Raw genomic sequence first — 483792 nt, 5'->3', positions numbered from 1 at the left:
TATATGTGAGAGAGTGGTGTGTGTGTGTGAATGGTGGGTGTGTATATGTGAGAGAGTGGTGTGTGTGTGTGTGTATATGTGAGAGAGTGGTGTGTGTGTGTGAATGGCGGGTGTGTATATGTGAGAGTGGTGTGTGTGTGTGTGTTTGTGTGTGAATGTGAATGGTGGGTGTGTATATGTGAGAGAGTGGTGTGTGTGTGTGTGTTTGAATGGTGTGTGTGTGTGTGTTTGAATGGTGTGTGTGTGTGTGTGTGTGTGTGAATGGCGGGTGTGTCTATGTGAGAGAGTGGTGTGTGTGTGTGAATGGTGGGTGTGTATATGTGAGAGAGTGGTGTGTGTGTGTGTGTGTTTGAATGGTGTGTGTGTGTGTGTGTGTGTGTGTGTGTGAATGGCGGGTGTGTATATGTGAAAGAGTGGTGTGTGTGTGTGTGTGTGTGTGTGTGTGTGTGTGTGTGTGTGTGTGTGTGTGTGTGTGTGTGTGTGTGTGTGTGTGTGTGTGTGAATGGTGGGTGTGTATATGTGAGAGAATGGTGTGTGTATGTGTGTTTGAATGGTGGGTGTGTATATGTGAGAGAGTGGTGTGTGTGTGTGAATGGTGGGTGTGTATATGTGAGAGAATGGTGTGTGTATGTGTGTTTGAATGGTGGGTGTGTATATGTGAGAGAGTGGTGTGTGTGTGTCAATGGTGGGTGTGTATATGTGAGAGAGTGGTGTGTGTGTGTGTGTTTGAATGGTGGGTGTGTATATGTGAGAGAGTGGTGTGTGTGTGTGTGTTTGAATGGTGGGTGTGTATATGTGAGAGAGTGGTGTGTGTGTGTGAATGGTGGGTGTGTATATGTGAGAGAGCTTTGTGTGTGTGAATGGTGGGTGTGTATATGTGAGAGAGTGGTGTGTGTGTGTATGTGTGTGTTTGAATGGTGGGTGTGTATATGTGAGAGAGTGGTGTGTGTGAGTGAATGGTGGGTGTGTGAATGGTGGGTGTGTATATGCGAGAGAGTGGTGTGTGTGTGTGTGTGAATGGTGGGTGTGTATATGTGAGAGAGTGGTGTGTGTGTGTGTTTGAATGGTGGGTGTGTATATGTGAGAGAGTGGTGTGTGTGTGTGAATGGTGGGTGTGTATATGTGAGAGAGTGGTGTGTGTGTGTGAATGGTGGGTGTGTATATGTGAGAGAGTGGTGTGTGTGTGTGAATGGTGGGTGTGTATATGTGAGAGAGCGTTGTGTGTGTGTGAATGGTGGGTGTGTATATGTGAGAGAGTGGTGTGTGTGTGTGTTTGAATGGTGGGTGTGTATATGTGAGAGAGTGGTGTGTGTGTGTGTGTGTTTGAATGGTGTGTGTGTGTGTGTGAATGGCGGGTGTGTATATGTGAGAGAGTGGTGTGTGTGTGTGAATGGTGGGTGTGTATATGTGAGAGAGTGGTGTGTGTGTGTGTGTGTATATATGTGAGAGAGTGGTGTGTGTGTGTGTGAATGGTGTGTCTGTGTGTGTGTGTGTGTGAATGGTGGGTGTGTATATGTGAGAGAATGGTGTGTGTATGATGTGTTGGAATGGTGGGTATGTATATGTGAGAGAGTGGTGTGTGTGTGTGAATGGTGGGTGTGTATATGTGAGAGAGTGGTGTGTGTGTGTGTTTGAATGGTGGGTGTGTATATGTGAGAGAGTGGTGTGTGTGTATGTGTGTGAATGGTGGGTGTGTATATGTGAGAGAGTGGTGTGTGTGTGTGAATTTTGGGTGTGTATATGTGAGAGAGCGTTGTGTGTGTGAATGGTGGGTGTGTATATGTGAGAGAGCGGTGTGTGTGTGTGAATGGTGGGTGTGTATATGTGTGAGAGTGGTGTGTGTGTGTGAATGGTGGGTGTGTATATGTGAGAGAGCGTTGTGTGTGTGAATGGTGGGTGTGTATATGTGAGAGAGTGGTGTGTGTGTGTGTTTGAATGGTGTGTGTGTGTATGGTGCGTGTGTATATGTGAGAGAGTGGTGTGTGTGTGTGTGTGTGTGTGAATGGTGTGTGTGTGTGTGTGTGTGAATGGTGGGTGTGTATATGTGAGAGAGTGGTGTGTGTGTGTGTGAATGGCGGGTGTGTATATGTGAGAGAGTGGTGTGTGTGTGTATGTAAGAGAGTGGTGTGTGTGTTTGAATGGTGGGTGTGTATATGTGAGAGAGTGATGTGTGTGTGTGTGAATGGTGGGTGTGTATATGTGAGAGAATGGTGTGTGTATGTGTGTTTGAATGGTGGGTGTGTATATGTGAGAGAGTGGTGTGTGTGTGTGAATGGTGGGTGTATATATGTGAGAGAGTGGTGTGTGTGTGTGAATGGTGGGTGTGTATATGTGAGAGAGCGTTGTGCGTGTGTGAATGGTGGGTGTGTATATGTGAGAGAGTGGTGTGTGTGTGTGTTTGTGTGTGAATGGCGGGTGTGTATATGTGAGAGAGTGGTGTGTGTGTGTGTGAATGTGAATGGTGGGTGTGTATATGTGAGAGAGTGATGTATGTGTGTGAATGGTGGGTGTGTATATGTGAGAGAGTGGTGTGTGTGTGTTTGAATGGTGGGTGTGTATATGTGAGAGTGAGGTGTGTGTGTGAATATTGTGTATGTGTGTAAATGTGAGAGCTGTGTGGGGAAGAGTGGTGTGTGTGTGGGGGGGGGGGGTTGTGTGTGTTTTGGGGGGGGGGGGGTGGTTGAGGGTGGGGGTCGGTCGGGGTTGGGGGAAACAGTATTTTCGGAGTGGACTATTTTTAAAAAATGTGCTGTTTGAAAAACAATCTATGACATCACTGAACCATTTGGCAACACACCCCCTCCAGAGAAAACTCAGCTCCCATCCCCTAAATACTATTATTGTCAGATGAATCAGCCTGGACACTATGAAGGAGCAAAACGGAATTGTAAAGATAACTTTAACATGGGATACTTTTTCATCGTTTAAATGTTAATGGGAAACTCTGTGCTGAACAGCACTGTTTACAGTGATTGGTAGAGGACATAGTTCACACTTTTACCAGCGTTCCCATCATGAGATGATATAAAAAGGGGAGGGTACAGGGATTGAAATACAGATTTAAAACACATGGGCAATCAATTGAGGCTGTTTTTGAATATATTTTAGTAAATGCCTGGGGGCAAATTATCTATCTGCCTTCATTATCAGGGAACATTACAACGCTTCGAAGGAATAATAATAACATTGACAATTGAAAGAATACTGAGACACATTTGTAATGAAGTACTTAATTAGGGTTAACTATTTCCTCCTCCTCTAGCTGCCACTGAGGTTTAGCTAAGGCCATTGAATTCTCCACAACAATTCCAATTCTACTTCAGTCAATAGGAAGCACTCTCAAAGCAACAATTAAACTAAGTGTTTAGTTTTTGCTCCAATTAAGGACTCTACTGGGATTCCCAATAGCAGAAGGTGGATTGAAATGACAGCAACAACTTGAATTTCTATAGCACCTTTAACGTAGCAAAATGTCCGCATAGATCTTGGTTGGAAGGCGCAGGGTGGGGTGGGACAGGGTTGTGGGGGTGGGGGGGGGGGTGATGCCCAACATCTTCCTGTTGCCATGCCATTTTGTCAGCGGCGGGAAAGTTGGTAGATCAGCTGCCCGCCAGGAGGACAATTGAGCCACTTAGGTGGTTAATTAAGAGCCACTTCCTGCCTTCCGAGGCATTTTTCCCATGTTGGTGGTGCCTGCTGCCACGTGAGGAGGCTGCCCAGTGAAACCTTTTTGTGCATTCCATGGCCCACGGAAGGGTCTCCCAGCAGCATTGGCTGCCCCTGTGGCAACGGCACCGCCAGTACTTAACAACCCCACCCCTTTTGATTGCCGAGGCCTTCTTGGCCCTGGTATTCCCCAGCCTCGAAGGGGCACCCAACCATTGAGGCAACCTCTCCCTGCAGCTGCAGCTTCAGCAATGGCGACCATTAGCGGTGGTGCTGCTGAGCTGCTGGCCCTCTGATTGGGCCACTGCTCCTGCAGAGGGGCAAGTCGCTGTCCTTAATTGGACGGCAACCCCAGCAGCGGCCACGTAATTGGCTGCCGCCAGCAATATGCTCCTGCAGTTCTTGCCTGCTTTCAGCCCCAGCGATGGGACGTCTGCCGTCCCAGTAAAATACAGCCCAGAGGGTTGAAAAGCTGTGGAATGCACTACCAGAATTAGTAAGTGAAACTGAGACCATGTCAACATTGAAGAATAGAAGTTGTTGGATAGCTGGTCAAATGAAAAGGGAATAATAGGACATGGGAAGAGATTGGGCAATTAGGATTGGGACTATTGCTCCTAACACAGACTGTTTGGCTGAAGGGCCTGTTTCTATGTTGTAATTTCTATGTAATTCAATATGACATTAATTGAAGGGGTTCCATCCATTAATTTAAATATCAGATGGATGGTTGAATTTCTAATTATGTGTTATAGAAAGGATCTAGAGTGTCCAATGTGGACAGTACGCTAATATATTAAACAACGAATGTAGTATTGCCTTGACTCACAAACAAGTTTAGTAAACTCTGGATCATAATATGTACAACACATGCACCAGACGTCTGGGGGTGGGGGGTGATTTTAACCTACCTTGTGTATTGGACCTGCAGTATGTTAATAAAGGCCATGAGTTAAAATAGTCCGGGCCTCATTCCCTCAGCAACACCTCACCCACCAGTCCACACCCAAAAATGACCTGGGGGTTAAAATCATGGCCCTGGAGGCGAAACAATGGGCCCGATTTTAACTCTGTGTAAGTGGGTGGATTTTGAATGAGTTAAAATCTCACTCAATGCTGTTGCATCAGCTTCACCAGTCTCTGTGATGACTTGAAATCAATATCGGGCTCCTAGAGGTTGAAATTGGGAACTGAAAGGATGCCTGGATGTAACTGGCCTCAACAGAAGGCATGGTTGAGAAATGGTTGATGCACTATGAGTGTTATCTTTTGTATGCTTTGTAAATATATAATTGGAGGGGGGTAATACTGCACCATGGTGAATATACAGCAGCAATTTTTCTCATAGCAGTGGCAGTTTGGTGGGATATTGAGCAGACACCAATGAGATATATTCTAAGACGGCTCCTGTGCACAGCTCATTAGAGAATGTTGCATGGATTGGCTGAACTGACTTATTCCTCCCCATTTCTGCCTGGGCAAAAGCCTTGTAGCGTAAGGGAACCAACAGTAGGGGAGAAAATAATTACTCTGTGCAAAAAATGGCCTGAAGCATTGAGGACGGAACATCAATACTTCACTAATCCATCCCGAATGTTATTGGCAGGCTATGTGTCTTGGGAAGCTTAGGCTTTCTGTGGTACCCAATTGACCTGTCAACTCTTCACAGCATATTTGCACAATTGCTCAGATCTAATGTTGATTGGGCGTAAATTGTTACGTTCCGGTTTATTCATTCTCACTACAAAATTCACTGTTACCTCTTTCCAGGGTTAACCCATTGCACACTGAGGAAACAGAGTTCTGCTCATGGAACATAGTAACATTAGGGGCAGGAGCAGGCCATTCAGCCCCTCGTACCTGCTCTGCCTTTCAATTCGATCAGGGCTGATGGGCTCCTCAACCCCATTTACCAGCCTTTGCTCCATACCCTGTGATACCCCTACCTAAGAAAAGTCAATTGATCTCAGTCTTAACAGCTCCAATTAACTCAGCGTCCATAGCCTTCTGGAGGAGGGAGTTCCAGATTTCCATTATTTTTCTGTGGAGAGAGTGCTTCCTGAATTCACTCCTGAATGGCCAAATTCTAATTTTAATATTATGTCCCCTTGTTTTTGATTCCCCTACCAGAGGAAATAGTTTTTTCTGTATCTATCCCAAACACCTTGATCAGATCATCTCCAAACTCTAATCTCACTCAAAAAGGCAACCAAGACAGATATGAGGAAAAGAACCAACTAAGGCACAAAAGTCATCTTGCTCGAGTTGGATGACATTTTTTAGTTGAGATCAGCTGAAGATTATATGGATGAACACCGAGAAATAATCAAATATTGTATGAATTATGATGGTTCCCGGGCTTCTGGGCTCATGGAACTGCCCTGCCAAAACACAACAACTCAATTAATGCCTATAAGCCTGGGTTTCCGATTTGCATTATTTTAACACCTGTAGTAAAACAAAAGGTTCACAGCTGGAGTTTAATTTATGCTTATACTAGAAGACAAAAGGATAGATGGGTATTCCAAACCTTTTCGTGATAACCTGTGAGAGGGAGGATGAAACTTTACTGAACCTATCCTCAGGAGACTAAACAGATGGGATTTATAATGGAGAAGATTTTATTGTTTGTGGAAGAAACAGGCTATTTTCCTTCAATTTTCTCCCTTCTTAAAGATGTTGACACTTGCTGGGGTGCATGTCCATGGGCACCTATAGCTCTCGGCTTCTACAGCCAAGTGGCCATTATTCACATGTGAGTCTAGACACTGAGGGCTAAATTTTCACTTTGGGGGGTGGGAAATGGGAAGTGGGACTGTTTGCAGGTCCTGAAGTTTCCCCCGGGGGAAACAAGTCACTGACCTGGAGTTTTGACTTGGGCGCCCCCTTAATTGGCATGGAGACACGTTCCCTATCTAATTAAGAGCAGTAGGTGGGCTCTCAAAGCTGGAGGACCAATTAGAAGCTTTCCAGCTTCAGAGGAGCAGCCAGCTGCTGTGAAGGGTAAGTAACTGAGAGGGTGCTTCAACATGAAGGTGCCCTCTCACCAACTTTTAAAAAAAATGAAATCAAAAATTGAAAAAGCAGACAGACCACCACTACGGGGGGCATGGGAGTGTGGAGGGGAATCCATCTACAGGGTGGTCTTTGGCTGCGTCCACACCCTGGTAGGCAGGGAGGGCCTGTAAGTCTGCTTGGAGCACTGGTACCCTGGCCTGCTGCTGGGTACAATGCTCCAGGCAATTGAACTGCCTCTATTGCATCGGGAAACTGGAAAATCCCAGCCAGCCTCCTGTCAGTGCCGTTAACAAGGCTCCTAATGAGGGGGCAGCCTTGCCAGGCTCTGAAACCGTCTCCCCCAAAATTGCCGGCACTGGGAATGGTGTTGGGAAACCAAGAGACTTCCGGCGCTGGTATTTTCAGGTCTCATCAGCCTCATTCCTGATTTGAAAATTCTGCCCTGAGGACTTGACAGACTCTTCAACTGTAGCAAGCATCATAGCTGAGAGCCACCTTGACCTTGTTTCATGGACACTCCTATGCATTTTCCAGTAGGGATCGCTGTGAAACAAATGAGAGCAGGAACCCCCTGGCTGACTTTCCTCTCTCTAGCTTGTGGGTGTTGAGGCCAATTATACAGGCCAAGTGCTATATTTCACAAAGATGATTATGACTGTTTTATGCCTGTGTCCCTTGTCAGCGTTTGCTGACAGCAATCAGCGTGGGATTTGAATTTCTGGCAATTCCACTGAAGTTGCCTCAGAATGCTTTTGAAAATATCTTCTGTACCTGCCCAATCAGGTAACTCCTGCGTTGCCTCTTGACCAGGGAGATTATTGTCTGTTTTGAAGCTCTGTCCAGCTTCTTGTTTCCAGACAAGCACAGTCAGTGCTTTATAACCACCACAAATGGCTAGATTTTCTATCAAGTCCCATAATGTCCACAGGGAGAGAGGAGTTTATTTCAAGGACTGCAGTGGTTCAAGAAGGCGGCTCACCACAACCTTCTTGAAGGCAATTAGGGATGGACAATAAATGCTGGCCTTGCCAGCGACACCTACATCCCATGAACAAATAACAAAAAATTTATAGCTCACTCCATCATCAGAGAGAGAGAGAGAGAAGGTGAAATCAGACTTGGGTGGGAGTGGGTCAAATGACATCTCTTTTGCATTCCTGCTTATGTCCAATTTCACCCTGTAATTCTTTCATTCACCTGATTATGGAGTGGATTCTGACCGACTCTCTATCCGTTGCCTCCAAAGGATATCAGATTTTGTTGGAATAATATGAATTGCAGTACACGTTCAAAGTTCAATATGACAATTTAAATTAATTGCCGAGGGGGAAAGAATCCACTTGATGCATCCTGCTCTCTGTTGCGAATTTGAAAGTTTCATCACTGCAGAGATGTGTTCTCTGGAGGTACAGCACCTGGGGCAGATCTCATTCCAGTACCACTGCAGAGGTGATGAAGTCCAAAGAGGCAGTTGCTCTGATGCTGGTATCTGTTTCGCTGTAGCCGCTAAGATTAATTTAAATTGTCAGACATCTGTCAATCAGCCTGAGCAGGGATCCCTGTCGCACACGGGTGTTACACCTCAGCTTATGAGTGTGAGAATTCCTGTATTGCAACAAGCAATCTAAACAGGGTCACTTTAATTACTTTTGTCTGTTATACCCAAAGTGCTGAGGTGATTTCGTCTCCATCACATTGTCCCAAGTCCTAATCCAAATATAAGAAAGTTAGAGTTGTTTATAAGAGAAAAGGAAGTCTAGACTACAGATTAATTCACTCATTTTGCACAGAAGGTAACAAGAGCTCCTTAGGTAAGGGAACTGTCTATTCAGACCAATGGACCAGAAGCATACATGACAACCGTCAGCATTCCACACTGACAGGGCTTTTTAAGCTTGTATAAGTTGTCAGCATTTTAACGGATGGAAAATCATGGGCAACGCGCCTGTGCTTTCCTAATGTGTGGAGGCTGCTGTGTGAGACTTCATGCCGACAGTGTGAACTCAAACACAGCCCTGGTGGATTTAGTGGCAGCTAAACTTACAACAAGGTCACATTGCACTGCACCCTCGGGTGGTCACTTTGACCGTAGGCAATAGCGGAAAATGATGAGATATCTGCTTGCCTGCTCGTTAAAACACATCTGCTGATATCTGTTTCCATGGAAATAAAAATGGGGAGAGGTGCTTAACTGGTAGCTGAGTCAATACCGGCCACTTTTGCTCCATTGTCTAAAGTCAAAATCCGCCTGCCTGCCCCCTCAGTGTGTTCACATCTTCTCATATGTCATATGAAAGCATTTTAGGTTCTGTTTTTATAGAATAACAGGCCACATTATGAAATGCGATCTCCAAAACACTGGAAAGATTTTGCAATCCAGTGTAATAAAAATGGAATTTAACTTATTCAGTCATGGTCTTGGCCATAGAATGATTTGAGAGCTGTTCTTGGCTGCTTTTTGAGTTGCCAGCTTTATTGAAGCTGGCCATGAGCGTGGGTGAGTTTTCTAGATGAACCCATACGAACATCCCTATTACTGTCCCTGCCATGGTTAGTTAGTACAGCAGAGACAATTAACCCTTGAGTCTTCTGGTCTGGATGGCTCAGTTACAAATCACCTTTACTAACTGAGCCAATGAGGTGGGGTAGGAGCAGGAGTAGGCCATTCAGCCCCTCAAGCCTTCTCCGTCTCCAGCTCAACTCCACTTTCTTGCCCTAACCCCTAATCCCTTGATTCCCTTATGCCAGCAAGTGGGGTTATTGACCTCTGATCCTATATTGTCTGGTGTGAGAAACAGAAACATCACATTGGTGCGGTAGGATTGCTTTTCTGAAGCACACAGCAAAGCCAGAGTAGAGGGAGCAGTGTTTGTCGATTGATTTTATTTTCCTCTCTGGAGAGTCTGATTGTTATTGGCTACGGAGACCACCAGTCCCCCGTAAACTCACCAAAATAACCATTCTTCACGTGCAATCCAAAACAGTCAGTGTCAGACTGTGGGGAGGATTTTCCCGCAGGCTTTGGGACCCCTGACACCGGGACCAAATGGGGGTCCCAAGCCCGCACTTGCCGGGAACCAGACCAGCGGAGCTATTTTCCTGGAGGCGGCCTCCTAATTGGTCACTCCTGTGCTTGCTGTCCAATTAAGGACAGCAAACGAACTCCTGAATCTGGAGGGCCAATAGGAGGCCGAGCATTGAAAGCTCGGCAGTCCCACCGTCAGAGGTGGGCACTGCTGAAATACATAGAGAAGCCGAAGACACCTCCATTCCCGGTCACAGGCCACAAATGGGGGATATAAGAAGGGCCTAAATGGTTAGGGCAATCAGACAGGAAGGGAAAAGCCCCCCCACAGTAACGGGCACTGCTGCGGATGCAGCCGTTTATTAGCATGGCACCTTCTCCATTGAATGGAGCCTCCAGCTCCAATGATCCCTGGACTGCCTCCATTCAGCTGGCAGCCTCTGCATGAGGCAAGTGGGGGGGGGGGGGCGGTGCGAGGCTGCTCTGCCACCAGCAAAATGTCAGCAATCCCTTTAAATCGCCCCCAATTGGTGCCTTAAATATGCAAATTGGCTGCCTGTCTCCATGGTGTGAGCAGCTGATCCATTTCCCAGATGGCAAGCTGTTCCAACTTGGCTCCCTGCTGTTTTTATGGCCCCCTGCCAAGCCCACCAATCAGGGACCAGGAAAATTCAGCTCTGTGTCTCAGATCAGGCCGGTGCTGCTCTCTCTCAACAGCCCACACATTTGATCACTTTCCAGCATGTGTCATTAGATAGGAAGCTGGATGCTTGGGTGACATTTTCACCTCTTAGTTCAGTGGCACTGAGGGCAATTGTAACGCCCCAACTGTTACCTACGATCCGCTGGCTCGACTCAATCAGACCTGCACTCGGTGTCGCCTGTACCCACTCTGCCATGGGGGGAGCTGACAATGCAATCTTTTTGCTTTATTCATTGTGGTCCCTTTGAGCAATTAACCCCGTTCTTTATTAACACCCATTCCTGCCTTAGAAAGATAGAACCAACATGTCCATGTGACGGTACTGCTTCTCGGCCTGGCTGCACCTTTTTTGTTACTCGTTCTCGGGGCTGAATCAGCCACCTGTGGCTCAGTGGGTTGTACTCATGCATCAGAGTCAGAGGGTTGGGTGTTCAGAGTCCCCCCCCTGGAGTCCTGATCAAGCTCGACACTCTGGGCTGGATCTTACGAAGACCCCCACATGGGGCACCATGGTGGGGACGGGGGAAATGGGGTCAAATAAACATAATGGGTGTAGGGGATGGTGGAAAGGGGTAAACTTTAAACATGTGAAGTCTGGTGGGGGGGGGGGGGGGTCAGATTTAAAAGGTAAGTGTTTTGTGGGGGGAAGAGTAAATAGTTAATGTAATTGTTATTGGGGTGGGGGGTGGGAAAGAGGCGTTAGAAAATTAATGAGTAAATTTTGAGGGGGTACTGCTTTAAAAATTCAAATTGATCAGCAGGGCTGGCTGCCCTTTAAAAATGGCGCTAGTGCCTGCCTACAGGCAGCTGACCCCATTGTGGGGATGGTGATTGGTGATTGGTGTGGGGGGCGGGCCAGGCTGCCCCGGCTATTTAAATGAGCTGCCTGATGGGAGATTGCGGCGGCACTTTGGCATACAGGCCGCCATTTTTGAGCTCGCCGCCGAGATCGGTGGTGGGCTCTTAAAATCCAGCCCTCTGTGTGGTACTGAAGGAGTGCTGCACTGTCGGAGGTGCTGCCTTATGGATGAGATGTTAAACCAAGGCCACCCGTGCGCCCTCTGAGGTGGATATAAGATATCCCATGGCACTATTTCGAAGAAGATCCGGGGAGTTATCCCCCGTGTGCTTGTCAATATTTAGTCCTCAACCAACAACCCTAAAAAATAATTATCCAGTGGTTATTACATTGCTGTTTGCAGGAGCTTGCTGTGTGCAAATTGGCTGCTGTGTTTTTCCACACCACACTTCAAAAATACTTCATTTGCTGTAAATGCTTTGGAGTCTGAGGTTGTGAAAGGCGCTATAGAAATGTAAGTCTTTCTTTCCTTTTTAGACTGGGCTGGATTGGATCATCTCAACTGAATCAGTAGTCATAGCACCATCATTGGTCCAGGTAGCGACAGCGCAAGTGGCCACTCTTCATGTGTGAGTTTCCACGTTGAATGTCAGTCGGCTTATGAATCGTGGAGAGCATCAAAGACAATCAGCCGGCGTCCTCAAAATATTTGTGGTGGACAGCAGTCAGGAATAGGAGCCTCAGTCAATTTGTCTTCTCTCTGAGTCAGTGAGGCTGATGTCAGTTCCACAAACAGCCCAGTTGAGATGAACTGACCAGCATCTAACTTGGTAGGAATGGCTCACGACCACACTGGGCCAGCAGAGTTACCTACTGGGCCGTGTTGGGAGCCCATGTGCATTTGTCCCTTCAAACGTTGAGTTTGTTATCAAAAAAAGCAGCTTTTCTTTCGTTGATAGCGTGCCTGTGAAGCACCTTAGGACATTTTACTACACTAAAGGCACCATATAAATGCAGGTTGTTTTCGTGCATTTGCAAAGACATTTCCACAGCAACAAATGCTCTTTCGGTAAATGAGAAAAATCCACTTTGAAATGTGCTTTCTCCCCCCCCGCTCTATATGTGACATGATAAAGATGGATTGTGCCGGGAGTTTGATATCAGAGAAGGGCTTTGTGTTCAATTCTTTAGAATTTAGAGTGTCTCTTTAAATAGTTCCTATTCATATTCCGCAAAGTAATCCGCAGCTTTTCATTCATTTCAGGAAAGCAAAGTTTTATAGCCACATGGAATTTCCAATTTATTCAGGGTTGGAAAGGAAGTTCACAGATATTTCTATCAGTGGAAATTTCACTTATTCCCCAGGACCAGATCCTACACATTCCATTCCACTACAGACAGTCTTGCCATGAGGATCCTAACTTGAAGCCTTGGTTTGTTTTTAGAGAATTTGCCCTGGATTTGCTTTTTTAAAAAACTCTTGAACATTTTAAAATCTTTGATAATGTGATCCATTGTCCAATTGGTTAGTGTGATGGCTTGTGATCAGTATATGTGGGTACTGTCTCTTCATGAATGATGACTCATTATAGTGTCTGTCCAACTTGTAATCTGAAAGAAACTGTGGGGCCGAGACGAGATCAGTCGACGGTTTATGAACAAACTGCAATGAACGAAACATACGCACTGTGCTTCAGGTTCGTGTCTGGGATTAGGGTTGCAATCTCTTTGGCATTCCCCAATAATCTCCAGGAATTAAGGAAATCTTGCAGACATTGCTGTGAGCAACCCAAGGAAAAAAATCATAGGGGGATTTAAAAGTGTTTTCTTTCGACACTTCAGTTTATTATTATTACAATATTGGATGTGGGGAAAAAATTGGTTTGACTGAGAGTCCAAGATCTTCCAATCATGCATTCCAATTGAGTTGGGAAGGCAGTGCCTTGTGAGGATGTGTTGGGCAGGTAGCTGGAGGCAAGAGATCAGGTCCTGAAACCTCCAGGAATACGTCCAACCAGATTTGGCAACTCTGCTTGGGCGGGAGCCAGTAACAGAAAAGCGTTGGCAGAGGCCTGGGAGGAGGCCAACTGTTTTACTCCTTGCACATTCCTTTAAAAGGAGTCTTGCCCTGGGAAAAAATTAAACAAAGTATCAGAAATATTTTATAAGCTGGAAAGGTTCTGCTCAGCCAATCAGTCAATGCAGATGATGTGATGTAGGGAGGTGCTGGGGAGGAAGCTAAGATGTGGCTGTTTGCCATTGAGAAGGCGTTGGCTTTCGACTTTGATCTAAATATAGAGTCGTAGCAGGGAAAAAGTATCCAATAGACCATTGGAAAGAGCACACGACCAACTCTCAGTCCAGCACACCACACCTCCAGCCTTAACCAGACCAAAACAATTCTTGTCCTTTCCTTTGTTTTAAGAATGATACACGGTGCAAGAAAATAACCAGACCCGGGTTTGTCTGCATGGTTTACTTCGTGCCACACACTTTCAAACTCAGGGAAGTGCTGACTAAGAGCAGAAACGCTATCTCACCAAGAGGAGAGTGACAGGATCACCCGGGACTCAAGAGTGTAGCAGAGACGTAGAGCTGGGAGCAGAGCAAAGTAATTACACTGGGCACTGTTTATCTGAACAGTTTGGGGGAAAAGTCCGCCCTGGATAAATGAACAATAATTCAGATAACGGATTGATAATTCATTTTATTGTTGTACAATGGTAAATGATATTGATCGTGAGGGAACCTGTTATATACTAAGATGAAATAATACTGCCAGGTATTGTACTGAATTGTATATTCAGGGCTGCGATAGACATATTTTTGAACTATAGGGGAGTCAAGGGTTATGGGAAACAGGCAGGAAAATGGAGTTGAGGCCAAGATCAGATCAGCCATGATCTTATTGAATGATGGGGCAGGTTTGAGGGGCCCTCTGACCTACTCCTGCTCCCATTTCTTATGCTGTTATGTACCACACAAACATAGAGATCCCAAGTTCAATCACCCACTGTGTGTCAGTTGTAGCTTAATGGGTAGGACACTTGCCTCTGAGTCAAATGGCTGTGGGTTCAGAGTCCCACTCTAGGCTGATACTCCTGTGCAGTACTGACAGAGTGCTACACTGTCAGAGGTGCTGTCTTTCAAATGAGGCGTTAAGCTGAGACTCTATCTACTTCTCAGGTGGACGTAAATGATCTCATGGCACTATTTTGAAGAAGAGCAGGGGAGTTCTCCCTGGTGTCCTGGTCAATATTTATCCCTCAATCACAAAAACAGATGATCTGGTCATTATCACACAGATTGGCCACCTGGGTGAGGTATAGGAGGTTGACGCAATGGGAAACAACTCTTAATTCTGAAAGTTGTGGGTTCAAACCCTTTGCATAACCTCGGCTGACATTGCATGCAGTACTGATGGAGGGCTACACTGTTCGAGGTGCCGTCTTTTAAATAAGACATTAAACCAAGGCCCCATCTGCCCTCTCAGGTGGACAGCGCAATTTCGAAGAAGAGCAGGGGAGCTTTCCCTGGTGTCCTGGCCAATATTTATCGCTCAGCCAACACCTAAAAACAAAAAGTCTGGTCTTTATCGTGTTGTTGTTTGTGGGATCTTGCCATGCGCAAATTGGCTGCTGCGTTACCTACATAACAACAGTGACAATACTTCACAAGTATCCCATTGGCTATAAAGCATTTTGGGACATCTTGAGGTGGTGACGGGTGCTACATAAATGCAAATTCATTTTGGCCGTCAGCAGCGCAAAAATTCCACATCTTCAGGAAAAATAATCACATGCACATGATGGGAGATTCAGACAGCCTGGTTTTACGGAGCTGCGTTACACTCTGCATCTTTGGGTTAAAAAGGGGGTTTTGTGTTGGCTGTAAGGTGAAAAGTAGCCAAGAATGTTCTTTCAAATTTGCAAATGAAAACCATGATGGCAGCCATCACCATGGTGACGATGGGGGTGGGGGGGAAACTAAATGTTCTCGTCATTGCATTCCACCATACTGTAAATAGGCTGGCAAAGATGTAGTCTACTTGGTGCTTCTCAAAAAGAACCTTTCTACCATGTCTCTACGGGTAGCCATCAGAATAATTCTTCCCATCTCTCAGTAGCCTCCTCTACACTGGAACCCAGAACCACAAAACAGAAATGGGAAGGTTTACCACTGACCGATATTGTTACAGGCTTTCAGCAATATCACGGAACCACACAAAAGGCTGGTGATGATCTGTGAGAAAGTTAGTTCTGTCACCATGTCTTGGCAGTCATTCCTCAACGTCCATTGTTATGATTATCTTGGAGCTTTGGGTAGGGCTCGGTTGAGTTCAGCAAAAAGGGACGAAAAGAGGAAGACAGAGAGCGTGAACTACTCATAATGGGGAAAAAAAATAATTGCAATATCGTTTTAAATCAGTTTGTATTCCCTTATATGTGAGGTCTCAATGAGCCATGTGCAGCAACATGTTTGGATCCCCCAGTGGATAAAAGAAAGAAAGACTGGCATTTATATAGCGCCTTTCATGATCACAGGATGTACAAAAGTGCTTTACAGCCAATGAAGTACTTTTTGAAGGTAGTCACTCTTGTAACATAGGAAACGCAGCAGCAAATTTGCATATGGCAAGATCCCACAAACAGCAATGTTATCAAAGAACAAAGAACAGTACAGCACAGGAACAGGCCATTCGGCCCTCCAAGCCTGCGCCGATCTTGATGCCTGCCTAAACTAAAACCTTCTGCACTTCCGGGCACCGTATCCCTCTATTCCCATCCTATTCATGTATTTGTCAAGATGCCTCTTAAACGTCGCTATCGTACCTGCTTCCACCACCTCCCGCGGCAGCAAGTTCCAGGCACTCACCACCCTCTGTGTAAAGAACTTGCCTCGCACATCCCCTCTAAACTTTGCCCCTCGCACCTTAAACCTATGTCCCCTAGTAACTGACTCTTCCACCCTGGGAAAAAACTTCTGACTATCCACTCTGTCCATGCCGCTCATAACTTTGTAAACCTCTATCATGTTGCCCCTCCACCTCCGTCGTTCCAGTGAAAACAATCCGAGTTTATCCAACCTCTCCTCATAGCTAATGCCCTCCAGACCAGGCAACATCCTGGTAAACCTCTTCTGTACCCTCTCCAAAGCCTCCACGTCCTTCTGGTAGCGTGGCGACCAGAATTGCACGCAATATTCTAAGTGTGGCCTAACTAAAGTTCTGTACAGCTGCAGCATGACTTGCCAATTTCTATACTCTATGCCCCGACCGATGAAGGCAAGCATGCCGTATGCCTTCTTGACTACCTTATGCACCTGCGTTGCCACTTTCAGTGACTTGTGGACCTGTACGCCCAGATCTCTCTGCCTGTCAATACTCCTAAGGGTTCTGCCATTTACTGTATACTTCCCACCTGCATTAGACCTTCCAAAATGCATTACCTCACATTTGTCTGGATTAAACTCCATCTGCCATTTCTCCGCCCAAGTCTCCAACCGATCTATATCCTGCTGTATCCTCTGACAATCCTCATCATGACCTTATCGTGACCAGATAATCCATTTTGTGATGTTGATTGAGGGATTAATATTGGTCAGGACACTGGGGAGAACTCCCCTGCTCTTCTTTGATCTTGCCATGGGATTTTTTATGTCCACCTGAAAGGGCAGATGGGGCCTCAGTCTGAAAGATGGCACCTCTGACACTGCAGATAAGTGCACCACCCAGTGTACTGCTGAACCAGGCAAATTAAAAGTTCCCACATTTTTGCCTCATTCTCCGCTGCTACCTTGTACCATTTTGGCCGTCAGTGCAGATGACAATCCAGCCCCGAAATGTCCCTTGCAATCAGTCCACCTTGGAGATGGACCCAGTTGCCGGCGTTCATTCTGCAACCCAATCGCTGGAAGCTGGCGAGGCTCCCATGGAAACCCATTACGAGGGAATGTTGCTGAATAAAGACAGGACCATGGTGAGCTCTCCTGATGACTCAGGTGCCATGCGCACTGTTTGATTCTAGAATCAAACTATACAGGCCGGGAACATACCGGATTCAATGACTGATCTCAGTCAGGGCAGCAGCAGCAGGGACATTACAGATGGACTCAGTATCCCTGTGTTGGGGAGGGGGTGGAACAGTCGGTAAGACAGGTTCCTGATTACTGACAGTGTAGGTGTCAGCTGTGGCTCAGTGGGTAGCACTCTGTTTTGCTTCTGGGTCAGAGGTTGCGGCAATTGGAACACAAAATGTGGGTTGACATCTTTGGTATCCTATCTGCTCCCTCAGGTGGATGTAAAAGATCCCATAGCATTATTTTGCAGGGAAGTTATCCCTGGTGTTCTGGCTAACGTTTATCTCTCAGCCACGACAATGGTGATAAACAGAGACCTGACCCTGGAAGTGAAAATTGAAGTAAATGGACAAGTCCTGGGAACAAGTGAAAAGGTTTACATACCTTGGGCAGATTATCACAGACGATGGGAAATGTGATTGGGAAATCCGAAGGAGAATTGAGATAGCCAAGACCAGCTTCGTCAGAATGAAGGACTTGTTAACATCAAAGAAACTGACCCTGAATCTTAGGAATAGAATGCTGAGGTGCTACATTTTGTCATCTATGTTATATTCCTCAAAGACATGGACAACAAACAAAGAGACCATTGATAAGCTGAATGCATTCAAGGTGTGCACATATAGCGGGATGGTCCGCATATCCTACACAGACAGAAATAAGGAAGTGCTGGAAATGGCTGGAGAAAAGAGGAAATTAATGCATAATGTCAAAGAGAGAAAGATACAACATTTCAGTTACATCATTAGAGCAGAAAGTAGAGAGAGGCAATTATTGGAAGGAAAGATTGACGCAAAACATAGGATAGGGAAGCAGAGAAGAAAATGGATGATGGGTACAATGGACTGGATGCAGTTGACCTGTGCGGAATGTGTGAGGGCAGTCCAGGACAGACAGAGGTGGAGGTCCATGGCAGTCAACCTTCTGTGAAGAAGATGACACCAATGAACAAATTAACGTCACTAAAACAGATCATCTACCCATTATCAGATTGCTGTTTGTGGGAGCTTCCTGTGCACAAATTGGCTGCTCCGTTTCCTGCATTACAACAGTGACTACACTTCAAAAATACTTTAGGATGTCCTGAACACTATATAAAGGCAAGTGTTTCATTTATTAATTGCCCCTTACTAATAGTCAGCAGCTTCAGGAGAGAATTGGTGGGTGAAGGTAACAGTTTCAGTTCTAAATTTACATTTATATATTCAAAAAACAGTTGCATGCAACGGAAATGTGAAAAACAGACTTTGAGCACGAAATGTGTTTGGCGTTGATGGGTGAAGCACAGTTTCCTGTCAGAGATACAAATAGCCTTCCTCTAAAGGGCTGAATTATAAGCCGCAAAACACAGGCCAATATCTGAGGGTGAGGAGAGAGAGAGAGTGAGGATGGTGTTATTCGAAGATAAGGGCCTCAGATGCTAGCTCTTGTGTTGGAAATGAATTGATAGCATCTCTCTCAGTGATGTGTCTCTACATGCATGCATCAAAACAAGGCACAGCAGCCTTCAACCAACCACTGCAAAGCCTCTATGTGTTAGTGTTCAAGCCCTCATGCATATATTTAGTGCAGAGCATTCATGGCCTTCGCAACATTTAATCACCGCCCCCTCCCCGTATCATTTCACCAAAACTTCTGTGAAGATCAAATTTCTCGTCAGATTAATGCAGACTTCAAATGGCACAGGAATTCTTGTTAAAGTGACCATGTCCCATTTTATTTGGCTAACCGGAATTGTTGTGAATGTACAACATGGGCCCGTAGTACAGGATGTGGTATTGGCCCATCAGGAAGAGGCTGATGTGGTTCACAGGAAGCAGCAGCTCTTCAACACGTTTTTTTTAAGAAGCAGAATTGGTTCATGTTAAATAAATTCTGTCGCATTACAGAGTTAACGGGGAGATCACGCCCACTGCATTGCCCCAACATCTACAGTGTTACAAAGAGAGACACTCATATACCTAACTCGCTGCTAGTCTATTTCACTCTTTGTAATGATGAGGTTGTCTGGGAGCAACTGTTTGTGGGAAACTGTCCCTCATATGAAACATTATAAATGAATAGCGCTCACTATCCATGTCCCCGATCCATAATATTTCAGATTACGGGGAAAATAAATCCCAATCTAGGGCAGAACAATGATAGCATCCAGGCTTGGGCTGACCAGTGGCACCTAACACATGCACCATATCAATGCTGGGAAATGACCATCTCGTACTAGATAAACCCAGCCATATCCCCCTATCATTCAGTGGCACTGCCATCACTGAGATCCCTCAACAGCAATATCTTCAGGGTCACCAGTGAGCAGAATAATAACCGAAGCAGACGTATCAACACCAAGGCTACAACAGCAGGACAGAGGCCTGGGCATTCTGCCAGCAATGCCCCTCCTCCTGACCCTTCCAAGCCTGTCCACCATCTACAAGGCTCAAGTCAGGAGTGTGATGGAACACTCACCACTCCCCTGGATGGGAGCTGCTGAAACAACACTCGAGAAGCTCTGAGGCACCAAGAACATGAGCATTCACTTGTTCAGTGCTCCTGCCACTAGAGTTACAATCCACTTGCTCTGTCACCGGAGAATCGTGGCTGCCTGTGCATCATCTAAAGGAGACTACAACAAATCACTAAGATATTTCAGCAGCATCTCCCTCCCCTGCAATATTTGCCAATGAAAGGGACAGCAGAAGCAAGGACATGGGAACACCATCCCCGATGAATTCTCCATCACGTCACACACCATCCTGACTTGGACATATATTGCAGTCCCTTCATGGTCGTGAGGTCAAAACTCTAGAATTACCCAGCTAACAACAATGTGGGAGCATCTTCACCACCAGGACTGCAGTGGTCCAAGGAGAAGGCCCACCACCAAGAAAGAAAGACTTACATTTATATAGCACCTTTCATGACCTCAGGATGACCCAAAGTGCTTTACAGCCAAAGAAGTACATTTTTTTTTTGAAGTGTAGTCACTGTTGACATGGAGGAAATGTGACAGCCAATTTGCAGACAGCAAGCTCCCACAAGCAGCAATGTGATAATGAACAGATGACCTCTTTGTAATGTTGATTGAGGGAAAATTATTGGCCTTGATGCTGGGGATAACTTTCCTGCTCTGCTACGAAATAGTGCTGTGTGATTTTTTTTTTGTCCACCTGAGAGGGCAGACGGGACCTCGATTTGACTCTCATCTGAAAGACCAACACCTTCTCAGGGCAACTTACACCCACGTCCTGAGAAAATAAAAAAGGAAAGCACATCTTGGGAGCTGGTTGCAATGGGCAATGGTTCACTGTACCAAATGCCCATCCCTCCCTTATGCTCTTGACCTGGGAAAGTGTGTGCAATGCCTGTCCCAGAATCAGTGCACCTTTGCAGGGTTAATAATGTTTATAATAATTTTAATAATGCACGTTTCTCTCAGCTGTAGCAGGAGGGTGAGGCTGTTGGGAGGAAGGAACGGGATGGGGAAACCATGAAGGACAATATTCAAAAAGGGAACTGGGGCCACTTGCTTATTTTTAAATCACAGATGGCATTCCGGAGGAAAAGATAAACAGAAAGGTGCTAAAAAGGAACCTCAATACAGTAGACTTGGAATTTTGTATGCAAATAAATCAGTTATTAAATTCAAAACTGGTAAAATACATGTACGAAAGTGCTCTTATGTGTGTAATAGTTCCATAATTTGCAAATGCACATTGTTGAGATCCCAATTTAAAAATTTAAAAAAATCAAAACTATAGAGTGTGAATAACAGAGAAAGAAAAACAGAGACAGATCATGGGAAAGGTAGACAGAGACAGGAAAATTAAAACAGAGGTATTAGAGAGGGAAAAACAGACAGAAATATGGACAGAAAGAGAGTGAGAGCGAAGGAGAGGGAGAGATAGGCAGAGGAGGACTAACAGACAGAGAATAACAGAAAAAGAAAAAGAGTTAGCAAGAGATTGAGACTGAGATTGTGATGGAGAGCGTAACAGAGCACCGAGACATTACTAAGATTAAAATCTGTTTACTCCAGTCCACACTGTGGCACTTTACTTCTGTTTTCGACTGGTCTCTCAGTTCAATATTTATCTTTAATGTAAAGTAGCATTTTCCAATAAGTACCAAGCTGAGATGTAAACCTTCTCTTACTGTCCAGTCACATCCCTTTCGATTGTCACTCATGCATGAAATTGGCCATTCAGACCCTGTGGGAGACCAGCGCCACCCATTAACTCAGTGGGTAAATGCACTGCTCAGTGTCAAACAGTGTCAACAAGGTCAAAATCTGTCTCGAGTAATCAGAAATTTGCTTTTCGCTCCGCCTGCTTTTGTTTTTCTATTGACTTCAATTCACTATCACCCATTTTGTGCTATAACTTAACGCCCCAATCGGTTAACAGTTGGGGTGGCAGTTGTTGGCATCCGTCCATCTATGAAAGATGATGGACATGCAGCAAACAATCCATTTAGGTGGGGTGTCTACTCTTGGTGCACCTTTGCTGATGGCTGTAAAGGCCAATCCTTGAGAGGCAGGTTCTGCCACAAGTGCTGAACGTGAAGCTGCCGTGTGACGCTATGAGTTGCTGTTTCGCTGTTGACGCCTGTTGCCAAGCTGTTGTAGCCACTGGTTGCATGGTAGTGCACGCCAGTCCACAGGATGTGTTGCCATTTCCCTCTTTCGCCAGCTAGTGACTCCCAGGTACGATAGTCGCCATTTATGGCCTTCATTTCAAGCTTGCAAACATCCTTGAAGCAGAGCTTTAGGTGTTCCACTGGTCGTCTGGCCCCAGCTACCTCAGCATACAGAAAGTCCTTAGGTATGTAATCATCTTCCGTCCTGCGGATGTGTTCGATCCCCCAAAGCCGCCTCTGTTTGAATAGTGCCCAACGCACTTGGGAGCTCTGCCTGGGGTGGCAGGAGGACTGAGAAAGATTATCCGCTATGGTTCCACCTCCTATCCAGTGACACCAACTGAGGCCAGTCGTTACTGGGTGAGATCAGCTTGCTGAACACAGACAGGGATCAGACTTGGCACCTTCATCCATGTTAGCAAAAAGATTTTAATTTAAATGTTGGAAGCCGATTTTTTAAAAAAACGAGGGAATTTTCATTTATATAGCGCCTCTCATGACCACAGGATGCCCTGGAGCACTTTACAGCCAATAGTGTTTTTTGAAGCGTTTGTTGTTGTAGGAAATGGTGCAGCCAATGTGCACAGAGCAAGATTCCGCAAACAGCAATGTGATAATGACCAGATAATCTGTTTTATTGACATTGCTTGAGGGATAAATATTGGCCAGGACACCAGGGACAGCTCCCCCGCTCTTCTTCAAAATAGCGCCATAGGATCTTTTACATCCACCTTAGAGGGCAGACGGGTGGCCTCAGTTTATCGACTCATCCGAAAGACAGCACCTCTGACACTGCAGCACTCCCTCAGTGATAACATGACAACATCATTGGAGTGCATAGCTTGAAATAGTTTCCAGGTCTGACAAACCCTTTAAACCTTTGACCTACCAGGGGTTGTATTTCATAATGCTGAGCGTTCGTTGAGTGTGAGGTAACACACTGTTTTGTAAACGTGGTGAAGTATGCTGCTGGAATGTATTTGCAGCTGTTTTGCAAGCCAGGAAATGTATTTCTGGTGATTATCCTGCTGAGGACAGCTGGTGCCCAGGGAATGAAGAAAAGAGAGGGAATGATCAGCTAGATGGCGCTGGCCCCATGGGGTTTCTCAGCTCTCTGAGCTCAGCATCCAATATTTGCAATCAAATTCCACTTCACTTACATTTCAGTGATTCAGATAGCAAGAAAGCGAGGAACACTTCGCAAGCACATTCTCGAACTGCAGTTGGCTGTGTTTCAGATAGAGGTTTAGAACACAAAATTAATTTCAAACCTTTTCTTTATAGGCCAAAGGCTCACTTTTAACATAATATGTGTACAATCATTACACTCAGTTACATACAGCGTGCTATCAAAGAAAGAAAAACTTACAGTTATATAGTGCTTTTATGATCACTGGACGTCTCAAGGTGCTTGACAGCCAATGAAGTATTTTTGAAGTGTAGTCACGGTTGTAATGCAAGAAACACAATATATGCTGGAATGTTATACTCAATAATGCATGTGTGCTATATAATAAACTACGACTGTTATATACCCAGTAACATACAATGTAATATCCAATATATACAGGAGTGTTATATACCCCTCAGCAGCAACGTTTATTATATAATAATGTACAGGAGTGTTACATACTTAGTATCACACTATTATATACTAACAGTAAACTCTTCTTAATTCATTGTTTCATAAATTGAAATTATTGGTTAATTCACCTTTTTAGCAGTAAACCAGTAAATTCCCACATCAGTTTGCTCGTTTTGTTGCTTCATTCAAACAGATGAATAAAAAGAAAAAAAAGACTTGCATTTATATGGTGCCTTTCTCATCCATAGGATGTCCCAAAGCGCTTCACAGCTGAGGATGTACTTTTGAAGTGTAGTCATTGTTGCAACGTCAGAAACGCAGTTGCCAATTTGCACACAGCAAGCTCCCACTAACAGCAATGTGATAATAACCACATAATCTGTTTTTTTAGTGATGTTGATCGAGGGATAAATATTGGCCAGAACTCCCCTGCTCTTCCTTGAAATAGAGTGCCACGGAATCTTTCAAGTCCACCCAAGAGGGCAGACCGGGCCTCAGTTTAACATCTCATCCAAAAGATGACACCTCCAGCAGGCCAGCATTCCCTCAATACCATGCTGGAGTTTCAGGGTAGATTTTTGTGGCTAAGTCCTTCTACCTGTGTTACCAACTGAGCCACAGTTAACAGCACAATTTACTGATTTATGATTCAATACTAAAGCCAGCCACACACCTACCACCCATCCAATTTACTCAGTACACAAAAAAAAAATCAATCCCAGTATGATACACATATTCCACCCAAAGTGTGCTTTTGTGATTTATATGCAGAACTGTAATATGTCACAAACAGACAAGGGCAGTTCATTTGAGTGCAGGTTTGTTTTATAATAATTCCAAAAGTGTTACACTGGGGCTGATGGTGCGTTGCTTGGTGCCAATGATGCGATGCTCCGCCCCCATCAACCCGTTCAGCTCCTGCCCATTTTCCGCCTGACAGTAAAGGTGAAAGTTCACCACTGAATATTATTGTGGAATGCTGGCTAACCTCCTGTGACATAGATGACGGATAAGATTCCTTTTTTTTTTAAAGATTTTTGAGGAATTGAGCAAGCCTCAGTCGCTCCTCTGGGTTTGTTCATTAACTGACTATATAGCTTATCCAGGTGTCCATGGTTTTGATCTAGCTCCAATCTGAGACTGACTTAAACTCTCAGTTATGTCTCTTAAATAGCTTTTGCTTATTTAAAGATTGAATTTTTTTGGTGTGAAAGTGTGATGTGGAAAACAATTCTTGACTCTGGTTGCTTGAATAATATTGCATGGCTAGCACATACCAATCAGAAAGTAGCATGGAACATTATATTCATGTAACATATAGAAACAAGAGATTTTATTATATAGATATATAGAGCTCTTATAATCAGTAATGCACAGAGAATTACTGCCAAGTATATACAGAAGCATTATAATGTATCACATGTTGGATTATTTCTCTGGAAAGTCCTCTCTTTCCCTGGTTTACAATGAACTGTTTGGTTGAATTTAAGGTTAGTGTGATATTTTCTGGCTGCAACCACTATTTAATGCACTCAGTGGGTAGAAATCACCCCTCTGAGTCAGAAAGTCCCACTCTTGCAATGTGGATACGTTATCTAGGCTGACATTTCAGTGCAGGACTGAGGGAGTGCTAGAGGAGTTGTCTTTCAGTTGAGATGTTGAACCTCACAATGGACCACATGATTATACAGCACTATTCAAAGAAGAGCTGGGGAGTTATCCTGACCAACAATTATCCCTTAAACAGATTATTGAGTCATTTATCTCATCAATCTTCTCTAAAGGTTGAGAGATTTGATTGAGGTGTTCAAAATCATGACAAGAATAGATAGGGAGAGACGATTCCCTTTGATGGAAGGGTCGAGAGGACACTGATTTAAGCTGATTGGCAAAAGAACCAACGGCAACATGAGGAAAAACTTTGATATTTTATATATTTTTTTATCTTTAGACCGCACCTGGAGTACTGCGTGCAGTTTTTGTCCCCTTACCTTAGGAAGGATGTTATTGCCATAGAGGGCGTGTAACGAAGGTTCACCAGACTTGTTCCCAGGATGGTGGGACTGTCCTATGGAGAGAGATTGGGGAAACTGGGCCTGTATTCTCTAGAGTTTCGAAGAATGAGAGGTGATCTCATTGAAACCTACAAAATACTTAAAGGGATAGACAGGGTAGATGCAGCTAAGATGTTTCCCCTGGTTGGGGAGTCCAGAACCAGGGGACACAATTTCAAAATAAGGGGGAAGCCACTTAGGGCAGAGATGAGGAGAAATTTCTTCACTCAGAGGGTTGTGAAGAGAAACAATTTGCAGGGCTATGGGGAAAGGGCAGGGAGTGGGACTAGCCGAGTTGCTTTTGCAGAGAGCCGACACTGACACGACAGGCCGAATGGCCTCCGACTGTGCTGCAACCATTCTATGATTCTATGCTGTTTGTTGCAAGCTTGCTGTGTGCAGATTAGTTGCCATGTTTCCTATATTAAAGTGACTACACTTCAAAGGTACTTAATTGGCTGTAAAGGGCTTTGGGATATCCCGTGGGCATGAAGGTTGCAATATAAATGCAAGTCTTTTTATCTTTCTATCCTGTCACACGGAGATATGCAACAACATCCAGGAGCAATTTGCCATCAATTCTTTCTTCTTTTAGTGGGAGAAACATTCACTTCCCCTTGTGTCTACAGACATTTGACCGCTGATGATGAGGGACCTGTCAGGGTTAATGAGAACTAGCTGGGAAAACTCTAACCTTGACACTGAATCCTGTCCAAAAAATGTACATTTCCAAGCAGCCTTACAGCTTTAATCTCAAAGCCACTGAGAAGTCCATGATTAGATGCAAACATAACATCATTCCCAAACTACATCATTTCCATTACACCGGGCTCCCATAGACTGATTGTTATTTTAAGATGTCATTAAGTCATTGGATAGGCCACTAAACCACACCAGGCATCCCATAATCAACCACATATGCTCGTTCGGAATGCGATCCAGAAATAGCTGAGAGCGTTTAAATTCTCCTGTCTCCCATACCACTGATCTGAACCCTGGGAACTTCTCAACTTTCCCTTCTCCCTCTTAACCATAGATAGTCCTCACTAGCTAATTTGTAGATCCCCTGACCTCTACCCTGGACTGGAGTGTCACAATTTAAAATACACAGAGGATATCAGTTTCCAATAGGGAGCAAATGTTTCCTTTACAAGTGAAAAGACCCATTGAAAATTTCATGAGTGAAAGAAATTTAAAGTGATTTTTGTAGGGGGGGGGGGGGGGGGGTGGCGTGGAGGGTAACTGTAATTGAACTTTGTGGTCCCTGAGCTAGGAGGGGCAAAACCCAGCCCCCAGGGTCTCTACTGCTGACGGTTATCCAGTGACTCCCTGCTGGAAAGTTCACATGTGGATGTCGGGAGGGAACAGAAGTGCCTTCCACAGTTGAACAGCTGGCTGACACCCACCGTCCAGCTTCACAGGTGCAGATTGATGGCCTGGGGAGAGGCGCTGGAAGTCAGCGAGAGCCCGCAGGAGCGCTATCACAGCACACGTTGCTGTCTTTTAATTTGCGTTCTCAAGCATCGGTTAGGGGCCGTGCTGGGGAATCCGCCTCGCAATGTGAACAGACTGAATTATGCAGCACTGGCGCCCCAGGACATGACAGAACCACCTCCATTTGAAGAGGCTACATAACATGAAAGGGCCATTTATAACGAGGTCCCTTCAGTTTGGGCTTCTGCTTCTTCTGACATTAAAATTAGGCGAAAAATATGTAAAATTACAAGACATACCCTCCTCTCCTCCGGCCTTTACGTCATTCCAGATTGATGTTTCTGCACTTTGAGCTCTTCTCTTACTGGATGAAATGGTGATTGCCTGAGTTCGATATTATTTTAAAATTCTATTTATTTATGGTTCAGAGGGGTCTAGACCCACTGGGGACGGACTGTTACAGATCCTGTGAGGGCCTCATTGGGGGTCAAAGCACATTCCACAGGCAGCTTAACAGGCACAGTATTAAAGGGACAGCCCTGCCCGCAGTAAGTCTTGTTAAAGAGACAGCAACTCATTCATTCAAAATACTCCCCAATTTTTCTTTAAAATCAACTTTCTTTGAAATAGAAGTTCTTTCATCTGATTAAATATTGGGCCAGATTTTGCAGGGGATATGGGAGGGCGGGGGTGGGGTGCAGGGCTGGGGGTTTGACGACAAATGGTCAGTGTTTGCTGTCATTATCCCTCTGAAATTGTCCACATCTTCAGGATGTCAGGCAAGCTTAGTGCAGAAATCCTGAAGTTGCAGTCTGTCACTCAGGGCTCCGACACAGGCTGCGCTGTGAATCCACCCAGCCTGCAATCACTGAAATCAGCAGAAATTTCAACTATTCCCCCGTCCCCCCCACATCGCCATTAGAGACCCCCTTCAAAAGTTACACCTTGTCCAATCAGGTGTAACTGTTTTTTTATTGATGTGATTAATAAAATTTGATAAACAACAAAACTCGCCCTGAAAAAGTAATTTTATAATTGTGCAGCAAAATGATCAATCAGTAGATTTTTAAGCTAAATTATGTTAATTAAAGAAAAAATGTTTTTCAGAATATTTTATCTTCTACTTTCATCCCACTTGTATGTCCCAGTCTTTAATTTGCTCTATGTAAAAATTTTTAGAAGTGATTTTATTTAGTTTCCTGTTTGGGAGGGGTCTGTGAAAATCCTTTAATGTGATTGGCTTCTTGGACAGCCCGATGCCATCACTCCAGCGCCATGCTCGGAATGCCCAGTGAAGGAAGCTGCCATCAGGTGTAATACCACTGCACAGCAGTAGCAGTGAAATTCTCACCAGAGAGATCAGCGAAACTTACTTCGTGGTCAGTGGTGAGCGCCCTTGTTTCATTGCTGACCGCAAACTCCCGGCCATTATCACTTTGAGCGGCAGTGTAATAGGGATAGTATTGTATCAGCCGTTTATTGTACCATTTTCAGTTTCTTTGGCTTCAATGGGAAAGTATAACAAGGGACTGTATGCACCAGAGAATATTTTTGGTGTGCAATGCAAATGTACATTGTAAATATAACCTGGAATGGCAAGAGTAGTGAGGCAACTCATATTCTGCATTGAAAGAAACTAATCTTTATTGCACTTTATGAAATGTCCAATTTGAATTGTTTTGTCATGTATATTGACAAACTTTTATGAATAAAGAAAATAAAGAATGTAAATCGGGAGAGATGTGTAACATGCAGATGATCTGATATTGCCTGTTTAACACTAACACCCAATGTCAAAATGAACCACGCCCCACTGCCCCAATATCTTTCCGGTAAAGGTCACAGACAGCAATAAGTAGTGAGACTCTGTATGGTTTAATTGCCTCCCTAGTATTGACGTGCTATAGTCAATTGTAGCACCTTCATCACCACCCTGGTTGAGATTAGCGACCAAAGCTGGGATATTACAATCAGAAGGGCACAGCTCCTCACCACTTGTAGCAACTGAGCTGTCGAGGGTGCTCAAAACCATTAAAAAAAATGCAACCAGTAGATTTTCTGTATAAGAGGCTATACCTTGGATAAAAATCCCATTTCTCTTTCAATTATTACAGAACTGAAAATACAGATCTTTTAAAGATAGCACTGTCTTGTTTTCTAGGTCCTGCTGCTCCCAGCAGTACACGGTTTGAAGGTTTCTGCTCCAGATGGTTAGCTCAGGTTTCCCTCTCACCTATAAGTTCCCAAGAGACAGGGCAGGTAAGTGAGCAGGTGTGGTTGGTGATAGGGCAGGAAACGATGCCGTTGCCATTCTCAGACCAGCCACAAGGAAGTGCCGGAGAGTCAATAAATGTATAACAATAAAGCATTTTCAAGATACACAGCAGATGTTTCAGCGTCTGGAAAGAGATTAAATTGGCATTTCAGGGAGACCTTTCACCTGTAACTTAAATGTGAACCCACTTTTCCCTCTTTTGTCTACTTACAGACCTTTACCACACTTCTCAGTATTTAACAATAAGATATTGTTAGAAGATTAACAGGAGATTTCTTGCAAGTAATTTTGTTCCTGTGCTTAGTTTTATGGTTGGAGTATTCTGCTGCTGTGGAATTCTTGCCTGCTGACATAGGTTTTGTTTCTATATTCTGCACCCTCCCCTCCCCGTCCCCCTCCAATGGCAATTCTTCTTGGGATGGAACTGTGAGTTGGGGAAAGAGTTGAACCTCAGTCACCCAATTATACTGAACTAAATCACCACCATCCCAGACAATGCACAGATCAAATCTGATCCCAGACACTCACAGAAGTAACGGACAAGCTCCTTCCAAAGTTCTATATTCTATTACTACATATTTTTTAAAATTTATTCTTGGGATGTGAGCAGCACTGGCAAGGCAGCATTTATCACCCAGTCCTGGGCACCCTGAGGATATGAGTCAACCACATTGCGTCAGACTGGAGTCACATGTAGGACAGATCTGCTAGTGGGTGACAGATCCTTTTTTGAAGGATTTCATGGTTATTTTTCTGCTGTTCAACCAGATTTCTATTGAATTCAATTTCATAACTTGTCATGGTGAACTCTCAACTACTGTAGCATTAACACTATGCTACTGTACTCCAAATATGTACAGGATTCCTTGTGATGTGTTTGTTTTCTGTACCCAGTCAGTCTGCTTGTGTTCAGGAATATCTAGTCTGCTTGCTGAAAATTCCTAAAGTCAATAAACCCCTAGGAAGATACTCCAATGTTTACCTTTTACCTCACCATTTTCCCCACTTTGTTCCTATGTTACAACAGTAGCAACACTTCAAATGTGCTTCATTGTCTGTAAAGCACTTTGAGACATTCCTGATGAAGTGAAAAGTGCCATATAAATACAAGTCTTTCTGTGTAAGGGACTGAGGTCATAAACAATAGGAGCTGAAGACTTTCCCCAAATAGCCACAGGGAATCCTGGAGATAAGTCACCAGTGAACATCTTGATGTGCATTGAGCAGTAATTGAGGAAGAGCATTCAAACATTCAGGTCTACCTCATGCTTTAGAGGAGCAGTACCTTCCTGGATAGTTTGGAGAGGGTTTTTCTTGTTTGGGGAGGAGAAATATGACCTAACAATGGCATCCCAGTAAAATACCAACCTCAAGCTAGATCTGCAGATGAAGATACCAACCTTCAACTATCATCCCATTGTCTTGATCTGGTGAACCCATGGCTCTTTGTCCTCAATCCCAATTTAGGTTGAGCACAGAACCAAAGGTTAAAGAGTCAACAACCTCAAATGAGATTAGAGATTGGAAGACATACACAACCCCTCCCTCTCCCACTCATTGAGCAGTGGATGTGGCACAGACTTTTAACTAAAGCATTCGAGATTGAGTTGCTCCTTTAAATGAGGAACTGGTTAGAGATCTTGTTGAGAACAAGTTTAGAAGTTCATAGGAACATGTACAGACTCAGCTGATCAAACTCTTCACGGGACATGATAGTTCTTCTGTCTGCTGGGGTGGGACATTGAGAACACTGGCCGCAGAATGGATGAATATTATAGATGTTTGCTTGACTACCTTTGGAGATTAGCAAGTATTTATATCAGATTGTATTGTATAGAATTTACAGCACAGAAACCTGCCATTCAGCCCATCTGATCTATGCCAGTGTTTATGTTCCACACAAATCTCCTCCCACCCTATCAACATATCCTGTTATTCTTTCCCCCTCATCTACGTACCTAGCTTCCCCTTAAATACAAATATAATGGATGCATCAACTACTCTACATTCTAACCACTCTTTTTTTAAGTCAACTATTCATTACATTAAATATGGGGGGTTGGGAGGGGCATGATTCATGATATAGAAAAGAAAAAGAAAGAACTTGCATTTATATAGCGCCTTTCACAACCTCAGGAAGCCCCACAGTGCTTTACAGCCAATGAAGTACTTTTGAAGTGTAGTCACTATTGTAATGTAGGAAACACAGCAGCCAAATCACACACAGCAAGCTCGCACAAATGGCAATGAAATGAGTGACTGGATTATCTATTTTAGGTGTTGCTTGAATATTGGCCAGGACACCTCCACAGTATGTGGAAGGAGCAGGATTGATGAGGTAAGTGGTCATCTCTTGCTCCATCTTAATTTTTAAATTAAGCATCTTTTATTCGTTTTGTTTCAGAGTTCTTTAAGTTTAAGGGCTTCAGCAGTTTAACAAACATCCCACGCAATCTGTCATTTCGACGATCTTCAAGTAGTTCAATTGAAGACAAGAAGAAACAGTTGGCAGAGAACCACCTGGCCCTCCATGTTCACAATGAGAAGGGACAGGAAACGGTTGACGATTTGGAAACTATACCACGGAGCCCTAGCTATGCCCATTCAAGCGAAATGTACACCTACATAGGTACAATGCCACGTCGGAACTCTAACAGGGCACAGAAACCAGTCAAAACTCCCAGTACTTCAGATGGACTGACCGGAGGGAAGAGTTGTCTGGGGCCTCTACCACCAGTGCCAGACAGCGACCAAAATGAGCCACCAGATAAGGGGCCTACACTGGCTGAGCCAGTCAAGGAAGCCAAACCAGCACAGGGATGTCCGAGTTCCAAATGTTCAAAGCCAATGTGCTCCGACTCTGGGCCACCAATGCCAAACTCCACCAATTCCTCAACCAAATCAACTGCCCTTCAAAATAGGAGTGATCAGACCAAACCAGTTGAACCACAACTCATGGATATCCAGGGAAAATTAAATGATCCAGAAAATGGAGATGCACAGACCAAAGCACTTTATGCTGAAGATGAGGCTGGACATCTTAATCTAATACCATCAGAAATCATTGATGACAAGAGTGAACTGATAGATGACAGGTATGACCATCTATGTTAATTTCTGGCCTTTCTTATATGCTCCATGTTGCTTATTAGTCTCAGATATGACAAGAAGACTGTTCCTTAATCGTTTTAAAATTTCTTTGGCAAAACCCAACCATTAATATGTTGTCCTTTTGTTATGCACCCCATAATAATTTTTAAACAGGGTTTAAACTGGATCAACACCTGTTAAAAGGGAGGCCTACCTGAATCGACTGAGGCCTGTTGTTCTGGAGTAAAGTATCACCTTAAATATGTTTAATTTCTGCCTTTAATTTGACAAATTAGACATCAAATGGTACCTTTTTCACTAGTTAAATATTTTAAATTGTAAATTTTAAGCACCTGGTTTCCGTGTAAGATAAAACATGAGGAAATATAGAGTGAGGAAAGGCCATTCAGTCCATCAAGCCCATTCCTTCCAAAGGCCAGGTCAATCTACCATTCACATATCATATCCTGATACCCAAAAGTTATTAAGCAAGTGTGTAGAATACTCACACATCTCCACCACTACTCACCTGGCCTCTGTACCTGATAAAGTAAAAATAAAGACTTGCATTTATATAGCACCTTGCTATATTGGCCAGGACACCGGGGATAACTCCCCCATTCTTCTTTGAAATAATGCCATGGGAATCTTTAACATATACATGAGAGGGCAGACAAGGACTTGGTTTAACATCTCATCTGAAACAATGGCACCTCTGACAGTGCAGCACTCCCTCAGTGCTGCACTGGAGTGTCAGCCTTGATTGTTGTACATTCTGACTCAGAGGTCAGAGTGCTGCACAATGAGCCACGGCTGATACAACCACACCCCAAGTGGAAAGACCCATTGTGCTTTGTGGAGTATTTGATCACCTCAGTCTGTAGCTGTCCCTACGACGCTCAATCCTCTTCCCACCAGATATTTATCTAGTTCCTTTTTGAAGAAGTTCTGTAAATCACCCTCAGTTGTTCTCACTGGTGAGTCCCATTCATGATCCATCACTCTATGGGGCAGAAAACACAGGATAATTTTGATAGGATCTACTGATTGGTAGCTAAGGACTTTAAGTCTACTTTTCTTAATTGAGCCCCTCTTAGATCCTATCACGTGTTACAGAGAGGCACTGATTCTAACCCCTGTGATTGGTGTATCCTTAACTCCTGATTGGCTCAAAAAGGTTACAGCTGTCCAGGTATTGGAAACTGTCTCATTTACAGTTTGTTTAAGCAATGCTTTTCCTGGTGACATGGGGATCTGTCTGCAAAGTAGAAGGTCTTTGTTGTTGTGTCCATATTCTATTACATTCAGGGAACAGTGCGGCAGAAATGAGCAGCTGAAATCTGCAGCCAGGAACCAAAAGGAACCTTAAGCTCCCACGATGGGTAACAGAATCATGTAGATCCGCTAACTGCCAAGTTTGATCGCTGCCGACTTAGCTGATCAGCTGACGTCACCACATGCATGCATGCCACAGGATAGCATCCTGTCTCTAGCCCCATGGGGCGGAAACCAATTGGAAACCCCACAGCTGACTTGGCAGAGTTCAGGTAACTCACAGAAACGAGCTCAGCTATTTAAAATAGTGATTGGCTGAAACGTATGGACCAAAAAGGTTCCAGCTTCAGTCTGTACAAGGTTAACTGATCTCAACGAGGGTAGTGACTGGGATGCTCCAGTTGATATCAGCGTTCTTGGGTTAGCAAGGAAAAATCAGCTAGAGTTTCTGCTTCTGATCCTCATCCAGTGACCTCTGTTGGAAAGTATGTGGGCATGAACATTGAGTGAGCAGGGGACTGGGCTGGGCTGTAATCTCCCTCCCAGCACCGCCCCACCACCCCCCCCCCACCACACCTGCCCCCTCCCGACACCCCCCCACTACTGACACTCAAGAAGCATGCAACGTAGGAACAGGAGGGTCCGTTCAGCCCCTCGAATCTGTTCCATCATTCAATCAGATCACGGCTGGCCTACGTCTTAACTTCATGTACGCGCTTGGTTCTGTCACTGTTAATACCCCTGCTGAAAATATCTTGTAATTTTGACATTTTCCGTTGACCTCCAGCCTCAGCAGCTTTTTGGGGGGGTGCGTTCCAGATTTCCACTGTCCATGGGCTATTGGGTAAGCTAGCAGTAGCTGCTCAGTCGTGTGGAACTGTGAGGAATTAAGGCCTTCAGGATTACAAGGGTGAGGGTGTGTGGAGAGGGAGGAGCACAACTTGACTGAGAAAATGGTGAGAATAGAAACAAGACGCTGGAATGAGAGCAGGTAACTCACTGACTCTGAGCCGTGTGTGTGTGCTTGGTGCTTGTGTCAGCATAAACCTTAAGGCCTTTTGGAGAAGTGGAATTACTCATTTTTCCTCAAATGAAGTGAAACTGCTGACCCGTGTGGAATTCTTTTGTATAAAAAAAAGGTTTGCCGAGTCTTTTTGGAATGTATCCTTTGTGGTTGGTTGGATGTGTCCAGGCTGGGGAGAAACGGCAGTGTGTTTAAACCTCACTGTGCTCATGTGTTCAACGCCTGAATCCAGCAGTTGCTTAAAGTGAAGAAAAGCTCGGAACAAATTCAAAACTGGCTAGATTAGAGAGAGTGCAGAAAAGATTTACAAGAATGGTTCTTAGAATGAGGGGCTTTGTTTACATGGATAGATCGGAGAAGCTGGGGCTATTCTCCTTGGAGAAGAGAAGATTAAGAGAAGATTTGATAGAGGTTTTCAAAATTATAAGGGGCCTGGACAAAGTAGATTGGGAGAAACTGTTCTCATTGACAGAAGGGTCAAGAACCAGAGGACTCCGATTTAAGGTGAATGGCAAAAGAGGCAAAGGCGACATGAGGAAAAATATTTTCACGCAGCGAGTGGTTAGCATCTGGAATGCACTACCTGAGAGTGTGGTGGAAGCAGATTCAGTTGTGGCTTTCGAAAGGGAATTGGATAATTACCTGAAGGAAAGAAATTTGCAGAGCTACGGGGAAAAGGCAGGGTAGCGGGAATTGCCAAGTTGCTCCTGCAGGAAAGCAGACATGAACACAACAGGCTGAATGGCCTCCTTCTGTGCTGTAATCATTCTATGATTCTATGGTCTACACACAATGGTCTAGGCCAACCCAGGATTGCCCAGATCTACCTGAGATTATTTGGTACAGTCTAAATAAACCCAGGCCTGCCCAGATTGATGCTGGTTTTCCAAGATCTACTCAGGATTGTCCAGATCAACCCATATCTGCCCAGACCTACCCGGGACTTCTCATTTTGATGTAGATCAATTTGATTCTGCACAGCTCTACTCACTGCTCCCCAGATCTACCCAACGTTGGCCCGATCAACCTGGAATTGTCCAAATTTAACTCAATCTGCCCAGCATTGTCCACAACCTGGATTGGCCAGGTCAACTGGGTCTTCCCAGATTTATTCAGGACAGTCTTTTTTTTTTTCCTGGTTCTCCCCTCTCCTGAAGGCTGGGGACTGAATCTATGAGTGCTGGCAGCCATTCAATAGTTTACCTTAAAGGCCATGTATTAGTTGAAGGGGTTGCAATAGGGAATGGCTGAAAATTGTGGTAAGATATACTTTTGGAATGATATATTCTCTTGTCCATCCTCCCTTCCCTTCCATTCCGTTCTGCCCAACATTGGTGGTTATGCCTTCAGCTGTCGAGGCCACACACTCTGGAATTTCCTCCCTAAACCCCTTCTCCTCGTTTGAGACCCTCCTTAACGCCCAACTCTTTGACTGAATCCCTCCAAATATCTCCTTTAACTTGGTGCCCATTTTTTTTCTCCTTATGTCTTGGGCCTTGGGATGTTTTTTCTGCAGAAATGCAAGTTGCTGCTATTGTTGTTAGAAATTGGAACAAAAACAAATTCATTACACCTAATCCAAAGCTGGTGTGAGGGGCAAAGCTTTAGATTTTTTTTCTCCCCAACTACCTCCCCACCTCTCTTGAAGGTGCTGTCGTTGCGGTTAATTGAGTAGACAAAGCCTAAAGGGAGTAGACTAGGCCTATATTCCCTAGAGTTTAGAAGAATGAGAGGTGACTTCATTGAAACATATAAAATTCTTAAGGGGCTTGACAAGGCAGATGCTGGAAGGATGGTTCCCCTGGTTGGGGAGTCTTGAACTAGACTAGAACAGTCTCAGAATAAGAAGTCGGCCATTTAGGACTGAGATGAGCAGACATTTCTTCACTCAAAGTGTTGTGAATCTTTGGAATTCTCTATTCCAGGGGGCTGTGGGTGCTCAGTCTAACGTGTAGCCGAGCTGGATCAGCCATTATATTCTTGAATGGCAGAGCAGACTCAAAGGGCTGAATGGCCCACTCCTACTTTCTTATGTTCTTATGGTTCACACAGGCAATGGCAGGCTGTCTGTCCCTCCCTCCATGGACAGGCTCCATGTGTGTCACCAGGCTATTTGACTGTGGAGGGCGTCATGGTCAAGCCCAGTGCAGCCGTCCCCTGAAACTGCCTAGCTGTGTTTCGCTTTCAGAAATCAAGAGAAGTGAGAAATAAACCATTGAAGAGAAACCATTGATAGTCAATCGAATTGGGGGGCAATGTATTCTGGAAAGTCGGGACACAGAGACGAAGCAAACAAAAGTTCTACTGATTAATATTAATCGTACTTAAAAAAAAAAATCCATTGTAGATCAACAAATGTCCCGCAGACATTAAGCAGGCAGAAAAAAAAAAACACAAGTAGGTTTAATGCACAGTCTTAACCTGGAACAAGGCAGCTTACAGCGTATTGCTCCAGTACAAGTCCAGCAAACAGAAAAAAACGGATAATGTGTGAGAAAGTGGGAGCAGAGAAGGGATTTCTATCAACAAGACAGAGCGTTCATTCACTGTGTGAACAGACTTGAGGTTTTAGTACAATCCTGTAATCCCATTCACAAGTTCAAACTCCCGAATATTATGCCTCTTTAGTAATCTTATCAAATCCACTTAAGGAAACTCTCACTACCCAGGCAAAAATGGGATTAAGTCCCTGCCCTCTCAATTGTCTGGTTTTGGTACATTCCAGAAGTAGTTCTTTCCTCTGTCTAAACCACCCCCCTCCCCAACCCGAGAGGTTTGTTGAGATTGGATCAGTCTCTGTGTGAGGCTGTCACTCAGTCTATTGCAGTGGGAGCTGAGTGCCTTAATAGTTGCTCTGTAAAGCACAAGACAGGAGCCGCTCACTCACTGCTGTCGTGAGAGAGTTGGGTAGCAATTGAGGACAGATGACCGAACTAGCCAGTGGGGGCTGGACCATGGGTCTGAGGTAGGTCTGATGTGCTTTTGTCTTCCCCCCCGACCCACAGTACTTCTTCTTGGTTCAGTGAAGTTAACCTAATCCAGCTGTGGCTTTGAAAGAAATCTGTAGTTTCAGACTGGAGTGGAATGCAGGGTTTACTGTGAGACAGGCTTTCAGCCCTGGGATCCTTCTCTGTCTTCTCTCTTGCTTCTGAACTTGCTGCAGTTAAAGCTTTTAAATCGCTGCTGCCGGGTTTAAGTACCTAAAATGCCAAATTTGTTTGACCTGCTGCGGTGGAGAGTTCCTTTTGCGTGTTGCAGAGATAACTGAAAGATCAAGTCCCCGGTGGACGAGCTGCAGGACACCCAGAAAAAAAGAGAGGGAAAGTCAGGGAAAGGCTGTCGAAAAGTGAGAGTCAGATAGATTGTCAAAGAGACTGAGAAAGAAAGACAAGGTGAGAAAATCAAAGGCTGCCAACAAGTGAGACAATGCACAAGCTACAGAGTGACTGTTAAAGGGACCGACACTCAAGTGGAATAGATAGTAAATCATACAGATGGAGATTAAAAGAGAAGGCAGAAGTAATTCTGAGAGAGTGTGTCATGGAAAACAGTGAGCAAAATAGAGGACAATTGAAGAGAAAAGACAAAAAATAATAGCAGCTCAAAAGGAAGACAGGGAACTGGTGACCAATTTCTCCTTTAGGGGTGTTGTTTGCATTTGGTTATTTAGCAACAATCTGGATTCAGTTATTTGTTACAATCAACTGTTCTAGATGATTCCTGCGCTCTCCCCTCAATGAACTGGTCACGAGACAGCTCCCATTACTAGGCCACCTGATGGTCCCCATTAACAGGCTACCTGACAATTTCTTAACCTCTTGTTTGCACCTTGTGCTCTATGGCACTAAGCCATACAGATGAGAAGATACCAGGTTTGATCCTAGTCTCTGTTCAGTCGACTGGTTTCATTGGAGCACAACAATTGACCTCAGTGCCTTGGCCTGAGGAAGAAACAAATTGGCCAAGGTTCCTGTTTCCTGGTCGATGCTGGACATTGGATGAGGATGCGAGGGGTTCAGGTGAGCTGTACACCGCCCCCCCCCCCCTCCACCATGGTTAAAGAGTGTCGTTATATTGACTGCCTGAGGCCTCCTGAGCAAGGTACTAAAGGGCGTCAGGTCCCTGTGGAACTGTATCCCAGAAAATAGTCAATGCTTTTAGACCAGAGGAAACTGATGGGGGGGAATGGGAAATATTTCTTTAAAAATACAATTCAGGAAATCTTTTCACACCATTGGGCCTGTTTTCAAAAACAATTTCTAATAAAAAGAGGATGATTCTGCAAAAAAATGAATCTTAACTGTGATAAAAATCATCTCTACAATAACAACTTGGATTTCTATAGCATAGTGAAAACACCCTAAGGCACTTATATATTATATACCCTAAGGTACGTCACAGGACTCTTAACAGAGAGAATTTGATACTGAGCCACATAAAGCAATATTAGGACAAGTGACCAAAATCTTGGTCCAAGAAATAGTTGGGGGACGGTACTGTAGTGGTAATGTTACTGGACCAGTAGTCCAGAGGCCCAGACACGCTCTGGCGACATGGGTTCAAATCCCATCATGGCAGCTAGGGGAATTTAAATTCAATTAGTTAATAAATCTGGACAAAAAATGTTATTCTCATGATCGTGAAATGACTGAATTGTTGTTAAAAATCCATCTGGTTCACTAATGTTCTTCAGGGAGGAAATCTGCCACCCTTTCCTGGTCTGGCCTACATGTGACTCCAGATCCACAACAATGTGGTTGACTCTTAACTGCCCTCTGAAATGGCCTAGCAAGCCACCCTGTTGTATCAAACCACTGCGGAAATAGCACTGTGGGTGTTCTATGCCACATGGACTGCGGTAGTTCAAGAAGGCCGCTCACCACCACTTTCTCAAGGGCAATTAGGGATGGGCATTAAGTGCTAACCTTGTCAGTAACGCTCACGTCTCAGGATTGAATTTAAAAAAGTAGGTTTTAAAGAGTGACTTAAAGGAGAGACCGGTTTAGGGAGAGAATTCCAGAGCTTAGAGCCTGGGCAGCTGCAGGCATGGCTGCCAATGGTGGACCAATTCAAATCGGAGATGGTCAAGGCCCCAGAATTGGAGGAGCACAGAGATCTCAGAGTTTAGGAGGGCTGGAGGAGGTTACAAACATAGGGAGGGATGAGGGCATGGAGAGATCTGAACGCAAGAATAATGTTTTAAAATTGAGGCATTGCCAGTTTACTGCAGCACCAATGTTGCCCTGTGGTCAGTATGGCAGCTCTGGAGTCTGGAATCTCCCAGGTTTGGGTAGAGCCTGAAAACTCCTTGAAATGGTAGATAAACGTATGTGGCTTTAGTACAAACGGCACTTTATAAATTGTTGACTTGTATAGAGTGCAGCATAAAGGAAATCAGTCAGATACTTGGAGCTGTCACAAGAGGATTTCCCTTTCACTGTTTGATTTCAGAATTATTTGTGCACTATTTCCCTCAGTAGTTCACCATCTTGAGCACTCATCTGCTTTCCTTTGTCACTTCTAGAATTAGTATTGTAGATTTTAACTTAAAATTTGCATTTCTGAAATGAAATGTTCTCCCTGCGGGAGGTAAATGAGCAGAGTTGAGACGTCAGGTTGGTGCAGGAGATGACCTATCTCTCCAGTAGGGTAGAGAGAACAAAAAATAAAGGTCAGGCAGAGTATGTGCGTGCATATTCTTTCTCTTTCACTCACGCGAGCGGCTGATTTGAGAGGATTGTCGGAACCTGGGAGCAGGGAATGAGTTGCAGATGGACTGTAAAGAACAGGGAGAAATGTAACAGAAAATGTTGGAATACCCAGCAGATCAGGCAATGTCTGTCAGAGAGAAAAATGTACCAAAGAACGTGGAAGAAACACTGAGTTTCTCTGATGCCTCAGTTTCTAACCACACTAGTCAGTGTCGAACTGATCCATAAACAGTAGCAAAGTCCTAGGTTCTATCTTCAATCAGCAATAAGGTAGCCAATCTCGGCCAGGGCAGTGGGCGTGGGTGATCGAGTTGACCTAAATATATGAGCCATTATAATGTGTATCAGGAGTATTTCTGCTGTAAGGTCATCACAACCAAGCTTGACCCTGTCCTCTTTTACTACCCACACAATAGGAGCAGTAGATAGCAACCAGGACCCTTCATCATTACTGATGAAAGGTCATTGACCTGAAATGTTAACTCTGCTTCTCTCTCCACAGATGCTTCCAGACCTGTTGAGCATTTCCAGCACTTTCTGTTTTTATTTAACCAGGGCCCTGGCTGATACTTTCTCCCGCAGGCTATTGTGATCAGTCATCACACTAAAGTCCAGTTATTCATTCTCGGGATGTGGGCATCACTGGAAAGGCCAGCATTCATCACCCATCCCTAATACAACTGCTTGGCTTGCTGGACCACTTTAGAGGCAGTTAGGAGCAAACCACATTTGTGTGGGACTGGAGTACCAACCAGACTGGGTAAAAACAGCAGATTTCCTTCCCTAAAGGACATCAGTGAACCTGTTGGGTTTTGTACAACAATCTGACAGTTTCATAAATACTTTTACTGATAAACTAATGTCCAGTAACATAACCACTACACTAACATACCTAATATCCATAAACACACCCTCTACAGTGGGAGTCACTGACTGAAATCAGAGTGAAGAACCATTGGCTTTTGGTGACCCAAGTACCTCCTTATGCAACTCGGTGTCATTTTGTTTTGTAATGCTGTTGTGAAGCACTTTGGAACATTTTATTATGTAAGTTGTTGTTGGTTATTCTCCTCCCCAGATCAGGAAGGTCAATTGTAGGTCAGCTCATATTTCTATAAGCATCACCCTGACAGAGATATTATAACGCAACCCAGACCAATGGAACCTGAGACTGCTTGGTTTTGTATGACTCGGTATCCCTGAACTCTGAGACACCAGGAGAGCACAATTTCTTTTAAGTGTGTAAGTGTGGTGCTGGCAATTAGCAACATAGCTAATATCGTAAAGCACATCACAAACATTTATAAATCTGGTAAAGCATTCAATAAATTGTACCACACCCAGCAGTCTATTTAACAGCCCTTCCACACCACCCTCCCCAACCTCCCCCCCCCCCCCCCCATTACTTTCTATTTGTTCAGTGGGATGCGGGCGTCGCTGGCAAAGCCAGCATTTATTGCCCATCCCGAACTGGAAAGTGGTGGTGAGCTGCCTTCTTGAACCGCTGCAGTCCATGTGAGGTAGGTACACCCACAGTGCTATTAGGAAGGGAGTTCCAGGATTTTGACCCAGCGACAGTGAAGGAACGGTGATATAGTTCCAAGTCAGGATGGTGTGTGACTTGGAGCGGAACTTTGTCTAAAACCAGATGTTCCAACTAACAATGAAAGGGATGAGCGTGTCAGGAGAGCAGAGTAAATGACACTGCCTCACGGGTTGTCTCCGTAACATTGGGGAAGTTTATCTTGTGATGTTAGAGAGGAGGCGCAGGAATTAAGGAAGGAAAATGGCCTGAGCCTCAGCCAGTCTGTCACTGTGCAGATTAAAGTTTCATTCTTAGTGAAGGAGTTCATTTATAGAAAAAAACACTGCTAGCTTTAAACCTGCTTCATCAACTATCATAGGTTTGGAAGAGCAGTGAGCACAATTGATTATTTTTTTAGTAAGTCCTATTTGACTTCCTCCTCTTCCCCCTTTGCCCCAATACCCCCATCCTCCCACCTGTCGCTAAGAAGGTTCCGACTGACACTGGGATACAATTCCAGAAGTGCTGGAAACCTTCAGGTACTAGACCCAAATGCCCATTCTTCATTAATGAACCCGAGATAGTGAGTGCCAGCCAGCTATCTGATCAAGAAGCCTCTCAATAAGGTCCATTCCTGTTCTCATGCAACATCCATTATGTGTGCACTCTCACAAGGAGTCACTGTTTAACTGTGTGCACTTGATCCCAAAGTTAGCAGTCCTACCTGCAACCTGGCTAAGATCAGTTAACAGAACAGAGATTGAACTATGGTGTAGTAAAGAGTGGATTGTTGGACTGAGGCATTATAATAAGCTTGGATACTGACTCCAAATACACAGCCAACCAATCTACTGGCTCAGAAACTCTGTATCTCTACCTCCACATGTACAGAGACAGTGCCAGCCATTATGAGAGCAGTAAGTGGATCAGCAAAGACTCTTGTAAATTTCTCATTTGCAATAAAGCCTGATTGATATAGAATTGAATGAACCAGAATACTTTACAGTTTGCAGTGTGTACTCCCTCAACTTCTAAAAGGTTTAACGAATGCAATAATTTCATTCTTTGTTTTTCTTTGCACATACCTCTGGATATGTCTGCTTCTTTCTGAGTCTCTGCGGTCGATTTTAATCGGGTTGTTCGCCTGTTTAACACCCGGTCTGGTTTTTAGAACATTGGTCCAGGCCTAAATTGGGTGTTCACCAGCTGACCCATTGCTCACTCATTGGGAACATTTACATTCCCCTCCTCTGTGTCTGGTTGTCGTGCTCTTGTTTCGCACCTTTTTGAGTTGAACTTCCCCCAGGGGTCAGGAACCCAATGTTTGGGTGATTTCTGGGTCCCAACCCTGCCACTGTCTGGCATCCAAATTTTTATTAATTAATTGAATTTATTAATAAATTGAATTTAAATTCCACCAGCTGCCGTGGTGGGATTTGAACCCATGTCCCCGGGGCATTAGCCTGGGCCTCTGGATTACTAGTACAGTGACATTACCACTACACCACCATCTCCACCTGCCTGATAGCTGGCGCAGCAGGGGGGCCCGTGCGCCACTCACAAAAATTCAAGTGTCTAAAAATAGGTGCTAATTGCCCTTATAAGCGCCTTAATTGGTTACCTGCTGTTGCTGCTGGGAGCCTGCCTCCAGGAAACATGCACAGAACGGGGGGGGGGGGGGGGGGGGGGGACATGTGAAGCTGATTCCACCCTCACGCGCATCGTTCTGAATTTCCACTCTGCTCCCACTGCCTCCAAAGCTGCCTCTGAAGGGCTGGGAAAATACAGCCCTTTTTTTTTGGTGCTTATCAAGTTGAAGGGCATTAATGTTGGAGAACAGACAGTTCATTTCAGGCACTCGGTATCAGTAATAATCTCTCCCAATTCTACTCTGCCTGCACTCAACCCAACTTCAGAAAGGCTTCCCCTGTACTACCAGAGTGACATTTTTCCACTCCCAAACCGCATATTGTGGTCTGTCTGGCGGTAATTGGGTATTTTCCTCAATCAGACTACTTTATGCTGTGGTCAACATGCACAAATTTTAAGATAAAATGACCAAACTCATCCTACATTGGACCCTTACAGCCACAAGACTGGGGTAACCCTCGCTCCATCAGTTAGGACTGGATCTGAACCCACTGGGCTGCCCGGTTCCCTTCTCTCACCCTCTCCTTGTCTTCCACACTCGTAGTGACTTATTCACTTCACACCCAAGGGTCATATTCACATGTTTATAATAATCTGGAAAGTTGTTGAAAGGCGCATTTAGTACTGATGTCAGAAAAGATTTCAACACTTGAGTGGTTTGTCAAGTAGGTCATGTGGAGATGAAAACCTTAGACAAAGAGTGAAAGGAAGACCTTGCATTTACATAGCACCTTTCACAGCCTCAAAACATTCCAAAGCCAATGAATTACTTTTGAACTGTTTTAATGTCGGAAACGTGACAGCAATTTGTGCACAGCAAGCTCCCACAAACAGCAATGTGATAATGACCAGATAATCTGTTAAAAAATGATGGTTGAGGGAAAAATACTGATAGGATACCACTCTTCCTCAAATAGTGCCATGGAATCTTTTGCATCCGCCTGAAAGGGCAGACAGGACCTCTGTTTAATGTCTCATCTGAAAGATGGCGCCCCTGACACTGCAGTCCAGTACCGAGGGAGTGCTGCTACAGTGTCAGCCCAGATTATATACTTAAATCTCTGTGACAGCTCAGAGGTGAGAGTGCTACCCACTGAACCACAGCTGACTCCTTAGTCTTTATGTACAGTTAGTAGTTGTGCCGAGAGCAATGGACGGTGGGCTTAGGTGAACTGAATCCTCCCTGTGATTATCTGTAAGGTTGTTTAACATCTTTCTGATGATGAAACATGCCTGCTATGTTTGTGCTTTTTACATATTTGAGAACATTGTGCATTAAGAATCACCCTGAAGTACGGCAATATCCATGGGGATACTCCACCATGTCGTGAGACAGGGCGATAGGGACGCATTTAACCGCTGTGGTGAATTTACAGTTGTACTCTCCTAAGAATGGGATAATGCAATGAGCAGAGTCAGGGCACCGGCACCCCCCCCCCATGCCCCTCCCCCACCCACCTCCAACACGGAGCGGAACCGAGGCAACCGGGGCCGTGGTTCAGGGGTCAGTCTCGCACAGAGATGCCCCTAGGGTCTGGTTTAAGCCCTCAGCGCATGAACTCTGCCTCTCCTGTGTGGTAGAAGGGGTTTGGGGAAAAAAAACAAAAGAGTGAATAAAATAAGTCAACGGGAGGTTATTTAGATTTCATTGTAGTAATCTGTTGTCATGGAAACCATTCCAGAGGAAACACATATCACTGGGTGATTGATGGTGGAACTAATCCAGAGTCAACATGGGGACTATTGGAGAGGGAGTGAGCACCACATCAGCTTGAAGCAGACTGACCCGCGTGTCTACTAACCTCTCTGCAGAAATATCCCACATTAATAGTGAGGGATCATGTACTGTAATTTTTCACATTTAACCTGCATTATTTTGCAGTGGTTGAGTTGTTCAATGCACCATCCAGTGTGGTACCAAGCTATACATCACAGCTCGGCTCGAGGCTCCTGTCCCCCACTGGGCTGAGGTGGCCACTTTAAGCCATGACAGCAGTTGCAATAAAACGCCCCTAGGTTACTTAGGAGAGGATTCAGGCAGGATTCCTGCTCTTGATCCTGCAGGAAGCTTTGTGTGTGTGTGTGTGTGTGTGTGTGTGTGCTTTGCTTAGGAGTTACCTGCAGTTGAACAGCTAACCATTGTGCGAGGTACCACACATGGGTTCCATTGAACCATAACCTGGCTCGATTCAGCACCTTCAGCAGAGGAGGCGAGAAAATTTGCAATAAAGGAATAGTAGCTCTGTAATGTCACCCATTTTTCTCTCAAGATTGTGTTTCAATTTCCTGGCTTGTGTATGGTTTTTAGAGACCTTTGGCTCTGTTGCGTTAATTTCCATATTGCTTCCAGCTGTGGCTTCATTGGTAGCACTCTCACCTCCGAGTCATAAAATCTTAGTTTCAAATCCAACTCCAGAGACTTTGAGCACAAATTCTAGGCTGACACTCCTTTGCACTCCTGAGGGAGCTCTCCGCTGCACTCCTGAGGTAAATACCTGCTCGGGTTTGCAAAACAAAACCCGACCGAGCCCGACAGAACCATGCCCGACCCGGCCTGAGTCCTTCCATTTTTTCCCATGCCCAACCCGACCCGACCATTTTTCTTCCGTTTTTCACTTTGTTGCTGATAGGCACAAGCTTAAAATAACTGTAACAAAACCAACTTTCAAGTCCAAAAACCAAATTAACAGTGGAGCCACTTACTTGTGATAGAGCGTGTCTGACCCGATCCGACCCGAGCCCGAATGCTGGACCCGGAGGTGCAACCCGACCCAAACCTGACACATGTCGTTGGGTCTCGTCGGGTTTGGGTCAGGTAGCAGGCTTTATCCCGAGGGGGCTCTCCGCTGCTCTACCGAGGGGGCTCTCCACTGCACTCCCGAGGGGGCTCTCCACTGCACTCCCGAGGGGGCTCTCCGCTGCACAATCAGGAGTCCTGTCTTTCGGATGAGACGTTAAACTAAGCCCCTCTCAGGTGGATGTAAAAGATACCGTGGCACTATTTTGAAGAAGAGCATGGGCGTTATCCCAGGTTTCCCGGCCAATATTTGACACTTAATCAACATCATTTAAAAAAATAGATTGGTCATTATCACATTGCTACGCGTGGGAACTTGATGTGCACAAATTGGCTGCCGCATCACCTACACTACAACAGTGACTACACTTCAAGAGTGCTTCCTTGGCTGTAAAGTACTTTGAGACATTTTACGGTTGTGAACGGTGCTATACAAATGCAGATCTTTTTGAACTGCATTATCCATTCGAGGAGACGGCAGTTTTAACTAGAGGCAGTGGTGTGCAGAACGCGCGATCCATGTAAAGGCTCGGCTCAGACACTTGCCAAGATGCTCCTGTGAACAGCTGCTTCTGGATCAGTAACTTGAGATGCTCCGTACAACAACGGACTGTGCAACTGACTGCATTCTTGACACTCAGCAGTCCTGTACACTCAGCACTTGTCTAAATATCTTTCAGCAAATTGCCACCCCTGGAGGGCTAATCACTCACTCTTTACATTCTGGCAATCAACAGACCCTCCTTTCAAAATCCCTTCAAAGTTCATGGGCTGAATTTTACGCCACCCCAGCAGGTCGGATGGTGGCATGGGGGTGGCGTAAAATTGAGCGGGAGGCTCCGGGAGGCCTACCCACCCCGCTTCCGCCTCCAGCCAGGTTTAAGGCGTCGGGCGGGGGATGGGAAGCGGCCTGCCCGCCCGAGGCCGATCAAGGGCCTTAAGTGACCACTTAACGGCCACAAGGGCCCTCACCTGCCTCCACGGGTATTTTACCTGTGGCAAGCGGGCAAGCTGGGGACGTGAAAGGCCGCCCAGCGATAGCTTCTGGCCTTTCTGCGCCCCGGTGGGGGGGGGGGGGGGGGGGTGCCATGGCAATCAGGCACAGGGTACCCAACTGAGGGCCGCCCCCGCCTCCCAATCCAGCCCCGGGACCCAAGTGCCCCCCTCCCCCCAAACGACCACTCCAGCCTCACCAGGAAAGAACGATTCCCCTGGTGAGGCAACCTTAACTTACCTTCCCTCCAGGCTCCTTGGCGTCGGCTTGGCTGCAGTCCCTGCAGTGGCCACTGCTCCCAGTGACGATGCTGGGACTAAGAGCTGCCGATCCGCTGATTGGCCAGCAGCTCACTGAGGCAGGACTTCCTCCCTCAAGTGGGTGGAAGTCCAGCCTTGGGCCAATTAAAGCCCGGGGACCCATAAAATACGGGCCAGATCCCCGGGCTAGGCGGAAGCAGGTTCGCCACCGACTTTCATGTCAGCGACGAATTCCCGTCCACCTCAGGTAAAATTCAGCCCCGTGTGTTTAATTTACTATTAATATTTTGTTGCTCAAAATTCATTTGCTTCCCTCATTCTCGAAAGACTCCTGCAGTCTAGTAGATGATATGATAAAGTGACAATCACTATCAGTGAATATCATTCAAGGGCGAAGGAGCAACACAAAACTGTGTGGCTGGGCTCTTCCAATGGTTCACTGGGTGATAAAGCCAAACAGACCCCGATGGTCCCAAGTTCAGTTCTTCTGTTTAGTTGATCCTAAACTGGGCAGCTGTGGAGGCACCAAAATTAACCTCGGAGCCCAGGGTTAAGGAAGGGAAAAAAGTGTTCCTCCTTCTGGCTGTTATCTGGTGATCTCAGTTCAAAGATTTGTGCATGGCGCATGTGTGTCTGAGCATGTACACATTGGGAAGGAATGGTTTTGGGTTTACTTTTCACTTGTGTGCACGTACATTGCCCACATTCACTGTCAAGGTTCACACAGAAAGACTGGCCACACTTGGGGAGGTAGCAAAAAGCAGCCAATACCTTTGAAGGCACAGTGGCGCAGTGGTTAGCACCACAGCCTCACAGCTCCAGGGACCCGGGTTCAATTCTGGGTACTGCCTGTGTGGAGTTTGCAAGTTCTTCCTGTGACCGCGTGGGTTTTCGCTGGGTGCTCCGGTTTCCTCCCACAGCCAAAAGACTTGCAGGTGATAGGTAAATTGGCCATTGTAAATTGCCCCTAGTGTAGGTAGATGGTAGGGAATATGGGATTACTGTAGGGTTAGTATAAATGGGTGGTTCTTGGTTGGCACAGACTTGGTGGGCCGAAGGGCCTGTTTCAGTGCTGTATCTCTAAATAAAAATAAATAAGTCATGATGAGAGTTGGTGCCTTCAGGGTAGCAGGGAGGTGATGCTCCATGTTGTGTATTAAATAAAAGATGACTGAAGGCAAGAACAGCTAACTGCAGTTAATTAATAGCATCATTACACAACCATTCATTGTTGCACAGTTACCATGTTTTATATCGTGTTAATGTCTTGTTAATAGCCACTTTATCTCATGGCAATTGCTTTTAATTGCTTCTTCATATTCTTCCCCCACTTTAAAACAAAACATTACCCACAATGGCCAGTGTAGCAGACTGAAACATTAACTCTTTTCCCGATGCAGCTCACTGCATCAAAGCACTCGTTTTTGGAAAATTATCTTTGTGTTGTTTATTTTTCCTGGTGTACTCCCATGCTTTCCTGAAAGGGCAGCATGCTGGGACATGGTTCACACACGCTCTTGCACTTGGACCCTACAGAGTGACTCTTGTCAAGCATTGCAACCAGATCTACCCTGTCCTCATTGGACTTCACATGTAAACACCATTTGGCAGGAACCTTTGGGTAATGAATTAAGAATGGGAGACCCTGACTAATTTGTCCAATTTCCTAATGCACCCACTCTATCTGAGACCAGCTAACTAAGTACAGACTTAGGATTGAACCTACGGCAATCCTGCTCTAGGAATATAGGAACAGGCGTAGGCAATTCTGTTTGCCTCCATTCTAAAGTGGGCTCTGCATCTCCCATCATGGCCACTGCAACAGCCTCTTTTATGTTTTCACTGCAGTTCATGTTGGTTTTTCCTGCTGAGTTACTTTTGGCTTATCTGTGTTTAGTTGACAGAATGCGACCCACAGGGGTGAATTTTATAATCTGAACCCCCAATAAGAAGAAAGGGTTTGTCTCACAGGGTAATGTCAAAATACAAAGTAGTTCATCTGAAAGCGATATCTGACTTGTGCCAGGTGCTGAATGGGTTAAATCTGTGAGCATTCCCAGACCCACGGTTGATGCAGACTGAAAGGATACACATGTCCAGATCGCTGGTTCCTGAGTTTGAGTGCCTCTGTCAATTTGAGTGTAGCAGAAACAGATGTTCCAGCAAAGCGATCTTGTACATCCTCTTGAGAGTAACTCTTTCTGCCAGCTGAGCACTAACTGGACAACATGGCTGCAGTATTTGGGGAGTAAATGAATAATCTATATAATTGAAAGCACTTGTGTACAGCGCACATCATCAAATCTGTACATCAAACCCAGAACATTACGTATGTACCATTAAAATCACCCATCGTATTTTGCCAAGTGCCTTAAAAAAGGTATCAAAAAGACACCATCCACCAATCATTCAGCAGCTGACAATATTCATAAATTGAACCAATCAAATTGGTTGCCCAGCCTTTGCAAACTCCGTCCTTGTCCAGCTGTGGAAGTAACATTTATTTAACAGCAAAACCTAAAAATTACGCCAATCACTAAAGTTACCCATAAAATTAGACATTTAATGCTAGAATTGCCGACAGAAAGTTTCCCTTGCACCATAACCTAAATCATGTGACAACCATTTGTTATTTATAAATGGCAGCTGTGAGGCACGAGTGCTATCGAAAAAAAATCATTCCTCGGAAATTTTGACCTGTCAAAAAAATCCTTTACCATTTATTTCAGCTGACATGAGTCAGTGCCTTTGAAAGGGACAAAAGGAAAGGTCCTGTGAGTTACAGTGGGTTTTTCCTCCTCCAATTTTCTCATCTCCTCAGATAAAGGCACTCACTCTTGCTGCATTGGGGTTCCATGAGCACTGACCATTCCTGAGTACCTCATTTGAGCAGTTATACTTCACCCTTTGAGCTGTAATCCTGTCCTCACCTGATGACATAGGTAGTTTCCAGTGGGAGACACTGGCTATGATTAGGAGCAGGGAGCCCGGCTACATAACTCTGGGTTGCTGAGGCCAACTGTAGATCATACAACTTCCCAAAGCTGAAGTTAGCAAACTCAGCACAAACCTGGGATCAAGCCTGGGAGCTTCCTTGTCCATATAGTTCAGCTACGCAGTGCATGGGGAGATAGCATGTGGGCCAGGAGGAGTTATGTCAGGCCAACAGTTTTGTGTTTAAGGTCAGCCAAGACTGGATAATATTTCTTCCCCTGGTGAATGACCGTTCCCAGTGCTGGTATGTCTGTGAAGAGACAGGTTTACACAAACTCTGTCACAAGTAAACTATTTGTTCTGATATTTAAAGACCTCTGTAATCTTAATGAAGCACATAAAGGAGCACTTCTGAAAGTTCCATTTGCTATCCACTGTGTTGCCAACTGGGAACAGTTTGCACCCAGGTGGTCATGTGTGTTCCATGTCCCGAATTTCTGAGGCACCATTTTGATCCATATGCACCTCTGTAGTAGATGTGATGGTGTCTCTGTTTCACTTATCCCATCATCACGTATACCTCAGGGCTGGCACTGCGTGGAATTACATTGAGTCTACAGCACAGAAACAGGCCATTCAACTCAACTGGTCTATGCTGTATTTATGCTCCACACAAGTCTCCTCTCACCCGTCTTCATCTAACCCTACCAACATATCCTTTCTCCCTCTTGCTTAGCCAGCTTCCCCTTAAATGCCTCTGTTATTTACCTCAACTACTCCTTGTGGTAGCAAGTTCCACATTCTTACCACTCTCAGGGTAAAGAAGTTGCTCCCAAATTCTCTTTTGGATTTATTAGCGACTGCTTTATATTTATGACCCGTGGTTTTGACTCCCCCACAAGTAGAAGTATCAACTCTATATCTACCCTATCAAACCCCTGCATAATTCTGAAGGCCTCTATTGGGTTCTTAGCATCCTGCAAGATTCCCCACACAATAGCAATGCTCCTTTAAAGGCTGGAATCCCCTTTGCTGAAAGACGCAATGAGTAATCAGGCCAGGAAGCTCAGAAGGAAGCAGTTCTTTCCAAATGTCGGTCCCAGATTCCGTTCCCAGATCAATGTGGAACACAAAGTTTGAATAGCTGGAAGTTTGAGTGTAATCCCAGGTGGATTATTAATAACAAGACCTTCCCTCCCTGAGGGTTTACACGGAGAAGATAAGATTTAGGTCCTTATGCTCCTCTCTCTTGATTCATTGCGGATTTAGTTTGCTATTTGTTTCCAAGAACAATGTATATCATCCTGTTCACCATAAGAGCCAAGCCGAGAACAATTCTCAGCCCCTGCCAAAGTTCAGGAATTAAACTAAATGAATCTTTTTAAAACTGAGAAAGCAAGGTGAAAGGCTAAGGTATGTGACATAATTAACCACCGAAATCAAAAAGAATAAGAATGAGGAAAAGGTCAGTCGAGAAGTAATGGTTGAGTATTGTCACATTTGGGTTTTAAAGCCTGTAGCTGAAGGGATTGTTGAGTGATGTGAGTTCTATGGTTTTTGAGGTTGGGGAAATCATGAGTTGTGGTAGGAGATTCTATGCTGAGTTTTGAATTCACCACAGTGAGAATGCAAGGAGGGGGATGAAGGTGTTGATTACATATTTTAGTGGGAACAAGACAGGAAAAGGTAAGTACAGTGAATTAAACTTTGGTAAGTGTTAAGGGAACTAGTCAAATTCAAGATCATGGAAACATTGGATTCTCTGGGTGGTAAGGAGAGGAGTAATGTTGATAGTATTTACCTTTTAATTTTCTCTCCTCCCCACAATTTTTCCCTCTCCTATGGGCTCCCCAAGCCAAGAGGGCAAGTGGATGATCTATTGACAAGGTCTCTGCCTCCTACTTAGATACTTTTCAAAAGGAAACTAGACATGTCCTTGAGAAAAGGGAATAAAAAGATACACCAAAAGCCTGAGATGAGGTAGATAGAATGGGAGGAGACTTGTGTAAAGTATAAACACCAGCACAGACTAGTTGGGCTAACTGGCCTGTTTCAGTGCTGCATATTTTATGGAGAAGGCTGCAGAGGCTTGGAGCAACTCCCTGCTCCAACTTCCCTCCTGGAGCAGTACCTGGCCCCTTCTCCACCCCTCTGAGAACTGAACCTTGCTTCTCCAATTCACTGAGCCATCTTTCCAATGCCAATGGCATTATTGCCATCTATCTTATCCCCACTGTGCTGAAATCATTTATTTTTCCTTTTTGTTTCTCTCTGCAGTAACCTACAGAACATGGATTCCAAGTCAGAATATGTCAAGGTAAGAGCAGCTTATGCTATCCTGAATTGCTGCAGCATTCACTCTAGCTAACAGCTTGACATCCCATAGAAGTGGCCACTGATTGGTCACTAAAAATTTCAAAACAATCTCCCTGACCCTATTGGCAACATTCTGCTCTGTGGCTGCTTCAACTGGTTAGTCGCTCAAACAAGAAGACCTAGGTTTCGGATTGATGGTAGTACCCCTCCACTGTCTGGGACTGAGCCATCAGATCAGAAGTCCTAGCTTCCCCTCAGTCATGCTGCGTTGCTTCATCTCCCCAGCGGCAACAGCAAGAGTGCTAGAATGAGCCTTAGTGCCATGGGCTGGGGAACAGTAAGAATCAGTCGAGACTCCTGCTCCTGACCATCATCCAATGGCAGTTGTTGGATAGTATCCTATACCCCAGCACAAGTCAGTGCCTTCAGGAGAAAAAAAATGGCAGAAAGCCTTTAAAAAAAAATACTCTGAAGAAACTCCCTGTGAATAAGGTCTGACCCTGACTATTGGATATTATTTAGTGCTGTCTAGCACTGAAAACGTACAGTAATTTTTATTGTATGTTCTGTAATAGCCAGTCAACCCTAATCCTGCCATTCCCATGCGAGGAATGGCTCCTACAGTAACACGAATGTCAGTAATGGCCTTATTTACACTGTGTCGTTAGCCCCAATATCCAGGCAGCACCACTTGTTCTTGTATTGTTAATTTGCTATGGTCGATGGCATAAGGATTATTATATTTAGTGCGGGGGTTATTGTTTATGGACCTCTGTCCCACTCAGAAGAGCATGAGGAAGAGTTAGAATGAGATGGGGGAAGAGAGACTAGATATGGGAGAGACCGAGAGAAAGAAAAGGACAGATGGAAAAAGTGAGAAAGGTGTATGCTACCTACAGACATAGAAGCACACATCCACATTGCATTCTGGCTGAGCAGAAGTAAGTGAGATAAAGAGCTGGAGCTGTGATCATTGATTGTAATTATAGTAAGAGCCATCATTAGTGACTCCCCACTGGAAATCACAATCTGTTCACACCAACAGTCTGGTGCTCACTGTTATTTTAAAGGGGAAGTTGATCCTGTTTATAGAACAGTCAACATCGGTAAATTGCAACAGAGTCCTCTGTCCCATGATTGGAGTTGGCTACAGCCATTCTCTGGATTAATCTGGTTTGTAACGTTGGCAGCAGTTTCACCACAAGGATGTCACCATTGTGTCACCTTTCACCTGCTGATGTCATGATGGGGTCTAGCTACCAGTAACTAGACCTCAGCAAGAGACTGTCTTTCCCAAAGGAAGCTAGCCAGCTAGCCAAATACTGTTCAATTACAAACATATGTATAGCTGAGAGTCTCAACTGTCAATCAATGACACAGAGGCTTCAAACAAGCAACTTAATTAAGAGATTACCAGAATATGCACGCTATTTGATAAATTGGATGAATGGGTGAGATCTAGCAATTCTGCAGCTTTCCCTGTCAGAGTCGTTGAATGATACAGCAGAGGAGAAGGCCTTTCAGCCCACCAGGCCTATGCCACCTCTTTGGTAGATCCATCTAATTAATTCCTTGCCCTATCACCTGTAAATTTTTTCCCTTCAATTATTTTATCCAATTCCCTTTTGAAATCTACTGCTTTATCTGCTTCCCCCACCCTTTCAGGCCATGTATTACATGCTGTACATAAAAAAAAATCCCTTATGTCACCTCTGATTCTTTTTGCCAATCACATTAAATCTGTGTCCTCAGGTTACTCTGTTACTGGAAGCTGTTTCGCTTTTTATTTAATCGATCAAAACCATTTTTGAACACCTCTACCAAATCTTCTCTTAACCTTCTCTGCTGTAAGGAGAACAACCCCAGCTTCTCCAATCTCTCCATGTAACTGAAACCCCTCATCCCTGCTTGATGGCTACCCGACCCGAACCCGACGAGACCCGCCTACATGTGTCGGGTTCGGGTCGGGTCTATATTCCGAGTCCAGCATTCGGGCTCGGGTCTGGCTGGTCAGTGCTGCTTCCACCAAGTCACGGCATCAGGCTTACCCATGATTCCCCACAACTCCAGCTGCGGGAATAGCTTGCTGCCGGAACGGATGAACGATATTCGTGTCGGGTCGGGTCGGGTCGGGCGTGAAAAAAAATGAAAGGACTTGGACCCGGGTCGGGTTCAGGTTGGCTGTGGTCGGGTCGGGCCAGGTCAGGTTTTAATTTTATACCCAAGCCAGGCATTACCTGGTCGCAGTCTTGTAAATCACTTCTGTGTCCTCTCCCAGGCTTTGAAATCCTTCCCAAAGTGTGGTGCCCAGAATTGAACACAACATTCCAGCTGAGGCCTAAACAGTCTCATGATGTGACATAATTTCTTCAAGCAGCTTGTTAACTCAAAAAAAAAACGTCATTGCGTTCAGTTCTGGTCACCACACTTTAGGAAGGATGTGAGGGTCCTTGAGAGGGTGCAGAGAAGATTTACCGGAATGGCTCCGGGGATGGCGGATTATAGTTACAAGATTTGGTTGGAAAAGCTGGGTTTGTTCTCCATAGTTCTAAGGAAATTGAGGGGAAATTTGATACAAATTTACAAGATAATGACAAGCTTAGATAAGTTAGATGAGGAAAAACTGTTCCCATTAACTAATGGTACAAATTCTAGGGGGCACAGGTTAAAGGATCTGGGCAAGAGAGATGCAGGGGGAATGTGAGGAAGAACTTTTTTATGTAGCGGATGGTAATGATCTGGAACTCGCTGCCCACAAGGGTGGTGGAAGTAGAGACAATCAAAGACTACAGAGGAAGTTGGATGTCCACCTGAGAGAAATAGACTTGCAGGGCTACAGGGATCAAGCGGGGCAGTGGGACTGACTGGATTGCTCCGTGGAGAGCCGACATGGACTCGATGGGCCGAATGGCCTCCTTCTGTGCTGCAAATGACTCTATGACTCTAAGTAGGATATGAGGCATTCACAAAAGTGTTTAACACATTCTATTTCCTTTTAAATTTTTGTCAGATATACTGAGTTGGAAATGAGGCCAAGCTCACCAAAACCAATTTGTCCTTATTGAGAGATCCAGGGGAAGGACCAAAGCCCCATAGTCCAAGGTTGAAAAAAGTAGGAGAAAGGATGCAATAAATCAAGAAGGAGAGATTTGGTGACTCGAAGCTTGGCTTTAAAGCCTGTAGATTGTAGGAAGGTGGATGGAGAGAGGTGAGGAGTTCCACAGTTCTGAAGATGTAGTGAATCTTGAGTTTTAATAATGGAGGGGGGAGAGCATTTTGGATGATGTATTTGCTGCTTAGGCGGAACAAGAGAGGAAGGTTGAGAGAAGTCCTGATGACCGTACCATAAATAGATCAGAGAGAGAGAAGAAAGTTTGTGGTGAAGGGAGAGGATTAATGAGACCCACTAATTTGGGAGTTGAATGGGTGTAAGTAGCTGAAGAGGGGCCTGAATCATGGGAGCAAAAAACATTAGGCCAAAACCTTGGTTCTACATCACTCCGAGCTCTAAACAAGAGAGAGCTTTGTGTTCAACATTTTGAAACCACTGGGATTGCTTTGCTGTTCCTTATTTCTCTCCTTAACTCTTAAGAATGAAGCTATCTAGGTTTTTTTCTTCCTTTTTCTTGCAACAGAAAGAATGGCAATGGGAAAGAGAAGAGAGGCTTTTGTGAGAGTTTCCCAGCAAGGGAAACATGAAGGGTTTGAATGAACTCTGCACACAGTCAGTGATTGTTAGCACTCTGTTGCTTTCTAGCTGTCAGCTGTGAGGGAATGTAGCAATCTGATGCCAATGTGAAAGACATTTGCTTAAAAGGGTAGTATCATGGTTAGTCCACACTAAATCCTGGTCAAACAAGGTTTACATTTAGTTTCCAAATGTAAACAAGTTTGACATAAAGCACAGAGGATCTCTGCCCCAGGGTTCGTTGAACAGTCTTTTTTTCTATCAAGGAATTTGAATTGGAATCTTTTTGATGAGGATATAAGGGCTATTTCCAGACTACATCATAACGGACTAAATCAGTCTAGACTAGAGGATATTCAATGCAGCAGAAACCGCTCCAATTTGTGTAGCAATCAAAGGCAGGCCGTAAGGACGACAATGGACCTATAATGGGTAAATAAAGACAAAAAATTAAAACCAGCCAGGAGACCAATTTCCCATCACTAGTCAGCAACCTCTCCGGGAAAGTACATGGATGGATGTTGGCTGAGGAGATGTTGGGTTTTGACATAGCTGTGAAGGCCTGGGTCAAATAGTCAGTCAACAGTTGCTGCATCTATATAGCACCTTTTAAGAATAAAATAACCCAAGGCACTTCACAGGAGCATAATCAGAGAAAAAGCTGACACTGAGCGACATAAGGAGATACTCATCCAGGTGGCCAAAAGCTTTGTCAAAAAGGTACATTTTAGGGAGTCTTAAAAGAGGCGAGAGATGAGAAACAGAGAGGTTTAGGGAGAGAAATCCAGAGCTTAGGGCTTAGACTGCTAAAGACATGGCCACCAATGGTGGGGTGAAAAAAGTGGGGGATGCACACGTCTTGCATGTAAGAAGTTATTCACTTGGCTGAATTACTGGAGGGCAGTCAGTTCCTGTGGGACCCTATCCCAATAAGAGTTTGACACCTTCAGGAGTAAGGGGGAGCAACAAATAGGGAATTTAAAAAAAAGGAAAAGCTAAATGGAATCTTGCTTGTGGTCTCAATGTTGGTCTACTATGTGAGATGAAGGTGGAGAGCTGATCAATGGTTTGTGTAAATGTTTGTCCTGGGTTCCTGCTGTTTCAATGGAGCTGTGTCTATTTGGAGCTTCCTTATCCCAGCCCAATAAACTTTCAGCTGTATAGTGTGGGACTAATAAAGAGTGCAGCATTTGACAGGACCATTATCCCTCTCCCCTCTTCCACTGCCACTTACAGGCTGTTGTTGAATTTTGCACTTTACATGTGAACTTCTGGCTTTGGACAATGAGCACACTGGTAATAACCAGGACTATGTCTGGGGCATGACAAGGGAGAGGGGTGTCACCAGCAACTGTAAGAGAATCCCAAAGGCTCAGACTCTGAGCATCTCCTTCTGCTTTTGCAAATTACAGATATGGTAAAAGGATTTTTACCGTGTCCAATTCATGCATTTGGGGATGATTTTCTCTGGGTATTATGTGGAACAGAATTGTAAAACATCTCCCTACACAGACAGGATGCACAGAAATGTTTCTAATGTTTGGGAAGCAAGAGAAATAGAATTAAAAGACAGGGATACACGTAGAAATACACTGGGTGCAAAGCTGCTGGGATTACTGGCTCCTGCGTCTGATGTATTCAGCAGGATTACAGAGTCTTCAGTAACCCTCGGGTGCTGCTAATGGGTGTAGTAGTTAGAAAGGGTGGGATCCTTCCCTTTATATTCTTGAGCTGGGCTAGTAGTACGCTTGTGGGTGTGACATTGAGGTTACAATCAGATCAGCCATGATCTTGTTGAATGGCGGAGCAAGCTCGAAGGGCCGAGTGGCCTACTCCTGCTCCTAATTCGTATGTTCACGAAGTTCCTTTTCATTAATTGCACAGAGACATAAAGCAAAATAATAGACCAGACTTCTCAGCAAGTGAGCAGAAAGTACCTTCAGGAACGTTGGTGCAATCATTAAAACTTCAGTGAACTGATATTATCTGAGCAATTTATTTTTTTAAAAATTACTTACAGCAGTGTACATTCAAAAAAGTCAATTTTGTTCAATATGATCTCAAACTAAAACATCAGTGTTGCTGCCATTTTGGAATTGGGGTTCCAAACAGTTTGGCTCTCCCAACCAGTCATGCATCAGGTGTGTGCCATAGCAACCTACAACTGCAAAAATGCCATAGGTAAATGTTTCTGCAATTTCTTTAATCAAGAGGGTATAGGCCATAAATGAAAGTATATAGCTTCCTTAAAAGGGAGGTATATTTCAATGAATTGTCCTGAAAATGATCCCTAACATTTTAAAGCAAGAACACTCATTGCTACCTTGCAGTTGCTCCTTTATTTATTGGTTGGAAGGCAGCCGGAGGTGCAATATTTTGTATAGGCCCATCCCAGACCTTACATTGTGAAGTTCCACTCCAGTAATCTCATTAATCAGGAGTGTTCATGGTGTCACATGAAGGGGTAATTCTCCACAATGTAACAGGTCCCAGGCTGCCTGTACTCTCCATCTATAAACACATTGACTTGCTAAATGGCACTTCTTATATTTTGAGTGCTGTGATTGGGCTGTGGGTTCTATGTCAAAGGAGGAACTTGCATTTATATAGCGCTTTCCATGTGCTCAGGATGTCTCAAAGCTCTTTACAGCCAATGAAGTATATCTTAAAGGGTAGTCACTGTTGTGATATCAGAGCTCTGATTGGGAGCAAGATCCTGTTGCACTGTGAGTGGGATGTCCCTTTGGCACCTGCAATGTAAATCACATTAGGATCTTGGGCTGTAACAACAGCCCCTCAGTAGCTCACAACCTGACCCTTTAATGCTTTATCTGTAAAATGAAGCTGGATGGTGGAAAACATCTACCCCTGCCGATCCTCTCCCTCTGCCCACTCGTGACGCATGGTGGAAATCCTGCCTGTTTCTACTAAAGTCTGATCATCATTTAATGATGCTGGACCCGTTTAGGAGGTGATATCATTGTTTCCTGTTTGGCGATTGTACTGGGATTGCCCTAAATCACTTTGCCTGGTGGGAGTGCTATAGTTCATGGTGGTCATGTCCAACTGAGATGGGGATGAAGGGGAAATGACCATGATCATCAGGAACATTGTGTGCAGGGGAGGGAAACACAGGACATTTCAGAGGAAGTCTGCAGACTGACCCTTGCTGTAGCTGGTGACCCCAGCACCCCTCAAGCTCGTTATGTTAACCTGATTTGAATTGTATCACTTTTTTTCCTTATCCTTCTTCATAATTAAGGTCGGTGGATTCTCACATTTTGCAGCCTTGTTCTTTCACTGATGTGTTGATCCTCCTGTTCCCTTTTAACTACCCAGCTGCAAGTGCAGATTGATATCAATTTGTAGCTCTATTAAAGGGGAGGGCAGCTCTGGGAAACTGCAGCTACATGGTTGTGCCAGGCATGGTAATGTTTCCCTTTGGTGACATTGAACCTCACCCGCTGCCACGGGATATCACAACGCACTGTCCACCCGCCAGAGCCCATACAGCCCACTTCTGCGGACAGAGAGGGCCAGATTATTGTATTGGCCAATGAGGAGTCTCCTCTTTCAAAAGGTAAACAGGATGGCAGACCGAATGGCATCATTAAGACTGACCAATGCCTGACCAACCATAATGTTGATGGCTTCCTTGGATGCATCTCAATCAGTGTGCCATGATTTCAGTAGCACTGCAAAAATAGAAGGTCGAGCGAGCATGGTCTGGGCACATCTACCAACATCTAGGACAAAGCAACTTGCTTGATTGACACCCCATCTACCACCTTGGCAACTCACCAGGGCTTCTTTAACAGCACGTCCCACAACCTCTACCACCTAGAAGTTCAAGGGCAGCGGACACATGGGAACAGAGCCACATGCTAGATCCCTTCCAAATGACACTCCATCCTGACATGGAAATATAAGAACATAATAGAAGCAGGAGTAGGCCATTCGGCCCCTCGGGCCTGCTCCGCCATTCAATACTATCATGGCTGATCTTCTGTCTCAATTCTGTTTTCCTGTCATTCCTCATATTCCTTGATTCCCTGATCGATCAAAAATCTGTCTATCTCAGCCTTGAATATATTCAATGGTGGAGCAGCCACAAGCCTCTGGGATAGACTATTCCAAAGATTATTACCGTTAGTTCATTGTCACTCAGTCAAAATCCTGGAACTCCCTCCTGAACAGCTATGGGAGACCTTCACCACATGGATTGCAACGGTTCAGGGAAGTGTCTCACTACCACCTTCTCAAGGGAACCTAGAGATGGGCAATAAATGCTGGATATGCCAGTAACACCCACATCCCAAGAATGAATTTTAAAAAGTTACTAACCATTTCTGCAGACCCTAACTCCCCACCGCACTCCCAACCCCCTCATCCTGTCAATAGCTGTGGGCAACCATCATCTTAGGGTCTGAGTCACAGAGAGTCAGTGCAATGTTGTGCCATCTGCTGCAAGGATGCCTGCAGCCGGTACGTGCACTACATATAATGGTCAGCTGTGGCCTGAAACTATGCTCCATCCCCTTGCAGGTATGGGATGGAGTAGCACAGAAGATCATCACCTTCACAGCCACATCATGCCGAACTGTCTCCCCTTCACCCTCACGGGGTCAGGTGCTGGGCTGTTCCGTCACTTGCCTGCAGGTTCATGGCGCAACATGGGATTCCTTTCACTGGATTTATGCCTCGCCAATTCTTAACCTCTTGCTCTTTCAGCCTTGGCAAAGGTTTGTGATGGTTACGAATAGTTTGTGAGGTTATCCCAAAGGCTTTCGGAAATGTTGTCATCCAAACATGGAACAGCCCCGTGACAAAAATCTGATATTTTGCCTCATTTTAGTTGGTGCCATTTCTTTAAATCCATAATCAATTTAGAAACGAAACTGAATCCTGCACCAAATGTATTTCAATAGACTGTTGCCAGCTATGTCAATTACAGATCGGAATGAGGAATAACTCAACATTAAGTGATTGCAGTCGGTATATGACTGACGAGTTCCTTTTTAAAATTTGCGTGAATAATCAAAGTCCGGGAAGTCCTGGTGACTGTTTTATTTCCTGGGATATAAAAAGAACAGCACTCTTTCAACTGAAACGTCAGTTTGAAACTCCCAAGAGATCACTTGAATGAGACTAGACCACACTATCACAGTGGTAATAAATTTATGAAAAACCACTACACAATGTAAAAGTTATTTACAAATACTTGGTATCAGAGTAGCAGCCCTTTTATTGTTTTTCCATTTAAAGAATTAGGTGGAAGAATTTCTATTAATAACTTATTTGCTTGTTTTTTTGTTTAGTACATTTGCTCAATGATTTTAATTTAAGATGAGTTTTGAAGGTGTGATGTTCTCACTAAAGATCAGAAAAATCTGATGAAGCCATGAGATCAGTCTGATCAAATGCAATTAGCAAACTGAGTTGTCTGTTGTTTTCTCAGCCGTGTTATCTAAAGCTTAATTAGATCTTAGGGTTAGGATGGAGTACAGCTGATCAATTTGGAGTAAGAGGGGTAGAAAAGACCCAAAAGCAGAACTGTCTTTGTCCTTCTTAATTCCACTTACTGCTGTTTTCTGTTCCCACCACTAGTGGTCCCTCTAGACCAGTCCAAAGCTGTGCTTAAAGTTATGCCTACTGGGTTCAAACAGCACACTTCCATTTGGATCTGTCTAAATCCTACCAATTGCCATTCGGGACTAAACCATTGCAACTGAGGAAAATTTAGTCTCATGTCTTCTTTCAGAAATCCCCATTTAGCTTTGTCCAATAGCTTAAGCCAGTGTGGTTCTGAGCAACACAGACCAGGGGCCCCCACTCTGCTTTGATTCTTGTTCTGTGTTGAGTTAGTTGGGGGTCTTAAATTGAGGACAGTATTGAACACAGCTACGATGTTATTGTCTTGGATCATCACTGGACAATGGCCACTGCAGAGATGCTAAGCCCTTTGGAGTAAGGGCAGAAAAATAAAATTATCTTCCTACTTAAATATTGCTAGTTTCTCACAACTCAAACCTGTCACGGCTCCAAAGAGATTCTTCCTCTCTTTATCTCTAAATACCTCCGACTGTGGCCCATTCGCATTCCCACAGTGTTCCAGCTGGCGAGATGGGTTGAATGCTGACTGCACTGGAGCTACTGGAGCTAATGTGTTTGCAACACCATCAATGGAGAGAGCTGAAGGGAGGATTTCCCTCCCACTTTCCTATTCCCTATACTGCTGATGGTGGAAGCATTGGGAAAGTATTCTCCCAAACCCCTGACATTCCTCACGATGATAAACACGCCATCCAGCACTTAGCTCAAGGTGCTACCACCACCTCCCACTCCCCCCCGTCTCGGCAGGGAGTGCCAGGGGACAGAAATGGAGACTGGTCCTGCTTCCCTTAGTACCTGATCGGAACTTCATAAGATGGGGCTGAGCTCCGGAAGGAGGCTCGTGGCAACATCAAGTTGGGGTTGAGGTGGTGGGGGGAGGAAGCAATAGAGAGAGAGAGAATGTGTGAGTGACTCCCAGGTGATCAACAGTAGAGTAGTCTTGGAGCAGGCTGCCAACCTGCCCTCCCAGTGACAGAGCATAAGGCTAAACGGATAAACGGAGAGGGTAAAATGACAAGGAAAACTGGTACGGGGACAAAAAAAGCGCTTCTGCCCCAGCCCCAAAAAAAAATCATTGCAAAATAAAATGAGTGAGGGCTGTTATCAGTCCCAAGATGGTAATGACCTACAATTGAGTGTAGCTTCCAACAAAACAGGTAGCAGCAGACACAATCAGCACGGTCAGTGTAACACCATCACACATAAATGTAACTTCCAAAATGCTGCACCAGGTGACAGGATAGCCCCTTTAATTCAAAAATATATGGATTTTACCCATTAATGGGCAAGGAGTCTGCAAGCTTCTCCAGGCACAGGCTGCAATTTCGACAAGCCCTGCAGACAGAATCACAAATCCATGCCACAGCACGTAGTAATGAAAAAAAAAACCTTTACAAAGCAATTGTGTCAACATTTCCCAGGTCGGGTGGGTCGATAGTGAGAAACGAGTTACTCCAGCAGGTTAATTAATATTACAAACACAATTAGAATGCAGCAAGAAGACAGATTATCCCAGTAAATGAGTCTCGTACAGCACAGATGTGCTGACTCCATCTCTATAACCCTGCCCAAGTGGCAATTCTTGTTGGTGCAGTGGACTAGACATGGGCTGATCACCTCAAGACCTGCATTCAAATCCAGCCCAATAGCAAGGATGCAAGTCTTTCCTAATTGCTGACTATAGTGCACTTGGGTTGATCCCAACCCAGTGCTCGTTGGGCATGGCCACACAGTACAAAGCTGGCATTAATTAGCAGTTTGGCTCAGGCCACAGGGATGCCTGCTGTGGGAAATTGAAAATGCTGCACTAATGCTTTGAGGTGCTGGCCTGATGTTGGCACACTGTTGGAACAGCATAGAGGGAGCTTTGATCTAAATCTGACCTGCACTGTACCTAACCTGGGGAGTACTTGATGTCGCTCTTTTATTTAAAAAAATACAATATGCACCAATTTGTTTAATCGTTTGCCATTATGGGCTTTTCAGATGCCCATCCCTCAGCTTCCACAGGCCATGATAGTGCTTCACAATTATGTTTTATTAATAAATAAATTCATAATTTGAAGCATACTTTACTTCTGCTATTTGTCCCCTCCAGCATACAAGAAGACATTAACAAACTTGCAAATGGGTATTTAATTGCTAATGAGTTTCAATGTAGATCATAAGATCAGAAGTGAGGATGTTCGCTGATGATTGCACAATGTTCAGCACCATTCGTGACTCCTCAGATACTGAAGCAGCCCATGTCCATATGCAGCAAGATCTGGACAACATCCAGGCTAGTAACAAGTAACATTCATGCCACACAAGTGCTAGGTAATGACCTACTCCAACAAGAGAGATTCTAACTATCTCCCCTTGACATTCAATGGCATTACCATCGGTGAATCCCTCACCATCAACATCCTGGGGGCTACCATTGACTAGAAACTGAATTGGACCAGCCGCATAAATACTGTGGCTGCAAGAGCAGATCACAGGCTGGGAATTCTGCAGCGAGTAACTCACCTCCTGTCTCCCCAAAGCCAGTTCACCATCTACAAGGCACAAGTCAGGAGTCTGATGGAATACTCTCTACGTGCAGCTCCAACAACAGTCAAGAAGCTTGACACGATCCATGATAAAGCAGCCCACTTGGTTGGCACCCCATCCACTACCTTCAACATTCACTCCCTCCTCCACCATCTACAAGATGCACTGCAGCAACTCACCAGGGCTCCTTAGACAGCACCTTCCAAACCCACGGCCTCTACCACCTAGAAGGACAAGGGCAGCAGATGCATGGGAACACCACCACCTGCAAGATCCCCTCCAAGCCACACACCCATCCTGACTTGGAACTATATCGCATTCCCTTCACTGTCGCTGGGTCAAACTCCTGGAACTCCCTTCCTAACAGCATTGTAGGTGTACCTACACCCCAAGGACTGCAGAGGTTCAAGAAGGCAGCTCACCACCACCTACTCAAGGGTAATTAGGGATGGGCAATAAATGCTGGCCTGACCAGCGATGCCCACATCCCATGAATGAATAAATTTTAAAAAAGTTGAAGTGTGGGGTGCTGCATTTTGATAGGAAAAATAAGACGTTGGATAGTCAGAGTTTAAATGGGGATCTAGAGGTACACATTCACAAGTCATCAAAAGTAGCAATGTTGGCCCATAAGGCCATTAAAAAAGAAAAATCAACACTGAGGTTCATTTCTAAAGGTATAGAATTGAAAAGAAGAGAAGTTATGTTCAACTTGTATCGAACCTTGGTTGGACCACACTTGGAGTACTGTGAACAATTCTGGTCCCCATAAGTTTTAGTAGAATGGCACCAGAACTAAGAGTTATATCAGGAAAAATTGAACAGGCTGAGGTTCTTCTCTAGAAACAAGAATGCTAAAGGGATGACCTGATAAGAGGTCTTTAAGATAATGAAAGGTTTTAATAGGGTAAGGTAGACGTCGAGAAGATGTGAAGGCGTCCAAACCTAGAGATTGTGAATTTATCTTATTTTCTTATGTCCGCATTTTTTTTTTAAATTGGTGAAACATCCATTGCCAAATTATAACTGTTTCCCACAATAGCACCCAATCTGTTGTAACGGCTCCGGCCAGTTGAAGGGAGGGAGAGGAATCCTTTGGGGGAAAAAAACAATTCTGAGAGGAGGGGAATGGGAATCAAAAAAAAAAATTAGAAAAGAGAGGCGTCTCCCCTCAATGGTGTGATATCTCCATCAGCCCAGGAACGACAGATCTTATTGTAACCCTATTATTTCTATTGTACCTGAAGCCCAAGGCTGTAGCAGTTTAGCTACAGTGCTCTTAAATTGAACATGGCGTCTTGAATAGGGCTCCAATTGGTGTTCAATATGATTTTAATTGCAGAGATTAGGGACTCAACACAACAATGAGTTAGGACTCCAGGGAGAGTGAACACATGGGGGTGGGGGGCACATGACATGCTCCTTTATCCTACTCTGCACATAGCTTGTACTTGAATTCAATTATTTAAATCCCTTTCAACTCTGAACAGTCTGCTCATCTATTTTCTAATGCAGTACTATCAATGAGGACCTCTGTCATCCAATTGAATACAGGGAATTTTTTTTTTTGCCTTAGCTACATCAGGCCTTCTGGTTCTGTGGACAGAACTTGCTGAACAAACCGAATAGAAGAAAAAGATTTTTTTTTTTGCTAACAACGACACATTTGCTGGTGCATGAGTTGCACAGCAATGTCACTGGGAACTGTTAACCCTTTCATCTGTTTCAGCCTGCCACTACACCAGCCTTCTGTCAACCTTAGCTCTGTAGGTAGCACTCTCACCTCGTAGTCAGAAGGTTGTGGGTTCACTCCAAAGATCTGAGCACAAAATCTAGGCTGACACTCCCAGTGCAGTACTGAAGGAGTGTTGCACTGTCCGAGGTGTCGTCTTTCAGACGAGATGTTGAACTAAAGCCCCGTCTGCCCTCTAGGATGGATGTAAGAGATCCCGTGGCACAATTTGAAGAATAAGCAAGTCATTAAAGAAAGCAATAACCAACATCATTTAAAACAGCTTAGCTGGTCATTATCTCAATGCTGTGTGTGGGAGCTTGCAGTGTGCAAATTGGCTGTTGCGTTTCCTGTATTACAGCAGTGGCTACAATTCAAAGGTGCTTCACTAGCTGTAAAGCTCTTTGGGATTTCATTGTTATACTTCTGAAAAACCAGGTGGTGAAGGATAGAACTGGAGCCAATCTTTACACACATGTACAAGCTTTCATTTACAGAGTTACACATGGCAAGCATGCACCTGCTAATCCAACAACCACAGTTTCAATCTGTGTCTATTTATAGGGGCACAAGTGAATCTCCAGTTCATTACCACCACCTGCATACAATTAATATATAATTAACAGTCCTGAGGTGCTATATAAATGCAAGTTTTTTCTTTCTTTACATTTAAAGAATATTTTTCTTCTGACTTATTCTAGGGTGCACTTACATGGGCACAGGCATCTTTCTGGTACTTTATCACTCAGCTGTCCTTCATGGGCAAGTCTAGACAGTAGTTTCACAACTGAACTTGTTTGCCAAAAATCTTCCTCTAATAATGTCTCTTTAAAAGGTCTCAAATTGCTAAACATGTATCCCCTTGTTTACAATGGACTGTTCCACTATTGATGTCATGGGTTGAAACAACCAGCTGTTTCCACTGTCTTCATTTTGACATCATCCAGTGGAACAATCCACATGAAATAAGGGAAGAAATACTATTGTTGGCAATAAGAATTAAGGGACAGTATTCTATTTGACGTACAAGAGACCCATTAGATGTCAGAATTTGGAATGTACGCTATCAGGTTGGTTGCCTTTACTTTAACACAAGCTGTATGGAATAACTTGTGGTTACAATATCATTACTTAATTTAGGGTTTCAAATCATAACAAAACTGCCTTGTTAACATTGGCATTATATAAAACAGGCTTGAACACACCAATAGCAGTCTACTATTATCAATAATTTAAATAGTTATACTCACAGGAATTGCCTTTGGGGACAAATGTGATTGACAGGGTCCTGCCACTGAATTATTTGATCTTAACAGAAGTGCCAACAGATGTAATTTCATGCTATGTTACATGGAAATAGCAAACTCCATATATATTATAGGGACAATAGCAAACTGCGTGAAGCGTATAGAGAAACAACACACTCCTACCCAGTCTGACTTACATGTGGCTCTTGTCCACACTATATGTTTGGCCTTGTGGTAGCCAAGCAAGCAGCCCAGTTGTACAAACTATTACCTCAAGAAGAAGGTCCACCATCTTCTGAGAGCAAGTAAGGAAATGTAATGAATGCAGCTCACATCTCAACAACAAATACAAACAAAAAATGTCATACCATGTCTATCCTACAGAAGAATAACACCACCCTGGCTATTTTATAGAGGAATAAAAAGGACTTATATAGCACCTTTCACATCTGCAGGACATCCTAAACTGTCACAACCAATGAATTACTTTTTGTTATGTAGGTCAACACGGCAGCTAGTTTCTACACAGAGGGTCTCACAAACAGCGTGAGATAAGCTGTCGTTGATAGTGTTGGTTGAGGGATAAATGCTGCCTGCTGTTTTCCCAAACTGCTGTGGGATCCACCTGAGCAGGCAGACAGGGTCTCAGTTTAACATCGCAACTACAAATCAGCATTTTCAACAATGTAGCACTCCTTCAGTACGGTACTGAAATGTCTCGATTATATGCTCAAGTCCTGAAGTGGGGCTTGAACGCACAACTTCCTGACTTTGAGACAGGAGTGCAACTACTGAAACAGATAACATTTCTTTCTTTCTGTAGAGCAATAATGCAATACTGTGCATATTACAGAGGAAGAGACTATCTGTATGTAGCATAAAGAATTATTGCACTCTGTTTGTATATTAAAGGAATAGAGCAACCAGCCTGATTATATAATAGGGGAATAGCACCATCTTGTATACCAATTAAAGAGCAATACAGAACCTGTATGTATGTAATGCTGCCAGAGGAGTAGATTAGCCTGTATATATTACAGAGACATTGAAAAACTGTGCGTCTTATAGAAAAATAGCACTCTTCTGATTTATTTTATTCATTCACAGGCTATGGACATTGCTGGCAAAACCAACATTTATTACCCATCCCTAACTGCCCTTGAGAAGGTGGTGGTGAGCTGCCTTCTTGAGCCGCTGCAGCCCATGTGGTGAAGGTACTCCCACAGTGCTGTTAGGGAGGGAATTCCAAGATTTTAGCCCAGGAACAATGAAGGAATAGTGATATATTTCCAAGTCAGGATTGGGTGTGATTTGGAAGGGAATTTGCAGGTGGTGGTGTTCCCATGCATCTGATGCCCCTGTCCTTCGAGATGGTAGAGATCGTGGGTTTGGACACTAAGGCAGTTTGGTGAGTTGTTGCAGTGCATCTTGTAGATGGTACACACTGTGCACTGGTGGCGGAGGGAGTGAATGTTTAAGGTGGTAGATGGGGTGCCAGTCAAGGGGGCTGCTTTGTCCTGAATGGTATCAAGTTTCTTGAGTGTTGTTGGAGCTGCACAAATGGGGAGTATTCCATCACACTCCACTGGTGCCTTGTAGATGGTGGAAAAGCTTTGGGGAGACAGGAGGTGTCACTTGCTACATAATTCCCAGCCTTTGTAACCACAGTACTTTGTGGCTGGTCCAGTTAGGTTTCTGGTCAATGAGGATCCCTGGAGGATCTAACAATGGTAATGCCATTGAACATCAAGGGGAGATGGTTATATTCTCTCTTGTTGGAGATGGTTATTGCCTGACATTTGGTATGAGAGTTACTTGACAGTTATCAGTCTGGCCTGAAGGTTGTCCAGGTCTTGCTGCATGCAGTCACGGAATGCTTTAGTATTTGAGGAGTTGCAAATGGTACTGAACACTGTGCAATCTTGAGTAAACATCCCAACTTCTGACCTAATGATAGCGGGAAGGTTATTGATGAAGCAGCTGGTTGGGCCTGGGACACTACCCTGAGGAACTCCTGCAGTGATGTCCTGGGGCTGAGATGATAGGCCTCTAACAACCACAACCATCTTCCTTTGTGTTACCTATGATTCTAGCTAGTGGAGAGATTTTTCATGATTCACATTGACTTCAATTGGGCTCCTTGATGCCACACTCTGTCAAATGCTGTCTTGATGTCAAGGGTAGTCACTCTCACCTCACCTCTGGCATTCAGTTCTTTGTCCATAGAATCATAGAAAGTTTAAGGCACAGAAAGAGGTCACTTGGCCCATCGTGTCTGTGCCGGCCGAAAAACAATCCACCTATTCTAATCCCACCTTTCAGCATTTGGTCTGTAGTCCTGCAGATTACGGCACTTGAGGTGCATATTCAGACTCCTTTTGAATGAGTTGAGGGTTTCTGCCTCAACTACCCTTTCAGGCAGTGAGTTCCAGACTACACCACCCTCTGGGTGAAAAAGTTTTTCCACATCTCCCCTCTAATTTTTCTACCAATCACTTTAAATCTATGCCCCCTCATCACTGACCCTTCTGCTAGGGTGAATAGACCCTTCACCTCCACTCTATCCAGGTCCCTCAAAATTTTGTACATTTCACAGATTTTCCCTCAGTCTTCTCTGTTCCAAGGAGAACAACCCAGCCTATCCAATCTTTCCTCATAGCTACATTTTTCCAACGCCAGTAACATCCTCGTAAATCTCCTCTGTACCCGCTCTAGGGCAATTACATCCTTTATGTAATGAGATGACCAGAACTACACACAGTACTCAAGTTGTGGCCTAACCAATGAGTTATACAGCTTCAGCATAACCTACCTGCTCTCATATTCTACACCTCGGCTAATAAAGGAAAGGATTCCATATGCCTTCTTAACCACCTTATCTACCTTCAGGGATCTGTGGACATTCACTCCAAGGTCCCTCACTTCCTCTACACTTCTCAGTATTTTCCCATTAATCGTGTATTCCTTTGCCTTGTTTGATCTTCCCAAATGCATCACCTCATACTTCTCCAGGTTGAATTCCATTTGCCACTTTTCTACCCATCTGATCATTCCCCCTACATTTACGTCCAAATCATTAATATATACCACAAAAAGCAGGGGACCCTGTACTAAGCCCTACGGAATGCCACTGGAAACAGCCATCCAGTCGCTAAAACACATCAATAATTACCCTTTGTTTCCTGCCACTGAGCCAATTTTGTATCCACTTCGCTGCATTTCCCTGGATCCCATGCTTGGACCAAGGCTGTAATGAGGTCTGGAGTCGAGTGGTCCTGGTGGAACCCAAACTGAGTATCAGCAAGCAGGTTATTGGTGAGTAATTGCTGCCTGATAGCATTGTCGATGACACCTTCCATCACTTTGCTGATGATTGAGAATAGACTGACGGGGCGGTAATTGGCCAGATTGGATTTGTCCTACTTTTGTGAACAGGACATACCTGGGCAATTTTCCACTTTGTCGGGTAAATGCCTGATGATACGATAAAGGAATAGTCCACTGTGCATATACCATACCCTGTTTATACTACAGAGAGTAGCACGCTTTTAATGTGTTACAGAGAGTAGCACAACCTGTATATATAAGAGAGTAACACACATGGGATACATTAGAGAGTAGAACACCCTGGATATATAAGAGAGTAACACACACTGGATATATTAGAGTAGAACACCTTGGATATATAGGAGAGTAACACACACTGGATATATTAGAGTGGAACACCCTGGATATATAGGGGAGTAACAGACACTGGATATATAGGAGAGTAATACACACTGGATATATTAGAGTGGAACACCCTGGATATATAGGGGAGTAACACACACTGGATATATAGGAGAGTAGCACACACTGGATATATAGGAGAGTAACACACACTGGATATATAAGAGAGTAGCACACACTGGATATATAAGAGAGTAGCACACACTGGATATATTAGAGTAGAACGCCCTGGATATATAGGGGAGTAACACACACTGGATATATAGGAGAGTAGCACACACTGGATATATAGGAGAGTAACACACACTGGATATATAAGAGAGTAGCACACACTGGATATATAAGAGAGTAGCACACACTGGATATATTAGAGTGAAATACACTGGATATATAGGAGAGTAGCACACACTGGATATATTAGAGTGGAACACCCTGGATATATAGGAGAGTAGCACACACTGGATATATAGGAGAGTAACACACACTGGATATATAAGAGAGTAGCACACACTGGATATATAAGAGAGTAGCACACACTGGATATATTAGAGTGAAATACACTGGATATATAGGAGAGTAGCACACACTGGATATATTAGAGTGGAACACCCTGGATATATAGGGGAGTAACACACACTGGATATATAGGAGAGTAGCACACACTGGATATATAGGAGAGTAACACACACTGGATATATAAGAGAGTAGCACACACTGGATATATAAGAGAGTAGCACACACTGGATATATTAGAGTGAAATACACTGGATATATAGGAGAGTAGCACACACTGGATATATTAGAGTGGAACACCCTGGATATATAGGAGAGTAACACACACTGGATATATAGGAGAGTAACACACACTGGATATATAGGAGAGTAACACACACTGGATATATAGGAGAGTAGCACACACTGGATATATAAGAGAGTAGCACACACTGGATATATTAGAGTGGAACACCCTGGATATATAGGAGAGTAACACACACTGGATATATAGGAGAGTAGCACACACTGGATATATTAGAGTGGAACACCCTGGATATATAAGAGAGTAAGACACACTGGATATATAGGAGAGTAACACACACTGGATATATAGGAGAGTAACACACACTGGATATATAAGAGAGTAACACACACTGGATATATAGGGCAGTAACACACACTGGATATATAAGACAGTAGCACACACTGGATATATTAGAGTAGAACACGCTGGATATATAGGAGAGTAACACACACTGGATATAGAAGAGAGTAGCACACACTGGATATATAAGAGAGTAGCACACACGGGATATATTAGAGTAGAACACCCTGGATATGTAGGAGAGTAACACATCCTGGATATATAGGAGAGTAACACACACTGGATATATAAGAGAGTAACACACACTGGATATATAAGAGAGTAGCACACACGGGATATATTAGAGTAGAACACCCTGGATATATAGGAGAGTAACACACCCTGGATATATAGGAGAGTAACACACCCTGGATATAGAAGAGAGTAGCACACACTGGATATATAAGAGAGTAGCACACACTGGATATATTAGAGTAGAACGCCCTGGATATATAGGAGAGTAACACACACTGGATATATAAGAGAGTAACACACACTGGATATATAAGAGAGTAGCACACACGGGATATATTAGAGTAGAACACCCTGGATATATAGGAGAGTAACACACACTGGATATAGAAGAGAGTAGCACACACTGGATATAGAAGAGAGTAGCATACACTGGATATATTAGAGTAGAACGCCCTGGATATATAGGAGAGTAACACACACTGGATATATAAGAGAGTAACACACACTGGATATATAAGAGAGTAGCACACACGGGATATATTAGAGTGGAACACCCTGGATATATAAGAGAGTAAGACACACTGGATATATAGGAGAGTAACACACACTGGATATATAGGAGAGTAACACACACTGGATATATAAGAGAGTAACACACACTGGATATATAGGGCAGTAACACACACTGGATATATAAGACAGTAGCACACACTGGATATATTAGAGTAGAACACGCTGGATATATAGGAGAGTAACACACACTGGATATATAAGAGAGTAGCACACACGGGATATATTAGAGTAGAACACCCTGGATATGTAGGAGAGTAACACACCCTGGATATATAGGAGAGTAACACACACTGGATATATAAGAGAGTAACACACACTGGATATATAAGAGAGTAGCACACACGGGATATATTAGAGTAGAACACCCTGGATATATAGGAGAGTAACACACACTGGATATAGAAGAGAGTAACACACACTGGATATAGAAGAGAGTAGCACACACTGGATATATAAGAGAGTAGCACACACTGGATATATTAGAGTAGAACGCCCTGGATATATAGGAGAGTAACACACACTGGATATAGAAGAGAGTAGCACACACTGGATATAGAAGAGAGTAGCACACACGGGATATATTAGAGTAGAACACCCTGGATATATAGGAGAGTAACACACACTGGATATAGAAGAGAGTAGCACACACTGGATATAGAAGAGAGTAGCACACACTGGATATATTAGAGTAGAACACCCTGGATATATAGGAGAGTAACACACACTGGATATAGAAGAGAGTAGCACACACTGGATATATTAGAGTAGAACACCCTGGATATATAGGAGAGTAACACACCCTGGATATATAGGAGAGTAACACACCCTGGATATATAGGGCAGTAACACACACTGGATATATAAGAGAGTAGCACACACGGGATATATTAGAGTAGAACACCCTGGATATATAGGAGAGTAGCACACCCTGGATATATAGGAGAGTAACACACCCTGGATATATAGGAGAGTAACACACACTGGATATATAAGAGAGTAGCACACATGGGATATATTAGAGTTGAACGCACTGGATATATAAGAGAGTAAGACACACTGGATATATAGGAGAGTAGCCCACACGGGATATGGGAGAGGGAGAAACTCACCCTGTACCGCTGACCAACTCCACCTCTTCCTTTATTTGCTAGACTGAGAACCTATCTTTGTAAATAATGGTAGTTGGGCTGCTATAATTTGCCTCACTGCTCCAGGGCTAAATATTGGAAAACATCAGCCAGAGTTCCCTCCTCCGGAGTTCTAACCAGTAATCCCGGATGTGTGCGGATGGAGTTGCCAGCCTGCGAAAAGGGAAAGGGCGAATTCCGTTTCAGGCCCCGTGCCAATGGGCGAGGAGCCCGGGGCAGTGGCAGTGTCTCCAAGCGGTGGGGTTTGCGGGGAGGGGGGAATAAACTGGCTTCTTTAGTAAAAGTGTCGTGAGGAAACCAGCAATACAAGGAAGCAGGGATGGTGCCGGCTGTTTGTGCACAGAGTCAGGCTGCTTTCTATCTTTGCAGTAATTAAAAGCCTGTGCGCTCCTCAATCACTGAAGCATTAACCAGGCATCAGTGTTCGGGTCCTGCGGGCACCGCGGGCTGAGGGGTTCTCCGTCCAGAAAGCGGCTGCTTGATTTTTGGTCTTTTCCTTATTTTTGTTGCCCCTCTCTGCACCAAAGTGAGAACCGGTAGCTTCAATGCAGAGAGGGAGAGCTTGACTCTGAGCATTAGCTATTGATTTAGTGTTGGAGAGGAGGTGACCGGGGGCTTTTGATTTGCATTTCTGTGGAAGTGATTCCTTCGTGGGGGGAGCGAGGATTAAAGAGGTCTCACTACTCCCCCCCCCCCCCCCCCCCCCCGCCAAACTCCAACCATTTCTGGTTCCCCATCAATTCCCGCCGGACTTGATTGAATTTTCATGAACTGGGAGGCAGAGCGAGTAGGTAATGACAATCATTGGCGAATCGTGACAAACTGTCAGGAGGAGAGCTGAGCAGCAGGGAGTTACTGATGCTCCTGTGCCCGACACCAGCTCCAGGACTGTTAAAGAGCCTCTAATTATATATAAATGTATATATATATGTATCTCTAAATATATACATTACCGTACCGCGAGGCAGCAGATAGTAATTCAAGGTGAGAGTGTGGGAGGAACCCGCACCAGCTCTTATTAAGACACTGGATTACAGTCATTTATAAAGACATCTTCGGAAGGGAGAAAGATGACTGACAAGTGCAGTTTGTGGAGCGCGATTTCAGCGGCAGCTTGCTGTTTCTACCGAGGCTCCTTCATGCAAGTTCAGGTAAGGAGGACACATTGCATTCAAGAAAAACACGCTGAGCCTCCAGTTCGTGTGTGTGTGTGTGCCGGCCCTACACCGAGGGGATGCCGAACCGCAGCACACGGCGCCCTCACCCTGCATATTGTTACTTTAGTTTATGAATGAGATTTTTCAGGTAGGAATAGTAAACCGCCCAAGCTGTGCAGTTTCTCCCTCGTCTGTCCTACAGGGAAAGGACGGCGGATTCTGAAATTCCACAAGTAATCATTGGCAATGTATCTTTCTACAGGTATAATGTTTCAATCTAGAAATTCCTATATCTATCTATATATACGGATGAATGAATAGTAGTTGAGGGTTTGTTAGTAAAGAATTATACTTGAAGCGCCTGAACAGAGGATTTCAGCTGATGGATTTTGCAATGTGTGGTACAGGGGTGCTAACAGATTCAAACATCTACAAATGGACAGACACAAAGATAAACGCTTAGAGAGAGAGAGAGAGATGACATAATCAGAAAGAAAGGGAGAAAGACACGCAGATATCCATAGAGGCAGAGACACACACAATACTCACCAGAGAGATAGCCACAGGGACACAGATAGAGACAGCCAGGGAAAGGGGAGAGACAGATGCACAGACAGACCCAGAGAAACCCAGACATAATCACACAGAGGGAGGGGTGAGAGCAAACGAAACAGAGAGATGCACATAAACTCAATGATGCAAAAATAGAGGCTGATATGGAAGGAGGGATGCACACAGTTACAGATACCTGGAGACAGAGACCCTCAGAGAAACACAAAGCTACATACCTATAGACAGTCAGACACACACACATATATGTGCTGATTCAATGATACACGCACGCACGGGTTTAATGTGTTCTCTTTCAGTGTGTATTCTTTGTGTTGATGATCCCCATTTCACGAACTCGGTGATGTAATGGGGTTACTCTCTCCCTTCATGTCGTTACTGAGCTGTGCTGGAATTTGAAATATTATCCGTGAATTATGTACATAGTTTGATAACAGTCCGAGGTGTTTAAGGTTCCATTGAGTTTTTTTGCCGCAGGCGATAGCCACTTCGGTACCTGTGTACAGTGATTGATCTGCACTCAGTTATTAAAAACTCAGTTTCTCACATGGGGTTGAGTTGCTGATTCAGTGCACGGTGCCTTCAATAGTGTAGCAAGCGAGTGGGCGGCCAGGCAAGGGTTGCTTTGAATATGTTAAGATGGAGGGACATTGAAGCTGCAAGTTCCCCCCTCCTTTTCCCTTAAGATGGGCGCTGTCAAAATAGAAAAGGCGAAGGGACAGATGCTATCCCTCACTGGAAGGGACATCGTCTCATTGGTACTCTGATATATTGAAGTGACTGATTACCGTGCAGTATCTGCAAGGTTGCAAACACACAGCTGGCGGGGAGGGGAAGGAGGGTGTGGATGTGCAAGGAAAAGGGCAGCAACCTTTAAAAATGGGAAAGTAAGACTTTGGAACGCATCAGATGGTGAGGACCAGGAAGTTGCTCAGTGCAATTCCCCCACAGCCATGTTGGGTTCGGTGATCTCCGCCCAGTAATTTTAGGCTAAGCAGGAGAACATTCAGTCAGCTCCCGATCACTGTCCAATGAGCTGGAGAGGCCACGTATTTGGATATTGCATGAGGACAGAATCAAGTTTATCAGTAACTCCCTCCCATGTCAATAGCCAGCCAACACTCACTTTAGACTCACAAAATGAAGAGTGACCCAATAAAGTAAGGCACCAGTGACCTCCCCCCGAGTAGAGGAAGGAAGTCTTTGAGGAGAATAATAAATAGTATGAAGCAGTGCCAATGATCCCAGACCTTGTGATATCGGGAGTAGATGCTCTGTGAATGAGGGAGCTGTAAAAAGCGCGTGGTGTACTGAGCTAGAGTTTGGCATGTTCTATTGGCGGGTGTGATATAACCATCGTGTGTTAGAGTGAGTGTACTATGTGCCTTCTCTAAGAATGAGACAAAATAACCTATTTAATATGGAGGGGTTATTCAGCCTGACGGTGTGAGGAAGCTGAATTAACAGACACAGTGAAAACATATTGTGCATAAAAAGTGTTGACTTGTGTCCTATCAGCTCCCATACACTGCCGGCTTCAGTAACTCCTTCCCGACTGCTGCATCAACATTCAATATCTAAGCCATCTGAAAGATATTCTTCTCTTTGCTTTTTATTAATGACCCTGATGACTATCGTTCTTTTAATTCCCTCATTTTGTCCAGTTAGGTGTTCATTCGCTAAAATCAGTGTAATCTCCTCAAAATTCTTGTGGCTGATAATCCAGCTGGCAATGCTTGGTAATTGGAAGGAGGGTTTCGCTGCTGCAAAGCTACATTATCAGTTTGAGCAGATGCCCCTGAGCAAGGCCTGAATGAACGGAGACTTGCCTCCTCAATCCATTCCGGAACTCGTTGTGGGGTACGGGGGCACGGTTCGGTTACTGCGGATTTAGAACAAGGCAGTTTGCCCCATCCCTATCTGTTTTGGATTATTTTCCCAATCTCCCTCCCCCCTCTCCCCCCGGAAACCACTGGTGTATCTCCCTGGGCTGCCCTCCGATACCTTGTTCGTTATTATTTGATGACAGTCTTGACTTTGATGCTAACTCACCCAACTTGCACTTTCAGGCAGGGATCAGTGACGATGTGTACTAACACCAGTTCTATCCCTGTTACTCACCCTCCACAGATCAGGTAAATCGACATAGATCAGGAATTGAATTTGGGTTTCTTGTGATGTAAATGATCAGTTTCACACTGACAGTGTATTTACAAACTGAGTGGCGGGGTGGTGGTGGGTGGAATGGAGATATACAACAAAATAATAAACGCACTTTATAATCTTGTTCTTTCTAAACGTGCTATTTATAAATGTCTTCACACATTTGCAACTCAAAGCACACAGAGTATTCTCCAACTTATTGTTCACACCTGGAAATTCAGGTATATGAATCCAATGGAAACTCACTCGCCATTTTAAGGCTCAAGCAGGCACGGTGACTTTTTGCAGAGTCAGTGTGAACAAGGTAGCGAGTCTGCAGCAATAGTTTGCCCCCCGGGTTTAGCCACCCTGACTGTCACCACTCCTGTCCAACAGCCTTGCGGTACACCACCTCCAGCCCCACCTTGGCTGGCGACAGAGTCACATTATTTTTAATAACCTAGTACAAACTTAATGTTTCCAGGAGTTCGGTTATTGAAGATAGACCGACCTTGTTGAATGAACTCAGATTTTATCAGCAAAGCAAAAAGAAAAACATCTGCAGTCTATTGGAATAAAAGCAAAATACTGCGGATGCTGGAAATCTGAAATAAAAGCAAGAAATGCTGGAAATACTCAGCAGGTCTGGCAGCATCTGTGGGGAGAGAAGCAGAGTTAACGTTTCGGGTCAGTGACCCTTCTTTAGTTCTGAAGAACTGACGAACTGATGAAAGGTCACTGACCTGAAACGTTAACTCTGCTTCTTTCTCCACAGATGCTGCCAGACCTGCTGAGTATTTCCAGCATTTCTTGTTTTTATTGCAGTCTATTGGAAGTTGGTTCTTATATAGAATCATTAATCAGGATGATGGACTCAGAAAAGTTACATTTCAAATCCATCTCCAGTGAGGTGGAGACATTACATTTGAAATATTATGGGTGGGTGGGGAAGAGAATGTAGTTTTGTTTTATCCCAGTCATTCCGACATTTGTGGTTTTAATGTATCGCTGCTAATGTTCTTTAAATCAGCTGCCCGAACATTATTCTGCTCCTGAATTTTTGGACCATTTTAAATGTGCTGGAGAATATCTGAAGATGGACTGTTTTGTACCTTTGCAGATGGTGAATAGCAGAGCTAGTGTCCAGTGATTTCATCCCATTTCTATCCTCCTGCTGCACCGTCAGAGGGGAAAGGGTTTCCAAATAATAACAGTAAAGGAACTGTCTCTTTCAAACGTTATATAGTCAAGAAAGTACGGTTCACAATTTCAGTTTAATACATTCATAAAACATCCCTTTGTCTTTTTTCAGAGGCACATCTCCATAAATATAACAGGTTATCACCTCCATTGCAGTGGCGGATGGGGGAATGGCAAATGACACGTTAATCGTTTGCCCCCAAATCAATGACAGTAATTTCTAATGCAATCTAATATCGCTGTAAAATCTTCAACGATTTGGCTGCAGAACATTTAAAAATATCTAAAGTCATAAAAAATATTGGATGATAAATTCTGTCACTTACACGAGTGAAGAGGTTGGATTATTTCGCAGGACTGGTGAATTTTTTTGCCACTCGGTTTAATTATTTCCACGTTAAAGCCACGGGGGGAAAAGGGCACAAGATCAGGTTGATCCAGAGCAAGGGATACATTTTTTAACCCAGCGAGCTGTTGTGATCTGGAATGCGCTGCCTGAAAGGGTGTTGGAAGCAGGTTCAATAGTAACTTTCAAAAGGAAATTGGATAAGTAGTTGATGGCGAGAAAATTGCAGGGCTGTGGGGAAAGTGCAAGGGAGTGGGACTAATTGGATAGCTCTTTCAAAGGGCTGGGACAGACATGACAGGCCGAATGGCCGCCTTTTGTACTGTATGATTCGAGGGTGGGGGTGACTTCCCTTCCATATTTCTCAGCCCTTCTTGTGTGGAACCCCTCTTGATGGCCGCTCAGTGATTCCCCATAGGGCTGAGTGCCAGCTGTTTTGACACACCCTGCATTCGTGTCAAACCCACAATCTGAAAGATCGATGCTTTTTAACATGAAACTGGGTCCAGACAGCGATTCAGAAGATTATTAGCAAGAAGATAGGGTTTTAAATAGTGAATACAATCAGTCTTCAAGCCGCCTGTTTTTTGTACTCTTAATTGTTACCGACATTCTTTATCTGTACAAGCTGTCCGGGAAATTAGAGGGAAGGAAAGCACGTTTGCTGCAAGAATGACATTTAAGCTCTGAGCAAGCAGCTGTGCTGTGCTCTCTTTCGGCCAATGAGAACCTTTCCTTTGTGGTAAACGGTGACATCATTTCTGGCCAATCACAGCGCTACTAGATGACATCCCGAGAAGAAAGGGGCCGCTGACAGAGAGAGAATCCTTAACACTTTCAGACAGGGTTTAATCGTTCCCCTGTCGCCCCTCAGCCTTTTTCTGGGTTCCAGATCCATAGCCTTCCAGTGTCTAGTTCAAGCTGCCCCCTTTTACACGTGTGACATCCGCAGTGAGTGTTGGTTAACTAATCAACTGTGGAGGGCATCACATTTGAACCCAATCCAATTGGCATACAGGCACAGCCGCATGTATAGAGTTATCAGTAAACCTGGTGTGAGTTACAGACTGAGAACTAATCGAATGCTTCAGATGGTTCACAGAGTAGTGGATTCTGTGGTTTACAGCTGTTGTTTGAGCCAACTGATCAGATTACTACCTTGAAGTCATTCCAGGATTTTATTTTTTAACAGTTACATATATTGTGACTTGGTTTTGAGGCTTTTTTTTATGCCAGTCAGAGGCTGTCAGTCCATGGACTCCCACTTACTGAATGGTGACGTCTGTACTGCAGGATTAATTGCTGTTACATCAGGGCTGCAGGTTTATGATGAAATTATGCACAGTTCATTACCAAGAAATTCAGTGTCCCGGATGAGCTGAATTTGGTTAAGCACCCCTGCCAGTTTTTACGACTCTTCCCAGCTGCCAACTCAAGCGATTGTGAGGTTGCAAATTTCCCCAATCCCAGGCATCATGTAATATCATAATGAGTTGGCACCATGGTCTGTGCTGGAGACAGTGCCTTCAGAGCCCTCCACCAGTGAGTGGAACTGGCTGACAGTGGGTGCCAGTTTCCTATTGTGCACTCCCGTGGCCCTGCACAGTTGGCAATGTGGTTTTCACCTCTTTGCTTCCACCAACCTTTCAGGCAGTGCATTCTAGATATACCAGCAAATTCTCCAACCGTGCTTTTTCTTCATTTGTTTTCTTCCTACAAGGTGTCAGCCTTGGCTCGGCCAAAGCACTCTCGCCTCTTAAGTCAGAAAGTTATGGATTTAAGCCCCACTCCAGGGAACTGAATGTATAATCTGGGCTGACACTTCAGTGCAGTACTGAGGGAGTGCAGCACTGTTGGTGTCTTTTGGATAAGATGTTAAGCCGAGGGCCCTCTCAGGTGGATGGAAAAGATCCCATTACAATATTCAAAGAAGAGCAGGGGAGTTCTCAGGTGTAGATCCGATATTTATCCCTCACCAACATCACTTTTAAAAAAGCAGGTTTTCTCATCACTGTCACATTGTTGTTTGTGGGATCTTGCTGTGTGCAAATAAGCTGCCATGTTTCTTGCATCACAACAGTGACTGCATTTCAAAAGTACTTCATTGGTTGTAAAGCACTTTGGGATGTGCTGATATTTGAAAGGTGCTATATAAATCCAAGTCTTTCTTCGATTGAGATGGGACATAAGGGGACAGATGGCCAAAACTTTTCTGAAGCTAGCTATTGGGAGCCAGGTGACGTCTCGCTATCCATGATTTAACTCTGCAGTTTTTTTCTCCCTCCAGATGAAATGGAAAGGTACCTGTTTTCAACTGAGCAAATCTTTCTACCCTCCCTCTGTAAAACTAATGCAATTGGAATGGATTTGGGGGTGGGGTGGGTCCCTGTCATAAAAGGTAACTGGATCCAGTCTCTGACCCCATTAGTTGTCTCATCTCAGGGTGGTCAGGGTCAGAGGCAGCATCTGAAAGGTCACAGCTAGAAAACCAGCTGGCTCCCTGTTGCTGCCTGAGTCAATAATAATCAGCCAAGGTTCCACTCGACCAATCGGTGAGATGTGTAAATGCTGTTTGTATTTGGTTAGAACAGGTCTTAACCTTCATTTCATACAGTGCAGTGACTGAGGAAAGCCAAACAGACTATCTCCTTTTGTAAATGAAAATTGTTTTCCTGAGCAGATTATTTTCGGTTCTGTGAATTTGATGTGGTGTATTGAGCTTTTAGATCTGAGATTTCACATTGTCTATTTCCTACAACTGTCAGGGATCCAAGTCTGAAAATTTCTACCTGTGTTATTGTACAATGTAAGCAAAATAGAGCAATAACTTGAGAGCCTTATTACAAGGAAGGTGAACTGGGCAGTGTTCTAACTGAGAGACTTGCAATAAAAGTGAGAACCTCGATCTATTACATTGTGGGGATATGGGAGCAGTTTTAACAATGCAAATGCAGGAGACTGGCATACAGGTGTCAGTCTTCCACAACCTGAGTTACAGAAGTTAAAGTACCCAAGAGTCTAGCTCCACTGGCTTGGTGAATGAATGCACTCCCTCTGCCTTTCCTAAAAGCACTAACCTTTGCTGGGAGATGGTTCTTTGGGCATTGCTAGTTCTCTGATCCCTTATCCAAGTGGGAAATTTTCGTGTTGGCGTTTAGGCAGTGACTGCCAACAGGCTGGTCCAGTGATGAGATGCATTAAGTCAAATCCAACCTTGGCTTCACCTAAAGTCCAGGAACGTAGGAAGAGGAGGAGGCCATTCAGCCCCTCGAGCCTGTTGCATCATCCAATGAGATCATGGCTGATCTCATAGAATCACAAAATGGTTACAGCACAGAAGGAGGCCATTCAGCCCATCATGTCCATGCCAGGTCTTTACAAGAACAACTCACCTAGGCCCACTCTCCCTCCTTTTCCCTATAGCCCTGCAAATTTTTTCTCTTCAGATAATTATCCAGTTCCCTTTTGAAGGCCTCAATTGAATCTGCCTCCAGCACACTCTCCGGAAGTGCATTCCAGATCCTAACAACTTGCTGCGTTAGAAAAGTTATTCCTCATATCACTGTTGCTTCTTTTGCCAATCACCTTAAATTAGTGTTCTCTGGTTCTGGATCCTTTGGCCAATGGGAAGTTTCTCTCCTACTCTGTCCAGACACCTCATGATTTTGAAAACGTCTATTTAATCTTCTCTTCTCCAAGGAGAACAGCCCCAGCTTCTCCAGCCTATCCATGTAACTGAAGTTCCTCATCCCTGAAACTATTCTCATTAATTTTTTCTGCACCCTCTCTAATGCCTTAACATCCCTCTGAAAGTGTGGTGCCCAGAACTGGACACAAAACTCCAGTTGAGGCTGAACCAGTGTTTTATACAGGTTTATCATAACTTCCTTGTTTTGTACTCTGTGCTCCTATTTATAAAACCCAGGGTCCCATATGCTTTAAACCCCCCCTGCTCCTGCACCCCCTTTAGAATTGTACCCTTTATTTTATTTTGCCTCTCCTCATTCCTCCTACCAAATGAATCATTTCACACTTCTCTACATTAAATTTCATCTGCCACTTGTCTGCCCATTCCACTAACCTGTTTGTCTTCTTGAAGTTTATCACTATCTCCCTCACAGTTCACAATACTTCCAAATTTTGCATCATCCGCATATTTTGAAATTGTTCCCTGTGCACCCAAGTCTAGATCATTAATGTATCAAGAAAAGCAGGGGTCCCAACACTGACCCTGGGGAACCCCAGTGTATACCTTCCTCCAGTCCAAAAAACAACCGTTCACAACTACTCCCTGCGACCTAACTCCAGATACCCACCTTCACCTCACATCCCTTAATAAATCTCACATTAAAAATTAACAATTGACCCAGCATCAATTGCCATATGTTGAAAAGTTCCAAACTTCTACCACTATTTGCGTGTAGAAGTGTTTCCTAACTTCACTCCGGAAAGATCTGGCTCCAATTTTTAGGTTATGTCCCCCAGTCATAGACTCCCCAGCCACACATATTTTCCAGCAACAAGTCACTGGATAGTAATCCGAAGTATGAACCCCTCTCTCCCTTACCTCTGCTCCCCCTCTCTCTTAGACCAGGAAAGTAGTGGCTAACTGAAACACTTTCACTGCCTCCCAGGCTGAGACCAGCACAGACTAGAAACCGAATTCACCATCTTCCTGCACGTCGGGCAGTACATTTCCTCACTAATACATCAGCAGAGAATTCTTTGGCTTCTGTATGTTTCTTTGATTCTACCTCTGAAATTTTCAGAGACTTGCTCAGGTTACTGGTCTGTAGTTTGGAAGTTGCTGAAGGTATATTCATGATTCAATTAAGAGTTGTCAGATCAATTGTTCATTCAATAGAGCAACATAATGTGCCAAAAGTGATGCATTGAATCGCACTATGCAAATCACACTCCAAAACTACTACATATTTTATGCACTGCAGTTGATTGTGAGGTTACTATGGTAACTGCATCCTTCATCACCCTTGGCTCAAAGCCTGGCAATTTCAGATGTAAGGATGTCAGCTTTTGTCTCAAATCATGGGGTCAAATGTGAGTTTATTGCTGAGTATCATCCATATTCTAAAGGGAGGAAGATGCAAAAATCCTGGGGATGAGGAGGGGGCTTGTTTGTGGGAAGACTGATCTACGGACAGACTGAAGGTGGGTACTGAATGAGGAGGTTAGCACTTAACCTGCAAGACTTAAGTTAAAACACAATTTTGAGCCTAACGGGCACATAATGGATTATTGAAAAGGCAGAAAGTAAAGCGGAGAGTTTGGTCATAAATAAAAGAATAGAGTTGCTTACTACTCAGTGAGTGAGTCAGCAATGATGCAACAGAAACAGTTCCTGTAAACTCCCTATACAAGCAGCAGTGCCATGATACATATTTTGTTAACTATTTATTAGTTTTGCACTATTGTTTTAAGTGTGCAATTTCTGGAACAGGAGGGCAAGATGGTGAATTTTATCCATTGGTAAAACAAATTACAAACTTCTTGTGTTCTTGCTGCCTGCCCCTGTGTTCTTACTGACCACCTCTCGTGTTACTGCCCCCCCATCTGCCTGTGTTGCTGCCCACCTTGTGTTCTTGCTGCCTCCCCCTTCAATCTACACCTCCCCACAATCTTGCAACATTGATGAATTCTAAATAGCAGACCTCTAGAAGGCCCAGAGCTCCAACAGAAAAGATAGTTTGCTCAGTCCCAGTGACATCTCTGAACTAACATCTAGATCACAGTTGAAATCTAACAATGCTGAAATCTGGCTATAGATTAGTGAAGGCAAAGCCCCTTCAAATCACAACCTCGTGACAGGTTAAATTTTCTGTGTTTTACAAGAAAATCTCAAATTGTGGCAAGGGAGATTATAATGGTGTGGCCTAAGCAATGGAAAGGGGGACGTTGCAGTGCAGATGAGGGTTGGGGGGGTGCTTTTAGAGTGGATGGGTGAAAGTGGTGGTGGGGGAGTCTTCTACAGTAGATGGAGCCTTGTTGTGATGCACCCCGCCCACCCCAGAGTCAAATATCCTGCTGACAATCACTGTGTGAGGCTCACACATGAAGAAGGGCTGATTTGATGAGGGAGTAGAGGATTGCTGATATATAAAAAAAAAATGTGCATCCTTAGATTTGATTCCAGCCTGCAACATGCTGCTGGCTATCAATTATATGTTGTACACTAAGATATCAGAAACAGTATTATTTTTAACACTGTTCTATAAAGTGAGAATGTAACAGAATTAACTTCTTCCCGAGAAACTGAAAGGATCTTTCGGCGTTCCAGGGATGTTGCCCTTTTATAAAAGGCACTGATTGTGTGGGTTTGGCCTTCTCTGCTCTGTGTGCAGGGCCAGCAGGTGCAATGTAAATGCTGCAAGTCACCAGGGACTGATTGTATTACAGCAACTTCCTGCCGCTGTCGATATTCTCACTCTTGTGTGCATCTCTTTATCACACACACATATACACACGTAACTGTATCCATTTCCACTACCCACAGCAAATTCATCAATTTCCATAATTTAATATTTTTCAAAACAAAAGTCACAACTCGATCCTTCTCCATCTGACCCACTCTGCGCTCTGATGTATTGAAGCAGTGGAGGCATTAACGCATTCTTTTTGCCCTCTATCTAAATGTCGCTTGGCAGTGGCAGGGGGCGGTGGAGGTGAGGTGTGTGGAGGAGAGGGGAGCTGCCTGCTGAAGGCTTGCTGTGAAACGCATTGTGAAGAGGCGCAGCTGAACCAGACATTACCTCATCCTCCTGCAGCCTTCCAGGCACCGAGTGGTGGGGGAGGGGACAGGAGGAGAGAGCCGCATGAACCCAGCCTGCGTCAGGTGCCTGAGTGTTAATAAAAGCTCATCTTATTCATTCAACTTGATTAATATTCAGAGCCGCAACAAACACAAAGAATTTGCTTTTTGAAACATTTGTAGTAGCACTTGGCTCCTTTTTTTCTTAATTTATGCTGAGTGTCTCTTAACATATTCCTCAGACATTGCTGCTGTCAAGATGAAACAGGAGCAAAGTAAAAATAACCCATGCACTGATGGATCACACTTATTGTATTTAAAATGCGCCTTACTTGCTAAATGTCACCGTTTTTAGGTGACTAATGATCCCCATTGCCATCCTGCAGTGTGCCAGGTTATGGTGGGGAGTGGTTTTAGGGGATAAAGGAACTCAATGCCACTGCACCAGAGCAATTATTTGCCACTTTTGCCCACCACTACTCAGTCTCATCTCTAACAGGGATGGACTAGCTTCCCCGAAAAAGACAGCTGGATTCTTGGGTTTCCTAACTCATAAAAGGAGGGGTATTGACAATATTGTGAGTCGAATCACTCATGGAAAGGGAAAGGATGGGCCTCAGAAAATCTCCCAGTATGTGCTCAGTCTATTTCCACTTCTCCCCCTCTTCAAGAGACCCTGCTCAGCCCCCATTATGTTTCCCACTAAGACATTGCTTAGTTCTGTCCCTCCCCTTTGGTTTCATTTGGGCTGACCCCATCCCTCAGGGCCTGCCTATTCTCCAGTCTTTCTCCCTGGCATTCTCCCTGGTGTCCTGGCCAATATTTATCCCTCAATGAACATCACTAAAAAACAGATAATCTGGCCATTATCACAGTGCTATTTGTGGGATCTTGCTGTGCACAAATTGGCCGCTGCATTTCCCTACAACAGTGACTACACTTCATAAGTATTTCATTGGCTGCAAAGCATTTTGGGACATCCTGAGGTGTGAAAGACGCTATATAAATATAAGTTCTTTCAAATACACCAGCTCTGCCATGCTGTGGAAGGGTGTCTGCCAGCATGCTTGCTGTCAGAGATATTTTATGGAAGATGTGGGGCACTAATGAGAGAACAATATTCCTCCATTCTCTTCACTGAGACAAGTGCTGTTCCCACATTCCATATGTTACCAGCGGCTATGAATTAAGACTGTGTTTTATATGGTAATGATTAATGAATAGCTGAACTGAAAGGCTCATCATTAACTGGGACATGTAATTATCAGCCTTGTGTTTAAGGGCATTGCCTATTGTTTTGTCTTCCCCCGATCTTGAAGAGCAGTGGGAGAGCTAACTGATAAACAATTAATTAAAGTTTACAATGAAAAACTCCAGGAATATTAAAAACTGCATTAATGTGCTACTGGGGAGGAGGGGATGGATTTTATAAGCCAGAAATTGTTAACTGCTGATCAGTCCAAACTGCACTATTCCGAAGGGAGGGGAGGGGGTAGGGGTAATCATTTAATTTGCTGGTTGGGGTTCAAAGGTGACCGTTCTGCCCTGTTGTACAGGCTCACAGCATGTGTCACTCATGACGAATCAGCCACCTTAGATCAAACCCCGCGTAACAAATGATACATTCAACAGGCCAAACACAGGTCTGGTGTCCAGCTTTGTAAAATGTGAAAAATGTCTCAGTGAAACTAAGACAATACCCACTTTCCCCACAAAGGTGCTTCATTGAAGTCATGGAACTGCTTCCATTTGCCCAGTTTAAACCCGTACCTGCTTTAGACCAATCTTGAGCATGCTCAGCTGTCTAAAGACTTGATGTCATGGCAGGATGGAGTGTACAGGATGAAATATCAGTGACCCATGCCCACCCCCGCTCCCAGAATATGAGAGCTGAGTCCCAGGTTTCACAAATGACTGCGGCTGTGTCGCTGTCTTTTGTTGTAGCATCCACCCATGGGAGAATGGGTGAAATCCCACAGCACTGGAAATGGCGGGCAATACCAGGCACTGTTATTATTGTTCAAGACCTGGGGTAGTGCCACCAGGTTCCTCCAAGCTAGCCTTACACAGTTGGCAGCTGGGTCAATTAGTTTTTAATGATGTAAAACAGCAATATACATTTACAAAGCACTTTTAACATAGTAAAATGTCTCACACCACTTCACAGGAGTGTAATCAGACAAAAAACTTGACACTGAGCCAAAGAAGGAGATATTAGGACAGGTGACCAAAGGTTAGGTCAAAGAGATAAGTTTTAAGCAGCACCTTAACAGAGGAAAGAGAACTGAAGGCAGAGAGGTTTATGGAGGGAATTCCAGAGCTTATGAAATAGACAGCAGAAGGCATGGCCGCCAATAGTGCGGTGAAGGAAGTGGGGGATGCACAAGAAGCCAGAGTCGCAGGAATGCAGAGTTCTTGGAGAGTTGTAGAGCTAGAAGAGATCACAGAGATAGGGAAGGGGTGAAGCCATGGAGGGATTGGAACATGAGGATGAGAATTTGAAAACTGAGGTGGCTGCTTTGAGAATAATTCAGGGTATCGTATAGTTTACAATGTATACAGTCTAATCTCTGACTGTGGCATAGGAGCAGGTGTCTGCATGCTCTCTGTTGACGTGGTGTGATGAAATTTGTACTGGAGGATTAGTGTTACCAGTCTGATGTATTTTCAATCCATTTCCCCAACCTGCCCCAGGTTTTGCCTATTTTCCCCTCCCCTCCCTTGAAAGCGTCAGGCTGGTAGTACAGCTGTAGTAACTCTGGAAGCAGTGCCTGATGGGACTCTGGAGTGACATGGAGGGACATTGCCTCCTCCCAGGGATTTTACTTAGCCTCACTCCCTGACTACACTACAAATTTAGCATTGATGTGAAGTGAAAGACTTGGGACTGCTGCAAGAGTTGTAGCTTCAACACCTCTGTCTGTCCCTGTCCCACTTCCACTTCCATCCTTCCTTTTTCCCTTCTTCCTCTTTTCCTTCTCCTTCCCTTTGTGTGTTTCTATCTGTTTCTCTCCTCTCTTCAATGAGGTGTCTTGTTCTCTCTCTATCATACAATCTTTCCTTCATTTGTCTATCCTTCTTCCCTCATTCTCTTTCACTGAATCCCTGGCCTGGCTGTTATCTGGATTTTGATGATGAAATCTCACCCATTAGCCCATGGGAATCACAACTAGCAGAACAGCAGAGTAAAAATAAAACATTACATCATTGGCTGACCTGCATCTGCACCATGGGCTGTGTATTTGCAGTCACAGCAGCAGAATACATCACATTTATTCAATAGAATCACAAGCATCTTCATATAGACAAACCTCCAGGGCTAGCTAGTAAATCAGGAGCAAACAGGAGAATGAAATCTGAAAACAGCTAATGCTATCATTACGAGGACTGGGGGAGTTAATTGCAAGGAAATTTTGACTAGTTACATTCATACAAGCTTCCTGATACATCACGCTCCCCTTTATAATACACACCCCTTCATACAACACTGTCTGATATACCACACTCCCCTTTATAATACACACCCCTCTGTACAACACTGTCTGATATACCACACTCCCCTTTATAATACACACCCCTCTGTACAACACTGTCTGATATACCACACTCCCCTTTATAATACACACCCCTCTGTACAACACTGTCTGATATACCACACTCCCCTTTATAATACACACCCCTCTGTACAACACTGTCTGATATACCACACTCCCCTTTATAATACACACCCCTTCATACAACACTGTCTGATATACCACACTCCCCTTTATAATACACACCCCTCTGTACAACACTGTCTGACACACCACACTCCCCTTTATAATACACACCCCTCTGTACAACACTGTCTGATATACCACACTCCCCTTTATAATACACACCCCTTCATACAACACTGTCTGATATACCACACTCCCCTTTATAATACACACCCCTCTGTACAACACTGTCTGATATACCACACTCCCCTTTATAATACACACCCCTTCATACAACACTGTCTGATATACCACACTCCCCTTTATAATACACACCCCTTCATACAACACTGTCTGATATACCACACTCCCCTTTATAATACACACCCCTTCATACAACACTGTCTGATATACCACACTCCCCTTTATAATACACACCCCTTCGTACAACACTGTCTGATATACCACACTCCCCTTTATAATACACACCCCTCTGTACAACACTGTCTGACACACCACACTCCCCTTTATAATACACACCCCTCTGTACAACACTGTCTGATATACCACACTCCCCTTTATAATACACACCCCTTCATACAACACTGTCTGATATACCACACTCCCCTTTATAATACACACCCCTTCATACAACACTGTCTGATATACCACACTCCCCTTTATAATACACACCCCTTCATACAACACTGTCTGATATACCACACTCCCCTTTATAATACACACCCCTTCATACAACACTGTCTGACACACCACACTCCCCTTTATAATACACACCCCTTCATACAACACTGTCTGATATACCACACTCCCCTTTATAATACACACCCCTTCATACAACACTGTCTGACACACCACACTCCCCTTTATAATACACACCCCTTCATACAACACTGTCTGATATACCACACTCCCCTTTATAATACACACCCCTTCATACAACACTGTCTGACACACCACACTCCCCTTTATAATACACACCCCTCTGTACAACACTGTCTGACATACCACACTCCCCTTTATAATACACACCCCTTCGTACAACACTGTCTGATACATCACGCTCCCCTTTATAATACACACCCCTTCATACAACACTGTCTGATACATCACGCTCCCCTTTATAATACACACCCCTTCATACAACACTGTCTGATATACCACACTCCCCTTTATAATACACACCCCTTCATACAACACTGTCTGATACATCACGCTCCCCTTTATAATACACACCCCTTCATACAACACTGTCTGATACACCACACTCCCCTTTATAATACACACCCCTTCGTACAACACTGTCTGACATACCACATTCCCCTTTATAATACACAGCCCTCTGTACAACACTATCTGACATACCACACTCCCCTTTATAATACACACCCCTTCGTACAACACTGTCTGATATACCACATTCCCCTTTAGAATGCACATCCCTCTGTACAACACTGTCTGATACATCACGCTCCCCTTTATAATACACACCCCTTCATACAACACTGTCTGATATACCACATTCCCCTTTAGAATGCACATCCCTCTGTACAACACTGTCTGACATACCACACTCCCCTTTATAATACACACCCCTTTATAATACACACCCCTTCGTACAACACTGTCTGACACACCACACTCCCCTTTATAATACACACCCCTTCGTACAACACTGTCTGACATACCACACTCCCCTTTATAATACACACCCCTTTATAATACACACCCCTTCGTACAACACTGTCTGACACACCACACTCCCCTTTATAATACACACCCCTTCGTACAACACTGTCTGACATACCACACTCCCCTTTATAATACACACCCCTTCGTACAACACTGTCTGACATACCACACTCCCCTTTATAATACACACCCCTTCGTACAACACTGTCTGACACACCACACTCCCCTTTATAATACACACCCCTTTGTACAACACTGTCTGACATACCACACTCCCCTTTATAATACACGCCCCTTCGTACAACACTGTCTGACACACCACACTCCCCTTTATAATACACACCCCTTTGTACAACACTGTCTGACATACCACACTCCCCTTTATAATACACACCCCTTCGTACAACACTGTCTGACACACCCCTCTGTACAACACTGTCTGACACACCACACTCCCCTTTATAATACACACCCCTCTGTGCTACACTGTCTGACACACCACACTCCCCTTTATAATACACACCCCCCTGTACAACACTGTCTGACACACCACACTCCCCCTTTATAATCCACACCCCTTCATACAACACTGTCTGACACACCCCTCTGTACAACACTGTCTGACACACCACACTCCCCTTTATAATACACACCCCCCTGTACAACACAGTCTGACACACCACACTCCCCTTTATAATACACACCCCTCAGTGCTACACTGTCTGACACACCACGCTCCCATTTATAATACACACCCCTCAGTGCTACACTGTCTGACACACCACACTCCCCTTTATAATACACACCCCCCTGTACAACACAGTCTGACACACCACACTCCCCTTTATAATACACACCCCTCAGTGCTACACTGTCTGACACACCACACTCCCCTTTATAATACACACCCCCCTGTACAACACAGTCTGACACACCACACTCCCCTTTATAATACACACCCCTCAGTGCTACACTGTCTGACACACCACACTCCCCTTTATAATACACACCCCTCAGTGCTACACTGTCTGACACACCACACTCCCCTTTATAATACACACCCCCCTGTACAACACAGTCTGACACACCACACTCCCCTTTATAATACACACCCCTCAGTGCTACACTGTCTGACACACCATGCTCCCCATTATAATAAACACCCCTCTGTACAACACTGTCTGACACACCACGCTCCCCTTTATAATGCACACCCCTCCGTACAACACTGTCTGATATACCACACTCCCCTTTATATAACACATCCTGCAGTATATTTAAAAAGCCTTTCCATCACTTGAGACCACTCTTCACAGTACCACGAGCACAGATGTAAATACAGAATGTCTGTGGCTCCTTCAGTTGAGATAATTGGAGAAATTGTCTCTGTGACACACTTCGATGTGACATGCTTTTTCCCACACAGGCTAATTCACAGAGAAGATTCATTGTATTTATTTAATTTCCTAAGAATAGAGGGAAGTAAATCCCGCTGGGAGTTTTTTCTTGGTCGTCTACTTAATTACATTTGATGCTTCAGGTTAAAATAGCTTTAAATTTAAACATAGATTTTAATAGCTAAACTGTGGGCCAGATAGTGGGGAATATTCACCTCCCTGCCTCACTTTGCATCATGGCATGTTTTACAATGTTAAAGGCACTATATAAATGCAAGTTGTTAATATAGATAATCCCCTGAGCACAAACCACTCTCCCCTACCCCGCAGTCTGAGTAACAGGTTTGCTTGAAACATGGCACCTCTCACCTTCTGTAATGTAGCCATTGGAATGGAATCTCTCTGAATTAGTGTCACAGTATTGTAAGAACCAATCAGGTTGCCAGCTCTGGATTGGACATATTCCTGAACATTTTATTACACAAACTCTCACCTCCAGCCATCCCACTGGTCAAATAGCTTTCTTCCTATCCCCAATATCTTTATAACTAATAAATAGGCCTGTTAAAGTAAATTAAAAAAGCATTTGTTTTTACGACCCCTATTCTGTTTCTCCCAACTTTGCTTGCAGCTGTGTCCTGGACATTCATCGTTAATTCTCAGATACTGCAGGACAATCCTGGAGGGTTGACAACCCAATCCATTTTGCAGTCCTGCTGTAGGTGCTTTATACCTGGTTCCATTCTCAGCCTGCACTAAATGATCTGATCTTAGCTGAGGTTGTGGTCCTTTGGGCTCCAATTGGTAAAAATCCTTCCCATTCCTGATCACGAACACTGGCTGGAAAGTGAGTGCGTGGATGTTTAGGGAAAGGTGGGATTGGGCTCAGCGGTGATACCTCTTGGTTGAATAGCTTACTCAAACTCTTCACATATGAGGAACAGTCACTTGGGTGAGGTGGAGGAACCACACAGTGAAAATGTACCTTAGCACAAGGGGAAGGTGGGGAAATGGTGTAACATTGAATCTATTCTCTCTCCTGTTGGATTCATAAGAGATCCCATGACAACATTTTAAGAAAAGCAAGGGAGTCCTTCCTGATGTTCTGGCTAATATTTATCGCTCAAGCAATATCACGAAAAACAGGTAGTATGGTCATTATTTCATTGCTGTTTGTGGGACCTTGCTGTGCACAAACTGGCTGCCACATTTCCATTACAACAATGACTACAATTCAAAAGAACTTCATTGACTGAATCACTTTGGGAAGTTTTGAGGGATGAAAGGCGCTAGTCTTTCCTTTTTATTTATGTTGGACTGTACTGTACGAAGAACAGTAAAACAGCAAAGATTTGAAAGTAACTCTTTGCTTGAAACAGTTCGTCAGCTTGACTCCCATAATTTCAGTAACGTTGGTAATCAGAGATTTGGAAAAATAAGCTTGTTACTCTGGTCAGATGGTGTGCAACTGAAAGATCTGTCAACGGGTATCAAACTATCAACCCACTCAGGAGTCCCTCGACATCTGGGCTACATGGGAGCCCAAGAAGCCAGTGAATGAAGTCTGTCCAATTTAGTGAATTGTTTCCAGTGCAGATGAAGCAGGTGTCTACAAGCTTTGAAAGATTCAAAAACTTTTAAGACTAGTAGGTAGAATCTGGTGAACTCGACAGGTGTTACAGACCAGAAATCGGTGATGGGGATTGAAAACAAAATGCAACAGACAAAACTTAATTCAAAGGTTGCCAATTATTGATTTTACTAACGTTCGGTTTCTCATGTTTTCTGCAGTTTACAAAGGACAAATACATCCTGGATTCTAGCCCTGAGAAGTTGCACAAAGAGTTGGAGGAGGAGCTGAAACTGAGTAGCACAGACCTGCGGAGTCATGCCTGGTACCACGGGCGCATCCCACGAGAGGTAAAGCATCATTGCAGAAATAACATTTCAAATTGGGGCGGCACAGTGGCGCAGTGGTTAGCACCGCAGCCTCACAGCTCCAGCGACCCGGGTTCAATTCTGGGTACTGCCTGTGTGGAGTTTGCAAGTTCTCCCTGTGTCTGCATGGGTTTTCTCCGGGTGCTCCGGTTTCCTCCCACATGCCAAAGACTTGCAGGTTGAGAGGTAAATTGGCCATTAGCAATTGCCCCTAGTATAGGTAGGTGGTAGGGAAATATAGGGACAGGTGGGGATGTGGTAGGTATATGGGATTAGTGTAGGATTAGTATAAATGGGTGGTTGATGGTCGGCACAGACTCGGTGGGCCGAAGGGCCTGTTTCAGTGCTGTATCTCTAAACAAAATTATTTCTCTATTAATGAAGGAGAGAAGGAAGCTGTAAGCCTTGTGTTTTATATTAGAATTCAGGGTATGTTGGACACTATTATATCAAGGAATGTTGCATATGTTGGAGAGTACTGTATCAAGGGCTGTTATGTATGTTGGAAACATGGTTTAACGGACAGAATGTTTTACAAAACTGTAAAAAAAAATCCAGTAGCTCCCGAATATCTTGTTGACCGTTGCATGTTTTAAAGTTGAGTACACTGTGTAGATTTGTTAGCGTATACCTCAGTGTAGAGAAAAAACATCATGCCCATCTGTTTCTCTGAGAGCTGCCAAACACTCGAGAGCTCATATAATAAAAGCAAAATACTGCGGATGCTGGAAATCTGAAACAAAAACAAGAAATGCTGGATTCACTCAGCAGGTCTGGCAGCATCTGTGGAAAGAGAAGCAGAGTTAACGTTTCGGGTCAGTGACCCTTCTTCGGAACTGACAAATATTAGAAAAGTCACAGATTATAAACAAGTGAGGTGGGGGTTGGGCAAGAGATAACAAAGGAGAAGGTGCAGATTGGACCAGGCCACATAGCTGACCAAAAGGTCACGGAGCAAAGGCAAACAATATGTTAATGGTGTGTTGAAAGACAAAGCATTAGTACAGATTAGGTGTGAATATACTGAATATTGAACATCAGCAAGTGCAAACCTGAAGAAAAACAACCTGAAAAAAACAGTGGGTAAGTAAACTGAACAAACTAAGATGAAATGAAATAAATGCAAAAAAAGATTGTAAAAAATGTAAAAAGGAATGCAAAAAAAAGGAAGAAAAAATAACTAAAAATGACTAAAAATGAAAGTAAAGTGGGGGGCTGTCATGCTCTGAAATTATTGAACTCAATGTTCAGTCCGGCAGGCTGTAGTGTGCCTAATCGGTAGATGAGATGCTGTTCCTCGAGCTTGCGTTGATGTTCACTGGAACACTGCAGCAATCCCAGGACAGAGATGTGAGCATGAGAGCAGGGGGGAGTGTTGAAATGGCAAGCAACCGGAAGCTCAGGGTCCTGCTTTCGGACTGAGCGGAGATGTTCCGCAAAGCGGTCACCCAGTCTGCGCTTGGTCTCCCCAATGTAGAGGAGACCACACTGTGAGCAGCGAATACAGTATACTACATTGAAAGAAGTACAAGTAAATCGCTGCTTCACCTGAAAGGAGTGTTTGGGGCCTGGGATAGTGAGGAGAGAGGAGGTAAATGGGCAGGTATTACACCTCCTGCGATTGCAAGGGAAGGTGCCCTGGGACGGGGACGAGGTGGTGGGGGTAATGGAGGAGTGGACCAGGGTGTCGCGGAGGGAACGATCCCTTCGGAATGCTGACAGGGGAAGGGAGGGGAAGATGCGACTGGTAGTGGCATCACGCTGGAGGTGGCGAAAATGGAGGAGGATGATCCTTTGGATATGGAGGCTGGTGGGATGAAAAGTGAGGACAAGGGGAACCCTGTCACGGTTCTGGGAGGGAGGGGAAGGGGTGAGGGTAGAGGTGCGGGGAATGGGTCGGACACGGTTGAGGGCCCTGTCAACCACAGTGGGGGGAAATCCTCAGTTGAGGAAAAAGGAGGTCATATCAGAAGCACCGTCATGGAAGGTAGCATCATCAGAGCAGATGCATCGGAGACGGAGAAACTGGGAGAATGGAATGGAGTCCTTACAGGAGGTAGGGTGTGAAGAAGTGTAGTCGAGGTAGCTGTGGGAGTCAGTGGGCTTATAATGGATATTGGTAGACAACCTATCCCCAGAGATGGAGACAGAGAAGTCGAGGAAGGGAAGGGAAGTGTCAGAGATGGACCATGTAAAGGTGAGAGAAGGGTGGAAATTGGAAGCAAAGTTGATAAAGTTTTCTAGTTCGGGGCGGGAGCAGGAAACGGCACCGATACAGTCATCAATGTACCGGAAAAAGAGTTGGGGGAGGGGGCCTGAGTAGGACTGGAACAAAGAATGCTCGACATATCCCACAAAAAGACAGGCATAACTAGGACCCATGCGGGTACCCATAGCGACACCTTTTACTTGAAGGAAATGCATGGAGTTGAAGGAGAAGTTGTTGAATGTGAGAACAAGTTCAGCCAGGCGGAGGAGGGTGTTGGTGGATGGGGACTGGTTGGGCCTCTGTTCCAGGAAGAAGCGGAGAGCTCTCAAACCATCCTGGTGGGGGATGGAGGTGTAGAGCGATTGGACGTCCATAGTGAAGAGGAGGCGGTTGGGACCAGGAAACTGGAAATTGTCAAAATGACGTAGGGCGTCAGAAGAGTCACGGATGTAGGTGGAAAGAGACTGGACCAGCGGAGAAAAGATAGAGTCTAGATAGGAAGAAATAAGTTCAGTTGGGCAGGAGCAGGCTGACACAATGGGTCTGCCGGGACAGTCCCGTTTGTGGATTTTGGGAAGGAGGTAGAAGCGGGCTGTCCGGGGTTGCGGGACTATGAGGTTGGAAGCTGTAGAGGGAAGATCTCCAGAGGAGATGAGGTCAGTGACAGTCCTTTGGACGGTGGCTTGATGTTCGGTGGTGGGGTCATGGTCCAGAGGGAGGTAGGAAGAGGTGTCTGTGAGTTGGCATTGAGCTTCTGCAAGGTAGAGGTCGGTACGCCATACAACAACAGCACCACCCTTGTCTGCAGGTTTGATGACCATGTCGGGGTTAGACCTGAGAGAACGGAGTGCCTCAAGTTCAGAGAGGGACAGGTTAGAGTGAGTGAGGGGGGCAGAGAAATTGAGACGACCAATGTCTCGCCGACAGTTTTCAATGAAGAGATCAAGAGCGGGTAAGAGGCCAGGGTGAGGGGTCCAGGTAGAGGGAGAATGCTGGAGGCGGGTGAATGGGTCTGCTGGTCGGGGGGAGGACTCCTGGTCGAAGAAGTGAGCCCGGAGGCGGAGGCGACGGAAGAAGAGCTCAACGTCATGCCGAGCGCGAAATTCATTGAGGTGGGGGCGTAAGGGGATAAAACTGAGACCTTTGCTGAGTACAGAACGCTCAGCATCAGAGAGGGGGAGGTCAGAGGGTATAGTGAATACACGGCAAGGGGTCAGATCAGAAGGGGTGGGGTCAGAGGGAAGTGAAGCGGAAGGAAGATCTGGAGGGGCATTAGTCCCCATCAGCTGCTGGAGCTTGCGTTCCTTAACACCTGAAAGCTGAAACTCGAGAGCTCATGCTCCCCCTGTGTGACAGAGGTGGTTGGAAAAGAGTTAAAACACCAAAGATGATGGCAAAAAATAATAGCAGAGCTAGTCGTTTTTGCGGATGTCAGAAAGTAGTTAGATTACAACATTCATTGGCATTTTTTTTTAGAACAATTTGTCTGGAAATTCTTTTGGGCAGCGCTGAAATGCCTGGGTAGTTTTAATGCTATTTGCTTGTGCCTACTGGGATTTCGGTTTACACTAAGGCAGTCACTCACTTGAAATATAAACATTTGAAATCCAACCTGTTTTGTTTTGGTTATTTTTGTGGCCTATGCTGTGTGCTGATCTACTGGAGTCAGCCATTCCCAGACTAACCAGCTTTTTAAATTCTGTCAAAAGACTTTGACTCTTTAACTTTTAAATTCTTCAACACGAGGATTGGAATTGAAGCCGATATTTTATTATCCCCTCCTATTTGCTCACCCCTTCTTCAGGATATCTGTTTGGATTTTCTGCTCAGGCCGGGCCTAGTAACACTCATTGTCCACAATTCCACAAAACGACATTAAGGAGAGATACTGGAGCTGTACTTCAGCATGAAACTTCAGCCAAAGATGCACAGAAATTGGAAGGGGAAGTACCATTAAAAAGAAAAATCAGTAAATCTGCTTCTCTTAATTCTTCCACTGGCTGCAAAGGAAGAAGACATTTTAAACATGTTTGCAAAAGAGATCTGACAAAATTTAAATAGGTTATAATTAATATAGACAAGTATAAAATACTATGCATAGGAGGGAATGACTGGTGTTGAAATAACTAAAGGTGAAATTGAAAGAGAGCTTGGAGTCTGAGTAGGCTTGGCATTCAGGCATGGCCAATCGATGCAGACCAACAATCAACAAAGTTAATAGAATATTGAATTGTATCACTAACACAGTAGGAAACAACTGAGAGAAGTTGTGCCCAAATTTTATAGTGCTCTGGTCAGACTTTATCTTGACTACTTTTGTTGAGTTCTGGTCACTGAGATACAAGGAAGACATTCAAGTGTTGGAGGAATGGTGAAGAGTCACAAGGTTGATCCTGAATGTTGAGGGTCTTTGACCTTTCAATCTTGAAAGGAAGCATTTGAGAGGTGATTTTATAAGAGATAAATGTAAGATTATTCAGGATATGATAAAGGTAAATATAGAAAATTAAACTATATTTGACAATAGGATAAAGCGATACAGCTTCAAACTAGTAAAAGGGAAAACTTGATATCAGACTGATAACGATGTTCTACCTCACACAAAGTGTTTTCAATACATAGTATGGAGTTCCAGATAGACCAGTGCAGGTGCCCTAGAACTACTGGAGAAACAATTGGATGTTGCAATGGGGGACCTTTAGGGTCTTTGAGGATGGGCAAATTAAGATGGACCTAAATGTTATCTTCATCTGTAATTATCTTGTGATATGTAAGAATGCTCAACAGGTTTGTAATGAAATTCTTCTGGCTATTATTTTAAAATAAACCAGTTACTACCTCTTGAAACAGGGATTGGAGAATGTTAGTGAACGTGTCTGATAGTCATACACTGAAATGGTATCGCAGTCACTTCCAGCTTCAGTTCCTGTTCACTAAAGCCCCATGATTCAGTTAGTGTTTTCAAGGTGTTTGGAAAAGCACTTGACAAGAAAAAAGAAAATTCAGTTACCGGAAATGAATCTGATTCAAAAACAAATTGAAATGTCAAAGTGATAGCTCCCCTGAGTATTACTATGAATATGAATTGAGTGGTCGAGAGAGATAGTCACCTAAAAGCCGGGTAAACAACTGCAATAGATCTTCTGCTTTTCCTCTGCAGGAAAATGGTTTGACATTTTTACTGCTGTATGCATTACTGACATAAATATACAGCAGAGAGTGGTGAGGGTGAGGTACAGCTGACAGCCAGAAACACAGTCGACAGCTTCTCAGTGTCTTCAACCCCAACATTTCACTATTGCCTCATAGTTTTTTTTTCGAGAATTTTGTGTTCATCCAGATGGGATGCAGAATGGATGAACACATTCTCTTTTCAGGTACCCAGGGTCAGTGAAAAGCACTGGCAGGTCAGGTACAACATGGCACAGCACCCCCTCCAACAATGTGCCTCAGGCTCAACCATCTCTGGCATCGATTCATTTCCTGTCCACTAAAGTTGCAAATTAGAAGCATGACCACAAATCCGCTTTCTGGCGAGAGGTTGCTGGGCAGTAATTGGGAGCAGAAACACTGGCTGATTTTCCCCACCCATTGGCCATGGATGCTAAGGCTGATGGGACCACAGCATAAACTGCAGGTGGAGCCTGGGACCTTCCTGGTCTGTATGGATGGGGCAACATGGAGTGAACCTATGAGTCCATCAAGGGAGCTGATGCTGAGGCATTGGCTGTTAGAATTTATGAAACATTGAGTGAGGTTCGAAACAAGCATTAGACTGGAACTCTCCAACTCTCTTCTCCACCCTACGTCCCCCCAGAAGCTGTTGAGGTTAATTGAAAATTGCAAAGCTGAGGTTGATAGATTTTTGTTTAGGCAAGGGTATTAAGGGATTTGGAATCACGACAGGTATATGGGTGTTAAGATACAGATCAACCATGATCAAATTGAATGGTATAATAGGCTCGAGAGGATGAATCATGTTCCTATATTCCTAGAGCATTTTTTAAAAAATCAGCTTTTATTTTACAGGTTTCCGAGAACCTGGTGCAGAAGAATGGGGATTTCCTCATTCGCGATTCTCTCACATGCATTGGTGATTATGTGCTGACCTGCCGTTGGAGAAATGAGCCCCTCCACTTCAAAATCAACAAGGTGATGATCAAACCAAATGAGACGTACACCCGCATCCAGTATCTGTTTGAGCGGGAGAGCTTTGACAACATTCCCGCCCTGGTCAGGTTTTACATCGGGAACCACAAACCCATCTCTGAGCAGAGTGGTGCCATCATCTACTCTCCAATCAACCGCACTCTCCCCCTCCGCTACCTGGAGGCCAGCTATGGACTGTCCAATGGGAAGCACGGGCTGACCCATCCTCCAACCAACCAGAAAGGTGGATACATCAAGAGGCGGAGTGTGACCATGACAGACGGTCTGACATCTGATAAGATTATCCGAAGTGACAGCTGTGGTAACAGGTAATGTTTGGGATTTTGGAATCCAAAAATTAGCCTCAGCTCCCCCTCCAGAGAAAAAAAATCAGATCATTTAACAGCAGCCCCTAAATAAAGGTCCGTGTGGATGTACACACACACCTTGGTTGAGGGCAGGATTGGACCCCATGATCAAATTGCCTCATTGTCTAATGGGCACTTGGGTGAGGTTCTGGAGCATGGCAAACATTAATGAAACTGTATCCCACCACAAAACTGTGCCTTCAGGAGACGAAGTGGTGGAGCTTTTAATAAAATGAGCTGTATTTTCAGGCCTCTTGCCTGGTGGAAATGGGTTGGCAGTGCCCTGAAAATGATGGATAATCACCCGCAACTCCCCTGGTACCCGTCACCATGGTTACAGCAGTTTCCCCAGGCCTACATTTTGGCAGTTTCAGCGGCCCTATGTATTGAGGGGTGGGCCCATTTAAAATGCAAATTGAGGGCCTATGATGTGTGTAAGGCCCCGATTACCATTTGTGGTCTGAGTTAGGTGGATAGTGGCACACCAACCTGACCAAAGGTGAGCTCCTCTTCATTTCTGTGGGGCAGAGAGGAGCAAATGTACTCCTCAGGGCTGTATAAAACCAGCCAGGCCTGCTGTCATCCTGGGTTCCCCCACACTCAGAAAGCAGGTCTCCCACCACATTCTTGCGGCCCGGAGGCTGCCTAGATTTAGATTTAGATTTAGAGATACAGCACTGAAACAGGCCCTTCAGCCCACCGAGTCTGTGCCGACCATTAACCACCCATTTATACTAATCGTACACTAATCCCATATTCCTACCACATCCTCACCTGTCCCTATATTCCCCTACCACCTACCTATACTAGGGGCAATTGCTAATGGCCAATTTACCTCTCAACCTGCAAGTCTTTGGCATGTGGGAGGAAACCGGAGCACCCGGAGGAAACCCACGCAGACACAGGGAGAACTTGCAAACTCCACACAGGCAGTACCCAGAATTGAACCCAGGTCGCTGGAGCTGTGAGGCTGCGGTGCTAACCACTGCGCCGCCCACTGTGCTGCCTAGGCTGCCGGATATTATGGTGGTTGGGAGTCGGCTGGCTGCCTCAGAAATGCCTGACTCCATCTGCAGCCTGCTGCCCTGTGCTAATGAGTCCCAGCCCTCAAAATGGAGCAAGCCTCACTCTGGGGCTGCAGAGCGGCAGATTAGTGCAGTCCGCGGCCAGCTGGCCAGAGTCCGCTTGGGGTGGAAAATTCACCCCCGCGTTATGACACTGCAGAGTATTTTGTAGCCTCTTAACAGTTAAATGGTTAATGAGTAAATGAAGGCGTTTCCATTCACCAGTTCTATGTCTTTCTTCAGCATTCCATCACCACATCACAAGGAAACAACACGGAACTTTGCTCTCAGTATGGATCAAATCAAGGATATTCGCCATGGAATGTCTCCAGTGAATGAGATTCCCCTGTCTCCAGAATACAGCACAAGTAAGTGGGATATTGGTAATACTGTACATGGTCTTTGTGGTAAATTCCTACCTTCCATCATAAATAAAACACTTGATAAAATTCTGAACATAATCATCATTTAAAAATCAATAATATTCTGAAGGTTTGTATTTGTAGAATCCTTGCAGGTTTATTTTTAAATCCTGCTTCCTCAGTTGTGGAGAAAACAGCCAAGAGTCCCGCTCCCGATCACTATGCAGTGACCCCTGCTGGGAAGTGCATGTGTTTCAGGACATCAGATCGAGCTCATGCCCAGGCTCAGGCGCTGGCCCATGCCCCAGCTCAATTTCAAGCCCAGGTCCTGGTTCTGGCTCAATTGTAGGCGTAGGCGCAGGCTCAGGCTCAGGCCCAGGCCCCCACAAGGCTGTAATACCTTCCACAGTCAAAAAGCCTCATTGTCTAGCCCTGTGCATGCAGAATGGGCACTAGGGCAAGCTATGGGAAGGGGCCAAGTCTGCATTGAACTGTAGCCCCGCAATGTACCAGCACCACCAGGAAAGGAGATAATTGGAGAAGGACAGAGAGCTGGGCAATACGAATAAGAATATTTGCACCTAACCTTTTGTAACATCTTCTACAGGTTTGAAGCACAAAAGCCAGCTAAGTCGAGTGGCAAGGATGGCACCATCGTCGCCAGTGTTGCGACGGTCTAGTGAGCCTCAGCTTAGCCCACCAATTGGCAATAGATTGTGCCAAGACTCTAACCAAGAAGGGCCCCCAGAGGCCTCAAGTGGACCTCACTGTAACAGCACAAATTCCACTCCATTGCACGGCTCTTTACAGGCGTCCCAGAAAAAGGCCTCGGAGAATTTCAGAGAATCAGAACACACCCATTACTGTGAGTTGCGACCCTCGTCGCCCATCGACTGGGAAAGGCAGCAGTTGGAACTGGCACTCAAGCAAAGTCAGCAGCTGGCAAAGAGCTATGTGGAGCGGTTGAAAGTTGAGGAAAATCCCAACATCTCCAGCTGGCAGTCTGAGACGAACTTCGGGTTCCTGGAGACGGAAACGTACCTCAGTCCGATGCCGACTTGTGCGGAAGAGGAGGAGAGGTTGAAGCGTCACTCGTTCACAGCCCCAGTCATTGAACTGGTGTCTTCCTTCAAGCCGAACCAATACCAGTCGATGCTGATTCCCTTGGAGAACAAGCCTCTCGAGATGACTGTGCTAAAGAAAGTCAAGGAGTTGTTGGCTGAGGAGGATCCAAAAGCTACAGCCAAACATATCACAAAAGTAGACTGCACGGTGAGAAAATCCAAGTGCTTGTGGATTCTCCATAATTGTGTCTTCAATTTTGTGCTGTAGAACTAACAAACTTTAACAAAGCTCAATAGACTAGGACTAAGTTCAGGAAACCAGAATGTAGAAGCGGTTTGGGTAGAGATGAGAAATGATAAAGGCAAGAAGTCACTTGTGGGAGTGGTGTACAGGCCCCCTAATAGTAACCACATGGTAGGATGGGGTATAAAGGAAGAAATAATGGGAGCTTGTCAGAAAGGTACGGCGATGATCATGGGGGATTTTAATATACATATAGACTGGAAAAATCAGATGGGCAAAGGTAATTCAAAGAATGTTTTCGGGATAATTTCTTAGAACAGCATGTTCTGGAGCCAACCAGAGAGCAGGCTATACTAGACCTGGTATTGTGCAATGAGGTAGGATTAATTGATTACCTCATAGTGAAGGTGCCGCTAGGCAGCAGTGATCATAATATGATTGAATTTTACATTCAGTTTGAGAGAGAGAAGAGTGGGTCTAAGACTAGTATTTTAAGCTTAAATACAGGCAATTATGAGGGCGTGAAAACAGCTAGCTAAAGTGAACCTGCAAATTAGGTTAAGGGACAGGTCAATAGAGATGCAGTGCCAGACATTTAAGGGGCTATTTCATAATACAGAGAATAGATACATTCCAACAAGAAAGAAACATTTAAAGGGGAGGACCCACCATCCGTGGTTAACTAAAACAGTTAAAGATAGTATCAAAATTAAAGAAAAAGCATATAATTACGCAAAGATGGGTGGCTGGTTAGAAAATCAGACAGAATATAAAAAACAGCAAAGAATGACTAAAAGATTAATAAGGAGGGAAAAATTAGAGTCCAAGAGAAAGCTGGCTAGAAATACAAAAACAGATAGTATAAGTTTCTATAGATATTTAAAAAAGAAAAAGAGTTAACAAAATGAGCGTTGGTCCCATAGAAAGTGAGTGTGGGGAATTAATAATGGAAAATAAGGAGATGTCAGATTAATTGAACAGGTATTTTGCATCGGTCTTCACTATAGAGGATACAAGTAACATCCCAGTATTAGCTGTAAATCAAGAAATGGAAGGGAGGGAGGAACTCAAGAAAATTACAATCACCAGGAAAGTGGTACTGAGAAAATTGTTGGAGCTGCAGGCTGACAAGTCCCCAGGTCCTGATGGACTTCATCCTAGGGTGTTAAAAGAAGTGGCTAGTGAGATAGTTGGTGCATTGGTTTTAATTTTCCAAAATTCCCTAGATTTGGGAAGGTTCCATTCGATTGGAAAATAGCCAATGTAACTCCATTATTCAAAAAGGGAGGGAGACATAAATCAGGCCAGTTAGCTTAACATCTGTCTTAGGGAAAATGTTAGAAGCTATTATTAAAGACGTTGTAGCAGGGCATTTAGAAAGATTCAAGACAATCAGGCAGAGTCAAGATGGTTTTGTGAAAAGGAAATTTAACCAATTTTTTGGAGATCTTTGAAGAAGTAACATGTGCTGTGGATAAAGGGGAACCGGTGGATGTACTGTACTTAGATTTCCAGAAGGCATTTGATAAGGTGAAACATAAGGCGGAAAATAAAAGCTCATTGTGTAGGAGGTAACATATTGGCATGGATAAAAGATTGGCTAGCTAACAGGAAACACAGAGTAGGCATAAATAGGTCATTTTCTGGTTGGCAAGATGTAACGAGCGGTGTGCCACAGGGATCAGTGCTGGGGCCTCAACTTTTTACAATTTATATAAATGACTTGGATGAAGGGACTGAAGGTATGGTTGCTAAATTTGCTAATGACACAAAGATAGATAGGAAATAAGTTGTGAAGAGGACATAAGGAAGCTACAAAGGGATATAGATAGGTTAAGTGAGTGGGCAAAGATCTGGCAAATGGAGTATATTGTGGGAAAATGTGAAATTGTCCACTTTGGCAGGAAATATAAAAAAAAAGCATATTATATAAATGGTGAGAGATTGCAGAGCTCTGAGTTGCAGAGGGATCTGGGTGTCCTGGTGCATGAATCGTTTATTGCCAGGGGAATTGAATACAAAGGTAGGGAGGTAATGCTTCAGTTATTCAGGGCAAGGATGAGACCACATCTGGAGTACTGTGTACAGTATTGGTCTCCTTATTTAAGCAAGGATGTAAATGCATTGGAAGCAGTTCAGCGAAGGTTTACTAGACTAATACCTGGAATGGGCAGGTTGTCTTATGAGGAAAGGTTGTACAGGCTAGGCTTGTATCTGCTGGAGTTTAGAAGAGTAAGAGGCAACTTGATTGAAACATATAAGATCCTGAGGGGTCTTGACAGGGTGGATGTAGAAAGGATGTTTCCCCTTGTGAGAGAATCTAGAACTAGGGGGTCACTGGGGTGACTAAGGGTTGCCCATTTAAGACAGAGATGAGAAAAAATGTTTTCTCTCAGAGGGTCGTGAGTCTTTGGAACTCTCTTCCTCAAAAGGTGGTGGAAGCAGAGTCTTTGAATATCTTTAAGGAGAAGTAGATAGATTCTTGATAAGCAAGGGGGTGAAAGGTTATCAGGGTTAGGCGGGAAAGTGGAGTCGAGGTTACAATCAGATCAGCCATGATCTTGTTGAATGGCGGAGAAGCCTCAAGGGGCTGAGTAGCCTACTCCTGCTCCTAATTTGTATGTGTGTTCATATGTTTTCTTTTTAACAACACCTTACCCAGAGCTCCAGTACCACAGCTGTCAATTACACTGCTCGGTGCCATAAAATTTTCATGCACATAGTGCCTTTCATGTCCCCCGGACGACCCAAAGCACCTCACGGCCAATGAATAACTTTTTGAAGTGTAGTCACTGTTGTTCTGTAAGCAAATATGGCAGCTGATTTATGCACAGCAAAGTCTCACAAACAGCAATTAAATGAATAACTAATTGGTTATAGTTCTTTTTGGTTGAAGGTTAAATTTTGGCCAGGACACCACCAGAGCACTTCTTTGAATAGTGGGATCTTTTACATCCATTTGAATGGGTAAACAGGGCTTCAGTTTGAGGTCCCACCTAAAATTCAGGGTCTCGAATACAGCACTCTCTCAGTACTCCACTGAAACAGTGAACCTTGACTATCCACCCAAATCATTAGTGGGCCTTGAGCCCACAGCTTCTGGCTCAAAGATAAAAGTGCTACCAGTGAGTCAAACTGGGACTGTAAGGGCCTGGAAGGTCCCAGGGTTAATCCACTGTCTGTGCTCTTAGCCAGTCTCAGCCAGAATTTAGATGTTGATCTTGGTGAACCTGATCTAAGGAGGGGACAAGTCAGTCAGATACCCCGGTTGTGATTGTTAACCCAGCACTCACCCTGCTGGTAACAGCATGTCTGTGTACATATCTGGCAAGGACAGGATCTGGCTCGACTGTGACACTACCAATAGTTGAATAAACTCTTGGCACTCACTATCCAGGCTTCCACATGAAGAGCGGCCATTTGGGTGGTGTGCCAGAGGGTAGCTGAGCCCTTGGCAGTGTACACTAACAAAAATTAGCGAGCTCAAGAGAGGAAATGGAGGGTATTGAATTTGCATTATTTATTATCTTAAAGTAATGTTGTTGGTAATGGTACAGGCTTGTTCCAATATCTCAATTCAAGATGGTCTTTGGGACAATGGTGGCGCTGTTCCTTTAAACTAAACTGAAGTTAAAATCTTCAGAGTATACTTGCAAACTAATGTGGACCCAGGGTATTTATCTTGTCCATTTTGTGAGACAAATGTATGTCCCTAACTATTAATCGAGACACTTGATGTTTCACACATGCCAGAATAACTGCAGAGATGCTGTTTGATAAACAGATCGATATTCAGCGGGTGAATGCGATGCCTGTTACTTGCGGCCTTATTATTGCTGAGAGTGCAAGTTGATTAATCTCCTTTATATCCTGTCCATACAGGTTGCTAGGATACTGGCTGTTTCTAAGGAACTGCAGAAGCAGATGGGAGTGAGCTCAGGGCTGGAGTTACTCACACTTCCCCATGGGCACCAGCTCCGACTCGACTTACTGGAACGGTGAGAGAAGCAGAGAGTCGTGATGCAAACCACGTCCTGTTTTCTTGGCTGTGTCGCAGCTCAGTTACTTTAAAACAGAAGGACTCATGGCAACAGCTTCTTAAAAGTTCTAGCATCAATTCGTAAAATCTCTACTGAATTCAGTGGGACAATGTTGCTATAATTGAGCAGACCTATTTGCTTGTACTCACTCGGACAGTGTATCTACTGCAGCACACATTTACAAACTGAGATTATATTTTATTTCTTTTGTCCTCTACTGAAGTTGCTGACTGCTGCTTTGCTCTGTATCCAAGTGCTCATTCTTCATATTAGAAAAATAGCCAGTGAGGGTAAACGGGCTGTTCCTCAATGAGGGGCATCACAGGATGAAGTGAACAGAAAGCAATTTGGAGCAGGAGCACTTGCTGACTTCCTTTTTCTTCCCTTCCATAGCCCAGGAATGCAAAGAACAATTTTGGCGTTCCGACCAGTACCTTGGTCGAGATCAGCTAACTCAGGCTGGGGATTGCACTTGCACATTCTGGTTCTCTGTGGGTCAGTGCCACACCAGGCAGTGTATTTTCAATTGCAGCTATAGAAGGGAGCTCTATGTTGTTGCCTTCCCCACAGAGTTTCCACTGTTAGAAACACAGGTGGCAGACCTGCTCACACTCAGCTCCACCATTATGTTCTTAATTTCCAAGAACCTCAATATCTGGGTCTATACAGGAAGAATGTGAGGTTCTGGTGAGGGGGGCGATTGTCCCCCACCAGGTCAGTGCCTTCACTTCAGGAGAGTCTGGGGGAAATTGAAGGAAGGAAAAGCACAAGCAGGTCTGTCGGGATGAGAACCTTTGCTCAGTCCTCCCACTTACACAGCTTAGAAAGGAAACCGAGGGTGAATCTTCCCCCACTCCTTCCCCCAGCATATTGACCAGTGAAAGTCTCGAGAATGACACAAACACAGATACAAACACGGAGCAGTGTGCACTCCTCATGTGAGGAATAATACTGTACTGTGTATCAAAACATATCCTGCACAGGCGATGTTGGCACATGAATTAAAACTCCCAATTATGGCAGTGTGAATGTGGTTACTGTATTCTGCACAATGAGTGACCAATCTTGTGCTGTCAGGACATCTGAGAGTTCTAATCTTTCGCTGTCACTTGCTACAAGTAGCTCTGTTATTTTCAATGATTCTGGTACATCCATTCACTGATTTTACCTGCTTGCAATCTAAAGATTAATTTGAAGAAGTTGGGCTCTCCAGGGGCTGCCAGCTCTGTTAAACAGTTTACAGCAGCCCTGGATGGTGTCCTTACCAAACTGGTACTTCTGGCTGCTGAAAATGAACCTTTAGCTTGCTGGCAGGTAAAATCAGTGAATGGTTGTACCTAATTAGTTTAACATAACAGATGATAATATGAGTAACATTCAGAGGTATAACAGAGAGAGTCTGGAACTGAATCAAAGTGACGGAATGAATTTGGCCAATGGGGGAGTCAGAGAGAGAAAGATAGAGGAAAAGGAGTGTGGTGGGTCACTCAAAATCAGGGAGTTTAGAATGGGTGATTCTACAAAACATATTTGGCCAAGTAGTTTCTCCTGTAAAGAATGGTCATCAACTGCTGGAGGAAATTAACGTAGAATTCTGACAGTCTAACCACAGCAGAAACAATAATGCAGAGTATGCTCTTGAAGAACACCTCAGAATAATGTTGTTTACTGAATGAATTAGACTGGGATTCAGGGTAGGGTGCAACTCTCAGGATCTTGAAAAAGCTCTGCTCTTCTCTCCGACAGGCAGTTCTGCGAAAGGTCATTGATCTGTAACGTTAACTGTTTCTCTCCCCTGAGAGACCTGCTTTGTGTTTCCAGCATTTTCTGTTTTTCACTCGGGTTCTTATTGCTCTTTTTTTTTTATAGGTTTAATACCATGTCGATCATGATGGCAGTGGATATTCTGGGCTGCACCGGCAGCACAGAGGAGCGGGCAGCTCTCCTGCACAAAACTATACAGCTGGCTGCTGAACTGAAGAGCAACATGGGGAATATGTTTGGCTTTGCTGCTGTGATGAAGGCATTGGAAATGCCTCAGGTAGGTGCTGGAAACAATGAGAGAATTATTTTCAGAGTTTCTTACCCCTGATTTATTCACTGGTCCCTACTGTCTTCTCCCAGCCCTCTCCCAATCCTACTCTCTCACCAGTTGGTGAGCCATTGTGGTTTGATCAACACTCCAGTCTGATTCTCCCCACCTATTCCTGCACTGTGCAGAGACCTCTGTTCACTGCTTACTCACAGAGGCGGAGGTTAAAAACGCAACAGGTGAGGGTGGGGGCGGGGAGTTCAGCTCTGCTTCTGTCCATTGGCCTCAGTGTTTCAACACCATCCATTACCATTGACAAAGCTTTGGTTTCTTCTGTCCTGCAAATGGGTGTAAGCCACATCCAAAACTACCTCGGCACCTTGAAAACGATAATGATTGTGTCGGTCGTACATGGCACTTTCACACTGGCAAAATGTCAGCCATAGCCCCTAAGTATTTTATGGCTGGTGAGCTATGTATCTTTTAGATGTCTCATTAAATATCTTCACCCATCAGTGCTGATCCTGTATTGATCCGAACACAATTAATGGGAAATATGAAAGCCGTCTAGTAAATGTGTATTGCTACATCCTCTTGTTATTTACAAGATGGCATTGTTCCAAAAATGAAGTAGATTTTACTGTCCATGTTAGCTGATGTCATTGACTTCTTTCTTGCTGGTTGTGATACATACAGGATTAATGTTAAAGTTTAGTTTAAGAAAATAACATAGTTTTTGTTTTGTTACACACCAGACCCAGAGTTAGACAATTGGCTAATTATAGAGATCAGGGGACTTATGTATGGAATTGAACGCTGCATTTACGTGCTGATGCACTGTGGTCAAAGTGTGGTCACTGTTAGACGTCAGTAGGATTGTTCCAAGTGGGACAGGATCATTTGTTCAAGCAATTCAATTCAAATACAAAATATCCCATGGACCTTTTTATAGGACTAGTCAATCTCCCAAGGCATTGCTCACAATGAGTCTGATTCACTATTTTATATAACAATAGCGGTGTTTTGGGAAGTAACATCAAGGCTACTGATTTACAGTGATTGAATAAGTCAAATTCCAACTCCAATAAACGGTATTTTTGGATATTCCTGGTGCTCTGAGGATTAAATTTCACAACTTTTTCAGTTTTCACAGACCAGTGGACAATGAGTAGTCTTTAGATTTATCGAATCATAGAATCTTACGACACTTTGTGCCTGTGCCAGCAATTTAGTCCCACACTCCAGTTTTTTCCTTATAATCCTGCAAATTAGTCCTTTTCAAGTACATGGCCAATTGCCTTTTGAAAGTTACTTTGGAATCTGATTCTGCCACACTTTTAGGTAGTGCAATTCAGATCCTAACAACTCTGGCTCTGAAGAAATTTCTCCTCACATCCCCTCTAGTTGTTTTTCCAATTATTTAACATCAATGATCTTATTTTCAACCCACTTGCCAGAGGAAAACGTTTCGTGCTGCTTGCTCTTTTAAACCCCATATAATTTTGACCATCTCTATTCGGTCTCTCCTTACCTTTCTCTGCTCTAAGGAGAATAATCCCAGCTTCTCCAATTTCTCCACATAACCAAACTCCCTCATCCCATGTATCATCCTGGTAAACCTCTTCTGTATCCTCCCTAAAGTGAGGTGCCTAGAATTGTATACACTACTCTAGCTGAGGCCTAATCAGTGATTTGTAATGGTTTAGCATGACTTCCTATTTTGTATTTAATGCCTCTATTTACAAAGCCAACTATTCCAAACGCTTTCTTAACCATCTTGTCAACTTTCCCTGCCACCTTCAAGGATTTGTGAATATCCACCCACAATTCCTCTGTTCTTGCATCCCTTTCAAAATAGTAACATTTAGATTATAGTGCTTCTCTATATTGTTTCACCCAAAGTGCATCACATTTCGCTTAAACGCATTAAATTGTATCTGCCCTGAGTTAGCCCATTTCATCAGTCTCCCTATGTCATCCTGAAGTTTGCTACTATCCTCTTCATTACATTGCTAAAGTTGTGTGCCATCTGCAAACTCCTAAACTGTACTTACTATGTCCAGGTCCAAGTCATTTAATATATAACAAAAAAAAAATCAATAGTCCTAATACTGGTCCTTGGGGGAACCGCACTACATACTTACCTCCAGTCAAACAAATATCCATTCACCTTTTATCTTGGCCAAATTCATACCCAAGCTACCACCGTCCCTTTAATGCCATGTGCTCTGTTTTCCGAATAAGTCTTATAAGTCTTACTTTTATCAAATGCCTTTTGAAAATCCATATATGCAACACCGACTGCAATACCTCCATCAATCCTCTGTTACTTCATCAAAGAACTCATTTGGGGAAAATAGAAAATAAGCAGCCAGTATTTAATTATTCCCTCTCTGACACAAGAAACTATTGTGAAGATGAATATTGCAGTTTGACTGCAAGTTGCCAACCAGGTGGTGTCATTCATTTTTTAAATCCCTGATTCCTCCCAGTTACAACTTTCATTTACCTTGGGTTTTCTCTGTTTTGTAGATTGCAAGGCTTGAGCAGACGTGGATAACTCTTCGACAGCGACACACGGAGGGAGCAATTCTCTATGAGAAGAAACTGAAGCCCTTCATGAAAAACATGAATGAAGGAAGAGGTAATTGACGCTTTAAGGATCTAAAGGGAGAGCTAAGAAGAGCAAGGAGAGGACACGAGAAGTCATTGGCGGATAGGATCAAGGAAAACCCTTAGGCTTTCTATAGGTATATCAGGAATAAAAGAATGACTAGAGTTACATTTGGGTCAATCAAGGATAGTAGTGGGAAGTTGTGTGTGGAATCAGAGGAGATAGGGGTAGTGTTAAATGAATATTTTTCATCAGTATTTACAGTAGAGAAAGAAAATGTTGTCGAGGAGAATACTGAGATTCATACTACTAGGCTAGATAGGATTGAGGTTCACAAGGAGGAGGTGTTAGCAATTTTGGAAAGTGTGAAAATAGATAAGTCCCCTGGGCCAGATGGGATTTATCCTAGGATTCTCTGGGAAGCCAGGAAGGAGATTGGAGAGCCTTTGTCCTTGATTTTTATGTCATCATTGTCGACAGGAATAGTGCCGGAAGACTGGAGGATAGCAAATGTTGTCCCCTTGTTCAAGAAGGGGAGTAGAGACAGCCCTGGTAATTATAGACCTGTGAGCCTTACTTCGGTTGTGGGTAAAATGTTGGAAAAGGTTATAAGAGACAGGATTTCTAATCATCTTGAAAAGAATAAGTTCATTAGCGATAGTCAGCACGGTTTTGTGAAGGGTAGGTCGTGCCTCACAAACCTTATTGAGTTTTTCGAGAAGGTGACCAAACAGGTGGATGAGGGTAAAGCAGTGGATGTGGTGTATATGGATTTCAGTAAGGCATTTGATAAGGTTCCCCACGGTAGGCTATTGCAGAAAATACGGAAGTATGGGGTTGAAGGTGATTTAGAGCTTTGGATCAGAAATTGGCTAGCTGAAAGAAGACAGAGGGTGGTGGTTGATGGCAAATGTTCATCCTGGAGTTTAGTTACTAGTGGTGTACCGCAAGGATCTGTTTTGGGGCCACTGCTGTTTGTCATTTTTATAAATGACCTGGAAGAGGGTGTAGAAGGGTGGGTTAGTAAATTTGCGGATGACACAAAGGTCGGTGGAGTTGTGGATAGTGCTGAAGGATGTTGTAGGGTACAGAGGGACATAGATAGGCTGCAGAGCTGGGCTGAGAGATGGCAAATGGAGTTTAATGCGGAAAAGTGTGAGGTGATTCACTTTGGAAGGAGTAACAGGAATGCAGAGTACTGGGCTAATGGGAAGATTCTTGGTAGGGTAGATGAACAGAGAGATCTTGGTGTCCAGGTACATAAATCCCTGAAAGTTGCTAACCAGGTTAATAGGGCTGTTAAGAAGGCATATGGTGTGTTAGCTTTTATTAGTAGGGGGATCGAGTTTTGGAGCCACGAGGTCATGCTGCAGCTGTACAAAACTCTGGTGAGACTGCACCTGGAGTATTGCGTGCAGTTCTGGTCACCGCATTATAGGAAGGATGTGGAAGCTTTGGAAAGGGTGCAGAGGAGATTTAGATTAGATTTTTAGATTAGATTACAGATACAGCACTGAAACAGGCCCTTCGGCCCATCGAGTCTGTGCCGAACATCAACCACCCATTTATACTAATCCTACACTAATCCCATATTCCTACCAAACATCCCCACCTGTCCCTATATTTCCCTACCACCTACCTATACTAGTGACAATTTATAATGGCCAATTTACCTATCAACCTGCAAGTCTTTTGGCTTGTGGGAGGAAACCGGAGCACCCGGAGAAAACCCACGCAGACACAGGGAGAACTTGCAAACTCCACACAGGCAGTACCCGGAATCGAACCCGGGTCCCTGGAGCTGTGAGGCTGCGGTGCTAACCACTGCGCCACTGTGCCGCCCTAGGATGTTTACGAGGATGTTGCCTGGTATGGAGGGAAGGTCTTACGAGGAAAGGCTGAGGGACTTGAGGTTGTTTTCGTTGGAGAGAAGGAGGAGGAGAGGTGACTTAATAGAGACATATAAGATAATCAGAGGGTTAGATAGGGTGGATAGTGAGAGTCTTTTTCCTCGGATGGTGATGGCAAACATGAGGGGACATAGCTTTAAGTTGAGGGGTGATAGATATAGGACAGATAGATATAGGACACCCTGCACACAGATTGTTTTTGAACTTATCTTCCCATTCTGGGGGAAGGAAAAGTGAGAAATATCTTGGTTAGAAAACCTGCCTCCAAGTTTTTGTCAAATGCCTTTCTGTGGCGATAGGTTAACCTCTCTCTACTTGTGGGATAAAATGCCCAACTCTGTTTAGTGCCTCACCTGATGACCCTTGGTTGAGGTTCGGAACATGTGTGGACTGGATTGGATAACAGATCCAATACCTTCTGACTCTGAAATTTCATTACTGATAGAATGTACCTTAACATGGAAAGGACAGTATCATAGGAGGAAATGTGGAAAAGATTCCTTCACAAATGAGCCACTTAGACCATCAACTGGGTAAGGACTGGAGGTATAGGGATAGAATGAGAGGATGGGGTGAGAGGATAAAAGGCTCTCCAGGACACCATAGTTCCTCTGCTGCTGAGGAACGTAGGGAGGATGTTTGTGGAGACAGAAGGCCAGGACCGAATAGTGAAAATTAATATTTTGGAGTTTTACTTCAATACTTTTGTCAGTATTTCGGCAGAACATTCCCTCAGAAGTGGGGTAGAAGCCCTGATTGGGCAGAGGGTCTGTGAAAGAAGCAGGATTTTCTCATTCTGTGCTTCACAGTCTTATCTGTTTTACTATTTCAATCTTCTCATTTTATAAACTCTCTACCTTTCAGAGGTATCCCCACTGACCAACACAACTTTTCCTCATGTGGTTCCCCTCATCACTCTGCTCGAACGTAATGTGGTGAGTACTGACAACATCGAGGTCTGGGAGATCAGCGACAGTGGTGTTGAGGTGGTTATGTCACATCTGGAGGCTGCAAGGACGATTGCACATCATGGGGGACTGTACAGAACAAACGCTGAACTGAAACTACAAGGTAAATAGGGAGAACCCTTCTCTCTCTTCCTACTTTTTACCTGATTAAACACTTTTATTTTTCACATCTTTCAATAAGTTTTCTGCACCCCAATTATCTCCTCACCTTTCTGAAGGCAGTGAGTCATGCTAGGGTATAGTTTCATGGGTGCAGGCCTTCCCACCGCCACACCGCCCCCACCCCCGCGCTGAACTCATTTTCCATGTGTGAGTTTAGACAGTAACATCTGACTGTTTGATCACTGCGGCACCCCAGCCTAGCCCAATCTGGTCATTTTCCAGCTAGGGCCACTGACATGAACCTGAGCTGAATTTGGTTTCCCCTCCTTAAACCAGAGATGCTGAAGCCAATTGTAGGCCACCCACTGTCAGCCTGGTTGAAGTCAGCTAACATGGGATGGACCAGGAATTGAAACTGAGACCTCCCTGATCTGTATGAGTGTCCATACTCAGCAACAGTTCAAAGACTTCATTCTATTGGAGTGTACATTGGACTTTCCATTAATAAGCTATTGTTCTAAAGGAAAAATGAAAAGACAGGCAACTGCCGCATGGAATAGGAGAATGTGGATAGTTTCTCCTGAGTATTCCCCAGGTGATGTATTTGTGCACTCAGCTGGTACGGCAGGAGGGGATGTACTGAGCAGATAGCACTTACCTTGTCATAGATAAGGAAGGAAACCTCTTGTCAGCAGGCCACCTGCCCATCCCTGTTATCTGCTTACAAAGCAGAATCGAGAGGCCCACAAATAAGCTGCTTGTCTGCGATCTAGTGCAAGGTGTAGGGTGTCTTAAAGGTAAGAGAATCTGAATGTTATTGTTATTCTGTAAGTGCTATTAGTACATTGTTAGTACCCTGTGCTTTCTCCTCTGGGACTTAGGTTTGGATTAAGTCCAGACAGATGGGTTGAATGCTGATGGTGAAGCTCATTGGTTTTGGTGGATGCAACTCCAGAGAGTGCATGTAATTCAGCATAAAATTGCTGCTATTAACAATCTCGGAAAGGCTACATGGTGGCTGATGCAGGAAATTGAACTATTGCACCGGGGCATCAGGGTGTGTTATATTGAGGTTGGTCCTGAGCCACAGTGCGAACTTTACGCTGCACCTCATAGAATTAAATAATGATATGTGACTATTCCTCCTCCCCTTCCCATTCCCCAAACTCTGCAAATATTTCCACTTCAAGCATTTATTCAATTCCATTTTGAAAGTTTCTATCGAATCAGTGTCCATCGCCCTTTCAGGCAGGGCATTCCAGATTGCAACAACTCGCTGTGTAAAATACCTGCTCCTCATTTCTAACCTCCAGTAACTGAGTTGAGTCCACAGAGCCCAAAAATAGAAACAAAAAGTAGGAGTATCTTATAGTAACCTGGAGGGGGTGGGGGGGGGGGGGGGTGGCGGTGAAGATGTTTGTGGCATTCCTCACTTTGCCAAGCTGAAAACATTTCTTTCAAAGAAAGTTCGCAGATGTGATGCTTTATTCATTTTCTTCCTCAGGATTTCAGGAAAATGAACAAGTCCTTGAAATCTTCAAGACGGAATTTCAGATGCGGTTGCTGTGGGGCAGTCGAGGAGCAGAAGGCAAACAAGTCGAGCGATACGAAAAATTTGACAAAGTCCTAAGCGCACTTTCAAACAAGCTGGAACCTCCAGTTCGTCATAGTGAATTGTAGCTTGGAAGGAAAATAAAATCCACAAAGGTTTTTAAAAAGTAGTACAAGTTTGGGTAAAGGAAACAATCACTGAACAGGAACTTCCTAGTTTTGTATTATTTTTCCTTCTATTTAAATTTAATGTTTAAAAAAACCCAAGTGTTTGATTGACAGAGCACTATCTTGTTACTAATGATTCACATGTGGGTGTGTGCACAGTATCACAAACAGGAAGAGATGGAAGTGGGGAAAGAGGATTCCAAAGAGCAGTTTTTGGCCAATTATAAATACCTCTGACTCATTCTTGAGCTTAAGGAGTTTTAAAAAAAAATACCATGTGCCTGCTGATAAAGTCATCACCCACTTTGTACTGAGCTGTACAGATCAGGAAGAGCCCTGGTTCTATCCCTGATCTGTGTCAAGTGAGCTCACCTCAGCCAAGTGAGCATTGAGGTGCTACTAATGGCAACAGCAATCGTTATTTTGGGCTGGGTGGGGGATGGAAATCAGCTGCAATCATTATATCCACTGACCCTTGCTGGAAAGTAGATCCGCAGACAAGATTGGACTAGGCTATGATGCCCCCAAGAGTCCAATAGCGTACAATGACTATACTTGTACTTAAATGACGGCAATGTAGGCGAGGTCAGCTGGCATCTTTGGAACTGCACTGCAGCAAACGCCTTCAAAAGAGGAGGAAAGAAAATTGAGGGCAGGGATGAAATGAAAACTCCTGTTGGCAGCAATAATGGGAAAACGATTCCTAATTAAAGACTTTCAAAGAATAACCACACCCAGGGTGATTAGCACTTTCTCCAAAAAGAAACTAACCAAAAACTTGACTAATAGACAAGAGCGTGCATTTTACTGTCACCTTCAATGAAGAAAAATGATACATGTAAAAGTCACATGAAATTCCCCAGAAAAATTAGAGAAATCTCAATGCTGAGTTATTGAGCTCTGAAAAGTTATCTCAAAAAATCAAAGAAATCATAAAAAATAATAGATCAATGCTCCTAATGAGTGAGACAAAGGGGGAAATTAGTGAGTTGCTGTTTGGATTGTTACCTTTGCTTGACGATGTCTGACTGTCTCATTGTAAAGTTATTGTACAGTAAAGTTTTATTTCCCAAATCTAAGATAACTTGGGGGTAAAGCAGCATGTTTAGAGAGCCACCTAGTGTAAATACTGTATCGGTGGGAGGAATGATCCCACATTGATCAACATGCCTCATGGCTGGTTGATGAAGAAGTGGCATCAATAATATCATGAGCAGATGCCAATCCAGCTGAGGTGGATAGTGTGTGAGAGGGTCTTACTTTGGAGATAGGGAATACAGTTAGAGAGTACCATTACTGACTGCACAGTGAGGGCAACACAGGATATATATCCAAGATAAGTGGCTGAGTGAGCAATACTGGAGTAACTAGTTAGGAACCAGTAAAAGTTCTGCTCCCAATCACTGTCCAGTGAACTCTTCATGAGGTGAGGCTAGGATTGGATGTAGCTACGATGCTCTCCATGTTCAATAGCCTGCTGACCCTCTCTATCTGGGCTCACTGGGGTGAAGTACCATAGAGTAAGCACAGCCTGTGGAACTGTTGTACCCTAGTTTGAATTGGAAGAGAAAGCTGGGGAAGGGGGAAAATTGAGTGACTGTACTTTGATTAGCTTTCTACCAAGAAACTCATCTTTCATTCAGTTTCTGCAACACTCCTGTACATCAAACTGTCTCTCACTGAAGGAACAGTGAAATCACTCACAGCAAATGTTTTAGTTTGGAATGAACTCATTCTTCTGTAGCCAATTTTCTGCATTAAAAAAGGTGCAGAATGTGGGTTCAAAATATTATAGGTGTACTTGAGTACATTAGCCATGTTAGTGTACACAAGGAAACATGCAGTATATCTTAAAGCTAAAGCTGATGAGATGTGTGTAGTCCCTAAGTACTGGTCTCCATTACAGTGACATTTACCTTATACCCAGGGCTGGGCTTTTGGAGGGGACAGTCCAATTCGAATTCTGAGACAGCTGTTGTCGAAACTACATTTTCCAGTTCACATAAACCAAAATAAAAAGCTGTCTGCCTGGATGGATATCAAGTGGGGTGACACAATATCATGCGGCTGAAAGTACAGATACAAAATTTAATTTAACCATTTAGATACCGATAAATAACAGACCTTCAACACCAATGCTGTAATCCCCAGAGCAGGAGTGTATCCTTTGTACAGTCAAGGTCCTAATGATGCGGTATTCCAGTCTTTCAACTCATTCTATGTTGGACCACAAAACCTTTCAGTGTTCTCTTATTCTGCTTTTCAATTATGGCACAGTGTAAATACAAAGAGATGTATATATGAATTCTACGTTCTCGCATAAAAAACAAAGCCCTGTTTGTTGTAGAGTTATAATCCTGAATGTTGATGAATGTATTAATTTGTATTAATAGATTTGTGTAAGTCGAAACTAGTAATTGTGTGTGATTTCTGGAATTCATTGGTGCAAATGAAATATTTTTTTTTAATGTACATGTGAATTAAAAGTTGAAAAAAGAAACATAAGCACTGAAACATGAGGAGAAAATGATGGTTTACAGATTTGATGTGCAAATAATATATTTTTAAAAAGTGATTAAAGCTCTTGCAATGTTCCAGTGGGTTAACGGCACCACCTAATGCAGTGTGAACTATGATGGATCCAAAGGTCTCCCTTTGGTTTGATCCCTGATCTATATTGAGTTAGTTGATCTCCTATCACTGGATAACCTGGGAACAATACCCATTTAAACTGACATTTAGAATGGTCAGCTGGGCCAGGGTACAAAGAGACCAGAGAGTACCTGTGGAACCCATACCCCAGCATGAGGCACTGCTCACAGAAGAGGAGGAGATTAAAGAACAGGCTCACTAACAGAGACTGACAGTGATAAGAGGATAGGTATCTCTCAATAACATTTAAGATCATGTGACAGTTCATTAGAGCACACGTCCCCTTTAAAGATGTCTGTTGTAACCTTTGATCAATATTACAGCCTTTACTAACCTCCAAGCATAAACTGCCCCATGGAAGCTGTGGAATGATCCTTAATTCATCTCTTTCTTGGGGTTATCTGGCAAATTATCAAACAGTTTGCACGCTGGTCGCTCTGGTTATGGAATTCAGAGGCTATGTCCTCTGACACATAAACCCACTAATCTTTAATCTGTTGACAGTGTTTGAGGAAGGGCGGGTGGGGGTGGCTTCACTTTACTGGCTGTCTGCAGACACTTTTAAACATATCTATTTGTGTTAATCAAAGTGATGGATGTTAGTGCTCCCAGGACAAGTACCGCACAGGTCAGCTGGCGAATGAAATTCCTCTTATTTGGCTCCAACAATATTTTAACAATACATGAACCACCCCGGCCCCCAACCTCACTTTCCTACACAATGTGACATTTTCATTTCCCACACTACCCCCTCCTGTAGCCACTCCGAGCAAGATGGCCAGTTTTTGTGCCAGTTGGAGCAGCCTTGTGCAGCAGGCACATGAGAATGGAGGAAACCAGAGAAGTTTCACACACCGCAATTCAAGTCTTTGATTAAAAAATAAATAAAACTAATCTGCGACAGAGCCTTCAGATAGCTACGGCTCAGGCACCTCATGCAAGTTGTACATCATGCACTCATTACCTTCCAGCCCTTTCAGAAGTTTAACACAGATTATTAAATAGACAGTGTATGAATTATGAGGCATTGTCCAAAACACACAGCAGCCTAGTTTCAAAAACCTGACTGACAGCGATCTGAGGAGGAGTGAACGAGCTGGAATGTGCCACATATGGTTTCAATGTGCTTCCAAACCAGAGACACAGAACTTAAAATACTTCAACACTGGCATCATTGCTGACTGAGTTAAATCAAATAAACAATCAACTCCCCTGAGGGTTGGTGAGAATGTGCTGAAGCAGGATCCAGTGTCATATGTTCAGATGCTGTACAAATCTTGAAACCTATAAATACAAACACTGATTATGGCTTCTCCTCCATACCTTTCATGAAGATAGTGATTAATGCTAGTGATTAATGCATTGGCACCGGCCACCCTTCAGTACCTCACCAAACAGCCATGTCAGAATTGTGGACCCAGTGTTGATAGGCTGGTCAACAGGCTGAGGCATCACAACTGAGCCCAAGCTTGATCCTGCCCTCAGGCAACAGGGGCACATATAGCTTTTCCAATGGTGGTCACTGGATAGTGTGAATCAGTGGAATTCTTCATTGATTTTCCTGCTGTCCCCCAACCCTCCCCCAGCTTAGAGGTATGGGGACCAATGTAACACTCTGGCATGTTTAGGGGTTTTAATGCTCAGAATCACCACCCAGTCCCATACCAAACTTGATTTCATCCCAATATCGAAGTTGATAGGAAGAGCCACAGCAGTGAGCCCTTCCTCTACACTTTGGTGATGGGACTACATCATGGGCCACTAAGTGAACATCTTCTCTTCCTATACTCTTACCACACTAAGACTCAGGCCCTAAACCACAAGTGGTTCTATTCACACAAGGGCACTGAGTGAACAGTAAATTGTATAAAACAGTGAAACATTAATTTCTTTACTCGGTTATATATATAAAATAATGATGCCACTCATATTCTCCCTAAATATTGACTTTAAAACATAAACTCACTTCTTCTGTTAGAGAACATTTCACAACCTCAGAATGGAATTCCATAGGTCAGCAGAAAGCTTATAACACAAGAGTTCTGCTTTGGCTGGCAGCTGTAAACCTGACAATAACTAAACCAGTAAAACTCTCCCATAAAAAACACTCCTAACACTTTGCAGTTATATTGATACAGAAGGCAATAGACAACTGTATCTTTCAAAATTACATTAGAACAAAAAACATCCACAGAATTTCTCATCAATATTTGAATGGTTACCCAATCTTGGAAGTTGATGATTGAATGCTGTGGCTCCAGCAATTTACACCTTGGACAAACCACTCTGGTATCCTTAGAATCACACAAATTGTGAAGTTGCTGCTGTCTGCCTTTCTGGTCTCTGAACTGATGACTTTTCTGAGATGCTGAGAGGCTGTTTCCCCCCGACTGGAGAATTGAGAACTCGGGTTCAAAGTCTCAGGATAAATGGGTCAGCCATTTAGGACTGAGATAAGGAGAAATTTCTTCTCAATCTGTCTGAGCTCTGTTCCTTCAGTTGAACAAAGAACAAAGAACAGTACAGCACAGGAACAGGCCATTCGGCCCTCCAAGCCTGCGCCGATCTTGATGCCTGCCTAAACTAAAACCTTCTGCACTTCAGGGGTCCGTATCCCTCTATTCCCATCCTATTCATGTATTTGTCAAGATGCCTCTTAAACGTCTCTATGGTACCTGCTTCCACCACCTCCCCCGGCAACAAGTTCCAGGCACTCACCACCCTCTGTGTAAAGAACTTGCCTCGCACATCCGCTCTAAACTTTGCCCCTCTCACCTTAAACCTATGTCCCCTAGTAACTGACTCTTCCACCCTGGGAAAAAGCTTCTGACTATCCACTCTGTCCATGCCGCTTATAACTTTGTAAACCTCTATCATGTCGCCCCTCTACCTCCGTCAGAGGGTTGTGAATCTTTGGATACTCTCCCTCAAAGGACTATGGATTTTCAGTCGTTGAGTATAATCATGACTAAGACTGACAGATTCGTGGGCATAAAGGGATATGGAGACATGGAGGGAAAGTGGAGTTGATACAGAAGATCAGCTATGATCTTATTGAATGTAGCAGCAAGCTTGAGAGACCGTATGGCCGACTCCTGCTCTTATTTCGTTAGGTCCTGCATATTGGCGCGATTTTAACCCCTTACATGCTATTTCAAGCCACAGAAAATCCAATGATCTCAATACAGACCAGGGATTCAGTCTGGGATAGATTGATCCTGTTTAGCTTAGTGCACTCACCAACTGAGCCTTTGGAACCACTGGGCACTCATTATTAAGGATTCTTTCAGACTCAGTGTTCTGGGTAACCATTGGAAAATAACATCAACAGAAGCTTAAATGTAAATCCAATTACTGATGCCAAACACTCTAAGATGCAACTGAACAGCAGGAGAAAATCTAACTTACAAGAGAGAAGTGAAGAAATCCTTAAAAGAAATTAAACCAATGGTGGGGGGCGCAAAATCACATTCTTCAATTTAAAATGAACTGTAAAATAATTAGAACTTAGTCTTCACTTTAATTGGCCATCCAGTACTGATTAATGATTTGATTACAAAGACAAGTCATGTTTCTCCATTTCAATTTTTGGCCATTTTGGGATCCACAGAAGCTGTCTGCCCCCCCAGGACTCCACCTCCCGCCCCCCCCCCCCCCCCGCGTCAAAGTAGCTATGTATGTCCCAGCCTGTGAGTTAACAGGCAAGATGGGCTGGGGGCGGGGGGGGGGGGGGGGGGTGGGGGCAGGGGGTGGCCCAGTGGGGCGCGGTGGTTGGTATCACAGTTGATCACACATGCACGCTTTCCAGCAGTCACTCAATGGTAATCAGGAGTGGGAACCCTGGCTGGTTCTTTCCTCTTCCTACCATAGAGTCATAGAGTTATACAGCACAGAAACAGGCCCTTCGGCCCACCGTGTCTGCACCGGCCATCAAGCCTATCTATTCTAATCCCATTTTCCAGCAATTGACCCGTAACCTTGTATGCTATGGCATTTCAAGTGCTCATCTAAATACTTCTTAAATGTTGTGAGGGTTCCTGCCTCTACAGGATGATATAGATGGGCTGGTAAGATGGGCGGAGCAGTGGCCACTGCTCTGCCCATCTTACCAGTCCATCTATATCATCCTGTAATCTAAGGCTTTCCTCCTCACTATCTACGACACCACCAATTTTTGTGTCATCTGTGAACTTACTGATTATACATCCTATATTCACATCTAACTCATTAATGTACGCTATAAACAGCAAGGGTTCCAGCAACGATCCCTGCAGTACACCACGGGTCACAGGCTTGCAATCGCAAAAATGACACTCGACCATCACCCTCTGCCTCCTGCCACTAAGCCAATTTTGGATCCAATTTGCCAAATTGCCCTGGATCCCATGGGCTCTTACCTTCTTAACCAATGTCCCATGTGGGACCTTACCAAAAGCCTTACTGAAGTCCATATAGACTACATCAACTGCTTTACCCTCATCTACACACCTAGTCACATCCTCGAAAAATTCAATCAAATTTGTTAGACATGATCTCCTCCTGACAAAGCCATGCTGGCTATCCTTGATTAATCCCTGCCTCTCCAAGTGGAGATTAATCCTGTCCCTCAGAATTTTTTAAAAATAGTTTCCCTACCATTGATGTTAGACTCACTGGCCTGTAATTATCTGGTCTATCCCTGCTACCCTTCTTGAATAATGGTACCACAGTCACTGTCCTCCAGTCCTCTGGCACCTTTCCTGTGGCCAGAGAGGATTTGAAAATTTGTGTCAGAGCCCCTGCAATCTCCTCTCTTGCCTCACATAGCAGCCTGGGGATTTATCTACTTTTAAGCCCGCTAAAACAGCTAATTTGTTCAAGTATATCACAATCCCCCTCCCTGATCTCTACACTTACATTGTCCTTCTCCATAATGAACACAGGTGAAAAGTAATCATTTAAAACCTCACCTATGTCCTCCATTTCCACACACAGATTGCCACTTTAGTTCTGAATGGACCCTACTCTTTCCTTGGTTATCCTCTTGCCCTTAATATTTTTATAAAATGCCTTGGGATTTTCCTTTATCTTGCCCGCCAGTGTTTTTTTCATGCCCCTTCTTCACTCTCTTAATTAGTTTTTTTTTTTAAGTACCTCCCCTACACTTGCTATACTCCTCTCGGGCCTCTGCTGTTTTCAGTGCTCTGAATCTGCCAGAAGCCTCCTTTTTTTTCCTTATCCAATCCTCTATATCCCTTGACATCCAGGGCTCCCTGGACTTATTGGTCCTACCCTTCACCTTTATGGGAACATGTTAGCCCTGAATTCTCACTATTTCCTCTTTGAATGACTCCCACAGATCTGATGTAGACTTTCCTACAAGTAGCTGCTCCTAGTCCACTTTGGCCAGATCCTGTTTTATCATATTGAAATCGATCGTCCCCCAATTCAGTACCTTTATTTCCGGTCCATCTTTGTCCTTTTCCATAACTACCTTATATCTTACAGAGTTATGGTCACTATCCCCGAAATGCTCCCCCACTGACATTTCTACCACTTGTCTGACTTCATTCCCGAAGATTAGGTCCAGAACTGCCCCTTCTCTTGTAGGACTTTCTACATGCCGGCTCAAAAAGCACTCTTGGATGCACTGTAAGAATTCTGCCCCCTTTAAGCCTTTTGCACTAAGACTATCCCAGTTAATATTGGGGAAGTAGAAATCCCCTCCTATTATTACCCTCAATTCATCTACCTTACTTCTAAGTCTCCTTGCGTTAAAATAGATGCAATCCAGCCTTGCATTATTCGTTTGTGCCTTAACAGGTCTATATTTGCTCTGCCTTCCAGTCTGACTTAGTTTCTCTTCTATATTTGGTTGTGCTTCACCCCCTATGTAACTCCACTCTGTATCCCACCCCCCTGCCAAATTCGTTTAAACCCTTCCCCCCCACCCCACCAACAGCACTAGCAAACCTCCCAGCAAGGATATTGCTTCCATTCTGGTTCAGGTGCAACCCGTCCAACTTGTACAGGACCCACCTTCGCCAGAAACAGACCCCGTGATCCAGGAAACTAAAGACCTCCCTGCTGCACCATCTCTTCAGCCATGCATTCATCTGCTCCATCCTCCTATTCCTATACTTACTAGCACGTGGCACCAGGAGCAATCCAGAGATTACAACCTTTGAGGTCCTGCTTTTTAATCAGCTACCTAGCTCTCTAATTTCCTGTTAAAGGACCTCATCCCTCTTTCGACCTATGTCGTTGGTACCAATGTGGACCATGACCTCTGACTGTTCATCCTCCCCCTTCAGAAAGTCCTGCAGCTGCTCCATGACATCCTTGACCCTAGCACCAGGGAGGCAACATACCATCCTGGAGTCACGTTTGCGGCCACAGAAATGCCTACCTGTACCCCTTGTGATAGAATCCCAGATCACTATAGCTCTTCCACTCTTTCTCCTCCCCTCCTGTGCAGCTGAGCCACCCGTGGTGCCACAGACTTGGCTCTTGCTGCATTCCCCTGAGAAGCTATCTCCCCCAACAGTATTCAAAGCGGAAAATCTGTTACAGTGGGAGATGGACCCAGGAGACTCCTGCACTACCTGCCTAGTTCTTCTACTCTGCCTGGCGGTCACCCATTCCCTTTCTGCCTGAGCACCTCCCTGTATGTGCTATCTACGATGATCTCAGCCTCACGGATGCTCCACAGTGTTCCCAGCCGCTTCTCCAGTTCCGAAACATAGCGGCACCAAGGCCGATTACAACATACTTATCACTATTCTCAGCACAGACCTACGATTGGACTTGGGATCTTCCTGATTTGATTGCCACAGTATCATAAGGTGGATTTATTGGGCCATAGCCACACAAGGGGAGTTTTGGAAATTCCTCACTGTAATTTGTGCACATTGAATTCTAGTTCCTTTGTTATTTATAATATATAATTAACAAAATGGAAAGAATGATTTTGTTCTCTGAGTCAAGCTTTGCACAGTTGAATTACAGATACTCACTGGCATCTGGAACGACATACTTGTAATGAATGCAATTTGGGCCCATATGCTCCCCTGCACTGCACAAGCATTTCTATTTCCATCTAATTTCAGCTCAGCTTTTACTATAGCATTCTATTTTAAATGAAAGTTCACACATTGTACACCTATGATTCCAAATTCCCGTCACCTTCACAGTGCAATTACATTCTCCCAATGATTTACTTTATGGCGCTGAACCGTACAGAACAGGAAGGACCCAGGTACGATTCCTGGTTGAAGTTGCATTAATTAATCTGCAATAAAGTGTCAGTTGAGTGCTACAATTGGCCTCAGTATCCTTGCTCTAGGAAGAGGGAAATCGCCAAATGACGGTCCCTCATGGATGCTGACCCTGCTCGAATGTATTAGTCTTGGAGACAGTTAAAAACACTCCAGCTACATTTTCCTGCTCACTCGGTGTAATCGTGAGCAGTTCTCCTTTGGAGTCAGCGTGAGTAAAAATAATGGCTCTACTTGTCAAGTGACTGAGTGACGGCAGTAACAATGGTCCAAGTTGTGTAGAACATGGATAAGCACTCCAAAACACCGGGCAATGCTGCAGGATTAGAGAATGGAAGTGAGCAAACAAGCAAAACAAACAAAAGGACAATTTAACAACAAAATATCTCATCCACAAAGCAACATAGCCAGCAAACTGGTCAAAAGGGTCCAGCGAAACATCACTTTATGTACAGCTTGTCAGAAATTGGATTCTTTATTAATCTCCCTCCTTTCTCAGTAGATGGAGTCATTCTTCTCTTCCCACTTTCCACAATTCGCACAGTGTTTGCATTCCCTTGAACTCAAACTGGCATTCTACCTCCCCTCTTCCTTGTGCACCCCCCATTCATTCATTGAGCTAGTCCACTCCAACTGGCCCTCACTGCCTCCTACCTGGTTCATTCACTCTGCAAATTAAACCCTACAACAGCTGTGAGCAGGAATTCCTGATTTTATAAACAAAAAGATCAAGAATTCCCACTCAAGGAGTGCAACAGAGTTGAGTGTCCACAGCTGCAGCAGCATCGGGCAAGAGTGATGGTGGGGATGAGTTGAGAAGTGAAGCAAAGAAAGAAAGAACTTGCATTTATATAGCACCTTTCATAACCACCTTTCACAAACTCAAGACGTTCCAAAGTCTTTTACAGCCAATAAAGTGCTTTTGAATTGTAGAAACTATGACAAATCAATTTTCACAAAGCAAGCCTCTACAAACAGTGATTAAATATGATCAGATAATCTGTTTATTAATTTAATCAATGTTGACTGAGAGATAAATAATGACCAGGACACCAGTGACAGCTCGCTTGCTCGTCTTTGATTTGTGTCACAGAACCTTTTACGTCCACCTGAGAGGGAAGGTGGGGCCTCTTTTTAACGTCTCATCCAAAAGGCAGCGTCTCTGACAGTGCAGCACTGCCTCAGTACTGCACTGAAGCAGCCTAGATTATGTGCTTAAGTGGACTTGCACCCACAACCTTCTGACTGTAGAGATGAGAGTACTGCCACTGAGCCACGGCTAACACTTGCAGAGGGGCCATTTCCATAGAATCCACAATAAAAATACAGCTGCAATTTTCCGGTGACCCTTCTTGCATGTGCCAATTGGAGCTAACGTAAGCAGGAATCAACCTAAGGGACATCTTTCACAGTGGGATTGATTTGGAGGTGTCAGATCTGAAGCCCCTCTTTCACTCCTGCCATACCCCTTCTCAGTACAGCACGATGCAACTATACCATGGTTTATGTGTGTCAATCCCCACATGACGAGTTCCCAATATCAGCACAGTGGGGAGCAGAATGCTGAATTATGGCGAACAGCTTTCAGGGGAGATGAGGAAAGTCAGAGAGAGAGAGCAATGTCCACCAACCTGACTGATCTTTATTTTCTTGCTTCAATCTGACTGCAAAGTGGCACTGGGAGAAGCCTGAGAGTTAGGTTGATCTGTCTATCCACAGCGAATGATGGGACACAGCACTGAACGATGACAGAGGGCAAGGGAAGAAAAAGAAAACTGTGGCTTACGGGGAGAAGCTAGGTAGATTATCACAAGATAACTTGTTGTGGCAGGTGCAGTCACTACATCTGTCAGTTCTTCTGGGAGAACTAGTTTGTGGTAAAATCATTAAAGGAAGGCTTGTGTTAAAGGGACAGTGCTGCTAATAAGGATTGCCTGTCAGGCTTGCTTCCAGGCACCAATCTGTCATAAAGTCTGCCCCATAAATTTGAATATGAGATTAAGAGCAAAACTAGAAGCTAGTTGATACATTGGCAATGTTTTCTTCTCTTCAATTTTCTCTCTTTCCTCTTCTCCTGAATGTTCCTGGGCATGGTTCTGTGGGTGTTAACTACCTACTAGTATTTCATCTAAATGGGCAATTAGCCAGCAAAAAAGCCCCTGGAAAGGACAGCATTACCCCTGAAATAATCAACAGGACCAAGCCTTCCATACTGTCAGCACTCCATGACCTGCTTTGCCTGTGCTGGGATGAGGGAGCAGTACCACAGGACATGCGCGATGCCAATATCATCACCCTCTATAAGAACAAGGGTGACCGCAGTGACTGCAACAACTACTGTGGAATCTCCCTGCTCAGCACAGTGGGGAAAGCCTTCACTCGAGTCGTTTTAAACAGACTCCAGAAGCTGGCTGAGTGTGTCTACCCTGAGGCACAGTGCGGCATTCGAGCAGAGATCCACCATTGACATGCTGTTCTCCCTTCGCCAGCTACAGGAGAAATGCCGCGAACAACAGATGCCCCTCTACGTTGCTTTCATTGATCTCACCAAAGCCTTTGACCTCGCAGCAGACGTGGTCTCTTCAGACTACGAGAAAAGATCGGATGTCCACCAAAGCTACTAAGTATCATCACCTCATTCCATGACAATATGAAAGGCACAATTCAGCATAGCGGTGCCTCATCAGACCCCTGTCCTATCCTGAGTGGCGTGAAACAGGGCTGTGTTCTCGCACCTACACTGTTTGGGATCTTCTTCTCACTGCTGCTCTCACAGGCGTTCAAGTCTTAAGAAGGAATTTTCCTCCACACAAGATCAGATGTCAGGTTGTTCAACCTTGCCCGTCTGATAGCGAAGACCAAAGTATGGAAAATCCTCATCAGGGAACTCCTCTTTGCTGACGATGCTGCATTAACATCCCACACGGAAGAGTGTCTGCAGAGATTCATCGACAGGCTTGCAGCTGTCTGCAACGAATTTTGCCTAACCATCAGTCTCAAGAAAACGAACATCATGGGACAGGACGACAGAAATGCTCCATCCATCAATATCGGCGACCACGCTCTGGAAGTGGTTCAAGAGTTCACCTACCAAGGCTCAACTATCACCAGTAACCTGTCTCTAGATGCAGAAATCAACAAGCGTATGGGAAAGGCGTCCGCTTCTCTGTCCAGACTGGCCAAGAGGGTGTGGGAAAATGGCGCACTGACACGGAACACAAAAGTCAGAGTGTATCAAGCCTGTGTCCTCAGTACCTTGCTCTACGGCAGCGAGGCCTGGACAACGTATGTCAGCCAAGAGCAACGTCTCAACGCATTCCATCTTCTCTGTCTCCGGAGAATCCTTGGCATCAGGTGGCAGGACCGTATCTCCAACACAGAAGTCCTAGAGGCAGCCAACATCCCCAGCATATACACCCTACTGAGCCAGCGGCGCTTGAGATGGCTTGGCCATGTGAGCCGCATGGAAGATGGCAGGATCCCCAAGGACGTATTGTACAGCGAGCTCGTCACTGATATCAGACCCACCGGCCGTCCATGTCTCTGCTTTAAAGACGTCGGCAAACGCGACATGAAGTCCTGTGACATTGATCACAAGTCGTGAGATCAGTTACCAGTGATCGCCAGAGCTGGCGGGCAGCCATAAAGGCGGGGCTAAAGTGTGGCGAGTCAAAGAGACTTAGCAGTTGGCAGGAAAAAAGACAGAAGTGTAACGAGAGAGCCAACTGTGTAACAGCCCCAACAACCAACCTCAGCTGCAGCACCTGTGGAACAGTCCATCACTCTAGAATTGGCCTTTATAGCCACTCCAGGCGCTGCTCCACAAACCACTGACCACCTCTAGGCGCTTACCCATTGTCTCTTGAGACAAGAAGGCCAAAAAGGAAAGGATTCACGGCTGGATGTGGCAGGACTGCAGAGCTTAGATCTGATCCGTTGGTTATGGGATCGCTTAGCTCTGTCTATTGCATGCTGCTTATGCAGATTGGCACACAAGTAGTCCTCTGCTGTAGCTTCACCAGGCTGGAGGTATACCTGGTGCTGCTCCTGGCATGCCGTCCTGCATTCTTCATTGAACCAGGGTTGGTCTTCTGACTTGATGGTAATGGTAGAGTGGGGATATGCTGGGCCATGAGGTTATAGATTGTGGATGAGTACAATTCTGCTGCTGCTGATGGCCTACAGTGCCTCATGGATGCCCGATTTTACATTGCTAGATCTGTTCAAAATCTATCCCATTTAGCACGGTGATCGTGCCACACAACACAATGTGAAGGCGGGACTTTGTCTCCACGAGGACTGTAGGCGGTGACTCCAACCAATACTGTCATGGACAGAAGCATCTGCGGCAGGCAGATTGGTGAGGAGGAGGTCAAGTATGTTTATCTCTCTTGTTGGTTCCCTCACCACCTGCCACAGACCCAGTCTAGCAGCTATGTCCTTTAGGACTCAGCCAGTTTGGTCAGTAGTGGTGCTACTGAGCCACTCTTGGTGATGGACATTGAAGTCCCCCAGCCAGAGTACATTCTGCACCCTTGCCACCCTCAGTGTTTCCTCCAAGTGGTGTTCAACATGGAGGAGTACTGACTCATCAGCTGAGGGAGGGCGGTAGGTGGTAATCAGCAGGAGGTTTCCTTGCCCAGGTTTGACCTGATACCATGAGACTTCATGGGGTCCAGAGTCGATGTTGAGGACTCCCAGGGCAACTCCCTCTCTACTGTATACCACTGTGCCGCCACCTCTGCTGGGTCTGTCCTGCTGGTAGGACAGGACATACCCAGGGATGGTGATGGCAGTGTCTGGGACATTGTCTGTAAGGTATGATTCCGTGAGTATGACTATGTCAGGCTTGACTAGTCTGTGGGAAAGCTCCCCCAACTTTGACACAAGCCCCCAGATGTTAGTAAGGAGGACTTTGCAGGGTCGACAGGGCTGGGTTTGCTGTTTGGGGAACCGCAAACATTAATATTTAATATTTTAGTGGAATAATGCAACAAGACTTAGTTAAATTCTATAAAATTCTGATGAAAGGTCATTGACCTGAAATGTTGGGCTGAATTTTATGGGGGACATTGTACCACCACCGGGTGGAAAGTGGGATGTGACACACCTCCCCCACCCTCACCCCCACCCCGGAGAGCGGTGGAACCCTGGGGCACCATTTTGCTGATGGTGGCCCGCCCCCAAGAGCTGATGGGCCAATCCGAGGTCCGGCAGCTCAGCAGCACCATTGTTAGGGGTGGCCAGTGCTAAGGTTGCAGCTCCAGGATGAGGGCGCCTCAAAGGTGTGGTGCCTCAAAGAGACTGTGTTTTTCTGGGGGACGCTGGGGCCAGGAAGGCAGGCCCTGACGATTGGTGGGGGGTTGGGGAGGGGTGGTGCTCGTGATGCACTGACAGCACCATTGCTGCGGGGCGGCCTTTGCTGCCAGAGGGCCCCTCTGCAGGCCACGGAGTGCCCATAAAGGAGGGGCCCCCAGGAACCCGCTGGGAGAGACCACCACTTAAGTGGTCAATTAAGGACCACTTACTGTTCCGCAGGCCCTCCTGCCATGGTCAAAATGCCAGCAGGGACAGTAAAGTGGCTCAATGGGCCACCTGATGGGCAGTTGTTCTGCCAACTTTCCCACCGCTGGCAAAATGGCATGGTGGCAGGAAGGCATCAAACTCCCCTCCCAACCCCTTCCACCACCATATTGCCAGGCCTCCCACCTCCCAGCCTGACCCCAACAGGCCTGGAAAATTCCGTTCATTCACTCTGTTGCTCTCTTCACAGATTCTGCCTGACCTGCTGAGTATTTCCAGCACCTCCTGTCTTTGTTTCAGATTTCTAGTATCTGCAGTGTTTTGATTTTTTGTTTTTACCTGTGAGTTACACCCCACTAAAGAGGTTATTTTGGAAAAAAATACATTTGAAATTGGACTTTTCTTGCACCAACATCAATCCCATGAATTGGAAACAACACAGATTCAATGGTTGGTGCTGGAAACCTATCATTTCACATTTTACTTTTTAAATAACTGTTGTCTTTTAAACTAGGTAATTTCATTATTGAGATTTAGCCAGAGACCTAAGCTGACTGCCCTCAGATTGAAGCTAATTATATCCTTCACTGACACAAGTCTATTTCTAGTTCAGAATAAAATGTACTCCAGACATTAAGCAAAGATAAACGTACAGAAGAATCCTGAAAATTACACATGGTTGGGTGCCAATGGTGCAACTTGCAGCACAAAACAATTGGTGTGCTATCTAGCTCTATCCCTCTTTCTTTACCTCTTTCCATCTCTGCATAAGTTCCACTTCTGTGATAATCCATCTTTTTGCCTTTCTCTCCCTCTCCACAACTCTTCTCTTTTTTCTCTCTCTGCAGTCTTTCACTTTTCTTCTCTCCCTGTATGGTCTCTTTCTTTTCTTTTTGCAGTCTCACTCTTTTCGCCCTCCAGTGTTGCCTGTTTCTCATACTGCCATTTCTATCTCACAGCAACCTTTCCGTAAGTGTTGTTGGACACACTAAACAGTCCAGCTATCCAAATTAAGTTTCATTATTGCTATCAGCACTCATTGACTATTCAAATCACTAGGAACTAGATTAAGGAGCTGATCCCATGTAAGTTAACAGTGTAATAAGAACCCACGGCAGAGTGGGGTAGGACGAGAAGACTTTAATACCAATTTTGCAGTCCATGTCTATACAGCAGTCCACAAAGCAGTTCAGCAGCTGCCCTCTTTTTATTTGTTTAACGTATACAATGACCTGCCTAATCAGCATTGAATGACCCCACCTCAGCAGATGCCTGCCCTGCTGTTAGTCTCATCTGTCACAGAGACAGGTATCAGCATGACAATGATGATGCCCCTCTGTCTGCAGCTGCCGACAGATTCCGAAAGAAAGTCACTATGTGCTGGAATTGCTGGAGATCCCAGTGTGTCCTTACATCAGCTCCACATAAAGGCAATTTATTGCAGTGTGCTACGTGAGTGGGGGAGGTGTGGAAGACATAATTTTGCTTATGCCAGTCTAAGACTGTTACCACCGCAATAGATGGTAGGGTGGTGGGGGGAAGGTTGTGGTGGTAAACAACAAAGAACATTCAAAGCCGCTCTTAGCTCTTACATTGGCACAGTGGGTAGATATGCCATGTGCTGTGATACTACGCAGCAAAAACAAGTGAACACCATCATCTCCGAGTTACACACATTCTTGACTTGGACAAATATAGCCATTCCTTCATTGCCACTGCATCAACGTCCTGAAATGAAGCCGTTCCTCTATTGTTACTGGATCAAAATCCCGAAATCCCCTCCCCAACACCAAAACGGACTGCCATCACCATCAAGGCTGAAGTAAATCAAGGCGAAGACCCATCACCATTTTCTCAAGGTAACAAGCATGGGCAATAAATGTGGCCTTGCCAGCATTGCCCACATCTCAGAAGTAAAATTTTAAAAAGTACAGATCAGGAAGATTTCCAGGTTCAATCCTGGATACGTATTGTTAGCTGATTTCAACTGGGATGGCACTGAGAATGCTGCACTGCTGGCAAATATCCATTTTGAACTAGAGCTGAGAATTCCGCTGATGCAAGTGTTTAAAGAATCTCAATTCTAAGTGTTTTGATATAAGACATCAATTCTGGGATGCACTGTTAAACTCTTACTAGCTGTCACAAATTTGCAGGGGAAAGGTGGGGGAGTGAGACTAGTTGAGTTGGTCTTGCAGAGAGCCGGCACAGACACGATGGGCCAAATGGCCTCCTTCTGTGCTGTAACCATTCTATCAGTAACATCCAAGCTCCAAATACACTTCCTTTTCCCTGTAATTTTACTGTACTCATACTCCAGCTCACATTCCTAGGAGCTCCCAAATGTAGAACTCTTTATCTCCTTCAGTCTCCCCTTCCTCCTACAATATCAAGATTTTTAAAAAACTGAAACTTGGTGGAACGTTTGTTTCTTAAATCAGTCTCATCCTAGCTCCGAATTTTTTTTAACCTCAGTTGTCCAGCACTTTGGACTCTGGCCCTTCATTTAGGTTCCTTAATTTAAAAAAAATGGGGTCTAAATTTATTAATGGCCAAAATCAGCAATCTGTGAGGTGTGCAGCCAAGGTGCATTGGAACCAAGACACCCAAGGACTGTTCTATTGGCCCTCGAGTCTCACCATGATCGCGTAGCTTGCCGGTCTGGGTCCTTTGGAATTTCGAGTGGCACATGTAGGAATGTAGGAACACGAGTAGGTCATTCAGACCATCGAGCCTGCTCTGCCATTCAATTAGTTCATGGCTGATTTTCTATCTCAATGCCATTTTCCTGGGCTATCCCTATATCCCTTGATGTCATAAGTCTCCAGAAATCTATCAATTTGTGTCTTGAACATGCTCAATGATTGAACTTCCAAGGCCCTCTGCAGTAGAGAATTCCAAAAATTCACCACCCCCTGAATGAAGAAATTCCTCTTCATCTCAGTCTTAAATGGCCTACCCCTTATTCTGAGATTATGTCCCCTGGTTCTGGACTCACCAGCCAGGGGAAACATCCTACCTACATCCACCCTGTCCCGTCCTGTAAGAATTTTGTAAGTTTCAATGAGATCAGCTCTCATTCTTCGAAACTCTAGCAAATACAGACCCAGTTTCCTCAATCTTTCCTCATAAGACAATCTCGCCATCCCAAGGATCAGTCTGGTGAACCTCCGTTGCACTCCCTCTATGGCAAGTATATCCTTCCTTAGATAAGGAGACCAAATCTGTACACAATACTCCAGCAGCCGTCTTACCAAGGCTTTATACAATTGCAGCAAGTCATCTTTACTTCTGTACTCAAATCTCCTTGTGATGAAGGTCAACATACCAGTTGCCTTCCTTATTGATAGTTGCATCTGCATGCTAGCTTTTAGTAACTCATGAGTCTGGGAAAAGGAGGTGATCAGAGTGGTGGAGATTGGGGCTGGGGAGGGGTGATTGTGGGCTAGCAGCAGCCGCAGTCTTGACTTGGAGACAGGAAGAGTACTATTGCTTCTCCTGCCTGCGCAGTAAGGTAAATTAAGAAACAAATGCCTCCATTAGTCCCTAAAAGCAGTGACATGAGTTGCAACTACTTCCACCAATTTGTGGAAGGGGTCCAGAAATGGGGGGGAGAAGCCTCATTTCAATGTTGAAAGATGGCCAGTGCCGATTACAGGCAGACAAAATGTCCTGCTGATTCTAGCAATGGGCCAGCTTTTCCAATGCTAGATTTGTCAGCGTTGAGCTCATTTTACTCTTGTAAACCGGGTGTGACGATGAGGCTCCACAGTGCTTTGTTTATCAGGAATAATCTCTTATTGAACTGTTGTACTATTTTCGAAACTTGGAAAAACAAAACACTGCAAAGAACTCTCAATGAGATTAAACATTTCAACGAAGGCAAATGGTAAAAAGGCATTTACCCAATACTTAAGAGCCATTACCCACATCCTACGATTTCACAGCAAGTCATTAGAGTGTTTCTTTGTTTTACTAGCAACCCCGCCCACTATATTTATTCTAATTACAACCATGTAACAACTGTTGTACTAGAAACGAGCATCTCTGGTTGTTGTGAAGAGGTTTAACCAGTGTAGCTCACTGGAGCAACAAATTTCATTCATTTCAGGATCCTATATTGTGGGGAAGGTGAGAGGAAGAGAGAGGGGGTAATTACGTTGAAGGTTTCCTTGAGGGATAATTGACCAGGGATCAAAGATAATCCCCTGTTCCTTAAAAGTCTTTAAAGGGGGTTAACTCACTTTTTATTTCTGATAGATTGCAGTGCTAAATACAGTACTGAATATCACTCAATCTGGGGTTTGAAATTCTATGTAATCCATTCATCTGCACTGTTCTGAAGACAGAATTTCATTGTGAAACCGGTTTAAAAAAGGATGGCTTCTTCGAGTTTTATTATTGCTCCTTGAAGTATTTTCTTTGTTTGTGCTGCTTTGAAAAAATTTTCAATGGAGCCATCCTTATTTAACTCAGGATAAATGCTCAGTTGATGTGGTACAGAGTCATACAAACCAGCAAGGACCCAAGCACTACCATTGGCCTTTCAGCCATTGGGCTAGGAAAGGGAAAAAACATCAGTCACAATTTCTACTTCTGAACGCTATCCAGTGATGCCAGAGAGCGCATGTGTGGATAGTCAACAAGAGCGGAATTGAGCTTGTTTGTGGTGCCCTCCATGGTGGAATAGTATACTGTCAATCACTGTCTAGGTCCAGAAGAAAAATAGCCACTTGGGCAAGGTAAAGGATGGCAACTGGCATCATGGAACTGTATGCCAGCAAGCATCAGTGGCTCCAGGAAAGATAGGGAGTAGAAAAGAACTTACGTCCTTATTTGAGTCATAGCTCCAATGGTTTTCCCTTACATTTAGTGTTTTATTTAAGCACAGGGGCTGTCTTACAATGTCTTTTGCCTTTCGTGTACATGGTACTTTTCTTGAGGCAACAATGAATCGGATGCCAGTATGGTGCAGTGATTCACTGCAATACCATCTGTCCAGTGCAGCTGTGTAACTGCAGTTTGAAGGTCTGAGGTCTGTTGAAGTGTAATGCATCACATCTAACATGTCAGTGGGCCCCTTAGCGAGACGCCCTGTGAGTGCAGTAACAAATGAGTAAAAAGATCTCAAAACAACAGATGGGTTAAGAAGCCCCAGCATGCCGACAGTACCCTACTGGTGATTGCCTATCTTTTGCATACTGCAGCAGAATTCCACACTATATTTATTTTAAAACTCTCACTAACAGAAAATCAATGATGATTCTAGCTTCTCATTTTTTTTCTTGCCAATTTCCTCTCCTTGCTTCTCCAGAGATCGGGTCCTTTCTGAGATTGGGTTCCAGTCAGTCCCTAGTGTATATTCTTGTATGTGAGCCTAAGCAGTGAGTGGTGACAGGTTATTTGACTGCAGGAAAGTATCACAGGAACATAGGAATGGGAGTTGGCTATTCAGCCCCCCAAGTTTGCTCCACCATTCAATTAGATCATGGCTGATTGGCATCTCAACTTAATTTACACACCTTGGCACAAAATCCTTTGACAGCTTTACCGAACAAAAATCTATCTTATCTTGAAAGCTCCAATCGATCCCAGCCTTTTGGGAGAGACAATTTCAGATTTACTCTTTATAAGGGAAATTAGGAAACATGTTTTCACTTTTTCTTCACATTTACAAGATCTTAAGATTATATCCCTTTGTTTTTGATTTCCCCCAACCGAGGAAATAGTTTTGCTGTATCTACCTCATTGAATCCTTTTAACGTTTTAAACACTCCTCAGTCTTTGAAACCCCATCACAGCTGAGCTAGATCCTCACCTGAGCCACAACATTCCCAGGATATCAATCAGGAGAGTGAACTCCAACTGACTTTCATTTTCCTAACCTGGAGACACTAAGATCAACTGTAGCACGTGCTGCTGCCCTGGTGGAAATCAGCTAATTCAACATATTCTCAGTCGTACCTGGAACCTTCCTGGTCGGAATGGCTCAGCCACTCTTGGGTTGAACTCTTGTCCGCAGGTGAGCCGTGTTTCTCTTACCTTTACATGTCACAGCCTTTATTGTGTCAGCTGTTTGCAGTTAGTTCTTTTGCACATTCTTGTTCTAATAAATCAGCATTAGCAAGATACAGAATGTGAAGCTCTAGTTTAGAAATTAAAACAGTTTCTTTCCCCATCTCCTGACAGAAATGGGGCAGGTCTTTCAGGCCCTGCCGGGGACAGGATCGTAGGCAGATGGGACCCAAAACTTCCAGCGCTGGCTGTCATTTTTCTCAACCCTGTTCCCGGTGCAGGCATTTTTGCTGAGGTGGGTTCAAGGCTGGCAAGGCTACCGCAACTCCCCCCACCCCCACCACCAATACGGCAGGTAGTTAATTAAGCTGAAGAGCCTTGTTAAGCCCACTTAAAGGAGGTCCACTGGGATTTTCCAGTCTGCCTCCAGTTGCCCACACCAGCTGGGTCCAGTTTAGGTGACTGGAGGTCGCCGCTAGCACTCCAGAAAGGCCTACAGGCGCTCCCTGCCTGCCTGGGTGTGAGAGCAGCCACATGCCACTCTGTACAGGGGCTCCCCCACCACAGTGTGGTCCGGTTGCAAGAACCATTTTTAAATTAAAGTTTTAAAAATAGTTAGTGACAGGGCACCTCCATGTTGAAGCACCCTCTCAGTTACTTACCTGCCATCACAGCCTGCTGCTGCTCTCAAGCTGAAAGGCCTCTGATTGGCCCTTCAGCTTCGAGAGCTCCCCTGCTGCCCTTAATTGGACAGGGCACCTGTCTCCATGCCAGTTAAGAGGGCACCTCCATGAAAATCCCAATGAGTATTTGCCCCGGGGACTGGTTCAGGACTTGGAGACAGTCCCGACTTCTGTCCCACAGGGAAAATCCAGCCCATGGTCTCTGCTCTGGTGAGGGTGGAGAAGACGATCAGCTTAGGATCTGCTTCTTTCTGGAGGAAGATGTACGCATGTTGGAAGTTGGGTGAGGACATGGCAGGGCTCAACTCTGATGCTTCCCAATACAATTTGAGTTGTTTACCAACATTCACATCAAGAATGGCTTGAGATTGATAAAATTGCTCTCTTTAAAACTGATTTTCATTGATAAATTCCTATATTTTTCTGGGTTGGTGGATCAGTAAAAAACAATCGCTACCATGCTCCACCATCAGAATTATTGCTGCTCCCAATGGATCCTGCAATGAGCACACATCACACTACTCTTGTAGTCACATGTGTCATGTGAGGACCATGCCCAATAGTAACACTGGCCTGATGTGCACCAAAAATGGACTTGACTTTCAAGAGCCAAATTTTGGAAGGGGAAACAGTTTGAGTTAAACTGTTACAGTATCTCCAAGGGTAGTGTAGTGGTTCAGTTACTGGATTAAAAAGCTCAGATTCTGAGTGTTCCGAACCCACAATGGCAGTTTGAGAATTTGAATTCAGTTTAAAAAATCTGGAAATAAAAAGCTGATTATCAGTAAAAGTGACCATGAAGCTGTCAGATTGTTGTAAAAACACAACTGGTTCACTTATGTCCTTTTGTGAAGGAAGCCTGTTCATAGAATCATAGGAGGTCATTCGGCCCATCGTGCCTGTGCCAGCAAACAAGTAGCTATCCAGCCTAATCCCACTTTCCAGCTCTTGGTCCGTAGCCTTGTAGGTTAAGGCCCGTCAAGTGCATATCCAAGTACTTCTTAAATGGCATGAGGATTTCTACTTCTACCACCCTTTCAGGCAATGAGTTCCAGATCTCCACCACCCTCTGAGTGAAAAAGTTTCCCCTTGAATCCCCTCTTAACCTCCTACCTCTTACTCTAAATCTTTGTTCCCTGGTTATGGACCCCTCAGCCAAGGGAAATAGAGTCTTCCTATCCATTCTATCGAGACCCTTCATAATTTAATACACTTCAATTAGGTCTCCACTCAGCCTCCTCTGTTCCAACGAAAGCAACCCTAGCCTATCCAATCTTTCCTCATAACTAAAATTCACCAGTCCAAGCAACATCCTCGTAAATCTCCTCTATATCCTGTCTAGTACAAGCGCATCTTTCCTATAGTGCGGTGATCAGAACTGCACGCAATACTCCAGCTGTGACCTAACTAGTGTTTTATACAGTTCTAGCTTAACCTCCAAATTCTTATAATCGATGCCTCGGTTAATAAAGGCAAGTATCCCATCTACCTTCTTGACCACCTTATTGTCCTGCCACCTTCAGGGATCCCTGGACATGCACTTCAAAGGCCCTCTGTTCCTCTAAAATTCTCAGTATCCTACCATTTATTGTCCTTACTGATCTGGCCTGCATGTGACCCTGGTCCCACACTAACTAGTTGACTCTTAATTGCCCTCTGATATTGTTCACAGGCTGCATAACAACAAAAATAAAAAAATAAAATATTGATCATCTCAATCTCAAGCAACCTGAAAAATACCAGAAATGTCAAAGCAGGAAAGAGTTGACTAAAGTGGATAACACAAGTGAATGCATTGTTTTGCTGCCAATCACTGATCCATGGAACTGCTATGAATTTGCTCCTCAATAAACATGGAATAAAATCTTTTGCTGTATTGCACCCTCATATGTTGGTGAGATTGGAGCTGGATCGTTGGTTTAATGAAATGGAAATCTACATGCTTCAAAAGGCTGAATAAATATGAATGCTTAACTTTATCCCTTTATTTCCTATGTGTTTGGTGACTAGTTAATAATCCATGCTTGCTTTCTTAAGGCTTAATAATGTTCAAAACAAAAACTAATTTTCTCCAATAATACCCTGGTGTTTTGAGCTCAACTTTCCTCTTCCCCATCCCTGATTTTTTTTGGTGGTTAAAGTGATTGGCAAAAGAATCAAAGGTGACATGAGGAAAAACTTTTTTACGCCGTGATTGGTTACAATCTGGAATGCACTGCCTGGAAGGGTAGTGGAGGCAGATTCAATCGTGGCTTTCAAAAGGATGTTGCACAAGCACCTGAAGGGAAAAAAACTGCAGGGCTTCAATGAAAGGACAGGCAAGTGGGACCAGCTAAATTGCACTTGTAGTGAACTGGCATGGCTCACTGGATCAAATGGCCCCCTTCTGTGCTGTAACCATTCTATAATTGTATGATTGCCAAAACAAAACTGAAAATCAACATTAAAGGACTTTAGGAATGGTCACTCGGCTGAGATAACAGAGAATTAATTACCAGCACCCAGGGTTCCATATCCCTTGAAAAAGTCACTACTTATGGAATAAAAACACCTAAATTACAACATTTTATGTTCAGTTGTTCTTCTTGAGTAATTTCCTTTAAAACCTTTTGATGCAATACATGAAATGCATAGGCAGTACTGAGTCTGACAGGACAGGCCAGTGAACGGACAAATATAAGAGGTGATGACAGATCAAGATTGGGAATGTGAATCATTGTTTGTTCGCACCTTGTAATATATATGCAGCCATGTTACATTAAAAAAAAACTATAGACCAACACAAACACAGAAAATAGCCCGGGAATTATACACTACAATTAAACAAAAGCCTTACAACACTTACCATCCTTCTTCTGCTATACCAACATCAGTACTGTTGCAATAGAGGTCCAAACCTCCTCCCTCACTGCTCAATTTCATCATGTCCTTAAAACTAGTGTTTGCTTAACCATAAAAGGTTTCTATAATACAGAAAATAATGAACAAGGTTTTCTAACACATAAGGCTCACAATGCAATCTTGAGATTCAAAGAACTTTGTTTCCTTAACTTACATTACCACTGAGCTACATTGAGAAAAATTGAAAACTACACCTGTTATTCTATAACAGGTCAATACTGCTATCTGCTGGCGATAACAAGTCACACCAACTGACTGCACCGGCCGACCATTCTGGTTATCTGGAAAGTAGTTAGCACGTTAAGTGACCCTTCTCTTTTTTTTTAACAGCACTAAACACAGAAATAAAAATGTTATCTGGATGGGAGTTAACTCTGCTGAGTCTGACATCAGACTTTTGGTACCAAGGCAACACTGATATTGTTATTGTAAAGGAGAATGTGCACTTTCACACACAAGGTATTCATGGAGTTTACACTGATTTGAGAGCATTGTGCTCACTTATTCAATCAGATGATTTGGATCAGATATGTAAGGTCTTGAAAGAGTTGTAATTCATGAGAGGGTGGGGAGAAAGAAGGTATAGTGGCAGCCATGGGAAAGCTAGGAAGTGTTAAACAGATCAGAGCACTTCACTGATAAGCTGAGTTTTACAATCCCTTGCAGCTGTCACTGAGGAGTCCTCCTGCTGATGCTCTGCTGTACAACGTCCTGCCTCCAATACAACCAAGGTCATCACTCCAGGAATCTCTCTGTCCAGACCTCTTCAGGTAGGAAAGTTGTGCAGGTTACAGCAAGATACTATTATTTAGGATACATAATCATATTGCTGAGCTTTAATGCTCTACCACAGCAGTGAAAGTGACTCTTTAAGACCCCAACATTTCTGTGGATGGCTGTTCTGGCAGATGCATGTACCTCCTGGGGGCACTCTTTAGCTGCTGCTGTTGCAACACTTGGTGGTTGGGGGTGGGGGTGGGGCGGGTGGAAAGGAGGGAAAAAGATCAGGAATCATTATCCATGGCAGATGGGGTTATGTCCGGATTCCCACAAGCCATCTGTTGACCTGACTATGAAGTGCTCAAGGATGCCAGAAACCCTGAGGGCAAAGGCAGCATTGCAGCCTCTAGCAAATGTGGTATTGACGTAGAAGGTTCTGTCTATATTGTCACACACAATCTGGACATAGTGCGCAGAATCCTTTTATATTAAGAAAACTGAGTGGGGATTATCTACATCATTTTCATAGACAGAGTAGTGTGTTCGAACAGTTGATCTTAGCCACGGATTTTCATATAGAGGCTGACACAACTCGCCTACGTCCTCTTTGGTCAATTACAATCATCTTACATAGAGCTTCTCACTAAAATTTTCATAAGATCTTCACGGCTTGCAAATTCTTTGGAGGAGGGACATTATCTTGACTTGGAGCTAAATCACCGTTTCTTCATTGTCACTGGGTGAAAATCCTGGAACTCCTTCTCTAACAGCACTGTGGGTGTACCTACACCACATGGACTGCAGCGGTTCAAGAAGGCGGCTTACCACCACCTTCTCAAGGGCAATTAGGGATGGGTAACAAATGCAGGCCTTGCCAGTGACACTCACATCCCATGAAAGAATAAAAAAAATATTGCAGGGAACATTTTTCACAAATGCTGCTTTAGTCTCATTACCTCCATCATATACCGTCATTCCTCCTCCATTATAATGTCAAACTAAGGGATACCCATTGGGAATCTCGCACTTGGTATTCAGAACTTCATTGTGGGTAGGGGCAAAAATCTCTGTGGTCTTTCAAGTTGTCAGAGACAAGTGCAGCTCTGACTGGATAGATAGGAAAAATATAATTGCAAAAAACTTGTTTTTTCTTCTGGCTCCAAAGTAAAATCTCAGTCGTTACTGGCAATGGGTATGCCTCATTTAAATAATTCTGAATAAGCATTGGCACTCAGATGTGAGGTTAGGAAGCATGTCTTCATACGAAGGGTAGTGGAAATCTGGAACTCTGTCACCCAAAAAGCTGCTGCAGCTACGTTGATTTAAAAACTGAGATTGATAGATATTTGTTAGATAAGGGTATAAATATCCATGGAACAGGTCCAAGGGACTGAATTGTTTATGCCTGTTCCTGTATTCCATTGGAGCACTCCGATTTGGCACATTTCTGGGGCGCTATTTCAGAGCTCCTACATTTCTTCCCTTTAAAAGCCACAACCTAATTTGTGATCTCCATCAAGGTCCCCCATAATCCACCCACTGATTCTCTATGTGTTATTTAAATATATTTAAGCAAGGGCTTAAATGTAAAGGGTTACCATTCACAATGTCCAGATTGTGTGTGACATTGTATAAAGAAACCTCTATGTCAATGCCATGCTTGCTGGAGGCTGCCATGATGCCTTTGCCCTCAGGAATTCTGCCCTCCTGGGATTTCAGTACGTCAATGCTACAGGCTCCCATTTAAATGGTTAATTAAAAGTTATGGCACCTTATGCCTGTTTAGACAAAGGGCTTGAAATATCATAAGTGGAGGAATGCTCTTCAAAGAAGTCAGAAAGAATGAATGAATGTGCATTTATAAAGTGTCAGGATGTCCCAAAAGCTTTGCAGTCAATGAAATATTTTTATGAATTATAGTTATGGTTGTAATGTAGGAAACCTGTCAGTCAGTTTGTGAACAGTCACGTCCCACCAACAGTAAGGAGATAAATGACCACGTGATCTGTTTTAGTGGTGTTGGTTGAGGGATAATTGCAGGCCAGAGCACCAGGAGAACCACCCTGCATTTCTTCAAATAATTCAGCCATCACAAAAATACTGGAGAGTGGGAGAATGACTGGACAGAGATGTCACATTTTTGGCTGGTGGATGAGAGGAACATAATGAAGATGGGAGATAATTGTAGAAAGGGATGGTAAACAATGTGAAGTTCACGGTGCTGTGGAGCACAGTGCTGTAACCTTGGACTCTTTTGGAATTTAAACAATAAAAGTTTATACTTCATATCCAGGAGCGAGCCTTTGGCTTACTCACAGCATGGGTCAAAAGGTGCAGGGTTCAAACCTTGCTCCGCAGTCATGGCGTGCGGAGACCAGAGCTCCAACTCTAAAATCTCAGTTAGTAGGATATTTATGTGTGTGGGTCCAGTAGCCCTCCTTCATTGTATGAGTTCTGGGAGTCCATAAGAAAAACAACTACCATATAGGGCTAAAAGTGGCTACAGCCAGGAAGAAGCATTATGACCTGCAACAGCTGGTATAAAGGTGGCTACAGTCAAGAAGAAGCATTATGACCTGCCAGATTGCTAACAGATTGCAAGTAACATTCGCGCCACACAAGTGCTAGGCAATGACCATCTCCAACAAGAGAGAATCTAACAATCTCCCCTTGACATTCAATGGCATTACGATCGCTGAATCCCCCACTATTAACATCCTGGGGGTTACCATTGACCAGAAACTGAACTGGAGTAGCAATATAAATATCGTGGCTATAAGAACAGGTCAGAGGCTAGGAATCCTGCAGCGAGTAACTCACCTCCTGACTCCCCAAAGCCTGTCCACCGTCTACAAGGCACTACAGGAGTGTGATGGAATACTCTCCCTTGCCTGGATGGGTGCAGCTCCAACAACACTCAAGAAGCTCAACACCTTTCAGGACAAAGCAACCTGCTTGATTGGCACCCCATCCACAAACATATACTCCCTCCACCACCAACACAAAGTGGCAGCAGTGTATACCATCTACAAGATGCACTGCAGCAACGCACCAAGGTTCCTTAGACAGCACCTTCCATATCCGCGACCTCTACCACCTAGAAGGACAAGGGCAGCAGTTGCATGGAAACACCACTACCTGCAAGTTCTCCTCCAAGCCACACATTATCCTGACTTGGAACTATATTGCTGTTCCTGAACTGTCGCTGGGTCAAAATCCTGGAACTCCCTTCCTAACAGCACTGTGGGTGTACTTACCCCACAGGGACTGCAGCGGTTCAAAAAGGCAGCTCACCACCACCTTTTCAAGGGCAATTAGGAATGGGCAATAAATGTTGGCTTAGCCAGCGATGCCCACATCCCATGAATGAATAAAAAAAATAGCGAAGTGTCAACTGTGGCCCAGTTGGTAGCACTCTCATCTCTAAAATCAGAATGTTGTGTGTTCAAGTCCCAGTCCAGGACTTGAGCATGAAATTCAAGGCTGGTGGTGCATTGTTGGAGTTGTGGTCTTTTCGATGAGATATTAAATTGAGATCCTGCCTGTCTTCTCAGGGGATATAAAAGATCCCATGGCACTATTTCAAGGAAGAGCAGGAGAGTTATCCCTGGTGGCCTAGCCTATATTTATCCCTCAACCAACATTACAAAAAACAGATTATCTGTACAAATCTGCAAAGATTAGTGGTAGGTCAGAAGAGTGGACAGAGTTTAAGAACCAGCAAAGAATGATGGAAAAAATAATTAACAAGGAGAAAGTAGAGTATGAGAGAAGACTAGCTGTAAATATAAAAACAGAGAGCAAAAGTTTCTACAAGTACTTAACTAGGAAAAGAATAACTAGAACTAGTGTTGGTCCTCTAGTGAATGAGTCTGGGAAAACAAGGAAATGGCGGAGGCGTTGAACATGTATTTTGTGCCTGTCTTCACTGTAAATGACTTAGAAAACTTGCTAAAGATACTTGAAAATCAAGAGGTGAAAGGGACAGGAGAACATAAAAAAAAAATCACTATTACCAGGGAAAAGGTACTGGGAAAACTATTAGACCTAAAGGCTGACAAGTCCCCAGGACCAGACGGCCTGCATCCTATAGTCTTAAAAGAAGTGGCTGCAGAAATAGTAGAGGCTTTGGTTATAATCTTCCAAAATTCCTTATATTCTGGAAGGGTCCCAGCGGATTGGAAAATAGCAAATGTAACACCTTTATTCAAGAAAGGAGGGAGACAGAAAGCTGGAAACTGTAGGTCAGTTAGCCTAGCATCTGTCATAGGGAAATTACTAGAATCCACTATTAAGTAAGTTATAGCAGGATACTTAGAAAATCATAATAGGATCAGAGTCAACATAGTTTTATGAAAGGAAAATCGTGTTTAACTAATTTATTAGAGTTCTTCGAGGAAGTAACAAGCAAAGTGGATAAAGGGAAACCTATAGATGTGGTGTACTTGGATTTCCAAAAGGCACTTGATAAGGTGCCATATCAAAGGTTACAACACAAGATAGGGGCACATGGTGTAGGGGGTAACATATTAGCATGGATAAAGGACTGATTAGTTAACAGGAGGCAGAGAGTAGAGATCTTTTTCAGGTTGGCAAGCTGTAACCAGTGAAATGTCAAAGGAATCAGTGCTGGGACTTCAACTCTTTACAATTTATATCAATGACTTGGATGAAGGGGCCAAATGTATGGTAACTAAATTTGTCAATGCACCAAGATAGGAAGCAAAGTAAGTTGTCAAGAGGAGGTAAAGAGTCTACAAAGGGATAAAGATAGATTAAGTGAGTGGGCAAAAAATTGGCAGATGGAGCATAATGTGGGAAAATGTGAACTTGTCCACTTTGGCAGGAAGAATACAAAAGATGTATACTATTCAAATAGAGGGCGAGTGCAGAACCTGGTGGTACAGAGGGATCTGGGTGTTCTGGTACATGAATCACAAAAGGTTAGTATGTAAGTACACCAAGTGATTAGGAAGGCAAATGTAATATTGGTGTTTATTGCAAGGGGAATTGAGTATAAAAGTGGGGAAGTTTTACTGCAGCTGTACAGGACCTTGGTGAGACCACGTCTGAAGTTTTGCATAATTTTGGTTTCCTTATTTGAAAAAGGATATAATTGCATTAGAAACAGTTCAGAGAAGGTTCACTCGACTAATTCCGGGGATGAAGGGCTTATGTTATGAAGAAAGGTTGAACAGGTTGGGTCTATACCCATTGGAGTTTAGGAGAATGAGAGGTGATCCTATTGAAATATATAAGATCCCGAGGGGACTTGATAGAGTGGATACTGGGAGGATGTTTCCTCTTGTGGGGGAGACTAGAACTGGGGACACAGTTTAAGAGTAAGAGGTCTCTCTTTTAAGACAGAGATAATGAGAATTTTTTTCTCAAAGGGTTGTTTGTCTGTGGAATTCTCTTCCCCAGAAAGCAGTGGAGACTGGGTCATTGAATTTATTCAAGGCTGATTTAGATTGATTTTGATAGACAAGGGAGTCAAGGGTAATGGGGGCAGACAGAAAAGTGGAGTTGAGACCACAACCAGATCAGCCATGATCTTATTGAATGGCGGAGCAGGCTTGAAGGGCCGAATGGTCTACTCCTGCTCCCAAGTCCTATGTTCCTATGATCATTATCACATTGCTGTTTCAGGGAGCTTGCTGTGCACAAATTGGCAGCCACGTTTCTTACAAAAGTGATGACACTTCAAGAAGTACTTCATTGGCTATAGAGCGCTTTCGGATGTCCTGTGGTTGTGAAAGTCACTATATGCACCAAAAGAAGGTTGTGAAGATAGGAAAAACAAAGCAAATGCGCAAGCAGAATGGACAGTGCAAGTGAAATTTCTGTGAGCAATATGTTAATATATTACTAACAGACCTCCTATGGAATTGCTCACATTAGGTCAAATACTGTTTTGTAGTAATAAATGTATCAGCATGATGAATGAGAAATTCTGTTTTTATTGCTTGGCATTCCGTAATTTTTAAACAGTGCGGTGGCAATCCAATTCTGTACCATGTGAATTTTACTGTGGAAACTATGAATGGTTTTGATTATTATTCTATTTTCCTATATCTGTGTGATTTTTAGCCCTTGACATGTGCTTGCTGACCTACATTGGCTTCTGGTCCAGCAATGCCTTGATTTTAAAATTCCCACTCTTGTGTATAGATCTCTTCATGGCCTCGCCCCGGTCCATGTCTGTAAACTCCTATAACCCTCAGATCTCGGTCCCTCTCCAATTCTGGCCTCTTCCCTGATTTGCATCCCTCTACCATTGGAGGAGCCGGGAATGGAATAGCATCGAAGAGGCTAAGTGGCATCATTTGCAGATAAAAGCAGACATCGGAAGTGGAGTGGGGGACCGCCTTTTCCTGACCCCAGGGGGTTTGCGTGTGAGTTTTTTTGCTGAGCGAGTTTATTGCTGAGGTGGAGTTTTACTGAAGGGTTTAGTTATTGAAGGGAGGGTTTTATTGAAGGGGTTTAGAATTGAGGCAGGGTTGCATTCAGGGGGTTAGTTATTGAGGGGGCTTAGTGCTGAGGTGGGGGTTTTATTATGGGAGTTTAGTGCCGAAGCGTGGCGGTTTATTGAGGGGGATTAGTGCTAAATTTCGCAGGGGCTTTGGACATAATTGGGCACTGCAAGATGGTGGCGATGCAGGAGGAGGAATGTCTGTGGCTGATGCTGTGAGTGGCCTGTGCCACGGATCGACCCTACCCCCTCAAAACTCAGGGGGGCTTGCACTTTACTCCATCGACTAGCAGCTAGAGGCCAGTACTCAGACTGTTTCGGCAGACTGGGGGGGGGGGGGGGGTGGGGAGATTTGATGGGTTCAACGACCACTAAGGCGATACAGCAAAGGGGATAGTATTAGTGCAAAAAGCATAAAGGGGCCAGAATTCTTCAAGTGCATTAGGAGAGCTTTTTGAGACAGCACGTAGAGAGTCCTACAACAGGAGGGGCAGTACTGGACCTAATCCTAGGGAATGAAGCCTGACAAGTGGTAGAAGTGGCAATGGGGGAGCATTTCGGGGATAGATTTAAGGTTGTTATGGAAAAGGACATAGAGGGACCGGAAATAATAGTACTGAATTGGGGGAAGGTAGGTTTCAATATGATAAAACAGGATCTGGCCAAAGTGAACTGGGAGCAGCTTCTTGTAGGAAAGTCTACATCAGACCAGTGGGAGTCATTTAGAAGGGAAATTGTGAGGGTTCAGGTGCAGCATGTTCCTGTAAAGGTAAAGAGTAGAACCAACAGATCAAGGGAACCCTGGATGTCAAGGGATATAGAGGATTGGATAAGGAAAAAAAAGGCATATGGCAGATTCAGAATGTTGAAAACAGTGGAGGCCCTAGAGGAGTACAGAAAGTGTAGGGGAGTACTTAAAAAAGTAATTAGGAGAGTGAAGAAGGGACATGAAAAATCACTGGCAGACAAGATAAAGGAAAATTCCAAGGTGTTTTATAAGTATGTTAGGGGCAACAGGATAAGCAGGGAAAAAGTGGGGCCCATTAGGAATCATAGAGGCAATGTGTGTGGGGAGCCGGAGGACATAGGGGAGGTTTTGAACAATTACTTTTCATCTGTGTTCACTATGGAGAGGGACGATGTAGGCGTAGTGATCAGGGAGGGGGATTGTGATATACTTGATCAAATTAGCATTGTAAAGGAGGAAGTATTGGCTGTATTAGCAGGCTTAAAGGTGGATAAATCCCCAGGCCCAGATGAAATGTATCCCAAGCTGCTATGTGAGGCAAGGGAGGAGATAGCGGGGGCTCTGAATGGTGTCAGATTGGTGGCGTCATAAATAGTGAGGAGGAAAGCCTTAGATTACAGGATGATATAGATAGGCTGGTAAGATGGGCAGAGCAGTGGCAAATGGAGTTTAATCCTGAGAATTGTGACGTGATGCACTTCGGGAGGTTTAACAAGGCAATGGAATATACACTGGCTGGTAGGACCTGAGGGAGTACAGAGATTCAGAGGGACCTTGGGGTACTTGTCCATAGATCACTGAAGGCAGCAGCACAGGTAGATAGGTGGTTAGGAAGGCATACGGGATACTTGCCTTTATTAGCTGAGGCATAGAATATGAGCAGGGAGGTTATGATGGAGCTGTATAAAACGCTAGTTAGGCCACAGCTGCAGTACTGCGTACAGTTCTGGTCACCACACTATAGGAAGGATGTGATTGCAATGGAGAGGGTGCAGAGGAGATTCACCAGGATATGCCTGGGCTGGAGCATTTCAGTCATGAAGACAGACTGAAAAGGCTGGGGTTGTTTTCCTTAGAGCGGAGAAGGCTGAAGGGGGGACCTGATTGAGGTATACAAAATTATAAGGGACATTGATAGGATAGATAGGAAGAAACTTTTTCCCTTAGCGGAGAGGTCAATAACCAGGGGCACAGATTTAAGGTAAGGGGCAGAAGAGTTAGAGGGGAGTTGAGGAGAAATGTTTTCATCCAGAGGGTGATTGGAATCTGGAACACACTGCCTGAAGAGGTGGTTGAGGCAGGAACACTCACGACATTCAAGAAGTATTTAGATGAACACTTGAAACACCATGACATACAAGGCTACGGGCCAAGTGCGGGGATTAGTTAGAACGGGTACTCGATGGTCGGCGCAGGTGCGTTGGGCCGAAGGGCCTGTTTCTGTGCTGTAAAACTCTATGACTCTAACTTTCCACATCTCACAAGGGCGTCGGCTCAAGCATAAGGGAACTGATGGCCGGAAACCCAGCTCTGGGCAAATAACCCCTCTACCTTGATGACATGTTCTCAAGTGAAAGGCTAGGAGAAGGACACTCTGACATAACACCTACAGCTTCGCAGTTGCTGCAGCCGTCTCAGCCTGCTCAGCCACTATGGAAAAACCCATAGCCCAAAGAGTGGGAAGTGGGATTAGTCTGCGCGAGCTCATTTCCACTTTAAACAGACTTAGCACAGGTGGGAAGAAAAGTCCTTTTGCAATAGGGGAAGCAGCGAAAATGGCCAGTGCCAGATGGCACTGGTGGCTGCAACTCCAATCTTGCATGTCGGCAGTTCAGTAATATGGATTGTTTGACTGTTGGCCTGATACATCATCATCGTCCAGCAGCACCTGGAGTGACCAAACAGCTTTCTCTAGGGATAGCACTGCTTACTCTGAATGGAGACCGGCCTAGAAAAGGTGGCCCAAATATTGCTTGTCCCAACTCACCTTGTTGGCTTACTACAGCCAATGGATATCTCCTACAGCAGTGCAAAAGAAAGTAGTAATGAAAACAAAGAGACAAACATCTTGAAACTTGCATGCTGGAATGTTTGCACCATGTCTTATTCAGATGCCCTTTCAGACACCCTGAAAGACATTCCGCACTCATAGCCAGAGAGCTCGCCCAGCTGGACATTGACATTGCAGTGCTCAGTGAAGTTCATTTGGCAGAACAGGGGTCATTGACAGTGCATGGAGCAGGTTACATTTTGTTCTGGTCAGGGAAAGGAAAAGGTGAATGATGTCTCTCAAGTGTTGGATTTATGATTAAGAACTCCATTCAAACCCTCCCCATTGGTTTTTCTGATAGACTCATATCCCTTTGACTACCAATCCAGGACAAACATTATCATCATACATGTTCCTACCCTACAAGCCAATTTAGTAACCAAAGGCGGCTTCTATCGTGACCTGCACAACCTTCTACTGAAAGTTGACTCCAAGGATAAGCTCATCATACTTGGAGATTTGAAGGCAACAGTTGGGGTGTGAACAAGAGTATTGGCAAGGTGTCTTGAGCAGACATGGCATTGGCAACTGTAATGGAATTAGTCAACTTCTGCATGGAGCATGAACTAAACTTCATTAATTTGCTATTCCAGCAGAAATCCAGATTTAAGACCGCCTGGAGGCAACCACAGTCAAAGCACTGGCACTTTTTGGATTATATTCTGGGGTGCCAACCTGACGTACTACACACCAAAGTTGTGCCCAGTGCTGACTGTTACACTGACCACAGGCTGGCTCGAGCTAACGTTGCCCTCAGAATCAAACCATCACCCAAAAGGAAAAGCCCACAAACAAGGAAACTGCAAGTCTGTAGACTCTATCTACCAGACGTAAAAGCAGTTTCCAGAGCAGGTTTGAAGACAGGCTCCGCAGTGACCTGACTCCGGGCTGTGATGTTAACCCAGCAGAGCAGTGAGAACAGTTGAAATCTGTCCAAGAAATAACTGCAGAAGTGGTTGGCATCTACGAAGCCTTGAGATCTGTACATGGACATTCCCACCAGGTGCAGGCACCATTAAAATCTTTGGATGGCATAATCCTGCTTATAAAGAGTCCATCCTGCACTGATGGTCGGGACAGTTTGAGAGTCTATATGGTGACCAGCAGATGGTGTAGGAGATGCCTATTGTAAAGATCTCCCAGAAGCTGGACGAACCACCAAACTGTGAAGAGATTAAGACTGCTACAGTCCAACTCCTTCTTCTTCTTCTTTGGCCTCCTTGTCTCGAGAGACAATGGGTAAGCGCCTGGAGGTGGTCAGTGGTTTGTGCAGCAGCGCCTGGAGTGGCTATAAAGGCCAATTCTAGAGTGACAGACTCTTCCACAGGTGCTGCAGATAAAATTGGCTGTCGGGGCTGTTACACAGCCCAACTAAAATCACACTAAGCCCCCGGACTAGATGGGATCCCAGCTGAAGTCTATAACAGGGAGGAGATGTGATCCTTGATAGGCTTATAGATCTGTTTATAGCATGCTGGGACAAAGGGACGGTGCCTCAGGACCTTCGAAATGCAGCGATTGTCTCCCTCTACAAAAATAAGGGAGAGAAGTCTGACTATTCAAACTACAGAGGCATCACCTTACTTCTGCATTGCAAGTAAAATCATGGCCAGAAAGCTTCTAAATAGACTAGTTCCGACAATAGCTGAAGAAAGCCTCCCAGAAAGTCAGTGCGGATTTAGACCCAATAGGGGACTACAGACATGATGTTTGTGCTGTCACTGATCCAGGAGAGATGTAGAAACCAAAACATGGGCCTGTATTCTACTTTCGTAGATCTCACCAAGGCGTTTGATACTATTTAGCTTGGGGTGCCCTCCAAAGTTCATCATTCTCTGCCAACTGCACAGAGGCCAGAAAGGACAGGTCAAACAGAATACAGCCCTCTCAGATAGCTTCCCTATCTCCAATGGTGTTAAACAAGGGTGTGTTCTGGCATGGGCACTTCTCTCTATTTTCTTCAGTATGATGCTTCAAGAAGCAAAAGCAGGCTTGACGGCGGGCACATACATCTGCTTCCAAACAGACGGCAGTCTCTTCAACCTTGTGACGACTACTGGAACATACCAAAACCACAGAAGAGTTTATCATGGAGCTTCTGTTTGCTGACAATTGGGCCCTTCTGGCACACACAGAGGAGACAATGCAGCTCATTGAAAACTGTTTCTCTGAGGCAGCAAATGCTTTTGGCCTTACTATTAGCCTAAAGAAAAGAGCAGTGCTGTACCAACCACAGCTACGAGGAAATTACAATCCACCGCAGGTTAGCATTGACAGAGGTACCTCAATGCAATAGAAATGTTTACCTATCTAGATAGCATTATCTCAAATGATGCCACTGTCAACAAGGACATAGACAATCTCCAAGGCCAACAGCTCCTTTGGCCACCTCTCAAAGCATGTCTGCAAAACCATTCACTACGCATGTTTACCAAAATTTAAGTATGCAGAGTGGTTGTCATCATCACCCTCTGGTATGGGTCTGAATCATGGGTTCTGTACAGAAAACAAATGTGACTGCTGGAGCACTTGCATCAACACTGTCGTTGTCCACCATGAACAACAGATGGCAGGACTACATCGCAAACAATTAAGTCCTCAACACAGCCAATTTGTCCAGCATTGAAAGGATTCTCTTACAACGTCAATTGCGCTGGGCAGGCCATGTATTATGCATGGACGATTCCAGAATGCCAAAAGCAGTGCTTTATGGTGAACTATGCTCCAGCAAGCAAGATGAGCCTTCCCATGATCTTCGCCTCCGGAGAATCTGCCGACATCACCAATGGTGCTGTGCCTTCAGTTGCCTGGGTCCTAAGTTCTGGAAATGCCATCACACCCACCTTACAAACCCAAAACCTTCCCGCTTCTCTCCTATAAGTTGCTCTTGAAAACCCACCTCTCACTGTTCTAATATCTCTTTACATAACACAGTGTGATGTTTTTTGTGATGATAAAGGTGCTAAAAAATGCAAGTAGTTGTTACCTTTTTTTGAAGTCCAGGATGCAGAGGTAGATGGAAGCAACATGCAGAAAATCAAGTTTAGCAGGAACGAGGACTTTGTTGTGGAATGTTTGAACAGCTATAGGGGCTCTTGGGTTTTGATTGTATTGCGGGTGGTTATAGAGCATGGTACAAGGTGAAACTAAAGTTTTGTGGCAGTGGGGCAGGGTGGTGTTTGATTGATAATGATCTTGTAGCAATGTATGGGATCTCAGGGTACAATAGGGTAGGCTGTCAATTGGCTCCTTAAGGGCATACAGACCATGGGAATACTACCACCCATCCCCAACCCCAATATGGGGATTTTACCCTTGGCTGTTCGGACGGCCCAGTTCTGAGAAAAGCCACCTGACAAACGCAGGCCGCTCTCTGATGGCCTGGAGGGTCCCTCCTGGTCAGGCACCCTGTGCCCAACAGGAGGCCGCCCCTGATGCCCCAACCATCCCCTACATTCACGTGCCCCTCACACCCCCACCCCCACTCAACCACCCTTGCCTCGCCGGGACCTGACCGATTACCCCCAGCGAGGCCCCAAAAATTTACCTTTTCCCTGGGCCATCCTTCCTCTTCATCACCAAGCTGGGTTGCAGTCCCAGCAGGGGCCACCACTCCCGGTGGCGCTGCTGGGAGTAAGAGCTGCCGGCCCGCTGATTGTCCGGCAGCTCCATTAGGCGAGACTTCCTGCCTCAATAAGGTGAAAGTCCCGCCTCAGACCTATTAAGGGCCTGGGGACTGTAAAATCTGGACTGGATCCCCAGGCCAGGCGGAGGTGGGATCGCCACTGACCTTTCAGTCGGTGGACGGCTCCCGTCTGATGAGTGTAAAACTCAGTCCAAAGGCATATAAACAAATGCAAGTGTAATTAGCCTACATGACTAAATCCATGCTGTTTCTTCAATGGTAACTTTGTTTCTTTCAGCTTAATATGCTTTAAGTTTAAAAATACCTAGTTAAAAACCTACTTAGGTTAACCACCCAGTGTTTGTTTGAATTAGTTTCAAAAGCACACAATGAAATACTGGCCTACACTAAGACACCTTTGACTTATTCACCAAGAAACAGTGACTAAATCATGGGTAAATCAAATTGGAATCCAAACACAATGGCTGCAAATGTGCGTAATAAGTATGATCTCTATTTCTCTTTCACACACACAAGCTGTCTCCAAAAGAAGGCATATAGACCATGATATTTGATACAAAAACATGCATGCAAACTTTCTGCTGTCTGCTCATTTAAATGGTTGTAGTGTGCAACCAGCACGAAGCATGCTGTTGAATGGCTGCACACTTGAGCAGGGGTGAAAATTGAGAGAGGTTAGAGTTCAAGTTAGGCTGCACAACTTAAAGCCAGCTGCATACCTTAAAGGCGAAGTGCATTTTGGCTGCAGCAGGTGCTGGAAGGCATTCTAAGTCTGAGTTTGACCTGGGAAAGACACAGAAATGGCACTACATAGCAGACAGCGGGCTCCAAGTTTTTCCGACACTGCACTGGAGGCCTTGCTGCAGGAGGTGCAGAGGTGTCATCTATACGCAGGAGTCCAGGAAGCCCTCTAGACAGACTCTCAGAAGGTAGTGGGACCAGACAGCTGTGGCAGTCAATGCCAGGATTCCAGACCCGAGGACCTGAATGTAGTGCCGCAAGAAGTTCAATGACCTCACACGAGAGGTCAAGGTTAGCGAATGTATCTCCAAATGCCATACCCTATCAATTGTACCACTAGCCTCACACATTCCTCAAAGCATCACACCCACATCACTCACCTACCAACAATCTCTATCAATCACAACTCATACCTAACATTCATAGCTTCACTTCACCCTTACATACTAAGCACTGCTTCAAGCCTCACACCCTGCACACACACACTGCCAGCCACATCGCACCACATTCACTGATATACTTCTCTCTCTGTCTTGCAGGACAAGGTGCTGCACAAATGGAGGCGGCAGCACCTAATCGGCAGGGACAGGCACATATTATATATTACAAACCCTTTTTGGATATGAGAAACTTCAGTTACTGAGAAAAAGGTGGATAAATATTCCTCCCACTCCCCCAAAGCGTTTTAAGTAATTCAATTAGTTCCCCAGCATCACAGATGCTAGTCTTCAGCCAATTCGATTCACTTCACGTGATATCAAGAAACGGCTGAAGACACTGGATACAGCAAAGGTCATGGGCCATGACAACATCTCAGCTGTAGTAGCCTTGTGCTCTAGAACTAGCCATGTCCCTCACCAAGCTGTTCCAGTACAATTACAACACTGGCATCTACCTGACAATGTAGAAAATTGCCCAGGAATTTCCTGTCCACAAAAAGCAGGACAAATGCAATCCAGCCAACTACCACACCATCAGTCGACACTCAATCATCAGCAAAGTGATGGAAGGTGTCATCGACAGTTCTATCAAGCAACGCTTGCTCAGCAATAACCTGCTCAGGCCAGGGCCATTTGGCTCCAGACCTCATTACAGCCTTGGTCCAAAAATAGGCTAAAGAGCTGAATTCCAGAGGTGATATCAGAGCAACTGCCCTTGACATCAAGGCAGCATTTGACTGAGTGTGACTTCAAGGAGCCCTAGCAAAATTGAAGTCAAAATCATTGGAAAAACTCTCCACCGTTTGGAGTCATACCTCACACAAAGGGAGATGGCTGTGGTTGTTGGAGGCCAATCATCTCAGCCCCAGGACATCGCTGCTGGAGTTCCTCAGAGTAGTGTCCTGGGTCCAACCATCTTCAGCTGCTTCATCAATGACCTTCTTTCCATCATCAGGTCAGAAGTGGGGATGTTCGCTGATGATTGCACTGCTGTATCATCTGCAACTCCTCAGATACTGAAGCAGTCTGTGCCCGCATGCAGCAAAATCTGAACAACATTCAGGCTTTGGCTGGTAAGCGACAAGTAACATTCACGCCATACAAATGCCAGGCAATGACCACCTCCAACAAGAGAGAATTGAACCATCTTTCTCTGATGTTCAATGGCCTTACCATCGCTGAATCCCCCACTATCAACATCCTATGGGCTACCGTTGACTAGAAGCTTAATTGGACCAGCCATATAAATACTGTGGCTACAAGAGCAGGTCAGAGGCTGGAAATTCTGTAGTGAGCAAATCACTTCCTGACTCCCCAAAGCCAAGGCACAAGTCAGGAGTCTGATGGAACACTCTCCATTTGCATGGATGAGTGCAACTCCAACAACACTCAAGAAGCTCGATAGCATCCAGGACAAAGCAGCCCGCTTGACTGGCACTCCATCCACTACCTTAAATATTCATTCCCTCCACCACCACCGCACAGTAGCTGTGGTGCGTACCACCGACAAGTTGCACTGCAGCAACTCGCCAAGACTCCTTCAGCAGTACCTTCTAAACCTGCTACCTCTACCACCTTGAAAGACAAGGGCAGCAGAAGCATGGGAACACTACCACAGAGTTCCCTTCCAAGTCACACACCATTCTGACTTAGAACTACATCACTCTTCCTTCACTGTTGTTAAGTCAGAATCCTGAAACTTCCTACCCAACACTATGGGTGTACCTACACCACACGGATTGCAGAGGTTCAAGGTGGCTCACCACCACCTTCTCAAGGGCAATTAGGGTTGGGCAATAAATCCAGCCCATGGTGCCTCAACCCATTAACAAATAATAAAAACAGGTCATTCAGGATTATTTGGTTTCATAAATCCTTAGTAATTTTGCATTGCCAGTTTTCTAGCAGTTTTTCTTGCATTTGCTTTCGACCTCTTTAGTTCATTTTACTCTGAGCCAGTCAACTAAAATATGCTATATGTAAGACTTACATGTTTCTACATGTAAAAAAAGTTACTCACAAAAGATTTTAGCATATGTAACAGTTGCATAGGGCTGGCTGCAGGAATACATCTCTGTTCATGTAGTTTTATTGACAGTTTCTAATTCAACAACAGGAAATGAAGGCCACACTTTTAATCTTTACATTTTCAAAGTAGCTGTTTAATTAAGCTTTTAATTTTTCTGTTTCAAGCTAGGATTTGTTCATTTAAACCGTTAGAAATGGAAATTAAAATCAAGTTGCATTTATGACGGTGTTTACTCTTTTCATGTTTGGCAAAACTCATTGAATAATTAAAAAAAATTCCTGTTAAATCACAAGCTGAAGTGCAAGCTTCCTGCTGTCACAGAATGAAATGTGTAAATATTTTGTATTTTTTCCCATGGAGGATTGCTGATTCCTTAATCATAAATTTTGCTTCATTATTCTGGACACCGAAATGCTCTTTGATCTTCCATTGCCACTTTGGTCTCATTCCTTCTGCTTGAGTTGATTGCTGCTAGATAGCGGTGATGCAATTCTTTAATGAAGTATTCAAAGTAAACTGCGTATCTTGTACATTTCATTCATGATACCTGCAGTTACACAAGTTCAGTCCTAATCAATTCCATCAGGTCATGTGCTGTGTCCTACTACAATGCTCCAAAGTGCAGAGAACAGTAGGGTTGCCAACTTTTGGCAAGTCCAAAGCCGGATGGAAAAGGCAACGTGACAATGGCTTTGGCTCTCATGTTTCCTTTGCAGATGATGACAATCATTAACAACCTCAACAACACCTTCCGGTCTTAATCTAACTTGCCAGGTTCAAGTGGAATGCTGATTTTACACCCCGCTCAATGGAAGCAATTTTAATTTCTCTCACCATTCAGGAAACTGACTGGATTGGGTGCAATGTTGGTTTTACCCCTCCCCCAATTTATTCTCCATTGACGCCAACGAGTAATATTAGGTGGAGTGTAAAATCAGAGTTGCACCCAATCCCATGGGTTTCCCACCTGGCGAGTTAGGTTCAAATTGCCCCCTCGCTTCGTAATTGACCTTTAGAAATTTCTAGACAATTTATTTCAAAACCAGACAGGTGACAAAGGCAGTGAGGCAGTGCTTTGTAAAACAGCTAATATTTCAAATACAGTTACTTTTTGTGCAAAAAATATATCTAACTGTTTTGTTAGCATACGTCCCCCACCTGCATAAATGTATTTTTTTCCACATTCTTTATCAACTCTTGCCTCCTTGCTGTCATAAGGGTGAATCTGTGAACAGAGGAGACTGAAAATCTCCCACACGCTGGGAGGTTGACCCAACGTCCATCTGTATCAAAAATCACTGAGATTTGGATTCTCCCTTTAATAGGTCTGGTAAGAATCTGGAGTTCTCTCTGGTGATATTTCTGCATAATGTTTTTGAATCCTTTTCAAAAACATTCACTTTCCACCAAATTGCTTATTTAAAAAATATATGATTTTTTTCTCGCTGCAATTTTAATAAAATACAATTGGAGTTTACATGTGGCCTTATGTATTTGGAATGTTACCATGCTTTACTCACACTGTCACTCTTCACCCCAGGCAGTGAAGTGCAATGACTTCTGGATGAATTGGCCCCTTTAACAGGGACAGTTTGCTCAGCTCACTAATATAAAAATTGGTAGGTTTATTCAATGAGGCAGAAAAAGTGCCCCTGGGCATATTTCTTTTTGGCTTGTATAGACCAATTTCAAATTGGGCATATGTAAAACATGATATGGGTACGTATAAAAGAGATAGGTGGTTCATATTCTATATGATTGTAATCATTGTAAGGAAATAGTAAAATCAAATTAAATGTGATCCCCAATTGCATCCCCTCCCCCACTAGTTCCATGTTTTTCTACAGTTTTGATTAAATATTTGTCTGCCTTTCTTGTTCAGATATAAATCAGCTTTTTTTGTTTTTATTTCAGATTTCCAGTATTTGTGGGTACTGATATCATGTTTTGCATGTGGGATGTATGTATGGGGCAGGGCTTCAACATCATTCCCTAAAACACAAAAACGGCACAGCATTTACAGTTGTATAAACTGGAACATTCATGTTGGCACATTTTACAGGGTAAAATCTTTATAAAAACAAAATTAACTCAGTGCTCGGAAACCAGGCATAACAAAAGTGCACAATTATAATATTATATGATAAAAAATTTTAAAAAGCCATGTTTAAGGCTTCAATTGGCTATTTCTGGAGGTCAAAAGTGGCTAAGAAGAAAGTTACACTATTAAAAAACACAAATAAAAACTTCATGTATAAGCAACAAATAACATCTGTAATCTTCAACCAAAAAAAGGAAATAACTTTTTAAACTAGTTGCTTTTCCATCAAGGTTTTTGTTAAATGATTTGCTCTAAAATATTTACACAATGAAACGAGAGTAAAAGACAGTAAAATATCAATTATAACATTCCTCTTTCTGGCTCATGTTGTGTGGTGCACAACAAGAATCTGCAGGCAAACAGCAAAATGAGTATGAATTCCTTACGTTATCATGACATTGCAGTGAGGAAGAACAAAACAAATGGACTTCTGATGCCAGCTAATGGAAATGTTAAAATAGGATCCTTGAATTTATCAGTAAAACAAGAGCAGTCATTTCTAAAACATTTTAATTGCTACTGCTCCTTAAATACCCCTGCAGTCTATCATATTACAAATATTCACATAAATTTTGGCTGACAACAGTAAACTGTCATCAAGAATTACATTGTGAAATCCAATTCATTTTTATCAGCTATTAATGCAAAACTATAATTTCAAATTTTCTCCAATACAAGGAAAGAAGACTTGATGACTGCTAGTTTTATAGTGCATTCTAAAAATAGCTGATGCTGGAGCAGTTTGTAAAGAGCAGTTTTCTGTAAACTTCAGCTGGCAGCCAATGGACTTGCCATCTCAATACTTGCCATCTTTCCTATGTGTTTTCTTGTTAAGTTTTGTAAAACATTAAAATCTCTGTTCCAGTTGGACACTACTAAAAGTCTGATGATCTGTCAATCATTTTAAAACATGTAGCCTATAACCATCCACACCCGTAATATATTGATAAACAAATGAGTATGAAAGGGTATTGTATTATGACACAATACGAGTGGACCTTTGGTTGTTTCATATTAAGATGGTTGATTCTGGACAAAAGATCAAAAGGGGCCATCTTATCCTAGATTAGAGGGGTTAATTGCTTTCCATTGCAAATTTTTTTCTTGTTAAATGAACAGTTTGATTAAGCCAGGTAATTTGATTTTGCTATGCAGTTAAATTTGTATTATGCTTTGAACAGTATAAATTGTGTCTGGCTTCCTACTTATATATTATTGTTTGTGGTATTTATGTTTCTAAATATAATCTTAAATTCCTCTAGCTAGCTAGCTAGCTAGCACTGCAGTCCTTGTGACTTCTAGTTTGAAATCAAACAGAATGCTTACTTTTAACTCCCTTCTTGGGGCGAGATGTTTTTGACAATGATAGGCCACTTTCATACCAATATTAAGAAAGATATATAAACAAGAGAATTTGTCATTCAAAGACAGATTTTTCAAAGAAACTTTTTTTGTATATACAAATTTGTTCTTAAAACAGGCAACTTATTATAGACATTTCTCAACTGGTTACGTATTGTATTGTACTAATAAATTGCCAGATTTTTGTGTATTAATTGTAAACAAATACATTAGTGGATATAATCTAAAAAATAAAAAACTTCTTGCATATGTTTAACTTATGGAAACCAAAGTGAGTGTAATATAGTTAAATCCAGTATGAAGATTAACACAATTTGTCTTATTTTTAATCCTTGGGTCACCCATCTTTGTAAAGGCAAATTATGGCAAAAAATGCTTCCAGATTCATTGTGACAGTTCATTTATGTGAACTATTATAAAACCAGTGCAAGAAAGAGCACATCAATAAACTGATATAATTAACAGAAGTAAAAAAAAAAATCAAAGCAAAAACACATGATTCGTTTCGATGAAAAGCAAGCTGCAGAAGATTGGGAGACCAAAGAAATTTAGTAAAAACTAACATAGTATGTAGCTTTGTACTGTTGAGAATATCATTGGAAGAAGATCTGAAGTTGCCTCAGCCATTTTTTTTTTTAACATCTTGGAAGCAATCCTTGACATTATAAGAGAGCAGTGGGAAGTGGCATTTCTAACACAGCTTCTACAGTAACTTATGAAATGCAAGTAATTGTCCAAAATACAGCCCGTAACAGCGTGAACTGGCCACAGGCAACCTAAACACCAATTATCTACTGGCTACTTGACATTTTAAAATCCAGTCACTGTCACAAAGGCAAATCAAGGACTGACTCCTTCGTAAAACCATCACCTGTGCCAGAATTAAATTATATTTGGGGGTAGGCGGGAATGTGGAGTTGAGGTTACAATCAGATCAGCCATGATCTTGTTGAATGGCAGAGCAGGCCTACTCGTGCTCCTAATTCGTATGAGGGTATCTTTATACCTATCTCAATGAGTGGAAATTAGTTACAAGAACAAAGTGGCATTTAAAAAAAAAATTCAATCTGCAAGAACCTGTACACTAGATCTCAACAGCAAGGTGCATAATTATAAGTGATCATTAAACAAGTATTTGGGGAAAAAATAATGCAACTAGGTGAATCTAACAGGGAGGTGTAATCACTGCTGGATTAAAACACAGGACTGGATTTATTCTAGGAAAGCTGGCAAGTATAGATCTGTGGGTCCTGGGGCAGGAACAATGTGCAAACAAGTATACAATGCAAAGTGAAAGCTATACATTGCGCCAGTCAGCAAAAACACAACAAAGCAATGTGTTTTTCATCCACTTTAGTTTTGGCTCTCCTGTCCCACAGTGTAATGTGGATCCATTTCCATGATTCAATGGGTGCACAATGGCTTTATTTTGAAGAATGACTGAATTGTTTCTCATGATTTCTGAATCTGTTTTTTGATAAGTAACAACACAACGTGTTTGGAGGAAAACCAATGTTTCACCCCACTCAAGGGCACTGTATGTAAAACTGATGATACCACTGCCAATACAATGCTTCCCTCCACTATTCTCACCTTGAAATAAAGCTCTCAGGCGATTCAGAGAACCTTATGTACACAGTTCCCAATTGCATAGGGGACAATACATGAGCAGGAGAGCTTCAACTCTGCAAACAAATTGGCAGTGGCTTTTGTATCATTTCCAAATGAATTTGAACAATTTATTATTATTTTAAACTGCTGTTAAAAGCAGTGCATTCATGCTTCCACATTTCCACATGATCGGGATAGATGAAAACCAAAAGTGAAAAGCACAAATCACAGCAAACACAAAGATAAGTGCTGAGCTCATCCAGAGACTCAGTTAGTCACAGAAATAATAAAAACATCACCATTTAATTGTAGCTGTTTTTAAAAACAATAGTTACAAATAACAACCTCTATGTCAAGGAAAACATTCCAATAATTATGTCACATTTTTCTCTTCGGCCGTTCATGTGCATTATTTCTTTGAGTTCATTAGGAATTAATGCTGCTCTTTGTGTTTCATTCTATCTGATGTCATTGACGGCTGCATTTGAGTTTCGTTCCTCATTTTGCTGACTGTGCTTTAAAACTACTACTCAATATTTTGCTAGCATTGTTAACTGCATATAGTTCCTTTTTATTTAGCTGCATTTAATACCCAACTGGTACAGATCCATTGTAGATTTGCCACCAGTTTACTGCAGCACCTTTTCCATTGCCCACTGCCAAGGAAAAGCTAGCAAACAGTGAAACAAGTCAAATTTATTGATAACGATTTCAGGGATCCCCACAGAGCAAATCTGATGGCCATTTTCTTCCAGTTAACTTAGTTTTACAGAAGCTTAACTCAGTTTTATTCACTGCTCACCGTCATTCTCCCACTACTAAACACCACTATGCTGAGAATTTCCACTTCATACAGATCTACAACTTCCATAACCTGTACACTTAACCCTATTCCACTCTCGTTTACCTGAATGTACCATTATGACACTCTGTACTGTTGCTATTAAGAGTTAAATACTTAAGTGCCTTTGATAAACAGCACAAAACACACACTTAATATCCTAATCTCAAAACAACAACATATTTGGTTGTAAAAGCTGTTGAATAAAATGTATCCAAGGAGAGAGGCTAAAACATGCTAGACCACAATTCTTTAGGTATATTTAAAGAAAAACTAAAGGCAGATCGGTGGGAGTTGGGGGGTGGGGGAAGTGGGGGGGGGGGGAAGGGGACATTTCCTGGGGTAATGCCAGGCAATTTCATATAAGGCAGGCACCTCCCACTATTCCCAGTCAGCTCACTGTAGATCATGCTCCATTCATTTTTACATTGAATTCCTTATCCCTGCTACACTATTATGAGGTCATGCATCTTTCCCACAGGAATGGGAGGAAAAGATCGGGAAAAAAAAGCACAAGATGCTTTTGCGTAACATCTGTTGGCTCAAGTGATGGTACTGCTGGAGGAAATACGTGAACAGTTTGTCCACTGATCCTTCGCTCACAAGGTAGGTAAGAAGTGACAGGGAGGGGGACTTTGTTTTACGATGCCCACTACAGATTTGCAGTGGCCTTCATTACTTTTAAAAAGGGAATTGGTAATGCTGTAAACAATGATTGTATTGTTTGACACATTTCCCTCTTTACTACATTATATTATACAAAAATCTAAAGATTCTTCCATGGTGCTACACAAGAAAAAGACATACACCCTATATTTTAATTGGGGTCACTGATGCAGTATGATGTTTGTTGAAGTCCAATTAAACAAATTATTAAGGATGCAAGATTCAACCTCAGTTGGTTTAACCTGATATGATGTGACTTCCCCCACTCTTCCTGAACCACTAAACTCAAATGCAAAATGGAGCATGTTAATCTGCACAGGTGATTTCTGAGAAACCCTGTCAAATCTGGTCCAAGTTCAACTTACCAAATTCTTTTTTTTGATGAACAGCAAACCATAATTTTCACATTAAGTTAAGTTGGGGATTTCAAGCTTCAGTTGAGGCCCCTTCTGGATATTCTTTACCCAGTCTTAACTGTCTTATACTCTGAGGTACCAGAGACTCCTGCTCCTCCCCTCCAGCCTGATACCATGGCCCCCTTGTAGCTATCAATCCAAAAAAAAACAATGACATCAAACAGCTGAACTGCAATCAGCACAGATCCATTAAACAAAATAATGGATTTCAGATAGAAACAATAAATCTTGATGATTGCTAATTAGCTAGAGAAAAAACACATTTGGAAGGAGTAAGACAAAAGCTTGTGCACCCAAAGCCAAGCTGTATTTTTGCCTATTAAAGAAATCAATGAGGTATTTTTCTTTTGCAACTGTTGTATTTATAACACTGATACAAACACGGTTTCAGCTGAATTTGAAAAATATACTCTCCACTGTGAAATATGTTTCAGAAATTCTAATTTTTTATTTTTTAGAATAATCAATTTAGAACTACAATTGAGAGCAGCTTTTTGTGTAGCTTAATTAGCTTTGATAACTGAATAAATAATAGAATTATTGATCAAATCATTACCTGTCCAGGAAATTCAGAACCGTCAATTTGCTTGATAAGATCTGCACCTTAAAAGTAGCTTTTTTCTGTACTATTGATCATCAATAGTAGTGATTAGTAGTAGCAAACAGGTCAGACTAAGTCTGACCATCCCATGGCATCTGACTATGGTAAAAAGGTCAACTGCCACTGCCAGGCATTGTACTTTATTTGTCCATTTAACCTATATGACATTCATCATTGGTACCTGCAGGGAAATAATTTGCATAACTTGAGGGTTTTTAAATTTTGTGAATTTAGTATCAATCTCTGGGGGCTGCAAATAGATTGTGCATGAACATGCATTCACACAATCTCCTTCTACACAGCGAGTTTCCAATCTCAGCCAGCCGCTTGGAGGAAGAAGCTGAATGGAAATCAAGCATATCTCTACAGGAGGGGTAAAAGTCTTTTGTGCAGCTTAGTGGTTGGTTACAGAATACAATTGGCAGAGGCCTGAGAGAAGGTTGCCTACCTGATCTTATGTGGAACAGTACAAGATTTAGAGTAATAGGGAACATAATACACCCCACCTCCCCTTAACCCATAGTCCTATAGCTGTGGGATAATGATGGAGCTGGGATTCAGTGCTGTCCCTTCAATGTATGGTGCATTGCTTGAAACTGTAGCCCTTGAAAAAGAACATTAATGGAGAATCTAGAATAGAGGGTAAAATTGTAAAGTGAAAATAAATCCCTGCAGGAAGCCATACTAGATGTTATAATCATTTGGTTCCCAGTATCTCTCATTTCTGGCGATATGTGCAATGTGAATGTAAACTATTTGGTCTCTTGCCTTTGTCTCTTTTCCCTGATGTTTTTAAGTAGAGAAAGTAGTCACAAACAGCTGAAACCCTGTTATTAAATATTTTAGCAGACAGTGGCTCGGAAGCGGCTTTAGGGAGTGCAGTTACGGTTCAGCAGAAACTCCCAACAAATACACAGGTGAACGTGCAAGAAAACAAAATAAAAAAAGAGAAGTGTCACATGACCAGCAATTCTACACCATATAGCCAATAAAATAAAGAAAAATGTGCTGTTGAGTCACAAGCAGCGACCCTCATTAAGGTGGGCACAGGTAGAGCAACAGGGCGAGCACGCAGACCAGAAAAAGTAAACTGAAGTTTGATATTGGGCAGTGCTACAAACAAAATAGCAATAATGATGTGATGGAAATGGAGAAATCTACCACATACTAGATATAAGTACTACATGACCACAAATGCACTTAGCAAGATCCATTCTGTCTAATTTCAATTTCTAAATGTTTTGACAACTGAAAACAACACAAATCACACTAAAATGCCAATCAGCTATGCCTGCAATAAATATGAAAATGTCATATTGTGATACCTAGTTAAATCACCGTAAGTAAATAAATATGGCTCTAACTCTCTGGCATTTTATTTGAATAATTTACTGGGGGCAGCTTAAGGAAGTTATACAACCTTACCAGGCTACCTTTGGCTGGGGATGCATAAAGATCAAGAACAGGTATGAAATTTATTTAAAAAAACCTCAGCAAAGCTGAGAAGAACGGGTGAAAAGTCATTGCTCCTCCCTTAATTGTTAGGTATTGAGTGGATTATTAGCAGCTCCCACACCTTTTATACAATTTTATCTTCTGGGAAGAGGAAAAACATGTTGACTTTCCAACATAAGTTAGGAACAAAAGGTGATGTATGAAAATAACCCTCAAGGCTTCTGATGCCACATATATGAGTTAGAAATTTAAAACATTGAGGACAGCAACATTCAGGTTACATAAATACTGTGAACACAGAACTGCTCTGTGGTGACTCCAGAAGATTCCTTAACTTGTTATATAGTGGAACAAAATAGATTTTAAAGGGTCAACCTATTTAATTTCACTTTATTTCCCCCTCTTCCTGCCATAAGAAATAGCTTTAGCCTAGTTCTAAAGTCAACTTTAGTTACGACACTTACTGCTGTGGTCGTGAAGTACATATATTCTGGTAAGTGGATTTTAAAATTCAATTTGTTTTTGTTTCTTTTATTTCAAAAATGGGAAGCAAATTCAACAATGGCATGCATCAGAAAACTGCTTTTGTTTTTAACATGGAAAAGTAGCCAGGTTAATTAGAGCAATAGATGGCATGCCATAAAATAAACAGCAAGCACTTGCACCTTTTGTTCATAGATTTTTTTCCCTCTTTCCTGCTTTGCTTTTGATCATTAAAAACCAAACCAGGCCAATAATCCAGCTAGTCCTCCATTTTTAAAATTGTTAAGCAGAAGAATGTGTCCTTGCATACCAGCTCGCCCCGTGATTCATGGACCAGCACACCACCTTAGGTACCTAGAGTCCAGAGAGGGGGAGAAAGGGACACGTGTTAGCAACATGATGGACTAAGTTAGGAATATACTAGAAATCTTATAGGTGATACAACTTTTTTAAAAAAATTACAAGATATTTTTCAAAGATCCAAAAATGGTGAACCTGGTCCAGCTGGAGACCTCTGGTTCTTTTTACATGGTTCTCCAATAGTTTAAATAAATTAGAGGCAAAAATTAAAACCCTGAATGCCAGAAATCTGAAGTCAAAATAAAAAAAAAATGCTAGAAATACACAAGAGGTTAGCCAGCAGAGAACTGAAAGGGAAGAAATGTTAACTCTTTAGGTATGACCGATTCTAATGAAAGTTGAAAATATTCAAATGAAAAATATCATGAAGACATTTTGGGTATGCTCCCCTCAAAACAATTAGTATTTACGCTCTTTGCTATTGACCATCTTGGTGGGTGGGGGAGGGGGGGTGATTCTAACCCCAAAAACTGACTGGTCTGGGTTGGGCGAGAGATGTAAGTGTTAAAAATCTGAATTTCGAACCCAACCCGCCCACCTCCACTTTTAATGGAGGTGGGGTGGGACGGGCAGCCAACCTGCTCCCTGGAATTGGGTTTGAACTTTAAATATTATAACAAGGCTGCGTGACTCCTTTGTATGCACTAATTTGAATTGAACTCTGGACAGCCATGTTCTGGCAGCAAGAGGGAGGTGGAAACTGTCGGATTCAGGAGATATGTGCCAACCTTCAGCAACTGGACCCACAACCATTACGACCTCCCAGCGCTCTGCTACCCACCCCCCCCACCCCCGAGCAAGATTGGTAGCACCCTCTCCCATCCCCAGTCGGGACTTGGTCCTGTGGCCTCTTCTTCAGGGTTCCCCGTGTGTTACTGGGCCCCTCCCTCTCCTGGCAGTCAAAAAGTTAAAAATCCCCCAGTCCCAGTGTCAGATCAATACAACGCTAATGTATTTTTGTGGGATTGACAACATGCCCACAAAGAGATCTTTGATTCTTCCATGTCTGACTAGAATTTTAATTGTCCATTAGATGCATAGAAACATTGTTAAATTTAACTCAATTAATACAGATTCATTATAAACCCACATGCTGAATTTAAAGACAAAGTGCAAATACAGATAGGACAGATTAAGGAGATGTTGGTTTCAAATGCAGAGTGAAGATGTATCAAAATGGACAACATCTAGGACCCCTGCCAAAAAAATATTTAAACTCACGCTCCAAAAAAGTTGACAGATGCATTGAAGTCCCCAGTAGTAGTTTGGTTTCTGTTCCCTTGCAAAGGACATGGACCTCATAACTCACTACATATGTTCTGTTGGTTCCGAGATCTAATGTCACCTTGCAGGACTTTTGTTTTAACAGCAAATCACTGTCTAAAGGATATATCCTCTAATATACAGCTTTAAACACAATCCATGGCGCCGCTGCAGAAAATAAGTCATAGTCCCAAAAAGACAGACAAGCTTTAATGATTTTCTTTTTAATGAACATTAGAACATGTTTTGAATCAGAACGGACAATAAAAACAGCTATCACCTTGAGAAGAATGCTGCTGCAAAGTATGATGCTTCCAATTTTGAAAGTTAAACTATATAAACATGCATGATGGAAATGATTTGACAGCAATAATTGCTCCTTTTTGAAATATCTTGGTTTTGTATACCTATGTACAGATTTTCCTAAAATTTCTGATTATTAGAACATAAAAATGTTCGATTTTCAGGAAAAACCTAACAATAGCTATTTTCAAAATAATGGTTAATTATAAATGAACAAATGTCTCTTGACAATTAATGCTGGCAGGTTTTTGTAAACTGTTCCCACTAATTCTGTACTTACTATGATTTAGTACCATGGTTGCTAACACCACAATTTATAGCATTTTACTGAGAACTTTTATTTTCTCAAGTATCTTCCATGAAGGCACAAACACAGTTCAGTTCCCACCCCAAATAAGTAAGCTATTTTAATATATTAATGAAATTCAAATACAGGTGAAGTAGCAATGAGTGATGTGATGCAAGTTCAATCTTTCACCCTGCTGAATTGCCAATCTCAATTGTGCTGCTGTGGAGAAATGTCCTATAAAGGCCCCGGAGCCTCTCAACAGGCAACTGGTCGAGTGGAGAACATTAATAGGTTGCTCTCATACACCTTTTAAGTGGTTAGTTCACAGCAGCACTGGTGAAAGCTTGAAAGCAGGTTTCCTGCATGACCTCCTGACTGCAGGAGATGCATGGTCTGGGAATAAGATAGGTGCAGGTGGAATGAAGCATTACTCTTAAGTACATGAAATCCTATCAAAACCATACTTTGAGAAAAATCAGCAAAAGGGAACGTTTTGCTCACTTTCACTAAAACATAATTCTAAATTGTTATTAATTTGCACTACAACATGATAAGTGCACAAGACTTTCTGTGACCATTCCTTCAAAGGCCTGAGGCACTGACTTGCAATCAGAAACTTTATAAACTTGAGACTTTGAAAATAAACACTAGTCCAAGCAACAAGGCTGTTTGTATATACGTTTCATACACTTTCATCAATCATACATCTTAACTTCTGTATAAAGTAGCGGTATTATTCAACCTTTACATTGCTTGTTACTTCAAAACAAAGAATGCAGCCATTTACCCACCTAACTACCCATTTGTGGAATGAAAACTAAAAAAACTCAAGTTGATAAACTAGATTTTACCCCCCACAAAACATAACATAAGAAATAGGAGCAGAAGTAGGCAATATGGCCCAGTGAACCTGCTTCGCCGCTGAATAAAATCATGGCTGATCTTCTACCTCAACTCCACTTTTGCGTCCTATCCCCATACCCTTGATTCCTTTACTGTCCTGACCTATCAATCTCCATCACCAATATACTCAATGACTAAGCATCCACAGCCCTCTGGCAAACAGAATTCCAAAGATACACAACTCTTTGAGTGAAGACATTTCTCATTTCAGTCCGAAATGCTCAAGTCCTTCTCCTGAATCCATGACCCCTAATTCTAGACTCTGCAACCAGGGGAAACAACCTCTCAGCATCTACCCTTTCAAGCCTCTAAGAATTTCATATGTTGCAAAGAGATCACCTCTCATCCTTCTACAGAGAATATAGACCATTCTACTCAATACTCATATGACATTGCTATCATCCCAGGAATTGATCTAGTGAATCTTAGTTGTAATTAAACAATAAAACAATAATAGTGGGTAGGTAAGGCTGTGGAACCTGCCTGTACTCGAGCCTTTGACTTTCTATGCTCCCAGAACGGTTTAAAAATAACAATCTCAAAATAAATTTTAGCTCTACGTTGTGCACAATTTCTGTATATTTAAAAGGTTCAAGTTTTTGGATATAAATCGTAATCTTCAAGTACCGAATACATCAAGCATTTTTGCTATCAAGCAATGCAGACCCTCAATGCTTGCTCTGCAATGATCAACTTTTGCCTGAGACTGTTGTCTATTACACGGCAAGTTAAACATGCTAGGATAAGAATAAAGGGGGCAGGCAGCTTGCACATGAAGGTATACAAAATTATACATTAATAACAAAAATGCATTATACAGATTTTCTGAAGTCCCCAGAATCAACTCAATCACTTGGATCAGTTAGAAAGTTCTGATGCAAGGTCACAGGTTTGAAACATAACTCTGTTTCTCTCTCCACAGATGCTGCCAGACACAGAGTATTTCCAGCATTTTCTGTTCAAATTAGTGACATCAGACTAGGTAACATATAAAGGACTTGGGGCTGATTTTACCTCAGATTGTTGGGTCAAGCTAGGTGCTCTATTCAACTTATGCAATGATTCTGGCCAATAAATAAGAATATAATGTGGAATAATTTTAAAAAAGGTCATTACTGACATAATTTTGTAAATTATATTTCTTTCTCAGGCATTGAAGACAAATTGTTGCTTTAGTACACATGTTCTGTTGTGGAAAATTCCAACATAGTTATAGGATGCAACTGGTGTGGAGCTGAATAATCGGGTAACATTGAAAAATAGTTGCATTCTGCCTGTTTTGACATCTGTCATAACAATTTAGCTGCAGAGCAGTTTTCCATTAATATATGGAGTTAAGTTTTTGAGCATTTAAAGTTCTTCATTAAAATGAGAACTGATTAGCATTAAATTTATAGCAAAAAGAAGCATTTCTTTGACAGTACTTTTCTTCAAACGCACTTATTATAAAAATTCAAGTAACAAAGCAAAGCATTTCATTAAACATATAGCTCTTGCTTCACATACTCTAACACTGGGTGGGCCTCTAACAGGGGAGACAGTGGTGTAGTGGGAATGTCACTGGATTAGTAATCCAGAGGCCCAGGCTAATCCTCTGGGGATAAGGGTTCAAATCCCAACACGGCAGCTGGTGGAATTTAAATTCAATTAATTAATAAAGAATCTGGAATTGAAAACTAGTTTCAGTAATGGTCCCATGAAACTATCACCGATTGTTGTAAAAACCCATCTGGTTCACTAATGCCCTTTAGGAAGGAAATTTACTGCCCTTGCCTGGTCTGGCCTACATGTGACGCTAGATCCACAGCAATGTGGTTGACTCTTAACTGCCCTCTGAAGTGGCCTAGCATGTCACTTAGTTAAAGGGCAATTAGGGATCGGCAACAAATGCTGTCCTTGCCAGCAATGCCCACATCCCATGGAAGAATAAAAGAAACCTGGTAAATTGATGGGACAGTGAAAAGAGCTTTCAACTTTCATACTATGTGGTCCCATGCTACAGAAATATCTCTGGAAAGTACTTTATGCAGTTAACAAATCTCTGCTAGTATAGTACTCTGACTCGGAAGAATGACAGCTTATACATGTGCGGACTTGGGGCAGGATTCAGTGGAGCCAGCAGAGCTCCTGGCGCCAGGCCGAAAAGGCAGTGGGAACCCCGCTTTGGACATTTGGAGCCCCCCACCCCCCAGCTCTATTTAATGGTGCCAGGATGCCCGTCCCCTTAAGGATGGGGATTCAGCCTCCCAGAGCTTCCGGCCAATCAGAGGGCCAGTGCAGGAGCCAAAGTAAGTCAGGCAGGGGAAGGAGGATTAGTGTTGAGTGCAGGGAGGGGAGGGTTCAGGAAGGAGGGTAGTTTTCCGCCACGGGCCCTCCATGGGCCACAGACTGTCCGCAGAGGAGGCCACCCACCCACAAGCCTGCAGGGAGGTCACCTTGTTTTACTGAGAGAGCTCCCTGCATGATGAACGCACCCTCACCCCACCTGCCCCCAACCTCCATATCTGGCTTAATTCCAGTGGCAGCAGGAAGAGGCCCTTAAGTGGCTGATAATAGGCCTCTTAAGGGCCTCAATTGGACTCTGGGTGAAAAGACCATCTTCGGCCTATTCCACCCCTCGACTAATTTACGGTGCTACAGGAAGGTAACGGGCCCTCTGCCCCCATGCCTCCCATGGCAATTCTATGGCATCCCCACCCCCCGCCTCCTAGTCAGTATCCGAGGGGGCCCATAAAATTCAGCCCTTGGTATGCAAAGTAGCTGCATTCAATACTCTGATCCACATCAATCAACCACTCTGCTTACATTTTCTTAGACACAGAGCAAGTGCATTAACAGCTGAAACAGCAACAGCCAATTAAAAAAAGAAAACTGGTGCAAACAAAGCTGCTGACTGACATATACCTGGTGTGCCAAATGGACAATAATTGTTATTACCCTTGGCTGTTATGAAAACAACATTTAAAAATATATCCTAAGTTTTAAAAAAAAATGGTCAAGTAATAAAGATATCAATATTATAAGACAGTGGAACCAATTGAAATGCACAAGTTATGCAATAAGTGCCATGCTTTAAAGAGGAAACACTACCTTATTTTTAAACGAAGATATGCAATTCAATAGATTATTTACCAACAAAATCCGCGGCCCAAAATTTTATGCTGGATGCAACCTCATTGTGGAGAAATCCAATTTGTAACATTGGCAATTTTTTAATGACATTTGCCTCATGTCAATGACCTGCTTCCCAATTTAAATGGACCCACTGAGGGTCATTCAATGAGAGAAAGAAGGAAAAGAAAAGAGAAAGCGAAAGAGAGAGAGAAAGAATGAGTTTGCATTTGGATCACACCTTTCATTATCATTGGACGTATCAATGCGCTTTACAGCCAATTAAATGCTTTTGAAGTCTAGTCACTATTGTAATATAGGGTGATGTCAGCAAGGAAGCAGAAAAAAGGCAACAATACCTGCCTTGAAAACTATAATACAAATAGGATTTCTCTACAGCGTGGCTACATCCAGCTTGGGAGTGGGTAGAGGATTCTATTGGTGAGTAAAAAATTTAATTTAATTTTAATAAATAAAATTGAGCAGCCATTGAATAATAGAGTAAAATCTGCATACAAATCAGCACATAATGATGAACTTAACTGTTTTGAACATTAGATTTAATTTTGTTTACTGTATCATAAAGTGATTTTAATTTTCAAAGTTAAAAAAAGAGTATTGTATACGTGGTCATGGACAATGGACGTTAAGTTTCACAAAAAACTAACTCCAGTATTGGCATCGATATCAGTATGTGCCAAATGTGATCTCACTTTGCTGACAACAATTAGCATTCTTGCATTCTCCTTCCCCACTCCACAATAGTGTAAAAATGTTTTTTTATATAGTGGCACAATAATGAAGTCACATAACCACACTGTGTATTGCACTTTGTTGCATTCTCTTATCTGTGTGTAAAACAGAATGTGGTCCTCTCGGACAAAACTTTCACTGAGTTTTCTTAAAACTAAATGTAAGTCATTGCACCTTTGGTACTTCTGTCCAAATAGACTTCCACATAGGATGTTGGAACGTATCCTTCCTCGTCCTCATTCCGTCGGACTCTTGTCCAACCGTCTCCTTTATCTTCCTCTATCACACTCAGTGTTTCTCCTTCCACCATTGCTATTGTTCCTTCATTCTGACCTGAATTGAAACAAGTTGCACAAATCAGGTACAATCAAGTCAGATGACAAGAATTTAGGAAAAGCTCCTATCTGCTTTCTTTTTTTCTTCCTTTCACATGCCATCTCTCAAACAGCAATTTGGGACAGGAGTGCAGTTTTCTGGAGGACCTCTAGATTAGTTGATTTTGCCCATTTGGGAGACTTGTGCACTGCTGGTACTTTTTTTCTTAGTGACATCTGGGATGTTCAAATTAAAACAGAAGACTTGAAAAGACTCTTGTCGAAAAGCAATTTGCTAAGCATTCTTCAGTAGCACCCTCCAAACCCACAACCTCTACCACCCAGAAGGCCAAGGGCAGCACCAGCACCTGCAAGTTCCCCTCCAAACTACACATCATCCTGACTTGGAACTATATCGCCTTTCCTTCACTGTCAGTGGGTCAAAATCTTGGAACTCCCTCCCTAACGGCACTGTGGGTGTACCTACACCAGATGGACTGCCATGGTTCAACAAGATGGCTCACCACCACTTTCTCCAGGGTAATTAGGGATGGGAAATAAATGCCGGCCTTGCCAGCGAGGCTTGCATCCAGTGAACGAATAAAAAAAAACTCAGTGTGGATTCCTCTATAATATGTACCATTTCTTGGTTGAAGCTAAAGCCATTTCAGCTTCTCGCAACTGCAAAATTGTTCTGTAACTATTTGTTAGAAGGTACAAAACTGCTTTCTGGTTAACTCTTCTGGTGATGTGCCCTCTGCTGAGTGACCACCTCCACAAACCTAGGTTTGTTTAAGCAAATCTGGATCATTTGCTCAGTGACACTACTATGCTTTATAATCCCTTCTTCCTTTGCTGTCAAACACTAACAGTAAACAATCATTCTGGAAACATCTGGTTTTCCTCTCCATCTCCAAATAACACAGCTCTAATGCAAATATTTACCCTCTCCCTTTCTCTAGATTATCGCACACTTTACCACCACACCTAGCTAAAAGAAAACCATCTCTCAAAGTTCAACTGCATGGAAGTGACGGAGTGGGAGATAGAAGGGAGTGACCTATTTGATTCATTCTACTTTTGGGGCAGCACTTCATCTCCATTTGGGCCCTAGCCTCAGCAGTATGGGACAGGTCAGTGAATTTACTATGTGGAAACTGCAGGAGAAAATCTTGCACTCTAAAGCACGTTTGTTGGATATCCAGGAATGAAACAAATTCCAAGGGGTTTCTAAGCTGTAGCTTGGCTGACTTATTTTCTCTGCAGTATATATACCTTCAAAAGGATACATGGCTTTGCATGTGCCAATTGCTGCCAGTGTTTCTTCATCATCAAATTCATCATCAAATTCGCTCTGTGCTGTGACTTTTAACTGAGGGTCCTGGTTCTGTTCTTCAGTGTAACTACCATCAGGACTGCTCAAAAAAGAAATATGCACAGTAACTATAGAACAGCATTATCCAAAATACACAGCAGCAGATGCACAGGCAATTGCTGCATAAGAGATGGTGCAGTGAAGCAATGCAATGTCATAAAAGGATGCTGGATTCATCATACCATAACCGTAAATATTTTTCTGTGGCACAGCAATTAATGAACAAATAAAATACTTACTCCAAATCACAGTGTATAATTTTATTTCAAAAAAATTATGGCATGTAATCCAGTGCAGCACAACATGCCACAGCAAACCCCACAAGCTTCTACATCTGTGCTGCAACTGTTGGCCGACTGCTGCAATAATGTATAAAGAGTACCGGAGCTTGTGAGAATACAAGCTGTTGAGCTGATCTGAGGAATGACACGTATAATGTAGCCTTCACTGTCACTCAGGTTATGATTTGAAACTATACATATATTTATTACTCTTTAGAGCGGAATGGACAAATTATCCAATCTGGGCTTGACTGGGTTTCCAATGTTACAGACAAGAAAGTGTATCTTGCAGTAGTGATTCCTTTTTTGACACTTCGAAATGCTTCAAAAATTGGTCTGGTTGTGTCTATGAAATAATCATACCAATCATTAGTTTTATTAGATTTAATTGGCAGAGAAAAAAGACAACCTTAGGAGTTGACTCTCACTTGGAGCCATTTTTTTTCAATTTAGGCTGATTCCAAAAATGACAGTAAAAAAGCAGTAAGGGGCTAAAAAACATAAGGAAAAATATTTAAACCTTTCTTTTTAAGGAAGAAAAGTTGACTAGTACTGTTAGAAAGCAAGGAGAGAAGGGAAGGAAGAGAAGACAAAGACTATTAACACATTATTAAACTTATTACTATGACAATTACTACAATCACCACCATAGTTGACTTATTACTGTAATATTAGAGTTTATTCCAGCATCACAGTGCTTGACTTGAAAATATAATTCAAACCAACTGTCCCAAATTCCTTGCCAATGTTTTAAGGCGTTAAAATAGTTGCTCTGGTGCATACTGATCCTACCTCCATTAACATCTGCTGGCGTAATAGACTCTAACTGAGAAACATCGTCAGGGTACAAATGTTTGGAAAAAACTACTATACCATACTTTTAAAATACTAATTTTGATAAGGTAATGAAAGTGCTTTTATTTAAAAATATTGCAAGTATGAGTAGGAAGAAAGGACTACAAGGAAATGATTAATCAAGGAGTTCAGATGATGACATCAACATGGGAGCAGCAATAGTCCATTCAGACCCTCGAGCCTGTTCCAACCTTCAATTAGATCAAGGTTGATCTGTACCGTAACTCTATTTATCTGCCTTTGCTCCATATCCCATAATGCCTTTACTGAACAAAAATCTATTAATTTCAGTTTTAAAATTTTCAATTGACCTAGCCTCAACAGCTTTTTGGAAGAAGAGAGTTTCAAATTTCCTTTAGTGGTTAGCATCAATTTATCACTCTGGGGGTTAGACTATTTCCTTTGAATTCAACTCATCCTCTATTATGATGCATGCTTTGGCACCTGGCAGTGGACACTGTAGTTGCCTTGACGGCAAGATTGCAGCATGGAATTAATGATTCCTAATATACTCATTAAATAGTTATGTTGTGACTAATCACTTTGAAAGCATCAGAATTTAATTTTCAATTACCAATTACTGGCAAATAACATGGGGAACATTAACCAAATCAATAATTTATTCTGGTGAATAGTCATACCTGAAAACTTAACTTGTCCTTTTGGTTTCAGATACTGATCAACTTGCTGTATGTTAATAGCACTGCTGTTTTAGTTCAGATTTCCAGCAATTGCAAATTTTTATTTTTACTTCCACTTCACCGATATATTTAAACTAAAATGGCAGGGGATTGGGAAAAAGGATGTAACATTAGAAAGGAAAAATAAGGTGCACAAAGATGTGGAGAGACAGATAGCATTGGAGTGAGAAATAGTACGGCATTAGTTTGGGCCAGTGTAAGAGGAAATGCAATAAGGTCTAAAATAGATTTACAGTGCATGTATATCAACACACAGAATATGATAAATAAGGTTGGTGAGCTGCAGGTGCAGATAGACACAAAGAAAAATGATGTTGTGGTGATAATGGAGACCTGGCTCAAAAAAGGGCAGGACTGGCATCTAAATGTTACTGGGTAATAGGTGCTCAGGAAAGATAGGGAAAGAAAGCAGGAGGGGTGGCAGTATTGATTAAGGAGACTATCACAGAGAGAGGATGTCCTAAACAGGACAAGGACAGAATCTATTTGGTTACAGCTAAGAAACATTGGAGGTGCCATTATGCTACTAGGTGTATTCTATAGTCCACCAACTAATGGGAAAGATATAGAGGAACAAATTTGCAAGGAAATCACGTGGAGGTGCAAAGATTATTGCGTAGTTACAATGGAGGACTTCAATTATCCTAAAATAGACTGGGATAGTAATAGTGTAAAGGGCAGTGAAGGGGAAGAGTTTCTGAAGTGATCAGGAGAATTTTCTAGATCAGTATGTTTCTGGCCTAATGAGGAAGGAGGCATTTCTGGAGCTGGTTCTGGGAAATGAGGTGAATCAAGTGGCAGTAAGAGAACATTTAGGGGACAGTGATCATAGTATCATAAGGTTTAGGCTAGCTTTGAAAAAGGACAAGGAGAAATCCATAGTAAAAATAATTAATTGGGGGAGGGCCAATTTTCGTGGGGTCAGAATGGATTTGGCCCAGCTAACTGGAATCAAAGATTGGCAGGCAAAACTGTAACGGGACAATGTGCTGTCTTTAAAGAGATTGTTCGCGTACAGTCTTATGATGAGGAGAGGTAAGACAAACAAAGCCAGAGCTCCCTCGATTACGAAAGAGAGAAAGATGAAGCAGAAAAAGGGTGCATATTACTGTTGTTAGGTTGATAATTCAAATGAGAAGCAGGCTGAAAATAAAAAGTTCAGAGGGGAAGTAAGAAAAGTAATAAGCGAAACAAAGAAAGAGTATGAGAAGAGACTGGCAACAAACATAAAAGTCTTCTGTAGGCATATAAATAGTAAAAAGGTAGTAAAAGGAGTGGGGCCGATTAGGAACCAAAAAGGGGATTTCTGCATGGAGGCAGAGGGCATGGCTGGAGTACTTTGTATCTGCCTTTACCAAGAAAGATACTTCCAAAATCATCATGAAAGAGGAGGTAGTTGAAACAATGGATCGGCTAAAAATTGACAAAGAGGAGGTGTTAGAAAGGATGGCTGTGCTTAAAGCTGGTAAGTAATCAGGACTGGATGAGCTGTCACCGAGGATATTGAGGGAACTAAGGGTGGAAATTGCAGAAGCAAAAATCTTCCAATTTCTCTTTAGATATAGGGGTGGTTCCAGTGGACTGCAGAATTGCAAATGTTACACCCTCATTCAAAAAAGGGTGTAAAGGATAATCTCAGCAACTAAAGGCCAGTCAGTTTAACCTTGGTGGTGGGAAAGCTTTTAGAAATGATAACCTGGGACAAAATTAGCAGTCACTTGGACAAATGCGGATTCATCAAGGAAAACCAGCACAGATTTGTTAAAGGCAAATTGTGTTTGCTAACTTGATTGAGTTTTTTGAAGAGGTAACAGAGAGGGTTCATGAGGGTGATGCGGTTGATGTGATGTACATGGACCTCCAAAAGGCATTTGATAAAGTGTCACATAACAGGCTTATCAGCAACGTCAAAGCCCATGGAATAAAAGGGTCAGTGGCAGCATGGATATGAAGCTGGCTGAGTGACAGGAACCAGAGTGTAGTGGTGAATCGTTGCTTCTTGGATTGGAGAAGGTACAATGTGGGATTTCCCAGGGGTCGGGTCAAGGACCACTGCTTTTCTTGATCTATTTTAATGACCTAGATGACACAAAACTTGGAAGCAAACTGTGAGAAGGATAGTGATAGATTTCAAGAGGACATAGGCTTGTGGAATGGGCAGACACGTGCAGCTGGACTTTAATGCAGGGAAGTGTGAAGTGATATATTTTGATCGGAAGAGGAGAGGCAATATAAAATAAAGGATACAGTTCTAAAAGAGGTGCAGGAGTAGAGGGACCTGAGGATGTATGTGCACAAATCGTTGAAGGTGGCAGGTCAGGATGAGAAAGTAATTAATAAAGCATACGGGATTCTGGGCTTGTAAATAGAGGCACAAAAGCAAGGAAGTTATGTTGAACCTTTACAAAACACTGGTTTGTCCTCAACTGGAATATTGTGTCCAGTTCTGGGCACTGCACTTCAGGAAGGATGTGAAGACATTAGATAAGGTGCAGAAAAGGGATGAGGGACTTCAGTTACATGGTAGATTGGAGAGGTCGGGGTTGTTCTCCTTAAAGAAGGGAAGGTTGAGATGAGATTTGATAGAGGTTTTCAAAATCATGAAGGGTCTGGACACAGTAGATCGGGAGAAACTGTTCCCATTGATGGAAGGGTTGAGAACCAGAGGACACTGATTTAAGGTGAATGGCAAAGGAACCAAAGATGACATGAGGAAAAACTTTTTACACAGCAAGTGGTTAGTATCTGGAATGCACTGCCTGAGTGTGTGGTGGAAGTAGATTCAATTGTGGCTTTCATAGAGTCATAGAGAGATACAGCACTGAAACAGGCCCTTCAGCCCACCTAGTCTGTGCCAACCATCAATCACCCATTTATACTAATCCTACATTAATCCCATACTCCCTACCACATCCCCACCTTCCCCCAATTCTCCTACCACCTACCTACACTAAGGGCAATTTACAATGGCCAATTTACCTATCAACCATGTAGGATTAGTATAAATGGGTGGTTGATGTTCGGCACAGACTCGGTGGGCCGAAGGGCGGCACAGTGGCGCAGTGCTTAGCACCGCAGCCTCACAGCTCCAGGGACCAGGGTTCGATTCCGGGTACTGCCTGTGTGGAGTTTGCAAGTTCTCCCTGTGTCTGCGTGGGTTTTCTCCGGGTGCTCCGGTTTCCTCCCACAAGCCAAAAGACTTGCAGGTTGATAGGTAAATTGGCCATTATAAATTGTCACTAGTATAGGTAGGTGGTAGGGAAATATAGGGACAGGTGGGGATGTTTGGTAGGAATATGGGATTAGTGTAGGATTAGTATAAATGGGTGGTTGATGTTCGGCACAGACTCGATGGGCCGAAGGGCCTGTTTCAGTGCTGTATCTCTAATCTAATCTAAAAACCTGCAAGTCTTTGGCTGTGGGAGGGAACCGGAGCACCCAGTGGAAACCCACATGGTCACAGGGAGAACTTGCAAACTCTGCACAGGCAGTACCCAGAACCGAACCTAGGTCGCTGGAGCTGTGAGGCTGCAGTGCCAACCACTGCGCCGCCCCTGTCTTTGCATCTGTCTTTACCAAGGAAGAAGATGCAACCCAGGCAATGTTGAAAGAGGAGGTAAATCAGACACTAAAGGAGTTTAGAACTGATAAAGAGGAAGTATTAAATAGGCTGTGTGTACTTCAAGTGGATAAAGCACCAGGGCCGGATGAGGTGCACCGAAGGGAAGTGAGGGTGGAAATCACAGAGGTACTGGCCATAATTTTTCAGTCTTCCTTAGACTCAGGGGTGGTGCCAGAGGATTGTAGAATTGCCAAAGTTACACCCTTGTTCAAAAAAGGGTGTAAAGGTAAGCCCAGCAACTACAGGCCAGTCAGTTTAACTTATCTGAAGGGAAAAAAAGTTCAGTGCTGTGGGGAGTGGGACGAGCTGAATTGCTCCTGTTGAGAGCCGGTCAAACAGCCTCCTACTGTGCTGTAACCATTCTATGATTCTATATTACCTGTGAAAACTCTGAATAGCTTGATTAGTAAATGGTTAAAAGGGAACATTATGATGGTCACAGGGAGTTAGTTTCCATTATGAACCTACACTTGCTGGGAAGTGTGCACGTATGTGTGAACTTTGAGTGAGGACGTAATCAAATAGCCAGCTGACATTCATTGTCTAGCCTTTCATATGAAGGATTGCCACTTTGACAAGGTAGGAGAGGTCTGGTTTTGTACATAAAACAATAAAATTACAAGTCAGTACTTAGGAGAGACGGAAGAGTGTGAATAAGAGAATTTGTCACTATTAGTCCTGGGGATATATTCAATCTTCCCAACATTTTTGTCATGCTGGCAATTTTTTAGGAGTATTAACAGGAACCTCTATTAGGTCATATTGTTAGTGAATGATTATGTTACACCTCGAAAAACAGCTCTGATAGCAAGTAACTGAAATTAAATTTGCAAAAACAGCAGGGAGACATAAAATCTAATACAATTTAAAATAGTTTTTAACACTTGTATAGGAAACTGTTGACAGTATCTCACATTCTAATAACTGTACGACACATTAGTAGATTAATGCCTCAGGTCATCCTGAGCTCTTATCGAAATAATACATCCAATTTTAAATTCCAACATATACAATATATCAGGGGAGATGGCGGCATGTTGGAAATGTCACTGAACTAGGAATTCAGAGGCCCAGGCTAATGCCCTGGAAACACTGGTTCAAATCCCACGATGGCATGTGGTGGAATTTAAATTCAATTAATTAATAAAAAAATCTGGAATTGAAAGCTAATCTCAGTTTCATGGCACCATTACTATCATCGATTGTCGTAAAAACCCATCTGGTTCACTAATGCCTTTAGGGAAGGAAATCTGCTGTCCTTACCTTGTCTGGTCTACATGTGACTCCAGACCCAGAGCAATGTGGTTGACTCTTAACTGCCCTCTGGAATAGCCTAGCAAGCCACTCAGTTGTCAAGGGAAATTAAGGATGGGCAACAAATGCTAGCTTTGCCAGCGATGCCCACATCCCAAGAAAGAATTTTAAAAAAACTTCAGGTCATTAATGTTCTTTAGGAATAAATGGGGAAGTCATATGAAAATATTTCACACAATGGTTAACAGACCTGTGAATTAATTTACTAGAAAAGGTCATTGAAGCATATAGTTTGAGGCATAACAAGATATGTTTCTGTAAAGAAGTGAAAGAGGAATATGAAGAGAAGGCATATTTAGATCGGTCTAAACGTTAGTTGCATCAACCTTGTCTGTTCCAAAATTTTCAATGTTTCCTATTTATGGACAGGTTCAAACTTCAATCTTCCAGTGCAAAATGCAGTACATCACTCTGGGAAACCTGACCTCTGTTAATTTAATCATTACTTCTTATCCCACCTCTTATTCTAGAAGTGGTTATTGCAATTAGTAACCATACTGTACCTCTCTCGGTCTTGTGCACAATTGTTGACAGCAGTGCTCTGCAACTCGCATATCTCACTCTGTCGTTGTGGCTGATCAGTCTTGGCTGGTAAGCGGCCTTCCACCTCAGCAAGCCATGCCTGAAAATAATTGGAAGCAGGTGAATATCAAAGTACATGAAGAAACAAGAGGGAGGTACCTTCAACATGGAGGACTGAATTACCTACTCTATATTTCTGAAAAGAATAGCAAATATCCTTTCAAAATTTTGTGCATATAAATTACAGATCAATTACAAATCTGGTTACAGATTTCAATGTGCTAAAAATATGTAGAATGTACAAGAAAAATTAGATATAATCAACGTGACTTGATGTGTTTGCAAGTATCACATTAAAAGCTGTTGTATTTTTTGCAGCACTAACTTAGGTGAGTTGATGTGGGGAGGAAGAAATAGAGACTGACACTCTTGTGGCTCAGTTGATAATTGCACCATTGTGTATGAACCAGAGGTTCCATATGTTGAATTCCTGGTCTAGGCTTAGTTAATTGATCTCAGCTAGAATGGTTGTAGGGGAACTACATCTACATTCCAGTACTCCTGACTTTTGAAGGATGAAGGCATTGTGACAATTTCAAGCAGATCTGCATATTCAAGGCTGAACGTCCTTTCTGTTGAGGAAGTTTGACAGGAACGACTGCAGCACCTTGTAAAGCAATGTGGTTACCACCTATTGCACCCTCCGTCTTCAAAAAACCAGTAAAGCTGACAAAGTCAATGAAGTCCACACCACTTTTGTAAAGTGAGCCAGTTACTTGACAAATACATGTCATCACTACATCCTGGCTGATATTACAGAGACTCCTGACATGATCTGTTATCATAAAAGTTGAGTGCAGTCATTACCTTCATAGCTACAGAAAGAGCACTGTGGGCAGATAACTATGGCTGCAGGTCCTCATCCAATAGGTATCTCTTCACTTAGATCCTAATATAACCTGTGGTGCCTGTATCTTCACTGGGAGCAGGAACTATCTGGTTGAATATTTCCGTAAATGCTGCCTCACTCGCCTTTCCTTCATCCTACCTCACAGGGAATGTGATGCCTGTTCCTCAGAAGCCTCACATTCCAACAGGCAGTCAGAAGTAAGTCCAGAGTTGTGTAGGGCGATTTTAAAAAAAGCCAATAGATGGGTCCAACTGCAGTAATTGCTCCTCAAAGCTTTCTGCAATCTCCAGGCACCAAAGCTTCTAATTTCTGCCAGTCTCAGCTGATCCTGGTCTTTGCTGCACCTTAAATTCCTAATTTTAATTGAACTCGACTGTATTGCAAGCATAAAACCAGTGAATTCAGGGCTGCAGTGCCAGGACCCTCATCATATATATTTAAATAAGCAGAATAGAGACCGTGGGAAGATTGCTGGAAAGGTTAAACCGCATTTGGAAATTTGTGGATCAATTAGGGGCAAAAAACCTGCAAAAATAGCTTCTGCCCTAATTTGCTCGACAAACTAATAAACTTCCCCAATTTTAGGTTCAAGACATGCAAACATATTGTGGAATTTTGGGGCCATTGTGTAGGACTTCACATTATGTGACATCATGACGCTGCAGGCCAGTGACTTCATAAATGGAATCTGGGGATAGAACGCGAAATCCTGATAACACTGGACCAGGACATCATAAACATGGACATCCATAAAAAGGAATGAAACCGGACGGACCATCCGGCATCGACCTAGGCACGGAAACGATAAAGGCAAACCCAGCCCCGTCGACCCTGCAAAGTCCTCCTGACTAACATCTGGGGGCTTCTGCCAAAGTTGGGAGAGCTGTCCGACAGAGTAGTCAAGCAACAGTCTGACATAGTCATACTCACGGAATCATACCTGACAGACAATGTCCCAGACACTGCCATCACCATCCCCTGGTATGTCCTGTCCCACCGGCAGGACAGACCCAGCAGAGGTGGTGGCACAGTGGTATACAGTAGAGAGGGAGTTGCCCTGGGAGTCCTCAACATCGACTCTGGACCCCATGAAGTCTCATGGTATCAGATCAAACATGGACAAGGAAACCTCCTGCTGATTACCACCTACCGCCCTCCCTCAGCTGATGAGTCAGTACTCCTCCATGTTGAGCACCACTTGGAGGAAGCACAGAGGGTGGAGAGGGCACAGAACGTACTCTGCGTGGGGGACTTCAATGTCCATCACCAAGAGTGGTTCGGTAGCACCACTACTGACCAAGCTGGCCGAGTCCTAAAGGACATAGCTGTTAGACTGCGTATGCTGCAGGTGGTGAGGGAACCAACAAGAGGGGAAAACATACTTGACCTTCTCCTCACCAATCTGCCTGCTGCAGATGCATCTGCCCACCAGAGTATTGGTCGGAGTGACCACCGCACAGGCCTTGTGGAAAGGAAGTGCCGCCTTTACATTGAGGATACCCTCCATCATGTTGTGTGGCACTACCACCATGCTAAATGGGATAGATTTCGAACAGATCTAGCAATGCAAAACTGGGCATCCATGAGGCGCTGTGGGCCATCAGCAACAGCAGAATTGTACTCAACCACAATCTGTAACCTCATGTCCCCCACTCTATCATTACCATCAAGCCAGGAGACCAACCCTGGTTCAATGAAGAATGCAGGACGGCATGCCAGGAGCAACACCAGGCATACCTCAAAATGAGGTGTTCACCTGGTGAAGCTACAACACAGGACTATCTGCATGCCAAACTGCATAAACAGCATGCGATAGACAGAACTAAGCGATCCCATAACCAACGAGTCAGATCTAAGCTCTGCAGTCCTGCCACATCCAGCTGTGAATGGTGGTGGACAATTAAACAACTAACTGGAGGAGGTGGCTCCACAAATATCCCCATCCTCAATGATGGGGGAGTCCAGCACATCAGTGTGAAAGATAAGACTGAAGCATTTGCAACAATCTTCAGCCAGAAGTGCCAAGTTGATGATCCATCTCGGCCTCATCCTGAAGTCGCCAGCATCACAGATGCCAGACTTCAGCCAATTCAGTTCACTCCGCGTGATACCAAGAAACGACTGAAGGCACTGGATACTGCAAAAGCTATGGGCCCTGACAATATTCTGGCAATAGTACTGAAGACCTGTGCTCCAGAACTTGCCGCACCCCTAGCCAAGCTGTTCCAGTACAGCTACAACACTGGCATCTACCTGGCAATGTGGAAAATTTCCCAGGTATGTGCTGTACACAAAAAGCAGGACAAGTCCAACCCGGCCAATTACAGCCTCATCAGCCTACTCTCAATCATCAGTAAAGTGATGGAAGGTGTCATCAACAGTGCCATCAAGCGGCACTTGCTTAGCAATAACCTGCTCAGTGACACTCAGTTTGGGTTCCGCCAGGGCCACTCAGCTCCTGACCTCATTACAGCGTTGGTTCAAACATGGACAAAAGAGCTGAACTCAAGAGGTGAGGTGAGAGAGACTGCCCTTGACATCAAGGCAGCATTTGACCGAGTATGGCATCAAGGAGCCCTAGCAAAACTGAGATCAATGGGAATCAGGGGAAAACCCTCCACTGTGGAGTCATACCTAGCGCAAAGGAAGATGGTTATGGTTGTTGGAGGTCAATCATCTGAGCTCCAGGACATCACTGCAGGAGTTCCTCAGGGTAGTGTCCTAGGCCCAACCATCTTCAGCTGCTTCATCAATGACCTTCCTTCAATCATAAGGTCAGAAGTGGGGATGTTCGCTGATGATTGCACAATGTTCAGCACCATTCGTGACTCCTCAGATACTGAAGCAGTCCGTGTAGAAATACAGCAAGACCTAGACAATATCCAGGCTTGGGTTGATAAGTGGCAAGTAATATTCGCGCCACACAAGTGCCAGGCAATGACCATCTCCAACAAGAGAGAATCTAACCATCTCCCCCTTGACATTCAATGGCATTACCACCGCTGAATCCCCTACTATCAACATCCTAGGGGCTACCATTGACCAAAAACTGAACTAGAGAAGCCATATAAATACTGTGGCTACAACAGCAGGTCAGAGGTTAGGAATCCCACGGCGAGTAACTCACCTCCTGATTCCCCAGCATCTACAAGGCACTACAGGAGTGTGATGGAGTACTCTCACTTGCCTGGATGGGTGCAGCTCCAACAACACTCAAGAAGCTCGACAACATCCAGGACAAAGCAGCCCACTTGACTGGCACCCCATCTACAAACATTCACTCCCTTCACCACCGACGCACAGTGTGTACCATCTACAAGATGCACTGCAGCAATGCACCAAGGCTCCTTAGACAGCACCTTCCAAACCCATGACCTCTACCAACTAGAAGGTCAAGGGCAGCAAATGCATGGGAACACCACCACCTCCAAGTTCCCCTCCAAGTCACACACCACCCTGACTTGGAACTATATCGCCATTCCTTTACTGACGCTGGGTCAAAATCCTGGAACACCCTTCCTAACAGCACTGTGGGTATACCTACCGCAAATGGACTGTAGCAGTTCAAGAAGGCAGCTCACTACTACCTTCTCAAGGGCAATTAGGGATGGGCAATAAATGCTGGCCTGGCCAGCGATGCCCACATCCCATGAATGAATTTTTTAAAAATGTGATATAAGAGAATTCTATGCAAAAAGGCTTCACATTTTATGATTTGGAACAGTCAAATGGACAAGGGCCAACTGCAAGATGTGCCACTGTGTAGTTACTTCTTTATAAAATTCATAATTATGTATTTGCTTATGTAGAATGTACTTGACCGTTTATGAATGTCATAACGGCATATGGCAATCAGTAAAATCCTCTGCCATAGTTTCACTAAAATTGTGCTTATTTTTATCCCCCTCTCCTGAAGAGATTAGAAGCAGGAACCTTGGATGATTTCCTTCTTCCCGAGCATAAGGCACTGAATCTAACTGTAGCATTTCCAATCCCCACCTTGGATGAAATTAGCAGCTCAGACTGGAGATCAAATTGGTGAAAGGATTTTATAGTTAATTATAAATCAATATAACCTGATAACAGATGCAATTCAATCCATGAAAGAACTGAACATATTACAATGTCTTTTCCACACAGATAATTTGAATCCTTTGCAGCTGGGAATCAGAGACTGTCGATCCAGTTAAGGTTTGGGGGAACCAGGGATGCACTCCTCATGCTTTTGTGCTGGAAGCCAAATTGATTTATTTCACTTCTAAGCACCAAGCTCCAATGCAGTCTTTTAATAAAGCTTGAATTTTTAAATTCTTGGTTGTTTAAAGCATTCTAAATATTTTTCTTGGGGGGCGGGTGGAGAGGGATTATTCTGCTGAGCCAATTTTGTCAAGCAGATTATTTTTTCAACGCAATATGCACGTTTAGCAGTCCTAGCTCAGGTATAGTAATCAACAATGTTCTTTAACCTCCAACATTGGAAGAGCATCACTGCACCAATTTGGCACCTGAGGCCTCTGAGTGAGATTGCAGATGCATTGTCTAAAACCTTTGAGATTCGTCAGTAAACTAAGAACATTCCAAGAGTGGAACTAAGAACAGAAATAAAATTGGTCAACATTTGAAAACAGAAAAATGGGTTAAAGTTTCAGTAGTTACCTTTTGTCTCAATCCAAATATTAACCTTGCTTTATATCTTTTCACACGCTGACTGACCTGCTCTACATTTACAGCATTTTTTGTTTCTTTTTCAGATTTTCTATCTTCTCATTTTTAGCAAAAAAAATCAATGGCCCCCTAAATTCTTTTAATTTATGACCTATCTGATCAGAGTCACTCCACAGCAGGACTGAACTTAATGTGATATTCCCAAGGTGAAAGAGCTGTGGTGTAAATCAGCCATTTGGTCTCCCTACATATCTATAATAATAATAGTTTTGGCTGTCCGGACTGTTTTGATTGGTCAGTTGGTGGGTTTATTTGGAGGCAGTGCCAGACGCACGTGGAGGCACGTGGGGTACATGGAGCACATGCAGCTGCCAACAGTTGGTGGTGGCAGTGGCACCGGGATGGGGGTGGTGGAGAAACAAAAGCAGTGCAAGTTAAGGGAAGCCCAACAACAAAGTTACCCTGGCTGAAGGGATTATTTTTGTGAGGAATAGGATGGGATTGATGGGAGGGATGGGATGGGAAGGACAGAATGGCATGGCCTGCGGATAGCATGGGAGAGATGGATGAGATGATGGACTTGGTTAAGTGTAGCAAAATGGCAAGGACAACTATTTGATACAAATTATTCAAAAGCCATTCTTTGAGTTAAAAATGACGATTCATTGGCTTTGAATGAAAAAGTTTTCGAAAAGCTGACAGGTGAATTAAAAGAATACATCATTCATTCATTCTACAGATGAAGAAGATAGTCTATACGCTCCAGAGTTTCCACACTGCCTAACTCCAATGGGCATGTCACCACACAAAGTTAGCCTCAAGGAAGGAGCAGTTATAATGTCGCTACAAAGTTTGAATCCTAAACAAGGACTCTGTCATGGAACAAGATTGGTAGTTTGGAAGCTGTTTTCTTCAATGTTAGATGCTGAAATTATTGCAGACAGATTTGAAGGAAATAGAATGTTTATTCCTTGGGCGACAGAGCGGTGCAGTGGTTAGCACTGCAGCCTCACAGCTCCAGCGACCCAGGTTCAGTTCTGGGTACTGCCTGTGCGGAGTTTGCAAGTTCTCCCTGTGTCTGCGTGGGTTTCCGCCGGGTGCTCCGGTTTCCTCCCACAGCAAAAGACTTGCAGGTTGATAGGTAAATTGGCAGTTGTAAATTGCTCCTAGTGTAGGTAGGTGGTAGGAGAATGGTGGGGATGTGATAGAGAATATGGGGTTAATGTAGGATTAGTATAAATGGGTGGTTGTTGGTCGGCACAGACTCGGTGGGCCGAAGGGCCTGTTTCAGTGCTGTACCTCTAAATAAAAATAAAATAAATAACATTGAGCACATCAGATGTAAATCTGCCTTTTCAACTCAGGAAAAACAGTTTCCACTGAGACTTGCATAGTCTATGACTAAACAAGTCACAAGGCCAGATTCTTGACAAAATTTGTATTTATATTCCTAGGCCTGTTTTACACTTGGGCAGCTTTATGCAGCTTTTTCCAGAGTGAGAAGTTTTGATTCGGTTAAAGTCTTTGGTAAAAGAATAACTAGAAATCCTGTATTTAAAGAAGTACTGTTGCAATAAAAATATCAATTTGACTGCAAATTGGGTCTTTGCTCGTATAGAATAATTTGGTTAGTTTCTTTTTCCACTCGAGAATGTGAAATTATAATTGCAATCTAAAGTCACCAGGGGTCGCAATAATACTGAATGATATGCCCGAGAATTGATCCAGTGTAAAACTGGTTTTCAAGACAACTTTTGAACTTGCTATCTTGCTGCAAATATTCATCTAATAGTCAGTACTTGGAGTTCTAACTGTTCGAACCAGACTTTCTTCTCACAACTCTAGACGTTGTTGGCTATGTCTGTGTGTACCTGTGTATTGACTGACTGCCTAAATCTTGCCTCCCTCTTTCTGGTGAAGCACCTGTTTTCTGTACACCTTGGGCTGAATTTTATTCTCTGGTCGTGCGGCAGCTCATCTGCATATGCTGACCGGCCCACCCCTTCCCAATCACGTGGCGGGGGTAACCTGCACAGATACCACACCTCCCACCCCAAAAAAAGAGTGAATTGATTTTTGGCCCGTACCCTCCCACAATACAAAGAAAACACACGGTCACCTCGTTTCTCCCCTCCGCCCCTGCAAAACACTTACATTTTAATATGTGACCTTCCCCCCACAACTGCACAAAGTGCAGAGGTAACCCCGTACCCCCCGCTTCACTACACATGCAGATTTGACCACCGCCCCCCACCCAACTACACTAAAAATCTTAAGTTCCCCCCTTCCCCACCTCGGTGGCGCCAGCTTTCCATGGACGGGAAAGCGAAGGAGCGTGAGTACCAGCCGTCACACGGAAGATCGCGGACAGCCAGCAAGATCACAGAGAAAGGTATGTTTATTTATTCATGTCCTTTATTTAAATATTTAAAGTTGGATGGCGTTGCGTGGGGGTCGGGGTGCTGGGGGGGGCACCACGGAGCCTCGCCACCACTGGGAAGATCAGGCCTGGCAATCCCGGTGTCAGTCTCTATGGGCGGGCCACTGCCAGTGCAATCTTCTGGCACCTCCCCCACCACGGAGCCCAACATTGGAAGCCCAACAAAATCCAGCCCCTTACCTCAGTAGCACAATTAAGACTGAGGAGACAAACAGTGTTGTTACACCTTGGCACCAATCTGCCTCAACATGCTTTTTTAAAAAAAAAAGTGAAATGCTTAATTTTCTCCCCATCTCTTCTGTAGCTGCGACCCATGTTGAGATAAGACACCTCCAGTACCTTAAATAAATAACTCTTCATGCGTGATCTTAAATAGTCTGTTACCAGATTTTTTGACTAGAGAGCATCACAACCAAGCCCAACCCTGTTCTCAAGGAAAAACTACATATGCACTTTCCAGCAATCATAAGCAGACATTTCTCCTCCCTCGTCTTAAAGAGTGCTTTGCAGTACCCCTACTGCTTTCCTACCTGAGACCAGCTAATTCAGCATAAATCTGGGACCTTTTGGTTTGTATGACTTGGTTTGGAGATGGTGGTGTAGTGGTAATGTCACTGAACTAGTAATCAGAGGCTCAGGCTAATTCCCTAGAGGCACTGGTTCAAATCCCACAGCAGCAACTAGTGGAATTTAAATTCAATAAAAATCTGGAATTGAAAGCTTGTCTCAGTAATAGTGCCATGAAATTTGCATCAATTGGTGTAAAAACCCATCTGGTTCACTAATGTTCTTTAGGGAAGGAAATCAGCTGTCCTTACCTGGTCTGACCGACATGCAACTCCTCAGACAGTGCAATCTGTTTGACTCTTAACTGCCCTTTGAAATGGCCTAGCAAGCCACTCAGTTGTCAAGGGCAATTAGGGATGGACAGCAAGGGCGGCACAGTGGCGCAGTGGTTAGCACCACAGCCTCACAGCTCCAGCGACCCGGGTTCAATTCTGGGTACTGCCTGTGTGGAGTTTGCAAGTTCTCCCTGTGTCTGCGTGGGTTTCCTCCGGGTGCTCCGGTTTCCTCCCACAGCCAAAAGACTTGCAGGTTGATAGGTAAATTGGCCATTATAAATTGCCCCTAGTATAGGTAAGTGGTAGGGGAATATAGGGACAGGTGAGGATGTGGTAGGAATATGGGATTAGTGTAGGATTAGTATAAATGGGTGGTTAATGGTCGGCACAGACTCGGTGGGCCGAAGGGCCTGTTTCAGTGCTGTATCTCTAAATCAAATCTAAATCAAATATTGGCCTTGCCAGCGATGCCCACATCCCAAGAAAGAATAAAAAAATATTCAGTTTGTTATAGATTTCAATCTAAAACCAAAGGCAGTTTTGATCACCTATAATGCCTAATTTAAGTTTCATATTACATCTTAAATGTGAGAGACAGATATTTGAAAATCACTGCTTATTTTAGCTTATCATTGGCAAACTTTCACTGTTTATTCATTGTTTAGTGTTTTTCCTAATGAGTAGACAATGATAAGGAACTTTATAGTGGCTAGAACTGACACAGGTTAGCAGTATGGATGAAATCATGGCTCAGTGTTTTGCCATAAACTAATTATCTGCCCCCATTTAGTGGTTAGGGGATTATGTTTGTTGTGTGTCATCTAATCTAAATTGTTAAACAAGTCGACCTCAGTGCATACAATGTATGTACACTTGCAGCTACAATCTTGATAAAGGTAAATGTTTTACTTCAGGGATTAGGAATTGCCACTCCCTGGTAATCATTCTTGTTTATTGTTTAGTTCTAGTTCTGATTTCAGTTACTTCACATACAGTTGAAATGTTTACATTGTTCCTTACTAGTAAAAGTTATCAAAATCACTAAGTGAGGTCTAACGGTTGCTTGCCATTTCAACACTCCCCCCTGCTCTCATGCGCATTGCCATTTCAACACTCCCCCCTGCTCTCATGCGCACATCTCTGTCCTGGGATTGCTGCAGTGTTCCAGTGAACATCAACGCAAGCTCGAGGAACAGCATCTCATCTACTGATTAGGCACACTACAGCCTGCCGGACTGAACATTGAGTTCAATAATTTCAGAGCATGACAGCCCCCCATTTTACTTTCATTTTTAGTTATTTTTTTCTTTTTTTTTAACATTTTTTTAAAAACATTTTTTACAATCTTTCTTTTGCATTTATTTCATTTCATCTTAGTTTGTTCAGTTTGCTTACCCACTGTTTTTATTTCAGGTTTGCACTTGCTGCTGTTCAATATTCAGTGCATTAACACCTAATCTGTATTAATGCTTTGTCTTTCAACACACCATTAACATATTGTTTGCCTTTGCTCCGTGACCTTTTGGTCAGCTATGTGGCCTGGTCCAATCTACACCTCCTTTGTTATCTCTTGCCCCACCCCCACCTCACTTGCTTATAACCTGTGACTTTTCTAATATTTGTCAGTTCTGAAGAAGGGTCACTGACCCGAAACGTTAACTCTGCTTCTCTTTCCACAGATGCTGCCAGACCTGCTGAGTGGTTCCAGCATTTCTTGTTTTTATTTAAGTGAGATCTAATGGTGGGCAAAGAAAATGCTCTTTGTGTTTTGAACTGAGTCACATAGACCTACAAGATCTCTGGTTTGTGCAAAGTTAGCTGATCTCAACCATGATTGTATAGGCACCAGAGTTGACCACAACACCCTGAACTAAGAAGGAGAAAAACTAGCCAAGATTGCTGCTTCCCAGAGACTCCTGCTGGAAACTGTATACATGCATATCAGGTGAGGACAAGACAATTTATATTTATGTAGAATCTTTTAACATAATAAAACATTCCAACGCGCTTCACAGGAGCATTATAAAACCGAGCCACATAGGAAGATATTAGGTCAGATGACCAAAAGCTTAAATCAAAGAGGCTGGTTTTAAGGAGTGTCTTAAAGGAGGAAAAAAGGGTGATGGGTGAACGGGACTTTTACAGAGGGTAGTAGAATGTGGGAAGACCATCCAGGAGTGCGTTATAATAGTCATGTCCAGAGGTAACAAAGGCATGAACGAGGGTTTCAGCTGCAGATGAGCTGAGGCGTGGTGAAGTCAGGCGTTGTTGCGGAGGTGGAAGTAGGCGGTCTTAGTGATAGGCATAACTACGGAGGTGGAAATAGGAGTCTTAGTGACAGCAAATAACTGGATAGAATGCGGCTGTGATGCTCCCCATGAACCAACAGCATGCCAATATTTATTTCTATGCTCATGCAAGAATAATTGCCACTTTATTGAGGTATTGAAGGACAGTCAAGAGTCCACAGAACTGGATCATGAAACAGGAAGGCAGAAACTGGAAAACAAATACAGAGTAACAAAATCAGTCATGCATACCCTATTTAAAAGTTAATTCTGTCATTTTCCTGTTGTGTTCTGCATAAAGCAGAAACAAAACTTTAAAACAGATGAGTACCATTTATTTGAAAGTTGAATAAAGAAGTACTCAGGGCATTTCTGTACTATGTCAGCAGCTGGCCCATGTGGTACAGAACGTTAGCTTTAGTCAACATTTTCACACTAATTATGCCCAAGAGGAAGATCAAGTGGAACCATTATTGCAGCCAACATCTAAAGCATTAAAACATAGAATCATACAGCACAGGAGGCTGCCATTTGGTCTAACACGCCCGTGTTGGCTCTTTGAAAGAGCTTTGCAACTAATCATGCTCCCCTGCTCTTTGCCTTTAGCCCTGCAAGCTTTTCCTTTTCAAGTATATATCCAATTCCCATTGAAAGTTACTTGCTGTGCAAACATCTCATCTCCCTGCTGGTTCTTTTGCCAATTAACTTAAAACGATTTTCCAGTTATGCGTAGTCTTAGTACCTGAATTGAATGCTTGAATTTTGTTTCCCTGGCTAAATTGCTAAGCTTTCAGTGTCCTGGCTAATATTTAACCTTCAACCAGCATCACTAAAACAGATTATTCAGTCATACATCTCATTGCTGTTTGTGGGACCTTGCTGTGCACAAATCAGACGGCACTTTTCATTGACAACATTAACTACAATTTTTAAAGAAGTACTTCAATGCCTATAAATGCGCTTAGGATCTTCCGGAGGTTGTGTAAAGTGCTATATAACTGCAAGTTCTTTCTTTCCTTCCTTACACTAACCCACCCAATTTGCCCCACTCTTAAGCAGAACAGTGACTTGTAAGTGTCATTGTTTTGTGCTGAAAGATACAAGATTTGGGTGGGAAAAAAGTAAACAGCTATCAAAGCTTATTGTATTCTAATCTAAATTGTTTCCCTGTGGAGTTCCTGAAAGCACGTTCATCTGGATAATCTGCTTTCTTTATAAGTTTATTGCAGGTTGCATTGTATCATGATAACCATGAAAGGTGAACACAGAAACAATCATACTCCCTTTTGTTCAGTTTCCATTTTATCGCATTTACATTCTCACTTCCAGGTTTTCAGCTAGGCAAGGCAGGCAGATTAGATGTGGTCTTTTCAATGGCTCTAAAATTAACACCACTCCACAGTGCTGTTCCTGAAGATGAGATCTTATGCCTGTGGAGGCAAGGTGGCTCTCTACAGCAAAATTTTATGGAGACCCAATAAAATTAATAATTTAGTGCAATGGTAACCTGCACTTATATAACTCATTTAATGCAGTAAAAAGATCCTAAGGCACTTCACAAAGTGCTGGTCAGGCCTCAGCAGAAGTACAGAAGAGAACTGGGGAGATGATCAAAAGGCACAAGTTTCTTAAGGAGGCTTCTGAATGGAGGGTGAGATGTGGCAAGGTGCAGTAGTTTGAGAAATGAATTCTAGAGTGTGGGGTTGAGATAGCGAAAAGTTCTTACAATACAATAGACCAGAAATGGAAGACTGGAGGGTGCAAGCTTGATGTAGAGATGAAAACTGGTGGAGAGGAAAAATGAGCATTAGGATATCTGAAATCATTATGATGGGGAATGGAGAGCCAGTGGAAATTTGTGAGGATAAGTGTGACTGATGAACGAGACGAACAAGACTTATGCAAGTTGCTGTGTGGATGATGAAGTTCTGAATAAGTGAGGTTTATGTAATTGCACACCACTGGGTTCAGCCTGAGTGTGCACTTCGAGAGACTGAATTAGAACTAATGAACAGGTTTGCTTTTGTCTTGCCAATGTTAAAACTGCAGAAATCTAGTCTTGGTAAATGGCAAATAATTGTGGAATTCAGAATGATGGTAGAGAGGTAATATGGTTATCGTCACCATAATATATTGAAATTGACCCAATGGATAATGTTGCTGAGATAAGGAATAGGAAGTTTGGAATCTTGGGGCACACCAGAGGTGACAATGCAGATTTAGGAGGAAAAGCCTCTGCACTAGATATGCCGACTATGTTATTACTCTTTAAAGCTTTTCTTTCAAAATCTTTTGTTTAGATTTTAAACCGATATAGTTAAACAAAAGAATCTCTAATTTTCCCTTCTCTTGAAAACTTTGTTTGATTTCACAGGAACTGACAGCCCTCCATTTCCTCATCTACAAGGCTATGATTCATTTGTAAGCTGAATCAATGAATGTCAACAAGCTACTCAAGTGTCGGGGCAAGAATTTTGAAATCAGTTTGCTGGGATATGAGAAGCTACAGAAGCTTGGCAAGGATGGGAATTTTTTAAAAATTCGTTTGGGGGATTGGGCATCACTAGCTAGGTCAGCATTTTTTGCCCATCCCTAATTGCCCTTGAGAAGGTGTGTAGAGCTGCCTTCTTGCACCACTGCAGTCCTTGGGGAGTAGGAACACCAACAGTGCTGTTAGGAAGGGAGTTCCAGGATTTTGACCCAGCGACAGTGAAGGAATGGCGATATAGTTCCAAGTCAGGATGGTGTGTGGCTTGGAGAGGAACTTGGAGGTGGTGGTGTTCCCATGCATTTGCTGCCCTTGTCCGTCCAGGTGGTAGAGGTCGCGGATTTGGAAGGTACTGTCGAACGAGTCTTGGTGAGTTGCTGTAGTGCATCTTGTATGTGGTACACACTGTGCATCGGTGGTGGAGGGGGTGAATGTTGAAGGTGGTGGATGGGGCGCCAATCAAGCAGGTTGCTTTGTCCTGGATGGTATCGAGCTTCTTGAGTGTTGTTGGAGCTGCACCCATCCAGGCAAGTGGAGAGTATTCCATCAAACTCCTGACTTGCGCCCTTGTAGATGGTGGACAGGCATTGGGGAGACAGGAGGAGAGTTACTCGCTGCAGAATTCCCAGCCTCTGACCTGTTCTTATAGCCTCAGCATTTATGTGGCTGGTCCAGTTCAGTTTCTGGTCAATGGTGACCCCAAGGATGTTGGTAATGGAGGATTCAGCGAAGGTAATGGCATTGAAAATCAAGGGGTGATGGTTAGATTCTCTCTTGTTTGTGATGGTCATTGCCTGGCACGTGTGGCGTGAATGTTACTTGCCACGTATTAGCCCAAACCTGGATGTCATCCAGGTCTTGCTGCGTATGGGCATGGGCTGCTTCAGTATCTGAGGAGTCGCAAATGGTGAACATTGTGCAATCATCAGCAAACATCCTCACTTCTGACCTTATGATGGAGGGAAGGTCATTGATGAAGCAGCTGAAGATGGTTGGGCCTAGGACACTACCCTGAGGAACTCCTGCAGTGATGTCCTGGACTGAGATGATTGACCTCCAACAACCACAACCATCTTCCTTTGTGCTAGGTATGACTCCAACAAGCAGAGAGTGAAAGGAATGTTCTACTTTATAGCTTGTGGAGAACTGGAATCTCATGGGGACAAAACTGGGGATCAGTAGCAGTGAGGGCTATTTACTTGGCACCCTGATCTCAGTGGAGTACATTAAATGAATTAGATTTTTAGATTAGATTAGAGATACAGCACTGAAACAGGCCCTTCGGCCCACCGAGTCTGTGCCGAACATCAACCACCCATTTATACTAATCCTACACTAATCCCATATTCCTACCAAACATCCCCACCTGTCCCTATATTTCCCTACCACCTACCTATACTAGTGACAATTTATAATGGCCAATTTACCTATCAACCTGCAAGTCTTTTGGCTTGTGGGAGGAAACCAGAGCACCCGGAGAAAACCCACGCAGACACAGGGAGAACTTGCAAACTCCACACAGGCAGTACCCGGAATCGAACCTGGGTCCCTGGAGCTGTGAGGCTGCGGTGATAACCACTGCGCCACTGTGCGCAAATAGAATGTCACTGACATAAAATAGATTCTATTAGACAAGTTTCCTTCCACGTTCAATGGCTATGATTGTGGCAAGACTTTGTTTTTGATAACAGATTCATGACTATAACTTTATATATTTTTTTCAACATAACTGCTCCACACACCAATATTAAAGCATTAAGGGGCAGAATAAAGTTATCTTAGAACATGCAATAGTTATTCTTAATAATGTGTGACTTAACAGGTTTGTTCTAAATGTAACACTTTACATTTCTGCCACAGAATGAAAAGATTGATAAGGGGTGCTTGAATAACATAACATTTTGCAACATGCCATATCAGAACAAACCGGGTTCAAATCCTAGATTGGGCTAATTTTCTTCCCACAAAGTTACATAATTCCTCTGTCTTCGATCTGATTGTGGGTGAGATGGAAAAGTTTGCAAGGTATTTCACTTCAGTGACCTCTAATGGTTGGCCACTGCATGGCATTTCAGAGACCACAGAAATGCCCTTCCAGCCATACTCAAGGGTGTACTGTCAAGGAGGATATGAAAGGGATAGTCAAACTAAAAAGACATTAATTTTCGTAATAACTGTACTATTCTGTGTCTTGAATTCAAAGTGGATTGCCAAGAATTATACCTGGTAATGGCTTTCAGTTCTTAAAGGATTAAGTGCAACATTGCTCAAATCCAATTTAACTGGCACTGCAGCTGAACAGAAAGCTGTGACAATCAAATGCAACAAATCAGAACAATGATTTCCCTTCTAATTCAATCAAATCACCAAATGGTTTAGTGCAGAAGATGTCAAAGAACTCACATTTTAATTAGTGCGTGCTTGATCAATTAACCCAAATTTTTCTGCAGGTTCTACATAAGCTTTTAGAAAAGGCATCTAGATCTTATTAAAAACACGTTAACTTAGCAGCGTGATTCTACTTAGGACAGCTTTTGAATGAAAAGATGGAAAAACAATTTCCAAAACTTTCAGCAATGGACTATTTATCATCATGTTGGCAAGATAACACAGACTGGCAGCTACTTTAGGATTGATGAATCAGGAAGGTGAAGCAGAAAGGATAAGGGTAGCTTTAGGAAATAACATTAGTTGTATACGAAGCTGGAAAATACAGAAAAAACACTTATACCTCATGCCATATATTACCTCAAATTTCTGACTCTCTTGTCGCAGTTTCTCGATATTCTGCCCAATTTCTGCCAGCTTGGGATCTACACTGTTCGGGTCACCCATTTGAGGATTCTTGATATATACGTCCTTCATCTTTGTTAAAGCATCTCTAAGGATTAAAAAAAATAAATCCAGTGTACTAATTTGTGTTGGTCCAATTGGAGTCCACTATTAGATATTACCATAACGTTGACATCGAATGAAGGTAAATACGATCAGCTTATGGGACAGTCATTTGCTTTGCAAGGAAGATATTAGCCAAATGCATAATCAATTTTTCCCTTCCCCTTTTCCTCACCTGGGAGAAGAATCTTGTAATTTATTCTCCACTTTCTCTGAGCACCACGGCAGAGCAATAATGCAGTTGTTTTAAATGCATATACAAAAAAAAATCAATCTGCCAATCAGTAACCGAACTTTCTTAAAACATAATAACAAAATGTGACCTGAAACAAAACCTGCAAGTTCATTGTGGGTGCATAGTACTGAAAGAGATTCAAGTGTGATGGGGATTCCAATCAGGATCTGAACTTTTGAAGTACCACCAACAGCGCAAGGTGAGAAAAAGTAGTTAAAATAAAACAGGTTTCTTGTCACTTGCTTGACTAGTGGAGGACAGGGATTTGCCTATCCTGTACTTGGTCTCAACTTTCCAAATTAAGGAGAGAAATGGGAGAAAATGAATGCATTTAGCCATGTAAGTAAATGACTGCTGCCATGTTCATAGCAGAAAATGGCTACAGAAAAGACAACTTTTCCCAAATGACTCAGCAGGTACAAAGAACAGGAAGGTTGCAAGGTTGATCTCAGTGTTATATTAGTTGATACAGTCAGAGATACTACAATCATTTCACACTTATGAGGGATGAATGGGGGAACGATGGGAAGGAAGCATTTACTTTTAAATTGCCTTATAATGTCTTTAGAATATCTCAAAGTGCTTCGAACCAAATGCAGCCATTGCTACTATGTAGGCAAACACCCTTCAGCTATGCTTTACCGATGTGAATTGCAGAGGATTTGAGAGTCAGTTGCTACCTTCAAAACACTATGTCATCATATCCTGTGTGGCACTCAAAAAGATTGGGCAGCCTGATACCTTCAACTAAATAAAATGCTACCCAAAATATAATGTTCTGTATCGCTAAGCCTGAACTGACTTGATCTTATTTGTAGAGCTACAATTGATGCTACCTGTTGAAATGCAAATAATGTTAATGTACATAATGTCTAATAAAGATTTCAAAAGCATTAGTGTAATAGATTTTGGCAGAAGTTATACTCCTCTATTACTTCAGCAGCATAAACCTACTGAACATGTTTTTTAAAACAACATCCTACTTGATTGAATGGCTTTAAAACTGGAGAATATATAGAATTATACAGCACAGAAACAGGTCATTCAACCCAACAGATCTATACCAGTGCTCCACACAAGCCTCCTCTCACCATACTTCATCTCTCCCTATCAACATACCCTTTAATTCCTTTCTCCCTCATGTATTTTTATCTAGCTTCCTCTTAATGTTGCATGCAAGAATTTTGTTTCCCTTTAGAGACCTCCATACTATGCAACAACTCTGCACTAAGAATAATAACAGGTCTTGCTGTTCAGCACCAACATTTTAAAAATTAAACTTATTTAAAAAAAGCTCCAAAAGATTCTTTTGCACACTTTATGGATTTTCATGATGACTCAACATTCTCAGGCAGAGGTCTCCAAGCAATTGTCCTTTTTGATGGTTTCTTCAAAGGAAAGATCTTCATACAGTCACTACTATGTACCTTCATCGCCTCTAGATCCTTTAAATACTTAGTTTATTTTATTAATTTTTACTTGATGGCTTCCTTTCATTGACAATAACCTAACAAGCAGGATTAATGTGAAGGGTGAGAGCGACTCTACTGTATATATTGGAAAAAGGATGCCGTGAAAAGTATCCCTGCCCCCTTCTTTGATGGTTCTGAGAATGCAGAGGTATCCGATAGGCATTACGCGGATTTACAAAAGAATCAACTCTGTCAAAAACCTATGTATGAAGGCCCTTTGTTGAATCACCAAATATTTAATAATTTAATCTTTATTTCTCTATCTAAATATGTATATTAGTCTTTAACAATTAATTGGTGAGTTAAATTAAAAGATTTCCAGGGCATAAGATGAAGAGAGATCAAGGGCTGAATTTTATTAGCGCGCCGTGCATCGTGCTAATAAAATGATTTCGTGCAGGGGCTCATTTAAATGAAGGGGGCAGAGCGACTGCTCCCGATGACATAGAGGGGGTGGCCACTGCGTCCCATTTTTAAAGGGCTGCAAGCTTTTAGGAGAAGTTTTAATATTTAAAGATATATTGTGGAGCATTATGTGTAAAAAAAATAAATACTGGAAACCCTTCCCCCGCGTTTGTTTACGGGGCATCATCATCAAAAGGAACTTTATTAGCGACCCACACTTGCCCCCCAAACCTAACATTTGTCCTTCAACCCCTTCCCACCATCCCCACAGCCAATAAAAAGGTTTTCCCTGCTCCCCCACCCCGTCCTGATAATTTCAGTCCTCCTCCCTCCCCACCGTGAGACGGCTGTCGGGACCAAGTAAGTTGATTAGCATCTTAATTAATTTTAATATTTAAATGAAGGCCCCGCCGGGGGGGTGGGCTACACTGAGGCCTCGTTGCCACTGGTAAAATGCAGCAGGGCCTTCTTGGGGTCATGGTGGGCTGCTCCTGCAAGTATTTTACTGCCCCACACCATCGAGGGGCTAGTAAAATTCAGCCCCAAGAGTGAAATAATAGCTAATTCAAATTTTAACCACATGTAACTAAAGATTCTAAATGCTCACGAAAGAATTTTAACAATTATTAATTCACTGTGATCAATGCAATCAAATGAAGAAACCATTTTTCTGTTGGTGAGAAGCACCCTCTTACCTTTGATCGGACTCTTTCTGGATTTCTTTGTTAATCTCATCAATTTTTTGCTGAAGTTTCTTTCTTCGTTGCTCTGGTGGAAGATGACTGAAGTCTTCTGGTCCTGAGCCCTGTCCAAACCATAATCACACAAGTCAATAACTCAAATGGATTTATATTTTTGGGGTCACACTTTTGTCTGGGTGCCAAATTTAAATAAAGTAATTTTTTTAAAATCCTTTCCAGTCCAGGAGTTTTGCTATCTTGAAACTAAAATAAATGATCAATTACTTAAACCCAGATACAGACATTCATTAAGCATATTTTAGATTTGACTTGGAATTGGTGCCCTGTTTCGTAAACCTTTGAATGCTTATCAAAGGTTCATAAAATAATTCCTAAAACAATCCTGCATGTATGGATATTTGTGTGCCCATAAGTACAATAATCCAAAATAGCTGATACTTCACAAAGTATAAACATCAGTTGTCACAATGTGAGCGAAGCCAGTGGACAATGCATAAAAAGTTGAGCTGAAGTTCCTTTGGAATTTTAGCAGTCCCTGTTTATTGCAGAAACCTGGGGAAAACACTGGGGATCCAGCTGTGATTCCTGATGGGGCACATGATGTAAAGCATCCAATTTTTCAACACTGGACAATATACATCATTACAAAGGCTGCACCAGAGATGCAAGTGGCCAAAGCAGCAGCTGCCTATAACCACCAAAATTAATTTGTCTCCACAGTTTGCGGAACGCAAAGAATCCAAAGCAGATGAAGTGATTACTTTGGACCAACGTAAAGAGAAATCTGTGTGTGGTTTCTTTACACCCTAATCTTAAGGAAGGTACATTTTCAAATTCCCTCTTCACACTATTAGGATACTTTTCCACTGCCTAGACAGGAAAGGATTAAATTAAAAAGTAAAGTAATGCTAACAAATGATATTCTTTTTATGAATAACATTTTGTCATACAGTTTGAGTGACAATAATTCCAAAAACAGCTTTGATTGATTAGTCTTCACTCTCTCACACAAAAATTAGTTGATTTTAGGCACTCTAAGCCATTGACAGGAAAAAAAACTGCACGTTTCCCTTACTGATGCATGCACTTCTGCAAAATTAAATTTAGCCATTTAAAACTTTTCAGAGACGCACATCCTTTGAATTATTTTATAGAGTTGTTTCTGGTTTTCTTTGAACCTTGCAGCACACAAATATGTTCTTTCACACTGCAAGAATATTTCACAAAACAATGCAGAATCAGTTGACAAGAATATGAACATTCTGAATAATAGATGTTTTCTAATTTTGCTCTCACGTCTCCGCTGTGAAAGTGGTTCAGCCTCGATGCATCCTGCATAGGTTGTTCGGTGCAGTGATAAGAGGTTACAATAGATTTCACATCTTTAATGTTGAGACATTTCCACATAAGGAGACACGCCGGAGCAAGTAATTCAGAGGAGAATACAGAATTTTCAGATATCTGGCTCCATCATTTGTCAGCTTTTAATGCCCTGTATTCCCATTCCTAGGGATTTAAAGCTATGGAGCAGTTCAGAAGTTGCCGGCTCCCGGTGTCTAAACTTGTGTTTGACTAAAAATACACGAGAGAAATGCAAAGGAGGCAAAAAGTAGTCAGTGACATGAAAATACTCTGCGAACAAGCCAGTACCTTCATAAAAATGCCCATTCTGTGGAGAAATCTAATAATGTTGCCATTTTCAAATAATGGCATTATACTTGCCTGCATTTGTGTGCCTAGATTTGCTTTACTGTTAGCGTCTCCTAAATAGGGTTCATGAAAACCTCTTACATAAAGTTGAATTCCAACAGGGGTTTGGACACAGAGGCTGATTGTAATAAAGGTTGTTTAAGTTTTATAATCTGTTACTCCAGGTAAATTGTAGGATGCTGAACTTTCACGTGTACGTAAGTAGCTTCAAAACGCTAGAATGAAGGTGCAAGGAGTTAATTAACAGACCAGAAGAAACAAATAAAAACATGATTGGAATCCTGGTGGCCAACCTCAGCATATCTCACAAGTTTGCTCTGGGATTCTGCCAGGAATTGGCTGCATTAACACCCCACTGTATGACTGTAGATGAAGGTCCATGTGCAGCATACACAAATTCACATACATAAGAGTTATTTCCAGTTAGAACACTAGTACATTGTAATATTGTTACTGTGTATATCAGTTATCAGTGCATACAGTGCTTTTAGAAAGGTTTTATTCAAATGAATCCTGGGGTCTAAACACAATCAATGCAAATTGTCCAATTTTAAATTGGATTAATTTAAAATTGAAAAATCCACCCACATTGTACTGCATTCCTTTATCCAAACATTTTTTGGTTTTGCATTGCAGTTCCGTGAATAGGAAAAGCTATTGAAGCAGGCATTTCAGTAATGCTGAAACTGCTGTCAACGATCATTAGAAAGGTGTGGCTGGAAATGCTGCAGTGGCTTCGCAGACATAACTTAAGACTGCAGTTTATTGTGTGAACAGAGGTGCATGTGAGCAAACTCACAACAATTTTCCTCCATCTTTAAGTGACCTTTATTTCCATAAAGAAGCTAATTCACCCTTTGCAGTCTGCAGAAACCCACACAGTTTCACATTCTTGTGTGGAGTCTAAATTCTGGTATGTAAAACCAAAGTGTACAAACTTTCAGCTACCCAGCAAGCAGCTTTCAACTGGAGGTAGCCGTGGGTGCCTGGAGGCAGCAACCTTTTAATTGAGTGGTTAAATATATTGAACCAATTCAATTCTGTAATATGTCAAATATGCGCTGCACTGTATAAATTCTACATTCTGCACTTTACGCTCCCATTTTAATACACAACATAGTTCATCACAAAACACTGTGGTTAATTCAAATAACATGAGCATTAGTGAAAATCGGTGCAATTCCTGAGCGATTATTCAGTATGGATTAGAGAAGTTATTTTGAATATTTAACACCACATTATTCAATCTATAAACAAGTACATTAACTTAACAATGAAAATTTTCTATGGGTGCAGCTTTAACAGGGCTCCAATATATTTGATTTTGTCTGTGGAAGAAATGGCTTTTCACCAGAGAAAAGCATTGCACTAACCTAAAGAAAATCAACACAAATGTCGCAAGGCATAATTTCTAAAGTGATATCTATCTCTCTATAAATAGGTATGCTTGTATAAAATTTAACAGATTAAACTTAAACCTCAAAAGAGAACAGTTAATCAGTTTCTTTCACACTTGGACTGCAACACATCAGAATGTCTTTTCCCAAACTCTAAATTTTTATGAAACTATTGCAGTTTGTTACATCATGATTCTTTTGACTTCTACAGCCCCTTCTCACTGGCCCATTCATATTGGTGGCTGGTGTATCAATGCATGCACTAGGCAGGATCTTTCACAACTCCATTATCTTGGCCAGGTTATTAAGAGATAAATATTTGGTAAAGGCCAAGCACCTCCTCACAACCAGGCCAGAAAACAAAAAGATAAATCACCTCTGGCCATTAGTACATGAATCCCAACAAGTTATGAAAAGCTTATCTGTCTGGCTACATGGTATCGAGAGGGGAATGGGGGGTTGGGGGGGGGGGGGGGCGCGGAGGAGAGAAGAAAACCCTAAAAGATAGTGGGCAGGAATAGTATAAAAATGTGTTGCACTCAGGTAATCACAAGTGTCATATGGTATTTTGTAAAGCAGGTGTTTGAAATCCACTGCTTTTTGAGTCGGTGTGATAATGTAAGAGGGAAGCACCCTTGAAATGGATATTCCATAGTCTAAATATTTACATATATATCCCTTAATTTAGTGCCAAAGCTTTAGCTGCACAGTAAATTACAAGAGATATTCTATTATTTACTAATACTGTGCATCCGATGAAATTCATCTTCAGCAATTAATGGAAAGTCAACAATACTGCAATTTATGTGAAAGGAATGGACTATACATTTTTAAAGCTGCAAATCATTTCAGTGCTCACATGATTACTTAAATGGAATAGAGGGAGGTACAATGTGTTTTAATATTTCCTCCCAAAAGCTAGAAGACTGGCTGCATATAAAACCATGATAAAGAACCATCTAACACTTCAAGAATCTGAAGCAGCTTTTTATTTAGGTTGAGCATTTAGTTTCATGGTGAATTATAGCATTTCTTTGCTCCACTTGATACCATGGGGGATTTTAGAACCCTGTTATATGTGCAAGTCTCAAAGTTGCAGCATCCCTTGTAGCTTCTTTAAGCTCACCTTGGGCTTTGGTTTCACTCGAAAGAAATGCTTGTATTCAAATATCTGTCCTTTAACCAAAGAAAGAAAATGACCTTAAATGGAAAGAAATGTTCACCGAAATATTTTCAGAACACAGATGAGCTAGTCTCAGAATAAGGTCTATTTGGGATATATGTGTTTTTTGAATTTGCGAAAATAAACCAACTTTGCAGTTCTTTTTTGGATAGCCTGATTTTAGCTTTGGGGAATGACTTCCCAGATTTCTAAAGCATACTGCTGTTTTGAGAGTATTATGCAAAAAAATGTGTTTGGTAGAAGTATCAGAAAAATATAATCCAAATTTATGGGAAAACTCTCTAATCTAGCTACAGCATATTCTGTTTTAACTACTTATTGAAAATGAAAGGATAAATTAATTTTGGAGGTTTAATGCCAGTGCAGTTTTTCAGTACTTCAAACAACGTGGCAGAGGGCCCACCTGCCACTGGTACAATACCAGTGGTAGCAGGAAGAGACCCTTAATTGACCACTCAAGGGCCTCAATTGGCCTCTGGCTGGAAAGGTCATTTTTGACCTGCTCCACTGCTGACAAAATTGCACAGCATCGGGAAAGCGATGGGTACATCATCAACGCACCTCCCTCCCCGCCATTTTAAGGCACCCCAACACCCCCCCACCCTTCTGCCTCCCCTCCTAACCCTAGAGGGCAAGTAAAATTCAGCCCAAAGTCTGGCCTATCTGACCCAGGAGCACATGATGTTGAGACTGAATACAAAAGCTAGAAACAATTCCACTTTCCAGCACTATTATTCTTCAACTTACGAACAGTGCAAAATATCTCCAAGATGAATATATTTACGATGTGGCCTTGGGAATGATGAATATAAGCATGATACGGAGGGCTTCTCCAAGGTCCATCAGTGACAGGGAAAAGGACTTATGTGATTATAGGCCTGGCAACATACCACAGCATCAGCACACATTGTTGGTTACTGCTCTGCCTTCATGGCAATGCATTGTTTTTTAAAAATCATAAACATGCTGGTTTTCAATACCTGCATGTATTGTGACCTTGGAATATAGAAAATATTCTGTGATAATCCAATTTCAATATGGGCCACATGTGAATTGTGTGCGCTTGTGCCAATATGCCAGCAATGTGGACAACTAAAATAAACAGAACATAGGCAAATTTATTCTGATACTCAAAGTTACTACACGAAATACATACAAATTATTTAATTTATTAGTGTCACAAATCAGATATATGAAAATCAATAGAAAGAGAATTTGCACTTTTAATTGCACAAGTGTTAACTGATTAAGGTTTTGATTAAAACAAAGATACCATGATCACCTCAATTAGATTCCAGACCTGTGTATTCAAAGTTTTCTGACAAAACAAAACAAACAGGGACAAAAGACAACAAAAAAATTGTTCACAATTAATTTCACAAGTGGTTAACAAGATTGGTAAATCATATTAGAACTTGAACAGACACACAAAATGCCACATTGCTTACCAGTTTGAGAGAAAGCTTCACGCGAAATTGGAGAAGAAAGGAGGAAAGAGAAAAAAAACAAGCGACAAGTCAATAGAAAACGATTACTCATTTGTAAATTCTTAAGAATTATCGTACTGAACGAACATTGTGAACGTTAGTGAACCTGGTTGATAAGGAAGCCATCTTAAAATGCATCATGTGAGAATGTGAAAACTACAGAATTTCTGGACAGTAGAAAAGGGCTGTACAATATTATGATTGTAAGGCTTAAATAGTGTAATAAAGTAACATGAGAAAGCACAGAACAGATAGCCCATCATGTCTATTCCTACTACAGATAATGTACAATCCATTTTGTCGTGGATTCTTTCCAACCCATTTTACCTTCAGAGGCATGATTCTGTAAAGTTTCTATCTGTACTCCCAAAACATAAACCAAGCAAGATTCTAAGATATTAATCTAACTTGCATCCTTGCATTCATTTGGCACATTTTCAGTTTTAGTGGCTCAGGATCCATAAAATAAAATATCGTCTCTCTGCATACTTACATCCCTAAATCCCATTCACAAAGCAACATTTTCAACCTTAGCTACAACCATGCAAAAATTTAGCAAAATTAGAAGTGGCATTACAGTGCTCCGGGTAGAACTGCAAATATATTCTTTTTAAAAAAAATTTTGTGGGATGTGGGCATCACAGGCTAGCCCAGCATTTATTGCCCATCCCTAATTGCCCTTGAACTGAGTGGCTTGCTAGGCCATCTCAGAGGGCATTTTGAGAGTTAACGACATTGCTGTGGGTCTGGAGTCACATGTAGGCCAGACCATGTAAGGACGACAGATTTCCTTCACTAAAGGACATTAGTGAACCAGATGGGTTTTTACTAATGCAAATATATTAAGGAAATGTAAACTGATAACTCAGTCCTCATTTTCTGTCTGTCACAACCACTATTCTCGTGTTACAGTAGATTCTTCCCATATCATTAAGCAATTATACTGTCTTTAGTATAATATATCCAACAGAATACCTAATGGAAAATGCACAATAGCTATTTATAGATCACTAATTAGGAACAGCTACATATTTGCTCCTTTGTTGCTTGTAAGTTACAGAGTGATCCTTGCCAATGAAATATAAAAATGATATTCTTTCCTGTTACTTATCCTCGATTCCCATACTGTGCTGTAAGGACAAAACACCAATGTGTAAATTCCAGACGGCTCGCTCTTCTCATTTTTGATCATTTCCACATTTCACTTCAAAGTCCATCGTCAAGACATATGCTGTCTTTTATAAGAAATTAAGTGTTGACTTGTAGTGCACAACCAGTGGCCTGATCAATGGCAAGGTATCAGATATGTGATGATAGAGTAAGAGACTGTAGACTACTGCATTCCATGACAATGTGCTCATGGTGCAAGTTTAAACTTGAAAGTACATCTTATTGGAATGAGTATATTGTTACACTGGTGCCACATCAGTTTTTCCAGTGTACTATATGAATAATTTATGAGCACCATTGGCATACTTGAGACAGGAATTAATGTTCTAGCCACTGCTGAAATGCAAGTCTGTGAATATTCCCAATATTACTTTGTAATCAGACTGCAACGAGTACCACTCCAACAAAACAAGTCAAACAACGATGGAGCACCTTGCTTCCATATGGTACTCCATTTGCCAGCTTGGCTAAAATCTAGAGACATATAATAAACAGAGCCAAGCAAAGTTGAATGATGGTCAGCCCAGAGAGTTAAAGCCTACTTCAAACTTTCATTTTTACTGTCAACTGCTTAATTTCTAGAGCTACAATCTTTCTGTGCACCAATATTCATTATAAGCCCACGAACTCCAATGGCTACCTTGACGACACTTCCTCACACCCTGTTTCCTGTAAGGACTCCATCCCATTTTCCCAGTTTCCCCATCTCTGATGCATCTGTTCTGATGATGCAACCTTCTAAAACAGCAGTTCTGATATGTCTTCCTTCTTCCTCAACCGAGGACTCTCTCCCGCTGTGACTGACAGGGCCCTCGACTGTGTCCAATCCATTTCCTGCACTTCTGCCCTTACCCCCTCCCCTCTCTCCCAGAACAATGACAGGATTCCCCTTGTCCTCACTTTCCACCACACCAGCCTCCACATCTAAAGGATCATCCTCCGCTATTTCCACCATCTCCAGCATGATGCCGCCACCAAACACATCTTCCTTTCCCCTCCCGTCAGCATTCCGAAGGGATCGTTTTCTCCATGGCACCCTGGTTCACTCCTCCATCACCCCCGACACCTCGTCCCCCTTCCCACGGCACTTTCCCATGCAATCGCAGGAAGTGTAATAACCTGCCCTTTTAATTCCTCTCTCCTCACCATCCAAGGTCCCAAACACTCCTTCCAGGTGAAGCAGCGATTTACTTGTACTTACTTCAATTTAGTATACTGTATTCACTGCTCACGACGAGGTTGCCTCTAAATTGGGGAGACCAAATGTAGATTTGGTAACCGCTTTGCGGAATACCTCTACTCAGTCCGAAAGCATGACCCTGAGCTTCCGGTTCCTTACCATTTCAACACCCCCCACCCCGCACTCATGCCTAGATTTATGTCCTTAGCCTGCTGCAATGTTCCAGTGAACATTAATGCAAGCTCAAGGAGCAGCACCTCATCTTACTATTCGGAACTCTACATCCTTGTGGACTCAACATTGAGTTCAACAATTTCAGAGCATGACCAACTTTTTTTTAATTTTTGTTATTTTATTATATTTTTTAAACTGTTTTTCATGTGCTTTTGGCCAGATCTGCTCATAACTCTGCCTTTAACACTCTCTCTGAACTAATGCTTTGTCTTCCACCACTAGCATTTACACTCTCTTTGCCTTTGAGCCATTTTTTACTTAATCGCTCCTGCCCTCTGCCCTATCACACACCTTCCCTTTTGTTCTCTTCCTCACCAAACCACACCTTCATTCACTTGCTTAAAACCCAATTCTTTTCTAACCTTTGTCAGTTCTGATGAAAGGTCATAGAGTCATAGAAAGATACAGCATTGAAACAGGCCCTTCGGCCCACCGAGTCTGTGCCGACCAACAATCACCCATTTATACTAATCCTATATTAACCCCATATTCCCTACCTCATCCCCACCTATCTACACTAGGGGCAATTTACAATGGCCAATTTACCGAGCAACCTGCAAGTCTTTGACTGTGGGAGGAAACCGGAGCACCCGGCGGAAACCCACGCGGTCACAGGGAAAACTTGCAAACTCCACACAAGCAGTACCCAGAACTGAACCCGGGTCGCTGGAGCTGTGAGGCTGCGCCACTGTGCAGTCACAGACCTGAAACGTTAACTCTGCTTCTCGCTTCACTGACGCTGCCTGACCTACTAAGCATTTCCAGCACTTTCTGCTTTTATTTCAGATTTCCATCATCTGCAGTATTTTTCTTTTATTTCTGTCAGTATCACTGTTTCTACTTTAACTGCGCTGGATTAATAAATAATGCAGCAATCATCAAAGAGGAATTTAAGTCACTTTTTCCATGCACTTCACAAACATCAATTTTTAAAAAATAGACACCAAGATTTAAGGAATAAGAGCTAGATGGGCTGAATGGCATTTGTTTGTTTCCCATGTCCTTATGGTCAGTGATTCACAGTTTTAAACTGAAGAGCCAATATATAACAATTACATACAAAGAACATTTGTTTGGGGGTCCAGAACATTACTGCCAAAATCATATTATTTACATTCCAATGACATAACAGAATGGCTACCTTATGGACCTTAGCCCAGAACAATGAAGATGCAACATAAGCTTTTCTAACAGATATAAACTGCTATGCACAACACAAACATGAAAGCTTCACATTTAATGCACCATGTATCTCAGACCCTGTGGAAAAACTATATGGCATTTTAAATAAAACTTCAACTAAACTAAACTCTAGTACTTACTTTTAAAAATTCTGTTAAAATGCTTTAAAAAGTTTCAAATGAAAAAGTATACTTATTCCTTTTGGGGTGGAAACATTTCATTATAAACAGGAAACTGAAATGCCAGAATAGTTTTTTTTTGTATATCGAACACTAACTATACTAAATAAAATTCAAATGAATAAAACAAATCATGTTAAGCTTTTCAAACTGACAATCTTAATATATGGATAATCCAAGTGAGACGTTGAGTCAAAATAATATAAGGCTCAGGTACTTAGAACCAATAAAGAAATCAAAACTATATATAACAAAAAAAGAGAAAAAGAACAGAACTGAAATCAAGGCAACTAGGGATGGGCAATAAATTCTGGCTGAGCCAGTGACGCCCATCATCCCAAGAATGACTGAATTGAAAAAATAAATTGCAAAGTTTTGTAAGTATTAAAATTGTAAATAAATAAAAATGTTACTTTACACTGTGTACATCTGAAATTAAAATCATTGTGTATTGAACAGGAAGCATTTATTCTGGATTCAAGATTTGATTAACTTCATTGGAATATCTAAATTAAAAACTATAAATTCTCTTTTTATGTAAGGCTCAAATACTGTTAACATTATTGTAAAATATCATAATGTTAGTGTATTACTTTAGAAAAAAAGCAGCCCTGAAGTTAGTTGTATGTTATTTAAAGTTTTACGATTACTTTACAACAATGGGTTCATTCATTATCTAAAATCCTCTAACTACAGCTAAAAAATTCAGAGTTGTTAATTAATGCCCCAAAAGCAGAATCCATATCAGCATGCCTTCTTAAACAGTACACTGACAACACATGAATATTTGCTCCAGTCCATTTCAATTTTTTTTTCGTTCCTCTTTAGATTTCTCCTCTGTTTCCCTGCACCATCATTCCCTTGCTGAAAGCATGGGTAGTTACATGTTTTTAGATCTCTTTTCATAGATAGGAACAGTGTAGGTATCCAATTATGTGGATTATAAACTAGAAGATCAAAGTGCTGACCTGTGTTCCCAATTTTCCATAAGGTTCAACCCCCATTTCAGTTATGTGAAGTCCCAAGAGAAGCACTTTCCCAAAGGGAGGGCAAGTTAACTTGAATGGCTTTTATCTACTCCATCATGCCCAGTTATATCTGCATAGTACATATGTTGGCTGCATTTAATCCCAACTCTTCACAAGTGTTACTCATCATCATAAATCTGATTGCAATTTATTTTTGGCTGGACTTTTCAGATTTTTGGCATGGTATATTGCAGATGATCTCAATGTTTTCATAAAGGATGACTTCATTCTTTTTCCATAGAATTAGGGAGTCTCATAGTTTGAATTAGCCATATCTTTACAAGAATCATGTCCCACTGATTTACATGTACCCAGTAGTAGAAATGGTTCAATATAAACTGCAGACTCAATTTCTATCTGCTGCAGTTATATTTCAGTGGGTAATTGGCAAGATGGAATCTGTACTTTTGACTGCCCGAGATACTTTTACTTTGATTAAAATAAAGTAAAGACTCCTTTTTCTTGAAAGTAGATTTATATCCCACTTTATACCACATATGTGGTCACAGGCAGAACTGAGTAACACACTGAACTGGTACTGCCTGCAATATCAAAAAAACCTACTGGCATGAGCTTAGCTCAGCGACACACAGATCTTTAATATTTGACCAAAACCATATTACCTCTAATCCATGCATATTTAATTTCCTTAACACAACAGCAAAACACCTGTACGAATGATATCTACTTCTTCATATCAAACACAGGCAAGGTTTCTTCCCAAACAGCCTTTCCTCCATGTCCCCCTCCCCCACTTAAGTTTATTTCTGTTTTTTCTTCTACTCTCCCGGGCTGGATTTTAAGAGCTGGCTGCCGCGCTGTAGATTATGCGCGTTCTCAAGATTGCAGATAAGTCTATATAAATTTATTCATTTAAATATTGCAATTGAGGTCCCGTCGCTCAGCGGCGTGGGGGCCGCCACGGAGCCTTGCCGCCATTGAGAGGATCGGGTTGGGCCCTCCTGGCATCGAGATCCATGGCAGACCTCTTCCGGATCCATCTTCAGGCTCTCCCCCACCACAGAGCCTGATGTCACGGGCTTGGTAAAAACCCAATCCAAAGAGTGGCATATTCATGTGGTAAAATTAACCTTTCCACTTTAAGCAGGTGGTGTCAGCCATCAATTATTCCCAGGTCAGATGCAACACAAACAAAAAGGGGGAAATCACTTTGCTGGAAGTGTACAACAGGCCTCCAAACAGTCAGGGAGAGACAGAGGAACAGATATGTTGGCAAATCTCAGAGAGGTGTAAAAATAATAGGGTAATAATAGTAGGGGATTTCAACTTCCCCAATATTAACTGGGATAGTCTTCGTGCAAAAGACTTAAAGGGGGTGGAATTCTTAAAGTGCATCCAGGAGAGCTTTTTGAGCCAGCACTTAGAAAGTACTACAAGAGAAGGGGTGGTACTGGACCTAATCTTAGGAATGAAGCCGGACAAGTGGTAGAAGTGTCAGTGGGGGAGCATTTCGGGGATAGTGACCATAACTCTGTAATATTTAAGGTAGTTATGGAAAAGGACAAAGAAGGACTGGAAATACAGGTACTGAATTGGGGGAAGGCCGATTTCAATATGATAAAACAGGATCTGGCCAAAGTGGACTGGGGCAGCTACTTGTAGGAAAGTCTACATCAGACCAGTGGGAGTCATACAAAAGGGAAACAGTAAGAGTTCAGGGCCAACATGTTCCCATAAAGATGAAGAGTAGGACCAACAAGTCCAACAAGGAACCCTGGATCTCAAGGGATATGGAGGATTGGATAAGGAAAAGAAAAGGAGGCTTATGGCAGATTCAGAGGGCTGAAAACAGCAGAGGCCCTAGAGTATAGAAAGTGTAGGGGGGTACTTAAAAAAGTAATTAGGACAGCGAAGAGGGGGCATGAAAAAACACTGGCGGAAAAGATAAAGGAAAATCCCAAAGCGTTTTATGTATATTAAGGGCAAGAGGATAACCAGGGTAAGAGTAGGGCCCATTAGGGACCAAAGTGGCAATCTGTGTATGGAGCCAGAGGACGTAGGTGAGGTTTTAAATGATTACTTTTCAGCTGTGTTCACTATGGAGAAGGACAATGTAGGTGTAGTGCTCAGGGAGGGGGATTGTGATATACTTGAACAAATCAGCATTGAAAGGGAGGAGGTATTAGCGTTTTAGCGGGTTTAAATTTGAATAAATCCCCAGGCCCAGATGAGATGTATCCCAGGCTGTTATGTGAGGCAAGGGAGAAGATTGCAGGGGCTCTGACACAAATTTTCAAATCCTCTCTGGCCACAGGAGAGGTGCCAGAGGACTGGAAGACAGTGAATGCGGTACCATTATTCAAGAAGGATAGTAGCGATAAACCAGGTAATTACAGGCCAGTGAGTCTAACATCAGCGGTAGGGAAACGATTGGAAACAATTCTGAGGGACAGGATTAATGTCCACTTGGAGAGGCAGGGATTAATCAAGGATAGTCAGCATGGCTTTGTCAGGGGGAGATCATGTCTAACAAATTTGATTAAATTTTCCGAGGAGGTGACTAGGTGTGTAGATGAGGGTAAAGCAGTTGATGTAGTTTACATGGACTTCAGTAAGGCTTTTGATAAGGTCCCGCATGGGAGATTGGTCAAGAAGGCAAGAGCCCATGGGATTCAGGGAAATTTGGCAGATTGGATCCAAAATTGGCTTAGTGGCAAGAGGCAGAGAGTGATGGCCGAGGATTGTTTTTGCGACTGGAAGCCTGTGTACCGCAGGGATCGGTGCTGGGACCCTTGCTATTTGTAGTGTACATTAATGATTTAGACGTGAATTTGGAGGTATCATCAGTAAGTTCACAGATGACATGAAAATTGGTGGTGTCGTAAGTAGTGAGGAGAAAAGCCTTAGATTACAGGACGATATAGATGGGCTGGAAAGATGGGCGGAGCAGTGGCAAATGGAATTTAATCCCGAGAAGTGTAAGGTGATGCATTTTGGGAAGACTAACAAGGTAAGGGAATATACAATGGATGGTAGGACCCTAGGAAGTACAGAGGGTCAGAAGGACCCTGGTGTACTTGTCCATAGACCACTGAAGGCAGCAGCACAGGTAGATAAGGTGGTTAGGAAGACATATGGGGTACTTGCCTTTATTAGTCAAGGCAGAGAATGTGAGCAGGGAGGTTATGATGGAGCTGTATAAAAGGCTGGTTAGGCCACAGCTGGAGTACTGTGTACAGTTATGGTCGCCACACTGTAGGGAGGATGTGATTGCACTGGAGGGGTTGCAGAGGGGATTCACCAGGATGTTGCCTGGGCTGGAGCATTTCAGCTAGGAAGAGAGACTGGATAGGCTAGGGTCGTTTTCCTTAGAGCAGAGAAGATTGAGGGGGGACTTGATTGAGGTATACAAAATTATGAGGGGCATTGATAGATTAGATAGGAATAAACTTTTTCACTTAGCGGACAAGCAGGCCTCTTGCGGTGGCCGAATCATGGCCAGAAAGGAGGAGGCCTCCCTGCGGTAGACCCGTGGGGGTCAGAGCTCCAGTGGGCTTTTGAAATCCTCTGCCACAGCTGTGATTTCTACATGGCCAGAGCTGCAGCCACAGGGCGATGTGTGTGTGTGTGTGTGGGGGGGGGGGGGGTTACCCCAATGACAGCTTGGTAGCTGCGCACATTTTTATTTTTTTAATTTTTTCAAATGCTGAGAGAACATCTCCAACTTGAGGTGCCCCCTCTCTCTCCCTTACCTGCACCACAGGTATGGTTGCTAAATTTGCTGATGAAACAAAGATAGGTAGGTAGGTAAGTTGTGAAGAGGACATAAGGACATAAAAGGGAGATAGACAGGTTAAGTGAGTGGGCAAAGATTTGGCAAATGGAGTATAATTTGGGAAAATGCGAAATTGTCCATTTTGGCAGCAAGAATAAAAATGAAGCATATTATCTAAATGATGAGAGGTTGCAGAGCTCAGAGATGCTGAGGGATTTGGGTGTCATAGTGCATAAATCGCAAAAAGTTAGTATGAAGGTTACAGCAAGTAATTAGGAAAACTAACAATGTTATCGTTTATTGTGAGGGGAATTGAATACAAAAGTAGGGAGCTTATGCTTCAGTTATACAGGGCATTGGTGAGACCACATAGGAATACTGTGTACAATATTGGTGTTCATATTTAAGGAAGGATGTAAATGCGTTGGAAGCAGTTCAGAGAAGGTTTACTAGACTAATACCTGGAATGGGCGGGTTGTCTTATGAGGAAAGGTTGGACAGGCTAGACTTGTATCCGCTGCAGTTTAGAAGAGAAAGAGGCGACTTGATTGAAACATATAAGATCCTGAGGGGTCTTGACAGGGTGGATGCGGAAAGGATGTTTCTCTTTGTAGGAGAATCTAGAACTAGGTGTCACTATTTAAAAATAAGGGTCACCCATTTAAGACAGAGATGAGGAGAAATTTTTTTTTCAGAGTCGTGAATCTTTGGAACACTCTTCCTCAAAAGGCAGTGGAAACAGAGTCTTTAAATATTTTTAAGGCAGAGATAGATAGATTCTTGATAAGTAAGGGGGTGAAAGGTTATTGGGGGTAGGCGTGAATGTGGAGTCGAGGTTACAATCAGATCAGTCATGATCTTATTGAATGGCTGAGCAGGCTCGAGGAGCCAAGTGGCCTATTCCTACTCCTAATTCATATGTTCATATGTAATTGGCAGGTTGCTGCTTTCAGTGCTGGAGGACCTTCTACTGGCCCTCCAGCATTGGGAACCCACCTGTTGTCCTTAATTGGACACTGACCCGCCCCCTTGGAAATTCACATCAGGGTTTACTTCCAAAACAGCGTGGGGTTGGGATCCAGAAATGATCCTGACATCAAAGTCCTGACCCCAGACCTAAAATCCAGCCCATGGTTTTCCCCATAAGATTGAGAATTTAGTTCCTTGTATTGCATTATGGACTCGCACCCATTGAGCAGCTGATGCGATTGTCAAAACACATTTCACATAATACACTTACAATTGACTGATGGAAGATCCTTATGCTACTAGTCCAGAACAGTCACTCCACGAACCTGAGCTTAATACTGAATTACTAGCAGCCCAACGTCCAAATTCCACCCTCCCAATCCCTGTATGTGCATGTATATCGGGTGAGTATGGAATTGGGCTTGGATGGCTGACCTCCATAATTAAACAGCCTGCTGTCACCTGTCCTGAAATCTCACGTTAGCTCGGTGTCAACCCTATTTGGTATTTGCTTCTGTGAAGTGGTTTGAAACATTCTATTGCATTAAAGGCACTGTATAAATGCAAGCAGTAGTTGTTGTTACTGCATCTCTTAATCGAGGCTCAATGTTCATTTGGGTGAGGTATTAGAGGGATAACTGCCGTCCAGCAAGGAGTCAATACTTTGAGAAGAGGAGGAAACGCTGATTGAAAATTTTTGGTCCTCATCACCAGACTGGTTATTCAAATCTGAACTAGTGATCAATGTGGCACAAGTTTCACAATATTTTTGCCAGGCTAGAGATTTCCTCAGGATTTACTTTCTCTTTTTTTGCATTAACTGTCTAAAATTTATTAAAGCTCTTAAAATAAATGTTTTAATTGAAAAAGAAAGTTGGATTGATCTCTCTCCCCACCCCCCCACCCCCCACTCTAGATGCTCCATGTTTAGCCCTATTCCCCAGTACACAAGGCATAGTCACAAACTCCTCAGGTGCAAGGTGTTTAACTGAGTTCCAAGGTGAATTGCCTATTTTCCATTCTTGCCTGTGAGAAAGTGACTATCCACTGTTCAATATCACTAAGTATAACATAGTTAAGATAGAGATTTTAAACACATAGGCATTTAAAAAGGTGAGACCTTGTCCTATAGTATAGTAACATCTTACACTGTCAGAATGTTGAACCATTTTAAATAATGCACATATTCATTCTAATAGTTTTGCTCCCGATGACAGCATGCTCATGAGACCATTATTTGGGAACATTAATTTGGTACAACACTGATTTAGGTTTAGTTTCTTTTAGTTTATCTTCTAACAAGCAAGAATGATCTTATAGCTTTTAACAACCAACAATGAGAAACACAAAATCACAGCCTTATGGTTTATTGGAGTCAGCCTGCATATGCTTCTCTGTACTGCTTTAGCAAGCATCTACTCTACAAATAATTATGATGGGATCTGGAGCCACAAGATGCAATAACACATAACAATGAAGCAGCAAGTCCATGTGTTATTGTGAATTCCAGTCAGTAACCCCACTTACACAAATAGGTTAACCTCTTTACAGTAAACTGTTCATGACAGAGCAAGAATTAAAATGTTATTTATAAAAATGTTTGGATATAGAGATCTCTTCAAAATTCTTCTTAAAGAGATACGACATGTTCATGGTGCATATTGATTTGGTGTTGCAACTTTACTGCAATTTTTAAATCTTGTGCAATATTTGCTTATTAACAATATGATGAAGTTAACGGCTGCAAAGAATATGCTCAGGTGATACCAGAGAAGAAAGCAATCTCTGCAGTTATGGTTATTGTGTCCTTGCATTACTGGAACTGATCTGCAAAATTTCTATTTTGATATTTTCACCAGCAAAATCATATGGCTTTGAAAATAATTAATTCAACTGAACAACAATATCATGCCATTTGTTCTGTGCTGTTGCTTTCTGTCCTTTGGATATTAGAAACATTAAAAAAAAAAGTATAATATTCTAGATACAAGTAAAACTGCTACAAGATGATCCTGTTCTGACCAGCCTTTAGTATTTCCCATCTCTTTTCACGAGTCAGTTAACTATTTTGGATTTCGTCTCCTCTCACGCAGTAGCCCGATCTCAAACCAGAAACTGCTAGTTACTGGTGGTACTAGCATGCTCATCAAGGTTGTTACCCTGGAACAGACTATGTAGTATAATGGTCATTTTACCTCAGAAAAATACAACATACACAAGTACATGCACAAGCCCTTCTGGAGCATTTTTAAACAACAGTCCAAATGTTTAGGGAGTTGTGCTTGGGTGGCGGAGGGGTGGGGGGGGGGGAAGTGGGGGGGGGAGGTGGGGTTGGTGATGGGCAGAGTGGAGGGGAATGGAATATATAAATTTAAGTTGTGTCTCCAAAACTGTAACATTTATTCCTCGTAACATATGATTAATTGTTCAGATCTACAGCAAGGTGTTAGCCCCCTTGATCAATTCAAGATCTTATGAAGAGGTTTGATAGGGTAGATGTAGAGATGTTTCTATTTATGGGGGATACAAAACTATGGGCCATAAGTATAAGGCAGTCACTTTTAAATACAAAAAGGAATTTAGAAGAAACTTCTTTACCCAGAAAATAGAATATAGAACTTGCTACCACATGGAACAGTTGAGGCGAATAGCGTATATGTCTTGAAGGGGAAGCTAGACGGAGAAAGGAGTAAAAGGATATGTTGATAGGGTTAGATGAGGTAAGGTAGGAGGAAGTGTGTGTGGAACATGAACATTGCCATAGACCAGTTGAGGAAATTGCCTGTTTCTGTGCTGTAATTCCTATGTAATTCCATATTCCTATCTTTAATCTCTTTGCACTACTTTCTTTCATACTTGCCTTTCAATAATGCCTCTTCATTTCAAAGTTTGCACCTATGTTCCTTCATTTACATGAAACTACTTTCTCAGATATATAAAGTGATTTCACCTATGTTGATGAGCATGGTACATACCAACATTTGAACTTGTGTGTTAGCAGTCCTTTATACAAATGAGTATGCATTATCAGGTGTGCTGATGTGCTTTCACAACAGAGAAAAAGGGGTAGCAACTGGTCCCAGTTGGACTTTATAAACTTCAACAACTGAGGGCATGATAGAATTCACATCAATCTTTTGATAGAAAAATGTCAAATAGCAGTAAGCCAGTATTGTGAACTATAGTTTAAAAAACCATAATACACAAACCACTGAAGTTAGATATCACCCATTATATGTGTCATGTACATTTCAGTTTTTCATTTAAATTCTAAGTTTCTTTCTTAAACATGCATTTTGTACCTACAACTTGTAAGGAGACAATTTTTCTTAAACCAAACCATCAACTACCTCACTGTAACAAAACTGAAATTAAAGCCACTAATTATGGCAAAGAAATAACTGCAAGAGGTTTTACAAGATTAATATTTGACAAAATTCCAATTGCATTTTTAAATACATTTTGAGATACAAAACACACAAACTTAAAATCTATAAAAGCATCTTATTACATTTCTGTTTGCTACAAGTTCAAATTAATTTAATTAAAAAGCTGCCAAATAATCCATCAGACTGTACTTCCTCTTGGCACTGTAACTATTAATTTCTGAAGACTAAATTAGGAAACCCTCAACTAGTCACACCATATCTGTAATTAATAAGTTTTCAGTAAGTTATAATTTTTGCGGGCATTTAATGTAAACAAGTCATTTACCATCACGATGTAAAGTACAGAACTATTTGGCACTTGGACAGGCAAGAGTAGCTCATGACTTTCTTTGACACAAAGATTGAGACCATCCGATCAATAGCCTCTGCCACTTTCCTCCCCATTTCTAGACCAGCGGCCCAAACTTTCTCCAAGGCGCCCCCTTCCCCTAGCCCTGAACTTGCATCGTTCTCTAGTTTTCTCCCATTTCCCCTGAAATCCTCTCCAAGCGCATTTCATCCAGGAGACCCATTTCCTGCTTCCTCGACCCTATTTCCACTAAACTGCTGATCACCCAACTTCCCTTCCTGGCTCCCATATTACCTGATATTGTTAACGGTTCTCTCTCTTCAGGTGCTGTCCTCCTCTTTTTCAAATGTGCCATCATCACCCTACTACTTAAAAAAAACAATCCTTGACCCCTCCGCCCTTGAAAATCACCAACCTCCCTTTCCTCTCCAAAGTGCTTGAACGTGCTGTTGCCTCCCAAATCCATGCCCATCTTTCCAGAAACTCCATGTATGAATCCATTTAATTAGGCGTCCATCCCTTTCACAGTCCCGAAATGGCTCATCATCAAAGTCACAAATCACATCTACGTGAATGTGAGCAAAGTAAACTATCCCTCCTTGTCCTGTTTGCAGCCTTTGGCATGGCTGGCCACATCATCCTCTTTCAATGCCTCTCCACCTCATCCAGCTGGGTGGGACTGCACTCGCCTGGTTCCAATCTTATCTACCTAATCGTAACCAAAGAATCATCTGCATTGGTTTCTCTTCCCTCTTCCGCACCATTACCTCTGGCATCCCCCAAGGATCTATCGTTAGCTGCCTCCTATTTCTCATCTACATTCTGTCCCTCAGCAACATCATCCAAAAACACTGTTATTCTCCACATGTATGCTGACAACACCCAGCTCTACTGCACCACTACCTCTCTCGACGCCTCCACTGTCTCTAAATTGTCAGACTATTTGTCCAACATCCAGTACTGGATGAGCAGAAATTTAGTTTAATTGAATATTGGGAAGACTGAAGTCATCATCTTCTTCCTGTGCCAAATTCTGTTCCCCAGCCACCAACACCATCCTCCTCCCTAGCAACTGTCTGAGGCTAAACCTGACTGTTTTCAACCTTGCTGCCATGTCTGACCCTGAGATGAGTTTCCGACCATATATCTGTGCCATCATGAAGATCGCCTATTTCCACCTCTAACATCACCCGACTCTGTTCCTGCCTCGGCTCAACTGCTGCTGAAACCTTCATTTGTGTCTTTGTTACCTCTAGATTTGACTACCCTCTGTAAACATAACATCATCCAAAACTCTGCTGTCTGTGTCCTAATTCACATCAAGTACTGTTCACCCATCACCCTTGTGCTTGCTCACATACATTGGCTCCTGGTTAAGAAACATTTCAATTTTAAAATTCCCACTCTTGTTTTCAAATCCCTCCATGGCCTCATACCTCCCTATCTCTGTAATCTTCTCCAGCCCCACAACCCTCTGAGATATCTGCACTCTTCTAATTCTGGCCTCTTGAGCCTCCCCGATTTTAATCACTCCAACATTAGTGGCTATGCTTTCAGTTGTCTGAACCCTACATTCTCGACTTACCTCCCTAACCCTCTCCACCTCTCTTTCTTCCTTCAAGATGCTCCTCGAAACCTACTTCTTTGACCAGGCTTTTGGCCCTACTATCTTATGTGGCTCGTGTCAGATTTTGTTTTATGATGCTCCTGTGAAGTGCCTTGCGATGTTTTATTACATTAAAAAGTGTTATACAAATAGAAGTTTTTGTTCCAGCTGATAAGCATCACCAACATGTTCAAAATGGTTCACTACAGTCTGGTCTGATCAGGCAGACTGTTCTGACTGTTGATAATGCTTCAGCAATGATCAAATATTTTATAAAGGTATCTACATGCCAAATGTTAACCTGAGTGAAGGGGCTCCCTGTTCCTAATCTTTGCAAATGCTATTCTGAGACTGGCTGCTGGAAAGTGTAAAACAAGAAGCTGACTCTTCTGGAGTTCCTTTCTGTGGGAAAGCACTTGGACTCCTGATGAAAGTAAGAACTTGGAAAAGGATCAGAACACAAACTCTTATCTTACTATAAGAGTGTGTTACAGACAGATCTTCCAATGTACTATGCTAAAATGTTACATTTTAGCATGATACCTTACATTGACCATCTGATGAGATTGTTCGTTGATTAGATTCTCAGATTTGATCTCAAATCAATGATATTTTGCTGCTTCTGGATTTATGGTGTCCTCCAACTTTGTCATCATCTTTTTGTCCTATCTCCCCTTATGCCCTCTCTGAACTCATCTTGTCCATGAGACCCACCTCCTGTTCCCTCGATCCTATTCCCACTAAACTACTGATTAACCAATTTCCTCTCCTGATCCCCATGTTAGCTGATATTCACAGTTGTCTCTCTTCTGGCGTTGTCCCTCTCTCCTTTAAATCTCCCCTCTCCTCACAAAACCAAAGCTTGACCCCACTGCCCTTGCAAACTACGGTCCCATCTCCAACCTCCCTTTCCTCTCCAAAGTCCTTGAATATGGTGTAATTTTCCATATCCATTCCCATCTTTCCCAGAACTCCATGTTTGAATCCCTTCCATCAGGCTTCCATCCTGCCACAATATCAAAACAGCTCTTATCAAAGTCACAAACGACATCTTATGTGACTGTGACAAAGGTAAACTTTCCCTCCTCATCTTTCTTACCCATCTGCAGCCTTTGACATGGTTGACCACACCATCATCCTTCAATGCCTCTCCACTGTTATCTTGCTGGGTGGGACTGCTCTCACCTGGTTGCATGCTTTTCTATCTAATCCTAGCCAGAGAATCAACTGTAATGTCTTCTCTTCTTGCTCCCACACCGTTACATCTGGTGTCCCCTAAGGATCTATCCTCGGTCTGCTTCTATTTCTCATCTAAATACTGCTCCTTGGTGACATCATGCGAAAGTACAGCATTAGTTTTCACACATACAGTGATGATACTCAACTCTACTTCACTACCACTTCTCTCAACTCCTCCACTGTTGCTAAATTATCAGACTGTTTATCCGACATCCAGTACTGGATGAGCAGAAATCTCCTCCAATTAAATACTGGGAAGACTGAAGCCATTGTTTCGGTCCCCCTCCAAATTCTGTTCCCCAGATACCAACTCCATCCCTCTCCCTGGCAACAGTCTGAGATTAAGCCAGACTGTTCGCGACCTTGGTGCCACGTTTGACCCAAAGATGAGCTTCTGACCTCATATTTGTGCCATCGTTAAGACCAACTAATTCCACCTCCATAACATCGCCTGACTTCATGCGTCTCAGCTCGTCTACTGCTGAAACCTTCATTCATGCCTTTGTTACCTCTAGAATTGACTATTCCAACATACTCTTGGCTGGACTCCCACATTCTACTCTCCATAAACTTGAGGTTATCCAAAATTCTGCTGCCCTGTCCCAACTCGCACCAAGTTCAATTCCCCTATCACCCTGTGCTTGCTCACCTATATTAGCTCCCAAACAAGCAACGCCTTGATTTTAAAATTCTCATCCTTGTTTTCAAATAGCTCCATGGCCTCACCCCTTCCTATCTCTGTAATCTCCTTCAGCCTCACAACAGTGGCGCAGTGGTTAGCACCGCCGCCTCACAGCTCCAGGGACCCGGGTTCGATTCCGGGTACTGCCTGTGTGGAGTTTGCAAGTTTAGATTAGATTAGATTAGAGATACAGCACTGAAACAGGCCCTTCGGCCCACCGAGTCTGTGCCGACCATCAACCACCCATTTATACTAATCCTACACTAATCCCATATTCCTACCAAACATCCCCACCTGTCCCTATATTTCCCTACCACCTACCTATACTAGTGACAATTTATAATGGCCAATTTACCTACCAACCTGCAAGTCTTTTGGCTTGTGGGAGGAAACCGGAGCACCCGGAGAAAACCCACGCAGACACAGGGAGAACTTGCAAACTCCACACAGGCAGTACCCAGAATTGAACCCGGGTCCCTGCAGCTGTGAGGCTGCAATGCTAGCCACTGCGCCACTCTCTCTGTTCTCCCTGTGTCTGCGTGGGTTTTCTCCGGGTGCTCCGGTTTCCTCCCACAAGCCAAAAGACTTGCAGGTTGATAGGTAAATTGGCCATTATAAATTGTCACTAGTATAGGTAGGTGGTAGGGAATGTAGGGACAGGTGGGGATGTTTGGTAGGAATATGGGATTAGTGTAGGATTGGTATAAATGGGTGGTTGATGTTCGGCACAGACTCGGTGGGTCGAAGGGCCTGTTTCAGTGCTGTATCTCTAATCTAAACCCTCCCAGATATCTGCCCTCCTCTAATTCTAGCCTCTTGTCCATCCCTGATTTTAATCGCTTCACCATTAGTGGCCACAGCTTCAGTTGCCGAAGCCTCAACACCTCCAGGCGCGTATCCATTGTCTCTCGAGATAAGGAGGCCCAAAAGAAGAAAGAAGAAGAAGCACTTGAAAACCACCCCTACACCTCTCCGGCTCGCTTTCCTCCTTTAAGACACTCCTTAATCAAACTTTTGGTCATCTGACATAATATCTCCTTTTGTGGCTTGGCGTCATACTTTGTTTTATAATGATCCTGTGAAAGCGTCTTGGGATGCTTTATTACATTAAAGGCACTATATAACTACAAGTTGTTGCTGTAGTATACCTCTGTGACCTCCCCTAATACTGCATTACACAAGCTGTTTCAGTTGATTGTCAATAACTACTGATAGAGGTACGTAAATATTTTACTTTAACTCATAAAAGGGTATCCAGAAAACAATATTCTGGGCCATTAAACTTTCTGAAAATAAACAAAATCAGACTTAGAACATAGAACAGTACAGCACAGTACAGGCCCTTCGGCCCACGATGTTGTGCCGAACCTTTAACCTACTCTAGGATCAAACTACCTACATACCCTTCATACTACTATCATCTATGTACCTATCCAAGAGTCGCTTAAATGTCCCTAATGTATCTGTTTCTACTACCACCGCTGGCAGTGCATTCCACGCACCCACCACTCTCTGTGTAAAGAACCTACCTCTGACATCTCCCCTAAACCTTCCTCCAATCACCTTAAAATTATGCCCCCTGGTGATAGCCCTTTCCGTCCTGGGAAAAAGTCTCTGGCTATCCACTCTATCTATGCCTCTCATCATCTTGTACCCCTCTATCAAGTCACCTCTCATCCTTCTTCGCTCCAATGAAAAAAGCCCTAGCTCCCTCAACCTTTCATCGTAAGACATGCCCTCCAGTCCAGGCAGCATCCTGGTAAATCTCCTCTGCACCCTCTCTAAAGCTTCCACATCCTTCCTATAATGAGGCAGCCAGAACTTAACACAATATTCCAAGTGTGGTCGAACCAGGGCTTTATAGAGCTGCAGCATAACCTCGCGGCTCTTAAACTCAATCCCCGTTAATGAAAGCCAACACACCATACGCTTTCTTAACAACCCTATCAACTTGGGTGGCAACTTTGAGCGATCTATGGACATGGACCCCAAGATCCCTCTGTTCCTCCACACTACCAAGAATCGTGTCTTTAAACCTGTATTCTGTATTCAAATTCGACCTTCCAAAATGAATCACTTCACACTTTTCCAGGTTGAACTCCATCTGCCACTTCTCAGCCCAGCTCTGCATCCTGTCAATGTCCCGTTGCAACCTACAACAGCCATCCACACTATCCACAACTCCAGCAACCTTCGTGTCATCGGCAAACTTGCTAACCCAGCCTTCCACTTCCTCATCCAAGTCATTATAAAAATCACAAAGAGCAGAGGTTCCAGAACAGATCCCTGCGGAAAACCATTGGTCATCGAGCTCCAGGCTGAATACTTTCCATCTACTACCACCCTCTGTCTTCTATGGGCCAGCTAATTCTGTATCCAGAAAGCCAACTTTCCCTGCATCCCATGCCTCCTTACTTTCTGAATGAGCCTACCATGGAGAACCTTATCAAACGCCTTGCTAAAATCCATAAACACCACATCCACTGCTCTTCCTTCATCAACGTGTTTTGTCACATCTTCAAAGAATTCAATAAGGCTTGTGAGGCATGACCTGCCCCTCACAAAGCCATGCTGACTGTCTCTAATCAAACTATGCTTTTCCAAATAATCATAAACCCTGTCCCTCAGAATCCTCTCCAATAATTTGCCCACTACCGACGTAAGACTGACTGGTCTATAATTCCCAGGGTTATCCCTATTCCCTTTCTTGAACAAGGGAATAACATTTGCCACCCTCCAATCATCTGGTACTACTCCAGTGGACAGTGAGGACGCAAAGATCATCGCCAAAGGCGCGGCAATCTCTTCCCTCGCTTCCCTTAATATCCTTGGGTATATCCCGTCTGGCCCAGGGGACTTATCTGTCCTCATGTCTTTCAAAATTTCCAGCACATCCTCCCTCTTAACATCAACCTGTTCGAGCATATCAGCTTGTTTCACGCTGTCCTCACAAACGACCATGTCCCTCTCACCAGTGAATACTGAAGCAAAGTATTCATTTAGGACCTTCCCTACCTCCTCCGACTCCAGGCACAAGTTCCCTCCACTATCCCTGATCGGCCCTACCCTCACTCTGGCCATCCTCTTGTTCCTCGCATAAGTGTAGAACGCCTTGGGATTTTCCTTAATCCTACCCGCCAAGACTTTTTCATGTCCCCTTCTAGCTCTCCTAAGTCCATTCTTCAGTTCCCTCCTGGCTACCTTGTAACCCTCTAGAGCCCTGTCTGATCCTTGCTTCCTCAACCTTAAGTAAGATTCCTTCTTCCTCTTGACTAGCTGTTCCACATCTCTTGTCATCCAAGGTTCCTTCACCCTACCATCCCTTCCTTGCCTCATCGGGAGAAACCTATCCAGCAGTCGCAAGTGCTCCCTAAACAACCTCCACATTTCTGTCGTGCATTTCCCTGAGAACATCTGTTCCCAATTTATGCTCCCCAGTTCCTGCCTAATAGCATTGTAATTTCCCCTCCCCCAATTAAATATTTTCCAATCCCGTCTGCTCCTATCCCTCTCCATGACTATAGTAAAGGTCAGGGAGTTGTGATCACTATCACCGAAATGCTCTCCCACCGAGAGATCTGCCACCTGGCCTGGTTCGTTGCCAAGCACCAAATCCAACATAGCCTCCCCTCTAGTCGGCCTATCTACATATTGAGTCAGGAAACCTTCCTGGACACACCTGACAAAAACTGCTCCATCCAAACTATTTGCACTAAGGAGGTTCCAATCAATATTAGGGAAGTTGAAGTCACCCATGACAACAACCCTGTTACTTCTGCACCTTTCCAAAATCTGCCTCCCAATCTGTTCCTCCGTGTCTCTGTTGCTATTGGGGGGTCTATAGAAAACTCCCAATAAAGTGACTGCTCCTTTCCTGTTTCTGACTTCCACCCATAATGACTCAGTAGACAAACCCTCCTCGACGACCTCCCTTTCTGCAGCTGTGATACTATCCCTGATTAGCAATGCCACTCCCCCACCTCTTTTACCTCCCTCCCTATTCCTTTTGAAACATCTAAACCCCGGAACATCCAACATCCATTCCTGCCCCTGTGATATCCAAGTCTCCATAATGGCCACAACATCGTAGCTCCAAGTACTGATCCATGCTCTAAGTTCATCACCCTTATTCCTAACACTTCTTGCATTAAAATAGACACACTTCAACCCATCATACTGGCTGCAACTTTGCCCTGTCAACTGTCTAACCTTCCTCACAGACTCTCTGCACTCTGTATCTGCCTGTTCAACAGCTACCCCATCCACTGATCCGTAACTCCAGTTCCCATCCCCCTGCCAAACTAGTTTAAACCCTCCCGAAGAGCGCTAGCAAACCTCCCGCCCAGGATATTGGTGTCCCTCCAGTTCAGATGCAACCCGTCCTTCTTGTACAGGTCCCATTTCCCCAGAAGGTATCCCAATGATCCACATATCTGAAGCCCTCCCTCCTACACCAGCTCTGTAGCCACGTGATCAGCTGCACTCGCTCTCTGTTTCTAGCCTCACTAGCACGTGGCCCCGGTATCAATCCTGAGATTACTATCCTGCTCGTCCTGCCTTTTAGCTTCCAACCTAACTCCCTATATTCGCTTTTCAGGTCCTCATCCCTTTTCCTAGCTATGTCATTGGTATTGAATGGTTGTACCAAAATGGTTTTTAACAAAATAAATAAAAAAATTAGGCCAGTTATGATAGAGTAGGGTTCAATAGGGCTTAATACCTTCCTTCAACATGCGAGGCTTCTTCTAAGAGATTTGATGGGTATAATTACTGATGATTTCTGTAGTATAACCAATGCAGGTCAAATAAGCTTTTCTAGCTTTAACAAATTTTAAGGTATGCTATTTTACATTTCATAGTAACATATGTTCTGCCTATTCAGTGTTATGTATTTCTCAGACTTGTAATTAAGCAGATATTTCGAATGGTGCGAAAAGAGATCAAGATATGACTTAGTTGCTTGTGTAAGTGGGGTTAATAACTGTGGGGTGGGTGTATGGCAAGTCACCATACATAGACTTACAACAAACTCCCTCGCCTCATATGCATAAGTAGGTTTCCCTAATGTCCTCTTCATCAGTTCTTTGTGAAAATAGAAAGACCGAGTCTGAGGTGTACGTTTGTGGGAAAGAACACATCTGTGTTAACAGCCAGCAATTCAAAACTAGCTTTTACCTGCTATATTTAATAAAATACAGGGTAGGTCTTAAATACAGAATTTCCTCAATCAAGGATGGGGTTTTTACAGCTTCCGTTCACATCACAGAGATGTTCTCTGGCCTAAGTTTATCTGAATTTGGTTTGTTTAATGTAACCAGAGTCAAACAGATAAGTTTGACTTTTCAATCTCCTCTCCCCTCCAATGTGAAAGGGAAATTTGGAACTGAAACACAATTTTAGCATTTTGCATTTGGTCCAGTTTGACAGGAGACTATTCACCCGTTCCTTGCAGGTATAAAGTAAAATATAAACTATCAAGGTACAGCAGAAATAGGAATCTCTTGACATTCAGAATCACATGTTTGCGCAGTAATTTTGCTAGTTGTAAAAGTTAGAAAAAACCTTCCATTTATATGGAGCTTTATTAGCCAAAACAGCTCAGAATTTTTCACATTAACGAATTACTTCCCAAATATAGTGATTGTTATGTAGGTAAAATACTTGCAAGCACATGAAGTGCAAAATAATGTTCATATGCATTTGGTCACAAATTTATTACAGGCCTGATGTTGCAGCTAAACTCATACCCTCATGTCCTGGGCATTGAGCTTTGATAGAAGCCATATTACTTAGTTCTATTACAACTCTGATTAACAATTCTGCAAAGCATTTTCAGGCAAAGTGCAGAGCAGGCAATTATTTCTAGGCTTCTTGCTTGAGGAATAGATCTTTCATTATTCGAGCAAGGATTCTGAATAATTTAGCAAACTGGAAAATAGGATAGTAGAAGTAGAAGTGGAGGATACCGCAACATAGTTAGTAAGCCAAGTTGGTTTAGGTTCAAGAATATCTGTAGCAAATGCAAGCAGCCTGTGCCAGCTGGGAATGCAGTCAGATTGACATACTACATCCAGCTAATGCCTTAATGTAATTTACAAGAATATATTTAGCCTCAGTGTTTGTGATGTCACTGACACAGTTCCCTTTAACATGCTTCTTACCATAAGACTTAAGTGATAAATCCTTCCAGAAGTTTATCAATTTCAATTATACTTTTTCTATATACAGCCTACAAAATACTACAATTAACAAATGGTTCAGTTCAAATTTCCACCCTGTTATTACACTCTTAATTCAAAGACACTATGGACATGAGGGTGTTCAGGTTGGAATTCAGGTTCTGATATAATTCATACCGGGATCTAAATTATTGATTTCTGTAGAACTCTAGTTAAGTGGTCATTATATTTAGCTTTTGTGCTGCATTGTGCTGTGCAGCTGACCTTTTTATACTGGGTAATTGCCAATATTGCTTCTTAACCCATATACTATGCTAAAATAATGGTATCTGTACACCCCATTACTGTTTGCAAGTTGGAAATATACTGGTGGGTTTTTCTGACATAGTACCAAAGAAATTTTGCGATGGTTTTCAAAATACTGTGCAAACCCTTGATTGAGGAAATATATTTTGTAATTCTTAATTTTTTTTACCTTTCATGTTCTTTATAAGTTAGATACTATGGACATTATGAAATATTTGAAATGTCCTAAGTACTGAAAAATGTCCTTTTCAAACTAGAAATTGCAATATATAATGCTATGTAGAATGTGTAAAAATTAAACAGGGAAAACTGTAAAAAGAAACAAAAATAAAAAATAAATATGCGCATAATTTTCAGCTTTACACATAGAAAGTTCCAGATATTGACTTCCATAGAGATACACCCGGCACATAAAAGTTCACACATTTAAAACATTAGTGTTAGAAAGGTAGCTTAGGACACAAATGTCAAAGGAGTGTTCTTTGTGTTCAATTTTCTTTTAAATGGTCCATTTTTAATGGTAAATTAAAAGTAGCTATTTTCCTTAGTTTCAATCATTCCTCATTCCACTTTTAGTTCTAAAAATTAACCCACTTCAAATGTTTAGCACAATTGAAGACATGTGCATTTTTCATACCATCACTCTCACAATAAACCAATTTACAGTAAGTTGCACTTGAAAATATACTGACATCATTAACTGAAGAAGTGAGTTGTTTGGCAACATTACTACCTCTTGGAGCTTTATTTTTCCCACAAGCACTGAAAAATAGGAGATCCCACCAACTAGTTTATTTTTTGCCAGGAGATACAACTTCTTATTTGTATGTTTTCTTTTCTACTCAGAGCAAAACAGACACACAAAATAATGCAACTAATTAGAAATGGGTTCCAGATCTTTAAATGAATCTCGGTGAATTGTTTATTTCAAGTCAGTCTCAACCACCCTTCAGTGTCTTCTGAATTTGCTCAGTACAGAGCTCTGACATTCGGATGACATGGGTTTCGATTCTTTTCACAGGTTGCTTAAAAATTAACTTCTCTGTTTTATAGGCTTATCTATGCAGCACTAGTGTCTTGTTAGATAATAAATGGACATTGAGACCCATCATAATATTAAAACAGAATGCTGAATCCAGCTAATGACTGCGATGCAGATAACCACGAAAATATCATTAGCATTTTGTCAGACATAAGTTCTTGATGGAATAGCTACAAAAAAAAATGAAGCTTGTAAAAATGGATTCTTAAGACTGTAACTAAGACTAAGGAACAAAACAGAACTAGTTCTCCTTTTGGAATGGTGCTGAAAATGTAGTTTTTGCACAAGGTGACAAAATATTAAAATAAACATTTTTTAAGCAATAAATTTCCGATATAAACAAAATGTAATTTAAAAGCCGCACAATTTGGAATTGATAAAAACCCAAACTTTGGTTCTGTCTTTCAAGTACTGAGTATGAATGAAAGGTTCTTTTGCAAATCACTTTGATCAGCCAATGTTCAGTATTCTGCTAAGAAAATCTTTTGCCATTATAAACTGCGAGATGCTAAATTCCTTGGAAGAGGTCAGGTGGTGCCATTAAGTTCATATAAGTGTAGGCATGAGGATACAACCACTGTGTGATTCGGTGGCCTACTGGTTTACTTTTAGATTAATTAATTATCTGTGTAAAAAAAGCTTTTTCCAGATTGTGTGAAGGTACTGAAAAAAGCAAAAGAAGTAAAAATTTGCATTTGTTTTGTCCTAAACTTCCTTTGTGGAAACAACATGAAATGCAACTTAAGTTTTGAATACATTCCCCCTTTTATTCTTCCCTTTTTACGATTTTACTCTTTTCAAAATATTTCCTTTCTTCTGGAAGGTGCCTGTTCAGTGTAACATATACGGCATCTGGCAGGACACACAAAAATTAACAAGCAGGAAAATATATATTTTGCAAGAAATGCGAATTGTGGTTAAAGTACATTAAAGGGACACAGTTAGAATATAGCTGTAGCCAAAAAGCCTGGTGATGGTGTGAATACAACATAATTTGATGATACTGTGGGAAAAATGCGTGTGTCCCAAGTGTTACCTTTTGTTACTGGAGATAACACTTTGAATAGAGCAGACAGGATTTAAGTATCTTACAGATACACAAGAGAGAAATGCAGCATCTAGTTCTTATGTAATTTACATTTTGGTTTTATATTAAACATTTTATATCTGATTTCTAGCAATTTAATAAAAGACCGAATCAATTTCCTTTCACTAAAATATTTCTAATATGCTTTGCAATAATTACTCATCCACCCCAAAGTATTCCCCTCTCAAAGGTGCTGACTCATGCTGGAATATAGTTCCATGAGAGACAGAAGCCCTCTGTTACCTTGCCCAAGTTCCCATTTTCCACTTGAACATAGACAGTGAGAGTAAGCAATCTATTTGATTGCGAAATGCATCAAAGTCAAAACAAATAGTATCCTTATTAAATAGGGGAATGTTCCAGCAGAGAACAGTTGAAAGCAAGCAGGAGTGGGAATCCCGTCTTTTTCCCCCTTTCTAGCCTATGACATTACAGCCAACTGTAGCACTCCCTCAGCACTTCACTTAGCTATCAGCACAGCATAGAGAGGGAGCTTCTTGCAATAATTACTATTCTAAGTAAACTACAGTAAAGTTTGCTACCAGCACTGTGTTTTTCAAGATTGAAAATTGCTTTTAATTTTGCCTCAAAGGCCATACCAATTAAATGAAACACTAGAATCATAAAAGTAACAGCACAGAAGGAGGCCATATAGTTCATGGTGCCGCTTCTGCCTTTTTGAAAGAGCTATCCAAGTAGTCCTATTCTTTCCCTGTAGCCCTGCAATACTCTCCCATTAAAGTAGTTATCCAATTTTTTTTTGAAAGTTACTACTGAAGCTGCTTCCACCACCCTTTCAGGCAGTGAATTCCAGATCACCATAACTCGCTGCGTAAAAATAACTCTCATCTCACCTCTGGCTCTTTGTCAATGACTTTAACTCTGTGTCCTCTGGTTATTGAACATCTGCCAGTGTAAAATTGTTAGATATTTTAAAGAAATTAATAAAAGCCTTTAAGAAACTCTTTCAGAAATTATTTCAAAACGTAAGCTGCATTTCCACACATTTTTAAGCATTGTAATACAGAGAAGAGAAAATGACATAATTTGCTAGCTGCAAAGTGCTCTACAATTTCAGCCAGGATATATATATGCACACACACACACACTTACTTTTAAAAAGAGGCGTGCAAATGTTGCTAGTGAATTACAAAGTGATGGAAGTGAACTTACCCCCCGCTTTAGGCTCCTGAAACAGTGGATTTTAGGTTTGGAGGTCATAAATTCATTCAGGCGGTGAGAGAGGGGCTCTTTTTGCTGCTTGGGAGACTGAGGGCCATTTGGAACAGCAGAAGGTGAGGAAGAGGAAGGGGGAGGAGGAGGGGGCTGATGAGGAGATGTTAAAAGGGACATAAGCTACGAGTAAGAGATGGGTAAGTAAAAAGGGAAAAATAAAAAGGAGAAAAAAAGCGAACACAAATAAGAACCACAAAAGCCCATGAACAAAAATATTTAAGCCATGATTTTGCAAAGAAAAAACCCATTGATACAATGAGATGAAAAAAAATCATGAAAAAAGCATTCAAGATAAACAATAGAATGAGGTGAAACAAGGGAACAAGAAGAATATTTTGATAGAAAGCTCATGCAATAGTAGTTACAGTTCTGTAAAACATGCACACCTCAACGTCTGTAAATTATACTTCAGTAGATATGCCAGGATTTCTTTTGTTTGTAAACAGTAGACAATGGCTCTAACATATATTACTTGACATGTCATGAGGAAAATCAACATACAGCTAGGAATCCACATACTCCCAGGGCATATGCTTTATCCTAAAATCTAATTATTTGAAGGTAAGCATCATTGGTTACAGGTACCTGTAGAGATCCTTATTCACACAAAAAAACTTTTTTATGCCCAGTGTTAAAAACAAAAAATGCACGGAACAAACATTTTTGAGTGGGAGTTGCAGCAAAAATGACCTCACAAATACCTTTTTAAATCACCCACATAACATAGCCTGGAGGGCACAATAAATATGTTTTAAGGTTCTGACACTTTGATCCTGAGTGACTCTAGAACAAATGACATTATGATTCATATCCAGGTGAAGGTCATCTGGAAACACTATTCAGGATCTCACATATGAATCTGACTTAGATGTTAAGTAAGCACAGACGGCAACAGTTGGAGAAATTCAGGGCAGAAAGAATAATTACTACATGCCTGCACCATGAATTAAACTCTGAGGAATAGATTCCTCTGGCTAAAGTGAGTGATTTCCAAAGCACTCAAGAATGCAGAAAATCTAAAATTCAATCACTTCTGGCTCAATGTTACAAGGAGGAAGCCAAGGAAACTAAATAAAAATGGAAAACCTCTCTAAGAACTCAATGGTAACAGAAACAGAAATATAAAACGTCTTGGGTATTCATTTGTCTTTTCTCCTCCATTGCCAGCTCCCTATATCTCATCAACATGACTATCCAGAAACTGGTCTCCCTCTCTGATATGTCAGTATTGTTTCAATCTGAAGTTTACGGGTTGGTAACACGTCTAACAGACTAGTTTGCCCAAGTCAACACCTTGTGCTTGAAACTCCCAAATCCTGCAAGAATGATACATTACTGCCCCCTCCTGTACTGCCACTTTTGGATTAGTTAGTTTGTTCCATGTTTAGGTTTATAAATCTTGGGTTTAATATTAGCTACTCTATTTAGCACTCTTTCCCACCCAATTCCCAGTGTTAGAAGTCCTCACAGCCATTCTGTTCCTACCTCACTCTGGTGTTCTCTTGGCTCACATTGGAACTCTTGCAACTACCTCCCTTTCTATACCTTTTAGGTACCAGCTCCCAACTATACTAATTAATGCTGGTCAATGGCCTAGATACAGTTCAGTGATGGGCATCTACCAACTTACTTCAGTTATATAAGTTAAAATGTAAACTTAAATTTCAGTTCACTAAAATATGCAGTTTTTGTACCAACCTACACAACTCCAATACATCACTGAATTCATACTCCCCCAAATTGCCCTTGCTCTCACTGTTCCCACCTCACTGCAGTACCAGCTCATTCCATGATGTTTTCTTGGCTCATTAATTCCCGTTGAAACAATGCATATTTAATTAATTAAGTTAAATGTCCAACATTGTTCATCATTGGAATATTAAATTAATGGTTAGGATAGTTTTATTATTGAGTGCGCTTACCTTTTTGCCTCAGTTTTCTTTTTGTTCTCTTAGAGAGAACAGTTTCTTTGTACTTGCTAGGCCTTTGATATTGTGTCCAAATGCCATTACTCATATGAGCTAAGCATGTGTTGCAGATATTTGCCTATAGTGTCTAATTATGCACCACCTGACCAAGTAATCTAGCTTGCATGAGTCACTTGCTAGTACCCACGTAGGAGCCAGGCATCCTCCTCTTTCCCACCCTCAACTCCTCTGTTACGTTGGGAAGAATAAGGAGGCCACCTACTCCCTGGAAAATAAGAGTCTAAATGGGGTTGAGGAGCAGAAAAATCTAGGGGTACAGGGGAATAAATTTCTTGATCACTGGGATCCATGACATTGCAGTGCTGAATTTTTATTAAGCCATGGATACCACGGCTTATGTGCAAACAAGCAAACAGAAGAACAGTGTGGAGGATTAATTTATAGAATATAGATCACTTAAGTCGATAAAATATGACAAAGACCTCTTTTTTTTTTTAAAAACGCTTTCCACATTGAGCTTTTGCGTATTACTATAGGATAGTTTGTTGGCAGTATTTTGCATGTAAAGTAAACCTAAGATGACTTTTGCCTAGCTTCAGGATTCACGATTACATGTTATACTGATTTCTCTCATGCTAGTAAATTTTATTGTGAAATCATATTTTTAATAAAATTCATAAAAAGTATGCATTCTTCTGCTGTCTGAGAAGAATTATGTTTCTTTCAGAAGCTTTTATTTTGTTATTTTTTCATAAATACTAATATTCTGATCATGTATTAGGATACAAAATTGAGGTTAAGCTGGCATACCTACTGTGAACTGCTAAATCCGACGAAAAATTAAAATCACAGGAAAATACAAAATGACGGCCCTATGTTGAAAAAGTGATAGTTATGTCAATGATTGTTTAGTAAGAGTAAAAAAAAACATGCTGCTGCACATGATGTGGAAAAATATGGTCAGTTTGTTAGTCAATAGTATGAAAAACAAAAACATGATGTTTTTAAGCAAAATGTAACAAACCATGGCAAACACAAATAAACAAAACTACAATTTAAAAATTGAAGTATAATCAAAAGCAATTCATCAAAGTGATGCCACCAATCCCATTACAAATAAAATCATGGAATATTACATTAGTTATAAAAGACTAAATATTAAATGAGGCAAGTCAACTATAAGGTTTATATGCACAGATGCTGAATGCTTTTACCTTATTTTTCTTGATGAAAGGCCAAAGTTTACCCTTGGATTTGCCACTTTTCGATTCTTGTTTGCTGTCAGATCTGCTATTCGACAGACTGCTTTCAGAAACTGTTCGTTTCATAGGCTGACTGAAATCCTCAAATTCAACATCTCCAGGCTGTTCAAAACCAGATTTGAAGGCCTCTATCACTAACTGTGTGTCCTAAAATTACACAAAGAGGAAGATATATCATTTTACCAACCCTACTGGGGTTTTCTATAGAATTCTATGCAACAACAAAGGCAAAAATAAAAGACATTTACCAATCTTCCATAAAACCCCTCAATTACATGGAATTCATAAATTTCTTAGAAAAATAGCAGAAAGACAGCAGCTTCAAATTCTATTCCACACGAATAGGGTGAGCCAAATCTACCAACAAACAGCATATTTTCTTGCAGCAAACCACACCTTTTATTGTCATGAGGGTTTACCTTGTGGTAAGAAAAATCACAATCTACTAAAATGCAAAATAAATTGTGCAAGTTTACTAATTCAGAATCCCTGGGATATAAAACCTAATTTGTATCAGGTTTGCTCCACATTTTTTTCAGATCACAGAGTGAGAACCACAGAGGTTTACATCGACAGTAGAGGACATTCAGCCCATTGTATACTTGACTACAGCAATCCAAAACTAATCTCACTATCCAAAACTTTTCCCATTGCCCTGTAGCATCATCTTCTTCAAATAGTTCTACCTCTCTAAAGGAGAAATTGGAAAGGTCTCTGACACAATCACTGCCTGTGGTGAGGCAATTGATACTCCAACCCTTTGACTCAAGAAATTTATCCGAACCTATCTCCTGATCCAACTTAAGTGACTAGTTTAAATTAATGCCCCTCACCACTGACTGCCCAAACAGAATAAACATCTTTTCCCTATCCATTCTTTCAATGGAAATAGGCCCAGTAGCTCAAGTCTCCATATGATTTTAGCTTCCAGTCCCTAGTAAATAAAAAATAGCCCCTTGATCCTGCTCCGTTATTCAATAAGATCAAGCTGATCTTGGCCACATCTTAACTTTCCTGCCTGTTTCCCCATAACTCTGTAACTATAACCCTTGATCCCCCATAGTTCAGGAATCTGTCCATCTCAGCCGTGAATATATTCAATGACCCAGCCAACTCCAAAGATTAATGATCCTCTGAAAATAAATTCCTCCTCATCTGTCTTGAAAGAGAGACCCCTTATTTTGAAACTGTGCCCCCAGCAGTTCTAGATTCTCCCACCCAGGTAGGTGGGGGGGGGGGGGGGGGGGGGTGACAGAGACATCCTCTCAGCATTAACCCTGTCAAGCCCCCTCAGAATCTTATATGTTTCAATAAGATCACCTCTCAGCCTTCTAACCGCAAATGAGTATAGGCTCAATCTGCTCAACCTTTCCTCATACGACAACTTTTTCACCTAGTGAGCCTTCTCAGAACTGCCTCCAATGTAAGTATATTCATCCTTAAGTAAGGAGACCAAAACTGTACGTAGTACTTTAGGTGTGTTCTCACCAATGCCCTGTACAGTTGTAGCAAGAGTTCCCTACTTTTATACTCCATCCCCCTTGCAATTAAGGTCAACATTCCATATACCTTCCTAATTACTTGCTGTACCTGCATGCTAACCGAGATCCCTTTGTACTGCAGTATTCTGTAGTCTCTCCTTATTTAAATAATATTTTCTTCTCCAAGCCTCCTACCAAAGTGAACAACCTCACATTTTCCCATATTATACTCCATCTGCCAAACTTTTGCCCACTAACTTAACCTAGCTAAATCCTCTTGCAGACTTTTTGTCTCCTCCTCACAACTTGCTTTCCCACCTATCATTTTATTGTTAGCAAGTTTGTCTACAATACACTCGATCTCTTCAAACAAGTCATTAATATAGATTGTAAATAGTTGAGGCCCCAGCACTGATCCCTGTGGCACCCCACCAGTTACAGTTTGCCAACCTGAAAATGACTCATTTATCCCGACTCTCTGTTTCCTGTTAGTTAGCCAATCCTCTATCCATGCTAATACATCACCTCCAATACCATGAGCTCTTATCTTGTATGGTAACCTTTTACACAGCACCTTATTGAATGGCTTTTGGAAATCCAAATACACTACATCTACTTGGTCCTCTTTAACCACCCTGCTCGTTACATCCTGAACGAACTGTGATAAATTTGTCAAGCATGATTTCCCTTTCATAACACTATGGTGACTCTGCTTGATAGTATTATGGTTTTCTGAATGTCCTTCTCCTACTTCCTTAATAATGGATTCTAGCATTTTCCCAGTGATGTATCCAGCAATGTCCTCTCTATGGGTTTAACATCCGATCTAATAAGGGACCCAAAACTATGCACAATACTCTAACTGTGGCCGAAACAATGTTTTGGAGAAGTCATTACTTCTTTACTCTTTAACTCTGTGCCCTTATTTATGAAATTTAAAATGCTATGAGCCCTTTTTATGACTTTAGCTTCCAACACTCATTTCAGGGAATTATGTATTTGAAACCCTAGGTCCAACTGTTCATCCACACCCTTTAGCATTTTTCCATTAGATATGTACTCCTATTGCTTGTTTTTCTTTCCAAAATGTATTACTCCACTTATCCACATTAAATTGCATCTTCCAGCTATCTGTCCATTCTGCTAACCTGCCTGTCATTCCATTAACCTGTCTGCCTTCTTGAAGTCTTTTACAGTCCTTTGTTACTGTTTGCCAAACAACCTACTTGGTGTTATGAGCAAATTTTGAGTTTGCTTCCTATGTCCAATCATTATAAATACGGAAAACGAAAGTGGGCCCAGCATTGATCCCTTGGTTATATGAATTCCATGCTAGATGATTTGTAAAACCTGGTATTAGTCACACCTTTGCACTTACTTTTATGACTTCTAAATATAAACATCTTAAACACTTGGATATGATAGAACATATTAACCAGAATGAGAGCTGTAATCATACAAGGCTACTGAAGGAAGTGAGACAAGAGGTACTGTTGGTACAACAACCTTTAGCTGTGGACTGGAATTTAGGCAAGGGTAATGGGACAAGTGCTTTTTATCTCTGCCAGCTGTAATGATCTTCAATGAAACGAGTTTGGGACTGTCTCATCCCAGCTCCCAGTGAGTACAGGCACTGCAATTGGAAATAATTTGGTACTAAATTGGAAATCTCACTCAGAGAGCTCAAGAGGATGACTGGTGTGAGAAATGTTAAGTACACTTTGATACAGTGAGGTTGGGTTAAGACACGATTGCTGAGATTCCACCTTGGTACGTATGTCATTTATGGAAGCTCAACCAGAGAGTGCTCGATGCAGAAACTGGGTCCCAAAATTGAAGTGTTTCAAATTGTTAGTAGTAACATTACTCATCTTGCAGAGCACAAATATTTACCAAAAAATCCCTACACTTTATTAGTTTTGAACCTGTGCATTGGCCAACACTGAAAGGGGGCAGAATTATCTGCAGAGTTTTTCAGAGGTTTTTTCCCACTTACGCAAAGGTTCATCGTACAACCCCTTCGCGGCTATAGATCTTACACAAGAGGACTCATAAAACTATGACCATAACTTTCAATCTCCTTGACTTTCATGTATTAAAACAGAGGCAGATGACAAATCCTGAGATAATACGATTAACCAGAACATCTAGTTTCAGTATTACAAATTTCAGCTTTCCTTTTACATCAGAAAACCACATGAGCAGATGAGTATTTAAATTTTGAGTGGGGAACTTTCCCACCTTGTAATCTGGGAAACACTGCAGCACGAAGAGTTTGTACTTGAGAAGATTTGTTTACAACATATTTGCTAAATTCACTTAGTAGCCAAATTAAATGCAGTGCTTAACATATAGTGAATTTAAAAGGGGAAGTTAAGTTGAGTGAGAGTACTTTTAATTCAAAGTTCTCCCACCTTCTATATTTTATAAAGACGTATTCAGAAAAATATTTGTTCTGTTTTCATTTCTAACTCAGAGTTGAGTTGGGAGGCTCCAGATTAACACTCTGGTTCTGAAGCTGAGGTCCCAGTTGCATCCAATAAAGTTGCAACAAGATATTCCTGGCCCAGAATGTGATAGAGCAGCATAGCAACAAGAAAACCAACTGATGGGTAAACATTTGACATTTAAAATGAAGTCCACAAATATTCTTCTGAGTGTTTTTGTAGTATACAGAGTATTGTGCACTAAAAGAACTTTGCTACACACTATTTTCCCTGTAAGCATCTGTTTCCAGGAGTGAATGCACAAATAAAAAAAAAGATTGAAATCACAGTCTCTCTCTTCCCATGTGTATACAACACCCTTGGAACAGATAACTAAACAACATCTGGAGACAGTTCAGCTTTGTTCCATCCTTGAATGATGAATGTACCAGAAGGCATTACACAGTTGTTTAGATGCACACACAGTCAAACTTAAGAAGGAAGCCACCTGCAGGAGTGAAGAGACTTCACTGCAAATCTAAATACAGCAATGATTCAGTCAGCCAAAAATAGCTTTAACAATGGACCAACAATCTATCCCAAAGCTGACAAGTCTGATAGCAAGAAATCAGCTGAGTGGCAGTGGGGCAATACAAGTGTTCTCAGTGCCCCAGGCTAGGAAAGGGAAAAGTCAAGGGTCTCTAGGGTACGTGAATAGGGTGGGAAAATGGAGTTATGAACATAAGGCCATAAGAAATAAAAGCAGCAGTAGGCTATTCGGCCCCTCAAGCCTGCTCCACCATTCGATAAGATCATGGCTGAACTTCTACATCAACTCTACTTTCCCACCTTATCCCTTCACATCGTGCCCCTAAAAAAATCTAGCAATCTCAGTCTTGAATATACTCATTGACTGAAAACCCATAGCCCTCTGGGATAGAGAATTCCAAAGAATTACAGCCCTCTGAGTGAGGAAGCTTTTCCTTATCTCAGTCCTAAATGGCCGTCCCTTATCCTGAGACTGTGACCCCTAGTTGTAGACTCTACAGCCAGGGAAACAGTATCAGGATCTACACTGTCAAGCCCTTGAAGAATTTTATACGTTTCAATGAGATCACCTCTCATTCTTCAAAACTCCAGAGAATATAAGTCCATTCTACTTAATCTATCCTCACAGTCTTCTCATACCAGAAATGAATCTAGCGAATCTTTGTTGCACCCTTCTGCTTTTCTATTTTTCCTACCAAAGGGGATAATTTCACACTTCCCCACATTATACTCCATTTGCCATCTTGTTGTTCAATCACTTAACCAGTCTCCTCCTCACAGCTTACTTCCCACATAGCTTTGTATAATCAGTAAACTTGGATATATTATACGATGTCCCCTCATCTTAGTCACTGATATAGATTGTAAATTGCTGAGACTCAAGCACCCATCCTTGCGGCACTCCACTAGTTACACCCTACCAACCCGAAAATGACCCGTTAATTCTTCCTCTGCTTTCTGTCTGTTAACCATTCCTCAATCCATGCAAATATATTACCCCCAATCCCATGAGCCCTAATGTTATGCAACAATCTCCTGCGTGGCACTGTTACAGTCAGGTGAGGAGGGGGTCGCTTCTCTTGCTTTTCCTCTTATTTGACCGCAACAGGGTTTATTCCTTTTTAAACCGTGGTTGTGCTTACCACCTCAGTGGTTGTTTCACCTTTTACCTTTAATGTGATCATGAAAGAACCAGTCAGACAGGTTTTCTTGAGTTTGAACAAGAAAGAGGTGAGTTTATTATACTTATCAAAACCAGATTTAAAAATAATAAAAAATATGCTACACATTCACACAAAAATCACACACACACACAAATAGATTACAGAGTGGAAAGTAGGTTTTGTGGTTGGATTAAAGTCCAGAATAAATGAAACTTAAATACACAGTCTGTGAGCTTGGATGATTTGGTGGTCTTGCGGTTGAAGTTGTATTCTTGACTGGTCAAAGTGGATATAGCATATTTTCACTTTGTGCCTGGCCAATGGCTCAAGGTTTTCTTGGAGACAGACTTGTAGGTGTCTCTCTTCCCCTGGTTTCTGACTGCGGCAGTTTGTATGCCTGGAGAATCCACAGTTGCAGACAGTTTTCAAACAATGTTTTCTGGAGAGGGAGAGACAGGGAGGTACACAGCCTTCTCTGCTGCTGCACACTCAGTTACTGCTAGTCTTTTTGTGTGCAACAAAACTCCCAGTTTTATACAGCCTGGGGAGACGGTCACATGGTTTTCTCAATCCCCTTTGTTTTTAATGAGCTCCAAAGCCTAAAAGCCCAAAACCCCTCTCAGGTGGTATTGTCAGTGTTTACCCCCTGGGGGGATGTCTCCACTCATGAATGCAAGATGGCTACAAATGGCCTGCTAACGAGGGTGATTTGGATAATCTACTCAGTTAACTAAAGCATTGTCCTGGCTGGGCTTCTTGTTAGACTTGTGTCTCGAATTCGATGTTCTGTATGTGAGGTATTTCAGATGCAAATTATGGTGGCCATCCTGGCTGCCAGTTTTTTTTTTAAAGTTAACTGTAGGAATTTCTCCATTCAAAGTCTAATATAAATTTCCAACTGATGAATTAATATTTCTCATTTGGCACACTGTGTTTTCTTGACAGGCACCTTACTGAATGCCCTCTGAAAATCCAAATATACTACATCCACTGTTTCCCCCGATCTACCCTGCTAGTTACACGCTCAAAACTGGAAAAAGTTTGTCAAACATGATTTCCCTTTCATAAAACCTTGATGACTCTGCCTAATCAGGTTGTGATTTTCTAAGTGCCCTGTTACCATGTCCTTAATAATAGATTCCAGCATTTTCCCTACCATTGAAGTCAGGCTAACTGTACTAAAGTTCCACTTTCCCTTTCCTGCCTTCCTTGAACAGTCGGGTTACATTTGTTACCTTCCAACTCACAGAGGCCGTTCCAGAATCAAAGAAACTCCGGAAGATTAAAACCAATGCATTCACTGGGGCGAATTTTACAGTGCCCCGACATTGGGGGTTGTGGCAAGGGTGGGGGGTGGGGGGGCAGAAAATGCCTCCGGGAAAGGCCCGCTTTGAGCTTTGACGCCAGGAAGGCCTGGCCCGATATTGATGGCAGCGGCGAGGCTTCGTGGCAGCATCCCCCCGCTGCTCAGCAACGGGAGCAGAATTAACATATTTTTTAAAAAGAATTAATGACTTAGCTGCTCCCATCATCCGTTCCACTCCAATACTGTTGCCGGTGACTGGCACTCCGGAGATCCAAGACGTAACACTGGTGGGGAGGGGGGAGCGGGTAGATATTTCAATGCGGGAGGGGGGAGGTGGGGTCAAACTGATATGACTGATGTAGGGGATGGTGGGAAGGGTTAAAGATAAAAGTTTGTGAACTTTGGGGGAGGGGGAGGGGGAGGTCAGGCACACAAGGTTAGTATTTGTGGGGTGGGGAGAGGGCAAGGAATGAATTGTTTGGATATTAGGGGGTGGTGGGAGAGGTACTGGAAACATTTATTTAATATTTTTAGATAAATTTAATGCAATATCTCCTTAAAAATTAAAATTGTAATGTAGGGCTCAAAGCCCTTTAAAAATGGCGTCGGCGCCTGCGCAGTCAGTCCACCTGGGCCATTTAAATGAGCTGCCACACTGAATATCACAGTGGCTCCGCGACGAGCTTGCTGCCAAGATCGTCAGCGAGCTTATAAATTCCAGCCCACTATCTCTGCAGTCCCAAAACCCTGATGCAGGCCATCAGGTCCAGAGGATTTGTTAGTTTTTTGTCCCATTAATTTCTTCAGTACTTTTTCTTTGCTAATAATAAAGTCTAGAGGTAACAAAGGCATGGATGAGCAAACAAGCTGAGGCAGGGACAGAGCCAGACTGTTATGGAGGTGAAAGCAGGCCGTCTTGGTGATGATACGGACATGTAGTTGGAAGCTCATCTCAGAGTCAAATATGACACCAAAGCTGTGAACAGTCTGGCTCAGCCTGAGAGAGTTGCTGAGGAAAGATATGGAATTTGGTCGTTAGGGAATGGATCTTGTGGCCGGGATATTAGACATATAAAACAAGAATCTGATACACTTTCAAAGATAACATTAAAACTTCTAAGGAAAGCTTTTTAAAGGGCACTAGCCATGAATATCACTAGTTCTGGAAAATTACCATTTAAACTGGTAAATAAATAAATTTTCTTTTAAGAGGTATATGTTGAATGACCCTTTAAATATTCCCAATTTTCTCTCCAAGGAGCTGTTTCATGCAGGGTTTTGAATCCAGTAGTGTTCTAATAACTTGCTCTAAAGCCTGCCCTTCACATGCGATCTTTGCTAGTGAGTGCCAAGCAGACTCCGTTCCAGGGCTCTGCTGACATTTAGATCTGTGCACTAACTTTGAAAGACCACTGGACCATGATCAGAAGAGGAAACCCTGGCTTATTCATTCCTTCTCTAGCCCAGGGATGCTCAGACCATGCAAACTCACTGACTAGCGCCACAATTGAGATCAATGAGCTCAGCACTGTCTAGGGTTTGAAACTGGGACCTTCCAGGTCTGTATGGCATCCAAGCCAATTGAGGGCATTCCAAAATATAATTTTTACAAACACATTGACATAGCTTTCAGCAAAATGTTACATCTGGTCCCTTCAGGAAAATGTCATTAAGACAAAAAAACACATTTTTTCAGTTCATTTCCACCGAAACTATCAAAAGGGAGGTCAAACAGAGACTCTTCAAAAATGCACATGCCCAGGCTAAATTCTTTTATGTAGTGATTAATTCTTAGAGTTAATTTTTAAAAATCAGCTACATACAAATCAGTTCACGTCACATGAGCAATATATAAAAATAATTTTAAAAACAGTAAACATTACTATGAAACTTGATGTATCACAAACCTATCCAAAAAAAAAAAATGATTCACTGCATCTCTGTGTAACAGCACAATGGATCAACTGGAAGTTTGTCTTTTCTGGGCTTGCTGCCATAAAATGTATCAAATTTTCTCCCATTTTTTCTCATCCTGATTTTTTTAAATTACCTGTTTAGGTTTGTTTCCTGCTCCAGGCCTTGGCTGCAACCCCACGAACTTAACAGACCTCTCATGTTTCCATAAAAAAGAAACTAACATGTTCGTGAGTTAGAGTATTTAAATAACTGGAAATCACAGTCTGAATTAGAAGCCTGCAATCATTTGTGTATTCAGCAGGCATATATTTAAATTAAAGCTATCAGTGCTGGATAGTCATGTGTTTCAAGCTAAAGTATGGTCTAGTTTCAAAAAAAAAATTCCAATTGTATCTGAAAAGTCAGGATTTCTACTTGTCTAATGGCACTGTATGTAAATGCACAATGTGCTCTAGCATCTAGCCATAAAAACCAGGGGCTTCTGAGTTCACATCCAAGGTTTGTGCTAAGTTCGGTGATTTCAGCTGGGATAGGCGCTGCTGGCACTACAATTAACATCAACACATTGGTCTCGGGAGAGGAAAATCAGCTAGAATTCCTGATTGCTATTCAGTGAACCTCTGCTGGTGTATGCCAGTGTTTGCTCTTCTGCATGATCAAGCAACTGACCTTGTCTCTGGACTCTTTCAGTGCCATATGAGCTGAATACAAGGAGGCAAATGAGATCAGATTGTTAAGAAGAATCACTCCTCATTTCCTGGGTCCTGCTCAGTGCCTTCCTTCGATAATGAGTGGGATGGGTGATCAAAATCGCATCCCACTGTATGTTGATGTGATAAAGTGTTGCTCCACCAACTTAAGGTCTCAAGAATATTTTATCAGAACTAAAACTAGGATGCCTACAAATTAATAACTGTCAACCCCTGATTTGTTTTGCAACTGTCTTAACTTCTCTTGTGATTATCATGCTTTAAAGTTTTAATGACAGCAAAAAATTAGATACTTTGCAATGATCACGAGTTTTATGACTTGTGATATACTGATAAGTTGTTAAACAGTGCTTTCATCAGTGTACACTTATTTTTCACTAATATAACGGTGCATCTGTTCACATTGTATAAACATGAAAACAAGGTCCTGCAGACAAATTTAAAAGGGAAATTCTGTCAGTAATTAAACTTGACCTTCCTGGGACTGTTCTTTCAAAATTAATCCTTTGGGCGAAAAATTGGATTAGGCTGATAATCGGGCACATGCGGTGGCAATACATTATTAATCAGTGTCCATTCGTAGCGATGCAGACAGCATGCACACTTTGTGCTGCCTGTTAATTTAAGTGATAGTAGCATGCAGCCCAGCATTAAATGGTTGCAAGCCACAGCAGAGAGCCCAATGTCATGCGAAGCTAGCACCACTTTATGTGGGCCTGCACTGCTTAAAGCCTGATTGTACCTCCTAAAGGAGGTCCAATTTGGTTGGAGCAGCTGCTTGAACTAGTGGAATGGAAAGGGCACAACAGGCCAGAGTGTGTGCCCCTAGGTTCTCCTATGCAACACTGGAGGCCATGGTGCATGTGGTGGACAGGAGGAGTGAGGTCCTCCTCCCTCAGGGGGCCAGGAAGACTGCCAGATAGACATTATGAAGGCAGTAGAGGAGGAAAACTGTTGCAGTCAATGCCAATAGTCTCGCTCCAAGGACCTGGGTGCAGTGCTGTAAAACATTTAATGATCTCACAGGAGTGGTTAAGGTCAGTGAATGCATCTTCACATTTCATATCCTTATAAATGAATCACTAACCACACACACTGCTCCATTCATCACAGCTTTCACTCATCTACAGTCTCTATTAGGCCTGCTCGGGTCTGCAAACGAAACCCAAACCGAGCCCGCCAGAACCACATCTCACCTCAAGCCCGACCCGGCCCGACTCCTTCCATTTTCTCCCGCGCCCGACCAGATCATCAGTCAACCTACCTTCCGTTTTTCACTTTGTTGCTGATCTGCACAAACTTAAAATAACTGTAACAAAACCACCTTTCTAGTCCAAAAATTACATTAACGAGAGCCACTTACCTGAGGTTGTGACAGAGCATGTCCGCCCCGGTCCGACCCGACCAGAGTGTGAATGCCGGACCCGGAGGTGCGACCCGACCCAAACCCGACACATTGTCGGGTCCCATCAGGTTTGGGTTGGGTAGCCGGCCTTTAATGACTCATACACAACATTCATTGCTTCCCCTCACCTTCACACATTCATCACACTTCTGCAAGCCTCACACTCATTTCACAGCTTGTACACACTGCCAGCTAGTGAACTGTTGACGGCCATTATCCAAACACATGGCAGCACAGTTCCCTCTCTCTTGCAGAACAAGCTGACCGATAGGCAACAGCACCTAATTGGTGGGAGATAGGCATGGCTGTTTGCCCTCATACTCATGGAGAAGACTGGCATCATTGGCCAGCACTGGGATTGAAGTCATAGAGTATGAAGATATGTTCCTACCAAATCTATCTCCCCACATCCAACTTCTCCCTCATCCCATCATTGCTTCTGATTGCAAAGGCAATTCGGGATGGGCAACAAATGCTGGCCTTGCCAGCGATGCTCACATCCTGTTCCCTCACCCCCAACCCTATCTGTGTGCCTTTATCCTTTCAGATACCCAAGAACCGCCACTTGGTCAACAACTGGTGTGGCAACCTGAAGTGCAAGAGGAACAAGGCACCGATGAAGAAGAAACACAGTCACTCGATCTCACATTCACAGTCACCAGCTCAGGTGCTGGCACTGCACAAACTTTAGAGAGTAGCACGAGGTGGGACCTGCATGTGATGAGTCACCAGGCAGGAGTGCGCTGCAGCCAGAGCAGGGGGAAACCACAGCAGAGGTGCCAGCTCCTCAGAACGTAAGGCGCAAATGAGTTCTGCTGGAGAGAACTCAGATGAGGACTTTGATGGGGAGGCTTACAGAAAAAGGCTGATGAGCATGCACACAGAAATGCTTGGTGCACTGGCAGGCCTGCCAGAAAGCCTACCATCACTATCAAGGCACAGGGAGGAGTCCGGCTCCAACTTGGCACAGGGCGTTGCTCAGAGCTTGGAACCCATCCTTTCCAGCATTGAAGTGGTGGCCAACCCTATGGGAACACTTGTGAATCCAACCATGATGCAGCGTCTAATTGCTGATTTTGCAGCTTCCATTCTTGTAGCACAAGAAGAAGCCACCCAATGCCTGAGTGCTGCAGTTTGACTGAGGTCATCATGGCTGCGGATATAAGTGTTCAGGGTCTCACAGCAGCTCAGCAATCTGTAGATTACTCGGTTTGCTGAGCTGCTGCCCCGGGGGAAGATCTTGGCAGTGCCCCCAATAGGCCCACAAATGGGCAGTTAATTATGCCAAATGGTTACCTGCCACTGCCAGACGGGTAGCCTCTGCCAGTGATAACCCGCTTCTGAGAAGATCAGCTATGAAGAGAGACTGAAAAGGCTAGGCTTGTTTTCCTTAGGGCAGAGAAGGCTGAGGGGGGGACCTGATTGAGGTATACAAAATTATGAAGGGCATAGATAGGGTAGATAGGAAGAACTTTTTTCCCTTAGCGGAGGTGTCGATAACCAGGGGGCATAGATTTAAGGCAAGGGGCAGGAGGTTTACAGGGAATTTGAGGAAAAAAAATTTCACCCAGAGGGTGGTTGGAATCTGGAACACACTGCCTGAAGGGGTGGTAGAGGCAGGAACCCTTACAACTTTTAAGAAACATCTAGATGAGCACTTGAAATGCCATAGCATACAGGGCTATGGGCAAGTGCTGGAAAATGGGATTAGAATAAATAGGTGCTTGATGGCTGGCTCAGACACAATGGCCGAAGGGCCTGTTTCTGTGCTGTATAACGCTATGACTCTTAACATTTAAGAAGTATTTAGTTGAGCATTTGAAACACCATCGCATACAAGACTGCGGGCCAAATAAAGATGTGATTGCAGAACAAGGTGAGGTGCGGACAAAGAAGAAATGATGATTGAAAGGATGTTCCTTATGAAAAGCATCTAACAGCAAGGTCTTAAATATTCAGCTCTGTGCTATTAAAAAGTGAGATGACACAGATTACAAGTTTTGACTCCTCCGTCAGGCATCCTTTCTTTTGCAGTTTGTTTGCATGCATTTGCTCTTCAGTTGTGAGGGCAAGCAAGCAGAAAGCCTGGGATTTCTTCATAAAATGTGTCACTGAAGTAAACTGGGCCAGTGCTTCCTTCCCAATGTAAAATATAGCATTTGAGACAGAAAATTCATCCAGTAGCTGATAAAACTCATCAAAAGCATTGCTAATTGATCTGAGGAAGCTCACAACAAAATACATTACAACATTCCTAACCACCTTATCTACCTGTGCTGCTGCCTTCAGTGATCTAAGGACAAGCACCCTCTGAGCCTCTGTACTCCCTAGGGTCCTACCATCCATTTTATATTCCATTGCCTTGTTTGACCTCCCAAAGTGCATCACCTCACATTTCTCAGGATTAAACTCCATTTGCCACTGCTCTGCCCACCTTAGCAGCGCATCTATATCGTCCTGTAATCTAAGGCTTTCCTCCTCACTATTTACAATACCACCAATTTTCGTGATAAAGTCATGGAATGGTTACAGTGCAAAAGGCCCGTTGAGCCTGTGCCAGCTTTCTACAAGAGCAATTTAGCTAGTCCCACTCCCCCGACCTCCCCCCTAGCCCTGCAAATTTTTATCCATCAGGCGCTTATCCAATTCTCTTTTGAAAGCCACAATTGAATTTGTCTCCACCACTCTTTCGGGCAGTGAATTCCAGGTCGTAAAAAAGTTTTTCCTCATGTTGCCTTTGGTTCTTTTGTCAATCTTTTGGCAGCCGACAGAAGAATGCTGATGTGCACAATGAAATACTTAGTGCCTATGCTACCCTTCTAGGTCCAGAGCTGCTAGAAGTCATCCTCCAGGCTATCTGCAGTCTCCTCCACTGAAAGTCAGCAGCCTTCCACCAGCCATGCTGCAGCTACTGATATAGCATTGTGTAGGAACACTAGCACAGGTAAAAGCACATGGAACACAGGCACCAAGGCAATGTACAAGGGTTCTGATGGAAGGTCATCAACCTGAAACGTTAACTCTGCTTTTCTCTCCACAGATGCTGCCTGACCTGCTGAATATTTCCAGCATTTTCTGTTTTTGTTGTGAATGTACAAGGGTGATTGGTTGACTTTTGTATGCAACATAGGTTCAACTGTATGAGGTTAAGGGAGTGTTGAACTCCCAAACGGCACCACTAGCATTAAATCAGTATGAATCTGCCTGTTCTGCATACTTCCGGCGGATGTTCCTGTGGGACGTGAATGCCCTCACCAGTATGGCGTCCAGTGCAATTCGTCCCACCAGTATGTGCATGCGCTGTGGATGCCATTTTGGAGCTCCGAGGGCATGCATAGCCCCTATAAAATAGGGCACAAATTATTCCAATTTCTCGCTCAATGTGTACAAATAAAGGAAGTGGGAGGCCTGGGAAAACATAAGAAAATGAATGAGATGGAAAACTTGGAAAACTCAGGGTCAGGTGTGAAATTAAAACAGGTTTGGAAACGAGGATGCGGCTAAAGTCTTAATTGCTAAAGCCAATGTTCAGACAAGAGGGTTGTAGAGTGTCCAGTAGATGAGATATTGTTTTAAAAATGTATTCAGCTTCACTGGAACAATGCCTGAGATCAGAGTGGGAATGGGAAGGGAAGTTAAAATGACCAGCCACAGGTAGCTCGGGGCCACATTTGTGGACAGAAAGGAGGTTTTTAGCAAAGTGGTTACCTAATCTGCATTTGGTCTCCCCTTTAATGTCTTAATGTCTCTCCAATACATGACTGAGGTTAGATCACTTTGCTTATGATTCCTCTTTGGTTTTGTCTTTCAGTTATTTGTATATTATAAGCCCTCCCCTTTTGCTGATTGAATTAGAACACCTGCCCTCTTATTTTTCAGTTTTGAAGGGCCACACCCAAAACCTTAATCCCCACAGACACTGAGTTGTTGTCTTCCCAGCATTGTGTGCTTTTCAAACATTTACAGAGTTGTGCTTTTAACTATATATGGGGTGTAAATATGTTGGATAAATTACACGTTTATGCATTGGAACATAGAAACACTTTGCCCCTTGAACCTGTTCCACCCACATTCATGGCTGATCTGCGACCTAACTCCAGAAATACACCTTTGCCCCATATCCCCTAATAGGTTTAATTAGCAGAAATCTATCAATCTCAGACTTAAAATGAACAATTAACCAAGAATCAATTGCCATTTGCACAAGGGTTCCAAACTTCTACCAGCCTTTGTATCAACAAATATTTCCTAACTTCACTCCTGAAAGATCTGGCTTTAATTTTTAGGCTATGTTCCACAGTCTTAGACTTCCCAAACAACAGACTAGTTTCTCTCTACCTACCCTATAAGTTCCCCTTAATATCTTGAAAACTTCAATCCAATCACCTGTTAATCTTTTAAATTCCAAGGAATACAATTCTACTTTGGGTAATTTCTCCACAGAACTTAATCCTTGGAGTCCAGGTATCATTCTAGTAAACGTACACTGCACTCCCTCCAAGGCCAATATGTTCTTTCTAAGGTTTAGTGACCGTAACTGAACACAGCACTCCAGCTAAGGTCTAACCAGCGTTTTGATTAGCTGCAGCATGACCTCTAATCCTTTGTATTCTGGTCCCCTATATATAAAGGCCAGCATTCTATTAGCCTTTTTGATTATTTTTTGTGCCTGTCCATGATATTTTAATTATCTATGTACTTGGGCCCCCAAGTCGCTTTGGACCGCCACTGCTTCTAGCTTTGCACCACTTAGAAAGAATTCTGTTCTATCCTTTTTAGGTCCAAAGTGGATGACCTTATATTTGCCTATAGTGACACACATTCAGCACAGTTTAGCCCATTCACTTAATCTTTTAATATCCCTTTGTAATTTTATGCTTCCATCTGCACTGCTTGCAATGCTGCCCTTCTTTGTGTCATCAGGTAACTCGGATATGTGCCTCTCTATCCCATTATCTAAGTTCCTAATAAATACCATGAATAGTTAAGGCCCTAACACAGGTTCCTATGGGATGGCACTAGTCACTTCCTGCCAATTAGAGTACCAGTCCATTATCCATACTCTTTGTTCCCTGTTGCTCAGCCAATCTCTTAATCAAGTCAGTAATGTGCCCTCAATTCCATGAGCTTCAACTTTTGCTAACAGTCTCTTATGAAGGACTCTATCAAATGCCTTCTGGAAGTTCATATAAATAACATCCAGAGACATTGCCTTGTCTGCTACTTTAAGTCACCTTTTTAAATAAATTCAAACAGATTCGTTTGGCATGACCTACCCTTTACAAATTCATGCTACTTCTCTTTGATCTGCTGGAAAATTTTCAAGGTGTTTAGTCGCTCTATCCTTAGATATAGACTCTAGTAATTTTCCAACAACAGATGTTAGGCTAACCAGTCTATGGTTCCCTGGTTTACCTCTCTCAACTTTCTAAATAGCAGAGTGACATACTTTTATGTCAACTAACCCTAAGGAATTGTTAAAGTTTCAGCAAAATGGTACCTGTACAAAAGTAATTACAATAGTCTGAATGATCCTGTACATCACAAAGGAACATTCTTCAATGCTATTCAGTTATAGTGTACTTAAACAAGAACGTATTAATTTAATGATTAGTAAAGCACACAGTTGCTATGAATCGTCAATTTTTCTGCTACTGAACAACAGAACAATAAAAGCCAATGCTGCCTATAAGTACAGCGTCCTTTACTTGTCCTGCAGTTTCCAGTTCTGGAAAGGCTGAAACAGTATAGGTTTGACAACTGGCCACTGCTGAAGAAAGCTTCTTTGCTAGCAACACCACACTGAAGGGGCTGACTGGCTAATATAATCTCATGCATGAAGGAGTCTTGGGATGGTGTATGCAGTTGGGTTGAATTTCTTTTCTGTACTTTGGAACTACAGTGTTCAGCCAATCAGGATGCTGTAGTAGCAAAGGCTGCAATTAATATAATTGAAAGTAATATAGATAATTGTTTCAATCCCATGTGAGAAGTTACTCAACAGAAGGCTGCATAGTCGGTCACATACATTTATTGTAAACACAAACCAACTGGCATGCATCACTCTGTACTGTAGATTAATAACTGAACAGGATTATGTTGCAAAACTGTGAGAAGTTTGAAGAGTTCAGCTAACTTCATAACCTCCGAGAGCAAAGCCTGTTCAGTTTGCAATTACTCAAATCCTGAGTTTGGTGCAGACTTTTTTAAATAGCAAAAAATTCTGTTTTTCATCTTTTTGAAGTCCTCCCACTAGACTTTTACCACGAGTTCTGATATTTTTTTTCTGGTCTCTTTATGGCTACTAGGTTGTTTGATGAAGCTCATCATATAACTGAAAAGGGTCACTTTACAAAATTCAACTGCCCAAAATGTAAGCTACATTCTCAAAGCCCAGCGGAAACAATCACAGCGTATCTTACATTTAAGTAATCGTTGTAAATAGACTTACATGCTTTTCGTCAATAGATTCAGCTGCTTTTGTGATTCCGTCAAGACACTTGCCAATGATGGGGATGACTTGTCTGTCTACCTCAGAAAATGTCTTCATTGATTCACCAATTCTGAGTATTCTTCTTTCATCCAGATCTTGAATTTTCTGAAATTAAAAATATGTTCAATAATAAAATAGTTAAATTAATAAATTTTCTGCACTTACTACATGGCAAACTAAAACCCTGGAAGAACCAGTGTGTTTGGTGTATTGTCCATTGCTTAATTACCTAGAGGATCTGTTTTCTAATTATACTGAAAACCTCATCATAACAGCAATCTGATTCAATCATTTAAAAGCCTGGAGGGCAAATCAGTGCTATTGTAATTTAATGAAAATATGTATTGGCTAAAGATCATGACACATCAATTATTCTATTGATCCATTTGTTGTAATTCATAGTTGTCATTTTGTTCCTGGGTATCTACATTAATCATCCAGAGACAATCTAAATTTGGATCTGAATTTTTACCTATTTACTAAAGCTAAAATTGCACTCCTCCAAGTTAAAAACTTTTTATTTTAAAATGTGGATGATTGGTGAACAATGAGTCCTTTATCACCTCAAAGGAAACACTGCAATTCTAGAGATGAAGTCTTTTTGATTTTTATCTTCTTCCATCAGAAGAAACACAAATGAATGCACATTTTTCAACTTGCTGTATCTGATACATTTAGGATTAGTAAGGTTTCAATATCGATAATGTATTAGAACTTTAAAGTCACACTTGTATATAATGAAGATCACAAAATATTTCCTTAAACTTCAAACAAGAGAATCAACACAAGGTTTCAGGCATATATCACGGTAAATATACATAATATAATGACTCAAAGAGGTAGTCATGCAACTCACAAGAACTAGTTTTATTTTCTTTATAAAAACAGTTGGAAATACACACAGTCTACCAACACCGGAGAAGGAAAAGATTAATTCTTCAGTATTTTCATTTTTATTTCAGATTCTAAGCATTTGCAAGTTTTTCCTTTTTATTCCTCCTCAATTAGAGTCATAGAGTTTAGAGAGTTTTACAGTAAATTAGTAACTTTATTCTTCTGGTTATCTTGAAGTTACAGGACAGATTACACTACACTCAACTAGCAAGACAGACAGACAGACTTTGAGTCCAGTAATATTGCAGGAATTACTGAGAAAGACTCGGGGGCGAGTAAATCAGTTATGCTGCTGGTTCTTCATAGCTCAATGAAAAGAAAGCAAAGCATTTCCTCTCTAAGCACCCCTCTTCATCCTGAGTTCAGAGGGTCTTCCCTCAACTCCTCCCCCACTTTGAACCATTCTAACTTTTCTCGCATTCACAGAGACACTCTTTCCCTCCTCATTCCAGTATAAGAGGCACTGTTTGCCATCTCCACCATTCCCCAGCTCTTCACTGCTTTCAGCAAACCCCTCTCCCTCAAGCTCACAGTGAACTTTTCTCATTGCTCGTCCTGGGTTCAGGCTGTTAATGATTATTCCCTGACTTGGAAAAGATCAGGAATTTTCCATCACAGCACAGAAAATCTGTTTCCAGAGCGAATCAACAGTGTCACGTGTGAGCTGGAACCATCAGTGCCAGTGAGGAAAGTATCAAGCAGCTCTGCAGCAGTGATCTACCAACTAAATCTGCTGGGGAAACAAATCTGCTGTTACTAAGCAAACATAGACTCCAAGAGCTGATTTGCTACCAAATAGGATGAAAAATGTGAACATTTTGCATAAATGTGTATACTTGTCAACGCTGCTCTGTGATGCCTGAAGTGCAACAACCACTCTACGGTGTGTTCTGTATGCAAAATTTTATATACTTATTTTTAAAATAATTTTTTGGAAAATGTTAAATTGGCGATCAAAGAAATGCACTGTTCTCTGACTAATTTACAATATTGCATCTTTATATAACCTAAAATAACCACATTCCAACTTACCCGGAATATGTTTGGTATGTTTGTGTAATAATGCTCATGTTGTTCCTTATTAAAGTTCTGCAGAGCACTGGAATAGTCTCCCATACTATCAGATGCCATCTGCTTTCGGGTATAGGCCTGCTGCCGTGCCTGTTCAGAAATATTCACAAACAATAAATTGGTCAATAATGCTGTACTTGAATTTCCATACTATCTGTTAGTGCATTTTCTCACAATGACGGCATTTTCAATTTCTCAGCAAATAATTATCAAAGATGGCTTGTAAAACTAAAAGCCAGCAAATGTAGGGTGGAAGAAAGAAACAAAGGTTATGCCCTTCAGAAATGCAGGAAAGTTAGTGAAAACGTGAAATAAAAGATAAAAGGAAAACAAAAATAAAAGGAGTGTAAACATCAATAAATTTACACGGGACATTTTGAGAATAAAGATCTGTGGATAAGGCAGCATTCTATAGTGATTGGTGAGTACCTACAGGCTTTTTCTGGTGGTCTCAGCTTTTCTTAGAAAACCAATGCATTCTGAAGGCACCACATTAAATCTGTATCAACTCAATTTATTACTCTAGAATCTAAATGATGGAAAAAAATTAATGATGAGTTTAAATTGTCAATTACTATTATAATTGCAGTTGTTCCCTTCATGACCACTTAATACCCACATAGGGACCACATACTGTGTTGTGAATGGGGTGACCTGTACTCTGTAGTTGAAACATACGAATGCAGGTTTCCAATTCTTTGACTTGTACTGCAAGGCTGATTTGTGAGTAGTGCGGATAAAAAGCCAGTCTTTTTTCATTCAATTCAGTGTATTTCTCTGATGGATAAATTTACCATATGATATTGTACTGATAAATATTAGTTATTAGGTCCCCTGCTCTGTACTTTGCTCACTGATCTGAGTGAGGGTGGCAGTGGGAGTACAATCATTGGCCTCATTATCATGCGATAGGGAGGGCTTAAAAAAAGCCAGCTTAATTTCCCAATCTGATCACTACTTGGTGAACCTTGCTGAAAGAGCGCATGTGTGGATTACATGCAAGAACAGGACTGGTCTTGGTTGTGATATCCCACACAGTCCAGTAGCCTGACATCGCTCACTGTCTAGGCTCACAGAAGATAGCTAGCTATTGACATGAGATAATAGAGGGGTCCTGCTGTTCATGGAACCACACCTCAACATGACACACTGCCAAAAGGAGAGGAACAGAACGGGACAAGAAAAAAACAGTTCAATTCAGGTAATTATTGGCAGTGGCGATTGGTGTATAAAACTTCTCCTGTGCAATCAGGGATGGACGATAAATGCTGGCCTTGCCAATGATGCTCACATCCCATGAATGTATAAAAAGAATTAGTACACATAAATACTGACGCACAATATAAATGTAATAACTATCAATGAATTGTGGAGAAAACTCATTTATTAATTGCAAACCTCTTGGTTATAACACACTTTTCTGCCCAGCTACAGCAGAAGTTGAATTGAAGTTAAATGTTATTCAAACCTCCTTAAAATACTCCAATAAAAAAGTAACCTTACAAGGTATGGTAGTATAGTAGTTATAGCACTGGACTAGTAATCCAGAGGCTTGGACCAATGGTCCACCGACATGAGTTCAAATCTCACCATCGCAGCTGGGAAGTTAAATTCAGTTAAATTCAATAAATCTGAAATAAAAAACTAGTTTGAGCAATGGTGACCATGAATCTACTGAATTGCCATAGAAACCCATTTGGTTCATTCATGCCCTTTAGGGAAGCAAAACTGCCACCCATACCCTGTCTGGCCAATATAGAATCATAGAATAGTTGCAGCACAGAAGGAGGCCAAACGGCCAGTTATGCCTGTGCCATCTCTGGAAGAGCAACTCGCCTACTCCCACTCCCCTGTCTTTTCCCTGCAGCCCTGAATTTTCTTTTGCTTCTGATAGTTATCCAATTCTCTTTTGAAGGCCTCCATTGAATCTGCCTCCACCACACTCTCAGGCATGGAATTCCAGATCCTAACCATGCACTGCATAAAAAGGTTTTTCCTCATGTCACCGTTGCTTCTTTTGTCAATCAACGTAAATCAGTGTCCTCTGGTTCTTGACCCTTCCGCCGACAGGAACAGTTTCGCCCTGTCTACTCTCTACAGACCACATAATTTTGTAAACCTCCATCAAACCTCTTTATCTTCTCTAAGGAGAACAGCCCCAGCTTCTCCAATTGATCCACATATCTGAAGTTCCTTATCCCTGGGACCATGCTCGTGAATCTTTTCTGCACCCTCTCTAATGCCTTCACATCCTTCCTAAAGTGCTGTGCCCAGAACTGAACACAATACTCCAGTGGAGGCCAAACCAGGGTTTTACACAGGCTCATCATAACTTCCTTGCTTTTTGTACTTTATGCCTTTATTTATAAAGCCCAGGATCTCGTATGCTTTATTAACTGTTTTCTCAACCTGCCCTGCCAGATTCAACGGTTTGTGCACATATACCTACAGGTCCCTCTGCTCCTGAACCCTTATTAGAATTGTAGCCTTTATTTTATATTGACTCTCCTCATTCTTCCTACCTAAAGGAATCACTTCTCATTTCTCCACATTAAATTTTCATCTACCAGTTGGTTTAGTCCTCTTGAACTTTATCACTATACTCCTCAAACCTCACAGTTCACAACACTTCCAGGTTTTGCATCATCCGCAAATTTTGAAATTTTTCCCAATACAACAAAGTCTAAGTCATCAATATAAGTCAAGAAAAGCAATGGTCCTAACACTGACCCCTGGGGAACTCCAGCATATAGCGTCCTCCAGTCCGAAAAACAACTGCTCACCACTACTCTATGTTTCCTGTCACTTAGCGAACTTCGTATCCATGCTGCCACTTGTCCCTTTTATTCCATGGGCTTTAACTTTGCTGACAAGCCTGTTATGTGGCATTTTATCAAAACTTTTGATACACCACATCAACTGCATTACCCTCACCAACTCTCTGTTACCTCATCAAAAAACTCATGCAAGTTAGTGAAACACAATTTGCCCTTAACAAATCTGTGCTGGCTTTCCTTAATAAGTCCACATTTGTCCAAGTGACTGTTAATTTTGTCCCAAATTATTGTTTCTAAAGGCTTTCCCACCACCGAGATTAAACTGACTGGTCTGGTTGCTGAGCTTTTCCTTGCACCTTTTCTTGAACAAAGGTGCTACATTTGCGATTGTCCAGTCCTCTGTCACCACCCCTATATCTAAGGAGGACTGAAAGATTATGGCCAGTGCCTCTGCAATTTCCACCCCTACTTCCCTCAGTATATGTCACTCCGGACTCACAAAAATGTGGCTGATCCTTAATCGTCCTCTGAAATGGCCTAGCAAGCCATTCAGGTGGATCAAACCACTACAAGAAACAATAATAAAACCAGACAGATCATCTGGCATTGATCTAGGCACTGGACGCCATTGAGGCACACCCTGCCCAGTCAACCCTGCAAAGTCCTCCTCACTAACATCTGGGAACTTGCACCAAAATTGGGAGGGCTGTCCCACAGACTGGTCAAAGAACAGCCTGACATAATCATACTCACACAATCATATCTTTCAACCCATGTCCCAGACTTCTCCATCACCATCTCTAGGTATATTCTGTCCCACTGGCAGGACAGACCCACCAGAGGTGGCGGAAGAGTGGGATATAGTTAGTAGGGAATGGCCTTGCGAGTCCTCAACATTGAATGTGAACCCAATGAAGTCTCATGGCATCAGATACCATGTGCCACCATTCCTCTGCTGATAAATCAGTACTCCGCCACATTGGAAACCAGCTGGAAGAAGCACTGAGGTTAAGTTTAGTTTAGTTTAGAGATACAGCACTGAAACAGGCCCTTCGGCCCACCGAGTCTGTGCCGACCATCAACCACCCATTTATACTAATCCTACACTAATCCCATATTCCTACCACATCCCCACCTGTCCCTATATTTCCCTACAAGAGCACAAAATGAACTTAGGGTCGGGGACTTCAATGTCCATCACCAAGAGTGGCTTGGTAGCACTACTACTGACCGAGCTGTCCAAGTCCTGAAGGACAAAGCTGCCAGAGTGGGCCTGCAGCAAGTGGTGAGGGAACTAACATAGGGAAAAACCTACCTGACCTCATCCTCCCTCTCACAGATGTATCTGTCCATGACAGTATTGGTAGGAATCACTACCTTGTGAAGAATAAAGTCCCAACTTCACACCAAGGATCCCCTCCATCATATTGTGTGGTACTACCACCATGTGAAATGGGATAGATTCAGAACACATCTACCAATTCAAAATAGGACAGCCATGAGGCACTGATGGTCTTTAGTAACAGCATAATTGTATACCACCACAACCTGTAACCTCATGGCCCGGCATATCCTTCACTCTACCATTACTATCAAGCCAGGGGACCAATCCTGGTACAATAAGAAGTGTAGGAAAGCTTGCCAGGAGCAGCAGCAGGCATACCTAAACATGAGGTGCCAAACTGGTGAGGCTACAACACAGGATTACATTCTTGCTCAGCAGATGCAGCATGCTATAACAGAGCTAAATAATTCCACAACCCTTGGCAGAACCCTTAGGTGTATTGACAAGCAGAGAGATCTGACGGTACAGATCCACAGGTCACTGAAAGTGGCAACGCAGGTGGATAAGGTAATCAAGAAGGCATACGGCATGCTTGCCTTTATCAGTCGGGGCGCAGAGTATAAAAATTGGCAAGTCATGCTGCAGCTGTACAGAACCTTAGTTAGGCCACACTTAGAATATTGCATGCAATTCTGGTCGCCACACTACCAGAAGGACGTGGAGGCTTTGGAGAGGGTACAGAAGAGGTTTACCAGGATGTTGCCTGGTCTGGAGGGCATTAGCTATGAGGAGAGGTTGGATAAACTCGGATTGTTTTCACTGGAACGACGGAGGTGGAGGGGCAACATGATAGAGGTTTACAAAGTTATGAGCGACATGGATAGAGTGGATAGTCAGAAGCTTTTTCCCAGGGTGGAAAAGTCAGTTACTAGGGGACATAGGTTTAAGGTGAGAGGGGCAAAGTTTAGAGGGGATGTGCGAGGTAAGTTCTTTACACAGAGGGTGGTGAGTGCCTGGAACTTGCTGCCGGGAGAAGGTGGTGGAAGCAGGTACGATAGCAACGTTTAAGAGGCACCTTGACAAATACATGAATAGGATGGGAATAGAGGGATACGGTCCCTGGAAGTGCAGAAGGAGTTAGTTTAGGCAGGCATCAAGATCGGCGCAGGCTTGGAAGGCCGAATGGCCTGTTCCTGTGCTGTACTGTTCTTTGTTCACCAACGGATCAGATCGAAGCTCTGCAGTCCCGTCACATCCACTCGTGAATGATGGTGGGTAATTAAAAAACAGAGGAGGAGATGACTATGGGTTGGATTTAATGGACCCCTGGAGATGGGCTAGGAGATGTGGAGGCTCACAGATTTGTGACGGGAGGCTGGGGTGTGCGGGCTGGAAAGCCTGTCACTTTCCGATCACTCCGCGATAAGGTCCAGGGCAGGAAAAGCCGAAGATGGCCTTCCTACCCAGAGCCCAATTGAGGGCCTTAAGTGGCCAATTATTAGCAACTTAAGGGCCTCTTCCCACTGCCTCTGGAATTAAACCAGCAGCGGGGAGGACTCCGCCACGCGGTGAGATCGCCCTGTGAAACGAGGCGACCTTTCTGCGGGCTTGGGGAGGAGTGTCCACAGTGGGCAATCTGTGGCCCACACAGGGCCTTTGGCGGCAAAGGCTGCACCTCTGGTAACATCACCCTCCGCCCTCATCACTCACTCTCCCCACCCCTCCCTTATCATCAGGGCCTGCCGGACAGGCCCCGGTGACCCTGTCTCACTTACCTCCTCTCCGGGTCTCCAGCTCTGGGCCTGCTCCTAGGCCCAGTGCAGTACCGGCATGACCACCGCTCTCAGTGGCACTGCCAATACGATTGAGCTATCGGCCCTTTGATTGGCTGGCAGCTCTGTGAGGTGGGATTCCTGTCCCGGAGATCCTGGCACCGGGCATTTAAGTGCTTGAGTGACGTTAACTCGCGCTGTGGGGGTCTCCGAAAGGCCAAGGTGGCGCTCCTTTGCGTCCTGGCACCAGGAGCACCGCTGGCACGACTAATTCCAGCCCTACATGTCCATCCCCATCCTCAATGACAGTGCAGCCCAGCACATGAGTGCAAAAGGTAAGGCTGAAGTATTTACAACCATCTTCAGCCAGAAATGCTGCATGGACAATTTGATTCATTCTAGGTGATATCAACAAATGGCTGAAGGCACCGGATAAAGCAAAGGCTATGGGCCCTGATAATATCTCAGGTGCAGAACTGAAGTTTTGAGCTTCTGAACTAATTGTCCCCTTACACAATCAGTTGCAGTGTCGCTACAACACTGGCATCTACCCAACAATGGGGAAAATTGCTCAGGTATGTCCTGTCCAAAAAAAAGCAGGACAAATCCAGCCAATTACCACCCCATCAGTCTACTCTCAATCATCAGCAAAGTGATGGAAGGTGTCGTCAACAGTGTTATCAAGCAACACTTACTCAGCAACAATCTGATAACCGATGCTCAGTTCTTCCAGGGGCACTCAGCTCCTGACCTCATTACAGCCTTGGTCCAAACATGGACAAAATAGCTGAATTCCAAAGGTGAGGGGAGAGTGACTGACCTTGACATCAAGGCAGCGTTTGACTGAGTATGGTACAAAGAAGCCCTAGCAAAACTGAAATCAATGGGAATCAGAGTAAAATTCTCCACTGGTTGGAGTCATATCTAGCAAAAAGAAAGATGGTTGTGGTTGTTGGAGGTCAATCATCTCAGCTCCAGGACATTGTGGCAGGAGTATCTCAGGGTCGTGTCCTTGGCCCAACCATCTTCAGCTGCTTCATTAATAACCTTCCCTCCAACATAAGGTCAGAAGTGGGGATATTCGCTGATGATTGCAGTGTTCAGTACCACTCGCAACTCCTCAGATGCTGAAGCAGTCTGTGCCGATATGCAGCGAGACCTAGACAACATTCAGGCTTGTGCTGCTAAGTGGCAAGTAACCTTCACGCTGCACAAGTGCCAGGCAATCTTCATCTCCAACAAGAGAGAATCTAACCATGTCCCGTTTACATTCAATGGCATTATCATTGCTGACTCCCCCACCATCAACATCCTGTGACTACAACAGCAGGTCAGGGACCGGAATTGTGTGAAGAGTAACTCACCTCCCGACTCCCCAAAGCCTGTCCACCATCTACAAGGCACAAGTCAGGTGACGAAATATTCTCTCCTTGCCTGGATGAATGCAGCTCCGACAACATTCAAGAAGCTCGACACCATTCAAGACAAAGCTGCTGCGTGATTCACACTCTATGTACCACCTTAAAAATTCACTCCCACCACGACCAGGGCACAATGGCAGCAGTTTGTGCCATCTACAAGATGCACTGCAGCAATTCACCAAGGCTCCTTCTACGGAACCTTCCAAACTCATGACCTCTACCACCTAGAGGAACAAGGGCAACAGATGCAGGGGAATACCACCACTTGCAAGTTCCCCTCTAATCCACACACCATCCTGATTTGGAACTATATCGCTGGGTCAAAATCCTGGAACTCCCTTCCTACCAACACTGTGGGTACACCTCTACTATGTGGACTGCAGCCGTTCAAGGTTCACCAACACCTTTCAGGGGCAATTAGGGATGAGCAATAAATCCTAGGCTTGCCAGAGATGTTCACATCCTAAGAACGAACAAAAAAAAAGAACTTCACTATTTAAAAATGGAATTGGTCCCTTATTTAAGGAACTAATTATGACAGAACGTCCTACATGCAAAATACCATCATCCTGTTTATACATTCACAAGTGAAATATTTTAATATGGCAATACAATGTTTACTTGTCTAGCACTCTTCACAATGAACAAAAGAACAGTGCTTAAAGACAGCTTGGCCGCTAATCCTAAACACCAGCTGATTACTAAATTCCACCATAGGTCACTTTTGAAGGCCTGCTGAAGAAGATGGATTCTGTTTAGTACACTGAAGCACTGGGCACAAAATGCTTCCAAGGCTCATTTGCTGAAGATGGAATCAAAGAACAGTACATTCGTTTGAACAATAGATTGTTAAAAAACATCCCCTCTAAAGACAGCACAATAAAAGCTGCAAACTTTTTTAAAAATAAAAAATAGTTATTGACTCACAATTTAGTCTGTTTAAAGTGCCAACCCAATACATTCAAAGTACATTTTCCTTTTTCAACGTTATCATATTGCAAAATTGAAAAGCTTTCAAAATTATTTTTGGAAGTATTGCACAAGCTTTTTGAAAGCTATGTGCCTTTTTAAAAAATTGAGTTTCAAATTTGAATATATTTATTATGTTGAACATTAATAATTTGGTCAAATGTCACACAGAATTCTTTCAGCTAAGATAATGATGAACTGCAGTTGTGATGCTCAAGACTCAACTCAATATTTGTATCTAACAATGTCCTAGAATTTAATGCATGTCACATTACATTGAAAGTGTGCTGCACCTACTCACGAGCACTACTCTGACTTCTGACAAAGAGATTCTAATTAGTAGATATACTGAACCCTTTTGTGGTCCGGTTATACTTGCTGCATACAATGGGATACCAGAATTCACTGAGATTGAGGATCCATAGTCTTTGAACAGCTACATAGGTGAGCCATGATAGATCAAATCTGAGTTTGTGCAGCAGCACTTTGACTGTTTTGGATAAAATCGAAGCAACAGTGTGTGTTCCAAATTCAAGCTGGTTCAAGAAGGAGTGAGGAGGATCATTTGATGGACCTTGTGTGCAAAGACCAAGTAAGTCCAATTGGTTGGTATGAAAAAAATGTCCACCCAATCAAACATGAAGCCTCATTACTTGTAACACAATCTTTCCTTTCACCAAGCAGATGATGCTGGTCATCTCTGAATCCCATTGTGTGATTTGAATGGTACAGTTTGGAGTTTCTTCCATCCAGATTGACTGTGTGCTTTGTAAAACTTGACATCTGTACAATCACTTCGCCTGGAACAACATGAAGTATCTGGTACTTTCCAGAGAATTTCAATTCCCCTCACTAATATTCTTAGATGGTTCACAAATTCCTGATTTGTTCCTTAATGTTGTTCTGAACGATTGCCAGTATTAACCGTATCCCTAACCTGTCCTAAACCTTCTGCCATTTCATTTAATGAATCCAGGTTCTAATGGTGACATCCCTGTCTGCCTAGTTATTCCTTTAAGCTGTCCCTTGAATTGTTTGTGCATTGTGTTACTGTGTTCCCAAGCTGTCTTTATGTCAGTTCATCTAAATCTCTTTCTGAATAGCACTTCATAAATATGTGCACCATTTCTCTTAGCACTGCATGATAAAAAATCACACACATTTGATAAGATCTGGTCAGTCACTGCACTTCAAGAAGGATGTGAGGGTTTTTGAGTGGGTGCAGAGATTTACCAGAATGGTCCCAGGGATGGGGGAATTTTAGTTACAAGGCGAGGTTGGAAAAGCTGGGGTTGGTGTCCTTAGAACAGGAGATTATGGGGAAATTTAATAGAAGTGTACAAAATTATGACAGACCTACATATGTTGGACAAGGAAAAACTGTTCCCATTAACAAATGGTTCAAGGACTAGGGGACACAGATTGAAAATTTTGGGCAAAAGATTAAGAGGGAACATGAACTCTCTGCCCACAAGTGTGGTGGAAGCGAAGATGATCAATGACTTCAAGAGGAAGTTAGATGGCCACCTGAGAAAAATAGACTTGCAGGGCTACAAGGATTGAGCCAGGCAGTGGGACTGATTGCAGAGCTCCGTGGAGAGCTGGCAGTGGGCTCGATGGGCCGAACGGCCTCCTTCTGTGCCGCAAATGACTCCATGATTCTATGACTGCAAAACATTTGACATGTTCTCACTTGCACAAATATGAACAGCTAGTTGACCTATGATTTTTTGAATAAGATTTCCAAAAATGCTGGCAAATCAACAGTGCAGCATAAATGCTGTAACAAATAGAATCATAGAAAGGTTATAGCACAGGAAGAGGCCATTTGGCCCATTGTGTCTGTGTCAGCTTTCTGCAAGAGCAAATCAGTCCCACTCCCCAACCCTTAGTCCCTCAATTTTTTTCAACTCAGATGCTTATCCAATTCCCTTTTGAAAGCCATGATTGAATCTGCCTCCAACGCACTCTCAGACAATGCATTCCAGATCGTAAACATTTTCCTCATTTTTAAATTTGTGTTCCCCCATGTCTCATTAGTTCTTTTGCCATTCACCTTATATTGGTGTCCTCTGGTTCTCAAACCTTCCACCAATGAGAACAGTTTCTCCCTATCTATTTATTCTGCCTAGTCCCCTCATGATTTTGAGTGCCTCTATTAAATCTCTTCTTAATCTTCTCCTCCCAAAGGAGAACAGCCCCAGCTTCTGCAATCTATCCACATACCTAAAGCCCTTCATCACTGAACCATTCTCATAAATCTTTTCTGCACCCTCTTGAAAGCCTTCATATCCTTCCTAAAAAGGTGTGGTGCTCAGAATTGGACACATTGTTCCAGTTGAGGCTGAACCAGTGTTTTATAAAGGTTCGTCATAACTGCGTTGGTTTTGTATTCTATACCTCTGTTTATAAAACCCAGGATTCCATATGCCTATTTAACCACTTTCTCAACCTGCCCTGCCACCTCAATGATAGCTTGACATCTTAGGAACTTAGCTGTTACTCTGCTAATGTTGGTTCTATAAGTAATAAATCCGTTTTTCTCTTTTTAACCTTCAACTGTTACAACTCAGGCCGGTGCGCTGTCTCTGATATATAAATAGGAAACTCTTTGATTTCATTAAACTAGGAACTGTAGTGGGAAAATCAGTCTCACATCTGCTTGGCAGTGAAACTATTGTCCTTACTATACAAAAATTTGTTATACAGATACTGTTCCATTCTGGAATTGAACTAGAAGAGGCCATGGTGAATATGCACTCCTGCAGGAATTGAGAATCCAACTGAGATACATTAATAATGAAAACTTCTCTCAAAAATGCAAATACTTGACCTATGTCACTGAAAATCTTTCCAATAATGTTACTATTCAGTCAAGTTCATAGCTATCGAAATCGGAGGCAAGAAAGATGAGTTTCTTCTCTGCAATGACGATTGGTACAACTTTGTCGTGCTCACATGATTTTAAAATGTCAAACATTATCTATTTAGGGGTACATGTTAAACACAAACACCATTTGGTGCTTAGACAGTGCCACAGTCCATCTGATTTTGCAGCCAAGTGGCACAATGTATGATTACACGTGGCAGAGATTCTTCAGCAAGGTCAGACAACTCCAATTAATGGGGACATATGGAAGGGTAGGGTCAGAAAGAAAAGGGAGGAAAAATAAAAGGAAAGTGGTCCCGAGGCCACTCACTGCCACAGAGTTGCACAAGAAGAGGCCTGGGTACCAACTGATCTACCAACTCTGTTGGCCAAGATATGATGCTACATCAGGTAAGGCTAGAGTAAATAAAGATGATAAAATCTTATTAAAATAAATTAGTCTCACGATATGGGATGACAAATAAGTGGGATCCTTTCATATGAAATAGGTTCCCTTGTTCAGATTTTCAATTATAGGAATTACATACCAAAACAAATTGGAAATTAGTAAAAGTTTTCTTCATTAGGAATTGCCTTTTACCAGAAGAAAATCTATATGGTTAACTGCATATTTATGTCCACCTTACAAAACAAGTGATATACATCAACAGCAAATGGCTTATAGATAAACTGTTCTAATTCTCTATTTATTCCTGCCTTTAGATTGGTCCTGCTACAACTTCTTTCTTTTGCGCCTCCTTATCTCAAGAGACAATGGATACGCGCCTGGAGGTGGTCAGGCTACAACTATTTCTGCCATATCTAGCTTACCAATAATAAGTAATTAGATGTGAAACCATCCATGAGCAAATAACTACATTCACTGTTCCATTCATCCACCAATAAACAGCTATTGTATTCACTTTGTTAAGACCAGCATTTCCAGCCCTTTATAGTTCCTGAAAATGAACACTGTAGATTTAAGTATTTCTGAAGAGACTAACATGGTGCATTCTCATAAGAAGCAACTGTATTCTGACACACAGACACAGTTCTTGAGACAGTCGTAATCTGTCAAACTCTGCCATAGGCAAAAAGTAGTCCTTTGTTTCACCAGTAAAATAAAACCTGACACATCATTCAGGGCTACCAGGCTCCACTCTTCTCTATTGAACCTAGTCAGACAGCAGTAACGCCATAGTCTAAGACAACAGTAAGCTCAATGATGCTCATTTAAATTGAGGAAAAAACAGCTAATTATGGCTCATTTACACAGGAAAATATTGAACCTGGAGCGAGCTGTTTTAACACAGCAAATAATGGCGCTGGCATTCTGACAAAGGTGGTAATGGTAATCTTAAAATCAATTTGTAGGAAGCATCTCTTCGTGGTGCAGAACCCAATTTAACCCAGCTGGAACATTCTCCAATTTTTCTTCATATTATTGATCTTTTTCAACAAATATTTTGTACAGTACTGGTTGCAAAATACTAAAAGTAAAACAAATTTTTGTCAGCTCAGCAGTCTGTAAATATTGCAAGGACTACTGATTTCTTTTAAAAACACTGGTGCACATCAATTAAAAAAGCACACAATATCAGCACGTAGTCACTTAGCAACAGTTCACTTGTAATCCACCTACCAAATACTAAATATTAGTATGATTAATTCAAAATTATTTTGAATAAGATGACAGATTTTTAAAAATAATCTATTATTTTTCAAGAGGGAGTTTGGCATGAACTAGAAATATAATGATTTGCACAAGGAGTCAGCCATATTCTTCAGTACTTGGTTATGCTTCACCATTCAGTATTAGATTTTATTTCATTTTCATAACTGATACTGTAGTTCTCAAAAATTAAATATTGTAAACATAACTAAAAATCTGCAAACTCTGAAAAGAATGTGTGTAGTCTAAACTATTAAATATAATCTGCGCGCAATAATAAAAGTTCTTTCTAAATCTAAGTTAACTCTACATTTTTGTAAGCATGATCACATGGGGCTTAGCACAAAATAAAGACAGTATTCTAGGCACAGCATGGATGAGACATTCTAGACATATGCATTTATCAAACACTTTACTCAGTGTTTTGTAATGTTGTTCCACATTCCAAGCATTATGATAACCCTTCCAGTAATCCCTTAATTTCCCATACACTGGCACAGCTGATAGATTGCTTTGGTTACGTATCAGTGCTTTAGAGAGCCCAGTTTCTCTAGTTTCCTTTCATTCTGAAGCCCAGTAACAAAAGAGAAAAAACTAGTCAGACAATCAAGAAAGTATTGCTGAAAATAGAGACATGTTGTCGAAGCTTTTCGTCTTGCACTCATCAGGATAATCCGCAAGAATACAAATGTAAGGGAAAACAATGACTTTATACTGTATGAGAAGACAGTGCTGATTGGTTGGCAAGTGAACTCTGATTGGTAGCAGCGTTGCCATGGAGAATGCACCAGTTTACAGTGACTGACAGTCAACTGCCAAGCTTTGTTTGAAATTTCAACCCGAGAGCTTGACTCTGACTGGTCAAGGCACTGCCCTGAGGAATGAACCAGTGAATGGCTGTCACTTATTTTGTTTAGTTGGAACAGGCACAATGTTTGTACATGTTCTTTCGGTCTGCAAAGAACAGGACCCCGTGTATTAATATATGTAGCTTCCAGTACGTGCAAATGTGCTACACTATGAGCCCTAATGACAATCTAAAATTGGTTGTCAGCGTAATTCTTTGCACACTGCGGATTATTTAACAGATGTTGTCCAATCGCAGAATCATATCTAATGCTGAACACTGTGTTATGAGTTTTGCAAGCACAGGTTGGTTGGGTACGGCCTGTACCTCGATGGTGCGAACAGTGGAAGGGACATGTTGTTCGAGACTATCCGGCAGGGCAGTCTTTGGGACATATTGCCTATATACCTAGCATCACACTGGCATTGAAATTCACATATCACAATACTCATTTGTGTGATAGGCAGGACATCTTTTTGGCTCGACGGCAGCATCCTGTTAGTGGTGAACACCACACGTGCTGCTACTGCATAGCAGCAGTGTGAAACAGCTAGTTTCACCTTTTGCTCAAATTTTACCTCCTGATAATGTCAAGTCCAAAACTGAAGATGAGTTGAACTCCAAGTTTGATTATAGAAATGTAATCATACTCAGAACTCCATTATTCTCTATCCTAATTATCTGAATCTATAGGCTACAGTTGGTCAGTCATTCCCAGCTATAAATCACCTTGTACACCCTGTAGCATAATGAAGATTAGCTGAACTCTTAATTTGAAAATACAATTTCACCAAGTAATTGCTCTATTTCTCTTCTGTATGATCTATTATTTCAGTTGCACATGAGACCCGTCTTCACATTGAGGATGCCCTCCATCGTGTTGTGTGGCACTACCACTGTGCTAAATGGGATAGATTTCGAACAGATCTAGCAAAACTGGGCATCCATGAGGTGCTGTGGACCTTCAGAAGCAGCAGAATTGTACTCAACCACAATCTGTTACCTCATGGTCCAGCATTTCCCCAACCTACCATTACCATCAAGCTGGGGGATCAACCCTGGTTCAATGAAGAGCACAGGAGGGCATGCCAGGAGCAGCACCACGTCTACCTCAAAATGAGGTGTCAATCTGGTGAAGCTACAACACAGGACTTCTTGCATGCAGTAGACAGAGCCAAGCAATCCCACAACCAATGGATCAGATCAAAAGTCTGCAGTCCTGCCACATCCAGTCGTGAATGGTGGTGGACAATTAAACAACCAACAGGAGTTTGTGGGTCCACAAATATCCCCATCCTCAATGATGGGGGAGCCCAGCACATTAGTGCGAAAGATAAGGCTGAAGCATTTGCAACAATCTTCAGCCAGAGGTCAGAGTTGATATTCCATCTCGGCCTCCTCCTGAAGTCCCCATAATCACAGATGCCAGTTTTCAGCCAATTCGATTCACTCCGCACGATATCAAGAAACGACCGAAGGCACTGGATACAGCAAAGGCTACGGGCCCTGACAACATTCCGGAAATAGTACTGAAGACCTGTGCTCCAGACCTTGCCGCGCCCCTAGCCAAGCTGATCCAGTACAGCTACAACACTAGCATCTATCTGGCAATGTGGAAAATTGCCCAGGTATGTCCTGTACACAAAAAGCAGGACAAATCCAACCCAGCCAATTACCGCCCCATCAGTCTACTCTCAATCATCAGTAAAGTGATGGAAGGTGTCATTGACAGTGTTATCAAGTGGCATTTGCCTAGCAATAACATGCTCGGTGATGCTCAGTTTGGGTTCTGCCATTACAGCCTTGGTTCAAACATGGACAAAATAGCTGAACTCAAGAGGTGAGGTGAGAGTGACTGCCCTTGACGTCAAGGCAGCATTTGACCGTTTATGGCATCAAGGAGCCAGAGCAAAACTGGAGTCAACGGGAATCAGGGGGAAAACTCTCCACTGGTTGGAATTGTACCTAGCACAAAGGAAGATGGTTGTGGTTGTTGGAAGTCAATCATCTCAGCTCCAGGACATCACTGCAGGTGTTCTTCAGCATAGTGTCCTAGACCCAACCATCCTCAGCTGCTTCATCAATGACCTTCCTTCAATCATAAGGTCAGAAGTGGGGATGTTCGCTGATGATTGCACAATGTTCAGCACCATTCGTGACTCCTCAGATACTGAAGCAGTCTAAGCAGGATTGCAGCAAGACTTGGACAATTTCCAGGGTTGGGCTGATAAGTGGCAAGTAATATTCACGCCACACAAGTGCCAGGCAATGACCATCTCCAACAAGAGAGAATCTAACCCTCTTCCCTTGATATTCAATGGCATTACAATCGCCAAATCCCCCAAAATCAACATCCTGGGGGTCACCATTGACCAGAAACTGAACTGGAGTAGCCATATAAGTACCGTGGCTACAAGAGCAGATTAGAGGCGAGGAATCCTGCGGTAACTCACCTCCTGATTCCCCAAAGCCTGTCCACCATCTACTAGGCACTACAGGAGTGTGATGGAATACTCTCCCTTGCCTGGATGGTTGCAGCTCCAACAGCACTCAAGAAGCTTGACACCATCCAGGACAAAGCAACCCGCTTGGTTCGGCACCCCATCCACAAACATTCAGTCCCTCCACCACCGATGCACAGTGGCAGCAGTGTGTATCATCTATAAGGTGCACCGCAGCAACGCATCAAGGCTACTCAGGCAGCACCTTCCAAACCGTACGACCTCTACCACCTAGAAGGACAAGGGCAGCAGATGCATGGGAACACCACCACCTGCAAGTTCCCCTCCAAGCCACACACTATCCTGACATGGAACTATTTCACCTTCACTGTCACTGGATCAAAAACCTGGAACTCCCTTCTTAATAGCACTGTGGGATTACCTACCCCACATGGACTGCAGCGGTTCAAGAAGGCAGTTCACCACCACCTTCTCGTGGGCAATTAGGGATGGGCAATAAATGCTGGCCTGGCCAGCAACGCCCACATTCTATGTAACGAATAAAAAAAAAAATGAAATGAGCAAAAAGTATTTTTGACAAAGTGATTCTTTTCTATCAGTTGTTACAACGAATTGGAGGGTACTGTCTCCAAAATTACTTCTGCTTTTAAAAAAGTAACATTTGCCACTTAAACCACAAGTGACTGGTCATATGACATCAACCTTGAACTGTTTATTAGCTACTTTCAGCATACCTTCTCCACATCAGCCTTTGTTACGTTGAAGTCAGCATCCATTTTCTCAAAATGTTGTTGAGCTCGTTCTGCTTCTTTACAATCTCTCTCAAATCTCCTTTTGCTCTATTGAAGAACAGAACTTAGAATTAAAAGGAGCAATCCAAGTTAAGCACAGCTCTTCCAGCTTTAAATAGATGTATATTCGTTAATACAAACAATTTAATACTATATTGGAAACATTTTGCTGCTTTGCATACAACACAGCACGTTTATCAATTTTACGGTGTAACAGCTAACTTGGGGGTGGGGGAAGGAATCGTCAGTCATCTATATCATGATCTGTCAATTTTCTTTTTCTTCACTGCTTAACTGTTCTTTCTCATTATTTCAGTCTCTTTTTGAACTGGTTATTTGCTATTTTTGTCATTTACCAAACATTTGGCAAAACTGTTCTCCCCAATCACATTCCATCAAAAAAAATGCCCAATCATACTGCAGCAAAAAACCCTGCACTGAAATGCAGCCATCATGACACTCCTTACAGCTCAGAGAGGGAAGCTAATGATGATAGCGCTGATCTGTGCTACCTTGGTTGTCGTGACACATTCCTTCTCCCCACCCCACCACTAAAAAACTATGGGTAAATTAGGTAATGAAGGATTCTCAGTTCTTGTGTAAAATTCAGTACATTAGACATAAATTCCATTACAAAAATGAGGATGGTATCTGGAAACTGACTTTTATATAAAAACTGAAAGTCTACACCAAAATCAGTCGCCCACAATATTTTAGCAGGATTAAAAGGATGTTATGACAATCCAGGCAGCTCAAATTAGTGAGCATAGAATGCTCTGACCAGAGGAATGAGAACCATCACATAAAATGGTTAAATTAATAGTAAAATTTTAATGTAAGAGGTGACAACTATCACTTTAGTTTCAATCCCTTCCAAAATCGATTAACATTTAAATCTAACTCTTAAGGTAGTGGTGTAACATAAAGCAAGTTAATTCTCGGTAACAATCAAGAGCAATATACCACTTTGTAATCAAGATGGCTGTATGCACTAAATGCAAAATGTGGATCAGACTTACTGCATCAAGTTGTTTCCAACAGCTTTCTATATGCTGCTGTGCTCTTCGCCCTTCTTGGAAATGCTGAAAGAGAACCACCACACATTAATCTTTCTACAAAAGACATTCTGTTTTCAAGCTAGCAGTGGGGCACATAACCAATGGGCAAATGCTCCCTTTCAACTCCCTCTCTGATCTAAGTTGCATTCTCCTTTCATACACTTTCAATAGTTTGTTTTTGCCGTTTTTAGTCACTAGTTGCATTTTCTGATGTCCTAAAAGAGCCAATGGGATTAAAGCCTGTTTTTTCACCATTAAACCTTCTGTCACTTAGCAGTTTTCACATAAAAATATCTATAAATTGCTAATGATTGCAGAATACAAATCTGAAATATATTCTATTTTAAAAGAGTAGGTGAGTTCTTGATCTCAATTGGGTTGTCAGCAAGGTGCACTGAGTAGAGGAATAGCAATTCCCATACAAGGAAGAAAAAATTAAACAAATTGAGTGTCAACTAACAAACACATTTAGATGATTTTTTTTTTTGCACAGCAGCACTTGTGGATGTATGGGAACAGGTTGCTGGCCCACCTCTTGGCTAGAGGAATCTCAAAAAGAAAGCAAAGTCCTCAATAACTTCAGACACAATTCCAGCATGGTCAAGGCAAAAATTAATCAGAAACTTGCAAACAGCCTCAAAGATATATTTAATGCCATGCAATAGCACTTTGCAGCACTGAAAACTGGAGCACCTCTCCCCCAGAATTCTTGAAAATGCACTGCAAAATGCAACTTTTGAAAATACATCAGAAATATCAAATACAATTGAGTCCCATAGAAAAGAGTGGCAGTGTGGCCACCATGACCCATATCTGCAGCTTATTCACTACTAATAAATCAGTAAGGTAACAAGTTTGGCAACAAGACTAAGTGTAGACCTGATTTTACCTTCTTGCGGCATGTAGTTTCTTTCTGGAGATGGGCATTTCTTAAACATAGAAAGATATACAGCGCAGAAGAGGGTCAATCAGTCCATTGTCTGCATGCAGCTGGAAAAGAGCTATCCAACCAAATCCCACTTTCCAGCTTTTAGTCTGTAGTCCTGTAGGTTACGGCACCTCAATTGCATATCCAAGTGTTTTTTAAATGTGATGATGGTTTCTGCCTCTACCATCCTTTCAGGCACTGAATTCTACATTTCCCCCACCCTCTGGGTGAAGAAACTACTCAACTCCCCTCTAATTCTCCTATCAAATATTTTAAATCTATGTCCCCTGGTTAATGGCCTCCCTGTTAATGGAAATAGGTCCTTCCTACCACTTTATCTAGGCCCCTCATAATTTTATATACCCGAATTAAATCTCCCCTCAGCTTGAAAGAAAACAAGCCCAGTCTATCCAATCTTTCTTCATAGCAAAAATTCTTCATTCCTGGCAACAACCTCATAAATCTCTTCTGCACCCTTTCTAGCGTGATCACATCCTTCCTGTAATGCAGTGATCAGAACTGCATGCAGTACTCCAGCTGTGGCCTAACTAGTGTTTTGTACAGTTCTAACATTAAGCCTGCTCTTATAGTCTAGGCCTTGGCCAATAAAGGAATGTATCCTGTATGCCTTCTTGACCATCTTATCTACCTGACCTTCTACCGAGAGGGATCTGTGGACATGTATTCAAAAGGTGCCTCTGTTCCTCTACACATCTCAGATTCCTACCATATATTGTGCATTCCCTTGCCTTGTTTGCCTTCCACAAATGTATTATCTCACACTTCTCCAGACTGAATATCATTTGCCACTTTTCTGTCACCTGACCAGTCTATTGAAATCTTCCTGCAGTCTACAGTTTTCTTTCTATCAACCATATGGCCAATTTTCGCATCATTTGCAAACTTCTTAATCATGTCTTCTTCTTCGGCCTCCTTGTCTCGGGAGACAATGGGTAAGCACCTGGAGGTGGTCAGTGGTTTGTGGAGCAGCACCTGGAGTGGCCTATAAAGGCCAATACTAGAGTGACAAACTCTTCCACAGGTGCTGCAGATAAAATTGGTTGTCAGGGCTGTTTCGCAGTTGGCTCTCCCCTTGCGCTTCTGTCTTTTTTCCTGCCAACTGCTAAGTCTCTTCGATTCGCCACACTTTAGCCCCGCCTTTATGGCTGCCCGCCAGCTCTGGCGATCGTTGGCAACTGACTCCCACGACTTGTGATCAATTTAAGTCTAAATCATTGATATATGCAGATTATTATATTATTTTATATGTGTGTATCCTAGTCAGAAAAGATTATTTAGCTCAAGCTGGTGCACATTTGGTTTACTAGCATGTGGGGTGCGTCCTTTGAATACTGCCAGCCTTTGGGGCACCAGCAGAGCTGGCAGGCATCTAGTTCTGATGCACATGAGAGGAGATCTTACCTCCTTGACTATTTGTTTAAGCAATTTGTGGCCAAGTTCCTATGCTGAAAATTTGCTTTTCATATTGCTGTTATTTTTGGCCAAGGCTACACAATTTTGAGTCGGCAGGATTCTCATCACTTTCATTATATACTACATTGCAACAATGACTACACTTCAAAAAGTACTTAATTGGCTGTAAAGCACTTGGGAATATCCCAAGGTCATGAAAAGGGCTACATGAATGCAATTCTTTCTTCTTTATGATTGTTTGCTAGATATAATTTGTACTTTGCAAAATGATACAAATGTGTTAAAAATTTGAAAATGAAAATAAAAAAAAGTTGTCCTGAACTGATGCGGGATGTATGACAACAGTGCAAGGGTGGTAAAGTCAGCCTTTTCTTTTAAATGTTTCAATCTTTAAAGTACTGATGGAAAGACTCCTACTGTAATGGCAAGTGGCCATAGCCCTGACAATTGAACAATGACAAACATGCACAAAAAATGCAATAAGTAGTCAAGCCTTTAAGTATAGCCCATCATTGTAATAAGGCTCACTGATAGAGGGATATTTTGTGGTAAAGCTACTGGGCCTTGTTTCCTGACTCCAATGCAAGGACATAGAATGTTACTCCAGCATGAACTTCATTATAACATGTGGCTTACTTGGCTCACAGCACTCTGTTCTTCTTTTGTACTTTTTCACTCCTTCTTTTAAATGTTTTTCATTGCCAGCTCTCCCCTGTCTGATGGTTGCTGGCATATAATGTCACTAGTGGCAGGCAGCAGTTTTCCAAAATGGCTATGCTTCACCTGTGAGCCAAGACAGATATCTATTGGACTGTACCATAGGGCAGCACAACCAAATCTAATCCTGTCTCCACCTGCCATCCACAAGTGAAACACTTTCCAGCAAAGGTTGCTGGATAGTAATCAAGAATAGGAATTCAGCTGATTTCTCCCCTCCTACCCCAGGGGTGTTTTGTGGCATGCCAACTGTTCTCCCGACTAAGGCCAAGTAATTCAGCATAGAATGGGAATTGAACCTTGGAGTTTTTGGTCCATGTAGCTTATTGCAATTAGATTTTTATCCACTAGGTCATCAGTGGAGTTTTTAAAAATTCTGATTGTCTTAATATTAATACATTTTACATACGTAATCCCATAGCAGCCAGACATGGAGCGATAGCTGCTATTGAAACACTGGCAATTGTGTTTATTTCATTACAATGCTTCTGTTCACTTGCCCTATTGATTTCTAATATTGCTTCAATATATATGTGTCTATGAGGTATTTGTCAAAAGGTTATCTTCATAAATTATCCATGATGCTGGAAAAAGAAATAACCTGCATTTAGATAGCACCTTTCACGGAGGAAGTCTAGCATCACTAGGTACTTCAATGTGAGTTCTCCCAACCAGCTACTGCAGCTTCAGCGGAAGATCAGTGTAAATCCTATTTACGTAGCTATCTGGGCTTTTCATTGAAATTATGGCAGCTGATAGACAATCTATGTGGAAATTTGCTGTGTGTGTATTAAAAAATATTTATGGAGACATGAGACAGTGTGGTACTTAAAAGTAATTACCAAACAAGCCTTGCTGTTTGTTCTACCAAGAGTGCGATCAAAAGTTCATCTAGATCTTAAGGTAGACACTGTCAAATATTTAATGAGTTGACACTTGCTCATGAGAGAGATCTAAAAAAATAACTTAGGGGAAGATTTAAAAATACTCCCAAATGTCTGCCCTATAGAACCATAGAAAAATTATGGCACAGAAGTAGGCCATTCAGCCCATCGCGTCCGTACCGGACGAAAAAACTGGCCGCCCAATCTAATCCCACCTTCCAGCACCTGGTCCATAGACTTGCCGGTTACAGCACTTCAGGCTCTTGTCTGGGTACCTTTTACAAGAATTGAGGGTTTCTGCCTCCACCTTCGTTCCTGGCAGTGAACTTTCACCATCTGGGTGAAAAAAAGTGTTTCCTCATGTCCCCTCTAATCCTTCTACCAATCACCTTAAATCTGTGCTCCCTTATAATTGACCTCTCCGCTAGGGGAAACAGGTCCTTCCTGTCTACTCTATCTAGGCCCCTCATAATTTTGTGCACCACTATTAAATCACCCCTCAGCCTCCTCTGTTCTAAGGAAAACAACCCTAGCCTATCCAATCTTTCCTCATAGCTGCAACCTTCAAGCCCTGGCAACATTCTTGTAAGTCTCCTCTGTACTTTCTCCAGAGCAATGATGTCCTTTCTGTAATGTGGTGACCAGAACTGTATGCAATACTCCAACTGTGGCCTAACCAGCATTTTATACACTTCCAGCATTACATCCCTGCTTTTGAATTCTATACCTTGCCCAATAAAGGAAAGCATTCCATATGCCTTCTTCACCACTCTATCTATCTGTCCTGCCACCTTCAAGAACCTGTGGACGTGCACTCCAAGGTCTCTCACTTCTTCTACCCCTCTCAATATCCTCCCAATAATTGTGTATTCCCTCGCTTTATTTGCCCTCCCCAAATGCATTACCTCACACTTTTCTGGATTGAATTCCATTTGTCACTTTTCCGCCCACTCAACCAAACCATTGATATCTTTCTGGAGTGTACACTATCCTCTTCAGTATCAACTACACGGCCAATTTTTGTGTCATCAGCAAATTTCTCAATCATGTCTCCCACATTTAAGTCCTAATCATTAATACATACCACAGACAGCAAGGAACCCAACACTGAGGCCTGTGGAACACCACTGGAAACCCCTTTCCATTCACAAAAACATCCGTCAATTACTGCCCTTTGTTTCCTGTCCCTGAGCCAATTCCGGATCCAACCTGCCACGTTCCCCTGAATCCCATGGGCTTTCATTTTACTGCCATGTGGGACCTTGTCAAATGTCTTACTAAAATCCATGTAGATCACATCCACTGCGCTACTCTCATTAATCCTCTGGTTACTTTCTCAAAAAACTCAATTAAGTTAGTAAGAGATGACCTTCCCTTAACAAATCCATACTGGCTAATCCTGATTAATCTGTGCCTTTCTATGTGGCAGTTTATCCTGTCCCTCAGAATAGATTCGAACAATTTACCCACCACCGAGGTCAGACTGACCAGCCTATAATTATTTGGTCTATCCCTTGCACCCTTTTCAAACAATGGTACAACGGTCGCAGACTGCCAATCATCTGGTACCTCTCCTGTATCTAGTGAGGATTTGAAGATGATCCTCAACGCATCCTCTATTTCATCCCTGGCTTCCTTTAACAACCTGGGATGCAATCCAACTGGCCCTGGCGATTTATCTACTTTCAAGAATGTCAGTCCCTCTAGTACTTCCTCCCTCATTATGCTTATTGTATCTAATATTTCACAGTCCTCCTCTTGAACTACAATCTCTACATCAACCCTCTCCATTGTGAAGACAGACACAAAAAACTCAATAAGAACCCTGCTCACATCTTCTGCATCCACGCATAAGATCCCTTGTACATCTCTGATAGGCTCTACCCTTTCCTTAGTTATCGTCTTGCTGTTAATGTACTGATAAAACATCTTTGGGTTTTCCTTGATTTTACCTGCCAATAATTTTTCATGTCCTCTCTTTGCTTTTCTAATTTCCTTTTTTACTTCAGCCCTGCACTTTCTATACTCCTCTAGGCTTTCTAAAGTATTAAGTTTTTTATGATCGTCATAAGCTTTCTTTTTCTGCTTTAACTGATCCTAGCTTCTAGATAACGATGGGGTTCTAGATTTGGCAGTACCACCCTTTTTTTGTGGGGACATGCCTACACTGTGCCTGTAGTATCTCGCTTTTGAATGCCTCCCACTGGTTTGCCACTGATGTTCCTTCAAGTAGCTGTATCCAGTCCACTTTTGCCAGATCACCTCTCAGTTTCTTAAAATTTGCCTTCCCCCAATTTAGAACTTTTACTCCTGTTTTATATTTGTCCTTTTCCATGAGTATGCTAAAACTTACTGTATTATGGTCACTATCTCCACTTGCCCAGTTTCATTCCTGAAGACTAAATCTAGGATCGCGCCCCCTCTCGTTTGGCTTGTTATGTGCTGGCTAAAAAGGTTCTCTTGAACGTAGTATGTAGAAAGTGAACTGATGTCAAAAAGACTGACTGCACCTTATATTTACCTATACCCATTAAAAACAAAATTCTGCATTAAGTGACCTTGAATAACATTTTCCTGATAGTACCTCCAGCTTTAGAGTACAAATAACCTTCACCAAATTTTGATTGTTTTCCCAAAGGACTATGGATATCCTGGAGAAAGTAAAGGGCGAGCATCAGGTGAAATCAGAAAGATATCCTTTGACCTGTTATCTAGAGACACGAATTACTTAAGTGTGTGTGCAGCTGCTGCCATTTAACAATATGGAAACCGGAAAGAGAACACATTCTGAATAGTTGATTCTTCCATGTGGATTCAATGCTTTCCTTCACACTTCTTTAAAAAAATAATAATGCTTTCTTTTCCAAACATCAACTTTATGTGGTGGGAGTGTATGTAAATAAGAATATGCATCCACATCAAATTTCTGGAAATATTTGCAAGGATTGTTTTCAGAGAGAACCCCAGGGATGAGACAAACCTGACATGTGAGCCATTGAACATAGTCACGAGTGATGCTAACTGGATACCACAACCATGAACAAAGGAAACTGATTGGAAAAAAAATGGAGCAGTGACATTCATTTGTTAACCAAAAGACAGTTAATACAGGAGTAATCATAATGGCAAGCTTTCCTCTAAAATCTTCTCCACACAACGTACAACAGGATCCATGCTTGTGTGCAATTAATGTATGTCGGGTAATGGAACACCGTAATTTGGTCCGGGATGATCATTGATCTTGACAAAGACAGTGATTAATGTTAAGTGCTTTGTTTACTTATTCCAGTGTGAGATTCCTATTCAAGTTTCTTGAGAATAAGTTAAAATTGAACTCAGTAAGCAGGCGATTAGGCCCTTGGTTTCTGAAAGGAACAGTCCTTCACTATAGCTCTTTAACAGTTTGGATTTATTTCTTTCTCTGCCAGAATCAATGTAAGCAGGAATCCATGCACCAATAATTGTGAAGCTGGTTTATGATGAGTCTAATAATGTAATCCTACACATTGAATCATGAACAGAAAAAAGTCAGTGCAAGTACAACAGAATTTCTACAGATTTTTCTGCTTATATTAATAACCAGGTAAAAAGTGGGAAGTGGTGTTCCACAGGAATTTGTATTGAGACCAATGTTGTTCACCATTTACATAAACAATTTCCACCCTGGGATTGGAAGTACAATTTCAAAATGTGCAGACAACACCAAACTGGGGGGGTATAGTTAATAACATCTTCACTGTCTGCAGCGCATTATGGGTATATCCTGGCAGGACAAAATCACAAATGTGGCGGTCTTCTCAAAGGCAGAGCCCCCAAGTGTCTTGGCACTAATAAAACGGAAGCGGCTTCGGTGGATCAGATACGTCCACAGGATGGAAGACGGTTGCGTACCCAAGGACCTTCTGTGTGTTCAAGTAGCCAGGGACAGACAACCAGTGGGGCGCCCAAAGCTTTACTTCAAGCGTGACATGAAGGCCCTAAATGTTGACCAACGCATCTGGGAGTCACCAGCTGGAGAAAGGAGGAAATGGCGACACATCCTGTGGACAGGTATGCACTACCACGATGACCAGTGGATACAGCAGCTTGGAAACAGGCGCCAATGCTGAAAACAACTCACAGCGTAATTTGGCAGCTTCACGTGCGGCACTCGTGGCAGAACCTGCCTCGCAAGGATTGGCCGTTACAGCCATCAGCAAAGGTGCACCAAGAGAAGACACCCCACCTAAATGGACTGGTTGCTGTGTGTCCATCATCTTTTGCAGATGGAGGGATGCTAACCACCATAGTTAATATAGAGCAGAACGGACAAAATACATGAAGACGTGAATAAGTTTGCAGAAGAGGCAAATTAACTTCAATAAAGTGTTACATGGTACATTTTGGAAGGAGATTAAGGAGGCCACATACATCTTGGAATATAAGTGTCCAATGGGGTAGAGGAGCAGAAGCATCCAGGTATACAGATATACAGATCACTAAAAATAGCAACGCAGTTAAAAAGGCCATTTAAACAAAAAAGCAAACAAAGCACTGGGGTTCATTTCTGGAGGGATAGAATTTAAAAGCAGATAAGTTATGTTAAACTTGTTCAGAAGCTTGGTTAGGCTACACTTGGAGTACTGTGAATAGTTCTGGTCTTCAGATTATAAAAACGATATAGGGGCACTGGAGAAAATACATAAAAAATTTACAAGGATGATACCAGAACTGAAAGGTTATACCTACCAGGAAAAATGGAACAGGCTTTTGTTTCTCTAGAAAGTAGAAGACTAAGGGGTAACCCAATAGAGGTCTTTAAGATTATGAAAGGGTTTGATAGAGTAGGTGTAAAGAAGATGCTTTCACGAGCAGTGAAGGCCAGAACTAGAGGCAATAAATATAAGATAGTCACTAATAGATGCAATAGGAAATTCAGGAAAAACTTCTTTAGTCACAGAGTGGCTAGAATGCGGAACTTGCTACCACAAGGAGTAGATGAGGCGACTAGCATAGATGCATTTAAGGGAAAGCTAGATAAGCACATGAGGGAGAAAGGAATAGAAAGACATGTTGATGGGGGTGAATGAAGAAGCGTGGAAGGAGGCTCATATGCAGGATAAACACTGGCATGAGTTGCTGAAGGGAAAGCAATGAATGTTGTCTATATGATTTTAAGAAAGCCTATGACAAAGTACCACATAAAAGGCTGGTCAACAATATTGAAGCTCGTGGAATAGGAGGGTCAGTGTCAGCTTGGATAAAAAATTGCCTTAAGGACAGAAAACAGCTATGGTAAATGGGTGGCTTTCAGACTGGAAGATGGTAAACAGTGGTGTTCTTCAAGCTTCAGTGCTAGGACCACTGCTTTTTTTGATATATATATATATATAAATAAATGATTTGGATACTGAAATACAGAGTAAAATTTGACAAATTATACCAAACTTTGAGGTGCGGCAAACAGCGAGGACGATATCAATCAACTGCAACAGGACATAGGTAGGCTAGCAGAATGGGCAGGAAAGTATGAGGTGATGCATTTTGGCAGAAGGATAGGGAAAGGCAATATAGAGGAAATGGCACAGTTTTAAAGTGTGAACAGGGCCAGGTGGACCTGGGGGCTCATGTGCATAGATCTTTGAAGGTGGCAGGAAATACAGAGTGGTTAGTAAAGCATATGGGATCTGAGGTATTAAGCACAAAAGCATGAAAGTTATGCTGAACCTTTATAAATCTCTGGTTAGGCTACAACTAGAGAATTGAATCCAGCTTTGGTCACCACACTTTAGGAAGGATGTGAGAGTCCTCGAGATGGCGCAGAGGAGATTTAACAGAATGATTCCAAGGTTGAGGGATTTTAGCTACAAGGTTAGGTTGGAGAAGCTGGGGTTGTTCTCCTTGGAGCAAAGGAGATTGAGGGGAGATTTGACAGAGGTGCATAAGATTATGACAGGTTTCGATAGGCAAGACAAAGAAAGGTTGTTCCCATCAGCTGATGGTACGTGGACTAGGGGACACAGATTTAAAGTTTTGGGCAAGAGATGTGAGAAAGAACTTTTTTACGCAGTGAGTGGTAATGACCTGGAACTTGCTGCTTATGAGGGTGATCGAAGAAGAGACAATGAATGATTTCGAAAGGAAATTGGACACTTGAGGAAAATAAACTTACAGGGCTACAGAGCTAGAGTGGGGAATGGGACGAATTGGAGGACCAGCATGAACTTGATGGATCGAATGGCCTCCTTCTGCACCGTTATGACTCCATGATCTCAGGGTGCATCAAATACAGCATTTGTGCCCTGCAAGGTGCCATAAACAGCAATGAGATGCTTGACCAGATGGCCCATTTAGTGAAGTGGGATGAAGGATAAATGTTGGTCAGGACAGGAGAATTCCCCCGCTTTTCTTCAAAAATTGTTGTTGGATCTTTTTACATCTGAGAAAGCATCTTTAACACCTCATCTGAAAGACTGTATCTCTGAAAGTGTGCCACTCACTCAGTTCTATACTGAAGTGTCAGCCTTGGTTATGTGCTGAAGTTTCTGGAGTGAGTGCTTTCATCTGTTACAATAACTAAAACTATCATTCACAGTGATATGAAGCGTTAACTCGATATACAATTTGCAATGAACATATGTATAGTTCTATAAGCTGCAAGACTCGGTCTTCAGAGGGTTAAATGAGTTACCATCTTAAATTCAAAGTAGCTAATTTTGCAGTAATATTCCATTACAATGTCATTGTAAATTAAACAAATCTTGAAAGTTATTGACAGCGAAAGAAAGCTAGCTACTGAATTTTTAAAAAACTTTCAGGTTTTAGTAAATTTTCCAGATTTTGTCCACCAATGTTCTCTGAACCACACCTGAAGCTGATGAAGGGTCACTGACCTGAAACATTAACTCTGCTTCTCTCTCCATGGATGCTGCTAGATCTACTGAGTATTTCTCTGCATTTCTTGTTTTTATTTCAGATTTCCAGCATCTGCAGTATTTTGCTTTTATATTATTGCAGTTCACTTACTGTTGAGCTACTCTTTCGTGGTGTCAGTTCTTTTCTGGTACCATACCTACGTGGCCGTTATTTGTGTGAGAACTTCAATCGTATCTGTTGGCAAATAACTTGACCAGAGCCAACATTGATCCTGTCTTTAATTTGACATCCATGCACATGTTTCCAGCAGGGGTTCACTGGCTGATATTTTTCTTCTCTAATCCAAGAGTGTTGAGGCCAATTATAGCGATCCTGTTGCCATCCCAGCTACACAGAGCAGGGATTAATGCAAGGTTCAGCTACACACTGAACCACAGGATGGTTACAGCATAGAAGGAGGCCATTCGGCCCATTGTATCCATGCCCAACTGTGTTTTTATGATAATCCAACAGGTTTCATGATAATTTTTCTGTTGCTAGTCCATAAATTGCAACATCTATTGAATTCAGTTTTACAGATTGCCATTCTGGGACTTGAACTCATGATCACAAAGTTGCTCATCTCTTCTTCTTCTTTGGCCTCCTTGTCTCGAGAGACAATGGGTAAGCGCCTGGAGGTGGTCAGTCATTTGTGAAGCAGCGCCTGGAGTGGCTATAAAGGCCAATTCTAGAGTGACAGACTCTTCCACAGGTGCTGCAGATAAAATTGGTTGTCAGGGCTGTTACACAGTTGGCTCTCCCCTTGTGCTTCTGCCTTTTTTCCTGCCAACAGCTAAGTCTCTTCGACTCGCCACTCTTTAGCCCCGCTTTTATGGCTGTCCACCAGCTCTGGCGATCGCTGGCAACTGATTCCCACGACTTGTGATCAATGTCGCAGGACTTCATGTCGCGTTTGCAGATGTCTTTAAAGCGGAGACATGGACTGGTGGGTCTGATACCAGTGACGAGCTCACAGTACAATGTGTCCTTGGGATCCTGCCATCTTCCATGTGGCTCACATGGCCAAGCCATCTCAAGCACCACTGGCTCAGTAGGGTGTATATGCTGGGAATGTTGGCCGCCTCGAGGACTTCTGCGTTGGAGATATGGTCCTGCCACCTGATGCCAAGGATTCTCCGGAGGCAGCGAAGATGGAATGAATTGAGACTTCACTCTTGGCTGACATACGTTGTCCAGGCCTCGCTGCCTTAGAGCAAGGTACTGAGGACACAGACTTGATACACTCGGACTTTTGTGTTCCGTGTCAGTGTGCCATTTTCCCACACTCTCTTGGCCAGTCTGGACATAGCAGCGGACGCCTTTCCCATGCGCTTGTTGATTTCTGCATCTAGAGACTGGTGATAGTTGAGCCTAGGTAAATGAACTCTTGAACCACTTCCAGAGCATGGTCGCCAATATTGATGAATGGAGCATTTCTGACATCCTGCCCCATGATGTTCGTTTTCTTGAGGCTGATGGTTAGGCCAAATTCGTTGCAGGCAGCCGCAATCCTGTCAATGAGTCTCTGCAGACACTCTTCTGTATGGTATGTTACTGCAGCATCGTCTGCAAAGAGGAGTTCCCTGATGAGGACCTTCCGTACTTTGGTCTTCGCTCTTAGAAGGGCAAGGTTGAACAACCTGCCATCTGATCCTGTGTGAAGGAAAATTCCTTCTTCTGAAGACTTGAACGCATGTGAGAGCAGCAAGGAGAAGATGATCCCAAACAGTGTAGGTGTGAGAACACAGCCCTGTTTCACACCATCAGCATAGGAAAGGGGTCTGATGAGGTGCCGCTATACTTAATTGTGCCTTTCAAATTGTCATGGAACGAAGTGATGATACTTAGTAGCTTTGGTAGACATCCGATCTTTGCTAGAAGTTTGAAGAGACCACGTCTGCTGACGGGTCAAAGGTTTTGGTGAGATCTAAGAAAGCAACGTAGAGGGGCATCTGTTGTTCGCGGCATTTCTCCTGTAGCTGGCGAAGGGAGAACAGCATATCAATGGTGGCTCTCTCTGCTCGAAAACCACACTGTGCCTCAGGGTAGACACACTCAGCCAGCTTCTGGAGCCTGTTTAAAACGACTTGAATGAAGACTTCCCCCACTATGCTGAGCGGGGAGATTCCACGGTAGTTGTTCATGTAGTGCTATAAATACTACAGTACTGTATCAGATTATAAAAGTAGCTTTAGCAGGCGGTGCTGCAACCCCAGAACTGATCATTTTGACATCAGTATGAACAATCTGCATTGAAAAGTCATAGGCTGTATTTTTAAAATGAATACTTGCAGCTAAGGCCATTGTGGTGCTGATCAGGGGGCGCTGTTCCTTTTAATAGTTCATTGAGCCAGGCCTGCTCTTTTTGTCGGTGCAGAGCAGCCATGTATAATTTCCTGAAGTGCTCAGCACTGCAAGTGCAATGCGCGGCTTGTTATGCACTGTATAACTGGGGAAACTGATGGGAGAATTTTCCATATCATGACAAATAATTGCACCATGGGTAACTGAGATGGGGCTCCATAATTCTAAACATAAATTGCATGATTTATCTTACCATTGGATGTTTTTATTTTATGCCTTTTCTTCCATAAACAATGGTTTGTTAAACTATCAACCATTTTCAAAATTCCTTGGTCAATTGTACCTTACAATTCCAAAAAGTATTTTAGTCAACAAAACAATTGGGATTGTTTAGAGTTTGTAGCCATGATTGTTTTAGATTTAAGCTTTTCAGAATGAAGTACAGTCACTGTGGGTTCCACTGGTGCCTGTGAATTTGTCCATTGGAGTAGCTGAGCCATACAAACAGGAAAGGTTCCAGTTTTGTTCCTCACTCAGTGCCACTACTGAACCAATTTAGTATGTCATGCAGGTCCCCACCTGCCAGGCCCCTGGCCTGAAAGACATACTTGCAGAAAATGTTGAAACAAAGGAGCTATCCTCTGCTCCCAATACACAGAACAGACGTGGTCATACCAGTTCAGTCACATGACTACCTGGCTGTTGCAGAGTTTGAACTGAGAGTTTTAAATTGGAGAAACAGCGTTTGAGGTGAGAAAGCTCTGTGCTCCTGGATTGAAAAGACCTCCTCCCCTCCTGTCTGTTCTCAAGGAACTGAAACCCACTGAAGACACATGAACCCCAAGACAGCAAAGTCTCCTACAGTGAACAACGTTTAAGAAGAATACTGGGCCCCAACGAGAAGCAAGGTCCACCTACAAACAAAGACTCTACAGTGATCTCGAAGACCCGTAACAAAAAGCTCTTCAGATATTGCCTCAAACCTTTCCACTTTATTTTTCTTCTGCTCTTTTCTGTTTCTAATTGCATGTGCCTATTGCATATGCATGCTAGCGTGGGGCGCAGCGTGTATCCCTAGGCATTAACCGAATTAGAGTTTTTAGTTTAAGTTTTAATAAATTTCACCTTTCTTCTTTAAACCCAAGAAAGCCTGTTTGTGCTCATTTCTTTGCCTTATAATTGGAAAGCGGTGAACAAGGATTCACCAAGGGGGAGCTCAAAACATGGTGTGTTTAAAATTAAACCCTGTTACAGTAAGACCAGGTGAAGGCTGAGAGGGACCCCCAGACACCTTTCTCACCTGGTCATAACAAGTATAATACAATCATTTGCTTCTGCACCCTGCGATAGTGAGGGGAAAAGATAACCATGGTTTCTGCTTCTGATCATCCTCCAGTAACCCTGTGTGCAGTGGATGAAGAGAATAGTGGGTTTGACTGTGATACGCCCCACAGTTGAATACTTCCCCAAAATGCAGCATCAAGGCTTACATCAAGCTACCAATGAACAACCATTCACCCTCCCACTTTGTGACTTTATCTTTTTCTAACCTTGAATCTTAAACAAGTCTTCTCCCCTGTCTATGTAAAACAAAAATTATACTTTAAAAAAGTCTGTGCACACACCAATACACAGTGTGCGTGCACAGAAAGAACATAAGAAATAGGAGCAGAAGTAGATTATACAGCCCCTTGAGCCTGCTCCGCCATTCAATATAATTATGGCTGATCCTCAGCCTCAACTCCACTTTCCTGCCCATTCCCCATATCCCTGAATTCCTTGAGAGATCAAAAATCTGCCTGTCTTGACTTTAAATATGCACAACAATGGAGCATCCACAACCCTTTGAGGTACAGAATTCCAAAGATTCACAACCCTGTGAGTGTAGAAGTTTCTCCATCTCATCTCGGGCCTAAATGATTGACCCCTTATCCTGAGACTCTGCCTGTGTTCTAGATTCCCCACCCTGGGGAAACAACCTCTCAGTGTTTACCTTATCAAGCCCCTTCAGAATCTTGTATATTTCAATGAGATCACCTCTCATTCTTCTAAACTCCAAAGGGTATCGGCCCAATTTACTCACCCTCTCATCATAGGACAACCCCAGGAACTAATCTAGTGAACCTTCACTGTAACGCCTCCAATGTAAGTATATCCTTCCTTAAATATGGAGACCAAAACTGCACACAGTACTCCAAATGTGGTTTCACCAAAGTCCTGTACAATTATAGCGAGACTTCTTTATTTCTGTACTTGCATGCAACTGGTGCATCTGCAGCTTAAAATATTTTACCTGTCAATTTTAATGTGGATAGAAGAGAAAGCAAGTTTGACATATAATTAAAACCTCCTGAAATTCTGAAATATAGAACACAAAATGCTACAAATGTACAACATTAAAACCTCGAACGGAAATGTTAATTTGCCATTCTCTTTCAAACATTACATGACCTGCTATACATTTCGAGCAATTTGTGTTTTCATCAAATAAGAGGGAAGTCATATTGTTTTTCTGTGCACTAGGCCAATAATAATAAGATAGCTCCATCAGGAGAAAGTAGTTTCTTTGAACACTCAGATCCTTCATTTTAGCTGCTGGCCTGAGCAGAAATTAGGTATTTTGTTGAACTGGATCTTGTGTGGTTTGTTTGGACACAGTTGTGACCATTTCTTACTATAATTAAAAGCCAAATAAAACAAACCAAAAAAACCTATACCTTTCTTCTTCTCAGACTCTTTATCTTCACAGGAATTACAGATGTGTTTAAGGACACAAAAATAAAATCTTATAATTTGTCATGAAGTGATATAATTAAATTTTAGCCTAAGTGAGCACTTCATCAAAACCTAAAAGCAAATTCCAAACAAAAAAAATCAAAATAACCAAGACAATTCAACTCCAAGCTATCAAATCCTTGCATATTTAAAAAGCAAATTGAGTTTTGTTTTTGTACTTGTTGACTATTTTGCAAATGTTTTTTCTCGATTAATATACACATTTTTAAAAATGGCCAATTATATACCATGAGATGGAAAATTCTACATCAGTTTCCCCAGTTATACAGTGCATAACAAGCAGCACATTGCACTTGCAGCGCTGAGCACGTCAGGAAATTATACACAGCTGCTCTGCACTGACAAAAAGAGTAGGCCTGGCTCAACGAACTATTAAAAGGAACAGCGCCCCTGAGAAGCACCACAATGGCTTCACCCTCAAGTATTCATTTTAAAAGTACAGTCTATGACTTTTCAATCCAGATTGTTCATACTGATGTCAAAATGATTAGTTCTGGGGTTGACACACCCTCCTGCTACTAAATCTACTTTTATATTCTGATACAGTAATGTAGTATTTATAGTATTAGAAGAGCAACTTAGTGATCATGAGTTCAAGTCCCAGAATGGCAATCCGTAAAACTGAATTCAATAGATGTTGCACTTTATGGACTAGCAACAGAAAAATTATCATAAAACCTGCTGGATTATCATAAAAACTCAACTGGCTCACTGATAGCTATCAAGAAGGCAACTTCCAACTCCTACCTGGTCTGGGCTACGTGACGCTCGCCCTAACTCGTTTGGCGTGCTCGGATATGATGATTCACTGAGTTGTAAACAATAATACTGTCTCCTGATACACAGTGCGGCACAGTGGCGCAGTGGTTAGCACCGCAGCCTCACAGCTCCAGCGACCCGGGTTCAGTTCTGGGTACTGCTTGTGTGGAGTTTGCAAGTTCTCCCTGTGTCTGCGTGGGTTTTCGCCGGGTACTCCGGTTTCCTCCCACCACCAAAAGACTTGCAGGTTGATAGGTAAATTGGCCATTATAAATTGCCCCTAGTATAGGTAGGTGGTAGGAGAATATAGGGACAGGTGGGGATGTGATAGGAATATGGGATTAGTGTGGGATTAGTATAAGTGGGTGGTTGATGGTCGGCACAGACTCGGTGGGCCGAAGGGCCTGTTTCAGTGCTGTATCTCTAAATAAAATAAATTTAAAAAATAAATAAATAAAAAATAAACAGTGCAAAACTAAATTGCTGTAATTTGTCAAGGCTGACAACTGGGGAGGCCTAATTAAGAAGAATTTAGAATACAATAACAGAAAATTCTGGAAATACTCAGCAGTCATGCAGCATCTGTGGAGACAGAAAAACTTTGTTTCTTTCTCCACGGTGCCATCAATTTCCCAGCTTATGTGTACATTCCGTTGGATGTTCGCTGATGATTGTACAATGTTCAGTACCATTCCCAACTCTTCAGATACTGAAGCCATCAGTGTTCACATGCAGCAAGGCCAGGACAACATTCAGGCTTCAGCTGATAAGTGGCAAGTAACATTTGTGCCACACAAGTGCCCGGCAACGACCATCTCAAACAAGAGAGAATATATGCATCTCTTCTTGACATTCAATGGCATTACCATGCTGAATGCCCCACTATCAACATCCTGGTGTTACCATTGACCAGAAACTGAACTGGATCAGCCACAAACACTGTGGCTACAAGAACAGGGCAGAAGCTGGGAATTCTGCAGCGAGTAACTCACCACCTGATTTCCTGAAGTCTGTCCAGCATCTACAAGGCACAAGTCAGCAGTGTGATAGAATACTTTCCACTTGCCTGGATGATTGCAGCTTCAACAACACTCAGCAAGCCTGACACCATTCAGGACAAAGTATCCGCTTGATTAGCACCCCAAACACCAACTTAAATATTCATTCCGTCCACCACCGACGCACAGTGGCAGCAGTATGTACCATCGACAAGATCACTGCAGCAACTCACCACATTTCCTTCTACAGCACCTTCCAAACCCGCAATCTCTTCCACCTAGAAGGACAAAGGCAGCAGACGCATGGGAGCATCACCACCTGCTAAGTTCCCCTCCAAGCCACACACCATCCCTGACTTGGAAGTATATCGCTGTTCCTTCACTGTCACTTGGTCAAAATCCTGGAACTCCCTCCCTAACAGCACTGTGGGTGTACCTGCACCAGATAAACTGCAGCGGTTCAAGAAGGCGGAACACCACCACGTTATCAAGGGCAATTAGGGATGGGCAACAAATGCTGTCCTTGTTAACGACGCCCACATCTCATGAACAAATAAAAAAAATTTAAAATTTATTGTAATAGGTAATCTTTCTAAAATGCACACAAACTACAGAATAGGGCTGGCCACTCTGTTTTGTATTAGCATAGTGTAACACGAACTGTATCAAGCAGGTATTTATAGGTTTTAATTAATTATTCAACAGGAATTGTAACTGATTCTTATTGGAACTATAAACTGTATACATGTTTACTGCAAACAGAATCTACATCCAACCATGTTTGGGTTGCAATTGTAGTAACCCTTTAAAGAGTCAAGACTGGTTACAAAGAAACAAGATCTCCTGAAGATTCTGTGGAGAGAAACTTGTTTAGTCTGCTCTGATGTTAGTCAATATATTTAAAATCCATTTGGTGAACAGCTTTTGGTCAGCACATTTAATATCTTATTTGTTTTTTTTCCTTATGCCTCTGTGAAGCGTCTTGGGCTATTTTCTCTTGGTTAAATGAGTTTATATGAATGCAAGTTGTTATTGTAAAAGTACTTAGTCATGAATTGATTTCAATCTAGAAAGTTGTACTGCAGTTTTTGCAGAGGTGGCACATAGCTGCTTAAGCAAAGCCTCACATATAAAATGTGTTTTTGACCCTGGCCCAGATTGTCCTCTGACAATGTTACATTCCCAGATATCATGCGTATAAAGTCACACTCTGGTTCATGGAGAGTAAGGGTTCACTCACAAGACCAGTCTTTAAAGTTGAGCACAAGATAAAAGGTTAAAAATATAGGTGTCAAAAATATATGCACAGTGTTACAATCACCTAGTTCATGGTTTGCATTAATATTTTAGAGGTCACTTTTAGTTGTGCGGAATTAAATGTGTAGATGTAAGAATTTCAAAAGGTTGCACACCAGATAGGCTTGTTTAGTTGGGCGTTGAAGTCAGAATATCTCGAAGAAATTGCTCCATCAGTGTTAGCAATATTAATTATTCCATAGAGCCACAGAACAATTATGGTACAGAAGGAGGCCATTTAGCCCATCATGTCTGTGTCAACTGAAAAAACTAGCCGCCCAATCTAATCCCACCTTCCAGCATCTGGTCCATAGCCTTGCAGGTTACAGCATTTCAGGTGCAGGTCCAGGTACCTTTTAAATGAGTTGAGGGTTTCTGCCTCCACCATCGATCCAAGCAGTGAATTCCAGACACCCACCACCTCTGCGTGTAAAGGTTTTCCTTATGTCCCCTCTAATCCTTCTACCAATCACCTTAAATCTGTACCCCCGGGTAATTGACCTCTCTGCTAGGGGAAACAGGTCCTTCCTGACTACTTTATCTAGGCCCCTCATAATTTTGTACACCTCAATTAAGTCACTCCTCAGCCTCCTCTGTCCTAAGGAAAACAACCCTAGCCGATCTAATCTTTCCTCATATTCATGTGGGTATCAGAAATCAGAGATGTTTTGAGAATTGGAGATAATTGGTTAAAATTGCTATCTGGGACACCCATATGTACCACATTGCTATGGGGATAGATGATGCAAGGAGATACCTTTGGTCAGGTGTTTTTTTTTTCTCTGTGCTGACTGAAAGACAGTCAGTTGGCTTTTAGAAAGCAGCTGGCTTTGAAAGCTGCTGGACTCAGGAAAAGAGGCCATCAGGAACCAAGAGTGTTTCTGTTTTGAGTGAGGCCCAAGTTCAAGCTGGGAAGTCCAGATTCGGGAGGTGTTGGAAGAGAACTGGGGGATTGCCTAGCCAAAGCTAGAGGGAGAATCCCCAGGAAATCTTATACCTCGGAAGACAGTTGAGAAATTAAGGAAAAGGGAAGTGAATTCCTAAGAGCTGTGGTACACTTTGGAGTGGTCCCAGAAGAAGTGAACCAAACTGCCAAGATCCTGTAACATGTAGGGGAACTCTTGGGGAGGAAGTAACAGTCAAAACAGGAGGGTGTTATTGAAATTTAGAGTTGAAAATATTTGTCTTCATGTTCTGTTAAGATTTTAAGTTGAAAGTACGTGTTTCCAAATTGTAGTGTTAAGTTAGTAGCGTTTTGCTTTGTTTAACTCTTGTACAGTAAAGTTTTGTGTTTAAAATGTGAAATCTTGTGGCATAATTCTTTGTGATAACTGGGAATTTAATTTTCTCTTTTTAAAAGTTAACAGTCCCGAATGGACTGCAACAAAGGTAAATTCTCTTTTCTTCAGAAACTCTCCAAAGAACTCTATTTCTATTTTGTGCAATCTGTTGAGTATATAAAAAACCTGAATGTGAACATAAGAACTAGGAGCAGGAGTAGGCAATTCAGCCCCTCGAGCCTGCTCCACCATTCAATACGATCATGGCTGATCTCATCTCGGCCTCAAATCCACTTTCCTGCCCATTCTCCATAACCCTTCAACCCATTACTAATTAAAAATCTGTCTATCTCCTCCTTAAATTTACTCAATGTCCCGGCATCCACCGCACTCTGGGGTAGTGAATTCCACAAACTCACGACCCTTTGAGAGAAGTAATTTCTCCTCATCTCTGTTTTAAATCTGCTGCCCCTAAAACTATGACCTCTCATTCTAGATTGCCGCACAAGAGGAAACAGCCTCTCTATGTCTACTTTGTCAATCCCCTTAATCATCTTATATACCTCATTTAGATCTCCTCTCATTCTTCTAAACTCCAGAGAGTAAAGGCCTAAACTGCTCAATCTCTCTTCATAAGAAAAACCTGTCATCTCTGGAATCAATCTAGTGAACCTCCTCTAAACTGCCTCCAATGCAACTACATCCCTCCTCAAGTAAGGGGACCAAAACTGTAAGCAATACTCCAGGTGCGGTCTCACTAATGCTTTGTACATGTAAGATAGATGTCTGCAAGAGAAGAGTGTAAACTGAGGGAAACAATGGTTAATGGAATATTTCAACAAAAAGCGTCGATATTTCTGTCTATCCTTCTTTTAGCCTCATCGAATAACAGCTCTCTTTATTTTCCTGCCACAGTTATACAGATTGTAAGAATTTCACAGGTGCTGCAATACTATATTCTTTTTAGAATGGGTGAAGCTGTAACATAAACGTTAGTCTAAAGCAAATTAATCTCATCCAATCGGCTATCCCTCCAAGGCTATCCCTCATAGAAAGCAGTCTTTCCCACCAAAATATTTATATGTTTTATGCTATCAGCTTTCTCAACCAGGGGTTCTTCAATCATGTGAGTTCCTGCCCGAGACACTAACTTCTCGAGTAAACAATTTCTGTTTCCTTCCTAAAGATGGATGCCTGTCTTAACCTTGTTTTTCATGTTTGTGCTTTTGGACAGAGCAGCTCATTATTCTGCTATTAACACTCTCTCTGGACTAATGCTTTGTTTTTCACTACATCTATTAGCATTCCCTTTGTCTTTGTTCCATAATATCTTTGTAATTTAATCTATCCTGCCCTCTTTCCTATCATACACCTTCCCTTTTGTTCTCCCCCCACCCCTCTCACTTGCTCAAAACTTATTCCATTTTTAACCTTAGCCAGTTCTGATAAAAGGTCATGAAACGTTAGCGCTTTTTCTCTCTCCACGGATGCTCCCAGACTGGCTGAATATTTCCGGCACTTTATTTTTATTTCAGATTTCCAGCATCTGCAGTATTTTGCTTTTATTATAAAGATAGGTGTTGCCTGGACTGCCAGCCTCTGAATTTGACACTTAACTGTCGCACCATTTTCTAGAGCCCTCAAGAATTTGGAATTTTAACTCCCTCACTAGATGATTATCTTATTTTTCTAGTTCCAAAAGAAGCTTTCCAACAAATAATTTTAGCAAGTTTTAAACAAAAGACTTCACTGGTTCCAGTTCAGTACGGTCACCAGGCACTTCTACGCGTTGTCTGATTATTAGGTTTCCTTTGGTGCTGTTTTCTATCAATGGGACAGAACTGAATATGATTACACCTCAAGACCCACAAAAGTCATTCGCCATTACTGCCTGAACAAGAATACTAAGTGACTGACAGTTTTAGAATGGCATGTGGGCTAGCAGCTGCACTTTCATAATGTAAAAGGGCCAAGATAGTTTATGACTATGGGATTTTATTTTCTTCAGATCCCAGTTTTCACTCTAAGTTAGAAAGCTAGAGTAAACTGCAAGCATCTTTCAATTCCTTTGCTCTACATTGACCACTTTAAAAGCAGAATTAACCAAAAGTTCCAAAATCAGTGATCATTTATGCTTCCATCATGGGAACACAAATTTGAAAAAGAAAATGGTGAGTAAAAGGGAAAGAATTGGGTAGCACAATATTTTCATGACAACAAAGTGTTATTAATTTCTTTTACATTACTTTTGTGCTCCTGTTCCATTCTTAACTTATGAAGGCAGCAACCACTAAAAGCAACATGTCAGCACATAAACTATTGGCAGGACAGCAATCGTCATGCACGTCATGCCTGAATGTGAGTAGCATACATGATAGACTACGTGAGTTGGGCAGATCCACTGCCTCATCATTTTTGAGAAAAGAGACAGTCACTGCTTAAAAAGTTGATCCTAGTGCCTGGAGACCTCAGAAAACTAAATTTCCTGATTCCCTATATGCGATTTAAAACAAATATAATTTTTAATGGGTAATCATTTGTGCTACATCAACTCCTGCTGGGATTCCATGGGTGCCTGTCATTGCTCATTCTTTTGTTCAAGTGGCTAATCTTTATACACAACAGAGACACATCACACATGACGGTAGTGTTTTGTATGAGCTGGAGTTCATGGTGGATTAGAATGGGAGGTCAGTAAGAAGGATATTACTATAATCAAGTCTGGAGCAGATGGAGCAAAACAGGAGCCCGAATCACACTCAAAAAATGGAAAGATACTTTCTATCTGTGGCGAAATCCTTTTGTTTTAACATTTACAGCTTCTTTATGCAAAATCTATTTTCATCTACTTGCTTCGTCTACTTATTTCCAAAAAAAGCATTTTAAATGGCTACAAATCTTCACTGCAGCACTTCAAATCTTCAAAAACGCAACTTTAGCTGGTGCCAAATGCTTAGTAGCAGTTCACTTATTATTTTATTTATAGTGGATTGAACTGTAACTATCAAAACAGCCTTGTGCAAACATTAAGCACGTTTGAATGCAATGCCATGCGTGCATATGCTACTCCAGAGTATGTAACATAACAAAATGCTATGCATGCAGTGCAAGAGATATTACCAACCCTGTGAGAAATGAAACCGTTGTGGATTTTAGCAGCACTTAATAACTTTCCCTTTCAAGATTACAATTAATTTATTCCAAAAGTATGACAGTAAAACTAAAAAAAACTTTTATATCTGTGCATGTCTAATTCTACTTTATATTTAATTTTTAGAAATTTGCAGAAAATCAGTTTTTAAGATAGGTCAAATAAAACAATTGATAGTAAAAATTCACAACAGTTGAATAGTTAATGCCCACTGAAGCTCTCAAGAGGCAGTCATTTAAAAAAGGGTCGGAGTCACTCGCATCACATGGTAATCTGCAATGCAGACTACTTACTGTAATGTGATTTTACCACACAATAATATCCTCGTCTTAATGCCATCTGTATCAAATACTGTAACTGCTGCATGTCTTAATCTCTGAAAAGCTGGAATTGGGAATCTATGCCCTTTAACAATGGTCTTGCCAGAACTTGCAATGAGAAGCCACCATTTTAATTTTAAATATATGTAAAATCAGACATCCAGATACTTGGACGCTAACTGGTTAGCTGAACTACTAATTCAATTACAGTTTCTTGAGAATTAAGTTGTTGAATGGACCCATGCTTAAAAAAACTACAACCAGCAGTGACTTATAATAAATGCATTCCTTACAACAGAAGTAATTGTATCTATGTGCTTCAATTACAAATAACTGCTGTATATCATACTATGCTGTGAAGAGAGAGAACGACTGGCTCCTCCTGATGGATACAATATTTAAGCAGGCAATTATGCATGCTGTAATTTTAAATGTCACTTGCCAGTGATCGCCAGAGCTGGCGGGCAGCCATAAAGGCGGGGCTAAAGTGTGCCGAGTCGAAGAGACTTAGCAATTGGCAGGAAAAAAGAAAGAAGCGCAAGGGGAGAGTCAACTGTCTAACAGCCCCGACAACCAATTTTACCTACAGCACCTGTGGAAGAGCCTGTCACTCTAGAATTGGCCTTCATAGCCACTCCAGGCGCTGCTTCATAAACCACTGACTGCCTCCAGGCGCTTACCCATTGTGTCTCGAGACAAGGAGGCCAAAGAATTTTATTAACCAAGAAGTTGATCTTAATGGTATTATTCAGTGCGGTAGTATGGTAACTATTGGTTAGATAGCACCTTTCAGGACTTCAGGATATGCCAACTTGCTTTTTTTTAAAAATTCGTTTGTAAGATGTGGGCATCACTGGCTTGGCCAGCATTTATTGCCCACCCCTAATTGCCCTTGAGAAGGTGGTGGTGAGCTGCCTTCTTGAACTGCTGCAGTCCACGTGGGATAGGCACACCCTCGGAAGGGAGTACCAGGATTTTGACCCAGCGACAGTGAAGAACGGCAGTATAGTTCCAAGTCAGGATGATGTGTGGCTTCGGGGTGAACCTGAAGGTGGCGGTGTTCCCATGCATCTGCTGCTCTTATCCTTCTAGGTGGTACAGGTCACAGGTTTGGAAGGTACTATCTAAGGAGCCTTGCTGCAGTGCATCTTGTAGATGGTACACACTGCTGCCAATGTGCGTCGGTGGTGGAGGGAGTGAATGTTCATGGATGGGGTGTCAATCAAGCGGCTGCTTTGCCTTGATGGTGTCGAGCTTCTTTAGTGTGGGGCTGCAGTTGCACCCATCCAGGCAAGTGGAGAGTATTCCATCACACTCCTGACTTGTGCCTTGTAGATGATGGACAAGCACTGGGCAGTCAGGAGGTGAGTTATTCGCAGCAGGATTCCTAGCCTCTGATCTGCTCCTGTAGCCACAGTTTTATACGGCTATTCCAGTTCAGTTTCTGGTCGATGGGAACCCCTAAGATGTTGGCAGTGGGGGATTCAGCGATCATCATGCCATTGAATGTCAAGGGTAGATGGTTAGATTCTCTCTTGTTAGAGATGATCATGGCCTGGCATTAGCGTGACATGAATGTTTCTTGACACTTGTCAGCCCAAGCCTGGATACTGTCCAGGTCTTGCTGCATTTCTAAATGGACTGCTTCAGGAGTCACGAATGGTGCTGAACATTGTGCAATCATCAGCGAACATCCCAACTTCTGACCTTATGATTGAAGGAAGGTCATTGATGAAGCAGCTGAAGATGGTTGCGCCTCAGACACTACCCTGAGGAACTCCTGCAGTGATGTCCTGGAGCTGAGATGATAAGCCGCCAACAACCACAACCATCTTCCTTTGCACTAGGTATGATTCCAACCAGCGGAGAGTTTTTCCCCAATTCCCAGTGATTCCAATTTTGCTCGGGCTCCTTGATGCCATACTCGGTCAAATGTTGCCTTGATGTCAAGGGCAGTGACTCTCACCTCACCTCACCTCTTGAATTCAGCTATTTTGTCCATGTTTGCACTAAGGCTGCAATGAGGTCAGGAGCTGAGTGGCCCTGGCGGAACCCAAACTGAGCGTCACTGAGCAGGTTATTGCTAAGTAAGTGCCACTTGATAGCACTGTCGACGACACTCACCATCACTTTACTGATGATCGAGAGTGGACTGATAGGGCTGTAATTGGTTGGGTTGGACTTGTCCTGCTTTTTGTGTACAGGACATACCTGGGTAATTTTCCACACAGCTGGGTAGATGCCAGTGTTGTAGCTGTACTGGATCAGCTTGGCTAGGAGTGCGGCAAGGTCTGGAACACAGGTCTTCAGTTCTATTGCCGGAATGTTGTCAGGGCCCGTAGCCTTTGCAGTATCCAGTGCCTTCAGTCATTTCTTGATATCAAGCGGAGTGAATCCAATTGGCTAAAGACTGGCATCTGTGATGCTGGGGACTTCAGGAGGAGGTCGAGATGGATCACCAACTCGGCACTTTTGGCTGAAAATTGTTGCAAATGTTTCAGCCTTATCTTTTGCACTGATGTGCTGGGCTCCCCCATCATTACGTAACATGCTGGCTCCCCCAGCATCTGAACTGGAGGGGCACCAATATCCTGGGTGGGAGGTTTGCTAGAGCTCTTCGGGAGGGTTTAAACTAGTTTGGCAGGGGGATGGGAACTGGAGCTACGGATCAGTGGATGGGGTAGCTGTTGAACAGGCAGATACAGAGTGCAGAGAGTCTGTGAGGAAGGTTAGACAGTTGACAGGGCAAAGTTGCAGCCAGTATGATGGGTTGAAGTGTGTCTATTTTAACGCAAGAAGTGTCAGGAATAAGGGTGATGAACTTAGCATGGATCAGTACTTGGAGCTACGATGTTGTGGCCATTACGGAGACTTGGATATCACAGGGGCAGGAATGGATGTTGGATGTTCCGGGGTTTAGATGTTTCAAAAGGAAAAGGGAGGGAGGTAAAAGAGGTGGGGGAGTGGCATTGCTCATCAGGGATAGTATCACAGCTGCAGAAAGGGAGGTCGTCGAGGAGGGTTTGTCTACTGAGTCAGTATGGGTGGAAGTCAGAAACAGGAAAAGAGCAGTCACTTTATTTGGAGTTTTCTATAGACCCCCCAATAGCAACAGAGACACGGAGGAACAGATTGGGAGGCAGATTTTGGAAAGGTGCAGAAGTAACAGAGTTGTTTTCATGGGTGACTTCAACTTCCCTAATATTGATTGGAACCTCCTTAGTGCAAATAGTTTGGATGGAGCAGATTTTGACAGGTGCGTCCAGGAAGGTTTCATGACTCAATATGTAGATAGGCCGACTAGAGGGGAGGCTATGTTGGATTTGGTGATTGGCAACGAACCAGGCCAGGTGGCAGATCTCTCGGTGGGAGAGCATTTCGGTGATAGTGATCACAACTCCCTGACCTTTACTATAGTCATGGAGAGGGATAGGAGCAGACGGGATTGGAAAATATTTAATTGTCAGAGGGGGAATTACAATGCTATTAGGCAGGAACTGGGGAGCTTAAATTGGGAACAGATGTTCTCAGGGAAATGCACGACAGAAATGTGGAGGTTGTTTAGGGAGCACTTGCTGCGACTGCTGGATAGGTTTGTCCCGATAAGGCAAGGAAGGGATGGTAGGGTGAAGGAACCTTGGATGACAAGAGATGTGGAACAGCTAGTCAAGAGGAAGAAGGAAGCTTACTTAAGGTTGAGGAAGCAAGGATCAGACAGGGCTCTAGAGGGTTACAAGGCAGCCAGGAAGGAACTGAAGAATGGACTTAGGAGAGCTAGAAGGGGACATGAAAAAGTCTTGGCGGGTCGGATTAAGAAAAATCCCAAGGCGTTCTACACTTATGTGAGGAACAAGAGGATGGCCAGAGTGAGGGTAGGGCCGATCAGGGATAGTGGAGGGAACTTGGGCCTGGAGTTGGAAGAGGTAGGGGAGGTCCTTAATGAATACTTTGCTTCAGTATTCACTAGTGAGAGGGACCTTGTCGTTTGTGAGGACAGCGTGAAACAGGCTGATATGCTCGAACAGGTTGATGTTAAGAAGGAGGATGTGCTGGAAATTTTGAAAGACATGAGGATAGATAAGTCCCCGGGGCCAGACGGGATATACCCAAGGTTTTACGGGAAGCGAGGGAAGAGATTGCCGTGCCTTTGGCGATGATCTTTGCGTCCTCACTGTCCACTGGAGTAGTACCAGATGATTGGAGGGTGGCAAATGTTATTCCCTTGTTCAAGAAAGGGAATAGGGATAACCTTGGGAATTACAGACCAGTCATTCTTACGTCGGTGGTGGGCAAATTATTGGAGAGGATTCTGAGAGACAGGATTTATGATTATTTGGAAAAGCATAGTTTGATTAGAGATAGTCAGCATGGCTTTGTGAAGGTCATGCCTCACAAGCCTTATTGAATTTTTTGAGGATGTGACAAAACACATTGAAGGAAGAGCAGTGGATGTGGTGTATATGGATTTTAGCAAGGCGTTTGATAAGGTTCCCCATGGTAGGCTCATTCAGAAAGTAAGGAGGCATGGGATACAGGGAAATTTGGCTGTCTGGATACAGAATTGGCTGGCCCATAGAAGACAGCGGGTGGTAGTAGATGGAAAGTATTCAGCCTGGAGCTCGGTGACCAGTGGTGTTCCGCAGGGATCTGTTCTGGGACCTCTGCTCTTTGTGATTTTTATAAATGACTTGGCTGAGGAAGTGGAAGGCTGGGTTACTAAGTTTGCCGATGACACAAAGGTTGCTGGAGTTGTGGATAGTGTGGAGGGCTGTTGTAGGTTGCAACGGGACATTGACAGGATGCAGAGCTGGGCTGAGAAGTGGAAGATGGAGTTCAACCTGGAAAAGTGTGAAGTGATTCATTTTGGAAGGTCGAATTTGAATGCAGAATACAGGCTTAAAGACAGGATTCTTGGTAGTGTGGAGGAACAGAGGGGTCTTGGGGTCCACGTCCATAGATCCCTCAAAGTTGCCACCCAAGTTGATGGGGTTGTTAAGAAGGCGTATGGGGTGTTGGCTTTCATTAACAGGGGGATTGAGTTTAAGAGCCGCGAGGTTATGCTGCAGCTCTATAAAGCCCTGGTTAGACCACACTTGGAATATTGTGTTCAGTCCTGGTCACCTCATTATAGGAAGGATGTGGAAGCTTTAGAGAGGGTGCAGAGGAGATTTACCAGGATGCTGCCTGGACTGGAGGGCATGTCCTACGAAGAAAGATTGAGCGAGCTAGGGCTTTTCTCATTGGAGCGAAGAAGGATGAGAGGTGACTTGATAGAGGGGTACAAGATGATGAGAGACATAGATAGAGTGGATAGCCAGAGACTTTTTCCCAGGGCGGAAAGGGCTATCACCAGGGGGCATAATTTTAAGGTGATTGGAGGAAGGTTTAGGGGAGATGTCAGAGGTAGGTTCTTCACACAGAGAGTGGTGGGTGCGTGGAATGCACTGCCAGCGGTGGTAGTAGAAGCAGATACATTAGGGACATTTAAGTGACTCTTGGATAGGTACATGGATAATAGTAGAATGAAGGGTATGTAGGTAGTTTGATCTTAGAGTAGGTTAAAGGGTCGGCACAACATCGTGGGCCGAAGGGCCTGTACTGTGCTGTTTTGTTCTATGTTCTATTGAGGATGGGGATATTTGTGAACCCACCTCCTCCTGTTAGTTTAATTGTCCACCAACATTCATGACTGGATGTGGCAGGACTGCAGAGCTTAGATCTGATCTGTTGGTTGTGGGATTGCTTCGCTCTGTCTATCGCATGCTGCATCCGCTGTTTGGCATGCAAGTAGTCCTGGATTGTAGCTTCACCAGATTGACACCTCATTGAGGTATGCCTGGTGCTGCTTCTGGCATGCCCTCTGCACTCTTCATTGAACCAGGGTTGATCTCCTGGCTTGATGGCAATGGTAGAGTGAGGGATATGCCGGGCCATGAGGTTACAGATTGTGGTCGAGTACAACTCTGCTGCTGCTGATGGCCCACAGCACCTCATGGATGCCCAGTTGTGCATTGCTAGATCTGTTCGAAATCTATCCCACTTAGCATGGTGGTAGTGCCACACAACATGATGCAGCGTATCCTCAATGTGAATTACAGCCAATGAAGCACTTTGGAAATGTAATTACTGTTATAATGTTGGTAAATGCGACAGCCAATTTTCAAATGGCAAGGTCAGACAAACAGCAATGAGTTAAATGATCAGATAATCAGTTTTAGTTATGCTAGTTGAGAATTACACTTTAGCTGCAAAGAGTAACCCTCCGCATTCAGTCACTGGATGCAGTCCATCACTAATTTTAGTACATATTTTAAAATAGTATATGGCATATAAAGATGTGAATAGTTTATGGAAAATATATGACTTATCTTATTTATGGATTGTCAAAAATGTGCCTAGAGAATGAATTCTAACAAAAACTAGTCTGCCAATGGATCTCTAAAACAATTATGTCATTTATTCAGTTTTATCATATAATCTGAAAGAAACAAAATGTGACTCTCATGATGTACATTACACAATCAAACCACAATTTGTCTATTACAGTGCCACCATTTCAAACAGAACTGTGACCATGACTGCTACTACTGTAAATATTCTTTAGCTTCGTCGCAAGTTGGGCTGTATAAATGACAGTCTACAACACAGACCCTACATAAACCTTAAATGGTAAAATTCTCAACAGAGTGAAGGAATAAAGATTGCAGCGGTGCAGGAGAAGCCATAAAAAGGGCAAATAGAACTCAAGGTTTGATGTACAGGAGCACAGAATACAAAAGCACGGAAGTGGTGATGGATTTATACAATATATTGGTTAGGGCACTGAGTACAACATGCAGTTTTGGGCACCCCACTATGAAAGAATTTTTATGTTTTGGGGTTTTTACTCGAGGTAGTTTTCAATGTTGCACATGTTTTTGGAGACAAAGTGAAAACTGCAGTGGTCAGGAGTTTCAGGAAATGGTTGGTAGTGGAGATAAGAATCCAGGGCTTATCTTTGTTCTCCAGGATAATCCTAAATTAGTAAGTAGTTTTAACAGAGCAAAATAAGGTCCAATAGCACAATGTGGTGATGGCTAAACCAGTTGTGTGTCAGCTCCACTTGTTCTAAGCCCTTTAGACTTGAGGGAGAAAAGCTGGGGGCCATACTAGGGAGAATGACTAGGATGAGAACAGAGTAGAGGTTTTGCTAGGGACAAAGACATCCTAAATGGAGGCAAGGGAGCGATAGAGAAAAATCAACACGTGTAGAAGTATCATGGTGAATAGAATGCCAAAGGCAGTTGGGAGTTTCAAAGTGCAGTTGTAACTGGCTTGGTTTTCCAGGGCGAGAAATAGAGCAAAGTCAGGTGCAAAAGGGTTAGGGGAAAGTGGATGATGAGGTATGCAAGGAAATGGTTGGGCATAGCCTGGTCAGTGACAGGGATGGCTGTGAGTACGAGTAAAAGAGGCTTTATATGGTGGGAAAGGTCTATGGAGGACAGCAGGAAAGTGAATTCACATGACATAGGGAAAGGGAAGCTGAGATGGAGATTGGCATCACAGAGGATGAGTTGTCGCTCAGTGCACAGGCAGAAAGAGGAAAGGAGGGAGGATATCAGGCAGAAACTTGGTATGGACAATAAGGCTTTTGAAGGAGAAGTGAGAGTGGAACATAGTGAGATGGTTAAAAGAAGGAAAAGGTGCCACCCAAGATGGGGAAAAGACCACAGTGTGACTTGGGCAGGGCACTCAAGTAAGTTATTTTGGCTTTGTTTTTTAAACAGAGGAAATTAAATCTGAAATTAAATAAAGTAATATGTTACAAATAATTAATACTTAGTTTGATTTCTTCTTAGGTTCTCTTGGCCTCCCCAAACCCGACCCCAACCCTTCAGTACTCCTCTACCTTCTTGCTCTCTTGCCGTCCCAGGCTTGACTCCCTTTTAGATAAGTCGACAGCTTCCCTCTGTGCCTCTCGGAATCAGCTGAAGGGCTCATCGAGACACTTAGGGCTGACTCATTACGAGCAGCAACCGAACTGCCCCATCCTACTCTCTTGCTGAACTTCCATCCCAGCCTGTCTGCTGGGGGCTAATTTTGTCAATTTCCTTTCCATCCAATTCATCCCTGCCATTGCTGACCCTGTAGATTCTGCCAGCAGATCAGTTCTTACTGTCCCTCTACATATCTCCCTCCAGAACATCTGTTCACTTGTGAACAAGACCCTTACCATCCTTGAACTTCATCGATATCACAGCCTTAATAGAAGCCTGGCCTGGGGTAATGATACCTTCGCCCTAAATGAACCTTCCCCACCTGGCTATACCTCCCACCATGGTGACGGTATGGCTCTTATCACCAAATCACACCTTGGCTTGATCCCCTACACCTCTAGCACTTTCTCTTCCTCCTGCTCTCTCAATCCTATTCCCACTTTGGTCCACCCCTCTCAACTCTCATTCAAAATTCTCATACTCTACAACTCACCCATTGCTTTCCTGCACTGAAAATCTTCTCATCCAGTGATTTCAACCTTCATCTCAACTCAACATGCTCTCTCTCTCTCTCCTCAGTTCACTGCCCTCTTATCTTCCCTAAATCTTGCCCTCCATGAAAACTTACCAACCCATATTCATGGCCAGCACCTTGACCTTGTCATCTCCCATGGTCACAGCTAAGAACATCTTTGATCACTTCATTGTATTAATCTCCAACCACATTCCCCCTTCCACACCCCAATCCTATCTCCTTCTGCATCCACCCCTGGAAAAAAAACTACCCCCAAATTCACTTACAACTGCATTTTCAAAATCCCAACTATCTAGCCTTTGGCCCTCCATTCACCTCAACATTTCTGCAGCTATTGATTTGCTCAACCGCACCTCCACCTTTGATGCCCTAGTTCCCAATAAAACCATTATTCTCTCTCGCCCTGGCCGTTCCCAAGTATGGCCCTCATCTCTGCTCCCTTAAGTCCAAGGGACCCAGACTTGAAAGGATATGGTGGACAACTGGTTTAGTCATGCACTGCCACATCTTGTTGGACCACATAAAGCACTATCAGGACCTGCTCTCATCTGTTAAAAACACACACTATTCTAGGAACATTCTGGAATGCAAAGATAACTCCAGCTTTTCTTTACTGCAAACCGTATTCATAAACCCTTCTCCTGGTCTCCTCCACTCTAAGCTCCAACAATAAGTGTGAGGAGCTCATGGATATCTTTGTTACTTAGATTGAGCATCCAATCAGCCACCTCTTCAGTTCCTTCTACTAGCCCACCGGACCAAACTTCCTCTAAAGATCCCCCCCTACTCTAGCGCTGAACTTGTATACTTATCTAGTTTCTCTCCTACCTCCCCTCATGTCCTCTCTGAGCTCATCTTGTCCATGAGACCCACCTCCTGCTCTCTCAATCCTATTCCCACTGACCACCCAACTTCCCCTCCTGATCCCCATGTTAGCTGATATTAACAGTTCTCTCTCTTCAGTTGTTGTCCCTCTCTCCTTTAAATCTGCCGTCATCACCTCTCTCCTTAAAAACCAACCCTTGAGCCCACAGTCATTGCAAACTATTGTCCAGTCTCCAACCTCCCTTTCCTCTCCTTGAATGTGTTGTTGACTCCCAAATCCATGCTCATCTTTCCTGAACTCCACATTTGAATTCCCCCCCCCCCACCCCCAATCAGGTTTCTGCCCCAGCCACAGTAGCGAAACGGTTCTTATCAAAGTAACAAATTACATCTTATGCGACTGTAACAAAGGTAAACTATCCCTCCGCAACCTGCCTGCAGCCATGGTTGACTACAACATACTCCTCCAATGCCTCTTCACTGTTGTCCAGCTGGGGGAAACTGCACTCAACTGGTTCCATTCTCATCTATCTAATCATAGCCAGAGTATTACATGCAATGGCTTCTCTTCCTGCTTCCCCCTCATTACCTCTGGTGTCCCACATAGATCTATCCTTGGCTCACTCATGCATCTTGGCAACATCACGTGAAAGCACAGCATTAGTTTTCACATGTACACTGATGACACACAGCCCTACCTCTCCACCATCTTTTTTAACTCCTCCACTGTTGCTAAATTATCTGACTGCTTATCCGACATCCAGTACTGGATGCGCAGAAATTTCTTCCTATTAAATATTGAGAAGACTGAAGCCATTGTCTTTGGTCCCCACTCCAAACTCCATTCCCTTCCTACCAACTCAATCCCTCCCTCTGGCAACAGTCTGAGATTAAACTGGTCTGTTCGCAACCTTGGTGTCATATTTGACCCCGAAATGAGCTTCCAACCACATATTCATGCCATTAAGACTGTCTATTTCCACCTCCCTAACATCACCTAACTTGGCCTTGCCTCAGCTCATCTGCTGCTGAAATCCTCATTCATGCCTTTGTTACTTCTAGACTTGACTATTCCAACACACTCCTGGCTGGTCTCACACATTCTACCCTCCACAAACTTGAGGTCATCCAAAAGTCTGCTGCCCATGTCTGAACTCACACTAAATCTTGTTCACCTCTCACCCCTGTGCTCCCTGACCGACACTGGCTCCTACGTAAGCTATGCCTTGATTTTAAAATTCTCATCCTTGTTTTCAAATCCTGCCATGGCCTCACCCCTCCTTATCTCTGTAATCTCCTCAGCCCCACAACCCTCAGATATCTTTGCTCATCTAATTCGGGCCTTTTGAGCAACCCCGATTTTAATTGCTCCACCATTGGCGGCTGTACCTTCAGCTGTTTAGGCCCTAAGCTCTGGAATTTCCTCCCTAAATCTCTCCAACTCTCTACCTCTCTTTCTTCCTTTAATGCACTCTTTAAAACCTACTTCCTTGAACAAGCTTTTGGCCATCTGCCCTAATGTCGCCTTATGTGGTTCTAAGTTTGCTTTATTATGCTTCTGTGAAGCGCCTTCGGATGCTTTATTACATTAAAAGTGCTATAAAAAAATACACGTTGTTTGTGTAAAGCACTTTATGATACATCAACACGATGTGGCCAAACATAATGCATCTATCATTTTTATTATAAATCAGGAGCCAGCGAATGGGCAGAGAAAAGCTGCAAGCAGAGATTTTAAAAAAGCTTCATAAAGAAGCATGCAAAGAGATGATGTATCAGAAAAGGCGAGACTGAAGTTATGTGGGAGCTGGCAGGTTGTTTTTTTATTTCCATTAGCTGTAGCTGGAAAATCATTTTCAATTAGTTGATGAGTAAAATTTTCCAGCACTACCTGCAAAACAATAAAAATATTCTGCACCAGAGTCAGTTAGAAATTGGAAATACTGCAGATCATGACAACAAAAATTAAATAGATAAATCAAAAGAAAAATTAGATTGAACTATTTCAAAGGATCAAATGTGAGATTTCACCGTAGATTTATAAAAGGCCCAGGGGAAAGTTACATTTGCAGCTATGAACTCAATTAAAAAGCAGATCTACACAGGGATATTTAATACATTTAGTATGACTGAGAAGGTTTCGAGTTATGATGAATTGCAACACATGATTTGAGAATAGTGTGAAGTAAAGTGGTAAACTAATACACGCAGTGCACACCTTTAACCTCATTACTTAAATCGGTTTGTACTTTTTATGATTATTGGCCTTAAACATTTTCCACTGCTGTGATCCTCCTGACTTCACAGATGCATCTCCAATATTAAGTCTGAGAGTATTGCACCTTTCACAAAACCATATTTCTGTTGTGCAATGGAATCAGTCAGAACAGATTGGAGAAGATTATCTGACAATTTTCAGGATATCACATGACTGAACTCAGTCTCAACCAGAGAAGAAATTTATACAGAACAAAGAATGAATTGATCAGAATCAAGCAGAACAGCAGGGAATTGGTTATATACTTGGAAAAGGAAAATTTTGAATGGCTATGGGATGGAGCAAGGTGTGGGACTAAATTAATCACTCTTCCAAAGCACCAGCACAGTCATGATGGGCCAAATAACCTTCTGTGCTGTATCATGTTATGAACAGAATTTACAAAGATTTAGTATTTCTGAGGTTTTCAAGCAGCTCCCCATTAAACTCTACAAAAGATTTTTTTAATTTACAAAATGACTAAGATGTAGCTAGTGCCTTGGACACTTGACAATAGCCATTTACTACTGCACCTTGCGTTTTTAAAACTTGATTTTTCTATACCACATTCAGAAATACCCCTTGAAGAAAATTTTCTAAACTCTTAAATAATACTAATGAGATGTAGTTTTACATGGAGTACCAAGCACAAAGTACATTTCACTAGTTCTGCTTTTTAGCTTTCGACATTGTATAAAATCAATAATTGGGAACTATCTGAAAATATACGTGTACTTGGAAACTGTAACATTTAATATTCAAAAGTTTAAACCTAGTTTTCTCCTTGTAAAATCTTAAGAACAAAAGAAAACAATGACGCTGACAAATATTTCCCCTTTGGATTTAAAAAGGCCATATGAATAATAATGCAATTTACCTAAAGAGATATCATCAGGGATCTGAACGGTTTATAAAAATAAGTCAATGTTGTGTGGCAATGTGTCATTTATACAGTACCTGAAAGTGAAGTAATAAGGAAGAAGAAACTTGCCTTTATATAGCGTCTTTTAAGAACTCGAGACATCTCAAAACACTTTACAGCCAATAAAGTACTTTGAAGTGTAGTCAACGTTGTAACATAGGAAAATGCAGCAGCCAATTGGCATATGACAAGGTTCAATGAACAGCAATGAGATAAATAATCAGATCATTTGGGTTTCTGTAATGTTGGTCAAGGGATAAATTTGGCCAGGACACTAGGGAGAACTCACTTTCTTTCCCTCGAAATAGTACCATGGGATCTTTAACATTCACCCGAGGGGGCAGACAGGGCCTCAATTTAACATCTCACCCGTGAGGTGGCACCTCTGACAGTTCAGTAGTCGCTCAATGGACATTAACACTGCTTCCAGTCTCTTTTCATTAACAACCGATAAGCATCATATGCTGCTAATGTAGAAGGAAAGGACAAAAGGAGCTGACTCATTCATCAGATGCACAATGGATGTCAGAGTACAAAACGTTGCAAAAGACTATTGATAAATGCAAATCAGAAGTATTTTTACAGAATCCAACAAAGAAGAAATATTGTGGCAAACACTATGTAAATAGGACAAAAAAATTGAATATCCTTGAAATATCTAATTTCAAATACATTAATGTCATGTTTCAGTCATATAAATAACACCATTCATTACAACTCTTCATCCCCTACACAAAACTACATTGTATGGATCCCAAAGGCAGCTACATAGGATGGTGTATGATGTATGATACAGCCCATACAATACCAAATAAACATTTCATCAAAAAAAGTTTGCAAATGGGAAAAGGAACTTTTCTGCAAAACCATGTTTTGACAGTGATCACAAAGAAAATAGAGATGGAATCTTTTCAGCTATGACAATGGTCAGATTGCATTGGCAGCATTAATCTTTTACATTTTCAATGTTATCGTTCCTAGTTTGGTCCTCCTTCCGTTATAGAAGTCAAGGGTGTGGCCTATTTCAGTTAATGGTGCAGTATAAAACATGCATGTTTAATGCTAAGGATGACATTTCTTACATGGTTACCAAGCCATGTTCAGTATCTATTAAATAGCTTTTGTTTTACTTCCCATAATACTCAGTTGGCAAAGCCACTGCCCAGTGTGGAACTGAACGCAGAGGTTCAATCCCCAGTCTGTGCTGATTTAGCTTATCTCTGTCAGAGGAGCAGTATGAGTGCAATAGTTGGCCTCAGCATCCTGGGCTGAGGAAGGGGGAAATCAGCTCAGGCCCTCACTCCTGATAGCTACTCAATTGACATTCACTTTTCTGGACTCACACATGAAGAATGGGTAATTGGGAGAGGCACCAGAGGGTATGCAATGTCCATGGGACCATAGCCCAGCTTGAGAAAAGGAGTTTAAAAAAAGCATCATTGTTCAACTCAGAAATTTCTTTTACCTACACTACTGGCATAAACTCAAAGCTACAAATAAAGTGGAACGTTTTTCAGTCTTCATTATTGTTTTTCTATCACCATAATGCAATGTTATGCAGAATCTAATCACTCTTTTTTGATTTACCTTGTCTTATATCCTATTCTTTTTGAACTTGATGATGTCCTTTCACTACAGAGCTTGGCCCTTCATCTAGGTTTCTTAACAAAAACAATGCTTAGAAGAAACAAAATGATATGATAAACTTTTAAATGCATACCAAAAAGCTGAAATGCATCAAACACCAGATGACGATACATAAAAATCAATATATTTTGGGTTTTCTCTACATTTGCAAATTGTTCATTGTGATTTGTTAAAAAGGCAATGAGCATGTGAACAGCAAGCCCCTTTCAATTCCTTAAGCAGTATTGTGGCACTTTATCTTTTCAATGGTTTTTTTTTTTAAAAAGGAGAAATATACTAAAATTACAAACTGAACTCTACCTACTTACTCACCGAGCTACATGCTATGAATGATGGGCTGACTGCAAAAAGATCAGATATAGGATCATAACCTTGAGCAAATTCAAAGTTAATCTTTTAGTCCAAGACTAAACTAAATTCAGCAGTTTATTTTAGAGTAGTAGGGGCGTGGAACGCCCTGCCTGCAACAGTAGTAGACTCGCCAACTTTAAGGGCATTTAAGTGGTCATTGGATAGACATATGGATGAAAATGGAATAGTGTAGGTCAGATGGTTTCACAGGTCGGCGCAACATCGAGGGCTGAAGGGCCTGTACTGCGCTGTAATGTTCTATGTTCTAGAACCATATTATTTTTTATATACTATTTAAACAAATGTAATTGTGGAGGACTGAAACATGAAATATTTCTGTAATTCTGAAAACTAGTTATTAAATTAAAAACAAATTTTAAAAAACCTAAGGTCACAAGCTATCTTACTGTTAGGGATTCTATAATTGGCTAGAGAGGGGCAAATTTGATTGGAGGTCTTAATTCTGCTGTAATGTGCATGTGTGAACAACACAATTATTTCTGTCAGGACAGCAGATTTTGATTTTGGAAACACCTTTGGACAAGGTTCCATACTGTTACAGGATCTATGTTGTTGTATTATTGTTTTTACAAGAGGGTGATAAGACACATAACAAATCAAATAAAACTTGTGATTATCAGAGAAAAATTTCAGGTTTGTATTACAAAGCAGAATTAACCAAGTTTTCTCTATAACAAATCCATCCACTTGTGCTCTAAATGCAACAAATCACACTGTACAGTATTGGGGGGGAACTAGGTTGTAAACTCAAATTAAACTAGCTAATGTTATATTAAAACAGTGCAGTCACTAACATTTTCACTGTATATAGATAATTTGTTCATGCGCCCCTATAAATAGCTTTCAAGACTTCTACACCCATTGAATTTCCTGGTCTCAGCCTCAATACCCACAGCCCCCTCTTCCCAAAACAGCCAGACTACAAGAGGTTGTGGGACAAAATCTGCATCCAACCACTCAGTGACATAGCACATAATGTCAAGGTGCTTTGCTGCAGGCCACCCCACTCTCTGTGTTTCTTCTGAATCCCATCATCATTCATTTTAATAAGAGCAGAACATGCTGGAAATGCATGCCTTGTTAATCAACATTAGAAACCAACTGTTAGGTCAATATTTTAATATAATGATTCTTAATCTTTTAGCTGCTGATCAACCTTTTCATTTTTACTGATACTTTATTTTTACATATAGTCATTTATAAGAATGCCTTACTCAATACAGCAATAAAGTGGAATAAACATATTTTGTAACAAATTGAATTAACATTACTGGCATTATTAGCAGTTCTGATGAAGGGCACAGGCCTGAAATGTCAACTCTGCTTCTCTCTCCACAGATGCTGCCTGACCTGCTGAGTATTTCCAGCATTTTCTGTTTTTATTTAACATTACTACCATCCGAAAGGCCAGGGTGGCTAGCAGCAAGTGTATGTTCTTCTTCTCTGCTTTCTCCCCAAACATCCCTCTCCATCTTTGCTGAAGACATTGATCCGGAAGGAGTTATAGCTCCATAGGCCTCCTGTACCTTGCCTGAGTGCCCAGGCTTCATACAGAAGCCAAGACTTCATATGGGAGTCAAGACAGCATGCACGAGCTGGTAACGCAGCCTTGAGGCACATATAAAGGCACTTGGGGGCTGTTAGTACATATCCCAGAGCGTTCAGGAGATTAAATTCAAATCTCAATCTTTAGTGGTTTACAGCAACCTGAAGAATATAATTAATCCTCAATTCACTTGTTAATCCAACTAGGGCTAACATTAAATCAATGCAGTCAATGTGATTTTTATTGCTTTCTGTCAATTTGTTTACATTTCACTATAAGGAGCTCTGGACTTGCAGAAATGAAAACTAAATCATTCATTTAATTCCCTGCTAATTAACTTATTTGTATGGCTGGAACTTTATATTTGTGTATGATTATTGGAATGCTAGGAAAATATTCTAAGTGTCTTCAAGCTGATTAGGAAATTATCATTTTCCATAATTCACTTTTAATCTTTATAAAACCAGCATTCAATTCTTTCAGAAGTCATTACTTCTGTCCAGAGATAAAATTGCTAATTGATTATATTTTGTGTCAGATGGCTCAAGCACTTCTCTAACCTTCATACATCATAACTATCTGTAGTTCTACTCATTACAGATTTTTATCTTATTTTTCCACTTTTTGACTGAGCTGCCTGAAGCATACCTCCATGAAGTAAAATGGCCATGTTTTCACCTGTGAGCTGAGAAAATATCAAAAGGCTATTTGACTAACCAATTCTAATTCTGCTTTTTAGGCAGTTCCTCGGGATCAAGGATGACTTGCTCCCACTCTGGTTCAAAGAGTTCTGAGATCGTTGCTAAGTCCAGTGCATGATCTGCAGACTCTGCCACAAGAAGGGCAGGTGATGCTTGAAGGGTCAGGTAGATGAGTAGTTTGGAGGTTTGTGCTCTCCCTCCAATGCCTAGTCCTGATAAAGTCCCTCGAGGTGTACGATGCCTTCCTGAATGAGCTTTCTCCATCTGGGATGGTCATGAGACAAAGACTCCCAGGAGTTGACGGTGATGTTTGATCTCTTCAGGGATGTGTTGAGGACATTTCTAAAGCATTTCCACTGTCCTCCTGGGATTCTCCTGCTGTGACCAAGTTCTGAGTAGAACAGCCGCTTCAGGAGTCTGGTGTTAGGCATGCGAGTGACATGTCCCACCCATCAGAGCTGGTTTTGGGTGATTAGTGCCCCATTGCGAGAGGACGCTGCAGTTGGACCGCCTTTCTTGCCATTGGATTCGAAGGATCTTGCAGATGCATCTCTGGTGGTACTTCTCCAGTGCTTTTAGGTGCCTGCTCTAGGTTGTCCAGGTCTCCAAAGCATATAGAAGCACCGAGATCACTGCTGCCCAGTATACAATGATCTTAGTGTCGATTTGAGATCCTGATCCTCAAATACTCTCTTTCTCAGTCAGCCGAAGGCTGAGCTGGCACACTGGAGGCGATGATGAACCTTGTTGTCTATGTCTGCCTTCGCCGAGAGGAGACTCCAAAAATATGGAAAATGGTCCACATTTTCCAGGATCTTGCCATTGATCTTGATTGACACGGAGAGGTGTTGTACTGTGGGAGCCGGCTGAAAGAGGACCCATTTTCTCATATGCTTTGGAAAAGAAGTTGACAATGATCTGAAGCTCAGAGTGAGCGCACACACAAGCATCATGTCCATACTTGAGCTCACAGCTGTGGTTGGAGTGAGTTTGGTTTTGGATTAAAGGTGGTATAACAGTTTCCTGTCTATTCTGTAGATTATCTCCATGCCTGTGGGTTGTTTACTGGAGGTGAGGTATAGCATTGCAGTGAGGAAAATGGAGAAGAGGGTTTGTGCAATAACACAACCTTGCTTGACCTCGGTCTTGACTGAGATTGGGTCTGTGGCGGTTCTGTTGGTGAGGATCATGGCTTGCGTGTCATCGTGGTGACAAACTTCTGAGGGAAGCCAAATTTGAGCAGGATGCTCCATAAGCCTTCACGGTTGACAGAGTCAAAGGCTTTTGTGAGGTTGTAAAAGGCCATGTACAGCAGTTGGCGTTGTTCCCTGCATTTTTCTTGGATTTGCCTCACAGTGACAATCATGTCTGTGGTGCCGTTGGATGGACAAAAGCCGCACTGCGACCCCAGAAGGAGCTTTTCAGCTACTGATAGGAGGTGATTAAGGAGGATTCTTGCAATGATCTTCCCTGTGGCGGACAGCAGGGAGATTCCTCTGTAGTTGTTGTAATCGGTCTGGTCTCCCATCTGGAATACAGTCACAATCCGCAGCGTCCCTGAAGGCCCCCAGCAAGCTCTCCTCATCTCAGAAGAGGGATATGAGGTGGTGCAGTCCTTCCAGGAGTGTATCTCCACCATTATTCAAGGATTCCGTCTCCAGAGGCTTTGTTGTTCTTCAGCTATTAAATGGCTTTTTCAACCTCGCTCCAGACTGAGATAGCACCGAGACTGAGCTACACAGTTGTTGTAGGATGGAGTTGAGGACATTCAAGTCGAAGACAGAGTCTCAGATGAGGAATTATTTGAAATGTTCCCTCCAGCAAGCATTGACTGCCTCCCTGTCCTTGATGAGCTCTCCTCCATGTTTGGCTCTCAGCAGGGTGGGCCCTTGAGTTCTTGGGCCTAGATCACCTTGACAGCACTGAAGAAACTGTGCATGTCATTGGTGTCTGCAAGTTGCTGGATCTCTCCTGCTGTTTCTATCACCATTTGTTTTTAATATTCCAGGTTTTATGCTGCACTATTGCCTTCAGAAGCCTGTAGGATTGCTGCATTATCTTGGATGTGTGGTGAAATTTCCAGTCTGCGAAGGCTTTGCGCTTACGCTTGATTAGGTCTTGTATTGCTTGATTGGTCCTTGCCCTGATTCTAATTAATTATACGTGCACACACACTCTTTCTTGCTGAATAGCATGAGGAACAAGAAACCATGGCTGATTCTCCCCTTCCTAGCTGAGAGGTGCTAAGGCAACTGCAGTACTCCTATTGCTGCCCAAGCTGCAATTCATTAATTCAGCATAGACCAGGATCAAATATGGGACCTTTAGGATTATAAGGCTATACTGGGAAGTGCCTTTTCCCCACTTGGCCATTGGAAACGCTGATTACATCCTACTGGCTGTAGAGAAGTCTGTAGTTTTACAGAAGGTAAATAATTATAAATACAGGTTTGTATTTGGTTTATAATGTCAGTTTCGTAGCCAGCAGGAATATAGCATTTGCAACAAGCAATAACTTGATTTGATATAGTGTCTTTAACAAAGAAAACACATCCCAAGATGCTTCAAAGGGATGTAAATCAGGCAAAAATGATGTAGCGGCAAATAAGGTGATATTAGGAGGGATGAGCCAAAGTTTTGTCAAATAGGTGGGTTTTAAAGGAAGGTGTTAAAAGGAGGAGAGGGAGGTGGAGAGGAAATTTGAAAGTGTGGGGCCTAGATTGCTGTCAGTGATTGGGCGAAGTGAGGAGGATGCACAAGACGTCAGAGCTGGAGGAACGGAGAGTTCTGGTAGGGCTATATGACTGAAAGAGGTTAGAGATACAGAGGGGTGAGACCATGAAATGATTTTAACATGATAAAGAGAATTTTAAATTGGAACATTGGGGGTCCAAGAGCCAACGTAGGTCAGCAATGACAGGAACGATTAGTGAAATGGGACTTGGCCTAAATTAAACAAGCATATATAACATTCAGTTTGAAAATGGAATAAAAACTTAGCCTCCAAAGGAAAGTTTCATACTGGTGTAACTCTACAGGTACTGCAGTCCAAATCAGCCAATATCCAAAGTCCCAAATGGTTCTGTTGCCCAACAACTCTAGTGCCATGCTGATATGCCTCACTCATATATTGACTACCTCCCTGTTTCCACTTTTGAGTAGGAAAGGTGAGAGGGTTAAGGAGGTCTGATTTTGGTGCTAATTTTTGTAAACCATGTACTTCATGTCAAATCTAATTACTTTCACAGACTGACTACTGTTTCAGCTCCAGGGCACTGACTGCTTTCATTTGCTACAGTTAGGTGGATAGTTTAGTAATCTCCCAGAGCAAATCTGCAAATGGAGGCTTTAGCACAAAGCCAACACTGCATGGAATGATAGATATCAGTGCAACAGTGTTAGCACAATGAAATCCATCCAAATACATATTACAGAGCATTTAATAGCAGACTGCTCAAATCATTGCAAAACAGTGCTATTCGCCAATAATTTTAATTTTTCAGTCATTATGATCCAGTGTCAATTTCTACACAACAGAGCTATACCAATAAGTACACGGTTGCATAACCTTACCTAATAATTTGAGGCCATATAAGAAATATAAAGATCTCAATAAGTATTTACTAATTTTTTGGGATTTAATTATTTTATTCCCTTTCTTTTGGTTGGACTTTCTGCACTCTGCAGGCTGATGTCAGTATTCCCAAACTCAAGTGCCAAATGCACTGGAGTTTTCCATGGTGTCTTTTCCTTCAGTTTTCCCTTTCTGCTTCAAGAGAGGTGTCTGCTCTACACTTGATACCAATATTCCCTTTAAAATTTTCAGCCCATTTTGTTCAGTGCATAGCCCCTTTAAATTGATTTGCACAGCCGCACATACATGTTATTTCTCACAGAACGAGGCCTGTGCAGTATTTTTCAGGCTACTATGCAGCTGCAATACCTGCGCAACGTAGCTGGACATTGCTTCATACCATGCTGCAATGCTGTACCTGAAATGATAAAATAATCATGGAACAAATCAAGAGTGCAAACTTTATATTCAGCATCCCTACCTGTTACTTTGCAACTTCAATGCTATGGTGCCCCAATATACTTTAAAGAGAACTTTACATAGATTTACAAGCTTTACCTTTAAAAGGTTCCGGTTAGGCCCCACTTGGAGCACTGCGTTCAGTTCTGGTCACCACACTTCAGGAAGGATATCAGGGTCCTTGAGAAGGTGCAGAGGAGATTTACCAGAATGGTTCCAGGGATGGGGGATTTTAGTTACAAGGTTAGGTTGGAAAAGCTAGGCTCATTCTCATTAGAACAAAGGAGATTGAGAGGAGATTTAATAGAAGTGTACAAGATTATGACAGGCTTAGATATGTTAGACAAGGAAAAGCTGTTCCCATTAACTAATGGCACAAGGACTAGGAGACACAGTTTGAAAGCGTTGGGCATAAAATGCAGGAAGAATATGAGGAAGCACTTGTTTATGCAGCGGGTGGTAATGATCTAGAACTCGCTTCCCACAAGGGTGGTGGATGTGGAGACAATGAATGACTTCAAGAGGATGGCCACTTAAGAGAAATAGACAAACAGGGCTACAGGGATCGAGTGGGGGAGTGGGACTGACAGGATAGCTCTGTGGCGAGCCAGCATGGACTGGATGGGCCGAGTGGTCTCTTTCTGTGCCGTAAATTACACTATGACTCTACAGTGCAAATACCCTAGAAACTGCAGATTCAAACAAATGCAAATTTTAATAACATTAGACATCTATGAACTGAGAAACATCACTAAATGTACACCACTATCTTCCTTAAAGGTTGAAAAGCAATACCTTCATTTGATTTTCAGAACAGCAGGTTATGTAATTTGCAAAGATAATTTTCTTTTTGCATGGAAAATGAAACATTGTACATGATTTTAGCTAAAATTTGAATAATTTCTCAGCAGAAAAAAATATAAATGTTCCCATTTTAATCTGCTGACAATAACCTCTGGGTGTGTTGGTGTGCATGTCTATGTGGGAGGGGGTGTGCACGGCAGGGAGCTGGGTTGTGGGGTGTATCAGCCACAGCTAATTCATCTTCAGCTCATTAGTTCCTGCTCCTGATCAGGGATTTGAAAACATTTTTATTTTTTTCAAAATCCAGTTCCTAATGGAACTACATCTGAATCACAAAACTAATACATCATACTAAATGGGCAGTCTCACTCAGAGGGCTCATATGATCGCAGTATAGGAAATGGAAAAAGGCACGGGGTAGCACAGGGAGGGTGACTCATTTCAGCTTGAGGATTGACACACATTCCTTTGGTACAGCAGAGTCAGCTTTACCTTGCATCTAACTACTTTATCTTGAATAGCTTGATGCTGACATTTGAGGGCTGGATTTTGTGCTTGAGGCATAGCTCCGAATACTGGGCCGAAAAGGCAGGGGGAACCCCGCCTCTGCTTTTTCGCGGCCCCCTGGAGCGATCCTCTGGTTTTTTTTAAATCAAAGTTTCAGGAGGTGGGATCCCGCTACCTTTAAAGGCGGGGATCCTGCCTCCAAGAGCTGCCAGCCAATCGGAGAGCCAGCAGGTCAGCAGTATTGGCAGCGCCATCGGAAGTGGTGGCCACTGCTGGTACTGCAGAGGCTTCGGACCTAGGCCCTGCGCTGGAACGCGAACACGGGGTAGATGAGGCAGTGTCGCTGGGGCCAGTCCAGAAAACTCCGGTAAGGGGGGGTGGGGCGGGGGGTAAAGTTGTTCCCAGTGGGGGTTCTCCATGGGCCACAGATATCCCATGAAGGAAGGACACCACCCCCCCCCCCCCCCCACCAAACCCGCAGAGAGGGTGCCTCGTTTTACAGGGTGTCCTCCCCATGTGCCCAGGGCCCACCCCCCACCACTGGTAAGATCCCAGCAGCGCTGGGAACAGGTCCTTAATTGGACACTAATAGTCCACAAGGGCTCAATTGGCCTCTGGGTGGAAAGGCTGTCGTTGACCTATCCTGTCCCTGGGAAGATTGCTGGGTGACAGGGTGACAGTGGGTCTTCTGCCATGCCACAACCACCACCCCCCCCCCCACCCCTCGCAATACTCCGTGTCCCCCCCCCCACCGCCTCCGAACCCACCTTGGAGCCACACAAAATCCCTGCCTTGGTGTCCAAAATGGAGTAATTCACTCTTGCAACTAAATCTAACCCGATCCTCACTAGTAATATGCATACAAGTAATTCCACCAAAGTTTTCTGACTTCCTATCTGGACCACAAACATTCATCCTCCTCTTAACCTGCCTCCCGAACCCCCAGACTAGAGACACAGAAACCAATTGCAGCAGTTGAGATTGCCACATGTTGAGTTCAAATGTCAAACTACCCCTCTCTTTGGTCTGTAAGGCTCAATACTATACCACATGGTTTACACAGTGAGCTATCAGAAGGATCTGACTGTAAACAATGTATTGGTTTGATATCAAACTCTCATCCTTATAAGTTTCTAATATTAACATAATGAACCCCTGCGAACTCTCAACATCTCTGGATAGCTGGCATTAAAATAAAGTAATCCAATCAATCCTCTGGTACACAACAAAAATACCAGAATATCACTAAGAGAATTGATGTGCAAAAAAAAATCATCAATGCCATTTAATAAAGAAACCCTGACTTTCGAACCAACACAGTTGAAATTGGCAAATTTTCAATTTTGTTCTGTCCTAAATAAGAAAAAAAGCAAATCCTAAAGTGCATTATAACAGAACTTAATTCTTGATTTTTTCTGTACACTTTAGAACACTTTTGTGTCAGTTCTAAATGATAGAAATATTCCTTAAACGTATACAGAGTTTCATTCAAAGTCCAATCTTTATAAAGCAATTTACATCAATAGCAGCAATAAACACAAATGGCCAATATACAGAATTTACCATTTTCCGCTCTTGCTTGAGCTCCTGGATATAACGCGACAGATCAGCGAATATTAGCCCACTCATGTTCTCAGCGATTACTTCATGCTGGCCTGCATAGTCGTTCATTTCATTCAGAATGGCTAGAAATGCTCGACATGATGTGTATCTGTAAAATAATGTATTCAGCTATTATTCAGTTATATTCTGCTTGTTTCTCCTTAAAAACTTGATTCCAAATTTGTAAATCTAGAATCACGGGGTTAGGATAAATGAAATCTAGAAGTAAACTAGTTTCAAAATTTATCTTCAACTTCCAAAAATTGGATGCGTTGACTTTCCAAATTTCCTAAAATACAACTTGTGACCATATTGTAATATCTTCTTCAGAAAATATATTAACAATTGATACGGACAAGCAACACTTCACTGTAAGCACAAGCTGAACTACAAAGACAATGCACTCAAAGCAGATCAATTGAGAGTGTTGGAGATTTTATACATCATCCAAATAACTGTGCAACACAGGTATCAAGTAATATCACCAAGCAAAAACAAATGCAATATTTTGGTTAAAAAATTCTGCGATTACTAGTTTTTAATTTGTGGTGTAAACAAGATGATAAGTATAAAGTTGTTCCCCTTACATTGGTATTCTTGCTGATTATCCTGATGAGTGCAAGACGAAAAGCTTTGACAACATGCCTCTATTTTCAGCACTACTCAATAAAGGCCTGCTACCCGACTCGAACCCGATGGGACCCGACTACATGTGTCGGGTTCAGGTCAGGTCGGGTTGCATTTCCGGGTCCGGCATTCCGGCTAGGACTGGGCCAGGTCAGACACGCTCCATCACAGGTAAGTGGCTCCACTGTTAATTTAATTTTTGGACCAGAAAGGTGGTTTTATTACAGTTATTTTAAGCTTGTGCAGATCAGCAAGAAAGTGAAAAATGGAAGGTAAATTAACTGATGGTCGGGTCGGGTCGGGCGTGGAAAAAAATGGAAGGACTCAGGCCAAGTCGGGCTCGGGTCAGATGTGGTTCTGTCGGACTTGGGTCAGGATTTTATTTTGCCGAACTGAGCAGGCCTTTAATACTCAAGTTCTGTACGACCAAATGACTAGTTAAAAACTAAGATCTCAGTTTCTGCAAATTTAAAAAAGCAAGTTACTTATGTCAGCATTTACAACAAAGCAAGATATGTAGTATTCTACCTGGATGCTGTTATGACCAAGTGAGAAAGGTGTCTCGGGGTCTTTAACTGTCTTCACCTGGTCTTATAGTAACAGGGTTTAATTTTTAAACACATTGTGTTTTGACTCCCCCTTGGTGAATCCTTGTTCACCACTTTCCAATTATAAGGCAAAGAAATGAGCATAAACAGGCTTTCTTAGGTTTAAAGAAAAATGAAATGTATTAAAATTTAAACTCTAATTCGGTTAATGCCTACGGATACATGCCACGCCCCATGCTAGCATGCATACACGATACGCACGTGCTAATGGAGACAGAAAAGAGAAGAAAAATAAAGTTTAAAAGTTTGAGAGAATCTCTGAAGAGGGGTTTTTACTGTGCTTCTAGCTCACTGTAGTTCTTGATTGTAGGTAGTCTTGTTTTTCATTGGGGCCCAGTATTCTTCTTAAACCTTTCTCACTGTAGGAGACTTTTCTCTCTTGGGGTTTATGTGTCTTCAATGGGCCTTCAGTTCCGTGAGAAAGAGATGGCAGCACGCAGGAGAGAGGTGTTCTCAGTCCAGGAGAAAGGAGCTTTCTCAGTTCAAATTCTCTGCGGCAAGTTCAAATTCAAAAAACTCCAACAGTCAGTCATGTGACTAAACTGGTCTGACCACGTATGTTTGTGTATTCAATCATTTTAGCAGTTAATCTGGAATGCTAGCCTTTCCACCTTCAACGTCTGGTAATCAAAAGTCCATTGTGGATTAAATTGGAGCAGGGAGTGGCCCCTTTGTCCATTCCAAGTACTGTCTGTTACTAGGCAAAAAAGGTCTTTCCAGTGAGGGGCCTGGCAATTCCTTGCGATGGGCCCTCTTTTCTTTCCAGCAGCAATTTTAAGTTTGAATGCTCATGTGGCAAAATAATGTGCACCTCATTCTTGGCAGGTGGGTACCTGCATGACACCTCCACACCCAGGGGAATGAAATGCAATTTGAAAAAAATGGCGCATTTCATTACAAGGTCTGTGAGAAATAGAAGATACAGAAAGAAAAACCATACATTTCTCTCATTCATTTCCATTCATTCACCAATCTTAAAGCTGATTAAAATGGTCTTTTCTGGGTGCCAGTGCTGCTTTAATTTTTTTCTCCCTTTCTTTCTCAGCAGAATTAGTAGTGGGCAGTCTATCCTGAACTTGAGTCATGCAAAGACTTTTGACTTCAGGGGATGGGTGGTACCCTTTTCCTCTGACTGTGGGGGAGGATTCTTTGTTACTCTCCTCGTTTCCTATGGGACACTCCTACCTGCAGGTATGTGTGCAGACTTGACTGCCCTCTCCTGTGGCACTTTGACTAGGTGAGGCATCACCCTCACGGTTTCTGTGCCCCCCCCCCAGAGGTTTCTCTTTGTCTCTGCGGGTTCCTGTAAATGCTGTTAGCAACTCTGGTGGGGTGCTTCGAGAGTATACATTTACATAGAAGGGTGTGGGGTCTAACTTATCAAGTTTTTCGGGTTTGGCTGACAAGACAGTTGGGGTTTTCATCTGGGATTCCTTCTGACTTCCTTTATCCTGCTCTCTTGGTCACTTTGTCCCCCTTCTCTTTCCAAACCTTTGCCAGCCGTGTGCCTGCCTGTCCCCTTTTGTTCTCGGCGGGGGTCCCTTACAGTTCAGCAACCTTCTGCTGGAGGGTCCTCCAAACACTGGTACAGGACTTAGGGGTGCAGGTTTCACTGTAGATTGGGGTTTCCCCTCAACCTGGCACATGTGGCAACTCATGCAATGCTCCACCACATCTTTGTGAAGTTTAGGTCAGTCAAACTGCTGTTTTATGCAGGCTTTGGGCTCTCGCATAGTGGCATGTACAGCCACTGTAGTCTCGTGGGCCTTTCTTAATATTTCTCCCCTGTACCTCAGTGGCACCACTAACTGGTGAACTACTGTCCACTCCTTGCCCTCAGGTCTGTGAGGAGAACTCAATTTCCTCATCAGTACCTCATTCTTTAAATAGTAGCTGTCAGTGGCTCCTTCTGCTTCACTTTCAGGTTGAATAGCCTGTACTAACTCTCGTAATACTGGGTCGGCTCGCTGGGCCTCAGGTAGGGAAAATCTATTTAATTCATTCCCTGGGTCTCTTAACTTTCCGAAGGAAGTCTCGGACAGGCAGACCTCATGATCATTTGCCTGCAGTGCCAATGCAGTCTCCTCTGGGACAGCTGGTTTGATCATGGCCTTATCCACTACACATTCAGGGAATGTGCAGGGGACTTTCTCCTGCCAGTTTCCTGTCTCTCTGACCTCCTGTGGTCTTTCTTTCACTACTGGGGGGGCTACCACCTTCACCCCCCCACCAGACAGACCATTACCTAGGAGCAAGTCAACTCCATCCACAGTCAAACCAGGGACAATCCCTACCGTCACCGGTCCCAAAACTAGGTCGCACTCCAGGTGCACCCGGTGTACAGGTACAAGCATACACTTGTCCTTCAATACCATTCACCACCATTTTTAGCATATTAGCATATACAGGCTTTCTTAGGTTTAAAGAAGAAAAGTGAAATTTATTAAAACTTAAACTTAAATTTTAATTCGGTTAACACCCACAGACACATGCCGCGCCCCACGCTAGCATGCATACGTGATACGCACATGCAAATGGAGACAGAAAAGAGAAGTAAAATAAAGTAAAAAAGTTTGAGGCAATCTCTGAAGAGGGGTTTTTAAACTGTGCTTCTATCTTGCTGTAGTCCTTGATTGTAGGTAGTCTTTCTTTTCATTGGGACCCAGTATTCATCTTAAACCTTGTTCACTGTAGGAGACTTTTCTCTCTTGGAGTTTATAATGTGTCTTCAATGGGTCTTCAGTTCTGTGAGAAAGAGATGGGAGCACACAGGAGAGAGGTGTTCTCAGTCTAGGAGAAAAGAGCTTTCTCAGTTCAAATTCAAAAAACTCCAACAGTTAGTCATGTGACTAAACAGGTCTGACCATGTCGGTTTGTGTATTCAGCCATCTTAGCAGTTAACCTGGAATGCTAGACTCTTCAACGTCTGGTAATCAAAAGTCCATTGTGGATTAAATTGGAGCAGGGAGTGGCCCCTTTGTCTGTTCCAAGTACTGTCTGTTACTAGGCAAAAAAGGTCTTTACGGTGAGGGGCCTGGCAATTCCTTGCGATAGACCCTCTTTTCTTCCCAGCAGCAATTTTAAGTTTTAATGCTTAAGTGGCAAAATAATGTGTGCCTCATTCTTGGCAGGTGAGTGCCTGCATGACAATGCCTTTATTGTTCAAATACTGATGGATTGTACTGTTATTTAGAATCTGAAAGGAACACTCACTTCTGTTCTTCCTCTTCCTTGGAGTTTCTTTTTGGCTGATACTTCTTCGAAAGATTCCTGAAGAATAACACAAATAAGCTACATTAGCTTTTTAAAAAATTGCTAATTAAACTGTGTATAGCAGGAGTACCTGCTTATGCAGTAAGCCCAGCTGCTTCATAGTTCATGGCCATAACACTACAGGAACATAGGAACAGGAATAGGCCATTCCACCCATCAAGACTGCGCCACCATTCAATAATATCATGGCTGATCATCCACTTTAATGCCTTTTTCCCACACTATCTCCCTATCCCCTTATGTCATTTGTGTTTAGAAATATGTCAATCTCTGCTTTAAACATATGCAATGACTGAGCTTCCACGGCCCCCTGGGGTAGAGAATTCCAAAGATTCACAGGATTTTTGAATCGAAGTAAAATAAATGCTTGTTCCAAATAATAATTTATTCCAGATGGACAATTTCCTATTATGAATTACAGATTATTTTGTGCCCCAAACACCTTAAATATAATTTTCAGAACTTCATATTCGATCCTCCTGGAAGAGGAAATCTATGGGGAGTTGAGGCTGGAGAAGGACTCCATCATAAAGTCACACAGTAGGAATCCTAGTATATAAAAAAGTATAATTTTCAACAAAGTTCAATGAGCTATTACATTGATACTCTTATTTCATCCAGATTGTGGGGGAGTGACATCTGTACACTGACTGAATGTTAACACGAATAAAATTGACTTCTTTAACTGAGTGGCAGACTGCAGAGCCACAAAAAAAACTGTCATGATTCTGCTGCCTGAAAAACAGGGAGGAGGTCCTGCTAAGTGAGTATCAGGAGATAATTAAAAGCAGGTCCTCGAGGGTAGCAATCTCAGGATTATTATCGGAGCTATGTGCTAATAGGCACAGGGACAAAAATCAGGAAAGTGAATGCGTGAGTAGAAGTCTGCTATGGGGAAAGATAGGTTACATTTCATACGAAACTGACACCAATATTGGGACAGGAAAAAGCTGTACCACTGGGATGGGATTTGACCTAGGTCCTGGCAGAAAGGGTAAACAGGGATGCAGAAAGGATTTTAATAAAAAAGGTTAGGGGGGTGCAGAAGAGCGGGGAGTTGAGGAAGGTTCAGTTAGAAATAACAGTAAAACTCATGACCTAAAGATGAGAAAAAGGTGAGTCCAAAATGAGACACAAGTTTGCAGATGACACTAAATTAGGAAGTCAGTAAGTAGTGCAGATAGAAGCAGGAAGCTGCAAAGGGACATAGGACAGATTACGTAAATGTGCAAAACTATGGTAAACGGAGCTGACTGGGAGAAGCCAAGAGGTATGAATCCAAGAAAGATAAAGTATTTTCTAAATGGTGAGAAATTAGAGACTGTAGAGAAGCGGAGATTTGAGAGTCAAAGTGTAAAATTCATTAAAAGCTATTGACAGACACAAAATGCAATCAAAAAGGCTAATGGAATGTAGGCCTTTTTCTCAAGGAGGCAGAAATACAAAGGGGAGGAAGTAATGCTCTAGTTGTTTAGAGCCCTGGCCAGACCCCATCTGGAGTAATGTGTTCATTTTTTTTTCCCAATTAGTTTTTTACTTCCAAATTTGTACAAGACGAGACAGTTCATTTTGGCCTGTGGCTTTGTGCTTGTATCTTCAGCACCTTCACCACTATCTTCTGTTCCTCAATAAGGAATGCACGCTTAATTCTGTCACGAACACATTTGGCGCACATGGATCCACCACAAACACGACTGATGTGCTTTAGGCACTGCACCTCAGGAAGAAGGTACTACCTTTGGAGGGAGTGTAATGTAGATCCATCAAAATGATACCAGGGCTTAGAGGGTTAAATTATGGAGCAGGTCGCATAAAATTGGTTTGCATTGCCTGGCTACACTTTTTCTCACATTGAACAACAAACCCTTCAACTCCACTCACATCCTCCAAATAAAAGGTGTTTCAATGGGTACCTGGATGGGTTCCTAGCTATGATTGTCTTTTTGTGGGGTATGTCAAACATTCCTTGTTTCAGTCTGACTCGAGCCCCCTCCCCAACTCTTTTTCTGGTACATTGATGACTATATCGGTGCTATTTCCTGCTCTCGCCCTGAACTGGAAAACTTAATTGAATTCGCATCCAATTTCCACCCTTCTCTCATCTTCACATGGTTCATATCCGACACTTCCGTTCCCTTCCTCGACTTCTTTGTCTCCATTTCTGGGGATAAGCAGTCTACTAATATTCATCATAAGCCCACTGACTCCCACACTACCTCAACTACTCTTCCTCACACACTGCCTCCTGTAAGGACTCGATTCCACTCTCCCAGTTTCTCCGTCTCCGTCACATCTGTTCTGATGATGCAACCTTGCACAACAGTGCTTCCGCTATGTATTCCTTCTTCCTTAACCGAGGATTCCCCCCACTGTGGCTGACAGGGCCCTCAACTGTGTCCAACCGATTTCCCGCACTTCTGCCCTCACCCATTCCCTTCCCTCCTGGAACTGCGACAGGGTTTCCCTTAGTCCTCACTTTCTACCCCACCAGCCTCCACACCCAAAGGATCATCCTCCATCATTTCCAGCACCTCCCGTATGATGCCACCACCAAACACATCTTCTCCTCCTCTCCCCCATCAGCATTCCAAAGGGACTGTTGCCTCCACGACACCCTGGTCCACTTCTCCGTCACCCCCAACACTTCGCCCCCTTCCCATGTAATCTCAGGAGGTATAACACCTGCCTTTTTACCTCCTCTCTCCTTACCATCCAAGGCCCCACACACTTCTTCCAGGTGAAGCAGCATTTTATTTACACTTCTTTCAATTTAGTGTACTGTATTCACTGCTCTCAATGCGGTCTCCTCTACATTGGGAAGACCAAACGCAGATTGGGTGACAGCTTTGCGGAACATCGTCTCTCAGTCTGCAAGCATAACCCCGAGCCTCCGGTTGCTTGCCATTTTACTTCACCACCCTGCTTGCATGCCCACATTTCTGACCTCGGCCTGCTGCAGTGTTCCAGTGAAGCTCAACACAGCTCGAGGAACACCACCTCATCTTCTAATTAGACACTCTACAGCCCTCTGGACTCAACATTGAGTTCAACAACTTCAGACAATGACAACAATTTTGATTGTTTTATTTTAACCATGTGTTAGTCTTTAACTTGTTTTTGCTTTCAGACAGAGCTGTTCATTATTCTGGCATTAACAGTCTCTCTGGACAAATGCTTTGTCTTTTACTACAGCTATTACTACTCCCTTTTCCTATTGTTCCAAGACGTCTTTGTCATTTAATCTCTCCTGCCCTCTGCCCGAACACAGACCTACCCTTTTGTTCTTCTTCCCCCTTCCCCTTTCACTTGCTCAAAGCCTATTACATGTCTAATCTTTGCCAGTTCCAATGAAAGGTCACAGACCTGAAACAATAACTTTGTTTCTCTCTCCACAGATGCTGCCAGACCTGCTGTGTATTTCCTGCACTTTCTGTTTTTATTTCAGATTTCCAGCATCTGCAGTATTTTGCTTTTATATTATTTTGCAGATCAACCGTGATCGAATTGAATGGTGGAGCATGCTCCTGTCCCTAATATTACTACATTGCTAGAATAGGAGAACTGGTTTTAGCAACATAAATGCTGGAGCCAATAAATGGAGTTCAGTTTTCTGCAATCTGAATTACACAAGAACTAAATAATACTAGAACCAATAAAAGTACCTAAAGTTTATTAAGTTATGGCAGTCACAAGTTAATGTTGAGTGACTATCAAAACCCTGGTATTCTTGTGCTATAGGTTTCTAATGAGATATTGAACAAGTAGATCCTGCTTAGTAAAGCCTGCAGTCTAAATCCTACTAGTGGGCATAAACTGGTATCAAGTAGTACTGAATCACATTTCACTGATTCATGATTTCAAACTGGTGAGAACAATTTGTGACTAGGACTGCAACCAACACCAGTTGTCTCCCCAGAATGCCGAGCAGTCACTACGGCAATGTACCTGTAGACTGATATGATTTAATAGTTGTCCCAATGCCTTGCACCAAGCATACATTTATCTGCAGAATCCCTACTCTTACAATGGCAGCATGGGAACAAATGACAACAGAGCACACATAAACCTTGTCTGTGTTCAAATAATTTTCAATTCTGTATAAACGTGGTAATACATAGAACAGTACAGCACAGTACAGGCCCTTCGGCCCACGATGTTGTGCCGAACCTTTAACCTACTCTAAGATCAAACTAACTACCTACCCTTCATTCTACTATCATCCATGTACCTATCCAAGAGTCGCTTAAATGCCCCGAATGTATCTGCTTCTACCACCGCTGGCAGCGCATTCCACGCACCCACCACTCTCTGTGTAAAGAACCTACCTCTGACATCTCCCCTAAACCTTCCTCCAATCACCTTAAAATTATGCCCCCTGGTGATAGCCCTTTCCGCCCTGGGAAAAAGTCTCTGGCTATCCACTCTATCTATGCCTCTCATCATCTTGTACCCCTCTATCAAGTCACCTCTCATCCTTCTTTGCTGCAATGAGAAAAGCCCTAGCTCCCTCAATCTTTCTTCGTAAGATATGCCCTCCAGTCCAGGCAGCATCCTGGTAAATCTCCTCTGCACCCTCTCTAAAGCTTCCACATCCTTCCTATAATGAGGCGACCAGAACTGAACACAATATTCCAAGTGTGGTCGAACCAGGGCCTTATAGAGCTGCAGCATAACCTCGCGGCTCTTAAACTCAATCCCCCTGTTAATGAAAGCCAACACACCATACGCCTTCTTAACAACACTATCAACTTGGGTGGCAACACTGAGCGATCTATGGACATGGACCCCAAGATCCCTCCGTTCCTCCACACTACCAAGAATCCTGTCTTTAAGCCTGTATTCTGCATTCAAATTCGACCTTCCAAAATGAATCACTTCACACTTTTCCAGGTTGAACTCCATCTGCCACTTCTCAGCCCGGCTCTGCATCCTGTCAATGTCCCGTTGCAACCTACAACAGCCTTCCACACTATCCACAACTCCAGCAACCTTCGTGTCATCGGCAAACGTGCTAACCCAGCCTTCCACTTCCTCATCCAAGTCATTTATAAAAATCACAAAGAGTAGAGGTCCCAGAACAGATCCCTGCGGAACACCACTGGTCACCGAGCTCCATGCTGAATACTTTCCATCTACTACCACCCTCTGACTTCTATGGGCCAGCCAATTTTGTATCCAGACAGCCAACTTCCCCTGAATCCCATGCCTCATTACTTTCTGAATGAGCCTATCATGGGGAACCTTATCAAACGCCTTGCTAAAATCCATATACATCACATCCACTGCTCTTCCTTCATCAATGTGTTTTGTCACATCTTCAAAGAATTCAATAAGGCTTGTGAGGCATAACCTGCCCCTTACAAAGCCATACTGACTATCTCTAATCAAACTATGCTTTTCCAAATAATCATAAATCCTGTCTCTCAGAATCCTCTCCAATAATTTGCCCACTACCGACATAAGACTGACTGGTCTATAATTCCCAGGGTTATCCCAATCCCTTTCTTGAACAAGGGAACAACATTTGCCACCCTCCAATCATCTGGTACTACTCCAGTGGACAGTGAGGATGCAAAGATCATCGCCAAAGGCGCAGCAATCTCTTCCCTCGCTTCCCGTAATATCCTTGGGTATATCCCGTCTGGCCCCGGGGACTTATCTGTCCTCATATCATTCAAAGTTTCCAGCACATCCTCCCTCTTAACCTCAATCTGTTCGAGCATATCAGCCTGTTCCACACTGTCCTCACAAGCGACAAGGTCCCTCTCAACAGTGAATACTGAAGCAAAGTATTCATTTAGGACCTCCCCTACCTCCTCCGATTCCAGGCACAAGTTCCCTCCACTATCCCTGATCGGCCCTACCCTCACTCTGGCCATCCTCTTGTTCCTCACATAAGTGTAGAACGCCTTGGGATTTTCCTTAATCCTACCCGCCAAGACTTTTTCATGTCCCCTTCTAGCTCTCCTAAGTCCATTCCTCAGTTCCTTCCTGGCTACCTTGTAACCCTCTAGAGCCCTGACTGATCCTTGCTTCCTCAACCTTAAGTAAGCTTCCTTCTTCCTCTTGACTAGCTGTTCCACATCTCTTGTCATCCAAGGTTCCTTCACCCTACCATCCCTTCCCTGCCTCACCGGGACAAACCTATCCAGCAGTCGCAGCAAGTGCTCCCTAAACAACCTCCACATTTCTGTCGTGCATTTCCCTGAAAACATCTGTTCCCAATTTATGCTCCCCAGTTCCTGCCTAATAGCGTTGTAATTCCCCCTCCCCCAATTAAATATTTTCCAATCCCGTCTGCTCCTGTCCCTCTCCATGACTATAGTAAAGGTCAGGGAGTTGTGATCACTATCACCGAAATGCTCTCCCACCGAGAGATCTGCCACCTGGCCTGGTTCGTTGTCAAGCACCAAGTCCAACATAGTCTCCCCTCTAGTCGGCCTATCTCCATATTGAGTCATGAAACCTTCCTGGTCACACCTGACAAAAACTGCTCCATCCAAACTATTTGCACTAAGGAGGTTCCAATCAATATTAGGGAAGTTGAAGTCACCATAACAACAACCCTGTTACTTCTGCACCTTTCCAAAATCTGCCTCCCAATCTGTTCCTCCATGTTTCTGTTGCTATTGGGGGGTCTATAGAAAACTCCCAATAAAGTGATTGCTCCTTTCCTGTTTCTGACTTCCACCCATAATGACTCAGTAGACAAACCCTCCTCGACGACCTCCCTTTCTGCAGCTGTGATACTATCCCTGATTAGCAATGCCACTCCCCCACCTCTTTTACCTCCCTCCCTATTCCTTTTGAAACATCTAAACCCCAGAACATCCAACATCCATTCCTGCCCCTGTGATATCCACGTCTCCGTAATGGCCACAACATCGTAGCTCCAAGTACTGATCTACATCATTATCAGCCAGAAATACATAAGCATTCTTGAACCTTAATTAAACATGAGTTATTTAAAAAGTACAAGGTTCATTTTCCATCCTAATTAGAATTTAAACACATTCTCCTGAATAGTCGGTTAATTATCTTGAATGATGAATGAATTCCCTGGCCACCAGTGAAATGCACACAGGGAAGACCAACCTTTTAACTAAGAAAGAATGAACTTGCATTTTTATCATGCCTTTCACAACCATGGGATGTCCCAAAGTGCTTCACAGCCAATAAAATACTTTATAGTCACTGCTACAGTACAAGGAAACACAGCAGCTAATTTGCATACAGAAAGATCCCACAGACAGTAATGAGATAAATGATCAGATAATTTGTTTGCGTGATATTGGTTGAAGGACCAATACTGACCAAGACATCAACAACTTGCATTTATTTTGTTCTTTAACATACAAGAAAAAATCCCAAAGTGCTTCACAAGACAAAAATCAAATCAAGCCAAAGCGGAAATATTCGAAAGCAGAAAATGCTGGAATTAGGAGGTCAGGCAGCATCTGTGCAGGGAGGAATAGAGTTAAGGTTTCAGGTCAATAACTTCTTCTTGAGAAATATTAGGACAGGTGACTAAAAGCTTGCTTAAAGAGGTAGATTACAAGAATGGTTTTAAAGGAGGAAAGAGCAGTCGAGAGGCAGAGAGGTTTAGGGAGGGAATTCCAAAGTTTAGGGCTTAGACAGCTGTAGATGCAGTCGCTAATGATGAGGTAAAGGGAGGGGGAATTTTTAAGAGGCCAGAGTTCAAGGAACTCAGAGTTTTTGAAGGGTTGTAGAGCTGGAGGTGGTTACGGGGGTGGTGGGGGGGGGGGGTGCGGGGTAAGACCATGGAGTGATTTGAACACAAGGATGAGAATTCCAAAGAATTGAAAAGTTTAGCCTTCATTGAGTGAACAAAGCTTCATTACAGTCAAGTTTAACATTTATTTAACATCAATGAGCAGTAACAACTATGAACTGCACCACATTCGATTGTAGTTTACTGGTCAAAGGTTAGAAAAGAAAGATTTTTCTGAGAGCCTTGTGAAGCTGTGGAAGTCAACATTTAAAAGGCTGGGCAGTGGTTGAAGGAAAGGGGCGTAAAGAACATGGAAACAGGTTGGGCACATGAAGTTAGGACTATTGCTCGTAGAGGATAAACACCAATATGAACTGCTTAGGTCCAAAGGCCTGTTTCTATTTAGGTTTAAAGAGGTTTTTAAAAAAAATGTTTGCATTAGAATGAGGAAAGAAAATGTCTTCCTGCTTTCCTTTGTCCATTTCTCTCAATGCTAGAAATTACTTTATTTATGAAAGGTGCAAGTGATTAACATTTACTTTTTCCAACCGTCAACAAAGCACAGTTGAGGTAATTAGACGTCTTAAAAATTCAACTGTTTTGCTTTGAAAATTGAAGTAACATTAAATGTGGCCAGACTGCATAATCAGAGCAAAAGGTTTACACAGGCCAAACAGGTTATAAATATAGACATAACTATACATAATGAGACAAAGCTGATAAAAAGTGTGACAATAGGAAGTCAAGTTGTGCAGATAGGAAGTGCACGCAGATGCAATATTTTTTAAATGAGAAATAGGCAGATATATATATATGGTGGGGAATATGGGATTAATGTAGGATTAGTATAAATGGGTGGTTGTTGGTCGGCACAGACTCGGTGGGCCGAAGGGCCTGTTTCAGTGCTGTATCTCTCTATGACTCTATGACTATGGCTCTTCTAGTCTTCCCCGTACCCCGCTGTGTAGCTGAGCTACCCGTGGTGCCATGGACATGGCTCTGTCTGTACTCCCCAGGTGAAGCATCACTATCCTCAGTATTCAGAACTGAATACCTGTTGAAGAGTGAGATGCACTCCTGCACTACCTGCCTGATTCTTTTTGACTGTCTGGTGGTCACGCATTCCCTCTCTCCCTGCATACTCTTAAGCTCTGGGGTGACCACATCTATAATCGTGCTATCCACGTAGATCTCATCCTCATGAATACACCGCAGTGTCGCCAGCTACCGCTCAAGTTCCAAAACCCGGAACTCAAGCTGCGTCAATTGACGACACCTCCTGCACAAATAGTTCTCCAGGATATGGGAAGCATCCCAGAGCTCCCACAAAGCACAGATGGTGCACTCTCGAGGTTGAAGCAAGCCTGCCATTCCTTTATTTATTAGTTGACCCTTTGCTACTGCTAAATTTTTTTTTAAAATTTAGAAATACAGCACTGAAACAGGCCCTTCGGCCCACCGAGTCTGTGCCGACCATCAACCACCCATTTATACTAATCCTACACTAATTCCATATTCCTACCACATCCCCACCTGTCCCTATATTTCCCTACCACTTACCTATACTAGGAGCAATTTATAATGGCCAATTTACCTATCAAACTGCAAGTCTTTGGCATGTGGGAGGAAACCGGAGCACCCGGAGGAAACCCACACAGACACAGGGAGAACTTGCAAACTCCACACAGGCAGTACCCAGAATTGAACCCGGGTCGCTGGAGCTGTGAGGCTGCGGTGCTAACCACTGCGCCACTTACCAATACTACAACAGCTTAGAATTAATAAAACCTTTCTAGTACTGATAAATCCTACTAAAAATCAATACAGTTCACTAGTTAAAATAAACGTTACTCAAAAAATAAATCAGCTACTTACTCGTTCCTCTTTATTAAGCCATTTACACACACACCCCAACAGTAATGTAACATTACTACTGAACTGGTGGTATTGGTGGCTGAGAATAGTGAATAAGCAAAAGAAACAATAAAATTACAATGTCAGGGCAGCCCATCACTTGCAAGGCATTTCATTCCATCCTTCAAGAACCAGCAAAGTAATAAATACATTGTATGTAATACTGAGCCGATGAATGCATTTGTGGACTATTTACAGATACTAAAACAGTATTTGAAAGCATTCACTTTTTACTGAAATGGGACTGGAGTCCATCTTCATTTTCCCGTCCAAGGAAAACTGGCGCCACTGAGGTGGGGAAGGAGGGGAAACTTAGAATTTTTAGTGTAGTGGGGGTGAGGGGCGCACAGGGTCAAATCTGCATTTCTAGTCGGGGGGGGGGGGGGGGGGGGAGGGGTGACCTCTACACTTTGTGCAGTTGGGGGGGGGGGGGGGGGGGGAAGGTCAACTCAGCAATTTAAGTGGTATGGGCGGGAGGGGGGTGGGGGGAACAGGCTTAGTATGCAATGGAAGTGTTTTGGGGGGCAATATTTTATTTGCGGTGTACTTGGGTGGGGGTATGGGTTTAAATATGCAATTCCTTGCGGCAGGTCTGGCAGCCCTTTAAAAATGGCGCCAGCACCTGCGCAGAGGCAGCTGACGGTGTTGCTGGCATCACAGAGCCCTCTCCCACCACATGTTTGAGGGGGGGGGGGGGGGGGGGGGTGCGTGGGGCGTCCTAACCGGCATATTACAATGAGCCGCTGCGTGATATTGAATCGACCTGGAATTGAATCTTTTCAGAGACCACTTTAATTGGATAGTACTGCTGTAAACAAGTGTACTTCCACTGGTCGAGAGGAGGGGGAAATATCTGTACTAATCTACGATAAAGAATTCCTTTCATCGATAAAGGACAGAAGACACTAATGTAACTCATTACATCAGGGCATGCTACCAAAGCAGCAAGTTTTATATGATCTCCCTAAGAATTTTTCTGTTTGGTTGTATGAAAAAAAAGTTGACAATGGTGTTTGAGATGAGCTCCTGCTAAGAAGGGATAATAATCTTAAACAAAATTTCAGCTCTCCCAATAACTCAATTCATTAAGACAGGAAGCAGCTGAGAAATAAAGACCAAGTTCAAACCCCAGTCTATGCGCAGTAACTGATCTCAACTGCAATGGTGAGCCTCTACAATTGGCCTTATTAACCTTGGTTTCTAGGTTCCCTCATGTGATGATCACTTGGGTGAAATACTGAAGATCAACAGACAGTTCAAATTGTAGCCTTCAGACAGGGGGCAGGAGAAGGGAAGAGAACAAAAACTACTGAAAAAAAGGAGAGAACACAGTAAAGATGCATAACTAATTACTATGAAATAGCTAGCAAGGGTGACAAACAAGCTAAAATTTCACAGGGTTTACTTACAGCACACAAAAAGGTGTGTGCACCAAGCTTAACAGAGAATACGCAATGTTAGCTGTCGGCAGCACTTACTTTAAACATTTGGCAGGTACCATTTTTTGATGCACAGCATCCACAATGAATTCATTCCTGGGCAAAAGACTGGTACACTATTAAATTGATACAAATATTGAAGAAAGGGAGGGAGGATAAACATACAATAAAGGGACAGAGACAAGAATACTTTGCAAGGCAAGGCTTTTTTGGAACGCAAGTGCAGGTAAATCAACGAGAACAAATTCTAAGAATTCAAAGATTTGGGAGAATAATCAGGAATGTGATTTAAATACAAGGAGCTTGTTTCTTGATGAGACGACAGTCCATTTTGACTGCATAACCTCAGCTATAACACTCCAGCAGCATCATGCCTTTTAATAAAAATCAATCAGAAGACTTTTCTTATACCTCACTTCCACAGCCCTAAACTTTGAAATCTACTACTCAGTTCAAATTCTTCCTAATGAGACAATCAGCTTTAGTACTAATGTGAGCACACACAATTCAAATAGTTTTCATACAAACAAGAGGTGATGCAATGTAAAGATGAGTCCTAACAAACGGTCTCAACTGAAATGTTAACTTATCTTTTCTCTTTCAAATGCTGACAGTCATTATTTCCTAGATTTTTAAAGTTCTAATTGGAAATTCTATTTACCTTAGAAGCAGCTTATAGATTGCATGATTAATTGGGCAAGCTGAAGCACCTCAAAGACTGGTGGTAGGTTTTCTAGTTTAGGTTTGCCTGCACGTTTCTGTCTGCAGAGACCATTCTCAAAGTAGAGCAGTCTGACCCTTCTTTGTACTAAGTTCCCAGTCAGAGCCAGGTTACTGGAGTGAAATGCCAGACTACAGGGACCTCCCTACTATGGGGATGGGAAGAGAAAATCAGATAATGAATCTCCACCAGGAACTCGTTTCACATCATCTAGTAACATCATAACCTCCCTGCCCTTGTACTCTATGCCTTGGCTAATAAAGGAAAGTATCCCATATGTCATCTTAATAGGACCACCTTTTCTACTTGTCTTGCTACCTACAGGGTACTGTGGACTTGCACTCCAATGTTACTCTGTTCTTCTACACTTCTCAGAATCTTACCATTTATTGTATTCCCTTGTCTTGTTTGCCCTCCCCAAATGCACTACTTCACATTTCTCTAGGTTGAATTCCATTTTCCACTTTTCTGCCCACCTGACCAGTCCATTGATATCTTCCTGCAGTCTACAAATTTCTTCCTCACAACCAACCACATGCTTTCCATGAGATGATGATTCACCAATGGATAACAGTTGCTGTTACTTCTAATTTTCCCCCCCCAATGGCATATATGGTGCTGCAACAAAGTGTGTTTTTAAAACCTCAAGATACTTTGTCTCAATGAATGGGTGCAATGACGCAGGTGTCGGAGCCCATGTTCAGTGCCACCTACCATCATGTGACATTTTCAAGTTAAACTAGGCTTGAAACCTATGGTGGCTGGTGAATGTGAAATGCATTAGATTAGCTGAAGTCTGGGTTAAAATGACATTTTTTGCCAATATTCTCCTCTTCTGAGGCGCCAATGGTTGCTGGGCTGCAGTTCTTTGGGCACTAGCCACTTTCCAGTATCTTGCTCAAGTGGCCCCCTTTTATCTGTGAGCCTCAACAGTAGGCATTGCCAGGGTATTCAATCATAGAATACCATTTAAAATGCCAATTTGATCTTGTTCTCATTCACATGCATAAAAGTACTTTCCAATGGATGACAATCAGCAGCAGGATCTTGTTTTAGCTCTCCCAAGCCCAGTGGTGAGGGGCTATATTATTGCTCCCTTCAACTCCCAACTGTTACCCGCATTGATCAGCTAGGTCAACAAATTTTGTTTAAAAAAATCCTTCATCGTCTGCCAAATATTTGATGTTGCTTTCATATGACTTGTTATAGGTTTGCAGAGTGAAGAGTTTACAACAATTACAGATATACTATGAAAGAGAGTACACTGGTCTCACAGCACTCCAACCTTTTGATGCTGCTTTCATATTAATTGTTATAGTCCATGCCAAACAGATTGGAGAGAATATACAACCATTGCAGATATACTATGCAATACAGTACTTTGAAAGAGCTTCCAATTTAGTCTCACAGCCCAGCATTTTCCCCATAACTCTGGAAGTTAGTCATCTTCAAGTATATATCAATTGTCTTTTGAAAGTTTCTATGGAATCAGGTTCCTCCACCCTTTCAAGTTGTGCATTCCAGATCTTAACAACCCTCTAGGTGAAGAAATTTCTCATTTCCCTTCGAGTTCTTTTGCCAATTATTGAATATCTATGGCTTTCCTGCAATTGGCACATCCCAGTAACAGCTCTGTTAAAATCAGGAACTCATGATGTGGCAAACATTGGGCACAAAACTGATCTTCATCATGCTGTGTCACCATGCCACCTTCATTCACACCTTATGTTTGTATACTGTTTTTCAATTTTCTCTCTACCTTTCCTGAATTCATCATTATTGTTTTACACCATCAAAATACCAGTATTTGACATTTTTTCAAATATAGTTTATTCCAAAATATTTTAATTTTGACTGTTAAGACTCATTCATTGATATTATATTAGTTTGTATAGGGGGCAGTCACATCACACAATCCTTGGGAACAAGCAACGAGACAAAAGCAACAGCAGACTTCAACTCTTGGATAAAATCCCAGACTACAATTACTACTGACAAATCTTATTTCATCACATAAGGAATAGGTGCAGGAGTAGGCCATATGGCCCCTCGAGCCTACTCTGCCATTCATTAAGATCATGGCTGATCTTTTACATCAACTCCACCTCCACCCAATCTCCATATCCCTTGATTTCCTTAGTGCCCAAAAAGCTATTAATTTGTCTTGAATATACTCAAACACTAAGCATCCAAAGCCCTCTGGGGTAGAGAATTCCAAACATTCACAACCCTTCGAGTGAAAATGTTTCTCCTCATTTCAATTCTAAATAGTCAACCCCTTTTCTTCAGACTATGACCCTTAATTCTAGCCAGGGAAACAGCCTCTCAGCATCTACCCTGTCAAGCCCAATGAATTGTATTAGTTTCAATGAGATTCTTCTATGCTCCAGAGAATATATGCCCTTTCTAATCAATCTCTCATCGGACAATCCTCTCACCCCAGAAATCAATCTAATTCACCTTCATTGCACTGCCTCTAAGGTACATATATCCTCCGTAGGTAAGGAGCCCAAAACTGTAAACAGTACTCCAGGTATGATCTCATCAACCTTTATATTTGCAGTAAGACTTATTAACTTTTATACTCCAATTCCATTGCAATAAAGACGAACATACCAATTGCTGTCTGAACCTGCATATTAGTTTTCTGTGATTTACGTACAATAACACCAAAATCCCTCTGAATGCCAACATTTCCTAATTTCTCACCTTTTAAAAAAAATTTGTCTTTCCTACTACTCTTACCAAAATGAATAATTTCACATTTTCCCACATAATACTCCATCTGCCACCTTCTTGTCCAATCACTATAGCCCTTTGCAACCTCTTTGTGTCCTCCTCACAGCTTACTTTGCCATGTATTGTCAGCAAACTTGGATATATTACACTCAGTCCTAGAGCATGGCTACCCAACCTGAACCCGACGGGACCCAATGTCATGTCGGGTTTGGGTCGGGTCTTTCTTCTGGGTCCAAAATTCGGGCTCGGGCTGGACGTGGACAGAGATCAGGACAAACAGAGATCAGGACAAACAGAAATCAGAGGTGAGAAGAGTGGCGGGCAAAGGAGCGGAAAGAAACAGCTACAAGTTCTAACTTAAAGCACCCGAGTGAAATTAACCCAACCCCTTACGCTCTGAAATCTATCAAGACTGGGAGAAACCGACAAGCCCGGGGAAGATACCAGTAACTGCAGTAAGTACAGAAACATCAACTGAGCTTTTGCTTTAATTTATACGTGGCCCAAGGATTTAAAATTATCTGGAAATAGGAAGAATAAACTTCCCAACCTGAGTTCTCTGCGGAGGTTTTATTTTGTTAATGACATTGGAACTTGATACAGTTCAGAAGCTTGTTTGTTACATTGCATGATTTCCTGAAGTGGATACTTTTGTTCCCGCGAGTGCTCAGGGTCGCAGCGCCTTCACCTGTTTGAAATCAGTATTTGTTGTTTTTTTTAAACTTTGATGTTAGTTGAATACGGATACATCAACAACTGGCACCTGCACTCGATCACTGGTCTAAAGCCTGGCTACTCGACCAAACCCGAATACGTGTCAGGTTCGGGTCGGGTCGAGCATTTTAAAAAAATTAAAGGACTCGGGCTTGGGTTGGGTTTTAATTTTATACCCGGGCCAGGCTTTACTCAGTCCCCTCATCTAAGTCATTGATGTAGATTGTAAATAGCTGAGGCCCAAGCACTGATTCTTGCAGTACTCCACCAGTTACACCCTACTCTGTTTTCTGTCTATTAACCAATCCTCATACATGCTAATATACTACTTCTAATCTCATCAGCCCCAATCTGATGCAACAACCTCTTGTGTAGCACTTTATCAAATGCCTTCTGAAAATCCAAATATACTACATCCACTGGCTTCCCCCTTACCGACCCTCTCGGTGACACCTTCAAAAAACTCTAATAGATTTGTCAAACATGATTTCTTTCATAAAACCATGTTGACTCTGGCTGAGCATGTTTTGATTTTCTAAGTGCCCGGTTATCACTTCCCTAATAATAGATTCTAGCATTCTCAAGTGGAGGGGTGAAATCAAAAAGGAAATTAGGAAAGCAAAGAGAGGGCATGAAAGAATATTGGCAAGCAAAATCAAGGTGAACCCAAAGATGTTTTATCAATACATTATGATTAAGAGGATAACTAAGGAGAGATAGGGCCCATAAAACACCAAAAAGGTAACCTATGCATAGGAGCGGAAGATGTTGGTGTGATACTTCATGAATACTTTGCATCTGTCATTACAAAAGAGGGGGACGATGCAGATATTGTAGTTAAGGAGGAAGAGTGTGAAGTATTGAATGTGATAAACATAGGGAGAGAGGAAATATTAATGGGATTAGCATTCTTGAAAATTGATAAATCACCAGGGCCGGATGAAATGCACCCTTGGCTGTTAAAATAAGCAAGGGAGGAAATAGCAGAAGGTCTGACCATCATTTTCCAGTTCTCACTGGATACAGGTCTGGTGTTGGAGGATTGGAGAACTGCTAACATTGTAGCTCTGTTTAAAAAGGGAGCGAGGGATAGACTGAATAATTACAGGCCAGTCAGTCGAACCTCAGTAGTGGGCAAATTATTGGAATCTATTCTGAGACACAGGATAAACTGTCACTTAGAAAGGCACAGGTTAATCAGGGATAGTCAGCATGGATTTGTTAAGGGAAGATCTTGTTTGACCAACTTGATCGAATTTTTTGAAGTAGTAACAAGGAAGATAGATGAGGGGAGTGCAGTTCATGTAGTCTACATGGATTTTAGCAAGGCTTTTGATGAGGTCCTACATGGCATACTGGTTAAAAAATAAAATCCCATAGGATCCAGGGAAATGCAGCAAGGTGGATACAAAATTGGCTCAGTGGCAGAAAACAAAGGGTTGGGTTGATGGGTGTTTTTGCCACCGGAAGGCTGTTTCCAGTGCGTTCCGCAGGGTTCAGTACTGGGTTCCCTGCTTTTTGTGGTGTATATTAACGATTCAGACATAAATGTAGAGGGCATGATCAAGAATTTTGTAGATGACACAAAGATTGGCCATGTGGTAGATAGCGAGGAGGATAGCTGTAGGCTGCAGGAAGATATTGATGGTGTGGTCAGATGGGCAGAAAAGTGGCAAATGGAATTCAACCTGGAGAAGGTAATGCATTTGGGGAAGTTAAAGGCAGCAAAGGAATACACAATTAATGGGAAAATACTGAGAAGTCTAGAGGAAGTAAAGGACCTTGGAGTGAATGCCCACAGATCCCTGAAGGTAGCAGGACAGGTTGATAAGGTGATTAAGGCGGCATATGGAATCCTTTCCTTTATTAGCCGAGGTATAGAATGTAAGAGCAGGGAGGTTATGCTGGAACTGTATAACTCATTGGTTAGGCCATAACTTGAGTACTGTGTGCAGTTCTGATCACCTCATTACAGAAGGAGAAGCATCCTCCAGAAAGGCAAGAAGCAAGCCTGTCTTAATTCATAACCCTTCTGTAGATTGGGCAAGGAGCATCATTACAAATGAAGTCTTAATAGCATTTAAATTACAAGTTTGGTGCCAGTGAGAAATAGTTTCGGCCTAGCACCAACAATAAATGTGCTGCGTAAATTGGGTATCAAGAAACAAACCAAGTCCGAAGGGAAGCAGCGTGACATTCCCCCCTCTTGGGAAGCTCGTTCCACTATTCTCCAGAGTCAGACCAGCCCTGACTATGAATACGGGTTGCATTAACTACAGCACAAAGCTAAACTGCTTTGCAGTAATGCTACAGTTGTAATGTAAATATATTCATAAAAAGCACAATCTGTTCCTTCACTCTGAACTTATGCACGAGATAGTTCTTTTCAATCTTGAGCGCTTCTATGGAAAACTAACCAACCAACTCTCTTGGTAACTACACAAGTGTGTCAATATATTTTGCCAGACAAGTAAACCATACCTGTCTGTCAATACCTTCTACATGAAATTCTTGGTCACAGCGGCATTATCAGGAGAGGAAAAAATGTTTTTTTTCTATATTTGTTAATGGGATGTTAGCATCACTGGCAAGGCCAGTCAGTGTTATCTCTAATTGCCCGAGGTGGAAGTGGTGGTCATCCACCGTCTTGAACCGCTGCAGTCCATGTGGTGTAGACACACCCACATGCTGTTAGAGAAGGAGTTCCAGAATTTTGACCCAGCGACAGTGAAGGAACAGTGATATAGTTCTAAGTCAGAATGATGTGTGACTTGGAGGGGAACTTGCAGGTGGTGGTGTTCCCATGCTGCCTTTGTTCTTCCAGGTGGTAGTGGTCATGGGTTTGGAAGGTGCTGTTGAAGAACCCTTGGCTGCCACTGTGAGCAAGTGGTGGAGGGAGTGAATGTTTAAAGTGGTGGATGGGATGTCAATCAAACAGGCAATGTTAAGTACTAGCTTGGTCTCTCTAAAATCTTGTTACAAGTTCGCAATTTCTGAGGATGAAAGCAACCCAAAAACTTTTACCTTCAACGAAGAAATGGTGCAAGGCAGAGGCAGAGAAGGGGAAAGAAAAAGACCATTCTTCCTCCTTGCTTGGCATGACCCAACTACATTTTTTAAATCTAAGCAGTGAACACCACCTTCACTTGGCATGTGTATAGCCTTCGTAGACTTCATCATAACACTAATCTACTGTGCTCACTCAGGACAATGTCCATTGCTATGAATATGTTACGGATCTTTGTTAGTATATTGTTGCTGAATTTTCCAATGCATTGAAATTGCATTTAAATTTTCAATACTTTCCAGGATTTCTATTTTCAAAACATTGGCGCGATTATGCTTAACGTACAAAATAATACAGAACCTAAATAATTACATAGTTACTCATTTTTATGACAAATGACATAAGAACAGGGAGGAGGTCTGCCTGGACAGCATGCAGCGTTTCTGTAATAAAACAGGAAACTGGAGACACTAACACATTGCGAGGAATCAGATATAGTTAGGATTACTGAGACATGGCGACAGAAAGACCAGGCCTGGAAATTAAACATTGTAGGGTATAAATTATTTAGGAAAAATAGAGGGGGAAAAAAGGGGAGGTAGAATAGCAGTACTTATTGGAGATAACAATGGCTGTAGAAAAAAGTTACGCAGCCATCAGCAAGACAGAAATAGAATCCATGCGGATATAAATAAAATATAATAAAAGATCTATCACACTAATAGGGGTAGTCAACAAACCACCCAATAGTAGAAGGGATGTGGAAGATGAAATATGCAAATATATTAGGGAAAGAAGTAAAAAACATAGAATAATCATCATGGGAGATTTCAACTACCCTGAAATTAACTGGCCAGAAGAGGTAGGAAAAGGGGACACGGGAATGGAATTCCTACAATGTATACAGGACTCCTTTGTAACCCAGTATGTAAAAAGCCCAACCAGGGAGGATTTGCTACTGGATCAATTAATAGGGAATATACCAGTGCAGATAGAAATAAAAGGAGGTGAAAATTTAGTCAATTGTGCACATAATAAAATACAGTTTAAGATAATAATTGAGAAGGATATAAAAATGACAAAGACCAGGGTAATAGATTGCAGAAAAGCAGATTTTGAGGAACTGAGAACAAACAGAACTTGGGAAAATAATTTTTTAAATATTCGTTCTTGGGATGTGAGCGCCATTGCAAGGCCAGCATTTACTGACTATCCCTAATTTCCCTTAAGAAGGTGGTGAGCCACCCTCTTGAATCATTGTAGTCCATGTGGTGTAAGTACACCCTGTGCCGTTAGTGCTGTTAGGGATGGAGTTCCAGGATTTTGACCCAGTGACAGTGAAGGAATGACGATAGGGTGCGTGACTTGGAGGGCAGCTTGCAGGTGGTGGTGCTTTCATGCATCTGCTGCCCTTGCCCTTCTAGATGGTAGAGGATGTCAAGGGTTCAGAGGGTGCTGTCGAAGGAGTCTTAGTGAGTTACTGTATCTTTTAGATGGTACACACTGTTGCCAATGCATGCTGGTGGAGGAGGGAGTGAATGTTTAAGGTGGTGGATAGGATGCCAATCAAGTGGGCTGCTTTGTCTTGGATGGGGGTGGAGCTTCTTGAGTGTTGCAGCTGCACTCATCCAGGCAAGTGGAGAATATTCCATCACACTCCCGACCTGTACCTTTGCAGAGTCTGGATTGAGTTACTTGCTGCAGAGCCTCCCGCTTCTGACTTGCTTTTGTGACCACAGTATTTATATGGCTGGTCCAGTTAAGTCTTTGGACAATGTGGGGGATTCAGTGTTGGTAATACCATTGTACGTCAAGTGGAGATGGTTATATTCACTCTTGTTGGAGATGCTCATTGCCTGGCACTTGGCACTAATGTTACTTTCCACTTATCAGGTCTTGCTGCATGTAGGCATGGACTGCTTCAGTATCTAAGGCATTGCAATTGGTGAACATTGTGCAAGCATCAGCAAACATCCCCACTTCTGACCTTATTAGAGGGAAGGTCATTGATAGGACACTACCCTGAGGAACTCCTGCAGCCATGTCCTGGAGCTGAAATGATTGGCTCCAACAACCATCTTCCTTTGTGATAGGTCTGACTCCCTGATTTCCCTCTATTCCCGTTGACCAATTTTGTTAGGGCTCCTTGGTTGCCCACTTGGTCCTGGAGTCATAGAGTCATACAGCACAGAAACAGGCCCTTCGGCCCATCATGTCTGTGCCTGCCATCAAGCACCTAACTATTCTAATCCCATTTTCCAGCATTTGGCCCGTAGCCTTGTATGCTATGGCGTTTCAAGTGCACATCTGAATACTTCCTAAATGTTGTGAGGGTTCCTGCCTCTACCAACTCTTCAGGCAGTGCATTCCAGATTCCAACCACCCTCTGAGTGAAATTTTTTTTCCTCAAATCCCCTCTAAACCTCCTGCCCCTTACCTTAAATGTATGCCCCCTGGTTTTTTGACACCTCCGCTAAGGGAAAAAGTTTCTTCCTATCTAACCTATCTATGCCCTTCATAATTTTGTATACCTCAATCATGTCCGCCCTCAGCCTTCTCTGCTCTAAGGAAAACAACCCTAGCCTTTTCAGTCTCTCCTCATAGCTGAAATGCTCCAGCCCAGGCAACATTCTGGTGAATCTCCTCTACATCCTCTCCAGTGCAATCACATCCTTCCAAAGTGTGGTGCCCAGAACTGTACACAGTACTCCAGCTGTGGTCTAACTAGCGTTTTATACAGCTATGCATCTTATGCAGTCTTGATGTCAAAGGCATTTTTAAAAAATTGATGTTTGTGAAGTGCACGGAAAAAGTGATTTAAATTCCTCTTTGATGATTGCTGCATTATTTATTAATCCAGCGCAGTTAAAGTAGAAACAGTGATACTGACAGAAATAAAAGAAAAATACTGCAAATGATGGAGATCTGAAATAAAAGCAGAAAGTGCTGGAAATACTCAGCAGGTCAGGCAGCGTCTGTGAAGCGAGAAGCAGAGTTAACATTTCAGTTCTGTGACGACGCAGTGGCTAGCACCGCAGCCTCACAGCTCCAGCGACCCGGGTTCGGTTCTGGGTACTGCCTGTGCGGAGTTTGCAAGTTCTCCCTGCGACCGCTTGGGTTTCCGCCAGGTGCTCCGGTTTCCTCCCACAGCCAAAGACTTGCAGGTTGCTTGGTAAATTGGCCACTGTAAATTGCCCCTAGTGTAGATAGGTGGTAGGACAAATTGAGGAAAGGTGGGGATGAGGTAGGTATAATGGGGGTTGTTGGTCGGCATAGACTTGGTGGGCCGAAGGGCCTGTTTCAATGCTGTATCTCTCTATGACTCTAACCTCACCTCTGCAATTAAGCTCTTTTGTCCACGTTTGGACCAATGCTGTAATGAGGTCTGGAGCTGAGCGGCCCTGGCGGAACCCAAACTGAGCTTCAGTGAGCAGGTTGTTGCTAACTAAGTGCCACTTGATAGCACTTGTCGATGACACCCATCATTTTGCTGATGATGCAGACTGATGGAGCGGTAATTGGCTGGATTGAATTTATCCTACTTATGTGGACAGGACATACCTGGGCAATTTTCCACATTGTCGATTTGATCCCAGTGTCATAGCCAAGCTGTTCCAGTATAGCTAAGGGTGCGGCTAGTTTAGGAGCACATGTCTTCAGTACTACAGCCACCATGTTGTCAGTGCCCACAAATTTGCTGTATCCAGTGTCTTCAGTTGTTTCTTGATATCACGTGAAGTGTATCGAATTGTCTGAGGCCTGGCATCTATGAGACCTCAGGAAGAGGCCGAGATGGATCGTCCACGCGGCACTTCTGGCTGAAGATGGTTGCAAATGCGTCAGCCTTGCCTGATGCAATGACGTGCTGGGCTTTTCCCATCATTGAGACTGGGGATGTTTTTGAAGGCTCCTCCTCCAGTTATTTGTTTAATTTTCCACCACCATTCATGACTGGATATGGCAGGACTGCAGAACTTTGATCTGATCTGTTGGTTGTAGGATCACTTTGCTCTGTCTATAGCAGGCTGTTTCTGCTTTTTAGCATGCTTTCAGTCCTGTGTTGTGGCTTCACCAGGCTGGCATGTCATTTTCAAATATGCCTGGTGCTGCTCCTGGCATGGTCTCATACATTCCTTATTCAACTCGGTTCGCCCCCTGGCTTGATGGTAATGGTGAGGGATATGCCAGGCTTGAGGTTACAGATTGTCATTGAATGCAATTCTGCTGCTGCTGATGACCCACAGCGCCTCATGGATGCCCAGTTTTGAGCTGCTAGATCTGTTTTGAGTTTATCCCATTTAGCATGGTGGAAGTGCCACAAAACATGATGGAGGGTGTCCTCAGTGTGAAGATGGGACTTTGTCTCCACAAGGACTGTGCGGTGTTCACTCCTACCAATACTGTCATGGACAGATGCATCTGCAACAGGTAGATTGGTGGGGTTGAGGTAAAGTAGGTTTTTCCCTCGTTGGTTCTCTTACCAACTGCAGGCCCAGTCTGGCATATATGTCCTTCAGGACTCAGCTAGCTCAGTCAATCGTGGTGCTACCAAGCTACTCTTGGTGATGGACATGGACATCGCCCACTCATAGTACATTCTATGCCCTTGCTACCCTCAGTGCTTCTTCCAAGTGGTGGGTAACATGGAGGAATACTAATTCATCAGCTGAGCGAGAGCAGTAGGTGGTAATCAGCAGGAGTTTTCATTGCTCGTGTTTGACCTGATGCCATGAAACTTTATGGGGTCTGCGGTCAATGTTGAGGACTCCCAGGGCCACTCCCTCCTGACTGTACACCACTGGTGGGTGTTCCCTGCAAGAGGGACAAGACATACCCAGTGATGAAGATGGAGAGTCTGGGACTTTGGTTGTAAGGTATGATTTGGTGACTATGATTATGTCAGGCTGTTGCTTGGTTAGTCTGTGGGACAGCTCTCCCAATTTTGCCGCATCTAGAATACTGTGTGCAGTTTTGGTCTCCATATTTAAGGAATAATACACTTGCATTGGAGGCAGTACGGCAAAGGTTCACTAGATTGGTCCCTGGGATGAGAGGGTTGTCCTATGATGAGAGGCTGAGTAAATTGGGTTTATATTCTTTACAGTTTAGAAGAATAGGTGATCTCATTGAAACTTATAAGATTCTGAAGGGGCTTGACAGGGCAGATACTGAGAAGTTGTTACCTCTGTCTGGGGAATATAAAATGGGGAAGGCACAGTCTTAAGATAAGGGGACCAATCATTTAGGAATGTGATGAGGGGAAATGTCTTCATTCAAGGGGTTGTGAATCGCTGGAATAGACAGATTTTTGATCTCTTGGAATCAAGGGATTTGGGGAATGGACGGGAAAGTGGAGTTGAAGCTGATTTTCAGACATAATCACACTGAATTGCGGAGCAGGCTCGACGGGTTGCATGGTCTACTCATGCTCCTATTTCTTTGTTCTTAAGACCCCAAATGTTAGTGAGGAGGACTTTTCAGGTTCGACTGGGCAGGGTGTGTCTTTGTCGTTTCCAGGGCCTAGGTCTTTGCTGGGTGGTTGGTCCGGTTTTATTCTTATTCAACTTTTCTGCAGTGGTTTAATACAACTGAGTGGTTTGTTAGGCCAGTTCAGAGAGAAATTAAGAGTCAACCACATTGCTTTGAGTCTGGAGTCACATGTAGGCTTGACTGGGTACGTACAGCAGACTTCCTCCCCTGGTGGACATTAATGGACAACAGTACTGGCAAACAATGATGTCGAACAGCAATGGCAAACATCTAAAACAGAGCCCTGTTGGTAAAATTATCCCCATCAACTTTGCTGATCCTTGCCAACTGTACATTTACAACACTGTAGGAGATAAGCTAGTGCACACACGCAAGCAGGAGTCACTTTTTTTTTTATTCGTTCATGGATGTGGTCATTGCTGGCTAGGCCAGCATTTATTGCCCATCCCTAATTGCCCTAGAGAAGGTGGGAAGCTGCCTTCTTGAACCGCTGCAATTCATGTGGTGTAGGTACACTCACAGAGCTGTTAGGACGGGAGTTCCAGGATTTTGACCCAGCGACAGTGAAGGAACGGCAATATAGTTCCAAGTCAGAATGGTGTGTTGCATGGAGGGGAACTTGGAGGTGGTGGTGTTCCCATGCATCTGCTGTCCTTGTCCTTCTAGGTGATAGAGGCTGCAGGTTTGGAAGGTGCTGTCGAAGGAGCTTTAGTGAATTGATGTGATGTTGCACACAGAGCTAAGACAAAAATCTGATTTTTAGCGTAGGGCAGGGGAATAATTACACCATGGTATGCCAATGTAATTCAACCTTATTTTCAGCCATATATTCTCTCATCATTTTTATTTAAGGAGTCCACTTTTTATTATTTGCAGTTAAATAATGAAACTGAGGGCAATTTTGGAGGAATAAAAGAACAGTTGGTTGGAGGATAGGAGTTTTTCTACAATACAGGCTGATGTGCAGGAAGAGGCTGTGGCATTGCCACTGGCAGGAGGGTGTATTACAATAATGACAAATTTACAGAGGCAGCTCCATTATATATTTTGGACATGGTAACACAGCATGCTTAGAGATATGAAATGTTTATTCTCTAGTTAAAAATACATAAAGGAACAGTGATGGCACAGCTATGCAGAGGCCAGGCAAATAGATTCCAGATATAGAGGGTGGTAGAAAATCGGAGCACTGTTGGATATAGGCTAATCTTGTCAATCTCATGCAGCATAAAGCACATGGAAGGAACTGCCTCAGCTGGTCACCCACCCGCCTTCTGATCCAGCGGAGACTATCAGAATCAACACATGTGCATCTCCACATCCTGACACCACAAACCCTACACAATATATAGCATGATTTATAAAATTTTCAGTTATCTATTTTTGCCCAGAACGTAAATGATAAAATCTTTAGTTGCCAACTTAATGAAGCTACTATATTCTGGCTTACCTGCATGTTAAACACCAATGGTTGCAGGCTATTAATAGAGCTAAATGATCCCACAGGCAATGAATCAGATCAAAACTCTGTAACCCCAACACATCCAGCTGAGAATGATGGACACCAAGACAACCAACAGAATTCATGACATACCCATTCTCAACCATGGTAGAACTCTGCACATGAGTGCAAGGAACAAGGCTGAAGTACTTACAAGTGCCTTCAGCTAAAAGTGTCAACTGAATGATGCTAGTCTACCTCAGGTCTCTAACATCAGGGCCAGTGTGCAGCCAATTTGGTTCACTTAACATGACATTAAGAAGCGGGTGAGTGCACTGGTCATAGCAAAACCTATAGATCCTGACAACATCCCAGTTGCAGTGCTAAAAACATGGCAGCAGAGCTAGCTGCTCTCCTCACCAAGTTGTTCCAGTGCAGCTGGCACTTGCATCTTTCTAACAATGTAGATGATTTCCTCACAATATGGCCTCCTCTACATTGGGAAGACCAAACACAGATTGGGTGATAGCTTTGCTCAACACCTCCATTCCATCTGAAGGCATGACCCTGAGTTTCCAGTCACATGACAATTTAATTCTCTGCTCCACTCCCACTCTGTCCTCAGCTTCCTGCACTGTTCCAATGAAGCTCAACAGAAGATCGAGGAATAGAACTTCATCTTTTGATTAGGCACTTTCCAGGCTTCCAGACTCAACATTAAGTGCAACGATTTCAGATCATAACCACTGCTTCCATTTTTTCTGACAAAAGGTGCTGGTTCTGATTCTGCTCTTACCATTTACGTTTCCTCTAGACCTATCTTCTGCTTCTTTAAAGTTTATATTTCAGATTTCAGCCTTTTGTTCCATTTAAGTCTTAATGTGTTGACCAATTTTTGGATTTGATTATTTACTACTCAGATTTTACATTAAGATTTAAGAAATCAGTTACAGTGTACAATACTTTTCTATAGAGTTTACTAAATGTAGTTGTCTCCTGCCACGACAGATCCCTATATGATAAAAGGCATGACATATGCATTCCTTATTTCCTGTGCAAGAAACCACAACAGTGGGTGTTGCTTGCTGAATTTCTAACACAATGTACTATAAAATTTCAATGACCTGAAATTACATCAGAAGTATATTTCGACATGGTGTGATTCATACATGTATTAGTATTGGACAGTTGTTGTTCCTCATTTCATTTTGAGCATGTCCTGAAAGGAGGATATTCTGCATTCAGATTTTATGGTCCCATTTATTTATAAAGATCCAAGTCAAAAAGCCATAACTCTTTGGCAGCAGTCACTTGGTCAACTGGCAGGATAGACAACATTAGATTTAGAGAAAACTAAATTCCGCAGTCACGTCATCTAATAGAAATTGATATCAAAGTTTTACTCAAATTCATTTAATTATTGAAGGTTCAGATTTTTGTGGCTGACTTTAAAAAGCAAGAATTGTAAACTGCTTTTATTGTATGAATGATTAGCCAATATGCATTTACCAATCCTTTCTTGGCTTTCTCTTGCCCCTTGATTTTGGGAATAGAAATAAATAACAAGATAGCACAGAACTGAAGAATGCCATGTTGTCCAACGAAGCCAATTAATTTTATCCTAGGCAAGGGCACACTCATTTCATCCCGAGCCAAAGATTTGTAAATTTCACCCTGACCCACAATGATAACATGAAAGTCCAACATATCCTCACACTTTACGTACTTAACCATGCCCAGTTGCTTCCTATATAACATTTCCATGTCTCCAGCAGAAAAAGAACCATTGTATTCCCTGGAGCATTTGGCCATTTACACAAACCCCCAAGATCTTCAATCCCAAATATCAATCCTGCTCTAGTTATTTTTGCTGTGGTCTTATTTCACATACCAACTAGTGTGTTGAAAACAAATTCTTCCTATCTCTGCTTTCTTGTGGCTTTTAAATGTTGTACTTGTGCTTTCTATTTCTGCACTTACATTCACATTATCTATCCTATTTTAAATCAGCCAGACTCGCACTTCTGACTACTGTCCCATAACCACCACCCTCCCCATTTGAAAATGTACACATGTATGTGCAGGGCAGGATCAGGCTCAGCCCTTCATATTATATGCAAGTTCATGTGTAAAGACATCCCTTTGTTGAGGGAGGAAAGCTGAGCTGAGTGAAGTACTTTTGGTTAGGCCACTCCCTGGAGTGCTCCTTACTGTGCAACTCTATCCTTGGCTATCTGCTGCCATCCTTTGCTCTTTCTCCTCTCCTCTACTGTTTAAGCTTCCTGGTTCTAATAATGGGTGCATTTTAGCTCTAACTAATTTTAAAGTAACTTTTATTAGTTTACAGCACTTCCACCACTGCTGGCCTTTCAGCTTCAGCTGCAGTCTGGCCAGAGATTCACTCTCTTGGGCTTAAGTACTCTTCTCCATCACTTCTGGATTTTATGGTGACTCCAACTTCACTGCCCCACAACCAATTCTGCATACCTTCTGGATCTTCTTTCTCATGGAAATACTTCTATCAGTGCACCATCCAACTTTCTCCCCTTCAAACAGCTCCTGGACTTCACTCTCCTCTGTCCCAACCTGGACAACAGTTCGCTACTGCATGATGCTGACTTCACCCTACCTGTGTCAACTTTACCCCACCAACAGAGCTCTGACTTTGTCCCTGGACTCCCTCCTTTTGTCTTCTCATTATTCCCTGCTTAGCACCAGAATATATATATATATCCTAACAATTGCTACATAACCAGGCCTACATAGCTTGAGTTTTCCCTCAGTCCATTCGCGTGTGCATTTTGGCTGCAGCTCTGGGCCCAAGCCCATCACTACTATTTCCAATTTTTCCCTTTTTTAAAAACTTTTTTCTTTACCCCTCTTTCCAGTTGTCAAGCCTCCTTTCACTTCGCTCCTCTTCGGTACTCTGCCCTCCCAAATCCCTACCCTAACCCATCAGCACTCCTTGAACTTCCTACTCTCCTGCTTCCATCCCAGGTTTGACTCTCTCAGATAAGCCTACAGCTTCCCTCCGTCCGTCTCTTGCCATGCTCTGAAGGATCCATTCAGGCACTTGCCACTGCCTCCTTACAAGCAGCAACTATAACTGCTCCATCCTACTCTTTCAGCGACCTTCCCACCCAGCTCACCCACTGGGAGCCAATCTTGCCAATTTCCTTCCCATCCAACTCACCCCTCCCAGCGCTGACCGGGTGGACTCAGCTATCCCTGTTCACTGACTAACGAGAATAAACAGTTGTTCCCTGTATCAAAATTCTTAATAATGTTAAAAACCTCCAATAAATCTCCGCTTAGCTTTTCTTACCTTGCCCCACACCAACATTTGCTTTCAAAGTCAAATATCTTTGTTTTTGTCCCTCCAAAACATTTCTGCACACCGGAAATCATAATAGCTCGAAACCATTTGGCAAGGTACAGCGCTGGATTTCATTTTCTATGAATTTGCACCTCCAAGTAAAGGCCTGCTACCGACCTGAACCCGACGACATGTGTTGTGTTCGGGTCAGGTCGGGTTGCACTTCCGGGCTCGGGTTGGGCCGGGTCGGACACGCTCCATCACAGCTAAGCGGCTCCACTGTTAATTTAATTTTTGGACTAATTATTTTAAGCTTGTGCCCATCCACAATAGTGAAAAACGGAATAAAAACAAGAAATGCTGGAACCACTCAGCAGGTCTGGCAGCATCTGTGAAAAGAGAAGCAGAGTTAACATTTCGGGTCAGTGACCCTTCTTCGGAACTGACAAATATTAGAAAAGTCACAGGTTATAAGCAAGTGAGGTGGGGGTGGGGCAAGAGATAACAAAGGAGGTCTAGATTGGACCAGGCCACATAGCTGACCAAAAGGTCACGGAGCACAGGCAAACAATATGTTAATGGTGTGTTGAAAGACAAAGCATTAGTACAGATTAGGTGTTAATATACTGAATATTGAACAGCAGCAAGTGCAAACCTGAAAAAAACAGTGGGTAAGCAAACTGAACAGACTAAGATGAAATGAAATAAATGCAAAAAAAAAAATTTGTAAAAAAGAATGTAAAAAAAAAGGAAGAAAAAATGACTAAAAATGAAAGTAAAATGGGGGGCTGTCATGCTCCGAAATTATTGAACTCAATGTTCAGTCCGGCAGGCTGTAGTGTGCCTAATCGGTAAATGAGATGCTGTTCCTCGAGCTTGCGTTGATGCTCACTGGAACACTGCAGCAATCCCAGGACAGAGATGTGAGCATGAGAGCAAGGGGGAGTGTTGAAATGGCAAGCAACCGGAAGCTCAGGGTCCTGCTTGCGGACTGAGTGGAGATGTTCCGCAAAGCGGTCACCCAGTCTGCGCTTGGTCGTGGTACCGACTTCTCTGTCTCCATCTCTGGGGATAGGTTGTCTACTAATATCAATTATAAGCCCACCGACTCCCACAGCTACCTCGACTACACTTCTTCACACCCTACCTCCTGTAAGGACTCTATTCCATTCTCCCAGTTTCTCCGTCTCCGACGCATCTGCTCATGATGCTACCTTCCATGACGGTGCTTCTGATATGACCTCCTTTTTCCTCAACCGAGGATTTCCCCCCACTGTGGTTGACAGGGCCCTCAACCGTGTCCGGCCAATTCCCCGCACCTCTACCCTCACCCCTCCCTCCCAGAACCGTGACAGGGTTTCCCTTGTCCTCACTTTTCACCCCATCAGCCTCCATATCCAAAGGATCATCCTCCGCCATCTCCAGCGTGATACCACTACCAGTCGCATCTTCCCCTCCCTTCCCCTGTCAGCATTCCGAAGGGATCGTTCCCTCCGCGACACCCTGGTCCACTCCTCCATTACCCCCACCACCTCGTCCCCGTCCCATGGCACCTTCCCCTGCAATCGCAGGAGGTGTAATACCTGCCCATTTACCTCCTCTCTCCTCACTATCCCAGGCCCCAAACACTCCTTTCAGGTGAAGCAGCGATTTACTTGTACTTCTTTCAATGTAGTATACTGTATTCGCTGCTCACAGTGTGGTCTCCTCGACATTGGGGAGACCAAGCGCAGACTGGGTGACCGCTTTGCGGAACATCTCCGCTCAGTCCGCAAGCAGGGCCCTGAGCTTCCGGTTGCTTGCCATTTCAACACTCCCCCCTGCTCTCATGCTCACATCTCTGTCCTGGGATTGCTGCAGTGTTCCAGTGAACATCAACGCAAGCTCGAGGAACAGCATCTCATTTACCGATTAGGCACACTACAGCCTGCCGGACTGAACATTGAGTTCAATAATTTCAGAGCATGACAGCCCCCCATTTTACTTTCATTTTTAGTCATTTTTTCTTCCTTTTTTTAACATTCTTTTTTACATTTTTTACAATTTTTTTTTTTGCATTTATTTCATTTCATCTTAATCTGTTCAGTTTGCTTACCCACTGTTTTTTTCAGGTTTGCACTTGCTGCTGTTCAATATTCAGTATATTAACACCTAATCTGTACTAATGCTTTGTCTTTCAACACACCATTAACATATTGTTTGCCTTTGCTCCGTGACCTTTTGGTCAGCTATGTGGCCTGGTCCAATCTAGACCTCCTTTGTTATCTCTTGCCCCACCCCCACCTCACTTGCTTTTAACCTGTGACTTTTCTAATATTTGTCAGTTCCGAAGAAGGGTCACTGACCCGAAACGTTAACTCTGCTTCTCTTTTCACAGATGCTGCCAGACCTGCTGAGTGGTTCCAGCATTTCTTGTTTTTATTTCAGATTTCCAGCATCCGCAGTATTTTGCTTTTATTTTAGTGAAAAACGGAAGGTAAGTTAACTGATGGTCGGGCCGGGTCGGGCACGGGAAAAAAATAGAAGGACTTGGGCTGGGTCAGATGGGGTTCTGTCGAGCTCGGGTCGGGTTTTTTTTTGGTAGACCCGAGCAAGCCTTTACCTCCAAGTACAACTACCTTTGTTTCTGCTAAATAAGTCCGTTTCTTATTTACTAAAGGAGCTTCTCCACCATCCTGTGCTTCCCAATCATAGACTGGTCTTCAGTGAAGCACTGTTCCACTAGTCCATCAGGCCTATTACTCCTTTGAGGAATTTCAATAGATTTGTCAGGAATAACCTCCCATCCATAGAACGCTGTCAACTCCCTCATTATTCCACATGTTTCTAGATGCTTCATTCTCCCTTCCTTCAAGATGACGCCACTGTTTTAGCTACCACAGATATTGGGCTAATTGGCCCATGGTAATCTTTACAGCCCTGATTCCAAATTGGCTAGTCCTTTTCCAATCCTTAGCTAGCAGTGTGTTTCCAATGATTCAAAAGAAAAATGAAATCATACAGGGAGACTTTTCAGTCAAGAATCCAGAACATTTCATATTAACATCTAAATAAAGCTGCTAATAAATGTAAACCACTGACACACAAGTGTTCAAACTGCTTTTCAGTTTGTTTGTTACCAGAGATCTCTAATTTTTTTTTTTAAGGTAAAGCCTGTGTAGTTGGCAGTACATCTGTTTACCCTGTTGCTACCAGTTTCAGATAAATTAAGTTATTATTGGTTTGGTAATTAACCTACCCAAGTCACCATTACCCTTTCATAGCAGTCTGCCTGGATCTTCACATCTTTAATCCTGTAATTAATTAAGTTCCAACAGCATCTGGAAAATGTATTTTCTCTCGACATCTTACAACTATTTAACATACAAACTGTGAATTTATAGAGGACATTCCTTCATTCAAAGTCATATTGCCTAATAGAAATTGCTGACTAGCCACAGGTGTGGCTACAGCAATACTATTTTAACCACATGCATTAATTTTAGCACAAAACACCTTACATGCACTCACACAGGATAGGTAAATGTTCTTCCCTTGTTTATATTTACTTAACATCTACCACCATTCAGTAACGAAGGAACTAAAGCAATCAATGATTTAAAAACACATGTTCTCATTTTACAAACAAACACCATAAAAGGGTTAAAGTACACATGCATACAGCATGTGGATACAAGTATTCAGATCACATCCCCAGTGACTGTGTACACACTCATCTTATATTTACTAACCAGAAATGCAATTGACTACATTACTTTTCACAGTACTCACCTCAGCTGCTTTGCATAGCTGATCTCAATTTCTGTTCGGTCCTTAACAAACTTGTTGTATCTCTCTACAAATTCAATTCCCCATTGTGTGTGTTTTTCCAAGTTGTCAAACTGATCCTGTTGGACAGAGAAAAGTTACAATAATTTTTTTTTCCTTTGCCAAGTTTCAAGCCTATTTTCAAATTGTGATATATTTTCACTCACCCAAGATCACATTTCCCAGACCAGATACACTTATCCTTGGCATCACATGGTTTTACCCAGTTTTCATGTGGGAAATAAATTTTAATATATTTCAGAATTGCAATCTAGCAAGTCTTATTTCTCAAGTATTTATATAGTTTACAGAATGTGAAAAATTCATTTTCCAATTTGCTTGGGAATGTAAATGAGCTCGTGATAGCATATTGCATTCCTATACAGTACGGAATATGGAATGCTGCACACTGCACTGGAGAACTATGCACGCATTCCTAGATTAAGTGCTTTGGGCTACAACTCAAAATCTTGACTTCCAGTTGGTAACAAATTTCCTTCTTTATTTTAAAGCACACTGCAATTGAGCCAAGTGGTCAACAATGAGCTAAGTAAATGAGTGAGCTGGAGCAACTGTTTACAAACAAGTATTTTTGATTTAAAACTAAAAGGGTGCAAGTTTTCCCTTTAAAAAAAAACACAATTTCTATACATGTTTATTCATCTTGAAGATCACAAAATAAGCCCTGTATTATGTTTATGGAAATCAGAACTCAATAGGCAAACACGAGTGAGGATTGATGTAATTTATTTCAGCTCAATGCACACATCAAGCACTGCATCAAGCACATGTGCAAACACCTTCCCAGAAACATTAGAAGAATGGGCAGCTTGAGTCATTGAACAGATGCAGAGAGGAACAAAAGAGATGCAGTAACTGCTCGACACTGAAATGATTCTTGATAGGAATCCTGTTGAAAAGGTAAACATACTTGGGAATTTGACTAATGTGTAAGTAGATTTTTCACTAGATTTCATATCTGATGTTCAATTGCCATTATAAAATAAGATTCTACATTTCTTCAGGACTTGATAAATAATGCCACTGTATGTTTTAGTTCATTTTAGCATCTTTAATTGAATAACTCCAGCAGCACACAATGCTGTCTTAAAGAAGCCTGACCAGATGCATCACAAGTTTATCAGAGGCATTGTAGCGAATATCTTCCCTTTACATTTTTTTCAAGCAAGTAACTAACTAACAATATACTGTTACGAGCAGGTGAAAAAGGTGTCTAAGAGTCCCGTTCAGCCTTTCACCTGGTCTTACTGTAACAAGGTTTAATTTTAAACACACTGTTTTGAGCTCCCCCTTGGTGAATCCTTGTTCACCACTTTCCAATTATCAGGCAAAGAAATGAGCACGAACAGGCTTGATTAGGTTTAAAGAAGAAAAGTGAAATTTATTAAACTTAAACTACAAACTCTAATTCGGTTAATGCCTACGGGTACACGCCGTGCCCCACGCAAGCATGCATATGTGATACACACATGCAAATACAGACAGAAAAGAGAAGAAAAGATAAAGTGGAACAGTTTGAGGCAATCTCTGAGAAGGGTTTTTTTGTTACTTGCTTCGAGCTCGCTGTAGAGTCCTTTTGTAGGTTGATCTTGCTTTTCATTGGGGCCCAGTATTCTTCTTAAACCTTGTTCACTGTAGGAGACTTTTCTCTCTTGGGGTTTATGTGTCTTCAATGGGTCTTGGAGTTCCGTGAGAAAGGCGTGGAAGTAGACAGGAGAGGCTCCGGTGAGCCAGCCACGAGAGGTCTTTTCAATCCAGGAGCAAACAGCTTTCTGCCAGTTCAAAATTCTGTGGCAAGTTCAAATTTTAAAAAAACTCAGGTGGCCCAGCAGGTTAATCATGTGACTATCTGGTGTGACCACGTCCGTTTGTGTATTCGGCCATCTTAGCAGTTAACCTGAAATGCAAGCTCCTCCAGCCTCAATGTCTGGTATTCAAAAGTCCATTGTGGATTAAATTGGAGCAGGGAATAGCCCCTTTGTCCTTTCCAAGTACTGTCTGTTAATATGAAAAAATGTCTCTCCAGCCAAGGATCCATTGTGGGTTTTTTTAACCAGTTCTTCCTTCACTCCAGTAACAGTTTAAAATTAATGTTCATGTGGTGAAATTAATATTCCTCATTCTTGGCAGGTGGGGGCCTGCATGACAGTTAATAGTTCCACTATTAAAACTGTATTTAGTTTTTTTTTTACAGGCAATCTAGCAATATACTCATAGCGCTCATTTTAAAACTGTGTTCAAAATGCTCAAGTTAATCCTTCAGTTTCATGAAAATAATTTTGTACAACTCATCATATAAGCTGAAGCTTAGAACCTATTGGTAAATTCAAGGGAAAGCAGGATAACATTTTAGAGGTAAATTATTTTAAGAGTAGAGAGAAGTACAATATGTTTTTTGAACCAGCATTTTATACTGAGATCAACCAGCTGGGCCCCAACAGACTTTTCCACTATTCGTAGGTCCAATGTACTATTTGACCAGAATGTCACATTCCAGAACAATTAACCATGAAGAAAAATAATGAACTGTGGACACACCATATAATATCTGAAATAAAGGGAATGATTCTATTTTACAATAGGCTGCATTCAACAAGATTTTATTCCAACCTTATTTTCCAATAATATCACCATATCAATTTCAATTTTATTTACAATAGCATGCTGAAGGAAATCATGCACTGGACTGTCTCAACAACCTACAGGACATCTCAAAAATCTGCCATTTTATCTTACTAAGATTGAGATTATAATTGTGACATAAAACAATTTTATTAAATAGATAAACCCAACATCCACTGTATAAATATTGCATCCAATGACTGCCCTCCATGTGTGAATTATATTGCTGGCCAGTAGTTAATGATTCATAACTTATTGACTGATATATATGTTCTTACAAACATATTTGGCTAGATATTGTCATAAAAATATCAAAATGCAAACACTGAGTGAAATTTCTGATTCAACAACTTTGGTGAGGCCATACCTGGAATATTGTGTGCAGTTTTGGTCTCCTTATCTGAGGAAGGATGTTCTTGCTATAGAGGGAGTGCAGCGAAGGTTTACCAGACTGATTCTTGGGATGGCGGGACGGACATATGAGGAGAGATTGAGTCGGTTAGGATTATATTCGCTGGAGTTCAGAAGAGCGAGGGGGGAATCTCATAGAAACCTATAAAATTCTAACAGGACTTGACAGGGTAGATGTAGGAAGGATGTTCCCGATGGTGGGGGAGTGCAGAACCAGGGGTCACAGTCTAAGGATACGGGGTAAACCTTTCAGGAGTGAGATGAGGAGAAATTTCTTCACCCAGAGAGTGGTGAGCCTGTGGAATTCGCTACCATAGAAAGCAGTTGAGGCCAAAACATTGAATGTTTTCAAAAGGGAGTTAGATATAGCTCTTGGGTCTAAAGGGATCAAAGGGTATGGGGCGAAAGCCGGAACAGGCTACTGAGTTGGATGATCAGCCATGATCATAATGAATGGTGGAGCAGGCTCGAAGGGCCAAATGGCCTACTCCTGCTCCTATTAAAAAAAAAGCAAAGGAATTTCATAAATAAAAACAGAAAGTGCTGGAAATACTCGGCAGGTCTGGCAGCATCACTTCCTATTTCAGACTTCCAGCATCTGCAGGATTTGCTTTCATTAAAGGAATTTCATATGAGGCCTTTGGTACCTTGTTGGTACACTAACATCTACACATCCTAATACAAAGGCCTTCATTTTCCTATCAAACCAAGAAAGAACTGTTCATTGAAAATAAACATTAATAGGTTCAGTCAGAGCCATCAACTGAGGGATATATATGATTAAGTAGACTAGTTTCTGGAATAAGCCTTTAAGCCAATTAAAACAGTTATCAATGTTTGATTCATCCACCTCTCCAACCTCTGCTCTTGGACAAAACTTCTCATTCATATACAACAGACTCATCATTATACTACTAAATACAACTGAATGTCATATTCCATTCCACTCCCCCCCCCCCCCACCCCACCACCCTGAAACATTACAGACATCTGTGTTGTGAAAAGCAGAAAAAAAAGAGAATTATTTTTTCATTTGTGGGATGTGGGTGTCGCTGGCTAGGACAGCATTTATTCCCCATCCCTAACGTAATTGACAACTGAGTGGCTTGCTGGGCCATTTCAGAGGGCAGTTAAGAGTCAACCACATTTCTGTGGTTCTGGAGTCACATGTAGGCCAGACCAGGTAAGGACAGCTGATTTCCTTCCCTCAGGACATTAGCGAACCAGATGGATTTTTACAACAATCGACAATGGCTTCATGGTCACCATTAGGCTAGCTTTTAATTCCAGATTTATTAATTGAATTCGAATTTCATCTTCCGTGGTGGGATTCAAACCCATGTCCCCATAGCCTGGGCTCCAGATTACTAGTCCAGTGACATCACCACTATGCCACAGCTTCCCCTAAATATCATACCATGCTACTTTTTTCTATCCTGGATTCAGAAATTCACATGCAGCAGCTATCTGCAAAGTTCCCACACTATAAAGCAATTTAACTGCTTGACTTCAGGCACAGTTTATTTATGGCAATTGCATTTTGTTGCCTTTAAGGTGCAGCTTAACCATGGCTCCATTTTAGCAACACAATATATTCCAACAAGCTTCGATAAAACTGTTAGAAACAGCAACAGGTACCATTCCAATTAATCATCTTGCTTGTTTTGTTTAATTACTTGCAAAGTCTCTTTTAGATAAAGCTTCTTTTATATCAAAGAACAATTTAAGAAATGAATACTTCACATGACCCTGGTGTGAGGTTTACTGGAGGATCATAGACCTGGGGGAAAATTGGCATTTTATTTAATGACTTAAAATTATGAAATAAGGAGTAAAAATTAAAATTATGCAGAACATTTCCATCCGAAGGTGATCATTCTAAAATAAATATAAATTATTCAAGAATATAAATAGGTTCAAGTGACAATCCAATACATTTCTGCGAGAAGTGTTAAAGAATATGCTAAAAATGGTAGGTAGGCTTATGAACAGGAAGGATGGGATTATTGAACATAATGGCCTTTTTATTGTTCCGAAAATGTTTCTGTTCTAACTCAACTGGTTGGCAGCAAATATAGCATTTTCGTTTCACTGAGTTGGAGCTGAAAACATGAAAAAACATGATTTTCCCCAGTTCTATTTCTTTGTGAATCGTAGCCTTGAATTTATGCTTTAACATATTATCCCAAAACTATAGATGCAACAACTCCTATGAAAGGTGACAACTGCTAACATCCTCAGAAATCAGAATAGAATAACATGTTAATTTTGTGGTTTATAATTTTGGATGCTAAAATAATTATGTACAACATGCTGGTAAGAAATACATAACTTCAATTCACTTTTGCCGACTCAACTACCATCAGTCTAGGAACACTAAACTTCATAAACAACAGACTCCCAGAATACAAACTGCAAGACCAAAATAAAAGGCCCTCAAATGCACAATGCTGCGCTTACTGCTTGATGTATGAAGAGTCACAGTCAACAAATGACTGCATTTTAAGTTAGTAGTTCTGTAAATAATGACATAGAAAATCACATTTTCCAGCTAAATATCAATACGTTAAAATCTAAACACCAAATAGTTAAAATCTCTTGGTCAATAAAATGCAGCCCGAGACGTTAAATATTCTTTCATCAGCTCTTTTGCAGTTAGTCAGAAATTTATTTTTAACAAAAAAAAGTGGAAAACCAACTCGAGCAAATGTTCAGCCTGCCACAATATTCATTTCAACTAGCCTGTCCGACATTTTCTGTTTTGATTTCAGATTTCCAGCAGCCATTTTTATTCCATATCGAATGCAAAACAAACAAATAAGGACGGAAATCACTTCCAATTACAATACACAGGAATATCTAGTGAGCAACAATTGCTGAATTTTCTGTGTGTCTGGGCGTCATTATTTGGCTGACTTTAGATGCTATGTATACTAGAAAAATGAACATTTTCAAACTGAAGCATGATGTTTGCCACAACACAAAAATGAGAAATATTGAAGTCAGATGGGGGTGGCATGTCTGCAAAATGCATCAAACAAATCATTTTGCAATTTCTTAAAGAAACCTGGTACTCCCCAGTAAATATCATGATCAGTTTGAACTGGCATGTATATATGCTTACAATTGACATTTATGTACAACTGTAAAACACTGAGAATTTTCAATTTTATAAAGAAATTAATGATACACATGTGCCAGCCTATTGTGGATTTCATAGTCTGATAAATTTCAAAAATGTTTTTGAAATACCACTAACTACATGAAATGTTAATTAGAAGAGTTAACTAAAGAGTGTCCTAAAAGGTTAGTTTAATTGTTACTAATAAGGAATCAACTGCTTCAGTATAGTTTGCAGAGCACTGTAACATCAATACAGCAGCACTATGGAGCAATAGGCCTTTTTTTTTTATTCTTGTGATGTGAGTCACACTCGCAAGGAAACATTCATTTCCAATCCCTAGTTGCCCTGAGGACATCAACAGTCAACTATGTAGTGCAGGATTGGAGTCACCTGTAGGCTAACTGGGTTGAGGTACATATTCCTATCCCTGAAGGACATTAATCAACCAGTTGGGTTCTTACAAACATCTGCTGCTTTATGGTCAGATTTATTGAACTCAATTTCACAATCCACTGCAGGATTTGAACTCTCAGCTACTGGGTTGCTAGTCTAGTACTATACCCATGACACTACACAACCCTATGGAGCTTTAATTCCCTCAGTTCAATGAGTTTTTGATCTCAGTTGTACTGCTGTGAGGAAATACCAAGCTATATTTCCTACTAAAGAAAGAGGAAACAAACTAAGTTACTCTTGTACACCTCCCTAGCAGCCAGAGCTGTAGAGACAAAGGAAGTGGTCATCTACCCAGCCTTGTGTCAGAAATGTGCGACAGGAAAGAAAGAAGTGGATGGGGGCAAAGAAGAGATAAACAGGAAGCAACACTGTTTCAGCACAGAGAAAGGTTTAACTTTAATAACAAATAAATTCTTTTAGAGTGAGGGTCTTTAATGGCCTGAATATTTTTCTGATGTTCTGAGGCAAATGCAAAGGCTAGTCAACTTATATATTTGAAAAATCCTATAAAATATTTATTCACAATAATTTAAATTATCCAAATATGACATTCACACTGAGCTCTACAATGTTCAGCTTCCATGAGAACACCTATCAAGTTTTAAATTATTTAACTACTGAAGAAAGTACTAACAGAAATCTTTTGCAATCAAACTACCACCAATGAATACACTGGGAAACAGAATCAAATCAACTGAAATGGTCACTACAATCACAGCTACTTCTGCAGTACCTGTGCCACAACACTCTTAGCTTGTAAGTGCAGCAAATTAGTATTACAATTGTGCTAATGTAGTCTAACTTTTTCCCCAGATTTTTTTCCATTTAGCTCCATGGTAGAGACAGTAAACTTGCTTCTCCATTATTCAGTTAGAAATATTTTAATTATCACCTCAGATGGTTCAGCTGAGACCAAAAAAAGTGCAATGTTCAATTTCTAATCAATGCTATGTTACCTGATCTCAGCCAAAGCAGCAATTGGGCAACTACAATTAGTCTCAGCACTCCATGGCTGACAGCAGAAATCATTCAATGATCTCTGTGCAGTTGGCCATCAAATGGTCCTTTGCTGGAAAGTGCAATTGTGAACATTTGAGTGAAGACAGGACCAAGCTTAGCAGTTTTTCCCTGCACAGTGTAATATTCCAGAAACATACACACATGATGAATGGCTCCTATGGTGAGATACCAAAGAGCATCCATCACATATAAACCCATACTCTAACTTGACTCAACACCAATTAAAAAGGAGAGAAAATTGAAGGTTTTGTTTCAATATAATTTTACATGTCATATGTATCTTGCATTAATCACTCTGAATTAACACACAACTTTAACTTTATGGCAAACTATATGGAATGCTACAGATCTGATAAGTTATGTGCCATAGTGGTCTGTGTTGAACCAGCAGATTGGGCAGCTAGGTGGCAGATGTGGTTCAAAGTAGAAAATTGTGAAGTAATATATTTTGGAAGTTGTAATATGAAAAGGAAATACATCTTAAATGTTAAGATTTTAAATGGAACAGCAGGTCACCATGTTCTTGGTTGCAGATAACAGGTAATTTAAAGTGGAAAGAGAAGTAAATAAGGCCACTAAAAAAGCCAGGTTTTGTGCCTGGAGGCATGAAGCACCAAAAAACAAGGAAGGAATGTTAAGTTTGCACAAGATGTCAATTCAGCTGCAGTTGCAGTATTTTGTTCATTTTTGGTCATCGCATTGTAGAAGAAATATACAAGTAATAGAAAAGTTGTAGCGCACATTCACTAGAAGGTTACTGGCAATGAGGGGTTACAGGTATGAAGAGAATTAGGATTTTTCACGAAAGTCCAGTAGATTAAAACGTAACAGGATATTATCTTCAAGATTAAGAAAGGTTGTGATAGTGATAGTTTCCATTGGTTAGCAAAACTAAAATGAAAGGGCAAAAATTAAAAATAAATGATTAAAAAGGTTTGAAAAATTTCTTCAGAGAATAGTCTGTCACAAACCTTTGCTGAAAGAGTTCATCAATTCTTTTAAAGAGGAATTAAATAAATATTAGAGAATATTAAAATATAAGGGCAGTGAGCAGGAGAATAGATTAAACTAATTGGTTCATGTGGAAAAAATAAAGGCATGCATAAAAGAACAGATAGAAATACAGTGCCTAAAGTAAATTCTTCATGCTTTAGCAGTGCAGTTGATAAAAAACAAGTTATCTATAAAATAATGAACCCACAAACTGGATTAAGCAAGCATTCTGATTGAATCTGCGAAATAAATGCTAGAAATAATTGCACTGTCTGATGTGGCACAAGAATTTTTCCACTACGTGTATGCATTTAAGATGGTAAATATTTTGTAATTCAAACTGCTGTCATCAGACTTCCTCTTAAGAGATTCCTAAAGCACTGATGGTACACAACAGCAACAATTTGAATTTATATCCATCTTTAATGGAGTAAAATGTCCGAAGAATCTAGATATGTTTGACTTTGAATACCTAATTTACTTGGGCACAGGGCGATTTTATACAGACAATTCTTCAAACAATAATGGGGAATGTCCAAAGAGGAGTTCCCACATGATACTTTGGTGAAATGTTTAAATGGCTGCACTGGTGGCAGAAACCTGGCAGGTTACTAGTTTGTCTTTTTGGCTCAAGCCAGTGCAAAGAATGGGAAGGCCAAGAAAGATGCAAAACAGGGAGGTAAAATGAACACGTAAAATATGTAAAAATATAAAACCAGTGGTACTGACAGTAGCCAAGGAAATATGCAAAAGCATTTAATCTGTAGAGAAAAAATTAAATACATTATAGATCAACTGGGTTTATTACTATCACTGATTTGAAAGTCTAGTGCACAGACATGTACATCACAGCTTCCTTACAACTAATTTAAAACTTCAAAGCACCCAACAAATCCTACGATAAATAAAACTGCCACAAGCAATACATTTCTGATTATTTAATTGCTGCCAATGTTACAATGTGTCTCATTATAGGTAATGCAATATTAATAAAATGTAATAAAATTCAAACATTAATTGTGCATGCATGTGCGTTGTTTTCTCGGAAGAGGTAATACTCATCAACCTTCCATTCTTTCTCATTTATCACAGAATCATTTGAACTTGTACAATACATTATGTTTTCAATGCAACAAAGTACTTGACACTCAACACTCAAGTCACCCACCACAGAGGTAGTCTGAAAAGGTCACAGAATGAGTGAAAAATTTAGCTGTGGAATACAAGAAAACAACTTCTGTTTCTAAGAGATACTTTATATGATGAGAAACAAAATAACACAAGATCTTTCAAGGTTTTTGTTTTATTTCTCAAACGCAGGCTTTAAAATAGTCTGCATTCAACAGATTTCTACTTGTATTGAAAATCTTATCAAGAATATAAAATAACATTTTGTTGTGGTAACCATCATGAAGGTAAATTCTAAACTGAATTAAATTCACAAAATCTAAATTCTGCAGCACCTTTCAAAAACGATCAGTCTGACCAATACAAAAGCAAATGTGTACAAGTGTTTAGTCACTGTAAAAATTTACATTACAGAATGGCTTCCCTAAACTAAGTGATAAACTTGATTATTGGAGGAAGTGCAGTTATTAGTATATTTCAGTATAATACAAAGGATATTAAATATTGTCTCGTCTCAGCCCTGGTGGTATCAAATTACAAACTGTCACAATTTATAGCGTATGTGTGCCTACAAATCACTTCCTTGCGTTACCTTTGTATTGCTCCAACAGTCTCCCATTGTTACATCGACCATTGCCACAGTCAGGGATGCTTGACAAAAATCTTCATCCTATTACTTCAAATCAGGAACACCCTAAATGAGACAGGAAGCCATCTGCTTCACAAGTATACCTGCAACTATGCAACTATCTCTATATCATGACATAAACCCAGTGGCATGATTCTACCTCTCTTTGTGGCCAATTGGTGTAAAAGCTGCAGCAGCATGTGCCTGACCACATCCTGTAATGAGCAAGCTTCAAGCATGTTTCAAACCACCCAGCTCAAAAAGCAGTTGCTAAGCTATACTGTCTGAAGCAATTACCATTTAAAACCAAAGTGCAGCTCAAAATCATAATTACCTAGGCTTCTTCCTATCTTAGATCGGGCTATTTTTTAAAACAGTTACAAACTGCAACTTCAAACTATAAAGTGAGCAGAGAGGAAAAAAAGGGACTAGACATTTTTATAGAGCAAGCTATAGGAGTAGGAAAGGGGAAAATACTGATGGTGTGAATCTTTCTACAATTCAGTTGATAATAGACATCCCCTACTAAAACAATCCAACCATTACAACATTTGACAAACATATTAATTATGCTAAGAATCAAATGTCTTAAAATATGAAAATATGAAAATTAGATTGACTAGGCAGTAGGAGTTATTACAATTCAAAAGCAGTAGTAAAATCTTAAGAAAATCTGTGGGGAGAGATGAGTATAATTAGGCTGAGAGCCAGCACGTTAACAGGAAACTGGCAGGATTGTGTGCAATGCTAGTTTTTACATGCTGCCTGATTTTACTCTCCAGAGAGAAAAAAGGGAAAGAAGGGCGAGAGAGACAGACAGAAAGAGAGACAGAGGGAGACGAACACACACACACAGGGTTGGATTTAGTGGGTCCTGATAGCGAATCTGGAAGTGGGCATCGTCCCCGCTTGTCATGTGTGCAGCTGGCCCACCACTGGGGGGTGGTATTCGAGACACTAAATATGACGTCAGATGACTCCAGAGCAGGCGCTGACACCATATTTAAAGGCTTGTCAGCCCTACATTCGGTCCTGCCTGGTTTAAAAGAGTGCCTCCTGTGTGCCCTCGACTGCCCCAGGACCTCTTCTGCTGCCTCAGCTGCCCGAGGACCCCTTCTGTTGCCTGATCGGCAAGGTGCTGAACGTAAGCCTGCAGCGACTATGGCGGAAAAAAGACACCGGGTGGCCCCACAGTTTAACAATGCCTCCCTGGAGATTTTCCTCCAGGCAACAAGGGAAAGGCAGGAGGTCGGCTTCCCCAGCGATGGCAAAAGGTCCTCCCGCCTGACCAAGCAAGCCAGGATGGAGATTGCAGAGGGGTCAGCAGCCTTGGGGTCACCGCACCCGAACATGGGTGCAGTGCCACAAGAGGGTCAACAACCTCCTTCATTCTGCCAAGGTGATTGCTCCACACCTCTCTCCTTTTTAGGGTTTGCATGTGGCTATGCAGGAGGAAGTGGGACATGGGGGGTGGGGGAGGGGGCATCACAAAGGTGCTGGCAAAGGGGGTTAGGTATCGCAGCCACAGGCCACCCTCTTTCACATCTCACCCCCATTAAGGGGAGGAGGTGATGTACTGGTAATGTCACTAGACTAGTAATCCAGAGGCCCAGGCTAATGCACTGGGGACATGGGTTCGAATCCCACTACGGTAGATGCTGGAATTTGAATTCAATTAATAAATCTGGAATTAAAAGCTAGTCTACGAATGGCGACCATTGTGGATTGTTGTAAAAACCCATCTGGTTCATTAATGTCCTTTAGGGAGGAAATCTGTTGTCCTTACATGGTCTGGCCTACACGTGACACCAGACCCACAGCAATGTGGTTGACTCTTAACTGCCCTCTGAAGTGGCCCAGCAAGCCACTCTGTCGTATCAAACCACTACAAAGTCTAAGACCACCCAGCATCGACCTAGGCATTGGAAATGACAATGGAAAACCCAGACCTGTTGACCCTGCAAAGTCCTCCTTACTAACATCTGGGAGAACTGCCCCACAGACTAGTCAAGCAACAGCCTGATATAGCCATACTCACGGAATCATACTTTACAAACAATGTCTCAGACACCACCATCACCATCCCTGGGTATATCCTGTCCCACTGGCAGGACAGATCCAGAGGTGGTGGCACAGTGGTATATAGTGTGGAGAGAGTTGCCCTGGGAGTCCTCAACATTGACTCGGACACCATGATGTCTCATGGCATCAAGTCAAACATGGGCAAGGAAACTTCCTGCTGATTACCACCTACCACCACCACCACCCCCCCCCCCACCCTCACCACCCCACACCCCCTCGGTTGATGAATCAGTGCTTCTCCATGTTAAACACCAATTGGAAGAAGCGCTGAGGGCAGCAAGGGCACAGAAGGTTCTCTGGGTGGGGGTCTTCAATGTTCATCACCAAGAGTGGCCTGGAGCAAGAGTGGCTCAGTAGCACCACTACTGACTGAGCTGGCCAATCCTAAAGGACATAAAATAAAAGAAAAATACTGCAGATGCTGGAAATCTGAAATACAAACAAATAATGCTGAAAATGCTCAGCAGGTCTGGCAGCGTCTGTGGAGAGAGAAGCAGAGATAACGTTTCAGGTAAGTGACCTTTCATCTGAGGATCATCAAGCAGCACCTGCTCAGAATAACCTGTGCACTGATGCTCAGTTTGGGTTCCGCCAGGGCCACTCTGCTCCTGACCTCATTACAGCCTTGGTTCAAATATGAACAAAAGAACTGAACTCCAGAGGTGAGGTGAGAGTGACATCAAGGGCAAGTTACATTCACACCACACAAGTGTCTGACAATGACCATCTCCAACAGGAGAGAATCTAACCATCTCCCCTTGACGTTCAATGGCATTACCATTGCTGAATCCCCCAGTATCAACATCCTGGGGAGTTACCATTCACCAGAAACTTAACTGGACCAGCCACATAAATACTGTGGCTACAAGAGCAGGTCAGAGGCTAGGAATTCCGCGGCAAGTAACTCACCTCCTGTCTCCCCAATGCCTGTCTAACATCTACAAGGCACAAGTCAGGAGTGTGATGGAATACTCTCCTCTAGGCTGGATGGATGCAGCTCAAACAACACTCAAAAAGCTCGATACCATCCAGGACAAAGCTTGACTGGCACCCCATCGACCACCTTCAATACTCACTCCCTTCACCACCGACGTACAGTGGCAGCAGTGTGTACCATCTACAAGGTGCACTGCAGTAACTCACCAAGGTTCCTTCAACAGCACATTCCAAACCCGTGACCTCTACCACCTAGAAGGACAAGGGCAGCAGATGCACGGGGACACCACCATCTGCAAGTTCCCCATCCAAGCCACACACCAGCCTGATTTGGAACTATATCGCCGTTCCTTCACTGTCACTGGGTCAAAATCCTGGAACTCCCTTCCTAACAGCACAGTTGGTGTACCTACACCCCAAGGACTGCAGCAGTTCAAGAAGGCAGCTCACCACCACCTTCTAAAGGGCAATTAGAGATGGACAATAAATGCTGTCCTAGCCAGCAATGCCCACATCCCATGAATGAATTCAAAAAAATTAACTCCCCTGTGAGCTGATGGGAGTATGAGCTTTATAGGGTACCCCACAAACCCAGGGTACGTGGGGCTGCCACTAGCAGAACTGTCATGTTGATCTCTCTGCAAAGTATGACTATCTCCCACTTTCCAATTGCAGGAAAAGAGGGCCGATAAGAGCAAGGAGACTTTGCAGACTGGCAGAGGCATCCCAGGCAATGGGCCTCTCTCCATAGCTGAGGAGGCGGCACTTGAACTAGTGGGGATCCTGGGCGGCCACTCAGTAGTGGATGGTGAGTCTAGAATCTCCATGCAAGAGAGTGAGGATTGTTTTCCATGGACATACAGTTGATTTCTGGAGACTCATATCATGCGTGGTTGGCATGACGAGATCTGCACATCTTAATCCACATGTTTGTGTTCTTTCATGCAGTTCCGCATCTGCAGGAGACTCTAGTCGAAGGGTGATCTAATACCAACTCTGAGGAGGATCAGGAGTCAGAAGATGCACCATCACCTGACTCTTCCACCAGCGCAGATACCTTCACCCTGGTGGGTTTCCTTGGCTGTCAAATCAGGGTCATGAGCCGGTGAGAGCATTGCACATGTGCCTGAGCAGCGAGCTAAGGCTGAGACAGCTGAGGCCTCTGACAGTTGGAAGACTGTGGCTGGCCAGGCCCATGCTGAGCCCCAGGCCCATGACGAGCCTCTGGTGTCGATAGCACAGGGCATGCTGGATTGCAAAGAGGGGTAAGACAATATCTGACAGGGATTCCAGAGGCAATGCGCAGCCATGAGCGGACAATGGAGGAGTCCATCCATGCCATGAGTGCTGCAATGTTTCAGGCATGTAAGTGCATGGCTTCCTCCATCGAGAGGCTGGCAACCTTCCTGGAGAGCCAGATGCCACAAATGCATGTAAACCTGCACACCATCACCTTGGCCAGGCCTTGGCAAGACAAGAGAAGGACAAGGCCCCTGGAGTCTTCTCCACCTCCTCATCCTTTTCTGGTCAGCAAGGAGGTTCGTGAGTCTTGAAAGGGGGGAGGAGAGGCTGACCTCCACATCTGGGGGCTGCCTTCAGGGTGCTCTGAGTGTGGACAGTGGCTCTTCAGCCCCTCCACTAGTGTGAGTCTAGCTCCAGTAGTCACGATGCCTGAGAAGATTCCAGCACCTGTGCAGGAAACCCTCAGGTGGCCGTAGCCCTCCAGGCCGCAGGCAGCCAGAGAACGGCCTCCATAGTCATCCCAGACCAAGTGGCAACATGATCAGCAGCCTGCCTCCAGCCCAGCTGCTAGCGCAGGGGTTATGCCTTATAGAAGCACTTGTAAATGTATAAAGAAAACAACCTAGAGACACTTATGGGTTTCATGGATATTTGAAATTTGACATTTGTTTCCTCTTACAAAATTCTTTTGATTTTGAAATTAACTTTTATTGTGGAAAATGATTATTCTATCATACCTTAACTGACTGGCATCCACTAAGAAGGATGAAATGTAGGCACACTGCTGATTGGATTAACGTCTCCCACGGGCCATAGCGCATGGTTCAGCTGGGCACTAGGCACGGAAGACAAGTAAAAAGGAGGTGACAGACTGCATGCATTGAGGTGAGTCTTTATTGATTTTACTCTGAGAGGCCATCATAGTGGCTGGCAGCAGGTAAGTATGAGACTGTCTGTTGCCTCTTGGTCAAAGTGCCTGGACGCCAGTGCAAGGGGTTCAACATCCAGCTGCTGCTCATCATCCTCGTCCACATCCTTCTCATTGGTGGAGGAGTGATGTTAAGTCATGTCCTCATCACACAGGGCCTCCTCCCTCTGCAGTGCTAGATTGTGCAGAGCATAGCAGACCACCACAATATGAACGACCCTCACAGGGGCATACTGCAGGACTCCACTGGATCAAACCAGGCACCGGAATCTCATCTTCAGCAGCCCAATGACCTGCTCAATGGTCGCTTGGGTAGAGCCGTGGCAAGTGTTGTGCCTCTCTTCTGCTGCAGTCCGACGGTTCCTCACAGATGCGAGTTGCCATGCCTTCAATGAGTAGCCCTTGTCCCCGAGAATTCATCCCTGAAGGTGAGCGGGGGGACCTGAAGAGCTGCAGCATCTGGGGCCATCTAAGTATGTGGGCAGTGTGGCTGCTTCCAGGGAAGCAGGCACACACCTTCATAAAGCACTTTCAGTGGTTGCAGACCAATCGAACGTCGATGGAATGAAAGCCCTTCCTGTTGAAGGCGGTTGGCTGGTCTGTTGGACTGCACATATGTGGCCATCAAGGTTCCATCACATCTTGTACCTGGGGGAATACATACATACATATGAACGTATGAATTAGGAGCAGGAGTAGGCCACTCGGCCTTTCGAGCCTGCTCCGCCATTCAATAAGCTCATGACTGAACTGCAATCTTGCAACGGCCCCGAATCCGACTGCCCTCTCAACGTGACTGTCAGGGTCAGTCTGGTAGTGCACATAGTCACTAGTCCCCTAGGACAGAGCATTGCTCACCTCCTTGATGCAGCAGTGGCTGCTGCCTGGGAGATGCTACACATGTCCCCAGTGGATCATTGGATGACACAAAAGTTAAGTGCCACAGTGATTTTCAAGGCAACAGGCATTGAGTGACCACCAAATCCCATAGGTCACAACTCATCCCACAGCATAGTGCCTAAGTTGATGATGGCCTGCCTGGAGAGCTGCACTCTTTGCTGACAATGTCGCTCGGACATTTGGAGGTAGCTGACTCGAGTCCAGTACACTCTCTGACGTGGCTGGCTCCTGTTGCTCTCGTCGTGGAGCTTCAAGGCCTGCATCCTGACTCTCCCTCTGTCGGAGGTGCTGCATCATGCCACAGATATCCAAAAAGACGGGGTGATCAATAGGCCTCCACAGCACTGTCCTTGCAGATCCTTGGCAGCTTTCCCTCTGCTACCTCTCCCAGCAGACTGGCTAATGGCCCTCATCGCCCACCCTTGCTAATAACCTACCCTCTCACCCAGCAGTATGGGCACCCGACTCTCTAACCCAACAGTATGGCCACCCGAAAATCAAAGTCAAGCCCCCCACTCCACCCCCCGCAACTCGCAGACCACCAGACACCCAGCACCCCTTCGCAGACCACCTGAGATCCTGCTCAGTCGGTACTGCCACCCAAGACCCAGCACACCCATGCAAAGCACAAAGCACTGCAGTCTGACAATGTCCTCTGCTACCTGCACCCCCTCCCTCCCTTCTCCTTTGCAGTGCTGGTCATGGTTGCCTACCTGTCACAGCACTGAGGTCTCGCCTCAGTGTCACCCGCTTTCGATGGTCGGGCTTCTGAATGCATGTGAGGGCCACCTGTTGTCCACTTTATTCCAAGCCACCCCAATTAAATCGCTTTCAATTACATGCAAATGGATTAAAAATAACTGTTCTGCAATTTAAAACTACACTCCCGGCACGTCTGGACGGCAACACCTCCTTGGCGCTTTCCCACTACTGACTAAATCTGGAACGGACGTCACGACATCGGTTTTCCAGTTGCAGGCATCAGACACTATTCTCCGGCAACCCCCTTCTCCCCCATGCCTCCGTTCCCACTCCAAACGGCCTCGCCAAAATCAGCCCATAGTGTGCACAAACACGAACAAGCCAAAGAGCATACAATATGGCCACTACCACAAGATCTAAATACAGAAACCGATGTTTAGGAGTGCAAATTGCACTGTTCAAATCATGGTTTTTTAGAGTTATGCTTGAAGAGAACTAGAAAAATTCTAGATAAAACAAATTAGTTATAACCAAAACAACTAGCAGGAAATATAATCTCAACAATTCTGAAGGACTGAATTATGTGCTTTATGTAGAAAGAACTAGAGAGATTTATCTCTCATTTGTACTTCCTTCTGTCTCATTATAAACATTAATGCTAAATCTCTTAAGCAGATTATTTTCAGAGCAGTAAATGCCACAAAATTAATGTCTAATTTTGGTGGTTGAAATCATCTGAAGAAACAAAACATGAATAGTAGCAGCATGCAGCAAAGAAACCTTATAGATGAAAAAACTGCAGCACTGATAAACCAGCAATCCGAAAGCAGCCTCTAATATTTATTACTCATACAGTTACAAAACTTTATGGCTCAATTTTCCAGATGTTAATCATCCATCATAAACATTTATAATGGCCTTTTTTTTTTAATAAACTAGCAGCCATAAAAATATGAAAAAGGGACATTTTTATGCCAGTGTCACAATATAAAACATTAAAATGAAGGAATCATATTTATTGCTGTGAATTGTTGACTGTAGTGACTTGAGAAATATAACATCTCTCAAGAGACAACCTATTGGAAGCTTGAAATCTAACCTTAGAACTTCAAGGGATTCGATCAGTAGCCAAATTTATTTGTACTAAACCTGTAAATGACATTATTTCAACACTTAAGTTATGTCTATTTTTCTGCCATTTTCAGCAAAGTGTGCTGAAAATGGCATTGATAAATAATGACTGTAAAACATTTTAAGACAATTTCAAAATATCTCAAAACTATCCCCAGACTGGGACAGTGCAAACACAATTTTTGTGGCATGTTAATAATACCAACTTGTCAGGTTTATTAAGTATATTAACAGCAGATTTGCTAAGAGACAGTTAATAAAAAAATCACTTGCTTAAAATTAACTTTTTTTGCAACACCATATAAAAAAAATCGATCTTGTAAGTTGCTATTTAGGCTTTTTTCCTCCAGTCATGCCCATATTTTACTACTTTATTAATATATGGACTTTTCTCTAATAAACAGACCTGTGTCAATGCTGGAAAAAGGTTCCTTTTTGACGTATTACATTTGTTCTTTCTGCTTTACATCACATCACAACATCCCTTCTCAAATTTGCTTGGAACTATTTGAAAAAACGTGTGCGCGCAATTACAATCACAGCAACATTCCTTTGAATAGGTCACTCAGTGGGAATTTTGGAAATAAACACTGCTCTGTGACCTTATAGTTTCAGTCCATTTAAAATAGCTGAAATTTACAAGTTAATGCCAAATAAGCCAAAGCCGCATTGGAGGTGTTCACATGGGCTCCAAAGGTTTTTTTGGCCAGTACTTAATGGGTTCCTCAGTGAAGCAAGAAATTATTCAGAAGTCAGTGTCCCAAAGTGATACACATTACCTGCACACTATTTAAAATACAAGGTGTTTAAACTGACTATTATAGAATCAAACAGCACAGGAGGCCGCCATCTGGCACACAGTGCCTGTGCTGGCTCTCTGTAAGAGCTACCAATTATTCCTAATCCCCTTCTCTTTCACCACAGCCCTATATATATCTAATCCTCTTTTGAAAGTTACTATCAAATCTGTTTGCACCACTCTTTCAGGCAATACATTCCAGATCATCATAACTTGCCAAGTTAAAAAGAAATTCTCATCTCCCTTCTGATTCTGCTGCAATTATAATGGTAACACATCACAGTGTATTGCTCTCGTCTCCATACCCCCAATCCCCTCCACAAACACTGTGGGGTATATTTGCACAAATTCTTGAAGGTGGCAAGGCAGGCTGTGAAAGTGGTTAATAAAGCATACAGAATCCTAGGCTTTATAATGCTTTATAAATAGGGACATAGGGTACAAAAAGCAAAGAGGTTATGATAAACTTGTAAAAAAACACTGGTTCGGCCTCAACTGGAGTATTGTGTCCAGTTCTGGACATCACACTTTAGGAAGCATGTGAAGGCATTAGACAAGGTGCAGGAAAGATTCATGAGAATGGTTCCAGGGGTGAGGAACTTGAGTTATATTGCTGAAAACAGAGACATTTTGTTGAAGTTTTTCATCTTGCACTCATCAGGACAATCCACAAGAATACCAATGTAAGGGAAGCAACAAATTTATACTGCATGAGAAGAGAGTGCTGATTGATTGACAAATGGACTCTGATTGGTAGAGTGTTGCCATAAAGAATGCACCAGTTTATGGTGACTGACAATTAACTGCCAAGCTTTGTTTGAAATTTAAACGAGGCAGCTTGACTCTGATTGGTTCGTTCCTCAGGGCGATGCTTTGACCAATGAATGGCTGTCACTTATTTTGTTTAGCTGAAACAGACGTAATGTGTGTACATGTTCTTTTGGTCTGCAAAGAACAGGGCCCTGTGTATTAATATATGTAGCTTCCAGTACGTGAGCCTAACTGACAATCTTAAATTTGTTGTCAGTGTAATTCTTAGCACACTGCGGATTATTTAGCAAATGTTGTCCAATTGCGGAATCACATCTAATGTTAGACACTGTGTTTTGAGTTTTGCAAGCATGGGTTGGTTAGGTACGGTCTGTACCTTGCCCATTGTGAACAGCGGAAGCGACATCTTGTTTGATACGATCCGCCAGTCTTTGGGATATACGGCCTAGATACCTAGCATCACACTGGCTTCGAAATTCATATATCACATTACTCATTTGTGAGATAGGCAGAACATCTTTTTGGCTGACGGTAGCACCCTGGTTAGTGGCGAACACGACACATGTTGCTACTGCACAGTAGCAGCGTGAAACAGCTAGTTTCACCTATTGCTCAAATCTTTGGGATACATTACCCTTCCAGGGTAATCAGAGGTAGACTGGGCACTTTTCAGGGCCGAAAATGAGACGGCCTTAGGCTCGTTCATAAGTTTGCGCGACATACGAGAAATGATCTGATCAGTGTAGCCACTGTCACACAGGATGCCTTGGATACACCCTATTTCAGCATCCAGCTTGCATGGTGAGCAAATGGCTCGGGCCCCATGAGGTTGCCGATAAGGCCAATCTTATATCGTGTGGAACTGTAAAAATCCCAACGCCTATATTGACCAGTGAAAGTAGGCTTGCGGTGGACCGTGGTAGAGAACCACTTAGCAGATTTCTCAACTAGTACATCAAGGAAAGGGAGCTCATTTGACTGCTCCATTTCAAAAGTGAATTTTAACACAGTATGAAGCCCATTAAGACGTATGGCTTGGCCATGTGAGCCGCATGGAAGATGGCAGGATCCCCAAAGACACATTGTACAGCGAGCTCGCCACTGGTATCAGACCCACCGGCCGTCCATGTCTCCGTTATAAAGACGTCTGCAAACGTGACATGAAATCGTGTGACATTGATCACAAGTCGTGGGAGTCAGTTGCCAGCATTCGCCAGAGCTGGCGGGCAGCCATAAAGACAGGGCTAAATTGTGGCGAGTCGAAGAGACTTAGTAGTTGGCAGGAAAAAAGACAGAGGCGCAAGGGGAGAGCCAACTGTGCAACAGCCCCAACAAACAAATTTCTCTGCAGCACCTGTGGAAGAGCCTGTCACTCCAGAATTGGCCTTTATAGCCACTCCAGGCGCTGCTTCACAAACCACTGACCACCTCCAGGCGCGTATCCATTGTCTCTCGAGATAAGGAGGCCCAAAAGAAGACGTATTGCAGTCAAATATGGATATTCCCAGATCATTACTGTATGAATATTGGATGTCATTATTGTATTAATATTGGATAATTATTTAAATAAATCCAAGCCATCAATACTGAGAAAGGCTTGGATTTTCAAACATTAATCATAGTCACAAGAGGAGAGTGTTCCAAAAGAAACCTCCTCTTCCCGTCTCCGATTGCCTAGAGCAATGCAAACATTGCTGAAAATGACAAGAGGAGAAAAATACTGATAATGTGAAATGCAGTGTAACATAGTGTATAGGAAGAGTCAAGTTATCCACTGGAATGATGCAATCTCTTCTTAAACAGGCAGTATTCTTGGGCATCTTCTCCTTCTTCTTCTTTGACCTCTTTGTCTCGAGAGACAATGGGTAAGCGCCTAAAGGTGATCAGTGGTTTGTGGAGCAGCGCCTGGAGTGGCTATAAAGGCCAATTCTAGAGTGACAGACTCTTCCACAGGTGCTGCAGATAAAATTGGTTGTCAGGGCAGTTACACAGTTGGCTCTCCCCTTGCACTTGTCTTTTTTCCTGCCAACTGCTAAGTCTCTTCGACTCACCACTCTTTCGCCCCGCCTTTATGGCTGTCCGCCAGCTCTGGCGATCACTGGCAACTGGCTCCCATGACTTGTGGTCGATGTCACAGGACTTCATGTCGTGTTTGCAAACGTCTTTAAAGCGGAGACATGGACGGCCGGTAGGTCTGATAACAGTGACGAGCTTGCTGTACAATGTGTCCTTGAGGATCCTGCCATCTTCCATGCGGCTCACATGGCCAAGCCATCTCAAGCTTCGCTGGCTCAGTAGGGGATGTTGGCCTCCTTGAGGACTTCTTCTTTGGAGATACGGTCCTGCCACCTGATGCCAAGGGTTCTCCGGAGGCAGCGCAGATGGAATGAGTTGAGACGTCGCTCCTGGCTGACATATGTTGTCTAGGCCTCGCTGCAGTAGAGCAAGGTACTGAGGATACAGGCTTGAAACACTCGGACTTTTGTGTTCCGTGTCAGTGCGCCATTTTCCCACACTCTCTTGGCCAGTCTGGACATAGCAGCGGATGCCTTTCCCGTGCGCTTGCTGATTTCTGCATCGAGGGACAGGTTACTGGTGATATTTGAGCCTAGGTAGGTGAACTCTTGAACCACTTCCAGAGCGTGGTCGCCGATATTGAGCATCAGAGCAGGTATATCATAAGCTGGTGCCAAACTGATGTTTCTATCTGGATGTCATATGCCATGAAAGACATAGAATAAATGAAAAATATAGCAGTAAAGGGTCTATCATACAGTCTCTGTGAGGTAAGAACAATATCATACTCTTGTCTCTGCAACACATGTGCATCAGTGAGGAGGTCTAGTATTCAAAGCCAGTTTCTCAGTATTGATCAATATAGAGGCTTTGATCAATATCAGAGTGGAGATTATAGAGTGTTATACAGTCATTATGGCACAGGAGCAGGCCATTTGGCCCATCATGTCCATGCCAGCTCTCTGTAGAGCAATCCAGTCAGTCCCATTCCCCAGTTCTTTCCCCATAGCCCTGTAGGTTTATTTCCTTTTGAAATTATTCGTCTCTGCTTCCACCACCCTCATCAGCAGCAAGTTCCTGGCCATTACCACTCATACTGCATCAAAAAATTCTTCCTCAAATACCCTTTGCATCTTTTGCTCAACACCTTCAATATGTGTCCCCTAGTCCTTGTACCATCTGCTAATGGGAACAGCTTTTTTTGTCTATCTTATCTAAACCTGTCATAACCTTGCACAAATTTAGATTTTTTTTTAGATTTAGATTTAGAGATACAGCACTGAAACAGGCCCTTCGGCCCGAGTCTGTGCCGACCATTAACCACCCATTTATACTAATCATAAACTAATCCCATATTCCTACCACATCCTCACCTGTCCCTATATTCCCCTACCACCTACCTATACTAGTGGCAATTTATAATGGCCAATTTACCTATCAACCTGCAAGTCATTTTGGCTGTGGGAGGAAACCGGAGCACCCGGAGGAAACCCATGCAGACACAGGGAGAACTTGCAAACTCCACACAGGCAGTACCCAGAATTGAACACGGGTCGCTGGAGCTGTGAGGCTGCGGTGCTAACCACTGCACCGCCCTCTCCAATCTTCCCTCATTCTCTATTGTTCCAAAGAGAACAACCCCAGCTTCTCCAAACTAACCTTGTAGCTGAAGTCCCACATCCCTGGAACCATTCTGGTAAATTTCTTCTGCACCATCTCAAGGACCCTCACATATTTCCTAAAGTGTGGTGACCAGAACTGGAAGCAATACCCTAGCTGTGGCCTAACCAGAACTTTATAAAGGTTCAGCATAACTTCTTTGCTTTAGTACTCAATGCCTCTATTTGTGAAGCTCAAGATCCCATTTGCTTTGTTAACTCTCTTAATATGTCCTGTAACCTTCAAGAATCTATGCACATGAGCTCCCAGGTCCCTCTGTTCCTGCACACTCATAGAGCTGTGCCATTAAGTCTATATTGCCTCTCCCTATCTCTTCTGCCAAAATGCACCAATTCACACTTTTCTGTATTAAATTCCATCTGCCACTCGTCTGCCCATTCTGCTAACCAATCTGTATCCCGTTGCAGTCGGTCGATATCTGTTTGCCACACCAAATTTGGTGTCATTGGCAAATTTTTAAATTTTACTCTGTATTCTAATATCCAAGTCATTTATATATTTCGAAAAAGCAGCAGTCCAGCACTGACCCTTGGGTAACACCACTGTCTTCCATCCTCCAGTCTGAAAAACAACCATTTACCATGACTTGCTGTTTACCTTTCTTAAGCCAATTTTTTGTTCAAGCTGATAAATGACCCTCCTATTCCATAAGCCTCAATTTTGGTAACCAGTTCTTCTTTATGTGGTATTTCATCAAACGTTTTCTTAAAATCCATACAGACAACATCCATTGCATTCCCTTCATCAATCTTCACTTATTTCATCAAAACCTCAATCAGATTAGTCAATTATTGCTTTTCGCAAATCTGTGCTGACTCTCCTTAATTAACTCAAATCTCTCCAAGTGTCTGTTGATTTTTTCCCCTAATTATTGTTTCCAAAACCTTACCCACCATTGATGTTAACACTGTTCAGTCTGTAGTTACTACAAATGTCCTTACACCCTTTCTTGAATAAGTGTGTCACATATGTCACTTTACAATCTTCTGGCACTACACTGCCACACCGCACCGCACCCCATCCCCCCTGCCCCGACCCCCCATAACCCCCACCTCGTATCTAGGGAACTGGAAGATTATGGCAAGCTCTTCTACTATTTTCATTCCCACTTCCTTTAGCAACCCAAGATGCAAGCCATCTAGACACTTAATCACAGCCAGCTTTTCCAGTACCTCCTGCCTCTCAATTTTCACCCCTGCATTACCGCCACCATCTCCACATACCGATATTTTGTCAGCATCCTTTTCCTTAGTAAACAATGATACAGAGTATTCATTAAGTATTCTAGACTTGCCCTGTGCCTCTAAGCATATATCACCCTCTTTGTCCCTAATAGGCCTCACCCTCCGCTTACCACCCACTTACTATTTACATGCCGGTAGAAGCTTTTTGGGTTCCTGTTTATGTTAACTGCCATTCTATTCTCATATTTTCCCTTTGCCAGTCTTATTTTCCTCTTCACATCCGCTCTCAACTTATTGTATTTGGCCTGATTGTCACTTGAAGAATTCACCTGCCATGCATAGTACATCCTCTTTTTATAGTTTCATCATATTTTCTATCTCCCTCATCATCTAGGATACCCTGGCTTTGGTTCCCCTGCCTTTTCCTCTTGTTGTAACATACCTAGCCTGTACCTGAAACATCTCCTCCTTAAAGATCATCCATTGTTCAGTTACAGATTTGCCTAGCAATCTTTGGTTCCATTTTACACTGGCTAGATCCCCCCTCATCCCATTGAAGTTGGTCTTTCAGTTTAGAAGTCCTACTTTAGATTATTCCTTGCTCTTCTCTAAGACCAATCTAAAGCTTAGGATACTATGATCACTCTTACTCAAGTATTCTCCCACGGACACTTGGGCCAGGATTTTACCCTTGATGGATGGGAGCTGTCCACTGACTGAAAAGTTGGTGGCTAACCGGCTTCCGCCTGGCCTGGGGATCTGACCCGCATTTTGCAGTTCCTCGGCCTTTAATTGTTCTGAGGTGGGACTTCTACCGGGAGCTGTGGCGACTGCTGGGACTGCACCCCAGCTTCATAAAGATGATGTCAGGGAACCCCGGAACAAGGCAAGTTTTTGTTGCCTCGCTAGGGGTTATCGGTCGGGCCCCGGCGAGGCATGGGTGGTCGACTGGGGGGACGTGTTGGGGGTGGTTGGAACAGTGGGGGCAACCCTCTGTCGGGCACAGGGTGCACCCCCCCATCGCCAGGCCGTCAAAGAGCCACCTGCTTTTGTCAAGTGACATCTCTCAGGCCTGGCCGCCCAGCCAGCCATGGGTAAAATCCCCGTGGCGGTGGGCGGAGACTCTTAAGTGGCCAATAAGTGGAGCCTCCTGCTCTTTGGTGGCGGGGGGGGGGGTGGGGGAGTTGTCGTTGGTGTAAAATTCCGGCCTTGGTTCACTTGACCCACCTCATTCCTAGCACCAGATCCAGCAATACCTTCCTGGTTGGAGCGAGAACATACTAGTCAAGGGAGCTCTCCTTAACACATTTCAGAAATTCCTCCCCTTCCTTACCCATTACTCTAACATTATCCCAATCAATATGTGAATAGTTAAAGTGCCCCAATATCACCACTCTATAGTTCTTACACATCTCTGATTTCCCTGCAGATTTGCTCCACCATCTCTCTCTCTCTCTCTCTCACTATTTGGAGGCCTATAAAATACCCACAGTAGCATGATCATATCAATTTGCTTCTCCAACCTTAACCAAATGGATTCTGTCCTTGCTCCCTCGAGGGCGTCATCTCTTTCCAACACTACAATATCTTCCCTAATCAGAAGTGCCAACCACCTCCCTTTTTTCCTTCCCTATCTTTTCCTATCATTGTATCCATGAATATTAAGTGCCATGTCCTCACCATTTTTAAGTCATATTTTGGTTATTGCCACTATATCATATTTCCACACAGCTATTTGTGCTTGTAGTTCACCAACCTTAATGGCCACACTTTGTGCATTCACATACATGCATTCTAAACCTGTCCTTGTAGTCCTCAGAGTCCTTCTTAGTCTTCTCTTGTCTAATATGGTACTACTTCTTTCTTTAGTACTATCCAACACACTTACTCCTTTATGCACCTTATTCTTCCTTTCTACTTCTATAAGCTGGTGCCTATCCCCCTGCCAATATAGTTTATACCCTCCCCAACCACAGTGGCCAATCTCCCCACAAGGGCATTGGTTCTAGTCCTGTTGAGATGCAACCTGTCCCTTTTGAATAAGTGTCATAGGAACATAGGAGCAGAAGTAGGCCATTCAGCCCTTCGAGCCTGCTCAGCCAGCCATTCTAGATCATGGCTGATTATCTACCTCAACACCATATTCCTGCACTACCCCCATAACTCCTTGATATCATTAGAAATCTAGCGATCTCTGTCTTGAACTTACTCAGTGACTCAGCTTCCATCACCCTCTGGGGCAGAGAATTCCAAAGATTCACCACCCTTTGAGTGAAGAAGTTCCTCCTCATCTCAGTCCTAAATGGCTTGCCCTTTATTGAGAGATTGTGTCCCCTGGTTCTAGACCCCACAGCCAGGGGAAACATCGTTTCTGCATCTACCCTTTAAGAATTTTCTAGGCTTCTGTGAGATCATTAATGATTTAGACGTGACTATAGGAGGTATGATCAGTACGTTCGCAGATGACATGAAAATTGGTGGTGTTGTAAATAGTGAGGAGGAAAGCCTTAGATTACAGGACGATATAGATGGGCTAGTAAGATGAGCAGAGCAGTGGCAAATGGAATTTAATCCTGAGAAGTGTGAGGTGATCCATTTTGGATGGACTAACAAGGCAAGGGAATATACAATGGTTGGTAGGACCCTAGGAAGTACAGAGGGTCAGAGGGACCTTGGTGTACTTGTCCATAGATCACTGAAGGCAGTAGCACAGATCGATAAGGTGGTTAGGAAGGCATATGGGATACTTGTCTTTGTTAGCTGAGGCATAGAATATAAGAGCAGGGAGGTTATGATGGAGTTGTATAAAATGCTAGTTAGGCCATAACTGGAGTACTGTGTACTGTTCTGGTCGCCACACTATCGGAAGGATGTGATTGCACTGGAGAGGATGCAGGGGAGATTCACCAGGATGTTGTCTGGACTGGAGCATTTCAGCTATGAAGAGAGACTGGATAGGCTAGGGTTGTTTTCCTCAGAGCAGAGAAGGCTGAGGGGGGACCTGATTTGAGGTATACAAAATTATGAGGGGCATAGATAGGGTAGACAGGAAGAAACTTGTTCCCTTAGCGGAGGTGTCAAAAACCAGGGGGCATAGATTTATGGTAAGGTGCAGGAGGATTAGAGGGGATTTGAGGAACAATTTTTTCACCCAGAGGGTGGTTGGAGTCTGGAATACACAGCCTGAAGGGGCGGTAGAGGCAGGAATCCTCACAACATTTAAGAAATATTTAGATGAGCACTTGAAACGCCCATAGCATACAAGGCTACAGGCCAAGTGCTGGAAAATGGGATTAGAATAGATAGGTGTTTGATGGCGGGAATAGACACGATGGGCCAAAGGGCCTGCTTCTGTGCTGTATAACTCTATGGCCTCTTTCTTCTAAACTCTAGAGAATACAGGCCTAGTCTCCTTAATCTCTCCTCACAGGACAATCACACCATCCCAGGAATCAGTCTAGTGAACCTCTAAGGCACTCCCTCTATGACAAGTATATCCCTCCTCAAGCAAAAGGACCACAACTGCACACAATATTCCAGGCACGGCCTCACCAGCGCTCTATACAATTGAAACAAGACTTCTTTGCTCTTGTACTCAAATCACCTTGCGATAAAGGCTAACATATTGTTTGTCTTCCTAATTGCTTGATGCACCTGCATGCTAGCTTTCAGTGACTTATGAACAAGGACACCTAGGTCCCTTTGGACATCAACACTTTCTAATCTATCACCATTTAATAAATACTCTGCACCTCCGTTCCTCCTACCACATTATATTCCATCTGCCATGTTCTTGTCCACTCACTCAGCCTGTCCCTTGAAGCCACTTAGCATCTTCCTCACAACTCACATTCCCACCATGTTTTGTGTCATCCGCAAACTTGGAAATGTTACAATGGGTCCCCACATCCAAATCATTGATATAGATTGTTATCAGCTGGGGCCCAAGCACTGATCCTTGCAGTACTCCACTGGTCAAAGCCTGCCAACCTGAGAATGACCCATTTATTCCTATTCTCTGTTTTCTGCCTGTTACCCAATCCTCAATTCATGCTAGTATATTACCCCCAATCCTCAATTCATGCTAGTATATTACCCCCAATCCCACGAGCTTTAATTTTGCTTAGTAACCTCCTATGTGGGACTTTATCAAAAGCCTTCTGAAACTCCAAAAACACCACATCCACTGGTTCCCCCTAATCCATTCTGCTAGTAACATCCTGAATCCTGAAAAAACTCTAACAAATTTGTCAAACATGATTTCCCCTTCATAAATCCATACTGACTCTGCCCAATCAGACCATTATTTTCTGTCCAGTAATCACATCCTTTTTAACAGATTCTAGTATTTTCCCTATTACCGATGTCAGGCTAACAGGTCTGTAGTTTCCCGTTTTCTCTCTCCCTCCTTTCTTAAACAGTGGGGTTGCAACCTTCCAATTTGCAGGCACCATTGCATAATTTATAGAATTTTCAAAGATGATCACCAATGCATCAACTAGCTCTTTCAACACTCTAGGGTGAAGATCATTGAATCCCAGGGATTTGTCAACTTTCAGTCCCATTAATTTCTCAAATACTACTTTTTTACTAATCCTAATTTCTTTCAGTTTCTCATTCTCACTAGACCCTTGGATCTCAAGTATTTCAGGGAGACTTCTTGTGCCTTCCTCAGTGAAGACAGACACAATGTAATGATTTAGCTTCTCTGCCATTTCTCTATTTTCCATTATAAATTCTCCTGTCTCTGCCTGTAATGGACCCACATATGTCTTTGCCAATTTGTTTCCTTTTTACATACCTATAGAAGCTTTTACAATCCATATTTATATTTCTTGCCAGTTTACATTGATATTCTATTCTCTCATTCTTCATCAATCTCCTACCCCAGAACTGGTCCCAATTCGCAAAGAATCTGAAGCCCTTCCTCCTGCACTATGCCTCAAGCCACATACTGATCCTCCCTATCTTCCTATTTCTACTCTCGCTATGATGTAGCACTGGGAGTAATGAGATGACTGCTTACTCTTTGTTACATGCCTATGCAGAAAAATTTATATGGAAAAGTTTTAAGTCAATGTTCATTTATGCTTCCTTAAATGTGTTTCCACTGCCCTCAATGCAGCCCAGCCTCTACCAGTCATGGATGAGCTGGACATACAGCCAACCAAATCGGAACTCAGTGATGCCATTGATTCCCTAGCCAGCGGAAAAGCCCCTGGGAAGGACAGCATTACCCCTGAAATAATCAAGAGTGCCAAGCCTGCTATACTCTCAGCACTACATGAACTGCTATGCCTGTGCTGGGACGAGGGAGCAGTACCCCAGGACATGCGCGATGCCAACATCATCACCCTCTATAAAAACAAAGGTGACCGCGGTGACTGCAACAACTACCGTGGAATCTCCCTGCTCAGCATAGTGGGGAAAGTCTTTGCTCGAGTCGCTCTGAACAGGCTCCAGAAGCTGGCCGAGCGCGTCTACCCTGAGGCACAGTGTGGCTTTCGTGCAGAGAGATCGACTATTGACATGCTGTTCTCCCTTCGTCAGATACAGGAGAAATGCCGTGAACAACAGATGCCCCTCTACATTGCTTTCATTGATCTCACCAAAGCCTTTGACCTCGTCAGCAGACGTGGTCTCTTCAGACTACTAGAAAAGATCGGATGTCCACCAAAGCTACTAAGTATCATCACCTCATTCCATGACAATATGAAAGGCACAATTCAACATGGTGGCTCCTCATCAGAGCCCTTTCCTATCCTGAGTGGTGTGAAACAGGGCTGTGTTCTCGCACCCACACTTTTTGGGATTTTCTTCTCCCTGCTGCTTTCACATGCGTTCAAATCCTCTGAAGAAGAAATTTTCCTCCACACAAGATCAGGGGGCAGGTTGTTCAACCTTGCCCGTCTAAAAGCGAAGTCCAAAGTACGGAAAGTCCTCATCAGAGAACTCCTCTTTGCTGACGATGCTGCTTTAACATCTCACACTGAAGAATGCCTGCAGAGTCTCATCGACAGGTTTGCGTCTGCCTGCAATGAATTTGGCCTAACCATCAGCCTCAAGAAAACGAACATCATGGGGCAGGATGTCAGAAATGCTCCATCCATCAATATTGGCGACCACGCTCTGGAAGTGGTTCAAGAGTTCACCTACCTAGGCTCAACTATCACCAGTAACCTGTCTCTAGATGCAGAAATCAACAAGCGCATGGGTAAGGCTTCCACTGCTATGTCCAGACTGGCCAAGAGAGTGTGGGAAAATGGCGCACTGACACGGAACACAAAAGTCCGAGTGTATCAGGCCTGTGTCCTCAGTACCTTGCTCTACGGCAGCGAGGCCTGGACAACGTATGCCAGCCAAGAGCGACGTCTCAATTCATTCCATCTTCGCTGCCTTCGGAGAATACTTGGCATCAGGTGGCAGGACTATATCTCCAACACAGAAGTCCTTGAAGCGGCCAACACCCCCAGCTTATACACACTACTGAGTCAGCGGCGCTTGAGATGGCTTGGCCATGTGAGCCGCATGGAAGATGGCAGGATCCCTAAAGACACATTGTACAGCGAGCTCGCCACTGGTATCAGACCCACCGGCCGTCCATGTCTCCGTTATAAAGACGTCTGCAAACGCGACATGAAATCGTGTGACATTGATCACAAGTCGTGGGAGTCAGTTGCCAGCATTCGCCAGAGCTGGCGGGCAGCCATAAAGACAGGGCTAAATTGTGGCGAGTCGAAGAGACTTAGTATTTGGCAGGAAAAAAGACAGAGGCGCAAGGGGAGAGCCAACTGTGCAACAGCCCCAACAAACAAATTTCTCTGCAGCACCTGTGGAAGAGCCTGTCACTCCAGAATTGGCCTTTATAGCCACTCCAGGCGCTGCTTCACAAACCACTGACCACCTCCAGGCGCGTATCCATTGTCTCTCGAGATAAGGAGGCCCAAAAGAAAGAAAGAAAAGAAAGTTAAAACAATAAAATCCATAAATATTCACTGAAGGACATTATGCCAGTTCCAGTAAATATTAAACAGCACAACATGTTAAAATTCTATGAAAATCTGAATTATTTTTGTTTTATTCACATGCAAATATTATTCTTTCATCCTAAAAAGACTGTTCTATTCTCTCATGCAACAAAGCAGTGTACCGTTTTAATGACCATAATCCGCATAAATTAGCAAATACCAGCACTGCTAATCTAAAACAGTTCAACATTCATCACTAGTCGACAAGAATGCAAATTTTTCCACGAGGAGTTTAAGATCATTTTTTCAGATCAAAATTAGCATAAATCATCAGGCCATAGCACTACACCCAGCAACAGGAACAATTAGTAGTATTAATGACAAGTTCTTCCAGCTCACTTAAAGTTGGCTTACCTCTAGTGAAAAATAGAAAAACACTTTTTTCAAAAAAAAATGGCCATCTTTCTAAATATTTGACGACTACCCTATTTTTATGAAAACCCAGAGATGTGTAAACGTATGAAAGATTTTGAATTAAATTGTATTTCTGCTTAAAATAGATTGCATGACATGTTACAGTCGTCTAGTGGTTACGGTGCTAGACTAGCAACTCCGAGGTCACGAGTTCACAATTCCACCATGACAAGTTGTGAATCTGAATTCCAGAAATCTGGCAATTTGTGGACCAGCACTCGGTAAAAATAACCATGAAAGCTACTGGATTGTTGTGAAGATCCAACTGATTTACTGAAATCCTTCAGGAAGATCAGCCAGCTACACCTACCCAGTCTGGTCGACATGTGACTCAAGTCCCACGCTACATAGTTGAGTCTTGATGCCCTCGAAGTGGTCCAGCAAGTTACCCAGTTATAAACAATCAAGGTTCAATAAGAAAAAAAGTTAGGTGGAGCTAATCAGCAACCAGCAACGACCCAAACATTGTATCAGGATAAGACTAAAGCAATCTCAGCCCAGTCAACTCTGCAACATCTGAGCTGGTGCCAAGATGGGAGAGCTGCTCCTCAGACTATTCAAGACACAGTCTGACATAGTCTCATCTATGAGCCAACATTCCAGATTCCTCTATCACCTGGGTATGTCCTGTCCCATTAGCAGAGGTAAGGAAAGAGTGATATATTTGGATAGGGGTGTCCTTGGCAGTCTTCAATACTGACTCCAAGTGCTGTGAAATCTCTTGGCTTCAGGTCAAACAAGGTCAAGGAAATCTCTTGGTCAACTGATCAATATTATTTCTCACATGGAGGAAACTGAGGGAAGTCAGAGCATAGAATCTCCCTTTGATCATGTCGACAATGAAGAGTAGATCAGCAGTACCACTACTACCAAGTTGGCAGAGTCCCTGAATGCCAAAACTGCCAGACTGTGCTTGTGTCAATGGTGAGGAAACCAACACAAAGGAATAACCTACTTGACCCCATCTTCACCAAAAAAAACCTATCGCAGACATGGCTGTCCATTAATGCACTCGAAGATGCGGATGCTGAGAGCCATCAGCAGCAGCAGAATTGGATAGCACTACTATCTGTACCTTCATGACCAGGCACATCCATCACTCCTTGATCATGATCAAGCCAAGACACTAACACTGGTTCAATGCAGAGTGTTGCTGGGTGACTAGGAGTAGCACCAGGGATACCTTAGAATAAGCTCTGAGCTGAGTGAAGTGTTAACACAGGATTACTTTGCGTGCTAAACACCACTAGCAGCAGACTATCCCATAAGCAATATATCAGGGTAAAGCTCTGTTGCCCTACCACATTGGTGGGCAACCTGCAAACAAATGTGAGGAGGTGGTTCCATGAATATCCACATCCACAAACATGGCGGAGTCCTACATAGAAGTGAGAAAGACAAAGCTCAAGTGCTTGCAAGTCAGCCCACAGTGCCTAATGAATGACCCTACCTTGCCTCCTCCCGAGATCCCACCACAAAAGATGCCAGTGTTCCATTTAATTTGGATCACTCAATGTGACATTAAGAAATGGTTGAATGCATTGGACACAGCAAAGACTAGGGGATCAGACTGCATCCTGGCTGCTCTACTGAAGACTTGTGCATTATAGCTGGCTCTTGCCCATTGCAAGTCCTTCCGGTACAGCTATGACACGCTGGCATCTACTCCACAATGTGGAATATCACCCAGTTACGCCTGTTCCATAAAAAAAAAGGACAAATCTGAACCTGGCAAATTAACACCCTATCAGCCTCTTCTCAATTATCAAAAAGTCACAGGAGTCATCAATAGTGCTATCAAATGACACCTTCTTTTTTCTTTCTTTTCTTTTGGGCCTCCTTATCTCGAGAGACAATGGATACGCGCCTGGAGGTGGTCAGTGGTTTGTGAAGCAGCGCCTGGAGTGGCTATAAAGGCCAATTCTGGAGTGACAGGCTCTTCCACAGGTGCTGCAGAGAAATTTGTTTGTTGGGGCTGTTGCACAGCAAATGACACCTAGCCACCAATAATCTGCTCATTTGACACTAGGTTTAGGTTCCATCAGAACTAGTCTTCATCACAGTCTTGATCCAGACATGGGCACAAGCTAAATGCCAGAAGGGGACAGTAACTGCCCTTATCATCAAGACAGCATTCTTTTTTATTCTTTCAGTGGACGTCACTGGCGAGGCCAGCATTTGTTGCCCATCCCGGATACCCTTGACAACTGAGTTGCATGCGAGGCCATTACAGAGGGCAGTTAAGAGTCAATCACATTGCTGTGGGTCTGGAGTCACATTTAGGCCGAACTAGGTAAGGACAACAGATTTCTTTCCCTAAAAGGACATTAGTGAATCAGATGTGTTTTTATGACAATCGTTGATAGTTTCATGGCACCATTACTGTGACTAGCTTTCAATTCCTTTATTAAAACACTAGTTAGGCCACAGTTGGAGTCTTGCGAATAGTTCTGGTCACCATATTACAGGGAGGACATCATTGCTCTGGAGAGAGAACAGAGGAGATTTACAAAGAGTGCTGCTAGGGCTTGAAAGTTGCAGCTATGAGGAAAGGTTGGATCAGCTAGGGTTGTTTTCTTTAGAACAGAGGAGGCTGAGGGGTGACTTAATTGAGTTGTACAAAATTATGAGGGGCCTAGATAGACAGGAAGGACCGGTTTCCCCTAGCAGCGAGGTCAATTACCAGGGGGCACAGATTTAAGGTGACTGGTAGAAGGATTAGAGGGGACATGAGGAAAAACTTTTTCACCCAGAGGGTGATGGGTGTCCGGAATTCACTGCCCGGATCAGTGGTGGAGTCTGAAACCCTCAACTCTTTTAAAAAGGTACCTGGACATGCACCTGAAGTGCTGTAACCTACAAGGCTATGGACCAGGTGCTGGAAAGTGGGATTAGATTGGGGGGGGGCTAGTTTTTTCAGCTGCTGCAGACATGATGGGCTGAATCCTTCTGTGTCGTAACCTATGATTCTATGGTTGATTCTTACTAGTTCAGTGACATTACCACTACACCAATGTCTCCCCTCAAACAAGCATTGCACCAAAGAGCCCAGAAAAACAAAGGGCAGGGGTCATATTTGAGTCCTGCTTGTGGGACATTGCTGCATAAAACTGGCTGTGCATTTCCTACATCACAGTAGTGAAAACACTTCAAAAATGCTTCATTGGCTGTAAAACACTTCGGACATCCTGAGGTTGTGAAAAACACTATATAAATGTCTTTCATTTTTTCTATCTTTTTGATGAAAAAGATGCCAGTGGTTGTGGTCGGCCAGTCATCACACTCGAATGCATCATTACAGGAGGAGTTCCTCAGGCAAGCGTCCTCAGCCTACATCTTCCAACTGTTACATAAATGTCCTTCTCTCCATCTTAAGGTCAGGAGTTCAGTATTCAGCCCCATTCGTAACTCTGATTTAAAAAAATCCCGTGCCAGTCTACAGCACAACCCAAATAATACCCAGGCTTGGGCTGACAAGTGACAAGTAATATTCAAACCACTTAAGTGCCATCTCAAAAAGTATCACCTTCCCCATGATCAATGGCATTACCATCCTTCAACATCAGCATCTTCGGAGCCACCATTGACCAGAAAATGAACTCTTCAAGATACTATGGCTAGGTACTCTGCAGAGTGGCTCACCTACTGACCCCTTCAAAGACTTTCCACCAGGATCAAGTCAGAAATGTGATGGAGTACTCACCACTCCCCTGGATAGGAGGAAGTGCAACAACACTCGAAGTTCAATATCATTCAGGATAAAGCAGTTTGTTTTATTGGTGCCTCTGCCACTGGACTCACCCCCTCTAACACCAGCACACCATGACTGCAGCATTTATGACCTACACTGCAGCAACAAACCAAGGTTATTTTGGCAGCACCTCCATGCTCTGCGACCACTACCAAAGACAAAAGCAGTAATGTCATGGGAGCACAATCACATCAAGTTACTCATCATGCTGCCTTGGGCGTATGTTGCCATTCTTTCATCATCGCCGGGTCAATATTCCGGAATTCCTTACTTAATACAATTGTGGGCGCATCACCACTTGGACTGTAGTGGTTCAAGAAGAAGACCCACAACCAGCATCTTATGGCAACTAGGGCTGGGCAATAAGAGCAACCTTGCCAGGATTGCACAAATTCTGAGTTACATCTCTGAACTGTAATCTAACCAGTGTAATTTCAACCATGCCAAAATAGCCCCAGAAAAACTGTAGTCAATGGGAAAACCCTCCCATGGAGATTGCTTCCAAAGTGAAAACTCTGACCAACATCTCATCCAAAAGATAGCACCTCCGATAATGCAGCATTTTCTTAGTATCGGATTCAATTATCAGCCTAGATTATTCACTCTCACCTGGAGTGCAGCTTGAATCCCCCAACTTTATGACTCAGAAGTGAGAGTGCTATCACCAAGTCAACCTGTAGATCCTCCATATCTTACCTTTTTCACTTTTAATCGCAAAATGATGCATCGCCCTTAACTATTGCAATAAAATGGGTAATGGGTATCAGTTTTCACTAAAATTGGCATTTTGTTTTCAGCTATCACACAGAAAATATTTATGCCAGTTACATCCCTCTGCCAACTAGGAAAAGTTGTGTCAGGTTATATATTAGAACAAGCAGCAAAAACAAGTAGCAAAAACAGGAAGGCAGATTCTTTGAACGGCTATAAACTGAGAGAGGGGAATATGCAGCGAAACCTGGGTGTTCTCGTACACCAGTCGCTTAAGGTAAGCATGCAGGTGCAACAGGCGGTAAAAAAGGCAAATGGTATGTTGGCCTTCATAGCGAGAGGATTCGAATGCAGGAGCAGGGATGTCTTGCTGCAATTATATAGGGCCTTGGTGAGGCCACACCTGGAATACTGTGTGCAGTTTTGGTCTCCTCATCTGAGGAAGGATGTTCTTGCTATAGAGGGAGTGCAGCGAAGGTTGACCAGACTGATTCCTGGGATGGTGGGACCGATGTATGAGGAGAGAGATAGAGTCGGTTAGGATTATATTTGCTGGAGTTCAGAAGAGTGAGGGGGAATCTCATAGAAACTTATAAAATTCTAACAGGACTTGACAGGGCAGAGGCAGGAAGGATGTTCCCGATGGTGGGGGAGTCCAGAACCAGGGGTCATAGTCTAAGGATACGGGGTAAACCTTTCAGGACTGAGAGGAGGAGAAATTTCTTCACGCAGAGAGTGGTGAGCCAGTGGAATTCGCTACCACAGAAAGCAGTTGAGGCCAAAACACTGTATGTTTTCAAGAAGGAGTTAGATATAACCCTTGGGTCTAAAGGGATAAAAGGGTGTGGGGCGAAAGCGGGAACAGACTACTTAGTTGGATGATCAGTCACGATCATAATGAATGGCAAATCAGGCTCGAAGGGCTGAATGGCCTACTCCTGCTCCTATTTTCCATGTTTCTAAGATCTTGACAGAGTTTAAGCTGCTTGAGATTGGAAAACAATTGCTTCTATTCTCGTGACAAAACAATTATTGAGTAACAGTGCCTTCAAATCAATGGCTTTTGGCCATTTCAATACATCCCTCCCAACTTTAAAAAAACGTACAGTACTATACATTACTCTGTCAGATATTACATCACCTACGTTTTATGGTGTGGTCTTAAATATCTTGGAAAAACTACTGAAGCATAAACATTAAACAGACTGAGTCACATTGACCAAGGAAAAGTCTGTATTACTGTATACACTTTAGTCTGTTAACACTCTTTCCATTACCATTAAACTACAGAAAATGAGAAAGATGTTGTGTAACATGAAAACAGTGAATGCAAGTCTTCAATAAGCTTTCTGGAGTTCTTAGGCAACCAACAGAATTACATCACCTATTTGTAATTCTATCAACTGTCCACTAAGTACAAAGAATTAACAATGGAGAATCAATTTCAAAATGTTCGGTTATACCTCTGGTGGAGTGATTAAAATCAGGGGTACTCAAGAGGCCAGAATTGGAGGAGCACAGATATCTTGGAAAGTTGTAGGGCTGGAAGAGACTACTGAGATCAGGAACAGTGATGCCATGGAGGGATTTTTTTTTTTATTTGTTCCTGGGATGTGGGCATTGCTGGCTGGGCCAGCTTTTATTGCCCATCCCTAATTGCCCCTGAGAAGGTGGTGGTGAGCTGCCTTCTTGAACCACTGCAGCCCATGTGGGGTAGGTACATGTTAGGAGGGGAATTCCAGGATTTTGACCCAGCAACAGTGAAGGAACAGCGATATAGTTCCAAGTCAGGATGGTGTACAGCTTGGTGGGGAACTTGCAGGTGGTGGTGTTCCCATGCAACTGCTGCCCTTGTTCTTCTAGGTGGTCGAGGTCACAGGTTTGGAAGGTGCTGTCTAAGGAGCCTTGGTGCATTGCTGCAGTGCATCTTATGGATGGTACACACTGCTGCCACTGTGCGTCGGTGGTGGAGGGAATGAATGCTTGTGGATGGGGTGCCAATCAAGCGAATTGCTTTGTCCTTGATGGTATCGAGCTTCTTGAGTGTTGTTGGAGCTGCACCCATCCAGGCAAGTGGTGAGTATTCCATCACACTCCTGACTTGTGCCTTCTAGATGGTGTACAGGCTTTGGGGAGTCAGGTAGTGAGCTACTCGCCGCAGGATTCCTTGCCTCTGACTTGCTTTTGTAGCCACAGTATTTATACGGCTGCTCCAGTTCAGTTTCTGTCAATGGTAACCCCCAGGATGTTGATAGTGTGGGATTCAGCGATCGTAATGCCTTTGAATGTCAAAGGAAGATGGTCATTGCCTGGCAATTGTTTGGCGGGAATATTACTTGCCACTTTTCAGCCCAAGCCTGGATATTGTCCAGGTCTTGCTGTATTTCTACACGGACTGCTTCAGTATCTGAGGAGTCACAAATGGTGCTGAATATTGTGCAATCATCAGCGGGCATCTCCATTTCTGACCTTATGACTGAAGGAAGGTCATTGATGAAGGAGAAATTACTTCACTCAAAGGGTTGTTAATCTTTGGAATTCTGTACCCCAGAGGTTTGTGGATGCTCCATCATGGAATACATTTAAGGCTGGGAGAGATAGATTTCTGGTCTCGCAGGGAATCAAGGGATATGGGGAGTGGGCAGGAAAGTAGAATTGAAGCCCAAGATCAGCCAGGATCGTTTTGAATGGCGGAGCAGGCTCGATGGGCCATATGGTCTCCTCTTGCTCCTGTTTCTTGTGTTCAGCTGAAGATGGTTGGGCCTAGGACAGTACCCTGAGGAACTCCTGCAGTGATGTCTTGGAGCCGAGATGATTGACCGCCAACAACCACAATCATCTTCCTTTGTGCTGGGTAAGACTCCAACCAGTGGAGAGTTTTCCCCCCGATTTCCATTGACTCCAGTTTTGCTAACAGGAAAACAGGATGAGAATTTTAAAATCAAGGTGTCGCAGAAGCAGGAGCCATTGTAGGTCAGTGAACACAGCGGTGATGGGTGAATGGAATTTGGCGTGAGTTAGGGCACAGGGAGCAGAGTTTTGGATGATCTCAAGTTTCAAGGATAGAATGTGGGAGGCTAACCAGGCATTGGCATATTCAAGTTGAAAGGTAACAAAGGCATGGATTAGCGCTTCAGCAGCAAATGAGTTGAGGCAAGGGTGGAGTCCGGCAATGTTAGAGGTAGAAATAGGCGGTCTTAGCTATGATGTGGATATGTGGTCAGAAGCTCATCTTGGGGTCAAATAAGATTCCAGATTTACTTTCCTTTTGTGTTTTGTGTATTTTGTCAATCTGCTAAATTGGGAGCAAATGAACCAAGGAGAACAGGATTCACCCAACGATTATCTGAGAGGGGTTTGGCATGCCCTTAAATGAAGCAACAACAACTTTCATTTATACATCGCCTTTAACACAGAAGAACATCCTAAGGTGCTTCACAGAAGTGTAATCATACAAAGATGATATTAGGACAGGTGACTAAAATCTAGGTCGAACAGGTGAGTTTTAGCAAGGGTCTAAAAGAGAGAAAAGTGGAGCAGTGGAAAGGTTGAAGCATGGAATTGCAGAGCTCAGTGCCTTGACAGCTAAAGGTATGGCTATCAATGGTAAAGCAAAGGGAATGGGAGATGTAAAGAAGCAAGAGCTGGAAGAAAGCAGAATGACTGGAAGATTGTAGAGTTGAATAAAGTTACATAGATAAGGCAGGCTGAGGCTATAAAGGGATTTAAATAAGGGAATCTTAACTTTCAAGCGTTGGGAGACCGGAAGCCAATATAGATCAGCAAACGCAGGAGTGATGCGTGAGCATGACTTAGTGCGGAATAGAATTTGTGCTGCAGAGTTCAAATGAGTTGAAGTTTATGGAGAGTGGAAAATGGAGTGCCAGCCAGAAGAGCATCAAAATAGCTGAAACAAAAACAAAAAATGCTCAAAATACTCAGGTCAGGCAACACTTGTGAAGAGAAAAATCTTATGAAAGGTCACACAGACCTGAAGCATTATCTCTGTTTTCTCTCTCCACAGATGGTGCTCCGTATTTTCAGCATCTGCAGTATTTTGCCTTTGTAGAAGAATAGTTGAGTCTGAAGATGACAAAGTTGAGGTTTCGGCAGCAGGTAGCTAAGGTGGGGGAGACAGGAGATGCTTCAAAAGGTAGTAGTAAGTGGTCGGTGGGATCAATGTGGGATCAGAAGCTGAGCTGGGGTCGAATGTGATGGTGAGATTGCAACCAATCTGGTTCAACCTAAAATAGTGGCAGGGAGGGGGATAGAATCTGTGATGACATACTGAGTTTTCAGCAGGAGCTGAAAATTATGACTTCCGTCTTCTCAGTGTTTTAACTGGTGCAAATTGCAGATCATCCAAGATTAAACATTGGATTTTTTTAAAAACAGCACATCAGGCAGCATCTATGGAGGAGAAAGAGTTAAACTTTCAAGTTGATGACCTTTCATCAGGTATTGGACAATCAGGGTCTGTCATTTCAAAGGCAGTTGAGTGTTCAAAAGAGGTAGTGGAGAGGTAGAGCTAGGTGGGGTCAACATATGTGAACCTGACTCCATGTCTTTGGATGATGTTACCAATGTGCAGTATGTAGTTGAGGAAAAAGGAACCAAGAATAAATCTAATAAATTTAAAACTGAGATGCAAAGGAGTTTCTTCTCTCACAGGGTGGTGAATCTCTGGAATTCTCTGCCTCAGAGAGTTGTGGAGGCTAGGTCACTAAATGTATTTAAGGACGTAGATAGATTTTTGAAATCTCGGGGTTAGGCAGAGCAGGCCCGAAAGAGGAGTTGAGGCCTGGGACAGATCAGCCATGATCTTATTGAATGGCGGGGCAGGCTTGAGGGGCTGAATGGCCTACTCCTGCTCCTATTTCTTATGTTCGGCAGACTCCATAAGTAATAGTGTAGGGATGATGAGAAAAGCCATTACTAGAGATGCTCTGGCTGAAAGTAGATAAGCAAGAGTGTAACTAAGCGAAGGCAGTCCCACTAAACTGGACAACCAAGGAGATGTGTTTGAGGACAATTTTGTGATGGCCTGTGTTAAACACCGCAAAAATATTGAGATCTGTGCGCAAATGAGGAATGGAAACCTGGAAACAGGAGTGAAGAGAACAGTACTACATAATGCAGAATAGACAGGTGATTGGGATTGGGTCAGGACCATTAACCACAACGACTCACACATACAACGCCTATACGTTTAACAAAAAATTGGCCTAAATTTCCAGTCTTATACTCAAGTCTATCCAATAACTATACATTGTTTTCAGTCACATTCTGCATTCATAGAACTACAAACTGAATAACCAGGAACATGAAATTTCTGATTCAGCATAGCAATTTCTGAACTGAAGCGGAGTTGGTGCTAATTCTAGGTAATCTTGCTATGAAAATAATACAACAGGTTAAACCGAAGTGCCATAAACATGCTTTCTTTTTTTTTTTAGGAGTCTATGTACAAGTACCTGATTATTGCAATGTCATGCAATTGATCTTTGTTATTGCTGAATTAAATTTCTAATGCCATCACTGGACTGTGCAAAAAGGTGGCAACAATCTATTGTTTTCCTGTAATATTAGCCATCCCACCATCAATTATCAGACAAGATAAAAAATACTTAAGTGAAAAACTGCAGCACACTGCACTCATTAATACACTACTGTACATTGCATCAATTCGGATTCTCTGTGGCCTCATTTGACAGCAGCAATGTACAAGGTTTGGTTTCCAGTACAGAGTTACCTGCACATCAGATATGCAAACGAGGCAAATACAATAGCTTTTACTAATAATACATTTGGCATGTGACGTCTGCTAAATGTTCTATTTGTATATGTGCTGCATGAAAGGTATTGAAATAGGTTAAGAATGAAGCTGAGAGTCACCTAACAATTTTAGTAGCCTCAAAGCTTAATGTGCAAAAGTAGTCATTATCATCACCCTTAGGATCAAAGATGATTAATTTATTTGTAATTTAGATTTAAACACAATTGTGTTAACTAACTCAACTCAGCCTCAAAAATATTATTCTAGAGGCATCACAATATCAGAATGACAGGAAAACTATTTCATAGTTTAAAAAAAGCTGAAGGTTAAGCAGCAACTCACAAAGGAAATCAATGTCTGGGCGAAAGTATATTGGTAACACATGAAAGATTTGCCTGCACAATGTATAGCTATCAATCCTTACTTCAGCACTGAGATGTCTATACACTGCATTACAAAGAATCAACAGGATAGTGTTATGAAAGTGCTTCCATTTTTTGTTAAATTTTTTTTTGAGGACTCATATTTAAAATGTGGAAATGGATTCATTTTGGAATTCTGAAGATTTCATTGATGCTGAACTTTGTTTTTCTGTTGAAAGTTCACTTAAAGGACACTGAGGGGTCTTGTTTGAAAACAACCTTTACTGGATATCACATGCCTTTAGCTTAATTCAACATGGTAGCTCCTCATCAGAGCCCTTTCCTATCCTGAGTGGCGTGAAACAGGGCTGTGTTCTCGCACCCACACTTTTTGGGATTTTCTTCTCCCTGCTGCTTTCACATGCGTTCAAGTCCTCTGAAGAAGGAATTTTCCTCCACACACGATCAGCGGGCAGGTTGTTCAACCTTGCCCGTCTAAGAGCGAAGTCCAAAGTACGGAAAGTCCTCATCAGGGAACTCCTCTTTGCTGACGATGCTGCTTTAACATCTCACACTGAAGAGTGCCTGCAGAGTCTCATCGACAGGTTTGCGGCTCCCTGCAATGAATTTGGCCTAACCATCAGCCTCAAGAAAACGAATATCATGGGGCAGGACGTCAGTAATGCTCCATCCATCAATATTGGCGACCACGCTCTGGAAGTGGTTCAAGAGTTCACCTACCTAGGCTCAACTATCACCAGTAACCTGTCTATAGATGCAGAAATCAACAAGCGCATGGGAAAGGCTTCCACTGCTATGTCCAGACTGGCCAAGAGAGTGTGGGAAAATGGCGCACTGACACGGAACACAAAAGTCTGAGTGTATCAGGCCTGTGTCCTCAGTACCTTGCTCTACGGCAGCGAGGCCTGGACAACGTATGCCAGCCAAGAGCAACGTCTCAATTCATTCCATCTTTGTTGCCTCCAGAGAATACTTGGCATCAGGTGGCAGGACCGTATCTCCAACACAGAAGTCCTCGAGGCGGCCAACATCCCCAGCTTGTACACACTACTGAGTCAGCGGAGCTTGAGATGGCTTGGCCATGTGAGCCGCATGGAAGATGGCAGGATCCCCAAAGACACATTGTACAGCGAGCTCGCCACTGGTATCAGACCCACCGGCCGTCCACGTCTCCGCTTTAAAGACGTCTGCAAACGTGACATGAAATCGTGTGACATTGATCACAAGTCGTGGGAGTCAGTTGCCAGCGTTCGCCAGAGCTGGCGGGCAGCCATAAAGACAGGGCTAAAATGTGGCGAGTCGAAGAGACTTAGTAGTTGGCAGGAAAAAAGACAGAGGCCCAAGGGGAGAGCCAACTGTGCAACAGCCCGAACAAACAAATTTCTCTGCAGCACCTGTGGAAGAGTCTGTCACTCTAGAATTGGCCTTTATAGCCACTCCAGGCGCTGCTTCACAAACCACTGACCACCTTCCAGGCGCGTATCCATTGTCTCTCCAGATAAGGAGGCCCAAAAGAATTAGCTTAACAACAAAAACCTTGGTGACTTGGGGAAGATGTTACAGAGAAATGACATGTCAAGATTTGTGAGGGTAAGGAATTGGTTTTGAATCTGAGATAGTGTTTTGATTCAGTTGGGGTGTGGACAGTGTTGAAAAGCAGTTGGTTTTGTAGCTTGCTGGAAAAGAAACCCCCTGCTCATCTTTCTTATACCTCTTTAAGAGACCATGAGAAATCCAGAGTGTCAGCTCCTCTTTCCCTACCTCTTTGAAAAACCCCTGCAAACCCAGAGTGAGATAACTGAAACCTCTGATGCCACATTTCTCCTGGAAAGCTTACCAGACTAATTCTCAACATCTCAATAACGAACTGCTTCCAGTGACCCGTCTCCATGTACCCAGACGCCAGACCAAAAGGGACAACTGACATTCTACATATTTTCTCTTTTTTCTTCAAGAATTTACAAGTATTTGGCCAAAGTATTCTTTTTTCATCTTTATTTTGTAAAAGGCCTCTGTAGAGAGAATTTATTTTTTTTCAGTGCGTGTGTGTGAGTTTGTGTGGGGTATTTAAAAAGGGAACTTTCATACTTCAATCTGTGTGTTAATGCTTTGCTTCATTACTGGATAAGTCTTGTTTTTATGATAAATTGTTAATTTTGTTGTTTATTAAAGAGACTTGGTTGGTATATTTTATTCTGGGATAAAGAGTGGAGTATATGATTGACCATATCAGTAACTGGGTAAACATTTAAATATATGTTGTGACCTGTGGAGAAGTGAAACTAGAAAAGACAGTGCACTCCTCCCATCTCGGTCATAACAACAGGCCTTAATAAACAAGTGAATGTATGAAGCCAATATCTAATTAAGTCCAAAATCTACATTAAACAAAATAAAAATACTTTTCCCATCCATTTCAAAAACCTTCACAGAAACAATTCAGATAGTAACACACAACTGAACCATACTCAATCAACAGACTGCACAAAAAAAATTAAATAGCTTAGATCTCCATTGTCCACTGCATATTTTGCCTACATGATGACAATTTATTACTGTGGGCTATATCCTCTATATTCTTTCCAAATCAAAAAAACATTAAATGGCATTTTAGCTATCTCAATAGTGCCCAGTTTCTTGGAATTTAACAGGTCTCTAGTTTTGTTGGATTTGGTATTGGCAGCTCATGGGTGTGTCAGTGCAGTGCCTTGTTATGAGGTAAGAAAGTGCCATGGAAGGGAGTGTTTAGCATGATGTATAATTGACAACTCAATTCACACAAGGAAATAAATGAAGACTGTTAAGGAATTTCCATTTTTTAAGAAGTAAAACTTGGGAAAAGAAAACTAAAAAAGGATTTCATGGACATTGAAACATCTGGAGATATCTGAAATTTATCGATGCTTTTAAAAAAAAAATGGAAGGTCAACAAGAGGTTCCTGGTTTTGACTAGTAAACAAATACTGGAAACCAGGTGATTTAAAGTAAGCACCACAGGGGGTTGACTTAAGAGCTATCCTTTGTTGTGACAAGAGAGAATTTATGACTAGCATGAGACTTGCCTGGAAAAGTAGTTTCATTTTTGAACTGTTGAAAGCCAGTGGGTTTAGACTAAAGCAGACAACTGGAATTTGAGATGGACCCGCCAGAATCCCTGCTCTCGAAAAGCAAAAGCTTGTATGATGAAGTGGTACAGTTGCCTACTGTAAATTTGAAGACATCCTGAATGCTTGCAGAAACCTTGCATCTACAAATGAACTTTGTATCGAATGTGTTGGATACTGTAAAGCCTTCCGCAGTTGAATTTCTTTCAACGCCTACCCAAAACAGACTGTTCATCAACCTCGCCTGCAAAAATTCATAGTGGCAGCCAACTATTTGACTTTGGGTCACCTAGTCAAACCAAAGGACTTCCTTCCAAATCTTTTCCGTAAAAGATTCTTTTATTCCTTCCATTTCTTTGTAATAACTGTGAACAAAAATCCCTGCTTTTTCCCAGTTAACCGGATTTTTCGATGTATGTGAGTGTGTGTGAGGGCTAGGATAGAAAAACAACAGGGCTTTAATATTCCAATTCACGTATATTTACTTAATTATTGGTTAAGACGTGGTTTTACAATAAATTTATTGATATGCTGTGACCTGTGGAGAAGTGGGACTGAATTGACAGGGCACTCCTCACGCCTCAGTCGTAACAAGACCCAGAGCAGCAGACATTAGATGATCCAGCCTGAAGGGCAAGAAAATGAAAACAGCATTAAATGAGGGACAGGTAATGATAGTTATGCGTTAGTGACAAGAGGACACAGATTGAAGATAATTGGCAGAAGAACCAGAGGGAAGAGAACTTTTTTCATGCTAGGGGAGATGGTGGGCTCTGATAATGTCACTGGACGAGTAATCCAGATGCCCAGGTTGATGCCCAGGTTAATGCCCTAGAGACATGGGTTCAAATCCCACCACAGCAGCTTGTGGAATTTAAACTCAATTAATTAATAGAAAATCTGGAATTGAAAACCAGTCTCAGTAATGGTGCCATGAAACTATCAGCGATTGTCGTAAAAATCCATCTGGTTCACTAATGTCCTTTAGGGAAGGAAATCTGCTGTCCTTACCTGGTCTGTCCTACATGCGACCCTAGACCCACAGGTTGACTCTTAACTGCCCTCGGAAATGGCCTAGCAAGCCACTCAGTTGTCAAGGACAATTAGGATGGGCAACAAATGCGAGCAACACCCACATCCCATGAAAGAATGAAAAAAAATGCAGTGAGTTATGATGATTTGGATGCGCTGCTGTAGGCAGTGGAAGCAAATTCAATAGTAACTTTCAAAAGGGAATTGGATACATATTCAAAGAGGTATAATGTGCAGAGCTATGGGGAAAGAGTAGGGGAATGGAACTAATTGGAGAACTCTTACAAAGAGCTAGCACAAAAGGCCCCCTTCTGTGCTCTATGATTCTATAACAGATACCGACAATAGAGAATAAGGTTTGAGCAGTGAGGAGTCAGACATAGAGACTTAAAGTCTGAAAATCACTTCCCACAAAACTGAGAAACGTATAGAATAAAGCCAGTAAAGCAGGGATATGAGTAGCAGCAGCAACCCGAGAGCACAATGGGGATAAAAGGAGCAGGGGTGGTCCGAGAGCACAGCTGGGATAAATCGCAAAGTGGCATCATAACACAAGGAGTCACATGGAGTGAGTATATCGGTAAACGTTTAATTTAAATTAATCAATTATAAAGTAAGACTAGATACATTAATGAGGATAAAAATTAAAGTCATTTTGATTGTAATTATATGATAGTGTTCAATTAATTAAACAGATCTGGGGGATATGGCTTAAACAACGAAGGACAAGTAACACTAAAGGGTTCTGAATTTTTCAGTACATCAAAATCTGAGATATACAGATAATAGGAGTTAGGTCAACCTTCCTAAAAATAAAGGGTTGTCAGCACAAGAGAAGCAGCTGATTGGTGAGTAGCCTGATGAGTCTTTATTTAAGTTTTAAGTTTATTTCCATTAAATGAGTTAATAGTCTAATAAAGGCATGGCAGGGCATTTCGGTCCCATGGAGTGCATATTGTGTTTCATGTGCAAACTCCAGGACACTTCACGTGGAGCAACTCGATCTCCAAGTTTCAGAGTTTGAGTGGCAGCTTGCATCATTGTAGTACATCCACGAGGCTGACAGTTTCATGGATAACATGTTTCTGGATGTGGTCACCCCGTCACTTCAGAGAGTGCAGGCAGAAATGGAATGGGTGACTGCCAGACAGTCAAAGAGGATCAGGCGGGTAGTGCAGTAGTCCTGAGTGGATTTCACTCTCCTACCAGTATTCAGTTCTGGAGAGATGGTGTAGGATGGAGAGCTATAGTCTCTTGGGATATTGGCACCAGCTCTGTGGCAGGTGGGACGTGTACAGGCTGGATGGGTTGCACCTCAACAGGGCCAGAGAGTGATGGTTCATCTGGGGAGTGCAGCCAGAGGACAAGCACCACGGCTGACTCAGCTGTACAGGAGGGCAAGAAGAAGAATGGGAAAGCGATAGGGGATTCTATAGTTAGGGGAACAGACAGGGACTGCATATAAAAATCCAGGATGGTATGTTGCCTCCCTGGTGCCAGGGTCAAGGATGTCACTGATCGGATGCAAAGCACCTTGGGGGGGGGGGGGGTGCTAGGGTGAACAACCAGCGGTCGTGGTCCATGTCGGTACCTATGACATAGGTACAAAGAGGGATGAGGTCCTGCAGGTAGATTTTAGGGAGCTGGGAAGGAGACTAGCATGCAGGATCTCAAAAGGTAGCAATCTCTGGATTACTCTCTGTGCCGTGCCCTACTGAATACAGAAGTAGGAGGTTAGAACAGACAAATGCGACTGGAGAGATGGTGTAAGAGGGAGAGTTATAGTCTCTTGGGATATTGGCACCAGCTCTGGGGCAGGTGGGACCTGTACAGGCTGGATGGGTTGCACCTCAACAGGGCCAGAACCAATGTTCTTGTGAGACAGTTTGCTGGTGCTTTTGTGGAGCATTTAAACTCACTTGGGAGGGGCGTGAAAACCAGAATGCAACATTAGAAAGGAAAAACAAGGTGCACAAAGGACTAGGAGAGACAATTAGCACTAGAGTAAGAAATAGTAAAGCATTATTCCAGCTATGAAGAGAGACTGGATAGGCTAGGGTTGCTTTCCTTAAAAGAGAGAAGGCTGAGGGGGGACTTGATTGAGGTATACAAACTTATGAGGGGCATAGATAGGAAGAAACTTTTTCCCTTAACAGAAGTGTCAATAACTAGGGGGCATAGATTTAAGGTAAGGGCAGGAGGTTTAGAGGGGCTTTGAGGAAAAATGTTTTCACCAGAGGGTGGTTGGAATCTGGAACACGCTGCCTGAAGGAGTGGTAGAGGCAGGAACCCTCACAACATTTAAGAAGTAATTAGATGAGCACTTGAAACACCATAGCATACAAGGCTACGGGCCAAGTGCTGGAAAATGGGATGAGAATAGAAAGGTGCTTGATGACCGGTGCGGAGATGAAGGGCCTGTTTCTGTGCTGTATAACTCCATAACTCTATTAAATGGAGTCAGAGTAATGAGGGAATGCAATGAGGTCTAATTTAGGTTTAGAGTGCATACATGTGAACACATGGAGTGTTGTGGACAAGGTTGGTGAGCTGCAGGCGCAGATAGCCTCATGGGAATATGATGTCATGGCGATAATGGAGTCGGCTCAAAAAAGGGCAAAATTGGGAACTACATATTCCTGGATACAAGGTGTTCAGGAAAGAAAGAAAGGATGAGAGCTGGCAGTATTGATAAAGGAAACTATTAAAGTGCTGGAGAGGGAGGAGATCCTTGGGGGGGGTGGGGGGTGGTGCAGGGAAGTCATGGACAGAAATTATTTTGTTAGAACAAAGAAACAATAAAGGTACCATTATGCTATTGGGTGTATTCTATAAGCCACCAACTAGTAGAAAACATATAAAGTAACAAATTTGCAAGATAATTACAGATAGATGCAAAAACTATAGAGTACTTATATTGGGGGAATTTAATTCTTCTAAGATAGACTGGCAGGAGCAAAGAGACCTGGGGATCAATGTGCATAAAATATCTTGTATATTTTTTTTTATTAAGAGATACAGCACTGAAAAAGGCCCTTCGGCCCACCGAGTCTGTGCCGACCAAGAACCACCCATTTATACTCACCCTACAGTAATCCCATATTCCCTACCGCCTACCTACACTAGGGGCAATTTACAATGGCCAATTTACCTATCACCTGCAAGTCTTTGGCGGTGGTAGGAAACCGGAGCACCCGGCGAAATCCCACGTGGTCACATGGAGAACTTGCAAACTCCGCACAGGCAGTACCCAGAATTGAACCAGGGTCCCTGGAGCTGTGAGGCTGCAGTGCTAAACACTGCGCCACTGTGCCGCCCAGAATTCTGTATGCCTTATTAACCACTTTCTCAACCTGCCCTGCTACATTCAACAATTTGTGCACATAGAAACATAGAAAATAGGAGAAGGCCATTCGGCCCTTCAAGCCTGCTCTGCCATTCATTATGACCATGGCTGATCATCCAACTCAGTAACCTGTTCCCGCTTTCCCCCCATATCCTTTGATTTCTTTTGCCCCAAGAGCTATATTTAATTCCTTCTTGAAAACATACAATGTTTTGGCCTCAACTGCTTTCTGTGGTAGCGAATTCCACTGGCTCACCACTCTCTGGGTGAAATAATTTCTCCTCATCTCAGTCCTGAAAGGTTTACCCCGTATCCTTAGACTATGACCCCTGGTTCTGGACTCCCCCACCATCGGGAACATCTTTCCTGCATCTACCCTGTCAAGTCCTGTTAAAATTTTATAGGTTTCTATGAGATCCCCCCTCACTCTTCTGAACTCAGGCAAATATAATCCTAACCGACTCTATCTCTTTCCTCATACGTCAGTCCCACCATCCCAGGAATCAGTCTGGTAAACCTTCGCTGCACTCCCTCTATAGCAAGAACATCCTTCCTCATATAAGGAGACCCAAACTGCACACAATATTCCAGGTGTGGCCTCACCAAGGCCCTATATAATTGCAGCAAGATATATCTGCTCCTGTACTCGAATCCTCTCACTATGAAGGCCAACATACCATTTGCCTTTTTTACTGCCTGTTGTACCTGCATGCTCACCTTCAGCAACTTGTGTATGAGAACACCCAGGTCTTGTTGCATATTCCCCTCTCTCAGTTTATAGCCGTTCAGATAATAATCTGCCTTCCTGTTTTTACCACCAAAGTGGATAACCTCACATTTATCCACATTATACTGCATCTGCCATGCATTAGCCCACTCACTCAACTTGTCCAAATCACCCTGAAGCCTCTCTGTATCTTCCTCACAACTCACCCTCCCACCCAGTTTTGTGTCATCTGCAAATTTGGAGATATTACATTTAGTTCCCTCATCTAAATCCTTAATATATATTGTGAATAGCTGGGGTCCTAGCACCAATCCCTGCAGTACCCCACTAGTCACTGCCTGCCATTCGGAAAAAGACCCATTTATTCCTACTCTTTGTTTCCTGTCTGCCAACCAATTTTCTACCCATCGCAATACACTACCCCCAATCCCAGGCGCTTTAATTTTACACGCTCATTTCTTATGTGGGACTTTGTCGAAAGTCTTCTGAAAGTCCAAATAAACCACATCCACATACACCCCCAGCTCTCTCTACTCTTGCATCCCTTTTAGAATTATATCCTTTATTTTATCTTGCCTTTCCTCATTCTTGCTAACAAAATGTATCACTACACATTTCTCTGCATTCAATTTCATCTGCCACGTGTCTGTCCATTCCACCTTCTGTGCTGTAACCATTCTATGATTCTATTCTATGATTCATTAGCACATCATTGCTTCCAACTAAGAACTCAAAATTATTATACAGAAAACTGAATAAGATAGTATTAACTCCATTTTTAGATATGGTGCACAGCCAATTTTAGCCAGCTCATCACAAAAAAATTATATCTTACAAATTATGATACATTCGTTTGACTTATGTCTGAGCAAACTGTTATCCAAATAAAACTGAACCATATTCAAATATGGTAGAAGAGTCATGGTCTGCCTTTTGGGTTCCAGCCAGGCAGAAGAACCCTGTTTACAGCATTTATTTCCTGGCTAGCACTCAAACTGTCCTGTTTAGGAGACAACTCTGTATGTGCCTGGATACATTTATGCATAGAATAATATTCCAAAGGTTCAATATTTATATTTTTGAGAGAGCATAGAGAAGAGCAACTTTGCTCTCTAAACATTTTAAGTGCAATCAGGTAAGTTTACAAATGGTGCAAAGTAGCCAACAGGTCCCCTGAACACTTCACAGAATCACAGAATTGTTACAGTACAGAAGGAGGCCATTTGGACCAATGATGTCCGCACCGACTCTCCGAAAGAGCAATTTACTCTGCCTTCTCCCCGTAACCCTGCACATTCTTCCTTTTCATGTAACTGTCTAATTCCCTTTTGAATGCTTGAATTGAATCTGCCCCCACCACACTCTCAGGCAGTGCATTCCAGACCTGAACCACTCGCTGCGGGAAAAAGTTTTTCCTCATTTCACTTTTGCTTCTCTTATCAAATACTTGAAATCTGTTCCCTCTCGTTCTCAATCCTTTCACAAGTGGGAACAGTTTCTATCTACTCTGTCCAGACCCCTTACAATTTTGAATACCTCTATAAAATCATCTTTCAGCCTTCTCTTCTCCAAGGAAAACAGCCCTAACTTCTCCAATCTATCTACCCTAACTTCTCCAATCTAACTGAAGTTCCCCATCCCTGGAACCATTCTCGTGAATCTGTACTGTATTCCCTCCAATGCCCTCATGTCTTTCCTAAAGTATGGTGCCCAGAACTGGATGCAATACTCCAGCTGAGGCCAAACTAGTGTCTTATACAAGTTTAACATAACCTCCTTCCTCTTGTACTCTATGCCCTGATTGATGAAGCCTAGGATACTGTATAATTTATTAACCACTCTCTCAATCTGCCCTGTCACCTTCAATGACTTATGCACATATATACCCAGGTCCCTCTGTTCCTGCACCTCCTTTAGAATTGTACCCTTTATTTTATATTGTCTCTCCACGTTCTTCCTACCACATTTCTCTGCATTGAACTTCATCTGCTACCTGCCCATTCCACCAACTTGTCTATGTCCTTCTGGAGTTCTACAATATCTTCCTCAGTTTACAATGCTTCCAAGTTTCGTATCATCTGCAAGAAACAAATTTATCACATTGGATTTAAAATCGATCAATATCAAACCGGAGCAGCCTGAGGCTATCGCTCCAGTTCATCTCGGTCTGCCGTACTCCAGTCAGGCTGGGCCTCGACTCTCTATTTATATTGCTAATTTAGTATTAGTGCAAAGCTGAAATTGCTATGCACCAATGCTAAACTTTAGCCCCACGGTGTGGTAGCACAAAGGTTCTTAAATATAGCTATCTGCACCAAAGGTATTAACTCTTTTTAAAAATAAAGCATAATCCTAAGCAATAACTGTTGAAAGAACAGCTTTACAAATTGATCCTAAGACATCCGTATGCTTTATTTCTCTCACAACTGAATTTTTATCTTTTAGTATCTCTCCAACTCTTATTTTTTTCCCTATATTCCCTGTGCATTGAGGTCCAAAGGCACACAGAGAAGCAAGTCTACTCATAGATTTATACTGATGTTTTCATTATCTATGGTAATATAAGCAAAAACTAATATATTCAAGATTCTTTATTCCTGGAACAGTACTAGTATTGTTTTCATCACAAGTAAAAAGGGACCAATTCTACCATTCTTGTGCATACTGCCATTATAGCAATATTTGTTGCTATAATCTTTCTCTGCTGATATACGCAAATAACTGACTTAAACTATTTCTTATCCATTCCTCCATTTAAAATTTATTTTTCTCTCCTCCGGCTTAGATTTCCAGGTTCACTTAGTAGTTCTAGGTCTGTAATTATTTCCAGAGATTTCCAATTCACTTTTTCGGAGCAGGTTAGCAAGATGATTGAAGGAAATTGGCATCAACATATTTTAGAACAGGGTGGGCAGGTGGAATTTGGACTCTACTCATTTAGAGGTTAAACATAATCACTGATTGTGGGCCTCTTTCCACATTATAATTCTATGTAATGATTTTCCTATATGAAAGAGAATTAACTTAGAATTTGGGCTATTTCCCAATCTTCTTTCATAGGAACAGGAATAGGCCATTCAGCTCCTCGATCCTGTTCCACTATTCAATTAAATCACAGCTGATCAGCACCTCAACTTAACTTACCTGCTACTTTTTCATATCCCTGGATACTCTTACCCAAAAAAAACTCACTATTTCAGTCTTAACAATTTTAATTCACCCAACATCCACAGCCTTTTGGGGCTCTGGATTGCCACTACCTTTGTAGGAAAAAGTGCTCCTCGATTTCTCTCCTGAACAGCCTAGTTCTAATTTTAATATTGTTCTGCATTTCCCCCACTGGAGGAAATACCTTCTCTGTATCTATATTAAATCCTTTTATCATTATAAACACTTCAATTATATCACCCCTCAACCTTCTAAACTCAAAGAATATAAGCCAAGTTTATGCAGTCTGTCCTCAATTTAACCCTTTTTGCCCAGGTATCGTCCTAGTGAATTATATGCGACTCAGCTAATCGTTTTAAGGACTAAATTAATGTCTCATAGAATGTAGGATTCAGAGAAATAAGGGATAACTGTTAGCAGTAAAAATGAGATTGCAATTTACTCTAAATACTGACTGAAACTTAGGTTTATCTAGATAACAGCTGAACCTGGGAGATAGAATTATACTCCTATATTCTGCAAACAATAATTTTTAACATTATGTAACTATCATTTAAAAAAAATTAATAACTCCTACTTGTACAGTTGAAGTGAAATGCATTAATAGCTCACTATGGTCATGGCAGAATAACATTTTCACACAATTCACATGAGAATAAAAAAGTATTCTGCAGTTCTAAATTATAAGGGAGTTAACTTCTCTAGAACAGCAAGGTAAAAATAATGTAATGAACTTATGCATTTAAAATGTTTAAAATTGACTTATCAACACACCCTGGGTGGGAGACAGGAGTGTAAAATCGTGTGGGAGACGGTGGCGCTGGTCCCATCACCTACCCAATGTCTGTGTCTTGCTGCAGTTATATAGGGCTTTGATATTTGCTGACCATAATAGTATCAATAAAACATAAAAAAAGACCAGAGTCGTAGGTATGAGTTACGAGAAGGGTCTTCTGTCATGCAACAGGCTCCAGATTCAAGATTGGAATTGATGGAGGTCTGGGTAATCTGCCTCCTGAACACATGGCCAGAAGAAGTCAAAAGACAAAAGAAACACAGCATTATACTCATGGCAGCATTTGACAAAGCACAATCCAGTGACACAAGCACAAAAGAATCATTTTGAAAATGTGTCTTAATTCATAATGACATACGAGTACCAGAAATTATGTAAAATTAGAAATAAAAGTCTGCACGCTGCCCAATAGTATGGTTTATTGAAATCATTTCATTTCTGCAAATTTTTGATGGGACTCCTGAGAATGAGTCGACAGCTTCTCATGTACAAATTTACAGCGAGTTTTGGGAACACCATATCGTATTGGTTATGTTACTGGACTAGTAATCCAGAGACATAGACTAATGATCTGGACATATGAGTTTAAGTCCCACCATAGTAGCTGGGGAATTTAAATTCAGTTAATTAAATTTTTTTTAAAATCAGGAATAAAGAGCTAATATCAGTAATGGTGACCATTAAACTAACGGACTATCGTAAAGGCCTTTCTGGTTCACTCATGTCCGTTAGGGAAAAATATCTGTCCTTACCCGAACTGGCCTGTATGTGACTCCGGACACTTAGCAACGTGGCTAACTCTTAACTGCCCTCTGAAAAGGCCAAGCAAGCGATCCAGTTATATCAAACTGCTTTGAAAAAGCATAAGCAAAATCAAACTGGACATGTCTCAGTTTCAACCTAGGCATCGGATTTGGATACAACAGAGGCACATAACGTATTCCGAGTTGGGTATTCAATGTCCATCGCCAAGAATGGCTCAGTAACACCATTACTGACTGAGCTGGCTAAGTCCTGTAGGACATAGCTGCCAGATATGGCCTATGGCAGGTGGCGAGAGAACCATCACAAGGAAAAAGCTTACTTAACCTCATCCTCACCAATTTGCCCATCACAGATGTACCTGCCCATTACAGTATGGGTAGGAATGAATGACACTCACACAGTCCTCGTGGAGATAAAATCCCATCTTTCACACTGAGTCTACCCTCCAACGTGTTGTGTGGCACTAGCACCGTCCTGAATGTGATAGATTCAGTAGAGATTTAGCAGTTCAAAACTGAGCATCCATGAGGCATTATGGGCCATCAGCAGTAGCAGAATTGTGTTCTGCTGCAATTTTAACCTCATGACCTAACATATCCCTCACTCTACCATTATCAAACCAGGGGACCAACCTTGGTTCAATGAGTGCAGGAGGGCAGCACCAGGCGTACCTATAAATGAGGTGCCAACCTGGTAAACTGCAGCACAGGACTACATGCATGCTCCACAGCAGAAGCAGCATGCTATGGACAGAGCTAAGCAATCCCAGAACCAACAGATCAGATCAAAGCTGTGGAGTCCTGCCACACCCAGTCGTGAATGGTGGGGAAGAGGCTCCAAGAACATTCCCATCGTCAATGATGGCAGAGCAAAGCATGTCAGTGCAAAGGCTGAAGATACTGCAACAATTTTCAGTCAGAAGTGCCGAGTGGATGATCCATTTCAGCCTCCTCCTGAGGTCCCCACTATCACAGAATCCTTTCTCCAGCTAATTTGATTCAATCAACATGAAACAGCAAAGGCGATGGACCCTGACAGCATCCCAGCTGTTGTGCTGAAGACTTGTGTTCCAGAACTATCTGTGTCTTTAGCTAAGCTGCTCCAGTAAAACTACAACACTGGCATCTACCCAACAACATGGAAAACTGCCCAGATACGACCTGTCCACAAAAAGCAGGCCGAATCCAATCCGGCCAATTATTGCCACATCAGCCTAGTCTCAATCATCAGCAAATGATGGAAGATGTCATGGACAATGCTATCAAGCAGCACTTACTTACCAATAAGCTGCTGATGCTCAGTTTGGGCTTTGCCAGGACAACTCAGCTCCAGACCTCATTACAGCCTTGGCCCAAACATGGATGAAAGAGCTGAATTCCAGAGGTAGGGTGAGAGTGACTGCCCTTGACATCAAACACCATTTGACTGAGCGTGCCATCAAGGAGCCCTGGCAAAATTGAAGTCAATGCGAATCAGGGAAAACTCTCCACTAGTTCGAGGCAAACATTGTACAAAGAAAGATGGTTGTGCTTGTTGGAGGACAATAATCTCAGCCCCAGTGTTAATCTGTTAATTAGAGTCATAGAGAGATCTAACACTGAAACAGGCCCTTCGGCTCACTGAGTCTGTGCCGACCAACAACCACCCATTTATACTAGTCCTACATTAATCCCATATTCCCTACCACATCCCCAGCATTCTCCTACCACCTACAAACACTAGGGGAAATTTACAATGGCCAATTTACCTATCAACCTGCAAGTCTTTGGCTGTGGGAGGAAACCGGAGCACCCAGCGGAAACCCACCCGGTCACAGGGAGAACTTGCAAACTCCACACAGGCAGTACCCAGAACCGAACCCGGGTTCGGTGAGGCTGCAGTGCTAACCACTGCGCCGCCCATTTACTCTCCATTCTCTCTCTAAAGGTCCAACACTCACTTTACTTACTCTATTCCTTTTTAAATACTTGTAGAAACACTTGCTATCTGTTTTTACATTTCCAGCTAGCTTCCTCTCGTACTCTAATTTCTTTCTCCTGATTAACCTTTCAGTCATTCTCTGCTGCTCTTTATATTCTGACCAATCATCTGACCTGCCACTTACCTTTGCGCAATTATATGCCTTTGCCTCAAGTTTGATGCCTCCTTTAACTTCTTTAGTTAACCATGGATGGTGGGTCCTCCCCTTAGCATTTTTCTTTATAGTAGGAATATACTTATCCTGAGTATTCTGAGCTATCCCCTTGAATGCTTCTCTATTGATCTATCTCATATCCTAGTAACCCAGTTCATTTCAGCTAGCTCAACTTTTATGCCCACATTGTTGCCTTTAAGTTTAAAATACAAGTCTTAGACTCACTCCTCTCTTTCAAACTGGATGTAATATTCAATCATATAGTGGTCACTGCTACCTACAGGTGCCTTTACTCTGAGGTCATTAATTAATCCTGTCACATTACACAATACCAAGTCTAATATAACCCGCTCTCTTGTTGGTTCCAGAACGTGCTGCTCTAAAAAACTCTCTCGAAAGCATTCTATGAGCTCTTCATCCAGGCTACTATTGCCAAGCTGATTTTTCCAGTTTGTACGTAGATTAAAATCACCAATGATTACTGCCGTCCCTTCATCACAAGCACCCAATATTTCTTATTATATACTTCATCCTACATTATGGTTACTATTTGGGAGCCTGTAGACCACTCCCACTAGTGACTACTTTCCCCTACTATTCCTCATCTCCACCCAAACCGATTCTACATCCTGATCTCCTGAACCAAGGTCATCATTAACAATTGCACCAATGCCATCCTTGATTAAGAGTGCTACCCCTCCACCTTTACCTAGCTTCCTATTCTTCTTGAACGTCATATACACCTCAATATTCAGGACTCAATCCTGGTCATCCTGAAGCCACATCTCCGTAATGGCCATCAGATCATATTTATTTACTTCAATGAGCGCTATCAGTTCGTCTACTTTGTTATCTTTCTAACATCTAGTCTTGATTGTTGGTGTGTTATTAGGTTTTTCTCTCTCTGCCCCTTCCTGCCTTACTCTGGCCTTCATTTCCCATATTACTATTCTGCTCTCCTGCCTTGACTCTACCCCTTGGTTTGCTACGTCTACCCAGGCTTGGTCCCTCACCCACCCCCTTCTTTAGTTTAAAGTCCTCTCTTTTTCCCTAGTTATACGGTATGCTAGAACACTGGTCCCAGTATGGTTCAGGTGCAGACTGTCCCAACTCTACAGCCTCCACTTTCCCCAGTACTGGTGCCAGTGGCCCACGAACCGAAACCCACTTATCCCACACCAGTCTTTGAGACACGTATTCATTTTACTAATCTTATGTGCCCTCTGTCAATTGGCACGTGGCTCAGGAATAATCCAGAGATTATTACCCTTGAGGTTCTGCTCTTCAATTTGGTGCCTAGCTCCTCATACTGTCTAAGCAGAACCTCTTTCCTAGTCCTACCTATGTCACTGCTACCTACATGGACCAGGTGTGTAGATGAGGGTAGTGCAGTTGATGTAGTTTACATGGATTTCAGCAAAGCCTTTGACAAGGTCCCACATGGGAGACTTATCAAGAAAGCAAATGCACATGGAATACAGGGTAACTTGATAAGGTGGATTCAAAATTGGCTTAGCTGTAGGAGATACAGAGTGATGACAGACGGTTGTTTTAGTGACTGGAAGCCAGTGTCCAATGGCGTACCACAGGGATCTGTGCTGGGTCCCCTATTGTTTGTCATTTATATAAACGACATAGATGACTATGTGAGGGGGTAGGATCAGTAAGTTCGCGGATGACACAAAGATTGGCCGAGTGATTAACAGTGAGGTTGAGTGTCTTGGGTTACAGGAAGATATAGAAGGAATGGTCAAATGGGCAGAAGAGTGGCAGATGGAATTTAACCCTGAAAAGTGTGAGGTGATCCACTTTGGAAGGAGTAATGTGACACGGAAGTATTCAATGAATGGCCGGACACTGGGAAGTTCCGAGGAACAAAGGGACCTTGGCGTGTTTGTCCATAGATCTCTGAAGGCAGAAGGGCAGGTTAATAGGATGGTGAAAAAGGCATATGGGACACTTGCCTTTATCAATCGGGGCATAGATTACAAAAGCAGGGAGGTCATATTGGAGTTGTATAGAACTTTGGTAAGGCCACAGCTGGAGTACTGTGTGCAATTCTGGTCGCCACATTATAGGAAGGATGTGATTGCACTGGAGGGGTGCAGAGGCGATTCACCAGGATGGCGCTTGGGATGGAACATTTAAGCTATGAAGAGAGGTTGGATAGGCTTGGGTTGTTTTCGCTGGAGCAGAGAAGACTGAGGGGTGACCTGATCGAGGTGTACAAGATTATGAGGAGTATGGACAGGGTGGATAGGGAGCAGCTGTTCCCTTTAGTTGAAGGGTCAGTTACGAGGGGACACAAGTTTAAGGTGAGGGACAGGAAGTTTAAGGGGGATTTGAGGAAGAACTTTTTTACCCAGAGGGTGGTGACGGTCTGGAATGCACTGCCTGGGAGGGTGGTAAAGGCGGGTTGCCTCACATCCTTTAAAAAGTACCTGGATGAGCACTTGGCACATCATAACATTCAAGGTTATGGGCCAGGTGCTGGCAAATGGAATTAGGTAGACAGGTCAGATGTCTTTAATGCATCGGTGCAGACTTGATGGGCCGAAGGGCCTTTTCTGCACTGTATTATTCTGTGATTCTGTGATTCTACACAATAAATGTGAAACTGAGTTAAAATCGGCTCCAGCATCATCCTGCCACAATAAGCTTTCTGGATTTGACATGGTAACAGAGAATTGTTGCCTGAAACTGAAGTTTAGAAACTAGGAATTTTTTTTTTTTTTTAAAACACAGAAAACCAAAATCCTACCAAAATTAAAATCAGAGGTGTTCTGTGAATTGGATGCTCGCCAGTTGGATACTGATGAAGGCTTGGATCTGTTAGAATTTCTGGATGAAATTTAGAAGATGACCAAATGAATGTCCAGACTTTGATAGATTTGGAAAATAGATGATTATTCAATGGAGGAGTATATCATGGACTTTAACAGACTGTCTTTTAGTATGACCTTAGCAAAGGCCTTCCCCATGACGCTAAGTAGTGAGATGCCCCTGTAGTTATTGCAGTGTCCTCTGTCGCCTTTCTTTTTGCATAGTGTGATGATTTTGGCATCACGCATTTCCTGTGGAACAGAGCCTACTTTCCAGCAGGTGGTCATAAAGGTGTGGCAATAGATGGGACTTTCTGTGCTTGAGCAGTTCAGCTGAGATCCCATCTTTGCCCGGTGCCCTTCTGTTTGCTAGGCGGTCTATGGCCTTCCTGCACTCCAATGATGAGGGTTCTTCATCTAACTTATCCATGACAGGAAGTTGCAGGAGAACATCGAGTGCAGACTGGGAGATGTCCGAAGCACAGGAGTACAGCTCACAGTCGTGTTCAGCCCAGTGGGACATCTGTTTACTTCTGTCGGGGAGTACTTCACCATCTGCCGACCTCAGCTGACCAACTTTGGTGATGACGGGGCCAAGTGCCCTCGATTATTTCGTACATAGCTTGTAGATTTCCGTTGTCACATGCAGTTTGGATTTCTTGACATAAGCTGATCCAGTGCATGGAACAACACCAAACCGATCCTTAGGACCAAGCTCATGTTTTATAAGGCCTGTGTTCTCAAGCACCTTGCTGTATGACTGGGAAACATGGGTGACTTACAACTACCAGGAAAAGAAGCTCAATAATTTCCATCTTTGCTGTCTGCAGGGCATTATGAGTATATTCTGGCAGGACAAAATCACAAATGTGGCAGTCCTCTCAAAGGCAGAGCTCCCAAGTGTGTTGGCACTAATCAAACAGTGCTGGCTTCGGTGAATCGGACACATCTGCAGAATGGAAGACGGTCACATATCCTAGGACCTTCTGCATGGTGAGGTAGCCGGGGCCAGACGACCAGTGGGGCGCCCTAAGCTCCGCTTCAGGCTCCTTGCAAGTGTGACATGAAGGCCCTAAATGTTGACTATCGTACTTAGGAGTCACTAGCTGGCGAAAGAAATAGTGACATATCCTGTGGACTGGTGTGCACTACCATGATGACCAGTTGCTACAGAAGCTTGGTAACAGGTGCCAATGTCAAACAACAACTCAAAGCGTCACTTGGCAGCTTCACGTGCAGCACTTGTGGCAGAACCTACCTCTCAAGGATTGGCCTTCACAGCCATTAACAAAGGTGCACCGAGAAATGCATTGTTTGCTGCGTGTCCATCATCTTTTGTAGATGAAAGGATGCCAACCATTAACAGACAATATAGAAGATTGAGGAAAATCAATTTGGAGATCCCTGGTTCGATTGTGCTAGGGTGTCACATATGGACAGGCTCCTGGTTCTAACTGGGGTTCGGTTCTTGGAAAAAGACTCACCGTTAGATCAGATGTCTGCTGCCTTAAAAAAATTCCTGGGGAAATAGTTATTTCCTGCAGCCTTGGTAGAAAAAACATGGCATTCTGCAGTGACACAAAGAATGGACAACTCAATATTTACTGGATTTCAAAATGGTCCAGATACTGGACGCATGCATAAGTACAATGGAAGAGTTAAAAACAGGAGGAATGAGGATGAAAGCACCTTTAGCAGGTCTGACTATTACAGTGGAAAACAGAATTGGAAAAGCAATCATCGGCAAATGAATCCCAGGAATGCCCAAGGAACAGTTAATAGGTGCTTCAGGTGTGACTCAAAGTATCATTATGCAATGAACTGCCCAAAATGGCGAGGCAGAGTCCTTGAAATAACACATGACACATAGAATTCTGAGGCAAAAGTGGAAGATATGATGAATCTGAATGAATTGTACTAATCACAAGGAGTTTTAGTCTTGTGATAAATGTTGGTTGCAGATTCGTTCAACTCTGCTGTATTAGATAGTGCTTGCACATCAACAATATGTGGAACTGATTTGTTACAATGTTATCTGGATTCACTCAGTAGTGAGGATCGACGCAAGGTTAAGGGGTATAAAAGTACTACCAGCTTTAGGTTTGGTGATGACAACACATTGAAGTCACCGAAGAGAGGAGTAATTCCATGTACAACAGCTGGAGTAAGCCACTTTATTAGTACTTATGTAATCTCTAGTGAGATACCTTTAATGTTAAGTAAACCTTCAATGAAAAAGACACAAATTAAACTTGATATGGAGCATGATAAGGCAATTGTTTTTGGAAAGTCAGTGAATTCTCAGTTCACCCAGTCAGGGCATTATTGTATCCCCTCAACAAAACCTGATGTTTCGAGTCAGTGTTAACAAGTATTAACGGCATCAGGTGATAAGAATCAGAGTGTTAAAAAGCAAATTGTCTTCAAGTTACACAGACAATTTCTCACCCTTCTTGTCAAAGATTAATAACCCTGCTGAAGGATGCAGGCGAGATTGAAGAGTATATTAGGATCATAGAAGAGGTTAATGAGGTGTAAAATGCATCAGAGGACACCATCAAGTCCTATTCTAAGCCTTCCATTGGCACGTGACTTTAACAAGGTAGTTGCCATGCATTTAAAAGGTATGGGACAAAGACAAGAAATATTTTATTCTACATTTTATAGACCTAGCAACCAGATTTAGTCTTTCTACAATAATAAATAGCAAGGACAAAAGGGTGATTTTAGTTAAATCATGGAGAAATGGATAGAGACTGGACTTGGGGCACCAGCTAAGTTTCTGACTGATAATGGAGGGGAATTTGCTAATGACGAGTTCACAGACTTATGTGAAAACATGAACATTAAAGTTATGAATATGGCAGCTGAAAGTCCTTTCAGCAATGGCTCTGTGAAAGGAATCACGCAGTGATTCATGAAATGCTGCATAAAATCTTAACTGACCAACCAAACTGCAAGTTGACAACCGCCCTGGCATGGACGGTTCACACAAAGAATTCACTTCCAACAGTTAGAGGTCCCTATCAATTGATCTATGGGCGGAATCCCAAATTACCTTCTATACTGTGCAACAGTCCTCCTGCTCTAAAAGGTACTACAACTAGTTCCACTTTTTTGGCACATTTGAATGCTTTACACGCCAGGAAACAGGCTATCATCAAGGCTGAGGTCTCCGAGAAAAATTCGGAGAGCTCTGAAGCATCATATAAGGCCATCTGAGGTGGAATTTGGAATCAGGAGATTTGGTGTATTATAAAAGAGAGGGTCATAGTGAATGGAAGGGCCCTGGTAAGGTAATAGGTCAGGATTGTAAGACGGTAGTTATCAAGAATGGAAATCAATCTGTTAAGGCTCATTCCTCATGATTAATGGGGGTTGACTGCAAACTCTCAGAATCTGAGCAGCTGATGGAGGGAAACGAGGCACCTTACTCAGTTTCACTTTTGTTGTACAGAAAAGGATTACAAACATGTAGCTTCTCACTCTAACCTCCACCAGTCTCAGTGTCTGCTTATTAGTGCTCAAGTAAGACCTTAATTAACACCCTCCACCTGCATATAATTAAACAATTGGTACACAATTAACAGATTCCCTTCATTGTTTCAGGCTTCAGCTGATAAGTGACGAGTAACATTTGCACCACACAAGTGCCAGGCATCTTCCATTGGCATTCAACTGTATTGTTGAAGCACACTGACCTGAAAATTAACTGGATCAGCCACGTAAATACTGTAGCTACAAGAACAGGTCAAAGGTTGGGTATTCTGCATTGAGTGACTTACCCCCCGACTCTCCAAAGCCTTTCCACTATCTACAAGGCACAAGTCAGTCATATGATGTGTCATAAGAAATTTTTTTTAAACTAAGAGGTCTGTGTGCCTTTAAGACTGAGAAGAAGGACTTCTGTGAACAGGGACTGCAGAGACTTGTTGTGGTATTTGAAGTGCAGGCTGTAAGGCAATTTGTATGCAAGCAACCAGAAAGTTTTACGATTATTTTGTGACTAGGTTGTTTGTTGAAAAGTTAGTTTCACTTTTGGGTTTTTCAGTTACTGCTGGAGATTGGCCAGGAATACAGCCCAGAAAACTCTTTTCTTGAAAAATAATTCCTGTATCAAGTAAAATGCTAATTTCTTCATGAAGAGAAAGAGGAGTTGCTGCTCTTTGTGGAGAAAGGCTGAGAGGAAGCCTGCATTGTTGAAGGTAGAAAATTCCTATTGTCTCTCAAAAATCTCTGCCTCGAGTGATTTCTGTTTTGTATATTTGAAAGTTCCTGAAATCTCAAGAAAGTTTCTACTGTAAGACTGCTACTTTAAAATCTAAGTAGACCTGTTGCTACAACCTGTTGCTGAAAGATCTGTGTGATGCCTGCTGCAGACGAATCGCCTTGAACGCCTACACATCACAGACTGTTTATCAAACTTTCCTGCAGAGACTTCGAATAGCATCTGACTATTCGACTCTGGGACACCTCACTGATCCAAAAGTTTTTATTCCTAAGAAACCATTGTAAAATCAATATATCTGTTTTTCCCCAGATAACCACTGGTTTTTGAATGTATGTGTGTGCCTGAGGGTTAGGAAGAATAAGGAGTTATAAAATCAGTTCATGCATGTAGATTTATCTCATTATCATTTAAAACTTGGTTTATTAAGAATAAGTAAATTTCTTTTGCTGTTTAAAGTAACCTAGTTTGGCGTGCTTTATTGTGGGGGATAAATAAAGTGTTTAATTTGGCTAATTTCCGGTAGGTGGGAAACTTTACTAATATGCTGCGACCTGTGGAGTTGTGGGACTGAATTAACAGTGCATTACTTCCGCCTTGGTTGTAACAGACCGAATAGTCTCCAGCTGTCTGGATCAGTGCAGCTCTAATCACACTTATGAAGCTTCATACCATCGAGGACAAAGCAACCCTCCTGATCAGGGCCCCATCCACCTCCTCAAACCTTCACTCTACCCACCAATGGGACACCTTAGCTACATTGTGTTCCATCTACAAGATGCTGTGAAGCAACTCTCTAAGGCTTCTTCAACACCACCCAAACCTGCAGCCTCCTGGGCCTTGAAGGACAAGGCAGCAGACGCATGGTAACACCACCACCTTCAAGCTCCACACCACGTCACACACCAACCTGACGTGGAAATATATTGCCATTCCTTCGTCGTTGCTGGGTCAAAATCCTGGAACCCTTACTTAACAGTACTGTAAGAGTACCTTCACCACATGGGCTGTACCTTCTCAAGGGCAATTAGGGATTTGCAATAAATGCAAGCTTTGCCATGATTGAATTTAAAAGTCAAGACGCCATTGTAGCTTACGCCCAATATTCATAATTCTCCTCCTTATAAGGATATCCAAGACTTAACAACCTGTCAGGTTTTGTTTTGAATGTGTCCCAGTTCTTTGGGGTGTTGCAATAATCCTCACCCAGCTCCCTCTCCTGTTAACCATCATTAGCTAGTCTCTCTTCATTCCTGTAAACTGAGCACATTGAAAATGTGACACCAACATTTCTTCATTTCCACATTTTAAACATTATAATGGAATGATTTCACTATAATGGAATGATCAGCAAGCCCAACCTTTAGGTCACTTATCAACTGTGGTGCATGCATGAACACTAAGTTTAAAATATTCGGCCACAATTGGATGTGGCAAGGCATCTAATAGTGTCTATCATTAGTTGGTCTGGCACAATTATGTTTAAAAAAAATTTACGTGGCAAGTTGCTGAAAGTATAAGCAAATAACATCACAGCAAGGGAAACAGAGCATATGGGGCCTGAGTGAACAGGGGAAGCAACTGTGTAACGCCTTAATCGATCACATTGAAGGATGGTGAAATTAGCAGTGTAAGAACTGACAGGAAGTACAAGTTAGGATGAGTGAGCTCAATGTCAAGTCAGGTACAGAAAGAGAAATAAAAGTGAGAAGAAAGATTGGATTGGGAGAGAGAAAAAAGAGAAAAAGGAAAAGTTAATTGTTTTTAATTTTATATTTTTTTAAATCTCAAATAATTAACACCTGAATGAAAGAGACTCCACACTTGTAACAATTAATTTTTAGTGCCAGAGGGGTTGACTGGCAGTAATTAACACTTATTAGGTCATTAAATGCATACTTATACTGGAATGGACAAGATATAACTTTCTGTAGCAAGTTTAGTTCCTATCTACTGCGCAATTACAGCAACCTCACGCCATTCAGTGCATTCCAATGGCGAGGCAGATAGCATGAAGTCATTTTTGAGAAGTTACCAAAGGAGCAGCACATCTTGAACAGGAACCCTTAGATATCCTTGTTTAGTCATGCATCTGTCCCTTATCTGATTTTGCTGTACCATTTGTGCTTAAATAATAAGCACCATTAGCCTCACCATTATGTTGACAGCAAATTCTGGCCCATTATTCACTCTGGTCCCAGTCGTTGCATCTTGAATTAAGAAGAAATCATTGACTGCATCAATAAATACTGTTGTGGTGGCAGGGGTGGGGGGTGTTCCAGTCTGCTGTGCCTGTCCCTTGTTTGTTCACCTGATAAGTGGGTGATAGGAAATTTCAATCATTGGCTACTTTAGGTGATTTGATTGCACACCTGTGGATCCATTTCTCATGGTCTGTAAGAGAACTAGAGGCAATCTAGCATTTCAGGTTTTTAACAGAGCTGGGCCTACCTCCTTTTTGACAAATAAAGCTGGAATTCATGATAGATTGCTTAGCATTTCAAGTGACATGGTGCAAGGAAAATTAGACACAACTCAAACAGGCAAAAGCATCAATGACAGATTTTTTTTCTCCTAATGTACTGAAGGAAATAGCTGAGATTGATGATGATGCTCTAGTAAACGTTTTCAACAATTTACTGAAAGCCAGAGGAAGGAGCAAATGATGGCAGGAAGATGTACATTGTGGCTTATTGAAAAAAAAAGATTAAAATCACAATCTGGACATGATGGACTATTGAGTTTAACCTTCATGGCGGAGAAATTATGGAAAGCATAATTTGCAATGGTGTTAATCGTCACTTGGAATGCTTAGGCTTGAAAGCAGATACTCAACACAGCTTCAGAAAACATAAGTCAAGTTTGGCAAACCTGATCCAGATCTTTGAAGTCACTACAACAGCAGATCAGAGAGATCCAGTAAATATCTTCCAGCTGGATTTAAAAAAAGCTTTTGATAAAGTGACATGCATGGGAATCTGATGAAGTCTCACAGTGACAAGGGGGTCATTGCAAGAAGAATCATAAATTGGCAAAAGGGGCATTGGGAAAGATAGGGAAGTTTCCTAATGGGATCTGCTTATTGGTGGGGTGCCCCAGGGTTCTCTGCTGGGTTCCCTACTTAATTATCTGGGGCAGCACAAGATGATACTAAATTGTGCCAGGATCTTAAAAGGAAATAGATTGCAACTGGTTTTGATTAGATTGAGGAAGTCAGCCTGAGACTGACAAATATCTTTCAATATTGATAAATGTGCAGTGCAGCATATGGATGTGCAGAATTTAGGTAAACATCACATGGACACATTTATGCTAAAGGTGAGAGCAACGGGCAAGAGACCTGGAGCTGGTCAATGACCTCTCCTGAAAGATTCAAGCTTTGCATCTGGTCACTGCAGCCAAAGTGAACAAAGTCCTGGGCTTTACTGCCAGAACTGTGTAGTATAAAACTAGGCCCACAATAATATTATGTAAAACTTGGGAAACACCTTAGCTGGAGTAGTCTGTAGCTTTTTGATCACTCTCCACCTCAAGGTCATCATTTTGGCTCCAGATAAAGTAGAAAAGATGATCCCTAACTTAAATGCACTGAACTGTACAGACAGTCTTTATGCTTTGGGTTTGGAATTGCTGAAGAGCACACACTTAGAGGGGTCTTGATTCAGCTCTTCAAAATCATTAAAGACATACAAATGGATAGATTGTTTGAGGTGAAGTTTTTGAGCAAAGCTAGGAACCATCCATTAGATTTGAGAGCGAAGAGAGGGAAATTGGATGTGCATCAAATTTTATTTTTCCCACAGATAGCTTTTGGAAAAACATTCTGGAGGTGCTTGTGAGAACTGACTGCTTTCAGAATTTCAGTTGTTAAACACATTTTTGGAAAACTACAAAATAATGACATCAAAGAGATAAGACGTTGAACAAAATCAATGGGTTGGGACCTCCTTGGGCTTGCATGATCATCTTTGAGGGGTTGAAGAGGAATTGTTAAACAAACATTTCCTGACCTGGCTATGGGTCTCTGTTGTTTTTTCTTATTCCAAGATGTGGAAATAGATGAAAGGGAATATGAAAAAGGGGTGGAGATATGGGGACAAGTCAAGTAAGAAGTGGGACTGGTATAACAAAATGTATGCTCCATTTTAATCAAAATAATTTTCTCCACATATACGCATGATATGTATAATGAAATTTAATGTTTGCGTAAGAAATGGAAGTATGTTCATTTTCAATATGTTCATTCCACACACCAAAGATTTTGACGAATGTGCATGAACAATACAAGAAGCTCTGGTTATAAAGTGGATTGTGATCCATGCACATAAACACTACAACATACTAGCTGGATGCCTTTTTTGAAGAATTCAACCAAAAGTATCTCAACAAATACTATTTGAAACTAATTCTGAAAGGTTTAGACAGAGCACACTCCTGAAAATGTCAGATTCTATGTTCCAATTCATTTCAATTGGACAAAATAAATAAAAAATGATTCAACTCATCTAACATTAATACAACTAATTCTCAAAACTGGAATTCTTCAACTTTAAATGTTCATTAACTTCAGTACAATTCTTAATTAAGCCAATTGGTACAGCATAAATATTCATTTTTGAACAAATACAAAATTTTCATTTCCTTTTCTGATGATTCAGAACTAATTTATGACATATGACCAACACCAATTATTTCACTTCTGTTTCCTGCACCATAAGGTTACACTTCTGCTTCCCATAACTATGATAACATTTTCACTTTTTCACAAACCAGAGTTACAATCACTCAACAGTATTTTCAGAAAATGTAGCAAAGTTTTATTTTCTACTAATTGTATCCAACAAGTGGTGTTTTAGAGACAATGTTCTCGCATCACTGGATTCCCTGCTAGAAAATAATTATTTTACACCTTTACTACTGAACTGCTATAAATTTACAACAGTAGCTCAGTTGTAGCAAAGAAAATCTACACAGTCCTAGGCTACAATGCAAAGTTTCAGAGAACACCAGTCCAACTTAAGACTGATTTCCAATCAAATGTACTCTGGGCGGGGGACTTCAATGTCCATCACCAAGACTGGCTCGATAGCATCACTACTGACTGAGTTGGCACAGTCTTGAAGGATATCTCTGCCAGCTTGGGCCTGCAGCAGGTGGTGAGAAAACTGACGAGGGAAAAACCTACTTGACCTTGTCCTCACCAATCTACCTGTAGCAGATGCATCGGTCCATGACAGCAGTGGTAGGAGTGACCACCGCATAGTCCTTGTGGAAACCAAATCCCATCTTCACACTAAGGATACCCTCCATTGCGTTGTGTGGCACTACCACCATGCTAAATGGGATAGATTCAGAACAGATCTAGCAGTTCAAAACTAGGCACTGTGGGTCATCAGCAGCAGAATTGTATTCAACCACATAACTGTAATCTCAAAGTTCAGCATATCCCTCACTCTACGATTACCATCAAGCCAGGGGATCACCCCTAGTTCAAAGAGGAGCGTAGGAGAGCATGCCAGGAGCAGCATACCTAAAAATGAGGTACCAACCTGGTTAGACTACAACACAGGATTGCATGCATGCTAAAAAGCGAACGAGTGTTTTCATTTTTAGAGCCACACAATACTGAGTTGCGTTAAAGTTGAAGTGGTGGGTATGTGTATGGGTGTCACTCACTCGACCAATATTTGTTATCCATCCCTAAATCAACAAGGAAGAATTAACCACGTTGCTGTTAAGACAGGAGTCACATAGCTGTCAGGTTGTGAATGTATTTGTCAGAATACAGTTCTGTTGTGGAGTTTCCAGTGACTTGGAAGCTGAAGGACCATTTGCTCAATGAAACAAGAAAAATCGTCCACGATTTGTTACTTTCTCTGTTCCTGTTCTCTCTAGGTGCCTATCTAAGGACAACATATTTAGCTCTGCGGGACTGCTCTGTGAAGCGCTGTGAAAGCAGGGGTGGTCTTCAGAAGGACAGCAGTCTGATTGCTCTCAATTTTTTTGAGGAATCTAGTGACACAGGGGATGCTAACAGAAGAACTTGGTTTTGCTTAGCTGGTGGTTTTCGCAAAACAGTTGAGGTGCATGAACGACAGACAAGCATTGCATGGCTGCCAATATGGGCTTTAATGTGCAATTTTAGTAAGCTGGGTTGGTCCAGCAACATCCCAATGTGTTCAGCCTTCATCTTAATAGATTTGTTGAAACAAGCGATTGAAAGGAATAGGGCAGAAAAGGAGAGGAGAGATTACAAAAGGTTGACCATGAGCCAAAGGTCTATTAAATGTCCGGATGCTGTGTTCTGAAATGGCAGGCAACAGAGCATATGCAAGGCAAGGCAAGAATCAGTGCACAGAATCCAATACATCCCTCCCCAAGTTTTCTAATATATCAATTCTGATAAAAGAGAGAGAATTTACTCTTGAAGAAATTTTTTTTTTTGTAATAGACTAGAGCACACTGTCAGTAAGAGAACACTTCAGTTAATGGATTGTCACTACCCCTTGAGAGTATATAGAACAGGCTTGCTTGCAGAACAGTTGGATTGTAGGACCCTTTTGAAGCTGTCCCCCAGCTCTGGTAGTGAGTGTATTGGTCTTGATTGCTTACAGTTTAAAACCTCAAACCTATTTTCAAAAGACTGTACATTGTTTTAATATTGCATATATTTTTTATCATGTGGCAAATACCTGATCGTCATACGTTGGGCAAGTATCGAAGTCCCATTGGAGAACACTGTGGTAGATAGAGCTAAGTAATCCCATCACCAACTCTGATCAGATCAAAGCTCTGCACTCCTGCTAGATCCAGTCACAAATGATGGTGGACAATGAAACAAATAATGGGGAGGAGGAGGCTCCTCAAGCATCCCCCTCCTCAATGATGGCAGAGCCCAGCATAACAGTGCAAAAGACAAGGCTGAAGCACCTGCAACCACCCTCAGCCAGAAGCGCCAAATGGATGATCCACTTCAGCATCTTGAGGTTCCCAGCTTCACAGATGTCAGTCATTAACTAATTCAATTCACTGCCCTTGACATCAATGCAGCGTTTGACTGCGTGTGGCATCAAGGGGCTCTAGAAAAACTGAAGTCAATGGGAATCAGGGGAAAAACTCTGCAATGGTTGCAGTCATACCTAGGACAAAGGAAGATGGTTCTTGTTATTGGAGGCCAATCATCTCAGCCCCAGGACATCACTGCAGGAGTTCCTCAGGGTAGTGTCCTAGGCCCAACCATCTATAGCAGCTTCATCAATGGCCTTCCATACATCATGTCAGAAGTGGGATGCTCAGCGTTCAGTACCATCCACGACACCTCAGATACTGAAGCAGTCCATGCCCACAAGCAGCAAGACCTGGACAACATTCAGACTTAGGTTAATAAGTGCCAAGTAACATTCTAACTATCTCCCCTTGACATTCAACGCGTGACCATCACTGAATCCCCCATCAACAAGATCCTGGGGGTCACAATTGACCAGAAACTTAACTGGACCAGCTAGATAAATACTGAACCTACAAGAGCAGGTCAGAGGCTCGGAATTCTGCAGTGTGTAACTCATATCCAGACTCCCTAAAGCCTGTCCACAAGGCAAAGTCAGGAGTGTGATGAAATACCCTCTACTTGCCTGGATGAGTACAGCTCCAGCACACTGAAAAAGCTCAACACCATTCAGGACAAAGCAGCCTGCTTGATCGGAACCTCATCCACCACCTTCAACATTCACTCCCTCCACTACCGGCGCACAGTGGCAGCAGTGTGTACCATCTACAAAATGCACTGCAGCAACTCCCCATGCCTCCTTCAACAGCACCTTCCAAACATACGACCTCTACAACCTAGAAGGGCAAGGGCAGCAGATGCATGGGAACACCACCTGCACATTCCCCTTCAAGCCATACACAATCCTGACTTGGAACTGTATTGCTGTTCCTTCACTGTCACTGGGTCATAAACCTGTAACTTCCTTCTAAACAGCACTGTAGGTTTACCTACCCCAGATGGACTGCAGCAGTTCAAAAAGGCGACTCACCACCAACTTCTCAAGGGAATTTAGCAATGGGCAACAAATGCTGACCGTGCCAATGATGTTCATATCCCAGGACGAAATAAAGAAAAAAAATTCAAAAGCCTCAGCTGAATAGTGATTAACACTTTACTTAATTATCCTTTAAAATTTGTCCTCTGCATTTAGTTGAATTATTTTTTATTACAATTTACCGCTGTAAGATTCTGAGCCATGCTAGGGTATAGTAACATGAGATCTTGCAATCCTCTGCTACCTGACACAATTTCTCACTGGCAATGTGTGCAGGCTATTCAACTATGGGTACTCAACAGGTCAGAGGCAACCCTGGTTGATTATTCTCCTCTGTCGCCCAGGGACAGTGAGATCAACCATAGCACAATGAAAGGCAAGAAATTTAATATGGGACATTCTTGTTTGTGTGGTTCAGTACCACATCAGGAAGCTGATTTATCCACTGAACAATGGAAAGAGCTGAAACAATTGTTTTGCTGAATTATTACTAGCTTCACTGCCAAATTAGCTGTCAAATGAGCGTGTAAAGATATACTGTTCAATACATAATTTTTTCAAGCTATACTTTATAGTTGAAATTTATGTTCTAATTGTCTGCAGCTGGTTATGGGTCTGAATAATACAAAAACATTTGCAAAAGTACTAAAACTAGTAAGAAACAGGAAAATCTAATTACATGCATTTTAGCCACAGACTTGAGGCATGTTCAGAAATACATTCTTTAAAACCATCATCTCAATGGCTTTATACTCCTTGGCATTAAAACACAAGAACTGAACAAATTGTAATGAACAGTATTTGTTCTTGAGGTTTACCAGATGTGTTGCCTATGTGTATACTGAAAACACAACTTCAATCACTGATATTTTTGGCTACAAGTTGCAAAGCAAGTTTTTATTCCTGCTGCATTACCAATATTTAGTATCTGCAACAGATGGTATAGCTCTTATGCTATTTAAGTAGCATGTACCAACTCCAATATATTTATTCCAGTTAGCTCCAATGCAAAATTGGTTTTAACAAAGGAGTGGGAGCAAACAAGTCTTCTTTTCAGTTTGTCTTTAACCACATATTAACAGATCCCAGAAAATGTTCCTGAATGACTTGCCTACCAATGGTGCAATTCTTTAAGAGTTTGTGAGTAGCTTCTACATGGTACTTCCAATAGCATGGCTGAGAACGTGAACTTACAGTGCAAATAATCAAATTTATAGTGCGAAACTCCATTGGGTTTCCATTTGAAGCACAGACATGCTGCTAATGATTTTATGTTCCACTGAGACCTCCTTGAAGACAGAACAGAACCAGTGCACTACCATTAAAAAGGAAATAAACACAAATATTCCATCCCTGAACTAAACATCATCTACTTTTACACGAACTGTAATATGGCATCTCACAAGACAAATCCAATCTGGCCAATTACTGCTCCATCAGTCTACTCTCAATCATCAGCACAGAGATGGAAGTTGTCATCGACAGTGCTAGCAAGTGCCACTTAAACAGCAAAACCCTGCTCATTGATGCTCAGTTTGGGATCTGCTAGGGTCACTCTGCTCCAGATCTCATTACAGCCTTGGTCCAAACATAGGCAAAATAGCTGAACGAGGTGAGGTGAGAGTGATTGCCCTTGGTATCAAGGCAGCATTTCAGAGTGTGGCATCAAGGAGCCCTAGTCAAATTGAAGTCAATGGGAATCAGAGAAAACTCTCCACTGGTTGGAGTCATACCTAGCACAAAGGAAGATGGTTGGAGGCCAATGATCTCAGACCCAGGAGACTGCTGCAGAAGTTCCTCAGGGTAGTGTCTTAGGCCCAACCATCTTCAGCTGCTTCATCGGTGACCTTCCCTCCATCACATGGTCAGACGTGGGGATGTTTGCTGATGATTGTACGATGTTCAGAACCATCCACAACTCCTCAGATATTGAAGCGGTCCATGTCAGCATGCAAGACCTGGACAACATTCAGGCTTGGGCTTAAGTGGCAAGTAACATTCGCGCCACACAAGTGCCAGACAATGACCATCTCAGACTAGAGAGAATCTAACCGTCTCCCCTTGACATTCATTGGCATTACCATCGCTGAATCCACCATCAAAAACATCCTGGGGGTTACCATTAACCAGAAACTGAATTGGAGCAGCCACATAAATACCGTGGCTACAAGAACAGGTCAGAGGCTGGGAATTCTGTGGCAAATAACACACCTCCTGACTCCCCAAAGCCTGTCCTCCATTTACGAGGCACAAGTCAAGAGTGTGATGGAATACTCTCCACTTGCCACGTGTGATGGAATACTCTCCACGTGCTACTCCAACACGACTCAGGAAACTCAATACCATCCAGGAAAAAGCTGTCCGCTTGAACAGGAACCCATCCACCAACATAAACATTCACTCCCTCGACACCGACACACAGTGGCAACAGTGTGTACCATCTACAAGATGCACTGCAGCAATTAACCACGCCTCCTTCGAAAGCACCTTCCAAACCCATGACCTCTTCCACCTAGAATGGCAAGGGCAGAGGACGTGTGGGAAAACCACCATCTGCAAGTTCCCCTCCAAGTCACACACCATCCTGACTTGGAAATACATTACCGTTCTTTCACTGCCACTGGATCAAAAGCTTGGAACTAACCTCCCCAACAGCACTGTGGGTGTACCTGCACCAGATGGATTGCAACAGTTCAAGAAGGCAGCTCACCACCACCTTCAAGAGCAATTACAGATGGGCAACAAATGCTGTTCTTGCCAGCGATGCCAACATCCCATGAAATGAATAAAAAATACTTCAACATAATAGCACAATGCTTACTCTGACCAACTTGGCATGATCCGAAGTAGAATATGACCTTGTCTGATCCATTTATTTGAATATACTTCTTCAAAGATGCAGATCTATTTGACAAACTGCACCTTTATAAACTGTAAATAGGGAAATGGTCCACTGTATAAGAATGAGAAGGGAAATTAATCTGTATGGTTTTCACTTTCATTAGAAGTGACAAAAAATCTGCATTGGAAAAATTCCAAATCACGTGTAATCTTATTTTTCACTAAAAAAAAAATAAAGTTTCTCCTATGAATTTGAAAAATATTCAAGACTAAGTAAAATGATGTTTCTCCAAATTCAATGAAAATGTATTTAATTCTAAACATGCCAAGCCTTTGCCAAGTTTTTCCATACAATCACTTAGCCATGATGTGTTATGGTGGTGCTTTAAAATATTCCACAATACAGTGAAAAACTTAACTTATTTATTTAATGAATGACAAAGACCATATAAATAAAATGCACTACGTTGTCCAGAGTTTATGTACATCTTTGTGCATTCATTAGCAGCAGTGGTCAGAAAAATGTAACTGTCCCCAGGAAAATACAATCATATGCACACTTCACTTATTTCCAAACATTAAACAGAATGAATTATAAAATATAATTGACCAAGATGTAATGTTAATACCTTGGACAGATTGCAGAGGACCTTGCAACACCACAACCCTGTATTCATTTCCTATCCTTGGTCCCAATGTTATGTCGGAATAATAAATATTAACATTTTACATATGCAGGGTATCAGATTATATTAACGTTGCCATACTCACATCGATCCACCATTCCGGAGGGAAAGACTTGTTATGTGTGAATGCATCGAGCTTAAATATCACACTGAGCCATATCATCTCACCAGTCACTCTGCTGTCATTTCAATGAAACTAACTCCCTATGTATGTTCGTAAAGTAATATTTTTAAAGTACCATTTGGTAAAAAGTTACATAAATTAAAGTATTCCTCAATTTAGCCATTATTTTGATCACAAACTTGCCTGAATAGCCTAAAAGTTAATTAGCCAACTGTTCTAAGATTTTGAACTAATTTCCAACATTCTGGCCAGAATTATACGCTCCCCCGCAGCAACGAGGGTGGTGGTGGTCGTAAAATTGAGTGCGAGGCGGGTGGGAAGGGGGCTGTTTTCAATGCCATCCCGCCCCCGCTGCAATTTTACGAGGGGCAGCGGCGGCGAGAAACGGCCCACCCACCCCAGGCCAATCAAGGTTTAAGCAGTCTATTAACTTCCACTAGGGGCCTCCTCCCACCACCGCTCGTATTTTTACAGCGGCAGGCCGAGTTCCCCCAAGAGGCTGCCAAGTAAGCCTCCTTACGGGCTAGGGCCAGGGGGGGCCCTCCTGATCAGGCACTCTATGCCCCATAGAGGGTCCCCACCCCGGTCCGACCGCCCCCACTACACTGCACTCTCTTTCTCTCCCCCACCGCAACACACCACCCCCCCCCCCCCCCCTTTTCCAACTGACCCCATTTGCCTCACCGGCCAATTGTCCCCGGCGACGCCCCAGGCACTTACCTTGTTTCCGGGACCACGTCCCTCTTGCTGCTGAAGCTGGCTGCAGTACCAGCAGTGGCCACCACTCCCAGTGGTGATGCTGCGACTGAGAGCTGCCGGCCCACTGATTGGCCAGCAGCTCTTGGAGGCAGGACCTTCTCCCTCAGAGGAGCAGAAGTCCCGCCCAAGGCCAATTAAGGGCCTGACATGGCTCCCCCGGCCCTACGGAGGCAAGCTCACCTCTGACTTTTTGGCTGGTGAGCGGGGTCTCCCGCCTAACATAAAATTCAGGCCTCTATGTGTGGTTTGGCACCAATTTTTTTCTTTGGAAAACGACAACTAGATCTGGCTTCCCCAAGGACCCGGGTTCTATACCCAGGTTACAATGAGTTAGCTAATCTCACAATGGAGCACTTTAATTGGCTTCAGCTTCCTTGGCTCAAGAAGTCATGATACATCCTTTTTTTTCCCCCATTCATTTCATAGGATGTGAGTATCGCTGGCAACACCAGCATTTGTTACCCATTTGTGATTGTCCTTGAGAAGGTGGCAGTGAGCAACCTTCTTGAAGCACAGCAGTCCGTCTGGTGTAGGTACACTCACAGAGCTGTTAAGGAGGGAGTTCCAGGATTTTGATCCAGTGACAGTGAAATAACAGTGATATATTTCCAAATCAGGATGGTGTGAGGCTTGGAAGGGAACTTGCAGATGGTGGTGTTCCCAAGAGTCTGCTGCACTTGCCATTCTAGGAAGAGGTCGCGGGTTTAGAAGGTGCCGAAGGAACCACGCCAAGTTGCGGCAGCACATCTTGTAGATGGTACACACTGCTGCCGCTGAGCATCGGTGTGGAGGGAGTGAAGATTTAACATGGTGGATGGAGTGCTGAACAAGCAGGCTGCTTTGTCCTGATGGTGTCGAGCTTCTTGAGTGTTGTTGGAGCAGCACTCATCCAGACAAGTGGAGAGTATTCCATCACACTCCTGACTTGTGCCTTGTAAATGGTGGACAAGCTTTGGGGAGACAGGGGGCGGATTACTCGCCGTAAAATTCCTAGCCTCTGACCTGCTCTTGTAGCCAAAGTATTTAGGTGGCTGCTCCAGTTCAGTTTCTGATCAATGGTAACCCCCCAGGATGTTGATAGTGTGGGATTCAGTGATAGCAATTCCATTGAATGTCAAGGGGAGATGGTTAGATTCTCTCTTGTTGGAGATAGTCATTGCCTGGCACTTGTGTGACGTGAATGTTACGTGCCACTCATCAGCTCAAACCTGAATGTTGTCCGGGTCTTGCTCCATCTGGACATGGACTGCTTCAGTATCTGAGATGTTGTGAGTGTTACTGAACACTTCTGACCTTATGATGAACGGCAGGTCATTGATGAAGCAGCTGAAGATGGTTGGGACTGAGGAACTCCTGCAGCAATGTCCTGGGGCTGAGATGCGTGGCTTCCAACAGCCACAACCATCATCCTCTGTGCTTGGCATGAATCCAACCAGTGGAAAGTTTTCTCCTGGATTCCACTGACTGAACAGAATCATTAATCCGTGCCTTTCTAAGTGACAGTTTATCCTGTCTCTCAGAATAGACTTCAATTTGGCTAGGGCTTCTTGATGTCACTCTCAGTGAAATGCTGCCTTGATATCAAGTGCAATTACTTTCATCTCATGTCTTGCATTCTGTTCTTTTGTTTATGTTTGAACTAAGGCTGTAATGAGATCAGGAGCCGACTGGCCCTTGCAGAACCCAAACTGAGCATCAGTGAGCAGGTTGCTGCTGTTTAAGTGGCGCTTGATAGCACTGTCAATGACAACTTCCATCATTTTGCTGATGATTGAGAAGAGACTGATGAGGCAGTAATTGGCTGGATTGGATTTGTCCTGCTTTTTCTAGACAGCACATACCTAAGCAATTTTCCACATTGTTGGATAGATGACAGTGTTGTGGCTGTACTGGAATAGGATGGCTCGAGGCACGGCTAGTTCTGCAGCGCAAGTCTTCAGTATTACAGTCGGGATGTTGTCTGGACCCATAGTCTTTGCAGTAGAGTGCCTTCAGCAGTTTCTTGATATCACATGGAGGGAATCGAACTGGCTGAAGACAGGCATCTGTGATGCTGGGAACCTCAGGAGGAGGCTGAGATGGATCAACCACTTGGCACTTCTGTCTGAAGATGGTCGCAAATGCTTTAGCATTTTCTTTTGCACTGATGTGCTGGACTCCTCCATCATTGAGGATGGGGCATTTGTGGTGCTTCCTCTTCCAGTTACCATGGTAACCATGACTGAGACCATTTAATTTATTAATTAAATTTAAATTCCACCAGTTGCCATGGTGGGATTTGAACACATGTCCACAGAGTATTTGCCTGGGTTTTTGAATTAATAGTCCACTAACATTACCACTACACCACTGTCTCTGATTGCTACACAGTGAATCCTATTGGAGCAGAATAGCAATAACTATGTGCACTGTGAACATAAAATCATCACTTACACTCATTTTCTCTAACTAGCAAACCTTTACAGCACTGCTCTCATTAATTGGAGAATATGCTGTTATATACAGACAGGAAAATATCATGTAAATCACAATGTATTATTCTTCTGCTGCAGTGTCGGAATGTGTCCAATTATGTGTAAAGCCTAAATGTTATTAAATAAATACCAGTTTGATCAAGATGTCAGTTAATACGCTGCAGATATTATCTGGCAACAGTATTATCTATTGCTGGAGAATTGCTTTGTTTCTTCATATCTTTCTTTGAAGAATGTGACATAAAAAGTTAAGTGTAATGCATACACAGAGGACAATGACAGGAAATATGCACCAGAAGTACCCCATCTTTATAAAATTACAAGTGTATCTTCTGAGACAGTTCTCCCTTGGCCAGACCCCTTCAGAAATACTACACTCAATTCTTGGCACCACACCTCACAGAGGATACACTGGAGGGGATATAGCACAGATTCACTTGAATAATACGAGGGCATAAAGGGTTAAATTGTGAGGACAGGTTACATGAACTTGCCTTGTACTCCCTTGAGTATAGCAGATTGGGGGAGGGGGGGGGGGTGGTGATCTGATTGATTAAACAATTCAAAAAGGTAGATTCAGAGAAACTATTTCCTCTGATGGAGGATTCCAGAACAAGGGGCACAATCTTAAAATTAGAGCCAGGTCATTCAGGAGTGAAATCAGAAAGCACTTGGTCACATGAAATTTCTAGAAATCTGGAATTCTCTTACTCCAAAAGGGTGTGGATGCTGGGTTATTGGAGCAAAGGCAGGTTAAATGAAGTGGAGATACTGATCAGCCATGATCTCACTGAATGGCAGAACAGGCTAGAGGGCTGAAAAGCTTAAGTTAAGTGTTTTAAGTTAAGTCTGTTATAAAAGAAAATTATACCATCTAAAATATAATGCACGTATGATATCTTCAATTAAATTGGGGACATTGTGAAGCTAGTAAGTTCTTGATACTCTTCTCTTCTTTGGCCTCCTTATCTCGAGAGACAATGGATAGGCGCCTGGAGGTGGTCAGTGGTTTGTGAAGCAGTGCCTGGAGTGGCTATAAAGGCCAATTCTAGAGTGACAGGCTCTTCCACAGGTGCTGCAGAGAAATTTGTTTGTCGGGGCTGTTACCCAGTTGGCTCTCCCCTTGCGCCTCTGTCTTTTTTCCTGCCAACTACTGTCTCTTCAACTTGCCACACTTTAACCCCGTCTTTATGGCTGCCCGCCATAGAATACGGTGAAATAACATTGCATGCTAAGATTGCTTTCTGACTGCAAGAAAGAGAGCCATGAATAAAATTCAGAAAGTGTAAATTATCCCAATTATAAATAAGTTCATTATTTAAAAAATTTAATCTCTCCAACATTTACACTTAGCTTAGTAAGTTTTCAAAAGCAGAATAAATTTCAGCTGGTTATAATAAACGTTTGTTACTATGATTCAGAGTAACCAAATGGTTAAAAAAAAGTGTTACAGAAAATGGCCTTTACACACGAATTTAATAGCACCGGTGGCAGTCCCCAAGAAATAGACTATGTTATGTGTTTCTACCAAAGGCAGGATTAGTGGGTTGGAAGCATTGGTGTGGGTTCCCAGGATCTGGATGTAGGAGAAATATGGTCATACAGTCTAGGAGCACTGGGTGAATAGACCTGAACCCAGAAGGATGGTCACCAGAGCACTGGAGGTCCTAAGTACTAGGATCTGGGAACACTGGGAAATAGGGTACCAGAGTTCAGGACAAGCAGCATTCCAGGCAGGCCAGAGTATGGCAGGTTCAGGAATCATTGAAGGGGAGGAAACACCAATACAATCCTATTGACCCACCACTGTCTCATTCCAGGGCGGCACAGTGGCGCAGTGGTTAGCACCGCAGCCTCACAGCTCCAGCGACCCGGGTTCAATTCTGGGTACTGCCTGTGTGGAGTTTGCAAGTTCTCCCTGTTTCTGCGTGGGTTTCCTCCGGGTGCTCCGGTTTCCTCCCACATGCCAAAGACTTGCAGGTTGATAGGTAAATTGGCCATTATAAATTGCCCCTAGTATAGGTAGGTGGTAGGGAAATATAGGGACAGGTGGGGATGTGGTATATGGAATTAGTATAGGGTTAGTACAAATGGGTGGTTGATGGGCGGCACAGACTCGGTGGGCTGAAGGGCCTGTATCTCTAAAAAAAAAGTACCCCAGTTCATTGCTCGTTTGTGGCCTGACCTTTATTTTAAGAGCAAAATGCACTTTAATGCTGACTGTACACATTCTTTAACATAGACAGATTTCAATGTCTACAACTAGATACTGAGATATAATTAGTCTTTAAAATTCATAAATTTCAAAGTGTTTATAAAAATCTCCTGAGTAATAAGCTTTGTAGGACAATAAACAGAAAAAGAAAACATCTACATAATGGAATCCTTCGTTCGTTTTTTCAATAGCGACTCTTTCTCTTGCACTGTCTCTGACTTGGGCTCTTTTTCAATTAAAATCTAAATGCTTGGCAATAGTTTAAGTGCAAAAGATTACATGAATTTAGTGTTGAAAAATATTCCAGGTGCTGGGGCCTTGACAGAAATCTTTGCATCCTCATTGGCTACAGGTGAGGTCCCAGAGGACTGGAGAATAGCCAATGTTGTTCCTTTGTTTAAGAAGGGTGGCAAGGATAATCCAGGAAATTATAGGCCGGTGAGCCTTAAGTCAGCGGTAGGGAAACTATTAGAGAGGATTATTCGGGACAGGATTTACTCCCATTTGGAAACAAACGAACTTATTAGCGAGAGACAGCATGGTTTTATGAAGGGGAGGTCGTGTCTTACTAATTTGATTGAGTTTTTTGAGGAAGTGACGAAGATAGGGCAGTGGATGTTATCTATATGGACTTTAGTAAAGCCTTTGACAAGGTCCCGCATGGCAGACTGGTGCAAAAGGTGAAGTCACACAGGATCAGAGGTGAGCTGGCAAGATGGATACAGAGCTGGCTCGGTCATAGAAGACAGAGGGTATCAGTGGATGGGTGTTTTTCTGAATGGAGGGATGTAACTAGTGGTGTTCTGCAGGGATCAGTGCTGGGACCTTTGCACTTTGTAGTATATATAAATGATTTGGAGGAAAATGTAGCTGGTCTGATTAGTAAGTTTGCGGACGACACAAAGGTTGGTGGAGTTGCGGATAATGATGAGGATTGTCAGAGGATACCGCAGGATATAGATCGGTTGGAGACTTGGGCGGAGAAATGGCAGATAGAGTTTAATCCGGACAAATGTGAGGTAATGCATTTTAGAAGGTCTAATGCAGGTGGGAGGTATACAGTAAATGGCAGAACCCTTAGGAGTATTGACAGGCAGAGAGATCTGGGCGTACAGGTCCACAGGTCACTGAAAGTGGCAACGCAGGTGGATAAGGTAGTCAAGAAGGCATACGGCATGCTTGCCTTCATCGGTCGGGGCATAGAGTATAAAAATTGGCAAGTCATGTTGCAGCTGTACAGAACCTTAGTTAGGCCACACTTAGAATATTGCGTGCAATTCTGGTTGCCACACTACCAGAAGGACGTGGAGGCTTTGGAGTGGGTGCAGAGGAGGTTTACCAGGATGTTGCCTGGTCTGTAGGGCATTAGCTATGAGGAGAGGTTGGAAAAACTCGGATTGTTTTCACTGGAATGACGGAGGTGGAGGGGCGACATGATAGAGGTTTACACAGTTATGAGCAGCATGGACAGAGTGGATAGTCGGAAGCTTTTTCCCAGGGTGGAAGAGTCAGTTACTAGGGGACATAGGTTTAAGGTGCGAGGGGTAAAGTTTAGAGGGGATGTGCGAGGCAAAACTTTTTACACAGAGGGTGGTGAGTGCCTGGAACTTGCTGCCAGGGGAGGTGGTGGAAGCAGATACGATAGCGACGTTTAAGAGACATCTTGACAAATACATGAATAGGAAAGGAATAGAGGGATATGGGACCAGGAAGTGCAGAAGGTGTTAGTTTAGGCAGGCATCAAGATCAGCGCAGGCTTGGAGGGCCAAATGGCCTGTTCCTGTGCTGTACTGTTCTTTGTTCTGGTGATTACAGAGGTTGGTGACTCACAAACCGTTCTGAGGAAAAAAAATCCAGTTGAAGCCCAGGCTTTTGAGTCAGGTCGAGGCCTTGAAGTAAGAATTTTAATGAAGTTATTAGAAGATATAAAAGGACACAAAACATTCTATTACTCAACTACTATGTTATTATGGTATAGATCTTTTATATTTCTATTTTGTTTAAAACCTTATTTTGGAGATTACAAAATTTCAGTTATGAAACAAAGAAGGCAGACAAAAGTAGTTACTCATTTACAGTTTGTCTCTTTCCTCCTTTAATTCAAACATTAGCTACCTCTTCAGATTTAATTTGCTGCTGTTTTTCTTTGAAGTAATCAACCAAGTGTGACAGAAAAGTGTGATGGTAAAATATTATATTTACAAGAAGGATGCACTATATGCACAACTTTATATACAACAACATAATCTATGAAGTAATTTCTTAAGGCTAAATAAAAAAGTAACAAAAGAGCTGACAAAGGGGTTCATGCATTTTCTGATTACTTTATTTAAAAACGTGAAGTTACAGGTTTCTCACAGCACTACATTGTTTGATGGTACAATGTTAAACATTTTTATCCCACTGAAAATAAGTTATATTTTACCCAATTAAGAGATCAGATACAAGTCACTTTCAAACAGATTTATTCCTGTAGCGCATTCGTTCCTCAGCGCCTCTCAATCATAAGGTTATTGGTTTCTCTGGCTTCCTTTGATTCACTTCCACCAACCTCAGTCAAGGAAGATTAGCTCAGCTAATTTGTTGAATAAAAAACACATCCACGAATCAGGAGTTTAACGCAGTGCGCACCCACACAAAAAAAATGATTACACCGGTTATCAAGAAATATATGTTTATCCGATTTTGTCGACACACACTAATCAGTTTCAAGGATACAGCACAAATATTTTGTTTCAGCTGTGTATTTATGCAAACGGTTGGAAAAAATACTTATGGAAATGATGGCCTCGAATTGGAGGTATTGTGGTTTTTCTATTTTTTTAATTATAAATGAAATTCAGATCTTATTTGGGGGGCTTTCTCAGTGAGTAGGGATTATGTAGTATTTCATAGAATCATAGTATCTTACAGCACGGAAGGAGCCTATTTGGCCACCATGCCTGATCTGTTTGGCTCTTTGAAAGAGCAGCTGTGGTTAGTCCCACATCCTTGCAAGTTCCTCATCTTCAAATACTTGTCCAACTCCCTTTTAAAATTATTATTGGAATCGACTTCCAGCTCCTTTTCAGGTAGAGCATTCCAGATCCTAACAACTTTGAGTGAAACAATTTCTCCTGATGTTCCCTCTTGATCTTTTGCCAATGATTTTAAATCTATGACCTCAGGTTATTGGCCCACTCACCTGGGGGAATAGTTTTTCCTCTTTCCAGTCTATCAAAACCTTTCATCATCCTGAAAACCTCTATTCAGCTCACCTCATAACCTTCTCTGTTACAAGAACAGTCCTAACTTTTCCAATCTCACCTCATAACTGAAGTCCCTCATTCCTGATAATTTCCTGGTAAACCTCCATTTTTATTTTTTTCATGGGATGTGGGCGTCACTGGCTAGGATAGCATTTATTGCCCATCCCTAATTGCCCTTGAGAAGGTGGTGGTGAGCCGCTTTCTTGAACCGCTGCAGACCATTTGGGGTAGGTACACCCACAGTGCTGTTAGGAAGGGAGTTCCAGGATTTTGACCTAGCGACAGTGAAGGAATGGCGATATAGTTCCAAGTCAAGATGGTAGTTGGCTTGAATGGGGAACTTGCAGCTGGTGGTGTTCCCATGCATCTGCTGCCCTTCTCTTTCTAAGTGGTAGAGGTCACAAATTTGGAAGGTGCTGTCTAAGGAGCTGTGGTGTGATGCTGCAGTGTATCTTGTAGATGGTACACACTTGCAGCCACTGTGCGTTGGTGGTGGTGGGAGTGAATGTTTGTAGATGGGGTGCCAATCAAAGCAGGTATTCTGAACTGAATTAAAAGCCATTTCCTGATCATATCTCAGGATTTTATGATTTTATGTGATTTATGTCTAAACATCTTAATTAGTTACTGCTTGATAACAGTGGTGATAATAAACAAATGAACAAAAATAGAATTCAATGAAAAATCTGAGCCTTTCTTTGACTGCAATCACCAATGGGTTAGTTAAGAATAAGCTTCTTTATATTATTTGTGAACTGCACTTGTGGATGAGACAAATTAGAGATGGTTTTCATGGCGGGGTACATGAAAGAATCAATACCCAATACAAACAAAATTGCTGCTGGATTGTCATAAAAATGCCAGAGAACTGAAAAATTCTACAGAGCAAGAAGGCAGGGCTATTATCAACATCTAAAGCCAAAATTGGCAGCCTTTGAGAGTTTGCATCGCACAATGAGCAAAATGTCTTTTGACCTCTAAGGTCTCGACTCAAAATACCGCAGACTATTGGAACAAAGTGTACTCACTCTGTTTGGCCAAGGGTCCTAAGTTTTTGAATGGGCATTAGGTCTGCAGGAGAAAACCATCAAAATCTTTCAGACTAAGGTTAATGATGTCTGCTATGGAAAATGGAAATATCACACTGGTGTACTCTCCCAAAGCAACTATGCACAGAAACAAAAAGGAAACGGCTCAGCCCTTTTAATTAACTTTGTAATGCAACAGCAGGTGTTTCCCTGGTTTGAAACTGGTTCTGTAAACTTTTAATTCTGTGCATGAATCATCTTAAAAAGCAGAGACCAGGCAATATGGCCCAATTAACTCCTTTGCATGTAAACAGTTGAAATTTTCATTTTCCAACAGCACAAATGGTTAACAGAGCCCCAGAAATATTGGTTTTTAAGGCAGATACACGAGTTTGATTTTCTGGATTGAAGAGTTGCCCCAAGTATGCTTAATTTAAAAATATATCTCTGCAAGTCTCCAGAGTATTTGTTAAAAATAGAGAATGCAACTGCTTATATCTCAGGGTACCGTATGTAGTGGTTATATGTTTCAAGGTTAATAAATTGAGAGAAGAGTTCTAATCCCACCACGGCAGTTTCAGAATTTAAATTCAGGTTTAAAAAAATCTGGCCTATATGTAATTTCAATCCTACACCAATATGGTTGACGCTTCACAGCCCTCAGAAGTGGGAAGCCACTCAATTGTATCAAACCACAGTAAAAATGCCACCCTTGCTAATGACATGCACATCCTCAGATTAAAAAAAAATTCAAAAAGCTGCCCAGGTACTGGGTCACAAATTACACTTTTCCTACACATATCCAACACGAGCTTTACTCCTCTACTATTTGTCTTCCAGTTTAGAATCTTTAAACTTTTCTTATAACACTTTCATTTTGATTCCAAAAACATGTAAAGACCATAGAGTGAAATCCCTAAACAAAAATAACAGAAAAACATTAATTTTTCATGAATGAGAATCATGGAATCATAGAATGGTTATAGCACAGGTGACCATTCAGCCCACTGTGTCCATGCCGACTCTCTTCAAGAGCAGCTCTACTAGTTCCACTGCTCCACCTTTTTCCTGTACCACTAAATCTTTTCTCTTCAGATAACTATCCAATTCTCTTTTGAAATCCATGACTGAATCTGCCTCCACCACACTCTCAGGCCGTGCATTCCAGATCCTGAACATTTGCTGTGCAAAAAATGTTTTCCTCATGTCACCTCTGGTTCTTTAGCCAATGACCTTAAAATGATGACCTCTGGTTCGCGACCCTTCCACCAACGGGTACAGTTTCTCCTGATCTATTCTGTCCATACCCCTCATGATTTTGAACACATCTATCAAATCGCCTCTCAAACCTTTTCTTCTCTCAGGAGAACAGCCCCAGCTTCTCCAATCTATCCTCGTAACTGAGCACCCTCATCCCCGGAACCATTCTTGTCAATCTTTTCTGCACTGTCTCCAACGTTTTCTCATCCTTCCTAAACTGTGGTGCCCAGATGTGGATGCAATACTCCAATTGAGGCTGAACTCGAGTTTTATAAAAGATTCAACTTAACTTCCTTGCTTTTGTACTCAATGCCTCTATTTATAAAGCTCAGGATCCCAAATGCCTCACTGAACACTTTCTCGACCTGCCCTGCCACCTTCGACAATTTGTGCACATATAGTATATTCCCCAGTCCCTCTGCTCCTGCACCCTCTTTAGAATTGTATCCTTTATTTTATATTGCCTCTCCGCGTTTTTCCTACCAAAACGTGTCACTTCACACTTCTGTGCGTTAAATTTAATCTGTCACCTGTCCGCCCATTCCACCAGCCTGTTTGCGTCCTCTTGAAGTCCATCACAATCCTCCTCATAGTTCATAATACTTGCAAGTTTTGTATCATGTGCAAATTTTGAAATTGTGCCCTGAACACCCATGTCTAGGTCATTAATATAGATCAAGAAAAGCAGTGGTCCTTAAACCGACTTCTAGGGACCCCACCATGTACCATCCTGCAGTCTGAAAAACAACCGTTCACTACTCTGCTTCCTGTCACTTAGCTAACTTTGTATCCATGCTGCAAATATGAGGTGTTAGAAAGTCTGACTGTACTTAAAGTTGATAAGTCTTTTATTCCATGAGCTTCAACTTTCCTGACAGGCCTGTTATGTGGCACTTTATCAAATGCCTTTTGGAAGTCCATGTACACCACATCAATCACAGTACCCTCATCAAAAGACTCAATCAAATCAGTTAAACACGATATGTTCTTAACAAATCCATGCTGGCTTTCCTTAATTAATCCACATTTGTCCAAGTGACTGTTGATTTTGTCCGAGATTATTGTTTCTGAAAGCTTTCCTACCTCTGAGGTTAAACTGACTGGTCTGAAGTTCCAAGGTTTATCCTAGCACCCTGATTTGAACAAGGGAGTAAACATTTGCAATTCTCCAGATTCATGACCATCCCTGTATCTAAGGAGGATTGGAAAATTTTTGCCAGTGCTTCGACAACTTCCCTCCCTTACTTCCCTCAGTATCCTCGGATGCATCCCATCAGGTCCTGGTGACTTATCAACTTTAAGTACAGTCAGACTTTCTGACACCTCATCTTTATCAATTTTTAGTCCGAGTATCTCAACTACCTCCATTTTTACTACAACTCTGTCAGCATCTTCTTCCTTGGTAAGTCTCACTAACAAAATTCTATTTCCAAAAATCATTTATTTATCCTTTTTCTTCAAAAGAACTCTTTTATCTTGGTAAAGCACCATTTGTCCTTTAGAAACAGAGCCATAGAACAATTACGGCACAAAAGGAGGCCATTCAGCCCATCGTGTCCGTGCTGGCCAAAAAAACTAGCCGCCCAATCTAATCCCACTTTCCAGCACCTGGTGCAGAGAATTGCTGTTACAGCACTTCAGGTACATGTCCAGGTACTTCTTAAAAGAATTGAGAGTTTCTGCTTCCGCCACCATTCCTGGCAGCAAATTCCAGACACCCACCACCCTCTGGGTGAAAAACCTTCTCCTCATGTCCCTCTCATCCTTCTACCAGTCACCTTAAGTTTGTGTGCCCTGGTAACTGACCTCTCTGCCAGAGGAAAAAGGTCCTTCCTGTCTATTCTATCTAGACCCCTCATAATTGAGGTGCACCTCAATTAAGTCTCCCCTCAGCCTCCTCAGTTCCAGGGAAAATAACCCTAGCCTATCCAATCTTTCTTCATAGCTGCAACTTTCGAGCCCTGGCAACATTCTTGCAAATCTCCTCTGTACTCTCTCGAGAGCAATTATGTCCTGTTGTGTGGTGACCAGAACTGTATGCAATATAGCATTTTATACAGTTCCAGCATCACGTCCCTGCTTTTGTATTCTATACCTCAGCCAATAAAGGAAAGCAATCCATAAGCCTTCTTCACCATTCTATCTACCTGTTCTGCCACCTTCAGGGACCTGAGGACATGCACTCCAAAGTCTCTAACTTCTTCCACCCCTCTCAATATCGTCCCAATAATTGTGTATTCCCTCGCTTTATTTGCCCTCCTCAAATGCATTACCTCATACTTCTCTGGATTGAATTCCATTTGCCACTTTCCCGCCCACTCAACCAAACCATTGATACCATTCTGGAGTCTACAGCTATCCTTTTCACTACTAACTACACGGACAATTTTTGTGTCATCAGCAAATTTCCCAATCATGCCTCCCACATTTAAGTCCAAATTATTAAAAATACCACAAACAGCAAGGGACCCAACACTGAGCCCTGTGGAACACCACTGAAAACAGCTTTCCATTCACAAAAAACATCCGTCGACTACTGCCCTTTGTTTCCTGTCCCTGAGTCAATTCTGGATCCAACCTGCCACATTCCCCTGACTGACTGGCTCTGATTAGCTCAGATTTCTCCCAAGTGTGAAGTGATTTCGTTGTCGACACCATACGTTTAACTTTAACTAAAATAAGGTGAACTGGCCTTTAATTTCATGGCTTTTATTGGCTCTTCTGAATCACGCCTAGCGTGCTACCCTACCGCACCACACCTCCTCCCAGTAGAGAGACACACAATAAGCAACCATGCCCTTAGCTGCCCAACTCCCACTTGTTGAGATAAAACAACTTGTATTTATATAATGCCTTTAAAATAGGGGGAAACAAAATCCTGAGGTGCTTCACAAAGATTTTTTTTGTTCATGGAATGTGAGTGTCGCTGGCAACACCAGGTGTTTGTTACTTATTCCTAACTACCATTGAGAACATGGTGGTGAGCTGCCTTCTGAAACTGCTGCAGTCAATCAGATGTAGGTACACCCACAGTGCTGTTAAGGAGGGAGTTCCAGGTTTCTGACCCAATGACGGTGAAGGAACAGCGATATACTCCCCAATCAGGATGGTGTGTGGCTTGGAGGGGAACTTGCAGGTGGTGATGTTCCCGCGCGTCTGCTGCCCTTGTCCTTCCAGGTGATACAGGTCATGAGTTTGGAAGGTGCTGTCACAGGAGACTTGGCGACTTGCTACAGTGCATCTTGCAGATGGTACACACTGCTGTTGCGGTGTGCCAGTAGTGGAGGGAGTGAATGTTTAAGGTGCTGAATGCTGTGCCAAAGTGGGCTGCTTTGTCCTGGATGATGTTGAGCTTCTTGAGTGCTGTTGGAGCTGCACTCATCCAGGCAGGTGGAAAGTATTCCATCATCAAGATGCTCAACACCATCCAGCACAAAGCAGCATGCTTCATTGGCACCCTGTCGACAAACATTCACTCCCTCCACCACCAACACACAGTGGCAGCAGTGTGTACCATCTACAAGATGCACTGCAGCAACACACCAAATTTACTCAGTCAGCACCTTCCAAACCCACGACCTCTACCACCTAGAAGGACAAGGGCAGCAGATGCATGGGAACACCACCACCTGCAAGTTCCCCTACAAGCCATACACCGTCCTGACTTTGAATTATATCGTCGTTCCTTCACTGTTGCTGGGGCAAAATCCTGGAACTCCCTTCCTAATAGCACTGTGGGTGCATCTACCCCACATGGACTGCAGAGGTTCAAGAAGACAGCTCACCACCACCTTCTCATGGACAATTAGGGATGGGCAATAAATGCTGGCCTGGCCAGCGACGCCCACATCCCATGAAATGAATATGATAAATCACACTCCTGACTTGGTAGAAAGGCCTTTGTGGAATTAGGTGGCGAGTTACTCATCACAGAATTCCCAGTCTCTGACCTGCTGCTGTAGCCTCAGTATGTACGTGGTTAGTCCAGTTAAGTTTCTGATCAATGGTGACTGCCAGGATGTTGATGATGGGGGATTCAGCAATGATGATGCCACTGAACGTCATGGGGAGATGGTTAGATTCTCTCTTTTTTGAGATAATCATTGCCTGGCACTTGTGTGGTGCGAATGTTACTTGCCACTCATCAGCCCCTAGCCTGAATGTGGTCCAGGTCTTGTTGCATGCGGGCACAGACTGCTTCAGTATCTGAGGAGTCACGAAGGGTACCAAACATTGTGAAATCATCAGCAAACATTCCCACTTCAGACCTTTGATGGAAGGAAGGTCATTGATGAAGCAGTTGAAGATGGTTGGGCCCAGGACACTACCCTGAGAAACTCCTGCAGCAATGTCCTGGGACTCAGAGGATTGGCCTACAACAATCACAGCCATCTTCCTTTGTGCTTGGTATGACTCCAACCAGTGGAAAATTTTCCCACAGATTTCCATTGATTTCAATTTCAACGTGATGAAAAATGATGGTTACTCAGCCACAGACGTATATGTTAGCTGGGTTGACTAAAAAACATTGCCAAAGAGCTGGGTTTTCAGGAGGGCCAAAAGGAAGTACAGGCGCAAACAGAATAACAGCTGGAATTCCACAGGTAAGATCTAGGTGGCTGATGGCATAATTCCTAATGGTGGGAGATTGAACACACAAGAGTCAGAGGAACAGAGAATTCAAGGAGGGGGGGGGGGGGGTTGTATGGCTGGAGGAGTTGATAGAGGGAGGAGTGAGACCATTGCTACGACCGAGGTTGGAGAAATGCACTGTCTTTCTCTAGTTCCAATTCCCCATGGGTCACAGCATATATTTAAATGTTTTACCCAGTTACCGATATGGGCAATTATATACTTTATTTTAGTTTCAGAAGAAAAATCTGCCAACCAGGTTTCTTTAACAAACAACAAAATTATTGATTTATGAAACAAGACTTATTCAGTAAAGATGCAAAGCTTTAACACACAGTTTGAAATAGGTAAGGATAAATATATACCCTTCTAAAATAACCTAACACATATGCACATACACACACCCCAGTTAAAGAAAAAATAAAGAAGTTTTCTCTGCAGAGATCAACTTTACGAAAACAAAAATACTTTAGCCAAATACTTGCTAATTCTTGAAGACAAAGGACAAGATATGGAATGTTCCAGATGACATTCAGTCTGGCGTCCAGGTACACATAGACGGGTGTCACTGGACACATGCGGTTGTCACTGGGATTTTCAGAAGCAGTTCGTTCAGAAGATGTTGAGATGAAGTCTTCCAGAAGCTTCTCAGGAGAAATACTGCATCAGTTTCTCCAGCTCTCACACTGAATTCTCCGAGCTTCTCAAAGAGGGCGGCACAGTAGCGCAGTGGTTAGCACCGCAGCTTCACAGCTCCAGTGACCCGGGTTCAATTCTGGGTACTGCCTGTGCGGAGTTTGCAAGTTCTCCCTGTGATCGCGTGGGTTTCCTCCGGGTGCTCCGGTTTCCTCCCACAGCCAAAGACTTGCAGGTTGATAGGTAAATTGGCCATTATAAATTGCCCCTAGTATAGATAGGTGGTAGGAGAGTATAGGGAAGGTGGGGATGTGGTAGGAATATGGGATTAGTGTAGGATTAGTATAAATGGGTGGTTGATGGTCGGCACAGACTCGGTGGGCTGAAGGGCATGTTTCAGTGCTGTATCTCTAAATAAATAAAATAAATAAATAAAGGTGGAACAGGATGAGTTGGTTGCTCTCTCTCTCTCAGCAGGCTGCAATCCCAACTGAACTCCAAACAGTACATAAACAAAACCAAAACTCCTAAGCCTTAAATCCAAACATGTGACTTCTCTGAGTGAAAACAATTCCTTAGTCCATAACGCTCCGGCTTATGACATGTGACTTCCGGTAAATGTTTATTTTTAAACAAACTCCCAAGTATTCTTCCAGTGACCCTTTAAAAAAAAAACTACGTCCAGCATCTCCTCAGGTATCTTTTAAACAAAAAACCTCAAAAATAAGAAGAATGGAAGCACCTTTATGACACCATGAAAGAATTCAAAACATTGGGAGACTGGAAGCCAGCGCAAGTAGTGAACCCAAGGATGATGGATGAGTGGGACTTAATTCAGGATAAGGTATGGGCAGCAGAGTTTTGGATGAGCTGAAGTTTATGGAGAATGAAGGATGGCAATCTGACCAGAAAAGCACGGGAATAGTTGAGCCTGAAGGTGGAAAAGGCATGGGTATGGTTTTATGCAGCAAAAGGGGCGAGGTAGTGGCTATGTTCCAGAGATGGAAACAGGTTGTCTTTTTGATGGAGAGGATATGAGATCAGAACCTCATTTCCAGGTTGAGGTTGCCAAAATGGCCAACAGGGTGGATAGAATCGGTGTCAATGGGAGTTTGTTGCAGGGCCAAAGATGGCTTTGATCCACCTACTGGATAAAATTGTGAGTGATCCAAAATTAGATGTTAGACAAGCAGTCAACATTGAGGGAAAGCATTGAGACAGTTGCCGAAAAGTTAGAAATAAAAACAAGAAATGCTGGAAATACCCAGTAGGTCTGGCAGCATCTGTGGAGAGAGAAGCAGAGTTAACGTTTTAGGTCAGTTCTGATGAAGTGTCACTGACCTGAAACGTTAATTCTGCTTCTCTCTCCACAGATGCTGCCAGATCTGCTGAGTATTTCCAGCATTTCTTGCTTTTATTTCAGATTTCCAGCATCTGTAGTATTTTGCTTTTATTTTGGCAAAAAGTTAGAGTTGGGTGTCATCAGCGTGTGTGTGGAAGATAGCCACATGTCTGCAAGGCACAGCGTGTATATGAGGAAGAGGGGGTCTTTGAAGGTCACAATGTAGGAGCTAGAAGAGAAGACATTGTTGGAAATACTGCAGAGTATGATTTAACAGATAAGATAGGAACCAGGCAAGGGCAGTCCCTCTGACCTGGACAATGGAGGAGAATGGTGTGGTTGCCCATGCCAAGGACAGATAATGCACTAATCACAATCACAGAGGATGCAATTTGTGAATTTGTTCAATGCTGTTTCAATGCTGCAGCAGGCACAGAAACTGGATTGGAGACATTCAAACAGGAAGTCGTGGAAAAGGAAAGGGAGGGTGCAGATGCAACACTATGTTGAAAGGACAAAGAGGTCAAGGGTGTGTTTTTTTTGAGCAGGGATTTGGTGACAGCTTGTTTGAAAGGGAGAGGATAGCAACCAAGGAGAAGGAGCCTTCTAAAATGTCAGCTAGTATGGAGGCATATACAAGATGCATTGTAGCAACTCACCACAACTCCTTCAACAGCACCTTCCAAAGTTTTCTACCTAGAAGGACAAGGGCAGCAGCCACTTGGGAAGAACATCAAATGCAAGTTCCACTCCAAGCCATCCTGACTTGGAAATATATCACTGTTCCTTCACTGCCACCTGATCAAAATCCTGGAACTCCCTCCCTAACAGCACTGTGCGTGTATCCGCACCAGATGGACCGCTGCGGTTCAAGACAGCTCACCACCACTTTCTCAAGGGCAATTAGGGATGGGCAACAAATGTTGACCTTGTAAGCAATGCCCACATCCAATGAAACGAATAAAAAAAGTGAGTGGTCAGCAGTTTATGGAACTGGGGCCAATGGAGCAGGGAGGTTAGTCTCATGAACAAGATGAGCTTGAAGGGAGCATAGTGTGAGCTGGGAGAGAAAGCAGAGAAATTAGGGTTTAGGACTGGGAAAGGGAAAAGTGGGGATGCAGCAGAGGGAATGGTGTCAACCATAGGTGATGAAGAAATCCATAAGTGCTTCACATTTGATGTTGAAGGTAAAGGCAGAAAGGGGGTGGGGAGGATGAGGGAGAGGTTTAAGGAGATAGTTCATAGTGGAAAATAGAACCAGAATTATCTTTGCTCTCCAGAATGATTCTGGAAATAGTGGCTGATTTTAGCAGATGACAATGAGACCAGGTAACAGTTTGTGTGGTGCAGGCATGTCAGGTTAAACCAATTTTGAGCTAGATACGTTGAACTCTGTACTCAAGTGAGGGTGTGACACCAGAGGGAAATAATTCGCTGGGGACAAGGGTGGAGGTGTGGGAATTGTTGAGCAAGTATTGTGGCAAATGGAAAGTCAAAGGCTGGACAGTTGAAAGTTTGAAACTGCAGTTGTAAATGACATTTGGGAGAATTTCTTCCCAGGGATAGATGCAGAAGGAAATGAGGGTAAAAGGGGGTAGAGGCATGTATATACAAACATACGAATTAGGAACAGGAGTAGGCCACTTGGCCCCTCGAGCCTGCTCTGCCATTCAATAAATTCATGGCTGAACTGATTACTACCTTTCCACCTACTGCCGATAACCTTTCACCCCCTTGTTTATTAAGGATACTCTTGTACTCTAATTTTTCCCTCCTTATTAATCTTTGAGTCATTCTTTGCTATTTTTTTAATATTCTGTCCAATCTTCTGACCTGCTACCCATCTTTGTGCAATTATATGCTTTTTCTTTAAGTCTGATACTATCTTTAGCTTTTTTAGTTAACCATGGATGATGGGTCCTCCCCTTGGAATTTTTCTTTCTAAGTGGAATGTATCTATTCTCTGTATTATGAAATATCCCCTTAAATGTCTGCCACTGCATCTCTATTGACCTATTCCTTAATCTACTTTGCCAGTTCACTTTTGCTAGCTCTGCTTTCATGCCCTCATAATTGTCCTTATTTTAGTTTAAAATCCTGGTCTTAGACCCACACTTCTCTCCCTCAAACTGCTGTCAAGGCCCACAGCCTTTGCAGTATCCAGTGCCTTCAGCCGTTTCTTGATATCACGTGGAGTGAATCTGATTGGTTGAAAACTGGCACCTGTGATGCTGGGGACCTCAGGAGGAGGCAGAGATGGATCATCTACTCAGGGTGGGAATGGATACAATGAAATGGTCGTAGATGCCCAAGGGAATAAAGAGGTCACATGAGATGGCATTGTCAAAGTGTGACTGTGAATAGGGAGGAGAGGTTTTGGAAGGACAGGAGGGCAAAGAATTCAGAGCAGAGAGAGCAAGGAGAATGAACATGGACATTGAAATCACCAATAATGAGAAGTCATTAAGTGCAGAGGCTGAGGGAGGAGGAGAGAGATAATATCTTGAGGGAGATGTTTCAGGGTGCTAGAGACAATTGAAATTTTAAAAGGAGACCTATGAGATGTGGAACAAGATGAGGTTCTTGAGAGAGGACCAGGTGCTAAAAGCAGGGGGAGCGAGCAAAGTGTGACTTGGTAATAATGGCCACACCACTACTGAAGCAATTGGGCACGCACTACATTTGCCACTCTAATCCTTCAGTACAGTTTAACTTTATAGAGAATTTAGAAAAATTATAGTCAGCCTATATGGTATTTCTTATTGAGCTTCCCTCAGAATCTTTGCATATAAATCATAGAATCTTACAGCATAGAAGGAGCCCATTTGGTCCATTGTGTTTGTCGCAGCTCCCTGAAAGAGCTATCCAATTAGTCCCACTTCCCTGCTCTTTCCATATAATCTTGCTAATATTTCCTTTTTAAATAACTATCCAATTTTCTTTTCAAAGTTACTACTGAATAGAACCATAGAAAAATTACGGCACAGAAGGAGGCCATTCAGCCCGTCGTGTCCGGGCTGGCCGAAAAAACTAGCCGCCCAATCTAATCCCACTTTCCAGCACCTAGTCTATAGCCTTGCCGACTACAGCACTTCAGGTGCATGTCCAGGTACCTTTTAAAAGAATTGAGGGTTTCTGCCTCCACCACTGTTCCTGGCAGTGAATTCCAGACACCCACCACCCTCTGGGTGAAAAAGTTTTTCACGTCCCCTCTAATCCTTCTACCAATCACCTTAAATCTGTGCCTGTCTACTTTTGTACACCTCTATTAAGTCACCTCTCAGCCTCCTCTGTTCTAAGGAAAACAACCTTAGCCTATTCAATCTTTCCTCATAGCTGCAACTTTCGAGCCCCGGCAACATTCTTGTAAATCTCCTCTGTACTCGATGCACTGAATGTTCTTCCACCACCCTTTCAGGTAGTGCATTCCAGATAACCCTCCCCATTCCCTGTTTTTTTGACAATTATCTTAAATCTGCGTCCTGTTTGTCGACCCCTCTAACACTGGAGTTTCTCCTTCTTTGTTATCTAAAACTCACATAAATTTGAACACCTCTACTAATTCTCCACTTAATCTTCCCTGCTCTGAGAACAATTGAAGCTTCTCAAGTCTCTCTAGATAACTGAAATCCCTCAACCCTGGTACCATTCCAATAAATCTCCTATGTACCCTCTTCCATAACACTTGATGGTCGGCACAGACTCGGTGGGCCGAAGGGCCTGTTTCAGTGCTGTATCTCTCTAAAACTAAAACTAATGTGAAGGCTATGTGCAGAATTGGACACAATACTTGAGCTGAGGTCTAAACAATGATTTATAAAGGTTTACCATAATTTCCTTGCTAAACTATCAGGTCCTTAAGAATTCTAGACTTGAATTTTGAGTATGTTCTGTAGTACTGTTTCTCTTTGAATGATAAAATCCACTTAACATTTCTATACGTATCTCTGGCAGTTCTACAAGCCTGCTTTACAATCCAGATAAATTTGAATATTCAGCTGGTTTTCTTTAACACTGCAGCAACAAGGATCATAAACTAATTCTGTAAGTACATTTCTGCTGTAAAATTAAGTAACTCCAGCCAGTACTACCCAACTTATTCCCAATTCCTAATCTATCCCAGTCTAATGCCAACAAAAATTACCATCTGCCCCTATGAGTAATAAATTTATGATGTGACAATAATTTATATTTGAAAAAGTATGGCACTGCTGATATCACTACACTGCAAAACACCAATAATTTATTATTCACTGAAAATCTAGCTACTTTTTTCAAGTATCCATATTAATTATGGTCTTGTTGGCACATTTTCCATCAATTGCAATTATTATAATGCAGAAAAGATGTAACTGTGAATTACATCATAATAGATATCTTAGGATGTCCTAAGCTTCCAATGCTTATGCACATTATTTAAGTAATAAACATTTGCTACTTATGTTTATGTTTACATTTACAATGTGAAATCCATAGCTTATGAGAAGTCTTTTAACACTTCATTATTGACTTCAACTAATTTGCTTCCTGGAAATTTACATACAACATTCAATATTATAAGGGTTAAAATTGTTAACACAGCTCATCATTCATACCAACTCCTTCCTGTCAAGTCATGTCTAAAAAAAAGCACCAATCAAGCTTAGATAGCATTTATCATTCATCCCCTTTCTTAGAATTAAAGCCACATCAAGATGACTCTTCTGCCTATTTAGTTACAAATATGGTTTTACAAGTTCAACTAAACGACCCTCCTTGCTTTCAAGGCTCCAAATGCTCTTATTCACTGTTACTTCAGAGTAACTACTAAAAAAATCAAAATTAGTTCCTCTAATAGCTCAATTATGTGTATGTAACTAAACTAAGTAAATGGGGGAAAGTTCAAGTATGTTTGTAGGCTAAAGCTGCAGTAAACACAATTTTAAACAAGCACAATTTAATAACTTTCACATTGCAAGATATGTCTGATAGATCTTCGCACAGGCCAGCAGCTTTGGGATTAAAACTTGGTTACATTTGCTGAGGTATTTAGGTACAGCTAGTGAAAATTAGACCTGGGTATGGTGGTGGTTATGTTACTGGACCAGCAACCCAGAACCAGGACTAATAATTCAGAGAACATGAGTTCAAATCCCACCAGTGCAGCTTGAGAATTCAGTTTAAAAAGCTGCCTAATCTTAGGCATCAATCACTTGCCTTTACCATGCACGTTCAAAATCACAAAATAAAATCTAATCTAATCCAAAGTGAGAAACATACACAAATGGACAATTAAAATCTTGTTTGCACTGCAGCAAGGAAAGTGTGCATGAAATAAATTTGTTTCAAGAATCAACCCTAGGTACCATACTAAGCAAAAACGTGCATTCACAGCAAGTTAAGAGTCAACTGCACTCTCTTTCAAACACGTAAATAATTATTTCACAGTATATCAACTGCTGTATCAGCCATTTCACACTTTGCAAAACTAAAGCAAGCACTGCTGCTATTTACAACATAAACTTCAGATATTTATTATTTTCCTTTATGGGTAATTGCTTGTCTTTGATTTCAAAATATAAACTTCAACATTAATAGCATTTGCATAATGCATTCCTGCTCCGTTCAACTAAAGACTACCTCACCATTTCTGTCTGACAAATGCCAAGATAAATTTTAGCTGCGGCCTCTTTGAGTTAACCAAGTAATATTCTGACTGAAAACCTAGCTGTTGCACTTTCATATTAGTTTACAGATACAGATTCTATTATTATACTTCAGATAACTGTCCATTAAAAAGTTGCACAATCTAACAGCATACTTTTAAAGTTCAGAGAATGAATGGAAGCCTTACTTATTTAGGCTAAGTGTTCAATATTTAGTTAATGTTCTAAATTTATTGACAAGACTAGGTTTCTCCCTTTTCCCCTAAATGAGAAGCAGAATTGGGATGATGGGCCCAACAACTCACTTGAGAAGTTGGAGAAAAAAATCAGTAAAATACAGCAGCAAGTTCAAGACTTCTGTGCATCACAACTTACATTGGATCTACAGCACAGAAACAGGCCATTTGGACCCCAATGTTTATGCTCCACAGGAGCCTCCTCCCACCCTATCAGCATACTGTCATAAACATATGCTATGCCAAATGATTTTTTTAAATCCATCGGTTGGAAACCTGAATTAAACTTTAAAAAAATCAGGAGACAAAGAACTGATAAGGGATCACTCCTAGCAGCTAAAATGGCCACTGCAATTTGCACCTAAATACCTTACATTCCAAGATATCAAGGTGGAGACGAATATCTGGTTAGTCCTCATCCAGAACAATGGTGAGAATTTTGAATGGATTTCCGGTCCTGCCTTCATTAACAAGACATTAAAGGCAATCTTGGAACATTAACACTGGTGGAGACGAGCCACTCAAAGGGTAATCCTGGAACAATGGGACCCTGAGAGATTGGAATTCTTAGACCTGATCTAATTAAATTGCAAAAGAGAGAATACACTGGGCCATCATGTGACAGACTCACCATCTGTGTGAAACAAGCTACTCCTTCTCTCTGCAGAGCAGACAAGCAACTGATTCTGTCCTGTGAAGGATCCAAGTGGGGTCCCCCTCCCTCTCTCCCCAGGTGACCTTGCAAGTTCGAATCCTACCTGTTGGCTGCAAAATACCCAAGTCTATCATTGATGCAGACAGAGATCCCGGGAAGAAAACCATCTGGATCACTGTCTCCAAGAAAACCCTGAACCAGTTGACCACATCTACCAGCCAGAAACTTCAGGACCACCGAGTTCAGCCGAAAGACAATTGAATTACCAAACTCCACAGACTGTATGATTCTATGATTCTAACCCAACCAATCTATTCTTCTTCACACTGTAACCTCGCGTGGATGTGTGTTGAAAGTTGGAGCGTAGTTTATTATTTTACTTAAATCGATTTTAAGTATAATAAAACTTGTTTAATCTCAAGAAAACCTGTCCAATCGGTTCTTTTGTGATCACAGCAAAAGTAAATGGTTAAACACTCACTGAATTGATATGCATATCCACTTTTAAAAAGAAATAAACCCTGTTGCAATTAAACAAGGAGAGGGACAGGAGGGGAGCCGTTCAACTCCTCCTCACCCGATCACCACTTTTCCATTCCTTTCTCCTTTATGTGTTTATCTAACTTACTTTTAAATTCATCAATGCTATTCACTTCAACTACACCATGTGGTAGCATGTTTGATATTCTCACCACTCGCTGGGTAAAGAAGTTTCTCCTGAAATCCCTACTGGATTTATTACTGAATATCTTACATTAATGACCTTTAGTTATTGTCTCCCCAACAAGTGGAAACATTTTAACCATTTCTACCCTAACAAACCCTTTCTTTACCTTAAATACCCTCCATCAGGTCACCCTCAACTTTCTCTTCTCTAGAGAAAAGAGCCTTAATGTAGTCAGTCTTTTGTGATAATTCTAACCTCTCTTCTGGTGTCATCCTTGTGAATCTTTTCTGCACCTTCTCCAATGCCTCTACATCCTTATAATATGGAGACCAGAAATATATACTGTATATGTAGTGATGTCTAACCAAGGTTCTATACGTTTAACAAAACTTCTCTGCTTTTCAGTTCTATCCTAGTTGAAATGATCTCTAGTACTTGGTTTGCTCTTTTTATGCCCTTTTTACCCTGCGTCACTACCTTTACTGATCTATGCATTTGTACCCGAGATCCCTGTGCTCCTTGACCCCATTTAGTGTCAAATAGTATGTAGCCTCTTTATTCTTGAGATGTCAGTGCTGGGGAATGGAACTTTCCCAATCTGCCCCAATTTTAGAAAAGCAGCAATGCTAACTTTTCCAATTCTCACACCATCTACTCTGAGTGTGCCAACTTTAACCAGATCATAGGCAATTTCTGTTAGAACTGCCTTATAACTGCCTAAAGTAATTTCAAGTAAAACCTATATAATGTCAGAAAAAGTAAAAGTTCATGCCATCATGCTAAGCTGGATCAGAACCCAAGTTCCAGAAGTGAAAAAAGAGCATTAACCAATTGTCCATCTAGTTCCCATAATTTAGAATTGTAAAGTATTTAAAATTCTAAAATTTAAAGGCTGCTTTAGTCTTATTAGCTAATAATTTAGGTTATTGATTAACTTGAAAATCAGGCAATGGATGATGGAGTGCACTGCAAGGTCATAATCTGATCAAGGAGTTTGAATCACATAATAAGCAGCGAGTTTTCATCTTCACGGACAAATTTACGTTCTTTTGAATTGATGTTTCAGAAATTATTGATAGTAGGAGCTGATCTCCCATGATATTTCTTGCTGCACGTCAGAGAATATTTTATACAATATTATTTAATGAGAGAAACATTTACATCCGGGATATCACTTTCCGAACAGACTTCAAGGGGTGGCTTTGAGCAAAGCTATAAGCTAAGGCGGAGCTATGTTTGACTCAGTTGTCCTTTTAAGGCCACATAAGCATACTTCGGGGTGGAGTGAGGGAAGGAGTCCTCTAAACAGGCACATTGTAAGGTTAATTGGAAGTTCATTTGTTTTGCAGAGAGAAGTTAAGATTGTTCAAGTATAATTTGCTCCTGCTTTACTGATACATTGGTGTCACATTTAACCCCAAGATGAGCTTCCAACCTCATATTTGTGCCATCACTAAGACCGCCTATTTCCACCTCCGTAACATCACCCAACCTCATCCTATATCAGCTCATCTGCTTCTGAAACCTTTATTCATGCCTCCATTACCTCTAGACTTGACTATTTCAATGCACTCCTGGCTGGTCACCCACATCCTACTCTCCATAAACTTGAGGTCATCCAAAACTCCAAGTCCTGTTTCCCGATCACCCTATGGCCTACTCCTGTTCCTATTTTCTATGTTTCTATAACAGGCTACCGAGTTGGATGATCAGCCATGATCATAATGAATGGCGAAGCAGGCTCAAAGAGCCGAATGGCCTACTCCTGCTCCTATTTTCTATGTTTCTTTGTGCACTCGCTGATCTACACTGGCTCCCTGTCAAGCAATGTCTTGATTTTAAAATTCTCATCTTTGTTTTTAAATCTCTCCATGGCCTTACCCCTCCCTGTCTCTGTAACCTCCTCCAGCCCCACAACCCTCGTTAAAGGGACTATATAAATATAAGTTGTTGTTGTATATGATATTTGAACCAACCAGGCACAAATGTAACATTTCCTTTTTGGTGGGCATGCTAGATTCAGGGTATATATATTGGCCATAGCCAATTTCCTGCAGCATTACTCACCATAAACCAGATTTAAAAATGATTTTGGCATTAAGTTAATACATTGTTCTGCCACAGAGTGTTTAAGTTGATCTATCCCTTTATTGCCTAGTGCAAGTGTTGTAAATCTTGAGGTTAAGTTCTGTTGGTAGATTGACAGACGCAGGAGAATTTTCGGCTCTGAATCAAAAGCAACCCACATAAGATAGCTACAGGTATCCTTTTTTTTTTAAATCCTGAAGAACTGTCATGGTGGACTGGAGATATGATTAAAGTATTACAAGCATACAAAGACCAAATGTTACCAAAGGTCATAAAATCATCAGGCATTCAACAGTAAGCTATTTCTTGATTAAGTTGTACTTATGCTGTTCCAACTAATTTAATCATTGTAATCATAATAGCAATACCATAAGCAGTCTTCTGAATGACCAATACTTAAGAATAAATTAACCCTCAAAAGTAAAAGAGTGCTTTAAAAATATACCCAAGAATAATATCAAGGCAATTGCGTCATTTGGATCACTGTTACAAACTACTTGTTCACTTATGACGTTATTGCATCGGGTCAACTCGGAGTGGACAATAAATGCAGCCATGCCACTGCCACCCACATCCTGTCAACAAATAGAAATAAAATGGTCTGGGAGCAGATTACTGCAACCTTGTCAAAGACGTTGTAATAACATTCACAAACGGCAAACTATATTTTCACTGGCTTTGAAGTTCATGATGGTGTTTGCAATTCAGTTTTTATATTTGCTCACACCAGCTTCCAGGATTTGAATGCAATTAGTATCATTAATCTGTAAATATGTCCATGTTCAAGGGTTAATAGGTGCATGTGATAGAAAAAGATCATAAACCAGGAGATAAGATTATCCAAAATACATGTTAGGTAGTTTTATTTGTTCATGTTTAAAACTTTCCCCAATGCACACGCATATCATACCAGTCATCAGCCTGAAATGTTACTGCTGCTAGAGCACTTAATTGTGATCATTGAAGGATTAAAATTCTTAAGCAAATCTCTTTAAATTCACTAGAATGCAATCTATTGTTCACCACCAGAAAATAATAGGTAGTACTCTTTCTTTTGGGCCTCCTTATCTCGAGAGACAATGGATATGCGCCTGGAGGTGGTCAGTGGTTTGTGAAGCAGCGCCTGGAGTGGCTATAAAGGCCAGTTCTGGAGTGACAGGCTCTTCCACAGGTGCTGCAGAGAAATTTGTTTGTCGGGGCTGTTGCACAGTTGGCTCTCCCCTTGCGCCTCTGTCTTTTTTCCTGCCAACTACTAAGTCTCTTCGACTCGCCACAATTTAGCCCTGTCTTTATGGCTGCCCGCCAGCTCTGGCGAACGCTGGCAACTGACTCCCACGACTTGTGATCAATGTCACACAATTTCATGTCGCGTTTGCAGACGTCTTTATAGCGGAGACATGGACGGCCGGTGGGTCTGATACCAGTGGCGAGCTCGCTGTACAATGTGTCTTTGGGGATCCTGCCATCTTCCATGCGGCTCACATGGCCAAGCCATCTCAAGCGCCGCTGACTCAGTAGTGTGTATAAGCTGGGGGTGTTGGCCGCTTCAAGGACTTCTGTGTTGGAGATATAGTCCTGCCACCTGATGCCAAGTATTCTCCGAAGGCAGCGAAGATGGAATGAATTGAGACGTCGCTCTTGGCTGGCATACGTTGTCCAGGCCTCGCTGCCGTACAGCAAGGTACTGAGGACAATAGGTAGTACTACTATACAAATAAACACTAACATTTTGATCTGCCGCAAAGAGTTGATGGCATAATATCGCTAACTTCTCCAGAGCCTTCAAACCCAATTTTCTTACAAATTACCATTTCAATCCAACTGGTCATGACTTCTTCAAAAAAAAACTTAAATTGGAACCAACCATGTTCCATTCCTCTACCATAAACTTCATAGGGTGTCCTCAGATACAAAACTAAATTTGCATTAACAGAAGGTCATTTTCTAGGTTTACAAAACAGTTTGCGCTTCCTTCAGCGAACAACATTTCTCAGTGTGCCCTGATGAGTCCACCTCAACTCCACTCACTGGTATTGGAGATAACTAACATTTCTGTAAAAAATCTTTCTGGAAAACTCTAAATGCACAATATGTTTGATACAGCCAAGCACTGCCATACGTATCCAAGGCGTAAGAGGCAGCATTTCTACTTCAGGTTTTACCCACTTTACTATCATTTTGGGGGGAGGGGGAGAAACACAGAAATAACTTGCAACCTCTTAAAACGTCTTTGTCTGCCCTGGTCAGGTGCTTAATCTACAAACCAACGACTTGCTTCTTCCTCGGCTCCTCGCCTTTCACAGTAACGGAAATTTCAATTTCAAAACTGCAAAAAAAAATTAAACCACCAGAGAGATGCTGCAATTTCCAATTCAGTAAGGGTCGATCGTAAACAATTCAAGTTATCGACCTTCTCTTGGCTCGGGCGGTCGGTGCGCCTCTCGCATCAGGTTTTGAAAAATCAAAACGGTTTTAAACATTATATTAAAAAAAACAATAAAATTAAAACAACCTTCTCCCACCCCCGCCGGCTTGTGCTTCAAACTCGTATTGATGTTTCTGTCGCTCAGCTCCATTATAAAATACAAAAATGCATTTGAAAATGTTCAACCAAGTAATTTTTTAAAACCACAAGTAATCATTGGTTAAATATTTTAGAAGTAATAATTATTAACCAGTCTGCAAATAAATACATCGATCACCCTCAGCTCCTCTTCTCGCTTCACTGATTTTGAGTTGAAAGGGATAAACCTCGAGCGTTTAGTAAAACACAAAATGTCTATTTTTACTAATTTTCCTTCTATTTCTCACTCACCCACAGCTCCGTTCCCCAGCTCATGGTCGGCGGGCTATTCCAGAAATAAAATGAAAAATAATCGAAACAAAATCTATAAGCAAACAAGCCCCTGATAAATGACAAAAAGTGCAGATAATAATCCACTGCGGATCGAAGAGTTTGTTTGAATTCTGTACAGGATTTATTTCTCCTTCATGGTTCTCCGCTCGGCTCCTGCCCCACTCTGAGCTGGCTGACAATATGGCCAACGGCTGACAGGCGGCGCGAGCGCGCTCGGGCGGCGGGAGCGCGCGACAGGCAGGTGGGGGAGGGGGGTGTCAGTGAGGCGGGGGGGGGTGTCAGTGAGGCGGGGGGGGGTGTCAGTGAGGCGGGGGGGGTGTCAGTGAGGCGGGGGGGGTGTCAGTGAGGCGGGGGGGGGTGTCAGTGAGGCGGGGGGGGGTGTCAGTGTGAGGGGGGGGGTGTCAGTGTGAGGGGGGGGGGTGTCAGTGTGAGGGGGGGGGGTGTCAATGTGAGGGGGGGGGGTGTCAATGTGAGGGGGGGTCAATGTGAGGGGGGGGTCAATGTGAGGGGGGGGGTCAATGTGAGGGGGGGGTGTCAATGTGAGGGGGGGGTGTCAATGTGAGGGGGGGGTGTCAATGTGAGGGGGGGGTGTCAATGTGAGGGGGGGGTGTCAATGTGAGGGGGGGCCGTGTCAATGTGAGGGGGGGTGTCAATGTGAGGGGGGGGGGTGTCAATGTGAGGGGGGGGTGTCAGTGTGAGGGGTGGTGTCAGTGTGAGGGGGGGTGCCAGTGTGAGGGGGGGGTGCCAGTGTGAGGGGGGGTGTCAGTGTGAGGGGGGGGGTCTGTGTGAGGGGGGGGGTCTGTGTGAGGGGGGTGTCAGTGTGAGGAGGGGGAGGTGTCAGTGTGAGGAGGGGGGGTGTCAGTGTGGGGGGGGGGTGTCAGTGTGAGGGGGGTGTCAGTGTGAGGGGGGTGTCAGTGTGAGGGGGGTCTGTGTGAGGGGGGGGAAGTGTCAGTAGTGGGGGGAGGAAGTCAGTAGTGGGGGAAGGGTCAGTAGTGGGGGGGAGGAAGGGTCAGTAGTGGGGGGGAGGAAGGGTCAGTAGTGGGGGGAGGAAGTGTCAGTAGTGGGGGGAAGGGTCAGTAGTGGGGGGGAGGAAGGGTCAGTAGTGGGGGGGAGGAAGGGTCAGTAGTGGGGGGAGGAAGTGTCAGTAGTGGGGGGGAGGAAGTGTCAGTAGTGGGGGGAGGAAGTGTCAGTAGTGGGGGGAAGGGTCAGTAGTGGGGGAGGAAGGGTCAGTAGTGGGGGGGAGGAAGGGTCAGTAGTGGGGGGGAGGAAGGGTCAGTAGTGGGGGGGAGGAAGTGTCAGTAGTGGGGGGGAGGAAGTGTCAGTAGTGGGGGGGAGGAAGTGTCAGTAGTGGGGGGGAGGAAGTGTCAGTAGTGGGGGGGAGGAAGTGTCAGTAGTGGGGGAGGAAGTGTCAGTAGTGGGGGGAGGAAGTGTCAGTAGTGGGGGGAGGAAGTGTCAGTAGTGGGGGGGGGAAGTGTCAGTAGTGGGGGGGAGGAAATGTCAGTAGTGGGGGGGAGGAAGTGTCAGTAGTGGGGGGGAGGAAGTGTCAGTAGTGGGGGGGAGGAAGTGTCAGTAGTGGGGGGAGGAAGTGTCAGTAGTGGGAGGAGGAAGTGTCAGTAGTGGGGAGGGGAAGTGTCAGCAGTCGGGGGGGGGAAGTGTGGGGGGGGGGAAGTGTGGGGGGGGGGAAGTGTGGGGGGGGGGAAGTGTGGGGGGGGGGGAAGTGTGGGGGGGGGGAAGTGTGGGGGGGGGGGAAGTGTGGGGGGGGGGGAAGTGTGGGGGGGGGGGAAGTGTGGGGGGGGGGGAAGTGTGGGGGGGGGAAGTGTGGGGGAGGGAAGTGTGGGGGGGGGGAAGTGTGGGGGGGGGGAAGTGTGGGGGGGGAAAGTGTGGGGGGGGGAAGTGTGGGGGGGGGGAAGTGTGGGGGGGGAAGTGTGGGGGGGGGGAAGGTGTGGGGGGGGGGAAGGTGTGGGGGGGGGGAAGGTGTGGGGGGGGGGAAGGTGTGGGGGGGGGGGAAAGTGTGGGGGGGGGGGAAGTGTGGGGGGGGGGGAAGTGTGGGGGGGGGGGAAAGTGTGGGGGGGGGGGAAGTGTGGGGGGGGGGAAGTGTGGGGGGGGGGGAAGTGTTGGGGGGGGGGAAAGTGTGGGGGGGGGGAAAGTGTGGGGGGGGGGAAAGTGTGGGGGGGGGGAAAGTGTGGGGGGGGGGGAAAGTGTGGGGGGGGGGGAAAGTGTGGGGGGGGGGGAAAGTGTGGGGGGGGGGAAAGTGTGGGGGGGGGGAAAGTGTGGGGGGGGGGAAAGTGTGGGGGGGGGGAAAGTGTGGGGGGGGGGAAAGTGTGGGGGGGGGGAAAGTGTGGGGGGGGGGGAAAGTGTGGGGGGGGGGGAAAGTGTGGGGCGGGGGGGGAAAGTGTGGGGCGGGGGGGGGAAAGTGTGGGGCGGGGGGGGGAAGTGTGGGGCGGGGGGGGGAAGTGTGGGGCGGGGGGGGGAAGTGTGGGGCGGGGGGGGAAGTGTGGGGCGGGGGGGGGAAGTGTGGGGCGGGGGGGGGAAGTGTGGGGCGGGGGGGGGAAGTGTGGGGCGGGGGGGGAAGTGTGGGGCGGGGGGGGAAGTGTGGGGCGGGGGGGAAGTGTGGGGCGGGGGGGGAAGTGTGGGGCGGGGGGGGGAAGTGTGGGGCGGGGGGGGGGAAGTGTGGGGCGGGGGGGGAAGTGTGGGGCGGGGGGGGGAAGTGTGGGGCGGGGGGGGGAAGTGTGGGGCGGGGGGGGGAAGTGTGGGGCGGGGGGGGGAAGTGTGGGGCGGGGGGGGAAGTGTGGGGCGGGGGGGGGGGAAGTGGCGGGGGGGGGAAGTGGCGGGCGGGGGGGAAGTGTCGGGCCGGGGGGGTGGGGAAGTGTCGGGCCGGGGGGGGGGGACGTGTCGGGTCGGGGGGAGGGAAGTGTCGGGCGGGGGGGGGAAGTGTAGCGGGGGGGGAAGTGTCGGGCGGGGGGGGGGAGTGTCGGGCGGGGGGGGAAGTGTCGGGGGGGGAAGTGTGGGGGGGGGAAGTGTCGGGCGGGCGGGGGGGGGAAGTGTCGGGCGGGGGGGGTGTCGGCGGGGGGGGGAAGTGTCGGGCGGGGGGGGGAAGTGTCGGGGGGGAAGTGTCGGGGGGGGGAAGTGTCGGGGGGGGGAAGTGTCGGGGGGGGGAAGTGTCGGGGGGGGGGAAGTGTCGGGGGGAAGTGGCGGGGGGGGAAGTGTCGGGGGGGGGGGAAGTGTCGGGGGGGGAGGTGTCGGGGGGGGAAGTGCCGGGCGGGGGGGGAAGTGTCGGGCGGGGGGGGGGAGGTGTCGGGCGGGGGGGGGGGAAGTGTCGGGCGGGGAGGAAGTGTCGGGGGAGGAAGTGTCGGGGGAGGAAGTGTCGGGGGGGAGGAAGTGTCGGGGGGGGAGGAAGTGTCGGGGGGGAGGAAGTGTCGGGGGGGGGAGGAAGTGTCGGGGGGGGAGGAAGTGTCGGGGGGGGAGGAAGTGTCGGGGGGGGGAGGAAGTGTCGGGGGGGAGGAAGTGTCGGGGGGGAGGAAGTGTCGGGGGGAGGAAGTGTCGGGGGGGGAGGAAGTGTCGGGGAGGAAGTGTCGGGGGAGGAAGTGTCGGGGGGGGAGGAAGTGTCGGGGGGGAGGAAGTGTCGGGGGAGGAGGAAGTGTCGGGGGAGGAAGTGTCGGGGGGGGAGGAAGTGTCGGGGGGGAGGAAGTGTCGGGGGGGGAGGAAGTGTCGGGGGGGGAGGAAGTGTCGGGGGGGGGAGGAAGTGTCGGGGGGGGGAGGAAGTGTCGGGGGGGGGAAGTGTCGGGCGGGGGGGGGAAGTGTCGGGCGGGGGGGGAAGTGTCGGGCGGGGGGGGGGAAGTGTCGGGCGGGGGGGGGGGAAGTGTCGGGCGGGGAAGTGTCGGGGGGGAGGAAGTGTCGGGGGGGAGGAAGTGTCGGGGGGGGAGGAAGTGTCGGGGGGGAGGAAGTGTCGGGGGGGGAGGAAGTGTCGGGGGGGGAGGAAGTGTCGGGGGGGAGGAAGTGTCGGGGGAGGAAGTGTCGGGGGGGAGGAAGTGTCGGGGGGGGGAGGAAGTGTCGGGGGGGGAGGAAGTGTCGGGGGGGGGAGGAAGTGTCGGGGGGGGGAGGAAGTGTCGGGGGGGGAGGAAGTGTCGAGGGGGGGAGGAAGTGTCGAGGGGGGGAGGAAGTGTCGGGGGGGGGAGGAAGTGTCGGGGGGGGGGAGGAAGTGTCGGGGGGGGAGGAAGTGTCGGGGGGGGGAGGAAGTGTCGGGGGGGGGAGGAAGTGTCGGGGGGGGAGGAAGTGTCGGGGGGGGGAGGAAGTGTCGGGGGGGGGAGGAAGTGTCGGGGTGGGGGAGGAAGTGTCGGGGTGGGGGAGGAAGTGTCGGGGTGGGGGAGGAAGTGTCGGGGGGGGAGGAAGTGTCGGGGGGGGAGGAAGTGTCGGGGGGGGGAGGAAGTGTCGGGGGGGGAGGAAGTGTCGGGGGGGGAGGAAGTGTCGGGGGGGGAGGAAGTGTCGGGGGGGGAGGAAGTGTCGGGGGGGGGAGGAAGTGTCGGGGGGGGAGGAAGTGGGGGGGGAGGAAGTGGGGGGGGAGGAAGTGTCGGGGGGGGAGAGGAAGTGTCGGGGGGGGGGGGAGGAAGTGTCGGGGGGGGAGGAAGTGTCGGAGGTGGGGAAGTGTCGGGGGGGGGGGAAGTGTCGGGGGGGGGGAAGTGTCGGGGGGGGGGAAGTGTCGGGGGGGGGAAGTGTCGGGGGGGGGGGAAGTGTCGGGGGGGGGGGAAGTGTCGGGGGGGAAGTGTCGGGGGGGGTGTCGGGGGGGGAAGTGTCGGGGGGGTGTCGGGGGGGAAGTGTCGGGGGGGGGTTGTTGGGGGGGTGTCGGGGGGTTGTCGGAGGGGGAAGTGTCATTGGGGGGGGGAAGTGTCACTGGGGGGGAATGGGGGAGTTTCAGTGGGGGGGGAATGGGGGAGTTTCAGTGGGGGGGGAATGGGGGAGTGTCAGTGGGGGGGGAGGGGGAGTGTCAGTGGGGGGGAGGGGGAGTGGGGGGGAGGGGGTGTGTGTCAGTGGGAGGGGGTGTGTGTCAGTGGGGGGGGGTGTCAGTGGGGGGGGGTGTGTGTCAGTGGGGGGGGGGTGTGTCAGTGGGGGGGGGGGTGTCAGTGGGGGGGGGGGTGTCAGTGTGGAGGAGAGGCAGTATGTGTGGGGGGCGAGTCAGGGTGGAGGGAGTGAGTCAGGGTGGGGAGGGAGTGAGTCAGGGTGGGGATGGGACGAGTCAGGGTGGGGGGGCTAGTTAGGGTGGGAGAGGGCGTGTCAGGGTGGGGGAGGGGGAGGGCGTGTCAGGGTGGGGGAGGGGGAGGGGGAGGACGAGTCAGGGTGGGTGTGGGGGGGATGTGGGGTGTGGGGGTGTGGGGGTGGGAGTGTGTGTGGTGGGGTGGGGGGGGAGTGTGTGTGGGGGCTGTGTGAGGGGGGTGGGGGGGAGTGTGTGTGGGGGGGGTGGGGGGGAGTGGGTGTGGGGGGAGTGTGTGTGGGGGGGTGGGGGGAGTGTGGGTGGGGGGGAGTGGGTGGGGAGGGGAGTGTGTGTGTGGGTGGTGTGTGGGGGGATGTGGGTGTGGGGGGGATGTGGGGTGTGGGTGTGGGGGGGATGTGGAGAGTGTGTGTGGGGGGAATGTGGGGGGGATGTGTGGGGGGGAATGTGGGGGGATGTGTGGGGAGGGATGTGTGGAGTGTGTGGGGAGTGTGTGGGAGGTGTGTGGGGGGGGTTGGGGGGTGGATGTGGGAGGATGTGTGGGGTGGGTGTGGGGGGATTGGGGGGGGATGTGGGGGGTGGGGGGAGTGTGGGGGGTGGGGGGAGTGTGGGGGGTGGGGGGAATGTGGGGTGTGTGTGGGGGGAATGTGGGGTGTGTGTGGGGGGAATGTGGGGGGGGTGTGGGTGGGTGGGTGTGGGGGGAATGTGGGGGGGGTGTGGGTGGGTGGGTGTGGGGGGGTGTGGGTGGGTGGGTGTGGGGGGGAATGTGGGGGGTGGGTGTGTGTGTGGGGGTGTGGGGGTGTGGGGGGTGTGTGTGTGTGGGGGGTGTGTGGGGGGAATGTGGGGCGTGTGTGTGGGGGGAATGTGGGGGGTGTGTGGGGGGGTGTGTGGGTGGGTGGGTGTGGGGGGGAATGTGGGGGGTGGGTGTGTGTGGGGGGAATGTGGGGCGTGTGTGGGGGGGATGTGGGGGGTGGGTGTGGGGGGGATGTGGGGGGTGGGTGTATGTGGAGGGTGTGTGGGGGGGATGTGGGGGGTGGGTGTGTGTGGGGGTGTGTGTGTGTGGGGGGTGTGTGGGGGGAATGTGGGGCGTGTGTGTGGGGGGAATGTGGGGGGTGTGTGTGGGGGGGATGTGGGGTGGGTGGGTTGGGGGGTGGATGTGGGGATGTGGGGGAATGTGGGGGGGGATGTGGGGTGGGTGGGCTGGAGGGTGGATGTGGGGGTGTGTGGGGGGTGGGGGATGTGTGTGTGGGGGGTGGGGGATGTGTGTGTGGGGGGGATGTGGGGGTGGGGTGGGGTGGGGGATGTGGGGGTGGATGTGTGTGGGGGATGTGGGGGTGGGGTGGGGGATGTGGAGGTGGGGGATGTGGGGGTGAGGTGGGGGATGTGGGGGTGGGGTGGGGGATGTGGAGGTGGGGCATGTGGGGGTGGGGTGGGGGATGTGGAGGTGGGGGATGTGTGTGTGGGGGGGTGAGGGTGGGGGAGTGTGTGTGTGGGGGTTATGTTGGGGGGCTTGTGGGTGTGTGTGGGGGAGGAGGGGTTTGGGGGTAGGTGGGGTGTGGACGGGGAGATGGGGTGTGGGGGGGGGGAGATGGGGTGTGGGGGGGGGGGAAGGTGGGGTGTGGGGGGGAAGGTGGGGTGTGGGGGGGATGGTGAGGTGTAGGGGGGATGGTGAGGTGTAGGGGGGAAGGTGAGGTGTAGGGGGGAAGGTGGGGTGGGGAAGGTGGGGTGGGGAAGGTGGGGTGTGGGGGGAGGTGGGGTGTGGGGGGGAGGTAGGGTGTGGGGGGAGGGGGTGTGTGTGTGGGAGGGGTGTGTGTGTGGGAGGGGTGGTGTGGGTGGAGTGGTGGTGTGGGTGGAGTGGTGATGTGGGGGGCGTGGGGGGGAGGGGTGTGTGGGGGGAGGGGGTGTGTGTGGGGGGAGGGGGTGTGTGTGTGGGGGAGGGGGTGTGTGTGTGGGAGGGGTGTGTGTGTGGGAGGGGTGGTGTGGGTGGAGTGGTGGTGTGGGTGGAGTGGTGATGTGGGGGGCGTGGGAGGGAGGGGTGTGTGGGGGGAGGGGGTGTGTGTGTGGGGGAGGGGGTGTGTGTGTGGGGGAGGGGTGTGTGTGTGGGGGGAGGGAGGTTTGTAGGGGGAAGGGGGGTCAGCGTGAAGGGGTGGGGGAGGAGGCGGTGTGTGTGGGGTGCGTTTGGTGTGTGCGGGAGTGGGGGTTTGTGTGGGGGAGGGTTGGGGGAGTGTGGGGGTGGTGTGGGGTTCGGGTGCTGTGGGGGAGGGTGTGTGGGAATGAGGGGGAGGATGGATGTGGGGTGTGGGGCAGGTGAGCGGCATGGTGGAGAGGGGATGTGTGGAGGGACTTGGGGTTTGTGTGGAGGTGGTAGGAGGAGGGGGAGGGAGTGTCAATGGAGGAGGAGGATGGGAGTGCCAATGCAGGAAGGGGTGTGTCAATGGGTTGAGGAAAAGGGGACACGGTGTGCCAATGGGGTATGAGAGAATGTGTCAATGGGGGAGGGGCGGGAAGGAGAGTGTGAGCCGATGGGGGGGCGGGCAGATGGTGGCGGAGGGTGTGTGCCAATGCGGAAAGGGGTCTGTCAATAGAGGGAGGGAGTGTGTATCAGTGGGCGGGGCTCTGGTCCATCTTGCGCAGGATGAGGGCGCTTGGAGAGTCAGGTGATCGTCCAGGAGAGGCGGAGCCAGAGTAACGGCCGGTGCGCGAGGGAGAGGGGCGGGGTCACTCGGAACGGTCCGCGCGCTTTGCATCTTAGTGAATTGAGCGCACGCCGGTAAAATTCCCCTGTGTAACGGTGCGGGCGGGGATGGGAGCGGGGAAGAGACCGGCCTTAAAATCCCCCAGAGTTTGCCCACCGACCGCCCAGGAGTGAGGCGGAGGAAGGGCGCGCGCATCTAGAGAATAGAACGGTGAAAATTTTAACGAACAAATGGTGTGTGCGCGTTGTTTTTTCTTAGTTTTTTTTTAACTTATTGCTTCTCAGCGTGAAGTGAAAGGCACACATACACGATTGCGCGCTCTGGAGGAAGCCGGGGAGGCCGCGCGCTCTGGAGGAAGCCGGGGGGTCGCGCGCGCTGGAGGAAGCGGCGAGGGCGCGCACTCTGGAGGAAGCGGGTGATGGAGGGGGGTGGGGGTGTGGTGATGGAGGGGGGTGGGGGTGTGGTGATGGAGGGGGGTGGGGGTGTGGTGGTGTCGCCGCGCGCTGTGCTGGTGGCGGAGGCGGAGATCCGAGTCTCTGCACAGCAGCAATACAGCGGCACCCGCAGGCCAGACTGGGGAATTGCTACCGATGCATCTGAACTCAGACACAAAGCAGGTTTCTGCAGTCTCTGCGACATTAGTGCAGGTTGTATTTATTTTGCTGGGGACAAGTATATTTGAAGCCCTCAATGCAACATTTTTTAAATCATTTATGGGATATGTGGGCGTTGCTGGTAAGGCCAGCGTTTATTGTCCACCCCGAGTTGCCCTTGAGAAGGTGGTGAGCTGCAGTCTGTGCACCCACAGTGCTCTTGAGAGAATTCCAGGATTTTGACCCAGTCACTGTGAAGGAACGGTGAAATATTTCCAGAGGATTGGACGACTGTACCTCTGTTTAAAAAGGGAGTGAGGAATAGACTGAATAATTACAGGCCAGTCAGTCTAACCTCAGTAGTGGGCAAATTATTGAAATCAATTCTGGGAGACAGGATAAACTGTCACTTGGATGGGCACAAAGTAATCAATGATGGTCAGCATGGATTTGTTAAGGGAAGATCTTGTCAGACTAACTAGATTGAATTTTTTGAAGAAGTAACTAGGAAGTTTGATGAGGGTAGTGCAGTTGATGTAGTCAACATGGATTTTAACGAGGCTTTTGACAAGGTCCACATGGCAGACTGGCTTTAAAAAATCCCATGGGATCCAGCGAAATGCAGCAATTTGGATACAGAATTGGTTCAGTGGCAGGAAACAAAGGGTAATTGTTGACTGGAGGGCTGTTTGCAGTGGCGTTCCGCAGGACTCCGTACTGGGTCCCCTGCTTTTTGTGGTATAAACAATTTGGATGTAAATGTAGCGGGCATGATCAAGAACTTTGCAGACGACAAGTTTGGCTGTGTGGTTGATAGCGAGGAGGATAACTATAGGCTGCAGGAAGATATTGATGGTCTGGTCAGGTGGGCAGAAAAGTGGCAAATGGAATTCAACCTGGAGAAGTGTGAGGTGATGCTTTTGGGAAAGTCAGACAAGGCAAAGGAATACACAAATAATGGGAGAATACTGAGAAGTGTAGAGGAAGTGTGGGATCTTGGAGTGAACATCCACAGATCCCTGAAGGCAGCAGAACAGGTTGATAAGGTGTTTAAGAAGGCATATGGAATCCTTTCCTTTATTAGCTGAGGTATAGAATGTAAGAGCAGGGAGGTTATGCTGGAACTGTATAACTCCTTGGTTAGGCCACAACTTGAGTACTGTGTGCAGTTCTGGTCACCTCATTACAGAAAGGATGTAATTGCACTAGAGAGGAGATTTATGAGGATGTTGCCAGGACTTGAAAAATGCAGCTAAGAGGAAAGATTGGATAGGCTGGCGTTGTTCTCCTTGAACAGAGAAGGCTGAGGGGAGATCTGATTGAAATGTACTAAATTGTGCCTGGATAGATTGGATGTGAAGGACCTATTTACCTTAGCAGAGTGATCAGTGACTAGAGGGATTTAATTTGATTGGTAGAAAGATTAAAGGGGAGATGAGGAAAGGTGTTTTTTTTCACTCAGAGGGTGGTGGGGGTCTGGAACTTTATTCATTTAAAAGGTATCTGGATATGCACCTCAAGTGGCAGGGCTATGGACCTAATGCTGGAAGGTGGGATTAGGCTGGGTGGCTCGTTTTTCGGCCAGTGCGGACACGATGGGCCAAGTGGCTTCTTTCTGTGCTGTAAACTTGCTATGATTCCAAGTTAGGATGGTGTGTGGCTTGGAGGGGCACTTGCAGGTGGTGGTGTTCCCAATGCACCTGCTGCCCTTATTCGGCAAGGTGGTAGAGGTCATTGGTTTGAAAGATGTTGTTGAAGGAGACTTGGCGAGTTACTGCAGTGCATCTTGTAGATGCTACGCACACAGCCAGTGTGTGTGGGTGGTGGAGGGAGTGAATGTTTAAGGTGCTGTGTAGGGTGCCGATCAGGCAGGCTGCTTTGTTCTGGATGGTGTTGAGCTGCTTGAGTGTTGGACATGCATCATCCAGGCAAGTGGAGAATATTCCATCAGACTCCTGACTTATGCCTTGTAAATGGTGGAAAAGCTTGAGGGAGTCAAATGAGTAAGGTGAGTGCCTTGCTGCATAATACCTAAATTCTGATCTCTTGTAGTTAGAGTATTTATATGGCTAGTTCAGTTAAGTTTGAGGTCAGTCGTAACCCCAGGATGTTGATGGTGAGAGATTGTGATGGTAATGCTATTGAATATTAAGGAGGGTTAGTTAGATTCTCTTGTTGCAGCTAATCATTGGCTGCACTAGTGCAGTGTGAATGTTACTTGCCATTTACCAGCACAAGCTTGATTGTTGTCCAGGTCTTGCTGCATGCGAGCACTAACTGCTTCAGTATCTGAGGAGTTGTCAATGGAACTGAACACTACAATCATCAATGAACATAAACTGGAATCAAGAGGCTAATGTCCCCCAACTTTGAAGTCATCTGATACCTTATTCACAGGGCTGTCAACCTAATAGAAATGTCAGGAGGGAGGTTCATATAGCATAGAAGGAGGCCATTCAGCTCATTGAGCCTGTGCCTGCTCTTTGAAAGAGCTATCCTATTAGGCCCACTACCCTGCTCTTTTCTCATAGCCCTGCAGATTTCCTTTACAACTGTCTAACCAATTTGTCCTTGAAAGTTACTATTGAATCTGATTCTCCCACCCTTTTAGGCAGGGCATTCCAGTTCATAACCACTCACTGTGTATATAAAAAAAAAAATTCTTCATCTCACCTCTGGTTGACTTTGCCAATTATTTTAAATTTGTGTCCTCTGGTTACCAACCCACCTGCCAGTGGAAACACAGTAAATAAGGAGGACTAATCTAAACCCCTCATAAATTTGAACACCTCTATTAAATCTCTCAACCTTCTCTGCTCTAAGGAAAACAATCACAGCTTCTCCAGTCTCTCCACATAACTCAAGTTTCCTCATCCCTGGTACGATATAGTAAATTCCTCTGCACCCTCCAAGGCCTTGACATCCTTCCTAAAGTGCAGTGCCCAGAATTGAACACAAACTGTAGCTGATGACTAACCAGTGATTTATTAAGGTTTACCATAATTTCCTTGCTTTTGTACTATATAAAGCCCAGGTTCTCGTATGCTTTTTTAATAGCTTATCAACTTGATTGGATTTTTTTTTCTCTGTCTTTTTTGGCCAAAATGAGTGACACTATTGTCCCAGTGCGATCAGAAGAAAAACGACTCTGTTCAGGAAGCACCAATCATATAATAATGTAGACACAAGTCTAGGTGAAACAAAACTAAGTTCATAATCTAAATCAGAATATTATTGTAGGTATCTATCCAATGCTTTATTTCCTGTGATACCCACCATTTGCAGAAGGCCCCAACTGTACCCCAAGCTCCCTCTTTGGGAGGAATAAGAAAACAGACAGCAGATACTCCAGTCACACAGGAAATTAATGGGTAGAACCACCCAGCAGTGATTCCTGCGGGAAAGTATATCTGTGTGCAGGCATTAGCCAAGGACAGAATCCGACTGTTACAGTCCAACTGGTCAGATATCCTGCCAGCACTTCCTGTTCAGATTCATGCATGAGCAATGGTTACTTGGGTATGGTACTGGGAGATGCTGGCACTCATCACCTTCAGGAGAAGAAAGGTAAAAATAGGGGTCACACCTGCTAACCGTTTGAACCTGTGCAAACTATATATGTAAGAGCTGACTGATTATTCACATTTAAACTTCACAAAATTAGCTATATCTACGTACAATAAGTAACTGAGCTAGCGCAGTTTGCTTCTTTGGCAACATTTGTGGGTTAGACATTGACTGCTGTAATGCTTGTGCACCATCATTCGATACCATGACTCAAAGAATTTTGAACAAGTATTTCTAATGTTTATAATATAATGTAGAATATTCCACATTGCAAGTTTACTGAATACCAACAGACTCTGTGATGGCATTGCTCACTCAGTTGGCGGAAGAAGTCAAGGCCTTGGAGAGGGTGCAGAGGAGATTTGCTAGAATGGTAGCGGTTATCTGGAGAAGCTAGGATTGTTCGCCTTAGAGCAAAGACGGTTAAGGGGAAAATTAATACAGGTGTTCAAAAACTAAAGGATTTTGATGTGGTAAATAAGGAGAAATAATTTCCACTGGCAGGAGGGTCTGTAAGTAGAGGACTCTGATTTAAGCTAATCACCAAAAGAACCAGAAGGGAGATGAGGATACATTTATTTTCACAGTGAGTTATTATGACCTGAATGCAGTGCCTGAAAAGGTGGTGAAAGATTCAACAGTAAGTTTCAAAAGGGAATTGAATATATAATTGGAAATAGAAACATTTGCAAGCCGAAGGGACAAGAGCATGGAGGGTGAGACTAATCGGATTGTTCTTTCAAAGAGTTGGCTCAGACTCAATGGGCTGAAAGGTTTCCTTCTGTGCTATATGATTCTATGATATAGTGCCTTCTAACCACTTTTGGCTCAATGGTAACACTTTAGTCTCTGAATTAGAAGGTTGTGGGAACACTTAGAGAGGTTTGAGTTAATTAGGGATAGCCAGCATGGATTTGTAAAAGGTAGATCACGCTTGACTATAATTGAATTTTGTTTGCTAAATAACAGACGGTTGATGAAGGGAATGCAGTGGATGGTTATATGGATTTTAAGAAAGCATTTGATAAAGTACCACATAAAAGGCTGGTTAACAAAATTGAGGCTCATGGAATAGGAGGGTCACTGTCAATTGGATTTTAAAAAATTGAAATTTTTTTTAAAAAAGAACAGAATACAATGAGTTGTAGTGAATTGTTGCTTTTCAAACTGGAGGATGGTAGACAGTGGTGTGCCCCAAGGGTCAGTGCTGGGTCCACTGCTTTTTCTTTTGCTATATATAAATGACTTGGATCTTGAAATACAGAGTAGAATATTAAAATTTGCTGACGACACCAAACTTGAAGGTGTGGCAAACAGTGAGGATGATATGAACTGCCTGCAACAGGACATGGATAGGCTAGCAGAATGGGCAGAGAGGTGACAGATGGGATTTAATACAGAGAAATGTGAGGTGATACATTTTGGCAGAAGGAATGGGGAGAGGCAATATATACTTAATGGCACAGTTCTGTGCAGGAACAGAGGGACCTGGCACTGCATGTGCATAGATCTTTAAAGGTGGCAGGACATAGAGAGATTGGTTAGTAAAGCATAGGGGATTTTGGGCTTCATAAATAGAGACGTTGAGTACAAAAGCACGGATGTTATGCTGATCCTTTATAAAGCTCTGGTCAGGCCCCAACTGGAGTATTGCATCCAGTTCTGTTCACCACACTTCAGGAAGGATGTGAGAATCCTTGAGAGAGTGCAGAGGAGATTTACCAGGATGGTTCCAGAGATGGAGGATTTTAGTTACAAGGTGAGGCTGGAAAAGCTGCCTTTGTTCCCCTTAGAACAAAGGAGATTGAGGAGAGATTTAATAGAAGTGTACAAGATTATGACAGGCTTAGATAGACAAGGAAAAACTATTCCCATGAACAAATGGTACAAGGACTAGAACACAGTTTGAAAGTTTTCAGGCACAAGATGCAGGGGGATATATGGAAGCACTTTTTTATGCAGCGGATGGTAATGACCTGGAACTCGCCCACAAGGGTGGTGGAAACAGAGATAATCAATAACTTGAAGAGGAAGTTGAATGGCCACCTGAGAGAAATAGACGTGCAGTGCTACAGGGATCGAGCCGAGGAGTGGGACTGACTGCATAGCTCCGTGGAGAACCAGCATGGACTCGATGGGCCGAATGGCCTCCTGCACTGTAAATGACTATAATCTCCTGCTCCTAAATCTAGCCTGACACTTCAGTGCAGTACTGTTGGAAGTACCATATTTCAGAATGAGATGTTAAACCAAGATTTCATTCCTAGTCTATGCTAATCAATTCTCAGCCTCAGGATTAGGGATCATTAAGTTATTTAGGTTCCTATTCTTCGAAACATACACAGAAACATATACAGCACAGAAAGAGGGCATTCAGCCCATCGTGTCTGCGCCGGCTGAAAAACTAGCCGCCTATTCTAATCCCGCTGTCCAGCACCTGGTCCGTAGCCTTGCAGGTTACAGCACTTTAGGTACAGGTTCAGGTATCTTTTTAAATGAATTGAGGGTTTCTGCCTCCACCAATCCGGGCAGCGATTTTCAGACATCATCACCCTCGGGGTGAAAACGTTTTTCCTCGTGTCCCCTGTAATCCTTCTACCAGTCACCTTAAATCTGTGACCCCTGATAATTGACCTCTCTGTTAGGGGAAACTGGTCCTTCCTGTCTACTCTATCTAGGCCCCTCATAATTTTGTACACCTCAATTAAGTCACCCCTCAGCTTCCTCTGTTCTAAGGAAAACAACCCTAGCCGATCCAATCTTTGCTCATAGCTGCAATTTTCAAGCCCTGGCAACATTCTTGTATATCCTCACTGTAATCTCTCCAGAGTAATTATATTATTCCTGTAATGTGGTGATCAGACTGTATGTCTAACCAGCGTTTTATACAGTTCCAGCATTACATCCCTGCTTTTGTATCCTATACCTTGGCCAATAAAGGAAAGCATTCCGTAGGTTGCCTTCACCACTTTATCTACCTGTCCTGCCACCATCAGG

At 43.1% G+C, this 483792-nt stretch overlaps 2 protein-coding genes across 11 annotated transcripts in view; one reads left to right on the top strand and one right to left on the bottom strand.

Moving 5' to 3' along the window:
• LOC137347650 (SH2 domain-containing protein 3C-like) overlaps nucleotides 1–120776 on the top strand; it is a 141020-nt gene extending 20244 nt beyond the window's left edge. For 2 of the 3 annotated variants that reach the window (XM_068012292.1, XM_068012294.1), the window contains exons 3-13: nucleotides 31671–32361; nucleotides 52804–52843; nucleotides 95218–95346; nucleotides 101603–102051; nucleotides 103398–103522; nucleotides 104124–104788; nucleotides 108707–108822; nucleotides 110734–110905; nucleotides 113429–113540; nucleotides 116285–116491; nucleotides 117995–120776. In XM_068012292.1, coding sequence (XP_067868393.1) covers nucleotides 31671–32361; nucleotides 52804–52843; nucleotides 95218–95346; nucleotides 101603–102051; nucleotides 103398–103522; nucleotides 104124–104788; nucleotides 108707–108822; nucleotides 110734–110905; nucleotides 113429–113540; nucleotides 116285–116491; nucleotides 117995–118170 — 2882 coding nt within the window. In that variant the 3' untranslated portion in view covers nucleotides 118171–120776. Of the gene's footprint in view, nucleotides 1–31670; nucleotides 32362–37433; nucleotides 37621–52803; nucleotides 52844–95217; nucleotides 95347–101602; nucleotides 102052–103397; nucleotides 103523–104123; nucleotides 104789–108706; nucleotides 108823–110733; nucleotides 110906–113428; nucleotides 113541–116284; nucleotides 116492–117994 lie in introns of those variants that run through there. The other variant, XM_068012295.1, reaches the window with a different exon arrangement.
• A 39353-nt stretch (nucleotides 120777–160129) lies between these two features.
• fnbp1b (formin binding protein 1b) lies at nucleotides 160130–468925 on the bottom strand. Of its 8 annotated transcripts, XM_068012286.1 has the most exons (17): nucleotides 438165–438246; nucleotides 362307–362422; nucleotides 329963–330019; nucleotides 325476–325623; nucleotides 277988–278050; nucleotides 276912–277016; nucleotides 260065–260193; nucleotides 258097–258243; nucleotides 240641–240835; nucleotides 237436–237618; nucleotides 210667–210681; nucleotides 204923–205032; nucleotides 201969–202101; nucleotides 185569–185687; nucleotides 178193–178332; nucleotides 176778–176936; nucleotides 160130–169975 (listed from the first exon to the last, which is right to left on the bottom strand). In XM_068012286.1, exons 1-17 carry the CDS (start codon nucleotides 438213–438215, stop codon nucleotides 169968–169970), a joined length of 1878 nt encoding a protein of 625 aa, XP_067868387.1. In that variant the 5' UTR covers nucleotides 438216–438246; the 3' UTR covers nucleotides 160130–169967. The 8 variants fall into 8 exon arrangements, with proteins under 8 accessions (XP_067868387.1, XP_067868385.1, XP_067868386.1 ...); XM_068012284.1 differs by lacking the exon at nucleotides 160130–169975 and having other exon boundaries at nucleotides 170876–176936; XM_068012285.1 differs by lacking the exons at nucleotides 160130–169975; nucleotides 438165–438246 and adding an exon at nucleotides 372710–372858 and having other exon boundaries at nucleotides 170876–176936.
• Between the last annotated feature and the right edge of the window lie 14867 nt (nucleotides 468926–483792).

Source organism: Heterodontus francisci, chromosome 32 (genome assembly GCF_036365525.1).
Source record: "Heterodontus francisci isolate sHetFra1 chromosome 32, sHetFra1.hap1, whole genome shotgun sequence".
NCBI classification, from domain to species: Eukaryota; Metazoa; Chordata; class Chondrichthyes; order Heterodontiformes; family Heterodontidae; genus Heterodontus; species Heterodontus francisci.
The sequence above is the reverse complement of the archived record's forward strand: the minus strand, read 5'-3'. Positions and strand labels throughout refer to the sequence as shown.

Coding starts and splice junctions, on each gene's coding strand:
- fnbp1b (XM_068012284.1), bottom strand. CDS start 438,215: ATGGATCAGACAAGGTCATATTCTACTTCGGATCATGCCAAGTTGGTC. Junction 277,017..277,987: donor GTTGGAAACAACTTGATGCA/GTAAGTCTGATC, acceptor GTTCTTCAATAG/AGCAAAAGGAGATTTGAGAG. Junction 176,937..178,192: donor AGCCATGTATCCTTTTGAAG/GTATATATACTG, acceptor GTTTCAATTCAG/GTCAGAATGAAGGAACAATA.